Source organism: Ranitomeya variabilis, chromosome 3 (assembly GCF_051348905.1).
Source record: "Ranitomeya variabilis isolate aRanVar5 chromosome 3, aRanVar5.hap1, whole genome shotgun sequence".
NCBI classification, from domain to species: Eukaryota; Metazoa; Chordata; class Amphibia; order Anura; family Dendrobatidae; genus Ranitomeya; species Ranitomeya variabilis.
This window is the reverse complement of record NC_135234.1, coordinates 48147936-48697950: the sequence shown is the minus strand read 5'-3', so window position 1 is coordinate 48697950 and position 550015 is coordinate 48147936. Positions and strand designations below refer to the sequence as shown.

The 550015-nt window shown below is 42.2% G+C and overlaps 1 protein-coding gene across 1 annotated transcript; it reads right to left on the bottom strand.

The window, feature by feature from the left end:
* Positions 1-65948: 65948 nt before the first annotated feature.
* TMPRSS15 (transmembrane serine protease 15) lies at positions 65949-465063 on the bottom strand. Its single transcript, XM_077294014.1, has 25 exons — positions 464701-465063; positions 426708-426835; positions 425068-425135; positions 415628-415779; positions 405630-405689; positions 391287-391406; positions 343386-343494; positions 327162-327271; positions 318226-318366; positions 303218-303367; positions 289590-289698; positions 286503-286653; positions 280287-280428; positions 240158-240247; positions 234200-234325; positions 230835-230975; positions 183301-183411; positions 180050-180176; positions 108696-108791; positions 88127-88176; positions 84650-84815; positions 82131-82312; positions 76055-76150; positions 71137-71276; positions 65949-66255 (listed from the first exon to the last, which is right to left on the bottom strand). The coding sequence occupies exons 1-25, from the start codon at positions 464861-464863 to the stop codon at positions 66100-66102; spliced, it is 3084 nt and encodes a 1027-aa protein (XP_077150129.1). The 5' UTR covers positions 464864-465063; the 3' UTR covers positions 65949-66099.
* Between the last annotated feature and the right edge of the window lie 84952 nt (positions 465064-550015).

Here is a 550015-nt window from a genome sequence, read left to right as displayed (position 1 = left end):
AGTACGCTGATGCCCCATATATTGGGGTAAACCCCTGTTTGGGCGCACGGGAGAGCTTGGAAGGGAAGGAGCACCGTTTTACTTTTTCAAGGCAGAATTGGCTGGAATTGAGATCGGATGCCATGTCGCGTTTGGAGAGACCTTGATATGCCTATACAGTGGAAACCCCAAATTCTAACTGAAACCCTAACTCAATCACACCCCTAACCCTAATGCCAACTCTAACCATAACCCTAACCACACCCCTAACCCGACCATGCCCCTAACCCTAATCCCAACCACACCCCTAACCCCAACACACCCCTAACCCTAATCCCAACCGTAACCCTAACTACACTCCTAACCCTGACACACCCCTAACCCTAATCCCAGCCGTAAATGTAATCCAAACCCTAACCCTAACTTTAGCCCCAACCCTAACCCTAACTTTAGCCCCAACCCTAACCCTTACTTTAGTCCCAACCCTAAATGTAGCCCTAACCCCAACCCTAACCCTAGCCCCAAACCTAACCCTATCCCCAACCCTAACCCTAGCCCTAGCCCCAACCCTAACCCTAACCCTAACCTTAGCCCCAACCCTAACCCTAGCCCCAACCCTAACCTTAACTCTAACCCTAGCCCCAACCCTACCCCTAACCCTAGCCCCAATCATAACTCTAACCCTAGCCCCAACCCTAACCCTAGCCCTAACCCTAACCCTAGCCCTAACCCTAGCCCCAACCCTAACCCTAACCCTAATGGAAAAATGGAAATAAATACATTTTTTTAATTTTATTATTATTCCCTAACGAAGGGGTTGTTGATGGCGGGTTTGATTTACTTTTATAGCGAGTTTTTTAGCGGATTGTTATGATTTGCAGCTGTCACACACTAAAAGACGCATTTTATTGCAAAAAATAGTTTTTGCATCTCCACACTTTGAGAGCTATAATTTTTCCAGATTTTGGTCCATAGAGTCATGTGAGGTGCTGTTTTTTGCAAGACGAGTTGACGTTCTTATTGGTACTATTTTCGGGCATGTGACATTTTTTGATCGCTTTTTATTCCGATTTTTGTGAGGCAGAATAACCAAAAGCCAGCTATTCATGAATTTCTTTGGGGGGGGGGGGGGCGTTTATACCGTTCCACATTTGGTAAAATTGATAAAGCAGTTTTATTCTTCGGGTCAGAATGATTACAGCGATACCTCATTTATATTTTTTTATGTTTTGGCGCTTTTATACAATAAAAAATATTTTATAGAAAAAATAATTATTTTTGCATCGCTTTACATCGTGTTCCAAATTATTATGCAAATTGCATTTGAGTGTCATAAATACTTAATTATTTTGTTTTTCAAATAAATTCATAGACAGTATTGTGTCTCAGGGCTCAATGGATCACTGAAATCAATCTTAAACACATGGGATAATTAGTTTTCCCGGTGATTCTAATTAAAGAAAACTACTTAAAAATGATGTTCCACATTATTAAGCAGGCCACAGTTTTCAAGTAACATGGGAAAGAAAAAAGATCTCTCTGCTGCCGAAAAGCATCAAATAGTGAAATGCCTTGGTCAAGGGATGAAAACATTAGATATTTCCTGAAAACTTAAGCATGTTAATCATACTGTTAAGAGATTTGTGGCTGAATCTGAGCACAGACGTGTTCGTGCTGATAAAGGCATAATGAGGAAGGTTTCTGCCAGGCAAGTTCATCAGAATAAGACAGCAGCTGCTAAAAAGCCATTACAAACCAGCAAACAGATATTTGAAGTTGCTGGTGCCTCTTGAGTCCCTTGAACTTCAAGGTGTAGGATTCTTCAAAGGCTTGCTTTGGTTCATAAACCTACTACTCGGCCACCCCTAAACAGTGTTCACAAGCAGAAACAGTGGCAGTGGGCCCAGAGATATATGAAGACTCATTTTCAAACAGTCTTGTTTGCTGATGAGTGTCGAGCAACCCTGGATGGTCCAGATGGATGGAGTAGTGGATGGTTGGTGGATGGCCACCATGTCCCAACAAGGCCATGACGTCAGCAAGGAGGAGGAGGAGTCATGTTTTGGGCCTGAAATATGGGGAAACAGCTGGTAGGGCCCTTAAAGGTCCCTGAAGGTGTGAAAATGACCTCTGTAAAGTATATAAAGTTTCTGACTGACAACTTTCTTCCATGGTATAAAAAGCAGAAATGTGCCTTCAGGAGCAAAATCATCTTCATTCATGACAATGCACCATCTCATGCGGTAAAGAATACTTCTGAGTCATTGGCTGCTATGAGCATAAAAGGAGATAAACTCATGGTGTGGCCACCATCTTTCCCTGACCTCAACCCTATAGAGAACCTTTGGAGTATCATCAAGCAAAAGATCTATGAGGGAGGGAGATAGTTCACATCAAAACAGCAACTCTGGGAGGCTATTCTGACTTCATGCAAAGAAATACAAGCAGGAACTCTTCAAAAACTGACAAGTTCAATGGATGAAAGAATTGTAAAGGTGATATCAAATAACGGTTCCTATATTAACATGTAACTTGGCCTGTTAGGATGTTTTGGAGTTAAATAGCTTTTTTGTTCAGTGAATGTGACCTCCTAATGCTGCTAATTCCACAAATGAGCATTTTCAGTTCTTTAAAACATATCAAATGTTTAGAAATTCTACTGTGCCTAATAATTTGGAACAGTGCATTTTGAGTTTGTATTCATTTTGGAGATTATACTGTTATCATTGGGAGGTTTCTTCAATAAAATTCGATGTATACTCTAATGGGTGATGACTTATATTAGACTGACTGTCATTTCCATTTAGGAAAATCCGGGAAAAATATCATTTACATAATAATTTGGAACATGGTGTATTCTGAGGACTATAACTTTTTAGCTTTTCGCTGATAATGCTGTATGGCAGCTCATTTTTTGCGGGACTATATGACGTTTTCAGCGGTACCATGGTTATTTATATACGTATTTTTGATCGCGTGTTATTCCATTTTTGTTCGGCGGTATGATAATAAAGCATTGTTTTATGCCTCTTTTTTTTTTTTTTTTTTTTTTACGGTGTTCACTGAAGGGTTAACTAGCAGGACAGTTTTATAGGTCGGGTCTTTACGGATGTGGCGATACTAAATGTGTGTTCTTTTATTGTTTTTTTTTTTTTAGATAAAGAAATGTATTTATGGGAACAATATGTATATTTTTTTCTATATTTAGGAATTTTTTTTAACATATATGAATACTTTTTTTTTAACTTTACATCATTGTCCTGGGGGGGGGGGGGCATCATGTTATAGGGTCTGACACTTTGCTGAGCACTGTGTCTGATCAGCAATCTGATGTGCACTTCTGGAGGCTTGCAGGCGCCTGCTCTGGAGAGATCATATCGCGTTGCTCCGAGGGTCTCAGGGAAGCATGCAGGGAGCCCCCTCCCTGCGCGATGCTTCCCTATACCGCCAGAACACTGCGATCATCTTTGATCACAGTGTACCAGGGGTTAATGTTTCAGGAGTGGTCCGTGACTGCTCCTGACACATAGTGCCGGATGTCAGCTGCGATAGTCAGCTGACACCCAGCCACGATCGGCCGCGCTCCCCCTGTGAGCACGGCCGATCCACTATGACGTACTATCCCGTCACTGAGAATTAAGTCCCAGGTCACCTCGACGGGATAGTACGTTATATGGGATTAAGGGGTTAATAAATGATTGTCAGGTGTCTTTATCTTCTTTAGGTAAAGACAAGTAGTTTCTTTATTTTAATTAGCCGTTCTGTCGGATTCAATGGGTGGAGCAGCAATCTACATGAAAAAAAAAAAACACTTTACTACTTCTCTCATTAGAGTTGTAGTTGACCCACCCAACTCCACTACGTGGGCAAATTCCATCTTTTCTTTCCTGTTTCTTATCACCGGGTAGGGTTGAGCGATACCTTCCGATATTCAAAATTATCAGTATCGCATTGGATCGGCCGATATCCAAAAAATATCGGATATCGCCGATACCGATACCCGATACCAATGCAAGTCAATGGGACACAAATATTGGAACGTAAATAAGCCCTTTCTGTCCTTCTATATGCTGTTCCGGAGGGGGGAAGAGTGTGGGCGGTGCATGGGTGAACACTGTGAGTGTCTGTGTGTGCGGGCAGGGTCTGTGCAGGCCTGCCAGGGATCTAATTCTATGCGGAGCTGTATGCGGGCTGCCCAGGCTCTATGCGGCATGCCGGGGCTGTATGTGGGTGGCCTGGGCTCTATGTGGCATGGGGGGGTCTCTGTGTGGCATGGGGGGGTCTCTGTGCGGCGTGCTGAGGCTCTGTGCGTGTGTGCAGGCATTGTCCAATGGGACTACAAGTCCCATCGGACGATGCCTGCTACACTGACAGTGATTGACACATTAGCCAATGATGGGACAGTAGTAGTCCCATCATCCGGCTAATGTGTTGAATGTAAAAAAAAATACTCCATACATACATACATACATACATACATGCTACATACATGCTACATGCTACATACATGCTACATACATGCTACATACATACTACATGATACATACATGCTACATACATGCTATATACATGCTACATACACACTGCATACATGCTACATGTTGCATACATGCTACATACATGCTACATACATGCTACATACATACTACATGCTACATGCATGCTACATACAAGCTATATACACACTACATACATGCTACATGTTACATATATGCTACATACATGCTACATACACACTACATACATACTACATACATACTACATGCTACATACATGCTACATACAGACTACATGCTACATACATGCTACATACATACCTACTACATACATACTACATACATACTGCATACATACTACTTACATACATACTACGTACATACAACATACATACTCCATACATGCATACTACATACATACTACATACATACATACATAGTACATACAGTACATTCATACATTACATACATGACATACATATAGACATACAGTACATTAAACATAGATTACAGACTCACCATTACTTGTCATTTTGATCCCCAAAGCCAGTGTCAACCTGTAAAAAATATGAAAAAAACAAGCAACCAATATACTCCCTGTCCGCAGAAATCCACGAGGGGGAAAGCCGACGACCAGGGGCCAATATTTGCAGCCTGCTATGAATATTAGCCCGCAGCTGTCTGCATAGCCTTTACTGGCTATTAAAATAGGGGGTTCCCAAAAAAAATTACGTGGGGTCCCCCTATATTTTATAGCCAGAAAGGCTATGCAGACAGCTGTGGTCTAATATTCATAGCCTAGAGAGGGGCCATGGATATTGCCCCCCCCGGCTACAAATACCAGTCCGCAGCTGCCCCGGAAATGGCGCATCTGTAAGATGCGCCAATCCTGGCACTTAGCCCCTCTCTTCCCACTCCCGTGTAGCGGTGGGATATGGGGTAATAAGGGGTTAATGTCACCTTGCTATTGTAAGGTGACATTAAGCCGGGTTAATAACGGAGAGGCGTCAATAAGACCGTTATTAATCCAATAGTAAGAAAGGGTTAATAAAACACACACACATTAGGAAAAAGTATTTTAATATTCTTCATTTCACCATACTTACCATACTTCAGCGCCTGCAAAAAACGTAAAATAATAAACCGCATACTACCTGTCCGCCGTAGTCCAATTAATAACGAGTGTCCCACGATGATCTCCCCTGTAGAACAGTGACATCGGGTGATGTCACTGCTCTATAGGACCCTCAGTGACACACTGACAGGAGACAATGGCTCCTGCAGTGCATCACTGAGAGGTTACCTTAGGATAAAGTCTTACTTTATGGAAATTGCTGCCTGGTAAAATTTCTCACCCAGCAATGCCATAAAGTGAGACTAGGGACTTTTTTTTACAGCGGCGGAGGAATACAATATGGAAGGATACCTTCCTCCCGTCATTGTGTTCCTGGAGCTCCTGGAGAGCGGTCGCATCAGCTGATGCTGCCGTTCTCCACGGGAGATCATCGTGGGACACTCGTGGATTTCTGCGGTCAGGGAGTATATTGGTTGTTTGTTTTTTTCATATTTTTTACAGATGACACTGGCTTTGGGGATCAAAATGACAAGTAATGGTGAGTCTGTAATCTATGTTTAATGTACTGTATGTCTGTATGCTTCTATTGTATGTAATGTATGAATGTATTGTATGTAGTATGTATGTAGTATGCATGTAGTATGTATGTATGCAGTATGTATGTATGGAGTATGTATCTAAGGATGTATGTAGTATGTATGCAGTATGTATGTTGTATGTATGTAGTATGTATGTAGCATGTATGTAGCATGAATGTAGCATGTATGTATGTAGTATGTAGCATGCATGTAGCATGTATGTATGTAGCATGTATGTAGCATGTAGCATGTATGTATGTAGTATGTAGCATTTATGTAGCATGTATGCAGCATGTATGTATGTAGCATGTATGTAGCATGTATGTAGTATGTATGTACACTCACCAGCCACTTTATTAGGTACACCATGCTAGTAACGGGTTGGACCCCCTTTTGCCTTCAGAACTGCCTCAATTCTTCGTGGCATAGATTCAACAAGGTGCTGGAAGCATTCCTCAGAGATTTTGGTCCATATTGACATGATGGCATCACACAGTTGCCGCAGATTTGTCGGCTGCACATCCCAAAGATGCTCCATACAAGGCAGGATGGATCCATGCTTTCATGTTGTTTACGCCAAATTCTGACCCTACCATCCGAATGTCGCAGCAGAAATCGAGACTCATCAGACCAAGCAACGTTTTTCCAATCTTCTACTGTCCAATTTCGATGAGCTTGTGCAAATTGTAGCCTCAGTTTCCTGTTCTTAGCTGAAAGGAGTGGTACCCAGTGTGGTCTTCTGCTGCTGTAGCCCATCTGCCTCAAAGTTCGACGCACTGTGCGTTCAGAGATGCTCTTAGGCCTACCTTGGTTGTAACGGGTGGCGATTTGAGTCACTGTTGCCTTTCTATCAGCTCGAACCAGTCTGCCCATTCTCCTCTGACCTCTGGCATCAACAAGGCATTTCCGCCCACAGAACTGCCGCTCACTGGATTTTTTTTCTTTTTCGGACCATTCTCTGTAAACCCTAGAGATGGTTGTGCGTGAAAATCCCAGTAGATCAGCAGTTTCTGAAATACTCAGACCAGCCCTTCTGGCACCAACAACCATGCCACGTTCAAAGGCACTCAAATCACCTTTCTTCCCCATACTGATGCTCGGTTTGAACTGCAGGAGATTGTCTTGACCATGTCTACATGCCTAAATGCACTGAGTTGCCGCCATGTAATTGGCTGACTAGAAATTAAGTGTTAACAAGAAGTTGGACAGGTGTACCTAATAAAGTGGCCAGTGAGTGTATGTAGTATGTAGCATGTATGTAGCATGTATGTAGCATGTATGTATGTAGTATGTAACATGTATGTTACATGTATGTATGTAGCATGTATGTATGTAGCATGTATGTAGCATGTATGTAGCATTTATGGAGTATGTATGGAGTATCTTTTTTTTTTGTACATTCAACACATCAGCCGGATGATGGGACTACTACTGTCCCATCATTGGCTAATGTGTCAATCACTGTCATTGTAGCAGGTATAGCCCAATGGGACTTGTAGTCCCATCAGACGATGCCTGAACAGACACAAAGACCCCCGGCAGTCCGCACAGACCCCAGAGAGGCCATAGAGACTCCCCGGCAGGCCGTTCAGACCCCCCGGCAAGCCACACAGACCCCGGAGAGGCCGTACAGACCCCCCGGCAGGCCGTACAGACCCCAGAGAGGCCGCACAGACCCCCGGCAAGCGTCACAGACCCCGGAGAGGCCGTACAGACCCCCTGGCAGGCCGTACACACCCCCGGCAAGCCGCATAGACCCCGGAGAGGCCGAACAGACCCCGGAGAGGCCGTACAGACCCAGGAGAGGCCATACAGACCCCCGGCAAGCACGCACAGACCACCCTCGGTCCCACACTGACCCCGCCCGCACAGAGACATGCAGTCTCCGCCCACACACTGCCCACACTCAATTATACTGCATTTTTGCACTGTGGGAACTTCCGATTCCAATTTCTGATATCGCAGAATTATTGGAACTCGGTATCGGAATTCCGATACAGCGAATATCGGCCGATACCCAATATTTGCAGTATCGGAATGCTCAACACTAACACCGAGACTTCACAATGAAGGGCTCCAATTTTGTCTTCTAGTTCTAATGGATATGAGCACTGTGGACTTACTCAATTTCATCTGGTTCAATCAAATACAGACTTTAACAAGCTGTTACCTAATTTTAAAGGGATGTTGCAGGATGTAAAAATCTATTTATTTGGAAAGTCATGTAACAACAAGCAACTCCTGGGACCCTAATGCAAAATCTGTAACATTGCCCCCATTCGCTATGTGCCATTTATATACTTGGTCTAAATGTTCTTAAGACTATCTCTGGAACTGGAACGTAAAGACCAGAGTTCAGGAAAGTCATGCCCCAAAAATTTCTGTTTTGCTAAACTCAGGGGCTTCAGTAGGGCAGAGCATAAAGGTCCTAAATTTTCCATTCTATATGGTAGTAATTATGATACCAGCATCTTTTTACATGGCAGAGGGAACTTTGGCTCCAAAGTCTACACCCCATATAGCTACGCTCAGGGCTTTAAATTGCAATATATTTAGTTCACTGATTATTGGAGCTGAATTGACATCTATTATGCTGACATATAAGTAGTGTTTTTCATAGCTAATTAATTTTGTTACAAATTTCCCCCAAAATTTATATTTGATTGGTTAGCTGTCCACCATTTTTGCTGAATACTAAGTGCCAGGAAGGAGTTAAAAAAATCTTATCCTCACCTCTCCTACACCTCCATATCTGTCCCACTTCCCACCGGTCCTCTGCTTGGCTCTCCTACCTTATCTCTTCTTCTGTTTCCAGACCTCCGGTGCTGCCATTCTTTATTACGGCCTCATTCTTTTGTGTCGGATTTTGACACAAGTAGTTAATATTAGTGGCAAGGCCTGGAGACAGATGATAGAGATAGAAGAGAAAAGAAAGATGATGGGACCAGCAGTGATGGGAGAGGTACTGGAAGGGAGAAATGAGTGTAAAAGGATATTATTTTATCCGCCATCCAGGCAGATTTGTTTCGCCCTGAGTTTATTAGATGCAAATCGAATTTCATCTGCCGAATTCGAATTTCCAGAGATTCGCTTATCTCTATATATTAACTAACTATGTTGGATAGGCAGAAAAAGAAAATATGCTTGGACAGGCATATCCGAAAATGTAATATTTTTATTCCGTAATGCAAAAAAAATCAGATAAAGACAAATTAAAAGAAATGAAAAAACATGCACATAACTATAGTGCCACAATGAGATTAACAGTCTAAGCTCAAGTAATGAGATACGAGACCCCCTCACAGGAGATATCGGTAAATATTCACCTAGAACCGTTAGGGAACATGTAACCAACGAATGCAAAAAAATACAAGGAAATAAAAGTGTATATATGTATATGTAAAAACATATTTCTTATCATTTAACTCCCTTGTCCTCTACCCTGGGCTGGTATTGATCCAATGTGTTAATTCACATTTTTCTTATTCCTGGTACTGTTCATGTGAGGTTTAATGCTGTGCTATTTTTCCCATATCTCACAATAGTGGGAAAAAAGTACAGTGTTGAAGGGGTTGTTCGGTCCAAATCAATGAGTCTGCAGTCACTCTGTGTGACTGCAGACTTATGAATCCCTCCTCAGAGCACACACTGTATGATGCAGGGATTTGCTGGTTTCTGAATCGGGACCGGAGGGTATGTATAAGTTATACATATTCCTGGGCAGAAGCCATCTAGTGGGTATGGCAACGCTCCATACACTTGTGCAAGTATATAGAGCAAGGCTGCGCTCACTGGCCAGGACCCAGGAGCATGTATAACTCATACATACCCTCCGTCCTGAGTCAGAAACCCGCAAATCCCTGCAGCACACAGTGTGTGCTCTGGGGGGATTCAAAAGTCTGCAGTCACTCTGTGTGATATCAATTTGGACCGGACAACTACTTTAAACATCACATGTACCCGGAATAACAAAAATGTGAATTAACAGATTGGAAAAATCCCAGTCCAGTGGAGAGGATAATAGAGTTAAATGACATGAAAAATGTTTTTCTCTTTCTCCTGTTAGGGACAAAGAAATCCCCATGTGTATCACCAAAATTCAGCTTCCTCTGAGGGTCTAACTATGATGAATAATTGCTTGCCTGTAAGAAACATTTCACTTTCCATTGTGGTCGTTAGATGTCTTGAACTGATACAAAAATGTCAAAAGAAAAAATATCTTCAATTGTTTTATTTTGGTCACATTGCTTCCCACCAAAAATTAAAAAGTGTTATATAGTTCAAAACAGTGTTAATAAAAACTACAGCTGGCCCTGCAAAAGTCAAGTTCTCACACAGCTCGTTCAGCAAAAAGATTTAAAAAAAGACATATATGTACAGCAGAATACGAGCCTATGGCTACAGATACCAAATTTGTATTTTTTATTTGAAAATGACAAACAACATAAAATTTGGCACCACTATAATTACACTGAGTAAACTTTCCAGATAATTTTTACCAAATAGAGAACACTGTAAAAATAAAGCAATGATGGAATTGCCTTTTTTTCTTTCTTCTATTTGACCCCACAAAGTTTTGGCTCTGGGAAGAAGGGGATGAAGAACATGTGGAACAATCATAGTGTGCAGTCTCCCCTTTTGATTACGGTATATTTTGATCAAATTAGATAACTGCAGTTCGACTATTATTCTTTCTCTTATCACTAAAGAGAGCTTTCTTTATTATTAAAGGGAATCTGTCACCTCATTTTTGGCCTATAAGCTGCAGCCACCGCCATTAGGGGCTTATCTACAGCATTCTGTGATGTTGTAGATAAGTTCCCGATGTATCCTCAAAGATAAGAAAAACAAGTTAGATTATACTCACCCAGGGGCGGTGCGGTCCGGGTCTGATTGGCATTGCGGTCCAGTCCAGGACCTCCCATCTTCATGCAATGATGTCCTCTTCCTTGCTTCCTGTCATGGCTTATGTGCAGGCGTACTTTATTTGCCCTGTTGATGGCAGAGCAAAGTACTGCAGTGCACAGGCGCCGTGCCTTTCTGACATTTCCCAGCACCTGCGCACTGCAGTACTTTGCTCTGCCCTCAACAGGGCGGATAAAGTACGCCTGTGCAGGAGCCGTGACAGGAAGCAAGGAAGAGGACGTCATTGTATGAAGATGGGAGGCACCGGACCCAGATCGCGATGCCCATCGGACCCGGACAGCCCCTGGGTGAGTATAATCTAACTTGTTTTTCTTATCTTTCAGAATACTGTAGATAGGCCCCTGATGCTGGTGGCCGCAGCTTATAAGCCAAAAATGGGGTGACAGATTCCCTTTAAGATAAAACTGTAAGAACTATATACAATGTAATTGTCTATTTCACTGGCTTAGCTGAAGCAGTCCGGCTCAAGTCTTGATATCTATGGAGCCCCAAGGCCCTCTGCCATGTAAGAATGTAATGGTTGTTCCACATGTTGTTAACCTCTGCAGATGTTATCCTCTGTTACCACCACATACTTTAACATGGTGCAAGAACTGCAAATCTGAAGAATAGACAACGAAGGAGTCAGTCTTGGTTATAAAAATAAACTGGTCTTTACTGGAGGACTTGATACAGTAAGTAGCAAGAACATGACTTGTAAATCACATCTTAGCAGAGGCACAGGCTTTAGCAGTTACAAGTGGAGGTATATACTTTGCAAGGCACATTTCAAACACATGGCATAGATGACTTGGCCTCTCCTTCACACAATATCCTCACTGTCCACAGCCCAATTCTATGCAGTAACTGTGCTCTGGCCTGACCAGTCCGCTATTTCTTACTAACACTCTTAGGTTCAGCCTACACATTGCCTGAAACTCAAAACTTTGCCTTTTGTTATCTCATGGTCCCCACAAGCCCACAGTTATACTTTCCTGGGCTCCTAGCGTTACCTGCTCCAGCTGAGCTTTCCTTTTTCTCTGTTCTACTTCCCAGGACATCAAAGGCATTCCTGCCATGTCTAGATCTAAGCTGTCACTTCTCAATCAGTTACTTTACTCTATCATTGTTCTCCCTTCTTCCACACACACACAATCAGCAGCTTTGACTCTTAAGGCCCCGTCTCACATAGCGAGATCGCTAGCGAGATCGCTGCTGAGTCACAAGTTTTGTGATGCAACAGCGACCTCAGTAGCGATCTCGCTATGTTTGACACGTACCAGCGACCCGGCCCCTGCTGTGAGATCGCTGGTCGTGTCGGAATGGCCTGGACCTTTTTTTGGTCGTTGAGGTCCCACTGACATCGCTGAATCGGTGTGTGTGACACGGATTCAGCGATGTCTTCACTGGTAACCAGGGTAAACAGGGCCGCGCTTAGTAACCCGATGTTTACCCTGGTTACCATCGTAAATGTAAAAAAAAAAAACCAGTACATACTCACATTCCGGTGTCCGTCAGGTCCCTTGCCGTCCGCTTCCCGCACTGACTGACTGCCAGCCGTAAAGTGAAAGCAGAGCACAGCGGTGACGTCACCGCTCTGTTGTTAGGGCCGGCGCTCAGTCAGTGCAGGAAGCGGACGCCGGGGGACGCGAAGGTGAGTATGTACTGTTTGTTATTTTACATTTTACACTGGTAACCAGGGTAAACATCGGGTTACTAAGCGCGGCCCTGCGCTTAGCAACCCGATGTTTACCCTGGTTACCCGGGGACCTCGGCATAGTTGGTCGCTGGAGAGCGGTCTGTGTGACAGCTCTCCAGTGACCACACAGCAACTAAACAGCGACGCTGCAGCGATCGGCATCGTTGTCTGTATCGCTGCAGCGTCGCTATGTGTGACGGGGCCTTTATCCTCACTTCTTCTCACTACAATACTCAATCCCTAACTGAACTTTAACAGCACCCAAGGTAGCAATGCGTCTGGCTCCCTGCTGTGAGTAAATTGAGTTTCCCCCACAGTAAGAGTCACAAAAGTCTCTTAATAGCTCTCACTGTGCGTAAAATGACTAATCCACCTAATGGAACTTCACCCACCCAGCAATCAATTTCATTGGCTGTTTATTAGTTGCCATTGGTTTATTAGATTGGTGTTACAAGAAGTAAGCTTGTTGTAAGGCTGTCCTTGGTAGGTCTCTTGCAAAATTAGTAAAGAATGAGTTAACCACATCAATGTGTCCAGAGCTGCAAACCTGATGCTTTAATCTTTTTCTCTGCACAACCTTTTTAAAACCAGAGACAGCTTACCTGTTAATGGACACATTGGAAACTGTAATGAGCCGTAAAGATTATAAGTGATGTATGTCTCTAGCTCAGAATATGGCTAGAAAGACATTATTTATAAGCATTCTTTGCATGTGGTAAAACGAAGATAAGTACAGTCGTAATAACCTGCACAAGATTGTTTTATTTAAAAAACAAGACTTTTTGTAGCAAATACATCAATCTAGGTATAAACAATCTAGATAAAGGGGTTGTCCACTACTGGGAGAACCCCTTCTTGATCTAAATGTTTGGCCCCGATAAAATAAAAAAGCTTATACTCACCTCCGGTAGGGTGCCAGTGCAGTTCCAGTGATGTTGGTTCTCGCATTCCAGGGTCCCCCGTGCGATTGTTGTGACACCTGAGCCTGGCACACAATCACCACTGGTGTCACTATCCCCACCTTCATACGAATTGAACAAGAAGAAGACGTGAGAGAGAAGCTGCAGCCCAGATTTCCTCTTCATGTTTGATTCATATGAAGGCGGAGACAGAGACACCACTGGAACGGCGCTGGCACGGCTTTTTTATTTTATCAGGGCCAAACTTTTAGATTAAGAATGGGGTATCCATGTAGTGGACAGCTGCCTTAATAATGTATGCAGTAATTATATATGGGGATAAATCTGTTTTTAAAACTATACATGAAAAAAACTTGTTTTAAGGATCATAGCCACTGCTTCAAACCTGGTCCAGATTGGCATTTGGTCCCGATCTTCCATAACTGGCCCTCAAGTACGATGTGGTGCATATCACTGATGTGTGTCAAGTCCCATATGATAAAACAAAGCCTAATTAGTGCCGGAAGATCCAGATCAAGGACAGAACACCAATCTGAAACTAGCAGAGGACCAGGCAGGAAGCTTCGGCAGCAGGACAACTGAGGGAAGGGACTATGACAAGCTATGGAAGGACCTAGGACAAATGATGGAAGGGCCTAGGACAGATGAGGTTAATATTTTATTATTTTGTTTACTCTTTTTCCAGTTCCATTTAAAATCTTGAAAACTGACAGCTGTCTGTCCACCATTTAGCTGGATTTTTATGAATCCCAGAAAATTTAGATTCTTACAAATCTTAATTCTTGGAAGATTCTGAAAGAATTCACTTAGTTCCAAATTGATCCAATAATCTACATTCATCTTTAGCAAATTACAATCACTGCAGTTGAATGGAAACTTATACTTAATATATAATTACATACTTACATAGTTATTAAGGTTGAAGGAAGACTGTAAGTCCATCTAGTTCAACCCATAGCCTAACCTAACATGCCCTAACATGTTGATCCAGAGGAAGGCAAAAAAAAACCATGTGGCAAAGAGTAAGCTCCACATTGGGGAAAAAAATTCCTTCCCGACTCCACATACGGCAATCAGACTAGTTCCCTGGATCAACGCCCTATTAAGGAATCTAGTGTACACTCACTGGCCACTTTATTAGGTACACCTGTCCAACTTCTTGTTAACACTTAATTTCTAATCAGCCAATCACATGGCGGCAACTCAGTGCATTTAGGCATGTAGACATGGTCAAGACAATCTCCTGCAGTTCAAACCGAGCATCAGTATGGGGAAGAAAGGTGATTTGAGTGCCTTTGAACGTGGCATGGTTGTTGGTGCCAGAAGGGCTGGTCTGAGTATTTCAGAAACTGCTGATCTACTGGGATTTTCACGCACAACGTTCTCTAGGGTTTACAGAGAATGGTCCGAAAAAGAAAAAAAATCCAGTGAGCGGCAGTTCTGTGGGCGGAAATGCCTTGTTGATGCCAGAGGTCAGAGGAGAATGGGCAGACTGGTTCGAGCTGATAGAAAGGCAACAGTGACTCAAATCGCCACCCGTTACAACCAAGGTAGGCCTAAGAGCATCTCTGAATGCACAGTGCGTCGAACTTTGAGGCAGATGGGCTACAGCAGCAGAAGACCACACCGGGTACCACTCCTTTCAGCTAAGAACAGGAAACTGAGGCTACAATTTGTACAAGCTCATCGAAATTGGACAGTAGAAGATTGGAAAAACGTTGCTTGGTCTGATGAGTCTCGATTTCTGCTGCGACATTCGGATGGTAGGGTCAAAATTTGGCGTAAACAACATGAAAGCATGGATCCATCCTGCCTTGTATGGAGCATCTTTGGGATGTACAGCCGACAAATCTGCGGCAACTGTGTGATGCCATCATGTCAATATGGACCAAAATCTCTGTGGAATGCTTCCAGCACCTTGTTGAATCTATGCCACGAAGAATTGAGGCAGTTCTGAAGGCAAAAGGGGGTCCAACCCGTTACTAGCATGGTGTACCTAATAAAGTGGCCGGTGAGTGTATATACCCTGTAACATTATACTTTTCCAGAAAGGTATCCAGTCCCCTCTTAAATTTAAGTAATGAATCACTCATTACAACATCATACGGCAGAGAGTTCCATAGTCTCACTGCTCTTACAGTAAAGAACCCGCGTCTGTTATTATGCTTAAACCTTCTTTCTTCCAGACGTAGAGGATGCCCCCTTGTCCCTGTCTCAGGTCTATGATTAAAAAGATCATCAGAAAGGTCTTTGTACTGTCCCCTCATATATTTATACATTAAAATTAGATCACCCCTTAGTCTTCGTTTTTCCAAACTAAAGAGCCCCAAGTGTAATAACTAGTGTTGAGCATTCCGATACTGCAAATATCGGGTATCGGCCGATATTCGCTGTATCGGAATTCCAATACCGAGTTCCGATATTTCTGCGATATCAGAAATCGGAATCGGAAGTCCCCACAGTGCAAAAATCACTATAATGGAGTGTGGGCGGTGCGTGGGCGGAGACTGCGTGTCTCTGTGCGGGCGGGGTCTGTGCGAGTGTGCGTGCCTGCCGGGGGGTCTGTGCGGCCTCTAAGGGGTCTGTACGGCCTGCCGGGGGGTCTGTGCGGCCTCTCCGGGGTCTGTACGGCCTGCCGGGGGGTCTGTGCGGCCTCTCCAGGGTCTGTACGACCTGCCGGGGGGTCTGTGTGGCCTCTCCGGGGTGTGTACGGCCTGCCGGGGGGTCTGTGCGGACTGCCTGGGGTCTTTGTGTCTGTGCAGGCATCGTCCGATGGGACTACAAGTCCCATCAGACGATGCCTGCTACACTGACATTGATTGACACATTAGCCAATGATGGGACAGTAGTAGTCCCATCATCAGGCTAATGTGTTGAATGTAAAAAAAAATAAAAATACTCCATACATGCTACATACATACATACATGCTACATACATGCTACATACATACATACATGCTACATACATGCTACATACATACATGCTACATACATGCTACATACTACATACATACATGCTACATACATACATTCTACATACATACATGCTACATACATGCTACATACATACTACATACGTGCTACATACATACATGCTACATACATACTACATACATGCTACATACATGCTACATACATGCTACATACATACATGCTACATACATACGTACAACATACATACATACCACATACATACATACATACCACATACATACATACCACATACATACTACATACATATATACTACATACATGCTACATACATACATACTACATACACGCTACATACTAGATACATACATGCTACATACATACTACATGCTACATACATGCTACATACTACATACATACATACTACATACATACATGCTATATACATGCTACATACTACATACATACTACATACATACATGCCACATACATACTACATGCTATATACATATGCCCCCTATCTGAAGAAGCCAGTCAGGCGAAACGGCGCTGTCGGGGTCGCTGTGGAACATTTCCCACCAGGACAGTCACTTGTAAGTTTACTCTCTGCAATAGCGTGTCATATGCTAGCGCATTGCATGGTGGCGCATAGATAGATTCATTAGTTCATGCATTAGAGCACTTTAGGTTTGGCAAGCCACGGGTTATAACTGAGGTTGTTTGAACTAAGCACTTTAGGAACTGTGTTTTTCTATTGATTTGATTGTCTGGAATATACCTCTTTTAGTGCCTGCCTGCTTATGCATTACCTGGTGTGGTTTTTGCTCCCAGCCGTTTTATGAGCTTTACCCTGCTTTTTTCTATGTCTTTTGTATTTTAATATGTTCATTAAAATTGGTTTTTATATTTATAGCTTATGCCTCTTTTTCCCTTAACATGTTTTGGGGAATTTTGGGTTTGATACAATGATTTTGAGGTGTGCTGAATACTATTTTGGGACTCTTGATAAATTTATGCTACATACATGCTACATACTACATACATACTACATACATGCTACATGCATGCTACATACATACATACTACATACATGCTACATATATACTGCATACATACATCCATACATACTACATACATGCTACATACATGCTACATACATACATACATGCTACATACATACTGCATACATACATCCATACATACTACATACATGCTACATACATACATACTACATACATCCATACATACTACATACATGCTACATACATACTACATGCATACATACATACAGTACATACATATAGACATACAGTACATTAAACATAGATTACATACTCACCATTACTTGTCACTTTGTTCCCCGAAGCCAGTGTTATCTGTAAAAAATATGAAAAAAACAAACAACCAATATACTCCCTGTCCGCAGAAATCCACGAGTGTCCCACGACGATCTCCTGTGGAGAGCATCAGCAACAGCTGTTGCAACCGCTCTCCAGGGGCCCCAGGAACACAATGACGGGAGAAAGGTATCCTTCCGCCACTGTATTCCTCCACTGCTGTAAAAAAAAGTCCCTAGTCTCACTTTATGGCATTGCTGGCTGACAAATTTTCCCTGGCAGCAATTGCCATAAAGTGACACTTTGAACTCAGGTACCCTCAGTGATGCAATGCAGGAGCCATTGTCTCCTGTCAGTGTGTCACTGAGGGTCCTATAGAGCAGTGACATCACCCGATGTCACTGTTCTATAGGGGAGATCATCGTGGGACACTCGTTATTAATTGGACTACGGTGGACAGGTAGTATACGGTTTATTATTTTATGTTTTTTGCAGGAGCTGAAGTATGGTAAGTATGGTGAAATGAAGAATATTAAAATACTTTTTCCTAACGTGTGTGTGTTTTATTAACCCTTTTCTTACTATTGGATTAATAACGGATAGGCGTCTTATCTAATTGACACCTCTCCGTTATTAACCCGGCTTAATGTCACCTTACGATAGCAAGGTGACATTAACCCCTTATTACCCCATATCCCACCGCTACATGGGAGTGGGAAGAGAGGGGCTAAGTGCCGGAATTGGCGCTTCTTACAGATGCGCCATTTCCGGGGCGGCTGCGGACTGGTATTTGTAGACTGGGGGTGGGCAATATCCATGGCCCCTCTCTAGGCTATGAATATCAGCCCGCAGCTGTCTGCGTAGCCTTTCTGGCTATAAAATATAGGGGGACCCCACATCATTTTTTGGGGGGTCCCCCTATTTTAATAGCCAGTAAAGACTACGCAGACAGCTGCATGCTGATATTCATAGCAGGCTACAAATATTAGCCCCCGGCCGTCGGCTTTCCCCCTCTGGCGCAGAAAATTGTGCAGGAGCCCACGCCGTATTTTTTTTTTTTAAATTCAACGCTCATAAAGGCATCTTTCACACTTGCGTCGGTACGGGTCCGTCGCTATGCATTAGGCCAACGTACCGACGCACGTTGTGAAATTTGTATACAACGTGGGCAGCAGATGCAGTTTTTCAACGCATCGGGTGATGTCACTGCTCTATAGGATCCTCAGTGACACACTGACAGGAGACAATGGCTCCTGCAGTGCATCACTGAGGTTACCTGAGTTCAAAGTGTCACTTTATGGCAATTGCTGCCTGGGAAAATTTGTCAGCCAGCAATGCCATGAAGTGAGACTAGGGACTTTTTTTTTTACAGCGGAGGAGGAATACAGTGGCGGAAGGATCACTTCCTGCTGTCATTGTGTTCCTGGGGCTCCTGGAGAGCGGTTGCAACAGCTGTTGCTGCTGCTCTCCACGGGAGATCGTCGTGGGACACTCATGGATTTCTGTGGACAGGGAGCATATTGGTTGTTTGTTTTTTTCACATTTTTTACAGATGACACTGGCTTCGGGGATCAAAATGACAAGTAATGGTGAGTATATAATCTATGTTTAATGTACTGTATGTCTGTATGTATGTACTGTATGTATGTATGTATGCAGTATGTATGCATGTAGTATGTACATGTAGCATGTATGTAGTATGTATAGATGTATGTAGTATGTATGTATGTATGTATGTAGCATGTATGTAGTATGTATGGATGTATGCATGCAGTATGTATGTAGCATGTATGTAGTATGTATGTAGCATGTATGTATGTAGCATGTATATATGTATGTATGTAGCATGTATGTATGTAGCAGGTAGCATGTATGTAGCATGTATGTATGTATGTATGTAGCATGTATGTATGTATGTAGCATGTATGTATGTAGTATATAGCATGTATATATGTAGAATGTATGTATGTAGCATGTATGTAGCATGTATGTATGTAGTATGTAGCATTTATGTATGTAGAATGTATGTATGTAGCATGTATGTAGTATGTAGCATGTATGTATGTATACAGCATGTATGTATGTAGTATGTAGCATGTATGTATGTAGTATGTATGTATGTAGAATGTATGTATGTAGCATGTATGTATGTATGTAGCATGTATGTATGTATGTATGTAGAACGTATGTATGTAGCATGTATGTATGTAGCATGTTTGTATGTATGTAGCATGTATGTATGTATGCAGCATGTATGTATGTATGTATGTAGCATGTATGTATGTATGTAGAATGTATGTATGTAGCATGTATGAATGTATGTAGCATGTATTTATGTATGTAGCATGTATGGAGTATTTTTTTTTTCATTCAACACATTAGCCGGATGATGGGACTACTACTGTCCCATCATTGGCTAATATGTCAATCACTGTCAGTGTAGCAGGCATAGCCCGATGGGACTTGTAGTCCCATCGGACGATGCCCACACTGAGACCCCCCACGCCGCAGAGACACCCCCCACACCGCAGAGACACCCCCCACGCCCCAGAGACACCCCCACGCCGCAGAAACCCCCCCATGCCACAGAGACCCCCCCACGCCGCAGAGACCCCCCCAGCACGCCGCAGAGACACCCCCCATGCCGCAGAGACACCCCCCACGCCGCAGAGACCCCCCCACACGGAAGAGACCCCCCCACGCTGCAGAGACCCCCAGCACGCCGCAGAGACACCCCCCACGCAGCAGAGACACCCCCCCTTGCCGCACAGAGACCCCCCCACGCCGCATCGAGCCCCGACATGCCGCATAGAGCCTGGGCAGCCCAGATACAGCACCGCATAGAATTAGATCCCTGGCAGGCCCGCACAGACCCTGCCCGGACACACAGACACTCACAGTGTCCGCCCACGCACCGCCCACACTCTTCCCCCCTCCAGAACAGCATATAGAAGGACAGAAAGGGCTGATTTACGTTCCGATATTTGTGTCCCATTCACTTGTATTGGTATCGGGTATCGGTATCGGCGATATCCGATATTTTTTGGATATCGGCCGATCCAATCCGATACCGATACTTTTGAATATCGGAAGGTATCGCTCAACACTAGTAATAACCTATCTTGGTATTCATTGACGGTTTTGCCCAGAGTTTTAGAATTAAGCACATAGTTATACACCTTATTACTTCTACCCAAGTGCATGACCTTACATTTATCCCCATTAAAGCTCATTTGCCATTTATCAGCCCAAGCTTCTAGTTTACATAAATCATCCTGTAATATAAAATTGTCCTCCCCTGTATTGATTACCCTGCAGAGTTTAGTGTCATCTGCAAATATTGAAATTCTACTCTGAATGCCCCCTACAGAGTAGAATTTCAATATTTGCAGATTGTTCTTTACAAGAGCACCAAATCTCCAGGAAATTCTCATTGAATCATTTTCCTGCATCACATATGAACAGGTGTTCATCTTTCCACCCCCCTTGGGGTGAATACTGGATTTATAAATCCAATTGCAGTTAGCTCCCCCTTGTGGTGGAATTATGCAGTCATGTTTCTATTTAACGTTATGACTATGTAAGAACTGGAGATTTAAAGCTTTTTTTTTTGTTGAAAAATCCACCTCCACCTTCTAGAAAGATATGTCATAAAATAAGTCAGTATATCATTTTTCACTTTGACATGCGGTACCTCTTAATAGGGAACAGGGTCCATGCAATAGGACCCTATGATTTTTGGGTTTCCTGTTGAATTAGCAGATAAACTGCAAGAAAATGGAAAACTAACATATTTGTATAAAGAATAACAGAGAAACTTCACTTTTGTATAGGCTGGTTAAAATTAAATTAATGTTGCAAATCGCACTTGTAAGTAGACTCATAATAATTGTCAATTCAAGCTGTAGGGTTTTGCACTCACTGTGCTCGAGGAAGGCACGAGAAGCAATTTCATGAAAATGTGCCATCAGGTTTATTAAGACTGCATACACTACTCGGAACCAAGCAAAAGAATAGCCTTTTCCGGCACAAAATGAAAACACAAAGTAAAAAGTCCATATAATATAGCAGGCCCGCCCGCTCTGGTTCTTTAGGCCTTAGCACAGACCACCACACAGGAGACCAACACATCTCCAAACCCAGACACTGAATGACACACTCGGTCTCCATTTTATCTGCCAAACCACGTCCCTGAGGTGGGGATATGTGAGCAGTCATTCCCACCCATCTCATGCACAGTCAGACACAGCTATTACACAGTACACAGCAGGGGCACATTTATAAGATTATCTCAGCACAGGAACATTTTATTTAAACACATCCAATTGTGGAAATTATTATTATTATTATTATTATTATTATTATTATTATTATTATTATATATATATATTATTATTCCAAGATCTATTAATTAAAATGTAGTTTGTTCATGGTAAAATCCCTTTAAGGCCATTTTTAAAGCATAGCAGAAGTCTGAAAAAAGTCCCCAATTCAGTCTGCAGATTAAAAAAAGACCTTTAATTACACAGGAAGCGCGGTTTTGTCCGATGGGCATCTCTTGTCTTGATTCGTCATCATCTTGATCCATTCATTGTCCAATCATGCTCCTGCACATGCATGCCTCTCACTGCCCCAACTGAAGGCAGAGCACAGCACTGTCGTGCAAATGTGCCAACTTTACTTTGACCTTTCCCAGGGCAAGGGCATTATAGTACTTTGCTCCGTCCTTGTAAATTACTCCAAATGCGTCTGTGCAGGAGCATGATAGTGGATACTGGGTGGATGAAAAAGTACGTGTCATCCACATGAAGCGGGGATAGAAGACGGTGATTAAAGGAAGAAAGGAGTTGCCTGATCAAGACCAGAGATGCCATCAGACCGGAACGTGCCTTCTGTGGGTGAAATGAAAGATTTATTTTTTTTTTTAGATCTGCAGACTGGATTGGAGGAGTTTTAACAGTATTGTAGAATGCTGTAAAAGAGGTCTCAATGGCAGTGGACGTACTTTATATGTAACTCTTTTCTGAAGGATTTGGCTCATGTTTGCTTATTCGCCTATAGCCATTTATTGGCTGCATTTTAACAAATTTGCAAATATCTTATTCCTACATGAGCTTGGCCTTATGACAGGTTTCCTTTAAACTTTGCACTGGTGAGAGGTTGCTCTTTTCCATTTTAACAAATATGCATAGACCTCTACCAAACCAGAACAATGAGAACCAGCATTTCAGTAATTGTGCGACAAAATAGGGGAATATCCAGCAGCTTCAGAAAGTTACTCTATTGTAAAAAATTCCAAAAAGTAGATTTTTTTCCCATTTGTATAATTCTTTTAACACAGTAACATCGTTACAGAACGAATACATTTTTGTTAAATAGCTAAAAAGACTGAACTTGATGCTTTTACAAAGGCATAGCATGTTCTGTATAGTGCATACTGTATCACTCGTTTCATTGAAATGTTCAAATTGTGCTTATTGTAAGAAAATACCAGGAGCTTGTTCTCTGTGAATTGCTTTTCTACTGTTAAACCCAAATGATTCAATGTAATTGCTACCCTAGATCAAAGGTAAATGACTCCAAATTTATATGGGAAATAATTCTAAGATAATGATGACCTATGCCCAGGTCACTATCAGTCACTAATATCAAATCGGTGGTCCCGGCACCTCCATTGTCAGCATGTAGTACACGATATATGTTTTTTTTATTTTCCCATTTTCTAGTAAAAAGTATACAGTGGGGAAAATAAGTATTTGATACACTCTCAATTTTGCAAGTTTTCCCACCTGCAAAAAATTAAGAGGCCTGTAATTTTTATTGTAGGTACACTTCAACTGTGAGAGACACAATCTAAAAAAAATCCTGAAAATCACATTGTATGATTCCTACATATTTAATTTGCATTTTATCGTATGAAAAAAGTATTTGCTACAGTAGAAAAACAGATAGTAATATTTGGTACAGAAACCTTTGTTTGCAGTTACAGAGGTCAAATGTTTCCTGTAGTTCTTGGCCAAGTTTTCAGACACTGCAGCAGGGATTTTGGCCCACTCCTCTATCTTCTAACAACTGCGTCAACTGCTTGTCTATTGCCCATCCCAACCTTGTGCAAGTCCATAATTTTGTTCTTGGTGTCCTCTAACAGCTCTTTGGTCTTTGCCATGGTGGAGAGGTTGGTGTGTTATTGATTGATTGTATGCAGGACTTCAAACAGGTGCAATTAATACAAGTAATGAGTAGTGTTGAGCATTCCGATACTGCAAGTATAGGGTATCGGCCGATATTTGCTGTATCGGAATTCCGATACCGAGATCCGATACTTTTGTGGTATCAGGTATCGGTATCGAAACAACATTAATGTGTAAAAGAAAGAATTAAAATAAAAAATATTGCTATACTCACCGCTCTGACGCAGCCTGGACCTCACCGAGGGAACCGGCAGCGTTGTTTGCTTAAAATGCGCGCTTTTCCTTCCTTCCGTGACGTCACGGCTTCTGATTGGTCGCGTGCCGCCCATGTGGCCGCGACGCGACCAATCACAGCAAGCCGTGACGTAATTTTCAGGTCCTTCTAGGCATTCAGTATTTTAAAATTACGTTCCGGCTTTGTGATTGGTCGCGTCGCGATCACATGGGCGACGCGACCAATCACAAGCCGTGACGTCACGGGAGGCAGGAGACGCGCGCATTTTAAAATGCGCGCGTGTCCAGCCTCCCGTGACGTCACGGCTTGTGATTGGTCGCGTCGCCCATGTGGCCGCGACGCGACCAATCACAGCAAGCCGTGACGTAATTTCAGGTCCTTCAGGATTTTAAAATTACGTTCTGGCTTGTGATTGGTCGCGTCGCGGTCACATGGGCGACGCGACCAATCACAAGCCGTGACGTCACGGGAGGCTGGACACGCGCGCATTTTAAAATGCGCGCGTCTCCTGCCTCCCGTGACGTCACGGCTTGTGATTGGTCTCGTCGCCCATGTGACCGCGACGCGACCAATCACAAAGCCGGAACGTAATTTTAAAATACTGAATGCCTAGAAGGACCTGAAAATTACGTCACGGCTTGCTGTGATTGGTCGCGTCGCGGCCACATGGGCGGCACGCGACCAATCAGAAGCCGTGACGTCACGGAAGGAAGGAAAAGCGCGCATTTTAAGCAAACAACGCTGCCGGTTCCCTCGGTGAGGTGAGTATAGCAATATTTTTTATTTTAATTCTTTATTTTACACATTAATATGGTTCCCAGGGCCTGAAGGAGAGTTTCCTCTCCTTCAGACCCTGGGAACCATCAGGAATACCGTCCGATACTTGAGTCCCATTGACTTGTATTGGTATCGGGTATCGGTATCGGATTAGATCCGATACTTTGCCGGTATCGGCCGATACTTTCCGATACCGATACTTTCAAGTATCGGACGGTATCGCTCAACACTAGTAATGAGTACAGAGTAGGAGGCTTCTTAAAGAAAAGCTAACAGGTCTGTGAGAGCCAGTATTCTTGCTAGTTGTTAGGTGATAAAATACTTATTTCATGCAATAAAGTGCAAATTAATTATTTAAAAATCATACAATGTGATTTTCTGTTTTGTATTTTTAGATTCTGTCTCTCACAGTTAAAGTGTACCTACTATAAAAATTACAGACCTCTCCATTCTTTGTAGGTGGGAAAACTTGAAAAATCAGCAGTATATCAAATACTTACAGGTCCTTCTCAAAAAATTAGCATATAGTGTTAAATTTCATTATTTACCATAATGTAATGATTACAATTAAACTTTCATATATTATAGATTCATTATCCACCAACTGAAATTTGTCAGGTCTTTTATTGTTTTAATACTGATGATTTTGGCCTACAACTCCTGATAACCCAAAAAACCTGTCTCAATAAATTAGCATATTTCACCCGTCCAATCAAATAAGTGTTTTTTAATAACAAACAAAAAACCCATCAAATAATAATGTTCAGTTATGCACTCAATACTTGGTCGGGAATCCTTTGGCAGAAATGACTGCTTCAATGCGGCGTGGCATGGAGGCAATCAGCCTGTGACACTGCTGAGATGTTATGGAGGCCCAGGATGCTTCAATAGTGGCCTTAAGCTCATCCAGAGTGTTGGGTCTTGCGTCTCTCAACTTTCTCTTCACAATATCCCACAGATTCTCTATGGGGTTCAGGTCAGGAGAGTTGGCAGGCCAATTGAGCACAGTAATACCATGGTCAGTAAACCATTTACCAGTGGTTTTGGCACTGTGAGCAGGTGCCAGGTCGTGCTGAAAAATGAAATCTTCATCTCCATAAAGCATTTCAGCCGATGGAAGCATGAAGTGCTCCAAAATCTCCTGATAGCTAGCTGCATTGACCCTGCCCTTGATGAAACACAGTGGACCAACACCAGCAGCTGACATGGCACCCCACACCATCACTGACTGTGGGTACTTGACACTGGACTTCAGGCATTTTGGCATTTCCTTCTCCCCAGTCTTCCTCCAGACTCTGGCACCTTGATTTCCGAATGACATGCAAAATTTGCTTTCATCAGAAAAAAGTACTTGGGACCACTTAGCAACAGTCCAGTGCTGCTTCTCTGTAGCCCAGGTCAGGCGCTTCTGCCGCTGTTTCTGGTTCAAAAGTGGCTTTACCTGGGGAATGCGGCACCTGTAGCCCATTTCCTGCACACGCCTGTGCACGGTGGCTCTGGATGTTTCCACACCAGACTCAGTCCACTGCTTCCTCAGGTTCCCCAAGGTCTGGAATCGGTCCTTCTCCACAATCTTCCTCAGGGTCCGGTCATCTCTTCTCGTTGTACAGCGTTTTCTGCCACATTGTTTCCTTCCAACAGACTTACCATTGAGGTGCCTTGATACAGCACTCTGGGAACAGCCTATTTGTTGAGAAATTTCTTTCTGGGTCTTACCCTCTTGCTTGAGGGTGTCAATGATGGCCTTCTTGACATCTGTCAGGTCGCTAGTCTTACCCATGATGGGGGTTTTGAGTAATGAACCAGGCAGGGAGTTTTTAAAAGCCTCAGGTATCTTTTGCATGTGTTTAGAGTTAATTAGTTGATTCAGAAGATTAGGGTAATAGGTCGGTTAGAGAACCTTTTCTTGATATGCTAATTTATTGAGACAGGTTTTTTGGGTTATCAGGAGTTGTAGGCCAAAATCATCAGTATTAAAACAATAAAAGACCTGACAAATTTCAGTTGGTGGATAATGAATCTATAATATATGAAAGTTTAATTGTAATCATTACATTATGGTAAATAATGAAATTTAACACTATATGCTAATTTTTTGAGAAGGACCTGTATTTTCACTATTGTATTTAAAATTACAACTCATCCTGCAATAAATAAGACCTTATATAGCTATGGCTGCTGAAAAGCAAAAAAGTTATAGCATTTGGAAATTGGGGAGGAAAAGGCGAAAATGAAAAATTAGCTGGCCGCTAAAAGGTTAAGCTGTTAGGTTAAAAACAAAGCTTAATTTGTGTTTCTGTGCAATTTCTATATAAAAACAAAAAAAATTATTAACTGTTACCCCACTTGCTAGTGTAACACCCCAGGTAACCGGTTGTTACAGTGGCATTGCTTTGTTCACGGGGAGAGTGATGTCATGCTTGGAAGCGAGGAAGGATCCCTTTGACAGGTATTCAGCACATACAACATTGTTCTGACTCCAGGCCAGAAGGGGGAGCTCTACACCTGACTTCAGGGGAGCTGCTCTCTCTGGTCGGGAGGAGGAGTCAGTTGCTAAGCAGCTAGAGTTAGATAGTTGGGGAGAGGAGAGCGAGGAGAGAGGAAGGAAAGCTGGGACCATGGAGATGAGTGACACTGCGGCTCCTAGGAAGCAAAAAGAAAGCAGAGCAGTCTGTAGGAGACTGCGAGGGAGAAGAAGCATAAGAGAGAGAAGAGCTGGAGAGAAAAGCTGTGACTGAGCTTCCTTCACGCCGAGAGCATATACTGGAAGCCAGAAGATCGAGATTGGGAGGGTAACTTCATGCCCCATGGCAGAAACCGGCGGACAGCTGATTGCAAGTTACCTGTCCACCATTAACACCCGAGGACACAGTAGCAAATAGAGCCCGGGTCGTGATAGAGATCCTGTAAAAAGGCTCGAGCTACCTGTCATACAGTTAGTGTCCTACCTAAAGAGAGACAGAGAGAAAAAGTGAGGACCTTGTGTGAAGCCTAAGGCAACAAGGGACTACAACACCACAGCGCTAGAAGGAAGGCTTCCAACCCCACCTGGATAGAGGGATTCCCAATTTGCTTCCAAGCCAGCCGGACCACACCAGCATCAGTTATCCAGTACCCTGGACTGTGGCTGCCTTGAACCAAATAAAGAGGTAAAGAGACTGCAACTCTGTGTTCTCCGTTTCTTAGTACACAACCTTTCACCATCTTCATCTATTACACCGGGAGCCCTGGGGACCCAGCTTCACCTGTGGGAAGCCATACCATCCCTGCTGCCATAACATCACCCCAGTGGACCTCTTTAAGCAGTGTCGGTCACCCCTGACCGAATACCACAGGTGGCATCACAAACTTTTATTATCCAACTAACCCCTTTAAAGACCTTTCCTTTAACATGGGTGCTCAGGGCCACAGACTGGGTCGCAGCCGCTGTGACAAATCCCTTTAAGTACCAGACCCGATACCGAGAACCCCACGGCCCTGGCAGGCATTCCACTATCGCACCAGGGCATGTGGGAAGAGCAGAGGTCAAGCGCTCGTATTGACAAGTCTTATTAATACACCATTTCTGGGGCGGAGGGGGCTGATGTTCTTAGCCTGGGAAAAGGGCCAATTTCCCTTGCTATTAATATCAGTCCAGAGCTGTCTGTTTAGTCTTTATCAGTTTGAAATTATGGGGGAACCCTACTTTATTATTTTTCTGGGGTCCCTCCATAAAATAACCAGTAAAGACTAACCAAACAGCTGTTAGCTAATATTAATAGCCTGGGAATCTTTAGGAATATTGCCCTCTTTTCTATATTATTAACATAATCCCTCAACTGCTGGTTTTCTCTCTGCTGCTTATGAAAATTATGGAGGACCCCACGCCATTTTTTCATTTATTTTTTTACTTTTTAGCAAGTTCAATAAATATATACACCAAAGGAGCATAGCCTTCAGGTTTTCCAGCATCTGGACACTCCAGTAACCTTAAAATATCCCTCAAAGTTTTCCATGAGGTTTCCAGGCCTCTCAGCTTCCAGGAGACCTGGTGGCTGTGAAAGTTTACCTACACATATCTGCGCTGATCTCTTCTGCAGTTTTATCGGAGGAACAAATTGAGGAGGACAAGGTGATGGACGCACAACAGTTAGTAGATGAAGAGGAAAATTATACGCTCTCTGTTGTCTGTGGTTGGTGGGAGGAGACAGAGAAAGCATCCTTGAGTGTTACCCTGCCACCAACACAGCATGGACTTGGACCTCATGGAAGCACCGGACACATGAGCACCTTTAACATACATATGCCTGTATTCTTATGGTTAAAAGTAGTGCTGACTACTGGGTTGGCACTCTGTTAGATCCATGGTACAAGAGTAAATTTAGCCAGATGCTTCCCCCCTGGAAAGGGATGCGCGCATGCTGGAGTATCGAAATACGCTTGAAGACAGTCTTAAGAGTGGCTTTCTACAAGACAGCAGTGAGGCACACAGTGTACATCCCAGTTGTAGATGTCCACCCCCGGGAACATCAAGGCGTCATCACCAAATCATTAGCAGCAACAGCAGTGTAAGCGACGTAAGCAATTTCTGATAGTTGTTTAGCACATTTTTTAGACCAGCTCATGCACCAGCAAAACAGAGTACAAGTCTAACATGTTGTGAACAAATGAAGAGGATGGTGCAAGAGTATCAGGAGCTCAATATTCAATGCCATCATGTTGGGTTTGGACCCTTTTAGATTTTGGTCTTCAAAAATGGAAGAGTGGTCAGAGCTCACCTGTCACGCCTTGGAGGCTTTGTCATGTGCCTCAGCCAGCGTTCTCTGAGAACATGTCTTCAGCGCTGCTGGTGGTGTCCTGATGGCTGACCACTGCTGTGCCATTTGCAAATTTCTACTGTGGGTCAATTGATGCAACTTTTCATGGTGTCTGCCCTAATTTTAGCTGTTTAGGAAGCTTTTGGTCACCCCTTAAGTTGTTGTCTATGCGTTTGGTTTTGCCTCCCATTGAATCTAATGGTTTTCGGGTACTTCGGTGAACGGCAGTCCATTCGATAAATCTGAACCTTGAAAGGTTCACTCATCTCTACTCAAGAGAAACTGAACCACAAATCTTGGGGTCCATTTCTACTGTATTTTGAGGCTAAAGTAACATTTTATGGGAAAAATATATTTTTTCATTTTCAGGGTTCAATGTTACCAAATTCTGAGAAACATCTGTCTGTTCAAGGTGCTCACTACAATGCTGGATAAATTCCTTGAGAGGTGTAGTTTCCAAAATTGGTTCACTTGTTGGGGTTTCAAGTGTTTTGGCAAAACGAGGGCTCTACAAACTAGACATTGCATCCAGTATCTATTCCCGTCAATTTTGCTTTCCAAAAGTCAAATGGTGCTCGTTCCTTTCCAAGCCCTGTCGTGTGCCCAAACAGTAGTTTCTCATTACATATGGGGCTTCTTCAACGTACTTAGGAGAAATTGCACAACACATTTTGAGGTCCAATTGCTCCTGGTACCCTTGTGAAAATGAAACATTAAGAGCTAAAACAACATTTGTGTTGGAAAATGTCATTCTCTTTTCCTTCCACATTGCTTTAATTCCTGTGAAGTGTCTAAAGGGTTAATAAACTTCTTGAAAGCGGTTTTCAGCACTTTGGACAGTGCATTTTTTAAAATGGTGTCACTTTTGGGTATTTTCTGTCACAAAGGCCCCTCAAAGTCATTTTAAACTTGATGTGGTCCCTAAAAAATGGATTTGTAAATTTTGCTGGAAAAATTAAATATTGTTGATATAATTTTAACGCTTCTAACTTCCTAAGAAAAGCACTTATGTTTAAAAAAATAATGCTGATGTAAAGTAGACATGTGGTAAATGTTATTTATTATCTATCTTGTGTGATATAATTCTTTGGTTCAAGGGCATAGAATTAAAAGTTTGAAAATGGTGACATTTTTACATTTTTTGCCAAATTTCCAATATTTTCACTAATTAACACAAAAAATATAGACCTAAATTTACCAAAACCATAAAACACAATGTGTCATAAAAAACAATCTCAGAATCACTGTGATATGTGTAAGCGTTCCCGGTTGTTACCACATAAAGTGACACTTGTCAAAATTGGAAAATTTGACCTGGCTAAGAAGGTGAAAAGAGGCTTCGGAGTGAAGAAATTAGTACAAAGTATACATGCAAATTACCTCTTCTGAGAAAAAGAGGACTTAACTCTATAGCGCCACCTGTTGGTAGTAGCGATCCTACAAGTCACAATCAACCCTTTAACGAGTCGTGCAATATGACTTAGGATAAAAGCCAAAACAGTATCTCAATTCGCAGACCCGGTGTTTCGGGCTGTTGGCCCTCGTCAGTGCGAAGCATTAGAACTGATTTGGCTAGGTGAGAGGCTCTGGACTGGGATCTAAGGGGTAACGTTTCTCCTTATGGAGAGTGACATACCAGCTCTGGCTTGTCAAGGTAAGGAGGCTTATTCGCCGTGCAATGCTCCTCTGGAAATTTAAATATGCAAATTGCCTCTTCTGAGAAAAAGAGGACTTAACTCTATAGCGCCACCTGTTGGTAGTACCGATCCTACAAGTCACAATCAACCCTTTAACGAGTCGTGCATAAAGGCTTCTCTAATAAAAGAACCTCCTTCACCTATCGTATGTGGCCTATAGCCTGTAAACTGAGCATATAACAAAGCAGCATGAATCCTATTTTCTACCTCAAGTTACTACCTACTTGAACTTCATAACATCAGTGGGGCATAACAGTTATATTAAAAAATACAAATTAAAAATTAAATAAAAAAATGAAAAGCCTATACAAAATGTGAACAAAATAGATCTTCGCTGTACATTTTTTATCATTTTCTTAAACTTCTAGTTATATCTCTACATATTCTAATAAAAAGTTGAGATCTGCTTGAATAAACTGTCTTCTAGATGCTATCCATTGTCTTTTTCTGTCAGAGCGAGTTTAAGTATGACTATTATACTAATTTAGTTACATTTCTGGCACAAATTGTGACATTATTAGACATAACAATACATCTGATGTGCACAATACATGCAGATAGCTCTACTTTTAACGTAAATGGCACAATTTCCCATATGCTACTTTCATTACTAACAGCTTTTGAAACAACTTCAGATCTTAATGGAACAATTTCGTATCACAACTAAAATTCCATTGCTGAGAAGTTATACTCAGTCAGTTACATGTGCAAAATGTGGGTAAAAATACAATGCAATATTTATACTGATTGGGTGTTGGGAAAGAATTGGTGTACCAAGTTAAATCGAAAGATGAACTGGATGTCTTATTGGAAACCAATTGTACAAAATATTTCAGTGATTTCTGAATATTAAACTACTGTGACTGACATTAACAGATTTTCTTTTGTAGTTGTGGCTGGAATTAAAGTCTTCCCAAAGAATTATGGATAGAGCATTGTACTGGCTCATAGAAGCCCAAAGCTTAGGTGGAAGCTCAGGGGTTTAGTGGGTGCTCTAGTCCGCAGGCCCAAAACTGCAGGGACCACTCATCCCACTGAACGCCCGCTCTCCTTTTACTGTGGGCATAATACTACTCAGACAACACAGGGTGAGAGTAAAACAGTGTGGCAATACTTTATTGACCCACAAAACAGACAATAACATATAGAAAAATTCCAGCAAAATTCCCAAGATGATGCAAAATTAGAGTCTCACACTTCCTGCTGAATCACCAGTAGAGCAGCTGCGACTTTGAGGCTTCCAGGGCTGACTACCCCCACCTTTGTGACCCACAGAGAGGAGGTAACAACAAGCTTAGGAACCTAACAGTAAACTGAAGTACAAGGCAAGGTGACTGGAAGGTCACAAGTTGGCTTTTCCGACTATCTCAATGGTGCCAGGTGACCATTTGGTCCAAATCCTGACTTCCCCAAACATATGTATAGATTTAGTGATGGTCAATGAAGCAGATCTGTATTCTTTCAGTTGGGGCCGTGGTCAACTAAGCTGGCGTCCGTAGAATGTCAAATCTGTGTCTCTCATGATGTAGACAATATGTCTTGGCAGCTATCCTGAAGGTTCACTACGGTTCTCTTCCCAAGGCAGAGCTGAGGGGGTTGGACATAGTGGCATCTGAAACTTGTTGTGTATGCCTCACCTATCGTCTGCTGAGTCTGTTTATATGCCTCCCTGGTTGTGGAGACCTTGGTTGGTGTTTGGGAACACCAGTTCCTTGCAACTCGCCCAGATCTGCTGGGCTGAGTAGTAACCCACTGCTGCTACCAAAATATGGGGACAAAGGGGTCATAGAAGCCCATAGCTTATGTGGAGGCTCAGGGGTTTAGTGGGTGCTCTAGTCCGCTGGCCAGAGACCACATGGACCAGGGCTCATCCCACTGAACTCCCTCTCTCCTTTTACCATGGGCATGATACTACTCAGACAACACAGGGTGAGGATAAACAGTGTGGCAACACTTTATTGAACTACAAAATAGACAATAACACATAGAATAGTCCCAGCAAAATACCCAAGATAGTGCAAAATTACTGAGTGTTACCCTCCCTCTCACTCACCGGGATTATAGCAGCTGTGACTTCGGGCTTTCAAGGCCAGCTACCCCTATCTGTGATACCGACAGAGAGGATATAACAGCAAGCTTAGGAAGCTGACAGTCCAATGCCATGTGGCCAGGTGTACAGAGGGTCACAATCTGGCTTCTCGAAAAGTCCCCATGGAGCCAGGTGATCGGTGGGTCCCAAACCTCGCTTCCCCAAATGTATCTATGGGGCTCAGGTGACTGGCAACTCCAAATCCTAGTTTCACTAAAAGTATCCATCGGTCCTAGGTGACCAGTGGGTCAAAATCCTGAGTTCCCCAAATGTATCCATGGGTTAATAATAATAATATTAATAATTTTATTTCTACAGCACTGACATATTCCACAGCACTTTACATTTTAGATGGGACTTGTACGAGGGGCGATCCAAAAGTAATGATAATCGGTTATTTCTATTGCACGCAGAAATTAAAATAAAATGTTTTCTTCTCTCTTAGGTACCCACTAGTCCAGGAAAAAAAAATCACTTAAATAGACTACAATTCCCGGGAGCTACATTCATTTGAATATGAACTGCCGAGGAGTGAACATCAAAATGGAAAAAAACGAACTCAGAGCTGTCATCAAATACCTCTGCTTGAAAAAAATGACTACCAAAGACATACACAGCGACTTGGTGGAAACATTGGGGGACTCTTCTCTTCCATATTCCACAGTTGCATGCTGGGCCACGGAATTTAAGCTGGGAAGATCATCGACGGAAGATGAACATCGTGAAGGACGCCCATCCATGTCCCTCAATGAAGAAAACGTGAAAAAAGTTGAAGAAGTTGTATTGGCAGATCGAAGAGTGACTATCAGGCATGTAGCTGAGGTCACAGGGATCTCATATGGCAGTATTCAAAGAATCCTTGCAAAAGAATTGCATATGAGAAAGGTCTCCGCGCGTTGGGTGCCAAAAATGTTAACCGACGAGCAAAAGAAGAAACGAGTTGACATTTCAATAGCAAATCTCGAAAAGTTCCAAGCAGACAAGGAAAATTTTTTGTCACGTTTTTTGACCATGGACGAGACCTGGATCCACCACTTTGATCCTGAAACTAAACAACAATCGATGACATGGAAACGATCCGATGAACCGACGCCGAAGAAATTCAAAGTGTCAAGCTCAGCAGGGAAGGTTATGGCGTCCGTTTTTTGGGACGCTGAAGGAATTATTATGGTGGACTATTTGGAGAAGGGAGCCACTATTACGGGCTCCTACTACGCAGAACAAATAAGAAGATTGCGGGAGGCTATCAAGGAGAAAAGGCAGGGAAAACTGCGGGCTGGAGTGCTGTTTCACCAAGATAACGCGCCGGCTCACAAAGCTGCAGTTGCCATGGCTACCATTCAAGAATCGGGCTTTGAACTGGTGGAACACCCCCCCTATTCGCCAGATCTAGCCCCCAGTGACTTCTTTCTCTTTCCTCGGCTCAAGGAACACCTCCGGGGCAAGAAATTTGACGACAATAGCGAAGTGATAACCGCTGTTGGGGATTTTTTTGAGGGTCAAGATCAAGAATTTTTTTCGAAGGGAATTCTAAGTTTAGAAAAGAGATGGACTAAATGTATAGACTTGTTAGGAGACTATGTAGAAAAATTAAAAAAAAATTTGACTATATTCATTGTGTTTAGTATTGATTATCATTACTTTTGGATCGCCCCTCGTACATACAATAGACATTACAGCATAACAATAAGCACATAGATCAAAACATATACCAAGAGGAATGAGGGCCCTGCTCGCAAGCTTACAATCTATGAGGAAAAGGGGAGACACAAAAGGTGGATGGTAACAATTGCTTTAGTTGTTTGGACCAGCCATAGTGTAAGAGTAGGGTGTTCATGTAATGCTGAATGAACTGGTTATCAGCCTAAGTATGTAACACTACAGACACAGAGGGCTATGAAATGCATAAAGCATGAGAGAACATGATGCGAGGAACCTGGTTGTGGTAAAAATTTTGAATGGGCAACACAGGGATAGTTAGCTTAAAAGCATTGAGATGGTAGGCCAGTCTGAACAAATACATTTTTAGCCCATGCTTAAAACTGTGTGGATTGGGGATTAATCGTATTACCTGGGTAGTGCATTCCAAAGAATTGGCACAGCACGTGAAAAATCTTAGAGACGTGAGTGGGAGGTTCTGATTCTTGAGGATGCTAACGTCAGGTCATTAGCAGAATGGAGGGCATGGGTAGGTGGTAGATTGAGATGAGGGAGGAGATGTAGGGTTGTGCTGAGCCATGGAATGCTTTGTGGATGAGGGTAATAAGTTTATACTGAATTCTGGAGTGGATGGGTAACCAGTGTAATGACTGGCAAAGGTAGAGGCATAGGTGTAACGATTGGTGAGGAATATGATACTGGCTGCAGAATTGGAGAGGGACAGATTGGAGAGGGGAGAGTTTGGTAAGAGGGAGACTAATTAGTAGAGAGTAACAATAGTCCAGACGAGAATGAATAAGAGAAACAGTGAGAGTTCTTGCAGAGTCGAAAGTAAGAAAGGGTCGAATTCTAGAAATGTTTTTGAGGTGAAGATAACAAGAGCAAGCCAGTGATCGGATATGGGGGAGAATGAAGGCTCTGAATCAAGTATGACCCCAAGACAGCGGGCATGTTGTTGGCGAGTAATAGAGGAACCACACATGTAAATGGCAATGTCAGGCATAGACACATTAGTAGAGGGAGGAAACACAAGGAGTTCAGTTTTTGACAGGTTCAATTTCAGATAGAGGGAGGACATGATATTAGAGACAGCGGTAAGACAATCACTCTTATTTTCTAAAAAGGCAGGCATGATATCAGAAGTACAGGTGTATAATTGGGTGTCATTAGCATGGAGACGGTACTGGAAACCAAATCTGCTAATTGTTTAACTAATAGGGGCAGTATACAAAGAGAAGATGAGGGGGCCTAGAACCAATCCTTGTGGAACCCCAGCAGTAAGGGGAAGATGAGAGATAGCAGGAGAACCAGGTGAGAGAATGGTGTCCTTGAGGCCGATGGAGCGGAGCATAGTGAGGAGGAGCTGATGATCTACGGTGTCAAATGCTGCAGAGAGATCCAAGAGAATTAGCAGGGAGCAGTGACCATTAGATTTAGCTGTTAGTTGATCATTAGAGACTTTAGTAAGGGCCGTTTCAGTAGAGTGTAAAGAGCAGAAACCGGATTGTAGAGGGTCGAGAAGAGAGTTATCTGAGAGATAGCGGATAAGACAGGAGTGGACCAGGCATTCCAAGAGTTTGGAGATGAAGGGAAGATTAGAGAGAGGTCTATAGTTAGCGGCACAGTTTTGGTCGAGGGATTTTTTTAAAGTAATGGATGTATGATGGCATGCTTAAATGAGGAGGGAAAGATACCAGAAGAGAGAGAGAGAGGTTGAATATTTTTGTTAGGTGGGTGATGACAGTAGGGCAAAGGGACTGGAGGAGATGTGACGAAATGGGGTCACTAGTGCAAGTGGTCAGGTGAGAAGATGCAAGGAGCCTGATCACTTCTTCTTCTGTGACTGTTTAAAAGTCAGAAAGTGAGCTAGATGCAGTGGGGGAGGGAGGAGAGTGCATGGCATGAGGGGATTGGGAGATAATTTCCTATCAGATATGATCAATTTTTTCTTTGAAATAATTGGCTAGATCATCAGCATGAAGATCTGTGGTTGGGGCCTGCACTCTTGATTGAGTAGGGAATGAAATGTGTCAAAGGGACGTTTCGGGTTATTGGATAGTGAGGTGATTAGGGTGTTGAAATAGGTTTGTTTGGAGAGGTGAAGGGCAGTGTTGTATGTTTTAAGCATAAACTTATAATGGATGAAATCTTCGGGTAGATTGGATTTTCTCCACAGATGTTTCTGCGCACCGGGAACACCGCGGTTGTCGCTGTCTGTGCCGTGTTGTTCTATGTATAGGAGGTGCTGCATCATCCAGGGCATGTTGCAGTGTTTCATTATAAATGCTTCAGGGCAGAATCATTATATTAGAGGGAGGAGATAGGGGCCAATGATGACTGCAAGTTCTTCATAAGTTTCTGGGTGTTAATTGTTATGACCTGGTGGTTAAAAGGCCACACTGATATGACCTGGTGGCTAAAACGCAACATGGGACGAGCTCTGAGGAGGTGGTATCTCTACTGACCGCAATCCCTAGTAAACAACACTAGTAATAGCCGTGGGATGTTCCTGACTCTCCCTAGACACCTCTTCACAGCCTAAGAATTAACTACCCCTAAAGAAGGAAATAGAAAGCTATCTTGCCTCAGAGAAAACCCCCAAAGGAAAGATAGCCCCCCACAAATATTGACTGTGAGTGAAGAGGGAAATGACATACACAGAAATGAAATCAGTTTTCAGCAAAGGAGGCCAATACTAAACTTGATAGACAGAGAGAAAAGGATACTGTGCGGTCAGTATTAAAAACTACAAAAAACCATGCAGTTTACAAAAATGAACTCCACACCGACTCACGGTGTGGAGGGGCAAATCTGCTTCCCAGAGCTTCCAGCTAGCCTGAATATGACATAGTGACAAGCTGGACAAAAAAAGACATATTTGCAAAACAATAAGTCCAAAGCAAATGGACAAACAAGAACTAGCAGAAACTTATCTTTTGCTGACAAGGACAGGCCATATGAGAAATCCAAGGAGAGAACAAAATCCAACTTAAGACATTGACAGCTGGCATGAACTAAAGCCCAGAGCAGGTTTAAATAACAAACCCAGGCAAGGCGATCAGTGATGGCAGCTGCTACAGCTACCTAAAGGAGCAGCAGTTCCACTCGAAACCACCAGAGGGAGCCCAAGGGCAGAACTCCCAAAAATACCATTAGCAACCACAGGAGGGAGCTCCAGAACGGAATTCACAACAGTTAATGGCCTGTATATTTCTATATATGTGGAAAGTAAGGGTGACCAGAGCGGGATGGCAGTTCTTGGTAGGGAATGAAAGAAGGTTGTGGTCAGAGAGCGGGAGAGGGAAGTTTGTGAAATCATTCACTGAGCAAAGCTGGGAGAAGAGCAAGTCGAGGTAGTTTCCGTCTTCATGCGTTGGAGAGTTAGTGAGCTGTGAGAGGCCAAAAGAGGAGATTAGAGATAAAAGGTGAGTAGCAGAGGGGAGAGGGAAAAAGCAATGGGGATGTTGAAATCATCCATGATGAGGGTGGGGATGTCACAGGATAGAAAATGTGGAAGCCAGGTAGCAAAGTGATCCAGGAACTGATGGGAGAGACCCGGAGGACGATACCCCACCGCCACTCGCATGGAGAAGGGGATGTAGAGTCTGATAGCATGGACCTCAAAAGAAGGGAAAACAAGTGAGGGTAGTTGAGGGAAAATCTGAAAGGTACATTTGGGTGATAGGAGCAGACCAACGACTCCACATGCTCTGTTGTCTGATCTTGGGGTATGAGAGAAGTGTAGTCCACCATATGAGAGAGCAGCTGCACCGGTGGTGTCTGACTGCTAGATCCAGATTTCAGTAAGAGCCAGGAGGTTAAGAGAATTAGAAAGAAAGAAGTGATGGATGAAGTGGATGATAGGTTCAATGATGGTGAATGGAGCAGATCTGTATTCTTTCAGCCAAGGCCGTGGTCCCCTAAGCTGGCATCCTGTAGAATGTAAAATCTGTGTCCCACGTGATAGAGCCATGATGTCTTGGCTGCTGTCCTTTAGAGTGTTCCTGGCTGTGATTTTGTAAAGATGATCTGCTTCTCCTAGCAGGATGATAAAAAATCCTTTATTTATACCCACTTCTTTGGCTCAGGTCATCATCCACAGGTCAGGGGGAAGGTGGGCTAAGTTTAGTTCTCACTGTTTCAGTATTGAATCATTTTGCATAATTTTTCCTTCTCTGTTTTGCAAGTCAACAACCCACAGAGTTCCACATAATGGTCAATCAATATATTATCAAATATTTATTGTTCAATGACCCTGTGTCTCTGTCTTGCAAATATAGTAGTCAATAAACTGTAGGAACTTGGATATGAGGCAAATAGCAGCCATTTAAACATATAAAAAAATCAACATTTAAGACTCATATGACAACAGTCTATGATTCTTGACAACTGAAAATAGACATCTGTATAGTAAAGATTAAATGTTGTGTCATCACAGCTTACATATAGCTAAAATTTAACTCTTTCCAAATTTATCACGTGTCATGATGAGCTCCCTGCCTCCAATATTTAACCCCTTACTGACATCGGACGGGATAGTACGTCCGATGTCAGCTCCCCTGCTTTGATGCAGGGCTCCGAGGTGAGCCCGCATCAAAGCCGGGACATGTCAGCTGTTTTGAACAGCTGACATGTGCCCGTAATAGGCGCGGGCAGAATCGCAATCTGCCCGTGCCTATTAACTAGTTAAATGCCGCTGTCAAACGCAGACACCGGCATTTAACTACCGCATCCAGCCGGGCGGCTGGAAATGACGGCATCGCCGACCCCCGTCACATGATCGGAGGTCGGCGATGCTTCTCCATTGTAACCATAGAGGTCCTTAAGACCTCTATGGTTACTGATCACCGGTAGCTGTGAGCGCCACCCTGTGGTCAGCGCTCACAGCACACCTGATTTTCTACTACATAGCAGCGAACAGCAGATCGCTGCTATGTAGCAGACGCGATCGTGCTGTGCCTGCTTCTAGCCTCCCATGGAGGCTATTGAAACATGGCAAAAGTTTAAAAAATAGTTAAAAAAATGTGAAAAAAATAAAAAAAATATAAAAGTTTAAATCACCCCCCTTTCACCCCAATCAAAATAAATCAATAAAAAAAAATCAAATCTACACATATTTGGTATTGCCACGTTCAGAATCACCCGATCTATCAATAAAAAAAGCATTAACCTGATCACTAAACGGCGTAACGAGAAAAAAAATCGAAACGCCAAAATTACGTTTTTTTGGTCGCCGCGACATTGCATTAAAATGCAATAACGGGCGATCAAAAGAGCATATCTGCACCGAATTGGAATCATTAAAAATGCTAGCTCGGCACGCAAAAAATAAGCCCTCCACCGACCCCAGATCATGAAAAATGGAGACGCTACGGGTATCGGAAAATGGCGCAATTTTTTTTTTTTTTTTTTAGCAAAGTTTGGAATTTTTTTTCACCACTTAGGTAAAAAATAACCTAGTCATTTTAGGTGTCTATGAACTCGTAATGACCTGGAGAATCATAATGGCAGGTCAGTTTTAGCATTTAGTGAACCTAGCAAAAAAGCCAAGCAAAAAACAAGTGTGGGATTGCACTTTTTTTGCAATTTCACCGCACTTGGAATTTTTTTCCCATTTTCTAGTACATGACATGGTAAAACCTATAATGTCGTTCAAAAGTACAACTCGTCCCACAAAAAAATAAGCCCTCACATGGCCAAATTGACGGAAAAATAAAAAAGTTATGGCTCTGGGAAGGAGGGGAGTGAAAAACGAACACGGAAAAACGAAAAATCCCACGGTCATGAAGGGGTTAATGGTCATCTATGTAATATATTATTGGCCATTGATTTGATTAACAGTAGCTGGTGTAAGGGAAAAAGATATGAATGGGCAAAAAGGCTGATCACTGGAATAATTTTTTTAAAATTGGGTTGACTTAATTTAAGAAATAAAAAATATGAAGCAGACACTTAAGGTGTAACCGTCATTGTAATTTTTATTTAATAAATTTATAGTACACATGAAAATAAGAAACTTTGTAATATATCTTATCTGAGAAATATGCATCTTTCTGCTTTGGGACCGATCATTCATTTTGAAAATTCTTCATCAGTGAAGACCAATTGTTACAGTATATTACTGAGCTAGGAGATGGCAGACGCTACTGATAAGATTCTATATAAAGGGGTGGAGGTAAAGGGTAGGAGGGAGGAGCCAGAGACAGAGCTCCTCCTCTTCTCTTCTACATAAAATCTTATCAGTAACAGCTGTCATCCCCTATCTCAGTAATGTAATAATAATCTGCCGTCACTTTGAAAATAAATCGATTGGTCCACATGGAGAAGGAAGCAGAGTTCTCTGTTAAGATATATTACACAGTTTCTTATTTTCAGTTAAACTATTGATTTATTAAATACAAATCAAACCAATGGATATGGTTTAACTTAGCATTTATATGGTAACCTGACCTGTTTCATTCTCCTGCCACCACTGGAGAAATAAAGCATTAGACAGTTCTTATACAAATCAATAGACTTTACTTGTAGGGACATTATGCTCTCTGCTGTGTAGCTCAGAATAAGGGTCCTCCTCTCAATCTCTTCCTAAGACAACATTTAAAAGTAAGCTTTTTAAACCAGACACTTCCCATAAAATCCACATGATACAACAGAAAGAAATCTACATAATACAATGCAAGACAATAATACCTTTGGGGGCATTTAATGCTTCCCTAGGTGACTGGATATAGGTGGAAACTACTAAATTTCAAACATTGTAAATGATAAAAACATGTTATGTAACAAACTGAAAAGCAAGTTCTTTGTTTGATTTTCTACTCTAATCACTATTCTTACCTAAATTATAATCAGATCATGTCTGGCTAAAGTCGTTCTTTAACAAGATGGGAGAGACATTATCCAACCTCAAGAAAAAACAAAACAAAACTGTGTCATACAAAGTTATTCTGTGATCAATAAAAATATCAGGAGACAGCAAAGCAGCTTTTCTCCAGTGGCCACCATCACCGGCATATATTGATAAAAATGTGTCAAAATTTCGAAAGAACTATACAACTGTTTTTTGGTTCTTTTAATTACACTGTACAGTAGAAAATAAAAATTACCCGTCGATATGAATTTCCCAGTCAGTACAATTAAAGAAATACCAAATATGGATTTTTTTTTATTCAAATAGTGAAAAGAAAATCAGAAATTTGCAAAAAACATTATAGTTGGGTCACCATATCCAAGACCTGAAACAATTTCAATTCTTGGTCAATAGATCTGCATTTTTAACCCTAAGCCGTTGTTTTTATTGATACCACTTTGGGGTAGACACGATGTTCTGATTGCCTATTATTGTATTGTATTTGCAGTGTTTCGAAGGCTGAAAAAAAAAATTCTAGATTTTTTTTGCCATTACATTGTGTTACCAAATGTGTTAATTAATTTTATACATTGATAGATTTAACTTTTATGGACATATATGTAGTGATACCAAGTATATATGTAATTTTATTTTTTTAATTTAAATGGGGGAAAAAGTTCATTTCAAAGGGAGGCTAAAATTCCAACAAAACCTGCCCAGTAAAAGGGCAAGATATGGAATTAAACTGCATAAACTGTGTGAGGCTACCTCAGGGTACACCAACAGATTTAGAGTTTATGATGGGAGGGAAACCCTGAATGCCCCCCCATCCTAGTGGTGAGTGGAAAAATTAGATGGGAATTGGTGCACCCACTGCTGGATAAGGGTCATCATTTCTATGTATATACATTTTACACTGACATCTCATATTTTAAGACCCTCTCTGCCAGAGGTTCAGTTGCATGCAGCACAGTGCAAAGAAATCATAGAGGCCTTCTTAAGGATCTAATTGGAAACTGCTTAGAAAGGGTGACAGCAGAGCCCAATGCAGCAACAACATTTAGGAGTTAAATATAAGGACAAGAGAGGGTACTCTATAGATATATTAAATATAGTTTAAAAAAATAGTCACTTCAAAAACACGAGAAAGATATCTTTTAACAACAAAACAAAGCAACCAAATAACTATAAACAAAATAAACCCATAGTTTTTCCTACACAATAGAGTAATAATTATCAGATTACTAACATCATTAAGAAATATATTCCCATATTGTACACAGATCGTTCTTGAAAAAGGATTAAAGTGCATTCCTAAACACGGATCTGCGATAGACATTATTATTTCACCAAATGACCACACGAAGAAAAATAATAAATGTAAACATAAGAAAAATAATAAAGAAAATAATTCTGCTACTTGGTTATCTATTCATTGGTCATATAAGTGTGGAAAAAACCTCTGAGGATTATGTCCTTATATGAACAATACAAAGACATGCATGTTTTTACTTCTAGCAGCAATATACAGTTGTGTGAAAAAAGTGCTTGCCCCTTCCTGATTTCCTAATCTTTTGCATGCTTATCACACTTAAAAGTTTCAGATCACCAAACAAATGTAAATATTAGACAAAGATAACACCAGTAAACAACAAAATGCAGTTTTTTAAACGAAGGTCTTTATTATTAAGATAAAAAGAAATCCAAACCTACAGTGCCCTGTGTGAATAAAGTGATTGCCCCCTAAAACTAATAACTGGCTGGGCCACCCTTAGCAGCAACAACTGCAATCATGCGTTTGTGATAACTGGCAATGAGTCTTTTACAATGCTCAGGAGTAGTGTTGAGCGATGCCTTCCGATATTTGAAAGTATCTGTATCGGATTGGATCGGCCGATATCCAAAAAATATCGGATATCGCCGATACCGATACTCGATACCAATACAAGTCAATGGGACACAAATATCGGAAGTGATCCTGGATGGTTCCCAGGGTCTGAAGGAGAGGAAACTCTCCTTCAGGCCCTGGGATCCATATTCATGTAAAAAATAAAGAATAAAAATAAAAAATATGGATATACTCACCCTCGGACAAGCCCTGGCTGTCACCGCTGCAACCGGCAGCCTCCGTTCCTAAGAATGCAGAGTGAAGGACCTTCGATGACGTCGCGGCTTGTGATTGGTCGCGTGACCGCTCATGTGACCGCTCACGCGACCAATCACAAGCCGCGACGTCATCGCAGGTCCTACACTCACTGCATTCTTAGGAACGGAGGCTGCCGGTTGCACCACTGAGGTCCAGGGGCCGTCCGAGGGTGAGTATATCCGTATTTTTTATTTTTATTCTTTATTTTTTACATGAATATGGATCCCAGGGCCTGAAGGAGAGTCTCCTCTCCTCCAGACCCTGGGAACCATACGCACCGCACACGCCTGGGAACTTATAGGAACTTCCAATTCTGATTTCCGATATCACAAAAATATTGGAACTCGGTATCGGAATTCCGATACAGCGAATATCGGCCGATACCCGATATTTGCAGTATCGGAATGCTCAACACTACTCAGGAGGAATGTTGGCCCATTCATCTTTGCAGAATTGTTGTAATTCAGCCACAATGGACGGTTTCCGATTGGGAAGTATAGGAAACGTACAGTACAGACCATAAGATTGGACACACCTTCTCATTTAATGATTTTTCTGTACTTTCACGACTATGAAAATTGTAAATTCACACTGAAGGCATCAAAACTATGAATTAACACATGTGGAATTATGTACTTAACAAAAAAGTGTGAAACAACTGAAATTATGTCTTATATTCTAGGTTCTTCAAAGTAGCCACCTTTTGCTTTGATGACTGCTTTGCACACTCTTGGCATTCTCTTGATGAGCTTCAAGAGATAGTCACTAGAAATAGTTTTCACTTCACAGGTGTGCCCTGTCAGGTTTAATAAGTGGGATTTCTTGCCTTATAAATGGGGTTGGGACCATCAGTTGTGTCTGGTGGATACACAGCTGATAGTGCTACTGAATAGACTGTTAGAATTTGTATTATGGCAAGAAAAAATCAGCTAAGTAAAGAAAAACGAGTGGCCATCATTACTTTAAGAAATGAAGGTCAGTCAGTCCGAAAAATTGGGAAAACTTGCAATAACCATCAAGCGCTACAATGAAACTGGCTCACATGAGGACCGCCATAAGAAAGGAAGACCAAGAGTCACCTTGCTTCTGAGGATTAGCCTCAGAAATCGCAGGTTAACAGCAGCTCAGATTAGAGACCAGGTCAATGCCACAGAGAGTTCTAGCAGCAGACACATCTCTACAACAACTGTTAAGAGGAGACTTTGTGCAGCAGGCCTTCATGGTAAAATAGCTGCTAGGAAACCACTGCTAAGGACAGGCAACAAGCACAAGACACTTGTTTGGGTTAAAGAACACAAGGAATGGACATTAGACCAGTGGAAATCTGTGCTTTGGTCTGATGAGTCCAAATTTGAGATCTTTGGTTCCAACTACCTTGTCTTTGTGTGACGCAGAAAAGGTGAACAGATGGACTCTACATGCCTGGTTCCCACCGTGAAGCATGGAGGAGGAGATGTGATGTGTGGGGGTGCTTTGCTGGTAACACTGTTGGGGATTTATTCAAAATTGAAGGCATACTGAACCAGCATGGCTACCACAGCATCTTGCAGCGGCATGCTATTCCATCCAGTTTGCGTTTAGTTGGACCATCATTTATTTTTCAACAGGACAATGACCCCAAACACACCTCCAGGCTGTGTAAGGGCTATTTGACCAAGAACGAGAGTGATGGGGTGCTACGCCAGATGACCTGGCCTCCACAGTCACCAGACCTGAACCCAATCGAGATGGTTTGGGGTGAGCTGGACCGCAGAGTGAAGGCAAAAGGGCCAACAAGTGCTAAGCATCTCTGTGAACTCCTTCAAGATTGTTGGAAGACCATTCCCGGTGACTACCTCTTGAAGCTCTTCAAAAGAATGCCAAGAGTGTGCAAAACAGTCATCAAAGCAAAAGGTGGCTACTTTGAAGAATCTAGAATATAAGACATATTTTCCCGTTGTTTCACACTTTTTGTTAAGTATATAATTAACATGTGTTAATTCATAGTTTTGATGCCTTCAGTGTGAATGTACAGTTTTCATCGTCATGAAAATACAGAAAAATCTTTAAATGAAAAGGTGTGTCCAAACTTTTGGTCTGTACTGTATATCTTAACATATCCATGATAGTCAGAACAAAACCCCCAGGAGTCTGTCAGGTGCTTCACAACACTTTCATAAGGAAAATGTCATCTCTCTAAAGGTTAATGCCATAGATAAAGTCTCCCGGCACAAACGGGATGGGGAGAAAATGTGAACCTTCAAATACACAGAAGCTTTTTGGATTTTCTATCTGGATACCAGAATACCAGGGATGAACATCAGAACTGATCTTACATACATACATTGAATTCACATTTTTAATTTATGTAAATGTTTCCAGTTTTGCATGGATGGATGTCATTTCCTCACACCATGATATAAAATGGAGCCATTAGCATAGGCTGTTGTACTATGACTAAGAACGTTTTTTGTTTGAAACGCATAAGATCTCCCCTTGCCTATGCCTTACTTCCTTTTTTAAGAAATTTTATTTTTTTGTCATTTTAGCATGAATTAAATAGAGAAACTTGTTTTTATTCACCTATGGACGTGATGTTGGATACTACTTTCTCTGGTATGCTGTATAGTTACCAGTTCTCCAGTACAGCCGAAGCTGTTTTTTTTACTATGCCCATATGCAGAACAATACCCCAAAATATCATCACCTATTCTGCATTTACTGGGGTTCATATAGCATATGACAACTTGAAATTTTGCTTGAAAAATTGCTGGGCATAGAAATTTGTCTTGGCTACCATAAGATTTACTATATTGTCGCTGAAAAAGAATTCGAAAAAGTCAATTTCAGTGAGGCCTGTAGCGTCAAATTAGATTCCTGATCTGCACATGAAATCCGGAAAGAGAGGCTGATAATTTTTGTTTAGTGAAATCTATACGGGATCAATTGCTGAAGGGGTTGCCTCAGTCGTAGGATGCCTCACTGGGACTTCTCCTCACTAGATGAGGAGGAGGCGGTAGAGAAATAGAGGAATATAGAATCTTCCTCACTGCCTGAATCCATGTTGGAGGCAAGGAAACCGTATGCTTCCTATGGTGAATAGCGTCTTCTTGACGAATGGAACATTTTTATTTTATTCTTCTAATCAGTGGGGATGTGTGTGTAAGTTGTGCTTTTACACGTGTATTGTTTGGGGCACATGTAAGGGGTGCTATTTATTACTGAATTCACTATAAAAAGAAGAGAAAAATGAAGTAGAGAAAAAAAGTAAAAAGAAAAAATTTAGAAGAAATCCTTAGAAGAAAAAAATGAAAAGATAAGTCAGTAGAAGTAAAAAAAAAAAACAAGTTTATATAAAAAAAATTACAGCGATATTCTCTACACTAATGCCCTACCTATAAAGCTACTTGGTGCTAAGTATTCTTTTTCTTCTGCAAAAGAAACACAAACATAATTAACACTGTGATATCTACTCTCCTAATGCTCTACCTACAAAGCTTCTAGGTGCTAACTACTATTATTAATTTTTTTCCTAAAAAAATTCTGACATCACTAAATACTGCTACATCTGTTACTCTACTTATTGAAAAAAAAAGAAAGAGTCCCTTGTCACAAACTCTGATCATCAATACTGATCAGAGCACTGAAGATATATGTAATTCTCGAAAAATAAAGAACGCCAACATTTGAGCGTGAATGCTGAGCACTGAATGCAATTGGGGTGGACTTGGGACGTGCACATGTAAAAAGCGCCAAATAAAAGTGCACCAAAAATTCAATTTCTGAGTGGGTGAAGGGAGGAATAAGGGGAATGGAAACGGGGATTGGGAGCAGCTGCTGTGATCACTGATCAGTCACACAGCAGAACAGACAGCACAGCAATTCAGATGATCAATGGAGGAGAATTGCAGGAGAATCACAGTCATTGGCTACCAATGATTTCTCTCTCACAGGTATTGGGGGTCTACAAGCATTCTACATGCAAAATCTGAAATAAAAGAAGGCGTGCAGAGTGGTGACTGTTAATTTAAATAAATCCTTTTGGCATTGATTGGTCAGTAACTATTTATTAATCAATTGGTGCCAAATGGGTTAATAATCAGAGGTGACGGTGTGATCACCCTATTCCTTTTCACTGTTACGTTTGGTGCTATCTCAGACAGCAAAACTCATGCCATGCCACCTTCAATTTTTTTAAAGCTTCATTGCTAACACGCTGTTAATGGATGGTCAGAATTGATGGGCCAATCCCAGCAATCTCCGATTCGGTTGGGCGGTACATCCCCCAGTGACAATGTGCAGAAATAGTCTGTTGTCAGAGACTGCATTTGGTCACTGTGAGATTTAACATGGTGCCCGGAACTTGAAGCACCGTACATGCGTGACAGGTTCGGGGGAACGCACTTCTCGCAACGCCTTACATGTACAGCACATGTCGTTAAGGGATTAAAGGAACATAAGGTGTAAAAAGAGTGGCAACGAAATATCATCTAAAAAGCAGGGAAAACAGCAGGATTAAAACATAATTTGGGGGGGTTAAAGTACTGGTCAATTCACAAATTTACCAAAAATGTACTAAAAATGTTAAATTTAAAGTTTAAATGGATTATATTTAATTTCCTGCAATGATTTAGCTTCATGGGTGTGGACTGATTTTGAACTTTTGTTTCCAATTATTTTAGCTATACAACCACAGCTCGAAAAGCAGAAAAAAGGAATAGTAAGGGAAACTCATTACTTCTGCATTGAGACACAATAACACACATTTTGAAATATTAATGCACTGTCTCAATTGTCACCATTGAGCATAACAAAGACTCTTTTCATGAGCATCTACAAAATTACAGTTCTCCTGCCATTACCTCCATGTACTTAGCCAAATTATTAGTTTTCCTAAATTGGCAATGTTCTTCGTTTTCCATTCAAACGTGATGTGACTTCACAGTCATATCAATCAAATTGAAATCTCAGAGTGATGCTTAACAAAAGAGTAGAAGGTCTCTAATCGTAGTCAAAAAGTTTGTACTATTCATTTATATTGTGCCAAAATATTCTTCAGAAGAGAACCAAAAGGATGGGAGGCAAATCTAACTTCAGAAATTAGTGGTGAGAGCATTTTTTAAGACAGGAATTTATCTCAAAATTATCATATTCTTTGTTGAGTTTCATGCAATCAATAAAACTAAGGATTTTCAGAGCAATTCATTTTAAGATGTTTCACTAAAATTTGTATTTCTTTGTGGCTTCTTGTTCTTTGAATACTCTTTCTGCCACCACTCTGACAGTACCGATGTGTCCACCCTTAACTTTCCTTTAACAGTGTTACTGTAAGTTGTACAATTTGTCAAGATATCAATTCAATACAATATTAGTTATCCAGTAACCCCTTCACACCCCAAGCCTATTTTCAAGTTCATGACCAGACCAAATTTTACAATTCTGATCAATTTCACTTTATGTGGTATTAACTTTGGAACGCTTCAATGGATCCCACTGATTCCGAAAATGTTTTCTCGTAACTTATTGTACTTCATGCCCAGGGTAAAATGTGCTTGAAATGACTTCAAAAAAATAGCAAAAACTCTGTATGTAGATGAACGACACAGATGTACCCACTAGAACAATTAACTAGATACAGCGTAAGTGGAAATAAAACATAACTTTTACTAGGATAATATAAAAGTACAAATCAAAAAAAGCCACCCAAAAGTGATATAAAAACACATGGGGTAGGTCTCAACAAAGGGACCCCACAAAAAAACCCCTGAAAGGATTCAAAAGACACCGCCTGCAGAGGCGCTTGCAGATGAAAAGCAGACCAATATATGATTCACAAAATAGCTACCAGAAACAAATACATATGAGTCATGAAGCAATAATACATATAATTGGTTGCATGTAAATAGACAAATATTGCACAATGGCAAAAGACATGGCACCTATACCACGGTGTCATTAATAAGAGTCAGGATAAAGAAAAATGGAACATCCTCACCAACTCCAGGATAAATAGGCAGGAGACCCGGAACACCTCTTGTATAGGCCACGGTCCGGAATATGAAGAAGGGAACTGACAATACCCTGTCATTCCCTATGGGGCTAACAGTAGTCTATCCCCAAAACTCCTGCCCTTACAAGGGAAGTCCAAAGCTACCCCTGCACAAACATGCCCTGCACTTTCCCTGTGGTCAGTCCCGACGCGTTTCCTCCAAGCTAATCATCAGGGGACCTGCTTGATTGTAAAGATAAGTGCTCAAAAGGGAGACATAAGTTGCTGCCACCCCCTATGCTATCCTGCAGAGGGTGGATGAAGTGTGGGGCTGGTCTTTAAATAGGAAGTAGCCAAGAAGAATAATTAGCCACTTAAAATGGGATAAATACGTAATCTGTGTGGTTGTTCTGGGTAACGAGTGATATGCCTGTCAATGAGCCTATACATACCGCCCACAAAACATCGGTATCATCATCTCATACAAAAGGATACAGACAACATAATGGGCGGTGGCAGTAAGACTAACCTCTATGATTTTGTCAAACGCCATAAACCACGAGGAGACCAGGCGCCGCAATGAATGCAATGCGCGCCGGCAGCGGCTGACATGCGCAGAGAAAACCGGAAACTCGCCGGCGTTTGCCTCTGTATGCGCTGGGGAGCTATTACTTCTGGCTCCTCCTGCGCTTGTCAGCGGCCGCTATTCCCTTCACCGTCCGTGTTGCATTAAGCACTTAGGCGTTCTTGTCGCTTAGCGACCATACGTCTGTAGTGCGCATGTCAGTGGACGCCGCTCGGTGAGCCGGCGAGTTTTCGGTTTTCTCTGCGCATGTCGGCCGCTGCCGGTGCGCATTGCATTCATTGTGGCGCCTGGTCTCCTCGTGGTTTATGGCGTGTGACGCCATCATAGAGGTTAGTCTCACTGCCACCGCCCATTATGTTGTCTGTATCCTTTTGTATGAGATGATGATACCGATGTTTTGTGGGCGGTATGTATAGGCTCATTGACAGGCATATCACTCGTTACCCAGATCAACCACACAGATTACGTATTTATCCCATTTTAAGTGGCTAATTATTCTTCTTGGCTACTTCCTATTTAAAGACCAGCCCCACACTTCATCCACCCTCTGCAGGATAGCATAGGGGGTGGCAGCAACTTATGTCTCCCTTTTGAGCACTTATCTCTACAATCAAGCAGGTCCCCTGATGATTAGCTTGGAGGAAACGCGTCGGGACTGACCACAGGGAGAGTGCAGGGCATGTTTGTGCAGGGGTAGCTGTGGACTGCCCTTGTAAGGGCAGGAGTTTTGGGGATAGACTACTGTTAGCCCCATAGGGAATGACAGGGTATTGTCAGTTCCCTTCTTCATATTCCGGACCGTGGCCTATACAAGAGGTGTTCCGGGTCTCCTGCCTATTTATCCTGGAGTTGGTGAGGATGTTCCATTTTTCTTTATCCTGACTCTTATTAATGACACCGTGGTATAGGTGCCATGTCTTTCGCCATTGTGCAATATTTGTCTATTTACATGCAACCAATTATATGTATTATTGCTTCATGACTCATATGTATTTGGTTCTGGTAGCTATTTTGTGAATCATATATTGGTCTGCTTTTCATCTGCAAGCGCCTCTGCAGGCGGTGTCTTTTGAATCCTTTCAGGGTTTTTTTTGTGGGGTCCCTTTGTTGAGACCTACCCCATGTGTTTTTATATCACTTTTGGGTGGCTTTTTTTGATTTGTACTTTTATATTATCCTAGTAAAAGTTATGTTTTATTTCCACTTACGCTGTATCTACTTGAAATGACTTGCATTTATTTACATTTGTATGCCCTTAAAAAAGAGAGTTATTTCACACAAAATAGTTAATAAATAATAATTCCAAAAGGATTACTTTACATCAGCACAATTTTTTAAACCAATTTTTTTAGTTAGGAAGTTAGAAGGGTTAGAAGTTGACCAGCGATTTCTCATTTTTCCAACAAAATAATTTTTGGGGGACAACATCAGATTTGAAGTGACATTAAGGGACAACAATTACTGAAAATTGAAATCATTTTAAAAACTGCACCCCTCAAGGAGCTAAAAACCACATTCAAAATGTTTATTAACCCTTCAGTCGTTTCACAGGAATTTTTGCAATGTTGAAGGCAAAAATGAACATTTGCCTCATTTTTCTCCACAAAAAAGTTAATTTAGACCCACATTTTTTATTTTCACAAGAGTAACAGGAGCAAATGGACGACAATGTCTTTTGTTCACTTTCTCCTGAGCATGTTGATACTCCATATGTGTCGGAAAACTACTGTTTGAGCACTTGGCAAGGCTTGGAAGGGAAGGAGCACTGTTTGACTTTTTGAATGAAAAATTAACTGGAATCATTAGCGTATGTCATGTTGCGTTTGGAGAGCCCTTGATGTGCCTAAACAGTGGAAACCCCCCACAAGTGACACTTTTTTGGAAACTAGACCCCTCAAGGAATGTGTCTAGATGTGTGGTGAGCACTTTCAATCTCCGGGTGCTTCACAGAAGTTTATGACTTTGAGCTGTGAAAATAAAAAATCTCATGTTCCCACAAATACATTATTTTAGCTTCAATTTTTTTTTATTTTCACAAGAGTAGCAGGAGAAATTGCACAATACCATTTGTTGTGCAATTTCTCCTGAGTATGTCAATACCCAATATGTGGGGGAAAACTACTGTTTGGGTGCACGGCAGGGTACTTTTTTGGACATAAAATTTGCTGTGCTCATTAGTGGACTCCATAAGTTTTTTATGAGGACCTGGAGGTTAAGAGTGCGATATAAGCGTCCTTTGCTGGGGAACCTCACATCTCATGCAACACCTCCAATTTTTTCTTTTATTCCAGCCACACTCAGATGGCACACACATCAATTTTATAGACTACTATTGATAGAAAAATGTAAGAATAGTAACACGGGTAATTGAGTGATCAATTTACCCACATTAGAACCTGTTATAATGGCACAGAAGCAGTCAGCCATGTGCCATGCATGAGCTATCTAGGTGTGGCCAAGCATTTACAGCTTGGAATTGAAGTTTTAATGACAATGTGGTGGTTAAGGGAGCAGTGTAAGCCTTCCTAACCTTCACAACATGTTAGACTTGTACTCTGTTCTGCTGATGCACGGGCTGGTCTTAAAAATGTGCTAAACAACTCACAAAAATTGATGTTGCTAATGTTTTGGCGATGGCGCCTTGACTTTCCCGGGGTTGGACATCTACAACTGGGATGCACACTGTGTGCCTCACTGCTGTCTTCGGGAAAACCACAAGTAAGATTGTCTACAAGCATATTTCGATATTGCAGCGTGCGCACATTCCTATCCAGGGGAGGAAGCATCTGGCTAAATTTACTCTTGTACAGTGAATCTAACAGAGTGGCAACCCAGTAGTCAGCACTATGTCTAACCCTAAGAATACGGGTATTGTGTTGAAGATAGTGCAGCAAGAAGGCACTAATATGTTGGGTGCTTCCATGAGGTTCAAGGCCATGTTTTGTGGGTGGCGGGGTAACAAAAAAGGTTGCTTCCTCCATCCCCTCCCAACAACCATGGAAAACAGAGAGCGGATCATTATCCTCTTCATCTCTTGACTGTTGCGCATCTCATTCTGCTTAATTTGTCCCTCAGCTCCTGCATCTTCACTAACAGTTTCTCTAGTACCATGAGCCTCGCTTGATCGCTGTAAGCCACCATCCCATGGCACCTGCATGTGCGACTACAGCCCAGAAATTTGAGATAGTTATCTCTTCCACATCCTCCTTTGCTTCTAACATTTCCTCTGGGGCCATTACCTCCTCACACAAACTATTAAAAGTGTGCTACAACATGTAGATGACCCGAATAGTGATACTGATGATAGCATGATCAGTGCTAACCATCATAGCCATTTCAAAACAGAAGGGTGCAGAGGTTTTTCACCTGTGCCCAATCTGCAAGCATGATTTGAACTTCGTACAGACTGCATTGGCACAGGGTGTGCAAAAGGACATAGGGCTCGCCGCTGATACCACAGTCACTGCAACATGTGCAGAGTAGAATTCCACTGTGTTGGAACATCGCTAATCAAATGATTAACTGGTAGGCCAATAGACCTCTGTAGTGATGCAAGTCGTAGACGTGCGGGGTGCAATTGGCTGAAGTGAGCACACAGTGAACATGCTTTCGACAGCTGCGTATACAAGCCAGGATAGTGGCAGAGAAATTGCTGTACCACCAGGTTGAGGACGTAAGCCATGCAAGTCACATGTGTTAGGTTACCACAGCATGGGGCCGCCATGCACATGGCCTTCCCTGGCTCCAGGGTTAGTGGAGGCAGCCATTGCTCTAACTCAGCCTGTTTTCCTGTTCACAACTCTTGAGTGGTGTGACTGCGATCTCCAAGGCATATTATTTTAAACATTGCCTAATTGTGGTAAGCCATGGGAGAGATTCTATCTTCACTGTTGGAACGTGTGTCTGATTAAGGGAGAGATTTAGGGCACAGGTGGAAGCCCTAGAGGATGGGGAGGAGGCAGAAGCAGTGGAAGAACTGTTAGATACAGAGGTTTGTCCTGCAAGCCTTGGGCATGCAAAGACTTGTGGAGCAGCCCCTTGACCGCCTGCCCCCACAGACACCAGTCTCTCAGTGCCAAGTCAGCGAGATGTAACACCTCAGCCCATGTTTGCTCGTCCAGATGTCAGTGGTGAAATGCACCCGGGCAAACATAGATTTTTTCAGTAAATGGGTGATGTTGTCAACAACATGCTGGTGTAGCACTGTTAGGGGTCGAGTTCCTGCCTCTGCACAGGGGGAATCTCGGGCCGTCTCCGCTGTGGTCTCCCATTCTTCTCCTGCCACAGTGGAGTCTGCTCAGCGGAGACATCGTTCCCAGCGTCTCACTCAGTCTGACTCTGTGCAAAGAGTTACTGCTGCCTTTCCAGCTTCTGCCATTTTAGCCAGTACTGGGCAGTGGCGAGCAGACATTTTTGGGACAAAGTCCTACTTTTCCCCTTCTGAGCATGCCCAGGGTAAGATCTCTCGTTGGAGATCAAAGGTCACATGCTTAGATACTGCAGCAAATCCCATTGGTCCTCTAGGAAGGTCCTGAAGGTGTTCAACTTCTGTGGCAGCCTCCCATTGGTCCTTCTGGGAAGGTCCTGTACATGCTGCAGCTATAAAAGGTTCGCATGACCGCACGGCCATGCGCTAGTGTACATTTGAAAACGTGAGTGTGTAGATGAGTGCAAGTCGTTCTTTAAACATCCCCTCCCTTGTGTATAACTGTTCGCATAAGGTGTATGTCTGCTATCTAGCGCCCAGCTGAGCTATCAACATTAAAACACATGATACAGTGTTTACTGCTGTGACCACCAGTGCGGCGCCGCACGCTATTAGAGCGCTTCCTTAGTCCAAGTCTGGGTGGTTAGTGGCGTCTGCCACTGCGGCACTCCTCGCACTCTTGTGCTCAAAACTACTATTTCAGTTATTCTCTAACACCCAGTAGCGATGTCGAGCGCAAGTGGTCTAGACTAACTCAAATACCGAGTCTTGGGATTGAGTTCTCTGACTCCTTGCTTGCGCTCTTTGTGTGGTACTGCGGCCCTGTGACTTAACAGAGTTCGCTTCCACTCCCATATAGCGCCACCATTTGCTAGCAGCAGGTTCTCTCCTGCACAGTGGAACCCGGACTGCGAACACACCAAATATCATCTCACTATTTACTCGGTGCGTTCCGCCAGTCCTAACAGAACACTAGCGCCAGGGTCTGGCTAGTAAATGGCGGACGATCAGCGTTTACAGTTGTACATCCAGCAGCTGGAGGGTAGGTTGGCGGCTCTTGAGTGCACATCCTCAGCTGTGGATGTTACTGCAGTCGTTGTTCAGGCTGCAAGCGTAGCTGCAGCCAGTTTGTCCGCTGCCACCCCTGATCTGACTTTATCCCATCTCCCGCTTCCAGACAAGTTTGCTGGTGACAGTAAGCTATGTCGGGGATTCGTGAGTCAGTGCTCCATACATATAGAGCTCCTGGCTGCACGTTTTCCTACAGAATGGGTGAAAGTGGGATTTATTTTATCCCTTTTGTCAGGCAGGGCACTGGAGTGGGCAATGCCGCTGTGGGAGCGTGATGATCGTGTGGTGCAGAGTGCTTCTCTCTTCCTGGATGCTCTGAAACAGGTCTTTTTAGGACCTCGTGTCACCGACGATACCGCGCTCCAATTGTTGGCAATTACACAGTGTTCGTCCATGGTCAGCCAGTTCGCTGTCCAATTCCGGACTCTGGTCTCTGAGCTGGAGTGGCCGGATAAAGTTCTTATTCCGGTGTTCTGGAAAGGACTGGCAGACCATGTGAAGGAAGCCTTGGTCACTAAGGAGATTCCTGCCACGCTGGAGGAGCTCATTTCTATATCTACCCGCATCGACCTCTGTTTTAACGAGCGGAGGTTAGAGCGTACCCAGTGTAGGCAGAGGTTTCGGCTGGCTCCCACCTTCGCTAGACCTCTAGAATCTACTGTTCAGGCATCTGACTCCCATGAGGCCATGGAGGTTTCTCGAGCGGGACCAAAGTCTCGGACCGCTCGAGTACCAGTGGTTTGTAAAAATTGCCAAAAGCCAGGACATTATGCCAATAAATGTCCATGGCGGTCGGGAAAACGATCGCATCTAGTAACCATTGGAGGAGGTTCACTAGACACAGCGGCATTTTCCTCCAAGCTGTCCTTTAAAGGGACAATCACGTTAGGCTCATCCACTCTAACAGTCGAGCTTTGTGTGGACTCTGGAGCAGAGGGGAATTTCATGTCCTCTGCTTTTTCTCTGCGCCGTGAAATACCTCTGGTGATGATCGCCAAACCGGTGACTGTTAGAGTAGTGAATGGGTCGACACTTCGCTCACAAATCACACACCAGACTGTCCCTTTCAAGTTATCCATGTCCCCTTCCCATCAGGAGATTATTTCCCTTCTTGTCCTTCCTGAGGGAATGGACGAGATTCTGCTGGGAATACCCTGGCTCTGTTTCCTCTCCCCACATATTGAGTGGACCTCTGGGAGGATATTGGGTTGGAGTGAATTATGTAAGGGCAGATATGTGAGGGAGTGCGTTCAGGTTTCCACTACCGAGATACCCGCAGATCTTTCTTCCCTTCCCAAGTGCTATTGGTCCTATGCAGACGTGTTCTCCAAAAAGGCTGCGGAGACCCTTCCAAGTCACCGCCCCTATGACTGTCCAATTGATCTCATGCCTGGAGCAGAACCTCCTCGGGAAGGGTCTATCCCCTCTCTCTCCCAGAAACGGAGGCTATGTCCCAATACATCCAGGAGAATTTGGCAAGAGGGTTCATTAGGAAGACAGTGTCACCTGCAGGGGCGGGGTTCTTCTTCGTGCAGAGGAAGAACGGAGAATTACGTCCATGCATAGATTACAGGGGTCTTAACTAGAGATGAGCGGTGTTCAAGTCGTACTGTTCGCCAATTTCAAATTCGAACTGTTTTGGGCAGTGTTTGAGTCGTTCGACGAACCCGAACAATTTGCTTCAAATTTGGCTGTTCGAGTTTCTGTTCGATAACTGTTCGTTCACCAAAAGCCTAGCTTGATTTGCACATTAAAACTGTTTATCATTGTTAATGGACTGTTTCAGTGTATAGTGGGTAGGGGATAGATCTGTGCTGAAATAACGCCGATCTCCATTTTTTTTTTCTTTCCCGCATTTACAGAGGGGCGGTGCAGTCTCTCAGCCTATCAGCAGTGCACACACACACATCAATGTGCATGTGATGCACACAAGCAAGGGCATGTGTCATTGATTGTGTATGTCACATGTCCTTGCCCTATAAGAACCAGCCATTTGCCCTGTCACCACCATTTCCTCACTGCTGCAGCTTAGTGTTAGACGGCACTGCTGCTGCTGTGGGCACTATACAGACTAAGAGTGATTTTTTTAAGTGAATTGTCAGAGAGATAGGTTTAGGGAGTCGGGAGGAGTCGGGATTAGTTGTAATATCAGCCCTTTTCAGGGTAGGTTACAGCAGTTCATAGCACTGTTTGCCAAGCAGGTCTGAGCCAGTGCTGTGCAAGTGTTAGTCACAGCATTTGGTGTCATCTAGCTCAGCCAATCCTTTTGGGGTAGTAGCATTGTCTGATAGTCATCTGAGTAACCCGCTGGTGAAGCTAGCTACACCACCTGTGTATCTCAATTTTTACTGCATCTAACCCAGTTAATAGTTTTGGGGTTTTGGGCTTAGTAACAGTGTCTGCACATCAGCGGAGTAGCCCGCCTGTGAAGCTAGCTACACCGCCTGTGTATCTCAATTTTTACTGCATCTAACCCAGTTAATAGTTTTGGGGTTTTGGGCTTAGTAACAGTGTCTGCACATCAGCGGAGTAGCCCGCCTGTGAAGCTAGCTACACCGCCTGTGTATCTCAATTTTTACTGCATCTAACCCAGTAAATCATTTTGGGGTTTTGGGCCTAGGAGCAGTGTCTGCACGTCAGCAGAGTAGCCCGCCTGTGAAGCTAGCTACACCGCCTGTTTATCTCAATTTTTACTGCATCTAATCCAGTTAATAGTTTTGGGTTTTTGGGCCTAGGAGAAAGTCTACACGTCAGCAGAGTAGCCCGCCTGTGAAGCTAGCTACACCGCCTGTTTACCTAATACTATTTTTTAACGGCATCTGGCCCAGAAAATCCTTTTGGGCCTAGTAGAATTTAGTGCTACTCAGCAGCGTACCCCACCCATGAAGAAGCTACACTGCCTGTTTACCTAACTACTATTTTGTAACGGCATCTGGCCCAAGAAATCCTTTTGGGCCTAGTAGCAATTTCTGCTACTCAGCAGAGTACCCCACCTATGAAGCAAGCTACACAGCCTTCTTTCTTTCTCAATCTAACCCCTCGGCCCTGGAGTGTCCACTCTCCCTCCAGCTCTCTCCTTCTCACAGGTGGACTACTGCGTGTTTTCACACTGTGGCGAATCTTTTGGGCCCAGGCAGAAGAAGTCGTCGAGGTAATGGATAATATGTGCCGCCTTACAAACGTCCATGACGACACATTCGAGGAAGCAACTAAATGCCTCAAATAGTGAGCAGGATATGGAGCACCCCATGGGCAAACAGTGATCTATGTAGTATGCTCCTTCACAGAAGCAGCCCAATGGGAGGACACTATTCAGAGGCACAGGTAGTAACCGGAACACCCCCTCAATGTCTGTTTTGGCCATTAGGGTGCCCCTTCCCAACTTCTTGACCCGCCTGATTGCCTCGTCAATGGAGGTACAGTGCATAGTACTGTACTTGGTTCCGCGTCGATCTTGTCGTTTACTGACCTGCCCCTTGGATATGACAAATGGTGGATTAGTCTGAATGTATTGGGTTCATTTTTTTGCACAATCCCCAACGGGGGTACCACTACGTCTTCTAAGGAAAGTGTTCTGAATGGACCCGCCGCCATTCTACCTAAAGATATTTCTTTGTTATTTTTCTTTGTAAAGACGTCTGGGTGTTGGTAGAGTGAGTTTAGATTTTTACTCCAGCCTTACTTGATTTTAGAAGGGCATGACATGCCTATATCTGTGTCTCCTCCTCCTTTTACTCCTCCACCTCTTTTCTTTTCGCATGACTATATGTAGTTGTGACTTTTCCATGTGTTTGTTGTGTCTTCTGAGCAGTTTGTCAGCTTTTGGACACCTTTTAAGGTGTTTTCCATGTGTTTGTATGTGTTTGTGTTTGCCTGCCATTGGTTTCAATGGGGTTCGACGGTGTTCGTCTCCCTGTTCGACGAACCGAACCGAACCCAAACACTAGGGAGGTGGCTCATCACTAGTCTTAACGCCATCACCGTTAAGAATAAGTACCCGTTGCCCCTGATTTCTGAGCTCTTTGATAGGCTACGGGGAGCAAGGGTATTTACCAAATTAGATCTGCAGGGTGCTTATAACCTCATTCGCATCCGTGAGGGGGACGAATGGAAGACGGCTTTTAATACCAGGGATGGGCACTATGAGTATCTGGTGATGCTCTTCGGGCTCTGTAATGCCCCAGCCATTTTCCAAGACTCTGTTAACGATATCTTCCTGGACATGCTCTCCACCTCGGTCGTAGTCTATCTGGATGATATTCTCATCTTCTCTCCAGATATTGACTCCCACCGGAGAGATGTTGGCAGAGTCTTCAACCTCTAACGGGCAAATTCCCTCTATGCAAAGTTGGAGAAGTGTATGTTTGAGCCGGAGTCTTTACCTTTTCTGGGCTATATCATCTCTGCCCAGGGATTGGCTATGGATCCTGCCAAACTACAGGCTGTGATGGACTGGCAAGAACCCCATTCTCTTAAAGCGGTGCAGCCCTTTATGGGGTCCATGAATTACTATAGCCAGTTCATTCCCCACTTCTCAACTTTGGTAGATCATTTGGTAGCCCTCACCAAAAAGGGAGCAAATCCCAAATTGAGGTCTGAGGAGGTCTCCAAGGCTTTCTCTTCTATTAAGTCTCATTAAGTCTCATTTTGCTAGTGCTCCCATCAAACATTGTCCTGATCTTGATAAGCCATTTATAATGGAGGTGGATGCCTCATCCATTGGAGCTGGAGCAGTCCTCTTCCAAAAGGATGCTCAAGGTCGGAAGCATCCTTGCTTCTTCTTCTCCAAGACCTTCACACCAGCGGAGATGAATTATTCCATCGGGGACAGGGAGTTACTAGCAATGAAGTTGGCCTTCTCGGAGTGGAGACATCTTTTGGAGGGGGCTCGCTTTCCCTTCCAAGTCTTCATGGACCACAAAAATTTGGTTTATTTACAAACAGTCCAGCGGCTAAATTCTCGTCAGGCCAGATGGGCCTTGTTCTTCTCCCAGTTCCACTTCACCCTCCATTATCTCGCTGGGGAGAAGAACTTTCGTGCTGACACCCTCTCTCACTCCATTGTGTCTTCTTCTGAGGAGGAAGAGGAACCTCAGCTTATTGTCCCTTCTGAGAGCCTGAGAACTGCAGCTCGAGCTTCACTAGAGTCAGTGCCTCCGGGCAAGACTTTTGTACCTATTAACTTGCGACCGGAGGTTCTCTCTTGGGCTCATTCGTCCAGGGTGGGTGGACATTTTGGGACAAAGAGGACATCTGAGGTGCTGGCGAGGACTTACTGGTGGCCACATATGGTCATATTCAGGCGTGTGTCTCCTGTGCCAAAAATAAGTCTCCTCGACAACGGCCAGCTGGGTTACTTTATCCCTTGCCGGTGGCAGAAAGGCCCTGGGAGATGGTTGGGATGGGCTTTGCTGGTGGGCTTGCCCAAGTCTCGTGACTAGGGTTGAGCGACTTTTATTTTTATAGGATCGGGTCGGGTTTCACGAAACCTGACTTTCTCAAAAGTCGGGTCGAGTGAAATCGGCCGATCCTATAAAAAAGTCGGGGTCGGGGTCGGCCGAAACGCGAAACCCAATGCAGTGCAATGGGATACTATGGTTCCCAGGGTCTGAAGGAGAGGAAACTCTCCTTCAGGCCCTGGGATCCATATTTAAGTGTAAAATAAAGAATTAAAATAAAAAATATTGATATACTCACCCTCTGACGAGCCCTGGTAGTAATCGGCATCTTCCGTTCCTAAGAATGAGCGCGTTCAGGGCCTTAGATGACGTCACAGCTTTGTGATTGGTCGCGGCGGCCCACGTGACCGCTCAGCGACCAATCACAAGCCGTGACGTAATTCTCTCAGGTCCTGAATTCGCTCATTCTTAGGAACGGAAGATGCCGATTACTACCAGGGCTCGCCGGAGAGGTGAGTATATCAATATTTTTTATTTTAATTCTTTATTTTACACTTAAATGTGGATTCCGATACCGATTTCCGATATCGCAAACATATCGGAACTCGGTATCGGAATTCCGATACCAGATTCAGAAGATCGCCGACCTCATGGCCGACCCCACACAGGGGTCGGGTCGGGTTTCATGAAACCCGACTTTGCCAAAAGTCGGCGACTTCTGAAAATGGTCGACCCGTTTCGCTCAACCCTACTCGTGACTGTACCATCATTTGGGTTATCATCGATCATTTTTCTAAAATGGTGCACTTGATGCCGCTTCCATGGCTACCTTCTGCACGGGCCTTGGCAGTGTTGTTTATAAAACACATCTTCCACCTACACGGTATGCCGGACAAAATTATCAGTTTGCGTCTCAGTTCAGGAGAGAGCTTTGTCGTCTTCTCAGCATTGAGCTGAATCTCACTTCTACATATCATCCTGAGACGAATGGGTTGGTAGAGAGGGCCAACCAGACCTTGGACACATATCTGTGACATTTTGTCTCTGCCAGGCAGGATGACTGGGCATCCTTGCAATCGTGGGCAGAGTTTGCGCTGAACAACGCCATAGCCGACTCCACTGGACAGACCCCATTCCTCCTTAACTATGGTCAGCATGCCTATGCAGGCACATGCCTGTGCCTATGCCTGTGTCTTCCACCGACTCCAGGGAGGCAGACTGGGCTGTGGAGGCACAGGACATTTGGGACCGCACTCAGGATGCCATTCGGGCCTCCAAGGAGAGAATGAGGTCCTCCGCCGATGCACATCGGCGCCCCGCTCCGACCTTTGCTCCTGGCGACTTAGTGTGGCTCTCCACCCGTAACATCAGGCTGCGAGTTGAGTCTGCTAAGTTTGCACCTTGCTACTTGGGCCCCTTCAAGGTCCTCGAACAGGTTAACCCAGTGGTCTACCGTTTGGCCCTTCCGCCATGCCTGGGTATCACCGACACCTTTCATGTGTCCCTCTTGAAGCCCATATGCATGTCCCGGTTTTCGGAGTCACATGCCGGGACATTGGGTTCGTCTACGGACGATTACAAGGTGAACACTATTTTGGGGTGCAAGGTGGTACGTGGCAAAAAATTTTATTTGGTGGACTGGAAGGGTTATGGTCCTGAGGTCAGGTCCTGGGAGCCTGCTGAGAATATTCATGCTCCGCAGCTCATTGCTGCCTTCGAGCGTAGCAAGGTCCAAGGAGGGGGGCCCTAGGAGGGGGGTAATATTAGGGGTCGAGTTCCCGCCTCTGCACATGGGGAATATCGGGCCGTCTCTGCTGCGGTCTCCCATTCTTCTCCTGCCGCAGTGAAGTCTGCTCAGCGGAGACGTCGGTCCCAGCATCTCGCTCAGTCTGACTCTGTGCAAAGAGTTACTGCTGCCTTTCCAGCTTCTGCCACTGTAGCCAGTACTGGGCAGCGGCGAACAGATGTTTTTGGGACTAAGTCCTACTTTTCCCCTTCTGCGCATGCCCAGGGTTAGATCACTCGTTGGAGCTCAAGGGTCACATGCTTAGATACTGCAGCAAAACCCATTGGTCCTCTAGGAAGGTCTTGAAGGTGCTCAACTTCTGTGGCAGCCTCCCATTGGTCCTTCTGGGAAGGTCCTGTACATGCTGCAGCTATAAAAGGTTCGCATGACCACACGGCCATGCGCTAGTGTACATTTGACAACGTGTGTGTGTGTTGATGAGTGCAAGTCATTCTGACTGTTCGCATAAGGTGTATGTCTGCTATCTAGCGCCCGGCTGAGCTATCAGCATTAAAACACACTATACAGCGTCTACTGCTGTGACCGCCAGTGTGGCACCGCGCGCTATTAGAGCGCTTCCTTAGTCCAAGTCTGGGTGGTTAGTGGCGTCCGCCAGTGTGGCACTGCTCACACTCTTGTGCTCAAAACTACTATTTCAGTTATTCTCTAACACCCAGCAGAGGTGTCGAGCGCAAGTGGTCAGATGAACTCAAAATCCGAGTGTTGGGATTGAGTTCTGTGACTCCTTGCTTGCGCTCTTTGTGCGGTACCGCGGCCCTGTGACTTAACAGAGTTCGCTTCCACTGCCATATAGCGACACCATTTGCTAGCAGCAGGTTTTTTCCTGCACGGTGGACCCCAGACTGCGAACGCACCAAATATCATCTCACTATTTACTCGGTGCGTTCCGCCAGTCCTAACAAGCACAGGCACAACTTTCTTTGAGAAGTAATGGTGACTGGGCAACTGGTGGCGGGGACTGCGACGGCCATCATCTTTCGGAAACCATCTGCATCCACCAGGCAGAAAAGCAGCATTTCTGTGACCAACAGTTTGGAGATGTGGAGTTCAAGCTCATAGCTTTGCCATATGTAGGATTAAGTATTCTTTTATGTGACCACAACTGCGGGACCGAGAGCTGGCTGCTATGTTGAAAGAGGACAGCATTCAGAGAAAAAGACAAACTGCTGGATTCTGAGTGAGGTGCAGGCTAACTTTATGCATGAGCCAGAAGTCTCTTTTACAATGTACACCATGGAGCCTTGATCTGACATGCCATACACTTACATTGTGAAAGCCACTTCTGGGTCACACAGAGTGCAATATGATCCTGAGAGTCTGAAAGCATTGAAGTAATTCAGAAGTGGACCAGAACGGCACTGGATATCGGAGAAAAATGCAGTAGGTGAGTATATTAACACACGCACTATATGCACATAACCACAGACTTAGGGAACAAAAGTTAATGGGAGGGCTTTTTTAAATATTGAATATTGAGTCTAATTTTCAGGATGTACATATGCTTTAGAAGAATTCAGTGCAGCTTATGAAGATGTAACAAGTGCAAAATGAACTTTTGCTTTGCTAAATCATGCTATTTATGTGGGTTCTCATTACAACACGTTAGTGGGCAACTATGCTAGGCAAATAACAAAACTCTGATACAATCTGTCATAGGCTTACCTGGTGAGGTGAATTCTCTAAGCCGCAAGACACGGTGAGCAGCAAAATGTAAAGAAGCAGAGTCTTTGGACTTGCCGGACGGCATTTAGATGTACAAGGACCAGGACAGCAGGGTATGCAGGACCTGAAGCTGGAAGCACTAGATTCAGAAGGCATGCGGCTGACACAGGATTAGCAGTGCATGTGCAATCTGGTATACTGCAGCCAGAGCTTGTAAACAGGTAATTTGACACAGCAGAACAGAAAATAAAATAGCATGAGAAGTAGCTGATCTGGGCTTAGAAGCTGGTAACTGACTTGGAGACCGGAGATGTAGGGAAGATAATTAGACACCTAACTGGATCGGATTTAAAATGAACCTGTTATCAGGATTTTGCTAAGCAAACTTCAAGCATTGTCAGGTTGGAACTGTTATACGTATTCAATTGATACCTGGGTTGAAGAAATCCACAAGAGGGATTTCTTCAATGCAGGTATTATTTTAATCAGCTAACTACTCCAACCTTACAATTCCTGTAGTTTACTTCAGCAAAACTCTCATGACAGGCTTGCTTTAAATAGAAGATGAGGCAAACTCCTGGGAAAGTATGTGGTAATAGGATGCTCTACTTTCTGAATAGTCAGGCAGTACACCTTAAAAAGCCTTGAGTAATGATGTCAGACTTGTTTTCTGAGTTTCCAGAGTAACCTGACTTGGACTATCATAGATGGACATGGCCATAGTGGAAAAAAAGCAAACTCCGGTGTTGGAGAGAGTTAAGTAACACAATCATTCATTTGTTAGCATACATCAAATGTTGATTTTGTACTTATTTAGATTTCTATATTTCAAACTCTATGTTTCTTCATCCTTTGAAAAGAATACAAAAAAATTACAAGCTTAAAAATGTGTCTAACAAGACTGACTTTATTTCACATTTCATTTCATAATTAGCATTTTAATATATATATTAAGGTTAAACATTTTAATTATAAAAAATTATAAAAATGTATGTAATTTTACATAGGTCAAAGTTTTTATTTTAAATTCCTGATTGTCTTATATGATAAAATTATATATCCAGTCTGAAAATTTAGTCACTCTTGCATATACGCCTGGTCGATTTGGTTGGGCACATCCGTATCCAAATGAGGTCACACCAACCAGGATCCATCGGTTTTCTATTTGACACATGAGTGGGCCTCCAGAGTCACCCTAAAATGACAAAGTGACCATGTTTTTAATTAATTCAAACATCCCTTTCGCTATATACTTCTGCTTTGTGAGGATTACTTAGAGCCATATGTAGTTGACAGGAATTACTAAGCTTAGTGATTGGCGGCAGTGATATGCAATGTAGTCATGACATCATCGCTGTTGTAAACGGACACCAATGTAGTGATGGAGAGCTGGTGTTTGCTGGACCTGTTGAGAGCAAGTATCTGCTATGTTTGTTATTTTACAGGTATACAAGAATTTGAAGCCATATTTTTGGATGCCGGAAAACTTTTTTAAGGATGTACCCCAACTTTGGGGATTTTGTCTTGCATTTTCTTCCTGTGATTTTGCTTCAACGACCGGCATAGCTCTAAAAAAATAAACTCTTTCCATGAAATCAGTAATATAGGCAAGGAATCAATGGACTTTCGAGCATGCTCATACTTGATCAATGGCTCTATTAATATACAAATGGAGAAGTGCTTTTTTATTTATGAATTTGAAAAATGGACCTTCTTTTTTCCAGAAACAGTGCCACACTGGTACATTTGTAGTACCCTATACTGGACATCTTCCCATTTCAATTGACCATGGCACTGCAAAATGAGATACAGCTCACAAACTGGAGCTATTAGATAAAGGAAACAGCTAATCATTAGAGAAGAGTGAATAATTCATAACAAATTAAATTCATTATAAATTTCCTGAAACTTCGGATTATGGCAAATCTGAAATTTGTAGAACTGGATTTGCAAGAATTACAGCAAAAAAGTCTTTTTTTTTAAGGCCAGGAAGGGGTAAAAGATAAAATGTGATTATATTTTGTTTCCTATGCCACAGTTTCACAGGCCTCCGCTCTAGTTTTCAGTTCTTACGGTACTCCCTTCCATTACTGAGTCTAGCGATTGGCTTCTGGTCATATATAGATGACCGTGAAGCTGTATCCGAGGAGAATGAGTAAGGATAGGTGTGAGCCAGAATTGGTAACTATTACATATTTCTTCAACTCTTTGTATGTTCTTTCCATGTTTGCGTGGGTTTCCTCCGGGTTCTCCGGTTTCCTCCCACACTTCAAAGACACTGATAGGGAATCTAGATTGTGAACCCCAATGGGGACAGTGATGATAATGTCTGTTAATCACTGTGAAACATGATGGCACTATATATGTAAGCATAATAAATAATAAGTTATTTAGAACCCTTTCCCTTTCTTCTCTTTATTATGCTTTGTGGTTAGAAGCGACCTCAGAATATAATACATGTTTTGGACCATAGTTAACCTGTCTAGCTATCCTGCCCCAAAGTAAATTTGGGAGATTTCCTCATCTCTGCTATCCATTTACCGAATAATGGACAATCCTTCTGAATATTTGTACATGCCTGATGGAAAGTCAGTAGATAAAACCCCAACAATGAGTTCAATATTATATGAATGTGACTTCTGCATAACTGAAGTCTGTGGCTCCATTCTCCAACAGATATAGACAGAAAAGTTACATAGAAGAACTTTTCTGTAAGTTCACCGTGACAATATCTTGGAAACATTATTGGCATAATTACAGAATTTATTTTGCGCTTTACACCCATCATTACAGGGAAATCTGTGCGTTTAACACCTACTTATGTCAAATGACTGCATTAACCTAAATATTCTACAATGTAAGGAAAAAGCAAAGTGTTGCTAAAATGTTCCTCATCTGTCTCAGTGATGACATCTTGCAGCAATAAGAAAAGCATCTTCATAGACTGAACCTTTCACAATGAACTCTGATATTTATTTTTCCTCTTTTTTTTCCTTTTGCAAACCCACCAATGCATTCTTAGAAAGCAATTGTCTGGAAGGAACAATTTTGGTTGTGACTATTGTGCTATCATTGTCAGAAGGTTATGGAAAGCATTTCACAACCCCAGACTGATAGAGTGCATCATAGTAAGAAATGCTAATTCATATTCATTATTATGCACAGTAAAGCGCCAAGTGCTGTGTTACCACGATGAAATCAATTGTCATTGACTTCAGAGCCTAGAGAGACCGAAGAGCCGTTTTAAAGGCTAGCGGCAATTTTTTTTTTGGTTATTAAGCTTAGGTTAATTTTAATTTATTGACTTTAATTAGATGGTGATGTTGGTGTCTGTAGAAACGTATATGTTTTCAGTATTCTTGCATTGCGAAAGACGTAACTATTACATCCATATTGTCTATGCATTAGATTTTAAATCTGTGTTTTACATCCATATATTATATTATATTTTAAGATAGACATATAATAAATTAAACACGCTTGGCAAAAATTGCATCTCTGACTTTGAAGTGATCCTAAATTAGAATCTGTCTCTGTTTTTGATTGCACTAACTAAATCAGTTGACAAACACAATCCTAACCGTTCAACGCAAAATGCAACTCTGGAGTTCATTATCTCTTCTTTTTCACGTGGGGCAATGTACACTTCCCACCGCTGTGCAGTCTTTTAGTGATGAAGGAATTTGTCATCATTTGATTTTGGCAATTCACTTGAATTCAGCCAATAAAATTGATGAGGATAGTGGAAGAAGACATACATCTTTTCTGCGCTGTTGCCAATATCCCCCAAAGGATTGCGGAGAATCAATAGGATAAAAACAATTATTTATTTCTTGGTGTGGATCCAGGCGTTTCGAGGTACTCCAATCTCTTCTTCCAGATATGACTGGAAATGTGGTTGTGTACTGTACCGAAGAAGAGGTTGGAGTATCTCGAAACGCTTAGTTACACACCACTGAATAAATCATTGTTTATTCTATTAATTGTCCACAATTGTTTGTGGGATATTATCTTGGTCCATGACCCATGGGTTGCAGCAGCTGTTCATGTGCTTTCATTGTTGCAATTGAAACAAAATAAAGTGAGCAAACACCCCCTGCTTTAACTCCTTTCTTAACTGGTATCGCCCTAATTGTGCAATATCCTCCCTAGTTTCTTCACCTTTTATGCTCCAGAGTGTCCTGAGTTGGTAGAGCATAATAAACATATGGTCAAAACAAGAATAGATTAATACATGTTCGCTCCAATATCCTGGTGCCACAGCTCCCTGTTCCATTCTCTGCACACCCTCTTTTAACATCTTTTTCACTTCTGCATGGCATGCAATATTCTCTTCCTAAATCTTCATTCTATGCCAAGAGTTCTGGCACTGAGTAAAGTTCTGCTATCAAGACATGCATCTTCATGACATGCGTCACCAGAGGTGTTGACTAAATCAACTCAGCATTTAGGATAGTTTCACATTTGCATTTATGTGCGCAACATATCATCCGCAACCGCATGCAAAAATGCATGCTAACACAGCGTTTTTATCAGCATCAGCTTACGCATGACGGCAAAAAAACGCTTGCATGCATTTTTGCTTGTGGTTGCGCTTTTTACGCACATGTGTTCAATATTTCCTGGAGGGCGTGTCTCAATAGGCGTGTCTCAAAAAAGTTCCTGGACATTCGCAGTCCGAAGTACACAAGCCCATCGAATGCATGCATACGCATGCATTCCTATAGACAGTATTGCGTTTTTTTATCACTCATCCGCATGCCTGCGCATATTTGACTGATTTTTTGATGCTTCCAAAAATGCAACATATTGCGTTCACCACGCCCGCCGCACACCGCGAAAAAATGCATGCATACGCAAAAGCATTCGAGCACATGTCCTTGCGTACACCATGCTAAAGATAAGTACTCATGCGGATCTATGCGGATCGTGTGCTGCGCAAACAGATGCAAATATGAAACCAGCCTTACTAGGATTAGGCATCGCCATAAGATCAGAGTGAAAATGGAGAGATAAAAAACAAGAGGCCCTCCCTGTGTAACACCATGGGTAATAAGTGGGTTTGAGTTGGAGGGTTGGTCGCTCACCTGGTCAGGTTGTGCTCTGCACAACTAAGTGAAAAGTGATGCATAATCCATTGATGGATGCTGCTCTGGCCGCTATGCTCACACCAAATGGAGAAAGGAAATAAGAAGTAAAGGAGAGAGGAGTGCGATGGATCTCAGGTTTGGCTGCTGTCAAAGTTATTCTAGGTAGTGAGTATAAATAACTTCCAATTTATTGTAACGCATTTCAGAGTAGAACTTTCTCCTCCTTCAGGCATAAGCCTCAGTTCTGCTCCGAAATGCATTGCAATAAGTTGGAAGTTCCTAATACTTACCACCTGGATTAGACTTTGTCAGCAACAGCGCCAGAGAGGATGGAGGAAGAGGAGGTCATGTGTCATGAAGTAGTGAAGAAAAGTCCAAATGGAGCTGCAAAGAAGCCCAAATGGGCATAAACAGGTGAATGGGCAAACTAATTTTTTTTTCACCCCTTTCCGGACTCTACAAATCAACAAAAAATGCTATAATTTTTCTAAATTTGCATGAAGTGGATAGTAAACATAATTCTTTTGTGAATCTACATTTTTGGTAAAATTCAAGGCGAATGGAACCAAAATAACACTTTTCTAAAGTCTACATGTCCCATGATGCAATATGTTGGGCAGCACAGTGGCTCAGTGCTTAGTAATGTCGCCATGTTCGTTATTACCGACTTTGAATCTAACCTAAGATTACATCTGCAAGTTCTTCACCTGTTTGAGTGGAATTCTATTTGATACCCAGGCATCCTCCCACATTCCAAAAAATTAATGCTAAGTTTAATGGCCCATGAAATTAGCCTCTACAGTACATCTGATCAAGGAATTTGAGCCACTCTCTGTATTCTGAATAATTCAGTTTTGTACACCTTTCTTAGAAGTTGAGAAATATTTGTATTCTTATAAAATACTTTTGATCTTAAGGACCAACATGAATCTCTGTAAAATAAATCATTATATGCCCTATAAACCTAAAACTATAATCTCTTCTACCTGGCATGTATCTATGCCGCCTTCTTCATACCCAGCACAGATCATAGAACTGCTGATATTATATTCCGGCATTTGCTGTTGACATTTTCCATTGGATATGAGTGGAACTTTAGCCTCCTGTAATATATTTGGAACTGGACCTGATGAGAAATTGCAGAAATTAAACAGTTAAGAATTAATTTCGAAGCCATAAAAATTCAAGGTGGGAAATCTAGTCACATGTATCATTGCAGGCAAAGCCGATAATTTAATTTCAAGCTGTCCGTTTTTACACAACATATCCATTGAATCAGCATTTCCCAGTGGTTGTGCTTTTAAATTGGTGGCCTGATTGCAAAGCAGGTCAGTAATTACCAGCATTTTATTATCATGGATGTAATAAACAGTGCCAGTTTATAGGGTTATTAAAATGATTTCCACACATAAATTTTGATTTACCAATACAGCATAATAAACTCGATGGTCATGTTGATGAGATTGTTAGTGGGAGGGTTTTTTTTCCTCTTTTTTATTTTTTTTTGTTGACTAGAAATTTAATAGACTAAAAGTAAGGAAATAGAATTAGGACAATGAACATCTCTGCTGCATTGCAGCCAGCCCTTTTCACCTCAACAGGATTTGGATAAGACAACATTACGGTACTTTACAGTACACTGGAAAAAAGTCTAATTCCAGCTACTTCTTGACAATTTTATGGATTGTGAGGTTTAACATTTTTTAGAGATGATCCATCATCCTGCTATTTGCATGAGATAATCAGGGGAGTTATTATGGAAAAAAGGGTCTATGTACATGGCAAAGTTGGGAGCCCGAGCTCTGAATATGGACCTTGTATAATGGCATTGTAAGTTCCTTATGAAGAATTGTGGATTGTAAAGTTGGCCATGCACATTAGATAGCAGTCAGTTAATTGATGGTTCGGCCAACAGCTATATATAGTTACATAGTTACATAGTTCTTAAGGTTGAAGGAAGACTTTAAGTCCATCTAGTTCAACCCATAGCCTAACCTAACATGCCCTAATATGTTGATCCAGAGGAAGGCAAAAAAAAACCATGTGGCAAAGAGTAAGCTCCACATTGGGGAAAAAATTCCTTCCCGACCCCACATACGGCAATCAGACTAGTTCCCTGGATCAACGCCCTATCAAGGAATCTAGTGTATATACCCTGTAACATTATACTTTTCTAGAAAGGCATCCAGTCCCCTCTTAAATTTAAGTAATGAATCACTCATTACAACATCATATAGCAGAGAGTTACATAGTCTCACTGCTCTTATAGTAAAGAACCTGCGTCTGTTATTATGCTTAAACCTTTTTTCCTCCAGACATAGAGGATGCCCCCTTGTCCCTGTTTCAGGTCTATGATTAAAAAGATCACCAGAAAGGTCTTTGTACTGTCCCCTCATATATTTATACATTAAAATAACCTATCTTGGTATTGCAGACCCCCTAGACCTCTAATAACCTTGGTCGCTCTTCTCTGCACCCGCTCTAGTTCAGCTATGTCTTTCTTATACACCGGAGACCAGAACTGTGCACAGTATTCTAAGTGTGGTCGAACTAGTGACTTGTATAGAGGTAAAATTATGTTCTCCTCATGAGCATCTATGCCTCTTTTAATGCATCCCATTATTTTATTTGCCTTTGTAGCAACTGCCTGACACTGGCCACTAAATATGAGTTTGTCATCCACCCATACACCCAGGTCTTTTTCATTGACGGTTTTGCCCAGAGTTTTAGAATTAAGCACATAGTTATACATCTTATTACTTCTACCCAAGTGCATGACCTTACATTTATCCCCATTAAAGCTCATTTGCCATTTATCAGCCCAAGCTTCTAGTTTACATAAATCATCCTGTAATATAAAATTGTCCTCTCCTGTATTGATTACCCTGCAGAGTTTAGTGTCATCTGCAAATATTGCAATTCTTCTCTGAATGCCCCTACAAGGTCATTAATAAATATGCTAAAAAGAAGAGGGCCCAATACTGACCCCTGTGGTACCCCACAGCTAACCGCAACCCAGTCCGAGTGTGCTCCATTAATAACCACCCTTTGTTTCCTATCCCTGAGCCAGCCACTCAACCCACTTACACATATTTTCCCCTGTCCCCATTATTCTCATTTTATTTATCAACCTTTTGTGTGGCACCTGTTATGGACCTGGTGGTTAGGAGCACCCGAAATGACCTGATGGTTAAAATGGAAAACCTGGGACAAGCTCTGAGGAAGTGGTAACTCTACTGACCGCAATCCCTAATCCTATCACACACACTAGAAATAGCCGTGGAGCGTACCTAACTCTCCCTAGACGCTTCTTCACAGCCTAAGAGCTAACTACCCCTAAAGATAGAAATAGCAGCCTACCTTGCCTCAGAGAAATTCCCCAAAGTAAAGGTAGCCCCCCACAAATATTGACTGTGAGTTAAGAGGAAAGTAACAAACACAGGAATGAAACAGATTTTAGCAAAGGAGGCCGAATCTTCTCTAGAAAGACAGAGGATAAGAAAGGGAACTATGCGGTCAGTATTAAAAACTACAAAAACCAGGCAGAGTGTGCAAAAAGACCTCCACACCGACTCATGGTGTGGAGGTGCAGCCCTGCACCCCCAGAGCTTCCAGCTAGCAAGGAAATATCATAATAGCAAGCTGGACTGGAAACATAACATGTACTGAGAAATATATTAAAAAACCAATGAACAGCAAATGAACTAGCGAGGACTTAGCTTCTGCTGGAGTAGACAGGTCATCTGAGAAATCCAAGAGAGATCTGAACCAGTACTGAGACACTGACAGCTGGCATGGACTAACGACCTGGGCAGAGTTAAATAGGGAAGCCAGCAGCAGCAATAAATGAGGGCAGCTGAGAAAGCCAAGCTCAAAGATCAGCAGTTCCACTCAAAGCCACCAGAGGGTGTCCAAGGACAGAACTCACCAAAGTACCATTCACGACCACAGGAGGGAGCCCGAGAACGGAATTCACAACAGGCACCGTATCAAAAGCTTTGATATCTTATCTCTATTTGAAGCAAAAGGATTGGAGATGAAATTCCACAAAGATCATTTGTTGGGAAGAATTTAGGATGCTTCCATACACATACGATGGTCAGCCAATCCCACTGAAACAGGCAGGTTTATTTTCACGTGTATGTGGACCTTAAGTATCTCTACAGCTCTACTGTGTCTCTGGGCAATAGCCGTACATGTATCTGTACACTTGTCAGTTAGTTTTCTGTACAAGTCAAACAACAGAACCTTTTCCGAATGCCTCTTATCAAGATCTATAGTGTAAAAACCTAGCCGGTAAAGGGTTACCCAAGGATGCCACAAAGATGGCCTGCAGAAAACTGACCTTCAGAAAAGACAACCTGCTAAGAAAAATTAGTTAGTTCTGGAACTAACAGGAATATAAGCCTTGTTCCATGTGCCTTTGCCTCAGTAGATGACTTGAGTAATGTGAGTAGGGTTTGAGGTGAAGAGCTGCAGATGGAGAGAAGACATCTGAAACAAATTTAGTCATGCTAGGGATGGGCGTAGACATACTACAGCTGAAGAATAGAGATGAACGGATTGAATCAAAGGAAATTGAATTTGCACAAATTCCACAAAAAAAAGTATTTGTCACAATCCAAAGTTTTTGCGATTCAGTTAGCTCAAATCTGTCAAAGTGGCAGCTAGATTCTGTGTAAAACCAGGATAAAATGTCATACACACTTCAACCCTCACCTGTTCAACTTCTCCAGCCCCCTGCATGCTCCTCAACTTGCTCATCATTGTCTTATGGTGCAAACTCTTAGGCCTCTGGCAAGATCCATGCTGAACAGGCTGCAAGTGTGACATTAACATTGCTCCGTACGCAACTATGGGGCACTATGCATGCAACCATGTGATGCAACACAAGTCATAGATGTCAATGATATGCATGTGGCCTTATCACCGTGGAACATGTTGGAAGCCTACAAGTCACAGAAAAACTATAGAGGAGCAAAAGTGTATAAGACTTCAGATAATACCATTTTGGATGCAAACAAAAATAAAAGGAAGGTGCTGATGAACACCTGAAGATATCAGCTGCTGCTGCCTCTTTTCTGGGGGATGATCTCCTCCAGGATAGTTGACCAATTTGGACAATAACATGAAATCTGACTGTGCTGCTGTAATAAAGAATCCTTAGGACCGAGTTTAAAGTTTTTCTTCACTTGAAAAAGAAGCTAGTATGGCATTGAAACGCATTGTGGAAATAAAAACCGTTCAACTCATCTTGGTCCTTAGAAGTCGCATCTGGAAGATCATAGGGAGGAAACGGAGGACCAGGCGAAGAGCTGCAGCAGCAATAGAGGTGCAAGGTTACTATAATAGGGGCAACAGGATTTATGTATAGCTTTAGACCTTTCTTATCCCTTGTGATCATATTGGCTGTCCTATTGGAGTGCTCACATATTGAGAGACAAAAAGTATTTCCTTATGAATGCCATATAAATTTGTCTACCATGCTTTGCAATATTTAAATTTTTGTCTTGTTCTTTTTTAACTTTTCAGTTTCTTTTATTTCTCCATCATCCCATCACCTGTGCTATCACTACATTTTTATCATATGGAATCGGATAAAGCTATTCAGGGTATTTTTCCAATTTGTTACAGAAATTTCTGTAATTGGAAGTCCATACTGAATGGGGCCATTCCTGTAGCATGTACATGGATTTTTGCAAGCCCCCTTAAAATCTATAGGAAAAAATGTTACAAAAAGTTATTTACATGTGATAATATCATGAAGGGGTTAGCCAGTTTCCAATGTTTGTCTCTAAGACAGCATACTAAATATGGTTGTAAAATGCAATACATGTAACTACTGTTTCATTGAATATAAACCAATCCAACAATACCCAATTTCCAAAAATGGGCAAAAATTACCTTGGCTTTGTGTGCGACCCCAGCCAGCTATGGTACAGTTCAGTCCTGGTGGAAATCCCTCTTGGCTCTCGGGCAAACATACTGGTTGAATATAATCTGTAAATAACCAATATAGAAATATAGGAGATGCAATTATTTTATCTAAATTCTATACTGGCATTACATAGAAAAAAAATATGTTTGGGACACACACAGAGGAAGATGCTGGATATGAAACCTGCATACAAAGCTCTCATAGACACAGGATTTCCTGTATTGGGACATGACGTGAGAGAACAGACATTTACCATGTTTCTGCAAATTGATATACTGATTTGGCTTTTATCCTAAATCCTGTGGCAAGGCTCGTTATAGGGTAAAGGTGGCACTACAGTTCAAGTTCTCTTCCTCAGAAGAGGTAATTTGCATATTTAATTTCCCAGAGGAGCACTGCACAGCCTATAAGTCTCCATATCCTGGCATGTTAGGAATATCACTCTCCACTAGGAGAATTGTTACCCCTTAGACACAAGTCATAAGACTCTCATACTGCAACCTCCACACACACAGCTCTGGAGTTCACAACTTCAGGCACACCCACCACCGAATGACTCAGAAAGCTAACTATTTATCTTCTAAACCCCACCCTGGGGAGGAGATATGACAAACAGCCTTCCACCTGCTCTTCAGATGTTCACTTAACCCCTTCATGACCGGAGGTATTTTAGCTTTTGCCTTTTTTGTTTTTTGCTCCCCTTCTTCCCAGAGCCATAACTTTTTTATTTTGCAGTCAATATGGCCATTTGATGGCTTGTTTTTTGTGGGATGAGTTGAACTTTGAATGACACCATTGGTTTTAACATATCGTGAACTGGGAAAAAGGAAAAAATATCAAAGTGTGTTGAAATTGTCAATAAAGTGCAATTCCACAATTGTTTTTTTGTTTTGCTTTTTTAGTTTGTTCACTAAATGCTAAACTAAGCTGCCACTATGATTCTCCAGGTCATTACAAGTTCATAGACACAAAACATGTCTAGGTTCTTTTTTATCTAAGTGGTGAAAAAAAATTCCAAAATTTGTTACAAAAAAAAAATATTCGTAGGGTCTCCATTTTTCATGATCTCAGGTTGGGTGAGGGCTTATTTTTTGCGCGCTGAGCTAACATTTTTAAAGGTACCATTTTGGTGCAGATACAATCTTTTATTTTAATGAAATATTTCAGAGACCAAAAAAAGTAATTCTGGCATTTTGACTTTCTTTCTCGTTACACCGTAGTGATCGGGTTAATTCTTTTCCTTATATTAATAGATTGGGCGATTCTGAAAGTGGCAATACTATTTATTTTGAATGGGGCAAAAGGGGGGTGATTTGAACTTTTATGTTATTCTTTTTATATTTTTTTAAACATTTTTTTTTTCTTTTGGCATGCTTCAATAGTCCCCATGGGAGACTAGAATGTGACATAACCCAATCGGCTCTGCTACATACAAGTGATGATCAGATCGCCTGTATGTAGCAGCATTGCTGACTTGCTATGAGCGCCAACCACCAGGCGCCAATGGGCAGGAAAAAGGATCCAATGAGTGAGATTTCTGGCATGCAGGTGCTACTCACAAAATTAGAATATCATCAAAAAGTTAATTTATTTCAGTTCTTCAATACAAAACGTGAAACTCATATATTATATAGAATCCTTACAAACGGAGTAATCTACTGTATGTCAAGTGTGTGTTTATTTCTGTTAAAGTTGATGATTATGGCTTACAGCCTATGAAAACCCAAAAGTCATTATATTAGTAAATTAGATTAATTTACAAAAACACCTGCAAAGGCTTCCTAAGCATTTATAAAGGTCCCTTAGTCTGTTTCAGTAGGCTCCACAATCATGGAGAAGACTGCTGGCTAGACAAATGTCCAGAAGGCAGTCATTGACACACTCCACAAGAAAAGTAAATTTAGCATTTAATTTGGAAATCAAGGTCCAAAAGTCTGGAGAAATAGTGTAGAGGCACACAATACAAGCTGCTTGAGGTCTAGTATAAAGTTTCCACAATCAGTGATGGTTTTGGGAGCCATGTCATCTGCTGGTGCAGGTCCACTTCATGCTTCCCTCTGCCGAAAAGCTTATTGGAGATAGAAATTTCATTCTCCAGCAGAACTTGGCCCCTGTCCACACTGCCAAAAGTGCCAATTCCTGGTTTAAAAACAACAGTATCACTGTGCTTGATTGGCCAGCAAACTCGCCTGGCCTCGCCGGTCAAGAGGAAGATGAGAGACACCAGACCCAACACTGCAGATGAGCTGAAGGCTGCTATGAAAGCATCCTGGGCTTCCATAACACCTCAGCAGTTACTGAGACAATGACTTTTGGGCTTTCATTGGCTGTAAGCCATAATCATCAACATTAACAGAAATAAACACTTGACATAGATCACTCTGTTTGTAAAGACTCTATATAATATGTAATACAAAGTCCAAGAGGCAACAGCAGAGCAGCACAGCCCAAACACCAGGGAAAAATGAGCATGTGCTCAAACAGTTAATAGTCCGATATCTAGCCGGAGGTGCTCGCTTGAAACCAAGAATGATAAGCATACAGTTAGCAGAAAAAATGCGGCAGCACTCACCGGTCCTGAGGTTGGAAGTACCCTTTTTATTCAAGCATAACAAACATCTTCACAGTTCTGGGGAGTAGGATGGTGACAGGAGTGTGCAGGGAGAGACGACGGCCGTTTTTGCGATATACACAGCACTTCTACGTAGAATAAAAAGGGTACTTCCAACCTCAGGACCGGTGAGTGCTGCCGCATTTTTTCTGCTAACTGTATGCTATATAATATGTAAGTTTCACTTTTTGTATTGAAGAACTGAAATAAATTAACTTTTTGATGATATTCTAATTTTGTGAGAAGCACCTGTATATATACACATGTATGTGCCTATGTATGTACTTCTTTCTTACATCTTGTATTATGTAGGCTTCATTACATAGTGTTCTTTAGAGTAAGAAAATGTGCCATGACCAATAACTAAGCTGAAATGTGATAGAAATGCTGATTAGCATACATACTCCAGGATGCACAGCTAAAGAGGTGCTGAATGTACTGAAAATCTATGGAGAAGCAAATCACCAAGGTATGAAAGAGAATACTTTATGACCTTTTGACACCATAAATGTTGTGTGTATCGGGCATGAAAACCAATCCCGGCTTCACACTGTGCGGCAGTCATAAACCAACCTCCAAAACAATTTGCAGAAATATAGATTTTTGTGGCTTGGCTTGTGAACTATTCTGATTTAATGCTGCAACACTGAGATTCACTTCTTAACTGTATACCACCCCCACTATTCAACACATATACAGTACGTCTTTCGATTTGAACCTATCAGTCAATCAATCCAACCTCAACCACATCTTAGTATTAATCACAGATTATAATTGCTCCCAGTTATATAATACTCAATATTAATATTATGTCTGCATTGAGTTTTATTATGTTTCCATTTTGTTTTTTTGTAGCTTATTTGTAACTACACTTTTGTCCCGACAGAAATATAATATTAATGGTGGCTCACACAGATGAGAAAGCGAGGAATTCAATTATAAAAGAACTGTGGGATAAGCGGTTAAACAAGTAGTTGGATTTATTCCATTATCTACTACACATGTACACATGTACTCTACTGATGTTCAATATTTGCACACTCTCACATGCACACGTAAGTCTATATTCATGCCTGTGTTGAAGGTGCTGTTCGATCTAAAGTTGGCCTTGCATGAACCAATCCTTATTGTTCGAAATATACAGTCATACACAGATGTATCATTTCTTACTTTTCCTTTTGGCTCAACACTTTTCTAGAAAACCTCATAACTTTGCCATAACTTTATTGAAATATTTTTTGAGCTATACTTGCCAATATGGAGCTAGACAGTGTTAGTGATTTGATTTTCAGCCTGTCAATGTTACTCACGTACACTGACCCAAGTGCCAGATTTTCTGTCCTTTTATGTAGGCCTCCTATGTGCTAGTCTCCAAAAGTTATTATGGTAACTCGGAAAGCACCTCTGATGTCATAATCCAAGGCATTTTAAAGGGAACCTATCACCAGCGAAAACGCTATTAACCTGCAGATATGGGGTTAACCTGCAAGTTAGAAGCATTATTAACCTGCCCAGCACCTGCACGTAGCCAAACACTGAATGGAGAGAATTATCTTTATTCCTCCAGCAGCGTTCCAGTGTCAGTCATGGGGGTGACGCTGGCCCGGGTTCAGTCACTGTTCTGAGTTACCGCTTAGTATACAGAGCAGTGGCTTTTATCATGTCCTCGGCCCTGACTGACAGCCAGGCCCAATACAGAGCGAGCGTCAGTCAAGGCTCAGGGTGTGGTTACAACCTCTGCTCTGTATTCTCAGCGGTGACTCAGAGCAGTGACTGAGTGACAAAGTGGTGATTTTTTATTTTACTGTGGACCTAAAAACTAACAGGAAGGTAGTTGCTAATAACCTTACTGTTGTACCCGGTGCTAGCTTAGAGGCATCACCGATCACCACTGCTGGTGATTCAATTGCCCAACATCAACAAAGCAGCTCTTCTTCTTCTGGGCGCTCTGTTGCCACAACACAACTTGAGAAGTCATGCTGATTGACAGCCAGCAACCCACAGTTAGGCACCGGGAAGTTGGCTGTTAATCAGTATGAAATCAACAGTCACATCCTGTCAACAAAGCAGAGCCGAAGACAAGATGGTGGTGTGACGACATGACATGAAAGCTGCTGGAGAAGATCTATGACTGTTCTGTGACAGCAGAGATTGGCTCTGGGCAGAACAGGCAGAAAACGTGAATGCATTTTTAAAATACATTGTAAAAAAAGCATCAGATAACTCATTTAATAATGTTCAAATCATAGGTTTTACTGGGGAATGGATGAGATGCATGGATGATTGTATGGATGTGAGGGTTGGCCAAAGCACTGCCTTTGATATCATCAGTAGGGACACAACAAAAATACATCTTAAAGTTTTGAAAGTAAATCCTATTGCTTAGTACTTGGCTGTACAGAAGAAGTTTGAAAAACTATTTATCTTCTATAATGATGTCACCTCCTGCTTGGAAGTGGATTTGTAAAGAATCACAGACTTCCTTCTCCGCCCCTGCCCACATACTTTCCGCACAGCGCACTTCATATGCTTTGTATATTATACTAGTAATATTAGGACCTCTTTTCAACACTTTAGCTGTTTCACTGTGCTTCCCAATACAGGAGAACACAGCTATATGAAGGTAAGGGCTCTCACCAGTTTTGTTATTATGTGACCCATCTTTTTAAGGAGCCTCTCGGTATTCCATGAAAGTTGAAAAGTATTCATTAGACTAAATAAGTCTCATGCTTTTTAGAGAGATGTGTTCGCCCTTATATTTCTTTGAATTCTGTTAAAGGGGTTATCCAGGACTAAATTATTATTTTTACTATGAGCCAAAAACTAATATGTGAGTAACTAGTTTGCCACTACCTCTCTGTTCTACCCAGCACCTACTCAGAGCATTCATTGACTACTCCTACTGCAATTCAGCTGCTCCACAACCACAGATCAGCTCTTCTTCTTCCAGACTGCCCTGTCCTTGGGGCATGACTGATGACATCATGCTGATTGACAGCCGGGTTCCCCCAGCTATGGCTCTCAATCAGCGTGACATCAGCAGTCTCACCCCATTGATATAATAGCCTAGAAGAAAAGCAGCTGATCTGTTGATGTGATGTCATTGAAAGGCACAGAAATGCTGGCAACAGTGACTGCTCTGTGCCGGCAGAGATATGCACTGGTCAGAACAGGCAGGTAGTTAGAAACTACCTGTCTGTTAGTTCTTAGGTCTACAGTAAAAAAAATGTATATAGTCCTGGACAACCCCTTTAAGAAATCTAATATATCCTAAAGAACATTAGATACATTCTCTTGTAGACACAATTACTATGCCCAACACTCAACAAAGTAACACACTTTTTTAAAATTAAAAATAAGACACTGTATAAATACTTAGAATATTTTACCATATTCATATTATCAAGTTGCCTACCATACTCATTCCATACCTGTATAATTAACTTGTAATTCTAGGTGCATCATGACGATGTCGCTATCTTTAGTGCGTCGGTTGTAATGTGGATTGATAATAATCTGATCAATGAATCTATTCTCCCTTGGTGGATAGGTGACGTTGGCACTATCGTGCATCCCAAGCACGGCTTTCCAATTGGCTGGGATCATATTCCTCCTGCAGATCATAAGAAAAACTTTGAATTTATTTTCGTCCATAGGACAAGCCTGATTGATTCCGCCTGTAGTATTTGTGCTCATCTCTGACCTCTTAAGCAGTACACATAATTTAAGCTTTGCATTGGATTAAGTGAGATAGTTTATTATAATTGGAAAGTGCTTAATGTTTCCTCGCTGCTCTGCAGGACACACATTCCCTAACACAGAACTATCAGCAGATTCCTTGATTCCGGCTAGAAAGCTGTAAATTATAACAGTAGTGGGAACAACAATACAATTATGAAGGGGCTATTAACTTAATTATTATGATTTTTTAAACAGCTAAGTTAAAAATCTCGAGCCAATTAGTCATCAACCCCTTGACGCAGATGATTAGTATGTTCCATCTGAGAAACAATTGGTTTGAAATATTGGTTCTTGGCACCTCATTTCTGCATGAGGAAAGACTAAGTGCAGTAAACATTGCAGCTGATATCTGCTTGGGAACCAAATGGGAAATCATTTGCATATCACTAAAGGCTTTATCTACCAACCACACATTTCCTGCAAATCGGTATTATATGTTAACCAAACACATGAATATAAATGACCTGAGCTAGGATTGGTCCAATCGCAGCTGCTTGAATATTGAATTTCCCATACTTTATAAGCGAATATAGAGTGACTGTCAACTGGACTGAGATTTTAATGGAGTATTATGGTTTCTAAAGAAGCTGTTTGATAGAAAAGAAAGTTCAGGGTCATAAAAGTTCATTTCTTTTTAATATTTTAAAGAGATCATTAAAGAATGTTAATTATGGAAATTTTATATTTTTTTCTTTAACAAAGATGGTTATTTTTACGTGTTCGTGCTTTAAGGTGTTCAAGGTTGAAGGTTGCAGGTGGTATTGCAATCCCTTCAAATGTGCTAATACCAAACACAACGTGTAGACAAGGGTGGCGCAGATTTTGGAAGAAGGCAGCCATGTTTGTCCGAACATATAAAGAAAAAATCTTGCATCAAACACTCCCACTACACTCTCACATTCAGCTTTAATCTCCTTCTGTATTTTGCACTTACTTCATTCATCTCTCCAATCCCAAGGCCTGTATAATCACATACAGGTCTTCTCTACTGTGTAGGGCTATTCACGAAAGTCACCATCTGGAGATCCACGCTTCATAGCTGTTTCCTAGGCCTGGTGCTATACATCAAACTGGCAGACAGCTGCGAGCTATATATTAATGGTTCCAAATCCAAATGTGGCTCTTGAGCCTCTGGTTGGGGATCCCTGCATTAGGGCCTAAGGCTGAGTATTTTTCTTTGACCTTTTTATTCAATAGGTTGGGCTGTACATATTTGGTAACATTCAAAATCACCAGATTATGCAGATTTTCCAGGGAAATTCAATCTGCAATGAAATCATTATGTTCTGCGGTCTCTTGAGACCCTAGTGTACAATATTTGTAATATTTAAAAAATGAAGAAAGATAAGAATACTTTTACGCACCTTACTGATCATCTCTCAGGCCAGTCTGAGAGTCGCCACCCCTTGTTTGGTTCTTGTCATATCGTTTTACCACAGCTGCGAACATTGAGATCTCAAGTCTCTTCTCAGTAAGCTGGGAATTCTGGCTCTGAGTAGTCCCAGACCATTTCTGTACATGTGAGTGTAATGTCACGCCACACGCTGTGATGTTGTGGCCTTATGTGTGCATACGCAGTACCACCCCTGGCTTCTGGAGAGCCAGATGTCACAGACTAGTGTGAAGAAGCAAAGGATATAAGGTTCTTGTGGTGACAGTAAAAGGAGATGCAACGAAGACCAGATGGGGATGGTCACGAGCGGAGGAGGCAGACAGGTGAGCGGTAAGGTGAGTTTAAGAATTTTAGTTTTTTAACCTTTTTCATGGCCCTTTGTGGTTCAGCAAATTGGCAGTCAACTGTACACCATGTTGCTGAATAAATGTAGAAGCAAATTACAAAAAAATCATGTTTTGGTGAATGCGGATTTTTAAAAAATTCAACTAAAATTCAATTTCACTCCAAAAAATTGTTGCATCTCTAGTGTGCATGGATACTGTCCAGTGAAAATAATGATTTCATGCCCAGTGATCAAATTATTCATATACTTGATTAAATTGCATCAGAGGCATGTCACAAAGCATAGTGCTATAGTCATGTTATGAAAGCCAACTGGTCCTCTGTACGGCCTTGTACAGAGTTGTACAGAGATGTAATTACATCGATAGACATCTCTAGGCCTCAATTTTTGTTTTGAGTCTGTGACTTTCTATGAGATACGGTATAGAATGTAAATGCATGATGTCAAAGCAACATAAAATTAGAACCTACCCATACACACAATGAGCTGCGGACACGAGCCACTCGTTGTTTACCAACGACGCTCCACAGACTTGTCTTCCATTGAAATAAAGAGACACGATCCAAGGCCAGGCCCCGACTGCGGCATTCGTCCCACCTACTATTCTGGAAACATTCACTTGTCTTTTTCCACACCCTGAGGGAAAATCAGCTTGCAGTTTAGTGTCTAGCTATTTTAAAATAATATTAGTTATGTGTAATCAATCATCATATGCCATAACACTAACATGAATTTATGCCTGTGAATAACATCAGTATTTATTATACATTCGGGTTTATTGTTCACACCTAGTTTTAAGGTGATGGTTGGTTGGTTGGTTGGTTGGTTGGAAAGAAGGAGGGGAACATGTCTATTATCTCTGTCTCTAATTTTTTTTAAGTAGCTTATAGCAGGCCAGCCAAGGTCATAAAAGATAACTGGGGATCTCAGCATGTTTTTACTTGCAGAAGATAACATATCACCCCTCTTAGGCTACTTTCACATTAGCGTCGTGCACTGCACGCTGCAATGCGACGTTGCGGCACACCGACGCATACTGTGGAAGCGCTGCACAACGGGGCCAGCGGATGCTGTTTTTCAATGCATCCGCTGCCCCATTGTGAGGTGCGGGGAGGAGGGGGTGGAGTTCCGGCCGCGCATGCGTGGTCGGAAATGCTGGACACGACGCACCAAAAAACATTACATGCAACGTTTTTTGGTGGCGACGGTCCGACGCAACACGACGCAACCGTCACACGATGGTTGCAATGTGTGGCAATGCATCGCACTGCATCGCTAATGCAAGTCAATGGAGAAAAAACGCATCCTGCAAGCACTTTTGCAGGATGCGTTTTTTCTACAAAAGGACGCATAGCGACGTGCAGTGCACGACGCTAGTGTGAAAGTAGCCTTACTGTGAAAGCAGAAAAACATGTGGCACCTTCTACTGATGTGACAGCAATCTCATAGTCACGTGACACCATGGGCCATTGTCGCTGCTTCAACTGAATGCAAAGAGCTCAGTAAAGACAGGAGTGAAATGATATTTGGCTTCACTCTCTCTGTCTTTGGCCAAATCACAATACATCTGGAGGAAATCAGTGCTGCTGCTTTCTCACTTCCTCTGGATGTAAGAGGGGGTACCCCCAAAAAAGAGAATTATTTTATTTATTATTTATTAAATTTATTTTTAATTATTTACATTTTTTTATTCAAGGCAATATTTTTAAAACTTCAAAATAGTGTCCATTAGATGATAATCACTATCCCCAATGGATTTTCGACTGTTCAAAACATTTTTAGTATTCTTAATGCTGTTAAAAAGGTTGTCCACTACATTTTATAATGCCCCCATCAATTAAAACTCTGTAAATAATTCTTTTAAATACATGCACCTGCCATAAGTGCCTCTGAGTGGTGCTATTGTTGACCAGTCAGTCCGCATCATTTGACCCCACCTACAGCCGTTGATGACACCCAGTGATGTCGCGTCAAGTTCTGGAAGCCCTTCATACAGCCAGTCGTGACCCAGTCCCAGTCACCCCCCTAATTGATTGGGCGGAGTTTCACCACACGTCAAATCCCAGTATCCAACTATGGCTTTCCCTCTATCCTCTGCTTTTAATGGCCACAAGTGTACGCTGGATACAGTTAATCTGGGAGAGGTGCCCGCGACTGGGTCATAACTGGCTGAATGAAGGGATTTCGGAACTTGATGTGACATCAGTGATACAGACTGAACGGTCAGCAATAGCGCTGCTCAGAGGCACATATGGCAGCACTATGTATTTACAAAAAGACTTATTTACAAGGTTTAAATCGATGGGGGCATTATAAAATGTAGTGTACAACCTCTTTAAGTGCCTCCACAGATTTTTTTCTTAACCTCTTCTACGTCCTTAAATTGCATTCCCTTTAGATTTTTCTTCATTCTTGGGAATAAGAAGATGTTGCAGGGGGTTTGGTCAGGCGAGTAAGAGGGATGACCCTGATTTTTAGAGGGGTACCGCTTACTGTATATGTGATTTAGCCATTGGAAAGGAGAGTGAAGCTGACAGACCACAGGGATTGCGTGAAATTTTATTTTTTATTTTACTCACTTATATAGTGTTAGGGGTCGAGTTCCCACCTCTGCACAGGGGGAATCTCAGTCCGTCTCCGCTGCGGTCTCCCATTCTTCTCCCGCCACAGTGGAGCCTGCTCAGCGGAGACGTCGGTCCCAGCATCTTGCTCAGTCCCACTCTGTACAAAGAGTTACTGCTGCTTTTCCTGCTTCTGCCATTGAAGTCAGTGTTGGGCAGTGGCGAGCAGACACTTCTGGGACTAAGTCCTGCTCTTCTCATTCTGAGCATGCCCTGAGTAAGATCTCTCAGTGGAGATCGAGGGTCACATGGTCAGATACTGCAGCTAAGTCCATTGGTCCTTTCAGGAAGGTCCTGTAGGTGCTAGCACTAAGTCCTGCTTGGCACACACTGAGCATGCCCAGGGCAAGATCTCTCAGTGGAGATTTAGGGTCACATGCTCAGGTATGGCAGCCTCTCATTGGTCCTTCTAGGAAGGTCTTTTACTTGCTGCAGCTATATAAGGCTCGCATGGCTGAACGGCCATGCGCTAGTATTGCTTTCATTTATGTACTTTGCGCCAGTGTGGTCTTGTATGAGTGTGTTCAGGGACCTGGCTGAAATAAGCCCCTAGAATGCTGGCACCTCCGGCGAGGAGTTCGTATGCTTGTGTGTTCAGGGACCAGGCTGAGATAAGCCCCTAGAATGCTGGCACCTCCGGCGAGGAGTTTCGTGTGCAAGACCACTGACTGCTCTTGTTTAGACAGTTAACCTGTGCCTCTGTGGAGTCTAACAGGGCGCAGCACTTTGAGTTCAAGGCTGCTCTGTGAAGTAACAGAGTTAGCTAACACTGCCATAAGTTCCGCTATTTGCTAGCAGCAGGTTCTCCTGCACGGTGGACCCCGGGCTGCGAACGCATCTATCCTAATAAAATATATACTTTCATTAGATGCGTTCCGCTAGCCCTAACATATAGTGCCATTAATTCCACAGCGCTTTACAGACATTATCATCACTGCCTCCATTGGGACTCACAATTTTGATTCCCTATCAGTATGTCTTTGGAGTGTGGAAGGAAATTGTAGAACCCAGAGGAAACTCACGGGAACATGAGGAAAACGTATAAACTCCTTTCAGATGTTGTCATTTGGAGGGATTTGAATCCAGGACCCCAACGTTGCAAAGCTGCAGTGCTAACCACTGAGGCAACCTGATGCCCCATAACAACATTATGAGATCCACCGAAGACGCAGTGGTGACACTTCTGGAACAGTGCCAACACTGGAGGTGAGTATAAGTATTATTATTCAAGGAGGAAACAAAGTTGGTGGTGGATGGGTACCTAATGTGCACAAGCAAAAGTCCAAATATGCATGCAAAGTAAACATGTAGGTAACTAAGTCTGACCTCTGGGGTTGCATTCCAGGAAAATGATGCTATGGTTGGAGCAAGAGTCACTGTAATAGAAAAATAATAAGAACGTGTTACTATCCGCTCAGCGAATGAAGTGTCATTATTCTTCAGTTCAGTAAACATCTATTTATTCCTTGATGTTTTCTTCCACGTTTTATCATCCAATACAGCAAAAAGCGAATGTTTACAAAGTCACTCGTTGTCTTGTGTTCATCAGCTTTGCTTAATGTGTTCTTCTTTTTTACTTCTTTTGTATTAAAATAAATCATAAAGACAAAATACAAGAAACTAGAGAACAGAAGAAAGACGCAAACAAGCAATTGAAGTACTTTAAAAACTCTGCACATTGATGTGATGATGTTCTGAAGCCACCGGGAATTGCAAGTATTGAAAAAAGATTTTTTTCTGTTGTGTTTCTGAAAACTGAATATAATATAAAATATATACTTTACAGTATCTCCATGTCCTTAAGTATTAGTCATTTTATTTATTTTTTCCTTATTCTTCCTTCTTCCATATTCTGAACAACCTCTAAATTTCCAAAAGAAATTATAAATTGCGGCATGTTGCATCAGATGGGGTCCCATGCACATCATTAAAGGCTCTAGGCAAACAGTTGTATGTCCATGAGCTCTTATACTCAACACATTATCTGATGGGTATGCCCAAATAATGATAGGCATCATTGAAGGCTGATCTTCTACTGTGCCCATAATTTTCACATTGGTACTTAAGAAATTGAGAAATTAAATATATTTAAAAGCACAACGCGTTTCGGCTGTCTCTAGCCTTCCTCAGCCAAAGCGGGTTGTGTTTTAAGATAAATGTTACTTCTTTCTTTGTATATTTTTGATATTTTTCTTTCCATTAGCTACATTTGCTGCCATGGGAGCCCCCGTACCTGGTATCTTTACTCTCATTGTTCACTGCCGGAGTGCCCTTGGAGAAATTTAAAGCCACACAACAGGTTGGCTGCACCTACTGGATTCAGTTTATTTTAGGAGTTGTGCCTGACAGATCACGACTCCATCACGTGAGCAATTTCACTATTTTTATATCTGGTTTTAATCTCTACAAATTCACTGTGCTCAGTAAGCTCCTTTTTCTGTTCTTTCCCCCATGGGAATTCCACTATTTACTTACTTAGAATATTGAACATTGTATTTCTTATAGAATTTAGTCACCAGAACCTAATTAACAGAGGATTACATAGTAATATAGGTTGAAAAAAGACCTAAGTCCATCAAGTTCAACCTTTCTCCACCAGTTGTACATTTTGTCACTAATTTATCTATAACCCTCAATGCTATGTGTATAGAGGAAATCATCCAGCCCTTGTATAAAAGCTGTTACAGTGTCGGCCATTACTACCTCCAGTGATATGACATTCCACAGTCTGACTGCTCTAACTGTAAGTAACCCTTTCCTATTTAGCTGTCGGAATCGCCTTCCTTCCACCCGCAATGAGTGCCCCCTGGGCCTAAGTATGGTCCATATAAAGAATAAGTCATGTGCCAGTCCCTTGAATTGACCACACAAATATTTATACATGTAAACGAGATCTCCTCTGAGGCGTCTTTTTTCTAAGCTAAACAAGCCCAACTTTTCCAACCTTTCATTATCTGTGAGTCCTTCCATCTCTTGTAATAATCTAGTTGCCCGCTTTTGAACTGACTGTAACTTCCCAATATCCTTTTTAAAATGTGGGGCCCAAAACTGCATCCCATATTCTAAATGTGGACTATTTTTAATAGTTCTCAGAAAAGAGTGGCCTATAGTGCCAAAAGTGCCAAGTGTCAACATCTAAGGCCCACACTGACATGTGAGATAATTTGGAGCTTCTGGATTTCAAAAAGGACTCAATGAAGCAAGAAACACTTCTCACAAACAGTAAACTCTTTGATAGAGTAGCTCACATATGCCATGACCTAAAGGGCTGGTGGACACCTTTAATTTCATGAATCAGCCAAGTGTAACGCCAGTTTGTTTCATCATCAGTTCCCCTATGAAGGACTTTGGTGGAAACATTATTGGTGCATGTGCAAATTAGCTTTTTTCTGCTCATTTTCCTGATCCTTGTTCTGCACATGCCCTGAGTATATGACGATCAGTGCTTATGTGAAACTTCAGCCAATTTTGTTGATCAATATATTGAGGACATGGAAAGCCTTAAAAACTGTCAGGAAAAAAGTGCTCTATGCTTTCAAGGCTTCTTTAAGCATCTCGTACTCTATGTAGAAATAGGAAGTCTCTTTTAGTTGCATTTATCATTCTACTCTTCAACTCCTGACCCAGCTGCTCCCTCCTCCCCCTGCCAGAGACATTTGCAGATACTCACAACTCATACAGGGAAAATTGACCTCCTGTTTCTACACAGAGCTTAGAATGATTCAGCTACTCTGTTTTTAATTACATGAAGTCATAAACATAATAGAAAAGAGTAGAATTAACTGGGTAGAAAGGCAAAATGAGCAATTGTATGTACACAGTGCTATATACTATGATGACTGCAATATATTAGGAGGATAACAATTTTGATGGGAGGAGGAGGACTTCTTTAAGTTTTCTAACCATCTCCAAATTATTGGTGACAAATCAGCTTCTGCTGTTCTGTAGACAATGTTTTGGAGCCTTAGGCCGGAGACACACTGGTGCGAGATACGGCCGAGTCTCGCTGGTTAAAAGCAAGCTGTGGCACCTGCATTCCGGAGCGGAGCGTGCAGCTGCATGGCAATACATGGAGCTGCACGCTCCGCTCCGGAGTGCCGGTGCCACAGCTTGCTTTTAACCAGTGAGACTCGGCCGTATCTCGCACCAGTGTGTCTCCGGCCTAAGTCAAGGTCTCCTGGTGATCAATTGCTCAGAGATTCTTCAACATATTGTAAGAGTCTCTTATTTACAAAAACTAAGCACATCCGGCCAGTGTACACCTTATAGGCCAATCTTGCATTCAGGTAGTAAAACCAACCAGCCTTATGAGCGGCTTTACACTTCAGATCTATCTCTACTTCATCTGTATGTAAGAGTTTACTGATATTTCTTGCGAGACGCCATCTGAAATGAAACGTTTTATTACATTGGCCACTAGAGATCAGTAGATCCTAAAGAATTGTCTGCGCTATGGCTCCATATTAGAGCAGCTTACACAGAGGTTAAACTACAGCACAATGCAAAGCATGTATTGTATTCCCCCATGTATTGAAAATACTGCAATGTTATTGCAGAATAGAAAGTAAACGCAGAAGGCAAAAAGAAAGCAACAGTAATCAATAGGCTGTTCACACATTTACGAGAGTCAGTGCCAGGGGCTTCCCACTGTAATGAAAAAAATATTAATTAAATGGGTTGAAGCCTAAATATACAACAACAGCCATTATAGCACTAAAACATCAATAATAATAATAATCATCATAAAATAAATAAACATAAAAAAGTAAAGTAAATAGCATGAAAGAGAGAAGATCTTCGACTACAGCTGAAATTTGTGTGACTTTGCAGCTTCTATGCATCGATAATACAACTAAGTAGATTGAAGAATTTGCCATGTCTCAAGATAGTGTCTTCGGCAGCATTAGTCGGGGAATTTGATTCCGCTAACACAATTTGTTGTGTTAATCTCCTCCTTTTTCTCTCTTATCGGCACATAATTGAGCTAAATGGAAATAGCAGTACAGCTCCTAAACTTAATACACACATCATCTTAACAAAATCAATTTTTTGTAATAAACGGAGCACTTGCCTCTTTCTCGCCGAGGCCATGTGAAAGCCGTCGGATTTCAGTGAACAATAGCTTCTAAATCGAAATTCGACAAGTTTGTCACGCTGATCTAGATGGGCAGGTTTCCATGGAGACAGATAAAGCAACTATTCCCCTATCTAGAGTACGTCTGCGTCTTTAAAAAAAAAAATGCTGATCCGTTGAACAAATGATAGATTAAATTACTAGAGGAGGAAAGATAAAAGGCTTCATGCTCAAGATTTTCAACTCAGTAAGCTGATAATATAGTAAGTCATAAAAAAGTTTTATATTCTATCATATAGAACATGCATAGAGAAAATCTTATTTGGTTTTATTGGGCAGAGTTATAGTCGGAGAATACAGAGTTTTAAAGGTCTTAAATATATATTAAAAAAATATAGAAAAAATATATATAAAAAAAATCACAGAATATTTTATAAACAATGAAAATGCCAAACTCTTTGGAAAAACCACCCTCTTACCCAGACCAGATATCGACCAACAGATTTTCAGTTTCAAAGTATATTGTGCATAATGACAGGAGTTTTCTATGCCTCTAAAATGTAATCTTTTAATAAATATGCATTAAAAACTTAACCAATAAATCACTGAGGCCAACTAATAGTGAACATAGAGTAAATCATTTATGATGTAAGAAAAATATAAAGACATTGATCCCTTGATAAACTTATCTTAGAATCCACCAAAATTCCATTACATCCCAACATAATGGCATTATTTGAAGCTCGTGGACTCCAATGTAAAATTTCCAACAGTGCCCCCAACTATTGCAGGTCTTGAATATTAATAGTCATTTTATATGGGCCAAAAGGGACCTTTCGGGTCCCCTAGACTCTGGGGCCCTGGTATATATCCTGATCAGCTCCGAGATGGTATCTGGATACCCAAGGATTCTCCAGTAAATATAGTTTATCGAGGGATCATTGCCTTTATATTGCTCTAATGGCAAGAAGGTTTGTGGAGTCATATGTTGATTGTCAGATGTAGGATTATGTATATATAGTGGAGAAAATAAGTATTTGATACACTGGCGATTTTGCAAGTTTTCCCATCTACAAAGAGAGTTCTGTAATATTTATTGTAGGTACACCAACTGTGAGAGACAGAATCTAAAAAATAAAAACCGAAAATCACATTGTATGATTTTTGCATAATTAAATTGCACCTGTTGTTGTTGGATTTAAACATGTTTGATCCATCTGTTCTTAAGGTATATACCCTGTCTCTAGGGATGTCTAGCAGTGAATCGGTGGGCAGTGAGGCTTAAAGGGGTTGTCCGACCTTAGGCTACAAGTCTCCAATCACTTTAAGTGACTGCAGACTTGTGAATCGCCACATCATGTGTACTACATGCTGTGATGAGTCTGCAGTGCCAGTGCCGGGAGCGGACAGTCATGTGAAACTTGCGTACTTCCTGCCACATTCCGACTAAACTTCTCTGGCCTTTATCAATACATTTGCATTGAGAAAGGCCGCAGCCTTTTAGTCAGGATGTGACCGTATGGATGCAAATCACATATTTGTGGTCACGCACCAGCAGCTCCCGGTGGCTGCATCAGAGAATCCTCACAGCATGCACAACATGAGGATTCACAAATTTGCAGTCACGTAGAGTAACTGCAAACTAGTAGTCTAAGGCTGGACAACCCCGTTACACAAGCACTACCATCTATATTTTTTTTTATTGTGTGTATAGGCACATGCAGTGTAGTGTGAGTGTATTAATATAGTGACCTACCACCACTCTTTCCGAGAACCAGTGTTGTTCTGCTCCTCTTCGGAGTGATGCCACTTCTCTGAACACTGTCCAGGTCGCACTGCACTCTGCATGATCCCAAAGTTACTTTTAGAATGTAAGTTTATGGAGCGTCAGAATGAGGCTTCGTAGCCTTACATGATAAAAGATTCTTCCAGCTCATGTTTAAAAAGTAGAGTGATCCAGATAAGGGCAAATGCGAGGACATCACTGAGAAGAGGAGCTGAATGGCGCTGAATCCCGTAGAGAGCAGCAATAAGTGAGTATATTACTACACTCAGACTACATGCACCTATACACACAATAAAAAATATAGATGGGATTGTTTTTTAATGAAGTGCATGGGGTGCCAAAGCTAGCGGGTCTGGCCCAATCCTATAGAATAGCTACTGTAATGCAAATTACTGACAAAGTTAATGCTGGTTATGACAGACCTTATAGAAACCTTATTTATGTGCAAGTATAAATCAAAGCAACCACTCACTCATACATGATAGGTGTGTAATTAAATGTCTATCAGTATTTTACGCACACAAAAATCACTGCACTCATCCAGTTCAGAGAAACAAAATTCTTTGCTGAAGTGAATATTTATTTGGAATACGGTGATGCAGATGAAATGGGAGGTGATTATGGCGGTTTTAACGTTTCAGCCACGCTGTGGCTGAAACGTTAAAACCGCCATAATCACCTCCCGTTTCATCTGCATCACCGTATTCCAAATAAATATTCACTTCAGCAAAGAATTTTGTTTCTCTGAACTGGATGAGTGCAGTGATTTTTGTATGCCTATTATCTATGGGACCGCTGGTTCCTTTCACATGCACCTCCGAACTCTGTGATTAGTCAAGTGCTAGCTCTTCGTTCCCTCTACTATCAGTATTGTACTGCTGCCTCAATATAGTTTTATGGCTTCTGAGTTTTGCAATTCTAGATATTTCTATCAGTAAGTTTGGACTCATTCTGAATATTCATATTTGATCTCAATTCCTTACACTGCACATGACATCATGGCTACATATCAAATCCACAGACAGGATAGAAGTGCAGTGCACAGGTCTAGAATATGTTACTGCGTAAGCCGCAGTCAATTGTCGACACCTGGCTGTGAATTATGCTAATTAAATCATGCAGAGGAAAGGGAACGAGGGAAAAAAATCACAGTACCAATGGGACTTCAAGAATTTCTGAAGGCGATGTTGTTTGATCCTGTCAATGAAATAATAATTAAATGTTACTATGAAATGGTAGGAATTTATAAAAGATTAAGCCGTTTATCCGCACATAGAGGATTCATTTTGCAGCAGAAATTCATCCTGATATATATATTTTTTTCTATGAACTGGACTTTTTTGATAAAAGTTTGTAATTTCCTATAAATATTATTCATCGGGATACACCTTTAAGGCCCCGTCTCACATAGCGATTTACCAATGATCACGACCAGCGATACGACCTGGCCGTGATCGTTGGTAAGTCGTTGTGTGGTCGCTGGGGAGCTGTCACACAGACAGCTCTCTCCAGCGACCAACGATCAGGGGAACGACTTCGGCATCGTTGAAACTGTCTTCAACGATGCCGAAGTCCCCCTGCAGCACCCGGGTAACCAGGGTAAACATCGGGTTACTAAGCGCAGGGCCGCGCTTAGTAACCCGATGTTTACCCTGGTTACCAAAAAAAACAAACAGTACATACTCACCATCTGATGTCCGTCGGGTCCCTTGCCGTCTGCTTCCTGCTCTGACTGAGCCGCCGTACAGTGAGAGCAGAGCGCAGCGGTGACGTCACTGCTGCGCTGTTGTTGTGAATTTGCTTTTTGCTCCCTCTAGTGGTTACTAGTTTTTTGACTCTGGTTTTTCTGTCATTCCTTTTATCCGCACCTGGGTCGTTAATTAGGGGTGTTGCTATATAAGCTCCCTGGACCTTCAGTTCAATGCCTGGCAACGTAGTTATCAGAGCTAGTCTGCTGTGCTCTTGTCTACTGATCCTGGTTCCAGTTATATCAGCTAAGTCTGCCTTTTGCTTTTTGCTATTTGTTTTGGTTTTGTATTTTTGTCCAGCTTGTTCCAAATCTATATCCTGACCTTTGCTGGAAGCTCTAGGGGGCTGGTGTTCTCCCCCCGGACCGTTAGACGGTTCGGGGGTTCTTGAATTTCCAGTGTGGATTTTGATAGGGTTTTTGTTGACCATATAAGTTACCTTTCTTTATTCTGCTATCAGTAAGCGGGCCTCTCTGTGCTAAACCTGGTTCATTTCTGTGTTTGTCATTTCCTCTTACCTCACCGTCATTATTTGTGGGGGGCTTCTATCCAGCTTTGGGGTCCCCTTCTCTGGAGGCAAGAAAGGTCTTTGTTTTCCTCTACTAGGGGTAGCTAGATTCTCCGGCTGGCGCGTGTCATCTAGAATCAACGTAGGAATGATCCCCGGCTACTTCTAGTGTTGGCGTTAGGAGTAGATATATGGTCAACCCAGTTACCACTGCCCTATGAGCTGGATTTTTGTATTCTGCAGACTTCCACGTTCCTCTGAGACCCTCGCCATTGGGGTCATAACAGTTTGCCAGGCCAGTATTAAATGTTTAATGCATTGCAGAAGAGGGATTATAAGAAAGAAGATTCTGAGTTTTTTTTTTTCTCCTTCCCCTTTACCTCAGAGTGGCTATGCTTGCTGCAGACATGAATGTCCAGACCTTGATTACAAGTGTGGACCAGCTGGCTACTCGTGTGCAGGGCATACAAGACTATGTTATCAGAAATCCTAGGTCAGAACCTAAAATACCGATTCCTGAACTGTTTTCCGGAGACAGGTTTAAGTTTAGGAATTTCGTGAATAATTGTAAATTGTTTTTGTCCCTGAGACCCTGTTCATCAGGAGATTCTGCTCAGCAAGTAAAAATTGTTATTTCGTTCTTACGGGGCGACCCTCAGGATTGGGCTTTTTCGCTGGCGCCAGGAGATCCGGCATTGGCTGATCTTGATGCGTTTTTTCTGGCGCTCGGTTTACTTTATGAGGAACCCAATCTTGAGATTCAGGCAGAAAAGGCCTTGCTGTCTATGTCTCAGGGGCAGGACGAGGCTGAAGTGTATTGCCAAAAATTTCGGAAATGGTCCGTGCTGACACATTGGAACGAGTGTGCACTGGCCGCTAATTTTAGAAATGGCCTTTCTGAAGCCATTAAGAATGTTATGGTGGGTTTTCCCATTCCCACAGGTCTGAATGATACTATGGCACTGGCTATTCAAATTGACCGGCGGTTGCGGGAGCGCAAAACCGCAAATTCCCTCATGGTGTTGTCTGAACAGACACCTAATTCGGTGCAATGTGATAGAAAAACCGCAAATTCCCTCATGGTGTTGTCTGAACAGACACCTGATTTAATGCAATGTGATAGAATCCTGACTAGAAATGAGCGGAAAATTCATAGACGCCGGAATGGCTTGTGCTACTACTGTGGTGATTCTACACATGTTATCTCAGCATGCTCTAAACGTATAGCTAAGGTTGTTAGTCCTGTCACCGTTGGTAATTTGCAACCTAAATTTATTCTGTCTGTAACTTTGATTTGCTCACTGTCATCTTATCCTGTCATGGCGTTTGTAGATTCAGGTGCTGCCCTGAGTCTCATGGATCTCTCATTTGCTAAGCGCTGTGGATTTACTCTTGAACCATTAGAAAATCCTATTCCTCTTAGGGGTATTGATGCTACACCATTGGCAGCAAATAAACCGCAGTATTGGACTCAGGTTACCATGTGCATGACTCCTGAACACCGCGAGGTGATACGTTTCCTGGTTTTACATAAAATGCATGATTTGGTCGTTTTAGGGCTGCCATGGTTACAGACCCATAATCCAGTCCTGGACTGGAAGGCTATGTCAGTCTCAAGTTGGGGCTGTCGTGGTATTCATGAGGATTCCCTGCCTGTGTCTATTGCTTCTTCTACGCCTTCGGAAGTTCCGGAGTATTTGTCTGATTATCAGGATGTCTTCAGTGAGTCTGAGTCCAGTGCACTGCCTCCTCATAGGGACTGTGACTGTGCTATAGATTTGATCCCGGGCAGTAAATTTCCTAAGGGAAGACTGTTTAATCTGTCGGTACCTGAACATACCGCTATGCGTTCATATATCAAGGAGTCTCTGGAAAAAGGACATATTCGTCCGTCTTCTTCCCCTCTTGGTGCGGGATTCTTTTTTGTGGCAAAAAAGGACGGATCTTTGAGACCTTGTATTGATTATCGGCTTTTAAATAAGATCACTGTCAAATTTCAGTATCCTTTACCGCTGTTGTCTGACTTGTTTGCCCGGATTAAGGGTGCCAAGTGGTTCACCAAGATAGACCTTCGTGGTGCGTACAACCTTGTGCGCAGTAAGCAAGGTGATGAATGGAAAACCGCATTCAATACGCCCGAAGGTCATTTTGAGTACTTGGTGATGCCTTTTGGGCTCTCCAATGCGCCTTCAGTTTTTCAGTCCTTTATGCATGACATTTTCCGGAAGTATCTGGATAAATTTTTGATTGTTTATCTGGATGATATTTTGGTTTTTTCTGATAATTGGGATTCGCATGTGGAGCAGGTCAGGTTGGTCTTTAAAATTTTGCGTGAAAATTCTTTGTTTGTCAAGGGCTCAAAGTGTCTCTTTGGTGTACAGAAGGTTCCCTTTTTGGGGTTCATTTTTTCCCCTTCTGCTGTGGAGATGGACCCAGTCAAGGTCCGAGCTATTCTTGATTGGACTCAGCCCTCGTCAGTTAAGAGTCTTCAGAAGTTCTTGGGCTTCGCTAACTTCTACCGTCGTTTTATCGCTAATTTTTCTAGCATTGTGAAACCTTTGACGGATATGACCAAGAAGGGCTCTGATGTAGCTAACTGGGCTCCTGCTGCCGTGGAGGCTTTCCAGGAGTTGAAACGCCGGTTTACTTCGGCGCCTGTTTTGTGCCAGCCTGACGTCTCACTTCCCTTTCAGGTTGAGGTGGATGCTTCGGAGATTGGGGCAGGGGCCGTTTTGTCGCAGAGAGGCCCTGGTTGCTCTGTTATGAAGCCTTGTGCCTTTTTCTCTAGGAAATTTTCGCCTGCCGAGCGAAATTATGATGTGGGCAATCGGGAGTTGTTGGCCATGAAATGGGCATTTGAGGAGTGGCGTCATTGGCTCGAGGGTGCTAAGCATCGTGTGGTGGTCTTGACTGATCACAAAAATCTGATGTATCTCGAGTCTGCTAAACGCCTTAATCCGAGACAGGCCCGCTGGTCATTGTTTTTCTCCCGCTTTGATTTTGTTGTCTCGTATTTACCAGGTTCAAAGAATGTGAAGGCCGATGCTCTTTCTAGGAGCTTTGTGCCTGATGCTCCTGGAGTCGCTGATCCTGTTGGTATTCTTAAAGATGGAGTTATCTTGTCAGCTATTTCTCCGGATCTGCGACGTGTGTTGCAGAGATTTCAGGCTGATAGGCCTGAGTCTTGTCCACCTGACAGACTGTTTGTCCCGGATAAGTGGACCAGCAGAGTCATTTCCGAGGTTCATTCCTCGGTGTTGGCAGGTCACCCGGGAATTTTTGGCACCAGAGATCTGGTGGCCAGGTCCTTTTGGTGGCCTTCCTTGTCAAGGGATGTGCGGTCATTTGTGCAGTCCTGTGGGACTTGTGCTCGAGCTAAGCCTTGCTGTTCTCGTGCCAGCGGTTTGCTCTTGCCCTTGCCTGTCCCGAAGAGACCTTGGACACATATCTCCATGGATTTCATTTCTGATCTTCCGCTATCTCAGGGCATGTCCGTTATCTGGGTGATATGTGATCGCTTCTCCAAGATGGTCCATTTGGTTCCTTTGCCTAAGCTGCCTTCCTCTTCCGATCTGGTTCCTGTGTTTTTCCAGAACGTGGTTCGTTTGCACGGCATCCCTGAGAATATTGTGTCAGACAGAGGATCCCAGTTCGTTTCCAGGTTCTGGCGATCCTTTTGTAGTAGGATGGGCATTGATTTGTCGTTTTCGTCTGCTTTCCATCCTCAGACTAATGGACAGACGGAGCGAACCAATCAGACTTTGGAGGCTTATTTGAGGTGTTTTGTCTCTGCTGATCAGGACGATTGGGTGACATTCTTGCCGTTGGCTGAGTTTGCCCTTAATAATCGGGCTAGTTCCGCCACCTTGGTTTCGCCTTTTTTCTGCAACTCTGGTTTCCATCCTCGCTTTTCTTCGGGTCATGTGGAGCCTTCTGACTGTCCTGGGGTGGATTCTGTGGTGGATAGGTTGCAGCAGATCTGGAATCATGTGGTGGACAACTTGAAGTTGTCACAGGAGAAGGCTCAGCGCTTTGCCAACCGCCGCCGCGGTGTGGGTCCCCGACTACGCGTTGGGGATTTGGTGTGGCTTTCTTCCCGCTTTGTTCCTATGAAGGTCTCCTCTCCCAAATTTAAACCTCGTTTTATTGGGCCTTACAAGATATTGGAAATCCTTAATCCTGTATCTTTTCGTCTGGATCTTCCTGTGTCGTTTGCTATTCACAATGTATTTCATAGGTCCTTGTTGCGGCGGTACATTGTGCCTGTAGTTCCTTCTGCTGAGCCTCCTGCTCCGGTGTTGGTTGAGGGCGAGTTGGAGTACGTGGTGGAGAAGATCTTGGATTCTCGCCTCTCCAGGCGGAGGCTTCAGTACCTGGTCAAGTGGAAGGGCTATGGTCAGGAGGATAATTCCTGGGTGGTCGCCTCTGATGTTCATGCGGCCGATTTAGTTCGTGCCTTTCATGCCGCTCATCCTGATCGCCCTGGTGGTCGTGGTGAGGGTTCGGTGACCCCTCACTAAGGGGGGGGTACTGTTGTGAATTTGCTTTTTGCTCCCTCTAGTGGTTACTAGTTTTTTGACTCTGGTTTTTCTGTCATTCCTTTTATCCGCACCTGGGTCGTTAGTTAGGGGTGTTGCTATATAAGCTCCCTGGACCTTCAGTTCAATGCCTGGCAACGTAGTTATCAGAGCTAGTCTGCTGTGCTCTTGTCTACTGATCCTGGTTCCAGTTATATCAGCTAAGTCTGCCTTTTGCTTTTTGCTATTTGTTTTGGTTTTGTATTTTTGTCCAGCTTGTTCCAAATCTATATCCTGACCTTTGCTGGAAGCTCTAGGGGGCTGGTGTTCTCCCCCCGGACCGTTAGACGGTTCGGGGGTTCTTGAATTTCCAGTGTGGATTTTGATAGGGTTTTTGTTGACCATATAAGTTACCTTTCTTTATTCTGCTATCAGTAAGCGGGCCTCTCTGTGCTAAACCTGGTTCATTTCTGTGTTTGTCATTTCCTCTTACCTCACCGTCATTATTTGTGGGGGGCTTCTATCCAGCTTTGGGGTCCCCTTCTCTGGAGGCAAGAAAGGTCTTTGTTTTCCTCTACTAGGGGTAGCTAGATTCTCCGGCTGGCGCGTGTCATCTAGAATCAACGTAGGAATGATCCCCGGCTACTTCTAGTGTTGGCGTTAGGAGTAGATATATGGTCAACCCAGTTACCACTGCCCTATGAGCTGGATTTTTGTATTCTGCAGACTTCCACGTTCCTCTGAGACCCTCGCCATTGGGGTCATAACAGCTGTGCTCTCACTGTACGGCCGGCAGTCAGTCAGAGCAGGAAGTAGACGGCAAGGGACCTGACGGAAATCAGATGGTGAGTTTGTAGTGTTTGGTTTTTTTTACATTTACGCTGGTAACCAGGGTAAACATCGGGTTACTAAGCGCGGCCCTGCGCTTAGTAACCCGATGTTTACCCTGGTTACCAGTGAAGACATCGCTGGATCGGTGTCACACACACCGATTCAGCGATGTCAGCGGGGCCTCAACGACCAAAAAAAGGTCCAGGCCATTCCGACACGACCAGCGATCTCGCAGCAGGGGCCTGATCGCTGGTACGTGTCACACATAGCGAGATCGCTACTGAGGTCGCTGTTGCGTCACAAAACTAGTGACTCAGCAGCGATCTCGCTAGCGATCTCGCTATGTGAGACGGGGCCTTTAGGATGCAACTGAGATTAATCACGGCATTCACACAGCTTTCCACAGCTGAGATCTACTTAACAGAAAAAGGAAACTAGGGCTATGTGCAGGCGGAGGGTTCTAAAAAAGGTCAAAAACTTTGACATTTTTTTACCCAAATCTGCTTTCGGAAATCTTTTGGAGGAGTTTTTCATTTCCTAAAGCTTTTCCCACTTTTAAAAATGACTATTTTTTGAGCAGAAGATACTTCAGGAAACTTTCCTTTTCTCTGGAGTTTCGTACACTTGAAAACATCTTCTGCGAGCGTTTCTGGTCATTCATTGAGTGTTTTCTTCCAGAATTTTTTGTGCATTTTTTGATATTCACGAAGAAATGAAGAAAACTCAAGCATATTTTTCCAGTGGAAGTGTTGTAATAACATGTCAAGAAATACCCAGGTGTTCGCATTGCCTTGTAGTAGAAATTACCTGGAGAATGAACATGTTACTTCTTTAAAATGCTTGGCGGTTTCTGAAAGTCTGAGTGTTGCAGTTGTCAGTCCAGCTGGGCGTATGGGCTGTAAGGCTGCGTTCCCATTATGAGTTTTTGCAGATTTTTTTACACTGCGTATTTTTTTAAATGCAAGTAGTCTATTTTACTTAATGAGTACAGAAATCAAAAATTCACCAAAGGCTCATCGTGAGAAAGGAGCCTCACTGAAAACACTTGGACTATTTCATGCTACATATAGATGGACTCATAAAATGTCCGTCTTAATGTCACTATACAGCCACCCTGACCTGGATTTTCAAAATAAGTACACCAGCCTCCTCAGGTATAAGGTAGGTATTTAATTATGCATGCTGTTTGCATTATCAAATATACTGATTGATCCACTGTAAGACTACATGCCACATGATAGGTTTTTCAAGCAGAAGACGCTTCAAGAAAAGAACAGCGCTGTTTTCCTGAAGTGTCATTTTAGGTCTTATTTTCTTTTGCCTTTCAAGCGGAAGATGCCTAAAGAATGGTCAGGTCACTTTTTGGAAACCTATAAGGAAGCTGTCAGTAGGTTTTTGCTATGTCATCTGAAGACGGCATGTTGTAGGGGTTAAAACACAGATTTCAGTGACGCCTCTCTTATTGACATGTGTGCGGTTGTTTATTTGCAGTGATTGTTTTAGCACCAGTAGCTTATCATTGCTGGGTGAGAGCAGTGTGTGCGTGGTAGTCTGACTCCACCCCCAACTGTGATAAGCAGCTCACTGTCTATAGACATTGCATATAGACAACCTGGTGTAGACAGGGGAAGATACATGATTGGATTCAGGATCTCTGTCCGTACATTATGCTACTCTCAGATGAGGTAGAAAATGCCTGCTGACAGATTCCCTTTAAAAGAAGCTGAAAAGACTGAAAATACACAAAACAAGTCGTCTTTACATTGCAGTGCAGATGCTCATCCATTTCAGTGTTTCTTTAGCGCATTTTCAGTCGGATAAATAGAATGTAGTGAGGATAGAGTTGGTGTCTAGTTACATGCTTGAGATGAGGAAATGTATGCAAGTTGAATTAAATCCTTCTTTTTGAGAATACTGATTTTTGTAAATTTTCTATATGCAGATTCAGCAAAATGAAGGCCAGCTGGTCGCCATTTCCCTGTACTGCAAATAGCTGGAAACAGTTTTGAAAAAATACTAACCTCAAAGCACACCATTTTGGCCTCTCTGCTGATCTTTTAATGGTATTCAGAGTGGCCTCTATTTTCCCTCACCATGAGTCGCATCTCCCCATCTGTTCACTCGAAACCAAAACTTTCAGCCCCTGACGAAGCCACTGTGTTGTGGCGACACGTGTCGGGTCACCGCTCCACCTGCGCTCAGTAGTACTAGGCTCTTTCTACCGCATGTAGCTGTTCATGGTATCATATGTGATCGGCTCTATATGAGGTCCTCTGCATGTGCTCACAGTCAGCTACAGCAGCTGATGCTAGCCATGATTACCACTCATGTGTACACCCAATAGATGTATTTCTCTATGGGGGTTTGCGGTATTGGTCATGTGATTAGCAGCACTGTTTCTTTGGTAAATTGCTACTTTTTTATTGGTGGGATACTGTTAAGTTTACTTTATATAGCAACTTTTTCCCTGATGATTGTTAGCATTTCACTGTAGTAGGGAAATGCTATATGTAGATATTATTCCATCTTTAAGATTCACCAATAGGTTCTGCTTTACTATATGTTATGTAGTTACAGTGCTGTTCATATAGGTACCCTATTTAGGGAGGTGTGCTAGTATACCTGCGCAGGTGTTAGCCATATTGTGGGCTTTGTGTTTAGGGGACAAGTATGTTTCCTTTTTAATTGTTTTTAAATTGTGTGTGTTTTTCTATTATATGTTCTTTTTTGTTATTGCATATGAATAAAAAGCTGTGTTCAATTTAGCCAAATCCATATGTGTGGTGATCCCCGTTTATATGACCTACTCTTTTCTGTTTTTTGCTTAATTATGTGCTATTTTGTAGGCCATGGTGTAGATCCCACAGTTTTGACCGTGGTGCCCCCTTAATGTTTATATCCAAAACTTTCAGCCATGACCAGGCCTTGGAGATAACTGCCCTTTGTGATGTTACAGGCATGCAACACACAGTGATCTCTGAGGTCTGGTTGAGGCTGGAAGACCTGTCCTGAAATGAACAAGTCAAAGATGCAACAGTGGGAAAAAGTGGACCATCCGGTCCCCAGAGCATCTTTTTTTCTGCTGACAAAGCTCCAAGCTCTCATCCCTATTATATGAATTTTTCATAAAACGTAAGTTGTGCTATGCACCTGTCCAGGGTATTCTGGCCCAGGCTTCCATCTCCTGGATATACTGCCATCTGTTGTGGTCAACATCGGGCTTTGCAAGTCATCCTGCATGCATCAATAACATCACCTGTGTCTTCTGATTTTGTTTCAAGACTCTTGTTTGGTTTTCGTCACCTCCTGTGCACACAGTGCTAACCTGCCTTTTTCCTTGATGGCTTTATTCCATCCCTCCTGTTGCTCCCTAGAATCCTGAGTGTACCACGTCCTTGATCCTCATGTGCCATCCTGCCAGCTGCCTAGGACCATGTACCCACCAGGTTGTGCAATTTAGTGGGTCCACTTCACAAAGTGACTCTGGAAAGTTGGTTATCGTTTTCTCCACTTATTTCTTTTCACACGACACCATTTAGTTTTTCTATTAGTGTTTGTTTTCGGAGGAGTTGATCTTTGTGTGAAAAATTGAAATTCTCTAGAGGAAACATTTGGAATGTTTTTCTGTATAGTCACCCATCTATTTATAGATAATTACACATGTAAATGAAGACAGAAAAAATCTTAACCAACCTACAAGCCTTTTCTTGCCTTCATTTGTAAGTCAAATACAATTCTCAATGAGATATGCAGACAATAAAATATGCAAATATGTCATATTCAGAGATTCTTCCCTCAACCCATTGTTTAGGATTAATAGGCTCGGATCGGCAGCATTGTTCCTGAGCATGCACATGCAGAGGTAAGGCATGTTACAGTAACATATCGAATGTAAGATGATTAGATCTGAAACGTGTTAAATTATGTTTGCACTAATAATATATCACGGAAGTATGTCACATCTAAAGGTAGACAATTAAATGATGGATTCACGATGCAGAACAGAAATAGAGAAACCTTTTTGTTATTAAAATTGTGCAAGATATTATTAGAGACATTGATATTTAAAACAAATGCTAAAAGTTAATTAACCCTTTAAAGTTTAGGCCTTTTGTTCTTATGTTTTGCAACTTTTCAACAGCGAAACTTTTTTATTTGTTCATTTATTTATTATTACTATGCTTTGTTTTATGTGCAGTGAATAGTACACATTTTTACGACTGTTTTGGGCTTACAAATGAATTACAATGAGTGTAGGAGTACCGTATTTTCCGGCGTATAAGACGACTTTTTAACCCCTAAAAATTGTCCCAAAAGTCGGGGGTCGTCTTATACGCCGGATACGGCATGTGCAGGGAGCGATCCTGGATGTTCCCAGGGTCTGAAGGAGAGGAAACTGGGAAGACCTTCGATGACGTCACGGTCAGGTGACCGGTCACATGAGCGGTCACGGACCAATCACAAGATGGCGACATCATCGCAGGTCCTTCACGCTCTGCAATTCTTAGAAACGGAGGCAGACGCTTGCAGCGGTGACAGCCAGGCTTCTCGGAGGGGTGAGTATATCCATATTTTTTATTTTTATTCTTTATTTTTTACATGAATATGGATCCCAGGGCCTGAAGGAGAGTCTCTTCTCCTTCAGACCCTGGGAACCACACGCCGTATAAGATGACTGGGCGTATAAGATGACCCCCGTCTTATACAGCAGGCATATCCCAAATTCCATATTTTATATGGAAAAGTTGGGGGTCGTCTTATACGCCCAGTCGTCTTATACACCAGAAAATACGGTACATCAAAATCACTTTCAAAATATTTGAATCAGGCCTGCAAGATTTTGCCTTCAAGGGTCTATAGATGACTGGATGACCCTCCTTATATTTTATTCCTGGCTTCAACTACACTTTTAAAATATTTGAAAGAGGCCTAACAGTAACTTTTTTCTATCTTTGCACTGTGCGCACAGCTTTTATGAGTGTAAGAACACCACAGATACATTTTTTTCACAATATTTGAATGAGGCACCCCAGTTGGTGTCTTCAAGATTGTATGGATGACCCTGCTTGTAATTTTTGGAAGGATTTGCAATGTGTGCAGAGCTTTTATGAGTGTAGGAGTACTATAACTACTGCATCTTCACTTTGTTTACAATATTAGAATGAGTTACTACAGTTGGTGCCTTCAAGGGTGTATGGATGACCCAGCTTTTAATTTTTGGAAGGCTTTGCACTTAGTGTATAGCCTTTATGAGTCTAGAAGTATCACTATATGACTATTTGAACAGAATGTGTATGAGGGCCTCCCTTATGTCTAATACAGAGTGTTTTTGAATCTCTCTTCCATCTAGTTTTCGGCACTTCTTGCTTCCTTCATAAATTACACTGAAATTTAAAAAAAAATACTTTTGGTTTACTTACATTTTTATTTTTTTTTAAAACTCTCCTTAAATTTTACCTTATATACAAGTCATTATACAGGAAAGAATGTTTCCCAATCTATTTTCCTGTAAACTCCAATTTGAATGGTTTATTGTCAGTACTTAAAGTGGAGTAAAAGAGTGACACCATTGTTCTCAGCAGTGATTTGGGAGTCAGAGATGCCTCCAAGGGTCTTCCCCATGCTGTTCTCTTTCAATTCAGCACTTTTTACATCCATTTCAACATTTTCACTGCCTCCAGTCCTCCTTTTATGGTCTTACAGAAAAATGCTTGGATTTCCCATTGACTCCCATTATACTCATTACTCAAAATGAGCATCCTAGCATTAGGAATTGATCGGTTACAGTAACGAGCATCCGAGCATTTTAGTGCTTGCTCATCTCTAGTAAATTTGCAATGATGGGAGGTTAAAGTCTAGGCCAAGCGTCATGCAATTATAGCGCTTTGTCATTAACAGGTTAAACAAGCATACATTTATTTTATATATGGAGAATATATAGGAGATTCTAGAACGTGATACATGGCAGGTGGGTGCCCTGTTACAGATTTTATATTACATGAAAATTGTCTCTCCAGACAGGAAGAGGACTAGAACTCTAGTGCCATCTATATTATGTCCCCTTCTAGATATGACTTTAAATATATTGTGCATAAGTAGCTGTATCACAACTCTCTGCACAAACTTGACAATAAGTAATTATTCATTACGGCGCTTAGAACACTATATTAGCATCATCTATGGTTAAAAATTTGTCCATCCTTACCTTTTCTCAAATTTTCATAAATACGTCAATCATCATGCCATGCTGGCAAAATGAATTGACAGGCTGCAGTTAACATCACAAACACTGAGTGGCCACATATAAACAAATATTTTAAGCATCTCCCAATGGAGTGTCACAAAATGTGGGGATTTTGTTTTTTCAAAGCTGATCATCTCTTACACTCTTTTTGAAATATGTCAAACCAAAAGTTAAAGTAAGGAACATAGCTGGCATTATCACTAAGCAAAATATTTTAGATCTTGTGTATTCTCTTAAAAAATGAAAGGATGAGAAATCATTAAAGAGGGTTTCCACTTTAGACAGCACCTTTTGCAAAAAAATTAAGTGTTGGAGGAATTTACTTTTTGGAGCCCTGCAACTGATATTTTTTCAACTGAAAATAATAACCATGATATTAACCTACTTCAAACCATAGCTTAATATATGTATCCCGCAAGTGTCACATTTTTCGGTTGTGCGACACGAGCCCTCAGATTTTCCCAACCAGCAAACATATCAACTATCATCCCAGTCACTTCCAATACTGACCACCCACCTGCTCACTGCCTCAAAAACACAGAAGAAAGGGCACATACCAATCAACTTTATTCTTCAAAGTACTTTAGCGAAATATAAAATCTGCATTTTGTGTAAGTGTAGGTGTCCTTACTGTCCAGTAGTAGTGACGTGGCTTGTATTTACAGTAGATGCATGACGGCAAAAAGCTTCATTAGTCAAATTATATGCACTCAAAAACAACGTCTAAGATATGTGGAAAAAAGGATAATCCAGAAGAAAACAGCATTTATGGCTTATGCAGAGTTCACTATTTTCAGGATAAAATTACATACAGTAGTATCTATTTTGCAGACTTTTTGCTAATAAATGAAATCCTTTCGCAGTAACCATACTGATACATGACCTATACATTTAAATAGTCACATTAATAATGCAATAATAGAACATCTCCTAAAAGAGGACACTTGGTGACCCCACATCTAAAGACATCTTGTTTAAGGAAAGAACAAAAGAAAAAGCATTAAAGCATTAAAAATTTAGGGTCAAAATGGCCACAGCAGGATTTCGTTTCTTGAAAGGAAAGTAAAACTATACCAGGAAAATACTATTTAAAAACTAAATTAAAGAGTGTTTTGTTCAATGTTGTTGATAATATATTTGAATTTATATACTTAAAACTTATAATGGCAAAAGTATTCACTTCCTACCTGGGTTGAAAGCTTAGACTGCCATCATGTGCCTCAGATAATTTTACATAAGTCAAATTTCCACTGGTTTGTACAGTAGCTGTTGTTTTCACATTCCTGCAAAAAAGTGTTCATTTTGTCAATCCAATCTGAAAATGATAATAATAATAATGATAATAATAATAATAATGAATCCACAAATAAATTTAAAATGGTTTATCCATTTTTGCAATATGCTTTTTTTTTTAAAGTTAGAGATTAGTGAGTGGCTCCTAAATTAATCATATTCATTATGATTTTCAAGAAAAAATTGGATTCTCCAGAATCCAAAATTGTCAAGTTTTGATTTGTGCAAAGTCCAAAAAAATGGAGGTGAATATGGTGCTGCTTAGTAGAGAAGAGCAAAGAAGTAGCAAAGAAGCCCTGAAATAGAAAATGGTAGATGGTAGATAACAGAAAAGAGAGAAGTAGAGGTATGGGGAGGGACAAGGACTGGTGAGTATTACAGGTTTCTTAATCCCTCTCCAACTGGTTCCATTCGCACTAAATGTATTTGATGAAAATTGAAATATCTGGGCCGAATTCAAGCAAATCAACCCAATTTGAATATCATCAAATTTGCTTGTCTCTATTAGACGGTCATGGATGCCATCTAAGGCCGGAGTCACTACCGTAGAATCTGGATGAGTGCTATGCGAGAAAACAATGCATAGCAGTCGGACCAGTGTTAATCTATGGGGCAGTTCACATCACCATATTTTTTCTCAGGTGTATTTTTCAGGTGTAAAATTGTACACGCATATCATCCGAGACTCGCCAATGTAAGCCTATGGGTGCGAGAAAAACTCGACACCACAAGGACCATTCGTCTAGCTTGCGACAAATACGCACACATTTTCCTCATGTCAGCCCATTGAGCCATTTAATTCAATGGGGAAAATCAGTGAGAAATGTAAAGTTATACACGTCATACGGATGCATAGGTGCGAGAAAATTGCAACAACGCATTGCAAACGCATTACACAAGGATGACCATACGGAGAACACTCGTGCGACTCTCAGCAGGGAGACTTGGACTGATTTTCCATATGTTTGATGCCGGCCTAAGAAGTAAACTTCCACAAACATAATTTATCTTAAAGGAAAAGGAAATGCTTCAAAAAGTGGCCATGTCTCAATTAATTTGAATAAAGAAAACAGTCGCTTGAATATTTTTCTTCTGATAACTGACTGTCCAAGGGATACTGATCAGGCATTTATTCCATAACTGTGTCAGATGGGAATGTCCTTTATAACCTAATCTAAAAGACGGTTCTCCCGAGGAGCAGAAGCAAAAGGAATCTTCAAGGCAGAGAATACATAATTGAATTAATTAATAAATTATTAAAAAAATAAAACAGGAGACTGAAAAAACAAGTGAAATTGTATCAAAAGTTCCACTTCAAGGCACCAAATCTTCAAATTGCTCCTTGTACAACCAAAAGCTTTTCATTGACCACAAACTATGACTATTTTTTTTAAACTTACCTAAAATCAACAGTAGGAATTTTTTTAGAACCTAAGACCAGTAGGGCTGCCTTCAAAAATGGCATTTCCCAATCGTTTATCAATTCCTGAGAAGTGAGGAGGTTTGTGGAGCAAAGCTTCAAGGTAAAGACGTAAGGCCTCAATGGAAACTCATGGACGCAATCCTTTTAAGTTAATACTAGATGGTGGCCTGATTCTAATGCATCGGGTATTCTAGAATATGCATGTATATAGCAGCCACATAGTATATAGCACAGGCCACGTAGTATATAGGAGCCATGTAGTATATAGCACACAAATAGTACGTGGCCTGTGCTATATAGTATGTGGCTGCTATATACATACATATTGTAGAATACCTGATGCGTTAATACAGGCCACGCAATATACAGTATAACACAGCCCAAACAGTATATAACACAGCCCACGTACTATATAACACAGCCCACGCAGTATATATCAGCCACGTAGTATATAACACAGGCGACGTAGTATATAACACAGGCCATGCAATATATAGCACAGCCCACGCAGTACAAAACACAGGCCACAGAGTATGTAACACTGGCCACGTAGTATATAGCAGCCATGTAGTATATAACGCAGCCCACGGAGTATATAGCAGCCATGTAGTATATATCACTGCCCACGTAGTATATAGCAGCCATGTAGTATATAGTACTGCCCACACAGTATATAGCAGCCATGTAGTATATAGTTCTGCCCATGTAGTATATAGCAGCCATGTAGTATATAGCACTGCCCACATAGTATATAGCAGCCATGTAGTATATAGTACTGCTCACGTAGTATATAGCAGCCATGTACTGTAGTATATAGTACTGCCCACGTAGTATATAGCAGCCATGTAGTATATAGTACTGCCCACGTAGTATATAGCAGCCATGTAGTATATAGTACTGCCCACATAGTATATAGCAGCCATGTAGTATACAGTACTGCCTACGTAGTATATAGCAGCCATGTAGTATATAGTACTGCCCACGTAGTATATAGCAGCCATGTAGTATATAACGCAGCCCACGCAGTATTTAGCAGTGTGGGCACCATATCCCTGATAAAAAAAGAATTAAAATAAAAAATAGTTACATACTCACCCCCTGGGATCCAACGGCGCTGTGGCAATATGCGCGCGGCTGCTGCCATCTTCCTTTCCCAGGATGCATTGCAAAATTACCCAGAAGACTTAGTGGTCTCGCGAGACTGCTAAGTCTTCTGGGTAATTTTGCAATGCATCTCTGGGAACGGAAGATGGCGGAAGGCGCGAGCGCATCGTCGGACTACGGAAGGTGAGAATAGCAGTTTTTTTTAAATTATTATTTGTGACATTAGATTTTTTTACTATTGATGCTGCATAGGCACCATCAATAGTAAAACATTGGGGACACACAGGGTTAATAGCAGTGGTAACAGAGTGCGTAACCTGCGGCATAACGCGGTCTGTCACCGCTGGCATTAACCCTGTGTGAGCGGTGACCGGAGGGGAGTATGGAGCGAGCGGGCGCCGGGCACTGACTGCAGGGGAGTAGGGGAGGGACTAATCGGACTGTGCCCATCGCTGATTGGTCGCAGCAGCCATGACAGGCAGCTGGCGAGACCAATCAGCGACGCGGGATTTCCGTGACGGAAGTTGCCGACAGAAAGACAGACAGAGGGAAAGACAGACAGACGGAAGTACCCCTTAGACAATTATATATATAGATTAAAATGTTGATGTCCTGTCTTGTGCAAAAAAAAATTGATGCCTAAATTTAACTGCTACATCTGTATAGCTCTGTATACCTTATTCTTTACCCCTTACATTACTTTCCTTAGATAGATGTCCATGACTACGTAGAGGAATGACAGGCTTCCTATGAAAATGCTCATGTAAGCCAACATGTGTGCGCATGGATGCATTAGCATTACTAACAATATCTGATGGTTCACAGGTACATGTAGGGTATAAGGTCTGGAGTATTGTCACTTTCACTATTTAAATAACCTAAGTTTAACTAGTGTTATAATTATGCTGAATTATTTCTACAGTCTCTTAATACACTATTTTCTATGACTAGAAAGGTGAGTAACTCCGTAAATACTTTAATTGCTTTACAGATTTTTGATTTATACTGTGTTTTCATATGCATTCATGAATAATGTTCATTTAAAATGTTTGCTAATTTCTTGTCACCAGAGACCAATGCTTTGTGGGGAATCAAATGGCTGCTATACAGAAGGAACCGAGCTTTTTAATTTCAAGGACAACCAGCAGAATTTTAAAAGCAGCTATATAAACAAATAGTGAAAACAATGTGAAGTAAGTAATTATCAGTATGAAACCAGTAATGCAAAGTATTTACAAAGTTACTTAGCATTTTATGTATATTTGAACTGTGTCAGATAGTTGGAAGCAGGAAAATACCTTAAAGACTTTGACTAGAGATGATAAATTTTTTTAAATTCCACAAATTTAAAAAACAAGAAAAGATTTGTTCAGAATTGATTCGCAGTGAATTACAATACTGCAGAGTCTCCAATTTCCCTTAAAAGACCTGTGTTATACTCTCATAAGACTGTATCCAACCCCCTTCAAGCTCTTTAATACAAACACAGTCTTAAAAATGACAAAGAGACCTCATCTTAGAAATGGATTGTAAGCAGTAGTAACCAATAGCCTATTTAAAAACACATTCACAGATTTTTTTTTTAAATAAAAAAGGTCCAAAAATTATCCCTCTCAATCATTTGTGATTAGACAGACCGTTCTCTGCAGAATGTAGGGTAACATTATCCTGCTATGATTGAGATATATTCCATAGTGCCTTCCACTTCCTACCCACTCATACAGTTGAATTGTGGGTTGAATTAGCTAGTACTTCTGCCTAGAAGGCTAGTGCAAGTAGTGGTGATTCTTCTTCTGCTGCTACCGGCTCTCAAATTCTTTGTTTTATACTACCTCATCCATTGCTATGCCTACTTTTTCTTTTACTACAAATTTATTCAACATTACAATTTATTTTTGACAATTGTCAACCCCAGTTATTCAACTCTTGCCATAAAAGATTGTAAGAAGAAATTCAAGGTAGATAGGTACACACACAGGAGGAAAAATGTAGCAGTGGACTCAGTATAGATGTGATGTGAATGCTTGTCATACTGGACACGTAAAAAGTGTGTAAAAACAGTCATCCGCAGTCAAATGTCTGCATTTTAAAAAAACAAACTTTTTTTAACAACATTCATTCACCCCATAATGAAGTGACAGCAAAAAATAAGTAGGCACAAGACAAAAAATTCAGCACCTGCAACAGGGCGCTGTATTGGTCTGGCATATACGGATGAAAAATTTTAAAAGAAAATCAAAAGTAAAAAAAATGGCCACTTACATACACATTTTGTCAGGTGGATAGTCCAAGTTAAATATCTGGGTTTTGGGAAAAACTTTTTTGTACTTTAAAAGACAAATATTCCTCTCTTTACAAAAAGGACTGCACAATATAGCAGTTCAGTACTGTCACTTGTGATTAGCAAGAGCATTGTTACAGACACTAATTTCAAATGTTCCTTCTGAAGAAAATATTGTGCTGCCTTGCTGCTGTTACCTAGTGCCTTATGAATCAAGAAAAAAACAGATTAATATTAATTCAAATGCAGTAGGAGTGATACCTGATACACTATATTCCTGATTAATTTAACTGCTTGTGCTTCTGCTGCTCACAACCATTAGTCTCAATCCCTATATCTTTCCCTCCCTCAATTCAATCTCTATTATTCACAAGCTACTCATTTTCTTCGCTGCTGTAATTGTCCAATATTTCAGAACTTTTTCTGCCTATCTCTATTGATGAGTTTGACATTTGACTATTCTAAATCAACCTAAGCAGGCTGCTGCATTCTCTGCCTAGACTTTTGTACTGGCTATGATAGACCATCTCGATTTGACTGCACTATACCATGTGAAGTGATAGCTGTATGGCATTATGGGGAAGCCCGTGCGATTGAGCCTGAGGTCATGTTAGCCTTCTGTGACTGATTCAATCTTCTTCAACATGTAAAATGTTAGTGGGAAATTTTTTAATGGTGTTTCGCTCAGTGTAAACTACAAATTGTTTGAATTTGCTGAGACCTGCAAATTTCATAAACTTTATCTCAAACTTGAAACCAATAAATTGATTTGCTCATCTCTATCTTGGACTAAGTAGTATTACTAATATAAAACAAAAATGAAGTAACATGATTTAGCTATAAAAAGTGATCCATCTTTTTGGAATACATAGCTACTATGCAGAAGTTATTAATATCAGCCCACGGCTGTCTGTTTATCCTTTGCTGGTTGGAATTTTATAGGGGTCCCCCATAAATTCACAAGTAAAAGCTAAACAAACAGCTGGGAGCTGTTATTAATAGCCTGGTACCCTTTGGGATATTGCACATTTTCTCAGATTATTAACATCAGCCCCTAGACATGGGCTTATCTTCTGCTGATTATGAACATTATGTGGGAGCCCAAGCCATTTTTTTTTATTTAATACTTTATTTTACACAGGAGGTACACAGCGGGTGCTGAATACAACCCCTATCATTGTTGCTTGGCCGAGCTAATGACAGGGAGACCAAGAGAAAATGATGAGAGTTGGCTTCAGCAGCCGGTGCCTGGGGTCAGTGGGAACTGTATTGCTTTTGCCAGTATATGTCACATGGGCACACGGATGTAAAACATGGACACATGGACAGCAAAAGGATACACGGATGACACACGGATCTCACATACGTTCTACGGATGGCAAATGGACATGGTTTTTCCTGTACAAGAGTCACCAGGACATGTGAAGGAGGCCTAATGCACACACATAAAAAAATCATGTTTTCCATGACAAGGGTGCTCATACCTTTTAAGAACAATTGTTCCATTCTTATTGTGAAAGTAAAAGGTATTGAGAAAGAGCAAGTGGTTAAAGGCATGACAGCTTGTGACGTGACAGCTCAGCAACCAACTATTTCTACAGTGATTGTCATAAAGGAACAGACAGAATAATAGGAACATAAGAATGGTAAACTGAATTGATGAAAAGCGTAGGGCTCATGTAGGGATGTTGTGACAAGGCTAATTCTAAGTTAGAAATATTGCTTCCTTCTGGCAGATTTAAGTCACACCGCTATCTTTCCCTTATTTGATTCAGGTAGCCTAGATAGGGAGTTATTAGTGAGCACTTACTCAATAGACAATAAGCCCACTGGATACAGGGATATTTTCAATTTAAGTTTCCAAATCCATTTTAACAAATAGTCACTATTTATTTATACTTTCTATCTGTTTAATGCAAAAAAGTGATTTTTTTATTTTTTATTTAGGATGATAAAATCTACAGATTATGAATTTTAGTTTGTACATTAATCTAAATTAATTTTTTATGGACACTTTTGCAGAATGACAATTTACACTTGAACAATGGGTTTAACCCCTACACCACCTTGCAATTTTCATTTTCTCCTGCCCTTATTCCAAAAGCCATAGTTTTTTTTTTCTTCTGTCAAAATAGCTATACAATTTTTTTTTTTCTTTTTTGGCAAAATGAGTTGTACTTTAGTATGGCATAATTAATTTTATAATGTAATGTGTTAGGAGTCAAGCTTCCACCGCTGCACAGGGGGACTCTTGAACCATGTCTGCGGCGGTCTCTCATTCTGCATCAGCCGCAGTGGAGCCTGCTCAGCGGAGACGTCGGTCCCAGCATCTCACTGAATCTGATACTGTGCAAAGGGTTACTGCTGCCTCTCCAGGCTCTGCTATTATACCCTGCACTGGTCTGCGGCGAGCAGGCTTTTCTGGGACTAAGTCCTGCTTTGCACACACTGAGCATGCCCAGGGTAAGATCTCTCAATGGAGATCAAGGGTCACATGCTCAGGTAGGCTGGTTTCACATTTGCGTTTGTGGCTGCAGCATTTGTACCGCATATAAACGCATGCGTAGTGTATTTCTATATTTAACATTAGCGATGCTAATAGGGAGGGTGTGGATAGTTGCAGGTCACTTCTCACCAGACTCTGAAGCAGACGAGACACAGACAGGCTACATCTTGGAGGAAAACAAGACCCTGAACAAAGTGAGTATATCCTAGCCAATGCCTTTATTTTCTATTTTCTGTCTCTACATGTCCTAGTTTCTGCCATTTCTTTCTTTCTACATGCATCAGAATGTCTTCTTCGGATTCTTCATCTGGTGAGGAGTTTCGCCCAGGACAGTCTGAAATGGAGCATGTCAGTGAGGTGAGTACTTGCCTCGTCAGATTGGTAAGTATTCACTGTCACATCGACACATGTGACAATTTGATTTTTTCTTTTTTTTAGAGCTCTTCTACTGCGGCAGAGACAGGGCAGGAGCAGCGGAGTCAAGGTCCGGTGGAAAGACGGCAGCGGGTACGTATACAAGGCTGACTGTCCTCAGTGTAATATTCTTGAATCTTCCTTTCTTTCCACTCGTATTTCTTTACTTTTTTCTTCTGGAATCCTTTTGTATGTTGACTTTCCTATTCATGCCATTTCTCAGCGTCTTTTTTCTTTCTTTTTAATTGAGCAAACTTTAATGATTTTCTTTAATTTTTAGGTTTCACAAGGGGAAGATAACCTAATCGAGAATGACCTCCTTATCACCCTGGTCCAGGAGCGAGTCCTGTTGTGGGACACCCGGGATCCACTGCACTCGAACAACATCACGATCCGGCGGTTATGGAATGAGGTGGCCCAAGCGATGTGGGATGGCTGGGACAATGCCCCAACATGGGTCCGAACTGCATTTGGTAAGTATTGCACTGCAGTGTTAAGCAGCAGAGACCTTGGCCGTGCTCACTCGACTGTGTGTGATGAAAAAAACTCTCAGGAGTTTCTCTCAGCACACACAGTTGTGTGAGCACGGCCAAAAGTCCTTTTTCTGACCACCATTTTTTTTTAACAGTATCCAAAGTCAAAACACGTTGGCATTCGATGAAGGACCGCTTCAGCAAGGACCTGCGTCAAGAGAGCCGTGTTCCCAGTGGTTCAGGAGCAAGGATCAGACGCTACAAATACCATTGAGTTCTGTCATTTTTAAGACCAGTCCTTGCCCAGAGAACGTAAGTATTTATCACGTGCATTAGGTTGTGTTCTATTGCCATAATCTGTATTTTTACATTCCACAGGATTTTGCGTCTGGTAAATTGTTGATAGTAATTTTGTTTTTCCCTTTTTCACAGCACATACAGCACTACTGTTGGCCCAGGTTCTGGAGTGGTCCTTCATCTGACAGCCACGGACCCGTCCCAGCCATCCAGCAGCGCAGCAGCAAGTGGGCCTTCCACACTAACTGGAGACCAGGGAGCTGGTCCATCAGGTCTTCCCCTTTCGCAGTCCTCTTCCACTGCCCCCTTTTTTTGGGGCTCCTCCCGGCAGTGGCAGAAGGCTTCGGACAGGTCACTCATGCCCGAGTTTTTTCACTTGAGCTCGGTTTTACATGATGCAATCAAGGCTTTGGGTGACCGAATGGATGTTTCACATAACCTCTTGAATGCACGTATCCAAAAAGTCAGCAAATCCTTGATCAAGTGAAAGCCGACCTCCAGAGGCCAGCACATCATTTTTTTAATCAAATTGAGCAGGGCATGTCAGAACACCTTACTCCTGATCTCCAGCTGAGTGTCATGCAGGCCTGCAATGCTGCTTACGTGCAGGCTATGCAGCAGAGTCGGTACTTCCACCAGACAGTGAGGGCATATCCACCTGTGCCTTCACTGTCACGATTGTCCTCAATGCTGACCTCTGCTGCATCCCACTGCACGGCCACCTCAATTCCTTCCACAGCCGGACACCACTACAGCACCACCACCATGCCGAGTGCAGTTGGACATCCCACCGCCACCACCATGACATCTGCTGCTCCTGCTTGGACCTCCTCCACTGACACCATGATGCAGCAGGACCCTGGCATGGCCTTCCGTACCGCCACCACCATGATGTAGCAGGACTCTGGCATGGCCTTCCGTAACGCCACCTCCACGATGCAGCAGGACCCTGGAATGGGCTTCTGTACCGCCACCACCAGGATGCAGCAGGACCCTGGCATGGCCTTCCGCTCTACAAGTGTTATGGACTCTGGCATGGCTGCACGCTCTCCGAGCACTATGGACTCTGGCATGGCTGCACGCTCTGAGTGATATGGACTCTGGCATGGCTGCACACTCTACGAGCGCTATAGACTCTGACATGGCTGCACGCTCTACGAGCACTATGGACTCTGGCATGGCTGCACGATCTACGAGCACTATGGAGTCGCCACATGAGTAGGGTTGAGCGACTTTTATTTTTATAGGATCGGGTCGGGTTTCACGAAACCCGACTTTCTCAAAAGTCGGGTCGAGTGAAATCGGCCGATCCTATAAAAAAGTTGGGGTCGGGGTCGGCCGAAACAAGAAACCCAATGCAGTGCAATGGGATACTATGGTTCCCAGGGTCTGAAGGAGAGGACGCACCCTGCTTCTTTCCGGCAGCCTTCCTTCCTAAGAATGAGCGCGTGAAGGACCTTAGATGACGTCGCGGCTTGTGATTGGTCGCGTGACCGCCCATGTGACCGCTCACGCGACCAATCACAAGCTGCGACGTCACCGCAGGTCATTCACGCGCTCATTCTTAGGAAGGAAGGCTGCCGGTTAGTACCAGGACGCGTCCGAGGGTGAGTATATCAATATTTTTTATTTTGATTCTTTATTTTACACTTAAATATGGATTCCGATACCGCTTCCCGATATCGCAAACATATCGGAACTCGGAATCGGAATTCCGATACCAGATTCAGAAGATCGCCGACCTCATGGCCGACCCCACACAGGGGTCGGGTCGGGTTTCATGAAACCCGACTTTGCCAAAAGTCGGCGACTTCTGAAAATGGCCGACCCGTTTCTCTCAACCCTACACATGAGCCCACCAAGACCTCCCACAACCAGGCAAACCAAAAAAAACACAGAAAAAAAAACAGAGGACTCTTAGCATTCCTCCCCCTTCACCTCCCAATGTGTCTGTAATGTCAGGTTTGTCTCACCCTTCCAGTGCGTCTCAAGCCTCTCATGTGTCAAGCCCCATCTCCAAACTTCCAGACCCTTCTAGTTTCATTGCCCCTTCTCCTGCCACCTCTGCGTCTTCCACAGTTAGCCAGGCCTCAGTTCTTCACACCCCCCATTTACATCACTCTACCCCAAGCCGGCACAGTAAATAAATGTTTTAGTTGTCTACAAAATAAAAAAAGTTTGATTTGCCACAATTATGTTTGGTTTATTGTGTCTTCCGCTGCCGGCAACACACACCGAGCGCCAAGAAACTTTGCCACACACTTACTATTTGGGCCACATCATATCTCCAGTAGTTAAAAAAAAAAAAGACTGCAGCTTTGTGTGTCTTTAGTATACAGATATGAGGTGGGCCAAAAAATATTACATGTATCTCCATAATCTCTTTTTGTCTGTGCCTAGTGTGGCAGTCTAAAGAGAAAATGGTGGAAATACAGTGCAGACATCTACTGAATAGGTCAGGTGTCAATAAACTCATTAGTTATGACACCTGACCTGTTGAGTAGAGAACTGCCTTGTATAACCACCATTTTCTCTTCTTTATACATAATCTATTACACACAAATTGAGGGACAATGGTGGTCACACACTACATATCTATGCTCACCTGCACAGGTGTCAGAAATAGTGAATTCATGAGCCTGTATATGTTTATCATGATTTCATTATTTCTGACACCTGACTTGATGACTATAGATAGTGTGACAGTGATTGTCTCTTCAGTTTGTGTCCAATGGATACAGGAGAAGAGAATCATGACGCAATGACGTCAACAAGCTTACCAATAAAGCAACATGGCTGCCATTACTAGCAGTATGTGGCCAGTGTTTTATATCAGTATTTGTAAGCCAAAACAAGGAGTGGAACAATTAGAGGTAAATTATGATATTAACATAATAAATAGCACCTCTGCTTTTATCACCCACTCCTGGTTTTGGATTACAAAAACTGATATTAAATACAGATCAAATACTGCCAGTTTTAGGACAGCCTTGGTTTGGAGAGGAAAAAGATAGGAGACACGGTCAACACAACCAAAACTAAAGTTTATTAATGAGAAATATTATTATCATTGTAGAAAATTACTGGTACAGATGTAATTACAACAGGACATTTACACAACGTTGTCCTGCCATGACACACGTCCAATGTCTGAATCAAAAAAGGCAGCAAATTGGTCCCGCATGTGACCAACGGCTGCAGTTGACCGCAGCGGGTGATGCCGGAAATTGGGCAGTGGGTGTGCAACTGGTTCATCCAGTTCAATGTTGGGTTGCTCCTTAGCCATTATGTAATTGTGCAGAACCACACAGGCTTTGACCATCTCGTCAACTGTTTCCACTTTTAGATTAATGGCTGATGCAAGAATGCGCCATTTAGCGACCAGAATGCCAAAGGTACACTCCACTGTTCTTCAGGCCCTGGTCAGTCTGTAGTTAAAGATCCTTCTAGTGTGGTTCAAGTCCCGACTGGAATATGGCTTCAGTAGGTTTTCACACATTTGAAAGGCCTCATCCCCAACCATAACAAATGGCATCGGTGGACCTTGAGTGTTGAGGAGAGGTTGTGGCGGGGGAAAATTGAATTTTTTACCATACACACGTCGGCCCATATCCGAGTTCTTGAAAGTCTGGGAATCGTTGCCATGGCCAAAAGCTCCAATGTCCACGGCGATGAAGCGACACTTCGCATCGGCTATTGCCATGAGCACAACAGAAAAATATTTTTTGTAATTGAAGTACTCTGATCCTGTTCTGGCTGGTTTGATAATGCGAATGTGCTTTCCATCCACCGCTTCTAAACAGTTGGGGAAATCACACACACTCCAGAATTGTTCCGCAATTTCAAGCCACATGTCCAAGGTGGGTAGGGGTATAAACTCATCCCAGAGTACATTCCACAAAGCCCAGCAGGTGTCCACAACTATTCCGGACAGGGTGGCTATTCCAAGCCGGTATTGGAAGTGGAGGGATGATAAACTCTCTCCGGTTGCCAGAAATCTGGAAGAAAAACAAACACAAAAAACATTACAATCTATTCTTTTTATGGTGTGGTTACTAGGGTTGAGCGAAACGGGTCGACCATTTTCAGAAGTCGCCGACTTTTGGCAAAGTCAGGTTTCATGAAACCTGACCCGACCCCTGTGTGGGGTCGGCCATGAGGTCGGCGATCTTCTGAATCTGGTATCGGGATTCCGATACCGAGTTCCGATATGTTTGCGATATCGGAAATCGGTATCAGAATCCACATTTAAGTGTAAAATAAAGAATTAAAATAAAAAATATTGATATGCTCACCTCTCCGACGCAGCCTGGACATCGCCGCTGGTAACCGGCATCTTCCGTTCCTAAAAATGGCGCTTGAAAGACCTTTCGAATGCTTCACGGCTTGTGATTGGTCGCGGCGGCCCATGTGACCGCTGAGCGACCAATCACAAGCCGGTGACGTAATTCTCAGGTCCTGTTCTGGTTCTCAGGTACATGAGAATTACGTCACGGCTTGTGATTGGTCGCTGAGCGGTCACGTGGGCCGCCGCGACCAATCACAAAGCCGTTACGTCATCGGAATGTCCTTCGCGCGTTCATTCTTAAGAAGGAAGGCTGCCGGAAAGAAGCCGAGGGTGAGTATATTCCTATTAGGTATATACTCACCCTCGTACGTGCCCTGCTTCTTTCCGGCAGCCTTCCTTCTTAAGAATGAACGCGTGAAGGACCTTCCGAGGATGTCACGGCTTTGTGATTGGTCGCGGCGGCCCACGTGACCGCTCAGCGACCAATCACAAGCCGTGACGTAATTCTCATGTACCTGAGAACCAGAACAGGACCTGAGAATTACGTCACCGGCTTGTGATTGGTCGCTCAGCGGTCACATGGGCCGCCGCGACCAATCACAAGCCGTGAAGCATTCGAAAGGTCTTTCAAGTGCCATTTTTAGGAACGGAAGATGCCGGTTACTACCAGGGTGCGTTAGAGGGTGAGTATATCAATTTTTTTTATTTTAATTCTTTATTTTACACGTAAATATGGATCCCAGGGCCTGAAGGAGAGTTTCCTCTCCTTCAGACCCTGGGAACCATAGTATCCCATTGCACTGCATTGGGTTTCGCGTTTCGTCCGACCCCGACTTTTTTATAGGATCGGCCGATTTCACTCGACCCGACTTTTGAGAAAGTCGGGTTTCGTGAAACCCGACCCGATCCTATAAAAATAAAAGTCGCTCAACCCTAGTGGTTACGCTAAAGAAAGAAAGGACAATACCCCAAAAATGCATATCAGAAAACACTAAATTTGGACTGTCATTGGTTTACATTTTGAACGTACCTTAATGTAACCAGCAGACGTTCCTCCGGTGGAATCGCTCTATGGAGCTGGGTGTCCTGTCTCCGTATGGCTCCTTGGACACGAGAAAGCAAATCCCAAAACGAGTCTTGCGACATCCTTGTGTATTCCTGGAATTTCTCCGGGTTGGCATTAAGCTCAGCATAGAGCATGTGATAGGCTCCACGGCTCTCACGTAGCTCGATAATGGGGTGCCTCCAAAAATGCCTACGTTGTCTCCTTCTCCATCTTTCGCGATTTCTGTCTTGCTCCCAAGCAAAAGCACAGGCAAGAAACATTTTGAAGCTGAAATCCAGGTTGAAATAAAAGCTCTCCATGCGAAGATCCATCATGACACAGGATACAGTAGCAAACTGTTAAAATTTCAGTAGCCCTAGAGACTATATATAGAGATCCCATAATACACGCCCTCTGTAGTCCCATTGGCGGTGTCTGGTTATCTTGATTTTTCTCTTGTGAAATTTCTCATCATGCGCACCAAAAACGCAAACGCAGGAAAAAACGCATATAAACGCGTACAAACGCTGCGTTTTTTTTACCGCATGCGACAATGCATGCGTCTAAAAAACGCCGCATTTGTTTGCATTTATATGCATTTTTTCCACCACTTGCGGATGCGTTTTAAACGCTGCGGACTTAAATGCTAATGTGAGACTAGCCGTACTGCAGCAACTTCCATTTTTCCTCCAGGAAGGTCATGTACCTGATCAAGTTCTGTGGAAGTCTTCCATTGGTCCTTCTGGGAAGGTCCTGAAGTTGCTGCAGCTATATAATGTTCTCATGACCGCATGGCCAATATGTTCGAGCTCAGCGCCAGTGTGGTCGTGTGTGTGGTCAGGAACCCGGCTGAAATAAGCCCTTAGAATGCTGGCACCTCCGGTGAGGAGTTTTGTGTGTATGCAGTCAGAGACCCGGCTGAAATAAGCCCCTAGAATGCTGGCACCTCAGGCGAGGAGTTTCTTATGAGTGAATTCAGGGCTGGCTAATAGCCGTTAGAATTCCGGCTCCACTGGAGAGGAGCTGCGTGTTTAGTTTGGACAGCATGACCACTGTCGGCTCTACTCAGTAGCTATGTCCCCGGTGAGCTAAACAGGGCACAGCGTTCTCTTTACTACGGGATCTGTGATGTGGCAGAGTTCATTTATACTAATTTACTTCACTGCCTTACTTAGCAGCAGGTTCTTTCGTGCACGGTGGATCCCGGGTTGCGAACGCACCTACTATTCTTAATAAATATATTCGGTGCGTTCCACCAACCCTAACATAATGAACTAGAAAGTGAGAAAAAAAGTGTATTGAAATTGCAAAAGAAGTGCAGCTCCCCAAATGTTTGGGGCTTTTATTATTTAAAGAAAAACAAGGTGTGTTATTCAACTCTTGGTAAAAAAAATTGTTGAAGACTTTATTCCATATGAATGTCAGCTGGTTGGAGGATTCAAATAAAACTTAGCTTTTATTAAATAAATTTAAAAAGTACAAAGTGCGAGGAAATAGTGCAAAAAGGTGCTTGTGCTTCAAACATAGGTGCAAAAACCAAACGAATAAAATTGCACATACCACTAGTGTTGAGCATTCCGATACCGCAAGTATCGGGTATCGGCCGATACTTGCGGGTATCGGAATTCCGATACCGAGATCCGATACTTTTGTGGTATCGGGAATCGGTATCGGGATTAATATCAATGTGTAAAAGAAAGAATTAAAATAAAAAATAGGGATATACTCACCTCTCCGACGCAGCCTGGACTTTACCGCCGTAACCGGGAGCCGTTGTACCTAAAAATGCGCGCTTGAAGGGCCTTAGATGATGTCACGGTGCTCTGATTGGTCCGTAGCGGTCACGTGACCGCTAAGCGACCAATCACAAAGCAGTGACGTCACCTAAGGTCTTTCAAGCGCTTGAAAGACCTTAGGTGACGTCACTGCTTTGTGATTGGTCGCGTAGCGGTCACGCGACCGCTACGGACCAATCAGAGCGCCATGACGTCATCTAAGGCCCTTCAAGCGCGCATTCTTAGGTACAACGGCTCCCGGTTACGGCGGTAAAGTCCAGGCTGCGTCGGAGGGTGAGTATATCCCTTTTTTTTATTTTAATTCTTTCTTTTACACATTGATATGGATCCCAGGGCCTGAAGGAGAGTTTCCTCTCCTTCAGACCCTGGGAACCATACAGGATACCGTCCGATACTTGGTGTCCCATTGACTTGTATTGGTATCGGGTATCGGTTTCGGATTAGATCCGATACTTTGCCGGTATCGGCCGATACTTTCCGATACCGATACTTTCAAGTATCGGACGGTATCGCTCAACACTACATACCACCTTTCTAGATCCTTTTAGGGATATAGGAATTAGGGCTAGATCATGTGAGAAATTTATCTAGAAAGGTGGTATGTGCAATTTTATTTGTTTGGTTTTTGCACCTATGTTTGAAGCACAAGCACCTTTTTGCACTATTTCCTCGCACTTTGTACTTTTTAAATTTATTTAATAAAAGCTAAGTTTTATTTGAATTCTCCAACCAGCTGACAATCAGTATTATTGTAGGTTGTATATCATCTTGTCTTTGCTGGAAAATTTATTCCATATGAAAGTTAAAAATGAATATCCATGGCAGAGTATTCAAAAAGTAATGCATTTTGAACATGCACAAACGTTCTTTGTTAAAGCTTTGACAAAAAACGTTGGTGAACATTCGAAAAGCGTCGCTTTTTGTACACTCTGCCATGGATACTAATTTTAAACTTTTATGTATAGTTAAGTCTTCAACAATTTTTTTTACTAGGAGCTGAAAAAATTCTTTTTTTTTTTCCATTTATGTGCACGATTGGTCGGATTGTGGTTTCTATGCAAATTGAACTATCTTCATTGGTGAGCTGGAAATTTGGTTTTATTATTTACAATGTTCACTATACAGTAAAACTGACCCAGTGATATGATTCTCCAGGTCAGTACGAGCACGCAGATAACAAACATTTTGTACAGAATTTTTTAATTTAATTCATGAAAAAAATTCAGGAATTTATAAGAAATAAAAAATGTTGCTTGTGTTGCCATTTTCCCAAATCGGTAACATTTTCATTTTTTGGGTATGAGGCTGGGCGAGGGCTTATGTTTTGCTACCAAAGCTGACATTTTTATTGATACCCTTTTGGTGTATATTAAATTAGCCATCATGTGCGGGGAAAGATGCGTGCATGGCATGAGAACACCTGCAATGGCAGGGACACGACTTTTAGCATACAAGTACTTCAAAGGTCGAGAAGGGGTTGAAGTATTCAAAGGTTAGCTAATTATGACTAAGATCAACTTAGTGCGTAGACTCTCATAATAAGTGCTTAATAGGGATGACTAACCAATACTTGACAGCTTTTTTTATTTGCAAAATATATTCCAAATAATGCCCCTTTTGTTTGGAGGAAGGTGAATGTTGCTGGAAGCTTTCTTTGTCACTAATCCTACTGTAGTGCAGCTCTTGAGCATAATACCGCACAGGCTCGCGTAAGCTCAGGTATAAGAGAATATGTTTAATTTAAATGGAATGCCCACTATTCCACCTAGTTAATAAGCAGTCTGACAGCTTGACATTTACTCTAAGGCTGTAATATGTCCTATCTAAGGCTTAGCGATTACACACTGGCAATCCGGTACATGTATTTATCTGCATTAATTTAAATGGAAAAATGATTTATTGGTCAAATCCAATATTTTCTTAAAATAATTTATTTTTGGATTTTCTACTGCTTTATAGATACCAATTAAGCTTTCGTTTATGTTCCTAAGAATTTATGGCCATCAAACCTCCTTCTCCTGTACAATAATGAAAAGGGTTTTATGCTGATGTTACTGTAGTCAGTTTATCAAAAAAGGCTTAGCGAAACATAAATTAAAAAACTACAAGAAATGAAATGTGTTTCCAGGCTGTCTATATTTTATAATGGAATATAAAAGCATTTTAGATAGAGGCAACAAACAAAATGAAAAAAGTAACGCAGACGTTAAGAGGTTACCTTAGTAGGGAAATTCCTTTTTCATACAAATGGAAAGAATCAAACTGAAATGGAATTAAATCAAATCACCAATCTCCCCAAAATTTGATACATATGCACAAATCTCAATAATGAAAAACCTCTAATTGCCCAGAAAAATGGTTTGTAACACTTCGAGGTCTGCTAGGACTGTGTAGACCCCTTTTGAGTTCTATAATTCAAACAAAGCTGCATTGAAGTCCAAGTGGCCTCAACCTACTGGATCTGGCTAGGTGAAAATGTACAGTAACCCAAGGTAAGCAACCGGCGATTTAGCCAAAAAGTACAGCATCAGAAATGGATGGTCAAGAATCTATTGAACATTTATGCGGTTTCATTTTACTTGACATACTGACTTTACATACAGTTATGTGAAAAAGTTTGGGCACCCCTATTAATCTTAAGCTTAATGGTTTATAAAAATTGTTTTTTTTGCAACAGCTATTTCAGTTTCATATATGTAATAACTGTTGGACACAGTAATGTTTCTGCCTTGAAATGAGGTTTTTTGTACTGACAGAAAATGTGCAATCTGCATTCAAACAAAATTTGACAGGTGCATAAGTATGGGCACCTCACCAGAAAAGTGACATTAATATTTAGTAGATCCTCCTTTTGCAAAAATAACAGCCTCTAGTCGCTTCCTGTAGCTTTTAATGAGTTTCTGGATCCTGGATGAAGGTATTTTTGACCATTCCTCTTTACAAAACAATTCCAGTTCAGTTAAGTTTGATGGTCGCCGAGCATGGACAGCCCTCTTCAAATGATCCCACAGATGTTCAATGATATTCAGGTCTGGGGACTGGGATGGCCATTCCAGAACAGTGTAATTGTTCCTCTGCATGAATGCCTGAGTGAATTTGGAGTGGTGTTTTGGATCATTGTCTTGCTGAAAGATCCATCCCCTGCGTAACTTCAACTTTGTCACTGATTCATGAACATTATTGTCAAGAATCTGCTGATACTGAGAGGAATCCATGCGTCCCTCAACTTTAACAAGATTCCCAGTGACGGCATTGGCCACACAGCCCCAAAGCATGATGGAACCTCCACCAAATTTTACTGTGGGTAGCAAGTGTTTTTCTTGGAATGCTGTGCTTTTTTGCTGCCATGCATAACGCCTTTTTGTATGACCAAACAACTCAATCTTGGTTTCATCAGTCCACAGGACCTTCTTCCAAAAAGAAATTGGCTTCTCCAAATGTGCTTTTGCATACCTCAGCCGACTCTGTTTCTGGCGTGCTTGCAGAAACGGCTTCTTTCGCATCACTCTCCCATACAGCTTCTCCTTGTGCAAAGTGCATTGTATAGTTGACCGATGCACAGTGACACCATCCACAGCAAGTTGATGCTGCAGCTCTCTGGAGGTGGTCTGAGGATTGCCCTTGACTGATCTCACCATTCTTCTTCTCTGCCTTTCTGATGTTTTTCTTGGCCTGCCACTTCTGGCCTTAACAAGAACTGTACCTGTGTTCTTCCATTTCCTTACTATGTTCCTCACAGTGGAAATTGACAGGTTAAATCTCTGAGACAACTTTTTGTATCCTTCCCCTGAACAACTATGTTGAATAATCTTTGTTTTCAGATCATTTGACAGTTTTTTTGAGGAGCCCATGATGCCACTCTTCAGAGGAGATTTAAACAGGAGAACAACTTGCAAGTGGCCACTTTAAGTAGCTTTTGTCATGATTGCATACACCTGGCTATGAAGTTCAAAGCTCAATGAGGTTACAAAACCAAAAAAAGTGCTTTAGTAAGTCAGTAAAAAGTAGGTAGGAGTATTTAAAACAAGAAAATGATAAGGGTGCCCATACTTATGCACCTGTCAAATTTTGTTTGAATGCAGATTGCACATTTTTATAAAACATTAAGCTTAAGATTAATAGGGGTGCCCAAACGTTTTCATATAACTGTATGCGTTATAGCTTACTGCATTTTAATGTATTTGGCTATTTAGACAAAAAAATTATCTTATATCTATGTGAAATACTATGGTCCTGTCTGAATGACCATAATATGGTGTTTTGGAGTTTTTATATCCTATCTTTTTCTAATTGTATATCTGCTATCTGTGGTTATATTTGGCTGAACATTTATTAATTATATTGACTGTATTCTGAATATTTATAAGTACACGACTAATCAAACTGGTTTCAAAACACAGATTTGATGACCACTAATCCTGTAGTCACTGCCTTTTGTGCAGATTGCCCATTCATTATGGGTTATAGCAATCTTACTTTATTTCACTCCTAATAAATAGTTATGTTGCCAAATACCATGCAGCACAGATACGCCTTCACCACGCGCTGCTTCGCCTTTGGGTCTGGCATGTGGTGGCTGGTTGCCATGATGATGAGAGAATGATTTAGGCCTCTTTCACAGTTACATCTTCTGCTGTGCGTCGTTGTGCAGTAAAATAACGTATTGACAGACGTTATGAAAATAGTGAAAAACGTGTGTGATGCATCCAGTGTAATGACGGATGCGTTGTTTGTGTTGCCACAATTTCAATGGAGAAATTTCAGGGAATCAAATTTCCGGGGAGGAGAGAGAGAGAGAGACATTTTCCCGGATTTGAAAATCCTTCCAGGCATGCTCAGAGGGGAAAAACGTGATACGTCACTGGATTCCTGGGTGTGACAGTCAGCGACGGATCCTGCATCCATAGGCTTCCATTATAGCCAATGATGGGCAGCGCAGGATGCGTCGCTGACCGATTTTCCGACGTGCAGAAAAAACGTTCCTCTGAATGTTTTCTCCACACGATAGACCGCTATTTTCTGACGGTTCCAGTGCACGACGGATGAAACGGATGGCCATCCGTCACAATCCGTCCCTAATACAAGTCTATGGGAAAATGCAGGATCCTGCCAATTTTTTTGCAGGATCCTGCATTCTCAAAAATCGACGGATTGTGACAGAAGCTGAAAGACGGAAGTGTGAAAGAGGCCTTACTGGTCCTTCCTCTTATCACGCATAGCACCGCCCGCCCACATCACTCCTTGGGGCATAGCATCACACTGTGCTGAGTGCTGATTTAAGGCCAAATAATGGACAGCCCCCCACTATGATGATGCAAGGTGCAAGCGTGCCACATCTCCAGATCATGGACTGATCCCTCAGACTTCATATCATGTGTTGAATCGCTCTCACAGTGAGAGGAGTTAGTTTAGCCTACCGTGTAGTGGTTAAATCCAATTTCTTTTCATAATGCAATGGTTAACTAGTATTTCCACAGCTTCTGACAAAGCCCCTCTCTGTTGGCGCAGCTCTAACCTCCAAGACATTGAGCATATGCCGCACTACCACAGAGGATCAGTCACACAGCGGCTTTCACTTATCTAATCCACATTGTACTATTTAAAGTGCTGTTTTTTAATAAGCCATGCCTCCTTATGAACCAGAGGGTGAAACGTGCGTCGAGGTGCTGGTCTCTGGTGCAGATTCAGTTAATAATATGACCTCAGGTACTGACTATCTAACTAGGCACTATTTGCACTTCATTTCCTTAGTTACATCTGGCTTGTTGCACTCATGATTACTATACCTAATCTATTAAGCTCAAAGATGTATATCATTGTATTTATCTGATTGCTAAGTACTGAAGGTGCAGTTAGTTTTCCCTCAACACTTCTGATAATAGTTGTACACTGCCTTTGAACTTTCTATCCATATTGATATGCTGTGCTGCTACTAATTATTTGGTCAGTAATAGTGTTAAGCATTCCGATACTGCAAATATCGGGTATCGGCCGATATTTGCTGTATCGGAATTCCGATACCGAGTTCCAATATTTTTGCGATATCGGAAATCGGAATCGGAAGTGTGCGGTGCGTATGGTTCCCAGGGTCTGGAGGAGAGGAGACTCTCCTTCAGGCCCTGGGATCCATATTCATGTAAAAAATAAATAATAAAACTAAAAAATATTGATATACTCACCCCTCCGGCGGACCCTGGCTCTTAGCGGTGCCTCCGTTCCTAAGAATGCAGGGAGTGAAGGACCTTTGATGACATCGCAGCTTGTGATTGGTCTCGTGAGCGGTCACATGACGCTTGGACCGGTAAGAGCCGGGGCCGTCGGAGGGGTGAGTATATCAATATTTTTTATTTTTATTCTTTATTTTATACATGAATATGGATCCCAGGGCCTGAAGGAGAGTTTCCTCTCCTTCAGACCCTGGGAACCATTCCGATATTTTGTGTCCCATTGATATGCATTAGTATCGGGTATCGGTATCGGTGATATCCGATATTTTTTGGATATTGGCCGATCCAATCCGATACCGATACCTTTGCATATCGGAAGGTATCGCTCAACGCTAGTCAGTAAGTTCCAAGTTTATATATTATTGCAGCTGCAACTAAAATTTCTGTAGGACACCTAGTCTTTCAGCAATGTTGCATTTGTTCATTACATGTAGTCTTAAAGCCTCTTACCCATATTGATTTATTCCAAAACACTGAAGTCAAGTAAAAATGGAGTACAATGTCCAAAACACGTGACTCAATAAAAAAGTATAAATTTGTTAGACATTAAAAGTAGACAAAATTGCATCAATCAATAATATTTATAATTATAACACAAGCATTTGGATCAGGTAGACAAGTGGCATGTCAGTCACATCAGCAAGGTTTCTGTGGCGTGCAGCATTATCGGACCTTGCCGGAAGTTATGCAACGTCCGCCGTGTACTTCCAGACACATGCGCCGATATGATGGACTCCTGGAGATAATGTATACCCTAGGGATAATGGTATACCCTGACCCGGCACACAGAACATTACCGCATTCTGAAGAAGCGTAAGCTAAATGCACATCGGTGACGGAGTGCCATGGGTCCTGTTCTATTTATCATGGGTAATGGCTTATAGACATCTATGGGCTATGGGGGATTGAGGATTGAAGAATCTTCATGTGCACTTGGGTGGTTTTATTAGTTTTTTACTGTATCTCCCCCACTTACTCCAACATATATTGACACTATGATACTATGTTCAGATATGAGATTTGATTGTTGAGGACACTGAAGCCACTTGTCTACCTGATCCCAATGCTTGTGTTAGAATTATAAATATTATTGATTGATGCAATTTTGTCTAGTTTTAATGTCTAATATATTTATACTTTTTTTTATTGATTCACGTGTGTTGGACATTGTACTCCATTTTTTCTTGTTATTGCTCTATGTTGCGCTACAGACCCTACCACAAGGTCATTGGTCTATGTAGCTATTTGTTACTGGTGGTTCCATTGTTGGTTTATATTTATCTCAAAACTCAAGTAATTGCACTGTCATTAGTATCAGATGGTTTGGAAGCTTTCAGCTAGACAGACATGCCATCACGATGAGATGTTATGGATATTATGTAACTATTGCAATTAGGTGGTCTTTAATACATTTACTGAAGACCTAGAATATTTTGGGTAATGTTACTCAAGTTGATTAGTCCCAATTATATTCCAGCCTGTGGTCCTAGGTAAGTGACTCAAACATAGTGAAAACTTGCCATTAGGCTGGAGTCACACTACCATATAGCACGGCCGAGTGCTATGCAATAAAACATCACATAGCACTCGACCCAGTGTTACTCTATGGGGCAGCTCAGGTCTGCGATTATTTTCCCATGCCGATTCGGGTCATATGAACTGTCACATGCCAGAAAGGAACTTCAATGTGTAGCAGTGCATCCAAAGTGTGCAGTAGGGGTGTGTGTTGATGTAGGAGATATGTGTGTGTGTAAAAAAGTAGAGCTGTTGTTTGATGTAGCATAGCTGTGTGTGAATATGTAGCAGAGTTTTCTTTGTGTTGATGTTGGAGAGCTGTGTGTGTAGCAGTACTGTGTGTATACAGCAGAGTCATGTGTGTGCATGTAGCAGAACTGTGTGTATGTAGTAGAGCTGTGTGTTTAGCAGATTTGTGTGCATGTGGTAAAGCAAATATGTATGTGAATCTACAACAGAACTGAGTGTGTATGCAGTATGAATGCAGCAGTGTTGTGCATATGTGTGTACAGAGTATGTAAGTGCCGTAAAGCTATATGTTCCTGCAGAGGAACACTAACAATAGATCTAATACCTCCTTATTCTATTCTAGTGCATTAATATTAGTGATATTATTAACCCCTCTTTACACCAGCAGGAAAGTATTAATTAGTAGGAAATATGTTTTCCTATTTTATTCTATTTAAGGCTGAAATGTATCTATAGTAAGATGCAATCTGCAGTCCAAAAAATACAAGTAATTGGCCTTTGAAATCTTTGAAAAACCATAATCATACACCTTTCTCATATCCATTGTTAAACCTACATGTTATAACAGGAAACTCTTTACAATATATAAAGTAGCTTCTTTCTCGTTCCTGAAAATTCGTATTCTTCATCTTACTCAGACCCAGCATGCTGGCTTGCTGATCTTGGCTTCTGTTTCATATGTTGCACTGTGAAAACCTCTATCCTGCCTGGAAACAGCTGGAGATATGATCTAGTGTAAGGAGTGACAACTTAAAATTGCTCATTCTGCTAGTAAAAAACTCTCTCAAGGGAAAATCTTAACTAAGTAGCACAATGATTTTATCTTATACAGAGGTAAAAGCTTGATATATTTAACTATATCTTCAAAATCTTTGTGAAATCTTTATGGATGGTATTTTGGTAATGTTAAAAATTCTGTCTGATAAAGAAAAATCTGCAGCAGATTTTTCCCATTTTAGCAAAAAATAGAGTGTGGATCTGTAGGCACCAGTAGTTAGACGCTTGAACTCGTGTCCCTATTTCATCAGGCTATAGCCACTTCCAAAAGGATTATATATATACTAGATGCTGGCCTGATTCTAACGCATCGGGTATTCTAGAATATGTATGCGTAGTGTATAGCACAGCCCACGCAGTACATTGCGCAGTCCACGCAGTACATTGTACAGACCACGCAGTACATTGTGCAGCCCATGCAGTACATTGCGCAGCCCACATAGTACATTGCCCAGCCCACGTAGTACATTGTACAGCCCACGCAGTACATTGCGCAGCCCACGCAGTACATTGCGCAGCCCACATAGTACATTGCCCAGCCCACGTAGTACATTGTGCAGCCCACGTAGTACATTGCACAGCCCACATAGTACATTGCGCAGCTCCTGTAGTATATTGCGCAGCCCACGTAGTATATCACGCAGCCCACGTAGTATGTTGCGCAGCCCACGTAGTATATTGCCCAGCCCACGTTGTATATTGCCAAGCCCACGTTGTATATTGCCCAGCCACATAGTATATTGCGCAGCCCACTTAGTATATTGCGCAGCCCACTTAGTATATTGCACAGCCCACTTAGTGTATTGCGCAGCTCATGTAGTATTTTGTGCAGGCCACGTTGCATATTGCGCAGCCCATGTATATAGCAATGTGGGAATGATATCACTGTTAAAAAAATAAAAAAAAAAGAATTAAAACAAAAAATAGTTATATACTCACCTTCCCTTGGCACCTGGATCCAGGAAGCGGTTACCGACGTTTGGGATCCACCGAAGCTCCGCCGAGCCGCTGGCGCCGCTGCCATCTTCCTTTCCCAGGATATATTGCGAAATTACCCAGAACACTTAGCTGTCTCACGAGACCGCTAAGTCTTCTGGGTGATTTAGCAATACATCGCCGGGAACAGAAGATGGCGGCCGGCGCCAGCGGCGCGGCAAACTACGGAGGGTGAGTATAGCAGTTTTTTGTTTTTTATTATTTTTAACATTACATTTTTTACTATTGATGCCGCATAGGTAGCCTCAATAGTAAAAAATTGGGGACACACAGGGTTAATAGCGGCGGTTACGGAGTGCGTTACCCATGGCATAACGCGCTCCGTTACCGCCGGCATTAACCCTGTGTGAGCGGTGACCGGACAGCGTATGCGGGAGCCGGGCAGTGAGTGCGGGGAGTAAGGAGCGGCCATTTTCTTCTGGACTGTGTGAGTCGCTGATTGGTCGTGGGCGTTTTGCCACGACCAATCAGCGACTTGGATTCCATGACAGACAGGGGCTGCGACCAATGAATATCCGTGACAGACAGAAGGACAGACAGACAGAAAGACGGAAGTGACCCTTAGACAATTATATAGTAGATATATTGGTGGTGCATATGAGGAGTTGCAAAGTACATGAAGTGCAGAGAGGAATAGAAAAGCAGCACTCACTGAATCCTTGTAGCTTAAAAGTCCTTTATTCCATTACATGTGGATGGTGTCCAGCAGTATGCAGGTGAAAAAAGGGACATGTGGGGGGAGGAAACTGGACGACGGATGTTTCGCATCTATCTGGCGCTTCTATGGGTTAATGTACATCAATGCTCGTTCATTGAGTGAAATGATCTTATTGCTCTCGGCAATGGATCACTGTAAACAGAACTAACACTGATGAAAGCTATGGCAGCCTATGCACACTGAGCTATGTATTAGCACATTGTTTTCTCCTGTCTGCCTGTTTCAACAGGTTAATAACCCCTTAGCGAGCACTGATAAGTCTCTTAGTGGTGGTAGTTAAAGGTACTTATTTCCCTGCAACGCTTTTTAATGTCTCTAAGAAATAAGGGTGTAGCACCCACCAGCATCGGAAGATCTCCGTGGTCTCAGCTGTCCGGGGTACCTGAGACCCTTGAGAACATAACCAGGGCCAGTTTTTACAGTTCCCAGTCAAGTGTCATTCTTTGCAGTTAGGGTTGGGGTTAGTGCTGTGTTAGGGTTGTAGTTAGAATTGGGGTTTCCTCAGAAGTAAAAATAAAATGATGACAATATGATATTGTTCGCTACTTGAGTTTGCAATTTAGAGGGCAACAGAGAGCCACACTGCAGGTGTAGTAATAGGGACACATATGGCAGCAGTGGCACAGTATTGGGATATCATCAGGATGAGGAGTTTGTGCAGGTTGGGAATAGATGGTGATGGGGCTGGAATATGAGAAGTGAAATGTGTTTTTCTTGTATTCTCTGCAGACGAGTCCTGGCTGGAAGTTGTCATGTCGGTCTGGGCCAGATGGAAAAGACGGGAAAAATGAACGATTCCATCAGAAAGAAAGTTAGAGGTAGTTCAATATCTGTAACTGTACTGTGATCTCTTATATGTTCTGTAGGACTGACCATATGGCGGTAATATCCATGTTGGTCTTTATATAGAGATTATCTTAAGTAACAGCGCGGTCATCTGCTGAGGTTCTCCTCCACTATTAGGGTGCGTCACCCAGCTGTAATCAAGGTTACCTGGTTAGGGGCCCCCTCAGAAGTTTCGCCCCTGAATCAAAACCCTATCTACGCCTCTGATTCCAGAGTTATTACCAGAATAAGTGACACTGGTCAGAATTGTAAAATTTGGTTATTATGGTCAAAATTGGCTCGGTCACTAAGGGGTTAAACGATTTGTAATTGTTTATTCTGTTCTTTAGTTCACTGCATCACCATTTGGTCAGGAGAACAGTTGTTAATGAATGCTGAAAATCAGGTGTAGTCCAGAGGACTGATCCTCACTATCGCAAAGTCATGACATATCATAGAAATATGCTGTCTATCTATCTATCTATCTATCTATCTATCTATCTATCTATCTATCTATCTATCTATCTATCTATATCAAATTCTTGAAAAATTAGTAAAAGGCTGACTTTTAAATAGCCCATTGTGGTGAATTTTGGAGAAAGGATCACACTATGGACTGAAACATCGCCACAATGGGTTATTAAAATTTGGTATTTTTGCTAATTTTTAAATTGGTGTGCTGCCTCAATTATTATCTTCATATTTGGAGGAATTGATTCTTGCCTGGGAAACTTGGCATCCCTACTTTTTGCTGATACTGCTTCGATATTTGTGATATCTATCTATCCATCCATCTACAAACAACTATGAGCACTGATTGCATACATTTTGTATACTTGTAGAACTAAGCTACTTAGCACACAAATTAGCCAAATTTATAGAGAACGTGTCCAGCTGCCACTACCAGGAATACCTCAAAATGGGAACCTAAACAATGTGTTTAACTTTAATAATAAAAAATATTAGAATTAGATTTTCTTAAATAATTAAACTCTTGCAACAGTATATGACTGTGTAACAAGTAAATCTTCAGATATCTCAATATTTCATGTCAGTTTAAAAAGATAATGTATCGGTAAAGTGTGCATGAAACATTTTCAATCCTTACATGAACAAAGTGATTTCCCTTGGTTAAATTTGAAATAAATGGCTTGGAGCAGTACAAAATTCTAAAATACAATGTTAAGATGACTCTGGAAGGTCAAATAATGCGAACTCACATAAGACATATTACTAATAGGAAAGATTAGTTTGAGTATTAACAATTAATGAATAATAACGGGTCTGTAGTTTTACTGTTGTTTAATTCTCTTTCAAGCTCCTTCATATTTTTTTCTTGTGTAATTAAATATTAAAATAAAATAAAAAATAAATAAAGAAAAGAGCTAATTACATATTTAGATCAAGAAATATGTTAATTTTCTCCATTAATCACAAAATGTCTATTAAGCCAAATAAATTGACTGGCTGCTACTGACATTTCTTACTTTTCTTGAGCAAGGAAAGATGAAAGGAATTTAAAAAAAGTTGAATGACTCAAGGGGACCAGTTACATTAATATGACTTAAAATAGTTTATTGTAGAAAAACTGATGTATGAGCAGTACGGGAGCAGTCATTTTGAATGAAATTGATACTAGAGATGGATAACTCAAGAGATTATTTAGTGATGCAATTACATTAATTTTGCTTAAAACTTTTTTTTCTATAAATGATGGTATATTAATATTTAAAATATGAATGAAATAAAGCCGTATTTCTTAAAAAGTAATTTAAATTTAATTTAAATTTTAAACTATCTTTATCTTAAACATGTTGTTATTCAGAAAGATGTTCCTGAAATTTTAGTGTTGTAGTTGATAATTGACAATATTTAATTAAAGATATAAAAATAAAGCATTACAGTAAAGTAAAACATTTTTGGATGGTATTTTGCTTCATTTTTACATTTTGCTTCATTATGTATTTTAGAAGATATTTTCATTTCACTTTCTTTACTGATATATTTCTTTATATCGCACAATTAGGTTTTTTGTTATCAACAAAGTAAGTACAGTCTACTAGTGTTGAGCATTCCGATACTGCAAATATAGGGTATATCGGCTGATATTCGCTGTATCGGAATTCCGATACCGAGTTCCGATATTTCTGCGATATCGGAAATCGGAATCGGAAGTTCCCACAGTGCAAAAATGCAGTATAATGGAGTGTGGGCAGTGCGTGGGTGGAGACTGTGTGTCTCTGTGCGGGCGGGGTCTGTGCGGGACCGTGGGTGGTCTGTGCGTGCCTGCTGGGGGGTCTGTACGGCCTGCCGGGGGGTCTGTATGGCCTCTCTGGGGTCTGTGCAGCTTGCCGGGGGGTCTGTATGGCCTGCCGGGAGGGGGTGTGTATGGCCTGCCGGGGGGTCTGTGTGGCTTGCCGGGGGGTCTGAGCGGCCTCTCCGGGGTCTGTACGGCCTGCCGGGGGGTCTGTGTGGCCTGCCGGGGGTCTTTGTGTCTGTGCAGGCATCGTCCGATGGGACTACAAGTCCCATCGGACGATGCCTGCTGCAATGACAGTGATTGACACATTAGCCAATGATGGGACAGTAGTAGTCCCATCATCCGGCTAATGTGTTGAATGTAAAAAAAAAAAATACTCCATACATGCTACATACATGCTACATACATACATGCTACATACATACATGCTACATAGATATATGCTACATAGATACATGCTACATACATGCTACATACATGCTACATACTATATACATACTATATACATACATGCTACATACATGCTACATACTTACATACCACATACATACATACTACATGCATGCTACATACATGCTACATGCTTGCTACATACATGCTACATACATGATACATACATGCTACATACATGCTACATACTACATACATACATGCTACATACATGCTACATACTACATACATGCTACATACATGCTACATACATACTACATACATACAACATACATACTGCATACATACTACATACATACATCCATACATACTACATATATGCTACATACATGCTACATACATACATACATATTCCATACATACATACTGCATACATACATACATACTACATACAATACATTCATACATTACATACAATACATACATATAGACATATAGTACATTAAACATAGATTACATACTCACCATTACTTGTCATTTTGATCCCCGAAGCCAGTGTCATCTGTAAAAAATATGAAAAAAACAAACAACCAATATACTCCCTGTCCGCAAAAATCCACGAGTGTCCCACGACGATCTTCCGTGGAGAACGGCAGCAACAGCTGTTGCAACCGCTCTCCAGGGGCCCCAGGAACACTATGACAGGAGGAAGGTATTCCTCCACCGATGTAAAAAAAGTCCCTAGTCTCACTTTATGGCATTGCTGTATGAGAAATTTTCCCAGGCAGCAATTGCCATAAAGTGAGACTTTGAACTCAGGTAACCTCAGTGATGCACTGCATGAGCCATTGTCTCCTGTCAGTGTGTCACTGAGGGTCCTATAGAGCAGTGACATCACCCGATGTCACTGTTCTATAGGGGAGATCATCATGGGACACTCGTTATTAATTGGACTACAGCGGACAGGTAGTATATGGTTTATTATTTTACGTTTTTTTGCAGGCGCTGAAGTATGGTAAGTATGGTGAAATGAAAAATATTAAAATACTTTTTCCTAATGTGTGCGTGTTTTATTAACCCTTTCTTACTATTAGATTAATAACGGAGAGGCGTCTTATTGACGCCTCTCCGTTATTAACCCGGCTTAATGTCACCTTACAATAGCAAGGTGACATTAACCCCTTATTACCCCATATCCCACCACTACACGGGAGTGGGAAGAGAGGGGCTAAGTGCCGGAATTGGTGCATCTTACAGATGTGCCATTTCCGGGGCGGCTGCGGAATGGTATTTGTAGCCGGGGAGGGGCCAATATCCATGGCCCCTCTCTAGGCTATGAATATCAGCTTGCAGCTGTCTGCATAGCCTTTCTGGCTATAAAATATAGGGGGACCCCACGTCATTTTTTTGGGGGGTCCCCCTATTTTAATAGCCAGTAAAGGCTATGCAGACAGCTGTGGGCTGATATTCATAGCAGGCTACAAATATTGGCCCCCGGCCATCGGCTTTCCCCCTCTGGCGCAGAAAATTGCACGGGAGCCCATGCCCTTTTTTCAATTTTTTTTTTTTTTTTTAAATTCAACGCTCATAAAGGCCTGTTTCACACTTGCGTCGGTACGGGTCCTTCGCTATGAGTCAGGCCGACGTACTGACGCACATTGTGAAATTTGTGCATGACGTGGGCAGCGGATGCAGATTTTCAACGCATCCGCTGCCCTTTCTGAAGTCTGGGGAGGAGGGGGTGGAGTTTCTGAAGCGCATGCACGGTAGAAAATGGCGGACGCAACGGACAAAAAAAGTTCACTTGAACATATTTTTTTACAGATGACACTGGCTTTGGGGATCAAAATGACAAGTAATGGTGAGTCTGTAATCTATGTTTAATGTACTATATGTCTGTATGTATGTATAGTGTGTAATGTATGAATGTATTGTATGTAGTATGTATGTATGTATGCAGTATGTATGTATGTATGTAGTATGTATGTAGCATGTATGTAGCATGTATGTAGAATGTATGTAGAATGTATGTATGTATGTATGTAGTATGTATGCAGTATGTATGTATGTAGCATGTATGTAGCATGCCCGGGCAGCCCACATACAGCCCCAGCACTCCACATCGAGCCCCGGCACGCAGCATAGAGCCTGGGCAGCCCGGATACAGCCCCACATAGAATTAGATCCTTGGCAAGCCCGCACAGACCCCGCCTGCACACACAGACACTCACAGTGTCTGCCCACACACCGCCCACACTCTTCCTTCCTCTGGAACAGCATATAGAAGGACAGAAAGGGCTTATTTACGTTCCGATATTTGTGTCCCATTGACTTTCTTTGGTATCTTGTATCGGTATCGGCGATATCCGATATTTTTTTGGATATCGGCCGATCCAATCCGATACCGATACTTTTGAATATCGGAAGGTATCGCTCAACACTACAGTCTACTAAACATATATTTACATATACTTTAGGTACCTCAGTTACAATATGATTTTTCTAACAGGATGTAAATATTTATAGCCATAATCAAGAATATCTATCTATCTACAGTTGGTGTGGAAAGTATTCAGACCCCTTTACACTTTTCACTCTTTGTTTCATTGCATTTGGTAAATTGAAAAAAGTAAAATTTTATCTAATTAATGTACACTCTGCACCCCATTTTGACTGAAAAAAACAGAAATGTTGAAATTTTTGCAAATTTATTAAAAAAGAAAAACTAAGTTGAGCATGTGGTCCAGGCATGGTACATGTGCAAGATTGCCAAGCTTCAGATCTGCCACCAGGTTACGGCCATTTGTTGTAGGTTCTGGAGCAAGAGCCAGAATATTATGCATTGTTGTTTTACACGCTCTTACATGTATTGATCTTGACTACTCTATATTTTTATATAACCGGAGAAGCAAGGAGTCATTAGATACGTTTAGAGAAAAAGGTATAAATTTTATTGACAGACCAACAGTAAGAAAATCACCATCAAAAAGTAATCACAAAAAATGAAACATACACAGGAAGGGAGACAAGAAGGCCCCAGGAGCACCCACTGCAACTGCCCGGTCATTAATAGTAGTACAGAAAGTGCTTGTGCAATAATATAGTTTGTGGTAAGAAACCCTCTTATAAAGAGTGGGGTAAGCAAATTGCTATATCCAATAATATGGAGTCCCCCCAGAGTGAGGAGAGCATTTACCATGGGCAGGAGCAGAGGTAAAAGGACCCTGGGCAGGTGTTAGATTACCCCAACGCGCGTTTCGCGTGTTAAGTCCACCGCTTTATCATTCCCTTTGGACTTTCAATAAAATGTATACCTTTTTATCTAAACGCATCTAATGACTCCTTGCTTCTACGGTTATATATATGTGCATTTTGGAGTGGGTGCTTATTTAATGGGTTATTTTTAGCCCTGATGTTGACATTGAGACGTCGCTGAGGTTTTTTGTTTACTCTATATTTTTGTATATACCGATAAATTTATTACCTGAATCACTACATTTTGTTTATTACCTCTATCTCTGGTGGTCTCATGTATTGATATCTGTGTTGTGCAATTTGTCCTCATGTGATACTGTGCTTTACTATTACTATACTTACCCTTCATTTTTTTGCATGTGTGGGCACGTCCTCTAGTTGTGCCACCATTTCACCAATTGTCCCAATAAAGGTGTTTTATTTTTCACTTTCTGCTCATTGTGTCTTGACCTATATTCGGCTTTTCTCTATTGGTTCTACTTTTACCAGTGTAGGACACCCACTCCTTCGTAATATGAAAAAATGCTTTTCTGAGGCTTCACCTTCTAGTAGAGGGAACATTTTTGGAAACCAAAAGAGCTGGTGGGTTCCATTAGTATATGATCCAGTGCCTTATCATGGGCTGTCAGGTTGTCAACACATAGGGAGCTCTCACACTGCATACAGGATTTCACAGCAGGAACAGGAGAGTTTGTACAGTAGGTACAGAAGATCCTGGTCTCCTCCATATCAGGCTGAGTAGATGCGAAACACTTCACTATATTCCCCAGCAGGTTTGATTACATAACAGCCCTTGATACTGCTTTGTTAAACTAAATGCTTTTTTAGGGCTAATTCAAATAGAATTGATTCTGTTACAACAATACCGCTCTTATCTACAACTAGATGGTGGCCCGATTCTAACGCATCAGGTATTCTAGAATACGCATGTCCACGTAGTATATAGCACAGCCCACTTAGTATATTGCCCAGCCATGTAGTATATTGCCCAGTCATGTAGTATATTGCATAGGCATAGGCAGCAACAATAGTAAAAACTTGGTCACACATGGTTAATAGCAGCGGTTATGAAGTGCATTACCCGTGGCATAATGCAGTCCGCTACCGCTGGCATTAACCCTGTGTGAGTGGTGACTGGTGGGGAGTATGCAGGCGCCGGGCACTGATTGCAGGGGAATAGGGAGGGACTAATCGGACTGTGCCCGTCGCTGATTGGTCGCGGCAGCCATGACAGGCAGCTGGCGAGACCAATCAGCGACACGGGATTTCCGTGACGGAAGTTGCCGACAGAAAGATGGAAGTACCTCTTAGACAATTATATATATAGATTTGTCTATGGTGAGTTGGACAGTACAAATAGTGTATTACAGCCATCTAGTCAGGGATTATTGCCTTATAAATTATAATCTTTGCTGCTGCTTTTTTCCATGCACTCATTGACAGATTTATGTTATATATGGTGATCTGTATTCTGAAGTTCATCAAAGCTAGCAGTGTTGCATGCATTCCTTCAGAGTTTGTTGCTGCCACGAGCTAGAACATATTTTCAGTGTCGGTTCAATTCTCTCCTATATTCTTCAATAATACTACTCTTATCTCCAATTTGTGTAGAGTTAGGTGTGTCAGTAGGTATAGTGTATGACAGGCATCTAGTCAGGGATTATTGCCTAATAAATTCTAAGCCTTGCTGCTGCTTTTTTCAATGCACTCATTGACTTATTCATGTTTTTTGCGAAGATCTGTAATTCATCAAAGCTAGTAGTGTTACTTGTGTTCCTCCAGAGTTTGTTGCTGCTATGTGTAATAAAATATATTTTCAGTGCATGTTCAAATTCCTTCTATTCTACAGTAATACTGCTCTTATCTGCAATTCTTTTTAGGTGAGGTGCAGCACAAGGTATAGCATATGACATGCATCTAGTAAACGATTATTGTGTTGTGAATTTTAAGCCATGCTGTTGCTTTTTTCCCATGCACTCATTGATTTATTTATTTTTTTACTGTAATCTGTACTCAAAATTCATCAACAAAATGCAAAATTAACTGATTTAATGTGTCCATTCACAGTTTTTCTGTAGCATCTGTATGTAAAAGGTAGCGATAGTAGACTTTACACCACTGGAGCTTGAATTACCACTTCTCAAATCTCCAGTGCTTTGTTTCTATCTATTTCTGGGTGCTTTTTAAAGTATGTTTGAGGTCATTGACCTGCTGGAATACCCATGACCAAGGATCCAAACTCAGCTTTCTGACCCGGGCATTACATTGTGACACAAAATCCTTTGGGAATCTTCACATTTCATGATGCCTCACACATCAAGGCATCCAGGGGCACAGGCAGCAAAACAACCCCAAAGTATCTTTGAACCTCCACCATATTTTACTGTAATTATTGTGTTCTTTTATTTGTAGGCCTCATTCCATTTACAGTAAACCGAATGATGTGCTTTACCAATAAACTCTATCTTGGTCTCGTCTGTCTACAAGATGCCTGCTGGCCCTCTAAAATGGTGGGGGACACCTGATGGCCCTCTATAAATTGTGAGGGCCGCCTGCTTGCCCCTCAAGCATCAAAACTTTACAGTATTAATGAGAAAAAGAAAATTTGCCCATCTCTGATGGATAAATTATATTGCAGTAGCAATATACAGCTATGCAAAGCAAAAATGCTAATGAGGGCTAGCTGCTGGCCCTCTAAAATTAGAGTGAGGTCTGCCTGATGGCCCACTGACTGTAGTGAGGGCCACCTGCTGATCCTCTAACAATAGTGATTGTCGACTGCTGGCCCTGCACCAATAGTAAGGGTCACCTGATGACCCTCTACAAATAGTGATGGCCACCTAATGGCCCTGGAAAAAAATATGATTTTCAGAGTCCCTTTTTCATAAATTAAACAGGATGTGTCTGATCATGTCTGACACACAACATGGCCAGATAAGGTATTAAAATTATAAAATTACATTTCCTGTTGAATGTTTGTTCACCATTGAAAGCAACGTGAATGTGCAAAAGTGCAAAAAACAGCAAACACACTGCATGTGAATCCAAGAATGAAGAAAAAAAGCAGCAACACTCAGTTTATCATGTCATAAAAACCTTAGTCCTTTATTTATGAATACTTTCCATGGACAAGGTGTATAAGGGCAGGACAAATGCAGGCATGGAGGCAAAAGAACAGGACTATGGCCGTTTCGCGTATAACATGCTTCCACGAGTCCAGATATCCATAAAAAGTGGCATAATACTCTGACAAAATTGTTTACTGCTGTGACCTGGGATTCAGAGATGCTTCCATGGGTTTTCCCCATGCTGTCCCCATGCCATTTCAGAGCTGTTTCCAGCGGTTCCAGCAATTTTTAGACCTTGTCCAGACCTCTGAGGGTGGAGGCTGCCATAAAAATGCTCATGTTTCCCATTAAATTCCATTATAATCAATACTTGGGTCGAGCACCCGAGCATTTTAGTACTCGCTTATCACTAAAAACAATATATAAGTCACAATAAATAAATATATTCATTAGCTTCATTTCTTAATTCAACTTTTCTCAATTGTTTATTCTTATAATAAAACAGAAATGTTTTGTCTTGTTTTAGCTGCTGCATTTATTTTTTTTATTTTAGTTATATTTTATTTATTTTTTCTTACATAAAGCACAAAGGTGTCTTTCTATAATTGCGATAAGTGGTGACTAGTGTTGAGCGATACCATCCGATACTTGAAAGTATCGGTATCGGAAAGTATCGGCCGATACCGGCAAAGTATCGGATCTAATCCGATACCGATACCCGATACCAATACAAGTCAATGGGACTCATGTATCGGACGGTATTCCTGATGGTTCCCAGGGTCTGAAGGAGAGGAAACTCTCCTTCAGGCCCTGGGAACCATATTAATGTGTAAAATAAAGAATTAAAATAAAAAATATTGCTATACTCACCTCTCCGACGCAGCCTGGACCTCACCGAGGGAACCGGCAGCGTTGTTTGCTTAAAATGCGCGCGTTTCCTTCCTTCCGTGACGTCACGGCTTCTGATTGGTCGCGTGCCGCCCATGTGGCCGCGACGCGACCAATCACAGCAAGCCGTGACGTAATTTTGAGGTCCTGGATGCCTAATTCTAGGCATTCAGGATTTTAAAATTACGTTCCGGCTTGTGATTGGTCGCGTCGCGGTCACATGGGCGACGCGACCAATCACAAGCCGTGACGTCACGGGAGGCAGGAGACGCGCGCATTTTTAAAATTACATCACGGCTTGTGATTGGTTGCGTGCCGCCCATGTGGCCGCGACGCGACCAATCACAGCAAGCCGTGACGTAATTTCAGGTCCTGAATGCCTATTTCTGCATTCAGGACCTGAAATTACGTCACGGCTTGCTGTGATTGGTCGCGTCGCGGCCACATGGGCGGCACTCAACCAATCACAAGCCGTGACGTAATTTTAAAAATGCGCGCGTCTCCTGCCTCCCGTGACGTCACGGCTTGTGATTGGTCGCGTCGCCCATGTGACCGCGACGCGACCAATCACAAGCTGGAACGTAATTTTAAAATCCTGAATGCCTAGAATTAGGCATCCAGGACCTCAAAATTACGTCACGGCTTGCTGTGATTGGTCGCGTCGCTGCCACATGGGCGGCACGCGACCAATCAGAAGCCGTGACGTCACGGAAGGAAGGAAACGCGCGCATTTTAAGCAAACAACACTGCCGGTTCCCTCGGTGAGGTCCAGGCTGCGTCGGAGAGGTGAGTATAGCAATATTTTTTATTTTAATTCTTTATTTTACACATTAATGTTGTATTTTACACATTAATGTTGTTTCGATACCGATACCCGATACCACAAAAGTATCGGATCTCGGTATCGGAATTCCGATACCCGCAAGTATCGGCCGATACCCGATACTTGCGGTATCGGAATGCTCAACACTAGTGGTGACTATAAAGCAAATAAAAAAAAAAACTAATGTTGCCATAACAATAATTTACAAAACTGCGGGTACTTGTAGCCCATATCCTTTATTACTTCAACCTTTTATTGTACATTACTATTTTTATGCATCCTGTAATAATTAAGTTGAGAAGTATAATTCTGAAATACTGAATGAAAATGTATCCAATTTAGAAATAAACTTCGATATCAGGAATAGTTAGTTAGAAGCTGAAAAAGAAGTTATCAGAAATACAAGGCCTACATATTTTCTATCAATAGGTCTATTTCAACCTGAAGACTCATGTAACAATGGAATAGAGAAGAAAGTGCGATGATATATCTTCAAATAAATAAATACATACATACACAAAATTTCTCAATCCTGAACCAATACAGTCCAAAAGAAGCAAGATAGGAACAAGGACACCTATTTGCTCATCTATTTGTATGATGCAGGCTACTGATGTGGATTATTTTTACACCATTTATAATTATTTTGATGTCATTGTGATTTGCTAGTTTTATCATGTAATGTGATGCTTGATCATCCGATACTAATATGTCTTTATTCTATGATATGATGTGTTAGTGTACTTAACTGACCTCATATGGATTATGCAGTGTTCTACATGTGATTTTTTACCCAGGTGTACCCACCTTTTTTTCTATGTATCTGTATCCTCATTTTCTCAGATCTATTACGATATTGTTTTTATATTTCTTTTTAATAGTGTATAATAAAGATGTTTTTAGCTCCTTGCAAAGAATCCTTATATTTCTAAGTTTTCTAAATAAATATATACAGTTGTAAGAAAAAAGTTTGGCCACCCCTTGTCAAAATTACGGTTATCATGAACACTAAAGCAAATTAAAGATAAAATGATCTCTAAAAGACATAAAGTTAACCCCTTCACCCCCAAGGGTGGTTTGCACGTTAATGACCGGGCCAATTTTTACAATTCTGACCACTGTCCCTTTATGAGGTTATAACTCTGGAACGCTTCAACGGATCTTGGCGATTCTGACATTGTTTTCTCGTGACATATTGTACTTCATGATAGTGGTAAAATTTCTTTGATATTACCTGCATTTATTTGCAAAAAAAATGGAAATTTGGCAAAAATTTTGAAAATTTTGCAATTTTCCAACTTTGAATTTTTATGCCCTTAAATCACAGAGATATGTCACACAAAATACTTAATAAGTAACATTTCCCACATGTCTACTTTACATCAGCACAATTTTGGAACCAAAATTTTTTTTTGTTAGGGAGTTATAAGGGTTAAAAGTTGACCAGCAATTTCTCATTTTTACAACACCATTTCTTTTTAGGGACCACATCTCATTTGAAGTCATTTTGAGGGGTCTATATGATAGAAAATACCCAAGTGTGACACCATTCTAAAAACTGCACCCCTCAAGGTGCTAAAAACCATATTCAAGAAGTTTATTAACCCTTCTGGTGCTTCACAGGAATTTTTGGAATGTTTAAATAAAAATGAACATTTAACTTTTTTTCACAAAAAATTTACTTCAGCTCCAATTTGTTTTATTTTACCAAGGGTAACAGCAGAAAATGGACCCCAAAAGTTGTTGTCCAATTTGTCCTGAGTACGCCGATACCCCATATGTGGGGGTAAACCACTGTTTGGGCGCATGACAGAGCTCGGAAGCGAAGGAGCGCCATTTGACTTTTCAATGCAAAATTGACTGGAATTGAGATGGGACGCCATGTTGCGTTTGGGGAGCCCTGATGTGCCTAAACATTGAAACCCCCCACAAGTAACACCATTTTGGAAAGAGGACCTCCTAAGGAACTTATCTAGAGGTGTGGTGAGCACTTTGACCCACCAAGTGCTTCACAGAAGTTTATAATGCAGAACTATAAAAATAAAAAAATCATATTTTTTCACAAAAATTATCTTTTCGCCCCCAATTTTTTATTTTCCCAAGGGTAAGAGAAGAAATTGGACCCCAACAGTTGTTGTACAATTTGTTCTGAGTGCGCTGATACCCCATATGTGGGGGTAAACCACTGTTTGGGCACATGGAAGATCTCGGAAGGGAAGGAGCGCCTTTTGACTTTTCAATGCAAAATTGACTGGAATTGAGTTGGGACGCCATGTTGCGTTTGGAGAGCCCCTGATGTGCCTAAACATTGAAACCCCCCACAAGTGACACCATTTTGGAAAGTAGTGCCCCTAAGGAACTTATCTAGAGGTGTGGTGAGCACTTTGACCCACCAAGTGCTTCACAGAAGTTTATAATGCAGAACTATAAAAATAAAAAAATCATATTTTTTCACAAAAATTATCTTTATCTAGGGGAAAAGGAGAAATTGGACCACAAAAGTTGTTGTCCAATTTGTCCTGAGTACGCTGATATCCCATATGTGGGGGGGAACCACCGTTTGGGCACATGGGAGGGCTCGGAAGGGATGGAGCGCTATTTGGAATGCAGACTTAGATGAAATAGTCTGCAGGCATCACATTGCGTTTGCAGAGCCCCTAATGTACCTAAACAGTAGAAACCTTCCACAAGTGACACCATTTTGAAAAGTAGACCCCCTAAGGAACTCATCTAGATGTGATGTGAGAGCTTTGAACTCCCAAGTGTTTCACTACAATTTATAATGCAGAACCGTGCAAATAAAAAATATTTTGTTCCCACAAAAATTATTTTTTAGCCCCCAGTTTTGTATTTTCCCAAGGGTAACAGGAGAAATTGGACCCCAAAAGTTGTTCTCCAATGTGTTCCGAGTACGCTGATACCTCATATGTTGGGGTAAACCCGTTTGGGCGCACGGGAGAGCTCGGAAGGGAAGGAGCACTGCTTTACTTTTTCAACGCAGAATTGGCTGGAATTGAGATCGGACGCCATGTCGCGTTTGGAGAGCCCCTGATGTGCCTAAACAGTGGAAACCCCCCAATTATAACTGAAACCCTAATCCAAACACACCCCTAACCCTAATCCCAACGGTAACCCTAACCACACTTTTAACCCAGACACACCCCTAACCCTAATCCCAACCATATTCCCAACCGTAAATGTAATCCAAACCCTAACCCTAACTTTAGCCCCAACCCTAACCCTAACTTTAGCCCCAACCCTAACTGTAGCCTTAACCCTAGCCCCAACCCTAACCCTAGCCCTAAACCTAGCCCTAACCCTAGCCCTAACCCTAACCCTAGCCCTAACTCTAACCCTAGCCCTAACCCTAACCCTAATGGGAAAATGGAAATAAATAAATTTCTTAAATTTTTTAATTTTTCCCTAGCTAAGCGGGTGATGAAGTCGGGGTTTATTTACTTTTATAGCGGGTTTTTTTAGCGGATTTTTATGATTGGCAGCCATCACACACTGAAAGACGCTTTTTACTGCAAAAAATATATTTTGCGTTACCACATTTTGAGAGCTATAATTTTTCCATATTTGAGTCCACAGAGTCATGTGAGATCTTGTTTTTTGCGGGACGAGTTGACATTTTTATTGGTAACATGTTCGGGCACGGGAGATTTTTTGATCGCTTTTTATTCCGATTTTTGTGAGTCAGAATGACCAAAAACCAGCTATTCATGAATTTCTTTTGGGGGAGGTGTTTATACTGTTCTGTGTTTGGTAAAATTGATAAAGCAGTTTTATTCTTCCGGTCGGTACAATTACAGCGATACCTCATTTATATCATTTTTTTATGTTTTGGCACTTTTATACGATAAAAACTATTTTATAGAAAAAATAATAATTTTGGCATCGCTTTATTCTGAGGACTATAACTTTTTTATTTTTTTGCTGATGATGCTGTATGGCAGCTTGTTTTTTTGCGGGACAAGATGACGTTTTCAGCTGTACCACGGTTATTTATATCTGTCTTTTTGATCGCGTGTTATTCTACTTTTTGTTTGGCAGTATGAGAATAAAGCGTTGTTTTTTGCCCCGTTTTTTTTTTTTAACGGTGTTCACTGAAGGGGTTAACTAGTGATATAGTTTTATAGGTGGGGTCGTTATGGATGTGGCAATACTAAATATGTGTACTTTTATTGTTTGATTTTTTTTTTATTTAGATAAAGAAATGTATTTATGGGGATATTATTATTATTTTTTTCTTTATTTAGGAATTGTTTTTTTCTTTTCTTTTTTACACATGTGGAAATTGTTTTTTTTTTACTTTTTTACTTTGTCCCAGGGGGGACATCATAGATCGCTGATCTGACATTTTGCACAGCACTCTGTCAGATCACCGATCTGAGTTCCAGTGCTGCAGGCTTATCAGAGCCTGGTCTGCACCCGGAAGTAATCCCTGCAGGACCCAGATGCAGCCCTGCGGCCATTTTGGATCCGGGGCCAGCAGGGATAGGAGGTAAGAGACCCTCGCAGCAACGTGATCACATCGCGTTGCTCCGGGGGTCTCAGGGAAGCACGCAGGGAGCCCCCTCCCTGCGCGATGCTTCCCTATACCGCCGGCACACCGCGATCATGTTTGATCGCGGTGTGCCGGGGGTGGTCCGTGACCACTCCTGGCACATAGTGCCGGATGTCAGCTGCGATAGGCAGCTGACATTTGGCCGCAATCGGCCGCGCTCCCCCCGTGAGCACGGCCGATCGCGCTGGACGTACTATTCCGTCCTTGGGAATTAGGGCCCACCCCACATGGACGGAATAGTACATCCAATGGCAGAAAGGGGTTAATAACCAGCAAAGGCTAGGCAGACAGCTGCAGGCTGATATTAATAGCCAAGGAAGGGCCCCTTCCAGACTAAAAACAATAGCTCTCAGCCACCCCAGAAATGGTTCATCCATAAGATGCACCAAATCTGGCACTTGGCCTCACTCTTCCCACTTTCTCTGGTGTGGTGGCAAGTGGGGTGATAGTTGTTAGATTAATTTCATCTTTGTATTGTCAGTTGACATCAATCCCAGAGGTTAGTAATGGAAAGGTGTCTATTAACCAAACTTACGTCATAATCCAGTCCACAGAAACAAATGTCTCCTGTAACAGAATTAATATAATAAACAACAATATGCCACATATATCCGCAGAGAAGATAATAATCCATTTGTCCAGAGACGTGTATAGCTTTGCTACATCTAACTGGCAGGCTGCATTGTTGCTGGATGGCACTATACGGCCTGCCATGCAGCAGAGACATTGAGCAGCATGTGCTACCTCTGCTCAGTGTCTTATGGCGAACTTCTATGACCTGACTGACATCACCACAAGGGTGAGAAAGTTTTCATGCGAGCGCCATTACAACTTTTCCACAGCGCTTGCACTGACATCAGTGAGTTAAACTGAGTTCATTGGCTGTGAACTCCCATGACCTTTCTGAGAGAACCACACTGCTCAATATCTCTGCTGGATGGCAAGCTGTATAGTGGCATCATGCAACAATGCAGGCTGGCATCTAGATGTAGCAGAGCTAGACCCATGGTGGGACAAATGGATCATTATCTTCTCTGCGGACATGTAAGGAATATTGTCGTTTATTATTTTAGTTCTGTTACGGTAGACATTGGCAAGCGATGTTACTACCTTTCCCATGGCACTTGCGCTGACATCAGTGAGTTGAACTGAGATAATTTGCTGCGAACTCTCAGGACCTTTCTGACGGCACAGTGAGTGTGAGAACTTTCTCACACTCGCGGTGACATTTGTCAGGTCATACATCTAGATGTAGCAGCGCTTAACCCATGGTGGGACAAATGGATTATTATCTTCTCTACGGACATGTGAGGAATATTATAATTTAATGTTTTAATTCTGTTAGGGTAGACATTGGCAAGCGATGTTGCTACTTTTCCCACGGTGCTTGCGCTGACGTCAGAGAGTTGAAGTGAGATAATTTGCTGCAAACTCTCAGGACCTTTCTGATGGCACAGCGAGCGTGAGAACTTTCTCACATTCGCGGTGACATTTGTCAGGTCATACATCTAGATGTAGCAGAGCTTGACCCATGGTGGGACAAATGGATTATTATCTTATCTGTGGACAGGTGAGGAATGTTGTTTATTATTTTAATTTTGTTACATAAGACATTGGCTTCTGTGGACTGGGCGATGACGTCAGTATGATTTAATTTAGATTAATTAAAGGAGTTTCTGTCATTCTTTCAATTATATTGCTTTATTCTTAGTGTGTGTTTATTTACAATATAACTATATGATTAATAATGGAGAGGCGCCTTACAGCTTTGAGGCCCAAATGTAGCATGATAAATGACGTATAAAATTTTACTACTAAAAAAATACAGTATTACAATGCCAGCAAAACCTGCCCACTTTAAATTGACGTACTGTGTAAGACTGCATTATCAATAACCAACTATTTTTTTCAAGGGTTTTGAGGCACAACCGTAGCACAATAAATGGCATAAAAAACTTCACTGCTCAAAAAAATGCATTACAATGCCAACAAAATGAACGTATAAGACTGCAGTATCAAAATAGCAATGTGATTTTTTTTTAACAAACAACTTTCTTGTAGGTGTTTTGAGTACAACTGTAGAGCGATAAATGCTGTATAAAATGTCAATGCTGAAAAAAATGCAGTATTACAAAGAGAGAGGGACATATAAGACTGTGGTATCATTACATCAGTGTGATTTTTTTTAATAAAACATTTTTGGGGTGTGTATGAGGCCCAACTCTAACATGACAAATGAAATGCCATATAAAATTTCACAGCTCAAAAAATGCAGTATTACACTATCAAGGACATTAGCACACTTCAGATGGACGTATAAGACTACAGTATCAATATAAGAATGCTATTGCGATCCAACCAAGTCTGGCTGTATGCTTTTGACGCACAATTGCCACAGTAAAAATAGTGTATAATATTTTCCTGCTCAGAACGATTTGCAGAATTAAGAGCAAAAAGAATATTTTTAGCCCTGAGAAGCGATTTTCGTATGAGTTGCATGCTCCAGCATAAGGACATGCAATTCACCCTATCCGGTCCTACGCGATCCCTTCAGCACAATCTCTCCCTAAGTGCTGTTAACAGCAGGATTAATATTTATTATAATTAGCCCTAAGATGGACTGTTGTTGCACTTAACAGAACTCTTTCTCACCAGCACCTCTCACTACTGTGCCTGTTTCCGAGGTACAGTGTGCCGAGCATAGCGTCATGGAACTTATATAGACCTGATGATGCTATGCGGCCAGCCAATCACAGTAATGCCACAACCAAAACGGCTACAGCAGTACACTGACTGGGAGGCAATCCCCACATGTTCATTGACTTGATCATTCAAAATATACTCGCTGAGTAATGAATATTCCGAGCACACTGAAACTCAAGCGAGTAATGAGTAGTGATGAGCACGCTTGCTCATCACTCTTTCCCAGTCTTCAACATGGTAAGCTCTTAACTTCGTCCTCTTTCCTCCCTAATCGTAAATATTCACTACATATATTTCATTCATCTTGGAAGGTAAATACTTGCTCGAAGTAATAAAGTAAGTGCTGTGACAGTGAACAATCACTATCGTCATAGAAATGATGTAATATCGCCTTCATGTCTGTCAAATGATTAAAAGAAATCTATAAAGGAAAAAACCCTCTAAAAATATAACTTCACAAAAAGCAGAATCAAAATATATTTGCACTGATATCCTGGTTAATAAAAAATGCAATATATATGTATGTATGTTGTCTGCATTTCTTCTGACATCTTGCTTGTTGCCTGAAAGCAATGCCTCAGGTAGCCTCAAAGGCACGCTCCGTGAGAAGAATTGCTCTCACACTACGCTAACGTGTCCATCAGTGTAAGAGAAAGAAATGATCCATGAACACTGGCTATTCCTAAAGTGGATATTATCAACATCAGACTAAATTGCTGACATTTTAATAGAACAAGCCAAAAATAAAGCAATGCACCTAGTAGAAGTAGCTGGAGGGCATTTACATAAGAAAAGTAGAGATCCTCATAACTGAAGGCTTTTTATCAACTTAGTCAATTATAAAACAGAAAGTGATGAGTCTACTTTTTACTGCTATGGCAGAAACTAGTAAGTAAGGCCGGTTTCACACTTGTGTTTGGCTGGTCTGCATATGGCTGTGCACTTCCTCCCTTAAGCTCTGCCTACTCTCCGCCTACTTCCGCATGAGTCCTGCGTCATCCTGCATACCTATCTTTAAAATTGGGTACACAGGGACATGTGTTGTATGCAGATGCGTCCGCATGCGGTGTTTTGACGTGCCCACAGACCGCACAGGAGCGCAAACATGTTGTGTTCACGTGCGGTCGGCGGGCACATTAAAACGTCAAATGCGGATGCATCCACATACAACGCATGTCCCTGCATACACAATGTTAAAGATAGGTACGCAGGACGATGCAGGATGCATGTGGAAGTAGGCGGAGCGTAGGTGGAACTTAAGGGAGGAAGTGCACAGCCATACGCAGACCAGCCAAACGCAAGTGTGCACTTAGCCTAACAAGTGGTAAAACTAGAATTTGTTAACTATCTCTATAGCTGAGCTAACAAACTTTTCTGCAGTGTTTTTAGGGGGGAGGGGTTGTAAAAAAAACCTCACAATTTGATGAGCCCTGTTGGAGGTTCATCACCAGTGAAGTCTCATCAAAGCTTAAGAAGCTTTACTTTTGCAAAACATAGTACAGTGCTCCAGAAATTACCAAAGTACTGAATGTTAAAAAGGAAGTCAAAGTTTAAAAAAAAATTGCTACACCCTTCTGAAAACTGATGTGTGATACTGCACAACTCATTTAATACCTTCCCAATGTGACGTACATGTACTGTATGTCAGACAATGGGTATGGGTGTTTGGTCTGGGGTCAGGAGCTGAGCCAACTCCGCAGATGGCTTATGCCTGCTGTGTTATATAGCTGACATCTACCTTTAACTGCAACTCGCACTGCACCAAAATCAAGCCCTCATATGGCTATGTCAACTGAAAAATAGAAAAAGTTATGATTTTTGCAAAATGGGGAGAAAAAATAAAAGTGAAAATAACAAAAATTGGCTGTGGCGGGAAAAATCTAATATAAATCACCTGCTATATTGCACCCAAACAGGGCTTGTTTATAAAACATTAGCCATCATTTTCAAATTGCCTTCAACACATTTCATGTCTGTCTCAACATAACCTCTGATCTTTAGAAATATTGTCATTACTGCCTAGGGACTTTTTAATAGAGCAGAGTTGCACATTCAGGACCATGGACAGAGGCTACAGAGAATGTCTCACTCTAAGGATCCAGAATTAGGTTAGGGAGACACCAGCATATTTTCTCTCATCTTAGAGAATCGGGACGATTATGCTAATCACACTTTGATCAGACTTGGATCACAGTGTGATCTGATTTTCTTGAATGTGGAGAAGATAGGAAAAAACTTCTCCACTTTCTCCATTTTGCAAGTCTGTGAACGATGTCATCTGAGTACAGTCCAATATTTCCCATGGACTAATTGACTTGCTTGGCCTCCTCTCTTGCATGCAGTGCTTTTTTCCTTAGACAGACTCGGCCCAAGGAAATAATCGAACATGTGCACAGCCCCATGGAATTACATTGGTCCTAGTGCGATCCAATGCTTTGTTGGAACGTACTCTGAACAAACATATGGTCATCTGCATGAGCCCTTAGAGGTGATGCAAATTGAACCACAAGACTAGCTCCATCGACCATGACAGTGGTCTGTGGCTGGTGCATGAGAGCTGGAGTACCACTTCTTACCTGCCGACATCCGTTGCTTTTCTTTTCATCATACAGCCAAGGATGTCATCGTTGCTCCTGTGTAGTTGTAGGGGACAGGGACCTGGTGAGCTGTGCAGACGGGTGGAACCATTGTTGCCGGGAGTCGGGGTTCCGGGGGACGGATTTGAGGGGTGCATGGGAAGCCAGGCTCATGTGACAGGAGGAAGAGTGACGCAGGGAGAGGAGAGGATAAAAAGCAAAACGCGCGAAAGCAGGGGCAGAGAAGCGCGGGAAATCTCTGAGGAGAGGAAACTGCAGCGCAGTTGTTGTGAGTGTGCAGGCCGCAGTGAGACTTGCTGGAAGCAGGGGGAAAACGTGCAACAGACACTGCGGGCAACTACCAGAGCCCCCAAAAAGAGGCACATTCGTCGTCAGCGACCCCCCAGGCAGAGGGGTAGTGCTGACCAGCTCAGGGACAGTATTACCGCGCTCCCTGAGAGCACGTTGCCAGAGAGTGCTACGGACTCGCATGGTTTCGTCTCAGCTGTGACTGATACTGATTATTCTCCTAATCCTCCTCAAAAAGACTCTTCTCTGGACTGGGAGGCTGTTACCTCGGATCAACGTCCGCCTGCAGGAGGGAACGCAGCACCGCAAAAGACATTCTGGACTCGACTCTACGCCTGGGCCCGTCGCCAGAAGACACCTCCTTCCTCCGCCATCAGGACTACGGCGTTGTCGGAGCCTCACCGTCAGGACTACATCGCTGAACCAGCACTGATAAGTGACCGTTGTTGACTTTATCTTAGTAGGGAGTCACTAGTGAGGCGCTGCCGCGTTCTACGGGTATAGTTCAGGGCGGTCATATAGTAATTAGAATTTACTGCGAGATTGTGTTCTTGTATATAAGTTCCCTGCGTGGAAAAACGTTTGTCATCTTTTTGGTTGGAAGTTAAAAAGAAAGTTAAAAACGCTATTTGCTTTCTGGCTCCTATTTGTCCCTGCATCCTTCTTTACCTGCGGTCCCTACATTTGGCGTAGTCGGCAGGATGCAGGATCCAAAGAAGGAGCCAGAAGATACGGAGGATGGGGCTGGGCCTAGAGCTTCTCTCTCATTGGGGGCCATGTTAAACAATTTGTCCAAGTTTAATGGGAGCAACATGTTGTTGTGGAGCTGGACTGAAAGGATGAGGGGGCTGTTGAGAATGCATCCTATGACCCCAGCCCTGGAAGCAGAGGTGGCCATTATGGCCTTAGACGGAGAGGCTCGGGATTCAGTGATGTTGAGACCCCCCACAGAGCGGAATACTTTTACCGGGGTGTTACATGTGTTAGAGGGGACGCACGGGGATCCCACCGACGTGGGAGAGCTGCGGGCCCGGTTGTTTGGACGGCGACAAAAAGAGGGCGAGACTGTCACTCAGTACATGAATGCTCTGCAAGAGCTAAACATTGCAATCGTGCGGAAAGATGGTATGGGGATGGGACATGTTGACGTGACCCTGCGCGACCAACTGGTGACGGGACTGCGGGATGAGTTGACCAAACAGGCTCTACGTGAACGAGTGCGGGTCGACCCGCGCCTGACTTTCTCCGACATAGGCAATGAGGCTCGCACCCGGGAGCAAGAGAGGGGGGTGACGGTCCTGACAGGAGAGGCTCGGGTTATCCAGACCGCTGCACCAGGAGGGGGTGAGCCGTCGTGGGTTCAGGAGATGCGGCAGGAGCTCAAACAAATCCGAGAGGAACTGGCCGAAGTTAAAAAAAATGCGCGAAGCCCAAGGGAGCTACCCCGGGGGCAAGGGTCTGGGAGTCCAGCTCGTGGCGCTCGTTCAGGATATTATCCGGTCCCCGGTGCTTGCTATGGTTGCGGGGAGGCAGGACATTTCGCACGGGAGTGCCCCCGGAGAGGGAGGGCCTCGTCACGGCGGCCGTTAAACTAGAGGACTCCGAGCTAAGGGGACGACGCTCGGAGTCAGAATCCCCGCGGATGGGTGGTGAAAGTCCCGAAAATTTGGTTGCCAGCTGCCCCCTGGTTTGGGCAGAGTTTGAAGGGCGGGCTGTACGTTGTCTGGTGGACACCGGATCTCAAGTCACGACGATGCCCGAGGCCTATTTTAGAAAACACTTCCCTGTGTCAGTCAGACCCTAATGGGGCCCCGTAATCCGGTTGCAGGCCGCCAATCAGCTGCCCATCCCAGTGGAAGGGGTCACCTGGATGCAAATATCTTTATGTGGGAAAGACCTGGGCCGCCGGGGGGTTGTGTTGACGCGGGGGGATCCCAGCCCACAACATATCGTGACTTTGGGGATGAATGTATTGAGGGACTTTGGCAGTTTGCTGTTAGGGGAGACCACACAAGAGACACTCAATCAGTGGGGGACCAGTACACCTCAAGGCTCCGTGTTCAGACAGTTAGTGAGGGAAGTCCGTGTGCAAGAGACCTTTCAGGAGGGAGACATACTAGGGAAAGTAATCACCTCCCCGACAGCAGAAGTGACGTTTCCCCCAGGACAGACTGTTATATCCCTGCCCATCCGAGCTCGCATCCCTCTGGAAGGAGTGCAAGTGCAGGTTGAGCCCACCTTTACGTCCCCTTTGCCCACAGGACTGCTGGTGGCCCGATCTCTGGCTACTGTTAAAAATGGGGCCGTACCAGTGCGATGTGTGAATGTGGACGAACACGATGTCGTGCTACGGGTCCGAAGTGAGATGGCCAAAGTGTTACGACCGTTAGAAGTGATGCCTCCTCCAGATACTTTACAGTTAAAGGTGGATTCCCCTGATCCCTGGATGGTCAGTGTCCGGTCTACACAGGATCCTGAGCTGATAGCGTTCCGAAAAGGTCAAACTATTCTGGAACATATGCGAGCAGAATTACCGGGTCTGGATCCATCACAAGTCTCGCGAGTGCAGCGGCTCCTTGGACACTATGCTGAAGTGTTTGCGCAACATGAAGATGATTTTGGCTGTACCACGGCCATCGAACATGTAATTCCGACCGGAGATACAGTGCCCATCAGGGAGCGGTACAGACAGATTCCCCCGCAGATGTACCAGGAAGTAAAGACGTTGTTAGGCCAGATGCTACAAAAGGGAGTGATCCGCGAGAGTCAGAGCCCGTGGGCTGCCCCGATCGTGCTGGTGCGGAAAAAGGACGGCACGCTCCGGTTCTGTGTGGACTATCGTAAGCTAAATGCATGCACCGTCCGAGACTCTTATCCACTTCCCCGTATCGAGGAGTCTCTCTCCGTGCTGGGTCGGGCCAAATATTTTTCCACCTTAGACCTAGCCAGCGGATACTGGCAGGTCCCGATGACAGAAGCAGATCGTCCTAAGACAGCGTTCATCCTTCCCATGGGACTATTTGAGTTCAATCGAATGCCGTTTGGGCTGGCCAACGCTCCAGGCACCTTCCAACGATTAATGGAGCGGTGTCTGGGGGATTTGAACTTCGAGGCCACTCTCATTTATCTGGATGACATCATCATCTACGCCCCAACATTCGAGGAACATCTGTGCCGACTGGAACAGGTACTAGACCGGTTGCTGAAATACGGGCTTAAGGTGAAGCCCCAGAAGTGTCACTTGTTCCGGGAACAGATCGAGTACCTGGGGCATGTGGTGTCCGCCGGAGGAGTCCGGCCATCGCAGGAGAAGATTGCTGCAATCCAGGAGTGGCCCACACCGGAGACCGCTAAGGATGTACGGGCGTTCTTGGGCCTCGCTGGGTACTACCGGCGCTTCGTGAAGAATTTTGCTCGCCGTTCTCACAATCTACAAGTCCTGCTGAAAGGAAGCTCCCCCAAGGAACGGGGAAAGAAGATACAATGGCAGGAGTCACAAGAAGCAGCGTTCCGGGACTTGAAGACAGCTCTCATGGAGCCGCCGGTGTTGGCTTATGCGGACTTTTCGCAACCGTTCATCCTACACACCGACGGCAGCTCTCAGGGATTGGGGGCTGTGTTGTCTCAGGTTCAGGATGGGCGGGAGAGAGTGATCGCCTATGCAAGTCGGTCTCTTCATGACTCTGAGTTGAACCCAGACAATTACAGTTCTTTCAAGGTGGAGCTGCTGGCCGTGGTGTGGGCTATGACGGAGCGGTTCGCTGAGTACCTGGCCGGTTCCGAGGTGCTGATACGCACGGATAACAACCCATTGGCACATCTGGAAAATGCAAAATTGGGTGCCCTAGAACAGCGCTGGGTAGCCCAGATGGCCAAGTACAGATACCGTATCCTTTACAAGCGAGGAGCGGAGAATGTTCATGCTGACGCATTATCTCGTCTGCGGAAGAATCCCCCAAGGACTAACCGAGATGAGGAGCTGGAGGGAGAAGAAATCCCCTACGCCATCGGGGGCGCTACTCGGACGGCTGTGAGCCGGGAACAGACCGGGAACGGAACGGCTACAGGACTGTTGGTTCAGAGTCGGGACGAATGGATACGGCTGCAACAGGAAGACCAGGAACTAGCTCCATTGCGACAGTGGATAACAAATGGTCTATTGCCCGTGAGAAGCCCTGGACAAACTCTCCCGTCAGACCTGAACCTTCTTCTGCGGCAGTGGGAGCGCCTAACTCTTCAGGACGGGCTCTTATGCCACTTAACCATGGCTCAGGCAGATTCCGAGCCGACCTGGCAGATGGTCTTACCAGGGCCCGTGGTGGCCGCAGTTGCTAAAGAAGCTCATGAGTCCGGGGCACACTTCGGAGTGAAGAGGACGTTTAAGTGGCTGCAAACTCGGTTCTATCATCCTCGGCTGCTTGCGGAAGTACAAACTGCCTGTAGACAATGTCGACAATGTGAGCTAACCAAGTCACCGGAGGAAAGGGCGCCTGTGCAGAGCATCACGACGTCTGCCCCTTTTGAAGTATTAATGATAGACTACATTACCATTGGAGCAGCGCATCAAGGCTACGAACACTGCCTCGTTATGGTAGATCATTTTTCAAAATTCGCGGTAGTCACCCCTACCCGTGATCGGACAGCTGAGTCGGCGGCGAGCGCTATCTGTAAGAACTTTATTCAAGTTTACGGCTGTCCGAGGCGAATACATTCGGATCAAGGCGCCTGTTTCTTGGGCAAAGTCATGGAAGAGCTGCATCGCCTCTACGGCATTGATAAGTCACGCACCACACCGTATCATCCCCAGGGAAATGGGGCTTGTGAGCGGTTTAACCGGACTTTGCTTCAAATGCTGCGTGCGCTAGAACAAGATCAGAAGGCCCGCTGGCCGGAGTATGTGTCGGACCTAGTGTGGGTCTACAACAATAGAGTTCATCAAGTCACAGGACGCACCCCGTATGAAGTGGTCTTTGGGCGCCCAGGAAAAGGCATGACAGATCTGGAACTGTCTTCGGAGGAAGAAGGCCCCCGAACAGGGATGGCTTCGTGGGTGCGTGATCATCGGCATCGGCTGCAGACCTTACACCGACTGGTACACACTCGAATTCGGGAAGTGGAGCATCGGAGCACCCCTACAGCAAAACCCCCAGAGTTCCGGCCAGGTGATCGAGTACTCGTTCGAGAGCAAAGACCGCAAAACAAGTTAGACCATCGTTGGGAAAAAACACCCTATCGGGTGCTTCGCCGTATAGACCCGCATGGACCTGTATATGAAGTGCAGTCTGAGGCCCTCGGAAGTACAGGTACTCGCATTCTTCATCGCAACATGCTCCGGTTGTGTCGCTCTGTTGACTCGGACACCCCGGAATCTGCAATCAGGGAAGAGCCACCTACGACTGAATCCCCCAACAACCATTGGTGGGATGAAGAAGATGATGAAGAAGAAGAACGGCGTCAAAATACTCCCCCTATCTCGACTACTACACTACCCCTGACCAGTCACTCTTCCGCTGACGACATTTCCCCAACACCCCCTATACAAGGACCCGAGCCACGACGTTCTGAACGTTCTACTGCCGGTAGACCCCCAACTCGCTACAGTCCTGACTTACACACCAGACAGACCCAAGTGTGGAACAATCCGTCAGGTGGGCGACCTGTCAGTGCGAAGGCCTCGCCCAGGGACTGGCGAGCATACAGGGTGGGGGAATGTAGGGGACAGGGACCTGGTGAGCTGTGCAGACGGGTGGAACCATTGTTGCCGGGAGTCGGGGTTCCGGGGGACGGATTTGAGGGGTGCATGGGAAGCCAGGCTCATGTGACAGGAGGAAGAGTGACGCAGGGAGAGGAGAGGATAAAAAGCAAAACGCGCGAAAGCAGGGGCAGAGAAGCGCGGGAAATCTCTGAGGAGAGGAAACTGCAGCGCAGTTGTTGTGAGTGTGCAGGCCGCAGTGAGACTTGCTGGAAGCAGGGAGAAAACGTGCACCAGACACTGCGGGCAACTACCAGAGCCCCCAAAAAGAGGCGCATTCGTCGTCAGCGACCCCCCAGGCAGAGGGGTAGTGCTGACCAGCTCAGGGACAGTATTACCGCGCTCCCTGAGAGCACCTTGCCAGAGAGTGCTACGGACTCGCATGGTTTCGTCTCAGCTGTGACTGATACTGATTATTCTCCTAATCCTCCTCAAAAAGACTCTTCTCTGGACTGGGAGGCTGTTACCTCGGATCAACGTCCGCCTGCAGGAGGGAACGCAGCACCGCAAAAGACATTCTGGACTCGACTCTACGCCTGGGCCCATCGCCAGAAGACACCTCCTTCCTCCGCCATCAGGACTACGGCGTTGTCGGAGCCTCACCGTCAGGACTACATCGCTGAACCAGCACTGATAAGTGACCGTTGTTGACTTTATCTTAGTAGGGAGTCACAAGTGAGGCGCTGCCGCGTTCTACGGGTATAGTTCAGGGCGGTCATATAGTAATTAGAATTTACTGCGAGATTGTGTTCTTGTATATAAGTTCCCTGCGTGGAAAAACGTTTGTCATCTTTTTGGTTGGAAGTTAAAAAGAAAGTTAAAAACGCTATTTGCTTTCTGGCTCCTATTTGTCCCTGCATCCTTCTTTACCTGCGGTCCCTACATAGTGGCCGCAAACTCCTATCATGACTGATGGATGGAACGATTCGCACCAACTCTACTTTACGTGCACTTGCAGTCAGCCCATACCAACAATGGATACTGTCTGTGTGATACATTTTTTCCACGCACAGCAGGTAAAATAAACAAATGCAGACAGGTTCAACTTAGGAACAGAGCTAATCGCTAATGTCATCAGCTCATCTACGAGTCACCCTTCTAACGAAATTGTCAAAAATAGCAGCGTTATATAAATAGAATCTATTATAAAAAAAAATGACATTTGTAACTCCTGTTTTTGTGTTGTGATTTTTAGCAATTTTTTCAATTTAATGATCTGTATTTAAAAACAAAATGAGCAATCTTTCAATTTTCCAATTGGTCACTTGGGTTATTTTAAATGAACACTTCCTTATTCCTTTAGAAATAATTCACAGCAGTTTCCTTATCTTAGGCAGAATGACTCTAAGGGTACTGTCACACATTGGCACTTTGATCGCTACGACGGTACGATCCGTGACGTTCCAGCGATATCCATACGATATCGCAGTGTCTGACACGCAGCAGCGATCAGGGACCCTGCTGAGAATCGTACGTCGTAGCAGATCGTTTGGAACTTTCTTTCGTCGCTGGATCTCCCGCTGTCATCGCTGGATCGTTGTGTGTGACAGCGATCCAGCGATGCGTTCGCTTGTAACCAGGGTAAACATCGGGTTACTAAGCGCAGGGCCGCGCTTAGTAACCCGATGTTTACCGTGGTTACCAGCGTAAAAGTAAAAAAAACCAAACAGTACATACTTACATTCCGGTGTCTGTCCCCCGGCGTTCTGCTTCTCTCCACTGTGAGCGCCGGCCGGCCGGAAAGCGAGCACAGCGGTGACGTCCGGCTGGCAGACACAGTGGAGAGAAGCAGAACGCCGGGGGACAGACACCGGAATGTGAGTATGTACTGTTTTGGTTTTTTTACTTTTACGCTGGTAACCACGGTAAACATCGGGTTACTAAGCGCGGCCCTGCGCTTAGTAACCCGATGTTTACCCTGGTTACCCGGGGACTTCGGCATCGTTAGTCGCTGGAGAGCTGTCTGTGTGACAGCTCCCCAGTGACCACACAATCACTTACCAACAATCACGGCCAGGTCGTATCGCTGGTCGTGATCGTTGGTAAATCGTTTTGTGTGACAGTACCCTAAAAGGCAATACCTCTATATGCAGCCCAGGATCCTCCAATCACAATAGGTGACATGACAGATGACCCTGCTACTCCTCCTTTCACAATGACCTTTGCACACGCTCATTAGGTGTTTCAAAGTCAGTCTATTGCTGCTAATGCACATGTGTATTAGCTCCAAAATCAGTTTAAAAATTGCAAGATTTCTAATTTTTAATTAAAAAAAAAGTTTTATGGGCAAAAATTAAAAATGCTTTTAACACAAAAGCTTAATTTCAAACATTTTCCGATGACAAATTCCCTTTAAGATTATTTTATATGTTGAAAAGTCAAAAGATTTTTGTATGAGAATGATACTGATTTTTTGACAACTTGTTCTGTAAAAGAAAACTGATTCTTCAAGAAACAATACAGACATTTTCAACAATATACAGTAACAAATGAATTTTTCTTGCTCTCAAACTTCTCACTTACTTAGCTGCTGAATCATTCAAAAGGACTGCACCTTGTACAAGACAATGGAAAAATATATGAAATAAGGATTTATGAGGCTTTTTGAGGCATGAGACACTTACAGAATTGGGAATGCTGTACTCAGTGCTGTAGACAAGTTTTTATATGAACCAGAATGCAAAAACATTTGGTACAAGCCCAGAGGACAAACCAAAAATATATGAAAAAAGAAATACATGGCAAACTCAGGCAAAATTAGCAAAATACTTTTCTCTATTTAAAAATAAAGTAAATGCAAGTATTTCTTTCAGAAAAATTACACTATGGACTCTTTGATTTCCGTTTTTTTATTGCTTGTTTTTCGTAATCTTATTAGGGCTGTATTCAATTTTTTGTCTATTTTGAAAATTGTCTTAAGTATTTCTCATTCAGATCTACTAAATACATATCTAGTGTATATAGAAACATATCTATCTATTTCATATATATCTATTTCATATCTACCTATCTCATATCTATCTATACATCCTATATCTGTCTACCACATTTGGCAGACTATAAAATGCACCTCAAATTTTGAGGAAAATAGTATTTTTTTTTTTTAAATATCCTTTGGGGGTCAATTTTTTAGTCCAACACTTTCCTCAAGCACATCGCTGTGACATCCCCTCTTTCCTGCCCATGGCAGCCGTTCACTCCTGGTAAGCTAAATTCAGACTATAAAACTCACCCCCATTTTCCTCCCATATTTTGGGGATAAAAAGTCCACAAAATACAGTATCCATGTATTTATTTATTTATCCACATGACAGATAATGGAATAGAGCAGCAAATAAGTGATTAAAGGGAACCTGTCACCCCCAAAATCGAAGATGAGCTAAGCCCACCAGCATCAGGGGCTTATCTACAGCATTCTGTATATATAGCTGAAAGATGAGAAAAAGAGGTTATATTATACTCACCCAGGGGCGGACCAGGAAAGGTCAGAGAGGCCCGGCACCTGCGCACTGCAGTAATTTGCTCTGCCCTCAACAGGGCAGACAAAGTACGACTGCGCCGGAGCCGCAGCATGAATTCAAGAAGAGGACGTCAATGTAAGAAGAAGATGGGAGGCCCCGACCGGACCACGATGCCCATCGGACCAGAACTGGACCGCCCCGGGTGAGTATAATCTAACCTCTTTTTATCATCTTTCTGGATAAATCGGGGGCTTATATACAGCATTACAGAATGCTGTAGATAAGCCCCTGATACTGGTGGGTTTAGCTCACCTTCGATTTTGGGGTGACAGGTTCCCTTTAAGGGTGCAAGGCTTCCCAAACAAAAATTAAATTGTAGCAATATGTGAAAAAATTAAATAAAGTCAGTACTCCAATTAATATGAAAGAAAAAATTGGACTATAAAGGGGTTGCCTGGCTTTAGGCAACAAATCTGCAGTTACTCTATTTGACTGTAGGCTTGTCATTCCACACATTGTGCACCCTACATCCTGCAGGCTGAGGATTCTTCGATGATAGGAGAAGGAGGGAAGGTGACTGCAAGTTTATAATTTGCATACATGAGGTTACATGATGACTAGATGGGCACGGCTTCGCTCAATGCAAGGCCATACAAGTCTAGTTAGATTGCGTCAGGAAGTATGCAAATCACACACTTGATGTCACATGACCACCCGCTCCTGGCTTCAGCAACATAGAAACCTCACAGTGTGCAGTGTGCCCACTATGTGAGGATTCACATGTCTGCAATCAGTTGGAAAGTCAATTGTCAGCACCTTGCGGTTAGCGTGCCTGCTAGCATTTCTCCAACCCTGGTCCTGGCTCACCTCCTTCTCTCTTCTGTTCAGCCTAGGCCCTGCAGTCTGCTCATTAGTTGCTGGATCCTGGCTCTGCCATCTGCAGTCTGCAAGACCCCTAGGGATGAAAGCTGCTGCCTGAGTTTGGACCTTGATGGTTCTGGGAAAGTGGTCGGTTCCAGATGACAGGTTACTACCACCTCTGTTGTTGAGCCCACTTGGTGTAGTTCAGATATTCCTCAAATCACTCCCTTGGAGTCTCACGGGATTCTGCCCTCTGTGTTGCCTAGTTGTTCACCAAGCACGTTACACTGCATTGATTACTAATTCAAACAGAACATACGTAATATTCTATCGATGAGTAATTGAATCAGAAAACATTTTGAATGCTTTTTGGAATGTTATGCATCATATAAATGTGCCCAAGAGCAGGTAATACTCTATGTATGGGTAATTGAATGCCGATAAAATTTTCAACTCTTTGTTTGGGTGTTGTATACCACCGAAATGTTACAGAAAGCACGTCATACTCTGGATGAGTAATTGAATACAGATACATTTTTAATGCTTTTTTGGAGTATTATATGCCACAGAAATGTACCCCAGAGCATGTAATACTCTATTGATAAGTAATTGAATGCCAATAAAATTTTCAAAGCTTTTTTTGGGTGTTTTATACCACCTGGACACGTGATGGTACAAGTCTTGGATGTCACGTCGGGAGGAAAAGTGGAGGCTGGGGATGAAGGGACAGCAGCCACCATGAATTGGAGGAAATCCTTGGTGTCAAAAAGCCAGCAACATTTCCATAGGAAACAGACAGGAAATGTGCCCATTTGGGCCTGGTGGTGAGTGGCTGGAAACTTTCTCTTTGCCTGATGATGGTGTGTCAGAATGTGCAAGGACAGATGCAGGGCAGGAGGCATCTGCGCCAGTGTCATGGACAGGAAATTGTGAGGCACCTAGCACAGGGAAAGAGGCAGTGGCATCACCTGATGGCACAAATTGTGGACACAGGCATTTGGACCACTAAGTATGGGTGCTTAGACGATAAGTGCCTGATCTTGCTGGTGGTGGTTAGGCTCTTAGTAGTCAAGCCCCTGTTCATCTTGGCATGGCAAAGGCTGCAAATTACCATGTTTTCGTGTTTCAGAACTTTCTTTAAAAAAGTCGTTGACTGGGGAGCACATGACTCTTTGATTGAGAAATTCACAAGGTGCTGCCTGCCTTTTCACTGTTGTCACCCCACTGACTCTTCTTGCCTGTTTCAGTACTATAGATCCCTCCCTTGTAATGCTGCTGGCCTTGCTCTGCATGCCAGTAATCCACATCCTTTACCGCACGCCTTATGCATTTTTGCTATGCAATTGCTAGATCTCTTGAAGCCAAGCTTTTTTTTAATAAAGAAAATGGTCAACTGCAGCAGTCGCAGCATTTTTTGAAGTTTAATACTACCATAATATAATACTACCATAATATAGCACAAAGCACGTAAAAAAGCATGGATGGCAAATTCAATCCACAAAAAAATTTACTGCTTTTTTGGAGTGCTATATAAAGTTGAAATGAACCACAAAACACGTATACTCTATGGATGAGTATTTGAATATAAACATTTTTTAACCACATACCACAGAAATGTACCACAGAGCATGTAATACACTATGGATGAGTAATTGAATACCGATAAAATTTTCAACCCTTTTTTTGGGTGTTATATACCACCGAAATGTTACAGAAAGCAAATAATACTCTGTGCGTGAGTAATTAAATACATATACATTTTTCAATTTTTGGAGTATTATATACCACAGAAATGGAGTGTTATTTATCACTGAAATGTACCATACCACAAAGCACAAAATACCTAATGGCTGAGTAATTGAGTAGTAGAGTAATTGTAATACTCTATGGATGACAATGTAGTCAATTTTTTCACCCCAAAAAATGTGGTAAAGTGCAGTAGATATATACACTCACCGGCCACTTTATTAGGTACACCTGTCCAACTTCTTGTTAACACTTAATTTCTAATCAGCCAATCACATGGCGGCAACTCAGTGCATTTAGGCATGTAGACATGGTCAAGACAATCTCCTGCAGTTCAAACCGAGCATCAGTATGGGGAAGAAAGGTGATTTGAGTGCCTTTGACAGTGGCATGGTTGTTGGTGCCAGAAGGGCTGGTCTGAGTATTTCAGAAACTGCTGATCTACTGGGATTTTCACGCACAACCATCTCTAGGGTTTACAGAGAATGGTCCGAAAAAGAAAAAAAATCCAGTGAGCGGCAGTTCTGTGGGCGGAAATGCCTTGTTGATGCCAGAGGTCAGAGGAGAATGGGCAGACTGGTTCGAGCTGATAGAAAGGCAACAGTGACTCAAATCGCCACCCGTTACAACCAAGGTAGGCCTAAGAGCATCTCTGAACGCACAGTGCGTCGAACTTTGAGGCAGATGGGCTACAGCAGCAGAAGACCACACCGGGTACCACTCCTTTCAGCTAAGAACAGGAAACTGAGGCTACAATTTGTACAAGCTCATCGAAATTGGACAGTAGAAGATTGGAAAAACGTTGCTTGGTCTGATGAGTCTCGATTTCTGCTGCGACATTCGGATGGTAGGGTCAGAATTTGGCGTAAACAACATGAAAGCATGGATCCATCCTGCCTTGTATGGAGCATCTTTGGGATGTGCAGCCGACAAATCTGCGGCAACTGTGTGATGCCATCATGTCAATATGGACCAAAATCTCTGAGGAATGCTTCCAGCACCTTGTTGAATCTATGCCACGAAGAATTGAGGCAGTTCTGAAGGCAAAAGGGGGTCCAACCCGTTACTAGCATGGTGTACCTAATAAAGTGGCCGGTGAGTGTATATATATATATATATATATATATATATATATATATATATATATATATTTATTTAGCAAGGGATTGCAAATCTCTAATCCCTTCAAAGCAACTGTATTCAGCCACTCTCCATGCTCCTGTAACTCTCTCTCCCTCGGCTAAATGCAGAATGTATCTGATACAAACAGTAACTCACAAAATTAGTCCTTACAAGAACATTAGTTAGCATAATGGTTCAGTTTCAGTGTCGGTATCAACACTACAGGACTCTGATTCATTAAAATGTGCACACACCACCCTAGACAAGCACTCTCTCCCTTCAATAAGAACTTTCACAGTGCTGTGCAATGGCCTCAGTGTGCCAAGCCTGGCGTCACCCTGTCCTTTTATAACCCTTGATGATGTCACATGGCCAGCCAATCATAGTAATGCACTACAGAGGTGGCTATGGCATTACAGTCACTCGCAGGCCATCATCACATGCTTATTGGCTGTGTAACAGGTGCCAAACATGTGGGCAAGGGGTTTAGGCCATGTGCACATGTTCAAGATTTTTCGCGTTTTTTTCGCGTTTTTTCACTATAAAAACGTGATAAAAACGCGAAAAAAATGCTTACATATGCCTCCTATTATTTATAGGGTATTCCGCATTTTTTGTGCAAATGTTGCATTTTTTTCCGTAAAAAAATCGCATCGCGGAAAAAAAAGCAACATGTTCATTAAAAATGCGGAATTGCGGGGATTCCGCACACCTAGGAGTGCATTGATCTGCTTACTTCCCGCACGGGGCTATGCCCACCATGCGGGAAGTAAGCAGATTATGTGCGGTTGGTACCCAGGGTGGAGGAGAGGAGACTCTCCTCCACGGACTGGGCACCAAATAATTGGTAAAAAAAAAAGAATTAAAATAAAAAATAGTGATATACTCACCCTCTGATGGCCCCCGAAGTGTTCCCGCCTCTCCGGTGCATGCTTTCTCTTCCGTTCCTATAGATGGTGTGGTTCAGGACCTGTGATGACGTCGCTATCTTGTGATTGGTCGCATGACCGCTCATGTGACTCACGTGACCAATCACAAGCCGCGAAGGTCCTGAACCACACCGGCATCTATAGAAACGGACGCCGCTGAGGAGATTGGCTGTCTGCAGAGGGTGAGTATAACCATTTTTTAAATTTTTTTTACAGATCTACAGATCGCTTGGAAAACTTTAGCATTCTGCAAGCTAATTACGCTTGCAGAATTCTAAAAAAACCACGCAAAAAACGGAAAAAAACGCAAAAAAAAAAATGCGGATTTCTTGCAGAAAATTTCTGGTTTTCTTCAGGAAATTTCTGCAAGAAATCCGGATGTGTGCACATACCCTTAAGTTTCAAATCCGGCTAATGACCACGAGTGCTGAGCATCTAGGTACTCGAGTGATATTTGAGTATCACTGAGCACGTTTGCTCGTCTCTGCTCAATATACAGATGTAGAAAAGGTTATCATGTCTCACGACGCACCATCTTGATAACTTGTCACAGAAAGCCATTGACTAATGCCAATCTAGCGGTCTAAATACAATTTTCTACTCTGTGATTTCCCAGTGCTAAGCTATCTGAGTCATGGTAACCTTTGTTACATTTTTACATGTCTGTCTCTTCCTGTCTTTGTCTGCCTGTCTTCTATTTGTCTCTGTCTGTCTCTGTCTGTCTTCTATTTGTCTATATTTGTCTACAGTATAACTGGACTCCACGTTCTACTTTGTATGTAGGGGAACTCATGAATATTGCGGTTATTCCTTTTAAAATAGTTAAAGGGAAAATGTCACATGAAAAAATTCTTTTAACCTGGAGATAAAGGGTTAATATGCCAGTAAATAGCGTTATGAACCTGCCTGGCACATAAAGGTGGCACTTGTTTAGTCAGTGATCTGTGTATAGAGAGCAGCAGCTATGACCATGCCCCCTGCACTTACTGACAGCGGACTCAGCATTAGGGCAGGCTGTCAGTAAGTGCCAGGGCACGGTTATAGCTTCCGCTCTCTATAAACAGAGCGATGATTGTATTAGCGCCAGCGCCGCCCCCATGACTGAAAGCCAAGTGCTGCTGGGAAGAATAATCTTAGATCCCCGCTGAGAGGAGGAAACAAAGTGCCAGCGCTGGGCAGGTTCATAATACTATGAACCTGCAGATTAACCCATATATGTAGGTTTCACGTGACAGGTTCCCTTTAACATTTTTCCATTTATTACAGGTGATTAAATATTAATATTATCATAAATGCATGTTTGTGCCCCTGTACACACATACTGAAATAAATGATGGCTGTGAATTGCAATTTGATATCACTCTTGGGGAATTGATTCTTTAGACAATGTGTTGGCTGTAAAATGTCGGCCATTTTTACAGAAGCGGGGGATTCCTACCTTTACAATATGCAGCATATGTGCCTAACTCTGTGAGTGAAGCTGCGGTGAAAGCCTTTAGCATTGTTGTGTTGTACAAGATGTTATTGTCTCCTCTCCACATCCATCAGTCTAATTGCTGAGTCCTTTATGATCCAGAGCTCCTCTCTACATTAGGATGGTGTCGCTGACACTTCTGATCGCTGGGTTACTTTACAGATGCTCGGAGCATCTATTGTTCTAGGAGTGAAGCATCTGTATTAGCTGTTCTTGGAATTTATGAGAATGGGTTTAAATACTCTTGTGTAGTCAATTCATGGTAAAAGTAGACTATAGCATTCACTGACCTTCCATGCTTGTGTTCCTAGAAAATCAATAGTGGATTCAAGTGCTGAAAAGGCCATTGAGTTTACTGTACTAATTGATTCTGCGCAGTGATAATTACTATCTGACAGGTAGCAGCCACTTCCATTCACCACATATAGAATTTGGCTTTTTGACACTTTTTCGACAAGAAAAGTGGCAGAAATGTTTAGAACATAAGTGGAACTCGGTGTAGTGATGCCGCCCAGCTCCCTTTTTTCCTAAACGTTCCTTTGTGATGAAAACTAAAGGTCTATCCTCCATTAATTGTGTTTCAGGGTTTTGTGAGTGAGAAATAATATATTTTGAGACGATCAAGCACTGTTTTTCAGGCAGATCTGTGATCAGATTTAACAATGCGCACTGCATACATTATTGAATAGACTCCACAGACCTGATTAGACGGGTGTACTTAAATAAAATGTCAATGAAATCATGATATGAAGTCAGGTCACAGTTGGACTCAGGCAGGAAAACATGCAGAAAGGATTATATAGTCATTGTAACATGGATTTGCTAGTAAGTACACAAGTCTTATGAGGTCATAGATCATATGATAAATGATATTTTAAAAATTCTATTTAATTTGATAAATAGATATGATTTTCCAACACTGAGTCCACACCTTCTCCGAAACATGACAGCTCATGTGAATCTAAGAGACGTGGGTGGAATTGCACTGTTAACTGGTTAAATATCCCTGTCATGTATATGTACAATAAAAATGTATGAATATGCATTGAGTGGAATTGAAATTTCACTCAAATTCATTTCCAAAATTGGGATTATTTTTGTAATTTGCTTCCGCACGGATTACCCCAAATGAATGCAATTTTTCTGACCCTGAATGTGCCATTAAATGGTTAAAAAAATAAAAAAATGTTATACTCACCACTATGCTCATCTCTCTAGCATCCCCGCTCCTCCCCGCTACCCGTCCAGTCCTTGTCTTTTGATCCCCCTGGCACATACATTGGAATATTTGGTTCCTTCACGCAGTGCCAGACTTCCGGGTGTCATGGTGACCGCTAAGATTCTGCGCCGGATGTCAGTGGCATCATGACATCACAATGTGCACCGTTGACCTTCCAAAGCCTGTGCAGAACCCTCCTCGGCACCATGACACCTAGAAGTCTGGTGCAGCGCGAGAGGACCGAAGATTCCAATGTGAGTGACGAGAGATCAGAGGAAGTGGCGAGATCCAGACGGGGTGGTGACTGTTGTGAATTAGACCTTTTGGCTCCCTCTTGTGGTCACTAGTGATATTACACTTTGATATTCCTTCCCTTGCTTGGTATCCACCTGGCTTCGTTAGTCCAGGGGTGTCGCTATTTGAACTTCCTGGATTTTCAGTCTGGTGCCTGGCATCGTTGTAATCAGATCCTTCTGTTTGCTCCTATCTGCTGGTCCTGGTTCTTTGCAAAATTAAGCTAAGTTCTGCTTTCTTGTTTTTGGTTTTTTTCTGTGCTCTTATTTTTGTCCAGCTTGTACTAAATGTGATTCCTTATATTGCTGGAAGCTCTAGGGGGCGGATGTTCTCCCCCCGTGCCGTTAGACGGTTCGGGGGTTCTTGAATATTCCGCGTGGAGTTTTTGTGAGGGTTTTTGCTGACCATATAAGTCATCTTCCTATATTCTGCTATTAGTTAGCGGGCCTCTCTTTGCTAAAACCTAGTTCATTTCTTGCGTTTGTCTTTTCTTCTTACCTCACCGTTATTATTTGTTGGGGGCTTGTATCCAACTTTTTGGGGTATTTCCTCTGGAGGCAAGAAAGGTCTTTCTTTTCCCTGCTAGGGTTAGTTAGTTCTCCGGCTGGCGCGAGACGTCTAGAATCAACGTAGGTACGTTCCCCGGCTGCTGTTATTTGTGTGCTAGGTTCAGGTATATGGTCAGCCCAGTTACCACTGCCCTATGAGCTGGGTTTTATGTTTGCAGACTTCGCTATTGTCTCTGAGACCCCCTGCCATTGGGGTCATAACAGTATGCCAGGCCTTAAGTGAATATTTAATGCATTGCAGAAGTGGGATTATAAGAAAGGAAATTCTGAGGTTTTTTTTTTTTTTCTTTCTTTCCTCCCCTTTATCTCAGAGTGGCTGGAGCCTTGCTGCAGACATGAATGTCCAGACCTTGATTACTAGTGTGGATCAGCTTGCTGCTCGTGTGCAGAGTATTCAAGATTTTGTTACTAGCAGTCCTATGTCAGAACCTAAAATACCTATTCCGGAATTGTTCTCTGGAGACCGATTTAAATTTAGAAATTTCAGGAATAATTGTAAATTGTTTCTATCTCTGAGACCTCGTTCGTCTGGAGACTCAGTTCAGCAAGTAAAAATTGTTATCTCTTTCTTACGGGGCGACCCTCAGGATTGGGCCTTCTCGTTAGCGTCAGGCGATCTGGCTTTGGCAGATGTTGATGCGTTTTTTCTGGCGCTTGGGTTGCTATACGAGGAGCCCAATCTTGAAATTCAGGCAGAAAAAGCTTTGCTGGCTATCTCTCAGGGCCAGGATGAAGCTGAAGTTTATTGCCAAAAATTTCGGAAATGGTCCGTGCTTACTCAGTGGAATGAGTGTGCTCTGGCCGCAAATTTCAGAAATGGCCTTTCTGAAGCCATTAAGAATGTGATGGTGGGTTTCTCCGTTCCTACAAGTCTGAATGATTCCATGGCGTTGGCTATTCAAATTGACCGGCGTTTACGGGAGCGCAAAGTCGCTAATCCTCTGGTGGTGTTGTCTGAACAGACACCTGAGTTAATGCAATGTGATAGAGTTCAGACTAGAATTGAACGGAAAAATCATAGACGTCAGAATGGGTTGTGTTTCTACTGTGGTGATTCTACACATGTTATATCAGCATGCTCTAAACGCTTAACAAAGGTGGTTAGTCCGGTCGCCATTGGTAATTTGCAACCTAAATTTATTTTGTCTGTGACTTTAATTTGCTCATTGTCTTCCTATCCTGTTATGGCGTTTGTGGATTCAGGTGCTGCCCTGAGTCTTAGGGTACCGTCACACAGTGAAATTTCCATCGCTATGACGGCACGATTCGTGACGTTCTAGCGATATCGTTACGATATCGCTGTGTCTGACACGCTACTGCGATCAGACATCACGCTGAGAATCGTACGTCGTAGCAGATCGTTTGGAACTTTCTTTCGTCGCTTGATCACCCGCTGACATCGCTGGATCGTTGTGTGTGACAGCGATCCAGCGATGTGTTCGCTTGTAACCAGGGTAAACATCGGGTAACTAAGCGCAGGGCCGCGCTTAGTAACCCGATGTTTACCCTGGTTACAAGCGTAAACGTAAAAAAAACAAACAGTACATACTCACATTCCAGTGTCTGTCCTCCGGCGTCTCAGCTTCTCTGCACTGTGAGCGCCTGCCGGCCGGAAAGCGAGCACAGCGGTGACGTCACCGCTCTGCTTTCCGGCTATGGCGCTTACACAGTGGAGAGAAGCAGAACGCCGGGGACAGACACCGGAATGTGAGTATGTACTGTTTGTTTTTTTTACGTTAACGCTGGTAACCAGGGTAAACATCGGGTTACTAAGTGCGGCCCTGCGCTTTGTAACCCGATGTTTACCCTGGTTACCCGGGGACTTCGGCATCGCTCCAGCGCCGTGATTGCAAAGTGTGACCGCAGTCTACGACGCTGGAGCGATATTCATACGACGCTGCAACGTCACGAATCGTGCCGTCGCAGCGATGGAAATTTCACTGTGTGACGGTACCCTTATGGATCTGTCGTTTGCCAAGCGCTGTGGTTTTGTTCTGGAGCCTTTGGTTAATCCTATTCCTCTGAGAGGTATTGATGCTACGCCATTGGCGGAGAATAAGCCGCAGTTTTGGACACAGGTGACCATGTGCATGTCTCCTGAACATCGAGAGGTGATTCGTTTTCTTGTTTTGCATAAAATGCATGATTTGGTCGTTTTGGGTCTGCCATCGTTACAAACTCACAATCCAGTTTTGGATTGGAAGGCTATGTCTGTGTCAAGTTGGGGCTGTCAGGGAATTCATTGCGATTCCCCGCCGGTGTCTATTGCTTCCTCTACTCCTTCGGATGTTCCTGAGTATTTGTCTGATTATCAGGATGTATTCAGCGAGTCCAGGTCCAGTGCTCTTCCTCCTCATAGGGACTGTGACTGCGCTATAGATTTGATTCCAGGTAGTAAGTTTCCTAAGGGAAGATTATTTAATCTGTCTGTACCTGAGCATACCGCTATGCGTTCGTATATTAAGGAGTCTCTGGAGAAGGGACATATTCGTCCATCCTCTTCCCCTCTTGGTGCGGGATTTTTCTTTGTGGCCAAGAAGGACGGATCTTTGAGACCTTGTATAGACTATCGACTTCTGAATAAAATCACTGTTAAATTTCAGTATCCTTTGCCTCTGTTGTCGGACTTGTTTGCCCGGATTAAGGGTGCCAAGTGGTTCACCAAGATAGACCTTCGTGGTGCGTACAACCTTGTGCGCATTAAGCAGGGAGATGAATGGAAAACTGCATTTAATATGCCCGAAGGTCATTTTGAGTACTTGGTGATGCCTTTTGGGCTCTCTAATGCTCCTTCAGTGTTTCAGTCCTTTATGCATGACATCTTCCGGAAGTATCTGGATAAATTTATGATTGTTTATCTGGATGATATTCTGGTTTTTTCTGATGATTGGGACTCCCATGTAAGGCAGGTCAGGATGGTGTTTCAGGTTTTGCGTGAGAATGCTTTGTTTATTAAGGGCTCAAAGTGTCTCTTTGGTGTGCAGAAGGTTCCCTTTTTGGGTTTTATCTTCTCCCCTTCTGCTGTGGAGATGGACCCAGTCAAGGTCCGAGCTATTCATGATTGGACTCAGCCCACGTCGGTTAAGAGTCTTCAGAAGTTCTTGGGTTTTGCTAACTTCTACCGTTGTTTTATCGCTAATTTTTCTAGCATTGTTAAACCTTTGACGGATATGACCAAGAAAGGTTCTGATGTTGCTAACTGGGCTCCTGCAGCCGTGGAGGCTTTTCAGGAGCTGAAGCGCTGGTTTACTTCGGCGCCTGTTTTGTGTCAGCCTGATGTCTCGCTTCCCTTTCAGGTTGAAGTGGATGCTTCTGAGATCGGTGCAGGGGCCGTTTTGTCGCAGAGAAGCCCTGGTTGCTCAGTAATGAGACCATGTGCCTTTTTTTCTAGGAAATTTTCGCCTGCTGAGCGGAATTATGATGTTGGCAATCGGGAGTTGTTGGCCATGAAGTGGGCATTTGAGGAGTGGCGTCATTGGCTCGAGGGTGCTAAGCATCGTGTGGTGGTTTTGACTGATCACAAAAATCTGATGTATCTCGAGTCTGCTAAACGCCTGAATCCTAGACAGGCCCGTTGGTCATTATTTTTCTCCCGTTTTGACTTCGTGGTCTTGTACCTGCCTGGTTCAAAGAATGTTAAGGCTGATGCTCTTTCTAGGAGCTTTGTGCCTGACTCTCCTGGAGCCTCAGAGCCAGTTGGTATTCTTAAAGAGGGTGTAATCTTGTCGGCCATTTCTCCGGATTTGCGACGTGTGTTGCAGAGATTTCAGGCTGATAGACCTGACTCTTGTCCACCTGACAGACTGTTTGTTCCTGATAAATGGACCAGTAGAGTCATTTCCGAGGTTCACTCCTCGGTGTTGTCAGGGCATCCGGGTATTTTTGGCACCAGAGATTTGGTGGCTAGGTCCTTTTGGTGGCCTTCCTTGTCACGGGATGTGCGGTCATTTGTGCAGTCCTGTGGGACTTGTGCTCAGGCTAAGCCTTGCTTTTCTCGTGCCAGTGGGTTGCTTTTGCCCTTGCCTGTCCCGAAGAGGCCTTGGACACACATTTCCATGGATTTCATTTCGGATCTTCCAGTGTCTCGGGGCATGTCTGTCATCTGGGTGGTATGTGATCGCTTTTCCAAGATGGTCCATTTGGTGCCCTTGCCTAAGCTGCCTTCCTCTTCTGATCTGGTTCCGTTATTCTTTCAGAATGTGGTTCGTTTGCACGGCATTCCTGAGAATATCGTGTCTGACAGAGGATCCCAGTTTGTTTCCAGGTTCTGGCGATCCTTTTGTGCTAAGATGGGCATTGATTTGTCGTTTTCATCTGCCTTTCATCCTCAGACTAATGGCCAAACTGAGCAAACAAATCAGACTCCAGAGGCTTGTTTGAGATGTTTTGTTTCTGCAGATCAGGATGATCGGGTGACCTTCTTGCCGTTGGCTGAGTTTGCCCTTAATAATCGGGCTAGTTCCGCTACCTTGGATTCGCCATTTTTCTGCAACTCTGGTTTCCATCCTCGTTTTTCCTCGGGACATGTGGAGCCGTCTGACTGTCCTGGGGTGGATTCTGTGGTGGATAGGTTGCAGCGGATTTGGGATCATGTGGTGGACAACTTGAAGTTGTCACAGGAGAAGGCTCAGCGTTTTGCCAACCGCCGCCGCGGTGTGGGTCCCCGACTTCGCGTTGGGGATTTGGTGTGACTGTCTTCTCGCTTTGTTCCTATGAAGGTCTCCTCTCCTAAATGTAAGCCTCGCTTCATCGGTCCTTATAAGATTTTGGAAATTCTTAATCCAGTGTCCTTTCGCTTGGAACTTCCTGTGTCGTTTGCCATTCACAACGTGTTCCATAGGTCTTTGTTGCGGCGGTACATTGTGCCTGTGGTTCCTTCTGTTGAGCCTCCTGCTCCGGTGTTGGTTGGGGGCGAGTTGGAGTACGTGGTGGAAAAGATCTTGGATTCTCGTCTCTCCAGGCGGAGGCTTCAGTATCTGGTCAAGTGGAAGGGCTATGGTCAGGAGGATAATTCCTGGGTGGTCGCCTCTGATGTGCATGCGGCCGATTTGGTTCGTGCCTTTCACGCTGCTCATCCTGATCGCCCTGGTGGTCTTGGTGAGTGTTCGGTGACCCCTCCTTATGGGGGGGTACTGTTGTGAATTAGACCTTTTGGCTCCCTCTTGTGGTCACTAGTGATATTACACTTTGATATTCCTTCCCTTGCTTGGTATCCGCCTGGCCTCGTTAGTCCAGGGGTGTCGCTATTTGAACTTCCTGGATTTTCAGTCTGGTGCCTGGCATCGTTGTAATCAGATCCTTCTGTTTGCTCCTATCTGCTGGTCCTGGTTCTTTGCAAAATTAAGCTAAGTTCTGCTTTCTTGTTTTTGGTTTTTTTCTGTGCTCTTATTTTTGTCCAGCTTGTACTAAATGTGATTCCTTATATTGCTGGAAGCTCTAGGGGGTGGATGTTCTCCCCCCGTGCCGTTAGACGGTTCGGGGGTTCTTGAATATTCCGCGTGGAGTTTTTGTGAGGGTTTTTGCTGACGATATAAGTCATCTTCCTATATTCTGCTATTAGTTAGCGGGCCTCTCTTTGCTAAAACCTAGTTCATTTCTTGCATTTGTCTTTTCTTCTTACCTCACCGTTATTATTTGTTGGGGGCTTGTATCCAACTTTTTGGGGTATTTCCTCTGGAGGCAAGAAAGGTCTTTCTTTTCCCTGCTAGGGTTAGTTAGTTCTCCGGCTGGCGCGAGACGTCTAGAATCAACGTAGGTACGTTCCCCGGCTGCTGTTATTTGTGTGCTAGGTTCAGGTATATGGTCAGCCCAGTTACCACTGCCCTATGAGCTGGGTTTTATGTTTGCAGACTTCGCTATTGTCTCTGAGACCCCCTGCCATTGGGGTCATAACAGGTGACTAACGGAGGAACCAGAGAGGAGAATTTCCCAAGAAAAAAAAAATTGAATTTAACCTGATCCTCCCATCTATTGGTATAGTTACAAAATAATTGTATTGTAGTCTCTCACTATATTTTTAGCTTTTAAAGGTTCTTGCTCACTTACCCTAGTCCTAGTTGATGACATATATTATTTGAGATTTCCTCAGTCCAAAGATCTGCACATGCCGTATACCAATCAGCCTGAACTTTGATCTGAACCTGTCCGCTGGAGGAACTGTTGGAGAGTTGTACTAGACAAGAAAAGCACAACAAGACGTCAATCAGACTTTTTATTTAAGTACTAGTAAAATGTACTCATTCACCCATAGTCCTTTTCTAAACCTGTCCTTACTGGGATCCCATTTCAGAAAATACCTATTCTCCAGCACAGTTTGTTATATAAAAAAACAAACCATGCTTTACCAACCATTATCAGTTTCAGCGACTTTTTTTTAAATTTAAGGCTAAATATCAAAATATCGCCTGTATGCAAAAATTGTATCAATAAAATCGTTAGCTCAGCAAGTAAAAAAAATCGAGCTATCATATACTTCCATTAATTGAACTATAAAAAAGTTACAGGTCTCGATAACTCTTCTTTTTTTTTTTTTTACAAAGTTCTGAATAGTTCTAAATATAAAGAATAAACTAAACACGTTTCTTATCACCATAAACGCTGTACGTGGAGAATCATGATCTGAGGTTATTTTTACCGCACAATGAATGCCAAGATGGAGAAATTTATTTTTTTTCACAATTTCACCTGACATTGAATTTGTTCCCATTTTTCAGTATATTATATAATAAAGTGAAAGGCTATGTGGACAGGATAGAGGGAGAGAAAAAAATGAAAAAACAAACAATAAATTTGTAAAAAAAAAAGGAAACAAACATAATTGCCCAGTCGTGAAAAAGTTTTCGTTAAAGGGGATCTGTCATCAGGTTTTTGCTATGTAATCTGAGACGTCAATGATGTAGTGTAAAAGCAACTGATTACAGGGATGTCACTAGGTTGTATTTTGCTGTTTTAATTCACTCATTGTTTTACCAGCAGGAGATTATTGCTACAGGATTAGGTGTCTTGTGCCTCCCAGTTCAACCCCGCCCCCCACACCGATTGGCAGTTTTCTGCCTATACACAGTGTACACAGAAAGTAACCAATCAGTGGTGTGGGCGGGGTTATACACAGTTCAGCATTCCAAGCTCTACTAGATATGAAGCAAAACATGCTGACAGATTCATTTTACATTCATAGAATCATAGCATCATGGAATGTTAGAGTTGGAAGGGACCTCCTGGGTCATCTGGTCCAACCCCCTGCTCATTCCAGCAATGCCTTACTTATACCTTTAAATCAAATTTTAGATAAAAAAATGGTGTGTGGTTTACATTAGGCCAGGTTCAGACTTCCATATTTCATGGTCCAGGTATGACTACATGGCCTGAGCCAACCACAGGTCTCCTGAGCCAAATTCTGCTGCATAATATTTGCCTTTGAGGCTACTGTATGTCCACGGGTGAAGTGGTGACGTGTTTCTATAAAATTTTTCCTCTGATTGTTCCACTCCTGGTTCTGGCTTACAAATACTGATGTAAAATACTGACCAAATACTGAACATGTGACTGTGGCCTAAATATGACACTTAGCAGAACCCATAATAATCATTAGTCTGATATTGGTGTCTGTGTCGGATCCACACCAACCTGTTGTTTATGCCTTATTCTATGTGTATATTTGGACTTGCTGCAAGTCTTTATGTGCAGCATTGCCCTCACTTTTACAAGCATGGCGCACCTTCATCCAGACTGTCATGGGCCTTTAAAGCTTTTTCAATCATAGGATCTAACTACATGGTGTAGCTATAACCCCAAGTGAGATAATACTGCTTAGTAATTGCATCTTTGTAAAGTTAACATAATTGTGCCATCATTTTGTCTGTGGTTCTCTTTAAGCTGGTCATAACAATTAGATAAAAAAGAATCCAACACATCAATTTCTGCAGTAAAGACTGACTATTTAAAATGCTTGTTATAATTATTATTATTATTACTGCAATTATCATTATTACTATTACTATAATTATTATTTCTGCTAATGTGTCCTTCATTCCTTGAAGGACAAAGTAGTATAAAGAAGCCCTCCTCCTCCTCCTCCCATCAAAATGTTTATCCTCTTAATATATTGCAATCATCATATTATACCGCTCTGTATAATAATAATAAAATAATGTGTAATATAATTTTGCCTTTCTATGCAGATAATTCTTCTCTTTTCCATTAATTCTATGACATTATGTGATTAAAAACTGACTAGCTGAATCCTTCTAAGCTCTGTTTAGAAACAAGAGGTCAATTTTCCCTGCATGAGTCAAGAGTCACTGCAAAAGTCCCTGGTGAGGGGAGGAGGAAGCAGCTGGGTCAGGAGTTGAAGAGGGGAATGATAAATGCAAGGACAAGATAATTCCTGTTTCTACTTAGAGCAGAGAAAAGAGAATAATTACCTGGGTAGAAAGGCAAAATGATCAATTGTAAGTACAAAGTGCTATATAATATGATGACTGCAATATATTAAGAGGGTAAATATTTTGATGTGTGTGCTTTTTTAAGTATAAAATATAAGCTTTATGAGTGAGAGGTTGGTACAGAAAGAGAGCGGAACCTAACTTGTATTCCATAGTAAAATGAAGTATATTGACTCCCACCATGACGGATGCTGGGAGTTTAAATGATTAGGCATGTAAAATTTCAACATGTAACAAATCTTCAGAAGAAGGCAGAATGAATGGCACCAGGTAAACGGCAAAACCAATATGAGAGGGATATGATCCATATAATCACCAATAAATGGCAGTGTTCCACTACTGCAGTCTGGTGCTCAACATCAAGAAACATGTGGTATGGCAAGGTCAAATAGAAAAAAGTGATACGGCACTCACCCAGCTAGTGTGAAATCCAAGTCCTTTATTTTAAGATCCAAAAGTTAAGAACATTGTTGAGCAACGGCAGGTGAATGCGAGGGTGCGGGGAAAGAAGTCCGTTCTTCTCAGCATCACATTCACCTGCTGTTCCTCAACAATGTTCTTAACTTTTGGATCTTAAAATAAAGGACTTGGATTTCACACTAACTGGGTGAGTGCCGCATCATGTTTTTCTATTTGACCTTAAATTTCAACATGTCTGATCTTTTCTTGGTACAGGAGATGTTGGTCATTTACCAGGGGATCTCTCGCAGGAAGTTTGAAAATTGAAAAAAAAAGGTAAGTTGGGATTGATTTTTACTTTGAATTTGAGTAAAATAACTTATGGTAAAGGGTGTATAGTGCCCTGTTGCAACAGCATCCCTTCTTAGTGTAGCATGGGACACACAACCTTACCACATTTTGCTTCATCTGAACCATCTGGACAGTCTGAGTGATGATCACAGATGCGACCCGATAAGACGCACTCCCCACTATTGCACTGGAAGGAAGATGGATCACAGGGCTCTGCAAAACAGATACATTTGTTACATAAACCATGATGAAAAGTGTACTGTGCCATTGTTAAAACGGCAATTATGTAACACAGAGAAAAGACAGACATTAACACACTGATATAATATTAACATCTATTTTTAGCAAGCTTTTAAAACATTAGTAATCGGACCCTCGACGGTGAGACTGGATGTGGCGTCAATGTCACTCATAACTCTATTACTGCTGAATGCATCTCCTAGTCATCCTCGTCATCTCTGCTAATTACACATCCAGTCTAATAGATGATACTAGATGGAGCCATGCAGAGTCTGTCGCATCGATAACTTGTAGCATGTTCATTATCCAATCTTTCCTAGACCAGATCCTCAGCACCGATTCGATTTCATTTCACAATAGGTGCAAGTCTAAATTTGCTCAGAAATGATTGACATGTTTTAGAGTTCCATCATTCACAGAATGCGTCTGACGTGTTACCTTAAATGTTGCTTTTCTTTTTTCACTACTTTTTTGCTCTGTTTTTGTGAACTTAAGTTCTGAGTATTGCATAGTCACATTTAATTCTTATGCCTCATTATAAAATAAGCTGACAGCATGTATCAGAGATTAAAAATGTCTCTGATTTCCCTCTCTTTCCTTTCAGCTTTTTTTCATGCTTCTTCTTTCTCTCCCTCCTTCTTTTCCTCTCTTTTTTCTTCTTTCCTTTACTTTCTTTCTACTTTTTTCCCTCTGTTCCTTACTCTTTCTAACTTCCTGCCCTGATTTTATCTTTACTTATCCTGCCTTCTTTTCTTCCCCTTCTTCCTACCTTCGGCTATCTACTTTCCTTTGTTTTCCTCCATCATCTAAGGCTTCTTTCACACTTCCGTCTTCAAAATCTGCACAGGATCCGTCAAGACGTTGAAATGACGGATCCTGTGCAGATTGTGGAAAACGTGTGCACTGGGCCCGTCTTTCTGACGGACCCGTCGAGGCTATGTGCACCTGTTGTGCATGCGTCCACAACGCATACACAACACAACCCAGGCAAAAAATTTTAAAAAACGCAGTATTCTCACCTACCGGCGTCCCGAGCAGTGATACTCCCGGCAGCTAGCGTTCCTAGTAATACATTGCGAAATCTCGCGAGAAGTCATGGTCTCGCGAGACCACGACTTCTTGCAAGATTTCTCAACGCTAGCTGCTGGGAGCATCGGTGACGCTGCTCGGGACGTCGGTAGGTGAGAATATTGCGATTTTTTATTTTTTAAATTATTTTTAGCATCTTGTTACTATTGATGCTGCATAGGCATAATCAATAGTAAAAAGAGAAAGAGAGCGAGCGAGAGAGAATTTCCCTGACGGGAAATTCTTCCACACATGCTCAGTTTGAAAAGATGGGGCCCGTCGCTGGATTCCTGCTTTTCACAGCCAGCGATGCATCCTGTGCCCATAGGCTTCCATTGTAGCCAGTGACGGGCAGCGCAGGATGCGTCGCTGACCGATTTTTCCGACGTGCAGAAAAAAAGTTCCTCTGAACGTCTTCTCTGCCCGACGGACTGTTTTTTTGTGCAGGATCCAGTGCACGACAGATGAAACGGATGGCCACCCGTCACAATCCGTCGCTAATACAAGTCTATGAGAAAATGCAGGATCCTGCATTCTCAAAAATTGACGGATTGTGATGGGAGCTGAAAGACGGAAGTGTGAAAGAGGCCTAACCCCACCTCCCTTCCTTCCTGTCCCCTTCTCTTCCTTCCCGCCTGCCTTCCTTCACTCCTGATCTTAGCTCATGAACAGAATTCGTCATTTCTGGACTATTGTGATACTTTGAAAATCAGACATCAGAATTTATTATTACAAAGTATTTTTATTTTTTAATCTTTAATAGTCTTAATATTTTTTCTTCCTTCTCCTGCTTTTATTTCAACCTTTCTTCCTTCGTTCTTACTTTCTTCCCTCCCTACTTACTATCTTCCCTGTTCCTTCCTTTGACTGCCTTCTTTCTAAATACCTAAGATCCAGTCTAATGCTCCACAGTTAACATTATATAACGCCGTGCGAGATCTGATGCATCGATACTTGTAGCAATTTCATTCTCCAAACTTTTCTTAGATCAGCTTCTCAGCATCAATACAATTTCTTTTCAGAATAGGTGCAAGGCTAAATTTGCTTAGAGATGATTGACATTTTTCACACTTCTAGAGTTTTATAACTTACTGAGTGCATTTAACATTTTAGGTAAAATGTTGATTTTTTTTTGCCCTTTTCTTTTTAACTCTGCTATTTTGAACTTTAGTCCAGAGTGAGCACTGCAGCATGCCTCATTAAAAAGAGGATTATGAAACACAGCCATAAAATGTTCAGAATATTCTTCATACTTTTTTTAATAATTTCTTTTTTTTCTTGCTATTTTCTTTCGCTTTCTTCTATCTTTCTTATCATTTCTTTTTCTTTCTCTCTTTCTTCTATCTTTTTTATAGTTTCCTTATCTTTCTTATAATCTCTTTCTCTCTTTTTTCTTTCCTTATTTTTAATAATTTCCTTCCTTCCTTCTCTCTCGCTTTCATTATTTTCTTTCCATATTAATACCCCTGATCTTTGTACCTCAAGATTAAAATGCATTATTATGAAACTCTTAGTTATTAAAAGACAGAAATGGAGAACTGCCTGAGTTTCTTTTAATCGCATTTTTTGTCTTACTTTAAAATATCTCTAATTAAGGCTTTTTGAGGTTATTTCCTATCCCAGGGGTGAGGAACCCAAGGCCCTAGGGGCATTTACGGCCCTCGATGACCTTTTATCAGGCCCCCAAGCAGATTCTCAGGGACCACATTCTTGGGCAGGGAGCTGTATTTTGATTGCCACAAGCTCATTAATTTCTTCTTGCTCTGTTAGCACACACAAGCAGTGTCCACTACTGAACACTGAAGGGCATGCAATTAAAGATTACATCGTGACACCAGTGCCAAAGTCAGGGTGTACAGTGCCTTGCAAAAGTATTCGGTCCCCTGGAACTTTTCAACCTTTTCCCACATATCATGCTTCAAACATAAAGATACCAAATGTAAATTTTTGGTGAAGAATCATCAAAAAGTGGAAAATAATTGTAAAGTTGAATGAAATTTATTGGTTATTTTAAATTTTTGTAGAAATTCAATAACTGGAAAGTGGGGCGTGCAATATTATTTGGCCCCTTTACTTTCAGTGTAGCAAACTCACTCCAGAAGTTTATTGTGGATCTCTGAATGATCAAATGTTGTCCTAAATGCCTAATGATGATAAATATAATCCACCTGTGTGTAATCAAGTCTCCGTATAAATGCACCTGCTCTGTGATAGACTCAGGGATCTGTTTGAAGCACAGAGAGCATCATGAAGACAGGAACACAACACGCAGATCCATGATACTGTTGTGGAGAAGTTTAAAGCCGGATTTGGATACAAAATGATTTCCAAAACTTTAAACATCCCAAGGAGCACTGTGCAAGTGATCATATTGAAATGGAAGGAGTATCATACCACTGCAAATCTACCAAGACCCAGCCGAACCTCTAAATTTTCATCTCAAACAAGGAGAAGACTAATCAGAGATGCAGCCAAGAGGCCCATGATCACTCTGGATGAACTGCAGAGATCTACAGCTGAGATGGGAAAGTCTGTCCATAGGACAACAATCAGTCTTACACTGCACAAATCTGGCCTGTATGGAAGAGTGGCAAGAAGAAAGCCATTTCTCAAAGATATCCATAAAAAGTGTTGTTTAAAGTTTGCAACAAGCCACCTGAGAGACACACCAAACATGTGGAAGAAGGTGCTTTGGTCAGATGAAACCAAAATCAAACTTTTTAGCAACAAAATACCTGAGACTGGGACGGAGATTTAAGTATCAAAAAATAGTAGTAGGGCCGCACCCGAAAATAACAACGTCTCTATGGACAACAGGGCGCCCGTCCTCACCAGGGGATCCATCCCAGTATATAAATCCAGATGCAAATGAAGAAAGGGACAGCACCACAGCAAATGTGAAGAAACAGCTTACGTGTTTATTCTGCCTTCTGCAATGTTTTGGTCCGAGGACCTTTATCAAGCATAGTGAAAAAACAATCCAACCACCATTATATACCATTAGACCCAACCCATTAATTTACTAGCAACCAATGGGGTAGTTCTATACAATTAGAAAAAAATACATCATAGTGCAACATACATATACACAAATAAAAACAATTCCACATAATCAGCCCTCCGTATATACTGACCGCTAACATAGTTCAGCTATCTCTGATCGCTCCCCACTACTAAATTATACCCATAAATCCACAAAAACATCCCCGATGTCCATGTTGTTTTTTATTTGTGTATATGTATGTTGCACTATGATGTATTTTTTCTAATTGTATAGAACTACCCCATTGGTTGCTAGTAAATTAATGGGTTGGGTCTAATGGTATATAATGGTGGTTGGATTGTTTTTTCACTATGCTTGATAAAGGTCCTCAGACCGAAACATTGCAGAAGGCAGAATAAGCACGTAAGCTGTTTCTTCACATTTGCTGTGGTGCTGTCCCTTTCTTCATTTGCATCTGGGATGGAGATTTGTCTTCTAACAAGACAATGATCCCAAACATAAAGCAAAATCTACAATGGAATGGTTCGCAAATGAACGTATCCAGGTGTTTGAATGGCCAAGTCAAAGTCCAGACCTCAATCCAATCGAGAATCTGTGGAAAGAGCTGAAAACTGCTGTTCGAAAACGATCTCCAGCAAACCTCACTGAGCTCGAACTGTTTGTCAAGGAAAAATGGGCAAGAATTTCAGTCTCTCGATGTACAAAACTGATAGAGACATACCCCAAGCGACTTGCAGCTGTAATCAAAGCAAAAGGTGGCGCAACAAAGTATTAAGTTAAAAGGACCGAATAATATTGCACGCCCCACTTTTCAGTTTTTGAATTTCCACAAAAATTTCAAATAACCAATAAATTTTGTTTAACTTCACAATTGTGCTCCTCTTGTTGTTGATTCTTCACCAAAAATTTACATTTGATATCTTTATGTTAGATGCATGATATGTGGGAAAAGGTTGAAAAGTTCCATGGGGCTGAATACTTTCGCAAGGCACTGCACTTTGTGGGTGGAGTTTGTATGGCCCCCGAAGGATGGTATAAATATCCAAATGGCCCTTGGTAGAAAAAAAGATTCCCCACCCCAAGATCTATCTAACCTCTATTTATCTATGATCGATCTATCTATCTATTTTCTATCCATCTACTGTATCTAATCTTTATTTATCTATCTATGTTAGGGGTCGAGTTCCCTCCTCTGCACAGGGGGAATCTCAGTCCATCTCCGCTGCAGTCTCCCATTCTTCTCCTGCCGCAGTGGAGCCTGCTCAGCAGAGACATCGGTCTCAGCGTCTCGCTCAGTCTGACTCTGTGCTAAGAGTTACTGCTGCCTTTCCTGCTTCTGCCATTGAAGTCGGTGCTGGGCAGCTGCGAGCAGATGCTTCTGGGTCTAAGTCCTGCTTTGCTCGTTCTGAGCATGCCCAGAGTAGGATCTCTCAGTGGAGATCGAGTGTCACATGATCTGATACTACAGCTAAGGTCAATGGCTCCTTCAGGAAGGTCCTTTAGGTGCTCACGCTCTGGTGTAGCTTCTCATTGGTCCTTCTAGGAAGGTCCTGTACGTGCTGCAGCTATTTAAGGTTCGCATGGCCGCACGGCCATGCGCTAGTATTGTTCTTTGTTAAGTGCTTTGTGCCAGTGTGGTCACGAGAGTATGTGTTCAGGGACCCAGCTGAAATAAGCCCCTAGAATGCTGGCACCTCCGGCGAGGAGTTTGTGTTTGAATGTGTTCAGGGACCCGGCTGAAATAAGCCCCTAGAATGCTGGCACCTCCGGCGAGGAGTTTTGTGTGCATGCGTGACCACTGACTGCTCTCTGTGTGGGCAGTAAGCCTGTGCCTCTGTGAAGCCTAACAGGGCGCAGTGCTTTTCTTTCACGACTACTCGGTGAAGTAACTGAGTTAGTCCATACCGCCATATCGTGCCGCCGTTGCTAGCAGCAGGTACTCCTGCACGGTGGACCCCGGGCTGCGAGCGCACCAATATCAATAAAAACATCTCTATTTATTCACTGCGTTCCGCTAGCCGTAACAATCTATCTATCTATCTTTCTTTGCAACTGTCTGTCTATCCATCCTCAATATATATATACAGTATTTTCACTTTTCCAATGGAAATATTTGGTACATGCTATACAATGGCAGCATTACTGTATTATCCTACATAATTTTTTCTTTCCATACATCATTACCAAATATAATCATCCTCCTATTGATAATCATTTCTGCTTTTCCGGCCACCATTGCTGATGATATATGAAGCAGAAAGAATAAGCTTGACTTTTCTCAGCTACATTAACTACAAAGGAGCTGAAACAGCACAAAAGAAAGCATCTTTTGGCTGAACAAAGTAAATGCATTTCAGAAAAGAGAGGAGGATAAATTAAGGAAATATATAGTCACGCAACACCTAATATGTCTTCTTGAAAAGAATATATCTCTAGAGGGACACATTTGTTTCAGCCTGAGTAGATTGCTATATTAAAAATGCCTAAGCATGAAAAGGCAAATTACTTCACCCATTGTGCATAAATGATCTTCAAAATTGTTTAATTTCATTTTATTCTGCTATCTATTTCTGTACTTGGCAATGCCGAAGAAAATATCATAGTATAGCAAGCTGAACCCTCCACATGTATAACTTACACATGTATGCAACTATGGATGTGTATAGTGCCCAGGAGTCAGACGGTAGTGATAGTTGAGCTGCTGCTCCATGACGCCCTGGTACATTACAAATAAATCGTGTCCCAGTCCCAGTGTGCTATCTCATGTAAGGAGCATTACACTCACTTTCTGGCTGTAGGCCTCCACTGTCTTCAATTTTGCATACTCAGGAATAACTGCACAGTAGAGATGGGCGAACCCAAACAGTAAAGTTCGGGTCTGAACTGAACACCTAGTGTTTGTGCATGGACCCTGAAGATGGACTTCTCCAGGGAGTCCATGTTACTGTTCGGTTTCAGCATACAAAACATTGGGTGTTTTGGGCTGCAACCCTGTTCGGGCTGCAACCCTCAGCTGTCAGCTTTAACATGGCTGGTTATGAAGAATAGAGGGGTATCACACAATTTTTTTAAATTATTTAAATAAGTAATTTGAAAAAACTTCATGGGGTCTCCCCCATTTTTCACAACCAGCCAAAGTAAAGCAAATAGCTGGGGGATGGTACTCTCAGACTGGTAAGGGGACAGTTTGGATTGTCTTCACATCGGACAGGAGAAGGAAATGGTTGTTTATTATTTTCTTCTTTTCCAGGGGACATCGGCATTGGTGGATTACGTGTAAAGAGGAGTAATATGGATGTTTAATATTTCCTGTTTTAAAGGTGAGCATAACTGCTTTTTTATTTTTATTTCAAACAAAGGAGTCTGTGTCATTATTTCAATTAAATAATTTTTTTTCTGGCAGTGTCTTTTTTACAATCAAACTGTGGGGTTAGTAATGTGGGTGTCTATTAGATGCCTCTCCATTAGTAACCTGTGGCCTTGATGTCAGCTGACATCTACCACATAACCACTGCCCTATATACTACAACACCAGGGCAAGTGGGAAGAGCCAGGCAAAGCATCGGAATTGGTGCATCTAATAGGTGCTTCTTTTCTCAGGCAGCTGCAGGATGCTATTTTTAAGCTTTGTGGGCCTTTATCCATGACCCACTTACTAGTATGAGAATACAACCCCCCAGCTGTTTGCTTTAGTTTGGCTGGTTGTGAAAAATGGGGGACCCGATGCCATATATTTTCAATTATTTATCTCACCCCTTAACCACCGGAGGTATTTTCGTTTTTGCATTTTCGTTTTTTCCCAGAGCCATAATGTTTTTATTTTTCTGTCAATATGGTTGTGAGAGGGCTTGTTTTTTGCAGGACAAGTTGTACTTTTGAAAGACACCATTGGTTTTACCATGTCCTGTATTAGAAAATGAGAAAAAAATTCCAAGTGCGGTGAAATTGCAAAAAAGTGCAATTCCACATTTGTTTGTTTGGATTTTTTAATAGGTTCACTAAATGCTAAAATTGACCTTCCATTATGATTTTCCAGGTCACTATGAGTTCATAGACACCAAACATGTCAAGGTTCTTTTCTAAGTGGTGAAAAGAAATTCCAAACTTTGTTAAAATAAAAAAAAAAAAAAATTGCGCCATATTCTGATATCGTTAGCGTCTCCATTTTTTATGATCTCAGGTTGGGTGAGGGCTTATTTTTGGTGTGCCAAGCTGTTGTTTTTAATGATACCATTTTGGTGCAGGTACAATCTTTTGATCGCCCGTTATGTCGCGGCGACCAAAAAAACGTAATTCTGGCATTTTGACTTTTTTCTCGCTATGCCGCTTAGCAATCAGGTTAATCCTTTTTTTATTGATAGATCGGGTGATTCTGAACTCGGTAATACCAAATATGTGCATGTTTGATTTTTTTTATTGCTTTATTTTAAACGGGGCAAAAGGGGGGTGATTTGAACTTTTATATTTGTTTTATTTTTTTTAAAAACTTTTTTTTTTAACTTTTGGCCTGCTTCAATAGTCTTCATGGGAGACTAGAAGCTGCCATAACTCGATCGGCTCAGCTACATACAGGCGATGATCAATTTGCCTGTATTTAGCTGAATTACTCACTTGCTCACATCAAACCAGTGACAACCATAGAGGTCTCCAGGAGAACTCTGGTTGTCATGCCAACACACCTGTGACCAGCGATCACGTGAGATGGGCAGATTTCTTGCATGATTGCCAGAAGTGCATATTAAATGCCGCTGTCAGCGTTGACAGTGGCATTTAACGGGTTAATAGCAGCGGGTGGATCGCAATTCCACCCACGGCTGTTGTGGGCACATGTCAGCTGCCATGTTCAAAACAGCCGCCATGTGCAGGGAAAGATGTGGGTTCACCGCCGAAGCCCACATCAAAGGGAGGAAGTCGGACATCAAGGTACTATTACGTCCGACGTCGGGAAGGGATTTAATTAAAAACTGCATTGGAACCCCTCTATTATTGTGTGAGTTCTCTTCTATTTTGATAACCAGTGCATGGATAACTGACAGCTCCAGGCTGCATTCCCAAACTGTCATCTTTATCATAGATAGTTATCAATATCCATGTCATGATAAAGCTTACAGCTGGGGGTTTGCAGCCCACACCTGTCAGTTTTGCCTGTGCTGGTTGTCAAAAATAGAAGACCCCGCATAATTTTTAAAATTATTTATTTATAGCACAGGCACCGGCTGATGAATACTCCCATCAGTGGCGCCTGCTCTCACTGTTATCAGCTACATAAGGCTCTCTCATCAGCCGATGCTTGTGACCAGTCTAAACCTTTTTACCATCACAGCTGCTGGTTCCCACTGTCACTTGACAGCATGGGAACCGCAGATCTCAGATGATCTTACCACCAATTATACAGATGACAGCGTGGCAAATAACAGATTTTCAGGCCAACCATTCATCTGAATGGGGTCTGGGATTGGGTTTTGGCATTGTTCTGATAGCCAAACTGAATTTTTTTTAGATGTTTGGTCCTACCCACTGTACCCGGACCATCATGGGTTCGCCCATCACTACTGCACACAACTCAGAGGACACCCAGTTAGTTTCTACATTTAAACGTTTATTTGACAGTTGAAGTGAATCAGATTGTATCATGCAGTTTTGGGGACAGCAGCCACCAATTCAAGCCTTGAGCTCCACATGTTGCAGGAATAACCTCAGGGAGTTTTGTAAGCTATCATACCACTCAGCACAACTTGTACTTCCTTCTGCTAGCCCACTGCACTTTGAACTTCCATTAGCAACTTTCACCAATGAACTATTTAACTAGCTAACTAAGACCAGAAAGTGGTTGCCTTTTACTGGCTCTAACCCCTCCCACTTTTGGATGGAGAAATCAGTATCTGTCTCTTTATTCTGTCTGCCCCAACAATAGGTTGCTGGGCAAACTTAACCTTTCACCTACTAATTATAGTCCCTATCTTATAACAGTATGCACTATGCATATTACACACCTTCTACTGTCTAATCTGTGCTAGTCCTAAACTTAAAACTATGTCCTATACTTTAACCCCTTCACCCCCAAGGGTGGTTTGCACGTTAATGACCGGGCCAATTTTTACAATTCTGACCACTGTCCCTTTATGAGGCTATAACTCTGGAACGCTTTGACGGATCTTGGCGATTCTGACATTGTTTTCTCGTGACATATTGTACTTCATGTTAAAGGTAAAATTTATTCGATATAACTTGCGTTTATTTGTGAAAAAAATGGAAATTTGGCGAAAATTTTGAAAATTTTGCAATTTTCCAACTTTGAATTTTTGTGCCCTTAAATCACAGACATATGTCACGCAAAATACTTAATAAGTAACATTTCCCACATGTCTACTTTACATCAGTACAATTTTGGAACCAAAATTTTTTTTTGTGACGGAGTTATAAGGGTTAAAAGTTGACCAGCAATTTCTCATTTTTACAACACCATTTTTTTTTAGGGACCACATCTCATTTGAAGTCATTTTGAGGGGTCTATATGATAGAAAATACTCAAGTGTGACACCATTCTAAAAACTGCACCCCTCAAGGTGCTCAAAACCACATTCAAGAAGTTTATTAACCCTTCAGGTGTTTCACAGGAATTTTTGGAATGTTTAAATAAAAATGAACATTTAACTTTTTTTCACACAAAATTTATTTCAGCTCCAATTTGTTTTATTTTACCAAGGGTAACAGGAGAAAATGGACCCCCAAAGTTGTTGTACAATTTGTCCTGAGTACGATGATACCCCATATGTGGGTGTAAACCATTGTTTAGGCGCATGGCAGAGCTTGGAAGGGAAGGAGCGCCATTTGACTTTTCAATGCAAAATTGACTGGAATTGAGATGGGACGCCATGTTGCGTTTGGAGAGCCCCTGATGTGCCTAAACATTGAAACTCCCTACAAGTGACACCATTTTGGAAAGTAGACCCCCTAAGGAACTTATCTAGATGTGTGGTGAGCACTTTGACCCACCAAGTGCTTCACAGAAGTTTATAATGCAGAGCCGTAAAAATAAAAAATCATATTTTTTCACAAAAATGATCTTTTCGCCCCCAATTTTTTATTTTCCCAAGGGTAAGAGAAGAAATTGGACCCCAAAAAATGTTGTGCAATTTGTCCTGAGTACGCTGATACCCCATATGTGGGTGTAAACCATTGTTTGGGCGCATGGCAGAGCTTGGAAGGGAAGGAGCGCCATTTGACTTTTCAATGCAAAATTGACTGGAATTGAGATGGGACGCCATGTTGCGTTTGGAGAGCCCCTGATGTGCCTAAACATTGAAACTCCCTACAAGTGACACCATTTTGGAAAGTAGACCCCCTAAGGAACTTATCTAGATGTGTGGTGAGCACTTTGACCCACCAAGTGCTTCACAGAAGTTTATAATGCAGAGCCGTAAAAATAAAAAATCATATTTTTTCACAAAAATGATCTTTTCGCCCCCAATTTTTTATTTTCCCAAGGGTAAGAGAAGAAATTGGACCCCAAAAAATGTTGTGCAATTTGTTCTGAGTACGCTGATACCCCATATGTGGGTGTAAACCATTGTTTGGGCGCATGGCAGAGCTTGGAAGGGAAGGAGCGCCATTTGACTTTTCAATGCAAAATTGACTGGAATTGAGATGGGACGCCATGTTGCGTTTGGAGAGCCCCTGATGTGCCTAAACATTGAAACTCCCTACAAGTGACACCATTTTGGAAAGTAGACCCCCTAAGGAACTTATCTAGATGTGTTTTGAGAGCTTTGAACCCCCAAGTGTTTCACTACAGATTATAACGCAGAGCCGTGAAAATAATTTTTTTTTTTTTCTCAAAAATGATTTTTTAGCCCCCAGCTTTGTATTTTTACAAGGGTAACAGAATAAATTGGACCCCAAAATTTGTTTTCCAATTTGTCCTGAGTACGCTGATACCCCATATGTGGGGGGGAACCACTGTTTGGGCGCATGACAGAGCTCGGAAGGGAAGGAGCGCCATTTGGAATGCAGACTTAAATGGATTGGTCAGCAGCCGTCACGTTGCATTTGCAGAGCCCCTGATGTACCCAAACAGTACAAACCCCCCACAAGTGACCCCATATTGGAAACTAGACCTCCCAAGGAACTTATCTAGATGTGTTGTGAGAACTTTGAACCCCCAAGTGTTTCACTACAGTTTATAATGCAGAGCCGTGAAAATAAAACATCTTTTTTTTCCCACAAAAATGATTTTTAGCCCCCCAAATTTTTATTTTCCTAAGGATAACAAGAGAACTTGGACCCCAGAAGTTGTTGTTCAATTTGTCCCGAGTACGCTGATAACACATATGTTGGGGTAAACCCCTTTTTGGGCGCACGGGAGAGCTCGGAAGGGAAGGAGCACTGTTTTACTTTTTCAACGCAGAATTGGCTGGAATTGAGATTGGACGCCATGTCGCGCTTGGAGAGCCCCTGATGTGCCTGGACAGTGGAAACCCCCCAATTCTACCTGAAACCCTAACCCAAACACACCCCTAACCCTAATCCCAACGGTAACCCTAACCACACCCCTAGCCCTGACACACCCATAATTCTAATCCCAACCCTAATCCAAACGTAAATGTAATCCAAACCCTAACCCTAACTTTAGCCCCAACCCTAACTTTAGCCCCAACCCTAACTTTACCTCCAACCCTAGCCCTAACCCTAACCCTACCCCTAACCCTAACCCTAAACGTGACTGAAATACGTGGCACTGAAATACGTGGCACTGAAATACGTGGCACTGAAATACGTGGCACTGAAATACGTGATACGTGGCACTTAAATACGTGGCACTGAAACACGTGGCACTGAAATACGTGGCACTGAAATACGTGGCACTGAAATACGTGGCACTGAAATACGTGGCACTGAAATACGTGGCACTGAAATATGTGATATGTGGCACTTAAATACGTGGCACTGAAATACGTGGCACTGAAATACGTGGCACTGAAATACGTGGCACTGAAATACGTGGCACTGAAATATGTGATACGTGGCACTTAAATACGTGGCACTGAAACACGTGGCACTGAAATACGTGATACGTGGCACTGAAATACGTGGCACTGAAATACGTGCAACTGAAATACGTGGTACTAAAATATGTGGCACTGAAATACGTGATACGTGGCACTGAAATACGTGGCACTGAAACACGTGCCACTGAAATACGTGATACGTGGCACTGAAATACATGGCACTGAAATACGTGGCACTGAAATACGTGGCACTGAAATACGTGGCACTGAAATACGTGGCACTATGACTGTCAGAAAATGTTCATTAAACGGTTAGGGGTGAGGTTAGGGGTAGAGTTAGGGTTAGGGTTTGGATCCCTTTATCACCTTGATGGTGGTGGGTGGCTTTTCAGTGTGTTTTCTGTTTTTTTTCGATAAAAATGCATGCGTTTTTAACGCAAACAAACGCATGTGCTTAAAAACGCAAGAAAATACTGCAGGTTGTATTTCTGAAAATGAACGCATGCAGAAAAAAACCGCATGCGTTTGAAAACGCGACCAAACGCGTACAAAAAAACCGCATGCGTTTTCAATGTTAAATATAGGGAAAAAACGCATGCGTTTTTTTGTGCAAAAAACGCTGCAGACAAAAACGGAAGTGTGAAACCAGCGACGCTTTTTATAGCAAAAAAGTTTTTGCGTCTCCACATTTTGAGACCTATAATTTTTCCACATTTGCTCCACAGAGTCATGTGAGGTCTTGTTTTTTGCGGGACGAGTTGACGTTTTTATTGGTAACATTTTCGGACACGTGACCATTTTTGATCGCTTTTTATTCCGATTTTTGTGAGGCAGAATGACCAAAAACCAGCTATTCATGAATTTCTTTTGGGAGAGGCGTTTATACCGTTCCGGGTTTGGTAAAATTGATAAAGCAGTTTTATTCGTCGGGTCAGTACGATTACAGCGATATCTCATTTATATCATTTTTTTTATGTTTTGGCGCTTTTATACGATAAAAACTATTTTATAGAAAAAATAATTATTTTGGTATTGCTTTATTCTCAGGACTATAACTTTTTTATTTTTTTGCTGATGATGCTGTATGGCGGCTTGTTTTTTGCGGGACAAGATGACGTTTTCAGCGGTACCATGGATATTTATATCAGTCTTTTTGATCGTGTGTTATTCCACTTTTTGTTCGGCGGTATGGTAATAAAGCGTTGTTTTTTGCCTCGTTTTTTTTTTTTTTTTCTTACGGTGTTTACTGAAGGGGTTAACTAGTGGGGCAGTTTTATAGGTTGGGTCGTTACGGACGTGGCGATACTAAATATGTGTACTTTTATTGTTTTTTTTTTTAATTTAGATAAAGAAATGTATTTATGGGAATAATATTTTTTTTTTTTTTTCATTATTTTGGAATATTTTTTTTTATTTTTTTTTACACATTTGGAAATTTTTTTTTTTACTTTTTTACTTTGCCCCAGGGGGGGACAATACAGATCGGTGATCTGTCAGTTTGCATAGCACTCTGACAGATCACCGATCTGATTGAAGTGCAGGCTGCTTCACAGTGCCTGCTCTGAGCAGGCGTCTGTGAAGCCACCTCCCTCCCTGCAGGACCCGGATCCGCGGCCATCTTGGATCCGGGTCTGGAGCAGGCAGGGAGGGAGGTAAGACCCTCGCAGCAACGCGATCACATCGCGTTGCTGCGGGGGGCTCAGGGAAGCCCGCAGGGAGCCCTCTCCCTGCGCGATGCTTCCCTGCATCGCCGGCACATCGCGATCATGTTTGATCGCGGTGTGCCGGGGGTTAATGTGCCGGGGGCGGTCCGTGACCGCTCCTGGCACATAGTGCCGGATGTCAGCTGCGATATGCAGCCGACACCCGGCCGCGATCGGCCGCGCTCCCCCCGTGAGCGCGGCCGATCGGCTATGACGTACTATCCCGTCGGCGGTCATACGGGCCCACCCCACCTCGACGGGATAGTACGTCAAATGTCGGGAAGGGGTTAAATATACCTGAGCTGAGTGCATGTTACTCACAATAGGCATTACCTTTACAGTATTTACACAGCAGCATCAGTACTTTACAAGAGTATAGATTACTGATAAATACATTACATTAACCTTAACACTTAGTGCCTATAGAACTCTACACAGATTCCCACTGTTCACGAAATACAATCAAACCATGTCACAACACATATTTAAATATACTCTTTGCAGACATTGTCTTTAAGAGGAGAGGCGTATTACGTCTCCTGTCACACTTTTACAGTCGTGTTGAGAAAGTTTCGAAAGAAGCAAGTAGAGGTTTTTATATTGGTTTTTATATTGGTTGATATTGACTAATTATATAACATTAAAACATTTATTATGTTATTATTATTATTATTACTCTAATTGTGCAATTTGTCCCACTAAGGTCTTCTTCGCAATTATGTTTTTCAAATGGACAGTATAGGGTCTCGCTCACATATAACACGGCCGAGTACTTCTCAGATAGAGATCTTGGTGCCGAGATCTCCATCTACGCATGCCCCACCTCCGGCAGCCATTTTCCCAGAGTCCACCTCACAGTAAACTATGGAAGTGTTGGGGCTCCGGGCTTTCACAAAATGTCAGAAGAGCCCCCACACCACCGAACACTCGTAACGTTGCACATCCTGACACTCCCTCATCCAGCCTGTGACCTGCAGCAAAGCTCCACTCTTGCCTCCTCCAGCAGCGACCCTGGTACCATGCTCCACCTCAGTCGGTAAGGTATATTTGCATTATTAGATGCACCCCCATTTCCCCCCCAAATTTTGGGGAAAAAGTGTATCTTTTAATCCGAAAAATATGGTAAGTGTAATTTGCTAAAACTATAATACCCCTTTAAGATTATTAATATTATTAATAGTGATGAGAGAGTATATTAGTTGCTCGGTTTTTCCCGAGTACGCTCGGGTGGTCTCTGAGTATTTGATAGTGTTCAGAGATTTCGTTCTCATCGCCACAGCTGAATGATTTACAGCTACTAGCCAGGCTGACTACATGTGGGGGTTGCCTGTTTGCTAGATAATCCCCACTAGTATGCAAGCTGTCTAGTAGCTGTAAATCATTCAGCTGCGGGGATGAAATCTAAATCTCCGAGCAGTTATACATACTCGGAGACCACCCGAGCGTGCTCTGGAAAACCCGAGCAACGAGTACACTCGCTCATCACTAATTATTAATATTTCTTTAGATTTTTGTCTCTGGGAACGGGCTAGCAGTTTACAAGGATAAAACAAGTTGTGCTCTTGTTTCTGGATAATAAACACAGACACATGTAAGCAATAATATCTGTCATGCTGCCAGCTAATTAGTGATAAAAAAACATCATAACATTTTGTAGCTCAATTAAAATTGACATATTTTTTATTCTCAAAGCTATAAAACATTTTGTTGAACAATTCAGCACATTTGTCTCTCAAATGCATTTTATATAAAGCAACTCATTTATTTTGTATTTTTTCTATGGAGTATTAATAACAAAAGGTTTTCTCATTCTGACAACCCTCAAACATATTCCTGTTTTGGGAACGTGGACATCCTAGTAAGGGATAAATGTCTGTATGTTAAATACCAAAGAGTAGGGTTGAGCGAAACGGATCGTTCATTTTCATAAGTCGCCGACTTTTGGCAAAGTCAGCGTCTCATGAAACCGAGCAGATCCGTGTGTGGGGTCTGCCATGCGGTACGCGACTTTTGCGCCAAAGTTGCGTTTCAATGACACTAAAAGTGCCATTTCTCAGCCAATGAAGGTGGACGCAGAGTGTGGGCAGCGTGATGACATAGATCTCAGTCCCCACCATCTTAGAGAAGGGCATTGCAGTGATTGGCTTGCTTTCTGCGGCGTCACAGGGGCTATAAAGGGGCGTTCCTGCCGACCGCCATCTTACTGCTGCTGATCTGAGCGTAGGGAGAGGTTGCTGCAGCTTCTTCGGAAGCAGGGATAGTGATAGGCAGGGTACATAAAGCTACAAACCGCTTGTGCTGTAGCGATTTCCACTGTCCAACACCACCTTTTGATTGCAGGGACAGTGGAAGCTACATTTTTTTTTCCTCAGCGCTGTAGCTCATTGGGCTGCACTAGAAGGCTCCCTGACCCTGATAGCTGCGTTGCTTTGTGTGTACGCCGCTGTGCAAACCAACAGCTTTTTTCAAAGCACAAATCCTGTTGTTCCTTCCTTTCTGCACAGCTATCTTGTGTGTTTGTCCACACTTTTGTGTGCAGCAGTCCTTTTTATAGCTGCCTGCCATACTTTTCTGAGATAACTGCAGGGAGATAAATATTGGCAAGTCTGCCTCCATGCCATTGCCGTGTGTGGTATCTGTCTCTCATTGTGTGCCACCGAAAACACTGTGTAATACTTGGCGATTTTTTTTTTTTTGGTACATTCTCCCTTTTCCCCCAAAAAAATTAGTGGGAGATAAATATTGGCAAGTCTGCCTCCGTGCCATTGCTGTGTGTGGTATCTGTCTCTCATTGTGTGCCACCGAAAACACTGTGTAATACTTGGCAATTTTTTTTTTTTTTTGCTACATTCTCCCTTTTCCCAAAAAAAAATTAGTGGGAGATAAATATTGGCAAGTCTGCCTCCGTGCCATTGATGTGTGTGGCATCTGTCTGTCATTGTGTGGCACCAAAAACACTGTGTAATACTTGGCCATTTTTTTTTTTTTTTTTGCTACATTCTCCCTTTTCCCCCAAAAAAAATTAGTGGGAGATAAATATTGGCAAGTCTGCCTCCGTGCCATTGCTGTGTGTGGCATCTGTTTGTCATTGTGTGGCACCGAAAACACTGTGTAATACTTGGCCATTTTTTTTTTGGGGGGTACATTCTCCCTTTTCCCAAAAAAAAATTAGTGGGAGATAAATATTGGCAAGTCTGCCTCCGTGCCATTGCTGTGTGTGGTATCTGTCTCTCATTGTGTGCCACCGAAAACACTGTGTAATACTTGGCCATATTTTTTTATTTTTTTTTGGGGTACATTCTCCCTTTTCCAAAAAAAAATTAGTGGGAGATAAATATTGGCAAGTCTGCCTCTGTGCCATTGCTGTGTGTGGTATCTGTCTCTCATTGTGTGCCACCGAAAACACTGTGTAATACTTGGCCATTTTTTTTTGTTTTTTGCTAAATTCTCCCTTTTCCAAAAAAAAAATTAGTGGGAGATAAATATTGGCAAGTCTGCCTCCGTGCCATTGCTGTGTGTGGTATCTGTCTCTCATTGTGTGCCACTGAAAACACTGTGTAATACTTGGCCATTTTTTTTTTTTTTTGCTAAATTCTCCCTTTTCCAAAAAAAAAATTAGTGGGAGATAAATATTGGCAAGTCTGCCTCCGTGCCATTGCTGTGTGTGGCATCTGTCTATCATTGTGTGGCACCGAAAACACTGTGTAATACTTGGCCATTTTTTTTTTGGGGGGGGGTGCATTCTCCCTTTTCCAAAAAAAAAAATTAGTGGGAGATTAAGATTGGCATTTCTGCTTGAGTGCTGGGTCCTGTGTGTGCCATCTGTCTCAAATTATTGGGGCACAGAAAACCTAGTGTGTAACATTGGGCCTGATTGTCATTTCAGTGTCAGGCACCTATAAAGGTATATATAAATCCTACAGAAGTTTGAGTTCACCTGATAAGTTGTTTTACAGCAACAAATAGCGTTACTTTGGTTACGTTTTGCAAACAATGAGGAAGTCTAGTGGAAGAGGTCGTGGCCGTGGGCGGTCATTGTCAGCTGGTAATGATGGTAGTGGTGGTGGAGCATCAGGTGGTCGTGGTAAAAGAAGTACAGCACCTAAGTCTCGAGTTGTTGAGCCAGGTTCGTTGTCTGGCTACACAAGGCCTCGAACGCTCTCTTTTCTGGGAGTAGGAAAACCACTTTTGAAGCCGGAGCAGGAGGAACAAGTATTGGCTTTCATTGCTGACTCTGCCTCTAACTCTTTCACCTCCTCCTCGGAAAGTGCCAAATGTCAGAGCAGTGCATCGTCAGTGGATGCTCCCGGTCAGGAGCAAGTCGCTTCCTTGTGTCCTTCACTAAAAACAATAGTGAAGGATGCGTCAGTCGACACAACAGGTTACTCCATGGAGCTCTTTACACATACCATGCCTGGGTTACACAGTGAAACAGTTAACAGGCTATGCCCATTAGAAGTTGAATCGGACATGGAGTGCACAGATGCACAGCCACAGCCAGATTACTATGCTGTTCCTTTGACTCAGACCAGAACATTGCCCTCGCAGTGTACTGAGGCAGAATCAAAACCAGCGGAGACTATGGTGCTCCGTCACGAACGCAATACCACCGGCTTACACGGTGACACAGACGAAGTTGCACACAACATAGAAGCGGAGGTCATAGATGACCCAGTTGTGGACCCCGATTGGCAGCCATTGGGGGAACAGGGTGCAGGCAGCAGTAGTTCTGAAGCGGAGGAGGAGGAGCCGCAGCAGGCATCAACATCACAACAGGTTCCATCTACCGGGCCCGTATCTGGCCAAAAACGCGTGGCAAAACCTAAACCAGTTGGAGGACAGCGTGGCCATCCGGTTAAAGAAGCTCAGTCTGCAATGCCTGAAAAGGTATCCGATAGTAGAAAGAGTGCAGTCTGGCATTTTTTTAAACAACATCCAAATGATCAGCGCAAAGTCATCTGTCAAAAATGTTCAACTACCTTAAGCAGAGGTCAGAATCTTAAAAGTCTAAATACAAGTTGCATGCATAGACATTTATCCACCATGCATTAGCAAGCCTGGACTAACTACCAAACGTCCCTAAAGGTTGCAGCACCCTCGGCCAATGAAGCTAGTCAGCAACGCTACATCCCTTCCCTCCCTGTAAGCCGACCATTTCCCACACCACCTGCAGTATCTGTGCAGCTTTCGTCGCCAGGCCAAAGCCGTCAGGGAATCACCAGGTTAGTAGTAGGAAACACTGCATGTAGGGCACCGGCAAGAATACCATCTCCAACCCTCTCTCACTCACCCATGTCCACCGGCACCACCGCTAGTTCCACGATCTCCAGCTCTCCAGTCCAGCTCACCCTACATGAGACTCTTGTTAGGAAAAGGAAGTACTCATCCGCGTACACAGGGTTTGAACGCCCACATTGCTAGACTAATCTCATTAGAGATGATGCCCTACCGGTTAGTTGAAAACGAAGCTTTCAAAGCGCTGATGGACTACGCTGTACCACGCTACGAGCTACCCAGTCGGCACTTCTTTTCTAGAAAAGCCATCCCAGCCCTCCAACAGCATGTTAAAGACCGCATCGTCCATGCACTCAGGCAGTCTGTGACTACAAAGGTGCACCTGACAACAGATGCATGGACCAGTAGGCATGGCCAGGGACGTTACGTGTCCATCACGGCACACTGGGTGAATGTGGTGGATGCAGGCTCCACAGGGGACAGCAATATTGGGACAGTTCTGCCTAGCCCACGGTCAAGGAAAGAGTTGACTGTAGGCGTTCGCCCACCCTCCTCCTCTTCCTCCTCCTCCTGCAGAAGCGAGAGCTCGTCCACAGACCGCAGTCGCACATCCACTCCATCCGCAGCTGCCACTGTTGCACACCAGGTGTGCCATTATGGGACAGCTAGTGGCAAGCGTCAGCAGGCCGTATTGGCAATGAAGTGTTTGGGCGACAACAGACACACCACGGAAGTTCTGTCCGAGTTCTTGCAGAAAGAAACTCAGTCATGGCTGGGCACTGTACATCTTGAGGCAGGCAAGGTAGTGAGTGATAACGGAAGGAATTTCATGGCTGCCATAGCCCTTTCCCAACTGAAACACATTCCTTGCCTGGCTCACACCTTAAACCTGGTGGTGCAGTGCTTCCTGAAAAGTTATCCGGGGTTACCCGACCTGCTCCTCAAAGTGCGCAGACTTTGCTCGCATATCCGCCGTTCGCCTGTACACTCCAGCCATATGCAGAACTATCAGCGTTCTTTGAACCTTCCTCAGCATTGCCTAATCATTGACGTTGCAACAAGGTGGAACTCCACACTACACATGCTTCAGAGAGTGTGCGAACAGAGGCGTGCTGTTATGTATTTGTGGGAGGATACACGGGCAGGCAGTTGGAAGGCAGACATGGAGTTGTCAGGTGTGCAGTGGTCGAAGCTACAAGACCTGTGTCAAGTCCTTCAGTGTTTTGAGGAATGCACACAGCTGTTTAGTGCAGACAACGCATTAATAAGCATGAGCATCCCCCTAATGCGTCTGCTGATGCAAAGTTTGACGCACATAAAGGAGCAGGCATCTGCAGCCGAGGAAGAGGAAAGCCTTGATGACAGTCAGCCATTGTCTGGTCAGGGCCGTGTAGAGGACGCGGTAGCGGGCGAAGAGGAGGAGGACGAGGAGGATGATGGGGATGAGTACTTTTTTAATGAGGAAGCTTCTCCTGGGCCAACAGAAATTAGTGGCGTTGCAAGGCCGGGTTCTGTTTTTGTAAGGGAGACAAGTGACGTAGATTTGCCTGTAACTGCCCCTCAAACCAGCACAACCGCAGATTTGCCAACAGGAACTTTGGCCCACATGGCGGATTATGCCTTACGTATCCTCAAAAAGGACCCACGCATTATTAAAATGATGAGCGATGACGATTACTGGTTGGCCTGCATCCTTGACCCTCGCTATAAAGGCAAATTGCAAAATATTATGCCACATGAGAACCTCGAACAAATATTAGCAACCAAACAAGCTACTCTTGTAGACCGTTTGATTCAGGCATTCCCAGCACACAACGCTGGTGATGATTCTCACACGAGCTGCAGGGGGCTACAGGGCAGAGGTGTTAGAGGTGCACAGATCAGAAGTGGCGTTGGACGAGGGGTTTTCTGACCAGGTTGTGGAGTGATTTTGCAATGACCGCAGACAGTGACAGGAGACAACATTTGTCCAGTATGGTTACTAACTATTTTTCAGCCCTTATTGATGTTCTCCCTCAACCGTCATTCCCATTTGATTACTGGGCATCCAAATTAGACACCTGGCCTGAATTGGCAGAATATGCTTTGCAGGAGCTTGCTTGCCCAGCAGCTAGTGTGCTATCAGAAAGAGTATTCAGTGCTGCTGGTTCAATATTAACCGAAAAAAGGACTCGTCTGGCTACCCAAAATGTGGATGATCTCACCTTCATTAAAATGAACCACTCCTGGATTTCAAATTATTTTGCCCCACCTTTCCCGGCTGACACCTAGCTTTCCTATAAAAAGGTCTTGCTTGTGGACTGGTCTTACTGAGTGTTAAAATCTCTTAATTTGCAGCAGCTGTTTGACCAGCATACGACATGTTTACACATCCCCCAATGGGAAAACTCCCCCCACGGGGCCGTTGTCTCACTCTCGACACTTGGCGCAAGCACCCGTTAGTTACAGTGCTGTTTGTCAGAAGAGGTGGGTGTGCTCGCTTTTGGTCGACGGCACTGCCACTGGGTCCCTCATAGTACAATGTAGTGTCTCTGGTGGTGGTAGTGTGCACCCAACGTCAGACACACCATTGTAACATGAGGGGCCCTGGGGCGGTACCGCCGGCCACAAGAGAGTTCCCCCCCCAGCTCAAACTGTGCTCTACCATGTGCCAAATTATCTCGCACAGCTCCACCAATGTTTAGTCTATGCGCTGACATCATTCAATTCCTGGCACTGACAATCAATACCAATTTGTTGACATCTATGATGATAGTTACAGTAGTCTGGGTCAGTGTCCAATATTGACACCAGTAAATACTAATTTACTGCCAAATTACTTTGTCATAAACTCTCCAGATGAGCCCACCCCTGTACCTAAGCATGCCACCCTTTTTTTATTTATAGTTGTTTTGCGAGACATTAACATCTATTTATTTTTTGGGAGTACTAACTGTGTCAGACACTTCTTGCAATACTCCTCCACTGACCACAATGCTGCCTGGAGTGCCTGCCTGTATATCCATGTAACCGATTTTAAACTGCCATGCCTGCCTATTGTTTGTTATTTTAGGCCTTTGATAGCCTGTCTGCGGCCCCTACTTGCAATACTCCTCCACTGACCACAATGCTGCCTGGAGTGCCTGCCTGTGTATCCATGTAACCGATTTTAAACTGCCATGCCTGCCTATTGTTTGTTATTTTAGGCCTTTGATAGCCTGTCTGCGGCCCCTACTTGCAATACTCCTCCACTGACCACAATGCTGCCTGGAGTGCCTGCCTGTGTATCCATGTAACCGATTTTAAACTGCCATGCCTGCCTATTGTTTGTTATTTTAGGCCTTTGACAGCCTGTCTGCGGCCCCTACTTGCAATACTCCTCCACTGACCACAATGTTGCCTGCCTGTGTATCCATGTAACCGATTTAAAACTGCCATGCCTGCCTATTGTTTGTTATTTTAGGCCTTTGATAGCCTGTCTGCGGCCCCTACCTGCAATACTCCTCCACTGCCCACAATGCTGCCTGCCTGTGTGTCCATGTAACCGATTTAAAACTGCCATGCCTGCCTATTGTTTGTTATTTTAGGCCTTTGTTAGCCTGTCTGCGGCCCCTACTTGCAATACTCCTCCACTGACCACACCAATGCTGCCCGTGTACCCCTGGAACCTATTTAAAAGTTCATAGAGCCTAGTTATATATTTTATTTACTATTAATAAGGCCATGATGGACTACGCTGTACCACGCTACAAGCTAACCAGTCGACACTTCTTTTGCGAGAAAAGCCATCCCAACCCTCCATCAGCATGTAAAAGACCGCATTGTCCATGCACTCTGGCAATCTGTGAGTACAAAGGTGCACCTGACAACAGACGCATGGACCTGTAGGCATGGCCACGGAAGATTACATGTCCATTAAGGCGCAATGGGTTAATGTGGTGGATGCATGGTCCACAGGGGACAGCCTACTAAGTCTGTCTGCAGTCCCTAATTCAAATTGTCCTCCACTGTCTAAATCGGAGCTTCCACCTTCTGGCTTTCGGCCTATAGTATCAGAAATTAAACTGCATTTGGCCTTCAACTTTGGTTACGGCCTACTAACGGTGTCTGCCCCTCCCTGGTGTTTGCCCTCAACTGAATAAAGCTGAGCTTCCACCTTCTGGCTTTCGGCCTATAGTATCAGATATTAAACTGCATTTGGCCTTCAACTTTGGTTACGGCCTACTAACGGTGTCTGCCCCTGCCTGGTGTTTGTCCTCAACTGAATAAAGCTGAGCTTCAACCTTCTGACTCTCATTAAGTGCTGTGTTTTTAAAAATTGGTGGTTAGGGCCTACTAACGGTGTCTGCCCCTCCCTGGTGTTTGCCCTCAACTGAATAAAGCTGAGCTTCCACCTTCTGGCTTTCGGCCTATAGTATCAGATATTAAACTGCATTTGGCCTTCAACTTTGGTTACGGCCTACTAACGGTGTCTGCCCCTGCCTGGTGTTTGCCCTCAACTGAATAAAGCTGACCTTCAGTCTTAGGCTTTTGGCCTAAAGTATCAGATATTAAACTGCATTTGGCCTATTAGTGTGTTTGGGCCCTTAAAACAGTGTCTGCTGCTCCTGGGTTTGCTACTCCACTGAACAAAGCAATGCCGCCTGTTTAGTCCTGTTACCAATTTTGAACTGCATTTAGTCTACTTTATTCTTTGGCCCTATATCTGTTTCCTCCTCATCCTGCCCATTGCCCAGCCACTGCTAGATGAGTCTGCTGGTACATTGACCTAGACCACTACATTCCCCTTGCACTCTACACAGCCAGAATCTGACCCTGCTGAAAGTAAGGTTCCCCTTCCCGCATGTTATACCACCTTACACAGGGACAAAGAGGAAGGTGCAGATGAAAGTGCAGGTTCCTTCATCAGGTGGGGGGGCATACTCGTTGGCGACGTCACTGGCACAGGGCCCCTCAGAGTACGCAAAAGTGTCGCTGCTGATGGGAGGCGCCCCCGCCGTGCAAACACACCGCTGTACTTTGAGGGGCACTGTGCCAGTGCCAATGCGAACAAGTGTGCCCCCCTGCTTGCTCAGGATCACAGCACTTGCAACATTGAAATACTTACCTCTCCCTGCTCCACCGCCATGACGTAGTCCATGATTCCTGGGCCCACTAAAACCTTGAACCAGCCCTACCCCCCACAACTTTTGCCAAATGACCCCCAATTTCCAATGCCCAACTATTATTATAAAGTTAATTAAGATTGACAAGCTTCAGAAACAAGAATGGATGTTTTTGGCATTAAAATGGGCACTGTAGGTGTTTTCCTGGCCTCCACTCACTGCCGACTATGCTTCCCCATTGACTTGCATTGGGTTTCGTGTTTCGGTCGATCCCCGACTTTTAGCGATAATCGGCCGACTGCACTCGACTCGACTCTGGACAAAGTCGGGTTTCACAAAACCCGACTCGATCTTTAAAAAATGAAAGTCGCTCAACCCTACCAAAGAGTGTTCTTGATTTGGTGGATCAGGTTGTCTATGTATTAAGGGTTATAATATTTTTTTGTTTTCTGAGGGTGTATCTGGCACCAATATTTCTAAGACTTTGTGCACAGTACTGAGAAAGTGTTTTGTCCCTAAGAAGTGTGTATAAGTGAATGGAGAAGTTCAAGGAAGGTCTCACAAGGGCTAGGAAGCTATAAATAATAATAAGGGACTAAAAGTGTGACCATTTAACCCTTAAAACATACGTTTATTAGAAAATCTAAGATAATATCTAAGGATTCAGGAAACCCTCTGTGCACAAAAACAGTGATGGACATACAGATAATTTCAGAATATACAGCTCTGTCAAAAATTAAGAGACCACTGCAAAATGTTCAGTTTGTCTGATTTTTCTCTTTATTGGTATATTTTTGAGTAAAATGTCAATTGTTCTTTTATTCTATAAACTTCAGACAACATGTCTCCGAATTTCCAAGCAATAAATTTTGTATTTTTTTCTGACAAAGAAAAATGGCCAAAATAAAAAAACAAACAGTGCTTTCAGACCTCAAATAATGCAAAGAAATCAGGTTCATAATCATTTAGAAACAACAATTCTAATGTTTTAACTCAGGAAGAGTTCAGAAATCAATATTTTGTGGAATAACCATGATTTTTAATCACAGCTTTCATGCGTCTTGGCATGCTTTCCACCAGTCTTTTGCACTGCTTCTGGAGCAAAAATTTAAGCAGTTCTTTGTTTGATTGTGACTATCCATCATCCTCTTGATCATGATTCCAGAGGTTTTCAGTGGGGTTCAGGTCTGGAGATTGGGCTGCCCATGACAGGGTTTTGATGTGGTGGTCTCTTAATTTTTGCCAGAGCTGTACTTAAACCATGTCTTGAAACAGTCACAAGTACTCCAATAGGGAGCCACTATCTTTGTCTTTGTCTCCTCCTACATATGCCAGAGTATAAGGGGATGAGTTGAAAGGTAGCAGGAGGGACAAGTGGACTCAATTAGCTCTATAGGAGATATCCCGGGTACTACCACACATGGCCATGGTTGCCTTACTTGTCCACTAAGCCATCCCTGCCCACTAGGGAAGGATGGCACCATAAATACGAAGTTTGGAGCCCCCACTCCATGGTGGCTAGCCCTCATATGCCCTGCAGACCATGTGCTTATATGTCTACAGGGAGCTTAGACTACACTGTGTGCAGAATTATTAGGCAAGTTGTATTTTAGCGGTTTATTTTTATTATTGATCAACAACTATGTTCTCAATCAACCCAAAAGACTCATAAATATCAAAGCTTAATATTTTTGGAAGTTGGAGCGGGGTATTTTTAGATTTGGCTATCTTAGGAGGATATCTGTTTGTGCAGGTAACTATTACTGTGCAGAATTATTAGGCAACTTAATGAAAACCAAATATATTCCCATCTCACTTGTTTATTTTCACCAGGTAAACCAATATCACTGCACAAAATGTAGAAATAAACATTTCTGACATGCAAAAACAAAACCCCAAAAAATTAGTGACCAATATAGCCACCTTTCTTTATGATGACACTCAGCAGCCTTCCATCCATAGATTCTGTCAGTTGCTTGATCTGGTTAAGATCAACATTGCGTGCAGCAGCCACCACAGCCTCCCAGACACTGTTCCGAGAGGTGTACTGTTTTGCCTCCCTGTACATCTCACATTTTATGAGGGACCACAGGTTCTCTAAGGGGTTCAGATCAGGTGAACAAGGGGGCCATGTCATTATTTTTTCTTTTTTGAGACCTTTACTGGCCAGCCACGCTGTGGAGTATTTGGAGGCATGTGATGGAGCATTGCCCTGCATGAAAATCATGTTTTTCTTGAATGATACCGACTTCTTCCTGTACCACTGCTGTAAAAAATTGTCTTCCAGAAACTGGCAGTAGGTCTGGGAGTTGAGCTTCACTCCATCCTCAACCCGAAAAGGTCCCACAAGTTCATCTTTGATGACACCAGCCCATACCAGTACCCCACCTCCACCTTGCTGGCGTCTGAGTCGGAGTGGAGCTCTCTGCCCTTTACTGATCCAGCCTCTGGCCCATCCATCTGGCCCATCAAGAGTCACTCTCATTTCATAAGTCCATAAAACCTTTGAAAAGTCAGTCTTAAGATATTTCTTGGCCCAGTCTTGATGTTTTATCTTATGTTTATTGTTCAAAGGTGGTCGTTTTTTTCAGCCTTCCTTACCTTGGCCATGTCCCTGAGTATCGCACACCTTGTGCTTTCTGTTACTCCAGTAACGTTGCAGCTCTGAAATATGGCAAAACTGGTGGCAAATAGCATCTTGGCAGCTTCACGCTTGATTTTCCTCAATTCATGGGCAGTTATTTTGCGCCTTTTTTGCCCAACACGCTTTTGCGACCCTGTTGGCTATTTGCCTTGAAACGCTTGATTGTTTGGTGATCAAGCTTCAAAAGTTTGGCAATTTCAAGACTGCTGCATCCCTCTGCAAGACATCTCACAATTTTGGACTTTTCAAAGCCCGTCAAATCTTTCTTCTGACCCATTTTGGAAAAGGAAAGGAAGTTGCCTAATAATTAAGCACAACTTATATAGGGTTTTGATGTCATTAGACAACACCCCTCCTCATTACAGAGATGCACATCACCTGATTTACTTAATTGGTAGTTGGCTCTCAAGCCTGAACAGCATGGAGTAGGACAACATGTATAAAAAGTATCATGTGGTCAAAATACAACTTGCCTAATAATTCTGCACACAGTGTAGACAATGAGAAACTAGGCTACTTATGATGCCCATTGATGGGTTTCTAACCATCCTCCAGCATATGTACTTCCTATCAAACAACTGTAGCCTTCTGATGAAGCACCCAAGGAGAAACGCCTTCGAAGCAGAAGCGTTACACATCAATATGCATCAGAATGATAAGAAACACCTGATTTATCACAAGCCTGATTTATCACGTGGTATCTAGCATCCCTTCCCCCTTTTTAGCCTAGTTGCTGGTTGTCTAGTCTAGTTATATGTTGACACAAGGTCTCACGAGTGACAGCCATGAAGAAAGAGCCAGATGCCTGTCCACAGCTGATGAGGTTGCAAGAGAATGGATTCTGTTAGATAGACAAATGACAGTGAATTATGTTCCGTGAAGGAAGCACTAGGAGGGCAAAGATTTACGTGTGATGAAAATGTGCATTTCTGGCTCTCAGCTCAGCCTGAAATATTTTAATGAAGGAAAACAAAAAGTTTGTTGAGTGATGGACAAAGTGTATTAAAAAGGGGAGAGAGCTTATGTAAAAAAAAATGTAATTGTCTTTTGTGAATATGTTCTACAGCTAAAATGCGGACAATCACCCCTGTGTAGTTGTTAGACTGGACGATACCTAGTACTATATAATCACTGTAGTGTCGTAAAGTCTGTGGTTGCCTTAAGGTTTCTCTTTTGGCAACAAAGGTAAGCTACATCAGGGTTCTGTACATAAAAACTGATTGTTGCTGCTCTTTTTACATATAGCTTTAGCTATTAGATCTCCCTTTGAATTTAATAATAAAACTTACAACAAAAACACAAAAAAAATCAATAAAACTGTAATAAAACTTGCAACAAAACCTCAGGACATTTAGTAGCTGACACAAAACACAACATAGTTTATTAACCAGTCAGATGTGAACCACACTGGGGACTTCCATATGCAAATTGCCTCTTCTGAGAAAAAGAGGACTTAACTCTATAGCGCCACCTGTTGGAAGTAGCGATCCTACAAGTCAAAATCAACCCTCTAACGAGTCATGCAATATGACTTAGGATAAAAGCCAAATCAGTATCTCAATTCGCAGACACGGTGTTTCGGGCTGTTGGCCCTCGTCAGTGCGAAGTATGAGAACTGATTTGGCTAGGTGAGAGGCTCTGGACTGGGGTCTAAGGGGTATCCATGAATTCTGCTTCGCTGTGGTATTACATTTGTCCTTTGCAGCAAATTACTAAATTGTAAAAAATGCTGCACATTACTAAATTGGGAAAAATGCTGTAAAACCACAACACTGATATTTCCTGTCCTGTAGAAAATAGCTTTAAGCAGTCCTCTCATTATCATTACAGAAAGGATCACAGGTCGCCCCAACAATCCTAGTGAGTAAAGGTCGTAGACTAGTTCACATCCTTCCCTCCCTGCTAAGTAACATCTGCACAGATCACAGAGCATGCCCACAACGTAATCTTCAGACTATATTGAGTCCTATTGAATATGTGGCGGCTGTAAAGCATAACTTTAAGTGCTATAAGTAGCAGCTCAATCAATATGGCAGCCACTATAAGTATGAACAAAAAATCTACAATTGTAAAATAAAAAATGTATAACAAAAAAAGAAGCATAACTGGTTTTAAATAGCAAAATAATATAACTGATAAAGTCTTTTTAAAGCAGCTTCCCAGGCTGAGAAGAAATTTTGGAAAGCAGTAAAAGGGCGGGCATATCATTGTTGCAACCTGTGTAGCCGCACAGGGGCCCAAGAGCTCAAGGGGCCCATTTATACTTCCAAAGCAGGTGGAATTGTGCATTGTTATGTGCTATTACACTGCAAGGGGCCTATATATTGTTCTTGCACAGAGGACCCTGTCTGTGTCCGCCAGTGATACAGTGTATCTTATGGAATCCTTTCAGTGTGAAACATACACGCTGTTAGGATTCAGCTCTACTTTTGCATGCTGGTTTGATGGGTTCTCATGTGGCTTATGTATTCAAAATCTTTTACTGTTCTTTGAGATTAACAAGAAGAGGATCTAGTTGGCACTTAGCAACAATGACATAAATCACATACAGTACATGCAGTTATGTGATGACCACCCGAAATCGCAAGCGGAGACAAATAGTAACAGTGCATATCTTACTGTTAGGATATGTCAAGCTAAACTGCTTGCCAAAACTTTGCCCTAACCTGGAGAACCCCTTTTAGGCCGAAGTCACACTAGCGCATAATATGGACGAGTGCTATGCGAGAAAGCATTGCATAGCACTCGGACCAGTGTTAATCTATGGGGAAGCTCGCATTACCATTATTTTTCTTGGGTGTATTCTATGTGTGAGTGAAATCGCAGCATGCTGCTATGTTACGTGTATATCGGCCGAGTCTCGCCAATGAAAGCCTATGGGTGCGAGAAAAAATCGGACACCACACGGAGCATCAGTGTGACTTGCGAGAAATACGCACACATTTTTCTCATTTCAGCCCAATTAAACTATTAAATTCAAAATTCAAATCAAATTCAAAGCAATGAGAAATGTAAAGCCATACTCATGTCATACAGATACATAGATGCAAGGAAATCTCATCATCGCATTGCAATCACATTACATACGGATGACCATACGGAGAACATTCGTGCGACTCTCGGCCGAGAGAAACGGACCGATCTTTCATACGCTAAGTGTGACTCCGGCCTTAAAGAAGCACTCCTTCATCAAAATTTGTATCCTCTTAATATATTGCAATCATCATATAATATAGCACTGTGTACTTACAATTGCTCATTTGGCCTTTCTACCCAGATAATTCTTCTCTTTAAGGACTATGAGGGTATGTCCACACGATCAGTAAATGATGTGGGTTGGATGCTGCGTACTTGTGTAGCGTACAATCCATAGCATCCTGATGTTAGAGCATAGTAGATTGGATTTCAAGAAATCCCATGCCCACTATGCGTCGAGACGCCCGCGGTTCACTCACTCTCCAGACCGCAGCACATCTCCGCAAGATAAATGTCACCAATAGAATGTATTGGACTGGGTAAATCCAAATGGTTCAGTGAAAACATGCAGATTCAATAGACGACAACGCTTTGAATGCAGTGAACATACATTCCGTCTATACCCTGACATTATGTAATTAAAAACAGACTAGCTGAATCCTTCTAAGCTCTATGCAGAAACAGGAAGTCTATGTCCCGACACGAGTCATAGTCACTGCAAAAGACCCTGGCAGGGGGAGGATGGGGCAGCTGGGTCAGGAGTTGAAGAGGATAATGATTCCTGCAGGGAAAAGAGACTTCCTGTTTCTACATACAGTAGAGAAAAGAGAATATTTAACTGGGTGAGAAGGCAAAATGAGTAGGGATGAGCGGACACAAAAATGCTTGGATACTCGTTACTCTAACCGAGCAATTTTTAATGCTCGGATGTTTGTTTTGAGTAAAGAGTATAATGGGAGTCAGTGGGAATCCAAGCATTTTTCCAGCAGACCCTACAAGAAGGTCTGGGGGCAGTGAAAAAGTTGAAATGGATGTAAAAAGTGCTGAATGGAAGGAGAACAGCATGGAAGCATCTCTCTCCCAGATCCCTGCTGAGAACAATAGTGTCCCACTTTTACTCAACTTTACAGACTGACAATAAAACGTTCAAAATCAGTCAGAAATTGTAGATTACAGGGAAAAAAATGACGAAATATTTTTTTCCTGCATAATGACTTGTATATAAGGCAAAATTTTAATGGATTTAAGAAAAAATTATAGTTTAAGTAAGCCAAAATTTTAATTAAAAAAAAAAAGGAAATTTCAGTGTAATTTATGTAGCAAGAAATAAAGGAGGGCGTCATACACATTCTGTTCAAATTGGAATGTAATGGTATTCCTAGACTCATAAAAGCTATGCCCTAAGTGCAAATCCTGGCCAAAATGAGTGCTTGCCGAGTGCCAAGAACATCCGAACACCCAGTTACTCGAGTGATATCCGACTATCACCGAGAATGCTTGCGCATGCCTAAAAATGAGCAATTGTAAGTACGTAATATATGTACATAATATGATGACTGCAATATATTAAAAGGGTAAAAACTTTGATAGGAGTTCTTCTTTAAGGTTAGAGCTGTTCAACACAATATATGCTCCATTGCTTCCTCTTTACCTTGTATTTTCGACTGGAAACACACCATTTCACATAGCCAATTAATTATAATTGCAGTTCAATGATGTAGTGTTTAACTTAATTTGTAAGGTGACTTCATTGCATTATAATTCGCAATCATTACTGATCATAAGTAAAGTTCCACTCCATAAATCAATATAAATAAATGGCACAATTGAGTATAAAATGAATATTATAATTATTACCCTATGTCATCAAGAAGGCTGACACCATGTAATGTGTTAGAGATGTGGACATATTTTTTTTCAATGGATATGTAATTTTTGGGGGGAAACAAATAATTACACCCTTGTCTCCAATTCCTACCTTTGCTAACTTTGGCATAGAAAACTTTCATCAGGCTTTGTTTATACCACTTTCTAAAAATGATTGAAATGCATTCCACTCTGTTATGAAGAAATTTAAGGGATTACAATGAGGGGTTTGGTTCAAATTCAACCTGTAACAAATTCTTATCATATGTGCCATTGGAATTAGATTTTGCTATTAAGAACTTTACTTTGAGCTTATATTATATAATAACATTTCAGAATATGTTGCATCTACTGTTAGATAGATAGATAGATAGATAATAGATAGATAGATAGATAGACATATACAGTGGGGGAAATAAGTATTTGATCCCTTGTTGATTTTGTAAGTTTGCCCACTGACACAGACATGAACAGTCTATAGTTTTAAGGGTAGGTTAATTTTAACATTGAGAGATAGAATATCAAAAATAAAATCCAGAAAATCACATTGTATAAATTATATACATTTATTTGCATTTTGCAGTGAGAAATAAGTATTTCATCCCTCTGGCAAACAAGAATTAAAACTTGGTGACAAAACCCTAGTTGGCAAGCACAGCTGTCAGATGTTTTTTGTATTTGATGATGATGAAGTTTGTGCACATGTTGTTAGGTGTCAAGTTCCCACCGCTGCCCAGGGGGAATCTCGAACCATGTCCTCTGCAGTCTCCCATTCTTTCTCAGCTGCAGAGGAGCCTGCTCAGCAGAGATGTCGGTCCCAGCGTCTTGCTCAGGCTGACGCTGTGTGTCTGGTTACTGCTGCCGTCCCAGGTCCAGCTATTGTAACCAGCATTGATCAGCGGCAAGCGGAAACTAGGACTAACTAAGACTTTTTGCCTACTAAGCATGCTCGGGAGATGACCACTCACTGGTGGTCGGAGGTCACATGTCCAGGTCCTCAAGCAGCTCTAATTGGTCCACTGGCAAGGTCCCAGAAGGCTGCGACTATAAAAGGTTTGCATGGGCGCTCGGCCATGCGCTAGTATAACCTGAAATCGTAGTGTGTGGATGCGTGTATGTTACTGGTGAAAGCACCTAAAGATCCCTTTCCCAAGCATTGGGTCTGAATTTTGTTGATTGGAGCTGACATAGCGCCAGTTAATGTAATCCAGCACTGTGCACAATATACCAGCATAAAATTGTGGCGTTCGCCAGTGCGATGCCATGCGCAATTAGTGCGCTTTCCTTCCTTCCCTAGTTAGGGCAGTTAGTGGCGTTCGCCAGAGCGACACTGCATGCACTCAGTGCACTAAATTTATTAGATAGTTTCTCCAGGCATCGCAGGTGTGGCACCGTATGCTAGTGGGTCTAGAAGCACTCTTACCCCACCTCCTTGGGCTGAGTTCTGTGACCGTAGACTAGCGCTCACTCTGCCGAGCTCTGTGAGGCTTGAACAGGCTACGGCATTTACATTATGCGGTATTGCGGCTATGTGAAGCAACAGAGTCCGCCTCTGTACATACAGATGACATTAACACACGTATGTCCATCTATTATACCGTAATATAGTGTCCACCATTACCAAGCAGCAGGTAACATCTCTGCACGGTGGACCACGGGCTCCGAACGCACCTTATTACTACCTTTATATTATTTGGTGGGTTCCGCCAGCCCAAACACATGTCAGGAGGAATTTTGGTCCACTACTCTTTGCAAATCATCTCTAAATCATTAAGATTTTGAGGCTGTCGTTTGGCAACTCGGAGCTTCAACTCCCTCCATAAGTTTTCTATGGGATTAAGGTCTGGAGACTGGCTAGACCACTCCATTACCTTAATGGGCTTCTTTTTTTAGCCACTCCTTTGTTGCCTTGGCTGTATGTTTTGGGTCATTGTCTTGCTGGAAGACCCAGCTACGACCCATTTTTAATGTCTTGGCGGAGGGAAGAAGGCTGTCGCTCAGGATTTTACGGTACATGGCTCCATCCATTCTACCATTGATGCAGTGAAGTAGTCTTGTGCCTTTAGCAGAGAAACACCCCCAAAACATAATGTTTCCACCTCCATTCTTGACAGTGGGGACGGTGTTCTTTGGGTCATGGGCAGCATTTCTCTTCCTCCAAACATGGAAGAATATATGACTATATGTGTATATATATACAGCTCTGGCAAAAAATAAGAGACCACCATATAGAAACCCTGTCATGGGCAGCCCAATCTCCAGGCTTGGAGAGTCACAAGCCATCAAACAAAGAAGAGCTGCTTACATTTTTGGACCAGAAGCAGTGTAAAAGACTGGTAGACAGCATGGCAAGTCACATGAAAGCTGTGATTAAAAATCATGGTTATTCCACAAAATATTGATTTCTGAACTCTCCCTGAGTTAAAACATTAGTATTGTTGCTTCTAAATGATTATGAACTTGCTTTCTTTGCATTATTTGAGGTCTAAAAGCACTGCTTATTTTCTTTTAATTTTGATCATTTCTGCTTTTCAGAAAAAAAAATACAAAATTTATTGCTTGGAAATTTGGAGACATGTTGTCAGAAGTTAAAAGAATAAAAGAGCAATTTACATTTTACTAAAAAATATACCTATAGGGAGAAAAATCAGACAAACTGAACATTTTGCAATTGTCTCTTAATTTTTGTCAGAGCTGTGTGTATATATATATATATATATATATATATATATATATATATATATATATATATATATATATATATACAGTACAGACCAAAAGTTTGGACACATCTTCTCATTTAAAGATTTTTCTGTATTTTCATGAACTATGAAAATTGTACATTCACACTGAAGGCATCAAAACTATGAATTAACACATGTGGAATTATATACTTAACAAAAAAAGAGTGAAACAACTGAAATTATGTCTTATATTCTAGGTTCTTCAAAGTAGCCACCTTTTGCTTTGATGACTGCTTTGCACACTCTTGGCATTCTCTTGATGAGCTTCAAGAGGTAGTCACTGGGAATGGTTTTCACTTCACAGGTGTGCCCTGTCAGGTTTAATAAGTGTAATTTCTTGCCTTATAAATGGGGTTGGGACCATCAGTTGTGTTGTGCAGAAGTCTGGTGGATACACAGCTGATAGTCCTACTGAATAGACAGTTAGAATTTGTATTATGGCAAGAAAACAGTAGCTAAGTAAATAAAAACGAGTGGCCATCATTACTTTAAGAAATGAAGGTCAGTCAGTCCGAAAAATTGGGAAAACTTTGAAAGTGTCCCCAAGTGCAGTGGCAAAAACCAACAAGCGCTACAAAGAAACTGGCTCACATGAGGACCGCCCAAGGAAAGGAAGACCAAGAGTCACCTATGCGTCTGAGGATAAGTTTATCCGAGTCACCAGCCTCAGAAATCGCAGGTTAACAGCAGCTCAGATTAGAGACCAGGTCAATGCCACACAGAGATCTAGCAGCAGACACATCTCTACAATAACTGTTAAGAGGAGACTTTGTGCAGCAGGCCTTCATGGTAAAATAGCTGCTAGGAAACCACTGCTAAGGACAGGCAACAAGCAGAAGAGACTTGTTGGGCTAAAGAAAATATGGAATGGACATTAGACCATTGGAAATCTGTGCTTTGGTCTGATGAGTCCAAATTTGAGATCTTTGGTTCCAACCACCGTGTCTTTGTGCGAACCAGAAAAGGTGAACGGATGGACTCTACATGCCTGGTTCCCACCGTAAAGCATGGAGAAGGAGGTGTGATGGTGTGTGGGTGCTTTGCTGGTGACACTTTTGGGGATTTATTCAAAATTGAAGGCATACTGAACCAGCATGGCTACCACAGCATTTTGCAGCGGCATGCTATTCCATCCGGTTTGCGTTTAGTTGCACCATCATTTATTTTTCAACAGGACAATGACCCCAAACACACCTCCAGGCTGTTTAAGGGCTATTTGATGAAGAGGAGAGTGATGGGGTGCTACACCAGATGACCTGGCCTCCACAGTCACCAGACCTGAACCCAATCGAGATGGTTTGGGGTGAGCTGGACCGCAGAGTGAAGGCAAAAGGGCCAACAAGTGCTAAACATCTCTGGGAACTCCTTCAAGATTGTTGGAAGACCATTCCCGGTGACTACCTCTTGAAGCTCATCAAGAGAATGCCAAGAGTGTGCAAAGCAGTCATCAGAGCAAAAGGTGGCTACTTTGAAGAACCTAGAATATAAGACATATTTTCAGTTGTTTCACACTTTTTTGTTAAGTATATACTTCCACATGTGTTAATTCATAATGTTGATTCCTTTAGTGTGAATGTACAATTTTCATAGTCATGAAAATACAGAAAAACCTTTAAATGAGAAGGTGTGTCCAAACTTTTTGTCTGCATATATGTATACACTCACTGGCCACTTTATTAGGTACACCTGTCCAACTTCTTGTTAACACTTAATTTCTAATCAGCCAATCACATGGCGGCAACTCAGTGCATTTAGGCATGTAGACATGGTCAAGACAATCTCCTGCAGTTCAAACCGAGCATCAGTATGGGGAAGAAAGGTGATTTGAGTGCCTTTGAACGTGGCATGGTTATTGGTGCCAGAAGGGCTGGTCTGAGTATTTCAGAAACTGCTGATCTACTGGGATTTTCACGCACAACCATCTCTAGGGTTTACAGAGAATGGTCCGAAAAAGAAAAAAAATCCAGTGAGCGGCAGTTCTGTGGGCGGAAATGCCTTGTTGATGCCAGAGGTCAGAGGAGAATGGGCAGACTGGTTCGAGCTGATAGAAAGGCAACAGTGACTCAAATCGCCACCCGTTACAACCAAGGTAGGCCTAAGAGCATCTCTGAACGCACAGTGCGTCGAACTTTGAGGCAGATGGGCTACAGCAGCAGAAGACCACACCGGGTACCACTCCTTTCAGCTAAGAACAGGAAACTGAGGCTACAATTTGTACAAGCTCATCGAAATTGGACAGTAGAAGATTGGAAAAACGTTGCTTGGTCTGATGAGTCTCGATTTCTGCTGCGACATTTGGATGGTAGGGTCAGAATTTGGCGTAAACAACATGAAAGCATGGATCCATCCTGCCTTGTATGGAGCATCTTTGGGATGTGCAGCCGACAAATCTGCGGCAACTGTGTGATGCCATCATGTCAATATGGACCAAAATCTCTGAGGAATGCTTCCAGCACCTTGTTGAATCTATGCCACGAAGAATTGAGGCAGTTCTGAAGGCAAAAGGGGGTCCAACCCGTTACTAGCATGGTGTACCTAATAAAGTGGCCGGTGAGTGTATATATATATATATATATATATATATATATATATATATATATATATATATATATATATATATATATACAGTGGGGAAAATAAGTATTTGATACACTCCAGATTTTGCAAATTTTCCCACCTACAAAGGATGGAGAGGTCTGTAATTTTCAACTGTGAGACTCAGAATCTAAAAATATCCAGGAAATCACAGTTTCATTTTTAGATAATTGAGATGCATTTTATTGCAAATGTGTATGTTTCCCACTGTAAATAAATAAAAATAAATAAATATTATATATATATATATATATATATATATATATATGTATACACACACAAAGTATGTATGCGTATCTATTTCAGTTTTTATTGAGCACAGGCTAACAGCGACTGGTTTTTAAGCTTCTTTTCATGAACTATAAAGGAAACAATATCAAAAAGACATCAAAATAAACCTTCCCTACGGAACCAACCTATGTTCTGCAGATGACCCTCACCTATGAGTATGCGTCCCCTGGATCTGCCTAAAACTGAATACAGCAGACATAACAATACTTCTGATGCAACAACAAATCAATTCTGCCAAGTCCGACTGTTACCTCACACCCTAATTAATGGAGTATTTAATAATGGAGTTATTGACAATGGAAAGCCTTATCTTGATATATTTCTTAGTTGTTCTTTATAGAAAGATTAATGTTTGTTAAATCTTGTCCACGATTCCCCCAATTATTTAAGGAATTGGATGCTTTAATGGCCTTTTGTCTATGTAAGGAACAAAGAAGTAGCAGGAACCTAAGATCACCCTCAGCCTACACCAGAGACATTAATGCGTTTATTTTTTTCTCATAGTTTTGTTGGAATAGTCTTTGAAGTCTGATAGGCGCAGGTTTTCTGTGACTCTCACCTGTCTTGAAAACAATTCACTGTTAGTAGCTTAGAAAGGGGAAGATGGAAACAGGTGAGCATGAGCGCGGCTGTCTACCAAATTTTAGAAACAATGGAGCACATTGATCAAACAGCTTCTGCAATCAAAAGTTTAAATGTAACGTCACAAGCCCCTGCTTTAAAGCTCCATGATCCGCAGCCATCACTAGGAATTGCTAACAACATATCCAACTATACAGCACCTATTGAATGTAAAATCAATCTTCGGTAAGCACCAAAGCTCTCCTTCTAGAAGTGAATAACAAAATGCTAACCCCTAATTTAATAATTTAACCCCTTCACGATACATGAAGTAAATTTACATCACATGTTGTGTCCCTGACCTTGATGTGGGCTCGCCCATGACGTGATCTCAGGGTGCCAATGCTCTGCTATTACAACCAGTGATCCCCGAAGACCTCCATGCTTGTCATGTAAATTCTCCTGTGAAAGTCATCCTTTAGTTGGCCTTCATAGGAGATGGTCATTTTCACTAAGGCCCTGCTATGTACAGCACAAGTGATCAATCACAGCTTCAAGTCCCATAAGTCCCATAAGGGGACTATTAAATACAGTAAGAAGAAAAAAAAAGTTTTAAAAAATATGAAAAATTTAAAAAACCCGCAAAAGTTCATATCACCCCCCTTTTGGCCCATTAAAAACAAATCAAATGAAAAAAATAAAAAATACACATATTTTGCATCGCTGGATTCGTAAAAATCTGATATATCAAATTATAAAGTAAGTTAATCAGATTTTCAAATGACATAATGAGGAAAAAAATCAAATGCCAAAATTGCGTTTTTTGGCAGCTCCAACATTACAATAAAGAAGTGATACCCCAAAATGGTTTCAGTAACAACATGAGCTCATGGCACAAAAAGTAAGCCATCACACAGCTCTATATCCAGAAAAAGTGCTATGGGTCTTGAAAAATGTCAACACCAGCAAAGTTTTTATTTTTTTTAACAAATTTCAGAATTTTTTTCACCAATTAATTGAAAAAAAACTGTACATATTTGGTATCTGCATAATCGTTCTGACCTGGAGAATCATAATACCAGGTCGGTTTTACCTTATAGCGAACATGATAAATAAACCCACTTCACAAAATATAATTTTTTTTGGCAATTTCAATGCACTTGAAACAGTTTTCCTGCTTTCCAGTGCATCACATGATAAAATGAATGGTGTCTTTCAAAAGTATCTTGTCCCGCAAAACACAAGCCCTCATACGGTTATGTGGATGGAGAATTAATAAAAAACAAAACAGAATATTGCTTGGGGGTGAAAGGGGTTAAAATAAAGATAAACTGATCAACCTCGTTAACTAATTTTTTAAACTAATTTTTTTCATTGTTCATTTGTTTCCTAAATGCAAAGATTTATTTACAATTTGGGATAACCCAACAACTAACAAGTCCTAAAACGTAACTTTTATTATGAATTAAAATAGTGAGGTAATACTAAACTTGAAGCATTCTGTCTCTAAATTGACTAAACAGTTCTAAAATAGTGTATAGGCAATTACCAAAATATCACTTAGTAACACTCCGATGTGTAAATACCATAAGGCAGATAGGACAGGTTTTACTGGCGCACCTGTCCTCCCAATATGTTTCACACCAGATGAGGCGTCAGCAGTGGATGAGATTATAGCTAGAATGCTATATCTAACACTCCCAAGCCCTAACAAGATCTCCACACGCCCCCTGAAGAAGTGTGGATGAAACGTGCGTCGGGGTGGAGGGACATGGCACTGACTCCACACACCTTGTAAGTATAGCCTGAGAAGTTTACAGCCTGTATTTATTTGATTCTCTATTTGCTACTTGCAATTTAATTGCTACAAATAGAATGGACTTGCTGTCCAATAGTCCTAATTTAAAGGAAATCCCATGTGAACCCTAGTTTCTATTTACATTCTTTATGGGACTTGGACAGTCAGTTATATCCTACCCCAGCACAGGCACTTTAATTGCATTTACTGCTCCCAGCAAGACCACAGTTATTGATAGGCTGTTCCCCTTGGCTAGAAAATATGATATTTTATATAAATCTATAGTGATGTATTATACGAGCAGGGTGTGTTTAAAGGTGTCCATAGCCAATAGTGTCTCTCATATCTGAGGTTATTATGTTTTAAGTTTATTTTCATATTTTGCACATTTAATAAAAAATGCTACTTATTTAATTGAAAAAACCCTCATATTTGTGCTTTTTCTGTTCACAACTCACATAAGTTGGGAGTTTGGTGCAACAGGCGAGATTGATATGTACATCAAGCGCATGACATTTCTCTTGGATCATTTATTGATATAAATGTTTACCTTTGTGTCCTAAAATAACTTTAATGTGCTGATTTATTTATGCCAGTTAGGTAGAACTTGTCCGGGTGGTCCTGGAATCACCCAGACTAGTCCGCTTGTTTTATCACAGAATATTTTATGGCAGTTTGGGGGTTTAAGGTATGTTACAGGTTCTCATTAAAAAATATCTACCATTTTTCTGCTGCGGTTTCTCTGTTAGTCTGTTATCTCTCTGACTGCTTTGCTAAAATGTTACACATTTGTCAGGGGAAAGTATTTAAAGCTTTATGGAGAGCAGAGAAAACAGACTACAGACAATCAGGAAAGGAAATAAGTAATAGTTCTGGAGCTGTGCTGGATCTCTCATCCGGCCTATATTACAGGTAGAGACACTCCTACAGCAGAAAAATCTGAAAGTTGAATCAGGAAACAAATGATGCAAAAATGAATAGAGGAATGAAAATTGCAGACTGAAACTTAGTGTAATTTTGTTAGCTAAAAGTAAAGAGTAACATGTGAAAAACTAATTTTTAACAATGTCAAAAGTATCCATAGTCTTTAAGAATTAATCAAGGATGCTGATGTTGAATAATAATGTGTTAGCTAGATGGTGTAATGTGTTGTGAACTCTGTTTTTGGGTTCCCTCTAGTGGTCACAAGCGGTACTGTGTAGTGTTGTGTTTCTGCAGGTTGGCAGCATCTGCTGGTTCGTTATCCTTGGTTGGTTTCTTATTTAGCTCACCTGGATACTCAGTTCCTTGCCTGCTCTCAATGTATTCAGTGCTCTTCAGATTCCTTGTGACTACCTTGCTCCCAGTCTCTCCAAGACAAGCTAAGTTTTTGTTTGATCATTTTTTGATTATCAGCATTTATTATGTTTTTAGTCCAGCTCGCTAAAATGTGATTTCCTCGCTTGCTGGTTGCTCTAGGGGACTGAGTTTCTCCCCCCCACACCGTTAGTTGGTGTGGGGGTTCTTGAAATCTCAGTGTGGATATTTTGTAAGGGTTTTTTACTGACTGCACAGACCCCTTTACTATTTTCTGCTGTCTAGTATTAGTGGGCCTCATTTGCTAAATCTGTTTTCACCCCTGTGTATGTGCCTTCCTCTTACCTCACCATTATTATATCTTGGGGGCTTCTATATCGTTGGGAATTATTTCTCTGGAGGCAAGAGAGGTCTTTCTTTCTCTCTAGGGGTAGTTAGTTCCTCAGGCTGGCTCGAGACGTCTAGGATTTTTAGACACGTTCACCGGCTACTTCTAGTGTGTTTGGATAGGTTCAGATTTGTGGTCAGTCCAGTTTGCCACCTCCCTAGAGCTTGTCCTATGTATGTTACTTAGCTGGAGTAATTTGTGATCCTCAACCACTAAGGATCATAACAGTAATGATAAGTATGTTACCCTTAACAAATAAAAACAGAATATCTCATAAAACTGAATTAAATTTCTCACAATTTGGTTAATTTAAGGCCATTTGTTGGATGGAAAAGATAACAAAATCCACTTTGCTGCTGATTCATGCTGTCATTGAAATATTTGGACAACAGGCATAACTGAATATACATGAGAAAGGAAGCTTCTAGTAACATTCTGATGATAAGATTTCTGTTTTTATTAATAAAAGATTTAGAAACTTGATTGCAATCATTAAAATAAAATGTTATCTAAAACATGTTTTGTAATATATTTGTAGTTGAAGTACGTGAATATTTTTGTTTTGAACAGACTGACTAACCCATGAAGCACTGTGTAATAGCTCAAAGCACTAGGGTGCAGAGATGAGCATATATTTTTTAATTAGAATTTGCCAGCTGCGTCAATTTTTCCAATCAAACTCTTTTTGTGGTGAATAAATTGATTGCAAATCACATAACTAAAAATATTAATACAAACACAGCCATTTAAAGAGACCTTAGTCTACCTAGTTAGGCGAAAAATAATGTTAAGTGGTGGTAACCAGCAACCTATTTAGCCACACACAGCAGTTTTAAGCTTTATAGGCTAATTATATTGAATGAGAGGTCCAAAAATTATCCCTGTTTGCCGGCAGATCACTGCCTTGCTGTTAATTATACACAAGCACAAGTACAGTTATACACAATATGCATGCAAACAAAAAAGCCATGGCATTTTCACACAGTTGTATGCCAAAAATATGTCAATTTGGGAAGTATCAAAATCTTTTCAGAAGCCTGTTGAAAATTATTATTTTAATTAGGAAGACAAAACAGGATTATTTTTTAAATGATATTAATGTATTGTTTTTTTTTAGCAAATATTAAAAAAATATCCTTTTTAGTGGTCCACATCTGGTTTACTAATCCTAAAATGATTAGGCAATTACAAAGGCTTTTTATGAAGCCATCCAAAAATAATCCCTCTTTTAGGAAGATAAGACATGTATTGTTTTCAAAGTGAAGAAGCTATGGCTTGTCACCAAGTCTCTCCAAAAATTAGCCCTGCTTTGGAAGCTTTTCTAAACTTTTGTACGCTCAATGACCGTGACTTCTCGCGAGATTTCACAATGTATTACTAGGAACGCTAGCTGCCGGGAGCATCGGTGACGCTGCGCGGAATGTCGATAGGTGAGAATATTGCAATTTTTTTTTTTTTTTAACCTGGTTTGTGTTGTGTATACTGCAAAGACGCATACACAACAGGTGCACATAGCCTCGATGGGTCCATCAGAAAGACGGGCCCAGTGCACACGTTTTCCACAATCTGCACAGGATCCTTTCATTTCAACTTCTTGATCTTGATGGATCCTATGCAGATTTGGAAGACGGAAGTGTGAAAGAAACCTTAGCTGTGCAGTGGCTTTGGTTGAAAGAGCAAGCTAGAGCAATAGGAAGGGGCAGGCAAGGAGATGTGTGGCAGTTTAGTGCCAGCAGCAGCAGTGGCAGTATAGTACTTTGAAACACATTGGGCAGCCAGTTTGTCTTGTGTGGTTGTGCAGTGGTAACGGCAGGGGCACCATAGTAGAGAGTTTCGATGGGGCATGTAAGGAGATGTGTGTCAGTTTATGGAAGTCAATGGCAGCTCCATCACCAGCAGTACTACAGTATATTTAACCTGATGGAAGGGTTCTAGATGACTGATGAGTATGGCCAATCGGCACTGGCGGCCACAGCACTGTGTACAACAGACAATACATAATCAGGCAGGTGGGTGGCATATTCGATTTAATCATTGATATCAGCCATAGGTGCATGAAAGTCTGCATTGATCCATGCTTGATTCGCTTTGATAAATATTAAGTTTTCCACAGTTACATTTAACATTTAGCTTCGGTGTGACAAATCCACTGGCTGCACTTTGTATCCTCTCTAACATGATACTGAAAGATTGACATGACAATACACCCATAGAAAACTATGTCACTGGTCCAATTTGCTGATCAAGATATCCATGGTATCCGTGATTAGGGTATTTGCCTGATGAAGGACACAGTCTATGTACAACTAAAACTGACTGTTCAACTGGTACGTTTTTATTTGCTAATGTGCGCCAAATTGATGCAATTGCAGAAAAAACATCTTGCTCATCACGTGAAATATACTACAGGTGTTTCTATTGCTGCCTCGGCTACTTGTAGGAGTCACAATGCTGGCACAGGCAGGGAACAATATGTCTGCGTGGATCACAGAGGGGTCTGCTTGTCTGTTGTGTAAAAGCTTTGCGGTGCAGGTAATATTACTCCCATTTGGACTATCTTTTGAAAGCTGTAAAATATTTCCTCATTGTGCTATTGTGGCAAAGATCTAAAAGCGTGGAAATCCAATACGCCTTTTTTTTTTCTTCATATTAGCAATGGGGTTCCCCATAATTTTCATGGTGGATGTCAGGGGCCATAAAACAGATGACATCCACCCCAAACCTTTTACTCCACTTGCCACTGCACCAGGGCAAGTATGAAGAGCTGGGCAAAGCACCAGAATTGACGTGTCTTATAGATATGCATTTTCTGGGACAGCTGTAGACTGCTATTTGTAGGCTGGGGAAGGCCAATATCCACGGCCCTTTCCCAGACTGAGAGTACCAGACCACAGCTGTCTGCTTTAGCTTGGCTGACAGTCAAAAATGAGGGGACCTCACGCTGCTTTTTTAAATTATTTATTTAAATAATGTAAAAATACAGTTTGGGAACCCCTCTATTTTTGATAACCAGCCAATATAAAGCTGACAGCTGTGAGATGCAGCCCACAGCTGTCAGAATTACCAGCGCTGGTTATCAAAAATAGAGGGGAACACACGCCATTTTTTTCAAATTCTTTTTTTATTTTTTGCTCAGTCGCCAGCTGATGAATACTCTCATCAGCCTCGCCTACTCTCGCTGCTAGCAGGTATAGGATGATGAGAGTAATACTCTTATCTGATGATGTCTGTAACTGGAGGAAACCTTTTTACCGCCTGTCACAGCTGCTGGCTCACATGCTGTCAACAGCACTAGCACAGCGCTTTGATCGGCAGAAGCACTCTTCCTGCCGATCAGTGCCAATGTTTCCTGCTCTGTCATGCAAATGACAGCATGGGAAAACAACGGATGTTTGGGGCCCCCCATTTATGTGAATGTTGTTCGAGTTGGGTTACCATTCTGGTACCCAAACCAAGGTTTTTTGAAATGTTAGACTGAACCCGCCGGACCCGAACATCAACGGATTTGCCCATCACTACTTACCACCATGGCTGACAGAACCACCAACACAGCTAGGCATTTGAATCATGTCCTCAATTTTCTCTGCCCCATCTTATCCGAGTAAAAACTCAGACTGTTATTGTCAAATATCTTCCTTCATCCCTCGAGTGCCTTGGCTTAGGGGACCGAGGCTCCAAAAAGAAAAAGGTGCCAGTTCTGGAAGTCCACAATTAAGTTCAAGAGGTGGAAGAGGAGGACAGTGCAGAGCAATGGCCCTGGCAGTGTGTTTGTCAGAGGTAACATCATACTTCTGTGAAATAAGTGATGTGTCATACACTCAATAACATTCTCTACTTCCTCCCCAGTAATAAGCTGTCCAGAGGCAAAGGAGGCCAATTGTTACCCATGTTTTGTAATACTAGTACCTGGATGGCTGGTGCCAGCTATGTTGAAGCTGCTGCATGTGGCTTCCATCTTGTTTTGCTGGATCCTGTGGTATGCATTTTGATATTGTTTTATATTACATCCATGGTCATTGCCATTGGGGTTCACAATGTAATTTTCCTATCAGTATGTTTTTGGAGTGTGGGAGGAAACCGGAGAACTCAGAGAAAACCCACACAAACATGGGGAGAACAAAGAAACTCTTTGCAGTATGTAACTCTTTATATTTTGCCAGCTGTTTAGCATTAGGTTTTCAAGTTGGGTAAATGCTGTATTTTTTCCATTGCATTTTTATATACAAAAAATCTACTGTGTTTAACAGTTTAAGCAAATTAGATGTGATTTCATGAAAAAAAACATGCCCATTGTGTATTTAAAGATGCTGCTGAACTGTTATTTGGGGGGTGTTTTTTTTCTCTGTAGGTTTCTCTGGGGAGCATGAAAAATTTAAGAGAGAAAACACAGTTGTAATTTTAGGTGCAGAATTCCAGTGTTTTTGTACTAAAAATATGAATTAAAGAACAATGCATCAAATCTGCACCAAAAACTGAAAAAAAACCAGAGCAAGCAAAACAATTAGAGCAATATTACATATTTTGATGTAGACACCTGCAGAATAAACTTGGAGAAAAGCAGCGTATGTGGGAACATGATCAAAGTTTTATTTAGAACTCTATCTTATATTGCAAAAATGAAATATTAGTATTCATAAAATTAGTTCTATTAGGCCAGGAGCAGACGGCCATAGAGTCTCTCATCCAAGAGAATCGGGCCGATACTACAAATGACAATGATCAGACTCTGGTTAGTGCCAGCATAGTGTGATTCAATTCACTTGTACGAGGTGAAGACAGAAAAAAAGTCGCCATCTTCTCCATTGTGACAGTCCGTGGAAATCAAGTGGCACTCGAATGTCATCTGTGTGCAGTCCTAGGTTTTCCATGCACTCATTGACTTGCATGACCGAATGCGATCCAAATTTTGGATCAAACTCGGGCATGCAGATTTTTTCCACAGACAGACTCTGTTCTAGGACAAAATCGGACATGTGAACGGCCCCATAGCATAACATTGGTACAAGTATGATCCGATGTTTTGTCGAGTCGCACTTGGAAAGCAAATATGTTTGTATCCACGAGACCTAATGGTAATAATTTCACAATATGAAAAGAAACGATTCTTACAGAAGAGGAAAAAATAGGTTTAGTACCTGGCATGCCGAGGCGGTAACCGGTTGTAAAGTTAGCCACAAATCCTTTTTTGGTAGTAGAAGAGTCTGATGTAATATACACTGTCATGTGATTGGTTGTGGAGAAGACGTCTGGCACCTGATTTGTCCCAGTATATACAGCTAGAAGGAAAATATATATATTTATATGTATTTTATGACATAGTGTATATATAACTTACAGTGAACTTCTGTAGACCTCAGCATGGAACTTAATTGGAAACATTTCTTCCCAAACAGCACCACATGTGTCCATAAGTAAATGTGTATAGTATTAAAGTGATGACTACTTATATAGTTTCAACCACTTATATAATGACAGTTAGTTAGTGGTCCTAATCATGGATACCTCAGCAACTGCAATGCCCTGAACATGGGGAAAAAGACATAACCAATTCGAACTATACTACATTTCTATTTGGAGGTATTTGTCAATAATGTTCCATCTACTACATATTGGGATAGAATCTTGGAAATGATTATACCCCTTTAATTAAATATGCATGTATGGATGCCTGATTATAATGAAAGAACAATGAATAGTATAAGTATATCACATTTAATAATTAAAAACAAGGATTTAATTTCGGTATAAGGACAAAATATATTGGCTTTTAGGATGCAATATGTTAGATGTCAGGATATAATAGATATCAGGATATAATGTATTAGATATCAGGAAAAAATATATTGGATATCAAGATATAATATATAGAATATATGGCCACAATATACAGTATCCTATCTACATAAATATATATACAGTACAGACCAAAACTTTGGTATTCTTATAACATAAGAATGATTGGAAGAGTTTGTATATTATTTAGAAGTCCTGTGTTAAAAAAAAGTGCTCAATGGGGTTAATGATCTTTTCCAGAAGTAGAACAGAATTAAAAGATATGAAAACAGTTTAAGAGTATAAATTAAATTAGACATTTGCATGTTTGTATTCGTACCTAATATATATAGTACAGACCAAAAGTTTGGACACACCTTCTCATTTAAAGATTTTTCTGTATTTTCATGACTATGAAAATTGTACATTCACACTGAAGGCATCAAAACTATGAATTAACACATGTGGAATTATATATTTAACAAAAAAGTGTGAAACAACTGAAATTATGTCTTATATTCTAGGTTCTTCAAAGTAGCCACCTTTTGCTTTGATGACTGCTTTGCACACTCTTGGCATTCTCTTGATGAGCTTCAAGAGGTAGTCACCGGAAATGGTTTTCACTTCACAGGTGTGCCCTGTCAGGTTTAATAAGTGGGATTTCTTGCCTTATAAAGGGTTTTGGGACCATCAGTTGTGTTGTGCAGAAGTCTGGTGGATACACAGCTGATAGTCCTACTGAATACACTGTTAGAATTTGTATTATGGCAAGAAAAAAGCAGCTAAGTAAAGAAAAACAAGTGGCCATCATTACTTCAAGAAATGAAGGTCAGTCAGTCTGAAAAATTGGGAAAACTTTGAAAGTGTCCCCAAGTGCAGTGGCAAAAACCATCAAGCACTACAAAGAAACTGGCTCACATGAGGACCGCCCCAGGAAAGGAAGACCAGGAGTCACCTCTGCTTCTAAGGATAAGTTTATCCAAGTCACCAGCCTCAGAAATCGCAGGTTAACAGCAGCTCAGATTAGAGACCAGGTCAATGCCACACAGAGATCTAGCAGCAGACACATCTCTACAATAACTGTTAAAAGGAGACTTTGTGCAGCAGGCCTTCATGGTAAAATAGCTGCTATGAAACCACTGCTAAGGACAGACAACAAGCAGAAGACACTTGTTTGGGCTAAAGAACACAAGGAATGGACATTAGACCAGTGGAAATCAGTGCTTTGTTCTGATGAGTCCAAATTTGAGATCTTTGGTTCCAACCACCGTGTCTTTGTACGACGCAGAAAAGATGAACAGATGGACTCTACAATCCCACCGTGAAGCATGGAGGAGGAGGTGTGATGGTGTGGGGGTGCTTTGCTGGTGACACTGTTTGGGATTTATTCAAAATTGAAGGCATACTGAACCAGCATGGCTACCACAGCATCTTGCAGCGGCATGCTATTCCATCCGGTTTGCGTTTAGTTGGACCATCATTTATTTTTCAACAGGACAATGACCCAAACACAACTCCAGGCTGTGTAAGGGCTACTTGACCAAGAAGGAGAGTGATGGGGTGCTACGCCAGATGACCCGGCCTCCACAGTCACCAGACCTGAACCCAATAGAGATGGTTTGGGGTGAGCTGGACCACAGAGTGAAGGCAAAAGGGACAACAAGTGCTAAGCATCTCTGGGAGCACCTTCAAGATTGTTGGAAGACCATTCCTGGTGACTACCTCTCTAAGCTCATCAAGAGAATGGCAACAGTGTGCAAAGCAGTCACCAAAGCAAAAGGTGGCTACTTTGAAGAGCCTAGAATATAAGACATCATTTTAGTTGTTTCACGCTTTTTTGTTAAATATATAATTCCACATGTGTTAATTCATAGTTTTGATTCCTTCAGTGTGAATGTACAATTTTCATAGTCTTGAAAATACAGAAAAATCTTTAAATGAGAAGGTGTGTCCAAACTTTTGGTCTGTACTGTATATATTAGGAACGAATACAAACATGCAATTGTCTAATTTAATTTATACTCTAAAACTGTTTTCATATCTTTTAATTCTGTTCTACTTCTGGAAAAGATCATTAACTCCATTGAGCACTTTTTTTTAACACAGGACTTCTAAATAATATACAAACTCTTCCAATCATTCTTATGTTATAGATCAAAAACAAAAAAACTCTTACAACAACTAGAAGATTTGACATCAAATAAAGTAAAGACTAAAAAAATTCAATACAACATTATGGTGGGGAAAAAGCTATAAAATATATATGTATAAAAATAATTCTTCAAACATTTCTTATTAGTCTCCCTGGGCAAGTCCTTTAAACTGTGTCCACCTCAGGGATTTGCCAGGTCATGGAGTCACATAAACATGTACATTCTCCATTTTCTGATGCCATTATTTTACTGCGTTAACATGCAATACACCACGAGACTTTCAGGTTATCTATGAGTTTCACATCTTCTGAATGATAATTTGCCTACATGCCTCTTCTAAGAAGTGAGCAAATCAAAGGAGCGCTGAACTTTATGACCTGCTTTTTATGAGTTGGACGTTCAGCGGCAAACTCTGCACTTCAGTGTCTGGTGGTTTGTTTCAGTTCTTCATCAGTGACAGCATGAAATCTAGCAGCTAACTGTTACTTTGTAATATTTCATAGCACTCACAAGAAATCTACCGTATACAACAAAAGCTTCGGAAACCAAGAACTCAGCAAAGAATGGATACTTGCCCAGCAACAAGGAATCTGATCCTCTGCCGTCTCTCACTTCGACAACATCATATATATTCTCTAGATCAAATACTTGAAAATGCAGCTGGATATTGTGTCCTTCAGCTGCATTCAGATACCATATACCTAGCGAAAAAGAAAAAGGAAACTAGATATAATAATAATATTTATTTAAAAGAACGTTTAAATCTACAATTTTATTTTTAACCCTGTAAACTTTTCCATATTTTCTTACATTGCACCCACAAATTAAAATGTATTTTATTAGGATTTTTTGTGATATACCAACATAAAGTAGCAAGTATTTGTTAAGTGCAAAGGAAATGATACAGGATTTTCTAAATATTTAAAAAATATAAATCTGAACATTGTGACGTGCATTTGTATTCAGCCCCCTGTAGTCTGATAACCCTTAAATAAAGTCATGAGTGGCAAATTGTAACCACAAATCACATAGTAAACTGAGTCTGCTTGTGTGTAATTTATTCTCAGTATAACTACAGCTGTTCTGTAAAGGCCTCAGAGGTTTGTTTGAGATAATTAGGGATCAAATAGCTTAAAGAAAACCAAGAAGCACATCACTAAGGTAATGGATAAAGTTCTAGAGAATAGTAAAGCAGGGTTAGGTAATGAAAAAATAGCTCTGAACACCTCACAAACTATCCAATCCATAATTCAAAAATGGAAGTGATATGGCACAAATGCAAACCTACAAAAGTCGTCCACCTTAACTGACTTCTAAAGCAAGGAGAACACTAATTAGAGAAGCAGCCAAGAGGTCTGTGGTCACTCTAGAGGAGCTGCACAGATGCCTTCAGGTGGGAGAATCTGTACACAGGACAACAATTAGTCATACACAAATTTCCAAAAGGGTAACAATGTTTAGAACTTTTGGCTTTCAGGCTGCATATCTCATCAACTACTGCTCTCAACATGAGACTATCATCATTGTATAGCCATACTGGAACACTATATCATCCTTTTCAAACCCATAGTACTTGAATGTACGAAGTAAATCATCTTGTAGGAAACTCTCAAGCTCAGCATTGCGAACACCATTGATTCTGGTTTAGTATCCAACACCTTTGGCTGTGAAACAACCCCATATCATAAGGCTTCCTCCACTAAACTTGACAGTTCCTTCAATTTCTCAATCCATTAACCCCTTTTTCCCTTGTTTCTTCCAGATCCATTTGCACCCATCAGAGACTAGTCTATTGACTTTAATCTCATTGCTCCAAATCTACCGTTTCCAATCTCCTACTGTCCACATTTTGTACTTGTTTTAAAACGCGAGCGGATACTTTTTATGATGAGTTGAGGCTTAAACACCTTTTTTTGTTTACCACTTCAGACTCAGGTTACATGGCTCAGACACTGCATGCATGAACGTCTGTTATCTCACTATTACGAATCAAACAAGCCACCTGCACGGCTGTCTTTTCCAAATGGATAGACCTTGTGATGAGCCAACTTGTTTGGCTCTGATATTCTGACATTGTACAGAGACTCTGGTGTGGGCAGGGTTAGCTGTGGTGTGGACAGAGTTAGCTTTCTCAGCTCTGCTGCATTTCTACATCTAAAAACTCTGTATCAGAACGGCTGCACCAGGAAAACTAAGCAATACAACTTTGGATTCAGAGTCTCTTTGTCTACATCATGCTGCTCTTAGATGAGTGTACTTTCTGGCAGATTCTCTTTAAGGATTTCAGCAGTATAGATTATGGAGCATCCTGCTTTATATTCTTAGTATGGGGTAAACATTAGGTAGCCATTGGGACCCACATTGCCTTGCACAAATACTGGCATTTGATGCCTATTCAAATTGATGGCTATCCTAAAACAAACCTATTACATAACTACTGTACAGCATGTAACATTTGGTCAACTCTGCACAATTTCTCTGCTTTGTTATGATATCTTTTGGAAAACAGCATATGTTTTCTGTGAAACAATCGTCCCCCAAAACTTTAATTATGAAAGATAAAACAGTAAATTATGCTCAGACATTTCCCATCATTCTCATTTTCACGAGAAAATCCTTTGTAGCAGGGAAAATTTACCTAACAGAGTAATGAATATTTTGTATTCAATTATCAGGACTGAATCCGAAAAGAAGACAGGCACATCAATAGTTAACTCTAGTCTACGTCTACACATTTTGCATAAACCTCGCACTTTTTCTTTCAGAGACTTTTTGTTGAAAACGAATGATAAAAATAATAGGTCTACAAAGGTTAGAGCACCACGTCAGTGCTTATTCCTTCATGTAGTTGAAGGATCTTTAAAAAATAAAAAATAAAGAGAAAACTTTCTGGATTGTTAGAATATTAGTATTTTACTGCCAGAGACTTGTCAGCTTTTTTGAAAAGTTAATTGATGTTAAAAACTAAGTTGTAGTCTTTTATTCCAAACAGTACGTTGCAAAAACATCCCCATTACCAAAGAGAAGAAAAGGACTGCGAGGTTATTACTCATTATTATTGTCAGTGGCCGGATGCTGTTTTTAATTTTTTTATTTTTATCCCAACCTCACTCATTATAGCAGAGAATAATTTAGTTCATATTGATGGACTGGTTAACAAATTTCATCATCTAAAATATAAAGGATTTGATAGAATGTGGAAGTCTCGGATACAACTTAATTAGCTTTTCCAAAATATCTTCTCTCATGCTGATGTGGAGAATGTATTACCAGAGACTGTTTTGTAATTATATGCTTCCGCACTCAGCTGCGGCACGGACATTCTTCAATATATCACAGTTTGAATGGCAAGGGTCTACGTGCTGCTTCAGTTTTTCCTATCTATCTTCCCTTGTGTATCCAAAGTCTTCTCTCAACTCAAAAAGTAATACTTTAAAGGGATACTACTAGTTGGCAGAAACCTTCTGCTCATTCTACTGTATATACATATTAGATTAAAGATGGCAGAACTCATCTATTTCAGTGTGGGCTTGTGCACATGATCGTATTTTCAGTTCAAGTGTGATCCAACAAAACGTTGGATGGCACTTGGACTAATGTTATTCTATGAGACCATTCATATGTCTGATTTTTTCCTCGGACTGACTCGGTCCAAGGAAAAATTCTCAGCATGCCCAAGTTGGATCCAATTATTGGACTGCACTCGGCAATTCAAGTCAATGAGTTGTAAACATGGGGCTTCCCTAGAATGGCATCTGATTTTCTCCGACTGGCAAGATGGAGAACATTTTTTGTCCATCAACACATCCAACAAAATCAGATCACACTGTGATCAAACTCTGATCAAACTCTCATGAGAGTTGATTAGGTTTGATTAGCATAATGGGCTTGATTCTTTTGGATACTGTTGTGTGACCCAAGCTGAAGATTGCCGATTATCTGATGTACGGATATCTCCTTACTCTCCTCCAACAGATGATGTAGCAAGAGAGAAGAATTGGGCAGTTTGAACTAAAAGCCTGATCCTTTTCTTTCCCATCTAGATAAGTCACTGGCAGAAGTATCTGGAAACAACTTGCTCTTCTTTTTCAATGAGAATACATGAACTGAGCCAAGAGCTCATTTGTATGGGGAAGTTAACAGAGTCGTCAGCTAAGCAAGGTGCACAGGTATCTTTAGACTTTTATTCACAGTGTGTTGCTTGCACTTATGAATAAAGGAGTTGTCAAGCCTTAGGTTACAAGTCTGAGATCAGTCTTTGTGACTGCTGACATGTGAATCCTCACGTTGCACTCACTGCGTGCTTTGAGGATTCTCCAGTGCTGGTGAAAGGAGCTGCAGGTGCATAACCACAAATATGTGATTTGCATACATGCAGTGACGTGTCAACTATATGTACAGAGTTTGTTTGAATCCACATTTATTGATTTAGGTCAGCTACAGTCTAGTCGGAATGTGGCCGGAAGCATGGAAGTCACATACTTGTGCTTACATGGCACCGGAAAATCCTTAAAGGGAGAAAGTGGGTGGGCTGTGAGGATACTCAAGTCTGCATAGAATGACTGCAGACTAATAACCTAACTTGAAAACTGTAAGGTTGCATCATGAATAAGAATGATTACTCTAAAAAATTACAGTGGAAAAGAAGGTACTTAGCGCCAATTGGCCAATATATGTGAGCCCAACTGCCAACGTCAAGGCGTCCCTCAAAGTTGAGTCCCTGTCCTGATATGTCACTTCTTCTTGGCAAAAAAGCCTTCAATATATGGGTCAGGAGTGGACCAGCTTACTACTTAAAATCACCTATGACTGATGGGAGTAGTAGTGCATATGTCCAAAAAGGGTTTGATACAAATAGAGAAAAAGAACCAGCACATCTAAGTTAGTGTGAACAGGTGCCAACCAATCTAAAAATATATTAGCCAATCTATGCTCTAAGTACCTTCTTTTCAGCTGTAATTTTTTAAGGGCAATTTTGCAGATTCATATTTCGTATATACATTAAATAGCATTTTTTCTTTTTTCCCCATTTTCTATGGCAGTAATGCAGTTTCAATGTTCTAGAGTAGTCATACAAAGTGCAACCTTATAGTTTTTCCAAGTTATATTTTTTTTTGGTCAGCACCTGTTCACACTAGCTTAGATGTGGTGGTCTTTATTCTTGACTTGTAGCCTAAGGGTACCGTCACACAGTGAAATTTCCATCGCTGCGACGGCACGATTCGTGACGTCGCAGCGTCGTATGAATATCGCTCCAGCGTCGTAGACTGTGGTCACACTTTGCAATCACGGCGCTGGAGCGATGCCGAAGTCCCCGGGTAACCAGGGTAAACATCGGGTTACTAAGCGCAGGGCCGCGCTTAGTAACCCGATGTTTACCCTGGTTACCAGCGTTAACGTAAAAAACCAAACAGTACATACTTACATTCCGGTGTCTGTCCCCGGCGTTCTGCTTCTCTCCACTGTGTAAGCACCATAGCCGGAAAGCAGAGCGGTGACGTCACCGCTGTGCTCGCTTTCCGGCCGGCAGGCGCTCACAGTGCAGAGAAGCTGAGATGCCGGAGGACTGACACCGGAATGTAAGTATGTACTGTTTGGTTTTTTTACGTTTACGCTTGTAACCAGGGTAAACATCGGGTTACTAAGCGCGGCCCTGCGCTTAGTTACCTGATGTTTACCCTGGTTACAAGGGAACACATCGCTGGATCGCTGTCACACACAACGATCCAGCGATGTCAGCGGGTGATCAAGCGACAAAAGAAAGTTCCAAACGATGTGCTACGACGTATGATTCTCAGCAGGGTCCCTGATCGCTGCTGCGTGTCAGACACTGCGATATCGTAACGATATCGCTAGAACGTCACGAATCGTACCGTCGTAGCGATGGAAATTTCACTGTGTGACGGTACCCTAAGGCAGGACAACCCCTTTTACAGTTAATTCCAGTAGAGAATTATAGCCCAGGCATGAAGCTGGCAAAGTGTCCATACCTCCTTTGAAAGGGTTGCAGATAAAGGACAGAAGTTTACATTACGCTCCACACACAAATGTATCCAGTGCCAAAAACATTAAGTTCATAAGTTATTTGGCCGTCATCAAAAGATAAGTTCTCTAATGTTACACTACTACTATTTATATTGGCTTTCTTTACATTGAGTATTCATTGCTGCAAACTGCCATACATTAAACTTGCACCTTCTTTTTGGCATATCCTATTACTAATTCAATACAATAGAATCTTATCTTGAACTATTTATGAGCCTACTGTGAGTGCTTCTAAAATAGTACTGTAAAGTGTATTCTATTAATACAGAACATTTTAGAAAGTTAATTAAAATTTATTTATCTTGTTAAGGTCTTCCAAGAGCCATAACCAGTTACGGATAACATAATGACTTTATTCTACAATTTTGCTCAAAAACCCAATCACCTGAAAAATGACAAATGCTGATTTCCTCGTTAAGGTTTATTAAATATTTGATATTTAAAAGTTCATTATATAGAATAAAAATGGCGGATTTGCTGTAACTTACATGATGCAAGATTGGGATAGTTCTGTGGGTAGTTTGGAGAACTAAATGTACTGTTTGGTTCCCATAATTCGACAGGTCCTCCACAGTTTGCTATGGAAAAAAAATATTAGTTACTTTGGTTTATTTTAGAGAAGTACATTACAAAAGGTAAATTGTTTTTTGCTTTGTAGATTTAAAGGTTTAAAAAGTTAATGTCTTAAGCAACATCTGGTGACCATCAACCTTGTGCCTATACTCTAGCCTTATTTCTATTGCTTTGAGCTGACTGCAAATGTCCTTAATAAATTGTGTGCCATATGATGCTTAAAGGGAAATTAAGAAATTAAAAGAGTTGTCTCATTTCCTGAGATAAGTACAATTGCAAACCGCCTGTAAAAACAAGCAATGTTTAAATCTACCTTGTGATAAAAACTCTCTCCATTTCCAATAACAGAGGTTACTCGCCACCTCTGCAGTCTATCGAAGGTGGTCAGTTTCCAAAGCATGGAACTCATGATTGCAAGCTATTTGCTTTAAAGTGTACTTGTCATGTCCCCAAATGATACTTTCCTGCAGATATAGAGACAATGCTGTCTGGCCACCTTACTGAAAGTTCAGCTACTGGGAGAAAATTAACTTCAATCCTCCTGGCAGCCATTGGCTTTCAATTCCAAAGGCATTGTCATGCAACTGGGTCTAAATCCTTGAGTCTGTGCTTTACGGTCAGCTTCTTTGTCTGCCTAGCCACAGCAAATACAACTTTTATCTGAGTGTTTAGTTTCTGTTATCCTTACGTCAGTCTTTTTAGGGTAACAGATGTTTTCATTTACTAATTTGTCTCCCTATCACCTTTCAGATGCGGTTTTATATACTTTCCCCGCTGGTATTTCCTGCTGGTGATAGTCTCATTTGGATGTCCAGCCATACTACTGTAGTTTAAGCCAATCAGTGAAAGAAAAAATAGGGTCTATCGCTCTGCTGTTTATATTTTTTACATTTCCTCTCTCTTCTGTTTCTCTTCAGGAAGTAGGCATCATATTTTCTACGTACTTAATCCTGTATTTTCTATTTTGTGGTTTATTTTACTTGCTCTGGGATCTTTTTCTGTTCAGCACACTTTCCCTTCTGTAGGTAATTTGCACTCTGCACTGCCCTCCAGTTCTTTGGGAGGAACATGAATCATTTGATGGCCTTTCAGGTAGAATAGGTCTGAGTTGACCAGCAGGGTCAGTTGCAGTTTTTAATGTTTTATCTATTTTCCTGAGTGAGTTGCTACATTATCATAACAGTTGTCACCAGAGCGTCACAGTACATGTAGCTGGAGTGGCTGTAAACAAATCATGGCGCTTTGATTACCAGCTTGATCTGAACAGATGTGCCGTAGTATTACGTGTCCATCAAAATTAATTTCCTCAAGGTAGCTATTCTTCAGTAAATTTCAGTAAAGTGGCCGGACAACATTGGAATACTTTTTTTGCAAGCTATGTTCAGAAGCTGACCAGATTGTTGGATCTGACCGGATCACTGCAGTATCTCTGTGCTATTCTGATGCTGCAGTGGCAAAGCTGCCACTGCCTACAGCATGGTAGAGTACACAATTTGAACCAGCAGCATGAGCATGATGCCAGACCAAACTGTCAATCTTCAGTGTTATGACCCCAGTGGACAGGGTCTCAGAGGAACGTGTAAGTCTGCGAGATTCAAAAATCCAGCTCATAGGGCTGTGGTAACTGGGTTGACCAAATAGCTACTCCTAACGCCAACACTAGAAGTAGCCGGGGATCATGCCTACGGTGAACGCTAGATGACTCGCGCCAGCCGGAGAATCTAACTACCCCTAGGAGAAGAAAACAAAGACCTCTCTTGCCTCCAGAGAAAGGGACCCCAAAGCAAGATACAAGCCCCCCACAAATAATAACGGTGAGGTAAGAGGAAATGACAAACACAGAAATGAACCAGGTTCAGCAAAGAGAGGCCAGCTTACTAATAGCAGAATATAGCAAGATAACTTATCTGGTCAACAAAAACCCTATAAAAATCCACGCTGGAGATTCAAGAACCCCCGAACCGTCTAACGGTCCGGGGGGAGAACACCAGCCCCCTAGAGCTTCCAGCAAAGGTCAGGATACAGATTGGAACAAGCTGGACAAAAATACCAAACTAAACAAAAGCAAAAAGCAAGGAAGCAGACTTAGCTTGAAATACAGGAACCAGGATCATAGGACAAGAGCACAACAGATTAGCTCTGATTTCCACGATGCCAGGCATTGAACTGAAGGTCCAGGGAGCTTATATAGCAACGCCCCTGAACTAACGGCCCAGGTGAGGATATAGGAAAAGACAGAAGCTCCAGAGTCAAATCACTAATGACCACTAGAGGGAGCAAAAAGCAAAATCACAACAGTACCCCCCCCTTAGTGAGGGGTCACCGAACCCTCACCACGACCACCAGGGCGATCAGGATGAGCGGCGTGAAAGGCACGAACTAAATCGGCCGCATGAACATCAGAGGCGACCACCCAGGAATTATCTTCCTGACCATAGCCCTTCCACTTGACCAGGTACTGAAGCCTCCGCCTGGAGAGACGAGAATCCAAGATCTTCTCCACCACGTACTCCAACTCGCCCTCAACCAACACCGGAGCAGGAGGCTCAGCAGAAGGAACCACAGGCACAACGTACCGCCGCAACAAGGACCTATGAAACACGTTGTGGATAGCAAACGACACAGGAAGATCCAGGCGAAAGGATACAGGATTAAGGATTTCCAATATCTTGTAAGGACCAATAAAACGAGGTTTAAATTTGGGAGAGGAAACCTTCATAGGAACAAAGCGGGAAGAAAGCCACACCAAATCCCCAACACGTAGTCGGGGACCCACACCGCGGCGGCGGTTGGCAAAGCGCTAAGCCCTCTCCTGTGACAACTTCAAGTTGTCCACCACAAGATTCCAGATCCGCTGCAACCTATCCACCACAGAATCCACCCCAGGGCAGTCAGAAGGTTCCACATGACCCGAAGAAAAACGAGGGTGGAAACCAGAGTTGCAGAAAAACGGCGAAACCAAGGTGGCGGAACTAGCCCGATTATTAAGGGCAAACTCAGCCAACGGCAAGAAGGTCACCCAATCGTCCTGATCAGCAGAGACAAAACACCTCAAATAAGCCTCCAAAGTCTGATTAGTTCGCTCCGTCTGTCCAATAGTCTGAGGATGGAAAGCAGACGAAAACGACAAGTCAATGCCCATCCTACTACAAAAGGATCGCCAGAATCTGGAAACGAACTGGGATCCTCTGTCAGACACAATATTCTCAGGGATGCCGTGCAAACGAACCACGTTCTGGAAAAACACAGGAACCAGATCGGAAGAGGAAGGCAGCTTAGGCAAAGGAACCAAATGGACCATCTTGGAGAAGCGATCACATATCACCCAGATAACAGACATGCCTTGAGACACCGGAAGATCAGAAATGAAATCCATGGAGATATGTGTCCAAGGTCTCCTAGGGACAGGCAAGGGCAAGAGCAACCCGCTGGCACGAGAACAGCAAGGCTTAGCTCGAGCACAAGTCCCACAGGACTGTACAAATGACCGCACATCCCTAGACAAGGAAGGCCACCAAAAGGATCTGGCCACCAGATCTCTGGTGCCAAAAATTCCTGGGTGACCTGCCAACACCGAGGAATGAACCTCGGAAATGACTCTGCTGGTCCACTTATCAGGCACAAACAGTCTGTCAGGTGGACAAGAATCAGGCCTATCAGCCTGAAATCTCTGCAACACACGTCGCAGATCTGGAGAAATAGCTGACAAGATAATACCATCCTTAAAAATACCAACAGGTTCAGCGACTCCAGGAGCATCAGGCACAAAGCTCCTGGAAAGAGCATCGGCCTTCACATTTTTTGAACCTGGTAAATACGAGACAACAAAGTCAAAACGGGAGAAAAACAATGACCAGCGGGCCTGTCTAGGATTCAGGCGTTTAGCAGACTCGAGATACATCAGATTTTTGTGATCAGTCAAGACCACCACACGATGCTTAGCACCCTCGAGCCAATGACGCCACTCCTCAAATGCCCATTTCATGGCCAACAACTCCCGATTGCCCACATCATAATTTCGCTCCACAGGCGAAAACTTCCTAGAGAAAAAGGCGCAAGGTCTCATAACAGAGCAACCAGGGCCTCTCTGCGACAAAACGGCCCCTGCTCCAATCTCTGAAGCATCCACCTCAACCTGAAAGGGAAGCGAGACATCAGGCTGGCACAAAACAGGCGCCGAAGTAAACCGACGTTTCAACTCCTGGAAAGCCTCCACGGCAGCAGGAGCCCAATTAACCACATCGGAGCCCTTCTTGGTCATATCCGTCAAAGGTTTCACAATGCTAGAAAAGTTAGCGATAAAACGACGGTAGAAGTTAGCGAAACCCAAGAACTTCTGAAGACTCTTAACTGACGAGGGCTGAGTCCAATCAAGAATAGCTCGGACCTTGACTGGGTCCATCTCCACAGCAGAAGGGGAAAAAATGAACCCCAAAAAGGGAACCTTCTGTACACCAAAAAGACACTTTGAGCCCTTGACAAACAAAGAATTTTCACGCAAAATTTTAAAGACCATCCTGACCTGCTCCACATGCGAGTTCCAATTATCAGAAAAAAACTGAATATCATCCAGATAAACGATCAAAAATTTATCCAGATAGTTCCGGAAAATGTCATGCATAAAGGACTGAAAAACTGAAGGGGCATTAGAGAGCCCAAAAGGCATCACCAAGTACTCAAAATGACCTTCGGGCGTATTGAATGCGGTTTTCCATTCATCCCCTTGCTTAATGCGCACAAGGTTGTACGCACCACGAAGGTCTATCTTGGTAAACCACTTGGCACCTTTAATCCGGGCAAACAAGTCAGACAACAGCGGCAAAGGATACTGAAATTTGACAGTGATCTTATTTAAAAGCCGATAGTCAATACAAGGCCTCAAAGATCCGTCCTTTTTAGCCACAAAAAAGAATTCCGCACCAAGATGGGAAGAAGACGGACGGATGTGTCCTTTCTCCAGAGACTCCTTGATATATGAACGCATAGCGGTATGTTCAGGTATCGACAGATTAAACAGTCTTCCCTTAGGAAATTTACTGCCTGGAATCAAATCTATTGCACAGTCACATTCCCTATGAGGAGTCAATGCACTGGACCTGGACTCGCTAAAGACATCCTGATAATCAGACAAATACTCCGGAACTTCCGAAGGCGTAGAAGAAGCAATAGACACAGGCAGGGAATCCTCATGAATACCACGACAGCCCCAACTAGACACTGACATAGCCTTCCAGTCAAGGACTGGATTATGGGTCTGTAACCATGGCAGCCCCAAAACAACCAAATCATGCATTTTATGTAGAACGAGAAAACGTATCACCTCGCGGTGTTCAGGAGTTATGCACATGGTAACCTGTGTCCAATACTGCGGTTTATTTTCTGCTAATGGCGTAGCATCAATACCCCTAAGAGGGATAGGATTTTCTAATGGTTCAAGAATAAAACCACAGCGCTTAGCAAATGAGAGATCCATAAGACTCAGGGCAGCACCTGAATCTACAAACGCCATGACAGGATAAGATGACAGTGAGCAAATCAAAGTTACAGACAGAATAAACTTAGGATGCAAATTACCAACGGTGACAGGACTAACAACCTTAGATATACGTTTAGAGCATGCTGAGATAACATGTGTAGAATCACCACAGTAGTAGCACAAGCCATTCCGGCGTCTATGAATTTTCCTCTCATTTCTAGTCAGGATTCTATCACATTGCATCACATCAGGTGTCTGTTCAGACAACAACATGAGGGAATTTGCGGTTTTGCGCTCCCGCAACCGCCGGTCAATTTGAATAGCCAGGGACATGGTATCATTCAGACCTGTGGGAATGGGAAAACCCACCATAACATTCTTAATGGCCTCAGAAAGGCCATTTCTAAAATTAGCGGCCAGTGCACACTCGTTCCAATGTGTCAGCACGGACCATTTCCGAAATTTTTGGCAATACACCTCAGCCTCGTCCTGGCCCTGAGACATAGCCAGCAAGGCTTTCTCTGCCTGAATCTCAAGATTGGGTTCCTCATAAAGTAAACCGAGCGCCAGAAAAAACTCATCAATATCAGCCAATGCCGGATCTCCTGGCGCCAACGAAAAAGCCCAATCTTGAGGGTCACCCCGTAAGAATGAAATAACAATTTTTACTTGTTGAGCAGAGTCTCCAGACGAACAAGGTTTCAGGGACAAAAACAATTTACAATTATTCCTGAAATTCCTAAACTTAAATCGGTCTCCTGAAAACAGTTCAGGAATCAGAATCTTGGGTTCAGACCTAGGATTTCTGGTAACATAATCTTGTATACCGTGCACACGAGCGGCAAGCTGGTCCACACTTGTAATCAAGGTCTGGACATTCATGTCTGCAGCAAGCTTAAGCCACTCTGAAGTAAAGGGGAAAAGAAAAAAAAAATGAGAGAGGGAAAAAAAAAAAACTCAAAATTTTCTTTCTTATAATCCCACTTCTGCAATGCATTAAACATTTAATACTGGCCTGGCATACTGTTATGACCCCAGTGGACAGGGTCTCAGAGGAACGTGTAAGTCTGCGAGATTCAAAAATCCAGCTCATAGGGCTGTGGTAACTGGGTTGACCAAATAGCTACTCCTAACGCCAACACTAGAAGTAGCCGGGGATCATGCCTATGGTGAACGCTAGATGACTCGCGCCAGCCGGAGAATCTAACTACCCCTAGGAGAAGAAAACAAAGACCTCTCTTGCCTCCAGAGAAAGGGACCCCAAAGCAAGATACAAGCCCCCCACAAATAATAACGGTGAGGTAAGAGGAAATGACAAACACAGAAATGAACCAGGTTCAGCAAAGAGAGGCCAGCTTACTAATAGCAGAATATAGCAAGATAACTTATCTGGTCAACAAAAACCCTATAAAAATCCACGCTGGAGATTCAAGAACCCCCGAACCGTCTAACGGTCCGGGGGGAGAACACCAGCCCCCTAGAGCTTCCAGCAAAGGTCAGGATACAGATTGGAACAAGCTGGACAAAAATACCAAACTAAACAAAAGCAAAAAGCAAGGAAGCAGACTTAGCTTGAATAACAGGAACCAGGATCATAGGACAAGAGCACAACAGATTAGCTCTGATTTCCACGATGCCAGGCATTGAACTGAAGGTCCAGGGAGCTTATATAGCAACGCCCCTGAACTAACGGCCCAGGTGAGGATATAGGAAAAGACAGAAGCTCCAGAGTCAAATCACTAATGACCACTAGAGGGAGCAAAAAGCAAAATCACAACACTTCAGTATCACACTGCCTCTTGGCATCCAGAAAGCCAGGAGGCTGGGAAGCTCTTGAAAAAAAAGACAACTAGAGTTGGGTGAAATTGAACAGTAAAATTTGGCATCCATATCATAGTTAACAACAGTAAGCAAAGCCAAAAAAAAGATATTTGTCCATCCAGTTCAGCCTATATTCCGTCAGAATAAATCCCCAGATCTATGTCCTTCTAAAGAACCTAATAACTGTAAGCAACAATATTGTTACGCTCCAGGAAGACATCCAGGCCTCTCTTGAACCCCTCAACTGAGTTCGCTATCTCCACCTCCTCAGGCAAGGAATTCCAGATTCTCATTGCCCTAATAGTAAAGAATCCTCTTCTATGTTGGTGGAAAAACCTTCTCTCCTCCAGATGCAGAGAATGCCCCCTTATCAAACACCTACTGTTCAGGCATGGACGCCAAACATGGACTTCACCAGGAAGTTCATGTTACTGTTATGTTTGCCCCCTGAATGCCGGGTGTTTGTCGTACTGTCATGTGTATGACAGTGTAGCAAACACTGCTTCTGATCGGCACTGAAATCATTACTGTCAGTCAGATAGCCACAGTTCCCACACTGTGAAATGACTGCTGTGATCGGAGGTAAAAAGTCTACCTCAGGTCACTGGTGTGGGTTGATGGGACTACTTCTCCAATCAGCCTATGCCTGCTGATGCTAATAGCAGTGAGAGCAGGAGCGGCTGATGGGAGTATTTATTGAAATAATTAAAAAACACAATGTTTGGACCCCTCTATTCTTGATAACCAACTTTGCTAAAGATGACAACTGAGGGTTGCATCCCCAGATGTCAAATTTACCTGACTGGTTATCAAAAATACAGTGGAACCCACTCCAATTTTTTTCTCATTATTTATTTAGAGAGCAGGCACCGGCTGATGAATACTTCCATCAGCCACTCCTGCTCTCACTGTTATTAGTGGCAGCAGCCATAGGCTGATGGGAGCAGTAGTCACATCAGCCCATGTCTGTGACTGGAGGTCAATTTTTTACCTCAGATCACAGCTCCAGGCTCACTCTGTCATCTGATAGCATGGGAACGGCAGCTGTCTGACCGGTGGTAATGATTTTACCACCGATCAGAGACAGTGTTTGCCACGCTGTCATGCATATGACAATGTGGTATACACTGAATGTTCGGGCCCCCCATTCAAGTGAATGGGGTCCATGTTCATGTTCAGGTATGGGAGCTTCTGCTAGCGAGCGGGACCTGGAGTTACTTATGCATATGAAGTGACCTGTGGGCGGACTGGGGTGCAATCTAGACCGTGACTTCTGGCTTCAAGTAGGCCCTGGAGCCTGCACAATAATCTCCAGGACTTACTCATAACATGAAGCCCTGGCTTAGACTGAAAACTGGCTAGCAATGTGACGAAATGCAGTCACATAGGACTGGACAGCAGTAAGGAGCAGGATGAGTGACTGGAGAGATGAGCAGTAAGGTAAATGAAGTGCAGCAAGATGGAGACCGCAGTTGGCCTCCATTTTGCTGCATTCACATGGAGAAAATTACAAAACAAATTGTATTCTCCAAAATGAAGGTTTTTTTAAAAATTCTAGTAGAATTCAATTCCACATGAATTTGCCTATTTCTAGTTACAGTATATAATACCTATATGAGCTTGTTGGGCATCCTATTGTAGACCTATGGTTGCTATAATGGAGTCCATTTCCTTTTTATCAGTGATAATAGCCTCCAATCTTCTAGGAAGGCTTGCCACAAGAGTGTACAAATGAATTTTTGTCTGTTCAGCCAAAACAGTATTTGTGAAATCAGACATATGATAAAAGTCTGATTCACCACTGAATTTCTAATTTATCCCAAAGGTGTTGAATGGGGTTGAAGTTGGGGCGTTGTTTAGACCTCTTGAGTTCCTCATAGCAAAAACTCATCAAATCATATCTTAAGGACCTGCTTTGTGCACATAGAGGCACATGAAATGATCTTATTTTAGATAGATGGGAGAAAACGTGGCTTAATGCATAGACAAGAAAAAGCTACAACAACTAGGTGTATTAAAGTACACAAACATGCCAATCATGAGATTGAAGACATTAACAAAACAGAACTTTCTGGACTGTCACTGTTCATTTATTCCCCAGTTTTCAAATAATCAAAATCAAGTTAATGTTCCAAAAAATATTTACATGAAAAAATGATAAATCATATTTAATTTGGAACTATTACATATCTGAGGAAGAATATACCTTCCATGTCAGTGCAAAGTATAGATGTAAGACAAGTAGATTCCACCATCTGTGGATTAGGCCTTATAGCAGTGAAAAAATAACCTTCATCTTTCTGTACACAAGAGCTTACAGTCTAGCACTGAGAAATCTCTTCCTGAGTCTCCATCCCGTGAATGTTTAAGAAAGAAGGATAGCAGCTGGTGACAACAGCTGGAAGGAAGAGGAAGCTAAGTTGTGCTGAGACCATAAAACCTATTAAAACAAATGTTTCATTTTATTAACCAAATTATCCAGACAATATATAAATACATTATAAGATTTTATATAGGAGATTTTGCAGATGGTGTCATGACCTCAGTATTTCGTGAGCTAATTTGTTTTTTTTTCAGACAAAAAAATTGGCGTAAACACGTCTAATATATTACGGCTAATATTACTGATTAGTTCTTTAACTGCTTTCTTATATCTTTCTTCTAAAACAATCACCACGGATAATATCCCTCACTATAATTATGCTGGTCGTTGTTGATGTTTAAGCTTTCTTTTTACACTTCTTCACTAATTTGATTTTCTTTTAAGTGATTTCCAATTCTTCTCTATAATTGGATTTGTGTGAAAAATAACGAAAGTATATTTGTTTGTTGTACAGCTTAATACTTTTACAATGAAGATCCCGTATTTCAGCTTTTATCCTAACTCCCATTATTTAGTGAATTCTTGTTCATAAGTATATACACTCTTTCTTTCTGGGCTGGATAAAAAAAAAGACATGGACTGCCTAAAGGAAATACAAAGGTCATTGATAAGGGTGAACAGTGACCTTAATACATTTGAATCCAGATTAAGGACACATTAATTGCTTGTTACTCTTTTGTGTCTAAAATCTTAAAGAGCCCAATTAGGCATCCTTTAAATAAATATAGACCTCCATACACGTAAGCTTGGATCTGCCAATCATACATGTGTTTTCAAAAATGAAATCGTATTAATTAGAGATGGGAAAATCCACTTACAGGAAACCGGTCCATCGGCCATGGAAGTAATGTGTGACCACTGGTTGGGAAGCCTACACATATCCTCTCAGCATTCCAAGTTGTTGTTTAGATTAGCCAGGCTGGCACAATGTCATCATTACGATTTAACGCACACATGATGTTGTGCCAGTTTAGTCAATCAAAAGAAGAGCTGGAAGAGCAAAGAGGTATGGACATTCGCAGGCTGCCATCCAGTGGTCACAGACTACTGACTTGGTTGATGGGTCAAAGTCTTATGAATCAAATTCTCCAATCCCTAGTATTAATCTACAGTTTCTGCACCCTGATTAAAGATTATACATATTGAAATCTGCCTAACTCTTGTTTTCCCAACATAGTATAGTGTTTAGGTTTTGCCAAAATCCACAGCTCCGACCAACACCATAGCCGAGTTATCACTCAGTCCCCATGTTATGATGTTTGGCAGCTACATGATAATAATCAATGTTTCTACTGGTTTATTAGTCTCTACTTTAAAAAAAAATTCTGCCCTTCCTGCAATAAAAATTCTGTTGAGTATCTGCGAAGCTTGTTTTTATACAAGTCAGCCAATAAAACATGGCAGAGACCAAAACCTCCCACCATAATGGACAGGCAACAGAATGTACTGTTTAAAATATATATTTTGTTTATATAACCAAATTCAATATTTTTTTACAAAAAAGTTATTATAATGATGCCTCCTATCTAAACAAGATCATATGAAAACGTTTGGGCACCCCTATTAATCTTAAGCTTAATGTTTTATAAAAATAGTTTTTTTTGCAACAGCTATTTCAGTTTCATATATCTAATAACTGTTGGACACACTAATGTTTCTGCCTTGAAATGAGGTTTATTGTACTAACAGAAAATGTGCAATCTGTATTCAAACAAAATTTGACAGGTGCATAAGTATGGGCACCCTTATCATTTTCTTGTTTTAAATACTCCTACCTACTTTTTACTGATTTACTAAAGCACTTTTTTTGGTTTTGTAACCTCATTGAGCTTTGAACTTCATAGCCAGGTGTATGCAATCATGAGAAAAGCTACTTAAAGTGGCCACTTGCAAGTTGTTCTCCTGTTTGAATCTCCTCTGAAGAGTGGCATCATGGGCTCCTCAAAACAACTGTCAAATGATCTGAAAACAAAGATTATTCAACATAGTTGTTCAGGGGAAGGATACAAAAAGCTGGCTCAGCGATTTAACCTGTCAATGTCCACTGTGAGGAACATAGTAAGGAAATGGAAGAACACAGGTACAGTTCTTGTTAAGGCCAGAAGTGGCAGGCCAAGAAAAACATCAGAAAGGCAGAGAAGAAGAATGGTGAGTTCAGTCAAGCACAATCCTCAGACCACCTCCAGAGAGCTGCAGCATCAACTTGCTGCAGATGGTGTCACTGTGCATCGGTCAACTATACAATGCACTGTGTTTTTTTGCCACCATGTATAACGCCTTTTTGTATGACCAAACAACTCAATCTTGGTTTCATCAGTCCACAGGACCTTCTTCCAAAAAGAAATTGGCTTCTCCAAATGTGCTTTTGCATACCTCAGCCGACTCTGTTTGTGGCGTGCTTGCAGAAATGGCTTCTTTCGCATCACTCTCCCATACAGCTTCTCCTTGTGCAAAGTGCGTTGTATAGTTGACCGATGCACAGTGACACCATCTGCAGCAAGTTGATGCTGCAGCTCTCTGGAGGTGGTCTGAGAATTGTCCTTGACTGATCTCACCATTCTTCTTCTCTGCCTTTCTGATGTTTTTCTTGGCCTGCCACTTCTGGCCTTAACAAGAACTGTACCTGTGTGCTTCCATTTCCTTACTATGTTCCTCACAGTGGAAATTGACAGGTTAAACCTCTGACAGCTTTTTGTATCCTTCCCCTGAACAACTATGTTGAATAATCTTTGTTTTCAGATCATTTGACAGTTGTTTTGAGGAACCCATGATGCCACTCTTCAGAGGAGATTCAAACAGGAGAACAACTTGCAAATGGCCACTTTAAGTAGCTTTTCTCATGATTGCATACACCTGGCTATGAAGTTCAAAGCTCAATGAGGTTACAAAACCAAAAAAAGTGCTTTAGTAAGTCAGTAAAAAGTAGGTAGGAGTATTTAAAACAAGAAAATGATAAGGGTGCCCATACTTATGCACCTGTCAAATTTTGTTTGAATGCAGATTGCACACTTTCTGTTAGTACAATAAACCTCATTTCAAGGCAGAAACATTACTGTGTCCAACAGTTATTAGATATATGAAACTGAAATAGCTGTTGCAAAAAAAACAATTTTTATAAAACATTAAGCTTAAGATTAATAGGGGTGCCCAAACTTTTTCATATAACTGTATATTATATAACAGATAGCAATCATGCCTTAGGTAATGTCCCTCATACCACTTCTGTTAGAATCATAAATAATAATATCCAAGACGGAATATCCTCTGGAAAGTCCAAAACAAAGTGCTTCAGTTCATGTAAACATTACCAACCATATAGGTATAATAAAGTGCTTGGGGCCCAGACAAATTTCTTGCACAGGGGCCCCAAGCTGTCAGTGTCTGCCCCTGCTTGCACTATGCCAGGCTTGATGGAGTCCAAGACATGTCAAAGTCCTTAAGACGCTCATGCCACTTAATGCATTCAACACTTCTTAGGATTGGCATACATATATGTGCGCCACATCAATAATGCCACTCAAGAAAAAGACTGCAATAGAATTTGTGATGTAAAATATGGCTCCTCCACAGCGCAGCCCAATTTGATCCACAGAAAACATAAAATCACAACGTTTTTGTGCAACTCGACAATACGTAAACATTCTGCAATTTTTCAAAGTATGTTTTGTGGCATAAAAGTTTTTATTATTCGGCCCTAAAATCTGTCATGATGCCAAATGTCACCACCTGGGATATAAGTACTTTGTGTTTGGACCCTTCCATAAGCATGATCCTTGATTTCAATGCAGTTACTATGTAGAGAAGAGTCGCTAATAGCTTCTCACCACTCAGCAAAAAAGGGGATAAGAACACACAGACCGCATTGTACCCCTCTCAGGGTGTATACGATATGGCCCATTGTTCCCCTCTCAGGGTGTATACGATATGGCCCATTGTACCCCTTCTTAGAGGTGCTCCAAGTACATTTCAAGATCTGTGATTTTCTTTTTATTTGGGAAATGTCTCTTTTACAGAACTTGCTGCAATAACTTTATAGTATCCAGCCCCTTTTTTGTATACTTTCCTTCCGAAATTGCCTATTTTCCTACTGTACAAATTAAAAATAGGATCCTGTAAGCTTTCGAGACCTCTTCTATCAGACAAACATTTATAATTCTCAATCTCTCAACACAAAAGGATATGATATTGAGAAGATTAGGAGAGGAGAGACAGATATCCTTTCCACCCATGAGTGACACATAATAACTAGTGATTACATAGACTGCAGGAGTAGGTGTTCGTAAAAGAAAAAAAATGACAAGCAAAAAATGAAACAAAGCTAATCTCATAAAAATGACAGATGTGACGATCAGAATGTTCAAGAAATACACAAAATGTAATCAGTATCATGTTTAGAGCTGTTCTGTCAAATGTGCTGGCAGGGATATAAGAATTCTATTGTTAACACACAGGTTTCAGCTTTATTGTGGCAGCACCGTCAGACATGTGCATGACATAGACAGAAAGTTTATCGGGCATCAGTATGTATTAGCTCGCCCTGTAATTATGGGTAGGAGTAACAGTGTAATACAATGCTAAATACTCAAAACATACTTTTTAAAATGTATTTTTAATAAGGCTTGAATCGATTGGTCAATTAACCCATCATAGTGTGTTGTCCACCAATGGCTCTTTAACCCTTTATCGACATCGGGCCTAATAGTACACCGATGAAGGTATCTCTCCCTTTGATGTGGGCTCCGGCGGTGAGTCCATATCTTTTCCGGGACATGTCAGCTGTTTTGAACAGCTGACGTGAACGAAATAGCCACGGGTGGAATCGAGATCCACCAGCGGCTACTAACTAGTTAAATGTCACTTTCAAACTCTGACAGCGGCATTTAAATGGAGCTTGCGGCAATCGCATGGGAAATACGCACACCAGTGACCTGCGTCACTTGATCGTGGGTCACCGGTGTGTCGGCATAACAATCCAAGGTCTCCTAGAGACTTCTATGGTTGTCAGTACCAGATTGCTGAGAGCGCCATCCAGTGGTCTGCGCTCATAGCAAGTCAGCAATTCTACTACATAGAGGTGACCATCGCCTCTATATAGCAGAGCTGATCGGGCTATGGCAGCTTCTAGTCTCCTATGGGAACTATTGAAGCATGCCAAAAGTAAAAAAAAATGTTTAGTTACAATATTATAAAAGTTCAAATCACCCCCCTTGTGCCCCATTCAAAATAAATCTATAAAAATAAAATCAAACATACACATAATGACCGGGCCAATTTTTACAATTCTGACCACTAGGGTTGAGCGAAACGGGTCGATCATTTTCAAAAGTCGCCGACTTTTGGCTAAGTCGGCGTCTCATGAAACCCGATCCGACCCCTGTGCTTGTCGGCCATGCGGTACGCGACTTTCGCGCCAAAGTCGCGTTTCAATGACGCGAAAAGCGCCATTTCTCAGCCAATGAAGGTGAACGCAGAGTGTGGGCAGCGTGATGACATAGGTCCTGGTCCCCACCATCTTAGAGAAGGGCATTGCAGTGATTGGCTTGCTGTCTGCGGCGTCACAGGGGCTATAAAGGGGCGTTCCCGCCGACCGCCATCTTACTGCTGCTGATCTGAGCTTAGGGAGAGGTTGCTGCCGCTTCGTCAGAAGCAGGGATAGCGTTAGGCAGGGTCCACTAACCACCAAACCGCTTGTGCTGTAGCGATTTCCACTGTCCAACACCACCTTCGGTGTGCAGGAACAGTGGAAGCTATTTTTTTTTTTTTTTCCTCAGCGCTGTAGCTCATTGGGCTGCCCTAGAAGGCTCCCTGATAGCAGTATTGCTGTGTGTACGCCACTGTGGAAACCAACTGCTTTTTTCAAAGCACATATCCTCTTGTTCCTTTCTGCACAGCTATCTTTTTTGTTTGTCCACACTTTTTATTTAATTTGTGCATCAGTCCACTCCTATTGCTGCCTGCCATACCTGGCTTAGATTACTGCAGGGAGATAGTAATTGTAGGACAGTCCCTGTTTTTTTTTTTTTTTTTTTTTGTGGGAGATTAAGATTGGCATTTCTGCTACAGTGCCATCCCTGTGTGTGCCATCTCTCACTGAGTGGGCCATAGAAAGCCTATTTATTTTTTCCGTGATTTGTGTTCTAAATTCTACCTCAACACAAAAACACTACATCAATCAGTGGTAGAAAAATATTGGCCTCAGTCAGGGCTTGTGTGCCACTGCTGTGTGTGCTATCTCTCATTCAGTGGGCTATAGAAAGCCTATTTATTTATTTATTTTTTTTTCTTATTATTTGGTTTCTAAAGTCTCCCTGAAAAAAAAAAAATAAATAAAAAAACAGTGGGAGAGTAATATTGCCCTTTCAGCTTGTGTGCCAGTCTTGACTCCTGGGTGTGCCACCTCTCTCTCATTCAGTGGGCCATAGAAAGGCTATTTATTTTTTTGGTTTTTTTAATATTATTTGGTTTCTAAAGTCTCCCTGAAAAAAAAAAAAACATAAAAAAACAGTGGGAGAGTAATATTGCCCTTTCAGCTTGTGTGCCAGTCTTGACTCCTGGGTGTGCCACCTCTCTCTCATTCAGTGGGCCATAGAAAGCCTATTTATTTTTTTTTTTAAATATTATTTGGTTTCTAAAGTCTCCCTGAAAAAAAAAAATACATAAAAAAAACAGTGGGAGAGTAATATTGCCCTTTCAGCTTGTGCGCCAGTCTTGACTCCTGGGTGTGCCACCTCTCTCTCTCTCTAATTGTGGGCCATAGAAAGCCTTTTTTTTTTGGTTTTTTTAATATTATTTGGTTTCTAAAGTCTCCCTGAAAAAAAAAAAAAAACATAAAAAAACAGTGGGAGAGTAATATTGCCCTTTCAGCTTGTGTGCCAGTCTTGACTCCTGGGTGTGCCACCTCTCTCATTCAGTGGGCCATAGAAAGCCTATTTATTTTTTTTTTAAAATATTATTTGGTTTCTAAAGTCTCCCTGAAAAAAAAAAAACATAAAAAAACAGTGGGAGAGTAATATTGCCCTTTCAGCTTGTGCGCCAGTCTTGACTCCTGGGTGTGCCACCTCTCTCTCTAATTGTGGGCCATAGAAAGCCTTTTTATTTTTGGTTTTTTTAATATTATTTGGTTTCTAAAGTCTCCCTGAAAAAAAAAAAAACATAAAAAAACAGTGGGAGAGTAATATTGCCCTTTCAGCTTGTGTGCCAGTCTTGACTCCTGGGTGTGCCACCTCTCTCTCTCATTCAGTGGGCCATAGAAAGCCTATTTTTTGGGTTTTTTTTTTTAATATTATTTGGTTTCTAAAGTCTCCCTGAAAAAAAAAAAAAACATAAAAAAACAGTGGGAGAGTAATATTGCCCTTTCAGCTTGTGTGCCAGTCTTGACTCCTGGGTGTGCCACCTCTCTCTCTCTAATTGTGGGCCATAGAAAGCCTTTTTTTTTTTGTTTTTTTTTTTTAATATTATTTGGTTTCTAAAGTCTCCCTGAAAAAAAAAAAAATAAATTAGGTGGGAGATTAATATTGACATTAGTGCTTGAGTGACAGTCCTGCGTGTGTGTCATCTCTGTGATTTTGTGCCACAGAAAACAGAGTGTGTAACATTGTGCCTGATTTTCCTTGTGGTCTCACCAACCTGTTAAGGGATATTGAAATCATACTGAAGTTATAGCTCACCGTGTAAGTTGTTTGACAGCAACAAATAAAGTTACTTTGGTTAAGATTTTAAAACAATGAGGAAGTCTGGTGCAAGAGGTCGTCGTGGGCGTTCATTGTCAGCTGGTAATGATGGTAGTGGTAGTGGAGCATCAGGTGGTCGTGGGGATAAAAATATTCCACCTAAGTCTGGAGCTGTGGAGCCAGTTTCGTCGTCAGGCTACACAAGGCCTCGAACGCTCTCTTTTCTGGGAGTAGGAAAACCGCTTTTAAAGGCGGAGCAGCAACAGCAAGTTTTGGCTTACATTGCAGACTCAGCCTCTAGCTCTTTTGCCTCCTCTTCCGAAACTGTTAAATGTAAAAGCAGCGCGTCGCTTGTGGATGTTCACGGTCAGGGACAAGTCGCTTCCTTGTCCTCCTCAGCAAAAACTACAACAAGAGAGAAGGATGCAGCAGGCGGTCAGTCCATGGAGCTCTTTACACATACCGTCCCTGGCTTAGAAAGTGAAACATTTAACAGGCCATGCCCATTACAAGTAGATTCTGACATGGAGTGCACTGATGCACAGCCACAGCCAGAGTACTATGCTGCTCCTTTGACTCAGACCACCACATTGCCCTCTCAGGGTACAGATCCACAATCAGACCCTGATGAGACTATGTTGCCCCGCCACGAACGCTATACCACCGACCGACACAGTGACACAGACGAAGTTGCACACGAGCTCGAAGAGGAGGTAATAGATGACCCAGTTATTGACCCCGATTGGCAGCCATTGGGGGAACAGGGTGCAGGCGGCAGTAGTTCAGAAGCGGAGGTGGAGGAGGGGCCGCAGCAGGCATCAACATCGCAACAGGTTCCATCTGCCGGGCCCGTATCTGGACCAAAACGCGTGTCAAAGCCAAAACCTGTTGGAGGACAGCGTGGCCATCCGGTTAAAGCTCAGTCTGCAATCCCTGAAAAGGGATCCGAGTCTAGGAAGAGTGCAGTCTGGCATTTTTTTAAACAACATCCAACTGATCAGCGCAAAGTCATCTGTCAAAAATGTTCAACTAGCTTAAGCAGAGGTCAGAATCTGAAAAGTCTAAATACTAGTTGCATGCATAGACACTTAACCACCATGCATTTTCAAGCCTGGACTAACTACCAAACGTCCCTTAAGGTTGTAGCACCCTCGGCCAATGAAGCTAGTCAGCAACGCAACATCCCTTCCGTCACTGTAAGGCCACCATTTTCCGCACCACCGGCAGTATCTGTGCAGGTTTCTTTGCCAGCCAAAAGCAGTCAGGGTCAGGGAACCACCAGTTTTGTAGGAGGAAATATTGCATCTAGGGCACCGGCGGAAACAATACCGTCTCCAACCGTCTCTCAGTCTGCCATGTACACCGGCACACCCGAAAGTTCCACGATCTCCAGCTCTCCAGTCCAGCTCACCCTACATGAGACTCTGGTTAGAAAAAGGAAGTACTTATCCTCGCATCCGCGTACACAGGGTTTTAACGCCCACATAGCTAGACTAATCTCGTTAGAGATGATGCCCTACCGGTTAGTTGAAAGCGAAGCTTTCAAAGCCCTGATGGAGTACGCTGAACCACGATACAAGCTACCCAGTCGACACTTTTTTTCCAGAAAAGCCATCCCAGCCCTGCACCAGCATGTTAAACAGCGCATCGTCCATGCACTCAGGCAATCTGTGAGTACAAAGGTGCACCTGACTACAGATGCATGGACCAGTAGGCATGGCCAGGGACGTTATGTGTCCATCACGGCACACTGGGTGAATGTGGTGGATGCAGGGTCCACAGGCGACATCAATTTAGGGACAGTTGTGCCTAGCCCACGGTCTAGGAAACACTTGGCTGTAGGCGTTCGCACCCCCTCCTCCTCCTCCTCCTCGTCCTCCTGCAGAAGCTACAGCTCTTCCACAGAACGCAGTCTGCCAACCACTCCATCGGCAGATGACACTGTTGCACACCAGTTGTCCCATTATGGGCCAGCTACTGGCAAGCGTCAGCAGGCTGTATTGGCTATGAAGTGTTTGGGCGACAACAGACACACCGCGGAAGTTCTGTCCGAGTTCTTGCAACAAGAAACGCAGTCGTGGCTGGGCACAGTAGATCTTGAGGCAGGCAAGGTAGTGAGTGATAACGGAAGGAATTTCATGGCTGCCATCTCCCTTTCCCAACTGAAACACATTCCTTGCCTGGCTCACACCTTAAACCTGGTGGTGCAGTGCTTATTGAAAACTTATCCTGGGTTCTCCGACCTGCTCCTCAAAGTGCGTGCACTTTGCTCACATATCCGACGTTCGCCTGTACACGCCAGCCGTATGCAGACCTATCAGCGGTCTTTGAACCTTCCCCAGCATCGCCTAATCATAGACGTTGCAACAAGGTGGAACTCAACACTGCACATGCTTCAGAGACTGTGCGAACAGAGGCGTGCTGTTATTTATTTGTGGGAGGATACACGGGCAGGCAGTAGGATGGCAGACATGGAGTTGTCAGGTGTGCAGTGGTCTAAGATACAAGACATGTGTCAAGTCCTTCAGTGTTTTGAGGAATGCACACGGCTGGTTAGTGCAGACAACGCCGTAATAAGCATGAGCATCCCCCTAATGCGTCTGCTGATGCAAAGTTTGACGCACATAAAGGAGCAGGCGTCTGCACCAGAGGAAGAGGAAAGCCTTGATGACAGTCAGCCATTGTCTGGTCAGGGCAGTGTACAGGACGAGGTAGCGGGCGAAGAGGAGGTGGAGGACGAGGAGGATGATGGGGATGAGTATATTTTTAATGCCGAACCTTTCCCGGGGGCACAGGAAATTGGTTGCGTGTCACGGCCGGGTTCTGGTTTTTTGAGGGACACAAGTGACGTAGATTTGCCTGCAACTGCCCCTCAACCAATCACAACCGGAGATTTGACAACTGGAACTTTGGCCCACATGGCGAATTATGCCTTACGTATCCTAAAAAGGGGACACACGCATTACGAAAATGATGAACGATGACGATTACTGGTTGGCCTGCCTCCTTGATCCACGCTATAAAGGCAAATTGCAAAATATTATGCCACATGAGAACTTGGAACTAATATTAGCAACCAAACAATCAACTCTTGTTGACCGTTTGCTTCAGGCATTCCCAGCACACAGCGCACGTGATCGTTCTCACACGAGCTCCAGGGGGCAGCAGACTAGGAGTGTTAGGGGTGCACACATCAGAAGTGGCGTTGGACAGAGGGGTTTTCTGACCAGGTTGTGGAGTGATTTTGCTATGACCGCAGACAGGACAGGTACTGCTGCATCAATTGAAAGTGACAGGAGACAACATTTGTCCAGTATGGTTACTAACTATTTTTCATCCCTTATCGATGTTCTCCCTCAACCGTCATTCCCATTTGATTACTGGGCATCAAAATTAGACACCTGGCCTGAATTGGCAGAATATGCATTGCAGGAGCTTGCTTGCCCGGCAGCAAGTGTCCTATCAGAAAGAGTATTCAGTGCTGCAGGTTCAATATTAACCGAAAAAAGGACTCGTCTGGCTACCCAAAATGTTGACGATCTAACATTCATTAAAATGAACCACAACTGGATTTCGAAATCTTTTGCCCCACCTTGCCCGGCCGACACCTAGCTTTCCTATGAAAAGCTCTTGCCTGTGAATTACTTTTCTAATGTCTAATTTGCTGCAGCTGATTGTACAGCATACGACATGTTTACACCTCCCTAAATGGCAAAACTTCCCACACGGGGCCGTGGTATCGCGACTTGGCGCAAGCACCCGTGAGACTGCTGTTTGTCTGAAGAGGTGGGTGTGCTCGCTTTTGGTTGACGGCATTGCTACTGGGTCCCTCATAGTACAATGTAGTGTCTCTGGCGGTGGTGGTGCGCACCCAACGTCAGACACACCGTTGTAACATGAGGGGCCCTGGGGCGGTCCCGCCGGCCTCAAGAGAGTTCCCCCCTACCCCAGCTCAAAATGTGCTCTACCACGTGCAAAATTATGTCGCACAGCTCCACCAATCTTTAGTCTATTCGCTGACATCATTCAATGTCTGGCACTGACAATACAAATTTGTAGACATCTATGATGCAACTTAAAGTAGTCTGTGTCTGTGTCCTATATTGGCACCATTAAATAGTTACTGCCAAATTACTATGTCAGAAACTCAGTAGATGAGCCCACCCCTGTACCTAAGTATGCCACCTTTTTTTTTGTTTTGGTTGTTTTGCGAGACATTAACATCTATTTATATTTTGGGAGTACTGGGACAGACACTCCTTGCACTACTCCTCCACTCACCACCAAGCTGCCCGTGTATCCATGTAACCGCTGTAAATCTGACATGAGCCTATTGTTTGTTATTTTAGGCCTTTGATAGCCTGTCTGCGGTCCCTACTTTAAATACTCCTCCACTCACCACCAAGCTGCCTGCCCGTGTATCCATGTAACCGCTGTAAAACTGCCATGAGCCTATTGTTTGTTATTTTAGGCCTTTGATAGCCTGTCTGCGGTCCATACTTTAAATACTCCTCCACTCACCACCAAGCTGCCTGCCCGTGTATCCATGTAACCGCTGTAAAACTGCCATGAGCCTATTGTTTGTTATTTTAGGCCTTTGATAGCCTGTCTGCGGTCCCTACTTTAAATACTCCTCCACTCATCACCAGCTGCCTGCCCGTGTATCCATGTAACCGCTGTAAATCTGACATGAGCCTATTGTTTGTTATTTTAGGCCTTTGATAGCCTGTCTGCGGTCCCTACTTTAAATACTCCTCCACTCACCACCAAGCTGCCTGCCCGTGTATCCATGTAACCGCTGTAAAACTGCCATGAGCCTATTGTTTGTTATTTTAGGCCTTTGATAGCCTGTCTGCGGTCCCTACTTTAAATACTCCTCCACTCACCACCAAGCTGCCTGCCCGTGTATCCATGTAACCGCTGTAAAACTGCCATGAGCCTATTGTTTGTTATTTTAGGCCTTTGATAGCCTGTCTGCGGTCCCTACTTTAAATACTCCTCCACTCATCACCAGCTGCCTGCCCGTGTATCCATGTAACCGCTGTAAATCTGACATGAGCCTATTGTTTGTTATTTTAGGCCTTTGATAGCCTGTCTGCGGTCCCTACTTTAAATACTCCTCCACTCACCACCAAGCTGCCTGCCCGTGTATCCATGTAACCGCTGTAAAACTGCCATGAGCCTATTGTTTGTTATTTTAGGCCTTTGATAGCCTGTCTGCGGTCCCTACTTTAAATACTCCTCCACTCACCACCAAGCTGCCTGCCCGTGTATCCATGTAACCGCTGTAAAACTGCCATGAGCCTATTGTTTGTTATTTTAGGCCTTTGATAGCCTGTCTGCGGTCCATACTTTAAATACTCCTCCACTCACCACCAAGCTGCCTGCCCGTGTATCCATGTAACCGCTGTAAAACTGCCATGAGCCTATTGTTTGTTATTTTAGGCCTTTGATAGCCTGTCTGCGGTCCATACTTTAAATACTCCTCCACTCACCACCAAGCTGCCTGCCCGTGTATCCATGTAACCGCTGTAAAACTGCCATGAGCCTATTGTTTGTTATTTTAGGCCTTTGATAGCCTGTCTGCGGTCCCTACTTTAAATACTCCTCCACTCACCACCAAGCTGCCTGCCCGTGTATCCATGTAACCGCTGTAAAACTGCCATGAGCCTATTGTTTGTTATTTTAGGCCTTTGATAGCCTGTCTGCGGTCCATACTTTAAATACTCCTCCACTCACCACCAAGCTGCCTGCCCGTGTATCCATGTAACCGCTGTAAAACTGCCATGAGCCTATTGTTTGTTATTTTAGGCCTTTGATAGCCTGTCTGCGGTCCATACTTTAACCCCTTCCCGACATGTGACGGAATAGTACGTCACATGTCGGGACCCCCGCTTTGATGTGCGCTCCGGCGGTGAGCGCACATCAAAGTCGCGACATGTCAGCTGTTTTTTACAGCTGATATGTGCGCGCAATAGCGGCGGGTGAAATCGCGATCACCCGCCGCTATTAACTAGTTAAATGCCGCTGTCAAACGCAGACAGCGGCATTTAACTACCGCATCCGGCCGGGCGGCCGGATATGAGCGCATCGCCGACCCCCGTCACATGATCGGGGGTCGGCGATGCTCCTCCATTGTAACCATAGAGGTCCTTGAGACCTCTATGGTTACTGATTGCCGGTGGCTGTGAGCGCCCCCCTGTGGTCGGCGCTCACAGCACACCTGCATTTTAGCTACATAACAGCGATCTGATGATCGCTGTTATGTAGCAGAGCCGATCGGGCTGTGCCTGCTTCTAGCCTCCCATGGAGGATATAGAAGCATGGCAAAAGTAAAAAAAAAAAGTTTTTAAAAATGTGAAAAAAATAAAAAAAATATAAAAGTTTAAATCACCCCCCTTTCGCCCCAATCAAAATAAATCAATTAAAAAAAACCCCAACCTACACATATTTGGTATCGCCGCGTTCAGAATCGCCCGATCTATCAATAAAAAAAAAGCATTAACCTGATCGCTAAATGGCGTAATGAGAAAAAAATTTGAAATGCCAGATTTACGTTTTTTTGGTCGCAACGACATTGCATTAACATGCAATAACGGGCGATCAAAAGAACGTATCTACACCAAAATGCTATCATTAAAAACGCCAGCTCGGCACGCAAAAAATAAGCCCTCACCTGACCCCAGATCACGAAAAATGGAGACGCTACGAGTATCGGAAAATGGCGCAATTTTGTTTTGTTTTGTTTTTTGCAAAGTTTGGAATTTTTTTTCACCACTTAGGTGAAAAATAACCTAGTCATGTTAGGTGTCTATGAACTCGTAGTGACCTGGAGAATCATAATGGCAGGTCAGTTTTAGCATTTAGTGAACCTAGCAAAATAGGCAAGCAAAAAACAAGTGTGGGATTGCACTTTTTTTGCAATTTCACTGCACTTGGAATTTTTTTCCCGTTTTCTAGTACACGACATGCTAAAACCAATGATGTCGTTCAAAAGTACAACTCGTCCTGCAAAAAATAAGCCCTCACATGGCCAAATTGACAGAAAAATAAAAAAGTTATGGCTCTGGGAAGGAGGGGAGCGAAAAACGAAAACGGAAAAACGGAAAAAGCTCCGGGGGTGAAGGGGTTAAATACTCCTCCACTCACCACCAAGCTGCCTGCCCGTGTATCCATGTAACCGCTGTAAAACTGCCATGAGCCTATTGTTTGTTATTTTAGGCCTTTGATAGCCTGTCTGCGGTCCCTACTTTAAATACTCCTCCACTCACCACCAAGCTGCCTGCCCGTGTATCCATGTAACCGCTGTAAATCTGACATGAGCCTATTGTTTGTTATTTTAGGCCTTTGATAGCCTGTCTGCGGTCCCTACTTTAAATACTCCTCCACTCACCACCAAGCTGCCTGCCCGTGTATCCATGTAACCGCTGTAAAACTGCCATGAGCCTATTGTTTGTTATTTTAGGCCTTTGATAGCCTGTCTGCGGTCCCTACTTTAAATACTCCTCCACTCACCACCAAGCTGCCTGCCCGTGTATCCATGTAACCGCTGTAAAACTGCCATGAGCCTATTGTTTGTTATTTTAGGCCTTTGATAGCCTGTCTGCGGTCCATACTTTAAATACTCCTCCACTCACCACCAAGCTGCCTGCCCGTGTATCCATGTAACCGCTGTAAAACTGCCATGAGCCTATTGTTTGTTATTTTAGGCCTTTGATAGCCTGTCTGCGGTCCATACTTTAAATACTCCTCCACTCACCACCAAGCTGCCTGCCCGTGTATCCATGTAACCGCTGTAAAACTGCCATGAGCCTATTGTTTGTTATTTTAGGCCTTTGATAGCCTGTCTGCGGTCCCTACTTTAAATACTCCTCCACTCACCACCAAGCTGCCTGCCCGTGTATCCATGTAACCGCTGTAAAACTGCCATGAGCCTATTGTTTGTTATTTTAGGCCTTTGATAGCCTGTCTGCGGTCCCTACTTTAAATACTCCTCCACTCATCACCAGCTGCCTGCCCGTGTATCCATGTAACCGCTGTAAATCTGACATGAGCCTATTGTTTGTTATTTTAGGCCTTTGATAGCCTGTCTGCGGTCCCTACTTTAAATACTCCTCCACTCACCACCAAGCTGCCTGCCCGTGTATCCATGTAACCGCTGTAAAACTGCCATGAGCCTATTGTTTGTTATTTTAGGCCTTTGATAGCCTGTCTGCGGTCCATACTTTAAATACTCCTCCACTCACCACCAAGCTGCCTGCCCGTGTATCCATGTAACCGCTGTAAAACTGCCATGAGCCTATTGTTTGTTATTTTAGGCCTTTGATAGCCTGTCTGCGGTCCATACTTTAAATACTCCTCCACTCACCACCAAGCTGCCTGCCCGTGTATCCATGTAACCGCTGTAAAACTGCCATGAGCCTATTGTTTGTTATTTTAGGCCTTTGATAGCCTGTCTGCGGTCCCTACTTTAAATACTCCTCCACTCATCACCAGCTGCCTGCCCGTGTATCCATGTAACCGCTGTAAATCTGACATGAGCCTATTGTTTGTTATTTTAGGCCTTTGATAGCCTGTCTGCGGTCCCTACTTTAAATACTCCTCCACTCACCACCAAGCTGCCTGCCCGTGTATCCATGTAACCGCTGTAAAACTGCCATGAGCCTATTGTTTGTTATTTTAGGCCTTTGATAGCCTGTCTGCGGTCCCTACTTTAAATACTCCTCCACTCACCACCAAGCTGCCTGCCCGTGTATCCATGTAACCGCTGTAAAACTGCCATGAGCCTATTGTTTGTTATTTTAGGCCTTTGATAGCCTGTCTGCGGTCCATACTTTAAATACTCCTCCACTCACCACCAAGCTGCCTGCCCGTGTATCCATGTAACCGCTGTAAAACTGCCATGAGCCTATTGTTTGTTATTTTAGGCCTTTGATAGCCTGTCTGCGGTCCATACTTTAAATACTCCTCCACTCACCACCAAGCTGCCTGCCCGTGTATCCATGTAACCGCTGTAAAACTGCCATGAGCCTATTGTTTGTTATTTTAGGCCTTTGATAGCCTGTCTGCGGTCCCTACTTTAAATACTCCTCCACTCACCACCAAGCTGCCTGCCCGTGTATCCATGTAACCGCTGTAAAACTGCCATGAGCCTATTGTTTGTTATTTTAGGCCTTTGATAGCCTGTCTGCGGTCCCTACTTTAAATACTCCTCCACTCATCACCAGCTGCCTGCCCGTGTATCCATGTAACCGCTGTAAATCTGACATGAGCCTATTGTTTGTTATTTTAGGCCTTTGATAGCCTGTCTGCGGTCCCTACTTTAAATACTCCTCCACTCACCACCAAGCTGCCTGCCCGTGTATCCATGTAACCGCTGTAAAACTGCCATGAGCCTATTGTTTGTTATTTTAGGCCTTTGATAGCCTGTCTGCGGTCCATACTTTAAATACTCCTCCACTCACCACCAAGCTGCCTGCCCGTGTATCCATGTAACCGCTGTAAAACTGCCATGAGCCTATTGTTTGTTATTTTAGGCCTTTGATAGCCTGTCTGCGGTCCATACTTTAAATACTCCTCCACTCACCACCAAGCTGCCTGCCCGTGTATCCATGTAACCGCTGTAAAACTGCCATGAGCCTATTGTTTGTTATTTTAGGCCTTTGATAGCCTGTCTGCGGTCCCTACTTTAAATACTCCTCCACTCATCACCAGCTGCCTGCCCGTGTATCCATGTAACCGCTATAAATCTGACATGAGCCTATTGTTTGTTATTTTAGGCCTTTGATAGCCTGTCTTGTCATGATTCTCAATGGCAAGAGAACATAGCTTCAGTATATATAGGAACTAGCTCTTGGAAGATGGGAACTGAGCTGACCATGAACTAAACCTAACGCACAACTAGCAGTGGCCGGGTAGCATGCCTACGTTGATTCTAGATGCCCAGCACCAGCCGGAGGACTAAATAATGCTAGCAGAGGAAAATATTAGTCCTAGCTCACCTCTAGAGAAATACCCCGAAAGGAGACAGAGGCCCCCCACATGTATTGGCGGTGAATTAAGATGAAATAACAAACGTAGTATGAAAATAGGTTTAGCAAATTTGAGGTCCACTTACTACATAGCAGAAGACAGAAAGGACACTTTCATGGTCAGCTGAAAACCCTATCAAAACACCATCCAGAAATTACTTTAAAACTCTGGCATTAACTCATAACACCAGAGTGGCAATTCCTGTTCACAAGAGCTTTCCAGACACAGTAACAAAACTACAGCTGTGAACTGGAACAAAAATGCAAAAACAAACATGGACAAGAGTCCAACTTATCTAGTAGTTGTCTAGGAGCAGGAACAAGCACAGAGAGGCTTCTGATAACATTGTTGACCGGCAAGCAACTAACAGAGAAGCAAGGTTATATAGCGACTCCCACATCTTGATGGGAACAGGTGAACAGAGAAGATGAAGACACCAGTTCAATTCCACCAGTAGCCACCGGGGGAGCCCAGAATCCAAATTCACAACAGTACCCCCCCCTCAAGGAGGGGGCACCGAACCCTCACCAGAACCACCAGGGCGATCAGGATGGGCCCTATGAAAGGCACGAACCAAATCAGAGGCATGAACATCAGATGCATTCACCCAAGAATTATCCTCCTGGCCGTATCCCTTCCACTTGACCAGATACTGGAGTCTCCGTCTGGAAACACGAGAGTCTAAGATTTTCTCCACAACGTACTCCAACTCACCCTCAACCAACACCGGAGCAGGAGGCTCAACGGAAGGCACAACCGGTACCTCATACCTGCGCAATAATGACCGATGAAAAACGTTATGAATAGAAAAGGATGCAGGGAGGTCCAAACGGAAGGAAACAGGGTTAAGAATCTCCAATATCTTATACGGGCCGATGAACCGAGGCTTAAACTTAGGAGAAGAGACCCTCATAGGGACAAAACGAGAAGACAACCACACCAAATCCCCAATACAAAGCCGAGGACCAACACGACGGTGGCGGTTGGCAAAAAGCTGAGTCTTCTCCTGGGACAACCTCAAATTGTCCACCACCTGCCCCCAGATCTGATGCAATCTCTCCACCACAGCATCCACTCCAGGACAATCCGAAGATTCCACCTGACCAGAGGAAAATCGAGGATGAAACCCCGAATTACAGAAAAACGGGGACACCAAAGTGGCAGAGCTGGCCCGATTATTGAGAGCGAACTCTGCCAATGGCAAAAAAGCAACCCAATCATCCTGGTCAGCAGACACAAAACACCTCAGATATGTCTCCAGGGTCTGATTAGTCCGCTCGGTCTGGCCATTCGTCTGAGGATGGAAAGCGGACGAAAAAGATAAATCTATGCCCATCCTAGCACAGAATGCCCGCCAAAATCTAGACACGAATTGGGTCCCTCTGTCAGAAATGATATTCTCAGGAATACCATGCAAACGAACAACATTTTGAAAAAACAGAGGAACCAACTCGGAAGAAGAAGGCAACTTGGGCAGAGGAACCAAATGGACCATCTTAGAGAAACGGTCACACACCACCCAGATGACAGACATCTTCTGAGAAACAGGCAGATCTGAAATAAAATCCATCGAGATGTGCGTCCAAGGCCTCTTAGGAATAGGCAAGGGCAACAATAATCCACTAGCCCGAGAACAACAAGGCTTGGCCCGAGCACAAACGTCACAAGACTGCACAAAGCCTCGCACATCTCGTGACAGGGACGGCCACCAGAAGGACCTTGCCACCAAATCCCTGGTACCAAAAATGCCAAGATGACCTGCCAACGCAGAAGAATGCACCTCAGAGATGACTCTACTGGTCCAATCATCAGGAACAAACAGTTTATCAGGTGGGCAACGATCCGGTCTATCCGCCTGAAACTCCTGCAAGGCCCGCCGCAGGTCTGGAGAAACGGCTGACAATACCACTCCATCCTTAAGGATACCTGTGGGCTCAGAGTTACCAGGCGAGTCAGGCTCAAAACTCCTAGAAAGGGCATCCGCCTTAACATTCTTAGAACCCGGTAGGTATGACACCACAAAATTAAACCGAGAGAAAAATAATGACCAGCGCGCCTGTCTAGGATTTAGGCGCCTGGCGGTCTCAAGATAAATCAAGTTTTTGTGGTCAGTCAATACCACCACCTGATGTCTGGCCCCCTCAAGCCAATGGCACCACTCCTCAAAAGCCCACTTCATGGCCAAAAGCTCCCGATTCCCAACATCATAATTCCGCTCAGCGGGCGAAAATTTACGGGAAAAGAAGGCACAAGGCCTCATCACGGAGCAGTCAGAACTTTTCTGCGACAACACTGCCCCAGCTCCGATCTCAGAAGCGTCGACCTCAACCTGAAAAGGTAGAGCAACATCAGGCTGACGCAACACAGGGGCAGAGGAAAAACGGCGCTTAAGCTCCCGAAAGGCCTCCACAGCGTCAGGGGACCAATCAGCAACATCAGCACCCTTCTTAGTCAAATCGGTCAATGGCTTAGCAATATCCGAAAAACCAGCAATAAATCGACGATAAAAGTTAGCAAAGCCCAAAAATTTCTGAAGACTCTTAAGAGAAGAGGGCTGCGTCCAATCACAAATAGCTTGAACCTTGACAGGATCCATTTCAATGGAAGAGGGAGAAAAAATATATCCCAAAAAGGAAATCCTCTGTACCCCAAAAACACACTTAGAACCCTTCACACACAAAGAATTAGACCGCAAAACCTGGAAAACCCTCCTGACTTGCTGGACATGAGAGTCCCAGTCATCCGAAAAAATCAGAATATCATCCAGATACACAATCATAAATTTATCCAAATAATCGCGAAAAATATCATGCATAAAGGACTGGAAAACTGACGGAGCATTTGAAAGACCAAAAGGCATCACTAAATACTCAAAGTGGCCCTCGGGCGTATTAAATGCGGTTTTCCACTCATCCCCCTGCCTGATTCGCACCAAATTATACGCCCCACGAAGGTCAATCTTAGAGAACCACTTGGCCCCCTTTATGCGAGCAAACAAATCAGTCAGCAACGGCAATGGGTATTGATATTTAACAGTGATTTTGTTCAAAAGCCGATAATCGATACATGGTCTCAAAGAGCCGTCTTTTTTTGACACAAAGAAAAAACCGGCTCCTAAGGGAGATGACGATGGACGAATATGTCCCTTTTCCAAGGACTCCTTTATATATTCTCGCATAGCAGCATGTTCAGGCACAGACAGATTAAACAAACGACCCTTTGGGTACTTACTACCCGGGATTAAATCTATGGCACAATCGCACTCTCGATGCGGAGGTAACGAACCAAGCTTGGATTCTTCAAAGACGTCACGATAGTCAGACAGGAACTCAGGAATTTCAGAGGGAATAGATGATGAAATGGAAACCACAGGTACATCCCCATGAGCCCCCTTACATCCCCAGCTCAACACAGACATAGCTCTCCAGTCGAGGACTGGGTTGTGAGATTGCAGCCAAGGCAATCCTAGCACCAAATCATCATGTAGATTATGCAGCACCAGAAAGCGAATAATCTCCTGATGATCCGGATTAATACGCATAGTTACTTGTGTCCAGTATTGTGGTTTATTATTAGCCAATGGGGTGGAGTCAATCCCCTTCAGAGGAATAGAAGTCTCCAAAGGCTCTAAATCATACCCACAGCGTTTGGCAAAGGACCAATCCATAAGACTCAAAGCGGCGCCAGAGTCGACATAGGCGTCCGGGGTAATAGATGACAAAGAGCAAATCAGGGTCACAGATAGAATAAACTTAGACGGTAAGGTGCAAATGGAAACAGATTTATCAAGCTTTTTAGTGCGCTTAGAGCATGCTGATATAACATGAGTAGAATCACCACAATAGAAACACAACCCATTTTTCCGTCTAAAATTCTGCCGCTCGCTTCGGGACAGAATTCTATCACACTGCATACTCTCTGGCGACTTCTCAGTGGACACCGCCAGATGGTGCACTGGTTTGCGCTCCCGCAAACGCCTATCGATCTGAATAGCCATTGTCATGGACTCATTCAGACCCGCAGGCACAGGGAACCCCACCATAACATCCTTAATGGCATCAGAGAGACCCTCTCTGAAAGTCGCCGCCAGGGCGCACTCATTCCACTGAGTAAGCACAGACCATTTACGGAATCTTTGGCAGTAAATTTCCGCTTCATCTTGCCCCTGAGATAGGGACATCAAAGTTTTTTCTGCCTGAAGCTCCAAATGAGGTTCGTCATAAAGCAACCCCAAGGCCAGAAAAAACGCATCCACATTGAGCAACGCAGGATCCCCTGGTGTCAATGAAAAAGCCCAGTCTTGAGGGTCGCCCCGGAGCAAGGAAATCACAATCCTGACCTGCTGTGCAGGGTCTCCGGCAGAGCGAAATTTCAGGGACAAAAATAATTTGCAATTATTTCGAAAATTCTGAAACCCAGATCTATTCCCCGAGAAAAATTCCGGCAAAGGAATTCTCGGCTCAGATACAGGTGCATGACAAACAAAGTCTTGCAAATTTTGTACCTTCGTGGCGAGATTATTCAAACCTGCAGTTACACTCTGAAGATCCATTACAAACAGGTGGACACAGAGCCATTCAAAGATTAGAAGGAGAAAAAAAAAAAAAAAAAAAAATCTCAGCAGACTTCTTATTTCTCTCCTTTCTCAGCCAAGGATTTTAACCCTTTAGTGGGCCGGTCAAACTGTCATGATTCTCAATGGCAAGAGAACATAGCTTCAGTATATATAGGAACTAGCTCTTGGAAGATGGGAACTGAGCTGACCATGAACTAAACCTAACGCACAACTAGCAGTGGCCGGGTAGCATGCCTACGTTGATTCTAGATGCCCAGCACCAGCCGGAGGACTAAATAATGCTAGCAGAGGAAAATATTAGTCCTAGCTCACCTCTAGAGAAATACCCCGAAAGGAGACAGAGGCCCCCCACATGTATTGGCGGTGAATTAAGATGAAATAACAAACGTAGTATGAAAATAGGTTTAGCAAATTTGAGGTCCACTTACTACATAGCAGAAGACAGAAAGGACACTTTCATGGTCAGCTGAAAACCCTATCAAAACACCATCCAGAAATTACTTTAAAACTCTGGCATTAACTCATAACACCAGAGTGGCAATTCCTGTTCACAAGAGCTTTCCAGACACAGTAACGAAACTACAGCTGTGAACTGGAACAAAAATGCAAAAACAAACATGGACAAGAGTCCAACTTATCTAGTAGTTGTCTAGGAGCAGGAACAAGCACAGAGAGGCTTCTGATAACATTGTTGACCGGCAAGCAACTAACAGAGAAGCAAGGTTATATAGCGACTCCCACATCTTGATGGGAACAGGTGAACAGAGAAGATGAAGACACCAGTTCAATTCCACCAGTAGCCACCGGGGGAGCCCAGAATCCAAATTCACAACACTGTCTGCGGTCCCTACTTTAAATACTCCTCCACTCACCACCAAGCTGCCTGCCCGTGTATCCATGTAACCGCTGTAAAACTGCCATGAGCCTATTGTTTGTTATTTTAGGCCTTTGATAGCCTGTCTGCGGTCCCTACTTTAAATACTCCTCCACTCATCACCAGCTGCCTGCCCGTGTATCCATGTAACCGCTGTAAATCTGACATGAGCCTATTGTTTGTTATTTTAGGCCTTTGATAGCCTGTCTGCGGTCCCTACTTTAAATACTCCTCCACTCACCACCAAGCTGCCTGCCCGTGTATCCATGTAACCGCTGTAAAACTGCCATGAGCCTATTGTTTGTTATTTTAGGCCTTTGATAGCCTGTCTGCGGTCCCTACTTTAAATACTCCTCCACTCACCACCAAGCTGCCTGCCCGTGTATCCATGTAACCGCTGTAAAACTGCCATGAGCCTATTGTTTGTTATTTTAGGCCTTTGATAGCCTGTCTGCGGTCCATACTTTAAATACTCCTCCACTCACCACCAAGCTGCCTGCCCGTGTATCCATGTAACCGCTGTAAAACTGCCATGAGCCTATTGTTTGTTATTTTAGGCCTTTGATAGCCTGTCTGTGGTCCATACTTTAAATACTCCTCCACTCACCACCAAGCTGCTTGCCCGTGTATCCATGTAACCGCTGTAAAACTGCCATGAGCCTATTGTTTGTTATTTTAGGCCTTTGATAGCCTGTCTGCGGTCCCTACTTTAAATACTCCTCCACTCATCACCAGCTGCCTGCCCGTGTATCCATGTAACCGCTGTAAATCTGACATGAGCCTATTGTTTGTTATTTTAGGCCTTTGATAGCCTGTCTGCGGTCCCTACTTTAAATACTCCTCCACTCACCACCAAGCTGCCTGCCCGTGTATCCATGTAACCGCTGTAAAACTGCCATGAGCCTATTGTTTGTTATTTTAGGCCTTTGATAGCCTGTCTGCGGTCCCTACTTTAAATACTCCTCCACTCATCACCAGCTGCCTGCCCGTGTATCCATGTAACCGCTGTAAATCTGACATGAGCCTATTGTTTGTTATTTTAGGCCTTTGATAGCCTGTCTGCGGTCCCTACTTTAAATACTCCTCCACTCACCACCAAGCTGCCTGCCCGTGTATCCATGTAACCGCTGTAAAACTGCCATGAGCCTATTGTTTGTTATTTTAGGCCTTTGATAGCCTGTCTGCGGTCCCTACTTTAAATACTCCTCCACTCACCACCAAGCTGCCTGCCCGTGTATCCATGTAACCGCTGTAAAACTGCCATGAGCCTATTGTTTGTTATTTTAGGCCTTTGATAGCCTGTCTGCGGTCCATACTTTAAATACTCCTCCACTCACCACCAAGCTGCCTGCCCGTGTATCCATGTAACCGCTGTAAAACTGCCATGAGCCTATTGTTTGTTATTTTAGGCCTTTGATAGCCTGTCTGCGGTCCATACTTTAAATACTCCTCCACTCACCACCAAGCTGCCTGCCCGTGTATCCATGTAACCGCTGTAAAACTGCCATGAGCCTATTGTTTGTTATTTTAGGCCTTTGATAGCCTGTCTGCGGTCCCTACTTTAAATACTCCTCCACTCATCACCAGCTGCCTGCCCGTGTATCCATGTAACCGCTGTAAATCTGACATGAGCCTATTGTTTGTTATTTTAGGCCTTTGATAGCCTGTCTGCGGTCCCTACTTTAAATACTCCTCCACTGACCACCAAGCTGCCTGCCCGTGTATCCATGTAACCGCTGTAAAGCTGCCATGAGCCTATTGTTTGTTATTTTAGGCCTTTGATAGCCTGTCTGCGGTCCCTACTTTAAATACTCCTCCACTCACCACCAAGCTGCCTGCCCGTGTATCCATGTAACCGCTGTAAAACTGCCATGAGCCTATTGTTTGTTATTTTAGGCCTTTGATAGCCTGTCTGCGGTCCCTACTTTAAATACTCCTCCACTCACCACCAAGCTGCCTGTGTATCCATGTAACCGATGTAAAACTGCAGTATTTTGCTTATAAAAAAGAAAATACTGGAGAGATATCAAATGCAGACATTTTAACATTAAAAACAAAAACACATACAACAAAAAACTGGTACAGTACAAAAATTGGCCACCAGCTACAAAAACTTTCTCCTGCAAGTAGTTAACTGAAAGGTTTTTTTCCATTGAAAACACAGATATGGCATCCACCGAGTGTTGTCCTGTCGCGTCTTCTTTATATTATTGCCAAGAAGCTGCAACTGAATAAAGCTGAGCTTCTACCTTCTGCCTCTTATTAACTGCTTTTTTTAAAAAAAATTGTCCACCAGCTACAAAAACTTGCTCCTGCAAGTAGTTAACTGAAAGGTTTTTTTCCATTGAAAACACATATATGGCATCCACCGAGTGTTGTCCTGTCGCGTCTTCTTTATATTATTGCCAAGAAGCTGCAACTGAATAAAGCTGAGCTTCTACCTTCTGCCTCTTATTAACTGCTTTTTTTTTATAAAATTGGCTGTTCCGGCCTACTAAAGGTGTCTGTCTGCCCCTGCCTGGTGTTGTCCTCAACTGAATAAAGCTGAGCTTCTACCTTCTGTTCCAAATTACCATTTTTAAAAATGCAATTGGCTGTTCCGGCCTACTAAAGGTGTCTGTCTGCCCCTGCCTGGTGTTGTCCTCAACTGAATAAAGCTGAGCTTCTACCTTCTGTTCCAAATTACCATTTTTAAAAATGCAATTGGCTGTTCCGGCCTACTAAAGGTGTCTGTCTGCCCCTGCCTGGTGTTGTCCTCAACTGAATAAAGCTGAGCTTCTACCTTCTGTTCCAAATTACCATTTTTAAAAATGCAATTGGCTGTTCCGGCCTACTAAAGGTGTCTGTCTGCCCCTGCCTGGTGTTGTCCTCAACTGAATAAAGCTGAGCTTCTACCTTCTGTTCCAAATTACCATTTTTAAAAATGCAATTGGCTGTTCCGGCCTACTAAAGGTGTCTGTCTGCCCCTGCCTGGTGTTGTCCTCAACTGAATAAAGCTGAGCTTCTACCTTCTGTTCCAAATTACCATTTTTAAAAATGCAATTGGCTGTTCCGGCCTACTAAAGGTGTCTGTCTGCCCCTGCCTGGTGTTGTCCTCAACTGAATAAAGCTGAGCTTCTACCTTCTGTTCCAAATTACCATTTTTAAAAATGCAATTGGCTGTTCCGGCCTACTAAAGGTGTCTGTCTGCCCCTGCCTGGTGTTGTCCTCAACTGAATAAAGCTGAGCTTCTACCTTCCGGCTCTGATTAACTGCAGTTTTTAAACACATTGGTGGTTCCGGCCTACTAACGGTGTCTGCCCCTGCCTTCTGTTGTCCTCAACTGAATAAAGCTGAGCTTCTACCTTCCGGCTCTGATTAACTGCTGTTTTTAAACACATTGGTGGTTCCGGCCTACTAACGGTGTCTGCCCCTGCCTTCTGTTGTCCTCAACTGAATAAAGCTGAGCTTCTACCTTCTGGCTTTGATTAACTGCTGTTTTTAAAAAAAAAATGGTGGTTCCGGCCTACTAACGGTGTCTGCCCCTCCCTGGTGTTGTCCTCAACTGAATAAAGCTGAGCTTCTACCTTCCGGCTCTGATTAACTGCAGTTTTTAAACACATTGGTGGTTCCGGCCTACTAACGGTGTCTGCCCCTGCCTTCTGTTGTCCTCAACTGAATAAAGCTGAGCTTCTACCTTCTGGCTTTGATTAACTGCTGTTTTTAAAAAAAAATTGGTGGTTCCGGCCTACTAACGGTGTCTGCCCCTGCCTGGTGTTGTCCTCCACTGAACAAAGCTGAGCTTCTACCTTCTGGCTCTTATTAAGATTTAAAAAAAAAAAAAAATGTTTAGGGCCTACTAACGGTGTCTGCCCCTGCCTGGTGTTGTCCTCCACTGAACAAAGCTGAGTTTCCACCTTCTGGCTCTTTTTTTTTTTTTTTTTTTTTTTTTTAATTGCTGGATGGGGCCTAATAGCTCTGTTTGCTCCTCCCTGGTGTTTGTCCTCAACTAAAAAAAGCTGAGCTTCAACCTTCTGGCTTTCGGCCTATAGTATCAGATATTAAACTGCATTTGGCCTTCAACTTTGGTTCCGGCCTACTAACGGTGTCTGCCCCTGCGTGGTGTTTGTCCTCAACTGAATAAAGCTGAGCTTCAACCTTCTGGCTTTTGGCCTACAGTAGCAGATATTAAACTGCATTTGGCCTATTAGTGTGTTTGGGCCCTTAAAACAGTGTCTGCTGCTCCTGGGTTTGCTACTCCACTCAACAAAGCAATGCCACCTGTTTAGTCCTGTTACCAATTTTGAACTGCATTTAGCCTACTTTATTCTTTGGCCCTATATCTGTTTCCTCCTCATCCTGTCCACTGCCCAGCCACTGCTACATGAGTCTGCTGGTACATTGACCTAGACCACTACATTCCCCTTGCACTCTACACAGCCAGAATCTGACCCTGCTGAAAGTCAGGTTCCCCTTCCCGCATGTTATACCACCTTACACAGGGACAAAGAGGAAGGTGCAGATGAAAGTGCAGGTTCCTTCATCAGGTGGGGGGGGCATACTCGTTGGCGACGTCACTGGCACAGGGCCCCTCAGAGTACGCAAAAGTGTCGCTGCTGGTGGGAGGCGCCCCCGCCATGCAAACACACATCGCTGTACTTTGAGGGGCCCTGTGCCAGTGCCAATGCGAACGAGTGGCCCCCCCCTGCTTGCTCAGGATCACAGCACTTGCAACGTTGAAATACTTACCTCTCCCTGCTCCACCGCCATGACACGTAGTCCATGTTTCCTGGGCCCACTAAAACCTTGAACCAGCCCTACCCCCACAACTTTTGCCAAATGACCCCCAATTTCCAGTGCCCAACTATTATTATAAAGTTAATTAAGATTGACAAGCTTCAGAAAACAAGAATGGATGTTTTTGGCAGTAAAATGTGCACTGTAGGTGTTTTCCTGGCCTCCACTCACTGCCGGCTATGCTTCCCCATTGACTTGCATTGGGTTTCGTGTTTCGGTCGATCCCCGACTTTTAGCGATAATCGGCCGACTTCACTCGACTCGACTCTGGACTAAATCGGGTTTCACAAAACCAGACTCGATCTTAAAAAAATGAAAGTCGCTCAACCCTACTGACCACAATCCCTTTATGAGGTTATAACTCTTGAATACTTCAACGAATCCTCGTGATTCTGGCAACGTTTACATATTGTACTTCATGATAGTTGTAAAATTTCTTTGATATTAATTGCGTTTATTTGTGAATAATACAGAAATTTGGTGAAAATTTTGATAATTTCACAATTTTCTAACTTTGAATTTTCATGCCCTTAAATCACAGAGATATGTTACACAAAATACTTTATATGTAACATTTCCACATGTCTACTTTACATCAGCACAATTTTGGAATTTTGGAATTTTTCGTTAGGGAGTTATAAGGGTTAAAAATAGACCGGCGATTTCTCATTTTTACAACACCATTTTTTAGGGCCCACATGACATTTGAAGTGACTTTGAGGGGTCTATATGATAGAAAATACCAAAAAGTGACACTATTCTAAAAACTGCACCCCTCAAGGTGCTCAAAACCACATTTAAGAAGTTTATTACCCCTTAAGGTGCTTCACAGGAATCTTTGGAATGTTTAAAAACAATGAACATTTAACTTTTTTGACAAAAAAATTACTTCAGATCCAATTTGTTTTATTTTACCAAGGGTAACAGGAGAAATTGGACCCTAAAAGTTGTTGTACAATTTGTCCTGTGTACTCCGATACCCCATATGTGGGGGTAAACCACTGTTTGGGCGCATGGCAGAGCTCGGAATGGAAGGAGCACCGTTTGACTATTTCAAAGCAGAATTGGCTGGAATTGAGATCAGACGCCATGTCATGTTTGGAGAGCCCCTGATGTGCCTAAACATTGAAACCCCCAGAAGTGACCCCATTTTGGAAGCTAGACAACCTAAGGAAGGTATCTAGATGTGTGGTGTGCACTTTTAACCCCCAATTGTTTCACTAAAGTTTATAATGTAGAGCTGTGAAAATTAAAAATCATTTTTTCCCACAAAAATAAATTCTAGCCCCCAATTTTGTATTTTTCCAAGAGTATCCGAAGAAATTGGACCCCATAAGTTGTTGTGAAATTTTTCCTGAGTAAGCTGATACCCCATATGTGGGGGAACCACTGTTTGGGTGCATGGAAGAGCTCAGAAGAGAAGGAGCGCCGTTGTCCTCTGTTTATAATCTCTTACTGATATAAGGGTGATATTATCGAAATTACAGAAAGCAGTCCAGTACGTGATTTGTGTCATTTTAGATCATGCTGCTCTCAAATTGGGTGGTAAAAACCTGGTGACTGATTCCCTTTAAGTGCAATTTCTTAAAATACATGATCATTACAAATTTGCTCTCCATTAGGAGAAACAAAGCTGACTTTCTATTTAGAGAAAAATAATCTATAAGTGAACCTGTCACGATTCATGCTGCCCAAACCATGCCTGCTCAGCTAGACTAACAGGTCTCTCCTTATGTGTGAAAAAGGGAAAGGCTTATCGCTTAGTGATGGGTGAACGTGCTCGGATAAGGTGTTATCCGAGCATGCTTGGGTGGTATCGGAGTATCTTGGGTGTGCTAGTATGTTATGTTTGAGTCCCTGTGGCTGCTGTTAGACAGCCTCAACACATGCAGGGATTGCCTGTTTGTTAGGAAATCTCCACAGAATGACTAGTATAAATTAGACTAAAAAAATGTAAAAATAGAAGAAAAAAAAACAAGTTAAAAAATGAACATCACAAAAAACAAAGAGATTCATTGCCTCTGATCTAAAAGAGAAAAAGCACATTAGGTTGATAAAATATGTTTCTTTGTAGAAAGCCAAATTTGTGACAGATGACATCCGGTATGGGGATGAAAAAAAAAAAATAGATCTTACTACTGAATCATTTCTTCCCAGTAATCATATAACAGCAAAATACACAGCTCTCAGTAGCATTAGTCATACACCATAGCAGATTTGTTTGATGAATTTAGCAGTCAGCATAGCCAATTATTCTCCTTCCCTCCTCACACCAATCACTACTTCCATCTGTCAAAATGACTGGTACTAAAACATGATTCGAATGCATGGCGGTGCTCAAGAATTGTCACAAGACGTGATAATTACTCCAAATACACACTCTGCGACTTCCATGTAATTAAAAATAATGTCAAATTCCAAATCTTTTGCACTTACATGGCTGAATGGTGGTAGTGGGAGGAGTAGGGACTCGAGTTGGTTCGACAAAACCACTTTCATTGCACTTCCCAGCAGATAGCTTGAGGTCATCTAACGCGATGTCGCTAAAACCTGGATTTTTTATGGCCTCGAATGCCACCTGGTGATTAGGAATGAGATAATTTATGTTAAGATATCCATGTCAGTAATTAGAAACACAATGCAAGTACAGATGGCAGAAGAGCAATGTCAGCTGTGCTTCACTCATATAAAAGTGGCTAAAATATAATGGAGTTGGATTCTTCATGCCCTGAAGGACAGCATGATGTTGCTTTCTAAAAGACCATTGTACCATCTGTAGACCTGAGGAACAAAAGGCAAAGTCTGCACAATGCTTATGTTTCAGAAATACAGTAGTCTACACGAACTTCCTCTAAACCCATATTAAAGGGAACTTTGATTTATTGACTTCTCTAATGACAGGACTTGGAATGATATAACCTGTCCTCAGGTACATCATTCTAGTCACATTGGGCAGGATTAGGGTGTGGTAAGTTTTACTTTTCAGCTCAGTTTCTACACTACCTTGACTGAAGGTAAGAAATTTGTATGAAGTCTTTAAGCATCATTTTTATGAAAGGGGATACTTCAACTCATCAAGATAGGTGATTTTCTCGTGGTGGCATCAAATGCTCCTGATTCATGAAGAAGTGCATGCCTCTTCATGAAATTGGAAAGTCTGACAAACTGCATACACATCCATGCGCTACTCTAGAAATCTTACTAAAGTCAGGGACTTTAGTGAGATTTCTTGTGTAGGAAATACTACAGCTCACCATTAACTAAACAACCTGTGGCATCACACCCCTGCCGCACACCTATCCCACTCCAACTGCCCATTTTTGCAGAGTTGAGAAAAACTGGTGAGAAAACACAAAATGGTTTCAATATTTTGGTGCAACTCCAAGTTGCACTAAAATTTTATGTTTCACATTTTCTAAGCTTTTCCACCATTATTAAGGCATCAAAGCTTTTATGAATTGGGATTTTTATCCCATTTGGTGCAAATTATCAAGGCTTTAGAAAATGATAAATCAGAACTTTATGGTGTTAGAGATGCGAAATTTGGTTATTTTAAAAAAAATTGCTTTATCTAGTTAATTTAAACAATTTGAAATTAGATTTGCGAGAATTTAAAACCTGCAACAACAGAATGAATTAGACTGTATTAACTAGAGTAGACTTACACTAATGAGGCATAGGGTAAAAATATTTTGAACTTTTGACTTCTCAGGCACAATTTCTCACCAGCCCCTACAACTTTGAATGACTGCAATCATTTTAGAGACAATCATCTTGGCTATCTCATACATAAATTTGACTTGCAACTAGAGATGGGCGAACCCGAACAGTAAAGTTCGGCGTTGATACCGAAACACCTACTGTTCGGGCATGGACACCGAACACGGACTTCGTGTTACTGTTCGGGTTTGGCTGCCCAAACACCGGGTGTTTGTTGCGGTGTCAGGTGTATGACAGCACGGCAAACACTGCTTCTGAAATCCTCACCGCCGGTCAGAGAGCCGCAGTTCCCATGATGTCAAAAGTCAACGTGAGCACTCAGCTTTGATCAGAGACGTAAACTTTACATCCTGTCACTGGTGTCAGTAGGATGGGACAACAGCTTCCATCATCCGACACATGTTGCCACTAATAACAGTGAGAGCAGGAGCGGCGGATGGGAGTATTCATCAGCCGCTCCTGTGCTGTAAATAAATAATTTAAAAAAAAACAGCGTGGGTTCCCCCCTATTTTTGATAACCAGCCAGGCAAAACTCACAGCTGGGTATTCCAACCCTCAGCTGTCAGCTTCAGCAAGGCTAGTTATCAAGAATAGAGGGGTCCCCATGCCATGTTTTCTAATTATTTAAATAAATAATTTAAAAAAACAGCTTGGGTCCCCCCCATTTTTGACAACCAACCTTGCTAAAGCAGAGAGCTGGGGGCTGGTATTCTCAGGCTGGTAAGGGGCCATGGATATTGCTCCCCCAGCCTAAAAATAGCAGCTTGCATATGGCCAGAAAAGACACATCTATTAGATGCATCAATTCTGGCACTTCGCTGGGCTCTTTCCACTTGCCCTGTAGCGGTGGCAAGTGGGGTGATAGATGGGGGGGTTGATATCATCTTTGTATTGTCCGGAGACATCAAGCACCGAGGTTAGTAATGGAGAGGCATCTATAAGCCATTACTAACCTCATAGTCACATTGTATGAAAACACAGAAACCAAGAATAAAGTCCTTTAATTGAAAAAATGACACAGACTCCTTTAATAACCTCAATTAAACCATAGTTACAACCTTGCACAATTCCACTGAAGCCCTCCTGTAATAAACCAATAATAATAATAATAATATTAATAATAATAAAACAACAATATACCATACCTGTCTGTCGTTTTGTCCCACGCCAAACCTGTACGTTGCCAAGATGCGACTGTTCAAGCTGAGAACCACCGGTGACTGAACGGCTGTGAGCACAGTGTCAGTGACTAGTGGTGACATCACTGAGGCTCTGCTCCCAGCCGGGCTGAACTGCAGTGACCTCAGTGAGATCCCCACTAGCACCATGAGAGTTTTTCAAAAGGGGAAATCAATATTAATGGCACAAAAAATTGTCTCATAATTTCTGTTGAATGTGGTAATACCCCATATGTATCTGTACAGTACTGCTTAGCCACACGGTGATACACAGGAGGGACGGAGCGCTATTTAACTCTTGAAGAACAGATTTTATTGGAATAGTTTGTGGACTCCATATACAGAGTTGATAGGTTTCAGAACAGCAGAATCCTCTCCAAGTGACCCTGTTTTGGAAATTACATCCCTCTGGGAATTCTACAGGTTTACTGATTATTTTGACTCTGTGTTTTTTTCCAGAAACATTAGATATTGCTGAGTGAAAATTGCAAATCTGCCATTGTAGTCCCCAGCACATTGCAATTCCCAGTATGTTGTATTGTAGTGCCCAGTACATGGTGCCTAGCTTGTGCTTCTGGAGATAAGCACCCTTAAATTAAGCAAGCTCTCATGGCTATAACACTGACAACTGTGGATGATACATTTGGTTTAGACACACTGACACTCAGAATGGAAGAGCACATTTGGATTTGAAAGCACAGCATACAATGGATTTAATTTGGGGGGAGCCTTTTTGCTTTTCCCAACCTTTTATGTTACCAGTAACATGGAAGTCTCCTATATTTCCATTAACAGATGACATACATGAGTGAGGACTTGCTATTGTTGTTTATTGAGTTGAAACTTTTAATGGGAACATTTTACATAAAATGATCACTTACATCTGAATTTCTATCTAAATCTCCAAATGACATGATTCAGATGAAATCCACGATAGATCCAATCACTATAATGAGGCAGCAGAGTTACTGTGGGCTCTGTGTGATGTGGACTCTTTTCAGCCTGACCTTCTTTTCACAGGTGCACAAAACTGTGGCCGAGTGCACTTTTATGCACGCTTACAAAGATGAACACGGCTGGATCATAGGCCAGACAGAGTTCACAGTGTCTCCATCTAGGGAATCTAACGCGTGAGGTTCCTTCTGAATCACGTATTTCAGAGATTTATATGAAAACCTCGGTGTAAGCGTTCATTGTAGAGTGCAGGGTAGATGTCAGCTGAGCCTTTTGCGATCTTTAGGAGGCAGAATGAACAAATCAACAGCAGGTGAACAACTGGTTTTATTTACTGTTATATATTTATGTTTTTATGTATTTATGTTTTTTATGCAGTTTGTCATGTGGTATAAGTGAATAGATGCTTAATTTTGTCAGGTCAGTGCAATTACAGTATTACCTTATTTATATCTCTTTTTTATAGAATGAGTCGTTCTGGACGTGGTAATACGAAATATGTGTACTTTTTTATGTTTTGCCACTTTTACACAATAAAAATATTTTTTCATTTTTTTAGAAAAATTATTGTTTTTGCATAATTATATTCCGAGAGATATATATTTTTTATTTCTCCGCTGACGAAGCTGTATTCGTATTATTAAACTTTTTGTTAAGCATCGTGATGAAAAAGCTTTTGTGAACATGAACGGTGGGTGTTGTGAACGGTTCAAAGCAATTTTTACCATACAGTGTAGGCCAATCCCGACACTCCCACTGATTAGCTCCTGGCAGCTCAAGCAGCGGTTGGATGTGAGCATAGTAAGAGCTCGTCCCACTTCCAATTAAATCAGAAGAATGCAAAAATCAGATTGCATTTGTACCAATTTAATCCTTTGGTTCGCTTCTCAATTGCATCTTTTTTCCTGCTCTCATTGGATCGCGATCAGACAGGAAAAAAATCACAGCATGCTGTGATTGCATGCTGAATTCTGATTGCACGCACCCATTTAAGTCTATGGGTGTGTGTGAAACATCACACTGCACTCGGATATCACTCGAGTGCAGTGCGATTCCCGCTAACTCCTGCAACAGAAGAGTTGGAGAAATTATTTTATCTGTCTCCTTCACAACTGTGCTGTCATCCTCTCACGAGAAGATCGGAGCACAGAGCATGGACCTTTGGCTCGCAGCAGTGCAGGAGCCGAGTGTCATCAGCATATCACATCCGATTCTCTCACATTGGCTGTTGTTTCGCTAGTAAGACCCCTGCCTAGCAGAGGGGAACACCACCACTCCGTTGTAACTCTTAAGTACTTTAGATACTTATTTTTTTACCTTGAGAAAAGTGCAGGTCCCAGGCCAAAATGCGTTGGAACATTAAAACAAAAACATTGTGGAACAAAAAAGGCATGTCATTTACCACGCGCAGACCGTTCAACATGATATTGTCCTCCTCCACAAGTACTTTAGATTCGCAATTGTTCAACTGAATGGAGCTGATAATCTAATATTCTAATAGAACCTACTGATATTATGTCCTCGTAATCTAGTGATAGTAAAACTGAATAAAATATAATTGTAAGCACAAGTGCACATGTTCTGTTCAGGTGGGCAAAAAATTGAAAGGAAACTTTTTAAGGCCATTGTAAGTTAGCAACAGGCCAAGCAGCCTAATGTCACGATCCATGTTTGGATTTATGGCAGCTCTGGTTTCACTCTGTTTTAAAAATAGCTTTTTCCTTTCAGGACCAGCGGGGGTTAATATCAGTTTCCCCGCACTGGCAATGAGCTGTAACTGCAGTGTAGCTAGATCAGCTGATGTGGGAGGTGACCACTCCCATCATCCTTTAAATGGTCACCTGAGGCAACCTCTGACTGTCGGTGATAGAGCAATCTACAGTGACCAAGCCTGGAGGAAGGAGCTCGCTGGCTGCTGTGGTGTATCAGCTGGTTTTGTTAGCTCGTGATCCTGGTGCCTTTACTCTGCTGTGTGGTGCACTGCAGCAGATGAAGTTGAAGATAAGGTGTGTTTTTACCCCATCCCTTTCATGTTTGTCACTGTCTCCTGTGTGGTATTATCTGCAGTGGTGAGGCTAGCTCTCCTTTCCGGCCAGTGCACTAGCCAGGGCAGTATTAGGTGACAGCGAGGGATGAGGTTCGTGATGGCGGCAGGGGTAAGGCCTCGGTTAGGGTGTTAGGGGAGTGCAGAGAAAGGCTCAGGTTTGAGCACAGGTGGTGACCATTCCCCACTTCCCTATCAGTAGGGCCTTCCTTTCCCCATTTCCATCCCATTGTTAGTGGGTTGCGCCATCTGCTAAGCCCCTTGGCTCGTGTTACATCGTGAAACCTAATATGAATTAGTGAGTCATGTCCTGTATATAAGTGTTTGCCAGTGTTAATTGGTGGAAAGTTTTCTTATATCTATTACAGATCAGATCATTGTGATTAAGAATTATCTCCCTATACGGACTTATATGTAGAAAGCCAAAGATTAGTTCTTAATTAGTTAGAATGTTTTTCGAATATTAGCATTAGGGTTGGCTGTCAGTGCCGGTGCACGGCTATAGCCGCCACTCTCTATACACAGAGCGGTGACTGCCTTTGTGCCTGTGTCGCCCCCATGACTGACAGGAGTAATAAAGTTCATTACTTCCCAGAAATGGGTGTTTAAGTGCCGGCACCGGGCAGGTTCAAAACTGTATTCACCTGCAAATTAACTCCATATCTGCAGTTTAATAACATTTCTTCACATGACAGGTTCCCTCTAAGCCCAAATTATTTCTACAAAATGAAGGAAAAAGAAAAATATTTACTCACAGCCAGTTCAGAAGTTTCATTTAATGTAATCTGTCCAAAATTCCAATTTGGGCCATAATTTCCTTCTTTAGAAAAAATAACTTGCTCGGTATTGTTTGTAAGTATAATAAAAACAGATAGGCGGTATACATTGACACCATACATGTGGTACCTGGGATTGAAAAACAGAAAAAAATGATAATTAAATAAAGAAGAAAGCTAAAGAACAAGGAAAGGAACTCAACATACAGAGTGGAAGCTAAATGGGACCAGAAATATCCGCAAACTTATAGAAAGGTAAAAGTCTAGCTAAAAAAAGTTCTTTATCTTGCGTTACATCTGTGAAGTTGTCTACTGTGGTACAGAGAGTTGTAATATTCTTCCTTATATCTTGTATTGATAAAAAAAGGTTAAAAATAAACCTTTAAAAATAAATAGTTCTCCATTACAGTGAAATAATGTATTGTCTATAACTAAGATCAAAAAGGGCTGCCAATAATTGTGCCAGATTTGAATACATGGAATAAGAGGACTTAGGCCCCGAATTATCAAGTAGGGCATTTTTTATGCAGGTTTTGATGAAGGTGGCATGCAAGGTTAATGATTTATTTAAAGGTGCATGTCTTGTAATGAATAATAGAGGCAAGAAGGTACGGGTGTCTCCATATAGCTGTAACAACTCTGCTGGCATCACAGCATGGCCTTGCATTTCTCACACTATCTTACCCACTGCTCCAGGCCATGATGTGGTTTCTGTTTCTTGCCAGCTCCATGTTCTGTGTCTCTGCTCTCTGCATGCTTCATAGTTCTGTGTATAGAGGGGCGGCGCCTGAACTCTCTGGTTCTTATAGGAATCAGGTGCATCTGTCCAATCTGTTCCTGACCAATTGCCAGGAGACCTCCAGTATTTAGTTCAGCTCCACCTAGTGGTCTGGGCCTGTGCAATGTGTTAGCTCAGTTAGTGTCTTGCTTCTGAGTTTGCCTGGCCTTTCTCTGTGTTACTCCCTCTCCAGAGGATTCTCTGTGTTATTTCCTTGGTCTTGTTGTCCGCCCACCAGGAGGCAGTATATCCTGGTCTCAGTGTCTTTGTCCTTGTGTCTTGTTCCATTGCCTTGTCTGTACTTAGTCTTATCTCTGTCTCCTAGTCTTTGGCTTCCTTCCCTGTTGCCTTTCCTTGTATTCTCAGTCTGCTTTCACTCCGCACTCTTGCGGTTCTACCTGGCTCCGCTCCTTGCGGTTCTACCTGGCTCCGCTCCTTGCGGTTCCACCTGGCTCCGCTCTTTGCGGTTCTACTTCTCCTGCACTTGGCTCCGCCTCCAGCTCTTGGCTCCGCCTCCTGCCTGTCTGCACTTGGCTCCGCCTCCAGCTCGTGGCTCCGCCTCCTGCCTGTCTGCACTTGGCTCCACCTCCAGCTCTTGGCTCCGCCTCCTGCGGGTTTGCACTTGGCTCCGCCTCCAGCTCTTGGCTCCGCCTCCTGCGGTTTTGCACTTGGCTCCACCTCCTGCTCTTGGCTCCGCCTCCTGCATTTCTGTTCTTGGCTCTAGCTCCTGTGCTTTCACTCTGCATCCGCTCTTGCGGTCTTTATCTACTTATTCCTAGGTCCTCGTGTCTGAACAGGTTCTTACCCGTTCTACATACCTGCCTGCAGACCGGTCCCTACCGGTTCTTCCAGTGTACCAGTCTTGTCCACCAGTCCTGCCAGAGAGCCAGCCATGCCCGCCTGCCTACCAGAGAGCCAGCCGTGCCCGCCTGCCTGACAGTGTTCCTGTTGTACCCGTCTGCCTGCCTATGTGCCAGCCGTGCCCGCTTGCTTGTCTATGTTCCGTTCCCCGGTGGGATCAGCAGCCACGACCAGACTCCACCCTGGAGTGGTACCTGGTAGCTTCCTATTGCACAAGTCTGACCTCACCATCAGAGGCTCCAGCGAACACCTAGGAAGCTACTTAGTTACGCCCCTTCCAGGGAGGTTTGGTCTGTGGTCCAGTGGGGCCACTCCCCCGCACGCCCGCGCCAACCAGTCTGGGCGCGAGCTCGACAATAGCATCTCTCCACAAATCCTTCTCTAGGGACTGGGCTGTAATTTAGGTCTTGAGAAACATCGCTGCTTGTCATGAATTTGACGAGTGGGAGTTGCCATCCTCCTATCCGGCCCCAGCTACACCCACCTCTGCAGAACTGGAGAACTCCATAAGTCGAACAATTTTAGCACAGCTCCGTCAAAGTTTTACAACTTTTAGAACCTTTTCCTGCTAGAATTCTGGCATAAAAGCTTTGACGAATCTTGGTCTTGATGTTTATTTTCCATTCCTTGTTCTTTCAAAATCCCCTGGGGTATTTTCTTGTTAAAAATGTAGTCCCTACGTAGACAAGAGTCCAGCATCTGTTCTTACCGCTCAGTAGCAAGAAGAACGTGGAAAACAGATCTGGTAGAATCCTATGCATTTATGAGGTCTGGCTCATCCCCGTGCTCCAGCCTTTTGGAGGGTGTATCTCCAAAATATAAGTTCAAAATAACAAAACAGGGTCCCTTCACTTCTCTGGGATTCATATTACAGCTACAGTTTAAGGCTGCCGTCACACGCTCAGTATTTGGTCAGTATTTTACATCAGTATTTGCAAGCCAAAACCAGGAGAGGGTGATAAATATAGAAGTGGTGCATATGTTTCTGTTATACTTTTCCTCTAATTGTTCCACTCCTGGTTTTGCCTTACAAATACTGATGTAAAATACTGACCAAATACTGCTAGTGTGACGGCAGCCTAAGTCTCTATACTCTAACTTTGATTTCTTTTTTAATTTTCATGAGATCAGTTTTGTTTTTGGACATAAAAGAATTTCTGAAATAATTTATACTTATCGGGTACCATATCCCCAGTGCCGAAGGTTACATAATTTCTACTCGTGAGGCCTGAATACGGAAAAACAACATGCATCTTAGGAGGGCTAATTATTTGTTTCTATAATTTAACAAAATTGATTTTCTTCCTATGCTTGAGCAAACTAGTTAACCTTTAACATATTGGTAATTAAGACCCTTTACCAAGCAGAATGTGATTTTGTGGTTATCGATAGACACATCATTTATTTTATGTAAGTTTCCCACTTACCAGAAACTGAGGCATAGGGGATCTAATGGTGATGATGACACCAAAGGAAGGCTAACAAGCCTAATTCGTTGGCCAAATCCAGGTCCGAGTGGGGTTGAGATATAGTAGCCTAAAAGTATGAGAAATTAATGAGCTAAATTTCATACAAAAGGTAAAAAAATCAGAAATGGAATAAGTACTTGCATTGACTTTAGTATATTTGAAACATAGAAGCCCAAAGTTTCCTGGAGATATCAGAAAGAATTTTCCATGCTATGTTCCAATGAGTTAAACAAGAGCATGCCATTGGAATAGAGGGAGACATCTTTGGATGGTATTTTATGGGTGTCTACTTGTTGAAATCTATGTGCTGATGAAATAAATTGTGTTGTCTACAATATATCTATAAGAGTAAGTTCACATCTAGAGAATACACTGTAAATGTTCAGTCCAGATTTGTCAGTGGAAAATCTGCAAGTTTTTTACAGAAAGAGCTAAGGGAATGAAATGTCTCAAAAGTTTCCAGCACAGATTACCCAGCTCTACAACTCTGATATATAGCTATATATACAGTATAACATTCGATGGGGCTCAGTGGTAATTGTGAGCTATGTATTTTTATTGCTCAGATACTGGAGATAAAGTTGAACATTGAGCATTTGTAAAAAAAAAATATGGATATTAAATCCGACCAATATCTCAAAATAATACATTTGACATCACAAAAATCAGTTGCTCACAATCATGAGGCCATATGGACATTATAGATGGAACCCCCTTTCCTCCAAATAAGACCCTATTGTGCTTTTTTATTACCTAACATATTTCTATGCATCTTACAATTCTTACCCTGCTCTATCAGGTAATGTTAGAATAAGGATGGATGGTTTCTAGAAAGGACTTATTCCCCTCTCCCCATCAAGAACTAGTGTATATTTGTAAGAGGAGAAAGGGGTGGAACAAAATTTCTGCCAGTCAAATAAGTGTTTTGTCACCATTTCCATCCCTGCGGCACAGATGGAATTAACTGTATGTCCGCTCTTAGCTCCAGTTTTATGGAGCAGCCTCAATAGCTGAGCCCGCACCAGACACCAACTAGTATACAGAGGGCATTTGCCTCTAACATCAGCATCTGCAGCTAGCTTTGATCAATGCCGTTTAATCATGCAGATGTCGCTGTCATTCACAGACAGCATCATTCAAATGATACAATCACTGGTGCATGTAAGCTCCGACTCGCTTTGGCTTCATACGAAGCAATCTCAATGTGCCAATGGGTTACCATGTCAGCCAGATATCTAACGAAGGTCCTCATTATTACCATGTTTACCCTGCTAAGAAGCCCAGTCGTGACATGGGCATCATAGGACACACTACATTCCTCAAAGCAGTAGTAGTGCAGTATTTAGGAAAGATGATAAAAGGTTTGAAGATTCAAATCTCCTAAGGAGACTAAAAAAATAACATAAAAATACTTTAAAATATAAATATATATATATATATATATATATATATATATATATATATATATATATATAGATATATATACATATATATATATATATATAAATTAAATCTCTCATTTAAAAAAATAAGATAAAATAAAAATATTTGCTATCTCTGAATCCATAAAAGTCAAAGATATCAAAATATATGTTTTATTAACCAAGATAGTAGTTGCCATACAGAGAAAAAAAAATACTGTTTTTGGTTTCCACTACTCTCTTAAAACTGTAATAAAAAGCGATATGTGATCAGTAGACCTAAATAGTATCAATAAAAATGCCAATATGCCATGGAAGAAAACAAACCAATACACAAGTGTATTAACAGTAAAATAAAAAAAAGTTTAAGTTCTCAGAAAATAGGGACAATATATGCGGACACAATGTTTTATTTTTTTTAAATGTTGAATTTAAGTAATAATAATAATCCTAATAATAATAATAATAATAATATACTTTTGGTACAGTCTTAATTGTACTCACCAAAATAGACAATTTGCTAGGTAGTTTTTAGTATACACTGAATAGTGTAAAAAGGAACCCCCCCAAAAAAAAAAAAAAAAATTGTGAAATTTCATTTTTTTTTTAATCAATTTATCTTATTTTTCTTATTTTTCAGTATATTATATGGTAAAATAAATTATTTCATTCGAAACTACAACTCATCCTGAAAGATAAGCAAACCTTAAAATGGCTATGCTGAGAGAAAAATTTGAAAAAAATATAGTATTGCTGTTGGAAAAAGGGAAAGAAACGCTGGAAGGCAAAAGTGAAAAATTGCCTGGTCCTTAAGACATAAAATTTGTGTGGGCACCTTAGGAAAGAGGGGTGCTATCCATATGATGAGACTGGTCTGGTTATGAATTATATAGTTGCCCTGTCATTTTAATACCAGCTACATTTTTATTGGGGGAATATATGTGATTATTGTTGGGTCCCAAGTGGGACCTGTCATCTGGTAACTGCTATAAAGGGAATCTGTTATCAGGATTTCACCTCTCAATATATTTATATATACATCTACTGTAGCTTTTTCAAAGACAAGTCCAACAACATTTTTGCATGGCCTGTCCGGTCCACAATTACTGTAAAATCAGTGTTTGAATTGATATGCAAATGAGGCTGAAGAGCTTTAGTAGATCTGAGTTCTCTGTCACTCCAGCTCTATTCCCACCCAGCACCACCTCTTCATGCTTCACTGACCTAAACTAGCCTCTATGAAATGTGACTTCAGGCAAAGGAGATATCAGTCAAGCAGAAAGGGTCGGCACTGACTGGGAAATAAAGCTGGTGTGACAGAGGCTTCAGATCTATCATAGTCCTTCAGCCTCATTTGCATATAACTTAAATGCAGATTTTTCAGTAACAGAGGAGTGGACTGGCAATGTAAAGGTATTGCTGGACTCGTCTATGAAAGAGCTACATGCACATATTGTTTGGAGGGTGAAATCCTGCTGACAGATTCCCTTTCAATCTGTCAGAAGTCAGAACACTGAAGCAGAATGCAAGAACATCATGCAAGCTTTTGTGATGAGAGTCCTGCGCAGACTATGAACATGATTCTACATTTTATTTATTTACAATCAGGTCCCCACCATCCCTCTAGTCAGGCTCAGAAAAATGTTTAGTTGACTGATAAAAAACATATCAATTCTCCACAAACTTGCTTGCATAATTCTTCCTCTCGTTACAGTTCCTGAAATTCTCAAGGATCCAATTTATCTAAGTCAACCAGATGTTTCTGCCTGTTGTTCGCCATAAGAAGAAAATTTGGATTTGTTTTAAAACCTCTGATGCGTAAACATAAATTATCCTTTAGAGTCGATATAATTTTATTTATTTTTTTTAAATACTTTGCTTTCTTGGTGCCCATTTTGATGTGTTTTATTCTCCATTATCAAACCCAAGAGGCTCCTTGACTAAAACAGAATATTTCATCCAGCCAGAGAAAGCTTTGCTTCAGCAATTACGCTTGAAAATTACATTTTTGATTTGCAGTTTCAAGTTCCTGTGTTTAGGTTTCTGGAATGACTAAGGATCTTCTTGAAGTTTTGAGTGGACACTTTTTTATAACATTTGTTATGTCAATTGATGAAATAAATAAGTCAATCTAAAAAGAAAAAAAGGTCTCAAAGAAATGGGCTAGACATTAAAATTCCTTACTTACTTGGAATTCTATAGGACAGGTAAAAAATATTAAAGTTACAAACAAAAACTGTAAAAAAAATGCCTTTACCGGCATTGTGCAAAATTGGCACTACAATTGGGAAATATTAAAAAAATACAAAAAATAGCAACTATTTATCAGATAAGTCACCCGCTGCTTGACTCATACCACTAAGGAAGTCCTTCAGTTAGGGGCATCCATAGCTGTCATCAAAAAAATGCTGTTTGATATAGCCTAAGACTACAGTGAGTATTTGATGTTTCCGATTTTGTGCAGCATTTCTCCACCTACTTGCATATCTCTTAATTGCATATTTGAGTGAATTTTTGTTACATGTGTTTCTATCGTGTTGTTGATTCTGCATTTTTTCTCTTTCTTTGATATATCATGTTTTCAATTAAGCTGCTCAGTTTTTTATACTTGTTGATCTTTGGCTTTGACAAAACGTTATTGATATCATGTGTCGAATATGTTTCTTAAAATCGCTTCTGCTATTGATTTATACTTTATTGAAAAGCCATTGACTATTGAAATTGGTTTGAATGTTTTATCCTGTAGTATATTGTGGCAGATATTTCCTGTACCAACAATTCTCAATACTTTACATCTGACGCCGACCTTAAGGTGCCGTTACACTAAACGACTTACCAACGATCACGACCAGCGATACGACCTGTCCGTGGTCGTTGGTAAGTCGTTGTGTGGTCGCTGGGGAGCTGTCACACAGACAGCTCTCTCCAGCGACCAACGATCAGGGGAATGACTTCGGCATCGTTGAAACTGTCTTCAACAATGCCGAAGTCCCCCTGCAGCACCCGGGTAACCAGGGTAAACATCGGGTTACTAAGTGCAGGGCCGCGCTTAGTAACCCGATATTTACCCTGGTTACCATTGTAAAAGTAAAAAAAACCCAAAAAACTACATACTCACATTCTGATGTCTGTCACGTCCTCCGCTGGCATCCACCAGCGTGCACTGAATGTGTCAGTCAGGGAAGCTCTCGGCAGCAGCGCGTGCATATTAGCAGCACTCTTGCCGAAAGCAGTTTTAACCCTGTGGACGCCGGGGGACGTGACAGACATCAGAATGTGAGTATGTACTGTTCTTTTTTTACTTTTACAATGGTAACCAGGGTAAATATCGGGTTACTAAGTGCGGCCCTGTGCTTAGTAACCCGATATTTACCCTGGTTACAAGTGAACACATTGCTGGATCGGCATCACACACGCCGATCCAGCGATGACAGCGGGTGATCAGCGACCAAAAAAAGGTCCTGATCATTCCCATCGACCAACGATCTCCCAGCAGGGGCCTGATCGTTGGTCGCTATCACACATAACGAGATCGTTAGCGGGATCGCTGCTACGTCACCAAAAGCATGACGTTGCAACGATATCATTAACTATATCGTTATGTGTGACTCAGCTTTAAGACTTCTATTTACCACAGTCCACTAATGGAACACAACAATGGGCCTCTTAAGACCCGCTGAAAGAGAATTCAAGATAAGTTATAATCCTTTGAGCCGTCCTGCTCTAGTTTCAGCTCTTTTCTTACTCTAGCTTGATTCAAGCATTATAAATATATAATGGAACCGTTGGTTTTGCATTCCTCAAGTACGTTATGTAACGTATCCCAAGCCAGAAGTCAGACTTTCTCATTTTTCTATTATAATCTTCTTTTCTAAAATATATTATTTTGCTAAAATGACAAAGAATATCACAGTCAATTTAATAACCCTGCTGTTCTGTTCAGTCAAAAATGACCATTTTTGAACTTTGATATTTTTTTAAAAATTCATTATGCATTTTCTGAAACTTATGGTTACTTATATTTTCCTAATTAGAGGGGTTCTTTCTGAGGGTACCTTTTTTTTTTTTTTGGTTTAGTTTTTGCGCCACATTTTTTTTTACACTTATACTGTTCCCGGTTAAAAATGACCGAATAGCATTTTGTGCTATTTCAGCCATTTTTTGAGTAAAACAAATGAGTTATAATTTCTTTTGAGACTACTTATTGCATCTACTATTGTTTATGAAGTAAACAGTTGCTTTAGGTGCAGATTTGCACATGCTTTCAGTACAAACCAAACGCATTGGCTTTCAGTACAGTTCTGTGCAATTTTTTTTCTCTGTATGTTATTTACCCTGCTTTTTTATTTTCCTTGTGCTAGTTCTCTGTGCAAAGCAGACCTTGTGGTGTTGGAGTCCAGGGGGTGGTGTCTGGTGTCTCTTATCTTATCAGTAAGTAAGCAGTTCAGCCAGCCATTTCAAATTCAAATGCAAATGAGCTTTATTGGCAGGACTATAAGTACACAAAGCATATAGTAAAAACACAGGGGTGGGGAAGGGAGGCATATAGAGGTCCAGGATATATCAGACTCCTTTGTTGAAAAAAACAAGCCTGAGTTTCAACAAGGTATTCTCAGCAAAAGAGGTTCCATGTTTTATTTCACTCAAGACACAACAGTGTTTTTTTTTTTATTATTTTTACTATTTACTATACTATTTTTTCAAAATATTTGCATGCAGTTAAATTTTATACTATAGTTAATTTTAGTTATAGTTACAGTTAGTTATAGTTATTATAGTAGTCGTAGTTGTTATAGTTAGTTAGCTAAGCTCAAATTTGTAATTTCTGTGCAGAATTCAATAAGCCCTTGTAACCTTTATAAACACAAAATAAATAAAAAAAATTTAGTTTTTTAACCCCTTCCCGACCCATGACGCCACGTAGGCGTTCTGAAAACCCGTGCCAATCCGACCCATGACGCCTATGTGGCGTCATGGAAAGATCGCGTCGCTGCAGAGCAGGTGAAAGGGTTAACTCCGATTTCACCCGATCTGCAGGGAGAGGGGGAGTGGTACTTCAGCCCAGGGGGGGGTGGCTTCACCCCCCCATGGCTACGATTGCTCTGATTGGCTGTTGAAAGTGAAACTGCCAATCAGAGCGATTTGTAATATTTCACCTAAAAAACTGGTGAAATATTACAATCCAGCCATGGCCGATGCTGCAATATCATCGGCCATGGCTGGAAATTCTGAAGTGACCCCCCCCACCCCACCGATCGCCCCCCCAAGCCACCGATCTGTCCCGTAGTCCCCTCCATCCTGTGCTCCGCTCCCCCGTCCTCCTGCAGGCTCCCCCTGTGCTCCTATGTCACCCCTCACGTGCTCCGACGCCCCCCCGTGCCCCGATCTCCCCCCCTTATACTTACCAAGGCTCCCGGTGCCCGTCCGCCTCCTCCATGGGCGCCGCCATCTTCCAAAATGGCGGGCGCATGCTCAGTGCGCCCGCCGAATCTGCCGGCCGGCAGATTCATTACAAAGTACATTTTGATCGCTGTGGTAGGTTCTATCACAGCGATCAAAATAAAAAAAATAATAAATAAACCCCCCCTTTATCACCCCCATAGGTAGGGCCAATAATAAAATAAAGAAAATATTTTTTTTTCTTTTTCCACTAGGGTTAGGGTTAGAACTAGGGTTAGAACTAGGGGTAGGGTTAGGGTTAGGGGTAGGGTTAGGGTTACGGGTAGGGTTAGGGTTAGGGTTATGGCATGTGCACTCAGTGCGGATTTGGCTGCGGATCCGCAGCGGATTGGCCGCGGATCCGCAGAGGATTGCCGCTGCGAATTCGTAGCAGTTTTCCATCAGGTTTACAGTACCATGTACACCTATGGAAAACCAAATCCGCTGTGCCCATGGTGCGGAAAATTCCGTGCAGAAACGCTGCGTTGTATTTTCCGCAGCATGTCAATTCTTTGTGCGGATTCCGCAGCGTTTTACACCTGTTCCTCAATAGGAATCCGCAGGTGAAATCCGAAAAAAAAAAACACTGGAAATCTGCTGTAAATCCGCAGGTAAAACGCAGTGCCTTTTACCTGCAGATTTTTCAAAAATCGTGTGGAAAAATCTCACACGAATCCACAACGTGGGCACATAGCCTAAGGGTTAGGGTTGGAATTAGAGTTAGGGTTGGAATTAGGGCTAGGGTTGGAAATGGGTTTAAGATTAGGCTTGTGGTTAGGGTTACGGATAGGGTTAGGGGTGCGTTGGGGTTACAGTTGTGGTTAGGGTTGGGATTAGGGTTAGGATTAGGGTTGGAAATAGGGTTACGGGTGTGTTGCGGTTAGGGTTGTGGTTAGGGGTGTGTTGGGGTTAGGGTTGTGATTAGGGTTATGGCTACAGTTGGGATTAGGATTAGGGGTGTGTTGGGGTTAGTGTTGAAGTTAGAATTGAGGGGTTTCCACTATTTAGGCACATCAGGGGTCTCCAAACGCAACATGGCGCCACCATTGATTCCAGCCAATCTTGCGTTCAAAAAGTCAAATGGTGCTCCCTCCCTTCCAAGCCCCGACGTGCGCCCAAACAGTGGTTTACCCCCACATTTGGGGTACCAGCGTACTCAGGACAAACTGGGCAACAACTGTTGGGGTCCAATTTCTCCTGTTACCCTTGCAAAAATAAAAAAATACTTGCTAAAACATAATTTTTGAGGAAAGAACAATTATTTTTTATTTTCACGGCTCTGCGTTATAAACTTCTGTGAAGCACTTGGGGGTTGAAAGTGCTCACCACACATCTAGATAAGTTCCTTCGGGGGTCTAGTTTCCAAAATGGGGTCACTTGTGGGGTGTTTCTACTGTTTAGGCACATCAGGGGCTCTGCAAATGCAACGTGATGCCCGCAGACCATTCCATCAAAGTCTGCATTTCAAATGTCACTACTTCCCTTCCGAGCCCTGACGTGTGCCCAAACAGTGGTTTACCCCCACATATGGGGTATCAGCGTACTCACAACAAACTGAGCAACAAATATTGGGGTCCAATTTCTCCTGTTACCCTTGTGAAAATAAAAAATTGCTTGCTAAAACATCTTTTTTGAGGAAAGAAAAATGATTTTTTATTTTCACGGCTCTGCGTTGTAAACTTCTGTGAAGCACTTGGGGGTTGAACGTGCTCACCACACATCTAGATAAGTTCCTTGGGGGGTCTAGTTTCCAAAATGGGGTCACTTGTGGGGGGTTTCTACTGTTTAGGCATATCAGGGGCTCTGCAAACGTAACATGATGCCCGCAGACCATTCCATCAAAGTCTGCATTTCAAAACGTCACTACTTCCCTTCCGAGCCCCGACATGTGCCCAAACAGTGGTTTACCCCCACATATGGGGTATCAGCATACTCAGGAGAAACTGGACAACAACTTTTGGGTCCAATTTCTCCTGTTGCTCTTGCAAAAATAAAAAATTCTGGGCTAAAAAAATATTTTTGAGGAAAGGGAACACATTTATTATTTTCACGGCTCTGCGTTATAAACTTCTGTGAAGCACTTGGGGGTTCAAAGTGCTCACCACACATCTAGATAAGTTCCATTGGGGGTCTAGTTTCCAAAATGGAGTCACTTGTGGGGAGTTCCTACTGTTTAGGCACATCAGGGGCTCTGCAAAAGCAACCTGACGCCCGCAGAGCATTCCATCAAAGTCTGCATTTCAAAACGTCACTACTTCCCTTCCGAACCCCGACGTGTGCCAAAACAGTGGTTTACCCCCACATATGGGGTATCAGCGTACTAAGGAGAAACTGGACAACAACATTTGCGGTCCAATTTCTCCTGTTACCCTTGGGAAAATTAAAAATTGTGGGCTAAAAAATCATTTTTGAGAAAAGAAAAATTATTTTTTATTTTCACGGCTCTGCGTTATAAACTTCTGTGAAGCACCTGGGGGTTATAAGTGCTCACTATGCATCTAGATAAGTTCCTTGGGGGGTCTAGTTTCCAAAATGGGGTCACTTGTAGGGGATCTCTAATGTTTAGGCACACAGGGGCTCTCCAAACGCGACATGGTGTCCGCTAACGATTGGAGCTAATTTTCCATTCAAAAAGTCAAATGGCACGCCTCCCCTTCCGAGCCTTGCCGTGCACCCAAACAGTGGTTTACCCCCACATATGAGGTATCGGCGTACTCAGGAGAAATTGCCCAACAAATTTTAGGATCCATTTTATCCTGTTGCCCATGTGAAAATGAAAGAATTGAGGCTAAAATAAATTTTGTGTGAAAAAAAAGTACTTTTTCATTTTTGCGGATCAATTTGTGAAGCACCTGGGGGTTTAAAGTGCTCACTATGCCTCTAGATAAGTTCCTTGGGGGGTCTAGTTTCCAAAACAGGGTCACTTGTGGAGGATCTCCAATGTTTAGGCACACAGGGGCATTCCAAACGCAACATGGTGTCCGCTAACGATGGAGATAATTTTTCACTCAAAAAGTCAAATGGCGCTCCTTCCCTTCCGAGCCTTACCATGTGCCCAAACAGTGGTTTACCCCCACATGTGAGGTATCGGTGTACTCAGGAGAAATTGCCCAACAAAATTTAGGATCCATTTTATCCTGTTGCCCAGGTGAAAATGAAAAAATTGAGGCTAAAATAATTTTTTTGTGAAAAAAAAAAGTACTTTTTCATTTTTGCGGATCAATTTGTGAAGCACCTGGGAGTTTAAAGTGCTCACTATGCATCTAGATAAGTTCCTTGGGGGGTCTAGTTTCCAAAATGGGGTCACTTGTGGGGGAGCTCCAATGTTTAGGCACACGGGGGCTCTCCAAACGTGACATGGTGTCCGCTAAAGATTGGAGCCAATTTTTCATTGAAAAAGTCAAATGGCGCTCCTTCCCTTCCGAGCCCTGCCGTGCGCCCAAACAGTGGTTTACCCCCACATATGAGGTATCAGCGTACTCAAGACAAATTGTACAACAACATCCGTGGTCCAGTTTCTCCTTTTACCCTTGGGAAAATGAAAAAATTGTTGCTAAAAGATCATTTTTGTGACTAAAAAGTTAAATGTTCATTTTTTACTTCCATGTTGCTTCTGCTGCTGTGAAACACCTGAAGGGTTAATAAACTTCTTGAATGCTGTTTTGAGCACCTTGAGGGGTGCAGTTTTTAGAATGGTGTCACTTTTGGGTATTTTCAGCCATATAGAACCCTCAAAATGACTTCAAATGTGAGGTGGTCCCTAAAAAAAATGGTTTTGTAAATTTTGTTGTAAAAATGAGAAATCACTGGTCAAATTTTAACCCTTATAACTTCCTAGCAAAAAAAAAATTTGTTTCCAAAATTGTGCTGATGTAAAGTAGACATGTGGGAAACGTTATTTTTTAACTATCTTGTGTCACATAACTCTCTGGTTTAACAAAATAAAAATTCAAAATGTGAAAATTGCGAAATTTTCAAAATTTTTGCCAAATTTCTGTTTTTTTCACAAATAAACTCAGAAATTATCGACCTAAATTTACCACTAACATGAAGCCCAATATGTCACGAAAAAACAATCTCAGAATCGCTAGGATCCGTTGAAGCGTTCCTGAGTTATTACCTCATAAAGGGACACTGGTCAGAATTGCAAAAAACGGCAAGGTCATTGAGGCCAAAATAGGCTGGGTCATGAAGGGGTTAAGTTTTCTTTTTTCATAATGACCAACCATGTTCACATTCAGTATAATAATGCAGCAGGTATTCAAAAAAAATGTTTAAGTAGCTAAAACAGCATTTTAATAGGTCCGGTCAAAAATGACCGGAGCAGTACAAGTGTATAGTGGAAATGAATAGAACAGCAGGGTTAAGAATTTGGAGGCATCTAGACTTTTGTGATAATTTACTTATTTGTTTATATAAATATTCTTAATCACATACAACACATTCTGTTTATTGGAAGACAGTTCCGAAAAATTAACCCTGCCAGTCGTGCATTATGCCTTGTGAAGAGAACATCAATTCACTGCACCCTGCTGCTCTTTTCATTCGCACTTCAAGCGGATTTTATACCATCCCAACAGGCTGTGTACATCAAGAGATCAATCCTATGAATAATCCAGCAAAAATCATTTTAAAGTTGGAGCATGAACTTGCATTCAGTAACTGTATATAAACAGTGACACCCACAAGTGTATCAGCCACGGATATGCTTTACGCTTACCATACTGAATACTGTAAACTCATATTCTTGTGGCAGGAGGCGTTTTTTTCCCTTTATTATTACACAATTGCCATCAAAATAAATGTTTTTCTTTCACTTAAATTACTTTAACGTTGCTAATTTTATGATAAAAATAAATGTTCTTTCTATGTTTTTATTCTCCCCTTTGAAAACATGTTTAATTATATATATATATATATATATATATATATATATATATATATATGTATATATATACAGTTCTACTTATTATTACAATATTTTGTACCACTCTGATGTATTCATATATCTCTAGCAGTGCCACGGGGAAAAAATATGGCATTTAAATGGTCCCTGTTGTTTCAACAAATTTGCATAAATCAATAATATAAGCGAATAAATGAAACTTTACAAGATATATTTTCTGAAAAATGTGCTTCTATCCCCACTTATGAGTCACTTCTTCCCCTTCTCCTGCCACAGAACACATCATTCACTAAAAAAAAAAGCAGCTTGAATCCAATTTTGGTCAAAATAAGTCAGCATATAATTTCAGTGAGGTATCAGGTTACATAACCTATATAACTCTAGAGAGAAGGGAGAAGGAGAAATGCAAAACATTGCAATCCCAATACACCATAACTATTAGCTACAAGTCGTCTAATGGCCAGAAATTGGGCTGTTCTGGATAAATACACAATGGTTACTTGAAATGAAAGGTACACCTTAAGTGCCCTATTCTCAAGATCCATACGTTATTACCTATCTTTTAGTTGGTAATTATGGTGAAAATAGCCCTTAAAGGGAATGTGGCACCTCATACATACAATCCAGTGTGTATCTAACTGTGCCTGCATTGTTTCAGCCAGGTATGTTTAAGTCTGAAACGCTGAGGTGTTTCAGAGAAAAACATACTGTCACTCTAGGGAAACAAGAGGGGAGAAGTCACCTTTTTGAATAGTCCTCCATGAGGTTCGGTACCTGGTGGCTTTAAAACTATATTTTTCTCTGAAACTACACAGCAGTCACAAGATGACTACTCAAACGGGTTGTCCGGCCTTACACTACAAGTTTTAAGTCGCTCTATGTGACTGCAGACTTGTGAATTCTCACAGCACACACAGCCAACTGTGATGATTCTCCCGTGTGGATGCCAGGAGCCGTGATCATGTGACAGCAAGTATGCAATTTGCATATTTCTGAATATATTTTGACTAGATATGTGAGAGGCCCCACTCAATGCATCTGCATTAAATGAAGCTGCGCACGTCAAGTTTCCACATGACTGCATGTATGGAAATTACAATGTGCAATGAGACTGTATGGGGAGCATGGGTGAGTGTGTAAGAAGACAGTATGGTATGGGGAGAGAAGGACAGTATGGGAAGCAGGGATAGGGGAATACAATGGTGTGAAAAAGTATTCGCCCCTTCCTAATTTCCTGTTCTTTTACATATTTGTCACATTTTAAATGTTTCAGATAATCCAAACAAATTTAAATATTACAGAAATATAACACAAGTAAACAGTTCTTAAACATTTCCCTGTTTGCATATGAAACTTTTTAAGTACATCTGTGGGGTATATTGGGAACCCCTTAAATATACTAGCTGTAAAGGAGACCAATACAGTTTGTTCTTACTCTTAAAAGCAGTCTGTAGCAAATTTTTTGTACACTAAAGATTTCTGTAGGTCTTCTCCATTAGCAGTCATCAAGAGACCTGCCTGTCCAGTAGATGTGGCCATTTGAGTCACTTGGATTTTGAAGCTCCCCTTGTTTTCATTACATGCAGGAACTATTGATTTTGGTGAACTATAAGTACTTTTTTAAGGCAGTTTGAAGCTGGGGATGACTACAAATTTAGCCAAATTGTATTATAATAACTTTTATGTGATGGTAGGACCTTCTCAAATCTCAGTTGGCAACCACATTTGGACACAAAGTTACTCCATTTGTGCTTATAAAGCCACGTGTTTCTTGCAAATTTATTTAATCAGCATTTGTGTTGTAGGTTACTAGTACTTACCAGAATTATTGCCAAAAGTGTGGTCATAATCAGGTCCAGACAGTGGTGGATGATTTGGACCATTGAATCTCTCCCATTCTGCATCATCCATCATATCCTGAATCCAATAACAGAAACCATCTTCAAAGCTACAGTCAATCTTCTCTTTATCTTCAGATGAAACAACAGATAACATATGTCCAATAAATTATGTAAATTTCGAAATTTAACAGATGTAATCTTTAAGGAACATTTCATAATAACCACCTGCAGGCATCACTTCAGTATTCATTGTACTTGTTACACCAGGCTCATTTAGGAAATCATTATCACATGAATATCAAACTTTGAAAATGTATCACATACAGTGTAGATGGTGATTTATGACAGTCCTAATATATAGAATACAAAAATAGAAGTATTTTAGTCTATTCATAGTGCAGTATATGTTGTACTGTAAATATATGATATTAAGGTATTGGAAGTTAGTTTATGACAACTGCATGAAATGTTCTTGTAATGGAAAAAAGTCTGCACTATGTAAACCAATAAAGAAAGGAATATGCTGCGTTGGAATACTTTCCGCTTATTCCCTATCTTCCATGTACAATGTCATTGCTCTAACACAGAGAAGTAAAGTCTGATCAAATAAGTAACATACCCTTAACCTGCAATGACAGTTCGAGTCAATGTCAGTTGATGGGTACATATCAAAGAAGTGAAGAAGAAAGTAGTATGGACCCAGGCAGGCATAGAACACACAATACCCATGCCGGCTGCAGGCAAGCTCCTCAGACCTTACACCTAAGGCTTGTGATCACCACAAATCTAAATGTTTAAACTTGTACTGTCCCCTCCAAACTATTCATATGATTGTGGAGCCCTTTGAAAGATTGTAAAATAAGCCAGTATATCCTTTTATGACCCAAATCATTCCTCCAGCAGGGATAGTTTGAAGTTGTGTTTGGAAGTGCAGGAGAGCATGAGCTCTTCTAGCTTCTCATCCTTGCACTGTATTTCCAATGTAGCAGAATCCTCCTTGGCTGATTTACAGGACATTTTTTCTAGAACACAGCCAATTAGCTTATTAATCAGTCAGGTTGTTAAGCTGCTAGGTAGGAAATACAATGTGAGGCTGAAGAGCATGAAGCGTACCATCAGGCAATAATGCACTTCCAGACAACTTCAAAATGCAATTTCTCACTTCTGAAACAGCAGTTTGGGGTCATATATGGATTGACTATCTTATCTTTGAAAGGGCTACAAAGTCGTATAAATGACCTGGTTTTCCACCAACCTTTCTGACCGCTCCTTCACTGTTTCATTTACCGGCTCATCTTCTGCCCCTCTTCACCTTACTATCAGGGTTCCTCAAGAATCAGTCCTAGGTCCCCTCCTCTTCTCTCTATACACCACCCCTACTGGACAAACCATCAAAAGGTTTGGTTTAGAGCAGTGTTCCCCAACTCCGGTCCTCAAGAGCCACCAACAGGTCATGTTTTCAGGATTTTCTTAGTATTGCAGAGGTGATAATTAAATCACCTTCACAGACAATAATTCCATCACCTGTGAAATACTAAGGAAATCTTGAAAACATGACCTGATAGTGGCTCTTGAGGACCGGAGTTGGGGAACACTGGTTTAGAGCATCATCTCTATGCTAATGACACCCACTTATACACATCTTCTTCTCACATCATCCACGGCTTAATACAAAATACCAGGAATTGACTGTCTACTGTCTACTGTCTCTAACATCATATCCACCTACAATCTTAAACTAAATCTCTCCAAGACTTCTATCATGTTGCAACAGTTTTCTGGAATGCACTAGCCTAAACAATCTTATGGATACTTGTCCCCCACATTTTTAAGTGTGCTCTAAAACCACATCTCTTTAGACAGGCCCACCACCTCACTGCACTAATCTTACTCTTCCTTGCTCCCCCTTTCTATTTTTTTTCTCAGAATAAGGTTGTATCTATTCAACTGTCATCCTCCGTGCACCCAATAGCACTTGGTAACTGTGCTGGCTGATACGGTGATTATACTGGAAAGGTACTGGCTGATGACGGATCATGCAGCTTATTTGAAATGCAGTATGTATTATAATGATGGCTGGACCATGCATGACATGCACGTCCTACCTATTGTGCCCCCTACTGCATTTCCTCCCAGATTGTAGCTTGTGAGCAGGACCCTCACTCCTCCTGTAACTGTTGAATTACGTGTGTGTTAATCAATAATGTTTGTGATAGGTTCCCTTTACATGTATCACTCTATTATTTGCAAATTGCATAGCACTTTTATTCAATCATACATGCTCTGTAGTTGTCATTTGATCAAGGTTAGATATGAGTGAACCCAAAGGTTCGTACGAGACAATTCTTGTCCGGTGCTAAACCCGGAACACAGACTTCTCCTGGAAGTCTGTTGCAGTGTTTGGCGTTCCAGGAGAAGTTGGTTGCTGAGAGACAATGAGAGAGAGAGAAAATTTTCCGGCTGCAAAGTTCGGGTCCCCATTGTTTTTAATGGCGTTCGGGTTCTATTTCACATTTGGGTACAGTTGTGCTTCCCAAACTGAATTTTGGACCAAAGTGCATTTCAGGTACTAGGTTTTTTTTTTTTTACTTAAAAGCTTTTACTGTTAGCTACAAATATTGTTTGGCTTCATAGAGAATGTTGCACCATTTGGCTTCCACATCTTCCATGTTTCACTGCACATATCAAATAATAGAAGTTAAATGTGAAACCGCCAGTGCGTTCATTCTTGCAACATTCTTGTAACTTCAAAACTATTCTTCTTCTGAGCTGCCTCTGATGGAGTCCATACATTTTAAAGGGTAACTATTGTTTTATTATTATAAATATCTATTTTCCCCTAAATTGTGCAACAAATTGGTGAAAGTCCAGGCACTAAAATACCCTGCAGAATGCTGTTCAGCTGAGCTCCTCATGAGTGTGTGCCTAATGGCTTGCTCACACAAGTGATGATTCTCTCTTCTGAGATAATTGGATCGATTATGATTAGTGTTGAGCATTCCGATACTGCAAGTATCGGGTATCGGCCGATACTTGCTGTATCGGAATTTCCGATACCGAGATCCGATACTTTTGTGGTATCGGGTATCGGGTATCGCAACAACATTAATGTAATAATGTGTAAAAAAGAGAATTAAAATAAAAAATATCGCTATACTCACCTGTCCGACGCAGCCGGGACCTCAGCGAGGGAACCGGCAGCGTTGTTTGTTTAAATTTCGCGCTTTTACTTGGTTACGTGAAGTCCCGGCTTGTGATTGGTCAGGGCGGCCATGTTGCCGGGACGCGGACCAATCACAGCAAGCCGTGACGAAATTACGTCACGGCTTGCTGTGATTGGTCCGCGTCCCGGCAACATGGCCGCCATTAACCAATCACAAGCCGTGACGTCACGGGAGGCTGGACATGCGCGTATTTTGAAAAGCGCGCGTGTCCAGCCTCCAGTGACGTCCCGGCAACATGGCCGCCATTAACCAATCACAAGCCGGGACGTCACGGGAGGCTGGACATGCGCGTATTTTGAAAAGCGCGCGTGTCCAGCCTCCCGTGACGTCACGGCTTGTGATTGGTCAGGGCGGCCATGTTGCCGGGACGCGGACCAATCACAGCAAGCCGTGACGAAATTACGTCACGGCTTGCTGTGATTGGTCCGCGTCCCGGCAACATGGCCGCCATTAACCAATCACAAGCCGTGACGTCACGGGAGGCTGGACATGCGCGTATTTTGAAAAGCGCGCGTGTCCAGCCTCCAGTGACGTCCCGGCAACATGGCCGCCATTAACCAATCACAAGCCGTGACGTCACGGGAGGCTGGACATGCGCGTATTTTGAAAAGCGCGCGTGTCCAGCCTCCAGTGACGTCCCGGCAACATGGCCGCCATTAACCAATCACAAGCCGGGACGTCACTGGAGGCTGGACACGCGCGCTTTTCAAAATACGCGCATGTCCAGCCTCCCGTGACGTCACGGCTTGTGATTGGTTAATGGCGGCCATGTTGCCGGGACGCGGACCAATCACAGCAAGCCGTGACGTAATTTCGTCACGGCTTGCTGTGATTGGTCCGCGTCCCGGCAACATGGCCGCCCTGACCAATCACAAGCCGGGACCTCACGTAACCAAGTAAAAGCGCGAATTTTAAACAAACAACGCTGCCGGTTCCCTCGCTGAGGTCCCGGCTGCGTCGGACAGGTGAGTATAGCGATATTTTTTATTTTAATTCTTTCTTTTACACATTAATATGGTTCCCAGGGCCTGAAGGAGAGTTTCCTCTCCTTCAGACCCTGGGAACCATCAGGAATACCGTCCGATACCTGAGTCCCATTGACTTGTATTGGTATCGGGTATCGGTATCGGATTGGATCCGATACTTTGCCGGTATCGGCCGATACTTTCCGATACCGATACTTTCAAGTATCGGACGGTATCGCTCAACACTAATTATGATCAGAGATTGAGCTAAGTGTCAGTTTACATGGATCCAATTCTCTTGCATGAGAGAATCATATCACAAGTGCGGAGAAGACAGAGAAGCAAATTTCTCCATTTTCTCCATTGTCTGCGGAAATCGGACTGCACTCGAATGATAGTCAAGTGCAGTCTGATGTTTCACACACATCCATAGACTTGTATGGCCCGATTTGCGGAGCCACTTGTAGTGTAAGGATGTGGACTGTCTCACCCTATCCCTAACCTGCAGACAACCACCGTATGCATATGTGTAATGTGAACAGTATTATGTGTTTTATGCATTTAATGTGTATATCTATAATCCCTATGTAATATGTTATGGTAATGTGTAGAATGGCGGGGTAAATGCCCATGATAGTGTATAAAGATAAGTGTTTATAGATAAAATAAAACAAGGTATAAGGTAGGATATAGGAAATAGATAAGGAATAGTTAATGTTAGGTACAGGCCCACAGATGGGAGGGGAATAGTGTTAAGAAAAAGAGAGGTGATTCCTGGTTATGGGTGGTTAGGAGTTGTGGAAAGGTTAAGCGAGTCCTTTATGGAGTTCAAGTGCAGTGGGCTGCTAGGGCCAACATGGGCCTATCACTTGGATAGCTATACAACTCGTCCATGCAGATCCATTCGTCAGGCCCGGGACTTAGAGATTTGGACCTAGGTCTTTGGGCACATCACATCTGCAGGCCTGAAGAGAAACATGGACACAGATCCTCAAAGGCAGAAAATGATGGAATCATGGTGCACAGCCAGAGGTGGAGAGTGTTCCCTACAGGTAGTGGAGACAACAGGAAAAGGGATGCTCTATTGGGAACAAGTGCTAGGGCTGAAGTTATGTCCGGTACATGCGAGAAAGGCTGTAATGTGTTGTGCCCTATCCCACATGCTCCACTATAATGCATGAGAACTGTTCAGTAAAAGTTTGACTGCTGAAAAGAACTTGGTGTCACCTGGATTGTGTGTGGAGGTTCCTGAAAACGGAAGCCTGGAGTAAGTGGAGGCCTATGGTCTACAGATGAATGTGATGCACCCCACACCTGATAACATACCAGGACTCCGGGACATGATTTTCACAGTACTGCACTGCCCTGAAGTATAACATTGGTCCGAGTTCTATACAATAAAATATTGTATAGCACTCATCCGAGTTATATGTTTGTGTAAGCGAGCTCTAAAGCTGTGTATTGGCTCAATAGAGAGTCTATGAGCCTCTACATAAAGTGAAGTCTTGGCTCATAAAACTTTTTTTTCAATGTATAAGTGCTTCTCACCAAAATAGAATATCATCAAAAAGTTAATTTATTTTAGTTTTTCAATACAAAAGTGAAACTCATATTATATAGAGTCATTACAAGAGTGATCTATTTCAAGTGTTTGTTTATTTCTGTTAATGTTGATGATTATGGCTTACAGCCAATAAAAACCCAAAAGTCATTATCTCTGTAAATTAGAATAATTAACAAAAAACACCTGCAAATGCTTCCTAAGCGTTTAAAAAGGTCCCTAAGTCTGTTTCAGTAGCCCCACAATCATGGGGAAGACTGCTGACTTGACTAATGTCTAGAAGGTGGTCAATGACACACTCCACAAGGAGGGTAAGGCACAAAAGCTCATTGCTAAAGAATCTGGCTGTTCACAGAGTGCTGTATCCAAGCATATTAAGTTGAACAGAAGGAAAAAGTGTGGTAGAAAAAGGTGCACAAGCAACCAAGATAACCACAGCCTTGAAAGAATTTTTAAGAAAAGGCCATTAAAAAATTTGGGGGAGATTCACAAGGAGTGGACTGTTGCTGGAGTCATTGCTTCAAGAGCCACCACACACTGACGTATCCAGGACTTGGGCTACAAGTGTCACATTCCGTGTGTCAAGCCACTCATGACCAATAGATAACGCCAGAAGCGTTTTACCTGAGCCAAGGAGAAAAAGAACTGGACTGTTGCTCAGTGGTCCAAGGTGTTGTTTTCAGATGCAAGTAAATTTTGCATTTCATTTGGATATCAAGGTCTCAGAGTCTGGAGGAAGAGTGTAGAGGCCACAATCCAAGCTGCTGGAGGTCTAGTGTGAAGTTTCCACAATCAGTGATGGTTTAGGGAGCCATGTCATCCGCTGGTGTAGGTCCACTGTGTTTTATCAAGACCAAAGTTAGCGTAGCCGTCTCCCAGGAAATATTAGAGCACTTCATGTTTCCCTCCCAAGAAAAGCCGACAAGCTTTTTGTAGATGGAAATTTCATTCTACAGCACAACTTGGCACCTGTACACACTCCCAAAAGTACCAATAACTGGTTTATAAACAACAGTATCACTGTACTTGATTGGCAGCAAACTCGCCTGACCTATGGAGTATTGTCAAGAGGAAGATGAGAGACACCAGACCCAACAATGCAGACGAGCTGAAGGCTGCTATCAAATCAACCTGGGCTTCCATAACACCTCAGCACTGCCACAGGCTAATCGCCTCTAATTTACTGAGATTATGACTTTTATTTCTTTTCTGGCTGTAAGCCATAATCATCAACATTCACAGAAATAAACACTTGAAATAGATCACTCTGTTTATAATGTCTCTATATAATATATGAGTTTTACTTTTTGTTTTAAAGAACTTAATTAAATTAACTTTTTCATGATATTCTAATTTAGTGAGAAGCACTTGTATGCACTGATTCTGTATTCCAAGCTTGGTGCTTGGATAATGGGCCTTGCAGCACTTTTTTTTACCTAGTGTAAGATTTATCATTCAACACTGGCTTTATAAAGGAGGCTTCCACCTTTATTAAACTATGGGGTTCTTGCTCAATAACCTAGGTTGAAAGGATTTAAATGAGAGACACTCAATTTTAAGGAGCCAAAAATGTTTAGTAGAAAAAGATTTTTGAATAAAGTTATTTTATTTTTCTATATTCTAGATATTTTTGTAAAGTGAAGATGTAAAATATCCTTTAACCCCTTCCCCACCTTCGGTTTTTCTGTTTTTTAGCTTTCATTTTTTGCTCCCCTTCTTCCTAAAGCCATAACTTTTTTATTTTTCTGACAATATGGCCATTTGAGAGCTTGATTTTTTTGTGGGAAAAGTTGTACTTTAGAACAACACCATTGGTTTTACCATAAACGGTAAAAAATTAAAAGTGCGGTGAATTTACAAATAAAGTGCAATTCCGCAATTGTTTTTTTTAATATGTTCACTAAATCCTATAACTGAGTTTCTTAGATTGGGCAAGTCTGAACTCAGTGATACTAAATGTGCATTTTTTAAAAAACTTTTTTTTACACTTTTTACCTGATTCAATATTCTCCATGGGATACTAGAAGCTACAATCATCCTTTCACCTTTGCTACACATAGCAGAGCTTCAGCTCTGCTATGTGTAGCTAAAATGCTCATCTGCTATGAGTGCCGCCCTGTGGCCAGCAGTTATAGCAATCTGGCAATGACAGCTATAGGGATCTCCTTCACGTTGTCATGCCATCCCATTGGTGACTCACGGTCATGTGACATGGGCGCCAATGGGCGGAGTTAGTGACGCCCTACTGGTGTGATCATGTGAAATGCCACTATGAGAGATTGAGAGCAGCATTAGGCATGGTAACAGCCGCTGGTGGAATCATGGCTGTTAGGGGCACATGTCAGCTGATGAAATCAGGCTCATCGTTGGAGTCCACATCAAACAGGGGGAGACGAACTATGATATACCTATATGTCCATGGTCATGAAAGAGTTAAGGGTCCAATGGGATTCAGACACTAATTAAAACATAAGAAAATTAGTTAAGGATCTGTGAAATGCCTTAGGTCCAACCTACAGAACTTAAAAAGCACTCAAATAAAACTTTTTACGCTCTAAACCTGTGCAAGTGTTTTAACTTGTTAAATGGCACTGTCAAACTCTGACAGCAGCATTGAGAATTCATCGGCAAGGGTGCACTTCATTCTATGTGCCCATTGGTGCCCCTGAGGTATGATCTAGGGGCACTGAGGAATTGTTATAATAGCCAGGGGTCTGTTGAAGACCTCCTTGCCTGTCATTATTGGGCTCAATTTAAACCCATCCAGTGGCTAAATGCAGCAATGCTCTGTTATTTCTGTATATAGTAGGAGCAATCAGACAATCACTCTTTCATGTCTCCTAATGCGACTAAGTGGACTAATAAATATAGTAGAAAGTAAAAAAAAGTTTAAAAAAATGAAAAAAAAGCATATTTAGATCACCCTATTTTTCCCTAGTGAAAATAATAGTATAAAATAAAAGAATACACATATGCGGTATTGATGTGTCCAGAAAAGTCAAAATTATCAAAATATAAAAATGAATAACCCAATCGGTGAACATCGTAAATAGAAAAAAATAGCAGTGCCAAAACTGGGTTTTTTTGGTTGTCAATACAACAAAAATGCTGTAAGAATCCATCAAAATGTCATGTCTATCCCAAAATGGTATCCATAAAAATGTATCACCTGCCAAAAAAGAAGCCTTGACATAGCTCTGTAGAACAAACCATGAAAACATTATGGGCCTCAGAAAATGTTTTATTTTTTTTTTCACTACTAAAATCATTTAAAAAAATTGAAAACTTTGGTATGACCGTAATCATACTGATGAGGAGAATCATATTGCCAGGTCATTTTTACCACACAATATAGGCTGTAAAAACTTTTCCCAAAAAACAAGATCAGAATTTATTTTTCTTCACAATTTCACTGCATTGGAATTTTTTTCCAGTTTTTCAGCACACTATGTGATAAAATGAATGCTGTCATTCAAAAATATAACTTGTCCTACAAAAAATAAGCCCACATATGGAACCTGTCATGTTGAAAATGGCATCTGCAGGCAGGGTGATAAAGAGCTGATAAAACTGATATACATTTTTGTGGGTAAAATTTCAGTAACTTTACATTTTATTCATTGAAATTCCCAGTGTTTGTATGCAGATGAGTTCAGTGGGTGGGGCAACTCAGTGATTGACAGTTTTCCCTGTAGTTTTCAATCACTGAGTAGGACCAACACTCGACTCATGCAAACACTGAGGATTTCAAATAATTTTCCGACAAACCTGAATATCCTGCTCATCTTCTCTTTCTCCATCTCTCTTCTTCAGATTGCCTTTAAAGATAGATCTGTATTGAAAAAGACCACATATACTATTCGCCCTAACTCAATTTTATCCTTTTTCAGACTTGCTTCTTAATAAAATCTGAAACCTTTAGGCCTGTGAGAAACTCGCACGAGTCCCTGGCATCAATATCCGGCATTGCCACCGGCACTTGGGAACGAAGCCTTCAGCTGCTTAGAAATACATTCAGCCACACATTCCGGTCCCGAGAGCCGGCGGTTGTGCCAGGTATTGATGCGAGAAACTTGTGCTAGTTTCTTGCATTGCACTCGCAAGTGTGACCCCGGCCTTAGAACCATTATTCTTATTCATCACTTTTTCAAATACGTCAAATTAAATTAAAATGTCCTATTTTGTGAGCAAATTTGTCACGAGTCTTTTTTGGGGGCCTTTTTTTCATCAGTTTGCAAATTGCTTACTTAATGTAGATCAGGTATGTTATGTATAGAGTCAGCGAAAAGTTCACCCAACTTCTTCCTTCTTCTAACTCTTTTTCTGCTTGAACAAAGTCTTTCACTAAACTTTACAATGTAATCAATGTCTAAATTACCATACTTTCTTTATAAGCCACAGTGAAAATACCCTTTTTGATTTGCATCTATGATTAAAGCCTACGGAGGGATTTTGTGATACATTCCTTTGTTGTAATGACAATCCATGCTTGGCTAAGACATCAGACTTTAACTGGGACTCTTTAAAAGTTCCGGGCAGTAAATAAAGACGTATTTTTAACAATACAATACTTAATAAAATGGAGTAAGAAATAGGTACTATTGGGAGTAAAAATTTGCTCTCTGCAGAATGTGTTTATTTTAAGCTTTCACGGTAGCGCGTATATTTCACCGGTAATGCTATTCCTCGGAATAAATCTATAGTGCTGTATTTGTTTTAAAAGCACTTTAGGAGCCATAAAGAGGATAACTGATGGTATACCAATACCAACTTTAGTGCCCCACTATATAAAAAAGGTTGAAACTTGAATTTCTATTAACTCCACAATATAGTTTTATCACACGGAATCATACAGCAGCGTAATATCATCTCTGCAAAGTCAAGACTAGAGCAATTTTAAATAAACATAAATAAAAGAAAGAAAAAAACGAAAGGCCATAACTCCAATTTAAGTGACTTTTGATAAATCTCAACTGCGACTATAAAGTTTTGCCTTGTAAGCACTTAAAATGTTGCTGCTGTAAGGATGGATGCTGGCTGAAGATGCCGTTCTCAATTTGCAATGTATATGAATTGAATATCAAAGGATAATCAGCTTTCACAGCCATAAAATTGTGTTACGGCCACAGCCTGGGAGAGAATTGGTTTCCATTTACTCTCGGCCTTTTGTACTTTAATGTTAAAGTGGAATTATAATCAGACCCACACCATAGCATAATGTGATAATGTTCTAATGATCTGCCTATACTGCATGATACAAACTGAATATAAAATAAAATATTTAAAAAAGAAATCCAGTTTTGTCAGCCACCTCGGGCAAATAGTGTTATGCTGCTCTAGGCCTGTGACTAAATCTCCTGGCCAACGTGAAGTTACATGTTAACACCCCCAGAACAGAGGGCACATCTATCACTGCACAAAAGGAATGTAGGTCTTTGACCATTTTTAGAAGATGAGATTGTAGAATGACCTACTTTGTCAATTTGCCTTTCAGAAGTGCATGGAAGCTGCATTTAAAGAAGCACTCCCATCAAAGTTGCTATCCTCAATCTATTGCAGTCATCATTTTATATAGCACTGTATACTTGCAATTGCTCATTTTGCCTTTCTACTCAGTTAATCCTTCTCTCTCTTCTGCTCTATGTAGAAACAGGAAGTCTCTTGTCCTTGCATTTATCATTCTCTTATTCATCTCCTGACGCAGCTGCTCTGCACCTCCCTCTGCCAGAGACTTTTGCAGTGATGACTCATGCAGGGAAAACAGATTACCATTTCTACAAAGAGCTTAGAAGTATTCAGCTAGTCATTTTTTAGTAATGTGATCTCATAGACCTAATTGCAAAGAGAAGAATTAACTGTGTAGAAAGGCAAAATGAGCAATTTTAGGTACACATTATTATATAATATGATGATTGCAATATATTAAGAGGATACCAATTTTGATGGGAGTGCTTCTTTACACCATTGTTTGAAATGGAAAGACAGGGATATTGGCTGTAAATGGATCCTATCACATTAAAAAGCTACTCTATTTTCCTGTAGGTATAGAGTTAATCTACAGTTAAAGGGTGTTACAATGATGCTCAGCTGCATCTGTACCAATCAAGGTGCCGGGGTATGCTTAAAACCACTCACAGAATAATGAGCAGTGCTTTGAGTGGTGACTGTAATTGTTTCTTGTATTTCCTTGCGAACGAGGCTGCATAGGTCACTTGGAGTTATGGCTCACGGACGATGACGTTACTAAGGTCAACACTCATGATACATGACCATTCGTAACCTATGAAGCATAGTTCCCATAAGAATGCGCAATAGGTTTCTTGAGAGAATCACAGGACATCGTGGACTCCAAAAATGGATTATGCTGTGATTATTTTTTAATAATGATAGACTCCTATCCATTGCCAAACCTTGGGCTTAATGCCAGCTGACATTACACAGCTACAATCAACCCCAAAAACTTTTACCCCGTTTGCCAACATACCAGGGCAATCAGAAAGAGCAGAAGCTAAGTTCCAGAATTGGAACAGCTAATGGATGCGCTATTCCGGAGGCAACTGAGGGTTGGTCTTATTAGGCTGGGAAGGGACCAATATCCATGGACACAGCTGTCTGCTTTTCCTTGGCTGGTTATTACAAATAGAGGGGACCCTACATTGTTTTGTCTTGCACTGCTCCATGTATCAACTTGGACCTCCACCTCCTGGTTTAAGATTATTATTTGACATTTTTTTAAATTGTTTATTTTAAGTAATTTCCCTATTCACATTATTTTGCTGGGCAATAGTCTGGCTTTTCCCCCCATTTTGCTTCCTTTTGCAGCCCCCCAGCCCTTACTATGACTAATTTACAGCCATTTTACAGCACCAAAGTTTGGGTCAGCATTGACTTATATGTGGTTCGGTTACAGTGTAAAGTTCAAGTTAAGTTCTGGCTCCTGAACCAAACTTTGGACGAGAGTTCAGCTGAACCAGACGAACCTGAACTTCCATTGTTCCACTCGTCCCTAGTAAGTACATAAATTGAGAACAATGGGACTAGGGGACAATTTGTGTAACTGGGCTAACAACTGACTCAGTGATAACAAATAGAGGGTGGTTAATAATGAAACACACTTTGATTGGGTCAAATTGGACAGTTGCGTACCACAGAGGTCAGTATTGGGCCCTCTTCTGTTTAACATATTTATTAATTACCTTGTGAGGGCGTACATATTAGAATTGCAATATTTGCATATAATAAATTCTGCAAGGTAACCAAAACAGATGAGGATAATTTAATATTGCAGAGAGTTTTATGTAAAATGGAAGCTTGGGCTCAGATATGGCAATTGAAGTTTAATGTAAAAAAAAATGTAAGGATACAAGGATACAAAATGTTCAGTTATGCACTAAAAGGTAAATCATTGGGTAAAACTGACAAAAAAATAACTTGAATGTATTGGTAGACAGCAAAATCAACTTTAATGACAAGTGTCAGACAGCTGCTGCCTAAGCTTATAACATCATGTGATTCTTTAAAAGAGGCACCTAGGCTCATGATGAGAACATTGTTTTGCCTCTATACATGTAACTAGTGCAGTCACCCTTAGAATACTGGATACGGTTTTGGGTTTCGTGTATAAGAAGGACATAGCTGAGGAAGAATTTCCTGTAGACCATCATGCTAAGCTGCAGGTTAAATTCAATGGACATGTGTCTTCTTTTAACCTTAAAATAATGAAACTATACATTTTTCTTGCCAAATTCTAACATTTAGTGTGTTGAAGAAGCAAGCATAAAACATGCTGAAAATTATGAGAGAGCAATTGATAAGTAAATCTTACATTCCATCTGCTAGGAAACTCAGTTGTCAAAGAAACAATATGAAAAATCATATGTAGCTTTCGAGCATGAAGAATAAACAGTGTATGAAAAATTATTAGTAAAGGTATCCTGCTTCTGTCAGAAGAGATACTGATGACTTACTGTACCTCCTGAAAATTAAAGCGCTTTTCCCAAGATTGAAAAATCACCTATTCAGAGAATTGAAAAAAGATGCTGGGAGTCATATTGCTGAGGCCACCACTAGACAAGAGAACAGAAGTCCCGTGTCTTTATGGATTGGTGGTCAAACATGTGTGCAGCCACTCCATTCAGTCTATGAGAGTAACAGGAACAATCAATTGCTCTAGTTGGCTATTGGCATCAATTCTACAGACTTTGACGAGTGGTAGAGAGCACTTGATTCTGTGCATTTTGCTACTGATCCATTCAAATCGGCTGTTCTCAACATCAGTAGGGGTCCTAGTGATGGAACTGTCATCAATTTTACCCTTATCACCGATGCTGTGGGTACGGATGAGACAACCCATATAATTCTTTTCTCCATTTTTACAAAACACTTCATATGTAACACACAAGTATTCACTGTAGGGGTCACGTTGATTGATTGGTTCTACTTGGGGATGTGAAAGACAACTGAAAATAGGACAAGTCTACTGACATGTTTCCAATTGATTAAAAATGGAAGGAAGAAGCAAAAGCTATTCTAGGAATCATTTTTGCTTTCTAATCTTTTGTTGATTCCTTACGGTTTAGAAAAATGACATTTACTTTCATACCCCAAAGCATAATAAGTGATATTAACTTCACGGAGAATAACTCCAACTAAAAAATCTGCATTAACAGGCAAATTAGAATTTTGCCTCATCTGCTCATCTCTAACTTATAATTATATTGGAGACATAAAAAACAACTATGTGATTCCTTTACAAGGAGTCTGTTAGCACAGAATGACTGTTCTAACCAAGTACAGGTGCTCAGTGCATCATGGTGGGGCCAAACACGTGAGTGCACCCTCCCACCTTAATTGTTTTCCTTCTCTTTCCACCTCCTCTCTCTTGGATTGACAGCTCTAGCTTCATAGAGCCAGAGAAGGGTGGAGATAGATGGAAACCAAGCAGGTGGGAAGGTTTATCTAAATGTTTGCCTACAGCAAGGGTATGCCAAGCACCTCTACTTGGTTAGAACAATGATTCTGTGCTGATAGAGTCCCCTTAACTCCTGTAACTCCTTTAGAAGTGTATACAGAGACTTTTCCTTATGTAACGTGCAGTACTGTGATATCGGTTTGCCAAGACCTTACTGTATGAGAACTTTGCAATTGAGCTGCATAAGCAATGAGTCCAATGTGCCAATAAATAATATTATTTAAATACATTTGTTATGCCATACACTGGGTCATGGTAATACTTACTTGTCACACCACTGGTGGTGAACACTGAATACATGCCTTCAAAACCACTGAGACCACTTGATGTAGAATCACTCATAAATTCCACCGTGGCTTGATGTGAATAAATTCTAAAATTTCCAGGATTCGTTCCCCACAATGATGCTGTAAATGTATAGAATTACATTTTATATGATCATGTTTTAGAATATACATTTCTTATGTAATAATAGAACTACCATTATTTTGTAATGAAGGATGAATGAAAATCTGGTTAATTAATCATTAGCAACTGTTTTTCATATCCAGAAACAAAACCAGTTGCACATATTTCATGTGACTCAGCTAAAAATTACCTTAAGGCTATGTGCTGTGCTCACGTTGAGTATTTGCTTGCAGAAATTTCTGCAAGGTTTCTGCATCTCTTGGCAGCAAATATGCTGCTGTGAAAAACTTGCGTTTTTTTTGGTGTGGTTATGCCAAGATTTTGTATGCATTTTTGCATGCGTTCTTTGAATTCATTTTTGTACAGCAATGAAGGCTTTTTTAGCTAAGTAAATACATTTTAAAAAAAAGTTTTGTAATGTTATTTTTTGATTCAACACTGCCTTTTTCATGTTGATGCAGTAGAATCAGAGTAATGGGATTAGGGCTTGGTGTCAGCAGCTGTCATTGACACCAAGCCCTAGGCTTAGTAATAAAAATGTGACTGCCCAACACCTTCATTACTAAGCTGGTAAATAAACACAAACACACACACACACACACACACACACACAAATACAGTCACACATTGTCACCAGCCTATATAGGAGCTTTAACAGAATGAACCTACATAGGTTGTAACCAAACCGCAACTCTTAAAGAGAAAATAGAAAAAAAATTGTGTGCTCCCATGTAATTTTCATAAGGAAAAGAGGGAAAGCCGTTGGCTGAGGGTCGATGTTAATATTCTGGGAAGGAAGCAGTAGCCATAAAGGTTCCTATGCTATCAATATCAGCTCACAGCTGTCGGTTTTGCCTTTACTGGCGAATTTACAGGGGACTCAAGAGAAAAAAGACAAAGGGTCCTCCTATGATATCTAACTAGCAAAGGCTAGGCAGACAGCTGCAGGCTGATATTAATAGCCTAGGAAGGGGCAAAGAATATTGGCCTCAGAAATGGTGCATCTATAAGTTGCGCCAAATCTTGAGCTTAGCCATGCTCTTCCCACTTTCCCTTTAGCGGTGGCAAGTGGGGTGATGGTTGGGGGGTTGATGTCACATTTGTATTGTCAGGTGACATCAAGCCCACAGGTTATTAATGGAGAGGCGTCTATAAGATGCTCCCATTACTAACTCCATAGTGATATTATAAAAACACACACCCAGAATACAGTTTTTTATTTGAGATAATGACACAGACTCCTTTATTGAATCTAAATTAAACCATGCTCACTGAACGCCTAATCCACTGACGCCAACGTCTCCTACAATAAAAATAAAAAAATAAACCAAAATATTCCTCACCTGTCAGCAGAAAAGATAATCCATAATGTCCCCCGATGATCCTGATGACTTTGAGAGCAGTCACTGATGAAACTGATCTCAAAGCCAGCCAGCGATACACTGACAGGAGCTAATCGCTCCCGCAGTGTATCACTGAGCTGCCGTGAGAGAGGTCACCGGAGTTCATCAGCTGATCAGCTCCAGTGATCTCCCTTACAGCACCACTGCAGTGTGAGAAAACTGGAAAACTGCTACGCTTGTGAAAATGCTTAACAAAAGGCTGAAAGAAGTGACATGCAGCATGTCACTTCCTTCAGCTTTTTTCAGCTTTTTTACAGCATTTTTTCACCCATAGAAGCCAATAGGTAAGTGCAATACCACAAAAAAAAATGCAGCAAAAAATGCAGTTATCTGGTATTTCTGTGTTTTTGGTGCAAAAACCTAAGGAAGTTAAATCATGTGGTTTTTTTGGTACACTAAACTTTATCAGCATGCACAAGACAATACAAACTCAGCTCAAAACCCAATAAAAATGCAGTAAAACCTGCTTTGTAAAAAGCTTCTTTACTGCTAAAAGAGCAAGTTTTGCCTCCAGAAAAAAAAATTCAGCAAAAACGCAAAGTGTGAACATAACCTTATACTACTGTCAAAAATAAAATCTAAGGGTTTTCTCTAGTACCTTGAATGAATTTTTATCATGTGATGGGACTTATTCACTGAGGCAAGCGAATACCTTTATTAACATCACAATGAACACGCATAGTGTATGTAAGATGAAACATACAGGTAGTGATGGTTTTAGACATTTTTGTGTTTTATATTTTGCAAAGATGCCTTGTGTTATTTATGAAAATGAATAAAATGTAACATATTGACATATTGTACTAAAGAAATACAAGGTTCATTTGTTAGCAAGTCGGAATTGATTTGATTCATTTGAAAAATATATTGTGGAGTACTGAAGCAGTTCTAGTTCAAATATAAAAAATTGTGAAAAAGTAAAAAGCTACAAGTAAATAAAACACTATGACTGATAATAATTTAACCTTTTTAGTTCCAAATTCTTCTTTTGCTGCTTTTCAAAAGTAACAATAACAAATGACTTACATTAAAGTTGTATACTTATACAGGTGCTTCTCACAAAATTAGAATATCATCAAAATGTTAATTTATTTCAGTTCAATACAGAAACTGAAAATCATATATTATATGCAGTCATTATAAACATGGTGATTTATTTCAAGTGTTTATTTCTGTTAATGTTGATGACAAGTCATTGTCTAAGTAAATTGGAATAATTAACAAAAAAACCCTGCAAAGGCTTCCTAATCATTTAAAAAGGTCCCTTATTCTGTTTCAGTAGGCTCAACAATCATTGGGGAAGACTGCTGACTTGTCCAGAAGACAGTCATTGACTCACTCCACAAGGAGGGTAAGCCACAAAATGTCATTACTAAAGAAGCTGGCTGTTCACAGAGTGCTGTATCCAAACATATTAATGGAGAGTTGAGTAGAAGGAAAACGTGTGGTAGAAAAAGTACACAAGAACCCGGGATAACCACAGCCTTGAAAGGATTGATAAGAAAAGGCCATTCAAAAATTTTGGAGAGATTCACAAGTAGTGGACTGCTGCTGGAGTCACTGCTTCAAGAGACACCACACACAGACGTATCCAGGACATGGGCTACAAGTGTCTCATTCCTTGTGTCAAGCCACTGATGACCAATAGACAATGCCAGAAGCGTCTTACCTGGGCTAAGGAGAAAAGCAACTGGACTGTTGCTCAGTTGTCCAAGGTATTGTTTTCAGATGAAAGTAAATTTTGCATTTCATTTGGAAATCAAGGTCCCAGAGTCTGGAGGAAGAGTGGAGAGGCCACAATCCAGTCTGCTTGAGGTTTAATGTGAAGTCTCCACAATCAGTGACTGTTTGGGGATTTATGTCTGCTGGTGCAGGTCTATTGTGTTTTATCAAGACTAAAGTCAGCACAGCTGTCTACCTGTAAATTTTAGAGCACTTCATGACTCCCTCTGCTAACCAGCTTTTTGGAGATGGAAATTTCATTCTCCAACAGGACTTGGCACCTGTCCACTCTGCCAAAATTACCAATACCTGGTTTAAAAACAACAGTATCACTGTGCTTGATTGGCCAGAAATCTTGCCTGACCTTAATCCCATAGAGTATCTATGGGATATTGTCACGATTAAGATAAGAGACACCAGACCCAACAATGCAGATGAGCTGAAGGCTGCTATCAAAGCAACATGGTCTTCCATAACACCTCATCAGTGCCACAGGCTGATCGTCTTCATGCCACGCTGCATTGATGCTGTAATTGAAGCAAAAGGAGCCTCAACCAAGTATTGAGTGCACTTACTGAACATGCATTTCAGTAGGCCAACATTTTGGATTTTAAAATAATTCTTCAACCTGGTTTCACAAAGTATTCTAATTTACTGAGATAATGACCTTTGGGTTGTCATTGGCTGTAAGTAGTGATGAGCGAGTATACTCGTTACTCGAGATTTCCCGAGCATGCTCGGGTGATCTCCGAGTAGTTCAGCGTGCTCGAAGATTTAGTATATGTCGACGCAGCTGCATGATTTGTGGCTGCTAGATAGCTTGAATACATGTGGGGATTGGCTGTTAGGGAATCCCCACATATAATCAAGCTGTCTAGCAGCTGCAAATCATGCAGTTGCATTGACATAAAGTAAGTCTCCGAGCACGCCGAAATACTTGGGGATCACCAGAGCAAATCTCGAGTAACGAGTATACTCGCTTATCACTAGCTGTAAGCCATAATCATCAACATAAACAGAAATAAACACTTGAAATAAATCACTCTGTGGGTAGTGACTCACTATACATGAGCTTCACTTCTTGTATTGAAGAACTGAAATAAATTAATTTTTTGATGATATTCTAATTTTGTGAGAAGCATCTGTAAATGGTCAATAGCCATGATTAAAGGGATTATCAGAGAATGTGGCTCAATTCTGCAGCCACTCTCTGTGACTGCAGACATGTGAATCCTCACAGTACGCACAATGCACACTGTCAGAATTGTCCAGTGGGTGGTCATGTGACCGCATGTATGCGATTTGCATTAATCTTGCCACATTCTGTCTAGACGTCTCCAGCATGGCTCAATTCACTTGTACTGAGTGATGCCATGCACATTTAGTCAAAACCACCCCTTCCCTGTAGGAGAACCTTAATAGCATACACACTGTGAGCTATGAGGATTCAAAAGACTGCCATAACAAAGTGTTACTGCAGACTTGTACCCCAAGCCTGGACAACCCCATTATATTACAGATAATCTGTCTATAAAAAAATACCATCCACAAGATTCTTGTAGTAATGTTGATTAATGGGTTCTATTACTCTTGGTAAATTGTATGTCCAACTCAACAAGGTGCTTAGGATTGCTGGTTTTAAACTGACTCCTTTTGGTGACCGTTTGGTCAAGATTCCAACTTTTTTCGACATATTTGTTACATTGCGATGTTTCTCAATTTATTATGTGCTGCTGATAGTACCAAAGTTGGAAGATGTGAGTACTTTGGTAAGTATGAAGTCTGGCCCACAGTTTTCTTGGCTTCTTTTTGCACACGTTCTTGCAATGAATGATAGAGTTCAGTGATAAGGGTGGCAGTTAGTGCTGATATACTGAATGCTGCAAGTATCCTTTAATACAATATGCGAGACTGTTTTTTGGCTGAGAAACGTCTTTATGACAAGTTTCTGTAACTTCTGTTTCATACCTAAAATTACTTTTATTCTTGGCTCCCTAGATGATTTATGCATGAATGCCAGCCAGATATCGCAATGCTCTGTATTGACATGTACTGTATACACTATATGTGTCTATATGTGGCCACCAAGTTCTTGTGATGTGGATTATGTATTTAATTTGCTGCATAAGAAATTGGATATTTTTGTAGCACCCATATTGAGTTGACCACAATATTTTCCTTAAATCAATCCCATCCTTCGATCAATCATATCCTTCATTTAATCAAACCCATCCTTCGAAACTTGCAGTGCTAACTTTAGAAGAGTATTTCACAATTACCCAGGGGATCATTGATTCTTATTATAATGGTTGGTTTCTTTACCACTGTGATTCCATATTATCAGTCAGTCAGATTTCCTGACATAATCAGCCAATTATAATACTGTAAGTGAAACAAACCCGACGATCTGCTAAGTGTTGTTCATGACCGTAATTAGTCTTTAGTGGCCACAATCGATTCATTGTCTTAAAATTATTTCCAGCAATGACAACCCATGTATATATGTATTTTTTAGTATATACAGTTTATATATCTATATATAGTATATATATATATATATATATATATATATATATATATATATATATATATACTAGACTGTGGCCCGATTCTAATGCATCGGGGATTCTAGAATATGCATGTCCCCGTAGTATATGGACAATGATGATTCCAGAATTCGCGGCAGACTGTGCCCGTCGCTGATTGGTCGAGGCAACCTTTATGACATCATCATGAATGAAAAAGAGAAAATGCGGCAGCATTCACCAGGTGACGGGTGGTTCAATCCTTTATTGAAGACAAGAAATTCATAACATCGAGTTCACGGCTCAGGGGAGTGCGGACAAAAGGGAGGTGAGCAGGGATTGACAACAGCCGTTTCGCGCTATTCCAGCGCTTCTACAGGTCTCAATGGAATAGCGTGAAACGGCTGTTGTCGATCCCTGCTCACCTCCCTTTTGTCCGCACTCCCCCGAGCCGTGAACACGATGTTATGGATTTCTTGTCTTCAATGAAGGATTGAACCACCCGTCACCAGGTGAGTGCTGCCGCATTTTCTCTTTTTCATTCATGCCGAATTGTCTTTTTTCATGCGAGTGCCTCCAGTGACTGAAGTTTCACTTCACTAAAAATACACCCACAATTGGCTGGATGTCATCTGCTCTAAGTTTAGAGGTTGTGCAGCGCTATTTTTTTCTGTTTTTTGATACTTTATGACATCATCATCGCCATGGCAACCATTATGACATCTACGTCAATACTGTGCCAGTCGCTGATTGGTCGAGGCGAATTCGTGGCAGACTGTGCCGGTCGCTGATTGGTCGAGGCAACCTTTATGACATCATCATCGCCATGGCAACCATTATGACATCTACGTCTATACTGTGCCCGTCGCCTGGCGGCCTCGACCAATCAGAGACGTGGGATTTCCATTATGACATCATCGTCGCCATGCTGTGCCCGTCGCTGATTGGTCGAGGCCTGGCGGCCTCGACCAATCAGATACGTGGGATTTCCAGGACAGACAGACAGACAGAAAAACCCTTAGACAATTATATATATACTAGATTGTGGCCTGATTCTAACGCATCGGGTATTCTAGAATATGCATGTCACCGTAGTATATGGACAATGATGATTCCAGAATTCGCGGCAGACTGTGCCCGTCGCTGATTGGTCGAGGCAACCTTTATGACATCATCGTCGCCATGGCAACCATTATGACATCTACGTCGATACTGTGCCCGTCGCCTGGCGGCCTCGACCAATCAGAGATGCGGGATTTCCAGGACAGACAGACAGACAGAAAAACCCTTAGACAGTTATATATATATATATATATATATATATATATATATATATATATATTGTAGGGAATCACACTCTCAGATATGCAATAGGTAGTATTCGCACAGGCAATGCAGTTTGAACCAAACATACACATTTTTTTGTTTTCATAAAACTTCAAGGGATTCAAAACCAAAAGAGCACCTTCTGGGTGCAAAAGTGTAATAACAAATAAACAGTTCACTCATCACATATGTCAGTGTGGACTCACTGGAACAGACTACAGTCCTTTCTCCTGGGGCAAACTTTATAATCAGAAGAGGTACGGTCCTACCAGTCTCAGTATCACCTACAGCCTGAGCTCCAGCAACTCTCAGCACAAACTAAAGTGTTCATCTCGATGCACACTTCACCCTGAACAAGCTATTGTTTACACACGTTACTCTTCAGGTGGAACACACAGACAGCTTTCCTAACTGACCTGTGCAGTTTCCATTCTGAGAGAGAGACCCTGGTTTGACTTTCCCAGCTACATCTCACATTTTGGCTGGTCATTCACCAGCTTCAACTCACGAAGCTTGGCTCAACATCCAGCAGGATGACACAAAGTAAACCCATTTCCTGGTTCTTAGTCAAAGCTGGCCAAGTGCATCTAATTAAGATGTGCTATGCTAGAATTTTACTCAGTATTACCTGATTTCACTGCAAAAAGAAAAAAATATATGTATATATACAAACACATACAATCTATCCTATCTATCTTTCTATCTATCTATTAATCAATCTATCTATTATATATATATATATATATATATATATATATATATATATATATATATATATATATAATCTTTATATCTATCTATCTATCTATATGGTTCAAAATCGGAACAGCATCTCACATTACCAAACTGTAGTGCAGCATCTTCCCAACCACTGTTGAAATGGTCTTTGGTAATAGATGAAAAAAAGAAAGACAGCACAAAAAAAATTGAAAAAAAAGGGCTTTAATGCCTGAACGGCGTGGTGACGTTTCGGATATCTTTATCCTTTTTCAAGCTTGAAAAAGGATAAAGATATCCGAAACGTCGCCACGCCGTTCAGGCATTAAAGCCCTTTTTTTTTTCAATTTTTTTTGTGCTGTCTTTCTTTTTTTCATCTATCTATCTATCTATCTATCTATCTATCTATCTATCTATCTATCTATCTATCTATTATGTTTTCTATCTATCTATAATCTATCTCTTATCTATCTACAAATATATATATATACAGTGGGTACAGAAAGTATTTAGACCCTTTTAAATTTTTCACTCTTTGTTTCATTGCAGCAATTTGAAAAAAGTTATTTTTTTTTCTCATTAATGTACCCCATCTTGACTGAAAAAAACAGAAATGTAGAAATGTTTGCAAATTTCATAAAAAAGAAAAACTGAAATATGTGTTTCGTACTTTCTGGACATTTTATGGGAGGCGGAGCGATCTATATATAATAATTCAGAAAAATGAGGAAAAGACTAGCAATAATGTCATCAACAATAAGCCAATGTGCATTTCATATTACAGAGGGAAGTAGGTACAAACTAATAATTCAAATAAGAACAATGCGGGACATGCTCACATGAGCTGACAATCTATTATGATGGTTTACTAATAAAGGATTTCCACTTTAATGGCTGTCTTGGGCCAAATGTGAAATTTTCTTTGAATACAGTTCTGTAAGATTTGTACTTTTCCTCTTCTATAAACTTTCAATGTTACTTGGTATCTGCATAAAACAGTGCAATGAAACTTTGTGAAGGAAAACTATTAACATAATGCTATTTCAGACATGAAGCATTTTGTCTGACATTTAATTTGAAAGTGAAAACCGCAGAACTTACCTCTTAAAATTCGGTCAGGTCCAATACCTTCATAAATATTTACGACGTCTATGTAATTGTTAGTCTCAAAAGATGTGAAATTAAGTTTAATGTTAAAGCCATTCCGAACGCTGGAAATGAAAACAAAGACTTCTATCAACAAAAGGGAAAGATATTGAACATAATGTGAAATATGACTGTACTATGTGAAAGTTTTAGAAAAGACTTGATTTTTAGTTGGCTGCAATAATATACTAAGCGTGACAGAAGACCAAAAGTATAACATACTCATAATAATAATAATTATATATATATATATATATATATATATATATATATATATATATATATATATATATAAAGCTTATTTAGAGGAATAGAGGGGGGAAGGAGATGGAGCTGCAGGTTCTCTATGTATGTATATAAAGGGAACATGTCATATTTTTTTTGTTGCCTGAACCACAGGCAGCATGAGTATGACTGGATCCTGCATGACAAACATGTATATTTCCCTCTGAAATGCTGTAGAGTTTGATAAAAAGAAGCCCATGGTAGAAAGAGTGGCCTAGGACAAGATGACTACTCCTCCACCATACACAAACATAGGGAGAAGTCACTTAGTCTAGTGAACCCGGAATGCACGTGCCTTTTCTGATGTAAGTTCATCCATGGATGTACAAAATCTCTGTTAATCTGCTTTTATTTTATTTTCTATCTTTCAGATACTTACAGTGGGGAAAAAAAGTATTTGGTCAGCCACGAATTGTGCAAGTTCTCCCACTTAAAAAGATGAGAGAGGCCTGTAATTGACATCATAGGTAGACCACAACTATGAGTCAAAATGAGAAAACAAATCCAGAAAATCACCTTGTCTGTTTTGGCAAGATTTATTTTGCAAATTATGGTGGAAAATAAATATTTGGTCACCTAAAAACATGCAAGATTTCTGGCTCTCACAGACCTGTAACTTCTTTTTTAAGAGGCTCCTCTGTCCTCCACTCATTACCTGTAGTAATGGCACCTGTTAGAACTTGTTATCAGTATAAAAGACACCTGTCCACCACATCAAACATGATATAGAATATATTGCAGCGCAACTGGGAAGGTGCACTAGTAGTTTCCCAAGCGCAAGGTATTGTAACATAAAACTTGGAGCTCAACTTAGTTTTGAAATCCAGTGATATTTTTAATGCAGTCTGTCACAGTAACATGAGACGTTTCGGTCCCTCATGGACCTTCGTCAGTCTGTTTACAAATAGGACAAAACATAGGTGACAAAATGAAAAGTACAATGATGGCAGAATACGTAAAATTATAGTCATCTTGATAAAATTAATCAAATGCGATGAAAAACAAAAATAACATAGAGTAAGAAAAATACCCTTAATAAAGTACATAGAGTGAGGATAAAAGGGTAGTAGGGATGGATTAAGGTACCTTCCAGACTGCTGTAGTGGGAGAACTTGCACAATTGGTGGCTGACTTAATACTTTTTTCCCCACTGTATTTACTAAATTAATTAAACACATTAAAGTGAATCTGTATGTAGAATGTTGCTATGTAATCTGAAAACAGCATGATGTAGAGGCAGAGACCCTGAATCCAGTGACGTGTCACTTACTAGGTTGTATTTTGTTGTTTCAATAAAGTCAGTGTTTTATCAGCAGGAGATTATTACTAGAGGACTATGTGTCTCGTGTCTTCTAGTCCAACCATGCCTCCAAAACTGATTAGCATCTTTCTGTCAACATGCGGGTGGGATTGCATACAGTTCAGCCTTCCGAACTCTGCTAGATCTGCAGCAGAGAAAACTGTAATTATATCACAACTGCTGCACCCAGTAAACTAAGTGAGGCATCACTGGCTGGAATCATGGACTCTGTCCCTATATCATGCTTCTCCCAGATTACTTAGTAGAAACCTGCAGACAGACGTCTCTTAAAATTATGTTAGAAAACTAAAAGAAGTTTAATGACAGCTCAGATTTTTTGCTATTTATTAGGTCTTTGAGGTCAATGATGTGGTGGGGCTGACATATCAAATCAAGCTGCTCACGTATGATCTCCTACCTATATAACTTGATTAAATACTGGAAGTGTCATTATAATCTTGTCCTCAGGGGTTGTCAATTAAGTCACATAGGTTGGGAACAAGCCATGGTCAGCTTGACTTGATATAACGGCCACTCCACCTACTTGACTGCATAAACCTAATTAGCATATCATTCAAGCTGGTGATTTACTTTATTTTTAGGAAAACAACAGTTCGACTGGGGCTACTGATGGAACCGCTGTAAATTATGGAAAGTAAACAATAAGGTAGTGTTAAAATATAAGGGCTACGGGGCACATGCAGGAATTTAAAAGAATAGTGTACACGTGCCTTGGTGCCCACAACTACAACAACATAGCAGAACTTATAGGGACATTGACAACATATTTTATAAATGACATTATCATAATTTCAGGGTATATGCATATGTTGTCTTATTCACTTAGATCCCACCAGGCAAAATCGCATTGGCCCACAATGACATTGCTGTTCACTTGCTTCATTTTATTTCACACCTTTTAAATGGTTCAAAGTTCAGAAACTCTACAAACCTCCACTTTATCTACTTTTATACTGTTGATAGAGGATTATGCAGACTTTTATCTTGTGTTTGCATTATTTTTATGCTCATAGAAACTTTCTGCTTTTAACAATCTTTTTGCATGAACATTCACCTGAAAATAATCTCATTGTTGAAAAACCCTGAATGTTCTGCTGTTGATTGCGAGGAAAATTAAAGAAGCACTCCCTTCAAAGTTTTATCTTCTTAATCTATTTCATTCATCATATTATATAGCACTGTGTACTTACAATTGCTCACTTTGCCTTTGTACCCAACTAATTATTCTCTTTTCTCTGCTCTGTGTAGAAAGAAAAAGTTTATTTTCCCTGCATGAGTCAGCCACTTCTTCAATTTCTGACCCAGCTGCTTCCTCCTCCCCTCACCAGTGACTTTTGCAGTAGCTCATGAGTCATGCAGGGAAAAATGACCTCCTGTGTCTACATAGAGCTTAGAAGGATTCAGCTAGTCTGTTTTTAATCATGTGATATCATAGACCTAATAGAAAAAGAGAATAACTGGGTAGAAATGGAAAATGAGCAATTTTCTGTTTTTAATCATGTGAGGTCATAGACCTAATAAAAAAGAGAATAATTAACTGGGTAGAAATGAAAAATGAGCACTTGTCTGTTTTTAATCATGTGATGTCATAGACCTAGTAGGAAAGATAATAATTAACTGGGTAGAAATGGAAAATGAGCAGTTTTCAGTCATGTGATGACATAGACTTAATAGAAAAGAGAATACCGTATATACTCGAGTATAAGCCGACCCGAGTATAAGCCGACCCCCCTAATTTTGCCACAAAAAACTGGGAAAACTTATTGACTCAAGTATAAGCCTAGGGTGGAAAATGCAGCAGCTACCGGTGAATTTCAAAAATAAAAATAGATGCTCCATACCGTTCATTATTGCCCCATAGATGCTCCATATAAAGCTGTGCCATATATAATGCTCCATACCATTGATTATTGCCCCATATATTATCCATATATAGCTGTGCCATATAGAATGCTCTGCACCGTTCATTATGGCCCCATAGATGCTCCATATAAAGCTGTGCCCCATATACAATGCTTTGCAACGTTCATTATGGCCCCATAGATGCTCCATATAAAGCTGTGCCACATATAATGCTCTGCACCGTTCATTATGGCCCCATAGATGCTCCATATAAAGCTGTGCCCCATATACAATGCTCTGCACTGTTCATTATGGCCCTATAGATGCTCCATATAAAGCTGTGCCATATATGCTCTGCACCATTCAGTTTGGCCCCATAGATGCTCATTATAAAGCTGTGCCCTATATGCTCTGCACCGTTCAGTTTGGCCCCATAGATGCTCATTATAAATCTGTTTCCTATATGCTCTGCACTGTTCAGTTTGGCCCCATAGATGCTCCTTATATAGCTGTGCCCTATATGCTCTGCACCATTCATTATGGCCCCATAGATGCTCCATATAAAGCTGTGCCACATATAATGCTCTGCACCGTTCATTATGGCCCCATAGATGCTCCATATAAAGCTGTGCCCCATATACAATGCTCTGCACTGTTCATTATGGCCCTATAGATGCTCCATATAAAGCTGTGCCATATATGCTCTGCACCATTCAGTTTGGCCCCATAGATGCTCATTATAAAGCTGCCCCATATGGAATGCTCTGCACCGTTCAGTTTGGCCCCATAGATGCTCCACATAAATCTGTGCCATATATAACGCTGCTGCTGCTGCAATAAAAAAAACAAAAAAGATACTCACCTCTCTTGCTTGCAGCTCCCCAGCGTCCGGTCCCGGCGTCTCTCCGCACTGACTGATCGCGCCCTCTGACCTGAACAGTCAGAGCGGAGAGATGCTGGGAAGACAGAGCGGCGCCCGGCGTGTGGATCGTGGACAGGTAAATATGCGATACTTACCTGCTCCCGGCGTCCCGCTCCTTCCCCCGGACAGCTGGTCTCCGGGTGCCGCAGCCTCTTCCTCTATCAGCGGTCACCGGCACCGCTGATTAGAGAAATGAATATTAATTTCTCTAATGAGTGGTCCCACGTGACCGCTGTACAGGGGAAGAGCTGCGGCACCCGAAGACAGTGTGACGGGCAGGGGGAGCGTCAGGATCGCCGGGACTAGGTAAGTATGCCTCAGCGCTCTCTCCCCCTCACCCGCCGACCCTGCCACAGACCGTGACTCGAGTATAAGCCGAGAGGGGCACTTTCAGCCCAAAAATTTGGGCTGAAAATCTCGGCTTATACTCGAGTATATACGGTAATTAACTGGGTAGAATTAGAAAATGAGCAGTTTTCTGGTTTAAATCATGTGATGTCAAAGACCTAAGAGAAAAGAGAATAATTAACTGGGTAGAACTGGAAAATTGGCAATTGTAAGTACACAATGCTAGATAACATGACTGCAATAAATTAAGAGGAGAACAATTTTGATGGGAGGAGGAGAGGTGCTTCTTGAACAGCAAGTGCTGAATTTTTCTGCGGTGCCACAAGAGAAGATTTCAAGCATCACACAATGCCCTTTGAGATTAAACTTGAACTTTGTGATATACAGACTTCCTCTATCCACTTTGACTCATAAATAAGGGTCCGGTATGAAGACACCCCTCTTAACTTTGATTTTCCTAATAGAGATTTGAAAATGTAATTATTATTCTATTCCAATTTTCTTTATATTTAGGAACGTGTGTCTAAAGATTGATGTAACCTGCTAAAATTTGTTCAGATAAAAGTTTTAACAATAAAAGAAATATCACGGCAAATGATGAAATAGATGAATCAGACGGAATATTTTTTTTTCTTCTGCTAAAAAATTCTTTAAATCAATTTCATGCATTGCGATTACGTGGACTGAATCATTAAACCGCAAGATACTTTACAAACTTTGATGAATCAGTCCCATAGAAGAAAACTGTATGACTCTGTATCGTTTCTCACTTGAAAGAAAATTCACTCTTGGATGAATGTGCCTTGTTCTACAAGCTGTTCGCATGAGCCCGCCTTGTACTCAGAGCAGTTCAGCATTTAGCAAACCCCGTCAATAATTCATTGCAATACAAAATCACATGTCAAAACAAATAAAATTAAAACACTGATTCAGTCTAGTTATATTTCTAGAACAAAACCGTGCCCTGCATAACATTTCTTACGTACAATGATTGTTATTTAAAGGGACTATCCATAACACTTGCTATTTCCCATTGTTACTATTAATTAGAATCTAGGTATAAAATACTTGTATGCAACGATTGCTAAGAAGGAGCCTCAATATGTCAACTGGCAACACAGTTTGTAACTGACATTACCAGCAGTGTCACTAATTATTCCAATGAAAGGTTGGCGATGCTTATAAAAGGCTTAATCTTCTAAAAAAAAAATGCTGTGCTTAAAGGAAACTCATGAGAAGCTTTACTACCACTGAACCATGAAAATGATTATTTAGCCCGCTAAAAGATAAGCCAGTCAAAATATTTATGACCCTAAAGCACTGTTTTAGCAGCCAGAATTCACATTTTGAAGTGGTGCCTGGAAATGCATTGGGGCAAGATGATGCACTTACAGCTTCTCAGTTGTTCCCCTACCTAGCAGCAGACTCATTGATTAACAGGTCATTTATCTACTCTGGTACACAGCCAGTGACTTGTCAACCAGCAAGGGGAGAGTGCTGCTTGATAGGAAACAGTGTAAGGTGGGAGTCACACATGTGAGTTCAATGTGAGAAACTCACGCGATTCTCTCCCATCAAGTCCCGGCACTCGAGATCGGAACGTTCAGCTGCATAGAAAGACATGCAGGCGCAAACTCTGGTCCCGAGTGCCGGCGGCAGAGTCGGGACTTGATACCTGAGTTTCTCGCATTGAACTCCCAAGTGTGACCCCGGCTTAACCCTGCTGTTTTGTTCGCATTTACTATACACTTGTAGTGTTCCGGGTCACCATGACCCGGCTTATTAAACCTTGATTTTAGACACTCTAAGGGTATGTGCACACGTCCGGATTTCTTGCAGAAATTTCCTGAAGAAAACCGGAAATTTTCTGCAAGAAATCCGCATTTTTTTTTTTGCGTTTTTTTTCCGTTTTTTTCGCGGTTTTTTTAGCATTCTGCAAGCGTAATTAGCTTGCAGAATGCTAAAGTTTTCCAAGCGATCTGTAGCATCGCTTGGAAAACTGACTGACAGGTTGGTCACACTTGTCAAACATAGCGTTTGACAAGTGTGACCAACTTTTTACTATAGATGCTGCTTTTGCAGCATCTATAGTAAAAGATAGAATGTTTAAAAATAATAAAAAAAATTAAAAAAAATGCTTATACTCACCTGCAGACAGCTGATCTCCTCACCGGCGTCCGTTCCGTATAGCTGGTGTGTGCGCGCAGGACCTTCCATGACGTCGCGGTCACGTGAGCGGTCACATGACCGGTCTCGACCAATCACAAGACGGCAACGTCATCGGCAGGTCCTTCACCGCACACCAGCTACAGGAACCGAAGCGACAGCGTGCAGTGGAGAGGCGGGAAGACATCGAAGGTGAGTATATGACTATTTTTTATTTTAATTCTTTTTTTTTGACCAATTATATGGTGCCCAGTCCGTGGAGGAGAGTCTCCTCTCCTCCACCCTGGGTACCAACCGCACATAATCTGCTTACTTCCCGCATGGTGTGCACAGCCCCGTGCGGGAAGTAAGCAGATCAATGGACTCCCAGGTGTGCGGAATCCCCTGCAATTCCGCATTTTAATGAACATGTTGCTTTTTTTTCCGCGATGCGATTTTTTCACGGAAAAAAAGGCTACATTTGCACAAAAAATGCGGAATACACTGAAAATAATGGGAGGCATATGTAAGCGTTTTTTTCGCGTTTTTATCACGTTTTTATAGCGAAAAAATGCGAAAAAAACGCGAAAAATACTGAACGTGTGCACATGGCCTCACTCCATTTTTTTTTATACTTTTTGCTTACTAGACTGTTTGTGAACATGTTTGGTAGTAAAAAAAAAGAAAAATGAACTAGAAATCTTTTTTTTTTGTTTTTACTCTGAAAAAACAGATCAATGAGCAAAACGAAAATAGAAAACTACACATATTTTGTAAAAAAACAAAACAAAACATGTGTACTGATAAGAGCAGAGAAGATAAGAACCCTTCTGAAAATAAGCAGATAAGCCAAGAAGACAGACTTACTTAGCAAAAAAAAATTATTTGCAAGACTTTACAGCTCAGCTTTACAAAAAAAAATGTCTTAGACAGCGCGTTCTGAGCAGTCCGCTCTGCGCATAATATACACGTGTAGTGCACACCTAGTGATCTCTCCGGATGCACTCTACATTTTAGAATAGACTGCGCACCAAAAATAATCAATATAAAGCCATTTTTATGGTGCGCAGATCTCAATGCATACCCCCGGTAGAGCGCATGTACGACCCCATTGAAATAATTTAGGAAATAAATCAATTGATATACAATAGTAGATGCAATAAATAGACCCAACTGAGGTTATAACTCCTTTATTTCACTGAAAATATGGCCTCACAGCTGTAAAAAACGATGTCAGGTCACTATGACCCGAACACAACAAGTGTAACTTTTTGCGTGTAGCAAAAAGTAAACTAAAAAAAAAATAAAATAAAAAATACTCATAGGTAGGTCCCCCCAAATGAGGAAAAGTCAAGGAGTCTCAAGTTTTATAGACTTACAGAAAAAAATCTACAGGGCCGCAAAAGTCTGTTCGGGTCACTATGACCCGAACAGAACATTAGGGTTGGGTTCTCTCACACTTGTGTATATATCGGAGCAGTGCAATCTGATAAAAATTTTGCACTTGGACCAATGTTATTCAATGAGGTGCTGCAGATTTGTATATTTTTTTCTCAGCTGTATTTGGCATGAGAAAAAAATTGCAGCATGCTGCAATTTCAGAGTATGAGAAAAAAAAATTCCATACCGTGTGGACCATCTGTATGGCGTCTGAATTTTATGAATACATTACAATTCTTTAGCTAAGGAAACTGTAAATGGTCCTGCAAAATATTAATAGATTTTACTGTGAGAAACAGATTGCATACGGAACTCACACGGATGACCAATGAGAAAAAATTGTCCGACTCTCCTGGATAAGATTGGGACAGATTTTTTATATGAAAGTGTGAGTGAAAGCTAAAACTGAGAAGCTCAAAGAGCATCATCACACTCCAATGCACTTCCAGACACAACTTCAAAATGTCATTTCTCACTGCTGGTGGAGCACCTTGGGGTCATAAATGTATCAAATAGCTTATTTTTGTAAGAGGCTACACAGTCAAATAAATGATTTGGGTGGTGGAGAGCCTAAAATTTCTAACATGTTTCCTTTAACTTCTTTCTGACATTGGGCGTAGTAGTACGCCCACGTCGGACTCCCCCTGTTTGGTGTGAGCTCCGGCGCTGAGCCCGCACCTTTCCGGGCAAATGACAGATGATCTATACAGCTGACATGTGCCCGCAACAGTCGTGGGTGGAATCACAATCCACCCATGGCTGTTAACAAGTTAAATGCCGCTGTCAATTTCTGACAGCTGCATTTAACTCGTGCTTATAGGAAGCGCATCACTAATTCTGGCCATCAGTGACCCCATCACATGATTGCAGGTCATCGATGGGATGGCATGTCTACCAAAGGTCTGCAGCAGACTTCTATGGTTGTCATTGCCAGATTTCTATGTGCGCTCATAAGTGAGCATTTCTGCTACACACAGATCAGAACATCACCTGTGCGTAGTACAGGTGATAAAAGTATTGCGGCTTCTAGTCTCCCATGGAGACTATTGAAGCATGCAATAAGTAGAAAAAAGTTTTAAAAAATATTTATATAAAAGTTCAAACCAACCCCCTTTTTCCCCATTCAAAACAATAAAAAAAGAAACATACACATATTTTGTATCGCCACGTTCAGAATTGCCCAATCTATCAATATAAAAAAAGGATTAACCCGATCACCAAACAGCATAACAAGAAATAACTAAATTGTTAGAATATGTTTTTTATCGCTGCTACATTGCAATAAAATGCAATAACGGACAATCAAAAGATCGAATACACACCAAAATAGTATCAATAAAAACAACAGCTTGGTTTCCTCTCCTCCATATACCATGACGTGACGGGTGACCTTTCCTCAAATATCTCAATCAACAGGTCAAATACAGTCTTACTTACCTGTTCTCTTTCATATCCTTCCATTTGTGATTTTGTATTCCTTACTTCTGGGATAAACCCACACCTGCCTCTACTCTTCCTATTTTCTTAAAGGTATTATCTTTTTGCTAAGGGGTGTAATGGTTTAGGAATTTTTGCATTCTCTTGTACTGTCAAGTTCAGGATATATATACTGTATTCCCTAGACTAAGTTTCTATGGTGTGCAATATTTTAGCACACCCCGATGCACACAGTAGAGGAGTCTGAAGGGTCCTTATATGGCCCCCCAGTTGTTATCCACCCTTAGCCTATTTGGCTTTATTAATTCTTTTTAAATGAATTTATTGTCTTGTTTGTCATTTTGAAGTTCAATAAATGACATTTTTGTTTATTACTGGTGATCCTTGCCTTCCACACCCTTCTTTTTCTTTCCTTTACTTAAAAACAACAGCTTGATGCCCAAAAAATTTTCCCTCACCCAGCCCCAGATCCCGAAGAAATGGAGCGGCTACAGAGGCTACAGGTCTTGGACAATGCCGCTATTTTTAAAAAATTTGTTTCACCATTTTTTGGAAATTTGTTTCACCATTTAAATAAAAAAGAATCTATATATGATTGGTGTCTATGAACTCGTATTGATCTCATGGCAGGTCAGTTTTAGTATTTAGTGAACATGATAAAAAAACAACTGTGGAATTGCACTTTTTTTACAATTTCATCTTAATTTGAATTTTTTCCCTGTTTTCCAGTACACAATATGTTAAAGCCAATGTTGTTCTTCAAAGCTACAACTTGTCCCACAAAAAACAAGCCCTCATAGGTCCAGAGCCCACCTCAAAGCCGCGACATGTCAGCTGTTTTCAACAGCTGACATGTGCCCGCAATAGGAGCGGGCAGAATTGTAATCTGCCTGAGCCTATTAACTAGTTAAATGCTGCTGTCCGGCCCATCGGGCCAGAAACACACGCACTGCTGACTTCCGGCACATGATTGGGGGGCATCGGTGCTTTGGCATGACACCCAGAGGTCTCCTTGAGACCCCTATGGTTGTTGATGCCGGATTGCTATGAGTGCCACCCTGTGGTCAGCGCTCATACCAATGCAGTAATTCTGCTACATAGAGGTGATGTGAGCATCGCTCTATGTAGCAGAGCTGATCAATTTATGGCAGCTTCTATCCTCCCATAGAGGCTATTGAAGCATGGCAAAAGTAAAAAAAAGTGATTAAAAATATGAAAAAAAATAAAAAAAATAAAAGTTCAAATCATCTCCCCTTTGCCCCACTCAAAATAAAACAATCAAAATAAAATCAAACATAAACATATTTGGTATCATCATGTTCAGAATCGCTTGATCTATCAATTTATAAAAAGGATTAACCTGATTGCTAAACGGCGTAGCAAGAAAAAAAATCAAACCGCCAGAATTACGTTTTTTGGCTGCCGCAACATTGCATTAAAAGGCAATAACGGGTGATCAAAAGAACATATCTGCACAAATGTGATATCATTGGAAACGCCTGTTTGGTGCACAAAAATAAGCCCTCACCCGGCCCCAGATTACGAAAAATGGAGACACTAAAGGTATCGGAAAATGGTGCAATTTTTTTTTTTTTAGCAAACATTGGAAATTTTTTTCATCACTTAGATAAAAAAAGAAACTAGACATGTTTGGTGTCTATGAACTTGTAATGACCTATAAAATGATAATTGCACATCAGTTTTAGCATTTAGTGAATGTAGCAAAAAAACCAAGCAAAAAAACATGTGTGGGATTGCTCTAATTTTGCAATTTCAATGCACTTGGAATTTTTTTTCCATTTTCTGTTACACGACATGGTAAAACTAATGGTATTGTTCAAAAGTACAACTTGTCCTGCAAAAAATAAGCCTTCACATGGCCATATTGACAGAAAAAATAAAAAAGTTATGGCTCTGGGAAGAAGGGGAGGGAAAAACGAAAACGCAAAAACGAAAAAAAAAGCTCCGGTCATGAAGTCATGAAGGGGTTAAATACTGGTTTTGTGCAGCGACATTCATCATGATTCATCTTCACTTAATTGACATTAAAACAAAGAAATTGGGTCTTGTTGGTTAAAATGCATAGATGTGCATTTATTGTAGCCATTTAACAGACAGAAAGTAAGATGAGAGCAAATACCCTGTGGTATGTAAATAAATAGTAATAGCACATGGAAACAACATAGGATAGTTAGTTAGTTAACACTGTTTTGATAAAAAGAAAGTAAATGCCATCCCACCACAACAAGGTGTGCCCAATCGAGACGGTGCCTAACTCTGGCTCAATATTCTATTACTATTTACTTAGGCAGGGTTTTTGCTCATTTTGTTTTATCTCAGGTTCTGTTTGTTAAATGGCCACATAGTGAAAGCATACCTATGCATTGCACTAATCCCAACATATCTTCTGGCTCAATTTTTTGTTTTGGTTTAGTTATTTGTACTTTGTACAAACGGGGGCATGGCTTCCCTTTTTTGGGTTGTTCATTTTGTTTATACACTGTGTTCCAAATTATTATGCAAATAATATTTCCTCATATTTTCTCTAAATTACCTATCTGAATTGCAGTCATTGTTATTTTCCAGTCATCTACTATTCTAGTATAAATGCAATGTTTTGGAACAAACTGCCTATGAAAACAGTATCTTTTAATAAAAAATAAACACTCAAAATGCATGTTCCAAATTATTATGCACAGCAGAGTTTTCAACCTTTTTTTTTTATTTTGAGCAAAAAAGTGGTCAATTGTGAAGTTATAAGCATTATCAGCTTATTACTAGTGTTGAGCATTCCGATACCGCAAGTATCGGGTATCGGCCGATACTTGCGGTATCGGAATTCCGATACCGAGATCCGATACATTTGTGGTATCGGGAATCGGAAGTTCCCAGTGTATGGTTCCCAGGGTCAGAAGGAGAGGAAACTCTCCTTCAGGCCCTGGGATCCATATCCATGTAAAAAATAAAGAATTAAAATAAAAAATATTGATATACTCACCTCTCCGGAGGCCCCTCAACATCACTGCTGGTAACCGGCAGCCTGCTTTGCTTAAAATGAGCGCGTTCAGCACCTTCCATGATGTCACGGCTTCTGATTGGTCGCGTGCCGCTCATGTGACCGCCATGCGACCAATCACAAGCAGTGACGTAATTCCTAGAATTCGGAACTTAGGACCTGAGAATTACGTCACGGCTTGTGATTGGTCGCGTGGCGGTCACATGAGTGGCACGCAACCAATCAGAAGCCGTGACGTCATGGAAGGCCCTAAACGCGCTCATTTTAAGCAAAAAAGGCTGCCGGTTACCAGCGGTGATGTCCAGGGGCCTCCGGAGAGGTGAGTATATCAATATTTTTTATCTTAATTCTTTATTTTACACACTAATATGGATCCCAGGGCCTGAAGGAGAGGAAACTCTCCTTCAGACCCTGGGAACCATCAGGATACCTTCCGATACTTGGTGTCCCATTGACTTGTATTGGTATCGGGTATCGGTATCGGCGATATCCGATACTTTTCGGGTATCGGCCGATACTATCCGATACCGATACTTTCAAGTATCGGACGGTATCGCTCAACACTACTTATTACAAAATGAAATCAAACAGTTTTCAAGTGAAAACTTTATTCTAGGTGATGTTACATTTGCACATAGGACCTCTTGTTCGAAAGAAGCTTCTGAACTCTCTCGTCCATTGAATTTGTCAGTTTTTGGATGGTTTCTTGTTATGAACTGCTGGTTTAGGCGCAACATGGACGTGTTCTGGAGGAGGTGGTACCTGTACTGACTGCAGTTCCTGTGCTTAACACAACACTAGAAGTAGCCTTGGGATGTTCCTGTCACTCCCTAGACACCTCATCACAGCCGGAGGACTAACTACCCCTAAAGATAGAAACAGGAAAGCTATCTTGCCTCAGAGAAAATTCCCAAAGAATAGACAGCCCCCCACAAATATTGACTGTGAGTGGAGAGGAAAATGACATACGCAGAATGAAACCAGGATGAAGCAAAGGAGGCCAGTCTAGCTAGATAGATAAAATAGGACAGAATACTGTGCGGTCAGTATTAAAAGCTAGAAAAATCCACCACAGAGTTTACAAAAATCTCCTCACCTGACTAAAGGTGTGGAGGGTAAATCTGCTTCCCAGAGCTTCCAGCTTAACTGAATAAATCCATACTGACAAGCTGGACAAGAAAAAACATAGAAAATGCTGAACGAGAAAGTCCACAAAATGTGGACTGCAAAGAACAAAGCAAGGACTTATCTTTGCTGAACAGGTCAGAACATCAGGGAAATCTAAGAGAGATGTGAATCCAAGCAGGAACCTTTGACAACTGGCACTAGCTGAAGGATAGAGCCAGGATAAATAGCAGAGCCAGAATAGATGATCAGTGGAAGCAGCTGCTGACTGCTAACTCCAAGGAGCAGCAGTTCCACTTAAATCCACCGGAGGGAGCCCAAGAGCAGAACTCACAAAAGTGCCACTTACACCCACTGGAGGGAGCCCAAGAGCGGAATTCACAACAGTTTCTGCTTCAATTGTTTTGCATGTGGACAGAATACCCTCCCAGAGCTGTTGCTTAGATGTGAACTGCCTCCCACCATCATAGACACTCCTTTTGATGATGCTCCAGAGGTTCTCAATGGGGTTGAGGTCAGGGGAAGATGGTGGCCACACCATAAGTTTGTCCTCTTTTATGCCCATAGCAGCCAGAGATGCAGATGTGTCTTTTGCAGCATGAGACGGTGCATTATCATGCATGAAAATGATCTTGCTGCAGAAAGCACGGTTCTTCCTCTTGAACCATGGCAGGAAGTGTTGTTTTAGAAACTCCACATAGATTATGGAGTTCATCTTTACCCCTTCAGGGATCATAAAGGGGCCGACAATCTCTCCCCATGATTCCAGCCCAAAACATTACTTCACCTCCTCCTTGTTGGTGCCTTAGCCGTGTTTTCATGGGGTGTCCATCAACCAGCCATCCTCCACTCCATCCATCTGGACCATCGAGCATTGCACGGCACTCATCGGTGAACCAAACAGTTTGAAAGTCAGTCTTCATGTATCGTTTGGCCCACTGGAGCCGTTTCTGCTTGTGTGCATTGGATAGAGGTGGTCGACAGGATGGCTTACGCACCTCTGAAGGACCCTGCATCTTGTTGTTCTGGGGACGTTGGAGGCACCAACAGCTTCAAAAACTTGTCTGCTGTTATAACAAGGCATTTTGTCAGCTGCTCTTTTAACCTTATGCAATTGCCTGTTGGAAAGGGTCCTCAATTTTTCCTTATCAGCACGCACACGTGTGTGCTGGGAATCAGCTACATACTTCTTGATTGTGTGATGATCACGATGAAGTGTCTTGGCAATGTTGATTGTAGTCATGCCTTGACCTAAATACTCCACAATTTGTTGCTTCTCAGCAGCCGACACATCCTTTTTCTTTCCCATTTTGGCAAAAAATGTAGGCTGCTTAATAATGTGGAACAGCCTTCTTAAGTAGTCTTGCCTTTATTTGGACACACCTGCCAAACTAATGTGCACAGGTATCTGCAATTGCTTTCAGTGATATAAAGAGCCCTGACACACATCACCATCAATGAGTTTAAATGACAAACAAAAAAATTCTAACCTTATCACTCCTAAACTCTTTGTGCATAATAATTTGGAACACAGTGTATAACTTTCCATGAGCAGGTGTCTGAACAGTCTGAACCCAGGTCCTACCCTGCCCTTATCTATTTTTACATCTGTAGACACATAGTGAATTGAACTACACAAGTTAGGTACTGTCCCGATTAGGGTACGCCTTGTTGTGGTGGGATAGCTTTTACATTTTTTTATCAAAGCAATGCTAAGTACCCTATGTTATTTAAATATACTATTGCTACTTATTTACTTGGTACAGAGTATTTGCTCATTTTGTTTTTATCTTAGGTTTCATTTAGTTGACACTATAGACAGCCAACGGCCCCAGCAGTGTCATGCCATATATGTAAATATCACCATCAGTCATTGGCTACAGTGGTCATTTGAATTTTGGATACTATGACATCACTACAGAGCCAGTGAGGAGCAACAGAGCAGAAAATTTGCAGTGGCAGGAAGTTTATGAAACAAGTAATGTTTTTATTTATTTTTCTAAATTCCCTACTTTTGGCAACATTTTGATAAATGTCAATCAAGACATTGGTGATGATGAATGATGAAGATGTGGAGAATACAGCACTATTTCAGCAGTTGAAATTATGCAAACCTGACCAGAACCAAGTCAATAGCTTAGTCTGGTTTCCATTGTATGGAGCATTGTGCTTTCCCATATTTAAACAGGCGGCACAATGTAAATTAAAATAAAGCCTAATAGAGACAATACAGCTCTTGCATCTATCATATTGTTTCAACATATCATTGTAAACACAGCAATGTGTATGGACACATACCTTATTATCCAGCGACACGACAGGTTTGGCTCATATGGGTGGGGGAAATTTTTGGAATGAAAAGTCCCAGAATCTCCAGTTAATAAAAACTGTCCATCACATGATGATGCTGAAATAGAGAGTTAAAATCACAAAATCAAACTTAAAAATATAACAATTCATTTTTGTTCCTGTATTTCATGAGTTTTTTTTTTTTTTAATTCTGTGGAAGCATGGTTGAAAAGCAATGTCTGGCTTTCATTTGTTCATCTTCATAGATCTTTTATTTATTATATTTATTATTACTTTTGTCAGATTCAAGTTATTTTTGTGAACATTGTGGGTTTTTCTGTCATTAAATGAGGGGTACCAGCAATTTTGTCCATATGTGTAGTACAGGAAAATAAAGTCAATGAACCTGTCCGAAGATACTCTATGAATTCTATAGTCTAACTACAAGATGAAAATCCTGATCTGTTGACTACTCTCTACAAACTCTACTTCCTTTTTAGGGCTTATGAAAATGAGTTTATGGACTTTCAAAACTGGAGAATCCCTTTAAAGAGAATCTGTCAGCAGGATTTCATCCCCGAAACTATTTATTTGTGCATGAAGCTCTTTCAAACGCAATGCCTTTTCATAGTCAGTCCGTTCCTCCATTACTGAGAAATCAGCGTTTGAAATGATATGCTAATAAGACTGTAGATCTGAAGCCTCCGTCACTCCAGTTTTATTTTCTCCACTGTACCGCCTCCTACTGCATGACTGTCCGCTTCAATGGATATATGACTACCGGTAAAGAAGCTGTCCGTCAAGCAGCAGGAGGAGGCGCTGGATGAGGAAGAGAGCTGAAGTGACAAAGGCTTCAGATCTATAACCTCATTTGCATATTAAATAAAATCTGATTTCTCAGTAACGGAGGAATGGACAGGCCTTGTAAAGGAATTGTTGGATTTGTCTTTTAAAGAGCTACATAAACATCTGTATAGTTTGGTGGGAGAAATCCTGCTGACGGATTCCTTTTCAGTGAAGCATATTTGAAAGAACACTGTCAGCAATATTTTGGCCCCCAATCATTCATCTCCTGTTATCCAGTATGGTGACATATTTGCATTGATGATTTTCTATCTGCAAGCAGTTTAGGTAAAAAGAGAACCATACAGCATCTATAATTGCTGTATTCAAATAGCGCTAAAAGGTCATGGAGTGGATACCTTCTCTAAGGTAGTATAGCTGACTAGTTCCCCTGTGTGGTGGATTCACATCCCTTAGGGTGGTATTTCATCACAAGCCCCCCAGTGGCATTCAGTGCACAGATGAAGCCCTGCGAAGTACATCTCCCTCCTTTGACCTTAGAGACAGTTTATGATGATATACTCAGCATCTTGGGCATCAATCATGTTGGAAAGTTGACATGACAGCTTGACTATTCATAGGTGTAGATCCACCCCCATGACTCTTTACTACCATTTGAATACAGAACTCAAACTATTTATTCTTCCTTATAATTAAAAACAGCTAAACAAGAAAAATTTGCAATCTAAAAAAACACAAATAACTAATTTAGAAAACATCTATATTAGTACATTGTAAAAAAACAAATAATCAAATAAATAAATCCATTTTGATTTGACAAAAGACTAAAAATGATTGCTGTGAATCAGCAACTGTTGTGAATAACACACTGATGGCGATTTGATGTGTTTAACCCCTTCACCCCCAAGGGTGGTTTGCACGTTAATGACCGGGCCAATTTTTACAATTCTGACCACTGTCCCTTTATGAGGTTATAACTCTGGAACGCTTCAACGGATCTTGGCGATTCTGACATTGTTTTCTCATGACATATTGTACTTCATGACAGTGGTAAAATTTCTTCGATATAACTTGCGTTTATTTGTGAAAAAAACGAATATTTGGCAAAAATTTTGAAAATTTCGCAATTTTCCAACTTTGAATTTTTATGCCCTTAAATCACAGACATATGTCACACAAAATACTTAATAAGTAACATTTCCCACATGTCTACTTTACATCAGCACAATTTTGGAACCAAAATTTTTTTTGGTGACGGAGTTATAAGGGTTAAAAGTTGACCAGCAATTTCTCATTTTTACAACACCATTTTTTTTTAGGGACCACATCTCATTTGAAGTCATTTTGAGGGGTCTATATGATAGAAAATACCCAAGTGTGACACCATTCTAAAAACTGCACCCCTCAAGGTACTCAAAACCACTTTCAAGAAGTTTATTAACCCTTCAGGTGTTTCACAGGAATTTTTGGAATGTTTAAATAAAAATAAACATTTAATTTTTTTTCACTCAAAATTTGATTCAGCTCCAATTTGTTTTATTTTACCAAGGGTAACAGGAGAAAATAGACCCCAAAATTTGTTGTACAATTCGTCCTGAGTACGCTGATACCCCATATGTGGGTGTAAACCATTGTTTGGGCGCAGGGCAGAGCTCGGAAGGAAAGGAGCGCCATTTGACTTTTCAATGCAAAATTGACTGGAATTGAGATGGGACGCCATGTTGCATTTGGAGAGCCCCTGATGTCCGTAAACATTGAAACCCCCCACAAGTGACACCATTTTGGAAAGTAGACCCCCTAAGGATCTTATCTAGATGTGTGTTGAGCACTTTGAACCAACAAGTGCTTCACAGAAGTTTATAATGCAGAGCCGTAAAAATAAAAATCATATTTTTTCACAAAAATGATCTTTTCGCCCCCATTTTTTTATTTCCCCAAGGGTAAGAGAAGAAATTAGACCACAAAAGTTGTTGTGCAATTTGTCCTGAGTACGACGATACCCCATATGTGGGGATAAACCACTGTTTGGGCGCATAGCAGAGCTCGGAAGGGAAGGAGCGCTATTTTACTTTTCAATGCAAAATTGACTGGAATTAAGATGGGATGCCATGTTGCATTTGGAGAGCCCCTGATGTGCCTAAACATTAAAACCCCCCACAAGTGACACCATTTTGGAAAGTAGACCCCCTAAGGAACTTATCTAGATGTGTGGTGAGCACTTTGACCCAACAAGTGCTTCACAGAAGTTTATAATGCAGAGCCGTAAAAATAAAAAATCATATTTTTTCACAAAAATGATCTTTTCGCCCCCAATTTTTTATTTTCCCAAGGGTAAGAGAAGAAAATGGACCCCAAAAATTGTTGTGCAATTTGTCCTGAGTACGCTGATACCCCATATGTGGGTGTAAACCATTGTTTGGGCGCAGGGCAGAGCTCGGAAGGGAAGGAGCGCCATTTGACTTTTCAATGCAAAATTGACTGGAATTGAGATGGGACGCCATGTTGCGTTTGGAGAGCCCCTGATGTGCCTAAACATTGAAACCCCCCACAAGTGACACCATTTTGGAAAGTAGACCCCTTAAGGAACTTATCTAGATGTGTGTTGAGCACTTTGACCCAACAAGTGCTTCACAGAAGTTTATAATGCAGAGCCGTAAAAATAAAAATCATATTTTTTCACAAAAATGATCTTTTCGCCCCCATTTTTTTATTTCCTCAAGGGTAAGAGAAGAAATTAGACCACAAAAGTTGTTGTGCAATTTGTCCTGAGTACGACGATACCCCATATGTGGGGGTAAACCACTGTTTGGGCGCATAGCAGAGCTCGGAAGGGAAGGAGCGCTATTTTACTTTTCAATGCAAAATTGACTGGAATTAAGATGGGATGCCATGTTGCGTTTGGAGAGCCCCTGATGTGCCTAAACATTAAAAACCCCCACAAGTGACACCATTTTGGAAAGTAGACCCCCTAAGGAACTTATCTAGATGTGTTTTGATAGCTTTGAACACCTAAGTGTTTCACTACAGTTTATAACGCAGAGCCGTGAAAATAAAAATTCCTTTTTTTTTCTTCACAAAAATGATTTTTAGCCCCCAGTTTTGTATTTTCACAAGGGTATCAGGATAAAATGGACCCCAAACTTTGTTGTCCAATTTGTCCTGAGTACGCTGATACCCCATATGTGGGGGGGAACCACTGTTTGGGCGCATGACAGAGCTCGGAAGGGAAGGAGCGCCATTTGGAATGCAGACTTAAATGGATTGGTCTGCAGGCGTCACGTTGCATTTGCAGAGCCCCTGATGTACCCAAACAGTACAAACCCCCCACAATTGACCCCATATTGGAAACTAGACCCCCCAAGGAACTTATCTAGATGTGTTGTGAGAACTTTGAACCCCCAAGTGTTTCACTACAGTTTATAACGCAGAGCCGTGAAAATAAAAATTCCTTTTTTTTTCACAAAAATGATTTTTTAGCCCCCAGTTTTGTATTTTCACAAGGGTATCAGGATAAATTGGGCTCCAAAAGTTGTTGTCCAATTTGTCCTGAGTACGATGATACCCCATATGTGGGGGGGGAACCACTGTTTGGGTGCATGACAGAGCTCGGAAGGGAAGGAGCGTCATTTGGAATGCAGACTTAAATGGATTGGTCTGCAGGCGTCACGTTGCATTTGCAGAGCCCCTGATGTACCCAAACAGTACAAACCCCCCACAAGTGACCCCATATTGGAAACTAGATCCCCCAAGGAACTTATCTAGATGTGTTGTGAGAACTTTGAACCCCCAAGTGTTTAACTACAGTTTATAACGCAGAGCCGTGAAAATAAAAATTCTTTTTTTTTTTCACAAAAATGATTTTTTAGCCCCCAGTTTTGTATTTTCACAAGGGTATCAGGATAAATTGGACCCCAAAAGTTGTTGATCAATTTGTCCTGAGTACGCTGATACCCCATATGTGGGGGGGAACCACTGTTTGGGCGCATGACAGAGCTCGGAAGGGAAGGAGCGCCATTTGGAATGCAGATTTAAATGGATTGGTCTGCAGGCGTCACGTTGCATTTGCAGAGCCCCTGATGTACCCAAACAGTACAAACCCCCCACAAGTGACCCCATATCAGAAACTAGACCCCCCAAGGAACTTATCTAGATGTGTTGTGAGAACTTTGAACCCCCAAGTGTTTCACTACAGTTTACAACGCAGAGCCGTGAAAATAAAAAATCTTTTTTTTCCCACAAAACTTATTTTTGGCCCCCAGTTTTGTATTTTCCCAAGGGTAGCAGGAGAAATTGGACCCCAAAAGATGATGTCCAATTTGTCCTGAGTACGCTGATACCCCATATGTTGGGGTAAACCCCTGTTTGTGCACACGGGAGAGCTCTGAAGGGAAGGAGCACTGTTTTCCTTTTTCAACGCAGAATTGGCTGGAATTCAGATCGGATGCCATGTCCCGTTTGGAGAGCCCCTGATGTGCCTAAACAGTGGAAACCCCCCAATTATAACTGAAACCCTAATCCAAACACATCCCTAACCCTAATCCCAACGGTAACCCTAACCACTCCTCTAACCCAGACACACCCAACCCTATTCCCAACCGTAAATGTAATCCAAACCCTAACCCTATCTTTAGCCCCAACCCTAACTGTAGCTCCAACCCTAGCCCCAACCCTAACCCTAACCCTAGCCCTAACCCTAGCAATAACCCTAGCCCTATCACTAGCCCTAACACTAGCCGTAACACTAGCCCTAACCCTAGCCCTAACCCTAGCCCTAACCCTATCCCCAACCCTAGTCCTAACTCTAGCCCTAACCCTAGCCCCAACCCTAGCCCTAACCCTAACCCTAGCCCTAACCCTTGCCCTAACCCTAACCCTAGCCCTAACTCTAGTCCTAACTCTAGCCCTAACCCTAACCCTAACCCTAATGGGAAAATGGAAATAAATACATTTTTTAATTTTTTTATTTTTCCCTAACTAAGGGGGTGATGAAGGGGGGTTTGATTTACTTTTATAGCGGGTTATTTAGCGGATTTTTATGATTGGCAGCTGTCACACACTGAAAGACGCTTTTCATTGCAAAAAATATTTTTTGCGTTACCACATTTTGAGAGCTGTAATTTTTCCATATTTGAGTCCACAGAGTTATGTGAGATCTTGTTTTTTGCGGGACGCGTTGACGTTTTTATTGGTAACATTTTCGGACACGTGACATTTTTTGATCGCTTTTTATTCCGATTTTTGTGAGGCAGAGTGATCAAAAACCAGCTATTCATGAATTTCTTTTGGGGGAGGCGTTTATACCGTTCCGCGTTTGGTAAAATTGATAAAGCAGTTTTATTTGTCGGGTCAGTACGATTACAGCGATATCTCATTTATATCATTTTTTTATGTTTTGGCGCTTTTATACGATAAAAACTATTTTATAGAAAAAATAATTATTTTGGTATCGCTTTATTCTCAGGACTATAACTTTTTTATTTTTTTGCTGATGATGCTGTATGGCGGCTCGTTTTTTGCGGGACAAGATGACGTTTTCAGCGGTGCCATGGTTATTTATATCAGTCTTTTTGATCGCGTGTTATTCCACTTTTTGTTCGGTGGTATGGTAATAAAGCGTTGTTTTTTGCCTCTTTTTTTTTTTTTTCCTTACGGTGTTTACTGAAGGGGTTAACTAGTGGGGCAGTTTTATAGGTTGGGTCGTTATGGACGCGGCAATACTAAATATGTGTACTTTTATTGTTTTTTTTATTTTATTTAGCTAAAGAAATGTATTTATGGGAATAATTTTTTTTTTTTCTTTATTTAGGATATTTTTTTTATTTTTTTTTTACACACATGTGGGGAATTTTTTTTTTACTTTTTTACTTTGTCCCAGGGGGGGACATCACAGATCATTGATCTGGCAGTGTGGACAGCACTCTGCCAGATCTGCGATCTGCTGTGCAGGGCTGCAGGCTTACCAAGTGTCTGCTCTGAGCAGACACTCGGTAAGCCACCTCCCTCCCTGCAGGACCCGGATGCCGCGGCCATCTTGGATCCGGGACCTGCGGCGAGGAGGGAGGTAGGAGACCCTCAGAGCAACGCGATCACATCGCGTTGCTCCGGGGGTCTCAGGGAAGCACGCAGGGAGCCCCCTCCCTGCGCGATGCTTCCCTATACCGCCGGTACACCGCGATCATGTTTGATCGCGGTGTGCCGGGGGTTAATGTGCCGGGGGCGGTCCGTGACCGCTCCTGGCACATAGTGCCGGATGTCAGCTGCGATATGCAGCTGACACCCGGCCGCGATCGGCCGCGCTCCCCCCGTGAGCGCGGCCGATCGGCTATGACGTACTATCCCGTCGAGGGTCAGATAGGCCCAGGTTACCTCGACGGGATAGTACGTCTAAGGTCACAGAGGGGTTAAGGGGCGATTTGAAATCCAAATTAATTTTCATCTTAAGTTCTTAGTAAATTATCATTAAGAATGTCCTATCTTTCCCTAACTACACTATCTAACTGCTTTACTTTTTTTTCTACTTACTTTTTCATGACACTTCATTTGAAAGTGCATGCTTGGAAACTCAAACGCAGCGTCTTCGGGGGTGAAGGCTGCGATCACTGCCACAGCCACTGCCCCCTCTCCGAATAGAAGCAACATCCGTGATGCTCATTTTAGAGGCTGGGCTTTTCCCGGCGCAATGTGCACAATGACAGTGCGCTCTCTCACCATCTCAGATGAGCAGTAACGAGCCAGCAACAGATCACTCTGTCAGCATACAGCGTCTTAATGCCCATCATGGAGAGAGCAGTGCTGCATCTGCAAGTCACTTCACTGGTCTCTGCATACTAGGTATTCTGACACGGCTCACTGATAGTGCACCCTGTTACCGGCTTGTTTCTGCTGATCTGAGCCGGCAACAGAGAGTGCACTGTCATTGTGCTCATCACACAGTGCACATCATGCAGGGATTAGAGTAACCCTTGAAACATCACTGATGCTTCATTTTAAGAAAGGGGCAGAGGCTGTGACAGGGACCGCAGCCTCGGCTATCCTGATGACGTTTTGTTTGAGTATCCCCGCATGCACTGGGATTCTCAAATGAAATGTCGTCAAAAAGTAACTAGAAAAAAATGTTAGTTATATAGTGAAATTAAGAAATGATAGGGAATTATTAATTCATGTATATTGGAAAATAGTTTAGATCATGGCAATAAATAGATAGTGATTCAGGATAAAAATTAAATTGTACTTCACACCATTAATTTAAATCGTGTCGACTGGTCCCTTTTAAAACTTTATTGTGTCTAAAGAACAAAAAGTAGATATTGAATCCCATCTGACGGAAATTCATGCCAAAAAAAAATCAACTTTGTATTCCGAGAAAATAAAGGTACAGCGTACATAGAAGACTCAGATTGCAAAAACCCCACCAATAACTTGCCCGCACCGAACCAAGGTAGCTAATGTTGATCATCTGTATAAAAATGTCAGATTTACCCCAAAAATATTATCTTGGAAACTATTGATTTTAGCCACATGGATTTGACAAATTTGAATCCTAAAAATGGGTCCAGCTCAGAAGCTCAAATGTATAAATCAATAACCTCTGGGGTTGTGTTTCATCAAGAAACACTTTCTTTTTGCAAAAAAATAACTTTTAATCATTTCTGTTTTTAGATTTAAATCAAATCTGTTATTTCGGTCATCATTTCTGATTTAATATCTATTTAAAAGAAAAAAATAATATTCTGTATCTTCAAAGAAAATATTCAGAACTTGCTTATACCGCAAATTATATTAAGGGATAACGATCCAATAACATCTGTACAAAGTTTGATTATTAGCATAGAAGCCCTACTGGGGATATATTTTTGCTGTTATTATTATTGTTGTTTCCCCACAACCCATATGTCCGTGTCTATAGTAACAGAAAAATGCAGTTAGAGCTTCAGAGAAATCATATGCATGAGGGATTTTTGAGGTTGTTTTCGCATACGTTTTTACTTCATTATACATGCTTTGATGAACATGTCTATCTGTTGAAAAATTTGTATTAACGGTTAAGTACCTCTTTTCTATGTTCATATAATACATAATATTTTGCATATTTAAAATTTGTAGTATGTTGAACATTATTTAAAATGCTCTAGGTTTTGCTTCATTTTTATGTTTTTTTTTTATTCCACTTTACATCTATATTTGCTTTTGTTGTTTACACTGGCTGCTTGGCAGAGGTAGAAAACTGTCATATGAAATGGTTACAGGTCAGGAAAAGGTGAAATAATTGATATGAAATGGATAACAAAAAAAGCCAATATTATACCTACACTTTTCATTTAACTTTATATGTTGTATATTTTACAGACAAATTGTTCCAGCCGCACAATGCCTTAGTGATTTCCCGGAATAGCAGAAAATGGCCCCACTTTAGGCAAGTGCTATGTCGGTACCATGGTAAGGTTGAGAACTTTTCACCTTACTTTTGCAAACTATACTTTTCAGCAAAAAGCATTTTTTTTTCTTTTTTTATCCTTAAAATCTCCAAGAATGTGAACTAAAAGAAATATCCCGCAGATTAAATGGAAGTTAAATTACACATGGTGCTAAGATGAAAAGAATCACTCGATACAAATTATGTTCTATATTTCTTAGTCTAAAATTTTTGAGATGAGATCCTGCAATTTGGTCTATTGTAATTAATTACCTGCGACCTCATAGCTTTGGTTTCCAACATCAGTAAGCACTATGGATATGCACAATTAACTCAAAGGGAATCTCTGTCAGCAGATTTTTATTATACTCTATGAGGAGACTATTATGAAGGGGCAGAGATGCTGATTTCAGGTAATTCCCTATACACAAACATATGGAGAAGTCAGTCTAGATAAGTCAGATGGGACATGCCTTTTCTAATGTAAGTTCATTCATAGATGTGGAAAGTCTCTATTAAACTGTACTAATTAAATTATTTAAAGGGAATCTGTGCACAGGTTTTTGTTAAGTAATCTGAGAGCAGCACGATTTACGAGCTGAAACCCTAATTCCAGTGATATGTCACTTACTAGGCTGTGTTTTGCTGCTTCAACAAAATCAGTGTTTTATCAGTAGGAGATTATCACTACAGGACTAGGTGTAGCCCTCCTACTCTGCACTCATTATTTGTATTAATTGCACCTGTTTGAATTCGTTGCCTGTATAAAAGCCACCTTTCTACACACTCAATCAATTACACTCCAACCTCTCCACCATGGCCAAGATCAAAGAGCTGTCTAAGTACACCAGGGACAACATTATAGACCTGTACAAGGCTGGGATGGGCTACAGGACAATAGGCAAGCAGCTTGGTGAGAAGGCAACAACTGTTGGCACAATTATTGGAAAATGGAAAAAACATAAAATGCCTGTCAATCTTCCTCAGTCTTGGGCTCCATGCAAGATCTCGCCTCGTGGGGTAAGGATGATTCTGAGAAAGGTCAGGAATCAGCCCAAAATTACATGAAAGGATCAGGTCAATGAACAGAATAGATCTGGGACCACAGTCTTAAACATTACCATTAGTAACACACTATGCTTGACACGACTGTTGCCAGGTATTCCGGGACCAGGGGCTCCTTCCCTGTATCTAACGCTAGGAGCACCCTAGCTTGCCCTGTTCCCCAGATTACTTCTGATGAAGACGCCGGGGCCACGTACCTTGCTTTATCTCTTGAATCTGCCCTCAGCCTGTTACCCCTCCCCCATCAAGGGAAAAGTGGAGTAGGAGGATGGGGAAAAACCAAAGTAGGAGAAGAAGGGGATTAGCACACCCCCAAAACCTAGCAACAGTCTCAGATAATCCACCAAATGCCTTCTCAAACAACAACCACAAACCACCATCTCCAATCATGTAGCACAAGCTAGTTCGGGCAATGAGTGCTAGCCAGGGCCCAGATTATATAGCAGATGGGAGTGGTAACAGTGAACAGCTGAGAGCCTTAATGCAGGAAGGCTTCCAAGAGCTCTCAACTGAGCAAATTAACCCCTGCACTACTAAAAGGAACCTTCACCGTATAATATGAAGGTGAAGTGCTTCTAATCAGTGCAGGAGTAGGAAAAATCAGACACTGCAGTCTTCTGGCTCCTCTCTGTCTCTGTAAACCTGTGACAATGCTGTCATGGATTAAAATGCTAATGGCGGCAGAACATGACCAAGCCTGCTTGAAGGTCGCCAATGACCATCTAGATGATTTAGAGGAGCCATGGGAGAAGATCACATAGTCAGATGAGACCAAAATAGAACTTTTTGGTAACAACCTCACTTGCCATGTTTGGAGGAAGAAGAAGGATGAGTACAACCCAAAACTATTGCCCCAATTGTGAAGCATGGTGGGAAACATCAAACTTTGGGGATGCTTTATTGTGAAGAGATTAGGACAACTGGAACATATTGAAAGAAGGTTGGATGGGGTCATGTACAGCGAGATTTTGGCAAACAACCTCTTTCCCTCAGTAAGAGCATTGAAGATGGGCCGTTGCTGGATTTTCCAGCATGTCAATGACCCAAAAAACACACAGCCAGGACAACTACGGAGTTGCTTCGTAAGAAGCAGTTCAAGGTCCTGGAGTGGCCTAGCCAGTCTCCAGACCTGAACCCAATAGAAAGTCTTCGGAGGGAGCTGAAACTCAATGTTTTCCAGTGTTAGCCCTGAAACCTGAAAGACCTAGAAAAGATCTGTATGGAGGAGTGAGTCAACATCCCTACAAACAAAGGTTTCTGTACCACAGGTTAAGTTCTATTCTTCTGTTGTATTAAATACTTATTTCATGCAATAAAATGTAAATTAATAATGTAAACATCAGAAAAGGTGATTTTCTGGATTTTTTTTAATGATTCTCTCTCACAATTAAAGTGAAACTTGCAAAATCTGCAGTGTATTAAATACTTATTTTCCCCACTGGATATGGCAGCATGTTACAAGTCATCTAGTGATGATCTCCTGCTAATAAAACTGCGATATTATCAAAAGCTACAGCAAGCAGCCCTGAAAGTGACACATTGCTGGAACAAGGGTCTCTATCTCTACATTATTCTTTTCTTAAATTAGTTTTCAAAAACCAGATGGCAGATTCCCTTTGAAACTATCATGTTCATATCTTTGTTTCAATATCTCTTTTATTAGCTGTGTCATGAATAGACTGCATGTCTGAGTAGTATAATTGACTGTCTCATTTCTAAATTAAGTCCATAGTAATTTCCAAGATTTAGTCTCACTTTAATAAAACTTTTCTACAAACAAGTCGAATACTTGAAGTTGGGGCATGCAGCAAACGTGTCTATGAACTGTTGAATTTTGCAATAAGTGCCCAGCGCAGCATTAAGTAATTGCAACGCTTAATATAAGAACATTAACTTTTAATTAGATTTGGGAGAGAGCTGCTCCGCTCCTCCGCCACATCTGATAAAATGATACATACATAAAAAATATAATAATGCTTTCTTTTTTTATGCTGGATTTTGTCGGCAGCTATTTTTGTAAGAACCCGGCAAATGAAAGCAAATGAATGAATAAATGGAAAAAGTGACAAACAAATTTAACTGGTAATCAAATGGCAGAGCGCTATATGTGCACCACAAAAGTACACATTAGCATCTCAATATAACCGCGCTGCTGTAAGGACAAGACTGAATTTTACATGACTAATAATACATTAACATTATGACTATTTACTGCAAAACAACGCTGAGCCTATTGCATATACAGCTGTCTTTATGAACCACCATATATTGCCATTTAAGTGTGCAGCAGCAGAGATCTATAAAAAATCTCGTAAAAAGGCTGTAGTATGAGTCTATATACTGTACATTTCTATATACATATTATATTTATACACTACTGTTCAAAGTTTAGGGTCGATTAGAAATGTCCTTATTTTTGAAAGAAACACAATGTTTTTTCCAATGAAGCTAACATTAAATGAATCAGAAATACACTCTATACATTGTTAATGTGGTAAATGACTATTCTAGCTGCAAACGTCTGGTTTGTAATGCGATATCTTCATAGGTGTATAGAGGCCCATTTCCAACCACCATCACTCCAGTGTTCTTATGGTACTTTGTGATTGCTAACTGTGTAAGAAGGCTAATGGATGGTTAGAATACCCTTGTGCAAGTATGTTAGCACAGGGGTTGAGCGAAATGGGTCGACCATTTTCAGAAGTCGCCGACTTTTGGCAAAGTCGGGTTTCATGAAACCCGACCCGACCCCTGTGTGGGGTCGGCCATGAGGTCGGCGATCTTCTGAATCTGGTATCGGGATTCCGATACCGAGTTCCGATATGTTTGCGATATCGGAAATCGGTATCAGAATCCACATTTAAGTGTAAAATAAAGAATTAAAATAAAAAATATTGATATGCTCACCTCTCCGACGCAGCCTGGACATCGCCGCTGGTAACCGGCATCTTCCGTTCCTAAAAATGGCGCTTGAAAGACCTTTCAAATGCTTCACGGCTTGTGATTGGTCGCGGCGGCCCACGTGACCGCTGAGCGACCAATCACAAGCCGGTGACGTAATTCTAGGTCCTGTTCTGGTTCTCAGGTACATGAGAATTACGTCACGGCTTGTGATTGGTCGCTGAGCGGTCACGTGGGCCGCCGCGACCAATCACAAAGCCGTGACATCATCGGAAGGTCCTTCACGCGTTCATTCTTAAGAAGGAAGGCTGCCGGAAAGAAGCAGGGCGCGTACGAGATTGAGTATATACCTAATAGGAATATACTCACCCTCGGCTTCTTTCCGGCAGCCTTCTTTCTTAAGAATGAACGCGTGAAGGACCTTCCGATGACGTCACGGATTTGTGATTGGTCGCGGCGGCCCACGTGACCCTCAGCGACCAATCACAAGCCGTGACGTAATTTTTATGTACCTGAGAACCAGAACAGGACCTAGAATTATGTCACCGGCTTGTGATTGGTCGCTCAGCGGTCACGTGGGCCGCCGCGACCAATCACAAGCCGTGAAGCATTCGAAAGGTCTTTCAAGCGCCATTTTTAGGAACGGAAGATGCCGGTTACTAACAGGGTGCGTCAGAGGGTGAGTATATCAATTTTTTTATTTTAATTCTTTATTTTACAAGTAACTATGGATCCCAGGGCCTGAAGGAGAGTTTCCTCTCCTTCAGACCCTGGGAACCATAGTATCCCATTGCACTGCATTGGGTTTCGCGTTTCAGCCGACCCCGACCCCGACCTTTTTATAGGATCGGCCGATTTCACTCGACCCGACTTTTGAGAAAGTCGGGTTTCGTGAAACCCGACCCGATCCTATAAAAATAAAAGTCGCTCAACCCTAGTTAGCACAGCTGAAAACAGTTTGGCTGATTAGAGAACTATAATCCTGACCTTCCTTTGAGCTAGTTGAGAATCTGGAGCATTACATTTGTTGGTTCATTAAACTCTCAAAATGGCCAGAAAAAAAGAACTTTCATGTGAAACTCGACAGCCTATTCTTGTTCTTAGAAATGAAGGCTATTCCATGTGTGAAATTGCAAAAAAACTGAATATTTCCTATAACGGTGTGTACTACTCCCTTCAGAGGAGAGCACAAACAGGCTCTAACCAGAGTAGAAAGACAAGTGGGAGGCCCCACTGCACAACTGAGCAACAAGACAAGTACATTAGAGTCTGTAGTTTGAGAAATCGACGCCTCACAGGTTCTCAACTGGCAGCTTCATTAAATAGTACATGCAAAACGCCAGTGTCAACGTCTACAGTAAAGAGGCGACTCTGGGATGCTGGCTTCAGGGCAGAGTGGCAAAGAAAAAGCCATATCTGAGACTGGATAATAAAAGGAAAAGATTAATATTGGCAAAAGAACACAGACATTGGACAGAGGAAGATTGGAAAAAAGTGTTATGGACAGACGAATCCAAGTTTGAGGTGTTTGGATCACACAGAAGAACATTTGTGAGATGCAGAACAACTGAAAAGATGCTGGAAGAGTGTCTAACCCCATCTGTCAAGCATGGTGGAGGTAAGGTGATGGTCTGGGTTTCCTTTGGTGCTGGTAAAGTGGGAGATTTGTACAAGGTAAGAGGGATATTGAATAAGGAAGGCTATCACTCCAGTTTGCAACACCATGCCATACCCTGTGGACAGTGCTTGATTGGAGCCAATTTCATCCTACAACAGGACAATGACTCAAAGCACACCTCCACATTATGCAAGAACTATTTAGGGAAGAATCAGGCAGCTGGTATTCTATCTGTAATGGAGTGGCCAGCGCAGTCACCAGATATCAACCCCATTGAGCTGTTGTGGGAGCAGCTTGAATGTATGGTATGCAAAAATGCCCATCAAGCCAAACCAACTTGTGGGAGGGGCTTCTGGAAGTATGGGGTTAAATTTCTCCTGATTACCTCAGCAAATTAACTGCTAGAATGCCAAAGGTCTGCAATGCTGGAATTGCTGTAAAGGGTGCATTCTTTGACGAAAGCAAAGATTGAAGGAGAAAATTATTATTTAAAATAAAATCTTTTTTTCCAACCTTGTCAATGTCTGAACTAGATTTTCAATTGATTTGGCAACTCATTTGATTAATAAAGGTATGAGTTTTCATGAAAAACACAAAATTGCCTGGGTGACCCAAAACGTTTGGACGGTATTGTGTATATATACACTCACCGGCCACTTTATTAGGTACACCATGCTAGTAACGGGTTGGACCCCCTTTTGCCTTCAGAACTGCCTCAATTCTTCGTGGCATAGATTCAACAAGGTGCTGGAAGCATTCCTCAGAGATTTTGGTCCATATTGACATGATGGCATCACACAGTTGCCGCAGATTTGTCAGCTGCACATCCCAAAGATGCTCCATACAAGGCAGGATGGATCCATGCTTTCATGTTGTTTACGCCAAATTCTGACCCTACCATCCGAATGTCGCAGCAGAAATCGAGACTCACCAGACCAAGCAACGTTTTTCCAATCTTCTACTGTCCAATTTCGATGAGCTTGTACAAATTGTAGCCTCAGTTTCCTGTTCTTAGCTGAAAGGAGTGGTACCCGGTGTGGTCTTCTGCTGCTGTAGCCCATCTGCCTCAAAGTTCGACGCACTGTGCGTTCAGAGATGCTCTTAGGCCTACCTTGGTTGTAACGGGTGGCGATTTGAGTCACTGTTGCCTTTCTATCAGCTCGAACCAGTCTGCCCATTCTCCTCTGACCTCTGGCATCAACAAGGCATTTCCGCCCACAGAACTGCCGCTCACTGGATTTTTTTTCTTTTTTGGACCATTCTCGGTAAACCCTAGAGATGGTTGTGCGTGAAAATCCCAGTAGATCAGCAGTTTCTGAAATACTCAAACCAGCCCTTCTGGCACCAACAACCATGCCACGTTCAAAGGCACTCAAATCACCTTTCTTCTCCATACTGATGCTCGGTTTGAACTGCAGGAGATTGTCTTGACCATGTCTACATGCCTAAATGCACTGAGTTGCCGCCATGTGATTGGCTGATTAGAAATTAAGTGTTAACAAGAAGTTGGACAGGTGTACCTAATAAAGTGGCCGGTGAGTGTATATATATATATATATATATACACTCACCGGCCACTTTATTAGGTACACCATGCTAGTAACGGGTTGGACCCCCTTTTGCCTTCAGAACTGCCTCAATTCTTCGTGGCATAGATTCAACAAGGTGCTGGAAGCATTCCTCAGAGATTTTGGTCCATATTGACATGATGGCATCACACAGTTGCCGCAGATTTGTCGGCTGCACATCCCAAAGATGCTCCATACAAGGCAGGATGGATCCATGCTTTCATGTTGTTTACGCCAAATTCTGACCCTACCATCCGAATGTCGCAGCAGAAATCGAGACTCATCAGACCAAGCAACGTTTTTCCAATCTTCTACTGTCCAATTTTGATGAGCTTGTACAAATTGTAGCCTCAGTTTCCTGTTCTTAGCTGAAAGGAGTGGTACCCGGTGTGGTCTTCTGCTGCTGTAGCCCATCTGCCTCAAAGTTCGACGCACTGTGCGTTCAGAGATGCTCTTAGGCCTACCTTGGTTGTAACGGGTGGCGATTTGAGTCACTGTTGCCTTTCTATCAGCTCGAACCAGTCTGCCCATTCTCCTCTGACCTCTGGCATCAACAAGGCATTTCCGCCCACAGAACTGCCGCTCACTGGATTTTTTTTCTTTTTTGGACCATTCTCTGTAAACCCTAGAGATGGTTGTGCGTGAAAATCCCAGTAGATCAGCAGTTTCTGAAATACTCAGACCAGCCCTTCTGGCACCAACAACCATGCCACGTTCAAAGGCACTCAAATCACCTTTCTTCCCCATACTGATGCTCGGTTTGAACTGCAGGAGATTGTCTTGACCATGTCTACATGCCTAAATGCACTGAGGTGCCGCCATGTGATTGGCTGATTAGAAATTAAGTGTTAACAAGAAGTTGGACAGGTGTACCTAATAAAGTGGCCAGTGAGTGTATATATATATATATATATATATATATATATATATATATATATATATACATATATATATATATATATATAGAGAGAGAGAGATACACAATACCTATATATATATCTATATATATATACACACTATATATATATATATAATATACATACATACAAACACAAAGATATTTCTAGATGCAAAAAAGTAGGTAGCACTCCAATATGATTGTGCAAAATGTTTCTGCAGTGGGGCCAAAATTCCTCCGCATGGGCTCAATGGATGACGCCTTCCTCTGCAGGAGCACATGGTATGTGTTCATATATGTATACTAGCTTTACTACCCGGCGTCACCCGGATTAATAACTGTTGTTAGCAAAATAGAATGTGTTAACAAAAATTTATTCTGCACACAAAAAACACAAAACAAATAGATAGAAATGTGATTATTAAAAGGCAAAAACTAAGCTAATAGAAGCATTTCACAACATATATTTCAACACCAGAGATATTCCACACAGATTTAACTAAATTGGCCAAGTAATGTGAAGTAATCTTCTACTACTTATTCAAGAGCCTTTTGATAAACAACATTCTTAGTTTTTCCTTTAGGTGCAAAGATGAACAGATTTTTGGCTGTTCCAACTCTTGAACAGGCCATATAAAGTTGACCATGAGAAAAGCATGTAGATTGTAAATCGATTCCAACTACTTTCAAGGACTGTCCCTGAGCCTTGTTGATGGACATAGCAAACTGGAGGCATTTAAAATCAAAAGGCAAATCAGATAGAATGAGAGGAATTGTTGGAATGAAAACATCTTCTCCTGTGGCACATCCTGTCAAAATGGTTGCCTCAATTACATGTAGAAACAGGTTCTTAATCAAGAGTCTTGTTCCATTACACAGCCTTGGTGGATCCAAATTTCTCAATAGCAGAATAGGTGCTCCAGGTTTTAGAAAGAGGTTGTGAGGAGGAAGTCCTTGTGACTCCAAGGAATTGAGGAACTCAGTTGGATATGGCTCTTGAGGAAGCAGCTGCTGTTCTCATGTGTGTCAGCCTTGTTTCTCGGTCTTCACATTTTTCATTGGCATGTAATGCAGCTTTTCTTTTCACATCAGCTGACATTTGTGCCATGGAATTCCTTTTCTTATGTGGCATTATTGTGGTAAAAATAGTCTGTAACTAGCAGTTTCTATATACTCTCACATAGAGTTAATGTGACTGACATCAGCCTTTCCACCAACACACCCTAACTGACATGCTATTACCTCACACAAGCTTTGTTATACTGAGAATGTCATTTGTTGCCTATATTAACCATTCAGAGCTCAGATTAATTAACTGTAGCAAAATAGAAGCTGAGCTGTGATTGGTTGCTATTGGCAGCCTGACAAATCCCCAGCCAACAGGAAGCTCTCCCCCCTGGCAGTAAACTGTATATTAGCTCACACATACACATAATAGACAGGTCATGTGACTGACAGCTGCCATATTTCCTATATGGTACATTTGTTGCTCTTGTAGTTTGTCTGCTTATTAATCAGATTTTTATTTTTGAAGGATAATACCAGACTTATGTGTGTTTTAGGGCGAGTTTCATGTGTCAAGTTGTGTGTGTCTGAGTTGCGTGTGGTAACATGCATGTAGCGACTTTTGTGAGATGAGTTTTGTGTGGCGACATGTGTGTAGCAACTTTTTGTGTGTCGAGTTGCATGTGACAGGTTAGTGTAGCAAGTTGTGTGCAGCAAGTTTTGCGCATGGCAAGTTTTGCACGTGGCAAGTTTTATGTGTGGTGCATTTTGAGTATGTGCAAGTTTTGTGTGAGGCAACTTTTGCATGTGTTGCAACTTTTGTGCATGTGGCAAGTTTTGCGTGTGGCGAGTTTTACATGAGGTGAGTTTTGCGCGTGTGGCGAGTTTTGCGTTAGCCTAGTTTTGCATGTGGTGAGTTTTGCATGTGGCAAATTTTGCGTGTGGTGAGTTTTGAGGGGCAACTTTTGTGTTTCGACTTTTATGTGGTGAGGTTGGTGTATGTGTGGTGAAATGTGTGCTGAGGGTAGTATATGTGTTCAAGCACGTGGTAGTGTGTGGCGCATTTTGTGTGTGTGTTCATATCCCCATGTGTGGTGTGTATCGCATGTCGGGGCCCCACCTTAGCAACTGTATGTTATATACTCTTTGGCGCCATCGCTCTCATTCTTTAAGTTCCCCTCCAACACTTTTCCTTTCACTTTTTCCCCATTATGTAGATAGGGGCAAAATTGTTTAGTGAATTGGAAAGCACGGGGTTAAAATTTCACCTCACAACATAGCCTATGACTCTCTCGGGGTCCAGACGTGTGACTGTGCAAAATTTTGTGGCTGTAGCTGGGACGGTGCAGATGCCAATCTCAGACATACACACATACATACATACATACAAACACACACACACACACATTCAGCTTTATGTATTAGATTTACAACAGATCCCAGGATCAACATCTGAACTCACTGTCCAGATTTTGCAATGCTGGGAACAACTAAGATCCTGCCCAGAACCCTCAAACTCCCAGGCCTCTGGTAGAGGACCCGAGAATGAGCAAGGACAACAAACAGAGAAGGAAGTTTACATATATATATAGCTATATATATATAAATAAATATAAGAGATGTGACCATGGAGGGCCGCATAAAATCATCTGTCCAAGTTTTTTGTTGATCAATTTCGGCAAACATACACCAAGTGATCTGAACAACCTTGAATGAGGCATGGCCGTCAGTGTTAGGCTAACCAGGCCGAAGGTTTAAGAAACTGCCAAACTTGTCGGGTTTTGTCAGGTACTGGCGTCGTTATATTAATTAATAAAATCAATACTTACCAATTTGTAAGGGACCCACCTTCTCACTCTAAAAGCATGAACTTACAGGTTGTGTAGTCCAGGCATGCTTAGCGGGTTCCCGCAACTACCTTAGGCAGAATATGGAGTCATGATCGAATATTTCTCAGGTTGTTGTTGTGCTCTTCTTGGATCACAGATCTCAAAACTCCATACTTTACTTTTTTGACATTGTGCCCTTTAAATACTAGTTGTAAAATTTAGAAAAGCAATGATTTTGGCAGGTGGCTATTTTGATTTTTTAAATAAAATGATTTGGTAATAGGTCTTCTTTAAAAGTGAATTATGAATATTGAGAATAATGAGGCTGTGAACATAGGTTGACGGTATCTCTCAGTCTTCCTGCACAGTGGTTGACTCTATCTGTTGTATCACAGCGATCATTATGCTAAATATTTATTTTTATGCATGGAAGATTGGATACAACATAGAAAAACAAATGTGACACAGGGTCTCATAGGCTGGTGCTATTCATACAGTATAATCAGATATAATGAATCTGGAGGTTGAAGCTCAGTTAACTAGAAAATCCATATTTGTTACGCTACATTCTATGGCTTTTTATAGATAAGTAATAATATTTCAGTTCATTGGGAAATGTTTGTATATACCGTACATACAGAACTATAGGCTATACTTCTGTGCAAAATATATTCCATTTCCTGCTTACATGTATATATTTGTACATATAGAGAATATACAGTATATTATGCTTATTTGTAAATTGTGAAGTGATGCATTTCACATTTTCAAGCATGGCTAAAATTGTATTTCTATTCTTAGGATATGCCATTAATGCATGACCACATGACCCCCACATAGCACCAAAGGAACAAATGCGTCTTCTAGAGTTCCATTGCCCTCTCATGGCAATATGAATCCTGAGTTTTAGTAGCTGTCTCTATGTCTTCACCCTGTCTTTTCTAATAGTTCTCCAAGTAACTCACAAGAAACACAATTAAAATTATGGCTAGGTAGAATATATATATATATATATATATATATATATATATATATATATATATATATATATATATACACATGTATATATATATATATATATATATATATATATATATGTACACTGCTCAAAAAAAATCAGCACTTAAACAACAGAATATAACTCCAAGTAAATCAAACTTCTGTGAGATCACCACTGTCCACTTAGGAAGCAACACTGTTAGACAATCAATTTCACATGCTGTTGTGCAAATGGAATAGACAACAGAAGGAAATTATTGGCAATTATCAAGACTCACTCAATAAAGGAGGGGTTCTGCAGGTGGAGACCACATACCACATCTCAGTACCAATGCTTTCTGGCTGATGTCTTGGTCACTTTTGTCACTTTTGAATGCTGGTTGTGCTTTCACACTCGTGGTAGCATGAGATGGACTCTACAACCCACACAAGTGGCTCAGGTAGTGCAGCTCATCAAGGATGGCACATCAATGCGAGCTGTGGCAAGAAGGTTTGCTGTGTCTGTCAGCATAGTGTCCAGAGGCTGGTGGCGCTACCAGGAGACAGGCCAGTACACAGGGAGATGTGGATGGGCCATAGGAGGGCAACAACCCAGCAGCAGGAGCGCTACCTCAGCCTTTGTGCAAGGAGGAACAGGAGGAGCACTGCCAGAGCCCTGCAAAATGACCTCCAGCAGGCCACAAATGTGCATGTGTCTGCACAAACAGTTAGAAACCAACTCCAGGAGTATGATCTGAGTGCTCCATGTCCACAGATGGGGGTTGTGCTCACAGTCCTACACCGTGCAGGATGCTTGGCATTTGCCATAGAACACCAGGATTGGCAAATTCGCCACTGGCACCCTGTGCTCTGGACAGATGAAAGCAGGTTCACACTGAACACATGTGACAGACGTGACAGAGTCCGGAGATGCCGTGGAGAGCGATCTGCTGCCTGCAACATCCTTCAGCATGACCGGGTTGGCAGTGGGTCAGTAATGGTGTGGGGCAGCATTTCTTTAGAGGGCCAAACAGTCCTCCATGTGTTCGCCAGAGGAAGCCTGACAGCCATTAGGTACTGAGTTGAGATCCTCAGACCCCTTGTGAGACCATATGCTGGTGCCGTTGGCCCTGGGTTCCTCCTAATGCAGGACAATGCCAGACTTCATGTGGCTGGAGTGTGTCAGCAGACCCTGCAAGATGAAGGAATTGAAGCTATTGACTGGCCTGCCTGTTCCCCAGACCTGAATCCGACTGGACACATCTGGGACATCATGTCTCGCACCATCCACCAACGTCATGTTGCACCACAGACTGTCCAGGAGTTGGCAGATGCTTTATTCCAGCTCTGGGAGGAGATCCCTCAGGAGACCATCCACCGCCTCATCAGGAACATGCCTGTTGTGAACTCTATTTTTGGGCTCCCTCTAGTGGTCACAAACGGTACTGTGTAGTGTTGTCTTTCTGCAGGTTGGCAGCATCAGCTGGTTCGTTATCCTTGGTTGGTTTCCTATTTAGCTCACCTGGATACTCAGTTCCTTGCCTGCTCTCAATGTATTCAGTGCTCTTCAGATTCCTTGTGACTACCTTGCTCCCAGTCCCTCCAAGACAAGCTAAGTTTTTGTTTGTTTATTTTTTGATTATCAGCATTCATCATGTTTCTTGTCCAGCTTGCTAAAATGTGATTTCCTCGCTTGCTGGTTGCTCTAGGGGACTGAGTTTCTCCCCCCACACCGTTAGTTGGTGCGGGGGTTCTTGAAATCTCAGTGTGGATATTTTGTAAGGGTTTTTTACTGACCGCACAGACCCCTTGTTTATTTTCTGCTATCTAGTATTAGTGGGCCTCATTTGCTGAATCTGCTTTCACCCCTGTGTATGTGCCTTCCTCTTACCTCACCGTTATTATTTGTTGTGGGCTTCTATATCTTTGGGGATTATTTCTCTGGTTCTCTGGAGGCAAGTGAGGTCTTTCTTTCTCTCTAGGGGTAGTTAGTTCCTCAGGCTGGCTCGAGACGTCTAGGATTTTAGTCACGTTCACCGGCTACTTCTAGTGTGTTGGATAGGTTCAGATTTGCGGTCAGTCCAGTTTACCACCTCCCTAGAGCTTGTCCTATGTTTTGTTACTTAGCTGGAGTATTTTGTGATCCTCAACCACTAAGGATCATAACAGTAGAGCAGGCCAAAAAAGTGTTTAATGCATCGCAGAAGTGGGATAAAAAGAAGACCTGAGTACATTTTTTTTTTCCCTCCCGCTTTTCCTTTGCAGCAGTCTGTTTAGCTTCTTTCATCCCCTTGAACTCTGGGTGGTTTTGAGCTCAGCTGCAGACATGAATGTTCAGACTCTGGCTTCTAGTGTGGATCATCTTGCTGCACGGGTGCAAAGTATTCAGGATTTTGTTATTCATAGCCCTATGTCAGAACCAAAGATACCCATTCCTGAGTTGTTTTCTGGAGATAGATCTAGGTTTCTAAATTTTAAGAATAATTGTAAGTTATTTCTATCTCTGAGACCTCGTTCCTCTGGTGATTCCGCTCAGCAAGTTAAAATTGTTATCTCCTTGTTGCGTGGCGACCCTCAAAATTGGGCTTTCTCCCAGGCGCCAGGAGATCCTGCATTGCTTAATGTAGATGCATTTTTTCTGGCTCTTGGACTGCTTTATGAGGAGCCTAATCTTGAGAATCAGGCAGAAAAAGCATTGCTGGCTATCTCTCAAGGTCAGGATGAAGCAGAGGTGTATTGTCAAAAATTTCGGAAATGGTCGGTGCTTACTCAATGGAATGAGTGTGCCCTGGCTGCAAATTTCAGAGAAGGTCTTTCTGAAGCCGTTAAGAATGTTATGGTGGGGTTTCCCACCCCTACAAGTCTGAGTGATTCTATGGCTTTAGCCATTCAGGTTGATCGGCGTTTGCGGGAGCGCAAATCTGCTCATCCTTTGGCGGTATTTTCTGAACAGAGACCTGAGTCTATGCAATGTGACCGAACTCTGACCAGAATTGAGCGACAAAGTCATAGACGTCAAAATGGGTTGTGCTTTTACTGTGGTGATTCTACTCATGTTATCTCAGCATGCTCTAAATGCTTTAAAAAAATCGCTAAACCTTTCACCATTGGTACTATGCAGCCTAAATTTATTTTGTCTGTTACTTTGATTTGTTCTTTGTCGTCCTACCCGGTTATGGCTTTTGTGGATTCGGGTGCTGCGCTGAATCTGATGGATTTGTCGTTTGCCAGGCGCTGTGGTTTTGTCCTGGAGCCTTTGGAATTTCCTATTCCTCTGAGGGGAATTGATGCTACGCCATTGGCTGAAAATAAGCCTCAGTATTGGACGCAAATGACCATGTGCATGGCTCCCGTACATCAGGAGGTGATTCGCTTTCTTGTTCTGCATAATTTGCATGATGTTGTCGTTTTGGGTCTGCCATGGCTGCAGGCTCATAATCCAGTTTTAGATTGGAAAGCTATGTCTGTGTCAAGTTGGGGTTGTCAGGGAATTCATGGCGATGATCCGTTGGTGTCTATTGCTTCTTCCACTACTTCTGAGGTCCCTGAGTTTTTGTCTGACTACCAGGATGTATTTGATGAGCCCAGGTCCAGTGCCCTGCCCCCTCATAGGGATTGTGACTGTGCTATTAATTTAATTCCTGGTAGTAAATTCCCTAAGGGACGACTTTTTAATCTGTCTATACCAGAGCATGCCGCGATGCGGAGTTATATAAAGGAGTCTTTGGAGAAGGGACATATTCGCCCATCCTCTTCCCCTCTTGGTGCAGGATTTTTTTTTGTGGCCAAGAAGGACGGTTCTTTGAGACCTTGTATAGATTATCGTCTTCTGAATAAAATCACAGTCAAATTTCAGTATCCTTTACCACTACTGTCTGATTTGTTTGCTCGGATTAAGGGTGCCAGTTGGTTCACCAAGATAGATCTCCGTGGTGCGTATAACCTTGTGCGCATTAAGCAGGGAGATGAATGGAAAACAGCATTTAATACGCCTGAAGGCCATTTTGAGTACTTGGTGATGCCTTTTGGACTCTCTAATGCTCCTTCTGTGTTTCAGTCCTTCATGCATGACATCTTCCGAGAATATCTGGATAAATTTATGATTGTTTATCTGGATGACATTTTGGTCTTTTCTGATGATTGGGAGTCCCATGTGAAGCAGGTCAGGATGGTGTTTCAGGTCCTGCGTGCTAATGCTTTATTTGTGAAGGGCTCAAAATGCCTCTTCGGAGTACAGAAGGTCTCCTTTTTGGGTTTTATTTTTTCTCCTTCTACTGTGGAGATGGACCCAGTCAAGGTCCAGGCTATTCATGACTGGACTCAGCCCACGTCTGTTAAGAGTCTTCAGAAGTTCTTGGGTTTTGCCAATTTTTACCGTAATTTCATCGCTAATTTTTCTAGCGTGGTTAAACCTTTGACGGATTTGACCACGAAGGGTTCTGATGTGACTAATTGGTCTCCTGCGGCCGTGGAGGCCTTTCGGGAGCTGAAGCACCGGTTTTCTTCAGCTCCAGTCTTATGTCAGCCAGATGTCTCTCTCCCCTTCCAGGTCGAGGTTGATGCTTCTGAGATTGGAGCAGGGGCTGTTTTGTCACAGAGAAGCTCTGATGGCTCTGTGATGAAGCCATGTGCTTTCTTTTCAAGAAAGTTTTCGCCTGCCGAGCGGAATTATGATGTTGGTAATCGGGAGTGTTGGCTATGAAGTGGGCATTTGAGGAGTGGCGACATTGGCTCGAAGGAGCTAAACATCGTGTGGTGGTCTTGACTGATCACAAAAATCTGATTTACCTTGAATCTGCCAAGCGCCTGAATCCTAGACAGGCTCGTTGGTCGTTGTTTTTCTCCCGTTTCAACTTCGTGGTCTCATACCTGCCTGGTTCGAAGAACGTGAAAGCTGATGCACTTTCTAGGAGTTTTGTGCCTGACTCTCCGGGAGTTTCTGAGCCGGCTGGTATTCTCAGAGAGGGAGTGATTTTGTCTGCCATTTCCCCAGATTTGCGACGAGTGCTGCAGAGATTTCAGGCGGATAGACCTGACCGTTGTCCACCAGAGAGACTGTTTGTCCCGGATAGATGGACCAGCAGAGTTATTTCCGAGGTTCATTCTTCGGTGTTGGCGGGTCATCCTGGGATTTTTGGTACCAGAGATTTGGTGGCTAGGTCCTTCTGGTGGCCTTCCTTGTCGCGGGATGTGCGTTCCTTTGTGCAGTCTTGTGGGATTTGTGCTCGGGCTAAGCCTTGCTGTTCTCATGCCAGCGGTTTGCTTTTGCCTTTGCCTATTCCGAAAAGGCCTTGGACGCACATTTCCATGGATTTTATTTCGGATCTTCCAGTATCTCAGAAAATGTCTGTCATCTGGGTGGTGTGTGATCGTTTTTCCAAGATGGTCCATTTGGTGCCCTTGCCTAAGTTGCCTTCTTCCTCCGATTTGGTTCCTCTATTTTTTCAGAATGTGGTTCGCTTGCACGGCATTCCTGAAAATATTGTGTCTGATAGAGGATCCCAGTTTGTGTCCAGGTTTTGGCGGACTTTTTGTGCTAAGATGGGCATTGATTTGACTTTTTCGTCGGCCTTCCATCCTCAGACTAATGGCCAAACCGAGCGAACTAATCAGACGTTGGAAACTTATTTGAGATGTTTTGTTTCTGCTGATCAGGATGATTGGGTGACTTTTTTGCCATTGGCCGAGTTTGCCCTTAATAATAGGGCTAGTTCTGCTACTTTGGTTTCGCCTTTTTTCTGCAATTCTGGTTTCCATCCTCGTTTTTCCTCGGGTCAGGTTGAGTCTTCTGACTGTCCTGGGGTGGATTCTGTGGTGGATAGGTTGCAGCAGATTTGAAACCATGTGGTGGACAATTTGAGGTTGTCACAGGAGAAGGCTCAGCGCTTTGCCAACCGCCGCCGCGGTGTGGGTCCCCGACTTCGTGTTGGGGATTTGGTGTGGCTGTCTTCTCGGTATGTTCCTATGAAGGTCTCCTCTCCTAAATTCAAGCCTCGCTTCATCGGTCCTTATAAGATCTTGGAAATCCTTAACCCGGTGTCTTTTCGTTTGGATCTCCCAGCATCGTTTGCCATTCATAATGTGTTCCATAGGTCTTTGTTGCGGAGGTATGTGGTACCTGTGGTTCCTTCTGTTGAGCCTCCTGCTCTGGTGCTGGTCGAGGGCGAATTGGAGTATGTGGTGAAGATTTTGGATTCTCATATCTCTAGACGGAGGCTTCAGTATTTGGTTAAGTGGAAGGGCTATGGTCAGGAGGATAATTCCTGGGTTGTCGCCTCTGATGTTCATGCGGCCGATTTGGTTCGTGCCCTCCACGCGGCTCATCCTGATCGCCCTGGGGGTCTTGATGAGGGTTCTGTGACCCCTCCTCAAGGGGGGGGTACTGTTGTGAACTCTATTTTTGGGCTCCCTCTAGTGGTCACAAGCGGTACTGTGTAGTGTTGTCTTTCTGCAGGTTGGCAGCATCAGCTGGTTCGTTATCCTTGGTTGGTTTCCTATTTAGCTCACCTGGATACTCAGTTCCTTGCATGCTCTCAATGTATTCAGTGCTCTTCAGATTCCTTGTGACTACTTTGCTCCCAGTCCCTCCAAGACAAGCTAAATTTTTGTTTGTTTATTTTTTGATTATCAGCATTCATCATGTTTCTTGTCCAGCTTGCTAAAATGTGATTTCCTCGCTTGCTGGTTGCTCTAGGGGACTGAGTTTCTCCCCCCACACCGTTAGTTGGTGCGGGGGTTCTTGAAATTTCAGTGTGGATATTTTGTAAGGGTTTTTTACTGACCGCACAGACCCCTTGTTTATTTTCTGCTATCTAGTATTAGTGGGCCTCATTTGCTGAATCTGCTTTCACCCCTGTGTATGTGCCTTCCTCTTACCTCACCGTTATTATTTGTTGTGGGCTTCTATATCTTTGGGGATTATTTCTCTGGAGGCAAGTGAGGTCTTTCTTTCTCTCTAGGGGTAGTTAGTTCCTCAGGCTGGCTCGAGACGTCTAGGATTTTAGTCACGTTCACCGGCTACTTCTAGTGTGTTGGATAGGTTCAGATTTGCGGTCAGTCCAGTTTACCACCTCCCTAGAGCTTGTCCTATGTTTTGTTACTTAGCTGGAGTATTTTGTGATCCTCAACCACTAAGGATCATAACACATGCCCAGGCATTTTAGGGCGACCATACAGGCACGTGGAGGCCACACACACTACTGAGCGTCATTTCCTTGTCTTGAGGCATTTCCACTGAAGTTGTATCAGCCCGTAACTTCATTCTCCACTTTGATTTTGAGCATCATTCCAACTCCAGACCTCCGTGGAATATTAGTTGTGATTTACATGGATCATTTTTAGGTTTTATTGTTCTCAACACATTCCACTATGTAATGAATAAAGATTTGCAACTGGAATATTTCATTCAGTGATATCTAAGATGTGGGATTTTAGTGTTCCCTTTATTTTTTTGAGCAGTGTGTATATACACTCACTGGCCACTTTATTAGGTACACCTGTCCAACTTCTTGTTAACACTTAATTTCTAATCAGCCAATCACATGGCGGCAACTCAGTGCATTTAGGCATGTAGACATGGTCAAGACAATCTCCTGCAGTTCAAACCGAGCACCAGTATGGGGAAGAAAGGTGATTTGAGTGCCTTTGAACGTGGCATGGTTGTTGGTGCCAGAAGGGCTGGTCTGAGTATTTCAGAAACTGCTGATCTACTGGGATTTTCATGCACAACCATCTCTAGGGTTTACAGAGAATGGCCCGAAAAAGAAAAAAAATCCAGTGAGCGGCAGTTCTGTGGGCGGAAATGCCTTGTTGATGCCAGAGGTCAGAGGAGAATGGGCAGACTGGTTCGAGCTGATAGAAAGGCAACAGTGACTCAAATCGCCACCCGTTACAACCAAGGTAGGCCTAAGAGCATCTCTGAACGCACAGTGCGTTGAACTTTGAGGCAGATGGGCTACAGCAGCAGAAGACCACACCGGGTACCACTCATTTCAGCTAAGAACAGGAAACTGAGGCTACAATTTGTACAAGCTCATCGAAATTGGACAGTAGAAGATTGGAAAAACGTTGCTTGGTCTGATGAGTCTCGATTTCTGCTGCGACATTCGGATGGTAGGGTCAGAATTTGGCGTAAACAACATGAAAGCATGGATCCATCCTGCCTTGTATGGAGCATCTTCGGGATGTGCTGCCGACAAATCTGCGGCAACTGTGTGATGCCATCATGTCAATATGGACCAAAATCTCTGAGGAATGCTTCCAGCACCTTGTTGAATCTATGCCACGAAGAATTGAGGCAGTTCTGAAGGCAAAAGGGGTCCAACCCGTTACTAGCATGGTGTACCTAATAAAGTGGCCGGTGAGTGTATATATATATATATATATATATATATATATATATATATATATATATACATATATACAGCTGTGCTCAAAAGTTTACATACCTGGGCAGAATTTTTGCTTTCATCATTTCTCAGAGAATATGAAGGATAGTAACATAGTAACATAGTTAACAAGGCCAAAAAAAGACATTTGTCCATCCAGTGCAGCCTATATTTCGTCAGAATAAATCCCCAGATCTACGTCGTTCTAAAGAACCTAATAACTGTAAGTTAGAGTACTGTTATGCTCCAGTAAGACATCCAGGCCTCTCTTGATCTCTTCAACTGAGTTTGCTATCACCATCTCCTCAGGCAAGGAATTCCAGATTCTCACTGCCCTAACAGTAAAGAATCCTCTCCTATGTTGGTGGAAAAACCTTCTCTCCCCCAGACGCAGAGAATGCCCCCTTGTGACCGTCACATTCCTTGGTATAACCAGATCCTCGGAGAGATATTGGCATTGTCCCCTTATTTACTTAGACATGGTTATTAGAATGCCCCTAAGTCATTTTTTTCTAGACTAAATAATCCTAATTTTGCTAGTCTCTCTGGGTATTGTATTTCCCTCATCCCCTTTATTAATTTTGTTACCCTCCTTTGTACTCACTATAGTTCCATTATATCCTTCCTGAGCACTGGTGCACAAAACTGTACACAGTACTCCATGTGCGGTCTCCATCTCTGCGGGATTTGTACAGAGGCAGTATAATGCTCTCATCATGTGTATCCAGACCTCTTTTAATGCATCCCATGATCCTATTTGCCTTGGCAGCTGCTGCCTGGAACTGGCTGCTACAGGTAAGTTTATCATTAACTAGGATCCCCAAGTCCTTCTCCATGTCAGATTTACACAGTGGTTTCCCATTCAGTGTGTAATGGTGATATTGATTCCTTCTTCCCATGTGTATAATCATACATTTATCATTGTTAAACTTCATCTGCCACCTTTTGGCCCAAGTTTCCAACTTATCCAGATCCATCTGTAGCAGAACACTATCTTCTCTTGTATTGACTGCTTTACATAGTTTTGTATCGTCTGCAAATATCGATATTTTACTGTGTAAGTCTTCTACCAGATCGTTAATAAATATGTTGAAGAGAATAGATCCCAACAACAACCCCTGCGGCACCCCACTGGTCACAGCCACCAAGTTAGAGAATATACCATTTATAACCACCCTCTGCTTTCTATCACTAAACCAGTTGCTTACGCATTTACACACATTTTCCCCCAGACCCAGCATACTCATTTTGTGTACCAATCTCTTGTGTGGCAGGGTATCAAACGCTTTGGAAAAATCAAGATATACCATGTCCAATGACTTACCTTGGTCCAGTCTATAGCTTATCTCTTCATAAAAACTGATTAGATTGGTTTGACAGTAGCGGTTCCTCAAAAATTCATGCTGATATAGAGTTAAACAGTTATTCTTATTGAGATAATCCAGAATAACATCCCTCAGAAACCCTTCAAATATTTTACCAACAATAGATGTTAGACTTAATGGCCTATATAATTTCCAGGTTCACTTTTAGAGCCCTTTTTGAATATTGATACCACATTTGCTATGCACCAGTCCTCTGGAACAGACCCCGTCGCTATAGAGTCCCTAAATATAAGAAATAATGGTAGTCTATTACATTACTTAGTTCTCTTAGTACTCGTGAGTTTATGCCAAACACCAAAACTTTTTCTCGACTCATGACTAGTGGTTGGGTGAAGCCTTTTATCATTAAACTACTGTATTTTATCCTTTCAAATTATAATGACAACCCAAAAATCCAAATGAAACATCCAAAAGTTCACATACCGCATTTCTTAATACTGTGTATTGCCCCTCTAACATCAATGACAGCTTGAAGTAGATTGTGGTAGTTGTGGATGAGGTTCTTTATTGTCTCAGATTGTAAAGATGTCCACTCTTCTTGGCAAAAAGCTTCCAGTTCCTGTAAATTCTGGGCTGTCTAACATGAACTGCACGCTTGAGATCTCCCCAGAGTGGCTCAATGATATTGAGGTCAGGAGACTGAGATGGCCACTCCAGAACCTTCACTTTCTTCTGCTGTAGCCATTGACAGGTCAACTTGTCCTTGTGTTTTGGATCGTTATCATGTTGGAACATCCCAGTATGTCCCATGCGCAGCTTCCAGGTTGATGATTGCAAATTTGCTTCCAGTATTTGCTGATAACATGCTGAATTCATCTTTCCTTCAACTTTGACTAAGTTTTCTGTGCCTTTGTAGCTCACACATCCTCAAAACATCAGCAATCCACCTCCATGCTTTACAGTAGGAATGGTGTTCCTTTCATCATAGGCCTTGTTGACCTCTCTTCAAATGTAATGTTTATGGTTGTGGCATAAACATTCAATATTGGTCCATCACTCCAAATTACCTTGTTCCAGAAGTTTTGAGGCTTGTCTCTGTGCTGTTTTGCATATTTTAGGTGAGATAATTTGTGGCATTTGCGCAGTAATGGCTTTCTTCTGGCGACTCGACCATGCAGCCCATTTTTATTCTAGTGCCTCCTATTTTTTGCATCTTGAAACAGCCACAGCGCTAGTTTTAAGTCTTGTATTTCAGCTGATGTTATTTGCTGGTTTTTCTTTGCATCCCAAACAATTTTCCTGGCAGTTGTGGACAAAATTGTTGTTGGTCTACCAGACTGTGGTTTTGTTTTTACAGAGACCCTGATTTTCCATTTGTTAATCACAGTTTGAATGCTGCTGACTGGCATTATCCATTCCTTGGACATATTTTTGTATCCCTTTCCTGTTTTATACAATTTAACTACATTTTCCCATAGATCCATTGGCAATTATTTTACTTTCCCAATGACTCATAATCCAGAAACATCAGTAGCTGGATGAAAGAGGCAAAATCATGTCTGGATCCCAGAAACTTAAACAGCTTTTCTGCACGCACACTGATTACAAGCAAACAGGTCACAGGTGAGGATGTTACCTTTAGTGGCCAGCCAAACCCATTTGTGTCAACCTCTGTGCATGTTATCAGGCCAAAATCACCAGGGTATATAAACTTTTAAGAATAAGAATACAGGATTTAACCAGAACCAGCATGAGTTTGTTGCAAACAAGTCATGCCAGACTAATCAAATTTTCTTAAATGATAGAATCACTGACTACGATGATCAGGGAAATGTGGTAGATATTGTATATCTCAACTTCAGCAAAGCAATTGATATTGTATCTCATATTATCCTTATTGAAAAAACAACCAATTATGTGATTGACAAGGTTGCGGTTTGGTGGATTTATAACTGGCTCAGTTAACGTACTCACAGAGTGGTAATAAATGGTTGCACATCCAATTGAAAGAGTGTTTCAAGTGGGGTTCCACAAGATTCTGTCCTACCCCAGTGCTGTTCACCATTTTTATAAATTATAAATAAATTATAAATATTTATCTAAATATAAATATTTATAAATCTAGATAAGGTAACTGAAGGTAAACTGATCAAATTTGCAGATAATACAAAGCTAGGTAGGACAGCTAACACTAGAGAAGACAGAGAAAGGATTCAGAGGGATCTATAAAAGCTTGTACAATGGACATAGACTAATATAATGGTATTTATCAGGGAGAAATGCAATATATATGTCAGACAAGGTTCTAAAATTGGTTGCTAGCATGTTTTTTTAGTTAATAAAACAGCCTCTTGCAGACATTACAGTCCAGTCTCATAAGGCATTAGAACCAAGTCGAGTCATTAGTTTTACAATGTGATGCATCAGTAAAAGATCTTGGAGCAACACTAATACAGAAAAAACATCCTGTAGCGATTGCAAGTCAGGCTCAGGCTATCAGCGAAAGAGAGAAAAAGTATGTCAAATTGAAAAGGTACTGCTAGCTGAGCTATTTGGAAAGAAGTCATTTCACAGCAATACATATGGCTGATATGTAGAGATGTACTCGAATCTCATGCCACTGGCTAGAATCACAAAGACTCCCTCATTGAACCTTCCAAAGCAGTTAAATCTTAAGATTTGTATGAATGTCAGAATTGATAGCAACTGCAATGACTTACATATTGCTAACTCGCTAAGCAGGGCTTATCTCTCTAATACAAATAAAAAAGGACCAGAAAAAGACAGAGCCCATAAATATGTATGATTCCTCATCACAGGATATGGTAATAGAAATAACAAATAATCAGTAAAAAAAAGGGATAAGCATAAGAAAGCGCTTCAAGTAGTCTAATATTATATCAGAACACATTAGTTGGTAGAAGTGTAAAAATGATTTCAGAAATCTTGTCACAGGGTCTACTGAGAGTGCTGTAGAAATACTCACTTATCTAAAGGGTTGTCTGAGATTAGAAAAAAAATCTACCATTTTCTTTCCATGGCAGCTGAATCTTATTGAAATCAACAATTTTTAGTTGCAACCTTTTTTGGTTGAAAGCTGAGGGACAACCAACATGTCATCCAGAGCGGCTGTCAACTGAGTGTCACCCAGATATTCATAACAATGATGACCAATGGTTTTAAGATGTCCATAGACATTACGCAGCTATCTCTCCTGCCTTCCCATACTCATGTATCATTGGCTTTACTAAAAGATCGTCTGTCCTGTTCAGAAACTGTGAGACATTACCAGTCACCCAGAAGAAAGGGATCAGGCAACAAGAGTTTCCATTCAATTAACTCATCCTTCTCTTCCCCAACATCTCCAATCAGCAAATACTTAGGCCCCATGCACATTGGATAGTCGTTTAGTTCTACCAATATCGTCAGTATCAGCCTATGTTGTTCTTAGGCATGTATGGGGACTTTTATGAGTGCAAAATTTGACCAGTATCATTTCGTCATTGAGTTGATTGCCATGGATTCAGCTTTTGAAACAATTAACAATTAACAGCTCAGGGGCATTATTGTCACCCATACATAGCATTGACCACTGAAGTCAAAAAGTAATGCTTCATGGTACAATTCAAGTATGCTCATGAGGTGCAGGGACACACTCGCCGTGTCCGAGAAAAATTCAATGCACCTTCCTACCTTCTTGATTGTTATTTATCTCTGCTCTCCTCTGGCTACTGCAAAGCCAAAGCTGTCAACCAAGCAAGAGAATGAAGGTAAATGAAAAACAAATAGGTGCAAAGATTCACTGAGCTGCTTAGCCGTACTAATAATATAAGGGTTCACTGGACTGCTTGGCCATGCTTAGGGTATAAAGAGCATTGCAGTACCATATTGAATTTGGACACTAAAGATATGATTATATTAGGACGTTTTATTCCATCAGGTTCTGTGGTTGATATGAAAAATCATTTTTCTGGCGTATCATTCCATTCATTCCTAGGGATGGTTCATTGAATTGACTCGACATGTTGGCTATCATTCTTACTAATATTACTAATATTAACCAGTCTCAGTATTAGCCAGTCTCATATATAACTTATGTATCTTTATTATGTAAACTATATAAATAAACACCAACTTTGGGAACTTTAGCTTGAATCTCAATACTCTGCAATCAGTTACCTAATATCCATTTTAGCTATCTCTCGAAGACTAGTTCAGATGATGTCAATTCTCTCATTCAAGAAAACTGTGTCGATTATGCAAATGACACTCTGATCAGACTCCAATCAAAGTGTGAGCATAGATAGAGCATAGTGGTCTCCGATTCTCTAAAATGAGGGGAAGAAGGAGAAAAAAAAATCTCTCTCTTCTCCATTCTGTGAGGCCGAACTTCACTCAGTTGTCATCCAAACTCATTAACTAGCATGGCCAAGGGCGATCCGAATATCAGATAAAACTCAGGTATGCAGCGATTTTTTTTCCCCGACAGTCTCTGACTTAGGAAAAAATTGGACATTGTAGATTAGATCCAATGTTTTGTCAGAACGCACTCCGACCAAAAATAGGCTTGTCTCCTCCTGCCCTAATATTGAGTCTCCACCAAAGACTATCCCTTCGCATGCCTAGTTCAGGGCATGAGAGAACAGTACACAAATTCACTCCTTAGTGCCTTTCATTTCCAATGTCATGCATTGCCCCCCATCCTTATGTCCTATAATTGGTATAAAACATCATATAAATTGTTAATTGCATTGTTTATTCTAGCAATAGGTACACAAATCTTCAATAGCTCTTTCTCCCCTAGCACAGCAAACATGTATGCTTCCTTTTCTCTATCATCAGCCATTGGCTAAATGTTCTACTCAGATATCACAGTTCTTGTGCTTCTCTTGTTTCATTGTTCCTGTTGAAGGTTTTTAGTAAGACAACATTGATAGCTTTTTTTACCCTTCATGTAATGATCATATCAAAAAATACATTCACGTAAATTATCATTACTCTAATTATTTTACATGGATATCTTTGACATTAAATAGGCAGTATGTCCTTGTGACATATTTACATTTACCATCTAAGACAGAGATGTATGAAGGAAAGGTGCTTTAAAAAGAAGCTTGTGGATTAATAAATAGAAAAGCTGTTGCTTGGCGAGAATATCATTTTGTGCAGTCTCTGACCAATTGATCTTATGCTGCGTGGACATTTTGCTCTTTAACTAGCCCACTTCTTCCTGAATCCTGCAATATGTTTTCATGTCCCCATGAAATCCAATTTGGAAAGGCAGTAAATGGATTTGTAATGTGATAAATTACATTGCAATCACTGGTGTATATATAGGACTTGGCAGTGTTATTCTTGCTGATCAGGTAAAAAAGACTACACTACTTGTGGGAGAATGTGGATCTCTGTTTCCCTGTCTTCGATGACTTCATACATGTTCCAATTTTTTTTTTTTTCTATACTGTCATACTTTATCTTTCTATACACTTTAGGTATCTTTATTACCAGCATTACCTTCATCCACCATAAGGTCTGAGCAAAAAGAAGCCATACTTATGACAGAGGGTAAAAACATACAGTGGGGAAAAAACATACTTAGTCGACCACCAATTGTGCAAGTTCTTCCACTTAAAAAGATGAGAGAGTCCTGTAATTGACATCATAGGTTGACCACAACTATGAGAGTCAAAATGAGAAAAAAAATCCAGAAAATCACCTTGTCTGATTTGGCAAGATTTATTTTGCAAATTGTGGTGGAAAATAAGCATTTGGTCACCTAAAAACATGCAAGATATCTTGCTCTCACAGACCTGTAACTTCATCTTTAAGAGGCTCCTCTGTCCTCCACTCATTACCTGTAGTAATGGCACCTGTTTGAACTTGTTATCAGTATAAAAGAGACCTGTCCACACCCTCAAAACAGTCACACTCCAAACTCCACTATGGTGAAGACCAAAGAGCTGTCGAGGGACACCAATAAAACAAAATTGTAATCCTGCACCAGACTGGGAAGACTGAATCTGCAATAGGCAGGCAGCTTGGTGTGATGAAATCAACTGTGGGAGCAATAATAAGAAAATGAAAGACATACATGACCACTGATAATCTCCCTCGATCTGGGGCTCCATGCAAGATCTCACCCCGTGGGGTCAAAATGATCACAAGAATGGTGAGCAAAAATCTCAGAACCACAGGAGGGGACCTAATGAATGACCTACATAAAGCTGGGACCACCATAACAAAGGCTACCATCAGTAATAACCTACGCCGCCAGGGATTCCTGCAGTGCCAGATGTATCACCCGGCTTAAGCCAGTACATGTCCAGGCCCATCTGAAGTATGCTAGAGAGCATTTGGTTTATCCAGAAGAGTATTGGGAAAATGTCATATGGTCTGATGAAACCAAAGTAGAACTGTTTGGTTGAAACTAAACTCATCATGCTTGGGGGAGACAGAATGCTGAGTTGCATCCAAAGAACACCATACCTACTGTGAAGCATTGGGTGGCAACATTATGCTTTGGGGCTTTTTCTCTGCAAATGGACCAGGACGACCTATCCGTGTACTTGAAAGAATGAATGGGGTCATGAGATTTTGAGTGCAAACCTCCTTCCATCAGTAAGGGCATTGTAGATGAAACGTGGATGGGTCTTTCAGCATGATAATGATCCCAAGCACACCGCCAGGGTAACAAAGGAGTGGCTTCGTAAGAAGCATATGAAGGTAATGGAGTGACCTAGCCAGTCTCCAGATCTCATCCCCATAGAAAACCTTTGGAGGGAATTGAAAGTCCGTGTTGCCCAGCGACAGGCCCAAAACATCACTGCTGTAGAGGAGATCTGCATGGAGGAATGGGCCAACATACCACCAACAGTGTGTGCCAACCTTGTGAAGAACTTACAGAAAATGTTTGACCTCTGTCATTGCCAATAAAGGATATATAACAAAATATTGAGATGAACTTTTGTTAATGATCAAATAATTATTTTCCACCATAATTTAAAAAATAAATCTGGCCAAATTGGATAAGGTGATTTTCTGGATTTGTTTTCTCATTTTGACTCTCATAGTTGTGGTCTACCTATGATGCCTCTCTCATCTTTTAAAGTGGGGGAACTTGCACAATTAGTGCCTGACTAAATATTTTTTTTTCCACTGTACATACGTTTAATTGGAGACACCATTTTTATTCTCACACTGTGTTTAAATGATTAATAGACATTTTTCCTGTGTAAGTCAATGGGAGGTCTACCAAAAACTATATAGTGGTATAAACTAGATAAATGTACCCCCTTTGAGTTGGTAAAGCTGCTATAATGTGGCTCTCTGCTACTCAGAATTTTGTCCCTCTGGCAGTGGTACAGGTGGGGATGGGGGGCGGATGGTGCATGTATTCAAAGTAGTGGGGGCTAAATGTGGCATCAACAAACAACTTTGTTGTGACCATGGTACTTTTATACTGGGCAAATTCAACAAACTGAATCTTCAGCCCAAGTTAGGCTAGGTTTACATCGCGTTGGTGCAGTCCGTTCAACGCATGCTTTAAATGGACTGCACCAATGCTAGTGCCTTTTAAAGATCACGTTAAGCGATCGGGATAGCGCAGATGCTCCACCTACACTATCGGTGACGGACCCAGAAACATGCAGACCGTGTCCGAGGGTCCGTCACAGAATGAAGGCACATCGCTAACGTATGCCGATTATGACAAGCGTTAGTGATGCGCTACATAATGGCAGTCAATGGGTGCGATAACGCATCCGTTAGTGCCGCTGTGTAACGGATGCCGTCAGCGCATTGCTATTGACGCAATGTGAACCTAGCCTTAAGGTACCGTCACACTAGGCGATATCGCCAGCGATCCGTGACGTTGCAGCGTCCTGCAAAGCGATATCGCTATGTTTGGCACGCAGCAGCGATCTGGATCCTGCTGGGATATCGCTGGTTGCAGGGAGAGCGGACGAACTTTCTTTCATCGCAACTCTCCCGCTGACACCGCTGGATCGCCGTGTGTGACGCCGATCCAGCGATGTCTTCACTGGTATCCATGGTAAACATCGGGTTACTAAGCGCAGGGCCGCGCTTAGTAACCCGATATTTACCATGGATACCATGGTAAAAGTAAAAAAAAAAAAACACTACATACTCACCGTCTGTTGTCCGTCACGTCCCCTGGAGCTTGCCGTACTGACTGTCTCAGCGCCGTCCGGCCGTAAAGCTGAGCCCAGCGGTGAACCTGCAGTAACAGCGGTTCACCGCTGGGCACCGCTGTTACGGCCGGCCGGCGCTGAGACACAGTCAGTGCGGCAAGCGCCAAGGGACATGAAGGACGACAGAAGGTGCGTATGTAGTGTTTTTTTTTTTTTTACATGGGGACTTCGGCATCGCTGAAGACAGTTTCAGCGATGCCGAAGTCGCTTGGTCGCTGGAGAGAGCTGTCTGTGTGACAGCTCCCCAGCGACCACACAGCAACTTACCAGCGATCACGTCGCTGGTCGCGATCGCTGGTAAGTTGCTTAGTGTAACGGCACCTTTAGAGAAGATAAGACTCTGCCTGCTGATATAGATAATCTCTCTATCCTGTTCATGTTTTTTTCCTTTTCTTCCCTTTTTACTCAGCTATTTAGCTAATGCAGTTCTGAATTGCTTTCATTAGTAAAACAAAAAACAACATAACCTATGACCTTAATTTTTCAAATTCTAATATTTTGTAAAATATTGAAATTTTATTTTTTGCTTTCTAGTTAAGTCTACGCTAATACAGTTTGATTTTCTTGGTTTAAACTATAAATTTAGTACAATGAGTACTTTACTAGGACTTCAATCAAATATCAAGAAGTCCTAGGAGACAATGTCATGCTTAGGGAAGAGTTAGAAGCTTGTATAACTTGGTCAGGGATCGTAACACAATGCTTATACTGGCCGGCAGCTGTCCCAACCAAAGCTTGACAGCTGCATAGAAATACATGCTGTCATACTCAGGTGAGGAGAGCCAACGGCCAGTCCGAGTATTGTGTCATGATCTCTGTTTGAGTTATATGGCCATTTGGCTCTTCCCTTACTGTGAGGAATCTGAAGCTTGGGCATTATTGGACCCTCCAACAGGACAGTAATCTCAATCATACCCCACAGTCCATAAAGTACAGTATTCATTTCAGTAGACGTCCTTGAGGATTCTAGAATAGCCGTCAAAGAATCTTGTCTTGAACACCATAGAAAATCTTTGCTAGGATTTGTAGAAGGTGATTGAAGCATGAAAATCCAAGAATATTAGTGATCTACAGGCCATTTCTCATGAGAAATGGTCTAATATTTCTCAGGAATGCTGCCAGAAGCTGGTCTACTAAGTGTTAAAGATGCTTGTCATAAAGGGGTAAGCAATTCGGAGACTTCACTAGTCAATAAAAGTTGTATTTTGTATGGAATTTGGAGAATCCAACCGATGGAAAAAATTTCTAAATATTGCTAATCTAATAAGCAATTTGGGTTGAATAATGTTGGTTGTAACTGCACATAGGATCATTATACAGTACTAGACTGTGGCCCGATTCTAACGCATCGGGTATTCTAGAATATGCATGTCCCCGTAGTATATGGACAATGATGATTCCAGAATTCACGGCAGACTGTGCCCGTCGCTGATTGGTCGAGGCAACCTTTATGACATAATCATCGTCATGGCAACCATTATGACATCTACGTCGATACTGTGCCCATCGCTGATTGGCCGAGGCGAATTCGCGGCAGACTGTGCCTGTCGCTGATTGGTCGAGGCAACCTTTATGACATCATCGTCGCCATGCTGTGCCCGTCGCTGATTGGTCGAGTCCTGGCGGCCTCGACCAATCAGAGACGCGGGATTTCCAGGACAGACAGACAGACAGACAGACAGAAAAACCCTTAGACAATTATATATATAGAAGATGTCAGATTTAAGTGAGTAAAGGAGTAGCAGGAGCAAAGATCACTCCATATGGTGTGGCTTCCTCCTATGTTATACATCTGACACCAATGTGCACCTTTCACAATCTAGGATTACTCAAAATACAGCAGTTTAACTATAAAGCGGTCTGCGGCCTACATTACTGTAGGTTGCTTTGCCGATGTGCTGTGATGGCAGACGGGGGCTTACTAGAAATGATTGTTATTTTACAAAACTATATTGTACTGTATTGCACCAAATAACAAAGGATCTCAGGTTCAAGTCCCCGAATCGATTTGAATAAGTTTAAAATAGTATATAAAAATCCCTAACATATAATAATTAAAATCACCACTTTTTCCCCATTAGTTTATTAAAAAGTAAAAACTATTAAAATAAGTATATTCAGTATTACTTACTCCATAAAAGTCATAACTTTAAAATTATTCATTATTTAATCTGATAGTAAATACCATAAAACTACAGGAATGGTTATGCTTGTCACCTTGCTTTCTAATAAAAAAAATGTAGTAAAATACAATTTAAAAAATCATAAGTGCCACAATGTATTGAAAATCAAAACAAAATCTCGCTCAGCATTAAAGAAGATTAGCATCAGGGATTTGAAAATTAAAGCTAAAAATAAATGTCACTTTAATTTGTAAGTCTACAGTGCTGGTATAAGGTGACGGTTTTGCAATTGTAGGTGGGGGATAAATTAAGTACTCATGTGTCATAACACTGAAGCCATTGTGCCTAGTTATTAAGATAATAGAATAATCAAAAACATTCTATACATATTTGATTCCATGTATAGTATGGTGCAAACGTTTTAGACTAATGTGGAAAAAAATGCTCCAAGGTAAGAATTCTTTCTAAAATAAAAGTGTTAAAATATTTTTAGCAATTAACAAAAGGCAAAGTGAGTGAACAAAAGAGAAATCTAAATCAAATCCATTTTTGGTGTCAAAAATCCTTTGTTTTCAAAATAACTTCAAATCATCAATTTTCTGGGTACACTTGCCCACAGTTATTAAAAGAACTTGATAATGAGGTTGTTCTAAACATCTTGGAGAACTAGGCACAGATGTTCTGCAAAATGCCTTTTTTCTCTCTTCATGTCATCCTTCACAGATTCAATAATGTTGTAATCTTTGTAACATTGACTGTACACTTGGGGTCATTGTCTGGCTGCATGAAGAAAATTAGAGCCAATCACGCTCCTCCCTGATGATACCGCATTATGGATACCTAATGGCTTGCACTTTTCACCATTGAGTACACCAAGAAATGGGCAATTTTGAGGACTGTAGATGAACTAGTTGCCCAAAGAATCCTAATTCAGAAGAAAAAAGTAATATCATGCTTTCACTCCTTTGAAATTAGGTGTCCAGTAGTACAATTAGCACTGACAGCAACCAGTGGGACTGAGCAAAGTCCATTTACTATTCAGAGAAGTCTGCCCAGAATTGGTTTTCATGGAAGAATTGTGGCCAAGAAGCATACTTTTGACATGAAAGCAATTCCACATGACTAAACTATGCACTACATGTTTGACAGAAAGAGTAGGCAGTTTTTCGTGAAGGGTTGGAGAATAGTACAATGATGACTGTCTCCAAGCAACAATGAAGCATGGTAGAGGTTCCTTGCACATTTAGGGCTTCATTTCAGCAAATGGAGTTAGGGATTTGGTCAGGATTAATGAACTTCTTAAAGCTGGAGTCACATTAGTGTTTAAAAAAATTCGGTCTGATAATGATCCAGAAAAGTAGGATGAGTGTCTTGTGTTTGTCATACAAGTACAATGCACTGCAATTTTTCTCTCCTAGCATCCGTATGACATGCGTATGCAATCTGTATGCAATGCGTTTTTAACATCAACCTAAAAAGACCAGTCCTCAGCTGCCCCAGAAATGGCGCATCCACTAGATGTGCTAATTCTGGCACTGAGCCTCGGCTCTTCTCGATTTCCCTGGTGTGTTGGCAATCAGGGTAATGGTTTTGGGGTTGACAATTAGAAGTCCTTTAATTGTAAAAAACACTCCTTGCAAAATTACTTTCTTACCCATTTATTACCATAAACAAATAATCCACAGGGGTCTGACGAAATCCATAACATGAATGCCCCACAACGATCCCCTACTCTGCTACATGCAGAGGTTGAGGTGAGCGAAGACTAGAGTAATGTTACTGCTGCCATAACACACTGAGTGTAGCATGAAAACCAGAAACCTCTATATTACCCCTGTGAATTATTTGTTTATTGCAATAAATGCGTAAAAGAGGGTAATTGTCAGGGAGTGTTTTGTACAATTAAAAGACTTTTCTGTTTGTGTGTATTTATTTATTTTGACTACTGGGTTCGTAATGGGGATGTCTCTATTACTAACCCCTGGACTTGATATCATAGGACATTACACAGCTGACATCAACTCCAAAGCCATTACCCGATTGTCAACACACCAGGGCAATTGGGAAGAGCAGAATGTAAAGAGCCAGAATTGGTGCATCTAGGGGTAAATTTCCATAGACTTTCTGGCTGGCAGCTGTTTTTTGGGTGGTCCCCGATTTTAGATAACCAGTAAAGGCTAAGCAGACAGCTGCGAGCTGATATTAATAGTCTGGGAAGCTCCATGTTTATTGGCCTCTTCCCAGACAAATGACACAGCCCCCAGATGTTTGTTTTCCCTTAGCTGGTTATTAAAAATAGGAGGGACCCCATACCATTTCTTTATTTTATTTATTTATTAGGTAATTACATGTACAGTAAGCTACAAACACAAAGCACTGATTATATCTCTCCGACAACTTTCAATCTATTCTGTCTAACTATTATGAGGGTTTTGGCTCAGAACTTACTGTACTTGACTGTTTAAACATTGGTTTTCTTTTGAGATGTGTGCGTAAAATTCAGATGGCATGCGCATGTTCCGTGTGTCGTGCAGTTTTTTTTCGCACCCAATGACTTGCATTGACAAATGTGATCTGATTCTCACAATCGCAGCATGCTGCAATTTTTTTCTCAGCTCAATCCAAACTGAGAATAAAACTTGCAGCTGATCACTGATTTATTTACTAACCTTGATCAGAGTGCAATGCAATGTTGTTTCGCATTGCACTAGTTCGATTTATACGCCAATGTGAGCGAGCCCTAATGCTGGTAAATACAGGTAGACACTTATCCATCATGCTATACTGCTATGGTTGGCGGATTGCACTGACTAAATTTAATAAAGAAGTGCAATCACAACCCAGGGTCCACCGTGCAGACATGTAAAACTGGAGCTAATGTGAACAATGGCGGAACACGCAGCGAGTGATTGCTTGCTCGCACTGAGTTACACGTCACTCTGTGAACAGCAAACAAAGTTGTGTCAGTCACACACAGAAACAGAATAGATGCTCTGCTATAGAGCTGTGTCCCTCGCACACAGTAACGAAGCAGAAGCTTTGCAATAGAGCTGTCACTCGCACACAGTAACAAAGAATATATGACACTAGACACGATCCCTGTTAACCTCACATGGGATTGAAGCCCACTAATGGGGCTAGTAGCAAATAGTGGTCAAGCAGTGAGCAGCAGCACTCAACCAACTCCTCTCCAGAGTTGCCAAAATTCTAATGGCTTACCACCAACCCTGAGCACATGCTGACAAAAACCACACTGTAGCAATATCTCAGTCTCACATAGAAAGAGGTTGCTACTAGCGCATCGGCGTGCACCTCTGAAAGCATTTTATACATCAATCTGTCCAGTCAGACAGGACCTTGCCCGTGGACCAATGTGGAGCTGCCACATCACAAGAGCAGTTGACGACCGATCAGCAATGAGATGTCGCCACATCATGAGCATGCTCAGTAGGGTGAGCAGTAACCAGATGAATAGCATGAGCCTGAGCAAGATGCTGGAAACGAAGTCTATGCTCAGCAGCACCAGCAGTGGCAAAAGCTTTATGGGAGACCGCCGATGCAGGCAAGGCTTGGGATCTACCCTGTGCAGCGGGAGAATCCTGGCACCTAGCACATACCATAAGGGAGGTTTCTGTTTGGCTGCAAATTTATTCTACCGCAGAACAACTACCTCAAACATACAGCCAGTGTCTTTAAGAAGTATCTTTAGGATAAAAAATGAACAAGGAGTCCTGAAAATGTTGATATGGCCCTTACAGAACCTTGATCTCAGTATCAAGTCTTTCTGGAATTACGTGCTGACGAACACAGGCAAATTCTTATCCATCATGTTATACCATCAGGAAGGTGTATGACTGCCTCCAAAATGATTATGCAGCAGGACAACTATTCCAAATATAAAGAATATACAATGTCATTAAGAATTTTCTACAAAGCCCTTAGGCTACGTTCACATTTGCGGTGTGCGCCGCAGCGTCGCCGCATGCGTCATGCGCCCCTATATTTAACATGGGGGCGCATGGACATGCGGTGCACTTGCGTTTTGCGCCGCATGCGTCACTGCGGCGCCCGCGTCCGGGCGCAGAGGACGCAGCAAGTTGCATTTTTGCTGCATCCAAAATCAATAGAAAAAAGGACGCATGCGGCGCAAAACGCAGCGTTGTGCATGCGTTTTGCCGCGTTTTTGTTTGCGTTGTGCGTTGCGGCGCCGACGCTGCGGCGCACAACGCAAATGTGAACGTAGCCTTATTTCAACATACTAACATCTGTCTGGAATTACAGACAGTGACAGAAGGATTTACGCAAGACTACAGCCACAGAGGATCTGTTGCTAGTTCTCCAAGAAGTTTTTTATAATTTCCCTGTTGAGTTCCTTCAAAAACTGTATGCAAGTACCTAAAATAATTGTTGCAGTTTTTAAAGCAAAGGCAATATTGATCTGATTTAGATTTTGCTTTTGCTCATTCACTTTGCATTTTGTTCATAGATAAAAATAAGTTGTTAATACCGTACTTTATTTTTCTAAAGCATTCTTATTTTGCAGCATTGTTCCCACAGCAAATTAAAACCTATGCACACTACAATGTGTAAGCAACATATACTGAGTGCCTGTAATCTGTTAGTCTCACATAATAGTCTCTGTCCTTGGTGCAGCTATAATTTCCATATCCCATGCATATTATGACATGTCCTGTAAGTGAAAAATGGAGAACCTAGAGAAGTATCTAAGCATGGGAAAACACTTGATACAGCTTTAGGCCGGGTTCACATTAGCGTTTGAGTCCACAGCGTGGTGCTGTGGACTTCTTTCCTTAGTTCTGCCTACTTCCACATGCATCCTGTGTACCTATCTTTAACATTGGGTACGCAGGGACATGCATTGTATGGGGATGCGTCAGCATGTGTCATTTTGATGTGCCCGCCAAAAGCAACATGTTGCATTTTCTTGCATGTCAAAATTACGCATGCAGAAGCATCCGCATACAGTGTGTGTCCCTGCGTTCCCAATGTTAAACATAGGTACGCAGGATGCATGTGGAAGTAGGCAGAGCTTAAGGAAAGAAGTCCGCAGAACCACACTACGGTCTCAAACACTAATGTGAACTTAGCCTTATTGTGAGGGGTCGAGTTCCCACCTCTGCACAGGGGGAATGTCGGTCCATCTCCGCTGCAGTCTCCCATTCTTCTCCTGCCGCAGTGGAGCCTGCTCAGCGGAGACGTCGGTCCCAGTGTCTCGCTCAGTCTGACTCTGTACAAAGAGTTACTGCTGCTTTCCCTGCTTCTGCCATTGAAGTCAGTGCTGGGCAGCGGCGAGCAGACGCTTCTGGGACTAAGTCCTGCTTTTCTCGTTCTGAGCATGCCCAGAGTAAGATCTCTCAGTGGAGATCAAGGGTCACATGATCAGATACTGCAGCTTAGGCCATTGGTCCTTCAGGAAGGTCCTGTAGGTGCTCACGCTCTGTGGCAGCCTCTCATTGGTCCTTCTAGGAAGGTCCTGTAGGTGCTGCAACTATTTAAGGCTCGCATGGCCGCACGGCCATGCGCTAGTATTGTTCTAAGTTATGTACTTTGCGCCAGTGTGGTCATGTATGGTTGTGTTCAGGGACCCGGCTGAAATAAGCCCCTAGAATGCTGGCACCTCCGGCGAGGAGTTTGTGTGTTTGTGTATTCAGGGACCTGGCTGAAATAAGCCCTTAGAACGCTGGTACCTCCGGCTAGGTGTTTTGTGTGCGTGCATGACCACTGACTGCTCTCGTTTGGGTAGTTAGCCTGTGCCACTGTGAAGTCTAACAGAGTGCAGTGCTTTGAGTTCACAGCTACTCTGTGAAGTAACAGAGTTAGCTCATACCGCCATATAGTTCCGCCATTTGCTAGCAGCAGGTTCGCCTGCACGGTGGACGCATCTATTATAATAAAATCTCTATATTCATTTGGTGTGTTCCGCTAGCCCTAACACTTATTACATAGTAAATTTAGTTTGTATTAACTGTCGATAGTAATTTTCCTATTACAACCAAGATTATTATTCATATATATTCACTATTATTTTTTATATAGAATTCGGTAGTAGTAGTAGTAGTAGTAGTAGTAGTAGTAGTATTCTAGAAGTAATGATGAACAAATCTGCTGAAACTTTGGCAGTTTGATCAAATTTGGCCAGAACCCATAAATTACATTGAATTTATTGGATGCAAATGAAATGTATGTTATTATGCTATAAGCTTTCACCATACCTCAGCGCATTATAAAAAATCTGCAAAAAACATTATTTGACATCTTCTGGCAACTGGCATCTTCGGTGTCTCCTGTCTCTCGTCTGCTTAGGGCAGAAAAGGCCAAAAATACTAAGCATCAGAAGACATCAAAGATGGCCACATGAATCCTGCATCGGTGGCTGAATCAGTGAAGACAGGTGAGGGCTGGAGAAATATTATGTACTCATTTTTTATTTCTCTATGTCCTTTCTTGCCTTTCTGAATCCAGCAAAATGCTTGTCAGACACTAATCTGCTGACTTTGGACAAATTAAATGGCCAAAAATTTGGATTCTATTGAATTTGATTTTTTTTTTATATTCAAAGTGATTTGCTCATCTCTAACATATAGCCTTTAATACAGTAAACAGCAAGTGTGATCTTTTTCTATGAATTGTATATTATCTAATTATCAGTATTAACTTTCAGAATAAACATTACACCTATTGCTACAGAGAAAGAGCAAAAAAAAATAAAATACAATAAAATAGTCCCTAGTTTAATGACATGGATCCTTGCAGTTTTTCTCTTACCACATGTGTTGTTATCTTCATCCGAACCATCTGGGCAATCAGGCAATCCATCACAATAGCGAGACTCTGGTATACATGTTACAGCATCATTACACATTTTATGGAAGGGTGGACAAGGAGCTGTGAAAAAAAAACATTATACAAGACATTTTCAGTATGGATTTTACAGTAGTTTTTATATGTGAAATTCCATCTTTCATTTAAAAAATTGTTTGATTTCAATTACAAAAATACTGCTGACAACTCTATAGACAATAATAAACAGCATCTATGTAAAAACCAATTTAGATGTCATATGTAAATCTTGATGTTACGGTTTTAGAATGTTAGCAAATAAGTAGAGATGAGTTGACCTTCTGAAATTCACATTTTCCAAGTTCACCAAATTTTATCCCAAAATTTGATTTTAGTCAAATAATTGCTGCAAATCTGAATACTGAAAAGCCACTGATTACCCACAAATAAGAGAGAAAAAGGGAGAGAAAGACTAACTCTGCTGTAAAAACTGTCAGTCATGCTCAGGGGTCTGCTCCTCTGGAACACATTGATCTCTGTTCACAGGAATGCTAAGCAGAGATGATCCACGTAGGATCGAGTTCGAGTTGAATCTCCTAAATTCTCATGAATTTCTGTTCGCCATCACAGAACAGCTGTGGAGCACAGCTTGTACGGCAGAGTCATTTTCCATCTGCACAGTCACTGAGTAAGGTACTCTCTTTATCATCTGCACAATCTAAGCTCTTATAGTCAGTGGAGTCTTTTCTCTCAATTTAACCTGCAGAGTGTGAGTTCTTATGGCCAGCAAGGTCCTTTGTCTCTCTTCTCCCCTCATGTATTTTCTAAGAAATGTCAAAGTTTTAAGTTTTGAGCGTAGCGCAAATTTATTTTCGTATGAAATGTTGGGGGAAAATGTATTGAAATCAGTGAATTTGAATTTCTAAAGATATATAATGCTAGGGAAGCAGGGGAAGCTGAGGCACTTGGCGCTCCTACTTACTTCTTTACTTCTGTCCAGCAGGTGGGATGTGGAAAGGAAAATAATTAGAGAGTGGACAGTGAAGACTTTCATTCTTTCAATAGGGAATGTTACAAATACTGTCCCCATCAGTAGGTCAAGGTCTGATAAACCACAGGATAGGCAAGGATAGACTTTGTGATATCATAGCTGCAAGGTATCAAAGAGGACTAGTGATTGGCGTACCCTTGAATGTTCAGATCCGGCGGGTTTGGATGAACATAAAAAAAAAATTGGTTTGGGTACCAGAACAGAACCCAAACCGGGACCCCATTCAGATGAATGGTGGACACAAACATCCGTTGTTTGCCATGCTGTCATCTGCAAAACATTGAGAATGGCATACAGAATGAACAAATTGCGGTGGAATGGAACAATGGCTGAGTACGGCTGGTATACTTCTGTATACAGCTAAAGGTATGGACAAGTCATGTGGGATCCATGCCTGGTTCATTTTAATGATTGTGAACTTGTCCTTGTTGGCTGTGGGCAGGTGGATGAGCCTGCCTGTGATCACATCCCCCTGCCATGCTAAACACACTTTTCTGACAATACTCTTGTCACAGGGCAGGCCAGCACCTCCAAGGCATAAAAGACAAGGTCAGGTCTTGTGACCAATTTGAAAACCCAGAAGTTAAATGGGGCAGACCCAACAGTCAGGACGTGAAGACATGTGGACACATACTCTTCCACCATATTGTTGAAAATGTCATGCTCCTTGATTTGATCTTTTGCTCTTGTATTTTGGTGTCAGCTTGTCTTTCTGTCAAGCCACAGGAAACACACCTCTTTTCTTGGTTTTTGGGTTCTGTTTTCTGGCTGCACTATTTCTAGCTTAACACAGATGTTTTAATTTGTCTGCCTATTACCTTTTGGGAGCAACTTTATATTCTATTACTTAAAGTGTGTTTCCTGCTTGTGATATATTCATTTAGATGTTCTGACATTCTATTGATATTTGAAGCCAGTCAGTGAGCTTTCAGCTAAGGATTTCCACCTTGCTGTTTCTATGCAATACTGTGCACCTATCTTCTGTTTAACTTTAGCAAGTAGGTTGTACATTTGTTAACAGTAATTGCTTTATTCTTTGTTTGAGTAAAGTAAATAATGAAATACCAATCTAACATATTTAGTTTGCTCAGCACTAGTGTTGAGCATTCCGATACCGCAAGTATCGGGTATCGGCCGATACTTGCGGTATCGGAATTCCAATACCGAGTTCCGATACTTTTGTGATATCGGAAATCGGAACCGGATCCATATTCATGTAAAAAATAAAGAATTAAAATAAAAAAATATGGATATACTCACCTCTCCGGCGGCCCATGGACCTTACCGCTGTAACTGGCAGCCTCTGTTCCTAAGAATGAGCGCGTGAAGGGCCTTCGATGACGTCGCGGCTTCTGATTGGTCGCGTGCCGTTCATGTGACCGCTCACGCGACCAATCACAGGCCGCGACGTCATCGCAGGTCCTAAACTCCTCATTAGGTCCAGGGGCCGCCGGAGAGGTGAGTATATCCATATTTTTTATTTTAATTCTTTATTTATTCTTTATTCTGGTTCTTTAGGAGGGACATGAAGCAACTCGATGGCCGCTTTATGCAGGTTAGGTCCAAGTTGCCTTCTCCTAGTTTTGTGATTAGGGCTATCTCGGTACTCGTTAGTACTTAGTACTAGTTAATAGCGGCGGGTGAATCGCGATTTCACCCGCCGCTATTGCGGGCACATGTCAGCTGTTCAAAACAGCTGACATGTCCCGGCTTTGATGCGGGCTCACCGCGGAGCCCTGCATCAAAGCAGGGGACCTGACGTCGGACGTACTATCCCGTCCGACGTCAGGAAGGGGTTAAACCCCTTCCACATCTCTTACATGGCAAGGTATTTTTCCTCTAAACAGATGAGTTTCAGAATAGCCTGCTGTCATTTTCCCCTGGCTGTGCTGAAGTTGGTGGTGCAAGTGTTACGCTGACCAGATGATGAGGTGGTGGAGGAAGCAGAGTAGGAGGAGGAGGCAACATGGACAGAGAAATATCCAAAAACATCCACCAATCCTTGGTAGTGGTATAACATGCACGAAAATGCTTATGCCTCAGTCCAAGCCTCCACAACATTTACCCAGTGGGCAGATAGAGAGGTATAATGTCCCTGCCTGTGCTTACTGGTCCATATATCAGTATTTATGTGGATCTTTACACTGAAGGTGTTGTGAAATGCACACCTGGTTTTGTCTGCAATATGCTCAGGCAGGAAAAGTAGTCACGTCTGTGAACCACATACTGTGGTACCCTTAATCTCAATGCATTGGTAGCCCTTTATAAATCACTTGTGAGGCCACATGTAGAATATGAGAATATGGTATCCAGTGTTTGGAGCATGTACAGCTAAACGCTTCAACAAGATGGTGTGGATATGCTCGTGGTGCTGCTGTCACATCCACTCTTCAGAAAAAAAAACCTCTTGCCCAAGAACTGCCTCTGGTATTGCAATCCAAATTCATTCAGTTGATTAGATTGGTAAGAAGCTGCAATACCAAGCTAAGGGTATGTTTCCACGGTAAGGAAACGCTGCTTGTTTGACGCTGCGCAGAGCTGCAGCGTCAAACAAGCAGCGTCCAGATGTTCCAGCATAGTGGAGGGGATTTGATGAAATCCCGTCTCCACTATCCGTGGAAACCCGCACGCGGCGGCCCTGCGACTACGGACATGCTGCGCGTCTTTTCAGATCGCAGCATGTCCGTACACCTTGCGGGGACGCAGCGTCCCCGCAAGGCATATCACAGGGCCCTATGGGAGAGCGCGATCATCCCGGATGTGAAGAGTTAACACATCCGGCATGATCGCGTCCCAGAAAGGGGGTGGGGCTTAGCGCCGAGCGGCTTCGCCGCTGCGGCGATACCGCCGCCCATCCGTAACGTGGAAACATACCCTTACCCTAAACAAAAATGGTTCTCTTTTTTGGGAAAAGTGGCTGAACCTTCTTTCTAATCTCATTCAAGTCAACAAATATGAATATATAGATGGTAATTGCATAGATGACGAGCTAAAAGTCTAAACATTTTAACAATAAGTTCCATAATTATAATAACTTAATATATGCTATCATCAAGTTAATTATGACTCATGTTTTTTTATGTAAATGTCAAGCTTCATTCATTAATTACGAAAACAATTTGGCATTGACACTTTTTAGAAGAAAGGGGCCATAACAATGATAGACTAAAAAGCTCTTTTATCTTATCTGGACTGTTTGTATAATCTTGGCTCAAACTGCAGAATCATTATATCGAACAAAAAAACACAATTAAATTAAAACATGCCTTAATTTTCAGCCATTAAAGAAGGAACATTTTTTGTTATTTGTTCTGTTACTAAATGGATACTTAGTGGATAACAACTCTGAAGAGGCACTCTAAATGAAGCAAATATGGAAACATGAAACATGATTAGATTATTTGTTGAGGGGTTTAAACTATCGTTGTCCGCATTGATTTTAGTACATTTTATAATGTAATTGCTGTAATAATATTACTTACAGGATTAAAAATAAAAATATATAGTAGGCTGGTTTTATGTTTATGTAAGGAATCAAGCTACAGAAAAGCAAATCTGCTAAAATTCGAATTTATTGCCTTAAATCGTACACAGTATGGCTCCCTCCTGTAGACTTTAAGAAAACAAGCACATGTGCACTAGCCCCATTGACTTATTGTACCTGCAAAGGCTTCAAAACATTGCAGGTCTGCGCCATTGACAAGACGGAAATACTTTCCCCTGTCATGCTTTGGATAAGAGCGCCGGATGGGGTAGCTGTGGCATGGGACTGATGTCTCATGTGCCAATGATCCATCACCTGGCCAACCTATTTGGGACTATATAGAGCCTGCAGGAGAGGACATGTAAGCAACTTCTCTTGAGAAAACAATTTACGTGAAAAACAAGATGGGGCGCTGTTCTAGGACTTCATAGTATAGACAATTTCTGTAAGCATTAGACAAACCTTTCATATACCTACAATCATTTATAATTATGTCCCTTTTGAAATACTGGCACCTTATTTTGATTGATGTCACAGCAGATTAAACTTTTTGCATATACTTGAAGATTAATGATTAATACATTGCTATGTGGTCTATCACTTATCACCTACAGTACCTACTTGACACTCATTAAATAGCCTTTTGTATTAAATATGTACATTTTGTAACGATTAAACTTACATTTGATTTGTAATAATTGGTTGCTTTGTGAATACTGTTTGGTGTTCATGTGTATGTTAGAATTATATCAGGTAAACCACTCTACATTCTTGGTATGTTAATGGTGGAACTCATACTATTATGTCCTTAACTGATGGAAAATTATCAGCACGAGGAAAGAAATTTCAGCATTCGTAAAAGGTAAAGATATTAAAACATGACTTTTAAGAACAATATTTAAAATATCCCAGAGCAAAGAACATAAAAATTAAAATAAAAAGGGGGGAGCACTTTTATATGCGATACTTACCTGTTCTACTCCCTTTCTTAACATGCAATCCTGACAAATTCTCGAAAAGATCCTCTGCTGTCTTCAAATGGTTGTCTTCTGTCTTCTTTGGTCTCTTCTATGTTTTTTAGGCATTCTCTAAGTATCACATGTTCATGTGGGGCAAGATACATGTCAGCGACATACACGGTAATGACAGGTCCACAAGTAAAGTAAAAAATATAGTTTACTTAACTCAATACATAAAAGGCAATACAAGTTAAAAAGATCATATCAGTGACAGAGCTATTTTAAACACAATATTTGGTGCAACAAGAATAGTAATTTATGACGCCGCAGATACAGTGTAGTCAGGGATTGCCTATTGAAAGGACCTATATAAGCATAAAGTGACAGTGCACCAAGTCCATTCAACATACTCAAAAGAGATTCGTGTGGCCGCATCAATGCAGGAAAATAAGCAATTAGGGTTGAGCGAAATGGATCGGACAAATTAAAAAATCGCCGACTTTCGGCAAAGTCAGGTTTCATGAAACCCGACCCGATCTTAGTGTGGGATCGGCCATGAGGTCACCGATCTGCACGCAAAAGTCGCATTTCATATGACGCTTTCAGCGCCATTTTTCAGCCAATGAAGGACGCAGAGTGTGGGCAGCGTGATGACATAGGTCTCGGTCCCCACCACCCTAGAGAAGGGCATGACAGTGATTGGCTTGCTTTCTGCGGCATCACAGGGGCTATAAAGGGGCGTGCACGCCGACTGCCATCTTACTTCTGCTGATCTTAGCATAGGGAGAGGTTGCTGCAGCTTCATCAGAAGAAGGGATATAGTTAGGGAGGGAAGATTAACCCCCAAACCGCTTGTGCTGTAGCGATTTCCACTGTCCAACACCACCCTTTCTTGGCAGGGACAGTGGAGGCTAGATTTCTGTGCATCAGCTCTGTAGCTTACAAGGCTGCCTTATAAGGCTCCCTGATAGCTGCATTGCTGTTTGCACGCTGCTGTGCAAACCAACTGCTTTTTTAAAAGCAAAAATCCTGTTGCTCCTTTCTGCACAGTTATCTTGTTTATTTGTCCACACTTTTGTGTGCAGCAGTCCTTTTTATTGCTGCCATACTTGCCCTGAGATCATTGTAGGGAGATTGAAATTGTACTACAGTCCTTGTATTTTTTCATATATCTTCCAGCCACTTTCTGCCACTTACATTGTGTTGTTTTATACACTGGGCCTGAGTTTTGGTTCAGTCTCCAAAAAAAAAAGGGAGATTCAAATTCTCACAAAGTGGATATACTTCAGTCCTGTTAGTTTGTCGTATGTCAGCCAGCCACTTTCTGCCACTTAGATTGAGTTGTTATATACACTGGGCCTGAGTTTTGGTTCAGTCTTCCAAAAAAAGGTGAGATTCAAATTCTGACAAAGTGGATATACTTCAGTCCTGTTAGTTTGTCGAGTATTAGCCAGCCACTTTCTGCCACTTACATTGTGTTGTTTTATGCACAGGGCTTGAGTTTTGGTTCAGTCTCCCAAAATCAAAAGGGAGATTTAAATTCTCAACAAGTTTATATACACCTTCTACCTTGTTTTACAGTACCATATAACGGTTGTTATTTTGGTTAGATTTTCCAATAAATGAGGAAGTCTGGTGGAAGAGCCCGTGGGTGGTGGTTGCCAGCTGGTACTGATGGTGGTGGTGGTGGTGGTGCATCTGGTGGTAGTGGCAAAAGCACAATAGCACCTAAGGCTGGAGGTGTTGAGCCAGCGTCATCGTCTGGCTACACAAGGCCTCGAAGGCTCCCTTATCTGGGAGTAGGAAAACAGCTTTTAAAGCCGAAGCAGCAGGAAAAAGTTTTGGCTTTCCTTGCTGACTCAGCCTCTAGCTCTTTCGCCTCCTCTTCAGAAAGTTCCAAATATAAAAGCAGCGAGTCATCAGTGGATGCTCCCAGTCAGGAACAATACGTTTCCTTGTGTCCTTCACCCAAACCAAAAGTGAAGGATGCGTCAGGCGACATTACAGGTTACTCTGTGTACTGACCAAAAAAAGGACACGTCTGGCTACCCAAAATGTTGATGATCTAACCTTCATTAAAATGAACCAATCATGGATTTCAAATTATTTTGCCCCACCTTCCCCTGCTGACACATAGCTTGCCTGAAAAATGTCTTGCTTTTGGCCTCCTCTTACTGACTTCTCCAATTCCTCCATTTGCAGCTGCTGAATGCCCACCATAGGCCATTTTTATACCTCCCTAAATGGGCTGACTCCCCCCACAGGGCCGTGGTCACCACCTGGCGCAAGCACCCATGCGAGTGCCATTTGCCTGGACAGGTAGGTGGGCCCATTCTTGGGCGACAGCACTGGCACAGGGTCCCTCATAGTACAATGAAGTGTCTCTGATGGTGGTGGTGCACAACCAACATCAGACACACCATCGTAATATGAGGGGCTCTGTGCCAGTACCGCCACCCACAAGAGTGTTCCCCCCCAGCTCGAACAGTGCTCTACCACTTGCAATACTTACCTCTCCCTGCTCCACCACTGTGTAGTCTGTGCTGTAAAATCCTTCAATGGCACTGCCAATACAAATTTGTTGAAATGATAGATGATAGTTAAAATATACAGGGGCCCTGGCCTCCATTTAGACCAGTTAATACTTTGCGCCTACTACCTCTGTCTGCTACTCAGCAGAGGAGCCCACCCCTGTACCTAGATATGCCACCTGTTTATTTATGAACAATTTTTTGGCAGACATTTAGCCCACTTTATTATTTGGGCCTACTAACTGTGTCTGCCACTCATTACAGTTTTCCTCCACTGAACAAAGCAATGCCGCCTGTTTAGTCCTGCAACCACATTTGAACTGCATTTAGCCTACTTTATTATTTGGGCCTACTAACTGTGTCTGCCACTCATTACAGTTTTCCTCCACTGAACAAAGCAATGCCGCCTGTTTAGTCCTGTTACCAATTTTGAACGGCATTTAGCCTAATTTAATATTTGGGCCTATATCTGTGTTTCCTCCTCATCCTGCCCATTGCCCAGCCACTGCTAGATGAGTCTGCTAGTACATTGACCAAAACCACTACATTCCCCTTGCACTCTACCAGGCCAGAATCTGACCCTGCTGAAAGTCAGGTTCCCCTTCCCACATACTATACCACCTTACATGGGGACAAAGAGGAAGGTGCAGATGAAAGTGCAGGTTCCTTCATCAGGTGGGGGGCATACTCATTGGCGACGTCACTGGCACAGGGCCCCTCATAGTACGCAAAAGTGTCTCTGCCAGTGGGAGGCGTCACCCGCCATCAAACACACCGGCGTACTATGAGGGGCCCTGTGCCAGTGCCAACGAGTGGGCCCCCCTGCTACTCAGGATCAAAGCACTTGCAAAGTTGAAATACTTACCTCTCCCTGCTCCATCGCCGTGACATATTCCGTATTTCCTGGGACCACGAAAATCTTTGAGCCAGCCCTACCCCCCACAACTTTAGCCAAATGACCCCCAGTTTTCAATGCCTAACTATTATTATAAAGTAAATTAAGATTTACAGCTTAAGTAATAAGAATTGATGTTTTTGGCATTAAATGGGCACTGTAGGTGTTTTCCTGTCGTCCACTCACTGCCGACTTTGATTTCTGATTAACTTGCATTGGGTTTCGTGTTTCAGTCGGCCCCCGACTTTTCACAATAATCGGCGGATATCACCCAACCCGACTTTTGACAAAGTCAGTTTTCGCAAAACCCGACTCGATCCGAAAAAAGTAAAAGTCGCTCAACTCTATAAGCAATAACTATATTATATATTCATCACAATATTAATGCATAGTGGCATTGACTGCAGCAGCATGACTCTTACAATAAGTGGTCTTTCTTACCCATATCTGACTCCGTGGTGTTGCACACACTACCCAAATGCGCGTTTCACTTGGGCTTCCTCAGGGGCTGTTCGAACAGCTCTGTCACCGATATGATCTTTTCTTTTATTGCCTTTTATGTATTAAGTTAAATAAACTATCTTTTATTACTTTAATTTGGGATATTTGTACTCTGTTCTTGCATGAATGCATTGCTGGTGGGAGTAATCCATGGCTATTGCTTACCGCGGTCCGGTTACATGGGCTTAGGACTGCTCTGTATACTATGTTTCTCGTCTTAGTGATTTTGTATTATAGGGTAATGACAGGTGCAATTCATGACCAATTATTGTCATCGGCATTTATTGTGCCCATGTGAATACTTCAGGCTTAGTTATTGTTGGAAAATCAAAGAGAAGACCAATCCACAGTGAGCAGGACCAAGCAAAAATAAGTGGTGGCAGTACAGGTGAGAAGCAGGTCTTGGACATATAAACGCAATCTTTTATTTATTTAACTCCTTCCCAGCCATATAAATTTGCAGCAAAATGGTGGTCTGTTGACCATAGATATGAGGACACTTTTTTATTGAAGCCTGGCAGCACTTAGTAGGGCTTCCATGGACAGGCTTTGCTCTAGTCATCCTTGGTTCTTACCATGAAGTGAGCTGCAGTCTGGTGAACTATTTTGATATTCAGAATTATCGTCATGTGGGATGACATCATGCTGGATGATCAGAGTCATCATGTGGGATTGTTACCAGGATATCAAAATCAGGAACAGAATTGTCAATCTGAAGAACTGTCAGCAAACAGGCTGAGGTCAGAACAGGAGTCAAATAGGCTGAAAAGAAGCTGAGCAACAGGAGTGAACCAGAGTTAGTATAAACTATAACTGGGAGTAGAAGACTGGGACTCAGGAGACTAAATAGATTGCAATGCCACCAAGGGCTCACAGCTGGTTGCTGAGTGATAGAGGTGGAAACAAAGGAGGCAAGTAATGGCGGGAATGTTACAGCCATTACTTTGCTAAATTCATGAAAACTTAATGTGGGATTTGATTTGCACAATTCTACATATAAAAAAAGTTAATTTAATGCAAATTATTTTGCTTATTTGCATTTGCCACCAAATTCAAAAATGAAAACTCAGTAAATTATTGAATAGATCAATTAGACATGATGAAGCTGATTTTTTACTTACTTTGAAAATCCACGTGAGAATGGCTTTATTATCCTTTGTGAAAGTTTTAATGCCTAATATTAAAATGAACATTTTAAGAGTTTAACTATAAAATGTTCATTTTAATTTGAGGATTATTCCACCATTCTGTCACAGTTTTTCACAATAAGTACACCACCCTGATCAGGTCTGTTTAATAATTCATTCTGTTTTTGTTAACTCTGTTGACAGAGTTGCTTTAATTTAAAAAAAAAAAAAACAGAGTTGCATGATGTTTTTCTTTTGATGCAAAATGTTCCCCCTAAATAAAGATTAACATTATATATAAAAAATAAAGAAAAATACAAATAGACGCATATCTTCAAGATGCAATAAAGTACAAAGATGGATAGATAATTACTAAAGGCACAAGAGAGTGGTTTAGCATAGTTATTATAGTTCCAGCTGAAAGGTCCTCCAGCAGCTGAAAAGCCTCCATTTATCTTACATTTAGTAATAATTCTAAAATAAATTTAATTGTATGACAGGAGAAGTCTAAATTATTATATCTGAGCACCGAGTCTTACTTCAGCCATTTATAGTCGGATAAGAAATGTCAAATTATATTACCACTTGGTAGAGCAAAGTGTCACAGGATTGGGTTTAAAATATCTGTAGAGCGGCATATAAATGTTCGTAATTTTATATAGCGATCTATCTAACTATGCATGAGCTTGGCTGCAGCATATCTTTTTAAAGAATTGGCCAATTTTGTTCTCCCTTGCTCCACACTATAAATATATTGTGTTTTTATAGGGCACTTTTATATTGTTTATACCAGATTTACCAGATTACTGGAGCCAAGCAGAGCTCAGTTCCTGGTGTCTTCACATATCGAAACATTAATCATCTACACGTTCGCTTTCTCCGCTGATTACCCTTTAAACTTAAAGGAGAATTTCTGCTAAAAGATAATTTATCTCACAGTCAACATATGAAATGTGAACCTTTACTCAGTGATATCATGAAAGTAATCTCCCATTCATCATAATAATGGCACCCTTGATGACAGTGTTTATTGTTATCCATGATAGGAATTTTATTACAGTTTATGCATGTAATAAAAGAATAATAATTAATTGATTAATGATCTAGCATGACGATTTTTGATGAAATATCATTTAGCACAGTTCAGACTGTAGGTACAACTATTTTAAAATTAATGAGCTATATAGCATTTATACTTTCCATAATGGTGACAGAATATGTCAAAAATGTTATATTCGAACTCTATAACAGTGTAAAGAAACACAAAAGATTTGGAGTTTTGTTGCGCAGCATAAAAAGCAGCTTTAATCCTCCTACTTATATGCTAAAACATGCATAACTTTGTACCTATTTATTTAAAAAAAATAAGTAAACTTTAGTCCTTTATTCCCCAGGACAACTAATGATAATATACTACTATGATTAATTATTAACTACATATGATGTAACTTTGAAATGTTGATATTTTTCCTATTCTAGTTTAACAATCCAGATATTTGTTAAGAATCTTTGCCAGGCAAAAGTAATGGATCCAGGAAATTCTTATCTTCTCTCGCTGACAAATTTATCTTTCAAACACCTAAAATTGTGAACAAGAGGCTCTGCCATCTTCTACCTAATTCTTACCAACAGGGAGGAAATGGTTGAGAAAGTAAAGTTGGCTGAAAATTTAGGAGGCAACGATCACGCTATCCTCGAATTTTTTATTACAAAAGCACAAAGACCTGTAAGGACTAAAGGTACCTTCACACTAAGCGACGCTGCAGCGATATCGACAACGATGCCGATCGCTGCAGCGTCGCTGTGTGGTCGCTGGAGAGCTGTCACACAGACAGCTCTCCAGCGACCAACGATGCCGAGGTCCCCGGGTAACCAGGGTAAACATCGGGTTGCTAAGCGCAGGGCCGTGCTTAGTAACCCGATGTTTACCCTGGTTACCAGTGTAAATGTAAAAAAAACAAACACTACATACTTACATTCGCGTCCCCCGCCGTCCGCTTCCCTGCACTGTGTAAGCGCCGGCAGTACAGAGCACAGCAGTGATGTCACCGCTGTGCTGTGCTTTCCGTCCGGCACTGACACATTCAGTGCAGGAAGCTCTGAGCAGCAGCGCGGACGCCGGGGGACATGACAGACATCAGAGGGTGAGTATGTAGTGTTTTTTTTTTACTTTTACAATGGTAACCAGGGTAAATATCGGGTTACTAAGCGCGGCCCTGCGCTTAGTAACCCGATATTTACCCTGGTTACTATTGTAAAACATCGCTGGCATCGTTGCTTTTGCTGTCAAACACGACGATACACGACGATCTGACGACAAAATAAAGTTCTGAACTTTCAGCAATGACCAGCGATATCACAGCAGGATCCAGATCGCTGCTGCCTGTCAAACACAACGATATCGCTATCCAGGACGCTGCAACGTCACAGATCGCTATCGTTATCGTTGGAAAGTCGCTTAGTGTGAAGGTACCTTAAGACTTTGAGGTTGGACTTCAGAAAAGCAGGTTTTAACGTAGCTAGAGACTGATAAATAAGGTAATAAGGACTGGTAAATAAATAGGTATCAGGGTGCTACACCTTGTACGGAAGATAAGGGGCAAGCAAGAGAAGGAAAGGCCAATACAAATAATGGTGTGCACACCTGATTAAATGCAAAAATATATCACAACTTTATTGAGTGCTAAGGACATTCAAAAAACATTAAAACTATCCAAAAATATGCAGTTACATGACAAACAGCCAACACCCCTGAATGATGAATAAGCAAGGCAAACTATAAACATGTCAGAATACAATAGAACATATGAGAACATTGATGAAGTGGGAGAATCAATTACAAAGAATCTAAGATCACATACATATGGACCTGTGAGAAGGTAGCCATAGTGCCAATAACAAATGCATTCTCTAGTCTAAAGCTCAGCCTATTAATACAGGATTCACTGAAGAGATGATATAGGGATATGGAATAACAGGGAAAAGTTTTAAGCAATTGTATCCCTATATCAAGCCCCTGAGATTGGAGGATAACAGCTTGTGTGTGCAACATATGCCAGTCATGTAACTGTACTGACAAGGTACATACATATCTAAAACATCCTGGTGAGCGATAGCCAAAACATGGTTACTGCATAGGGGAAAGGAAGGATGCATGGTATAGAGATCATGATAAGTGAAGTCAAGAGGGGCGTGAGATCACATGGAAAAAATTCAAAGCCATGTGAAAAATAACACTAGACAATCCTACAGTAAGGTGTCTGTAGATCAGTGTTCCCGAACTCCAGTCCTCAAGAGCCACCAACAGGTCATGTTTTCAGGATTTCCTTAGTATTGCCCAGGGGATAATTGCATCACCTGGACAGGCAAGCATTCAATCACCTGTGCAATGCTAAGGAAATCCTGAAAACATGACCTGTTGGTGGCTCTTGAGGACCGGAGTTGGGGAACACTGCTGTAGATAATGCTACCTCAGATGCTCAGAGCTCCAAGACACCACATGAAGCCATGATAAGCTCAAAGCCCCAAGGATCAGGGGTGTGAGGAAAGACCCCACGTGTATCGCTGTTAGGAACAGCTTCATCAGGAAAAGTCATCTTCCAATGTACACTTTCTTAAGGCTTTCACTTATCAGGGACAACTTTCATATTGGATGATAATTGAAACATAACGGAAGCTGACTTGATTTGGATCTGTGAGTTTTTATTGTAATGGGTAGAATAGCACATCGCCAGCAAATGATTTGTAGCTAAACCATCAGAAAAAACAGTTATTACTCACCAGCTGTGGTTCGCCTAGCATCCACTGTGGTTTGGCTTGCTGTAGGTAATGGGTGTGAATCTGCAGAATCAACACAAATTTTATTTGGTCTCATTAAAGCAAACAATCTTCTATATCATTCACGAATCCCACCTTGAATCACGCAGTTCACTTTATTATAACTTACAGATTATTAATAATAAATAATAATTAAAAATCATATTTGTATTTTCATATCATGCATGCACTTTAATTACCTTCAGATTGGAGGAGGTGTTGGTCATGAGACCCCTACCAGTCACTACCTGTCTTACCGTGCACACAAAGCGGAGTACAGATTCAATAGCACAAACAACAAAGCCCATTCATTCTATTCAAGCACTCCACTTTGTGCATACTCAGACAGAAGTAGTATTTTCCTATTTACGAAATTGTGCGCTCCTGTCTGCGAAGCTGTGTGTTCCTGTCAGCAAAACTGTGTGCTCTTGTCTGAGAAGCTGTATGCTCCTGTCTGCCAAGATATGCACTGTTCTAGAATCTATTGGGCAATCAGTGGGGGCTCTCAGAGCCTGAACCTGCCAGTCAGCCGGCAATTAAAGTGCCTGCAAAATTTGGAAAGATGAGAGTTTAGTTACTTTTTAAAATCATTACTGCATCCATATTTTTTCATTTTTTAACCCCTTTGCCCCCTGAAGGTGGTTTGCATGTAATGACCAGGCCAATTTTTACAATGCTGACCACTGTCAATTTTTGATATTTTTTAATTTTGGAGCTTTTTTGAGCTTTGTATATTTTGCACTGTTTATATGTTTTTTTTTCTGTATAGTGTGCCTGACCTCAGCACACTCGCGGTGTACATAGTGGAGGAGTTTGGAGGGTACTTATATGACCTTCCATGTTGTTGTTCATCTATAAACCTTTGGGGTTTTTAATTATTTTTAAATCACTTCTTGTTTTGCTTGTCTAATTTTGAATAAAGATAATTTTGATAAATCTTATGTCTTGGAATCATAGAATCATAGAATGTTAGAGTTGGAAGGGACCTCTTGGATCATCTGGTCCAACCCCCTGCTCAAAGCAGGATTCACTAAATCATCCCAGACAGATGTCTGTTCAGCCTCTGTTTGAAGACTTCCATTGAAGGAGAACTCACCACCTCTCATGGCAGCCTGTTCCGCTCATTGATCACCATAACTGTCAAAAAGATGTTTTCTAATATCTAATCTGTGTCTCCTCTCACTCAGTTTCATCCCATTGCTTCTAGTCTTTCCTTGTGCAAATGAGAATAAAGATGATCCTTCTATAATGTAACAGAGCCCTTGAGATATTTGTAGACAGCTATTAAGTCTCCCCTCAGTCTTCTTTACTGCAAGCTAAACATTCCCAAATCCTGTAAACGTTCCTCATAGGACATGGTTTGCAGACTAGTCACCATTTTGGTCGCTCTTCTCTGAACTTGCTCCGGTTTGTTGATGTCTTTTTTAAAATGTGGTGCCCAAAACTGGACACAGTATTCCAGGTAAGGTCTGACCAAAGAGGAGTAGAGGGCAATAATGGCTTCACATGATCTAGACTGTATGCTTCTCATAATACATCCCAGAATAATATTTGCCCTTTTTGCTGCTGCTTCAGACTGTTGACTGTCACATGTGCTGTTGCTTAGCCCTATTTCTCCCATTCTGTATATGGTTTTTTAATTTTTATTGCCCAGATGTAGTACTTTGCATTTTTCACTGTTAAAAATCATTCTGTTAGTTGTTGCCCATTGCTCCAGTTAATTTATATTTTATCTATATATTCAACTAGCTATTGAACCCGTTCTACGCCCGGGTGGCGAGCATTTATATTGGTATATGGTCACCATCCTGTCATGTGCTGCTCCATCCTGCGTCCCCATCCTGTCATGTGCTGCTCCATCCTGCGTCCCCATCCTGTCATGTGCTCCTCCATCCTGCGGCCCCATCCTGTCATGTGCTGCTCCATCCTGCGCCCCCATCCTGTCATGTGCTCCTCCATCCTGTCATGTGCTGCTCAATCCTTCGTCCCCATCCTGTCATGTGCTCCCATCCTGCGCCCCCATCCTGTCATATGCTGCTCCATCCTACACCCCCATCCTGTCATGTGTGTGCCCCCATTCTGTCATGTGCTGCTCCCATCCTGTCATGTGCTGCTCCCATCCTGCGCCCCATCCTGTCATGTGCTCCCATCCTGCACCCCCATCCTGTCATGTGCTGCTCCCATCGTGCGCAATCATTCTGTCATGTGCTGCTCCCATCCCGCGCCCCCATTCTGCCTGTTCCTGTTTCCATTCTGCCATATGTTGCTCCCATCTTTCTCTCTCCGGCTCTACTGCCCGAGTGCGGCTGTGCTGAGTGCGGGCGGCTGTGCTGAGTGCGGGCGGCTGTGCTGAGTGCGGGCGGCTGTGCTGAGTGCGGGCGGCTGTGCTGAGTGCGGGCGGCTGTGCTGAGTGCGGGCGGCTGTGCGTGGCTCTGCTGAGTGCGGGCGGCTGTGCGTGGCTCTGCTGAGTGCGGGCGGCTGTGCGTGGCTCTGCTGAGTGCGGGCGGCTGTGCGTGGCTCTGCTGAGCGCGGGCGGCTGTGCGTGGCTCTGCTGACTGCGGGCGGCTGTGCGTGGCTCTGCTGACTGCGGGCGGCTGTGCGTGGCTCTGCTGACTGCGGGCGGCTGTGCGTGGCTCTGCTGACTGCGGGCGGCTGTGCGTGGCTCTGCTGACTGCGGGCGGCTGTGCGTGGCTCTGCTGACTGCGGGCGGCTGTGCGTGGCTCTGCTGACTGCGGGCGGCTGTGCGTGGCTCTGCTGACTGCGGGCGGCTGTGCGTGGCTCTGCTGACTGCGGGCGGCTGTGCGTGGCTCTGCTGACTGCGGGCGGCTGTGCGTGGCTCTGCTGAGTGCGGGCGGCTGTGCGTGGCTCTGCTGAGTGCGGGCGGCTGTGCGTGGCTCTGCTGAGTGCGGGCGGCTGTGCGTGGCTCTGCTGAGTGCGGGCGGCTGTGCGTGGCTCTGCTGAGTGCGGGCGGCTGTGCGTGGCTCTGCTGAGTGCGGGCGGCTGTGCGTGGCTCTGCTGAGTGCGGGCGGCTGTGCGTGGCTCTGCTGAGTGCGGGCGGCTGTGCGTGGCTCTGCTGAGTGCGGGCGGCTGTGCGTGGCTCTGCTGAGTGCGGGCGGCTGTGCGTGGCTCTGCTGAGTGCGGGCGGCTGTGCGTGGCTCTGCTGAGTGCGGGCGGCTGTGCGTGGCTCTGCTGAGTGCGGGCGGCTGTGCGTGGCTCTGCTGAGTGCGGGCGGCTGTGCGTGGCTCTGCTGAGTGCGGGCGGCTGTGCGTGGCTCTGCTGAGTGCGGGCGGCTGTGCGTGGCTCTGCTGAGTGCGGGCGGCTGTGCGTGGCTCTGCTGAGTGCGGGCGGCTGTGCGTGGCTCTGCTGAGTGCGGGCGGCTGTGCGTGGCTCTGCTGAGTGCGGGCGGCTGTGCGTGGCTCTGCTGAGTGCGGGCGGCTGTGCGTGGCTCTGCTGAGTGCGGGCGGCTGTGCGTGGCTCTGCTGACTGCGGGCGGCTGTGCGTGGCTCTGCTGACTGCGGGCGGCTGTGCGTGGCTCTGCTGACTGCGGGGGGCTGTGCGTGGCTCTGCTGACTGCGGGGGGCTGTGCGTGGCTCTGCTGACTGCGGGCGGCTGTGCGTGGCTCTGCTGACTGCGGGGGGCTGTGCGTGGCTCTGCTGACTGCGGGCGGCTGTGCGTGGCTCTGTTGACTGCGGGGGGCTGTGCGTGGCTCTGCTGACTGCGGGGGGCTGTGCGTGGCTCTGCTGACTGCGGGGGGCTGTGCGTGGCTCTGCTGACTGCGGGGGGCTGTGCGTGGCTCTGCTGACTGCGGGGGGCTGTGCGTGGCTCTGCTGACTGCGGGGGGCTGTGCGTGGCTCTGCTGACTGCGGGGGGCTGTGCGTGGCTCTGCTGACTGCGGGGGGCTGTGCGTGGCTCTGCTGACTGCGGGGGGCTGTGCGTGGCTCTGCTGACTGCGGGGGGCTGTGCGTGGCTCTGCTGACTGCGGGGGGCTGTGCGTGGCTCTGCTGACTGCGGGGGGCTGTGCGTGGCTCTGCTGACTGCGGGGGGCTGTGCGTGGCTCTGCTGACTGCGGGCGGCTGTGCGTGGCTCTGCTGAGTGCGGGCGGCTGTGCGTGGCTCTGCTGAGTGCGGGCGGCTGTGCGTGGCTCTGCTGAGTGCGGGCGGCTGTGCGTGGCTCTGCTGAGTGCGGGCGGCTGTGCGTGGCTCTGCTGAGTGCGGGCGGCTGTGCGTGGCTCTGCTGAGTGCGGGCGGCTGTGCGTGGCTCTGCTGAGTGCGGGCGGCTGTGCGTGGCTCTGCTGAGTGCGGGCGGCTGTGCGTGGCTCTGCTGAGTGCGGGCGGCTGTGCGTGGCTCTGCTGAGTGCGGGCGGCTGTGCGTGGCTCTGCTGAGTGCGGGCGGCTGTGCGTGGCTCTGCTGAGTGCGGGCGGCTGTGCGTGGCTCTGCTGAGTGCGGGCGGCTGTGCGTGGCTCTGCTGAGTGCGGGCGGCTGTGCGTGGCTCTGCTGAGTGCGGGCGGCTGTGCGTGGCTCTGCTGAGTGCGGGCGGCTGTGCGTGGCTCTGCTGACTGCGGGCGGCTGTGCGTGGCTCTGCTGACTGCGGGCGGCTGTGCGTGGCTCTGCTGACTGCGGGGGGCTGTGCGTGGCTCTGCTGACTGCGGGGGGCTGTGCGTGGCTCTGCTGACTGCGGGCGGCTGTGCGTGGCTCTGCTGACTGCGGGGGGCTGTGCGTGGCTCTGCTGACTGCGGGCGGCTGTGCGTGGCTCTGCTGACTGCGGGGGGCTGTGCGTGGCTCTGCTGACTGCGGGGGGCTGTGCGTGGCTCTGCTGACTGCGGGGGGCTGTGCGTGGCTCTGCTGACTGCGGGGGGCTGTGCGTGGCTCTGCTGACTGCGGGGGGCTGTGCGTGGCTCTGCTGACTGCGGGGGGCTGTGCGTGGCTCTGCTGACTGCGGGGGGCTGTGCGTGGCTCTGCTGACTGCGGGGGGCTGTGCGTGGCTCTGCTGACTGCGGGGGGCTGTGCGTGGCTCTGCTGACTGCGGGGGGCTGTGCGTGGCTCTGCTGACTGCGGGGGGCTGTGCGTGGCTCTGCTGACTGCGGGGGGCTGTGCGTGGCTCTGCTGACTGCGGGGGGCTGTGCGTGGCTCTGCTGACTGCGGGGGGCTGTGCGTGGCTCTGCTGACTGCGGGGGGCTGTGCGTGGCTCTGCTGACTGCGGGGGGCTGTGCGTGGCTCTGCTGACTGCGGGCGGCTGTGCGTGGCTCTGCTGGGGGCCTGAGCAGGCGGGGACACCGGCGCACTGTGGGGGTCAGGTGCCGGGGTCGCCGCTAGCTCAGGCCCCCGGCACTTGCTATATTTACCTGTCCTCCCGTTCCACTGCTGCGCGGCGCGCGCCGGTCTGTCTTCCGGGTCCTGTCCTCTGGCTGTGACTGTTCAGTCAGAGGGCGGCGCGCATTAAGCGCGTCATCGTGCCCTCTGAACTGAACGTCTCAGGCAGAGGATGTGGAGGACGGAGGCTCGCGCGCAGCGGTGGAACGGAGGACAGGTAAATATACTCACCCTCCTGGCTCCGTGGCTCGTCCCCGCTTCTCCGTTGGAGATCGCGGTGTGCGGTCAGTGCTTACGCATACCGCGATCTCCTGGGAGCGTCACTCTGTGGGGTCCAGACTGCGCCGGCGCTTGCGCTTGCGCAGTCTATAAAGGCTTCGGACAGAGTGACGCTCCCAGCGTTATATTATAGATGGCGATCCTTGCCTTTACATGCTACTTTCTTTGTTGTTTGCTTAAGTGACCCCATTTTGGAAACTAGACCCCTCAAGGAATGTACTTAGTTGTTTTCTAGGGCACTTGCACCCAGCATTGCTATATTCCAGAGAGTTTTGCTTTAGAATTTAGAGGACACACAGAACCACACAGAAGGTGCAGTAATAAGGACACATATGGCAGCAGTAGCTCAGTATTGGGGTATCAGCAGGACGAGGAGTTTGTGCAGGTTGGGAACAGTCCCATTGTGAGCAGTGCTGAAAATATGAGATGTGAAATGCTGTCTTTGTTGTATTCTCTGCAGCTGAGTCCTGGCTGGAAGAAGTTGTCATGTCGATAGGGGCCAGATGGAAAAGACTTGAAAAGTGAACGATTCCATCAGAAAGAAAGTCCTCTGCAAGTCACCATCTCTAACTGTGCTGTGATCTCGTATATGTTCCGTACGACTGGTATCTACCACTATTTGGTCACTATATGGCGGTAATATCCATGTTGGTCTTTATATAGAGATTATTTTCAGCAGCAGCGCAGTCATCTGCTGAGGTTCTCCTTCATCCACTATTAGGATGTGTCACCCAGTTGTAATCAAGGTTATCTGGCTACGGAATCACTCATAAGTTTTGCCCCCTTGGAATCAAAACCCTAGCTACGCCTCTACCTACAGTCCTGTCCTGGAACATGGGCATCTCATTAACTAAAAACTTCTATCACTGATTACACAAGAACTACAAGACAGATTTGTTCTCCCCAGGTATCATTTTAATCAGTTTAACACTGCCAACCTGACAATGCATGTAGTTTTCTTAGCAAAATTCTGCTGACAAGTTTGCTTCAAACCACTTTTTCGTACCTGAATGACTACATTCTATTTCTGCAGCAAACAAATTGCTACTTTTCTGCAGCTTTTGAAGATGTAAATGCAGTGCCCCAGAGTCCTGGTCGGTGCAGTAATGCTATTCTTCCACCAGGGGGAGTGAAATTACGTCTGAAGGTAATAAAGGAGATCGATCCTCTGTCTAGGTATCACAGCCACACAACACACTTCACACTCCAGGCCGCAAGGGGGAGCTAAGCTTTTATCTATTATGGCACTCCTCACAGTTAGGTAAAACTGGTGGTTTGGACAGGAAGTTAGACAGAAGCTGGCTGGAAGGAGAGGGAGCCAGATGCAGACTGCGGTCTGCGGAGGACGAGGGTCCACAGAGCTGTGCCTGCCCCACGTGCGGCAGCATCCTAAGAAAGAGACATTGAAGAGAAGTGTTTTGCAGTGAGTGAGAAACGAAGTCATAGCAAAAGGAGAGGAAAACCAGAAGGAGTTCTGCCCTGTAAAAGGCTGCCTCCTTCTGAGGCGCAAAAATCCCGGTAGCCAGAACACCGAGGGAGTAAGGAACTCTATGCTTTACTTCAGAGACTGGCAGGACAGTTAATTCTGCCCGGCCTTTATACACAGGAGGCATGGTGGCAACTTGTGGAGGTCAGGAAGTCTCTAGGGTCCCTACAAAAAGCCTCAGGCCACCAGTCATACGTGTTTTGTCCTATCCTATCCATCGGGGGGACAGAGAGAAAGAGACTTAACATCTCCAATAGTTGGGAGGACCTTACCGAGTTGCTCAGCAGGGAGGTACTACCACACCCAGGCGCTAAAGGAAGGCTATTGAATTCCACTTGGATAAGGGGACTCTGGATTTGCCTTCAGACCGGCCGGACTCTGCCTGCCCTGTGGTCTGGTGCCCTGGACTGTGGATGCCGAAGCCTTCAGTAAAGGTAAAGAGACTGCAACCTTGTGTCCTCATTATTCACTGCGCCTTACATCATCCACCATCCACCATCTACACTCTGGGAAGCCCTGGGGATACACTTCACCTGTGGGAAGGTATACCATCTAGCTGCCATAACATCACCCCAGTGGACCCCTAAGCAGCGTCGGTCACCCTGACCGAATACCACAGGTGGCTTCACAAACATTATTCCTATAAAAACTCTTTCTTTTATTGGACGCCCCTCAAAGGGCCATGGACCAGATCAGGCCACCGTGACATCCCCATCGAGAACAGAAGGACCCGGTACCGAGTACCCCTTTGCCCTGACATGGGGGCGCTCCATAAAGACCTTCTACTACATGAACGTTTTGTGAACTTTTAAATGAATGACCTATACTTAGGCTCCCAACAACCCCACCAACCAAGGTATTGAGTGATCTCTGGTAGAGATGAGTGGATCAGGCAAAATTAAAATCCGCTTGTTTGCACACGTTTTCCTAGGAAATTTGATTAGAAGAAAAGTTATCCTCTATGAAATGAATGTCACTTACTATGCTCTGGGATTTGGAGCCTTGCATGAACAGGCCTGGTGAATCAGTGCTATGCGATGGTTATAAGAAGATGCTCTGAGACCCAGTCAGGTGATGGTGAGGAGTGGAAGAGTCAGTGAGGTAAGCAATAAAGTGAGTATGTTTTTTATTTAAAGCACCATGGAATAAATGGCACTATAATAATAAATAATAATCATTTTTTAAATCTTTTTATTGACCTAAACGATTAAAAAAATGGCAAACAGTCGGCTATTATTTTATTGAATCTGCATTGGAGCGAATTATTAAATAATCTGCATTTGGGTGAATGTAGATTTTTGTAACATTTGAATAGAATACATTTCCTCTTCAACATATTAGCACATTTTTAATGTCTAGTATTGCTGCTGATATTTGATCTATTGATTAGTGCTGAAAATTTAACTACCACTGATCTACTAATAATTCACTATACCTAAGTACGATGAAGGTGCATGTACCCAGGCATGTGTTTCACTATTCACTTCACTCAATGATCTCTGTTAAAAAACAACTAAAAAAATAGAAAACAGTCAGCAAATCAAATATTATTGGTCACATGATTTGCGCTGGGACTTTAAAACAGTGGAGTCTTATCAGTGATTACATAGCACAATATTAGGAATTGTAACGTTACAGTCCCATCACTAATTTTATCTATGATCTATGTCCTGGAAAAACTCCTGTAACATAATGACTGTGACTGGTAAAGTCATTATTGCTTCAGTCACATAATTGGTTACTTTATGCATTTACTACTTTTATTGATTAACTGGAGCTTGAACTCAATAGTTGCTCAGGTTTAAATGGATAAATAAAGAGGTGAAAGTTAGATGTCATAACTAGTGTTGAGCGATACCGTCCGATACTTGAAAGTATCGGTATCGGAAAGTATCGGCCGATACCGGCAAAGTATCGGATCTAATCCGATACCGATACCCGATACCAATACAAGTCAAAGGGACTCAAGTATCGGACGGGATCCCTGATGGTTCCCAGGGTCTGAAGGAGAGGAAACTCTCCTTCAGGCCCTGGGATCCATATTAATGTGTAAAAGAAAGAATTCAAATAAAAAATATTGCTATACTCACCTCTCCGACGCAGCCTGGACCTCACCAAGGGAACCGGCAGCGTTCTTTGCTTAAAATGCGCGCGTTTACTTCCTTCCGTGACGTCACGGCTTGTGATTGGTCGCGTGCCGCCCATGTGGCCGCGACGCGACCAATCACAGCAAGCCGTGACGTAATTTTCAGGTCCTCAATGCCTAATTCTAGGCATTCAGGATTTTAAAATTACGTTCCGGCTTGTGATTGGTCGCGTCGCGGTCACATGGGCGACACGACCAATCACAAGCCGTGACGTCACGGGAGGCAGGAAACGCGCGCATTTTAAAATTACGTCACGGCTTGTGATTGGTTGCGTGCCGCCCATGTGACCGCGACGCGACCAATCACAGCAAGCCGTGACGTAATTTTCAGGTCCTGAATGCAGAATTAGGCATTCAGGACCTGAAATTACGTCACGGCTTGCTGTGATTGGTCGCGTCGCGGTCACATGGGCGGCACGCGACCAATCACAAGCCGTGACGTCACGGAAGGAAGTAAACGCGCGCATTTTAAGCAAAGAACGCTGCCGGTTCCCTCGGTGAGGTCCAGGCTGCATCGGAGAGGTGAGTATAGCAATATTTTTTATTTTAATTCTTTCTTTTACACATTAATGTTGTTTCGATACCGATACCCGATACCACAAAAGTATCGGATCTCGGTATCGGAATTCCGATACCCGCAAGTATCGGCCGATACCCGATACTTGTGGTATCGGAATGCTCAACACTAGTCATAACTTTAACTAAGCTGGTTTTCATTGCAAGATCTTTCCTTTAATTTACCTGTGATCATTATAGTTGAGATGTCTATTTTGTACTTTGTTGTAAGCTGTGAATGATTTTCTTGGATGCCGATAATTAGAACTTTCTTAATATTTTCTGTCAATAGAACTTTTGTAAATTGGACAGTGAAAACCACAATAACGCTGCCATTTCTGCAAATAAACAAGAATGACAAAATAAATTAGTGCATCAAATACTTAAAGCGTATAGTCATCTTTACATTTCATCATTTTTGTAATAGAGCTCAAATAAATGAAATGCAATATTGTAACGTCTTGGTTAAAAATATCCTTCCATTTGAATTGTTTACATCTGCTATATATATCTATGTATCACAAAGGTTACAGACTACACATAGTGATAGACGTACTTGTGGATGTTTGGATCCAACGGGTTTGGCTGAACATTAAAAAAACAGTTTGGGTACCATGATGGTGCCTGAACTCAAACCCGGACCCCATTCAAATGAATTGGGGGCCCTAACATCAACTGTTTACCATGCTGTCATCTGAGCAACAGACCGGCTGTGAACTGCGATAACTTCAGTACTGCAGGTCAGAGTGCTTATATTCTCACGCTGCCACACAGATGACCACCAGTAAAAAGGTTACCGTATGTCACAGGTGTCAGATAATGAGAGTACTACTCTAATGATCCAATACCTGATCTCACTCATAGCAGTGAGAGCATGCGAGGCTGATGAGAGTATTCACCAGCCGGCACCTGTGCAGTAAATAAATGTAAAAAAATGATGTGGGGTCCTTTTAATTTTTGATAACCAGCACAGGCAAAACTGACAGCTGTGGGCTTCAGCCTCCAACTGTCAGCTTCATTATGGCTGGTTATCACGTATAGAGAGGTCACACAATGTTTTTTTTAAATTATATAAATAAATCATTTAAAAAAATGTCATAAGATATCCCTCATTTTTGACAACCATCCAAGCTACAGCTGGAAGCTGGTATTCCTAGAATGGAAATGCAGTTGCAACACTGAGGTGACTTCCTCCCAAATCATCAGGATTGTTGTGGGCTATGGCCATTAGTGGAGTGTCTTTGAACAGATGAGGAATATTGTGTTTTATTATTTTTTGTCTTTTACAGTGGGACATGGGCATTAATTAATTATTGACAAAAAGGAGAGTATAGCTCTGCGCTTTTATTTTTTGTAAATAAATGAGTAAAGAGGTTGGGGAGTTTTTAAAATAATGAAGTCTTTCTTTCAATTAAAGGACTTTATTCTTGATGTGTATTTTTAACAATACAATATGACTATGGGGTTAGTAATTGGGGTGTCTTATAAAACGCCTCAACATTACTATCCTCTTTACTTGAAGTCAGCGGCCATAAAACAGCTGACATAAATCCCAAACCTATTACCCCAATTGCCATTGCACGGAGGCAAGTGGGAAGACAAAGAGAAAGTGACAGAATTGGCGCTTCTCATAGAGGCAACTTTTCTGTGGCGGCTGCGGGCTGCTGTTTTAGGCTTGAGAGGGCCGATTTCCACTCTCATCAGCACTCTCATCTATGTTAAAAAAACCAAAAATAATAAATGAGCTTATTGTCCGACATGAAGATAATCCATACTGCCCCATGCCGTAATCAATCTCCGCTACATCTGGTTTTCAAGCTTGACGGTGTCATGATGCGACCATTCAGGATGAAAATGAGGAGACAATGTCATGCTGCGAGTGCAGGAGAAGACAAGTGAGGGATATGGTTGTTTATTATTTTAGTTTTTTAAAAGGGAAAATGGGCATCGGAGGATTATCTTCACGTCAGACAGTCGAAGGATATGGTTGTTTATTATTTTTGTTTTTTTACAGAAGGCATGGGCTTCAATGAATTTTAGGTGTAAAGGTGAGTATAATTTTATTTAGTATTTTTTAATAAATGTGTAAATCAGGGTGTTGAGTTTGATATGAAATAATGGACTTTATTCTTGCTGAGTGTTTATTTCAAAACTTACCACGGCTTTAGTAATGGGGGCTACTTATAGATGCCTTTCCATTACTAATCACTGGGTTTTATGTCAGCTGATAATACAAAGCCACCATCAACCCCAACTCTATAAACCTACTTTCCACTGACACAGGGCAAGTGGGAAGAGCGCAGCTAAGCACCAGATATATTGAACAATACCGAGTGCACAAACATGTATAAAACTTTTAAAAACATTTAAAACACATACAAAAATGGCTGCAATGAGTCATGGTAACACATATATCATGAGACACATATGTGAACAGTACTCAAATTACTGGCACTAATATAAACAAGGTGCCCATGAACATAATAAAATGGTACATAAAGAGTTAAATAAAGACACATACACACACAAATCCTGCGTTAGGTTGGGGTCATACTTGCAAGAAAGTCTCTTGAGTCTTGCACCTCAATACCCAGCACTGCTGCTGGCACTCGGGACCAGAGCGTTCGGCTGCATAAAAATACATGCAGCCGCACGCTCTGGTCCCAAGTGCTAGCATCAATGCCAGGTATTGATGCGAGACTCGTGCGAGTTTCTCGCAAGTGTGACCCCGGTCCTAAGCGCAGTATCTGTTTAATTTATAAAAAAATTGAAAAAAAATATGTTGTGGACTCCCACGCAATTTTCTGCACCAGAGAGGGAAAGCCATCAACTAGAGGCCAATGTTTATAGCCTGGGAAGGGGTTAATATCCATGGATCTTCCCAGGCTATTAATATCAGCCCGCAACTGTATATTTAGCCTTTACTCGCTTTTAAATTTGGGGGACCATCCTAAAACAGCGACGTGGGGTCCCTCTATAATTAATAGCCAGAAAAGGCTATGCATACAGCTGCAGGCTGATATAATCTAGGAAGGGGCCATGGATATTGGCCCCCCCAGCTACAAACACCAGCTCACAGCCACTCCAGAAATGACACATTTGTAAGATGTGCCAATTCCAGCACTTAGCCTCTCTCTACCCACTGCCCTGTAGTGGTGGCATATGGGGTAATAGTTGGGGGTTGAAGCTACCTTTGAATTGTAAGGTGACATCATGCCGGCTTAGTAATGGAGAGGCATCAATATTATACCTATCCATTACTAATCCTATAGTTGTGAAAGAGTTAAATAAAGACAAAGCCATAATAAAGTATTTTTAATTAAATAAAACACAACACAGTTTTGCCATCTTTATTGTTCTGTCAATCCATGCAATCCGGCCCTCGATCTCCTGCAAAAAAGAGAAAATATAATAAACCAACACAAATACTCCCTGGTATGATGCATTTCATTTAATAATGAGTGTCCCACGACAAACTCTCCTATAAAGCAGTCACATCAGGAGATGTGACTGCTCTATAGGCCTCCAGTGACACACTGACAGGAGACAATGGCTCCTGCAGTGTTATCACTGAGGGTTCACTAGGCTCTCATTTTACGGCACTGCTGCATGAGAATTTTCCCATGCAGTGGTGCCGCAAGTGACAGTATAAACTCTGCACTCACGGCAGTGGAGCGATACAGCACGGAGGATTACCTTGTCACTGTATCACCAGAGTCCCTGGAGAGCAGTCACATTTTCTGATGTGACAGCTCTCCACGGGAGATCATCGTGGGACACTCGTTATTATGGATTACATCAGATCAGGGAGTATACTGTTGGTTTATTATTTTTCTTGATCAAGGGATTCGGGGACTAGATGATTGGTGAGTATGTACTGTATGTTGTATGTACTGTATATGCTGTATGTGTATATAAGTGTGTATGTGGTTTTTTTTTTACACGTGAACACAGTAGCCAGATGAGGGGACTACTACTGTCCCGTCATCCGGCTAGCTGTCACTGTGATGATGTTTGCCTACACACAGCCCCGCACACACACATTCAGCCCTGTACACACACAGCTCCGCAAACCCCTCAGACCCCCGCAGACACACACAAACACCCGCACATAGACATGCACATCTTCTCCGCACACACACAGTCTTCGCCCACACACATAGTCTCCACCCACACATTCTTCCTTCTCCCAATCTGCAGCATTTCTCGCAGGCACATCTGCAGCAAATCCACAGATCTTTTTAAACCTGCGGTTTTGCTGTGGATTTGCCTGACTCAATGGAAGTCAATGGGTGCAGAAATGCTGCAGATCAGCAAAACGAATTGACATGTGCGGAAATTAAAATGCTGCAAATCCACGCGTTTTTTTTCTGCATCATGTGCACAACAATTCTCAATTTCCCGTTGGCTAACTTTGCTTGTGCACTACACTGTGTATTTGATGCAATTCCACATATCCAAAAATGCTGCAGATTCGCATCAAAATCCGCATTGTGTGCACATAGCCTTAGAGCAGTGTTCCCCAACTCCGGTCCTCAAGAGCCACCAACAGGTCATGTTTTGAGGATTTCCTTAGTATTGCACAGGTGATTGAATGGTTGCCTGTCCAGGTGATGCAATTATCACCTAGGCAATACTAAAGAAATCCTGAAAACATGACCTGTTGGTGGCTCTTGAGGACCGGACTTGGGTAACACTGCCTTAGAGGTTGTGACTACCATCATATTTGGCTGAGCTCTTCCTACCATCAGCCTAAGCCTATTTTAAATTAGTGCTGAATTCTACCTACCCTTTAAATTTGTAGACTTCAGCCTGGGAGAGGCATGCTAGATAAATACTAGGCTTAAGGTTATTTCTAAGAAAGGTACACGTTGTCACAGCTGGTCGACTTACATGAATTGGACAATTTTTGTGCTAAGTACTAGTGATGAGCGAGTGTACTCTTTGCTCGGGTTTTCCTGAGCATGCTCAGGTGGTCTCCGAGTATTTGTTAGTGTTCGGAGATTTATTTTTCATCACAGCAGCTGAATGATTGACAGCTACCACCCAGCCTGAGTACATGTGGGGGTTGCCTGGTTGCTAGGGATTCCCCACATGTAATTAAGCTGGCTAGTAGCTGTCAATCATTCAGCTGCCGCAATGAAAACTAAATCTCTGAGTAGTTACAAATATTCGGAGACCACCCGAGCGTGCTCAGGAAAACCCGACCAATGAGTATATTCACTCATGACTACTAAGTACCTTCATTGTATAAGTATAGTCTGTATAGCAGTAATGTAGTCTAATTTTCAGATATTCAATGTATGCATATATCTTAGCGCATAGAGTGTTGCTGTATTTTGTTCTTTTTATATTATGCAGCCATAGCAGTTTTCACCTGTTCAGATTTTCTATATTTTGTTCAGAGGTTCTAATCTGCTTTACTAAATAGATAGACAGATTAATAGATAGAGAAAAAGATATAAATAGGAAGAGAAATAGATAGATATCCAGTTTGTCTTATTACACTTGAATATTTTCTTTCCCAGTCAGCTTGATATAATGCAGCATTTCAACACTTTACTCAATTCTTTTAGTAAATGCTAGAATTCGAAAATAATGATTTCCAATTGTTGGAAATATAAATGCAATTAAGTCTGGCCGGGATTAATTCCATTGTAATGAGGAACTAGAAAGAACATTGAATTTACAAATATAAGCAGCTTCTAATTTAGAGAAGTGAAACGAAATTACAAATGTTTGCTAAATCCTACAGTGTCATTGCCTTTTGAATAAATAGTTTTCTGCTATTCTGCAATTTCTGACTTTTCTTAGCCCATTATCTCCACACAGGGTGGATTATTATGCTGACATTTTTTACTCAAATTGGATTCCAGGCATGTAATGCCCAGACAAAGCATAAAGTACTGCACAATTCCCAAGATTAATAGTGGAAAATTGATAGAGGTCAATGTAAATTTCAGTTATTCAGAGTTATTTTTTGGGGGGAGTACACATTTTATGAACTAAGTCAACTTTATTCACAGTAATATTTGAACTTAAAAACAATTATAATCTGAAATTGTATGTAAATATTCCCATAGACTGAGATAAATGTAATGTAATGTCTGGACTGGAATTTGAGCTAAATTCTATGTCTGCTCTGAATCCATGCTGGTGCAATTATGACGGGGCCCGTGCGGGAGAAAGATGCCCCAATTTGACTTGGGTGTATGTCATCGGACGCACATTCAGGTGATAGGTATTGCAGCACAGAGACTATTTGGCTCTCTGTGCTGCAATACATGCCACCGGCCAATCAGAGGCTGGCAGTAGACGTCAGCTTGCCAGTGACGTGCGACGAATGGTAGTGATCTCATGTGCTGCCCATACTGGCACGCCAAAGTCACCTGCTGTCTCTTGTGTCAGCTACAGAAAAGGACACCGTGCAGTGTGGGAGCAGGGGAAGGCAAGTCAAATTGTTTGTTTCTCTTTAAAACGTCCAGGAGAAGAACAGAAGGTAACAGTGATGAGGACACTATCCCAGAACTGGGGACATTATACCATGATGGGGACAGTATAACAAGAAGGGGCCTAGGATGGGGTAAAATGTTATAGCATAGGGCTCAGAATGCGGTAGATTACTACAAAAAAGAGCCAGGATGTGACATTACATGGGGTAAACATGTATCTTTTTATAGGATCTAGAATGCTACAACAATAAATCTGACCAGGTGGTGGCCCAGGTCCAAATTGGTCCACTGGGGCCCATACGCCACTGGAAAAAACGACCCTCATCCTGGTACAGGACCGTAATCAGTTAAAGAAACAATTAGATTGAATCTTTCTCTTTTATTACTGGAGACTTCTAAATATGATAACAAAGCATGCATATCACCCTTCATATACTATCCACTATATAGCCAAGCCAGCCCAAGTTTTTGCACACTAGACTTCAGCGAATCTTCTAAAACTTGATTTGGGCAGATTTGCTCACTTCAGGGGGAAATTGTGGTTTGAATCAAATAAATTTAATTGGCAGGAAGGGGTAAGAAAACTGATCTTATATTCACCTCTTCTCAACTATTGCTCATAGATTTCCCACTGAACAGTTTTCTAATCAGGTCTTCTTTCTGTAATCTTCTATCCTCTTTCCTCTATCTTCAATCTTTCTCCCAGCTGGATTTCCATTCACTAGGCATCACGTCATCATATAAGGTGCTTGAACATCTTGGATGTGGTTCACGGTGCATGTGGTAGCATGGGGTGCGACATGTTATTGATGTTGGTTGCACCTCAACTGATGACATGCAGCCTAGTAAACCCAGACAGAAGAAAGATGTCATTTAGAACAAATGACTGGAGGACCTGCCTTAGCAGGGCAAGTATGGGGTGGGCCAAGGAGAGGTGATTCTAAGATTTTTTTAAACCCTTTCTCAGCCTTCCATAATTTATCAAAATGATTAAGGACCGACCATCATCTTTTTCATCTAATTTTCATGCTAGACAGCCCCAGAATTTAACGGAACTGGAGGCTTTTTGCCAAGAAGAGTGGGCAGCTTTACTATCTGAGAAAATAAAGAACCTCATCCACAACTACCATAAAATACTTCAAGCTGTCATACACGGTATTAAAAAATGGTGTATGTGAACTTTTGATCAGGGTCATTTGGATGTTTTGGGTTGTCATTATGATTTTAAAAGAGAAAACACAGTAGTTTGACAATAAATGGCTTCACCCAACAATTAATCATGATGAATGGAGAAAACGTTTTGGTGTTACCATTCATATTCCCTGAAAAAAGGCCAAGAAAGCAAAAATTCTTCCAGGGTATTTAAACTTTTGAGCACAACTGTATATGACTGTAACCAATATTTGGACAACAATATTTGTGTACTGTACCAGGCCAATCAGTTTTTTAAAATTTTAACCCAGTGTAATTTTACACAAAGCACATTAAACTTTTTTGATGACTAATTGAATCCATAAAATTTTAGAAATTTTTTTGTAGTTTTATATTCCACCATAATGTGATGATAACAACATTAAATTGTATGGATGAATAATTGAATCCCTAAAATTTTTTTGAAGGTTATGTTTTATTATTTGACACCATCATAATGTTACACAAATCACATAATACTCTATGGATGACAAATTCAATCCAGAAAAAGTTTGGAACGTAAATGTTTTGAAAGTGTAGTTTATGTACTCCTATACTCATAAAAGCACAAAGTGCAAAGCCTGGACAAATTTTTTAAGGAGAGTAATATAGTAATCCTCTTCCAGTGTCCATTTCTTCTTACCCTGCCTCGGGAGGTGGGGAGGCTGTCTCTACCTGATTCCTGGAGCCCATTTTCAGGTAATGCCAGAGCCCTGACACATAGAAATGGACAACAGCCCCCTGTGTCACCTGCACAAACACCTGCTGATGCATAGGGGGTGGGGAACCCCAAGGACAGTAAGATCTCTTGAGGTGGTCGAACCCCAGTCTTGAGAAGCCTCAAGGAATCTCTATCAGGTCCATTCATTACTCAAAAAGAGTTCATCCTGCTCCCTTCTTTGTCAGTTCACACCCACCACATAACATCAATGTTGCCCCTCCATTTTGAGGAACATGACCATAGTTCCATCTGTCAGCTCTTGCAGCCTTCGAGGCAAGTGTTCTGTCTCTACTCACTACTGGTTGAATGAGATGTGATTATGGGTACCAAACTTTTCTAAAGATTCTCATCTCCGCTGCCATTCATATGTAATGACCTCCTCCTGGGATGCTAACTCTCAGTAACTTGTGGCTAGCAGGCCAAATAGCATTTTTCCAAGACCATGGTTCTAACTCTCCTCCTTGTCTCTTCCAATCAACCTCTTTAGCCCATCTTATAAATGCCTATCCATTACTAAGCATGGGGTTTGATGTCACCGGGCAATACAGAGGTGACATCAACCCCACAAATATGAACCCCACTTGCCACCACCACAGGGTAAGTGGGAAGAGCCAGGCAAAGCACCCAAATTATCACATCTATTATATGTGCCTTTTATGGGTGGCTGTGAGCTGCTATTTTTAGGCTGAGGGGGGCCAATATCTATGGCCCCTTACCAGCCTGAGAATATAAGCCCCCAGCTGTCTGCTTTAGCTTGGCTGGTTGGAAAAAATGGAGGAGGGATCCCAAGCCTTTTTTTAAATACTTATTTAAATAATTTAAAACAACGTGGGGACCCCTCTATTCTTGATAACCAGCCTTGATAACACTGACAGCTGAGGCAATGATTTTATGCACATGACAGCACGGCACACACTGGATGTTTGGTCTCCCCATTCAAGTGAATGGCGTCCAAGTTCTGGTTCAGGTACTGTCCTGGTACTCGAACCAAACTTTTTTTTAACTGTTTGGCAAAACCCGCCGGACCCAAACATCCTGGGGTTTGACCATCTCTAATTGTAATGTCAGCTGTTTGTGTTTTTAATCACTGTTTCCATTTTATCCATTAAATAAGATGAGAAAACCAATTTAATATTGTGTTTGTTACAATTAAGTTACGATTAATATCAATATATTTTTAATGTTATAAACAATTTACAGAAATAGTTGGTTAAAAGTTGGATATAAGATTTGGACATCCTCTATCAAACCTATGTGCTTACCTGAATTCTAAAATTTCTGAAGTTCTGTATTCCAAGTTTAGCTGACTGGCTTGAAAAATGTCATTTATCTGTTTAATTAAAAAAAAATAAATGTAGATTACAGACACAACAAATGCAGTAAAATTACTAGGGAACTTGACCCAAGGATACATTTCTTCTGACCTTCTATTTAATTATTTAATTTTACTAATTTATTATTTAAAAGTCAGCATCTAAATAAATTCTGAGTAAAAGCTCGTTATAAGCATTTATCATTCAAATATTAATTGCTCTATGGCCATCAGCAAACGTTAGGTACAGCGTACTTTGGTCTGGCAGCAATATGGAGGATAAAAATGTAGGCTGATAGACACCTGTGGTTTTGGATGGACATTGTTCCCCACTGCATTCCAGGGCGCACTCTTTGAATCCAGTGTGACCCCCATCCTCCTGATTCGTTATTCAGATAAGTCTTTGCAATAATAATAAGAAGAATGGCTCCTGATGAACCAATCTCGGGGAAACGCTTTGAGAATTACATACTTTATGTTTAATCTAACTAGAATATACTTTATATTATGAGAGGGAATTGTCACTGATGTGATTCTGTTGATTTCTGTGCACTGATAACCTGGTGATGCCCAATTTGATATACTTATATCTACATCTGTTACTCTGATAAAGGGCACATTTAATCTATAATATTCTCCCCTACACAAGTAGTTGTAGGGTGCATCAGGGCTAGACGACGCTGAGCGGGGGCGCCAATTGCGCAGAATTATAGGGTGTCAACCTCAGCTGACAGGTAGGGCGAACCCAGGCACAGTGTAAAGGTTTCCAGTATCTATCAATATCTTAATTTCTGGGAATAGGTGCAATAATAGAAAGTGTGCAATATATCTGAGCACACAATATTGCACTGGGGTATGTGCAATATATTTGAGCACATGTTACCAATCACTATTTGTGACTATTTTGAGTATTTGTTTGTCTGGATTGTATGGTCTGTTGTTTGATCTGTTGTTTTTTTCCTGCATGATAGGGCCCATCAGGGTGAAAAAGGGAGAGCCTACGTTGAGCGGGGGCGCCACTGCGCAGGATTTAGGGTGCCGACCTTTGCGGCAAGGTAGGGTACAGATAGTTGAAAAATCAGGGATATTGCGCACCCTGTATCTTTCTGTCAAACCATTGACATTAGTTTAAGGTCGTATGTGTTATGCATTTTAATACATGATTTATTAAATGCTAAGTTTTATTGCGTGTATTAGGTTTATTTTTTATACATAGTGCTTTTTGACAGTGGAATAAGTTTTTTGGCTCTTTCACTTTATGATCTGTGAAAAAAAGATAAAAATGTAGGAAGGCAATTGGAGTTACAAATTTTCAGAAAAGTGTGATCAAAGAGACATGGCTGAAAGTGTCAGGCCAATCATCAGGTTTACTATAATTCATACCAGAAAGTGGCACAAACTGTAAAGTAAAACTACTTTAGCATCGTCACATTACAACAGTGCTCTGTATTTGGTTCTTTTTCTTTTTGATAGGTACAGTGTGACTGATGCTTGGAGAAAATTGCCATTATATGACATAAATAAAAATATATAAAGACAATAAAAATAAAATATATCATGTTTTTTTTTTAAGTAAAGTTAGTTAGTTACCATTTTTTGTACATCGTATGCAAGAATTTTAAATTCAGTTGAGTTCTGATCTTGCAAACTGGATGTGTATGTAACTCCGGACACTATTTTAAAGGTTCCCCATGTTGTACTTCTGTCTTCAGAGGCAACTAGGAAAGAAAATGAAAATTAGTTCATTTAAAGTGCAACTTATTTACACATTGAAATTGTATAAATTTATATAAGCTAGTATAGATAACTAGATAGACAGATGGATGGAGGGATTAGACAGATGGATGGATAGATGGATGGTTTATGGATAGATGGATGGATTAGACACAAATCAAGTGTGTAAGTGCCACTGGTTGTACTAGGATGCATGCAAACATGTATGCGAAACATAAACTGCATTCCTGCAGAAAAAAAGAAAGGTACTTAGCGCACAAATGGGCCAATTCGTATGTGTCCACAAGCGAAGACATGGTGACCATTCTTTGTTAGAACCCTAACCATTTCTATCAGATATGCCACTTCCTGTCTAAATGGCTACACATCTAAAGGACAGGTAGGATTCTATGCTCATTAGAACAGCCTTAGTTTTAAAGAGTATCCACCATATTTTTATTTAATAAATCAATAGTGCACATGCAAATTAGAAATTTTGTAATGTATCTTATCATGGAAATCTGCTTTTTTTTTCTCCACCTGGACTGATCTTTTGTTTTCAAAATTCCCAGCTTAAGTATAAAATCTGTATTCACTGAAGACAGACTGTTACATTGTTGAGATAGAAGATGGACATTGTCACCGATAAGATTCTTTGTAGAGGAGTACAGAGAAGTGATGCCTCTAGCAGCTCCATTCTCCTCTGCATTCACCTCTACATAGAATCTACAACTATCATCTCCTATCTCATTAATGGGAAAGTCTGTCTTCACTGAATACAGATTTTACCTGTGAATTGAGAATTTTTATAATTAGCAAAGTATTAGAAGAAGCAGATTTAACTGATAACATATAATGCAAAATGTATTATTGTAATGTGCACTACTGATTTATGAAATAAAAATTAAAATTACTGTTATACTTTGAGCCAAGTTTACATACACATAAAAACATCACGTTTATCCTGAAAACTGATTATTATTTTTTTCCTTCATCTGTCCGCAATCCTTTTTCATAGAACAGTGGTTATTACAAATTTATAACATTAAATATAGTTTGCTTTCTTAAAGAATTGCAATATATTTGTAAAGATGCTCTCCGAAGGCTCAATATAATTTCAGAAATTTTTGAGTACCTACCCATAGATTAGAATGAGAAAGTCTCACCCAGCACACAGAAGAAGCTAGTGCATGCAGTCAATTTTTTTTCATGCACAGATCTGGTCCATGAAATAATAATGGTGGAAGTGCTGTCCATGTGCTGTCTATTTTTTTCACAGCACTCGGTCCAAAAATACAGTGATTTGAACTTGGCTATAGCTTGATAGGAGGATTGCTGATCAGTCACTACCATCAAATATTTAATATTTTTAATTAGTTTTGGCTCTTACCTGCACTTTAAATTTGTAGGCTTTTGGCCCAGAAGAGGCATACCTGATAAAATGGTTGGGATCTCATCAGAGGAATGCTGCTTTTGCCGTGACTGGTGGACACACACGAATCAACAAATTAGGGAGCTATATATATATCTTTGTTTTATAAGTATATTCTGTATATATGTTTGAAGTCTGGTAAATAGGGATGAGCGATTCCGAACGGTACAGTTCAGGGTTCATACTGGACACTTAGTGTCCAGCGACGAACCCTGAACATAAACTTCTAAATGATGATAACTTTCCCCCACCATCGTCCAATCCTGTGGAAGAATGTCCTGGATGTGAGCAGCAAGTATAACATCTCTGGCTCCCTCTTCAGAGGGGCTCTACAAGATCAGTCCAAAAACCAAGGCTCCATCTGGTGGAACACAGATCTGTTCCACTGCCCATCACTGAACCTACGAAGATGTTTGAAGAACCCAGGTTGAGACACTCAGGTCACCTGGCCACATACCTCACTGTACTATATGTTATTGCTGGCTGGAGCTGGATGCACATGCTATGTTCGTGGTATCCCTCAACTGGAGGCACATGGATTATGACTACAGACTATACTGGCGAGAGATGCAAAAGCTTTAGACTAATTCAAGTTGGAAGATAGTTGGTGCTGCCTGGTATGGCCCTGGGTTAAAATATTGTGGCCATCTACCCAGAGTTGCTGTAAGATCACAGGTATAAGGAATAAAATATGGTTGCACCATTAATCTGTCTATTACAACTCACAACCTTAAATCATCACAGGGTTCTTGAGCCAAATAAAGCTTATTGGAAGGCCGCAGAGCAGCCATTCAACAAGCTTTAGCACTGTGGACACTTCAAGCCCCATCACAGCCATGCCAAGTGATTGGCTGCCGCACCACATGACCCGGCCTATATGTCTTTAGAGCCTTGTGCAGCATGTCTAAAAAATTTTTTTGTAGAATTCCCTAACTGCAATGTGTAAAGTGCTGTTACAGTCTTGTGTAGAGTGTGATAACAAACTGGTGCAGTGTGCCTCCAATGCAGCCTGATGCAGAATGCCCATAATACAGGCTGGTGTATTACTATATTTTTTTTATTTTTTATTATTGGATTAGTAATAAGGAAGTTTGATAGATGCCTCTCCATTACTAACTCAGGGCTTGATGCCAGCTGTCATTCTAAAGCTGACATCAACCTTAAAAACTATTTACCCAATTGCCACTGCTCCAGGGAAATCAGCAAGAGCCGAGGCCAAGCAACAGAATTGGTGCATCGAATGGATCAGTCCCCAGCTGTCTGCTTTGACTTAGCTGATCATTAAAAATAAAGGTGGCCCCACTACTAGTGATGAGAGAGTGTACTCGTTGCTCGGGTTCTCTCAAGCATGCTCGAGTGATCTCCGAGTATTTGTTAGTGTTCGGAGATATAGTTTTCATCGCCTCAGTTGCATGATTTACGGCTTTCAGATACACTGAATGCATGTGAGGAATGCCTGTTTGTTAGGGAATTCACACATGTATTCAGCTTATCTGGAAGTCGTAAATTGTACAACTGAGGCGATGAAAACTATATCTCCGAGCAATAACAAATACTCGGAGGTCACCTGAGCAATGAGTACACTCGCTCATCACTACCCACTACATTTTTTAGGGTCTTCCATTTTTAATAACCAGCAATGGCACAGCAGACAGCTGGGGGCTAATATTAACCCCTTTTCAACCTTAGACGTATAGTGTCACATGACCACCCGAGGTCTGAGGGAGACCCCTGTAGTTGTCATTGCCGAACCGCCCAGTGGTCAGCGCTCATAGCAAGTTAGCATTTCTGCTACACAGTGAGGGCTGAAGCCCTGTTGTGTGTAGCGCTATCAAACAAATTATCTCAGCTCCTTATCTTCCATGGAAACTATTGAAGCAAGTATAAAGTAAAAATTGTTTTAAAAAAAAAAATATATAAAAGTTTAAATCATCCTCCTGTTGCCCCATTTAAAATAGGACAATAACATTTTTTTAAAAAATACACATATTTGGTATCTCCACATTCTGAAATGCCCGATCTGTCAATATATAAAAAGAATTAAGCCGATCAGTAAATGGCTCCAGAATTACGTTTTATTGGTTCCCTTATCATTGCATTAAAATGCAATAATGGGGGATCAAAATATTGTATCTACACCAAAATTGTGTCAGTAAAAACGTCAGCTCGGTGCGAAAAAAAATAAGCCTTCACTGCTATATAGAAACTTTGAATTTTTTTTTTCACCTTTTAAATAAAAAAGAACCTATACATGTTTGGTTTCTACGAACTTATAATGACCTGGAGAACCATAACAACAGGTCAGTTTTATCATTTGGTAAACATGGTAGGAAAAAAAATTGTGGAATTGCACTTTTTATTGCAATATCACTGCACTTTGAATTTGTTAATTGTTTTACAGTGCAATATGTAGTAAAGCCAATGGTACCATTCAAAACTACAACTCGTCCCACAAAAAAACATTGCCATATTTACGGAAAAATAAAAAAGTTATTGCTCTGGAAAGACACGGAGCAAAAAACAAACTCAAAAATGGAAAACCCAAGGTGGTAAAGGGGTTAATAGGCTGGAAAGGTCCACGGATATTAGCCCCTTCCCAGCATAATAAGACCAGCTCTCAGCTGTCTGCTTTCCCTTGGTAATTAAAAATAATTGTATTTTCATTTATTTATTTATTAATATGTACAGAAATTACAAACAAAAGGCACTGCTCCACCCCTCCATTTAGACCTCTGCAACTTGTTTTAAGATTAGTATTTTATTCTATGTTACTTTAAGTTATTTCCCTATCCATATTTGTTTGCAGGGTACTAGTTCTGCTCTTACCCCCAGAACCTGCTGCTAGCAAACGGCGGAACTATATGGCGGTATGAGCTAACACTGTTACTTCACAGAGTAGCCGAAACTCAAAGCACTGCGCCCTGTTTAACTTCACAGTGGCACAGGCTAACTACTCAACTGAGAGCAGTCAGCAGTCATGCATGCACACAAATTCCTCACCGGAGGTGCCAGCATTCTAGGGGCTTATTTCAGCCAGGTCCCTGAATACATTCACACAAAATCTCCTCGCCGGAGGTGCCAGCATTCTAGGGGCTTATTTCAGCCGGGTCCCTGAACACAAACTCACAAGACCACACTGGCGCAAAGCACATAACATAGAACAATACTAGCGCATGGCCGTGCGGCCATGCGAGCCTTAAATAGTTGCAGCACATACAGGACCTTTCTAGAAGGACCAATGAGAGGCTGTCACAGAGTGTGAGCACCTACAGGACCTTCCTGAAGGACCAATGGCCTTAGCTGCAGTATCTGATCATGTGACCCTCGATCTCCACTGAGAGATCTTACTCTGGGCATGCTCAGAATGAGAAAAGCAGGACTTAGTCCCAGAAGCGTCTGCTTGCCGCTGCCCAGCACTGACTTCAATGGCAGAAGCAGGAAAAAGCAGCAGTAACTCTTTGTACAGAGTCAGACTGAGCAAGACGCTGGGACCAACGTCTCCACTGAGCAGGCTCCACTGCGGCAGAAGAAGAATGGGAGACCGCAGCGGAGATGGCCCAAGATTCCCCCTGTGCAGAAGTGGGAACTCGACCCCTAACATTACCCCCCCTCCTTGGGCCTCGCTATGTTCGAAGGCAGCAATGAGCTGCGGAGCCCGAATGAGCTCAGCAGGCTCCCAGGACCTATCCTCAGGACCGTAACCCTTCCAGTCCACCAAATAAAATGTTTTGCCACGAACCACCTTGCACCCCAAAATAGCGTTCACCTCGTAATCATCCGTAGACGAACCCGATGTCCCGGCAGACGACTCAGAAAACCAGGACATGTATACGGGCTTAAGGAGGGACACATGAAAGGTGTCAGTGATACCTAGGCATGGAGGAAGGGCTAGATGGTAGACCACAGGATTAACCTGTTCGAGGACCTTGAAGGGACCCAAGTAGCGAGGTGCAAACTTAGTGGACTCAACACGCAGCCTGATGTTACGAGCGGAGAGCCACACTAAGTCGCCAGGAGCAAAGGTCGGGGCAGGGTGCCGATGTGCATCGGCGGAGGACCTCATTCTCTCTGTGGAGGCCTGGATGGCATCCTGAGTGCGGTCCCAAATGTCTCGTGCCTCCACTGCCCAGTCTGCCACCCTGGAGTCAGCAGAGGACACGGGCATAGGCACAGGAACCCGCGGATGTTGGCCGCAATTAAGGAGGAAAGGAGTCTGACCGGTGGAGTCAGCTACAGCGTTGTTAAGTGCAAACTCAGCCCACGGTAACAAGGATGCCCAGTCATCCTGCCTGGCAGAAACAAAATGTCATAAATAAGTGACCAGAGTCTGATTGGCCCTCTCAACCAACCCATTTGTCTCGGGATGATAAGCCGAGGAGAGATTTAACTCAATACTGAGTAGACGACAAATCTTCCTCCAGAATGGAGACGCAAACTGGGGACCCCGGTCACTGACAATCTTGTCCGGCATACCGTGTAAGCGAAAGATATGCTTGATGAACAAGGCTGCCAGAGCCCGTGCAGAAGGTAGCCGTGGAAGAGGCACCAAATGAACCATTTTGGAAAAATGGTCGGTGATCACTCCGATAATGGTGCAGTTAGGAGACTTGGGTAAGCCCACCACAAAGTCCATCCCGACCATCTCCAGGGTGTGTCCGCCACCAGCAGAGGGTAAAGCAACCCAGCTGGCCGTTGCCGAGGGGACTTGTTCTTGGCGAAAGAGACACACGCCCGAACATAGTCTGCAACATCAAGAGCCATTTGCGGCCACCAGTATGTCCTCGCCAGTAACTCAGATGTCCTTTTGGAACCAAAATGTCCACCCACCCTGGATGAGTGTGCCCAAGAGAGAACCTCCGGTCGCAAACTGGATGGTACAAAAGTCTTGCTCATAGGCACAGACTCTAGTGAAACCGTGGCCACAGTTCTCAGGCACTCAGAGGGGACAATAAGCCGAGGCTCCTCTTCCTCCTCCACAGATGACACAACGGAGCGAGAGAGAGCATCGGCACGAATGTTCTTCTCCCCAGAAAGAAAATGGAGGGTGCAATGAAACCGGGAGAAGAACAAGGACCATCTGGCCTGGCGAGAATTTAACCGCTGGGTTGTCTGCAGGTACACCAAAATTTTATGATCTGTGAAGACTTGGAAGGGAAAACGAGCTCCCTCCAAGAGATGTCTCCACTCCGAGAAAGCCAACTTCATGGCTAGCAACTCCCTGTCCCCGATGGAATAATTCCTCTCTGCTGGTGAGAAGGTCTTAGAAAAGAAGAAGCAAGAATGCTTCCGACCTTGAGCATCCTTTTGGAATAGGACTGCTCCAGCACCAACAGATGAGGCATCTGCCTCCATGATAAAAGGCTTATCTACATCGGGGCGATTTAGGATGGGAGCGCTAGCGAAGTGTGACTTTATGGAGTTAAAGGTCTTGGAGACCTCCTCAGACCACAATTTGGGATTTGCTCCCTTCTTGGTGAGGGCAACCAAGGGAGCTACCAAAGTTGAGAAGTGCGGAATGAACTGGCGATAATAATTAATGAACCCCATAAAGCGCTGCACCGCTTTAAGAGAATGGGGTTCCTGCCAGTCCATCACAGCCTGTAGTTTGGCAGGATCCATAGCCAATCCCTGGGCGGTGATGATATAGCCTAGGAAAGGTAAGGACTCCTGCTCAAACATACACTTCTCCAACTTTGCATAGAGGGAGTTTGCCCGTAGGAGGTCGAAGACTTTGCAAACATCTCTCCGGTGGGAGTCAATATCTGGAGAGTAGATGAGAATATCATCCAGATAGACTACGACCGAGGTGGAGAGTAGGGTTGAGCGAAACGGGTCGATCATTTTCAAAAGTCGCCGACTTTTGGCTAAGTCGGCGTCTCATGAAACCCGATCCGACCCCTGTGCTTGTCGGCCATGCGGTACGCGACTTTCGCGCCAAAGTCGCGTTTCAATGATGCGAAAAGCGCCATTTCTCAGCCAATGAAGGTGAACGCAGAGTGTGGGCAGCGTGATGACATAGATCCTGGTCCCCACCATCTTAGAGAAGGGCATTGCAGTGATTGGCTTGCTGTCTGCGGCGTCACAGGGGCTATAAAGGGGCGTTCCCGCCGACCGCCATCTTACTGCTGCTGATCTGAGCTTAGGGAGAGGTTGCTGCCGCTTCGTCAGAAGCAGGGAGAGCGTTAGGCAGGGTCCACTAACCACCAAACCGCTTGTGCTGTAGCGATTTCCACTGTCCAACACCACCTTCGGTGTGCAGGAACAGTGGAAGCTATTTTTTTTTTTTTTCCTCAGCGCTGTAGCTCATTGGGCTGCCCTAGAAGGCTCCGTGATAGCTGTATTGCTGTGTGTACGCCACTGTGGAAACCAACTGCTTTTTTCAAAGCACATATCCTCTTGTTCCTTTCTGCACAGCTATCTTTTTTGTTTGTCCACACTTTTTATTTAATTTGTGCATCAGTCCACTCCTATTGCTGCCTGCCATACCTGGCTTAGATTACTGCAGGGAGATAGTAATTGTAGGACAGTCCCTGTTTTTTTTTTTTTTGTGGGAGATTAAGATTGGCATTTCTGCTACAGTGCCATCCCTGTGTGTGCCATCTCTCACTGAGTGGGCCATAGAAAGCCTATTTATTTTTTCTGTGATTTGTGTTCTAAATTCTACCTCAACACAAAAACACTACATCAATCAGTGGTAGAAAAATATTGGCCTCAGTCAGGGCTTGTGTGCCACTGCTGTGTGTGCTATCTCTTATTCAGTGGGCTATAGAAAGCCTATTTATTTATTTATTTTTTTTCTTATTATTTGGTTTCTAAAGTCTCCCTGAAAAAAAAAAATAAAATAAAAAAACAGTGGGAGAGTAATATTGCCCTTTCAGCTTGTGTGCCAGTCTTGACTCCTGGGTGTGCCACCTCTCTCTCTAATTGTGGGCCATAGAAAGCCTTTTTTTTCTTTTTTTTAAAAATATTATTGGGTTTCTAAAGTCTCCCTTAAAAAACAAAAAATACATAAAAAAACAGTGGGAGAGTAATATTGCCCTCTCAGCTTGTGTGCCAGTCTTGACTCCTGGGTGTGCCACCTCTCTCTCTCATTCAGTGGGCCATAGAAAGGCTATTTATTTTTTTGGTTTTTTTAATATTATTTGGTTTCTAAAGTCTCCCTGAAAAAAAAAAAAAACATAAAAAAACAGTGGGAGAGTAATATTGCCATTTCAGCTTGTGTGCCAGTCTTGACTCCTGGGTGTGCCACCTCTCTCTCTCATTCAGTGGGCCATAGAAAGGCTATTTATTTTTTTGGTTTTTTTAATATTATTTGGTTTCTAAAGTCTCCCTGAAAAAAAAAAAAACATAAAAAAACAGTGGGAGAGTAATATTGCCCTTTCAGCTTGTGTGCCAGTCTTGACTCCTTGGGTGTGCCACCTCTCTCTCTCATTCAGTGGGCCATAGAAAGCCTTTTTTTTTTTTTTTTTTTTTTAAATATTATTGGGTTTCTAAAGTCTCCCTTAAAAAACAAAAAATACATAAAAAAACAGTGGGAGAGTAATATTGCCCTTTCAGCTTGTGTGCCAGTCTTGACTCCTGGGTGTGCCACCTCTCTCTCTCATTCAGTGGGCCATAGAAAGGCTATTTATTTTTTTGTTTTTTTTAATATTATTTGGTTTCTAAAGTCTCCCTGAAAACAAAAAAAAAAAAACGTAAAAAAACAGTGGGAGAGTAATATTGCCCTTTCAGCTTGTGCGCCAGTCTTGACTCCTGGGTGTGCCACCTCTCTCTCTCTAATTGTGGGGCATAGAAAGCCTTTTTTTTTTTGTTTTTTTTTTAATATTATTTGGTTTCTAAAGTCTCCCTTAAAAAACAAAAAATACATAAAAAAACAGTGGGAGAGTAATATTGCCCTTTCAGCTTGTGTGCCAGTCTTGACTCCTGGGTGTGCCACCTCTCTCTCTAATTGTGGGCCATAGAAAGCCTTTTTTTTTTTTTTTTTAAATATTATTGGGTTTCTAAAGTCTCCCTTAAAAAACAAAAAATACATAAAAAAACAGTGGGAGAGTAATATTGCCCTTTCAGCTTGTGTGCCAGTCTTGACTCCTGGGTGTGCCACCTCTCTCTCTCATTCAGTGGGCCATAGAAAGCCTTTTTTTTTTTTTTTTTTAAATATTATTGGGTTTCTAAAGTCTCCCTTAAAAAACAAAAAATACATAAAAAAACAGTGGGAGAGTAATATTGCCCTTTCAGCTTGTGTGCCAGTCTTGACTCCTGGGTGTGCCACCTCTCTCTCTCATTCAGTGGGCCATAGAAAGGCTATTTATTTTTTTGGTTTTTTTAATATTATTTGGTTTCTAAAGTCTCCCTGAAAATAAAAAAAAAAAAACTTAAAAAAACAGTGGGAGAGTAATATTGCCCTTTCAGCTTGTGCGCCAGTCTTGACTCCTGGGTGTGCCACCTCTCTCTCTCTAATTGTGGGCCATAGAAAGCCTTTTTTTTGTTGTTTTTTTTGTTGTTTTTTTTTTAATATTATTTGGTTTCTAAAGTCTCCCTGAGAAAAAAATAAAAATAAATTAGGTGGGAGATTAATATTGACATTAGTGCTTGAGTGACAGTCCTGCGTGTGTGTCATCTCTGTGATTTTGTGCCACAGAAAACAGAGTGTGTAACATTGTGCCTGATTTTCCTTGTGGTCTCACCAACCTGTTAAGGGATATTGAAATCATACTGAAGTTATAGCTCACCGTGTAAGTTGTTTGACAGCAACAAATAAAGTTACTTTGGTTAAGATTTTAAAACAATGAGGAAGTCTGGTGCAAGAGGTCGTCGTGGGCGTTCATTGTCAGCTGGTAATGATGGTAGTGGTAGTGGAGCATCAGGTGGTCGTGGGGATAAAAATATTCCACCTAAGTCTGGAGCTGTGGAGCCAGTTTCGTCGTCAGGCTACACAAGGCCTCGAACGCTCTCTTTTCTGGGAGTAGGAAAACCGCTTTTAAAGGCGGAGCAGCAACAGCAAGTTTTGGCTTACATTGCAGACTCAGCCTCTAGCTCTTTTGCCTCCTCTTCCGAAACTGGTAAATGTAAAAGCAGCGCGTCGCTTGTGGATGTTCACGGTCAGGGACAAGTCGCTTCCTTGTCCTCCTCAGCAAAAACTACAACAAGAGAGAAGGATGCAGCAGGCGACACAACGGGTCACTCCATGGAGCTCTTTACACATACCGTCCCTGGCTTAGAAAGTGAAACATTTAACAGGCCATGCCCATTACAAGTATATTCTGACATGGAGTGCACTGATGCACAGCCACAGCCAGAGTACTATGCTGCTCCTTTGACTCAGACCACCACATTGCCCTCTCAGGGTACAGATCCACAATCAGACCCTGATGAGACTATGTTGCCCCGCCACGAACGCTATACCACCGACCGACACAGTGACACAGACGAAGTTGCACACGAGCTCGAAGAGGAGGTAATAGATGACCCAGTTATTGACCCCGATTGGCAGCCATTGGGGGAACAGGGTGCAGGCGGCAGTAGTTCAGAAGCGGAGGTGGAGGAGGGGCCGCAGCAGGCATCAACATCGCAACAGGTTCCATCTGCCGGGCCCGTATCTGGCCCAAAACGCGTGTCAAAGCCAAAACCTGTTGGAGGACAGCGTGGCCATCCGGTTAAAGCTCAGTCTGCAATCCCTGAAAAGGGATCCGAGTCTAGGAAGAGTGCAGTCTGGCATTTTTTTAAACAACATCCAACTGATCAGCGCAAAGTCATCTGTCAAAAATGTTCAACTAGCTTAAGCAGAGGTCAGAATCTGAAAAGTCTAAATACTAGTTGCATGCATAGACACTTAACCACCATGCATTTTCAAGCCTGGACTAACTACCAAACATCCCTTAAGGTTGTAGCACCCTCGGCCAATGAAGCTAGTCAGCAACGCAACATCCCTTCCGTCACTGTAAGGCCACCATTTTCCGCACCACCGGCAGTATCTGTGCAGGTTTCTTTGCCAGCCAAAAGCAGTCAGGGTCAGGGAACCACCAGTTTTGTAGGAGGAAATATTGCATCTAGGGCACCGGCGGAAACAATACCGTCTCCAACCGTCTCTCAGTCTGCCATGTACACCGGCACACCCGAAAGTTCCACGATCTCCAGCTCTCCAGTCCAGCTCACCCTACATGAGACTCTGGTTAGAAAAAGGAAGTACTTATCCTCGCATCCGCGTACACAGGGTTTTAACGCCCACATAGCTAGACTAATCTCGTTAGAGATGATGCCCTACCGGTTAGTTGAAAGCGAAGCTTTCAAAGCCCTGATGGAGTACGCTGAACCACGATACGAGCTACCCAGTCGACACTTTTTTCCAGAAAAGCCATCCCAGCCCTGCACCAGCATGTTAAACAGCGCATCGTCCATGCACTCAGGCAATCTGTGAGTACAAAGGTGCACCTGACTACAGATGCATGGACCAGTAGGCATGGCCAGGGACGTTATGTGTCCATCACGGCACACTGGGTGAATGTGGTGGATGCAGGGTCCACAGGCGACATCAATTTAGGGACAGTTGTGCCTAGCCCACGGTCTAGGAAACAGTTGGCTGTAGGCGTTCGCACCCCCTCCTCCTCCTCCGCCTCGTCCTCCTGCAGAAGCTACAGCTCTTCCACAGAACGCAGTCTGCCAACCACTCCATCGGCAGATGACACTGTTGCACACCAGTTGTCCCATTATGGGCCAGCTACTGCCAAGCGTCAGCAGGCTGTATTGGCTATGAAGTGTTTGGGCAACAACAGACACACCGCGGAAGTTCTGTCCGAGTTCTTGCAACAAGAAACGCAGTCGTGGCTGGGCACAGTAGATCTTGAGGCAGGCAAGGTAGTGAGTGATAACGGAAGGAATTTCATGGCTGCCATCTCCCTTTCCCAACTGAAACACATTCCTTGCCTGGCTCACACCTTAAACCTGGCGGTGCAGTGCTTATTGAAAACTTATCCTGGGTTCTCCGACCTGCTCCTCAAAGTGCGTGCACTTTGCTCACATATCCGACGTTCGCCTGTACACGCCAGCCGTATGCAGACCTATCAGCGGTCTTTGAACCTTCCCCAGCATCGCCTCATCATAGACGTTGCAACAAGGTGGAACTCAACACTGCACATGCTTCAGAGACTGTGCGAACAGAGGCGTGCTGTTATTTATTTGTGGGAGGATACACGGGCAGGCAGTAGGATGGCAGACATGGAGTTGTCAGGTGTGCAGTGGTCTAAGATACAAGACATGTGTCAAGTCCTTCAGTGTTTTGAGGAATGCACACGGCTGGTTAGTGCAGACAACGCCGTAATAAGCATGAGCATCCCCCTAATGCGTCTGCTGATGCAAAGTTTGACGCACATAAAGGAGCAGGCGTCTGCACCAGAGGAAGAGGAAAGCCTTGATGACAGTCAGCCATTGTCTGGTCAGGGCAGTGTACAGGACGAGGTAGCGGGCGAAGAGGAGGTGGAGGACGAGGAGGATGATGGGGATGAGTATATTTTTAATGCCGAACCTTTCCCGGGGGCACAGGAAATTGGTTGCGTGTCACGGCCGGGTTCTGGTTTTTTGAGGGACACAAGTGACGTAGATTTGCCTGCAACTGCCCCTCAACCAATCACAACCGGAGATTTGACAACTGGAACTTTGGCCCACATGGCGGATTATGCCTTACGTATCCTAAAAAGGGACACACGCATTACGAAAATGATGAACGATGACGATTACTGGTTGGCCTGCCTCCTTGATCCACGCTATAAAGGCAAATTGCAAAATATTATGCCACATGAGAACTTGGAACTAATATTAGCAACCAAACAATCAACTCTTGTTGACCGTTTGCTTCAGGCATTCCCAGCACACAGCGCACGTGATCGTTCTCACACGAGCTCCAGGGGGCAGCAGACTAGGAGTGTTAGGGGTGCACACATCAGAAGTGGCGTTGGACAGAGGGGTTTTTTGACCAGGTTGTGGAGTGATTTTGCTATGACCGCAAACAGGACAGGTACTGCTGCATCAATTGAAAGTGACAGGAGACAACATTTGTCCAGTATGGTTACTAACTATTTTTCATCCCTTATCGATGTTCTCCCTCAACCGTCATTCCCATTTGATTACTGGGCCTCCAAATTAGACACCTGGCCAGAATTGGCAGAATATGCATTGCAGGAGCTTGCTTGCCCGGCAGCAAGTGTCCTATCAGAAAGAGTATTCAGTGCTGCAGGTTCAATATTAACCGAAAAAAGGACTCGTCTGGCTACCCAAAATGTTGACGATCTAACATTCATTAAAATGAACCACAACTGGATTTCGAAATCTTTTGCCCCACCTTGCCCGGCCGACACCTAGCTTTCCTATGAAAAGCTCTTGCCTGTGAATTACTTTTCTAATGTCTAATTTGCTGCAGCTGATTGTACAGCATACGACATGTTTACACCTCCCTAAATGGCCAAACTCCCCACACGGGGCCGTGGTATCGCGACTTGGCGCAAGCACCCGTGAGACTGCTGTTTGTCTGAAGAGGTGGGTGTGCTCGCTTTTGGTTGACGGCATTGCTACTGGGTCCCTCATAGTACAATGTAGTGTCTCTGGCGGTGGCGGTGCGCACCCAACGTCAGACACACCGTTGTAACATGAGGGGCCCTGGGGCGGTCCCGCCGGCCTCAAGAGAGTTCCCCCCTACCCCAGCTCAAAATGTGCTCTACCACGTGCAAAATTATGTCGCACAGCTCCACCAATCTTTAGTCTATTCGCTGACATCATTCAATGTCTGGCACTGACAATACAAATTTGTAGACATCTATGATGCAACTTAAAGTAGTCTGTGTCTGTGTCCTATATTGGCACCATTAAATAGTTACTGCCAAATTACTATGTCAGAAACTCAGTAGATGAGCCCACCCCTGTACCTAAGTATGCCACCTTTTTTTTTGTTTTGGTTGTTTTGCGAGACATTAACATCTATTTATATTTTGGGAGTACTGGGACAGACACTCCTTGCACTACTCCTCCACTCACCACCAAGCTGCCTGTGTATCCATGCAACCGCTGTAAAGCTGCCATGAGCCTATTGTTTGTTATTTTAGGCCTTTGATAGCCTGTCTGCGGTCCCTCCTTCCACTAGTCCTCCACTGACCAGACCACTGCTGCCCGTGTACCCCTGGAACCAATTTTAAAGTGCCTACAGCCAGCCCATTTTATTGTGTTAGGCCTTCGAAGCCTGTCTGCGGTCCCTCCTTCCACTAGGCCTCCACTGACCAGACCACTGCTGCCCGTGTACCCCTGGAACCAATTTTAAAGTGCCTACAGCCAGCCCATTTTATTGTGTTAGGCCTTCGAAGCCTGTCTGCGGTCCCTCCTTCCACTAGGCCTCCACTGACCAGACCACTGCTGCCCGTGTACCCCTGGAACCAATTTTAAAGTGCCTACAGCCAGCCCATTTTATTGTGTTAGGCCTTTGAAGCCTGTCTGCGGTCCCTCCTTCCAATAGGCCTACACTGACAAAGGTACACCTGACAACAGACACATGGACCTGTAGGCATGGCCACGGAAGGTTACGTGTCCTTTGTGGCTCAATGGGTTAATGTATTGGATGCATGGTCCACACAGGGGACAGCCTGCTAAGTCTGTATGCAGTCCCTAATTCAAGTTGTCCTCAACTGAATAAAGCTGAGCTTCTACCTTCTGGCTCTCATTAAGTGTTTTTTAAAAAACAAAATGGTGGTTCCGGCCTACTAACGGTGTCTGCCCCTGCCTGGTGTTGCCCTCAACTGAATAAAGCTGAGCTTCAACCTTCTGGCTCTCATTAAGTGTTTTTTAAAAAACAAAATGGTGGTTAGGGCCTACTAACGGCTTCTGCCCCTCCCTGGTGTTGCCCTCAACTGAATAAAGCTGAGCTTCTACCTTCCGGCTCTGATTAACTGCTGTTTTTAAACAAAATGGTGGTTCCGGCCTACTAACGGTGTCTGCCCCTGCCTGGTGTTGCCCTCAACTGAATAAAGCTGAGCTTCAACCTTCTGGCTCTCATTAAGTGTTTTTTAAAAAACAAAATGGTGGTTAGGGCCTACTAACGGCTTCTGCCCCTCCCTGGTGTTGCCCTCAACTGAATAAAGCTGAGCTTCTACCTTCCGGCTCTGATTAACTGCTGTTTTTAAACAAAATGGTGGTTCCGGCCTACTAACGGTGTCTGCCCCTGCCTGGTGTTGCCCTCAACTGAATAAAGCTGAGCTTCAACCTTCTGGCTCTCATTAAGTGTTTTTTAAAAAACAAAATGGTGGTTAGGGCCTACTAACGGCTTCTGTCCCTCCCTGGTGTTGCCCTCAACTGAATAAAGCTGAGCTTCTACCTTCCGGCTCTGATTAACTGCTGTTTTTAAACACATTGCTGGTTCTGGCCTACTAACGGTGTCTGCCCCTGCCTGGTGTTGCCCTCAACTGAATAAAGCTGAGCTTCAACCTTCTGGCTCTCATTAAGTGTTTTTTAAAAAACAAAATGGTGGTTAGGGCCTACTAACGGCTTCTGCCCCTCCCTGGTGTTGCCCTCAACTGAATAAAGCTGAGCTTCTACCTTCCGGCTCTGATTAACTGCTGTTTTTAAACACATTGCTGGTTCCGGCCTACTAACGGTGTCTGCCCCTGCCTGGTGTTGCCCTCAACTGAATAAAGCTGAGCTTCAACCTTCTGGCTCTCATTAAGTGTTTTTTAAAAAACAAAATGGTGGTTAGGGCCTACTAACGGCTTCTGTCCCTGCCTGGTGTTGCCCTCAACTGAATAAAGCTGAGCTTCTACCTTCCGGCTCTGATTAACTGCTGTTTTTAAACACATTGCTGGTTCCGGCCTACTAACGGTGTCTGCCCCTGCCTGGTGTTGCCCTCAACTGAATAAAGCTGAGCTTCAACCTTCTGGCTCTCATTAAGTGTTTTTTAAAAAACAAAATGGTGGTTCCGGCCTACTAACGGTGTCTGCCCCTGCCTGGTGTTGCCCTCAACTGAATAAAGCTGAGCTTCAACCTTCTGGCTCTCATTAAGTGTTTTTTAAAAAACAAAATGGTGGTTAGGGCCTACTAACGGCTTCTGTCCCTCCCTGGTGTTGCCCTCAACTGAATAAAGCTGAGCTTCTACCTTCCGGCTCTGATTAACTGCTGTTTTTAAACACATTGCTGGTTCCGGCCTACTAACGGTGTCTGCCCCTGCCTGGTGTTGCCCTCAACTGAATAAAGCTGAGCTTCAACCTTCTGGCTCTCATTAAGTGTTTTTTAAAAAACAAAATGGTGGTTCCGGCCTACTAACGGTGTCTGCCCCTGCCTGGTGTTGCCCTCAACTGAATAAAGCTGAGCTTCAACCTTCTGGCTCTCATTAAGTGTTTTTTAAAAAACAAAATGGTGGTTAGGGCCTACTAACGGCTTCTGCCCCTCCCTGGTGTTGCCCTCAACTGAATAAAGCTGAGCTTCTACCTTCCGGCTCTGATTAACTGCTGTTTTTAAACAAAATGGTGGTTCCGGCCTACTAACGGTGTCTGCCCCTGCCTGGTGTTGCCCTCAACTGAATAAAGCTGAGCTTCAACCTTCTGGCTCTCATTAAGTGTTTTTTAAAAAACAAAATGGTGGTTAGGGCCTACTAACGGTGTCTGCCCCTCCCTGGTGTTGTCCTCAACTGAACAAAGCTGAGCTTCCACATTCTGGCTTTCGGCCTATACTATCAGATATTAAACTGCATTTGGCCTACTAGTGTGGTTAGGCCCTTGAAACAGTGTCTGCTGCTCTTGGGTTTGCTACTCCACTGAACAAAGCAATGCTGCCTGTTTAGTCCTGTTACCAATTTTGATCTGCATTTAGCCTACTTTATTCTTTGGCCCTATATCTGTTTCCTCATCATCCTGCCCATTGCCCAGCCACTGCTAGATGAGTCTGCTGGTACATTGACCTAGACCACTACATTCCCCTTGTACTCTACACAGCCAGAATCTGACCCTGCTGAAAGTAAGGTTCCCCTTCCCGCATATTATACCACCTTACACAGGGACAAAGAGGAAGGTGCAGATGAAAGTGCAGGTTCCTTCATCAGGTGGGGGGGCATACTCGTTGGCGACGTCACTGGCACAGGGCCACTCAGAGTACGCAAAAGTGTCGCTGCTGGTGGGAGGCGCCCCCGCCATGCAAACACACCGCCGTACTTTGAGGGGCCCTGTGCCAGTGCCAATGCGAACGAGTGGGCCCCCCCTGCTTGCTCAGGATCACAGCACTTGCAACGTTGAAATACTTACCTCTCCCTGCTCCACCGCCATGACGTAGTCCATGTTTCCTGGGCCCACTAAAACCTTGAACCAGCCCTACCCCCACAACTTTTGCCAAATGACCCCCAATTTCCAGTGCCCAACTATTATTATAAAGTTAATTAAGATTGACAAGCTTCAGAAAACAAGAATGGATGTTTTTGGCAGTAAAATGTGCACTGTAGGTGTTTTCCTGGCCTCCACTCACTGCCGGCTATGCTTCCCCATTGACTTGCATTGGGTTTCGTGTTTCGGTCGATCCCCGACTTTTAGCGATAATCGGCCGACTTCACTCGACTCGACTCTGGACTAAATCGGGTTTCACAAAACCAGACTCGATCTTAAAAAAATGAAAGTCGCTCAACCCTAGTGGAGAGCATATCCCGGAAGATGTGATTCACAAAGTCTTGGAAAACGGCTGGGGCATTACAGAGCCCGAAGGACATCACCAGATATTCATAGTGCCCATCCCTGGTATTAAAAGCCGTCTTCCGTTCGTCCCCCTCACGGATGTGAATCAGGTTGTAAGCACCCTGCAGATCTAATTTAGTAAATACCCTTGCTCCCCAAAGCCTATCGAAGAGCTCAGATATCAAGGGCAAAGGATACTTATTCTTAACAGTGATGGCGTTAAGACCCCTGTAATCTATGCATGGACGCAGTTCCCCATTCTTCTTCTGCACGAAGAAGAACCCAGCCCCAGCAGGTGACATTGACTTCCTGATGAACCCTCTTTCCAGATTCTCTTGAATGTACTGAGACATTGCCTCCATCTCCGGGAAAGATAACAGATAGACTCGACCCCGGGGAGGTTCAGCACCAGGGAAGAGGTCAATAGGACAGTCATAGGGGCGATGGGGCGGAAGGGTCTCCGCCGCCTTTTTGGAGAACACGTCCACATAAGACCAATATTGCTTGGGGAGAGAGGATAGATCTGCGGGTACCTCTGTAGTAGTAATCTGAATGCACTCCATCTGACATCTACCCCCACAAGATTCACCCCATCCCAAAATTCTGCCTAAGGACACTCGATATGAGGAGAGGGGTACCAAAGCCAAGGTATCCCCAACAGGACCTCATGAATTCCCTCAGGAATGACGAGCAGAGATATAATCTCCTGATGGGATGGCGACATGGACAGAGTAATAGGGATGGTCTGGTGTGTTATCTGTGAGGGCAGTGTCGACCCATTCACCACTCATACCGTTACTGGTTGAGCTAGCATAACCAGGGGTAGTGCGTGACGTTGGGCGAAGGCAGAAGACATAAAATTGCCCTCCACCCCAGAATCCACGCAGAGCTCTACCGAGTGGGAGGATGAGCCTATAATAATTGTCCCCTTAAAGGACAATTTGGAGGCAAACGTCGCCGTGTCTAGTGTACCTCCACCTACTACGACTAGACGCTGACGTTTCCTCGACCGCTGGGGACATCTGGTGGTAAGATGTCCTGACTGCTGGCAAACATGACAGACCTTGAGTGCACAAACGGTCTGGGACTTAGATCCCGCTCGCGACACGTCCATGGCCTCATGTGACTCAGGAACCAGGACCGGAGATTCCAGAGGTTTGGTGAAGGTGGGAGCCAGACGAAACCTCTGCCTACACTGGGCTCGCTCTAACCTCCGCTCGTTAAAACGGAGGTCAATACGAGTAGAGACAGTTATTAACTCCTCCAGTGTGGCAGGAATCTCCCTAGTGGCCAGAGCGTCTTTCACGTGATCAGCCAGCCCCCTCCAAAATATGGGGATAAGGGCTTTATCCGACCACTCCAGCTCAGAAGCTAAAGTACGGAGGTGGATGGCAAAATGGCTGACCAAGGACACAACCTGAGTTAATGCCAGCAGTTGGAGCGCCGTGTCATGGGTGACTCGAGGTCCTAAAAAGACCTGTTTCAGAGTGCTCAGGAACAGCGGATCACTGTGCACCACATGATCGCCACGCTCCCACATCGGCGTAGCCATTCCAATGCCCTGTCCAACAAGAGAGACACAATAAATCCCACCTTAGCCCGCTCTGTGGGAAAACGTGCAGCCAGGAGCTCGAGGTAAATAGAGCACTGACTCACGAATACCCTACAAGATTTGCTATCTCCAGAAATTTTTTCTGGCAGCAGGAGGCGAGATAATGTCAGAACAGGGGTGGCAGTGGACAAGGTTGCTGCAGCCACGCTAGCAGCCTGTACAGCTACTGCGGTAACATCCACAGCTGAGGTTGAGCTCTCGAGAGCCGCCAACCTACCTCCAGCTGCTGGATATACCTCAAGGATTGTCCGCCATTTACTAGCCAGACCCTGGCACTAGTATTCTGTTAGGGCTAGTGGAATGCACCGAGTAAATATAGAGGTTTTATTATTATTGATACGTTCACAGCCTGGGGTCCACAGTGCACGAGAACCTGCTGCTAGCAAACGGCGGAACTATATGGCAGTATGAGCTAACCCTGTTACTTCACAGAGTAGCCAAAACTCAAAGCACTGCACCCTGTTTGACTTCACAGTGGCACAGGCTAACTACTCAACTGAGAGCAGTCAGTGGTCATGCATGCACACAAACTCCTCGCCGGAGGTGCCAGCATTCTAGGGGCTTATTTCAGCCAGGTCCCTGAATACATTCACACAAAATCTCCTCGCCGGAGGTGCCAGCATTCTAGGGGCTTATTTCAGCCGGGTCCTTGAACACAAACTCACAAGACCACACTGGCGCAAAGCACATAACATAGAACAATACTAGCCGTGCGGCCATGCGAGCCTTAAATAGTTGCAGCACGTACAGGACCTTCCTAGAAGGACCAATGAGAGGCTGTCACAGAGCGTGAGCACCTACAGGACCTTCCTGAAGGACCAATGGCCTTAGCTGCAGTATCTGATCATGTGACCCTCGATCTCCACTGAGAGATCTTACTCTGGGCATGCTCAGAACGAGAAAAGCAGGACTTAGTCCCAGAAGCATCTGCTCGCCGCTGCCCAGCACTGACTTCAATAGCAGAAGCAGGAAAAGCAGCAGTAACTCTTTGTACTGAGTCAGACTGAGCGAGACGCTGGGACCAACGTCTCCGCTGAGCAGGCTCCACTGCGGCAGAAGATGAATGGGAGACTGTAGCGGAGATGGCCCAAGATTCCCCCTGTGCAGAGGCGGGAACTCGACCCCTAACAGGCACGCGAACCAAACTTTGGACTAAAGTTCGATGGAACCCGACGAATCCGATATTCCATGGGTGCGCTCATCCTTACTGGTCAGTTCAATAAATAGATAGATGTATCTCATAACCACTCTTACCAGATTTCAGTTTGCTATATTACTATTATCTTTCATTGTGGAAGAAAATAATGTAAGAAATCGAAGAATCCCCTTTGCACATGCAGCCCAAGTAGCTAACTACAATAATAACACTTATGAATTCTATACATGAACTCAGTATGATGTCGTTTTCAATAAAGAAAATGGATTCTATTTAAAGAAATGGCTTTTAGCTTCTCTCTTCTATAGCTTCCTACATTACTATGGCAAGCCCCTTTAATCTGTTCACATGAAAGGATGCATATGAATGCACAGACTTGATATTTGTTTGATTTTCTAAATATTATATTTAAAAAAAATGTAAATAAATAGGAAGAAATTTTAATAAAAAATACATTCATTATTCATATGTAGTTTTGTTTTCTTTTACATGATCTCTTAAGCATTTCCAAAATCTTCCTTTTAGGCAACTTTCAAAAACATATGGATAAAGAGATTAAAGTGTAACAGTACTTTCAATAATAAGCTGTTCTCTATGTGTATGTCATTATTTCTGTCCATTATATTACTTGTCAACTTGTCTCTACATACTCTATTTCTAATTTACAATTCACCGTGAGGTGGGGGGAGAAAACTATCTGCAGTGATCTAATGCGCAGCACAGCACACAAAGAGAGATTCCTGCTCTTCATTAATTCATTTGTAGCACACAGAGATGAGCAACTGCAGCATGGAGGACATTGTAGCAAAAAGCAAAACATTGATGATTTCACACAAAACTCCAAAAATGGGCCATGGGTAGTGTTGAGCATTCCGATACCGCAGTATCGGAATTCCGATACCAAGTTCCGATATTTTTGTGATATCGGAAATTGGAATCAGAAGTTCCCAGTGTATGGTTCCCAGGGTCTGGAGGAGAGGAAACTCTCCTTCAGGCCCTGGGATCCATATTCATGTGTAAAATAAAGAATACAAATAAAAAATAGGAATATACTCACCCTCTGACGCGCCCTGGTTGTAACCGCTGCAACCGGCAGCCTCTGTTCCTAAGAATGAGCGAGTGAAGGACCTGCGATGACGTTGCGGCTTGTGATTGGTCGCGTGAGCAGTCACATGAGCGGTAACGCGACCAATCACAAGCCGCGACGTCATCGAAGGTACTTCACTCACTGCATTCTTAGCAACGGAAGCTGCCGCTTGCAGCGGTTACAACCAGGACGCGTCAGAGGGTGAGTATATCCCTATTTTTTATTTTTATTCTTTATTTTACACATGAATATGGATCACAGGGCCTGAAGGAGAGTTTCCTCTCCTTCAGACCCTGGGAACCATCCAGGAGCACTTCCGATATTTGTGTCCCATTGACTTGTATTGGTATCGGGTATCGGTATCGGCGATATCCGATATTTTTCAGATATCGGCCGATACAATCCGATACCGATACTTTCAAATATCGGAAGGTATCGCTCAACACTAGCCATGGGTCTTCCAGCAGGACTATGACCCAAAGCACACTTCAAAAAGCACTAGAAAATGGTTTGAGAGAAAGCACTGGAGACTTCTAAGGTGGCCAGCAAAGAGTCCAGACCTGAATCCCATAGAACACCTGTGGAGAGATCTAAAAATGGCAGTTTGGAGAAGGCACCCTTCCTATATCAGGGACCTGGAGCAGTTTGCCAAAGAAGAATGGTCTAAAATTCCAGCAGAGAATTGTAAGAAACTCATTGATGGTTACCGGAAGCGGTTGGTTGCAGTTATTTTGGCTAAAGGTTGTGCAACCAAGTATTAGGCTGAGGGTGCCAATACTTTTGTCTGGCCCATTTTGGAGTTTTGTGTGAAATGATCAATGTTTTGCTTTTTGCTTCATTCTCTTTTGTGTTTTTTTATTTAAGACAAATTAAATGAAGATAATAATATCAAAGAATTTGTGTTTGCAATCATTTTCAGGAAGAAACTGAGTATTATCTGACAGAATTGCAGGGGTGTCAATACTTTTGGCCACAACTGTATGATAGACTTGTTTTGCTAAGCATGCATGTGTTTTTAACAGGAATAGGGGAGAAAAATGCTGTCAAACTTGTCCGGCAGTGGGTTATCTCCCCCAAACATAAAAGATTGGGCTTTAAAAATTCAACTGTCTGACCCTTCTCTGCAGGGTCAGTGCCAAGGGCTCATCAGTAACCAGCTCCAGGGCCCCACATTTCATCTACATGCAAATGTGACATTATTCTCAATCATAAATTTATATAACAATTAACTGAGCAGATTGTTAAATCAATAAGATGTTGCATTTGACTGTACATAATGATTCAGGCATATAGTGCCAAGCACTGCTCATATAAGAGGGTGGTGGTCCACTCTTGCACAAGAGTCCACCGGAGGATTCTCCTGTTCTCCTGTGGGACAGTCCAAGCCTGCTTCTCTCCATAAACCTCAACTGATGTTGGAATGTTGGGAGGCATCCAGGCACATTAAATGATTGACAGATACAAAAAAGATTTAGGGGGTTTGGCTAATTTTCATCTAATGTATATAAGGGTCTTTTTGCCCATATTTTTTTATTTTACGTAAATGCATGTATTTGAAGCTAAAACTCATTTTTACAATTTGGCTTCATTTAAAATTTGGAAACATTTCCTTTCTACAGGCTCTTGTACATTTAACTTTGATATGATCTGTGGTCATAAATCAGATCAGAGGAGCTCTAAAAAGGACAGAGACAAAAGTTATAAACTCCCCTATCAGACTATCATAGTGGACTAATGAAGAGGTTATCCAATATTATTTTTTACTATGGGCATAAATACTAACAGGCAGGTAGATGCTAATAGAATAAACTACCTGTCTGTTTTACCCAGTGCCGTCTCAAAGCAGTCATTGACCGCTCATGTGAGCTATTCAGTTACTCCATGTAAACAGAGAAACTCCTCTTCTTATAGACTGCTTTGTCACTGAGGAGCAACTGCTGTCTTGAGGATAACTGAAAGACGGCTTCCAGCAGGCACGTCCTGTAAACAGAGTAGAGCAGAAGAGAAGCAACTGCTCTGTCAAAATGATGTCAGCAGAAGCCACAGAATCACTGGCAGGAGCGGATAGTGACTGCTCTGTGTCATCAGATATTGCCTGTTTGTGCTAAGACACATTGTAAAAAAAATGCTAGAGCCAACAATAAACAATGCAACTCAGAGCCTATAGAGAGCAAGCAGTGCAAAATGTTAATGAAACTAATTGCCAAAATTATTTGTAACCCCAATTACATGCATTTAACCTCTTTCTGACCTCGGAAGGGATAGTACGTCCGAGGTCAGATACCGCACTCTGATGCAGGGCTCTGCAGTGAGCCCGCATCAAAGCCGGGACATGTCAGCTGTTTTGAACAGCTGACATGTGCCCGCAATAGCGGCGGGTGAAATCGTGATTCACCCGCCCCTATTAACTAGTTAAATGCCGCTGTCAAACGCTGACAGCGGCATTTAACCGGCGCTTCCAGCCGGGCGGCCGGAAATGAGCGCATCGCCGACCCCCGTCACATGATCAGGGGTCAGCGATGCATCAGAATGGTAACCGTAGAGGTCTTGAGACCTCCATGATTACTTATGCCGGCCTGCTGTGAGCACCCCCTGTGGTCGTCACTCATAGCACACCTGCATTTCTGCTGCATAGCAGCGATCTGATAATCGCTGCTATGTAGCAGAGCCAATCACGTTGTGCCAGCTTCTAGCCTCCCATGGAGGCTATTGAAGCATGGCAAAAGTAAAAAATAAAGTTAAAAAAATGTGGAAAAAATAAAAAAAAAATAAAAGTTTAAATCACCCTCCTTTCGCCCCATTCAAAATAAATCAATAAAAAAATCAAACCTACACATATTTGGTATCGCCGTGTTCAGAATCGCCCGATCTATCAATAAAAGAGAGGATTAATGTGATCGATAAACGGCGTAGCGAGAAAAAAATTTGAAACGCCAGAGTTACGATTTTTGGTCACAGTGACATTGCATTAAAATGCAATAACGGGCGATTAAAAGAACATATCTCCACCAATATGATATAATTAAAAACACCAACTCGGCACGCAAAAAATAAGCCCTCACCTGACCCCAGATCATGAAAAATGGAGATGCTACGGGTATCGGAAAATGGCACAATTTTTTTTTTTTTTAAGCAAAGTTTGGAATTTTTTTTCACCACTTAGATAAAAGAGAACCTAGACCTGTTTGGTGTCTATGAACTCATAATGACCTGGATAATTATAATGGCTGGTCAGTTTTAGCATTTAGTGAACCTAGTAAAAAAGCCAATCAAAAAACAAGTGTGGGATTGCACTTTTTTTGCAATTTCACGGCACTTGGAATTTTTTACCCGTTTTCTAGTACAGGACATGCTAAAACCAATAATGTCGTTCAAAAGTACAACTTGTTTCACAAAAAATAAGCCCTCACATGGCCATATTGACGGAACAATAAAAAAGTTATGGCTCTGGGAAGGAGGGGAGAAAAAATGAACAAGTAAAAATGGAAAATCCCAAGGTCATGAAGGGGTTAAAGGTAATCTAAGCTGGTGTCTGCTCTTCAATCTGAGGACAGAATGAGGTAGCAGCTGAGACAAAGATTTTAGTGATGTGTCACTTATTAGGATGTATGCTGTGGTTCATATTATGAAGGTTTTATCACCAGGACATTATCACTACCAGGACTAGTGCTCATGTGAGCAGTTGTCTGACCACATCCTCTGATAACACCTTACTGTCAATAGACAATGCACACGGAAATCTGTGGTGTGGGTGGGGTTAGCTTTCTCATCTATGCTACATGGTACAGCTAAGAACTCTAATTATATTACCACTGCTGCACCCAGTAAACTAAGTGATACATCGCTGGAATTGGGGTCTCTTTTCCTACATTATTCTGCTATCGGAGGAGGTAGCATGAAATCTGGTGACAGATTGCCTTCAAGAAAAAAAATGGCCATGAATCGTGGATACCCCTTTAAAGTTCAGAGACAACACCACATTAATATTTTTCCAAATGTTTCAGTGAGTCAAGAATGTATAGTTGAAAATGAAGCTTTATTTTAACCGCAAGAAAGAAAAAAACATAGAAAAAAGTGCAGAACATGTATTTATCTTCTATTTGATTCCTGAAAACATGACACTGTCATATATTACAGAAAATCCCTTTCATGATGGTTTCCAATAGTGTTCATTAGCAGAGCTTGTGCAAGAAACAGACAAATGGTGTCACCGAATCCTTGAACTGCCAGAGACAGTTTGTAAGAGTTATACATTGAGGAGTACCCTTCATAACAGCTTTAACTGGAGGATATTAGTTTTTGGACAATGAGAAAGTAGCCATTAGATCTTCCAGATAAATGATTGTAGAACTTCCAAGATAGAATTCCATCCCAAACATTCTGTAATGCCCCTTTACGAGACTATGGGCAATTAATCCCAGCTACATTTCTATAAAGCATAAAGGTGTACTAACTTCAAGATTACAATAACATTTACAAGAAGGTTGGGTGAAAAGATTGTACAAGATCGCAAACTTTGGCTGCTTTGTTACAATAGCGTTTATTTAATCACTATATTTAGTGTCGTATTGAAGCTTAGCTCCATTTCTCTGTGCTCTAATATCAGATACAGTCATTGAACTAGAATGGTGCATTTGTAGAAGAAAGCAGCCATTTTTTCATATAATACAGTCTCCTATAAAAGGTAGACAATGAAAACATTGCAAACAAAGCTCTAACTCTGATTATACATGCCCATGCATTGCATGGTTGCTCAATCATTTGAATAAATGTGCAGGGGAATGAGTGGGACAGGATAGCTGCATATTGTGAATATCACTCCCTCCAATGCTTTTTGATGCAGTTTCCAGATGAATTACAGTCATATGAAAAAGTTTGGGCACCCCTATTAATCTTAAGCTTAATGTTTTATAAAAATAGTTTTTTTTGCAACAGCTATTTCAGTTTCATATATCTAATAACTGTTGGACACAGTAATGTTTCTGCCTTGAAATTAGGTTTATTGTACTAACAGAAAATGTGCAATCTGCATTCAAACAAAATTTGACAGGTGCATAAGTATGGGCACCCTTATCATTTTCTTGTTTTAAATACTCCTACCTACTTTTTACTGACTTACTAAAGCACTTTTTTTGGTTTTGTAACCTCATTGAGCTTTGAACTTCATAGCCAGGTGTATGCAATCATGAGAAAAGCTACTTAAAGTGGCCACTTGCAAGTTGTTCACCTGTTTGAATCTCCTCTGAAGAGTGGCATCATGGGCTCCTCAAAACAACTGTCAAATGATCTGAAAACAAAGATTATTCAACATAGTTGTTCAGGGGAAGGATACAAAAAGCTGTCTCAGAGATTTAACCTGTCAATTTCCACTGTGAGGAACATAGTAAAGAAATGGAAGAACACAGGTACAGTTCTTGTTAAGGCCAGAAGTGGCAGGCCAAGAAAAACATCAGAAAGGCAGAGAAGAATGGTGAGATCTGTCAAGGACAATCCTCAGACCACCTCCAGAGAGCTGTAGCATCAACTTGCTGCAGATGGTGTCACTGTGCATCGGTCAACTATACAACGCACTGTGTTTTTTTGCCACCATGCATAACGCCTTTTTGTATTACCAAACAACTCAATCTTGGTTTCATGAGTCCACAGGACCTTCTTCCAAAAAGAAATTGGCTTCTCCAAATGTGCTTTTGCATACCTCAGCCGACTCTGTTTGTGGCGTGCTTGCAGAAACGGCTTCTTTCTCATCACTCTCCCATACAGCTTCTCCTTGTGCAAAGTGCATTGTACAGTTGACCGATGCACAGTGACACCATCTGCAGCAAGTTGATGCTGCAGCTCTCTGGAGGTGGTCTGAGGATTGTCCTTGACTGATCTCACCATTCTTCTTCTCTGCCTTTCTGATGTTTTTCTTGGCCTGCCACTTCTGGCCTTAACAAGAACTGTACCTGTGTTCTTCCATTTCCTCACTATGTTCCTCACAGTGGAAATTGACAGGTTAAACCTCTGAGACAGCTTTTTGTATCCTTCCCCTGAACAACTATGTTGAATAATCTTTGTTTTCAGATCATTTGACAGTTGTTTTGAAGAGCCCATGATGCCACTCTTCAGAGGAGCTTCAAACAGGAGAACAACTTGCAAGTGGCCACTTTAAGTAGCTTTTCTCATGATTGCATATACCTAGCTATGAAGTTCAAAGCTCAATGAGGTTACAAAACCAAAAAAAGTGCTTTAGTAAGTCAGTAAAAAGTAGGTAGGAGTATTTAAAACAAGAAAATGATAAGGGTGCCCATACTTATGCACCTGTCAAATTTTGTTTGAATGCAGATTGCACATTTTCTGTTAGTACAATAAACCTCATTTCAAGGCAGAAACATTACTGTGCCCAACAGTTATTAGATGTATGAAACTGAAATAGCTGTTGCAAAAAAAACTATTTTTATAAAACATTAAGATTAATAGGGGTGCCCAAACTTTTTCATATGACTGTATATATCTAGCACCCATTGTGTATGGTATGAGCTCAGTTTCCGCTCCATACAGGCTCATGAGACATGATTTGTAACCTCTCTACAGTTGTGGGTTTGGCTACTGGGATCTCCAACAATCAATGAAAAGAGGGTTTTTGCCATTACTTAATTTGAGCAGTGTGCCGTTCCATTCACTGTCACAAAAATGCGTCATACTGCTTTCACAGACCCATAGAAGTCAATAGAGCTGTGTTCACACATGAGCATTATTGCTTTGTCCACATAAGATTATGTGACCCATGTTCTCTGGATCATCAAAGATTCATAGAGCTTCAGCCAGTCCCCTGCTTATCATAAATGGAACTTTGATGAATGATGCTTCTGAAGGAAACACTTGAAGGTTTGAGTTTGACCTAATCTCACTATGTGCAAAACACGAGGTTCAAAATGGTGGACGCGCCACTCAGAAAAGGCAGCATGAGGAAGCTGGTACATTCCTTCATATTAAATATTCCTTGAAGACAACACAAAAAGAAAAACAAATATTTAGAATAGAGTGGCCCAGCTAGAACGTCTCGCCACTGGACTTCTCCAAATTAATCAGTTCATAAACTGGCCATTTACCCCCACTTCCTGACCAGGGACATTTGCAGATTTTATTATAACATTTTTCTCATTTAAATATTCACCTAATTTTTGTCTCTATTTTTCTCATCAGATGGGCTTTTTTTTATGTCATTTTTATATTCCTTTTTTATTCTCTTTTTTTTGCTGGTATTGTGGGAAAATGTAAAGAAAAATAGGAAATACAGTGGGGCAAAAAAGTATTTAGTCAGTCAGCAATAGTGCAAGTTCCACCACTTAAAAAGATGAGAGGCGTCTGTAATTTACATCATAGGTAGAACTCAACTATGGGAGACAAACTGAGAAAAAAAAATCCAGAAAATCACATTGTCTGTTTTTTTATCATTTTATTTGCATATTATGGTGGAAAATAAGTATTTGGTCAGAAACAAAATTTCATCTCAATACTTTGTAATATATCCTTTGTTGGCAATGACACAGGTCAAACGTTTTCTGTAAGTCTTCACAAAGTTGCCACACACTGTTGTTGGTATGTTGGCCCATTCCTCCATGCAGATCTCCTCTAGAGCAGTGATGTTTTTGGCTTTTCGCTTGGCAACACGGACTTTCAACTCCCTCCAAAGGTTTTCTATAGGGTTGAGATCTGGAAACTGGCTAGGCCACTCCAGGACCTTGAAATGCTTCTTACGAAGCCACTCCTTCATTGCCCTGGCGGTGTGCTTTGGATCATTGTCATGTTGAAAGACCCAGCCACGTTTCATCTTCAATGCCCTTGCTGATGGAAGGAGGTTTGCACTCAAAATCTCACGATACATGGCCCCATTCATTCTTTCATGTACTCGGATCAGTCGTCCTGGCCCCTTTGCAGAGAAACAGCCCCAAAGCATGATGTTTCCACCACCATGCTTTACAGTAGGTATGGTGTTTGATGGATGCAACTCAGTATTATTTTTCCTCCAAACACGACAAGTTGTGTTTCTACCAAACAGTTCCAGTTTGGCTTCATCCGACCATAGGACATTCTCCCAAAACTCCTCTGGATCATCCAAATGCTCTCTAGCAAACTTCAGACGGGCCCGGACATGTACTGGCTTAAGCAGTGGTACACGTCTGGCACTGCAGGATCTGAGTCCATGGTGGCGTAGTGTGTTACTTATGGTAGGCCTTGTTACATTGGTCCCAGCTCTCTGCAGTTCATTCACTAGGTCCCCCCGCGTGGTTCTGGGATTTTTGCTCACCGTTCTTGTGATCATTCTAACCCCACGGGGTGGGATTTTGCATGGAGCCCCAGATCGAGGGAGATTATCAGTGGTCTTGAATGTCTTCCATTTTCTAATTATTGCTCCCACTGTTGATTTCTTCACTCCAAGCTGGTTGGCTATTGCAGATTCAGTCTTCCCAGCCTGGTGCAGGGCTACAATTTTGTTTCTGGTGTCCTTTGACAGCTCTTTGGTCTTCACCATAGTGGAGTTTGGATTCAGACTGTTTGAGGGTGTGCACAGGTGTCTTTTTATACTGATAACAAGTTTAAACAGGTGCCATTACTACAGGTAATGAGTGGAGGAAAGAGGAGACTCTTAAAGAAGAAGTTACAGGTCTGTGAGAGCCAGAAATCTTGATTGTTTGTTTCTGACCAAATGCTTATTTTCCACCATAATATGCAAATAAAATGATAAAAAAACAGACAATGTGATTTTCTGGATTTTTTTTTCTCCTCAGTTTGTCTCCCATAGATGAGGTCTACCTATGATGTAAATTACAGACGCCTCTCATCTTTTTAAGTGGTGGAACTTGCACTATTGCAGACTGACTAAATACTTTTTTGCCCCACTGTACGTGTTAAGTTCTTCACATATTATTTATTATACTTGTGTCATTAAACCACAAAGGACCACTAAAAATATTTTAAAGAGTGTTTCCTTTCCATTGAAAATAGTTTATACATTGGACAGATCATTTCAATAGGTGTGAAAATGCAGACGCTACGGGTCTCAAAAAATGGCGGCTTTTTTTTCTTTTACAAACCTTGTATTTTTTTCACCACTTAAATAAAAGAGAACTTAGACATGTTTGGTATCTGTGTACTCATACTGGAATGGAACATCATAGCAGCTGGTCAATTTTAGCATTTAGTGAACATGGTAGAAAAAAAAACAACCAAAAAATGTGGAATTGCACTTTTTTGCCAATTTCACTGCATTTGGATTTTTCCCATTTTTCTGTACACTATGTGGTAAAATCAATGGTGTTTTTCAAAAGTACAACTTGTTCTGTAAAAACAAGCCCTGACATGCCCATATTGACAGAAAAATAAAAAAGTTATGGCTCTGGGAAGAAGGGGAACAAAAACGGAAACGCAAAATCGCAAGGTCCGGTACAGGTGCACAATTACGCTGTGTGGCAAATGTACAAACATATTCATGCACAATGCATTAGCATCCAGCGAGTACATGAACTGCAATATTTAGCTTAGTATTTTTTTTTATCAAAGAGCGCAAAATTTATCTAACCACATATTGGCGGGTGTGGCCCACTACAAGGCTCATCACCATATTCACCCATCATTCCCATACAAGGTTTTATTTGTGAGCTACACCTGGTTCCCTTCTTGCTGCCATTCAGATGAGGCCTGGTTTTGAGGTAGGACAAAGTGGTTAGGGACTATTCATATTAAAAGGTACACCTTAGCGTGGTTGGATGAATTTTTCCCTATTTGATCAAAAACGCCATTTTTAATCTTTGCAGCAATATTGGAGTTTACGCATTCACGAATCACAGTGTGCTGACATATCATGTAGGAAATTTAATGCACTGACTGTGCATTGAGACTGTAAATAAAGCATCTTGATTCATATTTTTCAAAGAGTGCCAGGTTTTTCATTATCTTGTAAATACAGGTCAGGATCCTATTTGAGCAGCATCTCCACAGGAGTGCCTTGTTCCATCACAAAGCAAGTGTGGCTCTTCTTTTGATTAGTTGGTCATGGCACAAAACCACATGAGCTTAACACCCCAAAAAATGATGCTGTGGAAGCCAGATGCTCTCAGGTAGGAGTCAATTTGCTGGGCATCCAGCAGCTACTGACATGACTACTGGACCAAGTCTTATGAGTCAATTTGTATCATCTCTATAGCAAAATAATATATGCAAAAATCAAGAACAAAAGAGAGGGAAACAATAGATCACCTTAGGCAAATACATTAGATTAGTTCACAATATTCCATTTATCAATTTACATCTCAAAGACCAAGGAAAAAGAATCCCCATAAACATGACTAGTTGTCCAGTGAAGACAGAAGACTGGACAGGTGGGAGTTAGCTGCGTAGAAGATTCAGTGGGGACTTGCACAGAAGAACAGGTTAGGGGGCAATCTGTGGTAAGCATATTTTTAACTCTTTCCTGGCTCTAAATTAATAAAGAAAAATGGTGGCTGGCCGGTTGCCAGATCTCTGGATTTCCGGATATTGAATTGAAAAAATTCAGACTCTGGCAAATCCAAATTTTTGTTGAAAGTCAAAACTAATTTGATTTGTGTTAACTGATATAGCTAACCTCTTAGGCCAGTCTCACACGTCCAGATAATTCCGATACCGGAGTTATCCGTGTCCGTTTGTCCGTGTGCTCACGTGGCACATCAGTGTGGCACACGTGCGGCAGCCGTGTGCCGCCCGTGTGCTGCCTGAGGACCACACAGACCATGCAGGAGAGACAGCACTACAGTAAGCGCTGTCCCTTGCGTATAGTGCTGAAGGCGGCATTCATCCCTTCTGTCCTGCTCGGCTGAAAGCAGCACTTGCAGAACAGAAGAGATGAAAAATCACGTTTTTTTTTCTTTAAAACTAAAGTTTGGGGGTCATCTCCCTCCTCCCGCCCCTCCCTACCTCCCGCTGCCCGCCTGCTTGCAGAAAAATACTCTCCCAGGTCGGCGGGAGGTGACCCCCAAACTTTATTTTTAAGGAAAAAAACAAAAAAACCCATCATTTTTCATCTCTTCTGTTCTGCAAGCGCTGCTTTCAGCCGAGCAGGACAGAAGAGATGAATGCCGCCTTCAGCACCACAAGCAGGGGGGACAGCGCTTACTGTAGCGCTGTCTCTCCTGCGGGCGGTACGTGCACATGGAGGAGAGTGCACACTGTTCTTCGTGTGCACGTGGGCGAGACGCTTTGCGGACCGTGCTGTCGGTGATAAGCAGACATGTCTCCGTGTTTTGCACATGGACACACAGTCCGTGAAAACACGGAGACATGTGCATAGACCCATTCCCATTGATTTGAATGTGTCTACGTGTGTCAGTGTCTCCGGTACATGAGAAAACTGTCACTACACGTACCGGAGCCACTGACGTGTGAAACTGGCCTTAAGGAGCGAGCCACTTTATTCGTTAATGACCAGGCCTAATTTTTTAAATCTGACCAGTGTCAGTTTATTAGGTAATAACTCTGGAACGCTCAGTGATTCTGAGATTCTGAGATTATTTTTTCGTGACATTGTTCTTCATGATAGTGGTAAAGTTTGGTCCATATGATTTGTGTTTATTTATGAAAATATCGAAACTTGGCAGATATTTCCCAATTTTCAAGCTTTGAATTTTTATGTCCTTAAACTAGACAGCTATATAACACAAAATAGTTAATAAATAACATTTCCCACATATTTTACATCTGCATCATTTTTTACACATATTTTTTGTTAGTAAGTTAGAAGGGTTAAAAGTTGACCAGTTTTTTTAGATTTTTCCAACAAAATTTGCAAATCCATTTTTTTAGAACCACATCATATTTGTAGTGACTTTGAGAGGCCTATTTAACAGAAAACAGCCAAAAGTGACACATTATAAAAGCTGCACCCCTAAAAGTGCTCAAAACCACATTCAAGAAGTTTTCTAAGCCTTCGGGTGCTTCACAGGAACTAAAGTAAAGTGAATGGACAAAAATGAACATTTTACTTTTTCCCACAAAAATGTTATTTTAGACCCAAATTTTGCATTTTCACAAGGGTAAGAGGAGAAAATGGACCATATAATTTGAATTTGTTGTGCAATTTCTTCTGAATATGCTAGTACCCCATATGTGGTGGAGACCAACTGTTTGGACACACAGCAGAGCTCGGAAAGGGAAGGAGCACCATTTGACTTTAGCAACACAAAATTGGCTAGAATTGGTAACTGACACCATGTCATGTTTGGAGAGACCCTGATGTGCTTAAACAGTAGAAAACCCCCACAACTGACCCCATTTTGAAAACTACTCCCCCCAAAGATTTTATCGAGGGGTATAGTGAGGATTTTGAATCTGCAGGTACTACACACAATGTGATAACATTAGGTCATCATATTGAGATACAGTATACAGTATAAATAGGCAGTTTGCCAAATTACATGAGGACAGATTTAGCAGGTATAAAAGGTTTTACAGCACCAGAATAAAATAAGAAGACCATTCTTTATATAGTAAAACAGGAACAGCTCATGTAGTTGGTAACCTCCATGAAAAAACATCATGTCTATAACACTGAACAGTAGAAAGATTCAGAATGACTGCTTTAGGTACGTTCACACAGGACTTTTTTGCTGCTTTTTTTTGCTGCTTTTTTTTATGCTAATTTGGTGCGTTATTTTGGTGCGTTTTTTGGGTACGTTCACACAGGACTTTTTTGCTGCAGATTTTTGCTGCAGATTTTTGCTGCTTTTTTTATGCCAATTTTCAGCTGCTAGGACACCTCACAATGGCTCTTCACACCTCACAATGGCTCTTCACACCTCACTAACCACACCCCTAAGCTCTTGGCTGTGAGATCCCTTCCTGCTGGCCATGATTTTCTGCACAAAAAACGCAGCAAATAATGCTACATGCGTTTTTACAGCGTTTTTGCAGCGTTTTCTTCATCACCCATTCAAGTCAATGGGTGAAAAAACGCTGCAAAAACGCAGCAAAAACGCTGAAAGAAGTGACATGCCCTATGTCCAAAAAAAGCAGCAAAGCAGAAAATACTGATCAAACAAAAAACCAACGTGTGTGCATGAGATTTCTGAAATCTCATAGGCTTTACTGGTACTGTAAAAAGCAGCTGAAAATTAGCATAAAAAAAAGCAGCAAAAAAAAGCAGCAAAAAAGTCCTGTGTGAACGTACCCTTAGAAGGAACGACATATTTCAACTGGCAAAAGGAAATTGTATGCTCTTTCAGCAAATTCCTCTTACAGCGTACATCTGGGGGTATAGTTTTGTATTGCAATTTATAAATGTGTAATGAAGAAGTAAAAAGTGAACAGAGAGAAAATGGCAGAAGTTGGCAAGGGTAAAAACAAAAAAATAAATCCAGTTATTCTAGGGATGTATGGTAGCAACTAAAATATTCCCTAATGCAGAGACGTATCTAAGGGGGGCAGCCAGGGCATGTGCTGTGGGCGCAGTTGGCAGGGGGGTGCAGTCGGGCTGCCTAAAGCGGCGGTCCGAAGTGTCTCACCTGGAGACTGCATTCTGACACCCCCCAGACTGGGAGTCAGCAGTTCTCGGAGTCAGCTGTCAAGCTGACAGCAGAAGTTGCAGCTCTCCGACTCCCAGTGTTCATTTGTACTCACATCTGAAAGTCGAGAGTACAATTGAAGGTCTAGCCGCCAGGTCAGAGCGACGTTAGCAGCATGATGAGGTCATGTGATCATGCTGTTGACATCACTCACCAGCACAGAAAGCATTGGTGGTAAGTGCTGCATACTAGTGGAGCTAAAGACACTGAAGATAGGAGGGATATTTAGTGTAAAAGGGCAGGGGAGGTATTTACTGCATGGGGGTATTTACTGTTTAGGGGAGTATTTACTGTGTGGGGTATTTACAGCATGGGGGCATTTACTGCATGTGGGGTGTATTTACTGTGTTGGGGGAGGTATTTACTGTGTGAGAGGTGAATGTACTATGTGTGGGGTAATTTTTTACTGTGTGTGGGGGTATTTACTGTGCATGGGTATTTACTGCATGTGTATTTACTGTGTGGGGGGTATTTATTGTGTATGGGGGTATGTACTCTCTGTGGGAGAGATTTACTGCAACAAAGCTGGGGTAGATGTACTGTGATGGGGTATTTACTGTAACAGGGCAGGGAGAGATTTAGTATTACGGGGATGATTTGAGGACACAAGTTTGGGGAACAAGGAAGGGACAGGTATAAACAATATAGGGTGCGGGTGAAATTTTAAGACACAATTTGAAGGGGAAGAGGTGAGATGTGGGCATGTATGGGGGGTGCAGACACAGTATGGTGAGTGGAGGCATGGGTGTGGACACAATATGAGAAGGGAGGGGAATATGTACGCTGACACAGTATGGAGCGCAAAGGTGATGAGATGGATGCGGACACAGAATGCAGAGTTGGAGGAATGTGTGAGGAGGCAGTATGGAAAGTGAGAGCTGTGCAGGTGTCACTGCCTCACACTCTGGAGAGGATTGCTAGCCTCTAGTCCTGAATGAGAATGCATAAAAGCATATACGTCCTAGATATCTGGGATTTATGGAAAATCCAGCCCCAACAAATGGTGGGCTTTTTTTCATGACCCTCAAGTCTGGCTTTGTAATATAATAGATATGATGTATTATAAATTCAGACCTACCTCCTATTAATTAATTTCCTTGTTGGACAGTAGTTGACAATATAATATGGCCAGTTCTGGAAATTTGACTTTGAAAATGAAGTCTCCCATTTTTAAAATGGGGTCAATGACTATATTAAGATTATTCGTATGTGTGGACTTCCACGCCGTGCATAACATTATCAGTTCGGCTATGCTAAATTAATCTAGTCTCAGCGCATGTGCGGACATGGCCAATAGAATGAACTTCAGTAACACGGCGCCTCGGACTTCAACACTGCATGTCTGGGCGCAAGTGTAGTTGTGTATTTTCATCTCTTTGCTCTTCCTTACTTTGTGTACATCACAGACATGTGCCAATTCAGTCTCTAAAGGCCGAATTTGGCACTCGCTTGTGGAAATATGTTTATGTGATGGGTGAGTGATAGTCATGTATAATTATTCCTCCAATAGAAAAAGAACGAATGGCACCAGATGTCAGGCAAAGTCAAACAGCACAGGATCGAATCCTTATGGACCTTTAAAAATGGTTGGCGACTGCTACTGGAAACTGGTGCTCAGCATCATGTAGCCATGAATATATCCATACACATCAGAAAAAGAGATGTGGCACTCACCCGGTTTGCAGTGAAATCAATGTCCTTTATTCACCATCCAACATCCAGTTGGATGGTGAATAAAGGACAGTGATTTCACTGCAGACCGGGTGTGTGCCGCATCTCTTTTTCTGATATGTATGGATATATTCATGTATGATTATGCTCATTTAATGATCTTATAAACATATAACATACTTTGCACTTTTTTGAGCTGGAAATAAATTTTACTATGACTAATGTCTATATCTACTTTTGGTAATTTATACACTTATATGATCATGCACTATGTATATTAAGGGTGTATGTATTTCTGTAATGATGTAAAATCACTGTTCTAACAAATGCATCTTTAAAAGCATGGCACATAGAATTGTAAAATTGCTTGAGATAGATCCACATATGAAATGAAACATCACTATTGTGGGCTATTAAAAATGTACTTAATTTGCATTGATATGTTGCCTTAATATATATATATATATATATATATATATATATATATATATATACGCTGTATATAATTATACAGATGTTTAGTATTATTATTATATATTTTACATATACAAAATTAGTAAGGGTAAAGATAGTCGGAGAGCAGATGTAAAGAAAATAAGAAGACACTTAAGAAATACTCTTTTCCGTTCAATCATTTTAGTAAGGAGTCTTACCTGAGCGTAGATCTGTAACTGCAATCCATGCAAACACTACTAAGCCGACACACACACAGATGAATATAACAAGCAGCGTGATGAGCCATATTTCCAAGTTGGTCAAGGGTCTTCTCCTGCTCTTCTTTACTGGCACCAATGATATGTCATTAGATTTCATCATGTAATTGTCACTTTGACTATAAAATGTTCTTGCTTCCTAATAAAGGTTATGACAACCACAGAAAACAGAAGGAATATATATACAGATGAGCCCTTAAGGTAATAACATCATTAATCTCAGGTGATGGATTCTCAGACAGACCACAGGAGTCCTGAAAACATTTAGAGCTGCCTGTCCAGCACAGCGAGAAAACTGCATTCAAACAGCTACCAACGTCATAAATCTTAATTGCCGGTTGTATATAAAAAAGATTTGTTGTGAAACTATTTAAATGGAGACTTAAAGCTATTAACGTGGAGATAAATATTAACTCCTAACATGTCACAGCATTATCTGACACCTGACATCATACAGTAGCAAAAGATACAAACCCTAGCATCAAATGTCCCAATCAATCGCTCCACTACCTAATAGCTAAGGCGGTGCCAAAGGTCTCATTCTTGTAGGAGCTTGTGTTTTATTGCTTCCAGAGTCCTTCGAGTGAATTGTGTGACATTATTATATGTTCCTGTGTGGAAGGAACCCATTTTACTACATTTATGGGTCAATTAAACCTCTGTTCGGACTGCCACTAGGGTGCATTCTGTTATGGTTTCACTTCTTTTGGTGTTCAAAATGATGCAGTAAGTTGGGCTGTTTTTCCCTTCAAAAGATAAATAACGGCAACACTATGGAGCCATTAGGATCAGTGTTATGAATGGTGGAAGCCATAGAATTGATTATGGATTTCCATAGAAGATATGCTATAAGAAGAGCATACCTCCGTAATACAGTATGACAAATAATAAAGCATGATGTTTTTTCTTCAAAATTTTTACAGCTAAATAAAAAATAAAAAAGACTGCTAAACACACAATACCTTCTTTAAAAAAGTAAAAATAAAATAAAGCACCATTTTTTTTTTGCTTATTTCAGTGCTGGGATGGTGCCACTAATGTAAGGTCCCCAACTAGTTCTAATACTCACCATCTATTGTCTTCATCTGTTCCTTCCGCCTGAACTGGTCCCTCGCCGCTATCTTGTGACCATAACTTCAGATTTTCTGGAATTCAAATGTAATAGTCAAAAGCTCTATGGTAAGTCTATGAAAGCTTCATTCTGTCCTTGTTCTGGCTTTCGTAGACTTACATTGAGTACTGACTTCCAGTATGCACAGCAAGCACTGGACGGAACTGGCAAGTCACAGTAACGATCTGGCAATTGTAGAAAACAACAGAATCAGTGTCAGTTACAGATAAAGGTGGTGGCTGGTGAGTATAATACTGCAGGCAGAGAACTTAGGTCAGTAAATCCACTCTAGTGGTAAATTACAAAAAAAACCTCTGGAATGGTGCTTGAAAGATGGGCAGAGTTCATACATACCATATGTACATATGAATGGGCCAGTTTGAGGCAAGCTGAATTTGCCTCAAACTTCATAATAAGTGTTTATTCTCTTTTCTTTCTGCACTGTAAGACAGATAAGGTGTATATATACAGTGGGTGCGGAAAACATTCAGACCCATTTATATTTTTCAGTCTTTGTTTCATTGCAGCGATTTGGTAAATTCAAAAAAAGTTATTTTTTTCTCATTAATGTACACTCTGCACCTCATCTTGACTGAAAAAAACAGAAATTTAGTAATTTTTGCAAATTTACTAAAAAAGAAAAACTGAAATAACACATGGTCATTACTAATGAGTGAGAATACTCGTTGCTCGGGTGGTCTCCGATTATTTGTAAGTGCTTGGAGATTTAGATTTTGTTGACACAGAGGCATGATTTATGGCTGCTAGGCAGGTTGAATACATGTGAGGAATGCCTGGTTGCTAGGGAATCCCCACATGTATTCAAGCTGTGTAGCAGCTGTAAATCATTCAGCTGAGGAGACGGAAACTAAATCTCCGAGCACTTACAAATACTCAGATATCACCCGAGCATGCTCGGGAAAACCCAATCAACGAGTATACTTGCTCATCACTAATGGTCATAAGTATTCAGACCCTTTGCTCAGACACTTATATTTAAGTCAAATGCTGTCCATTTCCTTGTTATCCTCCTTGAGATGGTTCTACTCTTTCATTGAAGGCCAGCTGTGTTTAATTAAACTGATAGGACTTGATTTGGAAAGGCGCACACCTGTCTATATAAGACCTCACAGCTCACAGTGCATGTCAGACCAAATGAGAATCTTAAGGTCAAAGGAACTGGCCAAGGAGCTGAGAGACAGAATTGTGGCAAGGCACAGATCTGGGCAAGATTACAAAAAAAATTTCTGCAGTACTGATGGTTCCAAAGAGCACAGTGGCCACCATAATCCTTAAATGGAAGAGGTTTGGGACTACCAGAAGTCTTCCTGGATCTGGCTGTCCAGTCAAACTGAGCAATCATGGGAGAAGAGCCTTGGTGAGAGGTAATGAAGAACAACAAGATCACTGTGGCTGAGCTGCAGAGATGCAGTAGGGAGATGGGAGAAAGTTCTACAAAGTCAACTATCACTGTAGCCCTCCACCAGTTGGGCCTTTATGGCAGAATGGCCCGACGGAAGCCTCTCCCAAGTGCAAGACATATAAAAGCCCTCATAGAGTTTGCTAAAAAACACATGAAGGACTCCCAGGCTATGACAAATAAGATTCTCTGGTCTAATGAGATGAAGATAGACCTTTTTAGTGATAATTCTAAGCGGTATGTGTGGAGAAAACCAGGCACTGCTCATCACCTGCCCAACAGTGAAACATGGTGGTGGCAGCATCATGCTAGGGGGGTGTTTTTCAGCTGCAGAGACAGGATGACTGGTTGTCCTTGAAGGAAACATAAATGCGACCAAGTACAGAGATATCCTGGATGAAAACCTCTTTCAGAGTGCTCTGGACCTAAGACTTGGCCGAAAGTTCACCTTCCAACAAGACAATGATCATAAGGACACAGCTAAAATAACAAAGAAGTGGCTTCAGAACAATTCTGTTACCATTCTTGACTGGCTCAGCCAGAGCCCTGACCTAACACCCAACTGGCTGTCCACCAACGTTCACCATCCAACCTGGTGGAACTGGAGAGGATCTGCAAGGAAGAATGGCAGAAGATCCCCAAATTCAGGTGTGAAAAACTTGTTGCATCATTCCCAAGAAGACTCATGGCTGTACTAGCTCAAAAGGGGCTTCTACTCAATACTGAGCAAAAGGGTCTGAATACTTATGACCACGTGATATTTCAGTTTTACTTTTTTAATACATTTGCAAAAATTTCTACATTTCTGTTTTTTTTAGTCAAGATGGGGTGCAGAGTGTAAATTAATGAGAAAAAGATGAACTTTTTTGAATCTACCAAATGGCTGCAATATATATATATATATATATATATATATATATATATATATATATATATATATATATACACACAGTGCCTTGCGAAAGTATTCGGCCCCCTGGAGCTTTTCAACCTTTTCCCACATATCATGCTCCAAACATAAAATACCAAATGTAAATTTTTGGTGAAGAATCAACAACAAGTGGAACACAGATGTGAGGTTGAACAAAATTTATTGGTTATTGAAATTTTTTGTTGATATTCAAAAACTGAAAAGTGGGGCATGCAATATTATTTGGCCCCTTTACTGAAAACTGCTGTTCACAAACGATCTCCATCAAACCTCGCTGACCTCGAGCTGTTTGCCATGGAAGAATGGGCAAGAATTTCAGTCTCTCCATGTACAAAACTGATAGAGACATACCCCAAGCGACATGCAGCTGTAATCGCAGCAACAGTTGGAGCAACAAAGCATTAAGTTTAAGGGGCCTGAACAATATTGCTATTGCATGCCCCACTATTCAGTTTTTGAATTTCCACAAAAATTTAAAATAACCAATAAATTTCGTTCAACTTCACAATTATGTTCCACTTGTTGTTGATTCTTCACCAAAAATATACATTTGGTATCTTTATGCTTGAAGCTTGATTTGTGGGAAAAGTCAGTCCTGTTGAGCTGGACTCCAATTGTTTCTATTTTCCTAGATGTGGGGCAGGGCGAGGCCATTGTCTGAGCCCCAGGTGGATGAGCATAGAGCAACTGGGTGAGCTGGAATCAAGTTTCTGTAACTGTATATATATATATATATATATATATATATATATATACACTCACTGGCCACTTTATTAGGTACACCTGTCCAACTTCTTGTTAACACTTAATTTCTAATCAGCCAATCACATGGCGGCAACTCAGTGCATTTAGGCATGTAGACATGGTCAAGACAATCTCCTGCAGTTCAAACCGAGCATCAGTATGGGGAAGAAAGGTGATTTGAGTGCCTTTGAACGTGGCATGGTTGTTGGTGCCAGAAGGGCTGGTCTGAGTATTTCAGAAACTGCTGATCTACTGGGATTTTCACGCACAACCATCTCTAGGGTTTACAGAGAATGGCCCGAAAAAGAAAAAAAATCCAGTGAGCGGCAGTTCTGTGGGCGGAAATGCCTTGTTGATGCCAGAGGTCAGAGGAGAATGGGCAGACTGGTTCGAGCTGATAGAAAGGCAACAGTGACTCAAATCGCCACCCGTTACAACCAAGGTAGGCCTAAGAGCATATCTGAACGCACAGTGCGTCGAACTTTGAGGCAGATGGGCTACAGCAGCAGAAGACCACACCGGGTACCACTCCTTTCAGCTAAGAACAGGAAACTGAGGCTACAATTTGTACAAGCTCATCGAAATTGGACAGTAGAAGATTGGAAAAACGTTGCTTGGTCTGATGAGTCTCGATTTCTGCTGCGACATTTGGATGGTAGGGTCAGAATTTGGCGTAAACAACATGAAAGCATGGATCCATCCTGCCTTGTATGGAGCATCTTTGGGATGTGCAGCCGACAAATCTGCGGCAACTGTGTGATGCCATCATGTCAATATGGACCAAAATCTCTGAGGAATGCTTCCAGCACCTTGTTGAATCTATGCCACGAAGAATTGAGGCAGTTCTGAAGGCAAAAGGGGTCCAACCCGTTACTAGCATGGTGTACCTAATAAAGTGGCCGGTGAGTGTATATATATATATATATATATATATATGTGTATATATATATATATATATATATATATATATATATATATATATATATATATAACCCTAAGAGACCTTTTCTTTCCTTGACAAGGTATTTTATAGTCCTCTGTGATCTGATAGGTGCAAGCATTCAGGCTAAGTTCACATTAGCGTTTCTGTGCGCAACCTATCATCTGCATGCGCAAACACATGGCAAAACGCATGCAAAAGCATGCTAACACGCATCATTTTGCGCATGACGTAAACAAAAATGCTGCATGTGCATGTGTTTAAATATGTTTTGCCATGCGTTTGCATTGTTTATGTGCATGGTGGAGGCGGTAATATCATTTTCTGGACATGAGCAGTCTAAAGTACGCATGTGTATCTAACGCATTAGTACGCATGTCTTTGGGTACCAATGCGTTCCCATAGACAGTAATACATTTTTTTCATCCACAATTGTCTGCATGTGAAGGATTGTGCAATATTTGATGCCTCAAAAAATGCAACAAGTTGCGTTTGCTGGAAACCGCCGCACACCGCGAAACGACGCATGCGTACGCATCGGAATGTGAACACATGCAAAAGCATGTCCCTGCATACACCATGTTAAAGATATGTACGCATGATGCATGCGGATCATGCCCAAATGTGAACCCGGCCTAAGTGAAAGCTTGCATTGCCGTGCATCTTTAGCCCACATATGGGCTGCACAAACTTCAAGAATATGTGAACGTGCATTGAACATTTTTCTTTCTTTGCAATTCTTGCAAATCAAATCATATTTTTTTCTAATTCATCAGGAGAATTTTGTGAAATACATTTCAAAGTTGATTTGCAGAAGATCGATTGGGTCATCTTTAGTAATAAGGTAGAACTGTTTTGAGAGGTGATAAAATGAGAAAGTTCCTGTTATCCTTTCCTGTGAGAAATAGACGCTGTATATTGAGGAAGAATATAGTAGAAGGCTGTTTATCTTCCTGATCTCTATTGAAAGCAAACAAGTATCATGTACTTGAATGGACTTTGAAAGTCTAACTTTTCTATAGTTTATTTTTATTGTTGACTTTAATTGGTAGCCTTAAGCGTGTAACAAAGGACCCTAAATCCCTGTTTTTGATAGCAATTCAGCAAGGGAGCTTAGGACACACTGTGATGTACAAAGTGTGTAGATATACTTGAAGCAAAACTTCTAAAGCGATCCCGACAACGATACGACCTGTCAGGGATCGTTGCTGCGTCGCTATGTGGTCGCTGGTGAGATGTCAAACAGTGAGATCTTCTCAATGATCGCTGCTGCGATCTCACTGTTTGACATCTCACCAGCGACCTGTAGCGACCTGTACAACGACGTCACATGGGAGCTATTATGAGGATTCAGTGTCTGAGTCATCAACGAGGTCGTTGGTAAAGTGTCAAACACAGCGATGTGTGCTACCCAGCGGGACCTCAACGATCAAAAAAAGGTCCAGGCCATTCCGCCACGACCAGCGATCTCACAGCAGGGGCCTGGTCGCTGCTACGTGTCACACATAGCGAGATCGCTGTTGCGTCACAAAACTTGTGACTCAGCAGCGATCTCGCTAGCGATCTCGCTTACTGAGACGGGGGCTTTAGGCTTCTTGAAACAGTCACACTTAAGGCTAGGGTCACATTGCGTTAGGGCAATCCGTTTAGCGCTAAGCGCTAGCGGATTGCGCTAACGCAATGTCTTTTTCGGGGTCGCGTTAAACGTCCCCGCTAGCGCAGATCCTCGATCTGCGAGAGCGGGGAACGGACCTCGGGTGCGCCGCGGACGCTGCAATCAGCATCCGAGGCGCGCTACAAAAGACCGGCACATCGCTAGCGCGTGCCGAAAATGACACGCGCTAGCAATGCGCTTTAACATTGCGGGCAATGGGAGCACTAACGGACGCGGTGCACGGCGTTAATTTCCCCGTGCAACGCTGTCCGTTAGCGCTCAGCCATAAACGCAATGTGACCCTAGCCTAACACTAAGCAAATAGTCATATTGGCAAGAATTCTACTACCTGTGATGAATGGAACTGTGAACAGTACACAGAAAAGAACAAAATATACCATTTATCATGTGAAGTGTGTTTCCTACTGAGAGCTTGTCTTCGTTTTTATCATGTTTTCATTTTTCATTTTTCATTTATTAAACAATATATGTTTTTGCATTTATTTTTGATAATTACTTTTATTCCATTTTTATTCAATTTTAATACAGTATGATAATTTAGTTAAAAGGAATGTATAAAATGTTTTGAATGGTCTTTTTTATAATATAAATGAATATTTGCTTTTTATATAACACATCAGTACTGTATATAGTTCAACAATATACAAAAATATTAAAACATAGCTTTTAATAACTATGTAATATTGGTCCTTAAATCAGAGAAACAAAAAACTTCAACAAAACAATACATACTTTTCACAAGGATTTGTAATCCATATCAAATGAAGGATCTTTAACTAATCACAGACTGCTGATTATAGACTAATACACAAGGATAGATGAAAAATAGAGCCAGAAGGATATGCCCTGCCTTCATGTTATTTACACAGACTTGAAGTCAACTAAAAATTGGGATAGCCAGTCCTGGAGAAAGGAAGAAACATTCAATTATCCATCTTGTGACTTATGGAGGCTAGCACTTTCTCTATTAGTCCCAGAAATAAGACTTCATTCCTTATAAGTGTGGAAAATGATCTGCACCCCCTGGACATCATATAGTAATGTTATGTGATGCATTTCTCAACTGTTGCATTGATTTAATAAGTGTGTTTGTAAAACTAGTGCTAGCTGGAGGAGTTTTTGTTAACTCCTTAGTGACAGAGCCAATTTAATACTTGACCAAGCCAGTTTACAGTTACAGTTCTGGCCACTCTCACTTTATGAGGTTATAGCTCTGGAATGCTTCAACGGATCCCACAGAGTATTTTTTCATGACATATTGTACTTCATGTTAGTGGTAAAATTTCTTCGATATGACTTGAATTTTCTTTTAATTTTTCTGCCCTTAAATCAGAGAGTCATATCACACAAAACAGCGAATAAATTGCATTTCCCACATGTCTACTTTATGTCAGCACAATTTTAGAAAACTTTTTTTTTCATTAGGACATTATAAGGGTTAAAAGATGACAAGCGATTTCTCATTTTTCCAACATAATTTTTAAAACCATTTTTTAAGGACCACCTCACATTTGAAATGAGTTTGGAGGGTCAATATATCAGAAAATATCCAAATTTAATACCATTCTAAAAACTGCACCCCTCAAGGTGTGCAGAACCACATTCACAAAGTTTATTTACCCTTCAGGTGCTTCACAAGAACTAAAGCAATGTGGAAGGAAAAAATGAACATTTTACTTTTTTCACAAAAAATTTATTTTGGAACCAAACTTTTTTATTTTCACAAGGGTATCAGGTGAAAATGGACTGCAAAATGTGTTGTGCAATTGCTCATGAGTATGCCAATACCACTTATGTAGAGGAAAGCCATTGTTAGGGTGCATGGTAGGACTCAGAAGGGAGGGAGCACCATTTGACTCTTTGAGCGCAACATTAGCTGGAATCAATGACGGGCACCATGTCATGTTTGGAGACCCTCTGATGTACCTAAACAGTGGAAACCCTCCATTTCCAACTCCAACCCTAACAAAGCCCTAACCCCAACCCTATCCCCAACACACCCCTAACCCTATTCCCTGCCCTAATCCTAATGCTAACCACAACCCCAACCCTAGCCCCAACTCTAACCCTAGCCCAACCCTAACCCTAGCTCTATTTCTAGCCCCAACTTTAAAACCCTAGCCCAATCCTAACCATAGCTCTAACCCCAACCCTAACTCTAGCCCCAACCCTAAGCCTAGCCCAACCCTAACCCTAGCTCACACCTTAATCCTAGCCCCAACCCTAGCTATAACCCCACATATAACCCCAACCATAACCCTAGCCCTAGCACCAACCCTAAACCTAATGGAAAAAAAATATTTTTTTTATTTTACTATTTTTACCTAAATAAGGGGGTAATAAAGGGGGTTTGATTTACTATCTTTTTACTTTCATTACTGTGATAGGGTCAATCACAGTGATCAAAATGAAACAATGGAAAAATCTCCTATTATTAGCGGATGCTGGCTAGCAGATCTTGGCAGGCGCACTGCGCATGCGCCCACCTTTTTTTTCCCAGTAGAAGATGCCGAGGGCAGGGGGACACAGCCAGAGAGACCTGGGGACACCGGAGGTACTGGGGGTCTCAGGGTATCCCATTTCTCTCTCCTCTGATGTGCTAGATCAAATCAGAGGAGAAATAAATAGGAAATCAGACTTTTTAATTTTGTTTTGCGGTCGCCATTATTCTGTGAATAACGATGATTGCAACAGTGGGGTTGGTAAAAACCGACCTGAATCATGTTCTCCGGGGTCTCGACTACCCCTGGTAGCCGAGACACCAGAGATTTTCCGATGCTGGGGGCACTATGACCTTATTTGTCAGAGCCTTTAAAGAGCGGTGCAGAGGAATAAGTACCCTTAACTGCCACTGTTAAAAGGTGTATCGACGGTCGTTAAGGGGTTAAAGAAAGGGTTAGCAATTACTGGGAAGTTTATTGAGGAGTTTCAGCTACTTTAAGTGGTTATTGAGGCCAAGTTCATCAGAACGCCTATACAGTCAGATCCAGAAGTATTATGACAGTGGCACAAGTTTTGTAATTTTAGCTGCTTACCAAAACATTTTCAGGGTAGAGTTATATAATCAATATGGGATTAAAGTTCAGACTTTCAGCTTTAATTTGATGGTAATCACTTTGTAGTTGGAGTAAGAGTTTAAGAATTACAGCTTTTTAAAATGTAGCAGCCTCTTATTAAAGGTACCAAAAGTAATTAAACAATTACCTCAAAAGCGCTTTAATGGTCTGCATGTGCTATTCTCTTATTAATCTATCATCAACTGAGTAGGTAAAAGATCTGGAGGTGATTCCAGATGTAGCATTTGCATTTGGAAGCTGATGCTATGAACCCACAACATTCAAAGGAGCTGTCAATGGAAGAAAGCAGAACATCACAAGGCTGAAAAATAGAAGAAATCCATAAGAGAGATAGCAGAAAAGTTAGGAGTGGCCAAATTAACAGTTTGGAACATTCTGCTAAAAAAGAGCACACTGGTGAGCTTGGGAATTAAAAAAGGCCTGCACATCCAAGGAAGAATAGTGGTGAATGTTTGTAGAAGCCTTTCCATAGTGAAGAAAAAACACTTTTCAACATCCTTCCAAGTGTAGAACACTCTCCAGGATGTAAATGTTTCTGTATCTAAGCCTACCATAGAGCAGCTTCATTAGATCAAATACAGAGGGTTCACCACATAGTGCAAACTATTAATCAGACTTTAAAGTAGAAAGGCCAGATTAGACTTTGCCAGAAAACATCTAAGGAAGCAACCTTAAAGAAGTATTCTTTGGGCAGATGAAACTAAAATCAACCTGTACCAGAATGATGGGAAGAAGAAAGTATGGAGAATGTGTATGCAAATGCCAGAAGTCCATTAGGCTTTCTTGAGCTCCACATCAGGCTTTGCAAATAGCCCAGCATGCTCACATGTTTCACATGCTCACATGTTTCATGGGCCTCCCAAGACACCCACCTGTACCTTGTTAGTGCAGTAAGACTTTGTCTGTGCAAAGTTCCAGTCCACAATCATCTGTTCATCTCCTGGATGTCTGTGGTTTCCTATCCATGGATTACTTGCCAGTGGTTTCCAGTATTCTTGCTACCTGTCAGTGGACGACTTCACCAGGTTTCTGCGGTTTTCAGTAACTCGGCTGCCTGTCAATGGTCTTCCAATAACCTCGCTACCTGTCTGTGAAGGGCTTCTCAAATCCGCCTGCAGCTTCCATGTTTTTCAACCTTTCTAGTTACTCTGGAGTTCTGCCTGCTACCTGTTCTCGGTCTTCTATGCTTTCTGCTGTATGTCTGATGGCTTCCATGGCATCTCCTAGCTGCCTGTGGTTTCCATTGGATTTGGACTTTATTATTACTCCAGAGTTTGGTCTGCTACCTGCCTGAGTTGCTATGGTGCCTCCAGTATGCCTGTGCCTATGGCTTTCAGTCTTTATCTCTCCAGACTGCCTGCTTTCTTCAGTAACTGTGTAATCTGTTTGAGGTCTGAGTTCTTCAATAATTTTGCAATTGCCTGTGATCTCCCGGATGTCCCACACCTGCCAATGGCCTCCATCATTCTGCCTACTTGCCTGGACTCTTTCCACTTGCTTGCAGTTTCCAGCATCCTACCTGCTTGCCTGCAGTCTCCAGGAGGTTTCCCACCTGCCTGCAGTTTCCAGCATCCCACCTGCTTGTTTGTGGTTTCCAGGACTTTATTAAGACTTTTGGTTTGCCTTCTATGTGTATGGCTGTGGCTTCCAGGACTTTATTAAAACTTTTATTCTGACTTTTATTTGTGCACCCATATGCCTGTGGTCTTCTGGACATCTAATGCTTGCCTGTGGTTTCCAGGAGCCAGCATTCCACATGTCTACCTGCAGTTTCCAGTCCCTCATCTGTCTGTGTTTCACATTCTTCTCCTAGCTGCTGCACCAATGCCCATGTGCCCACCCAGACCTTGTGCTTATGGGATCCACATAACCAAGTGAGCCCACTTAATATAACAAAGGCTTGGAGCGGTTCATGATCCAATGAACACCGCATCTTCTCTGTAACATGGTGGAGGCAGTGAGACAAAATGGGCATGGATTCCAATGACACTGGGTCACTAGTTTTTATTGATGATTTGACTGTAGACTGAAGCAGCTGAATGAATTCTGAAATGTACAGGGCTCTACTTTCTGTTCAGATTCAACCAAATTCAACCAATCAAACAATTTTCATGTCTTGGATAATTTTTGATATTTTGCACTAGTTTGTGTCTCAACAAGAATCTGTCCAGCAAATTAAGAGGCAATTCTTTCATATTCATGACTCTGCTTTTGCTCTATTATGTACTATACTGACACCTAACAAGTGTTTGGTCATATGTACTACATATGGGTGTTTTTTTTAACTACAACTGGCACCCTTTTTTGGAATTTAAAACTGTTTAAGTCTATCTCTTTTATTCTGTACTATTATTGTGATTCTACTGATGAAGAAGTTTGTCCAGCTTCGGAATGTATTGAGATTAAATTGCATTGTTTCTCCTCCATATTGTCTGTGCTTTATTGTGACCAAACACTTGTTTTACATGGCAGTTTCTTTTGACCCAATGGGGCTGCAGCAGCTGTAAATCTTTTGATTCCTTAATTATGGCTTACACAAGCCCAAACGGTGAGTTTTATCCTTCAATTCACCTTTTGTCCATCAAATAAGACCCTATTGCACTTGGTGTCCCCCCTTCTCTCATGAAGAATTATTTGGTAGCATTTTATTTTTTTAATGTTTAGTTGAGCTTATTTCCCTTTAAAATATCACATTAATAACTCTAGTCAACAGTAAAATTGGCTCAGACATGAAAACACTTCAACTTAACTAATTTTGGGGTGCTGAAAACGAAGATGATGCTTAAATTTTGAAATTGGCTCTAGTTTTTATGATACAGGGGTGCGTAGATATTTCTCACAGCCTTTGATACAATGCTAGGCAAGGAATACATCATCAGCCTTGCGTCATCAGTAGTGTTGAGCATTCCGATACTGCAAATATCGGGTATCGGCCGATATTTGCTGTATCGGAATTCCGATACCGAGTTCCGATATTTTTGCGATATCGGAAATCGGAATTGGAAGTGTGCGGTGCGTATGGTTCCCAGGGTCTGGAGGAGAGGAGACTCTCCTTCAGGCCCTGGGATCCATATTCATGTAAAAAATAAATAATAAAAATAAAAAATATTGATATACTCACCCCTCCGGCGGACCCTGGCTTTTAGTGGTGCCTCTGTTCCTAAGAATGCAGGGAGTGAATGACCTTCGATGACATCGCGGCTTGTGATTGGTCGCGTGAGTGGTCACATGAGTGGTCACGTGCCAATCACAAGCCACGACGTCATCGAAGGTCCTTCACTCTGCATTCTTAGGAACGGAGGCAGATGCTTGGACCGGTGAGAGCCGGGGCCGTCAGAGGGGTGAGTATATCAATATTTTTTATTTTTATTCTTTATTTTATACATGAATATGGATCCCAGGGCCTGAAGGAGAGTTTCCTCTCCTTCAGACCCTGGGAACCATTCCGATATTTTGTGTCCCATTGATATGCATTGGTATCGGGTATCGGTATCGGCGATATCCAATATTTTTTCGATATCGCCCGATCCAATCCGATACCGATACCTTTGCATATTGGAAAGTATCACTCAACACTAGTCATCAGTTTTGCACCATCAATATTGCATCATCTCCAAATGACTAATGAATTGAGTCATCAGTATTTCATTATCTCTAAATGACCAATGATAGATGCCAAAGAAAGAAAGATGATGCAATCCTAATTAAACTTGCATCACACAACTCTATAAAAGGCGCATGTTCTCCCTCTATCAGTCACACAGCAATTTCAGTGGTTGACTAATATCATCGTTCAGCTATTCAGTGATGCCTTGGAATTGCACTAATAAAGATAATTTCTGCTATATCTGTGATGAGGTGACTTTTGAGTCATAAAAGCGAAACTTGATTCGTATGGTTAAGAAAGCCTACAAGCTATATTTTGGCTGCAAATTAGGAGATCAGGACAAGAGTTGGGCTCCACATACATGCTGTAATCGATCTTCATCACAACTCACACAGTGGTTGAATGGGAAAAGACAATCCATGCCTTTTGCAGTGCCAATGGTATGGAGAGAGCCAACTGACCATACTACCAATTGTTACTTCTGCATGGTGTCTCCAATTCGGAAAGGAATTTCTGAGAAAAAGAAGTGGACTATACATCCAGCACTTGTCGAACCACAGAAAATTCTGTTACCTCCATTGCATATCAAGTTGGGTCTCATGAAGAACTTCGAAAAGGCAATGGACAAAAATGTAGAAGCATTCAAGTATCTAATTTGTAAATTTCCAAGTTTGAGTGAGGCAAAAATAAAGGAAGGAGTCTTCATTGGTCCTCAGATTCGTGTGCTTCTACAAGATGAGGAGTTTCACGATTTACTGCGTGGCAAGGAAAAGGCTGCATGGGTAGCATTCCAGTTAGTAGTAGAACATTTCCTTGGAAACACCAAGCAGACAACTATTAAGAGCTGGTGGAAAATCTTCTTCAGGCATATCATAATCTTGGCTGCAACTGGTCATTAAAGATTCATCTCTTGCATCCGCATCTAGACTTCATTGCACCAAACTGCGGAGCAGTGAGTGACGAGCATGGTGAGTGATTTCACCAGGAAATTGTGACTATGGAAAAAAGATGTCAGGGTAATTGGAACCCTTCGATGCTTGCAGACTACTCTTGGACAATCACCAGAGATAATCCAATGCTTGAATACAAGAGACAAGTACAAAGGAGCCGAGTATCCAGTGACTAAGGACATATTTTGTACTGTGCAATAATGTATATTAATAGTTAAAATTAAAATTGTTCAAAGTGCTTAGACATGTGAATTAATTAATTACTTACATAGTAGATTTAAATACATTTCAGTTTCCCCTAAATACATCTAATAAAATTTGTTTGGCAATACTAGTGCATTTTTTTATTTGTAGAAATAATAACTACATGTTATAATTTACGTACGTAACAGTAAAACTCAAACTCTTTGATTTCATGGAAACTAGAGCCAAATAATGGTTTCTGTTGTCATATTTGAATTCAGCACATCAAAATCATTAAGAAATGGCTAAATTGATTCCTGAACCAGACAACTTTTGAAATATTGTTGCCTAGTGTAATTTGTATCATAATGCTTTAAGTTCTTTCCAGCAAATGTTTCAGATATTACTAATAATGGGAGATATTTTTCATATTTACTCCATTGAATGGAGTCTTTGTGTAGATGATGGGCTTGTGTTCCGATATGGAGATGATAATTAATAGGTAGGTTTGATGTAGAATGCCCCGATGCAGTCTCCTTTCAAGTGCTGTAATCTATTAAGTATGGGTCACTAGATACATTTCTATCATCTAGAAATGAAATGCCTTTTGTATTTTAAAACATCTTATAAAGCTCTATAATTAGAACTCTTCTTTTTATCGAGCTGCTGTCAGACTGGTACCATTATTTACACATTGAAGGCCAAACAGCAAGTGTCCTATGAGAACCTAACACACATTACACAACCTTGTCATGTAATAGATCATAACAGGGGTAATTCATGACTCTGGTCAAACTGTGCCAAAGATACAAAGCGTTTACGTTTGTGTGCAAGCAGAATAAGGATTCTGCATCAATGCTATACCACGTTCTTTCAAATGCAAAGCACAATAATATAATCAGAAGAAATGCAGCTTTTATCCCCCAGTGAGAACATTTAGGCCTATATCAATATTGGAGTCAATGACCCAAGCTTCCCAATTATACATATAAAATCTTGGCACTTTGTTCCCATAATGAGCATCTGATGAGTTCTTGATTTTGCAGATTTTCAGCAGCATTTCTACATCTATTAGCTAAATTAGGTTCTTTGTGTTTTTTTCAGTGTTTTTTATTCCTTGTTTTTATTTGCATTTTTATCATGTTTATGATGCTGTATTTTTGTCTCTTTTTGATATATCATGTTTTATATGAAGCTACTTTGTTTTGTTTTTCACTGTATTTTGCTTTGAGAAAACATTATTTATACAGTCATTAGCGGATTACATGCATTCTTAGTGCTTTTGCACAGTTTAAACATACTAAAATTACAGTAAAAGTAAATGTTTTACTTGTAGATTTTCTGCATCCAATGCAACTCTATGGGAAAAATGATGAAAAAAACTTTGCATGCCTCACAAGATAAACACAGTTTGTGCAGCATAAAAAAGCATAATGGTCACGAGATTTCTATAAATCACATCTATTTTGAAGAAAGTGTAAGACGCTGATTTTTTGTGCAGTGAAAATATGCAGAGTCAAAAACTCAGCAAAAACTCATAATTGGAACTTCACCTAACTGAAAAAAGCCTCATTGTGACTGATGGAATGCAAATTATTACCAAAGTATATAAAAGCCAATTAAATAAAAATATATATTTGTAATATTTCTAAGGAAAAGTCAAGAAAAGAACAGATATGTCTACCCTTACCATTTCACAAATTTTATTTCAGACTGTTTCTCACATTAGAAATGCAATAAAGTATAATATGTCATAATAACTCTTAGGAATCTATAATTTACAGCACATGAAGACACATATACCATAGACACCTCCTGGCAGAATATCACAAAATCATGTTATTTATTTATTTTTTTTAAAGCTGCTCTATTTGCTCTATTCTTCCATGGATATATAGAGGCAAGATATCAGGTAAGGAAGAATACAGTTTTATGCTGTCAAAACTTTTCTCAAACAAATCTAAAACACTTGTCTGATCTGGAAAAATCCTAGTCCATTTGCTTTAGGATCACCTTAAGGCCCCGTCTCACATAGCGAGATCGCTAGCGAGATCGCTGCTGAGTCACAAGTTTTGTGACGCAACAGCGACCTCAGTAGCGATCTCGCTATGTGTGACACGTACCAGCGATCAGGCCCCTGCTGTGAGATCGCTGGTCGTGTCGGAATGGCCTGGACCTTTTTTTGGTCGTTGAGGTCCCGCTGACATCGCTGAATCGGTGTGTGTGACACCGATCCAGCGAGGTCTTCACTGGTAACCAGGGTAAACATCGGGTTACTAAGCGCAGGGCCGCGCTTAGTAACCCGATGTTTACCCTGGTTACCAGCGTAAATGTAAAAAAAAAAAAACACTACATACTCACCATCTGATGTCCGTCAGGTCCCTTGGCGTCTGCTTCCTGCTCTGACTGCCGCCGTAAAGTGAGAGCACAGCAGTGACGTCACCGCTGCGCTCTGCTCTCACTGTACGGCGGCTCAGTCAGAGCAGGAAGCAGACGCCAAGGGACCTGACGGGCAACAGATGGTGAGTATGTAGTGTTTGTTTTTTTTGGTAACCAGGGTAAACATCGGGTTACTAAGCGCGGCCCTGCGCTTAGTAACCCGATGTTTACCCTGGTTACCCGGGTGCTGCAGGGGGACTTCGGCATCGTTGAAGACAGTTTCAACGATGCCGAAGTCGTTCCCCTGATCGTTGGTCGCTGGAGAGAGCTGTCTGTGTGACAGCTCCCCAGCGACCACACAGCGACACAACAGCGACGCTGCAGCGATCAGCATCGTTGTCTGTATCGCTGCAGCGTCGCTGTGTGTGACGGGGCCTTAACAGTGGTGAAACTCAGGGCCAAGAAAAGTAAGGTAAAGAATTTCTCAACATTGCATGTCTATTTTCCATTATTTGCAGAGAAAAAGATGAACATGATTCATCACCAGCGGATAGAGCAATATGTTAATAAATTCATATTGTAAATCCATAATTGAAACTATTGACTTTTGTGGGATACAAATACTTCAAAATAAATACTTTATTTGATACACTGCCAATTTTGCAGGTTTTCAAAATTATAAAGAATGGAGAGGTCTGTAATTGTTATTGTAGGTACACTTCAACTGTGAGAGGCAGAAACTAAACATAAAAAATAGAAAATCACGCAACTGTTTAAACTTGCTACCTGTATAAAAGTCACCTATCCACACACACAACCAGCTCTCCACCATGGAAAAGACCAAGGACACCAGGGACAAAATTGTAGACCTGAAAAAGGCTAGGATAGGCTACAGCACAATAGGCAAGCAGCTTGGTCAGAAGGCAACAATTCTTGGTGTAATTGTTAGAAAATGGAATAAACGCAAGATGACCTTCAGTCTTCATCGGTCTGGGGCTTCATGAAGGATCTCGCCTCACGGGGTAAGGATGATTCTGAAAAAGGTCAGCCCAGAACTACACGGGAAGACCTGGTCATAGTAACACACTGTGCTATCACAGATTAAAATACTGCAGGCCACGAAAAGATCCCCCTGCTCATGCCAGTCCAGACCTATTTGAAGTTTGCCAATGACCATCTGGATGATCTAGAGGTGACGTGGGAGAAAGTCATATGGTCAAATGAGATCAAAATAGAACTTTTTGATATCAAGTCCACTCACCGTATTTAGAGGAAGAAGAATGATGAGTACAACCCCAAGAACACCGTCCCAACCGTGAAGCATGGTGTGGCAAACAATATACTTTTGGTGTGCTTTTCTGCAAAGGGGATAGGATGACTGCACCGTATTGAAGGGAGGATGGATGGGGTCATGTATTGCGAGATAAGAACATAGAAGATGGGCCATGGTAGGATCTTCCAGTATGACAATGACCTAAAACACATGGCCAAGGCAACTAAGGAGAAGCTCCATAAGAAGCATTTCAATGTCCTGGAGTTTTCTAGCCAGTCTCCTGATTTGAACCCATGAGAAAATGTTTGGAGGGAGCTGAAACTCAATGCTGCCAAGCAACAGCAATGAAACCTGAAATATCTGGAGAAAATCTGTTTGGAACTGTGGGCCAAAATCCCTGCTACAGTGTGTGCAAGCTTCATCAGAAAGTACTGGAAACATCTCGCTTTTGTAATTGCAAACAAAGGTTTCTGTACCAAATATTAAGTTCTGTTTTTCTATTGTATCAAATACTTATGTCATGCAATAAAATGCAAATTAATTACTAAAAAAATCATGCAATGTGATTTTCTGGGCTTTTTTAAGATTCTGTCTCTCACAGATGATGTGTACCTACAATAAAATTGCAGACCTCTCCATTCTTTGTAGGTGGGAAAACTTGTAAAATTGGCAGTATATCAAATACTTAGTTTCCCCACTGTATGTTATGTTAATACTAGAGATGAGAGAATATGACAACATTCAGTAGATTCACTCAAAGCTACCTGGAAAATTAAATGCTAATTTATTTATTGTGAATCAAATTTGATCTGATTGTAGCTTAAAAGCAGTTCATTATGCTCTATGTTAACCAAACCCAAAACGTAATAATAAGCAGATGGAAGCAGAGGATTAAATAAAGACAATAAAAATCCTTACTAACCTATTCCCTATCTTCCAGGGTCCCTGCTCTGCTCTTCAAAGATCAAGCTGGAAATGGGGTAAAACCAATGTATTTCACACTCACCTAGTAACTCACTGTGCATCAAGAACTAGCCGATGCCAAAAGTCTGACATCAGGACATTATGATTTCATGATGTCAGAAGGCTTGTCCTAGCTATCATTGGAAGTGTCATCAAAGAGTGAAGAGTAAACTGGCATTAGGGACTGGGGCCTTGGATGCCAGTGGTGAACTGGTGAGGAACTGGGACAAGAGAAACAGGTGAAATACTAGGCGAGTATGAATAATATTGTTTTTTAACCCCTTTCCAGCTTGCAATTTTGCTGGATTTGCTGCAATCAAATTTCCCAGAACATTAAATACAATAGAATTTGTGAATTTTAGGAAATTTTACAATAATTTGCTTAAAGGGAATCTGTCAGCCCCAAAATGGCCTATAAACTAAGGTCACCGGCATCAGGGGCTTACCTACAGCATTCTGTAATGCTGTAGATAAGCCCCCAATGTATCCTGAAAGATAAGAAAAACAGGTTAGATTATACTCACCCAGGGGCATTCCTGGTGCTGTCCGGTCTGATGGGCATCGCGGTCCGGGTCGGGCGCCTCTCATCTTCATACGATCATGTCCTCTTCTTGCCGCAGCTCCTGCGATGGGAGGCGTCAGACCGGACAACAGCGGGACCGCCCCTGAGTGAGTACAATATAACCTGTTTTTCTTATCTTTCATGATACATCGGGGGCTTATCTATAGTATTACAGAATGCTGTAGATAAGCCCCTGATGCCGGTGGCCACAGTTTATAGACTATTTTTGGGGTGACAAAGTCCCTTTAATTTAAGATCAACTTGCTCATCCTTACTTAATGCATATATTAATGAAGGCAAATGTGTGACCATATGTCAGGACTCTGAACATTTTTTACCTTTTGTGCATTACTGCCCTTTTCCAAGATGGCGTCTTTGGTCTCATGTGCACTGTGTCTTCCTGCTATAAAACTCCACCCCAGCCTTCAGTCTGTGCTAGAGTATTCTGCCTTGCATCCAGCTCCTGACCTCTGATTACTCCCTGGCTATATACCTGCTCCTGTGAACCTGTATGGTGATCCTGCTACTCTGCTCTGAGTTCCTGCTGCATACACCAGTTTCCAGTAATCCTCCTTCATCTGCTGCTCGTGTTTACTTCCATCTCATTTGCTGGAAATGTAAGCTGTTTCTTCTCTGCAAAAACCTGAGACTATTAACCAGGCCTCCCTGGTTGAGCTAAGATATGATTTGAACTGCCTTATAAGCATATCTGTGTTTGGACTAAGACAAGGATTTATTTGTGTCAAGTATCCTCAAGAATAACTGTGCTTCATAGACTTTCTGCTTGATTGCATTTTCCTCTGAAGTTTCCTATAGACTGCTAAGCTGCGTTTAATATTTACACCAAGTGTTGTGGACTTGAGTTTCTCTCTGCACCTGTTTGAATCACCGTGTGATAATATAGACTTTACCACTTGTAAAACTGTGTCCTGAGGTTGTCTTGTTCCACGCAAAGAGTCTCCTGAGTTATCCCCTATAATTATTACAGGATACTCTAGGCATAAAAAAAAACAAGACTGCTGGAACAATGACTGCAGAAAGCAGATTAGAGCAGGTGTTTTACATAATTAGATCACTGCAGAAAGATGTGGAAGGTCTGCAAAAGAAGTTTGGAAGCTTTGAACACAATCAACAGGTGTTTGGACAAACTTTGCAGGAATTAAGCAACCGCATGGCAGCCCAGGAAAACAAACTTGCTGGCATAGAGTCCCAGTATGGACGGGCTTTTCAGGACATAAGCACGCAAATAGCTGCACAAGTGACTTTACCCTCTGGGCAACCGCCACCAGCTAGCCCACCTAAGTTGCCCCCATTCAGATTTAATGGTGATTGCGACAAATTTTGTGGCTTTTGAATCAATGTATGCTATATTTTGATGTGCATGCTGACCGTTTTCCTACTGATAGATCCAAAGTATTGTGTGTAATAATGCTACTGACCTCACGAGCGCTCGCCTGGGCGAATCCGATGATTGAGTCTCGTGACCCATGGTTAAATAACTTGGATGATTTCTTGGCCGCTATGGCATTAATGTTTGATGACACTAATCGCAGTGTAACAGCTGAATCTGCTTTGTTGTCTTTACGCCAGGCTAAACATTCTATTATTGAGAATGCCACTGAATTCAGGAGATTAGCAGTAGATACCAATTGGGACAGTTATGCACAATTGCCTATTTTTAAAAGGGGTCTGTCTAGTATTATAAAAGATGAACTAGCTCACTCTGAGTCACCACAAGAGCTAGAGACATTTATATAGCATTGTGTGCGCATAGACATTCGCCTTACTGAGCATAGGCAGGAGAAATTTGCTGCATATAACCGTATTTCTAACTTTTCCCGTTTCCCAATTGATTCTGTTCAGAAGCGCGAGATCAATGAGCGTCGGGAGCATCGCCTTCTTGAAAGTCTATGTTTCTACTGCGGCCAGTCTGACCACTTCTTGATCAATTCTCCTAAGTGTCCTAGACGGCCTAACAAAGTGCTAGCAGCAGTAGGGGAGTATAACAACTGTGATGATGAATCTGACATCTCTGAATGTAGACTGCCTTTAAACGCTGTATTCCATTCACTTTCTATGACTTTACCCCCCAAGGAGCTTAAGGAGAAGGACTCTCACTGTTCTCTCCCTATTAAGATCCTGTGCTCAGGACAGTGGATTTCCAGTGCAGCTATGATTGACTCAGGTACAGGTGGCAATTTCATGGATATCGCATTTGCCAAGGAAAATGGTATTGAAATTCAGCAAAGAGCCTCTCCAATTAACATGGAAACAGTGGATCGGTCACCTTTAATCTCTAGGCCTGTGGATCAGGAGACCGTACCCCTTGAAATTTTGTTGGAGCCTAATCATCAGGAGCAACTTTCTTTCTTGCTAATTTCTTCTCCTCATTTTCTTGTGATTTTATGCATTCCTTGGTTGCGTTCTCAGAACCCAATTATCAACTGGGAGACCAAGGAGATTATCTTTCCAACTAGGAGCAACTCAGCGTTAACAGAAGCTGTCCCTGAGTCCACGGCTACGGAACCACGTGAACAGGTATTCTCTTTTCCTCCAGCATATAAAGAATTCTCTGACATCTGTGACAAGAAGAATGCAGATCAGCTTCCTCCACACAGGCATTATGACTGTCCCATTGAGCTGCTTCCTGGGGCAGCTATTCCTTTTGGTAACGTATAACCTTTGGCGGCACCTGAGCTTCAAGCGTTAAAGGAGTATATTGATGAAAATCTGGCCAAAGGCTTCATACATCCTTCTTCCTCACCAGCAGGGGCACCTATATTTTTTGTAAAAAAGAAGGATGGGACCCTGAGACCCTGTGTTGACTATCGGGAACTCAATAAGGTAACCGTACAAAACCGTTACCCTTTGCCTCTGATTCCTGAATTACTGGAAAGAGTCCGCCATTCTAAGGTGTTTTCTAAACTGGATCTTCGTGGGGCTTATAATTTGGTGCGTATTTGTCCAGGGGATGAGTGGAAGACAGCATTCCAATGCCAGTATGGACACTTTGATTATTTTGTGATGCCCTTCGGGCTTTGTAATGCCCCTGCAACGTTTCAACACCTTGCTAATGACATTTTCAGAGATTTGTTGGACCAGTTTGTGGTGATCTATTTGGACGATATTCTAATCTTTTCTGACTCTCTACAGGAACATGAAGGACATGTCAAAGCTGTTTTAAGATGTCTGAAAGAGATCCATCTGTATATCAAGCCGCAGAAATGCAAGTTCCATCATTCTGAGATACAGTTCTTAGGTTATATCATCTCTCCCTAGGGGCTGAACATGGAATCTGGTAAGATTCAGGCTATCCTTGACTGGCCGGTACCCAAGAATGTTAAGGAGGTCCAACGTTTCATTGGTTTTGCAAATTTCTACAGACGCTTCATTTGAAATTTTTCTGATAATGTCCGTCCCATTACTTCCTTGACAAAGAAGGAAAAGCCCTTTACGTGGTCATCACAGGCTCAAGAAGCTTTTGATTGGCTTAAGATCTGTTTCACATCAGCACCGCTGTTGATACACCCAGATCCAACACTTTCATTCATTGTGGAGGTGGACGCTTCTGAAAATGCTTTGGGGCTATTCTCTCCCAAAGAACTGGAGAGAAGGGTCTGCTACATCCTTGTGCTTTCTTTTCCCATAGACTAACCTCAGCAGAGAAGAATTGCGATGTGGGAGACAAGGAATTGCTGGCTATTATTGCGGCTTTCAAAGAATGGAGGCATCATCTGCAAGGAGCTGCACAACAGATCATAGTGCTAACTGACCATCGCAATTTAGAGTTCCTTAGATCCTCTAGATGTCTTTCTCCTCGTCAGGCTCGTTGGAACTTATTTTTAAATCAATTTAATTTTATCTCGTACCGTCCAGGTTCTTGTAATGGGAAGGCTGATGCTTTATGCCGAATCCATGCTGTGGATTCCATACCTGGGGCACCGTCCAAGACCATTCTATCTGATGCCAATTTCATCGGAGTCATCGACGATCAGGACTTGTGGAAGGAGTGCAGGGAGGCCTATGACAGTGATGTGTTTCTGGCCAACCCACCTGTGGATATTAATCTTGTCTTTAAGGGTGGCATGTGGTTCAGAGATCGACGTATCTACGTCCCTGAGGTCATCCGTCTGCAAATCCTCAAGTTGGTACAAGATTCCAAGTTGGGTGGTCACAGGAGGTACAGAAGACACAAGAGTTCCTGAGCCGATTCTTCTGGTGGCCAACTTGCCTGAAGGATACCAAGGACTATGTTCTCTCTTGCAAGGTATATGCCCATTACAAGACTCCTCATGTGGCACCTACGGGTCTTCTACAACCATTACCTGTTCTGTCCCGCCCTTGGGGGTCTATATCAATGGACTTTATTGTGGAGCTGCCTACATCGGGGGGCATGAATACAATCATGGTGGTAGTTAATCGCCTGACTAAAGCTGCTCATTTTATTCCATGCACCGGCCTCCCCTCAGCTAAAGAAACAGTGAACTTTGTTATACAGAATGTCTTTCGGTTGCATGGGTGTTGTGAATTCTGCACTTGGGCTCCCTCCGGTGGTTGTAGGTGGTAGTGCAGTTGTCTTGGGGTTGTAATCCAGGGCAGGTGTTTCTGCTGATTGCTGCTCTATTAGGTATTTAGGTGTGCAGGATCCATGAGTCCTTGCCAGTTGTCCATTGTTCTTGGAGGGATTGCATCTCTCTCTGGTTCCTCATGCCCTGCTGCCAATTCAGCTAGGATAAGTGTCTGGGTTTTTGTCTCTGCGCACACATGCAGTGTGCTTTGCAATTCAGTGCAATTCATTGTGTTTTTGTCCAGCTTAGACTTTGTTTGGATTTTTCAGTCATGCTGGATTCTCAGGAGATGCAGATATACTTTCTATGTCTTTAGTTAGATGTAGAATATTTGTATTATCTGCTGTGGATATTTTTAGGATTTTAATACTGACCGCTTAGAATCCTGTCCTATCCTTTTCTATTTAGCTAGAAGTGCCTCTCTTGCTAAATCCTGTTTTTCTGCCTGCGTGTGTCTTTCCTCTTATACTCACAGTCAATATTTGTGGGGGGCTGCCTATCCTTTGGGGTTCTGCTCTGAGGCAAGATAGAATTCCCATTTCCATCTATAGGGGTATTTAGTCCTCCGGCTGTGTCGAGGTGTCTAGGACGTGTTAGGTACATCCCACGGCTACTTCTAGTTGCGGTGTTAGTTTAGGGTTTGCGGTCAGCACAGGTACCACCTACTCCTGAGAAAGTCTCTCATGCGGCTCCAAGGTCACCGGATCATAACAGTACAACTGGCCAACAATGAGTTAAATGCATCTCAGAAGAAGGGAAGAAAGAGCCATTTTTTTTCTGTAGCCTGCTTTGTCTTTTCTTCCCTCTTTTCCTCTGGGTGACTGAGGAGTCTTGTGCTAGCATGGATGTTCAGGGATTAGTTTCTTGTGTAGAGCAGCTTGCTGCTAGGGTACAGGGTATTTCTGATTATATTGTTCAGACTCCGCTTTTAGAGCCTAGTATTCCTACTCCTGATTTGTTTTTTGGGGACAGGTCCAAATTTTTGAGTTTTAAAAACAATTGTAAACTGTTTTATGCTCTGAAGCCTCGTTCTTCTGGTGATCCCATTCAGCAGGTTAAAATTGTCATCTCCCTGCTGCGTGGCGACCCTCAGGATTGGGCATTTTCCCTGGAATCTGGGAATCCGGCCTTGCTTAATGTAGATGCCTTTTTTCAGGCTCTAGGATTATTATATGATGAACCAAATTCTGTGGATCAAGCGGAGAAGACCTTGTTGGCCCTGTCTCAGGGTCAAGAAGCGGCATAATTATATTGTCAGAAATTTAGAAAATGGTCTGTGCTGACTAAATGGAATGAGGATGCTTTGGCGGCAATTTTCACAAAGGGTCTTTCTGAATCTGTTAAAGATGTTATGGTGGGGTTTCCCGCGCCTGTTGGTCTGAGTGATTCTATGTCTCTGGCCATTCAGATTGATCGGCGCTTGCGGGAGCGCAGAACTGTGCGCGCTGTGGTGTTGTCCTCAGAGCAGATGCCTGAGCCTATGCAGTGTGATAGGATTCTGTCTAGAACAACAAGGATTCAGACGTCAGAATAGGTTGTGTTTTTATTGTGGCGATGCTTCTCATGTCATTTCAGTCTGCCCAAAGCATACAAAGATAATCGCTAGTTCAGTTACCATCGGAACTGTACAACCTACATTTCTGTTATCTGTGACCTTGATCTGCTCATTGTCGTCATTTTCTGTCATGGCGTTTGTGGATTCAGGCGCCGCTTTGAACTTAATGGACTTTGAATTTGCCAGACCGAGCGAACTAATCAGACTTTGGAAACTTATTTGAGATGCTTTGTGTCTGCTGATCAGGATGATTGGGTGGCTTTCTTGCCATTGGCCGAGTTTGCCCTTAATAATCGGGCTAGTTCGGCTACCTTGGTTTCGCCCTTCTTTTGTCATTTTGGTTTTCATCCTCGTTTTTCTTCGGGGCAAGTTGAACCTTCTGATTGTCCTGGTGTGGATTCTGTGGTTGACAGGTTGCAGCAGATTTGGGCTCATGTGGTGGACAATTTGGTGTTGTCTCAGGAGGAGGCTCAGCGTTTTGCTAACCGTCGTCGGTGTGTTGGTTCCCGGCTTTGGGTTGGGGATTTGGTCTGGTTGTCTTCCCGTCATGTTCCTATGAAGGTTTCTTCCCCTAAGTTTAAGCCTCGGTTTATTGGTCCTTATAGGATTTCTGAGATTATCAATCCGGTGTCTTTTCATTTGGCCCTTCTGGTCTCTTTTGCCATCCATAATGTTTTCCATAGATCTTTATTGTGGAAATATGTGGTGCCCGTTGTTCCCTCTGTTGATCCTCCTGCTCCTGTGTTGGTTGATGGGGAGTTGGAGTATGTGGTTGAGAAGATTTTGGATTCTCGCTTTTTGAGGCAGAGGCTTCAGTACCTTGTCAAATGGAAGGGTTATGGCCAGGAGGATAATTCTTGGGTTTTTGCCTCTGATGTTCATGCTGCTGATTTGGTCCGTGCCTTTCATCTGGCTCGTCCTGATCGGCCTGGGGGCTCTGGAGAGGGTTTGGTGACCCCTCTTTAAGGGGGGGTACTGTTGTGAATTCTGCTCTTGGGCTCCCTCCGGTGGTTGTTGGTGGTAGTGCAGTTGTCTTGGGGTTGTAATCCAGGGCAGGTGTTTCTGCTGATTGCAGCTCTATTAGGTATTTAGGTGTGCAGGATCCATGAGTCCTTGCCAGTTGTCCATTGTTCTTGGAGGGATTGCATCTCTCTCTGGTTCCTCATGCCCTGCTGCCAATTCAGCTAAGATAAGTGTCTGGGTTTTTGTCTCTGTGCACACATGCAGTGTGCTTTGCAATTCAGTGCAATTCATTGTGTTTTTGTCCAGCTTAGACTTTGTTTGGATTTTTCAGTCATGCTAGATTCTCAGGAGATGCAGATATACTTTCTATGTCTTTAGTTAGATGTAGAATATTTGTATTATCTGCTGTGGATATTTTTAGGATTTTAATACTGACCGCTTAGAATTCTGTCCTATCCTTTTCTATTTAGCTAGAAGTGCCTCTTTTGCTAAATCCTGTTTTTCTGCCTGCGTGTGTCTTTCCTCTTATATGTTATAGATAACTCCGGCACACCATAAGTCTTGAACAATTAATGTATCTTTATTCTGTGCATCTCAAAAATTCAACAGACAGCGGGATGCCATGCAAAAAGGAAAAACGATCACAATCGTAGACGTGAGTGAATGTCCCCAACGTTTCGGCATTAAATTGCCTTTATCAAGGGGTATCAGACTATCTTAGGCTTTTTCTGTACGGAATCCGGAGTGAGGCTCCAAGTGTGGACAAGTTGCTGCGGTCAGGTCGGACCTGTCTGTTGAATTTTTGAGATGCACAGAATAAAGATACATTAATTGTTCAAGACTTATGGTGTGCCGGAGTTATCTATAACATAATTGGACTCTTTTTCTCCAGAGCACCCGCGCTCATAGATATAGTGAGCACCCTTGATTTTTTGATTTTTTTTTTTTTTCCTCTTATACTCACAGTCAATATTTGTGGGGGGCTGCCTATCCTTTGGGGTTCTGCTCTGACGCAAGATATAATTCCCATTTCCATCTATAGGGGTATTTAGTCCTCCGGCTGTGTCGAGGTGTCTAGGACGTGTTAGGTACATCCCACGGCTACTTCTAGTTGCAGTGTTAGTTTAGGGTTTGCGGTCAGTACAGGTACCACCTACTCCTGAGAAAGTCTCTCATGCGGCTCCAAGGTCACTGGATCATAACACATGGGGTTCCGGATGAGATCATCTCTGACCGTGGAGTACAGTTTACTTCAAGATTCTGGAAGGGGTTTTGCTCTGCACTCAATATTAATGTCTATCTCTCTCTTCCACTTACCATCCCCAGACAAATGGTCAGACTGAGCGTACCAACCAGACGCTGGAACAATATCTAAGATGCTATGTCAGCCATCTCCAGGATGATTGGTTGGAGTTGCTGCCGTTAGCCGAATTTTCATATAATAATTCTCAGAGCGCCTCCACTAAATTTACACCTTTCTTTGCCAATCTTGGTTATCATCTGTGTATTTTACCTAGGTCTCCAATTAATTCTCCGGTTCCGGCAGTGGAGGAAAGGCTGACTGCGATGAGACAAAATCTGGAGGTTCTGAAGGAATCCCTGACCACAGCTCAAGAACGTTATAAGAGATCGGCTGATAGATTCCATAAACCTGCACCCATGTTCAAGGTAGGAGATTCCGTGTGGTTAGCAACTAAGAATCTGAAGTTAAACATTCCTTCACAAAAACTTGGACAGAAATTCATTGGCCCTTTCAAGATCAATGGTATTGTGAGCTCTGTGGCCTGCCGGCTGAAGCTGCCTAAGACTATGAAGGTACACCCAGTTTTTCATGTATCTTTACTAAAGCCTGTATCTCCTAATACCTTCCAGGGATGTGTTGTGCCACTTCTGCAGCCTGTGGTGATTGATGGGCAAGAACAATTTGTGGTGGAGGAAATTATTGATTCCAGGATTCGCAGGAATCGGCTCTAATATCTGATAAGATGGCAGGGATATCCCCCTGAGGAAGACTCTTGGGAACCTGTGGAAAACATCAATGCCCAACAGAAGATTTCTCATTTTCATCAGATATTCCCTGAGAAACCAGGTCCAGGATCGTCCTGAGGCCGCTTCTAAGGAGGGAGTAATGTCAGGACTCTGAATATTTTTAATTACCTTTTGTGCATTACTGCCCTTTTCCAAGATGGCATCTTTGGTCTCATGTGCACTGTCTTCCTGCTATAAAACTCCACCCCAGCCTTCAGTAGAGTATTCTGCCTTGCATCCAGCTCCTGACCTCTGATTACTCCCTGGCTATATACCTCCCTGGCTATGCTACTCTGCTCTGAGTTCCTCCTGCTTACACCAGTTTCCAGTAATCCTCCTTCATCTGCTGCTTGTGTTTACTTCCATCTCATTTGCTGGAAATGTAAGCTGTTTCTTCTCTGCAAAAACCTGAGACTATTAACCAGGCCTCCCTGGTTGAGCTAAGATATGATTTGAACTGCCTTATAAGCATATCTATCTGTGTTTGGACTAAGACAAGGATTTACTCGTGTCAAGTATCCTCAAGAATAACTGTGCTTCATAGACTTTCTGCTTGATTGCATTTTCCTCTGAAGTTTCCTATAGACTGCTAAGCTGCGTTTAATATTTACACCAAGTGTTGTGGACTTGAGTTTCTCTCTGCACCTGTTTGAATCACCGTGTGATAATATAGACTTTACCACTTATAAAACTGTGTCCTGTAGTTGTCTTGTTCCACGCAAAGAGTCTCCTGAGTTATCCCCTATAATTATTACACCATAGCAGGTGAGGGATATGATGGTTTATTATTTTTTCTCTTTTCCAGGTGAAATGGGCATCGGGAATTCGGCATTAAAGTGAGTATATATTGTGTTTTTATTTTTATTTCAATATTTATTTCTTTATTTTAACTTTTTTCTGTACTTTGAGCACAAGCGCCGGCTGATGGGTACGTCCATCAGCCACTGCCTGCTCCCGCTGTCATCAGCGTCAGCAGGCGTAGGCATATGGGAGAAGTAGTTTGTCATGAGTCAATGCCTGCTCACTTGTGGGTCACAGCTGCGGGATCCCACTGACATCTGACAACGTGACCCAGCTGTGCTCTGACCGACAGTAACGATCTTACCGGCGGTAATGTTACCGCCGATCAGAACCTCAGTGTGAACACAGCCTTAGTGGAAACTTAATCAATTACCATATATTGCTGATTTTGAGGAAAATGCTCAGGATTCCAAACATGAATCAGAATGTGCAATGTTGGAGACAACTTTGAGATTGGCGATCGTTTTCAGAACAAGTTTGCTCATCTCTAAACGTGTTATCCAAGCATGCTCGGGTATTATCTGAGTATCTCAGGTGTGCTCGAATAATATGTTCTAGTCCCTTAAGCTGCATGTTTTGTGGCTGTTAGACAGCTGCAACACATGCGGGGATTGCATGTTTGTTAGGCAATTCCCACATGTTTGCAGCTGTCTACTGCCACAAAACATGCAGAGGCAGGGACTCAAAATATATTATTCGGACACACCTGAGATACTTGGATAACACCTGAGCATGCTCGGATAACACGTTATCCAAGCAAGATAGCTCATCACTAATAAGTACATCTAAGGTCATATCCCTGCCTTTGATGTGAGCTCCAGCGCTGAACCCACATCTTTCCGTGCACGACAGGTGATCTGATCAGCTGTCATGTGCCGCTAATAGCCGCACATAGATCCGAGATCTGACAGTGTCATTTAACATGCAATGGCCGTAAGGACGTCACACCAGCCGCTCATCGGCGCCCCTGTCACATGATTGTAGGGCGCCAATGGGTTGTCATGACAGCTGTGGGTGTGCATCAGACCTGCGTGCCTCTCATTCTATATCCACTATAAATGCTGGCCCTTGGCCGGCTTTCAGAGGAGATCATGATTTTTTATTACATGTTGCAGGTCTGAAGCACTGCTATATACAGTTATATGAAAAAGTTTGGGCACCCCTATTAAACTTAAGCTTAATGTTTTATAAAAATAGTTTTTTTTGCAACAGCTATTTCAGTTTCATATATCTAAGAACTGTTGGACACAGTAATGTTTCTGCCTTGAAATGAGGTTTATTGTACTAACAGAAAATGTGCAATCTGCATTCAAACAAAATTTGACAGGTGCATAAGTATGGGCACCTCACCAGAAAAGTGACATTAATATTTAGTAGATCCTCCTTTTGCAAAAATAACAGCCTCTAGTCGCTTCCTGTAGCTTTTAATGAGTTCCTGGATCCTGGATGAAGGTATTTTTGACCATTCCTCTTTACAAAACAATTCCAGTTCAGTTAAGTTTGATGGTCGCCGAGCATGGACATCCCTCTTCAAATGATCCCACAGATGTTCAATGATATTCAGGTCTGGGGACTGGGATGGCCATTCTAGAACAGTGTAATTGTTCCTCTGCATGAATGCCTGAGTAGATTTCGAGTGGTGTTTTGGATCATTGTCTTGCTGAAAGATCCATCCCCTGCGTAACTTCAACTTTGTCACTGAATCATGAACATTATTGTCAAGAATCTGCTGATACTGAGAGGAATCCATGTGTCCCTCAACTTTAACAAGATTCCCGGTGCAGGCATTGGCCACACAGCCCCAAAGCATGATGGAACCTCCACCAAATTTTAAGGTGGGTAGCAAGTGTTTTTCTTGGAATGCTGTGGTTTTTTGCCGCCATGCATAACGCCTTTTTGAATGACCAAACAACTCACTCTTGGTTTCATTAATCCACAGGACCTTCTTCCAAAAATAAATTGGCTTCTCCAAATGTGCTTTTGCATACATCAGTCGACTCTGTTTGTGGCGTGCTTGCAGAAATGGCTTCTTTCGCATCGCTGTCCCATACAGCTTCTCCTTGTGAAAAGTGCGTTGTATAGTTGACCGATGCACAGTGACACCATCTGCAGCAAGTTGATGCTGCAGCTCTCTGGAGGTGGTCTGAGGATTGTCCTTGACAGATCTCACCATTCTTCTTCTCTGCCTTTCTGATGTTTTTCTTGGCCTGCCACTTCTGGCCTTAACAAGAACTTTACCTGTGTTCTTCCATTTCCTTACTATGTTCCTCACAGTGGAAATTGACAAGTTAAATCTCTTAGAAAGCTTTTCGTATCCTTCCCCTGAACAACTATGTTGAATAATCTTTGTTTTCAGATCATTTGACAGTTGTTTTGAGGAGCCCATGATGCCACTCTTCAGAGGAGATTCAAACAGGAGAACAACTTGCAAGTGGCCACTTTAAGTAGCTTTTCTCATGATTGCATACACCTGGCTATGAAGTTCAAAGCTCAATGAGGTTACAAAACCAAAAAAGTGCTTTAGTAAGTCAGTAAAAAGTAGGTAGGAGTATTTAAAACAAGAAAATGATAAGGGTGCCCATACTTATGCACCTGTCAAATTTTGTTTGAATGCAGATTGCACATTTTCTGTTAGTACAATAAACCTCATTTCAAGGCAGAAACATTAGTGTGTCCAACAGTTATTAGATATATGAAACTGAAATAGCTGTTGCAAAAAAAATTTTTTTTATAAAACATTGTTTATTGATCAGCACTTCTGCTTCTCACTTATACTCTGTTTGTTTTTGATTATAGACACTAAAACATATTTGATATGGATGTATATGTATATAAGTCTTTGCGTACTTACCATACTCCTTACACCCCTTGTCCACTTCCTGTTTTTAGTATATAATTGGTATTACACATAACGACTCCCTTTGGGCTCCCCCCATTTTTTCCTATCAATTAGCAACCCATTCTTTCCCCTATATATTTTGTCAATTCACTGTCATAGGTTTATGACAACCTTTTTTTGCTTTCAGGTGTGTTAAAAAGGTTTTGTTCACCTTTTGCCGCCGGCATCCCCTCTCACTGGACTGAGTCACGGCACTTTTTCTTTCTCACAGTAATGCTTTGAGATTTTTTATGTCCTTGCCCTAGGACTACAGTCCTCCTTATTCACTTTCCTTCCCTCTCCTTTACACTCCCCATGCTTCACTTTTCCATCAACAGATTCCATTTAATTTCCTAATCCTTATAGGCACTCGTTATGATGCAATTATAGACGCCTCTCTGCGTGAAGGGGGCGTATCTGTGCTGCACTCACTTTGATCCGATTGCTCCACGTCATCGCTGCTTCCCACAGTGAGTCCCTTCGGTATCCTGATGCGCATGCGCTGGGTTGGCAGCTCCCTCTGACCTCTGGAAGCGCTCACCCACGTGACCACAGTGCATTCCACTGAGTGTCACAGAGCGCGATTCCAGAGGTCCCTTTAGCCATAGGGGGTGTCTCCCGGATCATGCGCTCACATAGGTCCGACGGCCTCACTCTGCCCAGACCCCTCCACCAATCAGCACACACACCTTATATATAAAATACACCCAAACTTGCCTGTACCCGCCCCCGGAAGAAGCATTTGCGAAACGGCACTGTCGGGCGTTGGGGGAGCTCTGCCAGCTAACAAGCCCACACACGTGCATGATCCTGTCGGCACCAGCCTGTATTTCCATTGCGGTACATAGCAGGTAATACTACCAATACTGAAACTCTTGTGCATATCCCTTAATATTTCCTCTATAGCAGCCCGTGTCATGACAAACAGGGTTTTTTTCTGTCAGTCTGAGTAGCTTCAACTAAGCACCACCTGTCTTCTTATTATATACCCTATTTTGTTTCATATTGGCATTTTTTCAGGTTTGCTATTGTAGGTTACTCCTTGCACTATTTTTGTGAATAATTTAGTCTACTAACTACAAAGTTTAATAATGACTCTTTTTCACTTTGCACTTCAATTATAAATTACAGCTGTGCCTTTTTGATCTGAGAATTCAGTATATATTTTTATGTTTACTGCTTTGGAGGGGAATCGGTATTTCTTGGCTGGCCTTTCTCCCCCTATCACTTGGAGGTCCCATCTTTGTCTTTTTTATTGTATTTAATTTTTATATGTGTATTAATAAACATTAAAAAAATTTAAAATTATTTGCTATTCACTTCTTATCCTCTTTTTGGTAAATTCCTCAGAGGATTATGTGTATGATAAGTAATACAGTACCTGAGTGATGAACTTGTCCTAACACTTTGAGTCAAAATGGAATAAAATACTGTAACACAGATCCCCATTCAGTGTCTGACTGGAGCACCTTGGGCCCACCAGAGAAAACCATTCTTGGGGCCCTCTATGTAGCTACATAGAAATAAATACAAGACCATCAATTGTGTGGTAAAACGCGCTAATATCATGGTATAATATAAGGTAGTACACATCTTAATTATGTAGCAGGAGTTGGGGTAGCCTCCTCATAGGATATAATGCAGCTCCCCTGATAGAATATATTGCAGCTCCCTTCATAGGGTATAATACAGCACCCCACAAAATATAATGCAACCCCTCATAAGGTATAACGCAGCCCCCCCATAGAATGTAATGTAGCACCTTCATAGGGTATAATGCAGCCCCCCTCATATAGTATAATGCAGCCCCACTACAGAATATAATGTAGCCCCCTCAGAGTATAATGCAATCCCCTCATAAGTTATAATGTAGCCCCCCATAGGGCATAATGCTGCCCCCTCATATAGTATGATGTAGCACCCCAGAAAATAATGTAGTCCCCTGTTGTGAATTAGACTTTTTGGCTCCCTCTTGTGGTTACTAGTGATATGACTCTGGGATTGTCTTTCCTCAGTTTGGCACCCACCTGGGTCGTTAGTCCAGGGGTGTTGCTATATTAACTTCCTGGATCCTTAGTCCAGTGCCTGGCATCGTTGTAATCAGATCCTTTCTGTTTACTCCTGTCTGCTGTTCCTGGTTCGTGCAAAATTAAGCTAAGTCCTGCTTCTTTGTTTTTTGGTTATTTGCTTTGCTCTTATTTTTGTCCAGCTTGTACTATATGTGATTCCTGACTTTGCTGAAAGCTCTAGGGGGCTGGTGTTCTCCCCCCGGGCCGTTAGACGGTTCGGGGGTTCTTGAATATCCAGCGTGGATATTTTGATAGGGTTTTTGCTGACCATATAAGTCATCTTACTATATTCTGCTATTAGCTAGTGGGCCTCTCTTTGCTAAATAACTAGCTCATTCTTACGTTTGTCTTTTCCTCTTACCTCACCGTTATTATTTGTTGGGGGCTTGTATCCAACTTTTGGGGTCTTTTCTCTGGAGGCAAGAAAGGTCTTTCTTTTCCCTTCTAGGGTTAGTTAGTTCTCCGGCTGGCGCGAGACGTCTAGAACCAACGTAGGCACGTTCCCCGGCTGCTGCTATTTGTGGTGCTAGGATTAGATATATGGTCAGCTCAGTTACCACTGCCCTATGAGCTGGTTTTTTGTGTTTGCAGACTTAGTAATTATTTCTGAGACCCTCTGCCATTGGGGTCATAACAGTATGCCAGGCATTCATTGAATGTTTAATGCATTGCAGAAGTGGGATAATAGGAAAGGAAATTCTGAGTTTTTTGTTTTTTTTTCCTCTCTTCCTCCCTTTTACCTCTGAGTGGCTTGTGCTTGCTGCAGACATGAATGTCCAGACCTTGATTACAAGTGTAGACCAGCTTGCTGCTCGTGTGCAGGGCATACAAGATTTTGTTACCAGTAGTCCAATGTCTGAACCTAAAATACCTATTCCTGAACTGTTTTCTGGAGACGGATTTAAGTTTAGGAATTTCAGGAATAATTGTAAATTGTTTCTATCTCTGAGACCCCGTTCATCTGGAGATTCAGCTCAGCAAGTTAAAATTGTTATCTCTTTTTTACGGGGCGACCCTCAGGATTGGGCTTTCTCGCTAGCGCCAGGAGATCCGGCATTGGCAAATATTGATGCGTTTTTTATGGCGCTCGGATTGCTTTATGAGGAACCCAATCTTGAAGTTCAGGCAGAAAAAGCCTTGCTGGCTATTTCTCAGGGCCAGGATGAAGCTGAAGTGTATTGCCAAAAATTTCGGAAATGGTCCATGCTTACTCAGTGGAATGAGTGTGCTCTGGCCGCAAATTTCAGAAATGGCCTTTCTGAAGCCATTAAGAATGTGATGGTGGGTTTCCCCATTCCTACAAGTCTGAATGATTCCATGGCGCTGGCTATTCAAATTGACCGGCGTTTGCGGAAGCGCAAAACCGCTAATCCTCTGGTGGTGTTGTCTGAACAAACACCTGATTTAATGCAATGTGATAGAATTCAGACTAGAAATGAGCGGAAAAATCATAGACGTCAGAATGGGTTGTGTTTTTACTGTGGTGATTCTACACATGTTATATCAGCATGCTCTAAACGCCTAACAAGGGTTGTTAGTCCTGTCGCCATTGGTAATTTGCAACCTAAATTTATTTTGTCTGTGACTTTAATTTGCTCATTGTCTTCTTACCCTGTTATGGCGTTTGTGGATTCAGGTGCTGCCCTGAGTCTTATGGATCTGTCATTTGCCAAGCGCTGTGGTTTTGTTCTTGAACCGTTGGTAAATCCTATTCCTCTTAGAGGTATTGATGCTACGCCATTGGCGGAAAATAAACCGCAGTTTTGGACGCAGGTAACCATGTGCATAACTCCTGAACATCGGGAGGTGATTCGTTTTCTTGTTCTGCATAAAATGCATGATTTGGTCGTTTTGGGTCTGCCATGGTTACAGACCCACAATCCAGTCTTGGATTGGAAGGCAATGTCTGTGTCAAGTTGGGGCTGTCAGGGAATTCATGCTGATTCCCCGCCGGTGTCTATTGCTTCCTCGACTCCTTCGGAAGTTCCTGAGTATTTGTCTGATTATCAGGATGTATTCAGCGAGTCCAGGTCCAGTGCTCTGCCTCCTCATAGGGACTGTGACTGCGCCATAGATTTGATTCCAGGTAGTAAATTTCCTAAGGGAAGACTATTTAATCTGTCTGTACCTGAGCATGCCGCAATGCGTTCCAAGAGTTGAAGCGCCGGTTTACTTTGGCGCCTGTTTTGTGCCAGCCTGATGTCTCACTTCCCTTTCAGGTCGAAGTGGATGCTTCTGAGATTGGGGCAGGGGCCGTTTTGTCGCAGAGAGGCCCTGGTTGCTCGGTAATGAGACCATGTGCTCTCTTCTCTAAGAAGTTTTCGCCTGCTGAGCGGAATTATGATGTTGGCAATCGGGAGTTGCTGGCCATGAAGTGGGCATTTGAGGAGTGGCGTCATTGGCTCGAGGGTGCTAAGCATCGTGTGGTGGTCTTGACTGATCACAAAAATTTGATGTATCTCGAGTCTGCTAAACGCCTGAATCCTAGACAGGCCCGCTGGTCATTGTTTTTCTCCCGTTTTGACTTTGTGGTCTCGTATTTACCAGGTTCAAAGAATGTGAAGACTGATGCTCTTTCAAGGAGCTTTGTGCCTGACTCTCCTGGAGTCGCAGAACCAGTTGGTATTCTTAAAGAGGGAGTTATCTTGTCGGCCATTTCTCCTGATTTGCGACGTGTGTTGCAGAGATTTCAGGCTGGAAGACCTGACTCTTGTCCACCTGACAGACTGTTTGTTCCTGATAAGTGGACCAGCAGAGTCATTTCCGAGGTTCATTCCTCGGTGTTGGCAGGGCATCCGGGAATTTTTGGCACCAGAGATCTGGTGGCTAGGTCCTTTTGGTGGCCTTCCTTGTCACGGGATGTGCGGTCATTTGTGCAGTCCTGTGGGACTTGTGCTCGAGCTAAGCCTTGCTGTTCTCGTGCCAGCGGGTTGCTCTTGCCCTTGCCTGTCCCGAAGAGGCCTTGGACACACATTTCCATGGATTTCATTTCAGATCTCCCGGTGTCTCAGGGCATGTCTGTCATCTGGGTGGTATGTGATCGCTTTTCTAAAATGGTCCATTTGGTGCCTTTGCCTAAGCTGCCTTCCTCTTCCGATCTGGTTCCTGTGTTCTTTCAGAATGTGGTTCGTTTACACGGCATTCCTGAGAATATTGTGTCTGACAGAGGATCCCAGTTTGTTTCCAGGTTCTGGCGATCCTTTTGTGCTAGGATGGGCATTGATTTGTCATTTTCGTCTGCCTTTCATCCTCAGACTAATGGACAAACGGAGCGAACTAATCAGACTCTGGAGGCTTATTTGAGGTGTTTTGTTTCGGCAGATCAGGATGATTGGGTGACCTACTTGCCGTTGGCTGAGTTTGCCCTTAATAATCGGGCTAGTTCCGCTACTTTGGTTTCGCCATTTTTCTGCAACTCTGGTTTCCATCCTCGTTTTTCCTCGGGACATGTGGAGCCTTCTGACTGTCCTGGGGTAGATTCTGTGGTGGATAGGTTGCAGCAGATCTGGAATCATGTGGTGGACAACTTAAAGTTGTCACAGGAGAAGGCTCAGTGTTTTGCCAACTGCCGCCGCGGTGTGGGTCCCCGACTTCGTGTTGGGGATTTGGTATGGCTGTCTTCTCGATTTGTTCCTATGAAAGTCTCCTCTCCTAAATTTAAGCCTCGCTTCATCGGTCCTTACAAGATATTGGAAATCCTTAATCCTGTGTCCTTTCGCTTGGATCTTCCGGTGTCGTTTGCCATTCACAACGTGTTCCATAGGTCTTTGTTGCGGCGGTACGTTGTACCTGTGGTTCCTTCTGTTGAGCCTCCTGCTCCGGTGTTGGTTGAGGGCGAGTTGGAGTACGTGGTGGAGAAGATCTTGGATTCTCGTCTCTCCAGATGGAGGCTTCAGTATCTGGTCAAGTGGAAGGGCTATGGTCAGGAGGATAATTCCTGGGTGGTTGCTTCTGATGTGCATGCGGCCGATTTAGTTCGTGCCTTTCACGCTGCTCATCCTGATCGCCCTGGTGGTCTTGGTGAGGGTTCGGTGACCCCTCCTTAAGGGGGGGGTACTGTTGTGAATTAGACTTTTTGGCTCCCTCTTGTGGTTACTAGTGATATGACTCTGGGATTGTCTTTCCTCAGTTTGGCACCCACCTGGGTCGTTAGTCCAGGGGTGTTGCTATATTAACTTCCTGGATCCTTAGTCCAGTGCCTGGCATCGTTGTAATCAGATCCTTTCTGTTTACTCCTGTCTGCTGTTCCTGGTTCGTGCAAAATTAAGCTAAGTCCTGCTTCTTTGTTTTTTGGTTATTTGCTTTGCTCTTATTTTTGTCCAGCTTGTACTATATGTGATTCCTGACTTTGCTGAAAGCTCTAGGGGGCTGGTGTTCTCCCCCCGGGCCGTTAGACGGTTCGGGGGTTCTTGAATATCCAGCGTGGATATTTTGATAGGGTTTTTGCTGACCATATAAGTCATCTTACTATATTCTGCTATTAGCTAGTGGGCCTCTCTTTGCTAAATACCTAGCTCATTCTTACGTTTGTCTTTTCCTCTTACCTCACCGTTATTATTTGTTGGGGGCTTGTATCCAACTTTTGGGGTCTTTTCTCTGGAGGCAAGAAAGGTCTTTCTTTTCCCTTCTAGGGTTAGTTAGTTCTCCGGCTGGCGCGAGACGTCTAGAACCAACGTAGGCACGTTCCCCGGCTGCTGCTATTTGTGGTGCTAGGATTAGATATATGGTCAGCTCAGTTACCACTGCCCTATGAGCTGGTTTTTTTGTGTTTGCAGACTTAGTAATTATTTCTGAGACCCTCTGCCATTGGGGTCATAACAGTCCCCTGAGAGAATGCAGCCCCCACACAGAATATAATGCAGCCCCCCATAGAATATAATGTAGCCCCCTCAAAATGTAATGTAGCCCCCCTCATAAGGTATAATGCAGCCCCCCTCCACCATAATCATTGTTCTCCCTCTCCACCCCCATCATTTTCCTCATCACCACCTCCATCATTGCCTTCTCACCCACCACCCATATCATTGCCCTTTCCACCACCTCTATCATTACTTTCTCCCCCACAACCCCCATCATTGCCCATTCCACCACCTCCATCATTACTTTCTCCCCCACAACCCCCATCATTGCCCATTCCACCACCTCAATCATTGCCTTCTCCCCCACCACCACCACTGCCATCATTGTCCTTTACACCACAAAAATCATTGTTTTCTCTCCATCACCCCTATCATTGCCTATTTCAACACCTCCATTATTGCCTACCCCCACCACCCCCATCATTGTCCTTTCCACCAAAACATAATTGCTTTCTCCTCCACCACCCCATCATTGCCCATTTCAATACCTCTATCATTGCCCATTTCAACACTTCCATCATTGCCTCCCCCTACAACCTTCATTGCCTTTTTCCCCAGCACCCCATCATTGCCAATTCCACCACCTCCATCATTGCTCATTACAACACCTTCAACATTGCCTACCATACCATTGTCCTTTCCACCACAACCATTATTGCTTTCTTCCCAACCACCGCCATCATTGCCCATTTTAACACCTCCATAATTGCCTCCCCCCACAACCATCATTGCTTTCTCCCCCACCACCGCCATCATTACCCATTTCAACACCTCCATCATTTCCTCCCCCACAACCATCATTGCTTTCTCCCCACCATCCCCATCATTGCCCATTCCACCACCTCCATCATTGCCCATTTCAACACCTCCATCATTGCCTACCCCCAACACCCCCATCATTGCCCATTTCAACAACTCCATCATTGCCTCCCCCCACAACCATCATTGCCTTCCCCCCCACCCCATCATTTCCCATTTCAACACCTACAGCATTGCCTCCCCCACCACCCCCATCGTTCTTTCCACCCCCATCAACATTGCCTTCTCCCCCAATACCCCATCACTGATCTCTTCATCACCCACATCATTGCCAATCTCCAATACACACACCTCCAATACACACACAGCACCGCACCACTCTGTCACACACACGCACAAAGCACCGCACTGCATACACACGCACTCATGCAGACAGACACACAGCACCACTCACCTCTCCGAATGTTCCTCGCAGCCACAGCACATCCTGGCAGCATCTTTGTTGCTGGCAGCTTCCTGTCTGAAACATCCGCGCACTGAATTATGATGTCATCCAGCAGTGTCAGAGAGGAAGTGGCGGGCAGCGGGCAGGAAGCAGGATGGCATCGGATCTCTGCAGCTCCAATCCACTGCCAAGCTGCAGGGATTGCTCCTTGCCCACCGATTGCCCCCAGGGTTAGCCACCCTGCAGAGGCCCACCTCTGGGGCCCCGATGCAGCCACACTAGCTTTAAATGCGGGCAGTGTTAGCCTCAGCCTGCGACTAACACTGCCCGTTATTAAAGTGAAATTAATGTTCACTTCTCTTCACGCCTATGGGGGTGTGAGGAAGCAAGAAAATTAATTTCTCTTTAGCAGTGGGGACAGGCTTCTGTCTCCAGCTGCTGCTCCGCTTGCACCGGGCGGGCCCTCTTGACTCATGGGCCCCATAGCTGCTGGGAGTGCTGCTATTAGCGACACACCACTGGCTGGGGCCCCTGGAGCAGTGGGGGCCCTAGGCAGATGCTGGTCAGTATGCCAGCAGGTTTCAGTGCCTGGGCCCACCGGAGAATCCTCTGGTTCTGCGGTGGGCCAGTCCGACCCTGTCCACATTCCACACTACATTGTTTTCTATAAGAGAAATGTAGATAAAAAATAACACATCTGTTTCTAAAGCATCACCTCATCATATCTTTACCAATGTCCAAAACTAGTAACTTGAAACTTATGATTAAAACATTAATGATTCATTCTTATAGACAATACAGTATTAGTAAAGTTTAGCTGTACAATTTGGATGATGAAAATTTCCATATCACGATGTAATAAACAGCAATGAATGTTCCATAAGTCTCACAATAATAATTAGAACTTATATACTTATAAAATAGGCTTTTATTTAAGAACTTTCTGACCTAGCAAAGGTGAGCATGTCATTTTACACAACTCCTGCAATAATACAACATGTTAATTCCATAACATATTACTTATTTTGCACAGGACTCCAAAGGAGTTGTCACAATTCAGAAAACAATTTTCAGTCTGCCACATGTAGTATGAAGCTTTGTGGGTTTACATAATTAATTGTATATTATTACTAGATTCTGCATCTAACGTTATATCTTTAGTCATTCACGATTTCTTTTGCATCTATAAATGTACATTTTTCCTTTTATGTATTCAGTTCTGAGAAGTACAACAGATGTATAATCACTTTATCCTCCGTCAATTCTCACTGCACATCCTATATCCGACACATTATCTTGGCACTAGGTATTTAATATTTTACAGGTCACAATGGAGCTTGGTATCTATTTAAAGCTCTTAAACCATTGTCATTGTGTGATTCTCTAATCCTCAGTTATATAGTGATGCTACCTGGAGAAATTGTGAGCTCTGGTTATCTGATGGAGCCCTACAGTTTAATCTGACAATAGCTCAGATTAGCCGGGATTATTGCCAATAGTGCTGTCAAACACAAACTCCTGGGGGGAGGAATAATGTGGAAGATTCTGTTGGTCATTGATACATTAAATGCAAAAAAGATTCATTTATTTCTTATTATCCTATATTAATATTTTCAACATTTGGATATTGGGTATAAACTGCAAATTGACTATAATAGAGTAGCTTGTGTATTATGATTGTTATTGTTATTATTATTGTTACTGCTATTTTCAGAGATCAGTGATTACATATCGTATTGCCGTATAAAATACATACGTGAAAAACGGTTACAGTGTCATCAGCGTTTTCCATCAGTGCGTCATCAGTGCGTTATACATGTGTCTGTTTTCATTATCAGTGTGGTCATCAGTGGTTTTCCAGTATGGATAAAGAAAGAATGAAATTATGAAGTTTCTCCTGTACTTTGCAACGTTAAGCACAGACAGTCCACAAAGGGCATACTGATGTGCTGTACATCATTTGTATTGGCCCTTGTCATCCATGCTGTTGGTAAACATCAGATAAGTCTCCTTGTAGTTTGCACGGATACAGGGTTAATGTAAAAACATGTTTTGAAAAAACACTGTGAGCACTACTTGTGGTGTCAAAGTAGGTTCCCGCACCATATGTTAATATAGAATAAACCCAGCAGTCAACTTAATGATATTGAAGATGAACTTTAATGCAGTCCAAGGTGTAGTACACAAACAAAACGTTTTGGTCACTCAGACCTTCATCAGTCAATGACTGCTAGATATGTGGCATTTTGAGGACAATGGTAGCCCATACCAAGACGCGTAAAGAAAAAATCAATTTTTGATAACTGGTAAGTATATCACGCAAGACCTGTGTTGCCAAAAATTGCATAGCATCTGCATGATCGCATGTCCACACCCGACGTGGCATCCACTGCTGGCCAACGACCAGTGTACTACACCTTGGACTGCATTAAAGTTCATCTTCAATATCATTAAGTTGCATGATGGGTTTATTCTATAATGTAAAAACATGGACATGTGAGTACCTCGATAGGTTATAAGAAGTAAATGCGGTATCCTGAACAAAAAAGAATGAAACATGTACTGGAAACATGGACATGTGAAGAAGGTCTAAATCTAGAAAGGTTTCCAAACCTTGCTATTCCAACCACCTACATAACTGTGGAGGAAAGATGCAACAATGATATGTTCTTCCTTTTGCTTCCATATGAGTTGATTTGAGTTGAGTGGAGCAAGGCAACCATGACTTTGCAATACTCTGTCAAAAGATGTTTATACTATGAGTAGCCACAGAGTAGCTCTGATGCCATTGTAATCTGTTGAGGTTTTTGCTAAAATGTCACTTGTAAGAAATTTGTGGGAAAGGGTACACAATATGGTCACCCTATTTTAATATGGAGAGAAAATGAAAAAAAGTGTTGCTCTCCTAGCAGCTAGTAATGATGCTTCTTTATAGCTGGAGGGAGCCTTCAGGTAAATTTTCCAAAAAAAGGAATAAAAGCACTATGAAAAAATAGGCCAGGAGGATGGAAGACGATTTTTTGGTGCAAGACGGTTCAATGAGGGTTCTTTTCAGGCTATGTGCACACATTCAGGATTTCTTGCAGAAATTTCCTGAGCAAAACAGGACATTTTCTGCAACAAATCTGCATGCGTTTTTCTCGCGTTTTTACCGCGTTTTTGGTGCTTTTTTTTGCGGATTTTTCCGGAGGTTCCCAATGCAATAATATAGTGGGAAATCTGCAAAAATCCGCAAAATTAATGAACATGCTGCGTTTTTTACCGTGAATATATTCTAAATGATGGGATGCATAATGTATGCGTTTTTTCGTGTTTTTATGGCGAAAAAACGCGAAAAAAACATGAAAAATTTGCTACGTGTGCACACAGCTTCAAACAATCCTCATTGAAACATCTTGCAGCAAGAAATCTACTATCTGCACAGCCTATTATTAGTAGTGTTTTTATTCTTTGCTTGTGGGAAATTGTAGTCTGCATTGAAATTGGATGAAAGGTAAGGGTGAAACAGCTGCTAAGGAGATAATCAATATTTATTTGTGTATGGCTTAGGCTACTTTCACACATCCGTCGGTACAGGGCCGTCACAAACCATCGTACCATGTACCGACGGACGTTGTGCTAAATTTAGCACGTTTAGCACAACGTGGGCAGCGGATGCAGTTTTACAACGCATCCGCTGCCCATTGTGATGAGCCAGGAGGAGGGGGCGGAGTTCCGGTCGTGCATGCGCGGTCGGAAAAGGCAGATCTGATGGACAAAAAAGCGTTACATTGAACGTTTTTTTGTCACGACGGACTGCTAAAACACAACGCATCCGTCGCACGATGGATGCTACGTGTGGCCATCCATCACAATCCGTCGTCCATTAAAGTGTATGGCAAAAAAACAGATCCTGCGGGCACATTTGCAGGATCTGTTTTTTTGCCATAATGATGGATTGCGACAGAGGCAAAAAGACAGAAGTATGAAAGTAGCCTTAGGAACCACCAAGAGCTTTCACGAGGCTATTTTTATACCTCTCATAGAGATATATTAATTTCTTCTTCTTGTCCAAAAGCTGGGGCAGTCCCTGATATAACATTTATTTAAAGATGGAGACATGATACACAGCAAATAGTATGAGAACATCCTGTTGCAAAAAGGTACAAACAATCAAGCACATAGCCATGTAATTGTTATAGCAAAACACTGGCAGTCTTGCTGAAGAGCTCTGCAACTATAAAGGTGCCACTGTGCCCAGTCTCTCATCTGCTTGAGTAGTCCAGTCAACCGTGTTATTATTGTGAAGGAGAAGAATGTAATAGTAATGGAACACCCGCCAGAGCCGTGGGGTACCTGGTACCAGGTCCAGTATTCACATGGAGATGTCACGGTGGTGGTGACCCAGTCCATGGACCAGTGCGCCCATGTTAAAGGGATTGTCCTTAAAGGGGTTTTGAATAAAGTTTGCGTTTGTTACGCCACCTGTGGTACTCGGTCAATGGGGACTGACGCTGCTTAAAGGGGTCCACTGGGGTGGGTTAAGGCAGCTGAGATGGTATAACTTCCCACAGATGAAGTTTGTCCCCAGGACTAACATTGTATGAATGAGGATAGTGATTGGTGCTGTGGAGAATGGAGGACATAGGTTTGCAGTCTCTTTACCTGGTTTACTGAAGACTTCAGGCAGCCACAGTCCAGGGCACCAGATCACAGGTACAGGCAGGGTCCGGCCGGCTTGGAAACAAATTCAGAGTCCCCCTGACCAGGTGGAGCTAAGAGCCTTCCTCATAGTGCGGTGGTATTGTAGTCCCTTACTGCCTATGGCTTCTGGCAAGGTCCTCACAGTTCTATATGTCCTCCATAAAGATTAAGGCAGACAGGTGATTTGCAATCCAGCTGTCCCACCGGTTTCTGCTGTAAGTCTTAGAGTCCCTCACAACCTCGGTCTTTCGGCTACCGGTATCTGCACTCTGTCAAGGATGTAGCCCAGTCGCAGTTGTCCTCCCCAAATGTCACTCTCCTGTGCTTCACTCTCCTTCACGCTCACTAAATGTTGTTCTTCCTTCGGTATATCACTATTCAGGAGCTGCAGCATCTATGGCTGCATGGCCCCTGTTACGTCTCTCTTCTTTCTTCTTTCCACCAGGAGCTGCAGACTCCCACATCTGCTCAGCTATTCTCCTATCATACCAGCTCTGTCTCAGCTGAAGTTCCATGACAAGATTCTCTCTGGCTTTATCCAACTCTCTTTCTGCTCCAGTCTGCTGTCTGGCCCTCTCACTCACTCTGCTCTCCCCTCTGACAGACTTCCTTCTCTCTTGGTCTCCCTGGACTGACTGACTTTCCCTCCAAACCAGAATATATCAATAGGGGAGTTCCCCTGAAAACTAGGTTCAGAGCTCCCCCTTCTGGCCTGGAGTGTGAACATGTTGTGTGCATTGTGGTTACCTGGCAAAAGGAATCCTTCATCGCTTCCAAGCATGACATCCCTCTCCCGGTGAGGCCTCTCCTGGTGAGGAAAGCAATGCCACTGTGAAAACAAGGACCCTGGGGCTTCACAAGTAATACTAGGCAAAGCCATGAAGCAGCAGACCATACAGATTAATGTTGTGAACAAGTATTGCGTCACTCACTAGAGAGTTCCAAACTCTATTTTGAGTTAAATCAGTGCAAAAAAGTTCATGAAATGAGTTTAAGGCATATTTAAAACTATTTTATGGCTCCCAAGCATAATGCCAAGTATTGGCTTGGTGATGTAAAACAGGTCACCACTGGACATTGAAGCAGCAAAAACTTGTGCTCTGGAGTGATGAAAATGTTCACTTCCTAGCAGTCTTATGGCTAAATATGTGTTTATTGGATGCACAAAGAACACTAAATGCCAGAAAATACAATTTCTACTGTAAAAGTGGAAGTGGAAGAATTTTGGAGATATTTTTTAGGAATTGGGCTTCTTGTTTCCAGTTGAGGTTAATTTTAGTATTACAGTATACATAGTTATTTCAAAAAGTTGCTTATGTGGCAAATTAAGAAGCTAGCTTCTTGTTCCAGCATGACTCGGCACAAAGTGTGGTCTGTAAAGACATTGAAAAGTTTGGTTTGGAGGAACTGGAGTGGCTGCTGAAAAAACCTGACCTCAACCCCATCAAGCACTTTTAGGCCATATTGAGTCAGACCTTTTCATTCAACATTGATGTCTGACCTCACAAATTCTATTTTGGCTAACAGGGTGAACATTTTCTAGAGGTAAGACCTAAAACCTTTTGGAAAGCCTTTCCAGAAAATATGTGACTACTGTAGCCATAATTGATGGTCCCAACTCCATATTGCCACCAATGGTTTTAGAATAGGATGTCTAACAAGCTCATTTACAAAATGTATGATGGTTGGTTAGATGTCCACATACATTTAGTGTATATGGTAAAAACTGAACTGTCATTTAAAATATAAAAAGACTAATTAAATTTTATTCAGTCAAAGGAAGCCAGTAAAATAAGAGATTTTAGCTTTAATATATTTCACTTTAGAAGTTGTCAGTTCAGAAGTTTGCTGATGATTGAGATTAACTTTCTAAGTGCTATAAATGTATAATTAAAAGATAAGTGAAAGTAATTATTAATTAGGGATTTTAATGATTGACTATGAAAACACAGCTAAGTTAAAGGTAATAGATAAATGACTGGAAACGTCACAGCTTAACTGAATGCATTGATCTGACCACATTAGCAATTCTTTGATGTGATAATGTTGTTTTACTCCATGTGAGATCTACGGCTTTTTCTTCCATTTACGGCCACTGTAAAGCAGAATGATATGGGACACATTTCAAAACCTATTACCAAAATTATTTTATATATTTTTTTATATAAGCAAATGAATTACTAAGGGACTGCTAAAATGGGAACGTGCATTTTATCTGAGATTTTTAACCTGGTGTTTTACCTAAAGTTGCGGTGTCTTCTAGTTGTAAGGTTCAGGAGCATTGAATCAATGAACTTTGCCTGATGTACTATGCACGCTTAATCTTTTACTTTCCAGTGATGTCTATAGTTTTGAACTGAACAACCTGCCAAAAGATCACTACTAAATTCATAAAGAAAAAAAGACATATAGCGTCTTTTTCATACTCTAAGACTCATCGGATGCATCAAAGTTTTACTGACTGTAGGACACATCCAAGTTTTAGACAGTAGAAAATAGGAAAATGTATTTCATACCAAATTAAATTTGTATGGTCGACTAAGAAAATGAAAAGCTTAAAGGGGTTATCCACTATTAGGACAACCCTTTCTAAAACTAAATGTTCAACCCCGATAAAATAATAAAGCCTATACTCACCTCTCGGCTCCGTTCAAGCGGTGCACTCAGTCTTCCCGGGCTGACACGTGGTGGAATGACACGTGATGCCAGAGGCCCAACCAGGGCTGGTGTCACTGTCCCTGCCTTCGGAACAAACTGAATATGAAGAGTAAGTCTGGGCTGCAGCTGTTCCCTGGCTGTCACGTGTCACAAAAACACATCACAGCCTCGGGGAGAGCGAGTGCAATCCAGGAAGACAACTTTAGATTGAAGAGTTGACAATTTATTGTTCTCATAATATGGCCATCAGTGAAAATGGGTAGAGCTGGGATGGGATAGGGGTGCGGTGGAGGCATGATGCCACAGCTTGTCTAATTCATAATGAGCATTGGCATTCCTTATGCCATAAATATTACTCCAGTCAGGGTCTAGAGTAAGCATTCTGGTGTGGTGCATGCCAATCCTTTGACGCTACTCCTTTATTAACAGGCATGCCTCTTAATGAATCAGGAGCATATGACTCCAACACACCCCCTCATCAAGACTGGTTGCAAAATCACCAGTTCTGATGCATTTGGGCCACAGTGTACAAATAATTATACCACACACCACTTAATTACATAAACTATACAGTATGTTACCTAAATAACAGTGGTAAACATTATCCACATACTTCTATACAGGTATCTAGTTAAAGGGAATCTGATTTTATTATATAACCTGAGAGCACAATGATGTAGGGCAGAGACACTGATAACAGTGATGTGTCACTTACTAGGCTGTGTTTTTCTGTTTCTGTAAATCATAAATTTATCAGCAGGAGATATATAAATACAAGACAACTGCCCTTGTGCCTCCTAGTCCATTTACACCCTTAGCACTGATTAGCAGCTCTCTCTCACTGTACAACGTACACAGAGAGCTGTGTTGGAGGCAGGGGTATATACAGCTCAACATCTATATCTATATCTGCAACAGAGAAAATTATGACTCTATCATAACTTCTGCACTCAGTAAACTAAGGGATACATATCTGAAAGTAGGGTGTCTGTCCCTACCTCATGCTGCAGTCAGATTACATAGCAAAAACCTGCTGACAGATTCTCTTTAACAATATTATACTATATCTAGCAATGCTACATAAATCATAAATAATTTTTTTCCCTTAATGTTAAGTAACTTTTCTGACATCATAGTGGTATTTTTTTCTTCATATTTACGCTCAACTTTTTGATAGCACAGACACAGACATACTTCGTATAAACCACAACATTGCATCTAAAGTCCATGCTTTCCTAATCTATAGGCAAAGATGTTGTAGTTTTCCTTCTCAAATCTTTTATCAAACATGAACTCTATAAGCTGCAAAGTTACAATAATCCCTCTACAGCTTAAGCTACTGGACATTTTTCTATAAGAAAAACACTTTTGATAAGCAGCTTTCAGTTCTCAATTTTCTTTTTTTTTAAAAACAGTAAATCCCGAATAAAAAAAAAATAAAGATAAAAAGCTAAACTATAATGCAATTCTTACTTTTTGCCACTTTCCTAGACAAAATAGGAATAGCATGGACAATAGTTTGTATGAAGAGAAAAGAAACAATTGTACAAGACTCGTGTCTATAGAAGTATGTTCAGATACTCACCTTGAAATTGTGATAATCGTGGTACAATCCTTTATGATGAAATTAAAACACCAAGAAGGAAAAGTCATGGAATGATGGAAATCAAATGATCGGTATACATGGTAATCGTATGCACATGATGCCAAATTTTTCATTTGCAGAAATCCCTGCACTTACAGCTTTGGCTCCTATCAGTAAGGTTAATAACGGTTGTTTGAGAAATGTTCTGCAATGCTGAATGCCCATGGACCAATCATCATGATCCACTGCTGGCAGCTCTTTTTGCAATTACTGACCAATAACCTCCCAGATGTGCTTGATGGAAGACAAGTCCAGAGATGCTGCAGACCATGGTAGAACATCTAAGAAACGCAGGATGCTTTTTTTCTTATCAAAAAATCACAGACAGACAATATTTTTTAACCCCTTCATGACCGTGGGATTTTTCGTTTTTCCGTTTTCGTTTTTCACTCCCCTCCTTCCCAGAGCCATAACTTTTTTATTTTTCCGTCAATTTGGCCATGTGAAGGCTTATTTTTTGCGGGACGAGTTGTACTTTTGAATGACACCATTGGTTTTACCATGGCATGTACTAGAAAACGGGAAAAAAATTCCAAGTGCGGTGAAATTGCAAAAAAAGTGCAATCCCACACTTGTTTTTTGTTTGTTTCTTTTGCTAGGTTCACTAAATGCTAAAACTGACCTGCCATTATGATTCTCCAGGTCAGTACGAGTTCATAGACACCTAACATGACTAGGTTATTTTTCACCTAAGTGGTGAAAAAAAATTCCAAACTTTGCAAAAAAAAAAATAAAATTGCGCCATTTTCCGATACTCGTAGCGTCTCCATTTTTCATGATCTGGGGTCGGTTGAGGGCTTATTTTTTGCGTGCCAAGACGGCGTTTTTAATTATACCAATTCGGTGCAGATGCGTTCTTTTGATCGCCAGTTATTGCATTTTAATGCAAATCGCGGCGACCAAAAAAACGTAATTCTGGCGTTTCGATTTTTTTTCTCGTTACGCCGTTTTGCGATCAGGTTAATGCTTTTTTTTATTGATAGATTGGGCGATTCTGAATGCGGCGATACCAAATATGTGTAGGTTTGATTATTTTTTTATTGATTTATTTTGATTGGGGCGAAAGGGGGGTGATTTAAACTTTTATATTTTTTTTATTTTTTTAAAATTTTTTTTTTACTTTTTTTTTTAACTTTTACCATGCTTCTATAGCCTCCATGGGAGGCTAGAAGTAGGCACAGCCCGATCGGCTCTGCTACATAACAGCGATCATCAGATCGCTGTTATGTAGCTAAAATGCAGGTGTGCTGTGAGCGCCGACCACAGGGTGGCGCTCACAGCCACCGGCGATCAGTAACCATAGAGGTCTCAAGGACCTCTATGGTTACAATATACAAGCATCGCCGACCCCCGATCATGTGACGGGGGTCGGCGATGCGCTCATTTCCGGCCGCCCGGCCGGATGCGGTAGTTAAATGCCGCTGTCTGCGTTTGACAGCGGCATTTAACTAGTTAATAGCGGCGGGTGACCGCGATTTCACCCGCCGCTATTGCGCGCACATGTCAGCTGTAAAAAACAGCTGACATGTCGCGACTTTGATGTGCGCTCACCGCCGGAGCGCACATCAAAGCAGGGGACCTGACATCGGACGGGATAGTACATCCGATGTCGGGAAGGGGTTAAGGAAACATTGGAAAACCATAATAAATCATTATGAATAAAAGTCATGCATGTTTTCAGTCCATAATTCTAATATGAAGACATTAGTTAAATTATTAATCAACTGCAAATTTAAGATAATTAAATCAAAATAATCTGTAGAAGTTTCTTCAGCCTCAAAAAAAAAATCATGGACACATCACATATTTTGTGCGGACAAGGCAAAAAAAGTGCCCTGTTGTTAAGGACCGTTCAGAAATGTATGGCTGGTTGGTAACCCAGCTCCCTGGATATTCACAGTGAACTGCTGAATCTGGAGTCAATACCCTTTTCTTTACTGCACATTGTCGGAGAGGCATGGATTTGCAAAAAGTCCAGAATATCACTGCTCTTGCAAATTACTTTACTCACAACTACAGTGTGGCAATATGATTAGTGGAACAATTAGGGAGAGAAAGCGATTCCTCAATAAATCACCCACTGATTTGAATATACCTGGCTAAATTAAATGCATGATTTTCTGGAAATTAAATAAACAAAATAAAAGAAAGAGATTTGTTGGAAGCAGTAGAAAGAGTGGGATAAAGACCCTGGGACAGTTTTCGTAACATGGAGAAGTTGTCAGGTTCTCTTTATGAAAATCTTCAAGTTTTTGAACGATTTAATCCTCGGCAGATAGCACTGCAGCCTTGCAGCGCTGGAGTCCTGGGTTCATATCCCACCAAGGACAATATCTGCAAGGAGTTTGTATGTTCTCCCCTTATTTGCGTGGGTTTCCTATGGTTTCTCCGGTTTCCTCCCACATTTCAAAGACATACTGATAGGGAATTTAGATTGTGAGCCCCATCAGGAACAGCAATGATAATATCTGTACACTGTAAAGCGCTGCAGAATATGTTAGAGCTATATAAAAATAAAGATTATTATTATTATCTCTAAAGGAAGGAGTCATGGAATCACTAATAGCAAGACCAGTATGCTCAAACATCTGTAATGCTGGTCATGCAGTTTGCATGTTGCATGTTTGAGAAGACATCTTTGGAGATACAAATGAGAATAACAGTTAAGATAAAAGGCAAATAACTGTAGAAAATTGGATCCGTGTAGCTTTGATGCAGTGCTAGATACAGCCCTTAGGATGTCTATCCTGCCAGCATGAACATCAATAGAGACCAAGAACAAGACAAAATCAAAGCAGTTTGTTGTTTTAACTAATGCTATTTTTATCCAAAATGAGCCTCCACACAGAAAGACCATGAATTCAAGGTCATATCATTAAGGTTTTCTTGCCTTTTGAAATCTCTAATGGGCAACGTAGATCAACGTTTTCAAGTTCTCTCCCTTAACCTTTGTAGCTAATAACCACATGACAAACCCATATACAGTTGAAACCAGAAGTTTACATGCACTATATAAAAAGAGACATCTGCATGTTTTTCTCAATATCTGACATGAAATCAGAATGAATCTTTTAGGTCAATTAGGATTACCAGAATTATTATTTGCCAAATGCCAGAATAATGACAGAGAGATAATGTTTTAAGGCACTTTTATTGATTACGGCAAATGCAAAAGTTTACATACTGGACTGCCCATATAATGATCTCATGTGTTTGGAAGCATCTGAGTTTAGAGACACACATGTGGATGTATTTTAATGCACACCTGAAACACACTACTTCTTTGTGTGGCTTCATGGGAAAGTCTCAAGAAATTAGCCAAGATATCAGGAAGTGAATTGTGGACTTGCACAAGTCTGGCTCATCCTTGGGTACAATTTCAAGATACCTGAAGGTGACTCATTCTACTGTACAAACAATTATACGCAAGTACAAACAAGATGGGAAGTCCAGCCATCATACCACTCAGGAAGGAGACGAGTTCTGTGTCCCAAAGATGAACATGCTTTGGTCCGGCATGTGCATATCAACCTAAGTACAAAAGCAAAAGACATTGTAAAGATGATGGCGGAAGCTGGTAAGATTGTGTAAATATCCACATTGAAACGAGTACTGTATCATCATTGGCTGAAAGGCCACCCTGCCAGGAAGAAACCATTACTCCAAAAAAAAACATTAAGAAGCCAGATTAATGTTTGCAAATGCACATAGGAATAAAGACCTTAATTTTTGGAGACATTTCCTGTGGTCTGATGAAACTGAAATTGAATTTTCTAATCATAATGACCATTGTTATGTTTCGAGGAAAAGGCAGAAGCTTGGAAGTCTAAGAACACCATCCCAACTGTGAAGCACGGGTTTGGAGGCATCATGTTGTGGGGTTGTTTTGCTGCAAGAAGGATTGGTGCACTTCACAAAATAGATGGTATCGTGAGAAAAGAATATTATATGGCAATACTGAAGCAACATCTCAAGACATCAGCCAGGAAGTTAAAGCTGCAATGGAAATTGGTCTTCCAAATGGACAATGACCCAAAGCATACTGCCAAAATAATGACAATGTGGCCTAAGGCTAACAAAGTCAATGTTTTGGAGTGGCCATCACAAAGCCCTGATATCAATCCAATTGAAAATTTATGAGCAAAGCTGAAAAGGCAGGTGCAAGCATGGAGACCTAAAAAACCTGGATCAGTTACACCAGTTTTGTGAAGAGGAATAGGCCCAAATTCCAACCAACTATTGTGAGAAGCTTGTGGAGGGACATCCCAAACATCTGACTCAAGTCATTCACTTTAAGGGCAATGGTACCAAATCCAAATGAAACGTATGTCATCTTTTAACTTTTGCAGTAAGTAATAAAAATGCCTTAAAACATTATCACTCTCATTATTCTGGCATTTGGCAAATATTAATAGTTAAGGTAATCCTAGTTGACCTAAAACGGGAAAGGTTTATTCTGATTTCATGTCAGAAATTTAGAAAAACATGCAAATGAGTATTTTGTATAGTGTATGTAAACTTCTGGTTTCAACTGTACAGCAAAACTCAAAGTCAGTTGGAAACAAGTCTGCTATGAATATCAAGAGTAGAAAGTAAAATTGTAGAGGACTATTGATTATTTCAGTCTTTAGAAGAGCAACCAATATTCAAATAAACCTTTTTTACTTTGTGCATTCTGTAGTGTAAAATGGGCCTTTTTACATTGCAGAGTTTTTCCATTAATGACTTTATCCTTTCTACACAATTACTACAAATTTTAGAGTACTTTTCTACCCTCTTGTGGTGAAGATGTTGTTCATCATGAGAGAGTAGTTCTACACAGCTAATTAAGAGCCAACAGCAAATGAGATGGAACCAACCAGAGTTGAGTTTCAATTTTGTTTATCTATGTCCGTCTTATACACTGCAGCCAAAAAATTGAAGACAGTATTTTAAATGTGGCCTCATAAGTGACTTGTATAGGAATAAAACTGTGAGGCCCAATTCAGAAGGATATTTATGCCAAAATTCAAGCACAAAACTTCTCATACAATTTTTGTGTAGCTCGGAAGTAAGTAGCACAACAAAGTTTGCAACTTTTGGCATTTTAACACCAGTCCAGGCCAGCTTAATTTTTAATTAAAACTGGCATGTACAATGCCGGACTGATTCCCGGGGGCCAGAGAAAATGACATCGGAGGTTCCATACCCTTGACTTAGACAGTGATACTGCTACCTCATTGAAGTTGTTGGCTTGATTCTGCAAAGGACCATTTATATATTAAAAAGTACACATTCTGTGATCATTCATCTTACTTGTCTTCTTTACTCTTCTACACCTTGTGGTGTTGTAGACCTTGCTAGCACCAGAAACCTTAAAGGGATTGTCCAGGACTGCACTGTTGATAATCTGTTCATGGGAAAGGGCTTTCTTAGGAGATCATTGGGAGTCTCTTTCCTGGTACCCCCACTGATCAGCAAAGATCTGTTCTGGCAATACTGGAAATCAGCAACATATAGGGCAAAACTTGAATGTGAAATAAAATGTACTACTGGGTAGGGACCATTAAGTGTTACTCTGGAAATTACTTAGATCTGGCCACTTGCTTTGAAGTTAACAGACGATCATTATGAATGCCAGGTATCAGACTCCAAACAGTCAATAATATATGCACCCTATCCCAAGGATAGATTTGTTCAGTCCTGGATCACTGCTTAAAAAACTCATTAATAGATAAATTGTCTCATCAATGCAAAGAAACTCTTTCCTTGCCAAACAGACGCAAGATCTGAGACTCATTGGGTCCAATTATAATTCTACAATGCAGACTCAGACCAACCATGTGCCATTTATTAAAATGGATTTGTCTTATTTGTAAAAAGCACCTTTGGGCCAGTCTATTATGCACCAGGTCCTGGGTGCAACTTCACCCCGTAATGCTAAAACCGCAGGTGCCACAGTCACTAATGCAGAAGAAATGTAGTATCACATGGTACTTATTCACATCAAGTGGTGAACAAAAAACATGCAACATGTTAATGGGCAGAGGTAAGAAGAATGGAGGCTTGCCTTACTTAGTGAACCTTTGTTATCACCATTGAGCATATATCATCTTTTCTTTGCAATCATCATTGGACATACAGTGGGTACTGAAAGTATTCAGACCCCTTTCGATTTTCCACTCTTTGTTTTATTGCAGCCATTTGGTAAATTCAAAAAACTTCATTTTTTTCTCATTAATGTACACTCTGCACCCCATCTTGACTAAAAAAAACAGAAATGTAGAAATTTTTGCAAATTTAATAAAAAAGAAAAACTGAAATATCACATGGTCATGACTATTCAGACCCTTTGCTCAGATACTCATAATTAAGTTTAATTAAACTGATAGGACTTGATTTTGGAAAGGCGCACACCTGTCTGTATAAGACCTCACAGCTCACAGCTCATGTCAGACCAAATGAGAATCATGAAGTCAAAGGAACTGGCCAAGGAGCTCAGAGACAGAATTGTGGCAAGACAGATCTCGCCAAGCTTACAGCAGAAATTCTGCAGTATTCAGGGTTCCTAGGAGCAAAGTCGCCTCCATAATCCTAAAATGGAAGAAATTTGGGACCACTAGAAGTCTTCCTAGATCTGGCTGTCCAACCAAACTGAGGAATCGTAGGAGAAGAGCCTTGGTGAGACAGGTAAAGAAGAACCACAAGATCACTGAGCTGAGCTCCAGAGTTGGAGTAGGAAGATGGGAGAAAGTTCCACAAAGTCAACTGTCACTGCAGCCCTCCACCAGTTGGGCCTTTATGGCAGAGTGGCCCGACGGAAGCCTCTCCTCAGTGCAAGACATATGAAAGCTCGCATAGAGTTTGCTAAAAAAAACACATGAAGGACTCCCAGACTATGATAAATAAGATTATCTGGTCTGATGAGATGAAGATAGATCTTTTTGATAATTCTAAGCAGTATGTGTGGAGAAAACCAGGCACTGCCCATCACGTGCACAATACAAAACAGTGAAACATGGTGGTGGCAGCATCATGCTATGGTGGTGTTTTTCAGCTGCAGGGACAGGACAACTGGTTGTCATTGAAGAAACATGAATGCAGCCAAGTACAGAGATATTCTGGATGAAAACCACTTCCAGAGTGCTCTGGACCTCAGACTTGGCCGAAGGTTCACCTTCCAACAAGACAATGACCCTAAGCACACAGCTAAAATAGCAAAGGAGTGGATTCAGAACAACTCTGTGACCATTCTTGACTGGCCCAGCCAGAGCCCCGACCTAAACCCAATTGAGCATCTCTGGAGAGACCTGAAAATGGCTGTCCACCAACGTTCACCATCCAACCTGACGGAACTGGAGAGGATCTGCCAGGAAGAATGGCAGAGGATCCCCAAATCCAGGGGTGAAAAACTTGTTGCTTTATTCCCAAGAAGACTCAAGGCTGTATTAGCTCATAATGGTGCTTCTCCTCAATACTGAGCAAAGGGTCTGAATACTTAGGACCATGTGATATTTCAGTTTTTCTTTTTTAATACATTTGCAAAAATTACTACATTTCTGTCTTTTTCAGTCAGAATGGGGTGCAGAGTGTACATTAATGGCCTATATAAGACCACCCTTTTAATGGTAAGCCTTGCTGAAAGAGAAGGTTGGTTTGTTCATATCCCTGTCTTTACAAGATGGGAACAGACAAACTCAGGTCCTAAAACAACAATAGCAACAAAACAATCCTACATGTCCTGCATAAAATCAAGTTACCTTTAAGAATCAAAATAATATAGAAAACTTACACTGGTCCCATACTAAATGTGTCTGTGACTGGAGACAAGCTATCTAGATACATTCTTAAGAGAAGATGCAATTTCCTGCAACAGAAATCACAGCTGAAAGAGAAATGTCATTATCTATAAAATGAACAGAGCCGAGTGACTGAAACCTTAACTTTACATAGGAAAATGGCTATTGCCTGAATCGAGCCCTATCTGTGAGGCAGTTTAAAGATTGATTTTGATATAACACGGGATAAGAAGTAGAAGATTAACAGACCAGAGACGGATATAATGAAACTGTCTCCTGTTTTGTATTTTCTCCGCTATAGCATGACAATATAAATAAATGAGAACCCGTAGTAAATGAATGAAAATGCATTTCAGACTGAAGCTTGTGGGTGTATGACTTCCTTCCATCAAAGGCCTCCCTTGTGTCCTCCACATATGGTGTTCATTGCTCAGGAGACGTGAAATAGAATTTGTTCGACAAGCAATACTTTGTTAATGTTCAAAATACGTGAAACGCGACATCTGTGTAGACGGAAAGATAATTGTCTTAGATAAGATGTGCCTGTTTCAGTAACCTTGCAGTGCTTTTATTTTCTTTTGCTTTACTTTTACAGGTAAGCATAATTATACAGTATTTCAAGTAGGGTGTTGAGCATTACCTTCTTGATGACTAATAGTTAAGTATGCCAGGCATGGCAGGCCTTAGATGCTATATGGTGAGCATACGCCTCATGCTGATCACATTGAGTCCTTTTGATCAGAAGAGGGGCAATGTTTGTGATGCACCGTGACACCATCACTCTAACTACAAAGGCAACCCTAATTTATGCCAATAAAGGGGTTGTCCTATAGACAACATACTGTACATCCTCTTTTCATAGGTTTGATGATAAATGTATTATAACTAGAGGTCTGATCACTGGAGAACTCACCAATCATGAGAATAAGGGTATAATATGAGATTGGAGAGGTACTGAGCATGTGTGACCACTTTCTATGCGAGTGGTGATTGCACATGCTCTTTACAGCTCCATTCACAAAGTTGACCTTGGGACCCCGGTCCTTGAGATTGGTGGGGCATCAGCAGCAGAATACCAAAAATCATTCATTTATTGTATCATAAGCGATTAATATTACTTATGGGACAATCTCACTAAACAACACTTCTTATGACATACACTAAGGGAAGGACCCCTTTTGTATGTAAAAGAGATAATCCATGTGACACTATCAGAACTTACACATTGCATGACCAAGTAACTCAATATCCTTTAAAGACGACCTGACACCAGAATTTTGGACTCTTAACTAAAGACATGGCTGTAATACAGCTTTCAAGCTAATTTAATTAAACTATGGATTTTTTTTGGATAATGAGATACAAGTGTAACGTGGCTGGACTTTGCAGTTGGTTTTCTCCTGCCTGTCTGGGAATTATCAGCACCATTAAGGCATGGTTCACAATGTTGCAGATTTGAAGTGCTATGTAAATGGAAAAATATAGTCATTTTACCACCTTATAGGATGTTATCACTCAATTTCTTCATGTCTGCATTCCCTAAATGAATGAGGAGATTCATTTTTTTGTATCCATCACTTCAGCCTCAATTCCATTTTTATTAATTGTAAATTGCTCCAGGATTCTACTTACCCGATAGTCATATTTGGGACCCTAATTTGTCATTGGAGGCCATGACTGGGTGGTAGAGATTAGAGATCAGCGCATCTCGTCGGATTCCTCCTTATTCGGCTCGCTAATAGAGTTTACCGAATAGCTGCAGCAGGAACACGAATACCTGGATTGCTCCCTATAATCAAGTGTCCAGCACTACAGCTGCCTGTGTTGTGGGTGTATGACAGATGTAGAAGGGAGAACTGGGCTGCTACGGCTCCTGAAGCGTTGGATCCGGAACTGCCGGTGTTGGATGCCGGTTTCAGAGTTCTGTACAATGTTCCCTTCTTACCAGAGAGTTGGGATACTACACCTGTGGCTGAGATGCAGTGCTTCTGTGGGGTCTGGACCTTCAGGGGCGCCACATATCAGTGGATCCTTTTCATTTTCTTCGGATAATAAAGCAGGAGTTGTTTTGCTCTCTCGTGGGATGATATCTTTTTTATCCTGTGAGTTCCTAAAAAAGATGATTTTTTTAAAATAAACTTGCGTAAAGTATGTAAAAGATTAACAATGGCAACTGTCGAAATGTACTGGTGAAAGCTTCTAAGACATGTTCACATCTTTACTGTGGTTTCTATCAATGGTATATGTTGGCAGTGCTGTTTCGATGGAAACCTTCAACTTATACCACTATAAAGACGTCAAGTGCCATACATTGGCTTTTGACTCCCAATTTACCATGCTCCACCTTAACTGGAAAGTGTAGTAGACTATGCTTTCTTTCAAGGCAAAAATATGGTACTTCAACATACAGTTGCCCATACTGTGCCAAAATAGTATACATTGGGTGCAAGGAGGCATATGGTCATGGTCATTGTGTTCATCTTACCTGGTACATTTACGGAACATGCCATAGAAACACGACGTGGACAGAATAATAATCTCATGTAGAAAAGACATCATCCTTGGAATGTTGTTATTCCTGAATTTTAATGATGATATTGGATGAGTAGCTGATTAGCATTACATTCATAATTTTCTCTAAAACACGAATTTCACTAGCTCATAATGGAACAATTTCGATAATAGGAATATATTAAGGAATGTGTTGAGAAGTTTTTATAAACTGTTGACACTAAATACAAATAATAAAGAGGTTTGCTTAAATGCGATGATGTATGTGAGAACAATTAACATGTAAAGTCCTTATAGATGGAAATAAGGGAAGAGAAAAAATGCCAATGTTTGTTGTACGTCTAAAAGTAGAAAATCGACTAAGAAAACAAACAAAAAAGGAAAACAATTTTTGAAAATATTAAGGCCTAATGGGTAAAGATTTCTCCTTGTGGAGATTGCAAAGTTGGACTTAAAGGCAACCTATCTAATTTTTTTCATTTAATATGTGGTCCTTTCGTAAAATGTGCAGCCAAACAAGGGGTTTGATAGCATTACTGTAAAAATAAAATTAATTTATGTTGTAATAAATTGGAGTTCTTAAAAAAGTTTTTGAAAAGTTCTAAATGGCAATATTGGTGCTAAATTATCATCCTATAGCAAAGATAATTTAAAAATAAAACACTAAAGTTTTTTTTTAGTGGGGATCAAAGTCCTAAGACCTCCACCAAACACTACAAAACACTCTGCAGCATGCTATTGTGCAGGCAAATGTGTTAAGCTCTTCCTTGACCTCATGCATACAGTGGTATATGGACTCAAAAGAAAGTCTATGGTGCCAATTCATTAGGACTGGAATAGCACACATTCGTACTATGACAGTATTCTGGGATACAAGGTGCCAAATTCATTAAGAGGAGCATTCCATTTAGGGAATTAAGTAGCATTTCTGACATACAAGACGCTCCATCCCGCTCTGGCTCCTCCCCAGGAGATCTGATTCAAAATTATGTGAAAATGCCAAAAGTCATCAACTTTTCAAAGTATTTATGCCTGTTTTCTAGTGTAAAAGCTTCTATGAACCTGCCCTTATTAGTCTATACCCTACTCTGTGTACAGGCTCATAGACTGCTCTATGTGCACTGTCATGCACTAGCTTAGTACTTATGCCTGGTTAGTAGCATGCGCAGACTGTTTTTTAGCAGATGGTGTGAGTCTCATAACCTGGGACCCCATTGATCAAATGTACGAGTCATGAATGGAGTAGATTTTAAATAAACAATAAAAATAGAGGTATCCTTTAACCCCTTAATCCCCGGGCCATTTTCCATTTTTTCTTTTTCGCTTTTACTCCCTTTCTTCTTGCTCAGACTCGGGCTGTGCACATTGTTACTGCTGCCTCTCCAGGTTCAGCTATGGTAACTAACAATAGACAGCAGCGAGCAAACATTCCTGAGAGTAAGTCCAGGATTCGCTCTACTGAGCATGCTTGTGAGATAGCGACCTCTCATTGGTGGTGTCACGATCCATGTTTGGATCTCTGGCAGATCTGGTTTCCTTCTGATTTAAACCTTTTTTCCTTTCTGGTCATTGGGGGTTAATGCAGTGTTCTCCCCCCGGTGGCCGCTGGTGTTATTGCATTGCTGCTGGGTCAGCTGATGTTTGTGACCACTCCCCACATCCTTTATAAGGTCACCTGATGCATCAGCTGACTGTGGGTTATACAGGTCCTTTCAGGAGACCAACCTTGCAGTAGCAGCTCCCTGGTGTCAGCCAAGTCTGGTGTTTGGAGCTCAGTTGCTGTACTATCTGTGTTTTGGAGTCTGCAGCGGCGTGCACAAGCTAAGTTCTGAGTTTTTGTTACTTTGTAGTTTGTGCATTCACCTTTTGGTATCGTGTTCCCCTCACTCTCATATTGTTTATTTGCTTTGTGGTGCTGTTTACACTGTTCACCTCCTGGGGTGGAGGGTGGGGGTTTAGTTCAGGGTTTAACAGGAGACAGGGATAGGTCGGTGACTTGGGCCTCCCTACCTTCAAGGGTACCCCCAAGTTAAGGAAAGACAGGGCTTCCCCTAGCCTGAGGGGCAGTTCAGGGACCCAGATTCCTCATCTCCTGTCTTCCTATTTCTGCCCCGTGACATGTGGTCGGTCATTAGCTGTTCAGGTCCTGTGTCGGCTCCGGATTGGCCCGCGAGCAAGGTCCTGTCTGACTGGCACAATCTATAAAAGGATCTTTGGCACGCCCGTAGGTGCACTAAAATGATTTATGTATATGTGTGCGTGGAACACTATGGCAGTGTGGACTTGTCTGTGTGTTCTCAGGGCAGGCGTATAGCCTTTAGAATTCTGGTTCCTCCAGAGAGGAGTTTGTGTGAATTCAGGGCAGGCGTACAGCCTTTAGAATTCGGGCACCTCAGGAGAGGAGTTCGTGTGCGTTCACATGCTGTGTTTGTGTCCACTACCTGCTCCCTTGCAACTGTGAGGGTTGCATTCTCCTGTGAGGCTAACAGGGTCCGTGTTTAGTGCCATATCTGCTCTGTTACTGTGTGCAAATGACACAGCTCAACTACAGAGCACCTTTTCCGTTACTGTGTGCGAAGTGACAGTCTTGTGTTCTATACACTGGGTAATGTTTAACTCAGTGCAAGCCAGCTATCGCTCGCTGTGTGCTCTGCCTGTGTTCACATTAGCTGCAGTTTTTCTTCTATGCACAATGGACCTCGGGTTGCGATCGCACTTCATTATCATTTATATTTAGTGCCATCCGCCAACCCTAACAACCACCATTATGATTCTCCAGGTCATTATGAGTTCATAGAAAACAAACAAAAAACAATAGTTCCATATTCCGAGATGTGTAGCGTCTTTATTTTTAGTGATTTTGGGCTGGGTAAGGGCTTATGTTTTGTGCATCATGCTGACGTTTTTATTGATACCATTTTGGTGTAGATACGATTTTTTGATTGCCTGTTATTGCATTTTATTGCAATGTAGCGGCGACAAAAAAAACATAATTCTGGTGTTTTTATTTTTTTTCTCATCACGCCGCTTTGAAATCAGCTTAGCTCTTTTTATATTGATAGATCCGCCAATTCTGAAGACGGCAATACCTAATATGTGTATGTTTGATTTTTTTTTATTGTTTTATTTTGAATTGGGCGAAAGGGGGGGTGACTTGAACTTTCATATTTTTATATTTTTTTAATATTTCTAAAACTTTTTTAATACTTTTTGCATGCTTCAATAGTCTCCATGGGAGACTAGAAGCTGCAGCTGTCCGATTGGCTTTGCTACATACAGGCGATGATCAGATAGGCTGTATATAGCAGAAATGCTTACTTGCTATGACAACCATAGAGGTTGTCATGTTGTCATGCCAACACATCGGAGACCCGCGATCACATGATGGGGTCACTGATGGGCGAGATATCCGGCAAGCTTCCTGGAAGCGTGAGTTAAATGCCGCTGTCAGAGATTGACATCGGCATTTAATGGGTTAACAGTTGCGGGTGAATCACGCCGGAGTCCAACATTGGCGTGTTATTATGCACAACATCTGAAAGGGGTTAAAAACAAGACAATACTCACTGTGTAAAAAGATAGGAAAATTAGCCCTCTTTCAAGAGGAAGAAAGTTATCTCTCAGGGACTATATCTCGCGGTTGAAGAAATCACAGCACCAGGGGCTAGGTGTGTCAAGGGTGAGTCACACCACCTTTCCCAAATTCTATGAAATTTTTGGGGACAACCTATGTTCCTGTATAACATGTTCTCATATGGAATTATATTGTTTACTAATTTTTTCCACTGATTGATTGAAGGAGACTTTTCCTCCATCCACCTCAGCGCTGTCGCTTTCCTAGCCATAAACAGAGCCTCTCTGAGAAATATACTGTCATAGTGAGTCCACATTTCTTCTTCCACAACACCCAACACATACAGCTCTGGACTGCATTCAACAGGTATCCCAAGCATCCTTTCTAGTGTAAAAATCGCATCCTTCCAATATCTTCTTATAAGTCTACATTCCCAAATGAGATGGGTTTGTGATACATTTCATTGGTTTATAACAGTCACAAAAAGCTTTGTAAAACTTTTCTTAATTCAATTAACCATCCATAGAGTATTGCGTGCTCTGTGGTACATAATGATTGTATTAAAGGGAACCTGTCACCCCAAAAATCGAAGATGAGATGCGGCCACTGCCATCAGGGGCTTATCTACAGCATTCTGTAATGCTGTAGATAAGCCCTTGATGTATCCTGAAAGATGAGAAAAAGAGGTTATATTATACTCATCCAGGGGCAGTCCCAGTGCGGTCCGGTCCAATGGGCGTCGTGGTCCAGTCCAGGGCCTCCTATCTTCTTACGATGACATCGTCTTCTTGTCTTCACGCCGCAGCTCCAGCGCAGGCATACTTTGTCCACCCTGTTGAGGGCAGAGCAAAGTACTGCAGTGCGCAGGCGCTGGGAATGGTCAGGGCAAACAAAGTACGCCTGCGCCGAAGCTGCGGCATGAAGACAAGAACAGGACGTCATCGTAAGAAGATAGGAGGCCCCAGACCGGACTGCAACACCCATCGGACACGGACTGCAGCGGGACTGCCTCTGGGTGAGTATAATACAAACTGTTTTTCTCACCTTTCAGGTTACATCGGGGGCTTATCTACAGCATTACAGAATGCTGTAGATAAGCCCCTGATGCCTGTGGCCACAGCTCATCTTCAATTTTTCAGGTGACAGGTTCCCTTTAAACTCCAAAAATATGCTTTGACTGCAGCTGGTGACCAGTGTTGTATTTATGTAAAAAACAAAACAAAACTTGATTTCAATATATAGCAATCAGAAAAGGCAAGCGGTAAGGGACGGTGAAGTTCCAGTGCTGATAGTGGTGCATGCAGATGCCGAGCATGTGGACCAGCTGCGACTACGCCTGTTCCTGGAACACAAGAAACACACCCATCCATGACACATAGTTTCCTGTCCCATTTTACAGGGAAGAATGGTGCACCATTTCTGAAGCCAGAGCAGTGCAAACAGGTGGTCAGTTGGATAGCAGATATTGCTTCCAGCTTGCTTGGCAGCACCACCAAGTCTTCTACATGGTTAAATCATACCAGCCAACAGTCTGGATCACTTGATCCTCCACCCACCCACCATGTTGATTCCCAGGACACTAGTGATCCCACAATAGGGAATTCTGAGAAGCTCTTTCCAACATAATTTCTTGATTATGGCCCCCCATCCTGCATGTTCCATGAGGAGCAGGAGGACATGATGTTTAGTGATGCACAAAACTTAGAGAAGCCATGGCCAGTAGAAGATAATGGTGGGAAATGGCAAATTTTGTCTAAGGAGGAGGATGATGATGATGAGACACAGTTACCGAGAAGTCAGCTTGTTGCTATCAACTCACAAAGTCAGGAGGACCAGGGTGAGCTTGTGGAAGATGAGGTGGTGGATGACAAAGTAACCAACCTAACCTGGGAATCTGGCATGCAGAGCAAGGCCAATAGCGCTGAGGGGGATGAATCAGTAGCACTGAAATAGGCAGAAAGATGCACTGGAGTGACCAGAGGGACAAGGCAGGCAACTGTCCCACAGAGCACCAATACTCCTTAATCTCTATGTCAGAGTTAGGTGTTCTTCAGTTTTGGACTTCTTGTGCCAGGCTAAGATCAGCAGTGGCCTGACCACTAGGCGCCTAAGCATCACCAGCATAATCAAGCATATGTCACTACATGCACCAGACTTAGTGGGTTGAACACCTAGGTCCACGATTGTGCCAATTGTGACATCACTGTCTCTTCCCTTGTGCAATGTGCTTCTCAATCCCCTTTACATAACACTGGCACAGATGCCTCCCACCTTGCAGCTATCCTTGCACATTCCGACTTACCATCAGCAGGCACTTCCAAATCTTTTTTTCCCAGCACAGCATTCAGCTGTCCCTATTCCAGGCCTTTGGGAAGAAAGAGAAGTTTTGCAGCCACCCACCCACAGGCCCATAAGCTAAACGGACACATTTCCAAGCTGCTTACCTTGGAAATGTTGTTGTTTTGGGTTGTTAACATAGTGGAATTCCACTGACTCATGGAGGCAGCCATCTCTCGGTACATGGTTCTCAGCTGCCACTTTTTTCCCAGTGTGGCGTCTCTGCCTAGTACTAACACTTTTTGAGGAACATCAACAGTGCCCTTACCAATGTGATTACTGGAACTGTCCATTTAATGCCGGAAACGTGGACAAGTGGCTGTGGCCAGGGACGCTACATTTCACTGACAGCACACTGGGTGAACATTGTGGAGGCAGGGGCCAAGTACCACCCTGGCACATCACATGTGCTCCCGACACCAAGGATTGCTGGCCCAACTTCTATCAGGATTTCCTCCACCTCATACATGAGTTCCTGCAACCCCTCCTGCTCCTCCTCATTCTCCATCTCTTATGTGTTATTTAAGAGCTAGTTGTTCACATCATCTAGAAGCTGGAAGCTCCACAACATTGCATCAGCAAAGAAATAACAGATCAGACAGATCTGTGGCTCTTGCAGCTGAACCTCAAATAAGGCATGATCATGTGTGATAATGACCGTAACCTACTGGCGGCTGTGAAACTTGGCAAGTTCACAAAAGTACCATGCTTGCCACATGTGCTCAACTTGGTAGTTCAGAGGTTTATTAAAACCTACCCAGATTTTCCAGTGCTTGTAGTTAAGGAACTGGTCAGCGCCCCTTTTCCAAAAGTCAGCTACAGCTGCCGCCGCTCTGGCAGTACTGCTGCAGATGCATGCAAGTGTTAGCTCAGTGACTGGTGTGTGGCCTGTCCACATGCTGAAACTCCACACTACACATGCTGGTAAGGTTTTGTGAGCAGCAGAGGCCAGTTGTTGTGTACCAGCTCCAACACGCCCGTTAGTATTCTGGTCAGCCTCCACACATAACAACTGAAGAGTGAGCATGGATTTCTGACATTTGTACATTTGTCCAGTTCTCCAAGACTTTGAGGACTCCACAAAGATGGTGATGTTGATGATGTCATAGTCAGTGCAACAATCCCATAGAAATTTTTTTTGTTAGTAAATGGAGTAAAAATGTGACATCATTGTTCTCAGCAGCAATCTGGGTGTCAAAGATGCTTTCAGGGGTCTTCCACATCCTGTTCTCCTTCCACTCAGCACATTTTACACCCATTTCAACATTTTTATCGCCCCCAGACCTTTTTGTAGGGTCTGCCAGAAAAATGCTCGGATTTCCAATTGATTCCCATTATACTCTTCACTCGAAATGAGCATTAGGAATTGCTCAGTTCAAGTAATGAGCATCCGAACATTTTAGTGCTTGCTCATCTCTAGTCAACATTTAGTTGTAGGGTGGATACCTCCAATAAAGAGACAACTGTACTCCTCTTGGAAAATGACTAATTTGCATTGACAATTGAGCACATTTAGCTTTCACAGATATTGCACAGACCAATAAATGGAATGGGTATACACAAGATAAAGTTTGGAAAGAAAGACCATTGATGTTAGTGAAAAGTATCAAAAAAGTGTTTTAAGTTACTAGAGAATGTTGAGATAAGAGAAGTGAATATGACTTGGTGTGAAAATTACCCAGATCTCAATGCAATTAAGCATTTTTTAAATATTTTTTTTAACTGCCTTCGGCTCCATCTCGAGCCATGGTCACTTGATGGATGAAAGATCTGTAGGAAGATCAATTTTTTCCAAGTCTAGATAGGTCCACCAGGGTCTTCTATTCTTATAATATCATTTGAATGGGCTGCTGGTCTTCCTCTTGCCTTGTGCTTCTCTTCTTTCATCCATGATGTCCTTTTCCAGTGATTGCTCTGTTCATATGATTTCTTCAAAGTAGGCAAGTCGTAGCTTTCTGATCCTTACTTTCTGTAACATGTCTGTCTTGATTTGTTCCAAAATTGATTTGTTTGTTCTTCTACCATCCATGATATTGATAACATCCTTCTGCAGCACAACATTTTGAAAGCATCAATTTTATTTCTGTCTTGTTTCTTTATCATGCAGGTTTCGCATCCTTATGTTACTACAGAAAAGACCAAATGATGTATGACACGTGTATTCATTGCCAGTGAAATGTTCCTCGATTTGAAGAACTTGTCCAGCAGCTTCAATGTTGATTTGCATATAGCTATTGCATGCAATTAAAAAAAGAAAGTCAAATCCCTGAAGACTCTGCCATGCATCTCACAGTTCTGTATACAGTGGTCTGCTGTTGATTTGTAGAACCGGATACCATGAGAAACCAAGCGGTCTAAAGGAGTCCATGCTTCCCCAACATAGTTATGTTTCTAGATTAGATTAACTTTTACTGAACCTAAACTTTAAAAAAATAAAACAAGCTGTTATTAACAGATATTTTTCTCCTAGAAAAAAGCCATAATAGAAACAGTAATGTGGAGTTTGTAACCACTGACAGTCATTGTTAACCCCTTTACCCCCAAGGGTGGTTTGCATGTTAATGACCTAGCCACTTTTTACAATTCTGATCACTGTCCCTTTATGAGGTTATAACTCTGGAACACTTCAATGGATCCTGATGATTCTGACATTGTTTTCTCATGACATATTGTACTTCATGTTAGTGGTAACATTTCTTTGATACTGCCTGCGTTTATTTGTGAAAAAAATGGAAATTTGGTAAAAAATGTTGCAATTTTCCAAATTAGATTTTTTTCTGCCTGTAAATCACAGATATATCACACAAAATACTTAATAAGTAACAATAGTCCAGGTAACAAAAAATGAAAGTGCACTCACCAGTCCTGAGAAACACCGATCCTTTAATACAACATGTGCAGGGTACAGCAGGCAGAACGTGGACAGAGTAGGACGACGGTTGTTTCGCGCTGATTAGGACCCGTGGAAGCGCGGCAGTGCAAAACGGCCGTCGTCCTCCTCCGTCCGCGTTCTCCCTGCTGTACCCTGCACATGATGTAATGAAGGATCGTTGTTTTTCAGGACTGGTGAGTGCACTTTCATTTTTTCTTACCTGGATTATTGATATATCTCTGGATTTAGTGCACCCGATGGTCTGTTTCTTTCGCATGTATGGCATAGCAGCGGCACACAGCTGTGGGTACATCGGTTTTGTGGGTATAGTGGTGCCGTGTTTTTTTTTACTTTTTATTTTGAACACTTAAGTATCATTTCCCACATGTTTACTTTACATCACCACAATTTTGGAACCAAATTTTTTTTTGTTAGGGACATTTGAAGTCACTTTGAGGGGTATATATGATAAAAAAATACCCAAGTGTGACACCATTCTAAAAACTGCACCCCTCAAGGTGCTCAAAACCACATTCAAGAAGTTTATTAACCCTTCAGATGTCATACAGGAATTTTTGGAATGTTTAACAAAAAAATGAACATTTAACTTTTCTTCACAAAAAATTTACTTCTGCTCCAATTTGTTTTATTTTACCAATGGCAACAGGAGAAATTGGACCCCAAAAGTTGTTGTGCAATGTGTTCTGAGTACGCTGATACCCCATATATGGGGGTAAAATACTGTTTGGGCGCATGGCAGAGCTCGGAAGGGAAGGAGCGCCGTTTGACTTTTCAATGCAAAATTGGCTGGAATTGAGATCGGACGCCATGTTGCGTTTGGAGAGTCCCTGATGTGCCTAAATAGAGGCTAAAGTGCCCCCCAATTCTAACTGAAACCCTAACCCAAACACACCGCTAACCCTAATCCCATCCCTAACCATAAACCTAACCACACCCCTAACCAGAACACGCCCCTAATCCCAACCACACCACTAACCCCAACACACCCCTAACCCTAATCCCAACCCTAACCACACCCCTAACTCCAAAACACCCCTAATCCCAAGCACACCCCTAACCCTGACACAACCCTAACCCTAATCCCATCCGTAAATGTAATCCAAACCCTATCCCTAACTTTAGTCCCGTCCCTAACTTCTTTAGCCCCAACCCTGACCCTTATGGGAAAATGGAAATAAATACATTTTTTTATTTTATTATTTTTCCCTAACTAAGGGGGTGATGAAGGGGGGTTTGATTTACTATTTATAGTGGGTTTTTAGCTGATTTTTATGATTGGCAGCTGTCACACACTAAAAGACGCTTTTTATTGCAAAAAATTATTTTTGCGTCTCCATATACATGGATATTTATATCCCTCTTTTTTATTGCGTGTTATTCCACATTTTGTTTGGCAGTATGATAATAAAGCGTTGTTTTTTGCCTCTCTTTTTTTTTATACGGTGTTCACTGAAGGGGTTAACTAGTGGGACAGTTTTATAGGTCGAGTTGTTACGGACGCGGCAATACTAAAAATGTGTACTTTTATTGTTTTTTTTATTTAGATAAAGAAATTTATTTATTGGAACAATATTTTTTTTTCTTTATTTAGAATTTTTGTTTTGTTTACAAGTGTAAATATTATTATTTTTTTTTAACTTCTGAACATTGCCCCAGGGGGGACATGACTATATATTGTCAGATCGCTGAACTGACACTTTGCAGTGCACTGTGTCAGATTAGCGATCTGAAAGGCACTGCAGGACCCGGAAGGCCCCTCGTGGCCATTTTGGATCTGGGGCCTGCAGGGAGGAGGAGGTAGGAGACCCTCGGAGCAACGCAATCACATTGCGTTGCTCTGGGGGTCTCAGGGAAGCACACAGGGAGCCCCCTCCCTGCACAATGCTTCCCTATGCCGCCAGAATGCTGCGATCATGTTTGATTAGAACCAGAAACACATGGGCTACTTGCACACTGAACAAGTCTGTAGGAATTTAAGCTGTTCCATCCTGCATGTCCACATGTATATTTTTTTCTCTCTGAACCCTGCTTATACAGGTACTATACAGATAATCAGGTTTTAAATACATCAGATAGGGATTGCATACATTAGTTAGGACTGCTCTATAAGGGTATACCTTGGCGATTTGGTGGAGCAGCTTAGTATACATTTTTTTGCAAAAAAACGTATCAACTAAATACCCTGTTTTCTTTACATCTTTTGACTAGCACTTGCTTATTACTGTGATTTTTTTTTTTTTTTTACAACAGAGTATTTTTGACCTCACTGTGCTTTTTTGTGTCTTCAAGTTTTCTGGTGGTGTGAACAGGTTCCTACAGACTTGTTCAGTGTGCAAGTAGCCCATGTGTTTCTGGTTCTATAATTGTTCTCTTGTTTCTACAAGACTGGGGAGTCCACCACTCCTCTGTGGGTCATTTGCATTTAAGCTGTTCCATCCTGCATGTCCACATGTATATTTTTTTCTCTCTGAACCCTGCTTATACAGGTACTATACAGATAATCAGGTTTTAAATACATCAGATAGGGATTGCATACATTAGTTAGGACTGCTCTATAAGGGTATACCTTGGCGATTTGGTGGAGCAGCTTAGTATACATTTTTTTGCAAAAAAACGTATCAACTAAATACCCTGTTTTCTTTACATCTTTTGACTAGCACTTGCTTATTACTGTGATTTTTTTTTTTTTTTTTACAACAGAGTATTTTTGACCTCACTGTGCTTTTTTGTGTCTTCAAGTTTTCTGGTGGTGTGAACAGGTTCCTACAGACTTGTTCAGTGTGGAAGTAGCCCATGTGTTTCTGGTTCTATAATTGTTCTCTTGTTTCTACAAGACTGGGGAGTCCACCACTCCTCTGTGGGTCATTTGCATTTAAGCTGTTCCATCCTGCATGTCCACATGTATATTTTTTTCTCTCTGAACCCTCCTTATACAGGTACTATACAGATAATCAGGTTTTAAATACATCAGATAGGGATTGCATACATTAGTTAGGACTGCTCTATAAGGGTATACCTTGGCGATTTGGTGGAGCAGCTTAGTATACATTTTTTTGCAAAAAAACGTATCAACTAAATACCCTGTTTTCTTTACATCTTTTGACTAGCACTTGCTTATTACTGTGATTTTTTTTTTTTTTTTTTGTTTTTTTTTTTTTACAACAGAGTATTTTTGACCTCACTGTGCTTTTTTGTGTGATCATGTTTGATTGCAGTGTTCTGGGGGTTAATGTGCCAGTATGTCAGCTGCGATAGTCAGCTGTCACCCGGCCTCGATCGGCCGCTCTTCTCCATGAGTGCGCCAGTGATGGCGTACTATCCCGTCGGTGGTCATATGGGCCCATACCACCTTGACGGGATAATACGTCATATGTCAGAAAAGGGTTAAAGATTAAACCAGTGAAATCAACTGATGAAATTCAATAAAGAGATGAACATTATCTTAACAGAGGTATCCTGAGACATTCACAGGAAGAAAAAAGCATTTTCTTAGAATGAATTTTAAATTTCTTTAGTAGGTCTAATACTCAAGACCCTATTATGCCCTTCAATTACTTTTTAGTACTGATGATCCGGTTTTCCAGGGCCTAGCCAAGTTTGTCTAAACTCATCTGTGAGTTGGCATTCATCCACTAACCACCAGTTGATGGAGCTAAATAAGTTTTGCATATAAAAAGATTGAAATTATTTGATATGGCTATATCATAAATTTACCAGATGGAAATATACCTTTTAGTATACCCACTTTACTCAGGTGCCATCAAAATATATGCAACAACATACAATATAGAAGAAAAATGGAATTTCAGAAGCTTTGGGAATCTTTTATTTCAAATGAGGCCAGGCTTACAACACCCCCCTCATCCAAATGGCTTAATTCAAGAGCATTTTATTGAATAACATTAGAATTGCGGGGAGCACCAGCATGACATTTACATTGAAGAAAGTAAAATGCAGTGATAATGCACCTTTTTTAATATGGTCTAAGAATGTGCACATTTCTTCTTAATACAGTAGTACATTTGCATTAAAGATTAGTAGATAATCTCTATAATTATCTCTATAAAATAAATATTAGCATTTGCTCATGATTGTTTTGTATGTTCTAGTATTTTGCTTGGAAAATCACAGCTGTTGGTGCTCCAGAGTTGTTGTTCCTTCTGTGGAAAAAAGTGGCAACCGAAAGCTACATTTTGGAGCCAAAGAATCCTTTCTCTATTACTATTGCTTTTCAACTAATGCATGTTACTACCATTGTCAGATTCCTGTGAACACTGTCACGTCTGTGGATACTTACCTGCCTTCTCCCATCCCTCGGCGCACTTCCGTCGTGGTCCTGCGCTGTTCCTCTTCTGTCTTCTCCGGATGTCGGCGCGTTCTATCCCCGCGCATGCGCAGGCGCATCTCATCTGCCACTGGGCTTCCTGGGAGGTCGCGACCTGATTGCTCCTCCCCAATATGGCGGCGCCCATCAGGTATTTCTTCCCGGCGTCTACCTAGGTAAGAAGAGTATCGCTAAGCTTTTCTTGCCAGCGTTCTCTTCTTTCTCAGGTCCCTCCTTGTTCCAGTCCCGTACCTCTTCCGTACCTGTCCTGGGTCTCCCGTGCCAGCCTGGTGTCCCTGCCGTTCCAGTCCCGTCCCCGTTGTACCTGCCTGGTGGCCGCTCTAGTCCTGTGCCTCTCCCGTGTCTGCCCTGGGTCTCCGTCATGCCTGCCTGGTGTTCCTGCCGCTCCAGTCCTGTGCCTCTCCCATGTCTGCCCTGGGTCCCCGTCGTGCCTGCCTGGTGTCCCTGCCGCTTCAGTCCTGTGCCTCTCCCATGCCTGCCCTGGGTCCCTGTCATGCCTGTCTGGTGTCCCTGCTGTTTCTGCCCGATGTCTCAGCCGTGCCTCCCCAGAGTCTCTGCTGTGCCTACCTAGTGTCACTATTGTGCCAGCCTAGTGCCACTGCCACATTCGCCCTGTGTCACTGTCTTATCTCCGCTGTGTCTCACCTGTGCCTCAACCCTACCGGTTAGGCTTCAGGCCTCGACTCCAAGTTCCTTCCAACTAGTTCCCTCTACCTCAGGTCCTCTGTAGTCATCCCTTTGGCTCTAGCAGTTGTGTCTCCATCCCCCTTGGGCCTGCTCCTAATGCTCCCTGTATAGGGGGTGGTTCCATCTGGTCAGCTCGCCCTTTGGGAGCTCTAGAGTCACGACCAAGAGGGTCCACTCTTGGGTTATCCCTGAGTCCTAATAAACACATCATGATGATTTACTGAGCAGAATTAAAGGGCTTGTCCAATGTACATTTTCATCAATAGATCTTGGATTAATAATAATAATAATAATAATAATAAGTTCCACAATATGATATGCTTAAAAATGTGCTGCTGAGATAAATGTGCTCCTGCTATGTACTATGTGCTGTGTCCAACCATGTAGAGCTGCTCCAGTTCATAGTCATCACATACAACAGCTCCTAGGTATGTGGAAAGCGCAAATCACTTATTATAAATGAATAAACAGGCAAAGCATCAGGGACTCACAGCTGCTGCCTGAGGTAACACATTTGCCTGCCTTAGGAAACACAGGAGCAAGGGATTCTGTCACATTTCTAGCTCTCATCATAAATTAAGTCCCTGAATCTATGTCACTGACTTGATTTATGATAAGCTTATATGGCTGGAGACATGGCAGCAGGCTCGGACTGGCCCACCGGAGAACCGGAGCATTCTCCGGTGGGCCCAGGCACTGACACCTGCTGGCATACTGGCCAGCAGCTGCCTAGGGCCCCCACTGCTCCAGGGGCCCCCAGCCAGTGGCTATGGGGCCCCTGAGTCAAGGGGGCCCACCCTGTGCCAACGTAGCAGCAGCTGGAGACAGGATCCTGTCCCCGCTGCTAAAGCAAAATGAATATTAATGCTTCCCCATGCCCCTATGGGCATGGAGAGGCATGAATACCATTTCTCTTTAATAGCGGGCAGCGTTAGCTGCTGGCTGCAGATAACACTGCCGGCATGTAAAGCACCACATACACACACGCAGGCAAACACACGCTGCGCAGCTCACCTCCCGGTGTCCTGCTTCCTGTTTGAGACAGCCCAGCTGGATGATGTCATCATCCAGCGCACTGTATCACACAGAAAGCTGCCGGCAAGGAAGAGGCTGCAGGATGTGCTGCTGCTGCGGGGAGTTGAGCTGTGCTGTGTGTCTGTGTGCCTGCATGCATGTGTGTGTTTGATATGAGCTTCTGCTGCGGTGAGCTGTGTGTGTGGTGGTGAAGGACACTGATATTGATGGGGGAGGCAATGATGGAGGTGATGGGCAATGATGGTGGTGGGGGAGACAATGATGGAGGTGATGGGCAATGATGGTGGTGGGGGAGACAATGATGGAGGTGATGGGCAATGATGGTGGTGGGAGACAATGGTGGAGGTAATGGCAATGATGGTGGTGGGGGGAGGCAATGATGGAGGTGAGAGGAGGCAATGATGGAAGTGATGGACAATGATGGTGGGGAGACAATGATGGTGGGGGAGACAATGATGGAGGTGATGGGCAATGATGTGAGGGAGGTAATGATGGAGGTGATGCGCAATGAGGGTGAGGGGAGGCAATGATGGAAGTGATGGGCAATGATGGTGGGGGAGGCAACGATGCATGTGATGGGCAATGATGGTGGGGAAGCAATGATGGAAGTGATAGGCAATGATGATGGGGGAGGCAACGATGGATGTGATGGGCAATGATGGTGGGGAGGCAATGATGCATGTGATGGGCAATGATGGTGGGGAGGCAATGATGGAAGTGATGGGCAATGATGATGGGGGAGGCAATGATGGATGTGATGGGCAATGATGGTGGGGAGGCAATGATGGAGGTGATAGGCAATGATGGAGGTGATAGGCAATGATGGTAGGGAGGCAATGATGGAGGTGATAGGCAATGATGGTGGGGAGGCAATGATGGAGGTGATGGGCAATGATGATGGTGGTGGGAGGCAATGATGGAGATTATGAAATGGGCAATGATGGTGGTGGGGGGAGACAATGATGGAGGTGATGAAATGGGTAATGATGGTGGTGGGGGAGACAATGATGGAGGTGATGATGGAGGTGATTAAATGGACAATGATGGTGGGGGAGGAGGCAATGATGGAGGTGGTGAAATGGGCAGTGATGGGGTGGTGGGGGAGAATGATACGGGGGTGGGGAGAAGGCAATGATGGAGGTGGTGATTAAGACAATGATGGGGTGGAGAGGGGCTGCATTATACTTTATGAGGGGGCTACATAATATTCTGCATGTGGACTGCATTATTCTCAGGGGACTACATTATATTATGGGGGTTAGCATCACCCTGTGTGAAAGAAGAGATCCCTGTTGCGCCACAGGGCCGCAGTACTGCACGTAGCAGAAATAATAAAGTAGCACAAGAGTGCATGCGGTGCCGCACTGGCGGACGCCACTAACCACCCAGCCTTGGGTTTGGAAAGTGCGGCGATAGCGCACGGCGCCACACTGGCGGTCACAGCAATAGACACTGTTTGTGTACTTGTGTTGGTAACAAGTCGGGCGCTAGATTACAATCATCCTCCTTACGCGAGCATTCAAACACAAGGGAGGGGATGATTAAAGAGTGACTTTCACTCACAACACACACACCTAAACAAGTGTATACTAGCGCATGGCCGTGCGGCCATGCAAACCTTTTATAGCTGCAGCAAGTTCAGGACCTTCCTGGAGGACCAATGAGAACTGCTACAGTAACTGAGCAACTTCAGGACCTTCTTAGAGGACCAACTGCTACTGCAGTACCTAAGCATGTGACCCCCAGACCGCCACTGAGAGGTCTTCCTTTGGGCATGCTCAGAAGGGGAAAAGCAGGACTTAGTCCCAGAGACGTCTGCTCACCGCTGATCAGTACAGGCTACAATGGCAGAGCCTGGAAAGGCAGCAGTAACCCTTTGCACAGAATCAGACTGAGCGAGACGCTGGGATCGACGTCTCCGCTGAGCAGGCTCCACTGCGGCTGATGCAGAATGAGAGACCACAGCAGACATGGTTCGAAATTCCTCCTGTGAAGTGGTGAGAACTCGACTCCTAACACGGGGATCCAGCAAGGTGGCCACCCAGTATTCTGCACTGGTGAGAATTCGGGCAACTCGGCTGTCATTTCACAGGCATTGTAGCATGCATTGGCTCATGTGCGCCAGGCTGCCCAGATGCAACGACAGGCTGTCCTCGTTGAGAGGTATATTGTCTGTGTCCTCACTATCCCTACATTTTCACTCTAGTTATGCCCGAGAGCTGCTCTGACAGCCACACTGCTGTGATAATTGCTGTTGTTCTTCCTCCTCATTTTCCAAAACTGTTCCCTCGCTGTATACTTGTGTTGATGACAGGCCTGATAACATTGAAATTGGTCTCTGTTCTTCCTGCTCCTCTATTTGCTCTCCCACTTCCTTGTGCATCATTGCTTGTATTCCTGTTTCCAGCAGACGAACAATTGGTATAATAATGCTGATGATGATGTCATCAGTGATGGCCATGCTAGCAATGATGCTGTAATATTCGAAGCAGCACCACACGGTACGCATGTCCCGCATAGAAGCACAGTCATTGGTGGTGAAGTGTGGTTGTTCGACAGAGCAACCCACCTGTGAGCGCTGCAGCTGAAAGTCTACAATTGCCTGCTGCTCACACAGCCTCTCCAACATATGCAGAGTGGAGTTCCACCTTGTTGGTACATCATATATGAGGTGGTGAGCAGGAAGAGAGACGTAACACTGTAACGCACCCAGGTGGGCAGCAGTAGGGTGAGAAAGCTAAACGTGTGCATACAGTGCCACACATTCACCAGCAGATCAGACATATCTGGGTAATTTTTGAATAACTCTGCCCAAACAAGTTAAGAACATGCACCAGACAAGTGATGTGCGTCAACCTGGCTAGGCCCAGAACTGCTACCAGATTTTGGCATTTAACGCACACCACCGGGCCAAGCTTGAGGTGCAGAGGCACCAACCACTCATCTGTCTGCTCTTTGATCCCAGTCCACAGGTCCTGTGCAGTGTGGGATCTCTTTCCCAAACAGATCAATTTTAGAACCACCTGCTGTCGTTTCCCCTTGGCTAAGCTCAAGTTGGTGGTACAGGTCTTACTGTGAGCGGATGATGAAGCGGTGGAGGAGTGAGATTGTAGTTGTGGTGATGAGCTGTTGTGTTCCCACACCCTGGCACCCTACAAAGGAAACATAATGTCCCATCTGTTCTATGGAAAATGTGAAAAGTAGGACTCTCACATTAGGCTCCAGGGTTCCTTCTGGTTCTATATTCCTAGTTGCAGATTCAGGGTTTGCACAAACAATTCCAGACTCGGTATTCTTGCTCAACAGTTCACCTTTACTTGAAAACAGGGGTTTTAGCACAGATATTGCACTGCTCACCTTCACTTGCAAGGCTCTTCTCCCATGATTGCTCAGTTTGGTTGGATGGCCAGGTCTAGGAAAACTTCTGGTGGCCCAAATCTTCTTCTATTTAAGGATTATGTATGCCACTGTGCTCTTAGGAACCTTGAGGCCATGTGCACACGTTCAGTATTTTTCGCGTTTTTTTCGTGTTTTTTCGCTATAAAAACGTGATAAAAACGTTAAGAAAAACGCAAAAAAAGCTTACATATGCCTCCCATTATTTACAGTGTGTTCCGCATTTCTTGTGCAAATGTTGCATTTTTTTCCGCGAAAAAATCGCATCGCGGAAAAAAAAGCAACATGTTCATTAAATTTGCGGAATTGCGGGGATTCCGCACACCTAGGAAAGCATTGATCTGCTTACTTTCCGCATGTGGCTGTGCCCACCATGCGGGAAGTAAGCAGATCATGTGCAGTTGGTACCTAGGGTGGAGGAGTGGAGACTCTCCTCCACGGACTGGGCACCACATAATTGGTAAAAAAAAGAATTAAAATAAAAAATAGTGATATACTCACCTTCGATGGCCCCCGGAGTCTTCCCGCCTCTCATCGGTGCACACTGCCGCTTCCGTTCCTATAGCTGGTGTGTGTGAAGGACCTGCGATGACGTCGCGATCACATGACGTGACCGCGATGTCATCGAAGGTCCTGCACACACACACCATCTATAGGAACGGAAGCCGCTGTGGAGATTGGCTGTCTGCAGGTGAGTATTACCATTTTTTTTTATTTTTTTTTATTATTTTTAAACATTCTATCTTTTACTATTGATGCTGCATAGGCTGCATCAATAGTAAAAAGTTGGTCACACTTGTCAAACACTACACTGTGTTCCAAATTATTATGCAAATTGGATTTAAGTGTCTTAAAGATTTAATTGTTTTGTTTTTCAAATAAACTCGTGGATGGTATTGTGTCTCAGGGCTCAATGAATCACTGAAATCAATCTTAAACACATGTGATAATTAGTTTTCCAGGTGATTCTAATTAAAGGAAAACTACTCAAAAATGATGTTCCACATTATTATGCAGGTCACAGGTTTCAAGCAATATGGGAAATAAAAAGGATCTCTCTGCTGCTGAAAAGCGTTAAATAGTGCAATGCCTTGGACAAGGTATGAAAAAATTAGATATTTCACGAAAACTTAAGAGTGATCATCATACTCTGATGAGATTTGTGACTGAAACAGAGCACAGACAGAGTTCATGCAAATAAAGGCATAATGAGGAAGTTTTCTGGCAGACAAATTCATTGGATTAAGAGAGCAGCTGCCAAAATACCATTACAAAGCAGCAAACAGATATTTGAAGCTGCTGGTGCCTCTGGAGTCCCTCGAACCTCAAGGTGTAGGATCCTTCAAAGGCTTGCTGTGGTCCATAAACCTACTATTCGGCCACTCCTAAATAGTGTTCACAAGCAGATATGGTTGCAGTGGGCCCAGACATACATGAAGACTAATTTTCAAACAGTCTTGTTTACTGATGAGTGTCGAGCAACTCTGGACGGTCCAGATGGATGGAGTAGTGGGTGGTTGGTGGATGGCCACCATGTCCCAACAAGGCTGAGACGTCAGCAAGGACGTGGAGGAGTCATGTTTTGGGCTGGAATCATGGGGAACCAGCTGGTAGGGCCCTTTAAGGTTCCTGAAGGTGTGAAAATGACCTCAACAAAGCAAATAGAGTTTCTAACTGACAACTTTCTTCCATGGTCTAAAAAGCAGAAACGTGCCTTCAGGAACAAAATCATCTTCATGCATGACAATGAATACCTCTGAGTAATTGGCTGCTATGGGCATAAAAGGAGATAAACTCATGGTGTGGCCACCATCTTCCCCTGACCTCAACCCTATAGAGAACCTTTGGAGTATCATCAAACAAAAGATCTATGAGGGTGGGAGGCAGTTCACATCAAAACAGCAGCTCTGGGAGGCTATTCTGACTTCATGCAAAGAAATACAAGCAGAAACTCTCCATAAACTCACAAGTTCAATGGATGCAAGAGTTGTGAAGGTGATATCAATGAAGGTCTCCTATGTTAACATGTAACTTGGCCTGTTAGGATGTTTTGCAGTTAAATAGCTTTTTTGTTCAGTGAATGTGACCTCCTAATGCTGCAAATTCCACAAATGAGCATTTTCAGTTCTTTAAAACATATCAAATGTTTAGAAATACTACTGTGCCTAATAATTTGGAACAGTGCATTTTGAGTTTTTATTCATTTCGGAGATTATACTGTTATCATTGGGAGGTTTCTTCAATAAAATTCGATGTGTACTCTAACGGGTGATGACTTTTATTAGACTGACTGTCATTTGCACTGACCATTTAGGAAAATCTGAGAAAAACGTCATTTGCATAATAATTTGGAACATAGTGTATGTTTGACAAGTGTGACCAACCAGTTTTCCAAGCGATGCTACAGATCGCTTGGAAAACTTTAGCATTCTGCAAGCTAATTACGCTTGCAAAATGCTAAAAAAATGCGAAAAGACCGGGAAAAAAACGCAAAAAAAAAATGCGGATTTCTTGCAGAAAATTTCCGGTTTTCTTCAGGAAATCTCTGCAAGAAATCCTGACGTGTGCACATACCCTGAGTACTGCAGAAATTATTTTGTAACCTTGGCCAGATCTGTGCCTTGCCACAATTCTGTCTTTCAGCTCCTTGGCCAGTTCCTTTGACCTGATGATTCCCATTTGGTCTGACATGCACTGTGAGCTGGAAGGCCTTATATAGAAAGGTGTGTCCCTTTCCAAATCAAGTCTTATCTGTTTAATTAAACACAGCTGGACTCCAATGAAGGAGTAGAATAATCTCAAGGAGGATCACAAGGAAATGGACAGCATGTGACTTAAATATGAGTGTCTGAGCAAGGGGTCTATAAACTTATGACCATCAGATATTTCAGTTCTTCTTTTTTAATAAATTTGCAAAAAATTCTACATTTCTGTTTTTTTCAGTCAAGATGGGGTGCAGAGTGTACATTAATGGGAAAAAATTATTTATTTTTATTTACCATATGGCTGCAATGAAAAAAAGGAGTGAAAAATTAAAGGGGACTGAATACTTTCTGTACCCACTGTATTTATTACACTGGCTCACTGCAATCAGCAAGACCGGGCATATGATGATGAGAGTAGTACTCTTATCAGCAAACACCTGTTACTGTCAGTAACCTTTTTACTCTCTCACATGCTGTCATCGGTATGACAGCGTGGGAACTGTAGTGCTTTAATGGCAGTAACAAACTTACTGCCAATCAGAGCCTGTGTTTCTCTCTCTGTCACACAGATCACAATGTGGGAAACACTGTATGTTTAGGCTGCCGAACCAGAACAGTAACTCGGACTTCGATACGGACCCCGAACTTCACCGTTCAGGTTCGCCCATCCCTACACACAAGCATAGGTTTCTGGATTCTTGTTTACTAGCAAAGTTAGGACACAGGATCTTAAACTGCCCCCCTGGTTTTTAATTGCAGTGTGTTAAAATTTAAACAAACTATTAAGGTGCTGTTACTGCAGAAAGTCATAGAAGAATGAATTCACAGTCACACTAACTATGCAGGTACAGATACAGCACCTCCCTACATCACTTGATTCTTTGGATTATCATTTATAGAATGACTACGACTACCAGTTTCAATGTTCTCCACCCCTTATGCAGTAGTTCAGCTTAATCCAATTTGGGCATTTTTTTGTTCTTTATCTAAAGAGCTTCTCACTCTGACATCCTATCCATACTTTGTAAAAGTATTAGGCTATGTGCACACTTTGCGGGTGACCTCTGCGGGTTCTCCCGCAGCGGATTTGATAAATCTGCAGGGCAAAACCGCTGCGGTTATCCCTGCAGATTTATCGCGTATTGTTCCGCGGTTTCCGCTGCGGGTTTCCGCCTATACTATTGATGCTGCATATGTAGCAATATGCAGCATCAATAGTAATGTTAAAATAAAAAAAAAAGTTTATATACTCACAGTCTGATGTCCCGATCTCCTCGGCGCTGCACCCGGCGGTCCGGTTTCAAAGATGATGTGCGAGAAGGACCCTTCGTGACGTCACGGTCATGTGACCGCGACGTCATGGTCATGTGACCGCGACGTCACCTCAGGTCCTGTTCGCACAGCAACTCTGACCGGCCGGCCGCGTGCAGCGCTGAGAGGTGAGTATAACATGATTTTTTATTTTAATTCTTTTTTTACACACAAATATGGTTCCCAGTGCCTGGAGGAGAGTCTCCTCTCCTCCACCCCAGGTACCACCCGCACATTATCCGCTTACTTCCCGCAACGTGGGCACAGCCCCATGCGGGAAGTAAGTGGTTAAATGCATTCCTATGGGTGCAGAATCGCAGCGATTCTGCACAAAGAAGTGACATGCTGCGGAAGGTAAACCGCTGCGTTTCTGCGCGTTTTTTCCCGCAGCATGTGCACAGCGGTTTGCGGTTTCCATAGGTTTACATGTAAATGTAAACGCAATGGAAACTGCAGCGGACCCGCAGTGGCAAAATCGCGGCGGTTCCGCGGTAAAAACCGCAATGTGTGAACATGGCCTTACAGTGGCACTGCTTCGCTGGCTTCTGTCTTTTGTATTGGCTATGATAGTTCCCCTGATTGCCTGCTATAGATGTGACAGCTGCAGAGTATTATGGAGATGCCTAAGTAGCCGGGTTTCTACTCCAATGACAGTATTGTATTCATTTTATTGTTGTTATACTGTTATGCAATCAAGTTTGCCTTTTGAAGTTTGTTCTGTCTGTCTCCTTGTAGTCCAGATCTAGTGTTATAAACCCCTCCCTTTTTTCTCCTCTGTTAGTGTTTGGCAGCTATCATTAATGGTTCATCTCTGTACATCCCTGGTTAAGAATTATCTTTTCACCTGGCACAGTTGATGCAGCTGCTGCTGCTACTGTAGTGCATAGTACAAGAATCTGATTGAGAACAAACTTCTTCAAGAATCTTCATATTTGCCTTCAGTTGACAATGGCTGGAAAACAGGGGTGGATTAAGTGTAGCCAGGGCCCCGGGCTGTTCAGACTCTGTGGGCCCCTCGGTCATGTGATGGGGACAAGCGATGCGGTCATCATATACCTGAACCAGATTATTCCAGAAAAATGGTTGCTGTCTGAAACTCCACTTCTCACCTATCACGCATTAACAGTTCCCATCACCAGATCACACATATAACTGGCAGATTTTGTTTTGGCCAAAAGATTTTTCAAGCCACCACTAGAGTTGAGCGACTTTTACTTTTTTTCGGATTGAGTCGGGTTTCGTGAAACCCGACTTTGTCAAAAGTCGGGTCGGGTGAAATCGGCCGATTATTGCGAAAAGTCGGGGTCCGACTGAAACACGAAACCCAATGCAAGTCAATGGGGAATCAAAGTCGGCAGTGAGTGGAGGACAGGAAAACACCTACAGTGCCCATTTTAATGCCAAAAGAATCAAATCTTATTACTGAAGCTTGTCAATCTTAATTTACTTTATAATAATAGTTAGGCATTGAAAACTGGGGGTCATTTGGCTAAAGTTGTGGGGGAGTAGGACTGGCTCAAGATTTTCATGGGCCCAGGAAATGCAGAATACATCACAGCGGTGGAGCAGGGAGAGGTAAGTATTTCAACTTTGCAAGTGCTGTGATCCTGAGCAAGCAGAGGGGGCCCACTCATTGGCATTGGCACTGGCATAGGGCCCCACATAGTATGGCGATGTCTTTGACGGCGGGTGGCGCCTCCCACCGGCAGGGACACTTTTGTGTACTATGAGGGGCCCTGTGCCAGTGACGTCGCCAACGAGTATACCCCCCACCTGATGAAGGAACCTGCACTTTTATCTGCACCTTCCTCTTTGTCCCCATGTAAGGTGGTATAGTATGCGGGAAGGGGAACCTGACTTTCAGCAGGGTCAGATTCTGGCTGTGTAGAGAGCAAGGGGAATGTAGTGGTCTGGGTCAATGTACCAGCAGACTCATCTAGCAGTGGCTAGGCAATGGGCAGGATGAGGAGGAAACACAGATATAGGCCCAAATAATAAAGTGAGCTAAATGCAGTTCAAATGTGGTAACAGGACTAAACAGGCGGCATTGCTTTATTCAGCGGAGGACAACTGTAATGAGTGGCAGACACAGTTAGTAGGCCCAAATAATAAAGTAGCCTAAATGCAGTTCAAAATTGGTAACAGGACTAAACAGGCGGCATTGCTTTGTTCAGCAGAGGACAACTGTAATGAGTGGCAGACACAGTTAGTAGGCCCAAATAATAAAGTGTCCTAAATGTCTGCCAAAAAAAGTTCATAAATAGACAGGTGGCATATCTAGGTACAAGGGTGGGCTCCTCTGCTGAGTAGCAGACAGTGGTAGTAGGCGCAAAGTATTAACTGGTCTAAATGGAGGCCAGGGCCCCTGTATATTTTAATTATCATCTATCATTTCAACAAATGTGTATTGGCAGTGCCATTGAAGGATTTTACAGCACAGACTACTCAGTGGTGGAGCAGGGAGAGGTAAGTATTGCAAGTGGTAAAGCACTGTTCGAGCTGGGGGGAACACTCTCTCATGGGCGGCGGTACTGGAACAGGGCCCCTCATACTATGATGGTGTGTCTGACGTTGGTTGTGCACCACCACCTTCAGAGCCACTTCATTGTACTATGAGGGACCCTGTGCCAGTGCAATCGCCCAAGATTGGGCACACCCACCTTTCCAGGCAAACGTCACTCGCACGGGTGCTTGCGCCAGGTGGTGACCACTGCCCTGTGGGGGGAGTCAGCCCATTTAGGGAGGTATAAAAATGGCCTATGGTGGACATTCAGCAGCTGCAAATGGAGGAATTGGAGAAGTCAGTAAGAGGAGGCCAAAAGCAAGACATTTTTCAGACAAGCTACGTGTCAGCAGGGGAAGGTGGGGCAAAATATTTTGAAATCCATGATTGGTTCATTTTAATGAAGGTTAGATCATCAACATTTCGGGTAGCCAGACATGTCCTTTTTTTGGTC

Bases quoted from the DNA above. Each gene is read 5' to 3' on its own strand.
- TMPRSS15 (XM_077294014.1), bottom strand. From the start codon at position 464,863: ATGATGAAATCTAATGACATATCATTGGTGCCAGTAAAGAAGAGCAGG. The intron at 286,654-289,589 runs GTAAGTGGGAAA...TTTCAATCCCAG, and splicing joins CCCCTATGCCTCAGTTTCTG to GTACCACATGTATGGTGTCA. The intron at 280,429-286,502 runs GTGAGTAAATAT...CCTAATCACCAG, and splicing joins ATGAAACTTCTGAACTGGCT to GTGGCATTCGAGGCCATAAA.